At 39.5% G+C, this 576,716-nt stretch overlaps 7 protein-coding genes and 3 long non-coding RNA genes across 30 annotated transcripts; 4 read left to right on the top strand and 6 right to left on the bottom strand.

The window, feature by feature from the left end:
• Window positions 1–112,819: 112,819 nt before the first annotated feature.
• ZFP36L2 (ZFP36 ring finger protein like 2) lies at window positions 112,820–115,689 on the bottom strand. Its single transcript, XM_075749139.1, has 2 exons — window positions 115,408–115,689; window positions 112,820–114,735 (listed from the first exon to the last, which is right to left on the bottom strand). Exons 1-2 carry the CDS (start codon window positions 115,456–115,458, stop codon window positions 113,344–113,346), a joined length of 1,443 nt encoding a protein of 480 aa, XP_075605254.1. The 5' UTR covers window positions 115,459–115,689; the 3' UTR covers window positions 112,820–113,343.
• A 1,154-nt stretch (window positions 115,690–116,843) lies between these two features.
• Window positions 116,844–127,016, top strand: LOC142601082 (uncharacterized). Of its 2 annotated transcripts, XR_012834681.1 has the most exons (4): window positions 116,844–118,028; window positions 123,801–123,904; window positions 124,269–124,428; window positions 125,089–127,016. It is a non-coding gene; the product is annotated as an uncharacterized LOC142601082 (long non-coding RNA). The 2 variants fall into 2 exon arrangements; XR_012834680.1 differs by lacking the exon at window positions 116,844–118,028 and having other exon boundaries at window positions 123,064–123,904.
• THADA (THADA armadillo repeat containing) lies at window positions 120,259–286,408 on the bottom strand. 6 transcript variants are annotated; one of them, XM_075749132.1, is made up of 39 exons: window positions 286,298–286,408; window positions 284,701–284,797; window positions 283,194–283,288; window positions 282,644–282,774; window positions 281,725–281,873; window positions 281,541–281,573; window positions 280,659–280,711; window positions 279,546–279,729; window positions 278,784–278,878; window positions 278,263–278,483; window positions 276,614–277,305; window positions 275,501–275,652; window positions 275,205–275,360; window positions 273,400–273,522; window positions 272,351–272,474; window positions 271,293–271,441; window positions 270,203–270,413; window positions 269,305–269,440; window positions 268,818–268,954; window positions 268,231–268,389; window positions 266,901–267,058; window positions 261,677–261,786; window positions 253,822–253,954; window positions 250,778–250,891; window positions 249,509–249,631; window positions 248,746–248,837; window positions 228,243–228,332; window positions 226,705–226,836; window positions 212,271–212,439; window positions 184,248–184,363; window positions 176,114–176,185; window positions 169,451–169,536; window positions 158,879–159,291; window positions 158,424–158,545; window positions 156,983–157,055; window positions 152,612–152,756; window positions 149,481–149,612; window positions 122,931–123,097; window positions 120,259–121,743 (listed from the first exon to the last, which is right to left on the bottom strand). In XM_075749132.1, the coding sequence occupies exons 2-39, from the start codon at window positions 284,774–284,776 to the stop codon at window positions 121,405–121,407; spliced, it is 5,862 nt and encodes a 1,953-aa protein (XP_075605247.1). In that variant the 5' UTR covers window positions 284,777–284,797; window positions 286,298–286,408; the 3' UTR covers window positions 120,259–121,404. The 6 variants fall into 6 exon arrangements, with proteins under 6 accessions (XP_075605247.1, XP_075605249.1, XP_075605248.1 ...); XM_075749134.1 differs by lacking the exon at window positions 149,481–149,612; XM_075749133.1 differs by lacking the exon at window positions 176,114–176,185.
• A 6,193-nt stretch (window positions 286,409–292,601) lies between these two features.
• Window positions 292,602–351,288, top strand: PLEKHH2 (pleckstrin homology, MyTH4 and FERM domain containing H2). 10 transcript variants are annotated; one of them, XM_075749121.1, is made up of 33 exons: window positions 292,602–292,799; window positions 295,148–295,240; window positions 295,486–295,639; window positions 297,243–297,372; window positions 311,923–311,985; window positions 313,018–313,167; window positions 313,620–313,703; window positions 315,179–315,260; window positions 317,083–317,265; window positions 319,027–320,015; window positions 321,037–321,112; window positions 322,022–322,116; window positions 322,750–322,894; window positions 325,072–325,208; window positions 326,269–326,379; window positions 326,642–326,728; window positions 327,252–327,410; window positions 328,065–328,145; window positions 330,627–330,806; window positions 331,609–331,717; window positions 331,821–331,933; window positions 334,229–334,408; window positions 335,172–335,269; window positions 335,737–335,914; window positions 337,703–337,858; window positions 340,451–340,548; window positions 340,916–341,057; window positions 341,462–341,582; window positions 341,816–341,957; window positions 343,549–343,678; window positions 344,528–344,614; window positions 346,318–346,455; window positions 347,561–351,288. In XM_075749121.1, the coding sequence occupies exons 4-33, from the start codon at window positions 297,250–297,252 to the stop codon at window positions 347,741–347,743; spliced, it is 4,620 nt and encodes a 1,539-aa protein (XP_075605236.1). In that variant the 5' UTR covers window positions 292,602–292,799; window positions 295,148–295,240; window positions 295,486–295,639; window positions 297,243–297,249; the 3' UTR covers window positions 347,744–351,288. The 10 variants fall into 10 exon arrangements, with proteins under 10 accessions (XP_075605236.1, XP_075605237.1, XP_075605232.1 ...); XM_075749122.1 differs by having other exon boundaries at window positions 295,145–295,240; XM_075749117.1 differs by having other exon boundaries at window positions 295,081–295,240.
• On the bottom strand, window positions 292,791–295,113 carry LOC142601080 (uncharacterized). Of its 2 annotated transcripts, XR_012834679.1 has the most exons (5): window positions 295,077–295,113; window positions 294,378–294,553; window positions 293,767–293,984; window positions 293,314–293,604; window positions 292,791–293,203 (listed from the first exon to the last, which is right to left on the bottom strand). It is a non-coding gene; the product is annotated as an uncharacterized LOC142601080 (long non-coding RNA). The 2 variants fall into 2 exon arrangements; XR_012834678.1 differs by lacking the exon at window positions 295,077–295,113 and having other exon boundaries at window positions 294,378–295,009.
• A 2,180-nt stretch (window positions 351,289–353,468) lies between the features above and the next one.
• DYNC2LI1 (dynein cytoplasmic 2 light intermediate chain 1) lies at window positions 353,469–378,051 on the top strand. Of its 4 annotated transcripts, none has more exons than XM_075749129.1 (14): window positions 353,469–353,621; window positions 354,326–354,443; window positions 355,694–355,728; window positions 356,109–356,178; window positions 357,191–357,279; window positions 359,440–359,626; window positions 362,810–362,878; window positions 364,233–364,310; window positions 365,861–365,937; window positions 366,293–366,363; window positions 366,819–366,916; window positions 368,823–368,915; window positions 371,907–372,010; window positions 376,291–378,051. In XM_075749129.1, the coding sequence occupies exons 1-14, from the start codon at window positions 353,608–353,610 to the stop codon at window positions 376,421–376,423; spliced, it is 1,236 nt and encodes a 411-aa protein (XP_075605244.1). In that variant the 5' UTR covers window positions 353,469–353,607; the 3' UTR covers window positions 376,424–378,051. The 4 variants fall into 4 exon arrangements, with proteins under 4 accessions (XP_075605244.1, XP_075605242.1, XP_075605246.1 ...); XM_075749127.1 differs by having other exon boundaries at window positions 359,428–359,626; XM_075749131.1 differs by lacking the exon at window positions 371,907–372,010.
• A 112-nt stretch (window positions 378,052–378,163) lies between these two features.
• On the bottom strand, window positions 378,164–395,967 carry ABCG5 (ATP binding cassette subfamily G member 5). The gene is made up of 13 exons (XM_075749126.1): window positions 395,645–395,967; window positions 394,859–394,980; window positions 394,273–394,409; window positions 393,955–394,053; window positions 392,862–392,994; window positions 391,149–391,288; window positions 389,869–389,998; window positions 386,913–387,126; window positions 386,444–386,649; window positions 385,418–385,556; window positions 381,545–381,730; window positions 379,900–380,012; window positions 378,164–378,732 (listed from the first exon to the last, which is right to left on the bottom strand). Exons 1-13 carry the CDS (start codon window positions 395,764–395,766, stop codon window positions 378,536–378,538), a joined length of 1,938 nt encoding a protein of 645 aa, XP_075605241.1. The 5' UTR covers window positions 395,767–395,967; the 3' UTR covers window positions 378,164–378,535.
• A 154-nt stretch (window positions 395,968–396,121) lies between these two features.
• ABCG8 (ATP binding cassette subfamily G member 8) lies at window positions 396,122–410,435 on the top strand. The gene is made up of 13 exons (XM_075750092.1): window positions 396,122–396,305; window positions 398,227–398,331; window positions 399,076–399,232; window positions 401,158–401,396; window positions 401,809–401,941; window positions 403,662–403,931; window positions 405,849–406,014; window positions 406,099–406,191; window positions 406,942–407,141; window positions 407,268–407,344; window positions 408,700–408,967; window positions 409,518–409,645; window positions 410,137–410,435. Exons 1-13 carry the CDS (start codon window positions 396,234–396,236, stop codon window positions 410,272–410,274), a joined length of 2,046 nt encoding a protein of 681 aa, XP_075606207.1. The 5' UTR covers window positions 396,122–396,233; the 3' UTR covers window positions 410,275–410,435.
• A 10,688-nt stretch (window positions 410,436–421,123) lies between these two features.
• On the bottom strand, window positions 421,124–512,161 carry LRPPRC (leucine rich pentatricopeptide repeat containing). 2 transcript variants are annotated; one of them, XM_075749099.1, is made up of 38 exons: window positions 512,001–512,161; window positions 500,552–500,757; window positions 497,499–497,621; window positions 496,669–496,790; window positions 496,520–496,578; window positions 495,687–495,773; window positions 494,874–495,000; window positions 493,689–493,833; window positions 492,749–492,891; window positions 492,358–492,463; window positions 492,169–492,276; window positions 486,176–486,294; window positions 485,476–485,569; window positions 482,198–482,267; window positions 478,438–478,465; window positions 476,972–477,029; window positions 475,754–475,860; window positions 475,462–475,539; window positions 475,055–475,108; window positions 474,227–474,340; window positions 472,892–473,022; window positions 471,368–471,453; window positions 469,538–469,742; window positions 461,275–461,399; window positions 460,528–460,634; window positions 448,314–448,382; window positions 447,960–448,050; window positions 444,416–444,558; window positions 444,219–444,306; window positions 441,119–441,242; window positions 437,351–437,439; window positions 433,790–433,994; window positions 431,460–431,599; window positions 431,180–431,295; window positions 428,327–428,401; window positions 426,701–426,785; window positions 422,995–423,137; window positions 421,124–421,642 (listed from the first exon to the last, which is right to left on the bottom strand). In XM_075749099.1, exons 1-38 carry the CDS (start codon window positions 512,108–512,110, stop codon window positions 421,586–421,588), a joined length of 4,137 nt encoding a protein of 1,378 aa, XP_075605214.1. In that variant the 5' UTR covers window positions 512,111–512,161; the 3' UTR covers window positions 421,124–421,585. The 2 variants fall into 2 exon arrangements, with proteins under 2 accessions (XP_075605214.1, XP_075605215.1); XM_075749100.1 differs by having other exon boundaries at window positions 500,552–500,754; window positions 512,001–512,160.
• A 49,253-nt stretch (window positions 512,162–561,414) lies between these two features.
• Window positions 561,415–563,382, bottom strand: LOC142601308 (uncharacterized). The gene is made up of 2 exons (XR_012834911.1): window positions 562,027–563,382; window positions 561,415–561,655 (listed from the first exon to the last, which is right to left on the bottom strand). It is a non-coding gene; the product is annotated as an uncharacterized LOC142601308 (long non-coding RNA).
• Window positions 563,383–576,716: the final 13,334 nt, after the last annotated feature.

Genomic DNA, 576,716 nt, shown 5'->3' with positions numbered 1-576,716 from the left:
TAATGCACTAAAACAGGAACAACATGACTTGGACTCAGCTTCCAATTTACTATAAACTTCACATATGTTCACACCACATCTTCCCAATACCACTAGTTCCTTTTGCACATGATCCAGATTATACAGCATCTTTTCTCTCATCATTTGTCTATCTTATCTATTCAAAAATATAATCTGGAGAATAACAAATTTCTTTTGCTGAGAGGATCTACAGCCCTTAGCACAAGAAGAACTTAGTGAAAACATTACTGTATCACAGCCACAGCTTTTTCACTTTAGTAGCACTACTTACATCTGGATGAAAAAGTAGTGCATGCCAAATAGGTAGTAAAAGCCAAAACACAGGAGTGATAGCCAAAAAGACAACTCAAGCTTTATAATTTACAATCTGTTAAACTCATTCCTTTCCGTTTTTAAAAAAATAGTCAGCATAACTTCTAAGCAAAACCCCATGAGAAAAGAAGAAACAAAGCACTGAGGAGAGTCAAAGAAAAAACCAAGCATAGAATGAATCATAACAGAAAATCAAAGCCAAGCCCTTATGTAGAAACGGAGTAGGTAATTCAGTATCTACAGCAAGCAAAGCTGTATTTAAATAATTACAGCCCTATAATAAATTTAGAACAGAGTAGATGTGTGAGCGAGACACAAGGTGAAATTGCATCTAATATGGTGATTCATAGTTACTCAGAAAATCTGGTTGTTACTATACTAGTTGATGCCAAGCTGCATTTTATTCAAACCAATAAAATCTTTTGTGTGGTCTCTTGACCTTGCTAATTGTCCTAATTACATTTAAGACAATAATGTTGCTTAGTGATTTAAAAAGGAAGTGTTCCCACCTAGGAGTGTTACCCCTGCATCTCCTCTGAAGAGACTTTAAACTGGAGAATGCTGCAAATGAATGGGAGTTTGCTGCAACCCAGTTCGTAATTATCTCTCTTAATTGGTTGAGCTCCAGAGTGTTTAAGGCTTTACATACCAATTCTATCCAGCATGCTCAATGGAGGCAAAATCTGGAGTTATCCTGACTTACCCGATTCTCTGGAGGTTAGAGGAAAAGTAAAAGTCTCTCCTAAGCAGGCTCCAGGGTACCAGGATGCAATCCAACACTGCACAGACACTTAACATCTTTTCATGGCCTTGCATTTAAAAGACCAAACCTATCTTGCTATTCTGGTCATCAAATGTCAGTACAGAGGTTGGGGACCACTGCGCAGCATCTTCGCCCAGACCTTACTGTACTAGAGGCAGGAACTGTACAGGGTGGGAGAAAAGGCATTACACCTTCCAAATCATTCCATCTTTCCTATACTAGTAAGCAAAAGGAGTGAAAAAGGCAAAGTGATCTTCCGAAGAAGCTGCCTCTATCTTCTTCTGCTGTGGCATGAATGGAGAACTTAGGCAACTAAACACACAGAGATAGAGCTGAAGTCAGTAGGCTGGTTTTTCAACTTCATATTTTCCTTTCGCTTACTGTAAAGACTTATGCTGAGTGTGTATTTTATATATAATACAGTTGCTGCTATTCAAACAGTCAGTGAAAGACCACAGGTGCTTTCTTGCTAAATATAAAACACATATAAAAACATCTCAGAATGAGATAGACCCCCTAAACCTCATGTTTGGTGAGTATTACCATACTGACAGGTAGTCCACCAGCTGAGGCCACTTCCATCTGGAGTCTCTGTGTGTGCATAAGAGCTGAAAGCAGAATCAGAATCACGTAGATTAGAAAAGATGTTTAAGATCATCAGGTCCAACCATTAATCTAGTACCGCCAAGCCGACCACTAAACCATGTCCCTAAGCACCACATCTACACATCTTTTAAATACCTCCAGGGATGGTGACTCAACCACTTCCCTGGGCAGCCTGTTCCAATGATTGATAACCCTTTTGGTGAAGAAAGATTTCCTAACATCCAGTCTAAACTTCCTCTGTCACAACTTGAGGCTGTTTCCTCTTGTTGTATCACTTGTTACTTTGGAGAAGAGACCAACACCCACCTAGCTACAACCTCCTTTCAGGTAGTTGTAGAGCACGATAAGGTCTCCCCTCAGCCTCCTTTTCTCCAGGCTAAACAACCCAGTTCCCTCAGTCACTCCTCATAAGACTTGTGCTCTAGATCCTTCACCAGCTTCATTGCCCTTCTCTGGACATGCTCCAGCACCTCAATGTCTGTCTGGTAGTGAGGGGCCCAAAACTGAACACAGTACTCGAGGCGCGGCCTCACCAGTGCTGAGTACAGGGGACGATCACTTTCTTAGTCCTACTGGCCACAATATTTCTGATATAAGCCAGGATGTTGTTGGCCTTCTTGGCCACCTGGGCACACTGCTGGCTCATGTTCAGCCAGCCATCTACCAATACCCCAGGTCCTTTTCTGCCAGGCAGCTTTCCAGCCACTCTTCCCCTAGCCTGTAGCATTGCATGGGGTTGTTGCAGCCCAAGTACAGGACACAGCACTAAGCCTTGTTGAACCTCACACAGTTGGCCTCGGCCTATCGATCCAGCCTGTCCAGGTCCCTCTGTAGAACCTTCCTACCCTCAGGCAAATCGATATTCTTGCCCAACTTGGTGTCATCTGCAAACTTACTGAGGGTGCACTCAATCCCCTCGTCCAGACCATTGATAAAGATATTAAATATGTGACCAGCTGCCAACTGGTTTTAACTCCATTCACCACAACTCTTTGGGCCCAGCCATCCATACAGTTTTTTTACCCAGCAAAGAGAATGCCTGTCCAAGCCATAAGCAGCCAATTTCTTCAGGAGAATGCTGTGGGAAACGGTGTCAAAGGCTTTACTGAATTCTAGGTAGACAACATCTGCAGCCTTTCCCCTCCTCCACTAAGCAGGTCACCTTGTCATAGAAGGAGATCAGGTTATTCAAGCAGAACCAACCTTTCACAAACCCATGCTGACTGGGCCTGATCACTTTTTTGTCCTCTATGTGCCACGTGATGGCACTCAGGATGATCTGCTCCATCACCTTCCCCAGCACTGAGGTCATTGTAGTTCCCCAGATCCTCCTTCCAGCCCTTCTTGTAGATGAGCATCACATTTGCTAACTTCCAGTCAACTAGGACCTCCCCGGTTAGCCAGGACTGCTGATAAATGATGGAAGGTGGCTTGGTGAGCACTTCCACCAGCTCCCTCAGTACCCTTGGGTGGATTCCATCCAGCTCCATAAACTTGTGTGTGTCTAAGTGGTGCAGCAGGTTGCTAACCATTTCCCCTTATATTATGAGGACTTCATTCTGCTCCTTGTCTTCCAGCTCAGGGGGCTGGGTACCTGGAGAACAACTGGTCTTACTGTTAAAGACTGAGGCAAAGAAGGCGTTAAGTACCTCAGCCTTTTCCTCATCCTTTGTCACTATATTTCCCCCCCCCCCCCCCCTCCAATAAAGGATAGAGATTCTCCTTAGCTCTCCTTTTGTTGCTAATGTATTTATAGGAACATTTTTAATTGTCTTTTATGGCAGTAGCCAGATTAAAGTTCTAGTTGGGCTTTGGCCCTTCTAATTTTCTCCCTGCATAACCTCACGACATCCTCATAGTCCTCCTGGGTTGCCTGCCCCTTCTTCCAAAGGTCATAAACTCTCCTTCCTTTCCTGAGTTCCAGCCAAAGCTTTCTGTTCAGCCAGGCCGGTCGTCTTCTCCAGCTCATCTTTTGGCACATGGGGACTGTCTGCTCCTGCACCTTTAAGATTTCATTCTTGAAGAATGTCCAGCCTTCCTGGACTCCTTTGCCCTTCAGGACTGCCTTCCAAGGGACTTTGTCAACCAGTCTCCTAAACAGGCCAAAGTCTGCCCTCTGGAAGTCCAAGGTAGCAGTTACGCTGACACTGCCCTCCCCCCCCCCCCTTACTTCTCCAAGAATCAAAAACTCTATCATTTCATGATCACTATGCCCAAGGCTACCTCCAACCATCACATCACCCACAAGTCCTCCTCTGTTTACAAACAACAGGCCTAGGGGCACCTTCCCTAGTTGACTTACCATGTCAGGAAGTTGTCTTCCACACACTCCAGGAACCTCCTGGATTTGTTTCCTCTCTGCTGTATTGTATTTCCAGCAGACTTCTAGTAAGTCAAGTCCCCTACGAGAACAAGGGCTAGCGATTGTGAGACTTCTTCCAGCTGCTTATAGAATATTTCATCTACCTCTTCATCCTGGTTGGGTGGTCTATAACTGTGATATCTGCCTTGTTGACCTTCCCCCTGATTCTTACCCGTAAACACTCAACCCTATCGTCACCATCGTCAAGCTCTGAACAATCAAAACACTCCCTAACATACAGGGCTACCCCACTGCCTCTCCTTCCTTGCCTATCCCTCCTGAAGAATTTATAGCCATCCATTGCAACACTCCAGTTGCACGAGTCATCCCACCATGTTTTCATGATGGCAACTATATCATAGTTTTCCTGCTGCACAATGGCTTCCAGCTCCTCCTGTTTGTTGCCCATGCTGCGTGCATTGGTGTAGATGCACTTCAGCTGGGCTATTGGTCCCACCACCTTTTTTTTTTTTTTTTGTGGGAAGCCCTGTTTCCTGTGTGACCATTCTCAGGTGCTTCCATGGTTTCTAACACATCAATAACCCTTGTGTCTTTATTGCCACATGGATCTCTATCCCCTGCCTCCACTGAGATGGCAGACTGAAGGATCTTGCTAGAACACCACCCCTCAAACATTGGTGTGCCACCCCCAGGCTAATCTCTAGCAAGCCTGGTTTTATCCCTTTCCTCCTTCAAACCTAGTTTAAAGCTCTTTCAATGAGTCCTGCTAACTCCTGTGCAAAGACCCTTTTCCCTTTTTGAAACAGGTGTTCCCTGTCTGTCACCAGCAGGCCTGGTGCTGTGTAGATGACCCATGATCAAAAAACCCAAATTCTGCTGGTGACACCAGGCTTGGAGCCAGGTATTGATCTGTTGGCTCTTCCTGCTTCTTCCCTCATCATTCCCTGCAACTGGCAGGATAGAGGAGAACACTACTTGTGCTCCTGATCCCTTAACCAGTCATCCCCAAGACCCTGAAGTCTCTCTTGATTGCCCTCGGACTTCTTGTTGCAATTTCATCACGGCCTCAGAAGCTGGCCGAGTCCACAGGATGCATCAGGAATTGCCAGTATCACCGGTTTACACACTTCTGTTCAGTCTCCTGTTTTGCCACCATTTTCTCTGGGTGCAAAGCCACCCATCTCTACTCCACGCCACAGTGCAGTGCTGCATCACTTACATCAGTGAGACTTTGTGGAGGCATGTGTATAAATAAAACAGATTGGATCTGCAGATCTGAGTTGATAAGAAAAAAAGGGTTTGCTGCTGGATATTTTTGTGTGCGGAGATGTTTAACCTGGATTATTTCAGTACAGCCTCAAAAATGGCTGCATCAGCACAACCAGAGCAGAAAAAAATCTGCAGTGCAGGAACAGCCACAAACAGCAGGAACGGGAAGAGGGAATTTCTTAGTCTTGTGTCAAATCAAATTTTTTTAAACATCTAATTACATTCTTAGAGTTACCAAAGAATGGGGGAAGGAAGCAATTGTTATTTTTTAAGAAAAGATCTGAGGTAAATTATTTTATATTGCTTGTACAGGGAACAAGATTTGGACATACGGCATTCACTTTCAAGTTCTGTTCTGAATTGAACTAAGGGAATTGATCCCTAAAGGATTCCTGGGAACCAACTGATTGTAATTGATGAAATCCTCTCAAACTTGCCAATTCCTGAAACGTTTCCCATTTTTTTCCCAAATGACGCTGCGTTCATCCAGCAGTAAAGGACACCAAGGTAGCTGGTGCAGTATGCCCCTCAACAGATGACACACACTCAGATGTGACTGTGATCCTCATGGATCATGAGCAATAAGTAGTGGCTAAGTTAAAATGCCAGGCACTAGGCAGTGGTGGCTGAAAAGCTGATGCATACACTCATTACAGGAAGTTTTACTACAGACCAATGTTTCAGCAAGACAGAAGTGCCCAATAACAGCTAACTCCAACAAAAAACAACATCCGCAGTATCTCTGAATCAAGTCACAGAGCTAAACCCACAGCAACGTGTAGAGGAATACTTATTTCAGTTTGCAGCATGTAACTGCAAACAATACCTCAAACTCAGAAGTACTAAGAGAAGGTCATACCATGGAAGTGGTGAGGGCTCAGCCTTTTTATAAAAGAGACCATGTAGTCCCTACCCCTACAGCTGTAGTTTGCCCCAACTAACAGCCCAGGTCACGAAAGGTTGGGTCACCTCTCACTTGAAAAATGTAATATAGCTCAACTTACAGTAGTTGACAAAGTTACAAATACCACCAAGAAGAGAAATGAGAAGCAACTGTTCACCTTATCTCAGATACAAGAAATAAGGAATATCCAGCAAATTTTTAGGAGAACACAATTAAAACAACATTAGATAAGACAGAAATCCACTGCAATGGGTTGTTGCAGAGGCATTTAAGACAGGAGTTTGTCAGTTTGGACATGTAAGTCCCTTGGTAACTATTATGATCTGAACCTACAGCACAATAAGTCCCGTTTCCCTGCAGCTGTAAGGGTGTACTGCATAGAGCAGTACGTGTTGTATTTCCCACACTCTCTCCAAAGCCACTGGCCCTGTGGGACAGAATACAGGGCAGAAGGGGCAAGATGGACTTTCGGTCTGGAACAGCATAGCTCTTCTGACCAAAGCACGTTTGTATTGTTATCGGTTGTGTTTGCCTGTCACATATATGGAGACTGCAAACACTGTGCAGTTTTCCTCTGGTGCATACACAGAGCTAGGCACACAGTAGCTAGGTGCTACTGTCATGATTGCAGCCTCCTGATATTACTTACTTCAGGGCAAACATAGTAATATTAACAATTAGCCAGTGACTCAGATAAGACTCACAGTTATAAATTCCTCATCAAAATCACTGGGGTTGTATGCAGTATAAACTCTTCTGACACACAGCTGGAGCTCTTCCCTCACTCTGGCATATGCGTTCCCACTCTCTCCCATGGACGTTAACACTTACACGACCTCCTGGGGAGCAGGTTCACAAAGCTCATCACTTCTTTTTCAGGTTACTTTTTGGCTGAATCAGCTCCCTGAAACAGTGCAGCAGAGTTGCATGAGCATTGGTGCTGCTGCAAAAGAAGGGGTAATCGTGTCCCTGCAGATGGGAGGTAAGGAAAGGATGAGACTGATGGATAGCCTGACCTGGACCATAGCCTCAATCTTGACTAAAAGAGAAGGCTATGGCCATTATGAACCAAAGGGGTATTTTAGGCCACACAATTGCATGGTCCCAGCCTCAGCGACTGCCATCCTGATCTTCTCTGCAAAAATTCAGAAAATAAATTCACAGAATGAGGCTATGGAGAGACAGGTGGATCAGAGTGCCCCAATGGGCATGTACTTGGCAGACTGTGGCAATCCCAGTCATTTGCAAAGATAGTAACAACTGCCAGAAATTAACTGCTACTCACAGGAGTCCTCCTTCCAAACATCAAATAGCACAGACTACATTCGGCCCCTAGAAATTAGAGACGTAGTCAAGTGTGTTCTCTGACAATCCTCTCATCTCATGAGCAACTCCTTCACAGGAGGGACTGTGCCCATGGGGCCTGGGGGCAGGAGCCAGCTGGAAGCACTTGCTGTGCTGGTCAGAGGTTCACATTTCATACCAGACTGATCAGCAAGACACCGAGAGAACCCAAGTTCTTTCGGACATCTTTGGCAATTCACGTTACTGCCAAGTGTACTCCAGGCCCTAAATACAACTTTCTTGTCTGCAAAGCCTTCCCATGGCCTTAGCGCACCAGTCACTCAAAAAGAAAATTGGATAGTATTTTACTGATAGTCTGAGCAGAGAAGCTTTTCATTTTTCAGATATACATAAATTTATTTGGTTCTCAAAGTGCACCTCTTAGCAGAAATAGCTGTCAAGAGTAGATAGCAATGAAAAGCTGTAAGTAATACCAGGCTACGATTTATATTCACCAAAACACTTATAGCTATTTAAGGAAAGGCTCCAAAGCAAGGAATTCTTCCTTCAGAGTTAGGCCTAAGTAATACTTCAAGGGGTTAGAAAAATCTGCCCAAAACATTGCCAAAGCAGCCCCATGATTAGAATAAGAGGTAGTGAATAAGTGTCTCAGGACAAAAGCCTCATCTCCTTGCTCCAGGTAGTCTGCCCAAGCAAGTTTCCATTAACACATGGCACGAAGCATGAGGTTCAACAGGAACGCTCTGGAGACAGGGAACTAACCGAGGTCAATGGCAAAGGGCTGCAACGGCTTTCTCCACAGCACCTCTGGAACTATTCACCGTTAAACCTTAACCTAGCTTTCAATTTAAACTGATTTACATTTGTTTTCCTTGCTAATGAGATTACCCAAAGCGATTTGTAAAGCCTGGGAGGATTCCCCAGCTGTCTTGGGCTCAGGCCCTTCTCCAAGTGCAGGGACATGAGGCCCAGGGTTTCACCGTCACTCGTACAGCTATCGATCACACCAGTTTGTATCACAGAAAATGTTCCAAACAGTTAAAATATTCACCCTCAAACCACTCAAGTTCAATTTCTCTCACAGAAAAAAATAATTCAAAAATAATTTAAAAAAATCATAAGAAACACTGGCATGTTTCTTCAAATCAAAACATTGTCAGATCAGACACTGGCACAAGTTCAGACCTAGCATTTGTGGGTCTGGATCAAAGCAGAAGCCCCAGACTTAAAACCCAAGGAATGAACAGGTCTGGATCTCCATGCTGTGTTTTTTTGAAAACCAATGTCTTTCCTACCATGTACATTTCTCAAAGGTAATGGGTTAGGCATTTCCTAACATAACAGGAGGGTGCGGAAGCACACCACTCTCAGGAGTCGCACTCAAGCGGAGCAGAAATCACTAAGATGTGGGGCAACCAAGAAGACACTGAAGGAAGAAGTGTAAAGAACTGGTGAAGGCAGAGAGCTGGAGGGAAAACGGTTCTTAAAAAAGTATTGTAGTGCCTCAAAGCAGATGCTGGGAGCCTCAGGCAAGCAGCTGTTGTGTTGGCCAGTAAGCAACACCCTGTTTTACTACTTAAAATGGTGATTTGAAGAGAGCTCCTCCTCCTATGGCCCTGAGGGCTATCTGCTCAATAGTCACTCTGAAAGTCACCCTTCTCCCCCTGCCACCTCATGTGTGTAACATCAGTACAGTGCTATGAAATGTGGCACAGGGACAGCACTTGTGGAGGCCTGCCCAGGTATTTTTAATCGCGGTGTTGTCTGAAGTTGTTCAGAGCAGATTATACACGTAGGTGTAAAAATGCCTGGGGTAAAACCCTGGCCCTGTGACATTAATGGCACCCATGTTCAAAGGCTTGCTGGAGCTTTGCACAAAAAAAAGGACCATGCACACAATTTTGGCTGTATATGGAGAAACCAGGAAATTATTTCAGCCTATAGCCCCCAGATTCCTAGCCTAAACCATGGCTAAATAATATCCAGCAAAATGTCAGGGGGCTGAGACACTCAGGTCTACAAGCTGGCCTCTGCCTCCACCAGAACAGTTGTAGGACTCTGCAAAAGGTTGACAACAACTGAGACTGTTGATGTTCAGTTGTCAGCTTCCCACTATCTCTTTTAACATCACTTGAACCCTGCCCGCTGCTGAAAATGTGTGTAAATGTCAGAGACTGAGGGCCTCGCAGCAAGGTCAAAACCACATGCAGGTGATGCTGAGCACTAGGAGTTACAGCCAGCCGGGATGGAGCAACCTGCCACCCTCTCACAGGCTCAGGGACTCACCCCCAACAGGACCTGGGGGAGCCCCCGGCACTGAGGATCAGCTTCTCCAGAGGCAACAGGATCAAAGGCAATATTGAACCATCACTCCACCATGGTTGTGCTCTCTTCAAGAATATATTTCTTGTATCAGGAAAAGCAGAGAATCTGTGTGGACTGCTGGGAAAAAAATAATCTGATTTTCTCCTTTCTCTTGTACTTCAGTCAGTCACAATTTGCTTTCTTCCTGTAGAAATCCAAGGGTGACAGCCTAGACACTGTCACAGAAAGCATGCAGGCCCAGGGGAAGGTGACTCTAAATACCTAAAGTGCTCTCTATTTAGTTTGCCTGAGCTCAGACAAAACAGAAAATGGAGAGAAATGCATAGAGCAAAAAAAAGAACAGATCATTTCTATGTCTGCAAAGAGGTGTAAGGAAATGCTGAAGGGTTCCCATCCAGAATGTCACTCTAAGGTCCTCTGTAACAACACTGAAGAAAATATTCAGGATATTTGGAGAAAATAATATCAGCACATATCATGCATTTCATACCAATTCTTTGTTAAACCAATCTGCCAGACTCCCATTGGGCTCTAGATTCAGATCTTGTGGGCACTTCCAGTTCAACATAGCATTTACCCAATTTCCGGCTTCAAGACACACCAATCTTTTAGGAAAGCTTAAATGTGGAGACAAGGTGGCCTATGCTCGGGTAACTCAGCTAGGCCAGTCATCAATCGCTTTGCAAAGATGCAAACATACCACAAGTTTGCAGCACATTTGCCTTACCCTGTAACGTCTGCAATCAAGGATGACCACAGAAAGCATGCCAGGCATTTCCATCCAGCTGCTAAACTGGAACCATTTTGCTTATAGAAAATCTGCCAATTATAAAAATAACTTAATTCCAGGTGGTTAGCGGTGGGTTGGGGTCAATATAACATTAGTACTGCTGTCCACACAAAACCCATGATGTTTTAGCCAAGAACATTTAAAAAAAAATATCTGGATGACATATGAGGAACACCTACAATTTTCTGTAAAAGATCTGCTGAATGTATTGCTCCAGCTGATCTGAATTATATCCTGCATTTGCAGATTTATTTCAAAGGACATATATAACTAGAAGAAAAACCTGAAATAAGAGTTTTCATCATTTCCACAGAGTCATCCTCCTGTGAATAAAGGCTATTGCTTCTTTTGAAGAAAGAAGAAATCACAATGCCAATACCAATAACACGTGAAAGCTAACAGCCAACTTAGGTCAGAGCAGAACTCTGCTAAGACTTGACAAACTTTTCAAATGTGACTAAACTGTGGCTGAGGTTTCCTAAAGCCACAGCAGTATCTGAGGGGACACTTAAATCCTGAAGCTGCTACAAATGACTGAATCAAGGACAATGGTATGGTATCAGGCTCCTTCCGATGTCTCTATCTTAAACACTCCAGTTATTCAGTTATACCAATAAAAGTTACAACTAAGTTGAAATAATATAGGAGATGGGCTGGTTTATTGAAATGAACAAAAATGTATGTTTATTTTTTGAAGTTTAAGGGCCATCCCTTGAAGTATGACCAACACAAGGATGCATGGTTCATTCCTTCTCCAATACGCCCTGGGCTGATACACCTTTGTGTCATGTTCTGTTTCAGCAGGAAAGCTGCTAGCTGTTTGAAGGGTGACGCTGCCACGTTGTGATGTCCTCAACTGCCATTTCACAGTCTTAGATGGCAAGTTAGTACCAACAGGCCTGGTTTATGCAGGTAGAGTTAAACCCCTGCCCACAGGCTACCCCATCATACTCACGCTGGACTGTACCAGAGCCTTTCCAAGGAAAGGTGGCAAGAGTCCTGCACCTCTCTGTGCAGCCAACCTAGGGCTGAAGCACTTGCACCTCTTCTGCCAAAGACCACACAGAGCTGCAAGTGAAGCACAGAGGCGTTGGAAAGCATGTGGATGACACCAGATGGAGGCTGGGAAGAGGGGAAGGGGCCATCCCCACAGTCACACGTGCCTCTGAACTTCTACGATTCACTATCTACAGGATTTTACTACGTGAAAAATTGTTTGACCTTACATTGTGAGCAAAGAAAATCTTCCTAATAAAGCAATAGGTTCATTCTCTGCCTCATTCTCTGCATAGGTTCATCTATGTTTTGAACAAAAGAGGGCAAAAAGAAAAAAGCATGAAAGGTGAGGATTAAATGACAAGAGAAAAAGACATAAGGGCAGAAAGTTTAAGGGTAAAACCTCTAACCTTCTTCCTTTACTAAAGGAAAGGAAAAAAACTTTCCTCTACTTATAGTATGTACTACTGATATTCATTAGAGACCTGATTGTTCAAACTCACTGAAGCTGTGAACACAGTATGAAATGCAAACTTTCTCCTTCATACTTTCAATAAATTAAGAACATAATTCTCTGCCCAAATTCTTGGGTCACCTTGTGAGGCAAAAGGTCTCAGCCCTGACCTCCAGCATAACACAACTAAAAGGAACTTGGCTAGCTGATGTGAAACAGAGCTTCCAAAATACTTGTCACATGAGCCTTAATACAGCCATGATAAATGGTTTTCACAACCAAAATAAATGAGAACCCTGGAGTCCCCTGAAAGTCCAGTCTAAGGAAATTAATTTATGATTAACACTTTTCCATCATATTCTACAGACACAATGTTTCTTCTTTGAGAAGATGGTGCTTTCATGATGGTTGTTTGGAGATTGGGAATAAATCTCCCTTCATCTTGATTACTTATTTTCCCCCTCAGTAAGTTCTGATATGACCTTCACCTTTACAGTGCCAGAGTGACTCACAGCAGTGCATCCAACAGTGTGGCCAATGTCTATAGTGTGTGCTTTGCTCTCCCTCTGAATGAATTTGGGAGTCCTGCATGTGCACTCTAATCTCGTGTTTTAGCACACATACCACTGGCTGTTTATGATAATGACAGGCAATGATAGAGCTTGTGCTAAAAGCAGTTCCTGTTTCACAGTCCCATATTAAGACCCTTCTGGGGAAGCTACATGTCAGAGTTGAGTCACTCTCACAGTTAGTTCATCATTGCCAGAAGTTGCATGTCCCATGCTCCAGCCCTGCCCTTTTTTCCTCTCCATCCCAGTCATGCTAACACAGCCTTTCTCTTGCATCAAACTAATGTTCATCAGAGCCTTCACTGAGCTTATTCAGTTCATTAACCCAGGAGCACGCAATTCAGTGTTTTGTCACGTTAGTTTTCTTCCAGGCCAGTGAGTTGAATCCGTTTCACTCAGGGCCCAACCAGCACAAGGCTTGCTGCTGGCCAGGGAAGAAGAGCGGTAAGATGAGGATGTTCCTCGTACAAAAAGAGACATGATCAGCTGTAATATGTTGCTTTACCTTCAACAATCTGACCCTGACTGAAGAAGGTTTCTTTGCAGCCAAGGAGTGAAACCACCAGCTGCAGCTCTCCTCAAGCTCTCAACAGTCTGCCACAAACCCCTACTCCAGGCCGGTAAGGACCATGAAAACCAACAGGGAGACTCTGAACATAACCTAGTAGGCTATGGAAAGCCAGGGCAAAAAGTTAAGTTTGATGCATTCATGACAGCTGCCCTTGGTGGAGCAATGCACACAGCAGCCTTCTGCATTTCCCAATGGCTAACAGTTTTAAGACTGTTTGTATCATCAACTAGGCGTTTCAACACCTGCAACCAACATGAAAAAAAAAACAGGTCTGCACAGAGTGAGGAGTGACAAAGGAGATAATGGAAAGGCACAAAGTTTGGCATATTCTTAATCCTAAAGGCCTCCCTCTTTCTATGCTTATTACAGATCAGCTACCTCTCCTTGATTACTCCTGCTCCTTGCCAGCTTTTTTACACAACTTTTTTCTATTTGCCTCCCTCCTCATGCAGAGATCCTCCCTAAATAACTCTACAGCTGCCGCAGCCTGTTCCTTTTATAAAGCTTCTGAGACCATTTCTCTACCATACATGTTTACAAGAAATCAAATACTAATTAATAGCCAGGAAGCAAAAAGCTAACACTTACATGTTTGTATTTGCATATGACTATGTATCAAATGTATATATACTTAAATATGTACAGTATATTTAATATCACTGTTTCCTCTCTCCACTCATTCATTGTATGCCAGGGCATCTATCTAAACTGCACGGGAGCTTAATTCCTATTACTTGTTGGGAAATCTCATTTTAAGGTGCAGTGCTTTAATACACAAGAGGTTCATATAATTCCATCCAGTTTATTCACACAGAAAAACAATGCACATCACTGAACCTGACTTTGTGGGAACTGACACTCCCTTCCAACAATGAAAGCAATTTGTTACTTCTTCTCTAACAGCAGCTAGGAGGGAAAGGTTCCTACTCCACAGCTGTTTCTTGAAAACCTACGGGTATACTACAATGACTGACAGACCTTTCAATAGAGTAGGTTGGATACGTATTCATCATTAATTGATCCAAGCCCTTGATGACCTGATAAAAGATGCAGTTGACTGCTTTGTAAAACAGCCAGGATTTCAAAGACTGTGTAAAACAGTGGACAGGATAGTATCTAACTGTTTTTATCAAAAGCAGAGTTAATCTGCATAACTCATTTGTTCAGTGATACTCATCTACATATTAGCCTTACACACAAAATCTGACCTCCGTTACACGTAAGGTTTCAGCTTAATTTTTGGCTTCTCTTCCTACTGTGTTTTGCATCCCAAATGCATGGCTTTGTAACTTCCCAGCCAAACTAAATGGGTTCAATTCAGAGAACAGTTAAAGCTTGTGCAAGCAGCTCCCTTGAAACCGTTCTCTGCCACCACCACAGCATGCGTGATACCATCAGGACTGGGTAGAGTTACCATCTATAACAGAAGCTTTTCCAAAACCCACTTTTGCCACCTTTCAACTCCACAATGAATTGAAGCACCGCTGCTGTGCAGGGAAAACCCCTGCTGGAAAGGCAACTCCGAAAATTATAGAGGAGGAAAGCAGACAGGTCCCTTTAGGTGGTTAAAGAGGTTACGGTTTCCTTCCAATAACAGTCACCATATCCTTTGATATTCTATCTACTTTATCATTTTCCCCAGTTTTGCAGAATAGCAGCTGTGATAACAGAGCCCATCTTCTGCACTGCCTGTCACTGCGCGGAGGGAGATCGGCAACGACGGAGCTACCACTCGTTGGGAGCCTTCAGCTTGCCTCAGCTACGAGGCAAAAGATGAGTCACTACCTGACCCAGGAGTCAGGGGTCACCCCCTCCAGGGAGTCACTGTGTTGTTCGGTCCACTCGCAGCTAATCCCCAGTGAGTGGCTCTCGCTAAAGGATTTCTTTATCCCCTTGGCTGAAAAAAAATAACAACAGTATTAACAAGCCCAGTAAAAATCCATGACTCAGGCAAATCCTTAAGGGTCAAGTGGGGAGGGGGAGGAACATAAACTAATCCAAGAGTCCCAAACGTCTTTTGCCAAAGCCTTTTAAAAAACAAAAACTTCAGTAGGGTCTCCTCGTTAGTGGCGATTACAGGGGAGGCATTTCTTTCTTTCTTGACTAAGAATCTCTTCTCAACAACACAAACAAGGGTGCCCATTGACGTGGTGCAGTGCTTTCTAATCCATCTGACCAGCTGGCTTTGTATGTCTTTTTATACATACTGCTGGAGGAAAAAGAAAGGCTTCTCCGGGAGAAGAGCCCCCGTCTTCTCAGCGGAAATACTGGTTTGACTGCTGGACAGACTGCAGTGTTCCTGGGGAATAGACACAAATTCTTCTTTAATAGAAACATTTACAGTACATGGTTTTGAATATCAGCAATGACTCACAGAAGCTATAAATGATCATTTCCTCCTTTTTCCCCAGAGAAAATTACAAACATCTTAGATGTTGGTTCTGCCACCAGTTTCTGAATCTGAAAACATCAGCCCAGGTTTTCTAGGGTTAAAATGAAAGCATTAGTTATGGCACTAAATTTCAGTAGATGCCTCACAAACGAGCATGAGGACAGCACAGGGCAGCACGTACACAACAGAAAGCAAAAGGTACGTAGGAAGGGCGTGGATGGACCTGTGAATTGCCTGCAATACGAACTCACAGTGCTCATTTTCTGGAGTCAGATGTGGGAGAGAGGAACCCTCAGCTGCTGTCACCCCTTTCAGTGGTTTCTAGCTGGGGCCACATCAATGTAACAGCTCAGAGCTGCAGAAAGCGAGCGCCTCCCTCCATCCCCTGTCCCGGCCAAGGGTGTCATCTCTAGTATTCACTTTTCCTTTCAAAGAGCAAATAATAGCCAAAAAACTAGCCAACCAACCAAGACAAAAGAGGAGCTGTCAAGTACCACAACAGCCAGGAATGAACATGGATGTGAGGGCAGGATCCTCCCCTTTCTGTACCATCACTGTTCGGCACTTTGGCTGTTGGCTTTCCTGTCCTACTGTCCATGCATGTTCTCCCATATTGTTATTTTTGTTTTCAAATACCAACATACAAACTATAGCAACAGTACTGGACCCAGTACAGTTCTTTCGACTGAATATTAATTCTTGTAGAAAGAAAATTTACATTTCACTTCCAAACTTTGCATATGGATTCATGTGTCATGAGTTTCTATGCAGCACATTTCAAGCTCAGGAACATTCACTGAAGGCTGGTACAGAGCCCTGAACTTGCCTGAAGCAAACAAATTTGAAATTTTACACTAGACGACATAGCTTTTCCCCACATACCTTCTACTCAGCTAGCTTCAGTTGTCTGAATTTTTTTATGAACTTCAATATTTTTGCACCTCTATATGATTCACATCAAAAAACATGAATGTTGTCTCCCTTGCTGTTTCACGCATCATTTTATTTCACATCCCGTGGCCTTTTAACCAAAGAAGTTGTCTCCATTTTGCTTCACATCAGTGAGTGGAAAGGTTTCCAAACCATTGTTTCCCTAGCAAAGCTCTGTGCTCTAGCCCTAATTTGAGGGGCACAGGTGCTGGTGCACAGGGGGGCAGCACCAAGAAGTGCTGCAGCAGTGCAGATCTTTGTTAGAGCAGGTGCAAGATGAGGCTTGGACTCAGTAATTCACTGTTTTGTTGAATGCTGTTGGGATTCACAGCTGTGTTTTGACCAGCTTCCATAACCTCATGCCTACATGGGAGCCCTTCTCAGGCACGGCTTCCACTGAGCCCCTGAAGCAGCACAAAGCCTTCGATAGTGCACACATGGCAGGGCTAGTGCAAATACAACCTTTACAAGCTTTGAAGATGTGAGTCAGAGCTCACCTCTTTCTGCAGACTCCTTCCCCTCCCTTCGCATCAGAAATATTTCCATCTGCCTGCTGGTGAAAGGTGTCTTCTAAAGCAATATATATTCAGATGTTTGGGTTACATCTGTAAGGACTATTCTGCCCTAAATTAGAAACAACACAGAAAAAAAACATTTGAAAGGTGCTAGTGAAGGAAATTTTAACTTTATGAGCAATTAAAACTCATATGATTACTGTTCTGTGTTTTCAAAGAGCATCTGCATATATCTATATTAAAGTGATTGGGAGGCATGACTGAGAACTAGCATTTAATCCTAGAAACTTTGAAAAAATAGTCATTGTTCAGATGGTCCTTTCCAGAGCTGACAGCTCTGAGAGTGAAGTCACTTAGCCTTGTGCAACGCAGGAGCGAAAAACATGGGGAAGCACTGCACAGGGCAGCCTGGGTGAGGATACACATCTACGGGGAGCACTCCAGCTATTCTTTACCTCTTAAGCCAGTTTCCCCTCAAAGCTCTGAGTGAAGGAAACAAAAAGCTGGATACTTAAAGCTTTTTAAACATAACTAGGCTGCTTCATTTTTCATGGCTTTCATTTGCTGGGGCTTTGCAATTTGCCTCCAACCTCTCCACTGTGAAGTCCCCAGTCAAGTCAAACCTGTTTGCCATTTGTGTGTGTGCTCTTAGACCCAAACCCAACCAACAGTTTAGAGTAAACAGACCTGCCCAGGGAGGAGCTGGAATTTGAACTGCAAATCATGTGTGTCCCAAACAATTACTCCCTCTCCAGGTGAGGGAATGCAGCAACATTTGTGGTGTCTAAGCAAATTTCTCTGCAGCAGTTCGAAAGATGGGAGATTGGTCTTTTTTCATCATGGGCGGGGCGGTGCCTGAGAGAGACTCATCAACAAAAAAACCAACTGCTTAGCTAACTTGTCTGTTCCTTTTGCTTACCTACTGCTGATTCGTTGAGCTAATATTTTAAGAACAGTGGGTACATCCTGGAACCACCCTCCTACCTCAATGATTATGTCTAAACTGTTCTGCTGAGTATCTTACATAAGACTTGCATAAGTAACGCATTCTGCTCCTGGTAAATTTGGTTGCTCTAGCTAACGAGGAGTACCACACAGCGAACTTTCCAGACTGCAGAGCTGCAAAATACCCAAAACTGCACTGCTTGACACAGTGCTCATCCTTCTTTAGCACAAGACTGACCTTTCAAAGAAGATTAAATCTAGGCAAACATTTGAAAAGCCTAAGCAAGCTGAGACCTGGCAACAAAGGCAAACACTAGCACAAAGGGATCACAAAGGGGAAAGAAAAGGGTAGGGATAAATAAGGGATATGGATAATCACTCTCTGAGAAATCAGAGGCAGACCTGAGCATAGAGGGGTTTTGGCATAGAGAACTAAGATCTCCTCCGTCCATCTCCCCCTCTCACCACCACTGGTTTAGGGATGCTCAGATTTAGATCTGTGAACTCACCTGCTACATATGCATGTTCTAATTACACCAGGTAGTCCACTCGCCTCTTGACCGCATCATTTGAAATGTAAATGACAGGTCTCAGATAAAGGCTACCTATTTGCGGGAAGAGCGTGACCCATGCAAAACTTGCACATCCTGCTCCCCACAGGAAAACACCTCTCTTCTGGATTGACTTAGAAGATTTCTCTGAAGACAGGTCAGGGTGGCAGAGGCTGCGGAGGGCAAGCTACATAATTAGTGTGGAGGGGTATCAATTCCAGGCTATAAACTGGAAGAGTACCTTCAGAAAGCTCCATTAAAACACTAAGTATTACTCATGATTTCATCTTTTCTGTCTCTTTTCCCAAAGCCCAAGGATTCAGGCTTTGTATGCCTAGAAATGGAAAAAGAGAACACGCACAAAATACATGGCCCACATTTGTCACACATATCCTGTCACTCATAAATGAGAACACATTGGAAATTAAAATAGATTAAAAAATTGATACCAGCCAATGATACTTTGATAATCACATAGATAATATACATGACCTTCTGTATTAGAGAGTATGTACAGTACGGTACAATGTACAATATGGTGGCCAATAGGACTAAAATTAAAAAAAAACAAAACAACAAACAAAACAAAAACAACCCACAAAACTCACAGTGGTTGGGAAATAAAGTAGTGAAGGTAGATGGTGCAACCATCATTTGCCTCCCTTGTCATTATGAGACAGTCCTTATTACACGATCACACACTGGTTTTGCCTAGACTCCTGCCTCATTCACTGCATAATTATAATGAAAATGAAGGTAAATATTTTAATGCTAAATGTCCTGGAAGCTTAATCTAGAAGTCACTACGGCTTCGCTTACAAGACACACAGCCCATGTTTCCGTCTACACTGAAACACAGTCAAAGCTAAAAAGCGCGTGTTAAGCACCAGGTATTTTATTCGGTGACGATCAGCCTGGTTATATAACATGGGTCCAGCCTGGGAGAGGAGCGAACTTTGGATCCCGATTCACTTTGTTGTCGGCAAGTGCTACGTTGTGTTGTGACCTGTTCCAGCCACACCTATAATCACACAGCGAGCTACAGGTAACTCCTGAGATTGCCTTTTATCTTTAATCGCTTCCTCTTCACACTTCATTCTGCCAACACCTCCTGTCAGGATTATTGCTGTTTATTTCCCATGAATATCTAAGAATATCATTCATCCCAGCAATAAAGGTTTCCATGCAGTAAGGCATGTTTCAGAAGTGACCTGCAGTATTTCCTAAAAGGTTACTTGACTGACTTGTTAGCTGGGAAAATAAACAGGAAGACCTACATTGTCTGTCATAAAAAGCAACAGTATTAGGCAAGCAGAGATCACTGAAATAGTTATTCCAGTGTAGTTCTCTAGAAATGAAAGTCTCGTACACAGATTAAATCATCTACTAGTAGCACCAGTACTATGGGTCTGATCTTGAAAGTTCTTAGTCAGGTTGAGTTGTTTCCTGTTACAAATACTCAGATGAGACACAGTTGCAGATTTTAGATAAACTGCACTGGTCACTAACTACTCAGATCCAAGATTTCTAAGAGATGCTGGTTTTATTTAGTTTGTGATCCTAACTGCGCAGTACAATGAGCCATACCACAGCCTCTTAGAAGTCCACATCTCCCTTTCCCAGCTACACATAACGATACCTAAAAGGTCAGCCTAACCACTTTAAAGATAAACCTGAAGAGCCTAGTAACTAACTTTTCTCTTATGAGGACACACAGGTGTCAGCAGCAATAAGTCCGGTCATCCTTGCTACATCCCGCCATGCGTCCAACACAACAGATGGCCATCACTGATCTTCTAGAAGTGTTGTTTGACAAGCACTTCAAAATACCAGAATCTGTTTGGGAGGCCACATGGCAAACCCATATCAGGGTATTTATGCACCTGAAAACAAACTGTTTTTTACTGCAGAGAGAAATAATACACAAGTGAGGGCACAGTAAATGAAACTATCAGAAGGTTACTCTGAAATAAAGAGAAAAAGGATTGTTTCTTCTGCTAGGTATTATTCAGTTGTGGAGCACGTTGCCACAGGATACTGCAGATGTCAGGGTTGAAAGGAGTCCCAAAGCAATTGCTCGAAGCCATTAAGCAGAGATCCATCAAGGGCTACTAACCTTAAGGATACCTCCTCTGGCTCCAGAATGCAACACTACTGAAAACTGGGAGAGTACACTATAAAAGCATCACTAAGTCTGTCCTGCTCTTATAGCTCATTACTGACCACTGTCAGAGGCAGGACAGCAGGAACTGTTCTTATACTGTTATTATTACATGCCCTATTAGGCAAAGATTTCCAAGGAAACCTCGGCTTTTCACCATTCTTTCTATGCCTCCTGTTTCCGCTGGAGCGGATGCAACTGTGATAACCTCAGTTCGGATGTGCCGATCCTGTGAAGGACTGCCAACAAACAGGAGCAAAATGATGGAAACTGGACACTCTAGAGCTTGCAAGTCTCAGCATTCAGCCCCTGCTCAACATCTCCGTTGGCCCCACAGAGTCTGACCAGTGAGAGTTATTCTGCATCTTCCATTTAATTCTGTCTCTCAAGTGACAACCTTGTCTCTGACCAGACTAATCTGCTCCCCAGGATGACAGAAGTAACACTTCAGCCTTATAGTGGTCATGGACACTTCCCAGAACTGTTCTTTTCCCCTTCTATTTAAAAGTGTCTAGCTTTACATTCACTGTAAGCTGGAGTGTTATTCACTGCTGCATGGAGCTTCCCCTAGTATCCTTACACACTTTCAGAATTAAGACTTCTCTGCCTGAGTCAACTGAAAACTACCAAAAACGTCAAGTATTTAAAAACTATTGCCAGAAATAGTCACATTGCTTTTAGACAATCTTACTTCCGGAAGGCACCCCTTGAATGCAGAAACTAAAGCAATTTTTGAGTCTCCGTCTATCCTCCATACTTACCAGTATTTGATAACATTGGTTTCTGCATAACTCAATGAGTTGCAATTATACCTTTAAGAGGCCTTCAAAGGGCCAGTCCTCTCCCTGTAACATTTGTGTATAAACTGACTACATTCTGCCTTATCCCTTGCAAAAACATTCTTAGCATTTACTACTTCAATAACTCCATCTTCCTTATGGTTCTTCCACTTTGTGATGGGGATCAGCATTCCACATATGCAAGAAATAAGGGGAGCTACATGAAGGATCAAAATAGAACCCTGTCCCATTGGATGGGCTGATTAGCCACAGGCCTCAGGGACCTTCAGGCTCCATGCTACCCAATGTAATACCTGTTTTGTACTTGGCAGTATTGATCCTCCTACCTCTTCACCTATAAATTATGGCAGCTACCCCTGTGGGTGAATATCCAAGCATGCTCAGCTCTTCCTTCTTAAGAAAAACCTTAGACAGCAGTTAGGAGGTGACTTCATGGTTTTAAGTGAAACAATATTGATTTTTATAATGAGTCTAACCACAGTCTAAAGATAGCACATTGCCTTTTTACCCTTACTTCATGAGTGGCATTCACGTTAGCATTTTCTTTATCACTACACCATGAACGAAAGGCATAAAAAAGTTTGCCATATCATGTAAATTATGAAACTTCGTCCTCTAGTCAAACCATTTGTCTAGTTGAGGAGTTGCTGCTTTGCACACAAGAAAGAGATATTAGACTTTGCTAGTACTTGGAGAAGCAGCAGAAAAGTGACAGCTAGCTACTTCAGAAAAGCATCCCTCATTAATCATTGAGTGGTGGTTCTTCTGGACTGCTACTGAAGCAAACAGCTATCTACAAACCAAGTACAGAGAACCAGGATGAATCAGAGTACGTCAAATACTTATTCTTTAACAGAAGTCAGCCAGCGAGCCAACAGGACTCTAAACTAGAATATTTTTTCTTAAACTTCCCTCTAGGAAGGATTTTATAAAATGGGGAGAACTCAGTAAACCCTGGACCTTTATCTAACACCTCATGGTATAAGATATCCATAGAGATTTTTAAAGACTGCAAGTATTTGAACGTGCAGGAAAAAATACTCTCAGCAACAATATTTTCAGCTTTTGACTGGCTGGTTGGTCCAATGGTTTGGTAGACACATTTGACTTCTTCAGTGTACTCCTTACCTTGTCTCACGCAACAGGAGTTTGAAAACCCAAAATGTTTAATGGTTCATTTTAACTTATGTCACCAAGGTATACAAACATCTCTTAAACAGTGCCCTAGAAACAGAACAAAAATCAATCCTTTCCACATGGACACTTGTTTCTTTAGATCTTCCTTTCAAGCAGCGTAGTTCTTGTGTCTTCTCCCTACAATACACAGAAGGAAACAACGCAAGTTAGAGGCAATGTTGCCAAGCATGTTTCCTTTCATTTGGGGTGAATCCTTATGGCAAGCTTTTATATGCTCTGGAAAACATATGCTGTTACAACTTTGCAGCTGCTCTTGACCGTAGCAGTTCTTTCTGAATCTGGTCCAGCGTAGGTCACCAAGAGTCAATGCTAGAACAAACACTTCTTAGCTGTTAGCAATTGCATCATCACATCACTTCCCAGCATAGTGTCTTATCACTGATCATCTGAGGACAGAGATTTTTGTTAATTTGCCAGATGGAGCTTAGTAGGGAGAGCTCTTTCTGGAATACCTGAAGGAGAGAAAAGCTACACAAGGCCTTCTTTCTCATTTTTATTTTTACTGAAAAGTAAAGCAATCAGTGCTAGCTTTATAAGAAGATCCTCAGGGTTATCCACAAAACCAGAGAACCCCAAGTAAGTAAATGCCTAAAATAAAACAAAACTCAGTAACAAATGCATTGTTTTCTCTTGCTTCTAACACAATACATCCCACTAAGCCCCTAAAACCAATACTGAATGTATTTAATTGTGATCATGCTGAACACAAGATTACCAGAGCCAGAAAACGTCTTGGACTTGAATCAACAATTGTTTTCCATTTTGAAAACTTCACAATGAACATGGCTGGAGCCTTGGCTTCCACTCCCTGAATGAAACTCAACATCAGCTCCGGGTCCCCAGAGTCCCAAAACTGAAGCGACCCAGATGCTGCGGAGGTCAGTGCAACCAAGAACTACCACTGAATTTACTATTTTTGCTATCATAATGCCCAAAGCCTTTAGTCCTGAGGCAGGGCCCCCACTGCATTAAGCAATGCGCAAACAATCTTGAAGAAGTAGTCCCTGCACCAAAGACCTTACAGTACAAGTTTTAGCAGGCTCCATGTCGTGGTTTAACCCCAGCCAGCAGTGAAGCCCCATGCAGCCACTCGCTCACTCCCCCCACTGGGATGGGGGAAGAGAATCAGAAGAGTAAAAGTGAGAACACCCATGGGTTGAGATAAAGACAGCTTAACAGGTAAAGCAAAAGCCGTGCACACAAGCAAAGCAAGACAAGGAATTCATTCACCACTTCCCATCGGCAGGCAGGTGTTCAGCCATCTCCAGGAAAGCAGGGATCCATCACACATAAGGGTTACTTGGGAGGACAAACGGCATCACTCCAAACCTCCCCTCCCTTCCTTCTTCTTCGCCCAGCTTTATGTGCTGAGCATGATGTCATATGGTATGGAATATCCCTTTGGTCACTTGGGGTCAGCTGTCCCAGCTGTGTCCCCTCCCAACTTCTTGCGCACCTCCGGCCATCCCACTGGCAGGGCAGTGTGAGAAGCAGAAAAGGCCTTGGCTCTGTGTAAGCACTGCTCAACAATAACAAAGACATCTCTATATTATCAACACTATTTTCAGCAGAAATCCAAAACATAGCTCTATACCAGCTACTATAGAGGAAATTAACTCTATGCCGCCAAAACCAGCACACTCCATCAGCTACAGAAAACAAGCAAGGGGGGCAGGAGGAGAACCTGGTAACCCAAAACGCAAGCACGTACTGGCACAATGAGCATTAGTCATGGCTTACCACCAACTAATCTCAAAACAAAATATTTTCCAGTAACAGTTCTCACTTTTACCAACAACGACATAACAGCATTTTTTTTTCGTCTCTGGGCTCTCAGTACTGAACCACCTACAGATAGAAAACCCTTCTCTTTTTTGCTAGCACCACACCATTTTGCTGCATCTTGTGCACTGTGGGGGGAAAAAAAAGCTGCATCAGCAAAAAAAGTAAACCATGCCAAGCCAATCAATTAGAAGTAAGCTGGCCTTTCTTTTCATAGTGAAAAGGGGTTCTTTTTTTCCCCCGTAAGAGTGAGAAAACTCAAAAACTTGGTCTTATAAGGAGGTGTCAATGAGGCCCTTTATGTAAAAGCTGCATTTAAGAGGGAAAACTCACAGTCCTCAAAAGCACATTGCTTTTTCCTCCTGTGTGCTTTGTTCAGCACCTGCTACTATATATGTATTCACCGGACCAGCTTTTATTAATAAGATTTGGTACTCTGCATGATAGTTCAGAGAGAGTGGGTGATCTTCTATGCCTTATTTGTTATTTTACTAAATTTGAAGGGTCCTAAGCTTACATGCTTATGCTCTCAAGCATCCTGCTGGGTTGGAAAGGCAAGCCACTGATGACGGTACAAAGTGCAGTTTGGGTCCAGAGGGGGGGGGCTGTAAACACGCCATGAGGGCTCTCTCCTGGTGGGATGTGAGCTTGGGGAGCTCAGCTTTGCTCAGCTGAGGATTATCCCCTGATGTCAAGAGGCACTATGGCTATGCAATTCAGTCCATCACTTCTTGTTTTCACCTTGGGCTGGGAACTGCAGAAATGGGTTGCCCTTTAGCCCCTCTAGTACATGGCTGGTTTGGGTCAGACCTCTGGAATTCCTGGATCCTAAAGGAGACTTCAAAAATGCAGAAGGAGAAGCTGGACTCACCTTGCAAAGCAGTGCTACAACACACATAAGCCTATATTTTATATTAAATTAGGAAGTGCTTTTCTCCACTTCTCCCTAAGGTGAGCAATACTAGGTGAGCCAACCAAAGTAGATTCATGTGCTCTAAAAGCACACCGTCCAAACAGACATGAATCCTTCTTCCATTCAGAGCAAGGCATTATTTATGAGTTAACTATATATTCCTCCATGGTCACAGTGCAAGAAAAACATTCATTCTCTCCTTGGCATGATACTATAGTTCTCCAAGCTTCCTCAGTATAGTGGGTTCAGGGTAAATTCCCCATTTGCCCTGCCCTTACAATTCCCAACAAATGAGTCCTAGACTGACAGAACACCATTTTATTGAACTAACTAGCTGCTTTGGCTTTCTTCTCATTTCTCCCCTATAACACAGAGCCTTTTATCTTGGGGCTGTCTCCTCCTGGGCATGCCTCCAGCTAGCCTTAGCGCCTGTTGCACATGAGCACTGTCTACACAATATCATCAGTGCTTTAAAAATATACCAATGCAGGAAAACAGTTTCTCCCCCCCCCCTTCTCTCTCTCTCTTCCCTTCCCTCCCCCACCCCCCCAATTTTTAATAAGAATTTTTCCATGTGGTTAGAGAAATAACATCTGGAACTACTGAAGGCTGCCAAAAGGAGAGAATGAAAACAATGAGTTGAGTCACACTTGAACCTGCCAACTTCATATAATTTAGACCTTCTGAGGCAGTCTGAAAAGAAAAAAAATATGGAAAAATGTTTTAGTTTGCTTTTATAAAGCAACTTTTTTTTCTTTTAATCTGCTGATGTAAGTTTGCAGAGTCAGGCAAGTCAGCACCATAGCCATGGTATTTATCTTTGCAGTGCTCTGATATCACAATCTTTCTATAATTCCTCCTACACATATGCAACAGCAGATTGAGGTTTCTCTTTCTGAGGCAGTCCCACTGAGCTAGTGAAATTTCTCCCAGGAGCAGATATGAAGCTGCCCTGGACTTTTCACTCCATCCCACAAAGCAGTGCAGAGAATTTGAAAGTTTCCTAAATGCTTCTTCATTTTTCATACCCATGAACAGAACTGGTATGCTCCAGTAAATTTTATAATAGTTGCATACTGTTGCAATGTAGTCGCTGTAGAAGATCAGCAGTCGTATGACTGCCCTAACCCTAATCAAGGACATTACATTTCTCTGCCTAGTCTAGGAAAGGCCTTCAGCGTTTCCATGGTCTGAATTTTTCACCTCTTTTCACCTTGAACAGTTACACCATGCTAGCGCATGGCTGGTACGCCCACTGGAGCTGGTGATTGCAATGCCAGTACAGATAGAGAAAGCAGTTAAACTATCTAATGAAATAGGAAAGTCAGGTGATAAGAACCACCAGCAAAACATTCCATGAAAAAGTCACAAACAGAAATCAAGCCAGGCACAGCCTAAGGAGTTTTCCATGGGATTGAAATGCAAACGTATGTGCATCCAGTGGAAAAAAGCAAAGCTGGAGGCTGCATGCTGTTTGCTGGAGCCTTGCATATATGCGAGAGAAGACTAGCTAAGCACAGTAATCGATAGACAGCAGAGAAGGATTTGTGGCAACACTTTGGGAAAAAACTGACAGAGACCTCTGGAGAACAGGCTTAGCTAGAAAGCCAAGAAACTTTCCCCTGCTGATTGATACGCAACATATTCAGGGATTTATAGGTATTGCTTGTAAACTGTCAGAATCCAAGACATACCCAACTTCTTCATCCATTTTTTTGTCTCCTTAAAGAAACCACTCAAAAGACTTAACTGTAGCTAACTGCTAGGACAAACAGGATTGCATGGTTCATACCAAAACAAAGTATGTGAAATTATTATCAGTCCTATACTGTATCATCTGACAATGGAGAAAAGGTGATGTACAGTCATGCTGTACGACCACAGGAGATGTAACACTCTCCTCATGAGGGCAACCATAGTATAAACTCTTTTACAAGAGTGCTTTTGTTGGTATTTCAAAAAGCCCTTAGAAACAGCCATATTAGCATTTATACTAGCATCACTCGGGTCTGACATTATCTCATGACCATCGTTACCATTACTGTTGCAGCAGGAGTAGGCAACACTCACAAGTAGCTTTCACAGCAGTGTCCCAGCACGATAATTCCACCCTGGCTCCAGCAGCCCATAACCAGTTCAGGCAGAAGACATCTACTCCTCTCCTTTCATTTCACAAAAGTTGCCATTTCATCAGGCTATAACAAACCGCTTTCTGCATGGCTATCATAGCTCCTTCCGTCAGTGCAAAGCTACTGGAAATTCTTATCGAGCTTGCCCACTCCATTGTTCCATGCTATCACGTGTTATCGGAGGAGTCACTGCATGTTTAGCACGTCGGCTTTTTTCTTTTCACTAAGTCACTTGGCAACTGTTCCAGTAGCTCTCCTTGCCTCAAAGGCTTTAAACAATCCTACCAAGATGGCTGAGCAGCTAGGGATGCATTAACACAACTCCCTCATGTGGATAGACCTTTGTTCCAGGATAAGACAGGATAAGACTATTTTGTTTAAAAGCCTTCATAAATAGTAAGCTAAAATAGCCTCATCTAGTTTAATACCAAAACAGGAGTGTCTACAAGATGTGGCTACACTGATTTAGTTTTACTGTTTTAAATTCGCTCCTTATCTTACACCAAGAGCTTTCCCATTTAGACAAAGTGTTAGCTTGCTAAACGGTAGTTAACCACCCACTATTTTGTACTTATTAACTTACTGTCATTTAATATAAAATGTTTAGGCAAACCATGAGAGAGATCAGAATTCTGATCCTCATATTAAAAAGAAAAGGGCTCCAGGCATTAGATTGTGAAATATGATTTCCCAGGATATATTAAATTCTGGTTTAATGTTCTTTTTGATATCACAGAAAGTCAAACCTCATTTCATAAGAGGGCACTTCAACATGCTTTGCATACAGCATGCTTTCCCTTGATAAAGTCTCTGTGCTGCAGCAAACTTGGAATTTGATCAGAACCTCTGGAGCACCCAGCAGTGGGAGTGGAGGACAGCAAAACCCACACTGTGAACCTCATCTCACAGAAGTTCCTTGGATAGTTTTACAGCAAACACAAACAAGAGGAACGAGCCAAGGGGTTTGGCAGAAAGCATCATAGACTTGAATTTTGTTGCAGGACAGACTGCAGATGCAGAGCCTAGCTTGTACAGCAATGCCAAGTACAGCACAGAGCACAAGCATATCCACATGTTGACCATATTTCTGCAAGAGTCATGGCAGAATGACAGACAGAAGCATGCATTTAGGACCACTTGTAACCTAAAGGGTACCAAGGGCTGAACTTTTTCACGTGGTAACTGTCAGTCTAACTATAGAAGAACTGTTGAGAAAAATTTATGACCTAACCCTATGTTGCAACATAACCTGCTTGTGCTTCAGACATTCTCACGAAGTAGAGTTTCAGAGGGAAGTTCCCCTCTGTCCTATGGCCTTGCATAATTCTTTCATATGTTCCTTTAGCTTTTGCATACTTGAACATGAAACAGCGCGATGAAAACAAAAGCACAATTGTTTACAAGAAAACCTACCATGACTGATGTCATTAGAGGAAATCAGCAGGAGGCTGCATAGAGCGTGGAAGTTTGGAATGGAAAGAGCATCCTAATAATCTGGGGATGGACAATTTACTGCAAGACTCCCCGAACCATTCTCAATTTCTCCTCCTTCTCCACTTGGGCACACAATTCTCCAGAAGTAGAAGATTCCTGCAATTAATGGGTGTTATCCTGAGGTCAACAGAGTACGTTTTTACCCAATAAGTTTAAAGTGAAGGCCCACCACTGGCAGTCTGTCTTTTAAATTTCTTTCTTCGATTGTGCCACACTCCAGACCTACTCCCTGTGTAGCTGGCTGCCAAGTATGCAGGCTGATGCAGCCATGCGTGGCATATTAAGCCCCCTTACAGGGCCATCCTCATCTGACTGCAATTGCTGAATAACATCAATTTGAAGCCGTGGGGGCAGCCAAGCAAAGGATGGGATGGTCAAGAGCCTTTAACCGTTCTCCAATTTGCCAAGTCCTGAGCATACTTCTCTGGCACACACAGCCATGCTATCTGCACTTTAGCGAGATGCTGCTGGCAGAAAGCACAAGCTGCCGCCCTGTGAATATCTGCTATTCTTTTGCAGAAAACCTTACCATTATGGACTAGGTCTCGATCTAATGCAGTGACTGTGGTTGAGTATTTTCTGTGCTGCTCCCAGATAGTATGCTTTCAGCAACCAAAAGTGAATTTTCAGGACATTTGTAACAGCAGATCATGACGCATATCATAAAGGAAGGTTACCATAGAAGACTGTATGAAAAAAATAAGCGATAGTGCCAGGGCATGGCTTGCCCAGAGCCTAACAATAGTAATGGTTTACTGCACAGCACTCTAGAAGTGGTCCATGTGTTGTTTGGAGTCACGAGCAGTGGCTTTGACTAACTAATTAGCAAAAGATCCCTGTATCTTGTAGATCAGTTTATATGCTTATAGAAAATTCTGCCAGGTAATACAGATAAAAAGCAATAATAAGTGATTATTTGTATTTTATTAACATCAATTGTCATTTAACAAACTTCATTATGTTTCATAACTGATTAAGACTCTTCCATATTAATTCTTGCAAAATAAATTGCAAGCCTCGTCTCCAGTGAAATTTTATCCCCTTCCTTCACCCTCCCACACAGCAGGTGCTTTCTAAATTATGATTACCTTTTATCACACAGTTCTTTTATTTGTTATAACTCATTTTGATGGATATCTTGTTGATGTGTGAATCGATACTTTTTTTAAAAGACAAAACACACGCAGTGTCAGAAATATACTTATATTCAGGCACTGTTCAGTTGCTTTCTTCTGTGATTCATGCTTCCCATTGCCCTTCCCCAAGACCCTCTCTAATTTAGGAGGGAAAGGGAGGGGAAAAAGGAATATTTATGAATATCATCAGATTCACTTTTCTCTGCAAGCCTATGTTTAGTCTGAAAGAATGAATGAAAGTTTAAATATGTCTGTGTCTCTTCCTTTCAGCAGTTCCTGCCATTGAAAAAATAAGAGTATTTTCCAGAGAAAAGTCGTCATTGTCAATTAGAGTAGGACCATAGTTTTGTCAACTGGACAAACTACTCTGATGTTTGTCAGCACAACTCTAAGTTGTGCTGATCTAGGAAATCACAAATTACCTGAAGGTCTTTGTTAGTCGAGGTACAAAAGTGGCCCAAGTTTCCATGTACAGAAAAAGACTACATTAGCTACAGCAATCATTTCTGGGTTTTAAAATCTTTTTTTTTTTTTTTTTTTTAGTCAATATATCTGCCAAGTCTTTCAATCCAGAAACCACTCAGATAATGAAAAAAATCAAATCTTTCAGTAGTGGGCAGCAATACTTACTATTTTGTTGGTAAATCTTCAATCTTAAAAAAAAATAAAAGAAAAAAGAAAAAAAGAAAAAAGAAAAAAGAAAAAAAAAGCCTAACATCCCTTTTTTTTCTGCGTGGACAGGTATAGCTTAGCTTTAGCATAATCCTATTATGTTCTCCTCTTAAATAACAGTGCAACTAAATAGATCTAAATAAATAGTAAACCTTTGCAATTTACTTTAGCAGGAAGTACTGATGATGTTAATCTTTAAAACTACTCTTTCTGTGGCAAATGAGTACATTTAGTTATGACATGGCATGTTCATATATGTTAGGAGCTAAAATCATGGCTTATTTCATAAAATATTTGAGGCCACATTGCAATGTATTCCAAAGACACTAGCATTGAAGGAAATGAAATTGAGCTTTAAAACAGAAAAAAAACTTTAGGGAATGCAGAGCTCAAATCCACTGTAATTTAATTTGTTCATTTGAATAAGTGATTTATCTATACACATTCCCCAAACACACAAATTATTAAGAAAATTTTAAAGTTTAATGTATCTGTCTTTATGACTAAAGCAGAAGAGTTAAAAAGGAATGATGTCCAAATTTTGTCATTTTACTTGTTCTCGAGAGTATTTTCTTTTATTCACAATTACTCTGTTTAGCACAGTAATTCTTACTTAAGAAATAAATATCAAGAAAAAATTAGACCACTTTAGAAATAAACAATTAAGAGGCTTATAACACACTCGATACATGTCCTCCTGAGTGCATTAGCAAAAGATACCAAATTATGAGAGGAACTACATACCAAATAAATATTTAACAAAGAGTTGAGCGAAAAAATTTGAAAAACTCAAAGCATTTAGTTCAGTTTTTGTGCACAGTAGCTATTCAGAGAGTAATAATACAAGATAAAAAAGAAAAAAAAAAAATCTTTGAAAAATATTCCTGCTTCTATCTGACTTCATGTGAGAACATTTTTAAAACACCTTGCAGGCTTTACAAGCTATTGGAGTTATTGCTCGTCAGGGCCTTCACACCCAAGAACAGGTGTTTTGTCATGAACTTGAGGCCAAATCTCACTTTTGGTTACCCAGTTTTAGTAATTCTCCTGTTATTCCAGGAGTTTCTTAAACCTTCCATCCAGATGATGAGGTGAGCTACTCAGCTTTCATTTGGCAGAGTGGAGGGGTGAATGGATTGTTTCTAACCAAATACACCTCTAGCCTTTGTGGTTGTGGCAAATAATTGAAAAACATGAGCAAAAGTGCACCCCCCATGGCCTCAAATGTAAGAAAAAATAGAAAAAACTAATTGGTTTTTTTCCTGCTATTTAATCATATGGGTGGGTTTGACAATACAAGGACATAGGGAAAAGAAATATGAGAAATATAAGCAACATTAGCGAATTTTCTGTGGGAAGAATACAGCTATAAACCAGAAGCCCCCATGAAGTGAAGAAAACTGTAGCTTACCTTACCCTCAGCCTGATGCTGCAGGCTGGAGATAAAATACGCAGCAGCATCCTATATCAACCTGGCTCTGCTTTATGGTTAAGCAATGCAGCCTTTTTCATTCTTTTGCCTAAATTCTTTTCACTGTCTCCAGCAGACCGCTCAGCTACAAGACACTAAAACAAAAGAGCAGGGATTATTATATTAATCCTCAGCAAATAGGCTTTTGCCTCTAAAGCTACACATGAGCTCACGTTGAACATGTAACACTGCAACTTGCAATAGTTTCTTCTCCATCAACCAGTACATCACCTTAATTTACATGGAATACAGAAGATGCCGTATGTTTAAAAAAAAAAAAAAAAGAAAAAAGCAGGGGGGAGGGGAACAGAATCTCTTTGTATAAAGTCCTTCTTTTAGACAAACAGCATACTTCTATTCTTCTGTTGCATCTAGGACAATTATGGAGCTTTCCCCAAGATATTAAAAATAATTCAGTAATAATCTCTGTATCACAGTTAGTGTTGTGTAATTATTACTGAAAGGTAACTCTGCATCACCAAGGAGACAGCATACAATGATATCAGTTTGTGAACTGTCAGGTGTCCAACGTGCAGTGTCAGTAGCTGCTTTCACAATAATGGAAATAAGAATAGCTGTCATTATTCACTGAAATCAAAGCTTACACGGACTTCAAATGCATGCCAGTTTAAGATTCAGGTCAGATGTTCCTGGACCCCAACTTTCTCCTATATCCAGTGGTCAACACAGTCCTCCTGGCTGACAAGAAGTTTGAAATGTTTTGTAAGACTGATGAAAAAAGTGTCTGGGAGGGTTAAAACAGATTAGCAAGGAACTGCGAGGTGATGAATGGAGCCTGTCCCTGCAAGCCTTCCAGGTTATCTTCATCTTCATGCCCACTGGGAAATGACTCACAGGTGTTTTAGGAAGAAGCAGCTGCCTCCTTTGTGACATTTTGGCTTTTGCCTCCAGGTTGAGAAGGGTTTACAGGATAAGATACACAGAGAGGAGACAGTCTGCTGGAGATACCAAACTGCATTTGCTACATCCAGCATAGAGCTTGTCTGGCAAGTGAGCAGAAAGGTTTCCACATTTCAAATTCAAAATGAGGCCTGTCCCATCCCACTGACAGAGGGCAGAGACTCTGAAAGGGGAAAAGCATTTAAAGCAAATTAACACCATTAGCAAATTTAGCACTGCTGAAAGCAGCCTGACATGGGCTGACATTTCTGCAGACTATGTCCTCCAGTTGCAGGGCAGATAAAACAGGAGGAGACATTGCCTGGCTTCCCCCTTTCACAGGTCCCAGGGCAGAAGTGGAGGGTGGGAATATGTACGTGCCGAAATCCTGCCCAGCACTGAGCAGGACCTTCGTGTTAAGTAGCCATGCCTCGTATCGCTGCTGCCTTGCTCCACACCAAGCCTTTCAGCTCTTCCTCCTGTGGGTAAGAGGCACACAAGGAAATTGCACACCAATTGAGAATACTTAGTCTCTCAGTGCAATTTGAATCAATGAATTTAAATTTAAATGTAAAGTTGTAGCAATGGATCAAGAAATCAATACAACAAACTGAACTCTAGGAGTTCTATGGGTGTCTATTAAATAACAGTCTATCACCAGCAGAATCATGGCATCATTTATGTAAGCAATATCCATCCACTTTTTGATGGAGTTTTCCTTTTCACAAGCATAAAACAAACAGACTCAAAGCATATCTGTTACTTAGAAGATAAGCTCAGCAGATAAGAATCTCTGAGACTTTATCTTGTCTTGCCCCAAACCAATTAATATGGTATTATCCTGTCTTCTAAGAATCACCAGTAATTTATAAAGTAAGTAAAAATTATCATTATTCCAATCTGACACATGGTGCAACTGAGGTATGCGGAAGTTAACTGGGAAGAAACAAAACCAGTTGAGCTTTTAAGACAGTACTGAACTATTGATATCTGCACCCATAGTCCATCCACTGAATCCATAAAGTTTGCTAGTTACATGGTTTTGCAGTTTTACTGTAACCTTTGTCCTAGGACGATTACTTATCTGCAACTCAATAGCAATCCAAATTTTTATGAAGCAGGGGACAAAATCTGAGCAAACTTTTTTTTCTTTCCCCCCCCCTTTTTTTTTTTAAACATGCAACTTCAAACTCCAAAGTCACATTAAGTCCAGAACCACACTAACCCCCCAAGAAGCGTGCAAGCAAAGAAGAAAGAGCTGAATGAGCGGAAAAAGGGCGTTGCTTGGTTCAAAGAGTCACCGAATCTATTTACAAAGGAGGCCGAGAGGTCGGAGCGGGGCCCGCGCAGACATCCAGAATTACCCCGGCCAGAAACAGACGCTGCATCACTTTGTGGCGTGCAAACCTTGTTCTATCAGTGAAACTATAGTAACTACATGACCACTGGGGATTAGCGTGACCCCGGGTCATAAAACTTGATCGCAGTAGATTAGCAAAAGATCAGGCCAGCGCTGGAGAGGAGGCCTTTTTTCTTTCTTTTAAAGAAAGAGCATCACAAGCAAGATGCTAATGCTGCTTTGGATCAAAAGTAAAACACACACATGACAAAACAAATGTGTGCTTACAAATATTTTGTCATATTAGATTAAATTATAGCACACAGACTAAACAGAGAAATCTGAAATGCAGGGTCTTGTGTTTGGGATATCCTTGGAGCTTTTATACAAAGAAAGAGAGAAGTTTATACTTTGGCATTGCACGGTGCACAGTCATCTCATACCTGCCGCCTAACACAAACACAGCTCACTGTACGACAGCGATGTATCTGTCAATGCAAGAACACATCGGTTTAACTGTCAAAATCCTTCTCCTTGCCTACCAATGTGACCATGCCACCCTTCTGCTTGTGGTGCCTCTTGGCCTTTCCTGATAAACGACAGCCTGCCCTCTCTTCTCCGAGGCTCAGTTTTGGGTCCATCTGCCCTTATTTTCACATTGATTTCCTATTTCTTTCCTATTTTTGTCTCATTTTAGCTCTGGACATCCTGCAGGGGCCCTGACTACTAGGTAAAGCAGCCTCCCACCTTCTACCTACCTCAGTCTCCTGCGAATACCACTCCTTTTGTGAAGCTTTCTTACGCCCATCTCCTCATCAAAAACATTTCCACTCCTTCCTACCTATTGTAACTCTGCCACCAGGTTGGTGTGAGTCAAGGGGAAGCCTGTCGGGGCAGAGAGCTGGCCGAGACAGCGATAGCAGAAGCAGCAACACACTAATTGGGTCAGGCATGGAGTCAGCCCAGCTGGGCGGCAGGCATGGGGAGCAAGGGGTGCCCGGGCACCGAGATCGGCTGGGCGTGCGGCGAAACAGCTCCTGGAGGCTGAAAGATAGCAGAGTTACTTCTGTCAGGCAGAAGAAACTGCAAGACATCGCTGATATTTGATGTCAACTGGATGGGGTTTTGGGTTTGGAGGGGTTTTTTTAAGCTACAAATTATAAGAAAGGTACTAGTCACTAGGCTTGTCCAATGGCTTCCCTGTAAGGTTCTGGCTCCAAAAAAACCCATGCTTGGCTTTTAGAAGAAACCTCATGAATTTAACAAAAGGATCGCACAAGAGCAACATGCTTGCTGAGGCAGGAACGCTTAGACTCATTAACCCAAGAGGTCCTTTCCAGTTCTTTGTGTCTTTGTTTTCCAGGAAGTAAAGGGTGAGGAGTAAAGGAGCTTGTTGGACTGGTGTAATTTTCACAAGGCAGAAGAAGGAGAGCGCAAAGCAGTGCCTGACCTTCAGGGCTTTTTTGGAGAAGGAAGGTTCTTCTTTTTTGAAATACATAATGGCTCAGCTTTCTGTTCCTTCTTATCCTGCAAAACAGCATGCACCAAACTCCTTCGCTCCAAGATCTCTTCTGTTCATAGGAGTGCTGAAGGTTGAATTGGAGCACAGGGGAGTTCAGTGGGGCCAGCACATCCAAGGAGATAAACTGGGCAGTCACCCAGGCTGGCAGAACTGGAGGGGCAGCATTTCTGGGATGCTTTCTGCAGAGCTGCTGACTGGTCAGCATGTCTTACTATGCAAATGTGGGGGGAATAGCAACAAAAATTGATTTTGCCAGAACCGCAAAATAATTAGGATGATTCCTGCCCTGCAGAAAAGGTATGTAGGAGAATTTAATTGCATCAGTGGAGGAGCTGAAAGCCTGCACTAACTGTACTCAGAACAGCATCAGCAAGAAGAGCAGAGCTACACCAGCCACGGGTGTCCAGAAAGACCTTCTCTTATTTCTGCTACCCACCACCCAGAATACCCCTTCCTACCTCACCTCCACCCTCTCAGTGCCTCCTCCAGGAGAGGAGGTCCTTTCCTCTCTCAGCTCATGATCAGCCCAGGCAGTGACCACACTCTTCCTCACAGAAGAACACTCTCCATGCTGATAGAGTAGGGAGGGACATTCATGGGCAGCCAAGAGGTCTCTGGGACTGCAGCACTGATGAGGTTCTCCATCATCCCCTAGAGAAGAAATAACTCAGAAGACATGGATTTAATAGCTTCCCATAGGAGGCCCTGGTGGAGTCTCAGCATCCCTTGCCAGCATGCCAGCGATGGAGGCACTTAGCACAGTCCAGCCCAAATCTCCTCTAGCAACCTGCTTCCACCTGCAGAGCTGTGCCTGCCCTGAGTGTCTGGAAGCAGCTTCTCCTTTTCTTCTCTGCTGCCCACAGTCCCAAGCCTTGAATGCCCATCTCCCATGTGGGAGATTAATCCAGCTGGGCTCCCACCTCAAGGAGCACCATGCACACACCTCTGCAGAAATGGCTAATATGCATTTGACCATGCAGTCTTTGGTGCCTGATAACCTAAAAAAAAAATTAAAAATTCTCTTCCTGATGTCTGTGGTTGAGAAATGTTTGTGCCAAGTGCCATTCACCTGGTAGTTATAGCTACATATATATTTATATTTGACTTGCACTTGACTTAACACCACATGAACTAGTGAGAGTAAAAGGACATTGATCTCTGCCTTACTGCTTTGCTTCACAACAAAGGTGTAGGCACAAGAGTTGGGGTTCACCACAGCATGTTCACGGATTGCAGTTTGGGCAGGATCAGTTTGTAAACATCAGAAGAAACAGCAAAAAAAATTTGTGTTGCGAAACAGTAACGTGTCATTAAAAGACAGTTTACTTTTCAGACATGTATAGTGCTCCACATTGTTCCCATGCTTTTCAAAAGAAATGATTAGCGTTATTAGCACAGCAGTCCTCTTTTGCAAAAGCAACTCCGGCCAAGGTTAATGTTTAAGAAGGAATTAAATATTAACTCGAGGGAAAGCACAGGAGTCGCAATGGTTTCAGACCATATATTAGACACACAAAGAAATATGGCTGTGATGGGAGGGGGGGGGGAAGCAGGTTTGGTTCCCAAAGCTAAAAAAGTAAAATAAACAGAGTTCTCCTGCCTCATCACCTTCAGGTTCCCTGAGAAGGAAGGACAGCATTGCCTCTCTGATTTTCACCCCAGGACAAATAATTTACAGGTAATTTTCCTCCTGCATTTGGTTTAGCAATGACTCCTTAACAATAGAAGGTGGATCACAGTAACTTAACCTGCTGAGGAGGGCTGCAACTTGATTCCCAGTCTGAGATTTGCAGGTAAGATAAAGTGCAAAGGTGACTAAACACCACAACAAGCAAGGTCTAGCCCCGTGGCTTTGCCTGGAAGGGAAAACGGATTATTATTATTATTATTATAGCAGCAAATCTACCAAGATCTGTTCCTTTTCTCCTGTTCCAGCTCCAGTACATGAAAATCCTTGCAGCTGTCTGAAGATGGTTTTATAGTGGCAAAATGACTTGTTATATTAGTCCACAACATGCATTCTGGCCTGTTCTACAATAATCCCTTATTCTCTTTCCCATCTTTGCATTCTCACTGCAAACTTACAAGCTGAGAACAAAGCCATGAGTGTTACCTAACTGCACTACTATAAATGCACTTTTTTATATTGCATCTTGTGCTGAACTTCCAAAATAATACTCTCATTAATAAAATGTTTCGTCTTAGACTTTTAATAGGGCTATATCTACTCTATACTTTTCATCTTCAAAGCATTTTAAAGATATTAACTGATTAATCCACTCAAACCCCTTTGGGGGAAGCAAATAACCATCATCACATTATTCTTACGTTTTTACAGATAGAGAAACTGAGGCAGGGAAGTAACTTATTCAGTGCCTCAGAGGGAAGGAGTGTGAGAAAGTTGTAAGGACTTGCTGCCTCCCGTCCTAAAACCAAGCTACTACTGTCGTGCATCTGCACCTCATCACTTGTCACTGTGGCGAGCGTGCCTTCCTTCCACGCTCACGTAATTTTGCAGCAACTCTTCAGCACATGGTCTTTAATAAATTGCAAACACCAGATAAGCAGCTCTATTCACAATGGGGCGAGGCGGGGAAGAAAAGGCCAAAATAGCTTCATGAGGAAAGTGACAAATCACTGCGGCCAACTCGGCTTCATGGGCTGCTTGCTTCAGCCTGGAAAGAGACTTGCAAGTAGTGGTTGTTATGTGAGCAGTGCGTGCTCTAATGAGCAAGTGGATGAAAACTCCTCTTTCTCTAGGGGAGCAAAGCAGCATGAAACAAAATCTCAATTCTGAAAGTATTTATTCACAGGAATAGCTATATGTGCAGGCTGTCTCTAGAACTCAAAAGGACTATTAGTGTGTATAAATGGAAATCCTACATATTCTGGTTTGAAGGACAGAGGAAAAAGCTTCCATGGGTTTTGGCTGCTCACTAAGTGCATGCCTCTGTGAAGCCCAGAACTCACGGAAATCTGCTCCGAGAGGCCTGTCCCTCTTTCACCAGTGGGTCTACATCAAACTTTTCAAGTTTACTTCATCTCTTGTCTTGTAACGGAAATTAGCAAAACTATATGGAATGGTTTCTGCCCTACACTTCATCATATGGAAGCCAGTACATATTGCATCTCAAGGGATGAAAAACTAACTCGGGCCTTAAAAGCTAATCTTTGAGGAGTCAAAATCTAAATAAATAATGATTTTCATAGGGAACCACCCCAGGGCAACCTGATCTACTTGAAGATATCCCTGCTCATTGCAGGGGGCTTGGACTAGATGACCTTTAAAGGTCTCTTCCAACCCCAACCATTCTATGATTCTATACAGAGCCTGGGAAGGTAAGTCTAAATGGACTCTACAGAACACCAACACATGGTCCAAGTGCTTTCTTCAGGCAAGAATAGCTTTCCATCTATTTTCTTTCCTTGCTACAGCTTTGTTTAAGAGAACCTTAGCAACCTAAAATGCTGATTTAGTCCCACCACTTGAACGGTTGTGGAATGACAATAATGCATCACGACTGATTTCTCTTTGCCAAGTAAATCGTCCAAACTCAACACAAGCACAGTGGAACCCACCAATGGAAACTGCATATCTGGGACACCACGTTACCTGGAAGCATCATTGCTCTGTTCACAACAGTCACAGTAACAACATCTAACAATTCAACTGATTTCTCCAAATCCAAACAGTAATTTACAACAATGAGGCAATTTGTATGGCTTCAGGTGAAAAGGTCTCCAAGGCCATTCAGAAATGCTGTGTATTTCTTTATCTTTTTTCCCTTGGCTTCATTGCATCATGTTTTACAACTGCTCATCAGGTATTGGCTAACTGGGGTTATTATGACAAGAATATGATATCACTAGCATTTTAATCCATTGCTTCACTATATCTTTCTTAAATATTTTCTGCTCTCAACAAACTGATCCAGCTGCTTTCAGGTGACGTTATCTTGGACTTTTTGCTCATTTCAGTAACTCTGGGAGATAAGTGTGACTCCTCCCCTGTGTCCATCCCTTCTTTCACCTCTGTGTTGAGAGCAGCTTCTTCCACAGTTCCCTCCAGCCACTGCCCACACACTGGCCCCTATCTGGCTTGGCTTATTCTCTCTATCAGGCCGAGGATCTCATTATCTTACTCAGTTGCACAATTTCTTGCTACAAACTCTTTTTACATAAAGTTGTTAATCATATACTCATCAGTCTCTTTTATAGCACCATACACTTTATTTGAAACACTGCACTAAAAGACTTGTGGGGTTACTATCAGAAATTTTAGTGACATGGTTTTTTTGTGGTCGATGGCTATTTTTTTTGCTCAAATACCTTCACTCCTTCTCTACAGCTGGGCAGATAACCAGATCTGCAGCTAGAGTCACCGAGATAGGAGCATACAGGTCTTCAGAGCAGTTCTGACAGTGGCATCTGCAAGACTGTACTGACCACTGCAACCGAGGTTTGAGACAGGCACGCAGGGCTGTTTCTCAAGCATGTTCCCACTCTCAAGGGAAGTGCCAGGCTGAGGCAGGAAGCAGGTACTTCCTGGTAAAGGCTTTTCAGTGGCTCTTTATAGAAAGTACAAAGTTGCCCAGTTCAGGGAAGGTATTTCCATCATTAAAGTTCACAGGGCTTAATTTCAAAATTTCCTCAGGTGCTTACATTTCCGATAGTCATTACGTTTATGTTACAATAGACTGTCTCAATATAGACCGATGTAGCCCTGTAGTGAGCAGAGACAGCTGTCAAAATAGAAACATATGAAGATTTAAAAGCTGCAGGATGCAAGTGGTTCGACACCCTTGTACCCAAAATTCACGTTTCTCACGTGAATGAAAAAACCCAACTTATTAACAAAATCCCTTTTCAATGCAATGATTGGCAATCTTTGCTCTGTCAATCAGAGTGATGTGACATAAAAGTCACTAACTGCCTTTTTTAAAGAAAAATCTCAAAAAGTATCTCACTGGCATCACGTTTGATATAATTTCCAGAGAGAACAGTGAAGTCATCAGCACATTTACACAGGTGATGGCTCTCCCACTGTCTATGGGTGGCACACACAAGTGTATCATGTGCAGCATATCTGGAAAATATCCCATGCCACGTGTTCGTACCCAGATCTCCGCATGGCTGATGAGAAGCTGGGAATAAACACTCTCAGGGAGAATTTGAGAACTGGTAAGAGCTTAAACTGATCAGGGAGGTAACTACCAATTCACTGTGGGCACCTACCGTAGAAGTCCTACTACTAGGATCAGGACATCGCAACCCGGAAACTGCATCCCAGATACAGCATTGCAGACAACCACTGTTTTTTCTTACTTCCATTCAGCTATGGAGTTACTTCCCTGACTGTTCCAAACCAGGTTGATGAGTTTAAGGTTTTGATTTGACACGGCTTCCACTCTTCTGTCCCTGTATCAGTCCACAGAAGTGTCATCAATAACAGACCTCGTATGTTAATGTATCTTATTGGCAGCACTGATAATCTTAATTTCAGCTTTGATCTTAAAGGCCATCCTCAATCATCTCTGTTTACTTTGCTGATGCCCAGAACGTGGTAAGGTAGGTGTTTTCCGCATCCACTTGCCAGTACCCTCAATACTCAGTGCCAAAGATGGCTGCTTTTCATTTTTGCCACTCAGATAGTGGTTCTGCAATTACACTTTATAGTGAGCTCCAAGGTGCTCAGCTTTGCAAATCACAACTTGGCTGGCTTTTCCAGGAAGACCACATGCTGATTCCCTGCGTAGACTTTGCAACCGGCAACGTTACCTTTTTTCCTACCCCAGTTTCTCTACAGCTCACATTTTTTCCTCCTTATACAGCAATTACTGTGTGGGGCAGCACTATAGCAGCTGAATTCTTTATTCTTTTTCCAGGTGCAGAGTGCTTGGAAGAAATCTCAGACCTTCAAAAACATTTTGATAATATTTCAGCAGTTTTGCTGTAGGGATACCACAATATATGTCTGCTCAGACTAGACTTCTAGAGTTCCTTGTGTCTCTATTACATGAATCATTTGTCTGTCCCATCCTGCATATCACTGGGCTTACGACTGTACTAGTTTTGGTAACTAGCAGTGACTTTGTCATTGTCATTGCTAACTGCACTTTCATCTTATAAAGCTTCTCTTGGTGCTTTCCCTGTGTTTTATATTGGCATGGTGGAATAAGGATGATACATTATGAAGATTTTAATATTTGCAGTGCTTGATGACGTTTTCACAATCTTCCCTGAAACAGTGCAATGCCTCCACTGATAACACACCCTCTACATGGCATACAGTTTCCTGTCTGCGTGCAGCTGCCCTGTGCTGGTGTTAGATTGAGGTTTACAACTATTTCACATTATTATTCCAGAGTTGGAGCACTGTCTTGTACAGGCTTTATTTTTTTTTTTTTTTTTTTTTGGTCTATTTATGCTGACAGATTTTTCAATCATGATATTATCTGCCACAATCAATGCAGGTAGCACTGTACTTGGAGCATTTTTGCATACAACAGGATTTTCTTCTCCCCAGAACTTTCTTCTCACTTGTGCATCTTTTCCTGCTTTCTTCTATGCATTTGTTCCCGCATAAAATTTGTTTTATTTTTATGCTTGTTCTTCTGCTTCCACTGTGTTTGAGGTGAGCTATGTCACCATCTTGGAACACACCTGTCATATTTGACAGGCCTATTTCTAACTTCCTGAGCAGTCCTTTTCAAAATGACATAATTTCTGTTCTCATTGCTAAGGTATAGTTTGACTTTTGAGATTTGATGTTTATACAAATAATTCATTTTGTACCACCAGTATTAATGAAGCTTTTCTCAGTGACGGCTGATGAAAACTTTTTGCATGTGATACTTCCTGCATTTTCTGCAATTTGAAGATGTTTCTGGAGCATTGCTAAAAGTTTACATGGGTTCCTTCAAGCTGCCACTCCTGCTGCTTCTGTCCCTTTCTGTCTTTTTTTGTGTCCTTAGAGCAATATCACAGCCTTCTTGTTTTGTATTGCTGGCATTTGAGTTCTTTGCTTGGATGTCTTACAAATATTTTTGGATTTCTGATTTCACATACCCACAGAAGGCCACTTATTTCTGACACCAAGTTTGACATTTAAGTGTCAAGAAATAGGCAAAAAGCAAAAGCCATCCAGCATTTATTACTTGCTCTGCATGAACTGTCTTTTGTCATCAGACATTTCCTGAAAGCAGTACTCAAAATTTCTTGACATTACCCTACATTCAGTGGTCCAAGTGGTCACACAGACAACAGAAAGCTACCCTAGCAGTTCTCCAAACTACCTATCCTAGCACACGTCACTTTAATGCTAGGACTGCTAAATATTCATGATAGACTGTCCAAATTTCTGCTTTGACAAGTCCTCAGTATAGTTTCTTACTGTAACAACCCATATAGGAGTAACAAAGACGAGGAAGAGCAAAAGATATAACCAACAGTAAATAAATTTTAAATAGGTCTTCTCAGTGGTAATACAGGATGTGTCTTCTCTGCCTTGGGTAACTTGATGGGTTTATATGTAAAGGCTATAGCCTTGCTGTGAAATGCTATTTTAGTTCCTGCATGCATAGGACCATGTGTGAGGGGCAGCTGTGCATGTATATCCTGAGCCTGGTCTGGAAAGACCAATAGCATCATCAAGGAGCCATCTTCACAACTGCAGTATATATTTCTATATTCCTGTTTCAATTAATCTAACGGCAGATCTGTTTATCTGCCTTGAGTAGATAAGGAAGTGAAACCATTTGAGTAGAAAATGACCATAAACCACATGAGTACATATTGTAAGAGTTATTGATAGCAACCCCAAAACTTTTAGAGTGTATTACAGGGGTTGCATACGTACCAGGCCATGCATAGGTTGAATGTTACTTCTACTAGCACAGGTAGAAGTAACAGACAAAAAGGAAGAGACATGCAAAGTTCAAAGTCTACGCTATCTGATAAGGCCTGTCAGGACTAAAACCAGGAGGTACTGCCAGAATTAAATTATTTCCTCAGGACAAATCATGCATTCAGAATCAAGCAACATAGGCTGAAAAGATAAAGCCCATTTGTATAACATAATAATGGATAGGCATATATTTCACCAAAATAGTAAATATATACGCTCTCTACAAACACAGGGCAAAACCACAGACATGGTAGACAACACAACATCCTCTCTGCTGAGACTTGAACAGCAAGACATGAAAAAAAAAGCTAAAAAGCAACTGACTGATAGATATGCATATACTCTCTGAAAACTCTACACCCCTGAAAACAAAAAGTCAAAACTGTCTCCCCTCTTGCAAAAAAGGGATTACACTTGCTCCAACATGAAACCACCTTCAAAGACTACCCAAGAATTTCTAAAATACCAAGACATGAAAAAAGTAACATATAGACCTCCCCAAACTAGAAAAAGATTTTTTTTTCAGGTAAATGAAAGTTAGTCAAAACAAACAAACCATTCAAGCAGAGACAGAGTGTGTCGCATATGTGATGAGACAAATTTTAAGGGACTACCATATTTAATATGCAAAGAGGCTTCACTAATTACACCGAATTTTCCTATCTTGATGGAGACAAAAGGGGTGCTGTAACAGACGTCCCTACAGGAGGGCTTTATGAACAAACAGGGCTGCGTGTAGGAACTTGGAGCACTCATTTCAGAAATTGCTCGATAAGGATGGGAGCCTTCCCGGGTGAACTGTCTCCGTTGAGGAGCGTGGAGCAGTTACCAGGACAGCGCTACCACTCCTGTAGCCCGACAGAACAGCTCTCGCAGGTGTCTCGGTCACTAACCAAACCGGGCAGGAGGCCTCACTGCCTGACCAGCACAGACACCGATCTCTGCTTTGGAAGAATCATAGATTCTCCAGACTCTGCTCCTGCTTTACCAGTACAGAGGGGTGTTATTTCCAACAAGCAATGGTGTGGGACAGGCAGAATTCACCCTGGCTTTTACCCTTTATCTCTCTGCAAGCAGCTGGGCTTAATGGTCCACACTTCCCTCTACTCCGCAGCAAGAGTTTAAAGAATTATTTTATATTCAGCTCATGAAAATGCATCCTTTTCCAGTGTTACGTGATGAAGGTCTCCATTTTTAAAACACATAGGTACTGCTTTTCCCTAGTACATGCTTATTGGTGAAAACAGTACACCAAGGGAAAGGAGAACTATTTACAGGTATTTGTTCAAGAAAACCCTGCAAATTCACGGTGTTCAAGGTTCCTTTTCATGAGCTTACTGCAAACATTCATAGCAATTTAGTTCCATCTTCAAGAAGGTTCACAAACATGGATAACACTGCAGGTTCTTGTGCAAACATATATCCATTAATAAAGATATGCTAAAAGACTAGCACAATTATTTGCATTGAGAGCATTTGCAGAGCTAATGTAAAAGCTTCTTGTGGTTTGGGAATTCCCAAAGCAGGTATCAAAAAATGGAAAAAAAAAAACCCCAAACAAAAACCCAAAAAAACACCACCAAACAAAACAAAAAACCCCACCCAAAATCAAAAACACACCACCCAAAAAAACAACACCCCAACACACTGCAAGTAACCAATGGAGCTAAAGCAAATATTCAAATCATGTACAAGTACCCTCCAGACGCAGCTATGATCACTCTAACCATTCGCTGAGCAAGATGAAAAGTTGGTTAAAAAAATAAAATTAAATTAAAAAAAAAATCAAAGAACATTTGCATAATATTTGTAAACAGAAAGGATACATCTGCCAAATGCATTTTTGCTGCAGTTAGTTCACTGTTCTTAGCCAGATTCTTCATACTTCTGCCTACAAGAGCCTCTGCTTGTTCTTTTTTGCTCATCTGCACACTGGCCTCAGGTTTGTTACAGGTAAATGGACACAAGGCTGGGCTAGTGGCACAGGGTCAGCCGATGCAGGATGGCATCACAGATACTGCCTTCACACTTCACTCCAGCACTCATGTATTCTGCTTTTATTGACTTTTCACAAAATGTCACCGTTAACATTACACAACCAACAGCAAAACGGATGATGGACAGGCAGCAGAGATCCTTGCTGCCTACCCAGACCTTGGCAAACCTCCTGCGAGACCAGAAACCCTTTTCCCTCCGTGCTGGGGAGAAGGAGCAGCCGCACGTGCCACCAGCAGCACGGCCAGCGTTGCAAGCGTTCACCCCTGCATCCATCGTGGCGGGCCAGTTCCCCTTCTATGCCCCAGTTCCTCACTCGCTTTCCTCTTCCCACAGCCCCGGGGGACAGGGATGATTTAATTCAGGGTGTTTCTGTGCAATTCTCTCACCAACACAGACCGGTGACTGGCACGGCCGAGGGAGCAGTGAAGCCTGGCACAGGAGCGAGAGGAGGAGAGCAGGGCTGGGAAGGGTTTTCACCCAGCTCTACCACTGAAGCCAATGTGTTGCACAACCTCATCCTGCAAGGCTGAGGAAGCTCAGGGTTCCTGGAGAAATCATCTTTTGCTGCCAAGACATGCTTATAGTAAGGACAGGGAATTTCTATTTCCTGGCAACAAGTGAAGCTCACTAAAACTGTTACTTGCTTATGACCTGCTGTACATTGTAGTTCCTCTAACAGAGGAGCTCATTTCTATGAACCATTCAAAGTTAAGTCAGGGCCAAAACAATAACAGCATAACTTGCAATCAGGGGTCTTTTTCTTTAGCATTTAAAAAAAAAAAAAAAAAAAAAAAGAGAGCCAGCTAACAACAGTGTGGTTTTTATTTGCCTTTAGATTAAACCAAAAGCTGGCCACATTTGTTTAACCTCGGGCTTTGGTGGACTGACGTGCCTGAACAGAACTTAACACTGCCAGGGCTGCAGATGCTGAGGTAACAGGAGAAGAGGAGCAGAAAGCTGTAGCCTGTTGCTAAGATCAGGCAGCTTCCAAGTCCTAACCACAACAGACATCCCATTGGAAGGAGAAGCACATACGAAAGAGAGAGCAGCCGAGTTTATGCCAGATTCTTCACCAGCACTTCTAAATGTGAGGAAAAGGAGGGGGGAGTACACGGATGGAGACAAAGGGGTTACAGGAAAAGCTCTGGGGAAATTTCATGTTGTTCTTTAGCTGGCAAAGAAACACAAATTTATACACCTACAGTGAATTACGCTGTTAATTGCACATGCCGATAAAAAGTGTTACAAATATCAAGAATTTACAACAATAGTCAACAAAAACAATGCTTAAAATCCTTAGAGACAGTTACATCCCCTTCCCTAAGAGTCCAATAGTGAAAATATTTGCAAATAAAGCTAAGCACAACCCTAAACACAGAAGCATAAAAATAAGAATACAGGGTTGGGGCGGAGCTGTGCGTGCTGCAGGAGTTACCATCACTGGCCCCTGCTCTGGGAACAAGACAGGTACACAGAGAAAATATCTGTTCTTCAAAACTTCTGGCTTGTGCCTACAGTTGACAAGGTCAGTCCAGAGGCAGTCAAACCTGACAACAAGGTTAACGACACTGAGCACTAGTGTTGAAATGGCACCAGCAGGAATTATTTTAGCAGAAAATGCAGGTGGGAGAGAAAAGGAGTTCAGCTGAAGGAGCCCCTCACCCTGTGGAAACGAAGAAACACACCCTTTGTGCTTGGGTGAGCTGAACTCAAATATTCTTCTCCTACTCAACTAAAACTGTGTAAATATTTAAGCCAGATGAGACACCACTTTTCTTTTTTTTTTAACTCCCCGGCCCTCCCAGCCATGTGTGTACATGCACCCCCCACCCTGGGTTACACAGATAACAGGTAAGACTCTCCAAGATACCTGCCAAAAAAAAAAAAAAAAAAATTAGCACTGTTTACTGTTACCGGAGCTTGGGATTTCTCAGAGCTAAACAGATAACTGGCTTTCCTGCTTCCTTCATCTTTTAACTGTACTGAATTTTACCAGGTACAAAAATCTTTACATTTTGGGGAGGGGGAAGCAAAATTCATTAGACAAATTCAAACAACAACACCTGTCCCCAGCAAGGGCAGCCCTACCAGGTGGAAAGCATAGGGACGGGACCCCAGCTGTACCGGAGCAGGGAGTTTGCCGAATCGCACACGGCGAGTTGTTCACAAGCTACAAACGCCTCCAGTGTGCCCAGTCCCCGGGGCCCGCAGCTGCGGCCGCTGCCCCCCGGCTCGCACATGCCTGGCACCCTGCCAGGAGCTCCCCCACGCACAACAGGCATCGCCAGCACCCGTGGATGCTCACTGAGGCTGATTCACTCATAAAGCCAAAAGCAGTGCACAATTAAACAAGCAAGCCCATTTAACTCGTCATTAAAATGCATGCTTGTGAAACAGGACTCGGGCAGAATGAGCACCAACCTGAATGCTCAGCCAGCGATGCTGTGCTGGCCTGATTACTTCTACATGCCACCTTCTCGGCCTTAATTTTGGCTCTCTGGAAGGTGCCTCCACTGCACCTAGCACTAGGTTATTAGCAAGCTCGCTAAGCCAGGCACATCCCATCTGCATCGCAAGACCAAATCAAATCTGAAAAGAGTTAAGGAGACAGCTGAATTCTTCTACCACTATTAAAATACCAACAATCTCTATAGAGCTTTAGGCCACAGCTACAACAGGAAAAAAGCTTTATTTTTACTAGTTTGTGTTTTGTAAGTAGCAAAATTTTGAATATATATTATACCTTTTATCAAAAGGGACTAATCACATTCAATAAGTTTTTAAAAATGCTTATGTATACACTCATTGTTTTAAATATTATTTTAGATAGACTGAACATTTTAACCCGCATTAAATAAGCATGCCAACTGACATATTAAAAAAAAAAAAAAAAAATCTGTTTTCATGGTCTAAACATAACGTGCAGGAGAGCATGTCTTTAATATGCTTTCTGATGGTGGTTAAGCCCTGGCTGAGATCAAATCTGCATTAGACAAAAGACTGTTCCAGGAATTCAGGGAAGTTCTGTTCTACCACCAAAGCCGTTCATTACTGCAAAGTAGGTGGGTCACTGCCTTCGGGTTTTGCTCTTTCTCTTGTAACAATGCTGTAGTTACAAAGGTGGCTCAGCAGGTTCTTCTAATATCAGAACCCGCTTTTTTAAGTGAGCTTTTCTTATGCTAAGTGACAGCAAATCAGATATAACCATCCTACCAGCGTATCCCCACATCTTGCTATACAAGAAGGCATCGTCATAAAATACCGTCCTTGCAAGGAACAGGAATGCTTGGCTCAGCGGACTGTACTACCAGACTTTCTTTTTTGCTTTTATTTCTAAAACACGTGCTTCGTTTCCCTTCCAGAGATCTCAATGTGCGATGGGCCTGTGCTCATTTTTTGTGCTTATTTCTCATGCTAATTTGCGGACGGGTCAGCAGCAGTTGCTCACACAGAGACAGGTCATTTCCCTGCCCGTGGCCTGCAGTCTCCACGCTATTCCTCATTACAGCAATAAAGACATGTGTTTATGTCTCCAGGTAGCTGCTAAACCTGCATCTCTTAGCAAGGGCTCTGATTCATGCAGGGAAAGGGCTTACCCTGCAACTTCTGCAGTGGTTCCTCAGGTTTCCCTCCCACACCTATACCGGAGATTTTTACCCTTCCTGCCAGGACAGCTCTGTGGCTCATGAAACAGCAGCTGATCTGCTACAGTTCACAGCCCAGCGTACGGCAGCAAACCATTACTGGCAAAGGTGCAGCGTCACGGTCCTCGCCCTGAGCTAAGCTGTCCCCATTTCTCCATCTAACCCCTCCAGGATGTGCCGCTTCTTCAAGGAGAGTGGTTACAAAGGGTTACTGCAGCTACAACCTCCGGACTTGGAAGATACAAATATCACAACTGCAAAACATCATACCTATGATCTTTAGGCTAAGGAGCCAAGATACAAATCTCTCTTGAATCGGGTGACCCAGACATGTAGCACTCCGTGGGCAGAACGCTGTATGTGCCATGGAAGTGACACAGCAGCGTATGAATTCTCAGCCTTTGCTCGCCCCAGGCACTTAGCCAAAATTGTTTCCATTAAGTGGAAAAGTTGATGACAGAGTCTGTTCTCTCATTGATACAATAACATCTCTGTATATAAAAAAAATAAAATAAAAATTTCAGAGTCCTACTTTTTTTGAACAAAGACTCAAGAGATAGTTGTTTTGCCAGGCTTCAAGCCCCATACAGCGAGTACTTAACCCCAAAACTTTTCTCCTTTTTTTTCTTCCTCTAGAGCCATTTAAACAGGCTGCAATAGCTATACCTGGCTGACATTTATTGTTTCTCTTTGGTTCAGTTTCCTCAAGCAAAACCCCACACCATGCTACCCCTGGCTCCTCATCCAAGCTCTCCTTGGTTGTGCCTACACGTATTTTAAACGAAAGGTGGCTGTTACTCATCTGGCTAGAAGCCAGTCTACAAAAACATGCCGCTTTTCATCCTGCTTTCCTTTTCTGGTCTCCAAGGTCAGTCTCCCTAACCACTTTGTCCTGGCTGTAAGGAAGTGTGATGTTTTCTAGCAATGCTCTAGGGGTCAGGTCACCCCTGAGTGGTCAGAAATCACAAAGTGAGCCCCACAGGACCATAAGGTTAAAGCTGTCCTATGCCATGGGAATGGTCTGTGGACAGTTGGGACCATTCTCCTCTCTTGATTTTCAAAAGGCAAACTGAGATCAAGAAAGTCACAGGGAGACAGCAGCTCAGGTTTTTCCTGCTGAAACCCAGTGACAGACTTCACTGGCCATCACGAAGGACTGAGCTCTTACTAAAAATACCCTGACAGTCTGGTTACGTGCATCCAATGCTGGGTGCCCTGGAGATCCCGCCACCCAAATGCCTGGGTCAGCATCAGGTACTCCTGTAGGTACTGTTGTACAAGATTTTCTCGACTTTCTTCATAGACTTTTCCCCTCAGGTTACTCTTGCTCACATACCCTCTCTCCTTATAATTGATTTGCGTAACCTATTTTTTTTCCCTTTGTGGGAAAAGTCAGCAATTCTATTTAAAAAAAAAGAAATCAAACACTGCTAAGTAACAAATCCATTCTGAAAAAAAGCAAAAGCTAAAGAGAAATTGAAATTCCCAGTCAATCAAAATTTCAAAACAGAGTGAATAATATCAAAGACAAAACTGAAGTAACTTCAAACCTTCAAAGGTTGACTGTAATGTTATGGAAATGGTTTTCAGTCACTCCTTCTAAATAAGGTTTATTTGAAATTAACACCTTTTTGCAAAGGGCTGGATGAATCAGCATTTTCCATTGGAAAAAATCTTCCACCCAAAGATCTCCAGCTTGTTCTACAGCTTTCGCTGAGCTTGACTTTCTTGCCTTTCCTGTACCACGTTTATTTTAGCATCATTACATCATATTTTGTCTCATTCTCGCAGTTCTCCTTTCTTTTTCTTCCCAGCTTGACGGGGCCAATATTTAAGTGAGGCTTAGTCAATATAAACGTGAAGGGCTACTGGAAGTAGTAGACAGTGAGGCAAAGGGCTCAACACATTCCCCAGTTACATGGGTGTAAATCCCATAAGAAGAGAGGAATGGCTACAACTGTCCTACTTAAATCATTTGCCTTTTGCTGCTGACTGAACATGCAGCTTGATTATTTTACTAAAACGTCTTCCTCTAAATTAATTTTATATATTGCTCACAGGAATTGAATAGTACTTTTTATTTATATTACAATGAGAACCAGCTAGACTATTGCTTGATAACACCTAGCTGTTGTACAAATTCAGATGTAGGTAGACTGAAGCGATACAGTATGCTGGAGGAAAGAGGAGAGGGGAAAAGTAGAGCAGGAAGAGATGAAAGAAGAGTGATGGCAATCTACAAAAAAGAAGCAGGCCTTGTGTATGACAGGTCAGTACCTTCTTCACATAACTATGGATGTTCTTATTCATCTGCTCGCATACAAATGAGCTCTGTTTCTTTCTAGGATCCTGCTAAGACCTTGAGGTGAGTTGATTCCTTGTGGCAATAAGTTCTCCAGCTTTGTTACGTGTTGTAACTCGAAATCAGTGGTAGCGAGCCCTGAGCCAGCTAAGGTCAAATTCAGCTCTGCCAAGTGCTATGAAGGCAGAAGTATCGGGCACAAGCGAGGAAGAATGACAACCCTGGAGAGGGCTTTAGTCAAACGTACTGCCGCTCAGGCAGGAAAGGGAATTTCTGCGGCAGGCAGAATATAGTGATTGCCCCTATAATAATTACACTGCAAGATTTTTGGGCACGATACGTAAAATAAGAAAGTGGCAACGTGATCTCTGTCTTACAGAAATTCTGACCTAGATCTGTGATTTCACAATATAATCACAGTTCCTCGTACTTTAACAGAGTCTCACTAAAACCAGCAGCTCTTCAGTATCCCCCTAAGGCTCAGACGGGGCTGTACAAACCAGCAGCATGGTGGTCTTCAGCCAGAGGATGTGTTTCTGCTGAAATCCTGCAGCCATCAGCGTTGTGCTAAATACACTCTGATACCCATATTAACAACCCAAAGGAATAAGTATGTATGAAATAACTGCAGGTAACATTTCAAAGTAACGAAACCATGGTAAATAGTAACAAAGACTGATCCGTCTTCTGGCCTGTTCACTAACAGCTTCCATGGTAAATTCATCTGAACATCGTGATGCTAAAGCAGTCTTACATTTAGGAACATCGTAAGAAGGGGGGCTCCCTTGTGTTCCCAGATCTAACGAGACCATTATTGGCCAAGCACAAATCTAGAGATCTGGAGAGGCTTGACACTGATAGATGTAAGAGGATCAACGTAGCACATACAAATGAAAGTTAAATATGTTTTACAATTTCCAGTTATCAGCAAGGAATGTGAACAGTCATAGAGGTCGTATAGGTCTGTAATTTGGCAGGAAAAAACAATGTCTGGAAGCTGAAACAAAAATAATATTTGGACCAAAAAAAGGCAACAAGTTCTGAACTGGGAAAAAGGTACCAGTAGGATATCTTAGCTTGGAGTGGGATAGCACTCGATCACCTGATTCCATTCCTTACCAGCCTGATGTCTTTGTAATTGTTGAAAGCATCATCCTCCTCTCATAGGAACAGCTGAGTCCCTTTAGCCTGCCTAACACAGCAGCTCACAGCAGGATGTGATTACGGCCCATGATATCCCCATTTATGATATGACTGATAAATATTCCAAGCGGAAATTCATCACAATACCAAGGCTAGCACTCCTAGTGCTCTCCTCCTTGCCCACAGGCTCTTTAACAAATACCAGTTTTCACTATTTAAATTTGATGTTTTGGTAAAAAAAAAAAAAAAAAAAAAAAAGAGAGAGAGAGAGAGAGAGAGAAGGCAAAAACCAACAAAAACCACCAGCATTTTCAAAAAGCAAGAAAGGGAAAACGCCCAGCTGATGAGTATTAAATATGGTCAGAATAGCTTTCCAAAAGTCTGTTTTGATAAAACCACAATTTCTTCTTAAAATTCAATTAATGCTAGGGAAAACCCCACAGGAAAAAGTATTTAAAATTTAATTGAGGAAACTTAAGAAATGTCATTTAAAACCCCATTAGATGACCTTTCACGTTTCCTATTCCTATACTATTGCCTACAACATGAGCACAGAATAGCTGAAATACTCCGGGGTTTTTGTTTGCTTGTTAGAAATCCTGTTATGGCTTTGTCTATTAATTGAAATACCATTCCTTTTCTAAGCCAAAATATCACATGTGTTTGGCACTGAGACACCTTGACACTATTTTGAACATCTAACAGAGAAAAATTCAGAAATTAAAACCTTGGGAAAATGATGGTGAGTGAGGAATTCTCAAAACCAGTAATTTTCATTTCAGCTGCAGATCAAGAACAAATTCCAAAGTGGCATGATTCTTCACAAAACTGATATTATAGGTTTGACTGGCTCTACACAACAGGTTTGTTTGGTTGTGTTTTTTGTTGGGATTTTTTCTTTTAATTATTGTTTTTATTTTTAGGAAAAGCTACCCATTGCAGAGAAAAATAACATCATTTCCTATTTGACTGGGCTTGAAGAAAGATTTGCTCCGATAACAGCCAGTCCATCCCCACTTAGACTCAGGCAGATTTGTTCAGATTCTACCTCCTGCAGAAAAGTCATCTGCGCCTACCCTTTCAGGTGCTACAGCTGTGAATCAGCAAAAGAAACAGTGCCTGACTGCTTTCTTATCTTGCACTCTGCAACCCAATCAAAGACCTTTTGTTGAAATAATGTCGAGTGAACTAGGAGGCTTAGAAAATTCAGACACATCTCTTGTGTATGCCCAGGAATGCAAAGCTGGTTACTGTCCGACCATAACCACAACCACATAAACACAACTTTCCATTTGAGGGTATGCATGTGCTCAGCTCTCCCTTTTTACCTTACTGTGCATGTTGGCAAGATGCTGGCGAGACATAATTGCAGATAAAAGCACCAGCCTCACTATTAAACAGGGCCTTGCTGCAATGAAATATTGCTGGTTACATGGAGGTGGGAAGACTGCTCCTGAGAGGAGAAACGAAAAAATCCAGGTATGTGAGAGTGTGGAGGGAATACGAAGGTGGGCCATCCTCACCAGCACTTCTTTTAGTGTTCTGCACCCCAAACTTGCTGAAGGACATGAAACAAGTACAGTTTCTTTAATCTATACTACCTCAGAGGATGGTCCTCCCAGTACGTGGATTGCCACAGAGGCAGAGAGACCCTTAGACCTCTCTACTACATATATTGTGTCTAATTACACACAAAAATGGGGTGGGCGACAAAAAAAACACAGCGGGTTTTGTAACCTCCTGGAATATTAAAACATAGACATTTTGTTAATTATGGCTATGTAAGGGGACTTTTTCTCTGTGTGTCTGCACGCACACCTTCCCTTAAATCTCCTACAGACATGTTTATAGAAGGAAGGATAAATATTTTTCCATAGCTTCATGGAAAATTACTATGAGAAACCTTGGAGGAACACAGCTGTGGGGTCCTTCATTACCTCAGCAAGAGCAGAGACTTCCACACACTGAAATTTCATCGTGCTTTGCTGGGTATGGGCTCCCAGTTGTAAGCTCAACCTTTCTGAAACACCACACCAAAAGAATCAATATTTTTCAATCCAGTCAGTATTTTAGAGGGAGTCCCAAGGAGGAGCATTACTTTCTGACCCAACAGACCGTGTACTGTTTCCCAAACCTGTACCCAATTTTATAACATGAGAAAAGGGGTCAGGGAGATGCTATCTCTCAGATAAGACCCAAGCTAGTACCTAAAACACACAGAGCCCTTCTACATCCTCTTTTACTCCAGAAACCCAACAGCATCCTAGAAATTCACCTCCCTGTGCTCCACGCTCTGAGTTCAGGCTGATATTTTTGTCTTACACCTTGTCTCAAACTGCAAAAATAACACCTTCCTCCTCAGAGGTGGCTGCATTTTTGCAGCACGCTAAAACCCGCTTTGGGGCTTCTCAGAAAATCCACTAAAAGGTGCCGGAGATTCTCTGCAATGAAGGGCTCTTTATAGAAATAAAAAATCCTATAGACAAAGCCATGCAGTAGGAAAAAAAAAAAACAACCAAAAACAAAACACACCACCCAGAAACTGAACTGATCCCGCAGATGAGACTGACCAAGATTGGCATGAAGCTGATGGGCAAGCTGTAGAAATAAGGAAACAGGAAAAAATAAAACAAAATCAGGATAAGAAAATATTTATTATTAAGGGCTTGCTGCCTACTGAACAGTTGCTAACACAGATAAAAACACCTTTCACACTAAAAAACACTCAAGCCACTGTTTCTTTACACTGTCTCTGTCAGTGCACATGTCCAAACAGCTGACTGAATAATTAAGAGGATAGTGGGGTTTATATATTAAAAATTTTATAGTGGGAATATTTTCATTCTGTATAAATATTAGTTTAAACAGAAAACCGGAAGCTTGAATATACAAGACAGGCAAGTGATTATAGGAGTGAATGAGACCTTGATATCTACCTGTAGCCTTCTTTAGCATCTTTGTATGTGTGCACTGATACATCAGCCCCTCTCACTGAAATACTGCATCTTAACTCTGAATCATATTTCCAGTTCAGTAATCTTTCAGTTCTGAGCTGTCCTATTGACAGTGACCTGCTGAACCTGAGAGATGGATGCTAAACAGAAAACTTTTTTCCCCACAGATTTCAAATTAACTGGGGAACTGGACAACCTGAAGCTCCCTTTTGTGGTACCATGCCCGAGGGAAGGGATGCCATCCAGAGGGACCTTGACAAGCTCGAGAAGTGCGCTCATGTGAACCTCATGAAGTTCAACAAGGCCAAGAGCAAGGTCCTGCACATGGGTGAGGGCAACCCCTGGTATCAATACAGGCTGGGGGACAAAGAGTTGAGAGCAGTCCTGCAGAGAAAGACTGGGGGGTTCTGGTGGATGAAAAATTGTACATGAGCTGGCCATGTGTACTCACAGCCCAGAAAGCCAACCGTGTCCTGGGCTGCATCAAAAGAAGCATGACCAGCAGGTCGAGGGAGGTGATCCTGCCCCTCTACTCTGCTCTGGTAAGACCCTACCTGGAGTACCACATCCAGCTCTAGGGTCCCCAGTACAAGAAGGAAATGGACCTGTTGGAGCAAGTCCAGAGGAGGCCCATGAAGATGATCAGAGGGCTGGAGCACCTCTCCTATGAAGACAGGCTGAGAGAGTTGGGGTTGTTCAGCCTGGGGAAGAGAGGGCTCTGGAGAGACCTAATTGCACCCTTTTACTATTTAAAGGAGGCTTATAAGAACGAGACAAACTCTTTAGCAGGGCCTGTAGCAATAGGACAAGGAGTAATGGTTTCAAACTAAAAGAAGGCAGATTTAGACTCGATACAAGGAAGAAATTTTTTTATTATGAAGCTGGTGAAACACTGGAGCAGGTTGCCCAGAGAGGTGGTAAATGCTCCATCCCTGGAAACATTCAGGGTCAGGCTGGACGGGGATCTGAGCAACCTGATCTAGTTGAAGATGTCCCTACTTATTGCAGGAGGGCTGGACTAGATGACCTTTAAAGGTCCCTTCAAACTCAAACCTAGGATGCTTTTTCCTCCTGGGTGACTGTATAAAATTCCTATGAACTCTACCTAAGTTAACTATGTGCAAGGTCAGAAGGAAGAAGTTGGTGACACTCTGTACAAACTGATTTTTTTTTTCTTTAGGACTTTCAAGACGCTCAGTTTCAAAAGCCTCTTCTTGAAAAAGTTTATAATTATGCCTTTCATTCCTTCCCTTTTTAGCTTCTTAAAAGGGACACATGAAAAAATAATAAATCAGAAATGTGAAACCACAAAAAATTATCTGTATTGTTTTTTCAATTCAATCATTAAAAGTTTTCTAAAAAATAAGCATTCTTTTGCAAAAACAAATGTTCTGGTTTAAAAAAAAAAAAATAAATCATTTCTGAAAAGAACAAAACTTCCACTGACCAAAATTAATTGCAAGGAAAGGAAGCAGGGCTGGCCAATTGCCCTCCCGCCCACTGCCCAAATTCTAAGATATTTGTGGAAAAAAATATCTTGGCCCTAAAAGGCACAATCCATTAAGTCAACAAGGTTCTGCTGACTTTACTGAAGCTTGGACTAGATCCTACATAAGAAAAGGACAGTAATTAAGCACGCAGCTGGTCAGACACATCTCTCCAAACATAGCCAAATTCAGTGATTTGATTTACCCATTTGAAAGCAATGCACTTGATACATCAGCCCAAGCGTAGCTGTATAGCAAGCTGCTGCCCTTCCGACATTCCTTTCCCACCCCGTAACCTCTTGAGGTCCCCTCCATCTCATGGTTGCTCCAGACCTCCCCTGGGGATGTATGTAGGGACCAAGCAGTCACCTCCTCGCACCATCCGTTCTGTTCCCCAATGCCTCCCATGCTGCATGGGCCCTCTGCTCTCTCCTACTCCCAGAAGGAGTTGTGCAAACCTTCCTCCTCCTCTTCCCACCCCCATGGTGGGCAACTCTCTCAGTGTGCTTCATGCTGCAAAGGCCATGTGTGAAGGGGGCTGGAAAAGCCCCTGGCACCCCTCCAAGGGAAACCACGGTCTGACCTAAGGAAAGCAGCAGAGGTGCTTGAGGCTGCAGTCATGCTGCGCAGGTGTGGGGACCCCACCTGGCTCCTGGTTTTCCCCTCCTGGCCAGTTCTTCTGGCTCTGCCCCAGATCAGCAGTGCACCAGAGGTAACTGAAATTTTGGTGCCAGCCAGATGAGGACATCAGACCTAACCACCAAACACACACGTGGTGACACATCACCAGCAAAGGAGGCCCTCGGCTGCACTAAGCCAGCAGACATAGCTACGAGCTTCTGCGTCCTCCTCCTCCTCCTCACCTGCATAGGGTGGACCTGCCACTGAATTTCCTCATTTTTTGTTGCTCTAAGCCTGGGTCATGGCGCTTCATACTATTGTTCCCTCTTTTCCCTTCCTTCATGTATAAATAGCAGGCAGCATTAAAATGATAAGATTGTCAGAGAGAAGGAAAAAAAAATGTTTTCTCTAGAGGCTCCCATTTCAGGCCTGTAATTGAGAAAAGCAAATACATATTACATTACTGTGATTAGTATTGAGTGAAACAAGCTCCCATCTTCTGTTTCATCTAAGTCTTTTCATGGAAGACTGAAGATAAGCTGTTTTTTGCGTGCAGAATAAGCTTGGGCAGGTTTTTTTTCCTATATGTAACTGGTCATTCCACACCTTAACAGGAGGTCAAATTAATACATTAAGAGGAAAAAAAAAAAAATGCTGTTACTACTTATCTTTGCAGCAGAGCTGTGCTGAGTGCTGCCGAGCCTTTTTACTAACAGCGCTGTAAGGCAAAGAGATAGAAATCCTGCCCCTTCCCCTGGCAGGGCCTGGGTTAGTGGAGCTCTCCTGTCACAGGCCTTGGGTCGCCTCGAGCACTTTGATGATCTGGAGCTATAGCTATGGTAACTAAGCAAGTGTTTAAGGCCTGGACTCCGCTAACAAGCTCATTGCTGTAATTTATTTCCAGCACAGTGCTATTATAGGCATCAATGGCAGAAGCTGTTGCTTGTTGGAGGCCCCAGTTCTCCTTTGTTAAATGACGGGGTTGCAAAAAAAACGAAACAAACCGAACGCCACGTCTTCCCTTTTCTATAGGTGTTGACATACATTCACACATGAAACGCTCACAAACCAGTGGTTTGAAGCATTACCCATTTTCTGGTCCCCTCTCCTTCCTCCTGTTTGTTACTGCCCTCACAGCAGAGCTCGGAAACCAAGTCCGCCTCCGTGCCTGCATTGCTTCCAAGTCTGGCAGCCCAGCTTAAACCCGTCTTCTACAGACATTCAAGGCCCACTACGTAAACCAAGCATTTAGCTTTGATATGTTTATGGGGACCTCTCTGACCATTTGGCTGCCTGTTTTATTGCCCTTTGCGCATGCAAAGACAAGTCCAGCCCCCACATCTCCTTCAGTGAAATCACCAGGAACGTCTGTGAGCAGATCCTCTAAGTCTCTTTGTAGGACAAAGGGAATTATTCCCACAAACGTCTTCAAATTCAAGGAATGGCTTTCCAGCTCTCTGGCCTGCAGGGCCTGAAGTGGCTCAGAATTACCTACATGAATTTATTTATTTGCTGGCAAAAATAGCCATCTGAACTGGCAATCTTTGCCAACTTTTTTTTTTTTTTTAATATCTTTGAAAGTCTTGTTTTCCTAACTAAACAAAAAAACCGAAACCCAACAGTGAATTTAGTTACATTAGTCACTGAACACAAAATTTTTGTCTGTCAGGATTTTTTTTTAAATTTATTTTTCTTCTTCTTCTCTGTGGCTAAGGAAAAAGGAAAAAATTGCAAAATATACAGCAAGGAAACTCTAAAAGGTATTCACTAAAAATAAGAGATAATTAACAAGTTTTAATTTGTGCACAGAAGTACATTTCTTCCTGGCATTGCAGATGTGCAGCTCAGTCTATGTTCTGTGGCATTCAGAGAAGGGGAAAATGCTGAGCATGCCACAGACTTTGCTGTTTAATTAAGCTGTGGTTGCCACCACAGCTGAGCTTGGTCTAACAGCTACTGTTGACTAAAGGGGCAATCCTCCCTTCTCGCCACTCCTACCACGGCTTTGCATGGGCTCCTCTGCTTACCAACCTCCCAGAGCCAGCGCAGCTCACTAAACGCAGAGGGAAAAAAAACCCAAAACAAACCAACAAAAACCCCACCAAACAAACAAAACCAACAAACTTAGCCCCCCAAAACACTAATACTTTTTCTGCTCACCAAGTGAGCTGAACCAACAGATCAGGCAGGTGCTGCTCCTTGTGCAAGAATGGGGCAGGACCACACTAGTAGGGTGGGAGGGAGGAAGGAGGACATCCCTTTCAGTGGTGAGAAGCTGCTGGATTGACACAGCTGTAAGACTCTCCACACGATCTGCTGACAAAGGCTGCCTGAGCCACTACTGCTTGCCTATTCCACCTCACAACATCCTATTCCACTCCCACATAACATTTCTTAGCGTACTTTTCACCCCAGCCATACAGAGGAATGCGTGTCAGGCTTGCTAAATCCAGCACATCAACAGAGAGCTCCAAGGCTGCAGACACACAATGTGGTTTATCATTTCTGTGCAACTTAGAGGTATTTGGAGAAAGTCTTCAGGGGGGGGCGGGAAAGAACCCCAGAAAAACCCCACAGTTGGCTCCTTGCAATATTTTTACCACTGTGTGCCAGAGGAAGAGGTTATGGTTGTGTGGTGTACCCGTCACACGGGGCCAAGCAGCAGCGCAGGAGCAGCAAGCAACGCTCACAACTCAACTCAGGCTTGCGAAGGGAAGCCCTCACACAGAGTGACTGGGATAACCATCTGCAAGAAGCCCTGACTCAGAAACACCACCACCAACAGCACCTTCTAAGGGCAGAGCATATCCTGCTTTCTGCAAGGAAAAAAGTCAGCCTCAGCACTGGGTGAAGTTAAAAAGCTGCCAGAGACACACCTGTCAGTGAGGGAAAACAATACCTTTTTTTTTTTTTTTTTTAAAATATTAAAAAACAGGTACCTGGCCTCAAAGTGGGCTTCAGGACCATTGTTAAGCGCCGTGCCTCTTGGGCCATTGCACAAACAGCATCCGGCACCCCAGTTTGTAGCTGTTGCACGCAGGCAGGTCTGCTGATGTCAGCACTTTCCATAACAAGCAAGGGCATAGGGCAGGTGTGCATTTTCCATGTGCCATTTCAGTCGGTGTCAGTGAAGCATGCCCTGAAGACACCAAACTACTCCCTTTCCTTCAAAGGTTGCCCTGAACTTCATCTTTTCTGCTAATACATAGCAAATGATACCTTCTCCGATCCATAAAATAAAGGGGTGGTTGAAGCACCACACAGAAATGGGAAATGCAAGGTCAGAGATTTCAGTCCTCTGTCTCCTCCCTGCAGCGACATGCCCTAGTGCCCAGGCTGGAGCCGGTTTGAAGGGAGAGAAGAGATTTCTATGCCTTTCCTTCCTAATTAAGCCATTGTGCCTTGCATAAGACAACATTCACTAGACCAGGGAAAGAGAGCAAGACTGAGCCGTGCTGTCTGCCCTCATGGCTAAGGTACACGGGAAGAAGGGTTTCTGCCCCCTTTCCAAGCAATCCTGCAGAAGTATCCTCTGGATTGAAAGCAGGAACTAAAATCTTTCCCCTCAGAAATCAGATTAGATGAGAAACTGGGGCAAACGCTGTGGACATCGAGCAGTCTTATAAAGGAAGCATTGCTCCTTCTCCCTCCAGCTGCGTTTTAAAAGCAGCAGCCGCCGAAGAGCTGCGTGCAGAATTGGGGCACACTGCAGGCAGGGCCACCCACTGCAGGGGCCGGGGCTCCACATGTGTGCCAGGCACCCAGCTGTGTCACCCCACCAAGACCAAGGAACATCTGGGCAGAAACACAAGTGCAGAAGAGAGCTCCTGGTGCCTGGGGGGCTGAGAGGTTTAGGCACCAGGTGAGCAGAAGTTTTCATAATTACAATTTTAGCTCCCATCCAGAATTTCTTCTAGCTCTGGCCCAGTCTCCCTAGAGCTGCCCCACCAGCGATTTTTCCCCAGGTATCTTTTGCACATCCAGGAAAGAGACTGTATTATCTCTCAACAAAACATAATGTTCTTATATCCTAGCAGCTGGCCCTGGGACATAATCTATGGGACCCTGGTTGCTTGTGGCCTAGGTTATGGTCAGCTTCCCAGAAACATTTGCCTGCTTGGGTAAAGTTAAGTACAACAATTAATCTTCAGTTCCAAATAATCAGAAACATTTTGTTAGAGGCAAACTTAATGAAAGACAAAGGAGGCTCCAGGACAGTCAGCAGAAACAGTATTAATCTCTGAAATATCACGTATTTAATATTCTCCATGATGATTACATTAAATACGTAAAACAAGAAAGAGCATATTCATTATCAGTAAAAAACCCCAACTCTTGTTTAACTGTAGCCAATGCTTCAGAGCTCAGAAGGGCTTTCTGGATTGTCGTTATGTGGTTAGAAAATATTTTCCTAACTATAGCTTATTTCCCATTTCACTGAAGTCCTTTGCTTTCTAAATAACCTTTCTGGATTTCAGAAGGGAAAATGAGGGATGACTGACCAAGATTAAAGGTCTGAAGCTTTTTGCTCATTGAAATCTGCCTCTCATTTTCCCAGGAATAAGTGAACTGAGAATTAAATTTCCAAAGACTAATCCTTCCTGCCAGCAAAAAGAAGCCGTTTGCCAGGCTGTCTTTGGAACATCAGCACCACCACCATGATCAAACATTTGGGAAGGAAATTGGCCCATCTATAAAGGATTTGGCCAGGACGCAGAGGGCTCGGCTTTGCAAACGGCCGCTCTCCTCCTCTTTATGATAGCAGCAAGGCGCGAAGCAGATACAGAGGAGTTCACAGCTCCACAAAGTGTGATGGTTCTCACACCTACCAGATCTGATGCTAACGCTGCATGCATCTATTACCAGATTTTCAACATGGAAGTCATAATAGAACGACAAGAGAGGAAATTGTCCTAACATTTTCTGAAGCTGTTTGGAATAATAAGCTCTGTCATGCTGTTACATAAAACACCGTACGGAATAACTTCACCACAGTGTGGTGAAAACTGCATTCTCTAGTGCAGCATATAAGCCAAATGTCTTCTATCAGAGTAGCAATTAGGAAACTTTTATACTGTTTAACAGTAGCATTAAGCTTGGGGCTTCCAAGATACAAAAAATACGACTTTTTGAAATATGGTTGTTGAAATTTTCCCCTAAAAGACACAAAGGGACCAATTTTCATCTGCCACTAAGTGTGCAGCTCCTGCACAAAGCTACATCAACCTATCCCAAATAAGAATATATCTCAGCGTCTCCAGACCTGTCCAGATTAGCAAAGTACACAATTTTCTGAAAGGAATTAAATTTTACCATAAAAAGTGAAAAAATTCTCTCTCAGTACAACCTACAGCTTTCCTAACAATTCAATCATTGCAAGCTTCCCCTTTCTTCCTTTTCAACTAAAAATATCACTTGACATTTTTGCCATGACAAACATCTTCACACGTGTTTTACTGCACTGCCATTCTGCATCTTTACTGCCCTTTTCTTTGAAGGGATGAACCCTGTGTTCATTGAAGCCCATGATCAGATTGGCATTGACTGCAGTGGAATTTAGGCCAGATCTTTCTCAGCCTAGATTACCCACTAGCCTCTTGGGAGGCTACCAAAATCTTGTACCAAAATCACATAAATTGGAAGAAATTGCAGATGTCCTCGGTAAGTATGAAGGTAGGTTACGTGGAGACTATCTATACCCACGTACAAATTTAAGTAATGGTGATACTCAAATCTAGCATGCATAAAAGCTTTAAAACAAGACTATAGTGATGATAACTTATGTGCAACACACCACAAATTATGTTGCTTAATTTCACTGTAGTCTGGCCCTCTCTTTCTGTTGGACTTCCCCAGAGCCCCTTCAGTGAAGTGGTCACTGGCTATGGCGGTTAAGCTGATGGGTGCAACAACCCTCTCCTATTCAGGGGCAGTGTGGAAAAAAAAAAAAAAAGTATTGAAGCTACTTTAGGAGACAGATAACCAAAACTAGAGAAGTCACCGCCCAAAACACAGGCCATGTGCAGGGCTGGACTGGCAGCAGAGTTGTGCTGTGGTGTCTCAGGGGGTTTCTGGAAGGTTTGAGAGTTATTGCTTGGAGCTGCATGCATGTAAGAGATAAGCAGCAAAAAAAATACCACACGAGCACAGAAAGTAGGTAGCAAGGACACATCAGAATCAGACGGAGAGGCACTTGCTCAGGAGTACAGAGATGGAAGTAATGCTTCCGCTAGAAAGCGTGCAGGAACTGTGAGAAAAGTCACTTTCCCTGAATACAGCAGGGCTCACACAGCAGGAGAAACTGGATTTCATGTACATCCTCTACAAAAATAATCAGACCTCAAAAGATACTAGACTAAGTCACCAACAGACAGAAGAAGTGCCAATACTAGTCAAACAGAAAGTGTGACAACTTTTTTTCCTCTCTCTCCTTTATTAAATTAAAAAAAAAAATAAAAAAAAAAATCAGCATTGTTGCTCCAATCACCATGAATCTTGGTGAGAAAGAGCAGAGCCCAGGCTGGCAAGGACAGTCGGGTTACATTTTGGTTGGCAGCCTCATGGCTATTTTTATTTTCCAGAATCTTGAAAAGCACTTCCAAAAGTCTGTATGGTTATGTTTGTCCATCACCACAGCCACAGACCAGCCTGACGCACTCAGCTCTGGGCACCAGTGCCCAGCTCCTCTGTAGATCAAGTTAGAAGAAACCTTCCTTGTGGAAAGATACTTTCAATGAGATTCTCTTGTATAAGCCAGCGCCTATAAGGAAACAGGAGCCAAGGCACACAAGTAGGACCATCACCCAAGAAGAGATTTCACTAAGAGTCTTTGCCTAGGTACTGGGGTAACAATGACAGGCCAGAAAGAGTTGCCAGAATTAGGGCAAAGTGGCTCTTGCCAGGAACTGAGGTTCCCATGAGTAGTACTTCCTTTCAACAACACTCAGAATAACAATTTGCAAGTTCAGGCCAGCTTCATCGTCACAAGGACCTAGAGAAAGCGAGAAGCCATGGGCAGGTGCCAGGCTTACCCAGAGCCATACATGGTCTCTGGTGTGCCCTTTGCCTGCCTGCATCTATATAAGCTGCCTTTCAACTCCTTCCCCTTCTCCTCCTGGAGTCTTGTTGCTTCAGTTCCCAGTTTATAAAACTGAAAGCTTAGCTTTACTATTTGGGCTCCCCACCACAGCCTACCTTCACTCCAAGGCACGGTCTCCCCTTTCCTGTCAAAGGGGACGCTACCTGAAACAGCAAGACAAGTTACTTCTGAGAATGAAAAGTAATTGTCCTACTGTACTGTAATACCAATAATGAACTCCAATAACTCCAGTCAGCCTGTGCTAGCATTAAGTTGGTAAGAAAGCAAAGCTTAGATCAGCAGACTCTCCAAGCACATTTATTAAGCATGTGTTTAAGCATTCAGCTAAAACAAGGACAGAGGTGTGATAGTATCATCTACAGAATCTGCTTTTCTTCCCCCTCCCCCCACTTTTTGGCCTTTGGAAAAAGCATAGTCATAGCTAGATCTCATATGTTGCACAATAATTGAAATTTTCATAGAGAATTCCAGAGTAAATTGTTAGCAGACTGTACTGCCACAAGCTTGTCAGCATTTTTTTAGGTTTTTTTTAAAAATTTGGTTTAAATTTGTGTTCCATCATCATCGTCTTGTTTTGTAATTTTTGTGTCATGGACTCTGGTCATCTTGTGACCTTCTGATTTGAGAAAAGCAAAAAAAAAAAAAAAATTATTTCTAAAGTAAACAGGATTTTCCCCCTTCACTATTCCAGGAAACAAAAATTCTTCCCAAACCCATAATTAAGGAAAAGTCAGAAAGAGTTCAGATTTTATGAGCAAAGCAAATAAGCTGTTACAGTATTAAAAACATTGTGAAATTCAGCTTATGAAGTTCTAGATTTTTTTGTAGAATAGAAATTACTGACTGACAGTATTTCATACTCATGAAAATGTATTGTACTCAAAGCATTTCAAATAGCTTTTAAGTAGATTTACAATTTAAGGTATGGAATATTTTGCTTTTCCCCTGTGCTCTTCCCCTAGCTATCTTATCTGAAGATAGATGTCTTTTTCTTCATGATTTCGGTTCTTGTCCATTCAAAGCAGAGACATAGTCTCCCCTCTTTGGTCTGTATTGACCTTTCACATTACCATGTCTCATTTGCTTATTTTCCTGTTTGTGGATCAATGCCCAAGTGAGGTCTTCTAAGGAAAATTGGAGGCAGATTGAGAAGCAGAAGAGGGAGCATCACAATAGCTCCCATGTGGGATCATTTCTCACAGAAGAATCCAGAGACCACAGCTAGTCTCAGGACCCTACTGTGTTAAGAAATATACATGCCTACAGTAGGCACGTTTACATTGTTTTACTACATTTTCCATGCAGGCAATGGATTTTTTATCATTATTTATTTATTTTTTACAAAGGTCATTGGATCCAAGCCAGTCACCACTGGGAATATAGATTGTGTATTCTTCATGTTGTATCATAAAGAGGGGGTGAGGGGGGAAGCGTGAGACAGACTTGCAAATTTCTTCTTTCAAATTAATATGACTATTCCTAGTTCATCTATAATGCCTGGCATCCAGCAATCTCAAAATATATTAGAAAGAAAGTATTACTGTCCTAGAAAAAAAATCAAAGCCCAGAAAAGCAAATTGATGCCCATACCCACCAGCGCATCAAATATATGGCAGGAGGAAGAAAAATTATTCCAAGAACAAATGCTCGAAATGGCCCCAAACACCTGAAAAGAATGTTTGCCCTCAAGTACAACTCAGGATGCCCTAGGGAGAAATCCAGACCTCCACCACTGGGAACTTGACTTCAGTAGAATCACCGTTTCATAACAGAGGGGACTACTGTTCCTATACATCTCTCAGCTGCCTCAGTAACAAAATTTTTTTCAGTGGTTCCATTTATTTTTGGGGCTTCACCTGCCCACAGAGGTTTACAGGCACTGACTTCCCTTTGGTTTCCCTCCCCATTGGGGAAAGTCAATAGCTCCACCTCCAAGACCAAGTCTGCCACTGGGAGGAATAAGTCCCTAAGAAGCATTGCCGTGAAGGAGCCTGGCCCGCAATGGGACGTGGAATGGTGATTCTACCGCCCATTCAACAAGCTGAAAGCACAGCTCTTATACATCCATCAAAGTCTATTTTAATTGGCAGCCTAAAGCTATTTTACTCATCAGTAATAAAGGAGCAATTAAGTTCGCAGCCGAAAATGAATTAATGAGATACTGCAAACAAGCTAATTAACTCCTTCATGGGTATTCAGATCAAAACCACACAAATAACCCACAGGGTACACTAATTACTTCAGGGGTCTGACTAAAATTAAACAAAAAAATAGAAAACCACAACATTTGGAGCAAAGGCTAGAAGTCTGTCATTAAGCAGTCTTCTATCATGTACAGTAAGCATAGGAAGCTGTATATGACACTGTGCATATGGAAATGCCTGTCGTCCCCATATACAATGGATCAAGAACAGCATCAAATTTGGTAATGCTAAAATTGGACTTATTTGCTCCATTTCCCTTGGCAGATGCTCTGGGTGGCACCCGCCTCACCATAAGCAGAAGATTTTGGCAAAAGATTTAGTCTATTTAAACACACTCTGACGGAAAGTAGAGGTTTTACATGGACAGCCAGTGAAAGCCAGCGTGAGGTATGTGACGTTGTGCAGCGCCTGGCCAAGGCCGACATACGTGGCAGAGTTTGAGGAAGAACAAGAGGGTCTCTGTGTATACGTTAAGGAGGTTAAACTGTCATCCTTGACAATTTACATTAACTGTACGATATTTCATTGTCACTAGCTCAGGAATCCTTAAAACCATTGGACCCGATTTGCTCATCCCTGTGCTTTGGTCATTTATGGCCAGGCAAAGGACGGGTAAAATTCTACTGTTTGGGTGGAGAAGAGTTTTACTGAGGCTTTTCTGCTCTGGTACAAACATTATGCTTGAAATTTAGAGAGACAGAGAAACCAGCTCTTTCCACAAAGTCCATGTGGTGGCAAAATACAGCTGCTTTTCAAATCTCAAAACCTGGGCTATTTTTAAGGAAAAAAAGCCAAAGGTTCCCAGTGCTCACAGTGGAGTCTCAGCCTGCAGAATTCAATAACCAATCCAGGAAACCCATTTCAACATCGAGTTTCAAAGAGGTTATTGTAAACAAAGAGCAAGCCCACAGAACAATATGATTCTTGATCCCCATTTAAGTAGTAGGAACACAGAAAAGCCTCAGAAGTGGAGACATCTGTATTTATGTAGAGTGTTTTCCCTGCCTCTTTGTACTCCATTAAATTGCAAATGGTGAAATGGAATTTCTTTTTTGTGCAGATTAGTCCTTGCATCTTAAACCACCCCAGCTCCAACAATGCCACCACTAAAATATGAAGAGGACACTTTCAGAAAGCTGCAGAAGCATTACAATATTTGTTTATAATTAATATCATGGTAATTAAGCCTGACCTCATGGCAGTTCATAGCAGCCACTACCAGCTTTATTGGAGGTGTCTGAAGTTAAAGGAATGAGATCAGAATCAGGCCCTGAGGACAGCATTTATATATGACAGCTTGTCCAGAACCTGACCTCATAAGTCTTTTTCTTTATTTGGATTCTGTCTGCAGTGAGACTTTTGCTTCTCATTCATATAAGCACACAATTTTTAATCTTTCCTGTTAAGGCAAGCTAGGGCTAGAGGCCATCACACAAAGGCAGGCGTAATAAGCAACTGGACAATGAGTTCTTATTGACAGGATTACAAAAAAATGTTTTCTTTTTTTTCTTTCTCTATACATGCTAAGCTAAACAAAGGTTACCAAGTTTATAAGAGATTATTTTACAAGAAAAAGAGCTTGGGCTTCATTTTGTCAAGATGATGGCTAAGTCTTCTATCTGCCTGTCAGCACAAGTATTAGCCACAGGTTGACAGAAGGCTTTTGTTAACTAACCTGTTTCAGTATAGCAAAAATCATTTATTGTATGCAACGTGCTTTTCCACAGGAAATACGTTAATGCTTATTGTGGTCCCTAAACCAATCTACCTAACACCAGGTAGGTTGCACTTAGGAAAAAAGATACATGATTTTTAATGCTTAATCACCTTCATTCCTAGCTCAAAATTATTCTTCTTGCATGTATTTATTTTTGTTTCTAGTTTATTTTGGCTGATTTAAGAGGGAGGCTCATGAAGTCACCAGCACACCCAAAGCTTATATATGTTTTGAATACCGGACTGTGACCCCACTGTTTGCACATGTGCGTTACATCTATAACTTTGCACTGTCCCAGTGAGTAGTTTGCTGCAGTTTGCCCTGGAGAAGATAAGCCAGAACATAATCTATGCATCCTGCAGGTCTTGAAGCTGTTGAAATGCATATGCTATCTCTTGAAAAAAAACAGGCTCCAAACTGATCTTCAGCTATATCAAAATGTAAAGTGAGGTAAAATAACTATTGACTTCTGGTTTTATTATTCTCAGAGTTTCTTATTCAGTGTTACAAGAAAAGAAAAAATAGTCTTTCTGGCTCATATGAAAAGAATGTGGGATTATTGTTCATTTATTTATCAAGTCACAAGCCTATCTAATAACAGTGTCAAACTTATTACTATTCTTGAAAGGAGTACAGAAGAGTAAGAAGTCTGCCCTTCTACTGAGAGAAATATCCATGTGGCTTCCATCTCTGCCACTCAAGGAGGTGCAGTTATAAAAATATAACATCACAGTCACACTAAATACAGCTTAGTGGAAAAACTGGAAGTGGAAGAACTAGATTCAGGGGCACCTGGATTTTATTCCGGTTTGGTCACTGACTTTAGCAGAATGAAGTGACTGCCTCTTTGTCTGCTCCCCTCCTCCTCCCTCCAGTAAATAAATTATAGTCATAACTTATTATAAATAGCATTCACACTGCAGGGATATTACACACTAACCTGCAAGCCTACTGTCAGGTCTAACTAACATTTAAAGCGCACACTGAGCAGGGCAAAGTACTGTTAACAGTCGTGAAGTGCTGGGTTTTGAGCTGTGCTGATACGGCAGTGCTTTGGTCTCGGTTTTATATTCTACAGCCACACTCTTCTGCTCATATCAAAATGTGGTATATAACTACCAGCTCTGACAAGTTCCTGTGCACAAGCTGCTGCCAAGCTTATGCCACGTTCCCCACACAGCGTTTCTCCTCGGCTTTCACTCTGCATGCGGTAGATGGTGTTGAATTTGACAAAGAAAGCATTAAGGATTATTAAAAGTCTGTAAAAGCATTTGCTTTCCTCACAGCTCCTTTGAGCTGAACGTCACTTGTTTTCCCCAAAAGCAGCAAAGATAGTCTTCCAAAATTAGTTCCTCCTACTTCTCTGATTAATAAATATACATATTTTCAGATAAGTTTGTGTTGCTCTTAAGAAAAATCTAAAATCTACACAGGAGATACAGCGTGTGCTTATCACCAATTAGGCCTGCTTTTTTTTTTTTGAAGATGTAGTATTTCAGTAATAACACAACATAGCAACTGGAAAAGATCTAATCCTAGCCTATTATCTATAGCAGACCTTCACAGCATTAAAAAAAAAAAACCAAAACAAAAAACGAACAAAACAACCACCAAACTTAAAGTAGTAATAGAGACCAAAGCCCAAGAAGGTTAGGATTGTTTTCTTTTCTAAATAAAGCTTTTTTAAAAAAAAAAAAAAAAAAAAAAAAAGTCACATAATTCTGAATTTGTCCCCACTATGGAAAAATAGATATGTTTTGTTTAAAACCTTTATTACAATGAGTTAATGTTAAATATCCTCTTAATTTTTGTTGCTATACATGCTGACCTTTGGCTGTGAGAGTAAGGACCTGCACCTAGTATTTCAGCTGTTTTTAGCAGCAAGCTTCTGGAGAGGGAGAACAAAACACTTGTACCACAGTTATCGTGTCAGAGCTTTGTTAGCCTGGCTTATTCAGCATTTTCTTCTCCTGCATCCTCTCACTTATCTACTGTCAAAAAAGCCCAACATTTCAGCACTGTCCGAGAGAGATCTGTTACTTTTCACGACACAAGACCTTTGGTTCTGACGGCTCCTTGGAGTGTTTTTCATGTGTTGCAGCAGAGAACTGCACATCAGTGATTCCGCTCTGCATTCCCTCAGCCGTCTCTTGCTTATAGCAGCTTAAGCAAGGCAAATCTCTCTCCATCTCCCCTACAGTAAAGGTTTATTTACATTGACTGTCTGACACAATTTAGACTGGATTAAACCACTATGCAACCACATCTCAAATTGACTTACACCCCTACGCGCTCCCACTCCTTCCACAGCTGGCATGCTCCTGACCATACATAGTGTTGCATCAAGCAGCCTCACCAGCGGAAAGGTAATTCTGAAAATAAATTTAAAAAAAAAAAAAAAAAAAAAAAGAGGCGACAGCTTTCAGCTGGCTCAGTGAGCTAAATCAGCTCCATCCTCAGTCCTGAGGCAAAAGCAGGGTGGGAAGGAGCGACTGGGGAAGAGCCGTGTCAGCCCCGAGTTACGATCAGCTCAAACTGAGATGGCTCTGTATCCTTAGGTTATTTTGAAAATGGAACTATGAATTTAAGTGCCACTGTCAGGAGTTGCCAGGGGCACAGACACAAACCAGGTGCTTCCAGCTAATGAATTACGCTGCCAGATCATCCATTGAGGCAGTCTGGCTGTTCACTCTGCTCTTTGCTCACAGCAAGTACAAGGTAACTTGAGCTATCCTAACCTTCAGGGTTCGGGCTTAACCTTGAGGTCTAAATGGCACGTGTTTAACCGTTCAATCCCCGTAACAACTGGAGATACCTCCCATTTGCTAATGGCATGCAAAAAGACCAGCTGACATGCTGACCTGTCACATAACTGTATAATACATCTCAGATTTAAGGAATATTGATTATTAAGTCTTCTCAGTAGGTGACCGAGACCCATCCCTCGGAGCCTCCCTAGGGGGGCTGCAGAGCAGACACACCGTGCAGGTATCACAGGAGCAGATCTTCAAGTGAGAAACATAGCCAGAGCCAAAGCAGTTTGGCTGAACTTTTTTTTAAGCTGAATTCAAACTTTAATTACTACAGAAGTTTACTTAGAACTATTCCCTTTAAAAAAAAATAAAATAAAATTGAGCCATTGCAAGCAATTCCCCATGAAAATTTATAAAAACTCCATCTAAATGTTCCCAAACAGGCCATTATAAGCAGGAGCTGAACTATTTTAATCACTGAAAGCAGGAGAAGAAAAAGTAGCAGAGGAATAACAGGTTTCACTTGTCATTCCAGAACAAGCCTCTCTGCAGTTTATTAACCTAAAACTGAAATACAGGGTTTTTTTAAAAAACCATTTTGTGCTCTCACTGAAGAAACAGACAGTTGCAGTTCAACATGCAGCTAGAAAAACAGACATATTGCTTGTGTGCTCCATCAGAGTATCATGCTAAATTCACCTATATCCTCCAGAGAAGAAAGGAAAAAAACCTATTAAGATTATACAAGCTGGTACTTCACACCACCCTGTAATTTTAAATATTTTAAAGAAATCCATCCATACTTGAGCTCAAGGTGTCAGAGCTGCCCTTTTGAACAGTTCCCTCACTGTGGTTTGCAGCAAGGAAAAAAATAAATCTTAAACAAAACAAAAAAATCCATATAGCAGCCAACAGATTGGGGGGGGGGGAAGAGATGTGGAAAGAAAAAGAAAAAAAAAGAAAAAAGAAAAACATATCCCAGAGAGCATTACATCAGTTCTCCTCCCAGTTTTATTTAAAACACACGTGCCATCATTCACAGCTCTGTGGTTAGTGGAAAATATGACTGCAACTTCCATGGTGTGTGGGTTGCATAAAAAAAGGACCTTTCTTTGGCACAGCTGAATTTGGCTACTGATGGAAGGAAAAAAGGTGGCATATTTGTACAAAATCCTTGTGTTTTGGCAGGGAGGATAGTCCTGGGTGAGCCACCTAGCTATGTTTTGTTCTTCAGCAGAAGCATACACACCATTTCACTTCAGAGAATAATACAGAGAGAGCACAGCATAAAGCACAACATGTTTCCACCCCATGCAAGCAATAATTCAATTAGACTATCAATGAAAAAGCAGTCCTTATAAAATAAATTATTTAGGTATACAAATATTTCAGCTTTGACTACCAGAGCAAGGATGGTAGTGTGAAACATTCATCCTGAAACCAAAATACTACCTGAGTTTATGCTCTAAAGGTGAGTCAGCAAACACACCTCAGACTGTTACGGTACAGGCAAGTTGTTCAAAATCGGAGCCAAAAAACCAAAAGCAGCATTCAAAACTCCAGCAAAGCCCAAGTGTTACCCATTCATCAAGGACTGGTTTTTGTGTGTGCATGTGCAAGAGGACCAAAGATACAGGATGAAAGACATCTAGATTATTTTCTGAGCTTCTGATAACTCTACGCTGTCTGACACTGTGCAATTAGTCATGTCAGTTGAAGTTTGACTTCCAGAGAAGCGTATTTTCAGAATGGCCCAGGGTTACCACTCAGAAGTTATTAGCCAGCTATTTTGAGAAGGACTTTAAAAAAAATAAAAATCTTTAAGCTTTGAAAACATCAGACAGTGATTTTCTTCTGTTTCTCTTGTGGAGGTTCAGGGCTAACATTTCCAACTCCTCCAAAGTCACTGTTTTTAATCAAAAGGTGAATTTTTCCAGGTTTCCAGATCTTAAGAAAAGCACCAGATAGTGTTGAGAAGCATGAAAAAGCAGTAAACCTGGCAGCTCTAGGACTCTCCTGATTCCAGTTTGCAAGCACAGTACACTATCACTTGGTTCCCAGGGGCCCTCTACATCAGGAGTTCAAGCCCAGCTCTGACACATGAATGAAGTCATACCCACTAGCAGGAGCAGCAGCATTTCTGGCCTCTACTTGCCACAGGCTGAGTCATGGTGGCCCACGGAGCATCCCATGCTCGCATTCCCGACACCGGGCCTGCACAACACACGGGGGGAGAAGGCCGGGAAGCGGCTGGCTGCTGCGGAGCAGCACTAGGGTGAACTTTTCCCAGGGATGCTCCCCACTGGGACGCCATGGCCAACTTGCCGGGCTGCCTACGCACACTACCAGAGAGGATAGGGGACCAGGCCTCAACCTGCCATCTTCCAGTCATGACCTTCCATCCCTGCAGCTGCTCTTTGTTCTTTTTCATTCTTTTTTCAGGCCACAAATTAGGCGAGGTAAGCAGGCAGCAAGAGCTGCGGCCTATGATTATCATTTTTCCTTGGTGAATGGGTAGCAAAGAAGTCTAATTAAAAGAACAGCAGCAGCAATGAAGAGTGAGGCACAGTGAAGCCACCCCTCAACCTCCAACCTCGTAACACTCTGCACACTCAAAAACTAATGGAGAGATCACACCAAAGAGGCCTCGGAGAAAGATGCCTCAAGACAAGTCAACATTTGTGATGGTGAAAGCTAGGTGCAGGTACTATTTTCAGTCCAAGGCAACTCCTAAATAACTCACTTTACCTAGAGACCAATTGTTGGATGAGAAAATGAACACGTATATTAAATTTGCAATCACCACGTTAAGCACCAGCAAGGCATCAGTAACAAAATGCTGCAGCTGCTTGCAAACTGCCCATCTACATCAGTGGTGGTAAAAATATTTGACTCTATCAGACCTATGAGTGAAGTTGTCCTAGTGATGAATTCTGGATCCAAAAAAATGGTGGTGCAGGAAAGCCTCATTTGTTTTTTATTTTGCATAAATCTAGGACGTCAATCTATTTCACACAACTCTATTGCTGCTTCTTTCATTATTATCCAAGGACATCACACAACAACAGACAAGAGACACATGCGTGTTTAAAATGTGGTTGTAAACCACCACCCCCCCCAAAACTTACCAAAGATGTTAAGACACATGAAATGCCAGATCACACACTGTTTTTCAGTTGCATATTTTTTGGTATCTGCAAATACGATCAGATTTCAAGTCAAGAAGACCCATTAATTATAACTGAACGCATAATCTGGGTCTAAGTTTTAAAACAACTAATGAAAGATATAAAGTTCCAAGACACAAGGAGGTTTTTCTGTTTGTTTCTTTTTTTTTTTTTAAACTTGCCAAAAACAAAAAAAAAAAAGTCTCGTTCACTTGAGGCATTCACCATTGGACACTAAACCTTTGATGAGCGTCAAGAGGGCAATTATCTCTAAAATAAAGACTTTTGTATATCATGGGTCCCACATTCTAAATTCAGTCTGAGAAGCAGGAGGAAAAAACGATTCAGACGTCAACAGTGAATTGGCCAAAGGTCTCCGCGTTACAGATATACCACTGTTACATTTTACATGGCATTAGGAAGCGTGGCAGTCATTTGACCTACCAAACAGCAAGCACTTTTGATGCAAAGTCTAATTGTCACTTATACTTTGTCACGCCATTTAGTTTCAATGATTTCCTGAACTCTTCAAGGAACTATGCTAACGTTCCAATTTTACTTTTGTCAGTATCAATGTGATCCTCATTAAAACAAGGCTGTCAAAATTGTTTTGATGCCACTTTCCTTGACAACATCTGCTCAGTTTCCCTTGTCACCTTGACTGTGGGAAATAAGATTAAAAAAAAAAAAATCTTCACAGAAATATCATGACTACATTTTATCTGTCAGAGACATTATGCAGTGATGGAATTGAGGTTGAGAGTCTGTTCTTCAAGAGCACAATTCTTTATGAGGATGAATAAAATGTTATTCCATAAAGAGTCCTACTAGCTCTAAACTCCTCCATCTCCATGCCAATTACAAGAATCAGAGGTAATTATCAGGGTAAAAGTTTACAAATCATATCCTTATTCACCTTGTTTTAGGGACTCAGAGTATTTTCGTTTACATTCTGCTTCCCATTTTCCCCCAATCAGTTTTGGGAAATGGAAAATTGACCTCACAAGCTACTGTCAAATGCAGTAGAGGTTAACATGCATGGATGTAAATTGTTGAGGACCGGAAGGACATCCCATTCAGTCCGTGTACCACAAGCACAGCAATCTCAATGACAGAGACACAGCCCATTGGGAGGGATAACACCTTCAGCTGCTCCAGCTAAATCCACTAGCAAACATGAGTTGGGCTCCTAAGAACGGACAACTGGGAATAAGGCTTTAGGTATAGTTTGCTTTTCCAGTAATGACATTCACCACCATTTATAAGCTTCTACAATCTCTTAACATTGCCTTGAGCTGTGTAAACTTCAGAATGATACTAAATTTCTCTAGATCTCTTAAGTGAAATTAGAATTCATTATTTTTAAAATACTTGATTCATATAACTAAAAATAAAAAAAAAAAAAAAATGAAGTCCATACAACAGGAAAGCTTGCACTGAATCACTGTGAGCTTTCCTCACTGTAACACCCATGAACTCCAGCTTGGAGGTGGGGAGATTAACAAGTTTGGTGTGCTATATGGTCAGTCCCTAGTTTCTGCGTTAAGCGTCAAACATGGAAGTCTGTGCTAAATTAAAGGGGGAGGGAAAAAAAAGTATTTACTGCTCAGCTAACAGAGTTTTAAGCATGGTTCAGTCACTCATGGTTTCAATTTGAAGTCACTTTGTCTCACTGTGAAACAATACCGGCTTTGAAACAACACCCTGTTCTGTACATATTCAGCAGATGTTAAATTTACAATGAAGGGGAGTCTAAACAGTGCTGCTCTAATAAATTTGGCAGAAAGTTTTGATTAAATGGTTAAGTCACCTAAAAAGAGTTTCAAGTCAGTAAATAAACTTTCATTTTCAAGGGAAATTAACTGCAACTGCCTTTTGTTAAAATCTATTTGCATAAGTGTTACCTGACAGATTTTCTGGTTTTCGATGGCTTTCTCCCATGCCAGGTACACCAGTATTGGACTTTTTTTTTTTTTTTTTAAATGAGCCTGAAGCTGGCATGTCTTTTCTATTCATGTCCCAGCTTCTGTATTTTTGTTATTTTATGAGAATCTCAGCTTTCATTTAAAATATAGGCAACATTAATATATTAATCTATTTAAGACTCCCAGATAAAAAGCAGAAAATTCCAAAGGTATGAACAGGCCAGATGACAACACCCCCATGTCAAACTACCAAGTTTTATAATACAGCTTCATGATTTCTGAATGGTTGAAATTAGCAATACCAACTACTACAGTCAGAAGTCAACCTTAACCCTCAACCTGGTGATAGCGCAACACCAAACATTTGTGAATCGCCGGCCAGAACCCAGCAGAAATCTTTTCCCCATGCTTTACAACTCCCTTACATCTTCATTTATATCATATAAAATTGCAATACACTTATAGCTCTGATCTTACTGCTTTCTACAATACTTTTTACCAAACCAAATTAAATTTCCATGCAAGTTGAACTGATGGGTACGGTCCAGGGAGAGGGCCACCCAGCACGTGGGAAATGACTGCAGGTAGCTTTAAAATACAGCAGCTTCTGACCTGGGCTCGCTCAGCAACGCGGAGCAGCCCCAAGACTCACAGCAGTATGTGTTATAAGGATACTAGTTAGGACAAGTCTTACAGGGAGCAGCACGGGGCTACTAACAACAGTGCTAATGTAATGCTTACGCTGTGGAAATCCACCTGATCGGAGGGGTTTTATGGTCTCAGTGTGCTGTTGCGTTGGTATGTGGATTACAACAGAGGAAGGTTTCCTCCTACTGAACGTGAACAAACCATTATTACTGTTAAAACCTTAGTGTTTTGCTACCTACCTATGCAGAGTCCCAAGTGAAATCATTCTGCCTTCAGGTGGCCTTAAGGGTGAACACTTTTGGAAGAACAGACTACTATTAAAATAAAAAGGGAGATGAATATGTATCTACATGTCACACGAACACTTCACACACTTTACAGACAGTATGGCCTATAATTAAGGTCACTCAAGGCTTGGCATCATAAAACTTTACCAATTAACAACTTTGCTAAATTCTTATTGTTTAGGCTGAAACACTCTGTACCAGGTGTCTGCCTTTGGTTGATATTTCCATTTTTAAGAGACAACTTCAACTATAACAGCTTAGCTCTTTCTGAAAATGTGATTAACAAAAAATTCATAATCTTTTTCCTCCTTTCCTTAGCCTATCATAATTCCTACACTCCTTTTCTTCAAATAGTCCTAGAAATATACCAGCTCTGAAGTACAGAAATGAAACCTGCCTTTGCCTCTTCTTTAGTTGATTGAACTACCAGAGAAAACAGAACAAACTAATTCACAGAAACCAAACCCAACTATCCTGCACAGTCATTAAAAAGCATATCCTGATTTCTTGTGTGAACAATTTGACACTGTAATGTGCTTTGCAAAACTGCTGAATATTCGTAGTAATGACTAACGTCAACAGGGCTTTGACAAAACGGGCTTACAAAACGCTGACACAGCACAACTTCAGTCTTTACATTGGAAATACCCAACCAGTATAATTCATCCTTCTCTTTGCTTTCCCCATGTTAATATCTTTCCCAAGCAGGCTACCATGGCCCCTTGTCACAAGCACATCTAATCCAGTGGCAGACACGAGGCTGAGATGCAGCAATAGCCCTACTGGGGTTCAGTTCTGCTACCAGTTACGTGTCAGCATGGTGAGTCCTAGCAAATAGGTAGCACAGATCTAAGGCAGCAAAACCCCTGCCGCAGGGGCTGTTATCTCAGGTGAGGGAAAGATCAGGTAGGCAAGTCACTCAATTTAGAGGTGCTACAATGCCCATCTATTCACTTTACCCTCTGCTTGAGGTTATCGCCTCTGTTGCTTCCACCACTCCAATTCAGAGTCAACTTTACCTGCCCTGGTAGGATTCACTGCCTCCAGCTACCTACACCACCCAGCACAGCTGCTTGGTAGCAGACCCAGCAGAAAGGGGAACATATTCACTTTCCACCATCGCAGGTCACAGATTAGAATCTTTATTCAAACTGCTGGGAGCAGCTAAAATTTGGCTACGTGCCTTCTTGCCACCTATACTAGAGGGCAGCAAGGCACGGCAGAGGAATAGCTCAGACTGCCAGCAGCAATACCGGCGATGCCCTTTCTTATCTAGGCAGCAATTTTGTACCTGCCTGGGGCACTGGAATAACCTTACTTTGGCCCTGCAGATATGCACTGTAACAAGGGGATATACTACAGCGGTGACATGAATTATTTTTAGCTGCTCTGAGCAGAAGTGTAAACTTTTGCAATGGCCTCTAGTGACAAGGAGATTATTTTGCTACAAAAGCAACGGCAGCCAGAAGTAACTACAAAATGTAGCCATCCTACTGCCTAAGAACAAAAAGTGCCACTGAAAGCACACATATATTGCATATATATAGAGAGGTTATAGACACAGCCCCATTAGAATCGCTGCACGGCATTTCTTAATTCTTTCTTCTCAGTACCATCCTGCTGATTAGAAAATATTTATCATAAGAAGCTAACGAACCGAAAAATAAGACCTTTGAAAATGTTCTCAGGATTAATTTATCTGCACCTTTTCTTATAATGAGTACAGCTGTAATGTTGCATGAGTTGGAAGTGCTTATACCAAGGACAGGGCAGACTAAGTCAGCACTCGCTCCCTCTGCGGTGCCTCAGCTGAGCCCAGAGCTCGCCTTGGAGCCAGGACTGCTCACTACAGAGCTGGTAGGCAGAAGGTGGGGGGGGGGGGGACGACGGACGTGGGCAGGAGGCTGCAAGTTTTCAGCAGCAGAGTTCCTGGGAAGCCAGGGAACCTTGTTAATTTTGATCAAGTTATCCACCTTTAAGACCAGAGTGGGAGTTCTTTTAGTTAAATTATATTTTTATACTATATATTTAATATGTTTTTATATTAATGTATCTATATGTATGTGTGTGTGTGTATATATATATAATTTGCTTGGGACAAATTTTCTTGCTTAAGTTACAGAGAATAATTTTTACATCATTAACTCAAGATACAGTTTCTTCTCTTTGGAGATCCTAATAGTAAATTTTTTAAAGAACACATACACACACAAAGCACAGGGGATGCTGGCCAGGAGCTGTAACCTCTCCAGCCAACACAAATGCACCTAGAAAAGTATTTGCATCCGCTCCTTTATACCTGATTTAAAGCTACACCAACTCCACACAAACATGATGGACTAACATAAAGGGCAGTGGAAGGTGCATGTTTTAGACTCCTGACTCTGGGGATACCTCCCTCCCTGTCGCAATGCTGCCTGCAAAACTTTCCTCTCCTACTGCAAAAATGCCATCTCCTCACATCTTACTCAATTGCCCACCTTTGCTAAGAGCCATACATTTTTGTTCAAGTACAAAGCTCCACTTTTCAATTTAATTAATAGACAAAGCAGGGGAGTAACTAACCCTAATTTCTTTCCACTCTTCTTGAGGGACTGTCGCATCCCTTCCACTACGCGCTGTGTTTGGTCTACTTTGACCATTTCTGACACACAGAAGTAACGACTCCTAAATCTGTACAGCAACACGTTTATCACCAATTCCATACACACGCATCGTCCTTTCATCAAGACCACAAAATCCTCTTTCCTTGAGGGAAAGCCATAACCACCCCCAGACAACGCTACTCTGCTCACACATCAGCCAACAGCATGAGCATGACATCCAGCGGAACGTGGCCCAGGAGCACCTGCCTTTGTCATGCTTATGGCGAGACTTCCCAAAGGTTGATGTGCCTATGGAATTTAAATGAACTCTTCCGTGAAGCAGCTACAATTAACTGACTGCAAGCCTTATAGAAACATTTTGTTGATTGAGTATATAGTGGTACAAAGCGGTAAATACAACTCAGGAAAACTGCTGCTGTACACTGGAGGAAAAAAAATTTTAAAAATCCACCCCTAGTTGAAGGTAACGCTCTTACAGGAAGGAAAGTGCCTTCGACGAAGAGGGCTGTGCACACGTATACCCAATATCATTCACAGTCAAGACAGGAACGGGGGTTTACCAAGAGAGCACACACAGGGACAGTAAGCAACGTGCCACCTACATACTCATACCCAAGGCTGTGCTGCAGCCTGGCACAAATGAAATACAAATGCACTTACTTCTTGTGTGTTGTACAACATCAATGTGCCTGTGATCAGGCAAATTGGGAAAAAAAATAAAATAAAAAATGACTTTTTTTATTATTTGTCTGAAAACACTCACCTGACCATTAAGAGAAAGGCAGGAAGGCTGTACGCTCAGATTTTGCCAGCCACATCATGCTTGCATGGGAACTCCCCTGCAAGGGGAGCACGAAAGCAAGCCTTGCCACCGTCACCCTGCATGGTGCTTGCATACACACCTCAGCAGGCAGCCCCATAGCAGCCGGGGAGCTGGGCTGGGGGCAAGGGACGCTGCAGCATGTAACCACATACAGACGTGTACTCAGAATACATGGGACAGAAGAATTGCGCAAAAGTACGTTTGCTTTGCAGCTTTCGCTGGTGATGAGACTTGTGGTAGGAGGAACATACAAGACTCCCTTCTAGTCTTCAGAAGGGAACAGAGAAGGAACCCTTGGGGGAAAAAACAAAAACACAAACCCAAAACCCTCCCAAAAAATCCAGTATCCAGATAAAAATCTATTTTATCTGACACATTCAATGTCTTTAATACAAATTGCTGTCTGATGTATGAGACTGATAGATAAAGATGCAAAGGGAGAAATTTTAGGTACATAAAATGCAAATGCCTTGTCTATGAAATGGGTACAGAAAGCCTTGTCTTCCATCTTTCTGTGTACTTTGAGATTTACAGTGAAGGACACTATACAAATGTAGTATTTTGTATACTTGGCTGTTAGTGATTTAGTTCCAATCTTCAGTCTCATTCAAAATGCACTTGTGAGCAAACCGTGTTTGATTTCCAGGGAATGTAGACTTTTCTACTGGTTTAATTTTCTAAACATTTTTCATTGGATAATGCAGGTTGGAAGGGACCCCAAGGTTTCTCATCCAAAACTCCCTGCTCAAAGCAAGCTTAGCTGTGAAGTCCAACCAAGTTGCTCAGGGTTTTACCTAGTCTGGACTTTACAATCTCCAAGGACAGAAACTGCGTAGCCACGCTGGGCACCTACTCCACTGCCTGACTGGCTTTATGGAGGTAAAGGTTTCTCCTTATGGCCAGTCTAAACCTCTCATTTCAATTTATACCTGTTGTTGCTCAGGCTCCTACGAAGCAATACTGTGCGTAGCCTGGGTCCATCCCCTCAATAACCTCCTCCCAGGCACGTGGGGGCTGCTGTTGGTCCCCATGCAAAGCCACCTCTTCTCCAGGCTGAGCAAGCCCAAATCCCTCAGCCTGTCCCAACAGGGCAAGTGGTGGTGGCCTCTACTGAAATCGCGCTAGTTTCTTGTACCAAGGAGCCCAAACCAGGATGTAGTTCTTAGATGTGATCTAGTGAATGCTGAATAAAAGCAGACAACTTCCTTTGATCTACTGGTTACATGCCTGGTGATAGAGCACAAGATGCTGCTGGTCTCCTTTGCTGCCATGGTGCACTTGTGGCTCACATCCCCCCTCACGCCCCCAGGGCCTTTCCCACAGAGCTCCTGCCCCAGCCTCTCTGTTGCCCAGCCTATATCCCTTCCTTCACATGAGCAGGACTCTCTATCTGTCCTTGCTGAACTTCATAAGGTTCCTGTAGGCCCATCCCTCCAGGCTGCCCAGGTCCCTCTGTATGGCAGGCCTGCTCTCAAGTGCACTGTCTGGTCCTGCCAGTCTGGTGTCATTCACAAACCCTATCAGGGTGTATTTTGTCACCTGCTGCAGGTCACCAATAAAGATGTTAAACAGGACAGGTCTCAGGGGAGACCCTCACCATGTTGCACTTGTCACTGGTATCCTAGCAGAGCACGACCCATTAACCACCACCCTCTGAGCCCGTCAACCAACCAGACAGTTACCCATCTGGATGTCCACCCTAGCTCAGACACAAGAACACTGCAAGACAGGGTTGTAAGCCTTGCTAAAGTTGATATTAATGACTACTCTCCCCTCATCCACAAATCCAACCATTTCAAAGAAATGAATCAGGTTGATCAGTCATGATTTACCAGTGGTACATCCAGACAGACTGGTCCCAACCGCCTTCTCCTCCATGTGCCCAGAAGTTAGCTCTAAGAACTGGAGGACCACTGCAGCCCCATCTGAGTGGAGGCCCCTGCAGTGTCAGGGCAGCTGCACGATGCCCAGGAGAGCTGCTGCTGAGCCCCACAGTCTTTGGCAGTATTCTGCAACCCTTCCCTGTGTCCTTCTATGCAAACATCTAGGTAAACTACTACTACTGAGAGTTACACCCATGTGCCGGCCCGAGCACTAATGAGACAGGTATATGACCCTCCCTAATGAGGAGTCAGCCTCTCCCAACAGTACCTGCATCCAGACATACCAGAAGACCTCAAAGCAGAGCTGGGCACTGCAACACCAACTGGGAATGGCAGCATCCCAGCCCCACACCCAGCCCTTGCCTTGCTGCCCACGTGTGCTGCAATCTTAAGGAGCCATCACTACCAAAAGTTCACTCAGTTCTGAAACTGTGTCATCTGTTGGGGACACAGTGCTGCCACCTACTCCCTCCAGAGCAGAGGGCATAGACCTTCAGGGAACAGCTCTGTACCACACTACTGAGCAAAGAGAACATACTGTCCCCAAAAAGTACAGCAGTCACCAGCTCCTGCAAGGACAGCCTATCTTAAGTGGCCTTTTGACTCTCTTCTGGGCTGTTTTGTGATCCTCAGCACATCTTGGGTGGTGCTGCAACCACCAGTCTGCCCAAACCAACTCTTCCCAGTCTCCAGTCCTGCACTGTGTTATGGGAGACCTCTTCCCAACATGAGCATTGCCATTCCAAAACAGTATTTTCCATTTCCAAAGAGTTTCTGGGTGACCACCAAGACCTCACTAAAACCAAGACCCTCAGTGGAGGGACTGCCAGTTTCCTCTTTGTGCAATGCCTCTCAGCAGAGCACAGGTCCAGGATGGGGGTGCCAACATCCCACAGTAAGGCAAGGAAACACTCTATCAGACATGGTCCATTCAAGCAGCTAGGCAAGAAGACACAATGAAAAGGGAGAGGAGGAAAAGGTTCATCACCTGGTTGTGCCAAGCTGAATAAAAACAATAAAAGGGAAAAACAAGATAGTTTTAATTGCCCTGGGACTTAGTAAGCAAGCAGTTGATTTTGAGTCTGGGAGTTAATGCCAACACAACAGCTGGCCTTCAGAAGGCATTTACTAATATAGCAACTTGTAATTAACACAAGGTCATCACTAAAAATTACCAGGCCAATTTGCTGTTAAATAGCTTCCTCCAGGGGATGTGTCCTTGTTGGAGTACGAGCTACTGCATTGTATCTGTGAAAACAGACAGCCTAGGCAAGAGCTGCATTTCTCTGGGGAGACAGGGTCACCATACGGGGCTCCCCATGTCCCCCACTTCTATTCATGCCCAGGCTCCTCTCTCCCCTCACTGCCCTGCAGAACAAAGTGGCCTTCTGTTCCCTTGCAGACTGACGTGCTACAATACCCGCAGCGTCCAAGCCTGCTGGAGGTCTGTGTTGAGGTTGACAGCAATAAGCCAACACTTGTAGAATAAAATTGTGCAACAGCCTTTGGGCTGGTTCCACCTGCTATCACTTGTCCAGGGATCACAGCCACACAGAGAGAGATGGAGACCATAACAGCTGTATCCCTCACACAGTTCCCTCTGCAAGGCACTTCCCACTGTGGATCGAGGTCTTCCAAGACAACCTGGTCCATAAGTGACTTTGCCCTGGAAACCTTCGTCTGGGGTGAAGTCCACATAAACGGAAGTTTCAAGCAGCCGGTGGAGGGGAGCGTTTCATTTCTTAGGCAGCAGTTTCTCCACTTCCTTGAGATACGTGAATTTGTGTACCTAATTTTATGCAGAGGGCTGGGATGGCATGTGTAGATGACTGCTACAACTTCCCACTTCCCAGAGCTGTCCCTGGCTCTTCCTTTGTTTGGGAGAACATGCCTCACTTTCCACATCCTGGCTGCTCGCCTAAGACTTCCCAACCTCACCCCCAGTTTCAATGCACACACTAAACCATCTGATTTGTCATTTATTTTTCAGAATTCAGAAGAACCCTCTCGTGAAGTGAGCCAGCACTCCTTTATCTACCCCAAGCACAGAGGCAGCTTGTGCTGATAAGTGCCCTTTGCCTTTCATTCTTCCATGCTTCGCCAGACAAGATTTCCAGACCTCACTGCGGTGGTAGGCAGCCTTCATAAAAAGGCAATTGTGGAGGCCATTCTTAGTATCAGGAGGTAGATGGATGCAGAGATACATGATCGCCATTCCTTTGTGCTGTATCAGTTGGTAGATGACTTCTGCTCCTGCTGGAAGACTAGCAGGACCAGCAGCAGGTGCAGACCAAGCGGTCTACCTGATGGCAGGATGGCAATAGAAGGAAGGCAGGGGGAGAGATGGCACTGTGGAGACAACTGGAGGGGTTTCATTCTGCCATTTGGGAGTAATGCCTACCTCCAGGTTCCTACCAGGGCTTTTGCAATGGGAAGGAGCACATTAACACAGCTATAAAGCTAAGCAAAACTAAGAAGGGAAATACCAGATGAGAGGAAATCCAGAGTCCGTCCATTAGTGCCATATGCCAGCAGTAATTGGCCTAGTAATCTTCTCCCCAGCATCTACCAGTACAACCAAATATCAAGGTACAGGCTCATTACCTCTGTACACTTACGCACAACAGAACAAATAATAGATAATTTCATATCACTTAAACACTAGCCTCACTCATATCTTATCTGACTTCTTCCTCTGTGCTTCACTTAAAAGTATTCAAAAAAGGAACAGGATTAGCAGCTCAAACAATAAAGTTAAAAAAAAATGCTATGGTAAAATAATTAACATATAAATTGGAGTAGACATGAGGAACTGGGCTACTCAAGACCAAATCGTGCCTTGTACTTTTTCTTAAGCAAGTCAGTGGACTTGCCAAGGCCTTTGACTCTAGGGCAGCAGAGTTATATATTTTCCAGTTTTGCAACATACTTCACTGTAGGGGTAAATAAGCTCCTTTTCAGTTTTCATTCAACATGCAAAACACCTCGCAGTGATCTTGCTAAACAGTTCTTCATAGGGCAAGCAAATAAGTGATTCTTTTTATCCTTTCTGAAAATTTCATATTCTTGAATCTCTTACAAGTCTGGGAAGGTGGAACTCATTCGTAAATAAGGTCCTGGGAAACACACATGGCCACAGCTTGGCAGGACCACAGCCCTGAATGAGCTCTTTCATTTTCAGTGTGTTTGGTAACTTGGGTTAAAAAGCAAATGGTGGTTTTGATAGAATATTTCAAACATAGAGCAACTAGAGTGCTTTACCTAAAAGGGACTCGTAATAATAACATCTGATTTTTCAAAGCATTCCTCTCCATACCTCCTAAAGTAAGCAAAGGTGCTTCAAAAACACTAGGTGCAGTGGTATAATTTAGTCTGGCTAAGTGCAAAGTTGAAAACAAGGGGGGGGGGGGGGGGGGGGGGGGGGGGGGGGGGGGGGGGGGGGGGGGAGGGAGGGGGGGGGGGGGGGGTGGGGGGGGGGGGGGGGGGGGGGGGGGGGGGGGGGGGGGAGAAGAAAAGGTTTGCAGCAGATTAAGCAGAACAGAATTCACACATGAAGCTGCAAGTGGAGAGGTGTATTCGTTTTCAGATTTCTCTCTGTAAATTACCATATAACATTGCTACTGTGCCAAAACTCCTGATCTGCACCAAACCTACACAAGTTTGTAGATTTATGACCTTTACAATGAGCGTAAGCATCATATATTCAGAGACAATCAGGCTACTCTTGAGTGTTTGGCCGCAAGAATTCAGTTGTAGCATTGGTGTCTGTATTTGGAAATATTTATAAGCAATAAACATATAAGGTGGTAGAATACTTCAGACTGCAAATAAAGCTGTCTGATATCATCTTGTGAGCATGCTGACAGTAAGCCCACAGAAGGAGGCAATGGATTCAGGAGGGTTTGGGACACAGCACAGCAAAAAGCACTCATCCTGCCCCCCCTCCCTTGCCCACAAGTGCCAAACACCCCATAAAAGATTTGCAGACGCAAACTGTGGTGATCCTATCCTCCAAAAAACATCTTGGAATATCAGTCAGAGAACAGTGTCATTAATTTAATGATGGACAAAATGAAATCTGACCTTAAAGAACCTGGAAGCAAAGCTCACACACTAAGAGCTACAAGTCAACCCACCTGCCCTGTAATCTCAATAGAAATAGCATTTCCTGAAAATTATTAGCACAAGCTGCAGCATGAAGTTGTTAAATATATCAGCATCAAGTTAATGGTTGATTTGGAGATTCTGTTCCTTGTAGGATCCTGTTATATACTCCTTTTCGGGGAATGGTTTTATCCTAGCCTCAACTGTATTTCTACAATTGTTTTTTTAATTATTAATATTATTGCATGATATATTCCAGGTCAACTGTTTAAACTGTAATATATCTAACTGAACCTTAAACAAGAAGGAAAAAAAATTAGGTGAATTTAACTTTTTCGGGCTATCATCTCAGGTAATTTTTCCCAGAATGTCAAAGCTAGAGAAGACTATTAATAAATTTAGCACCAATATCCTGTCATAAATGTTTATTCTGGCTAGATAAAACCACATTTGGTGGAAAAACATTGATTTCCTTTCAGCATCGTAGCCTGGAACAGCAAAAGCTTTGTTTATAAGAAGCCAAATAGCTTTTTCTCTCCAACCTGCCCAGTTGGCTTACACGTAACAACCCTTGCTGTAGGGGACAGAATGACCATTTACAGTCTGAATTGCAGACCATCCAATTTCTGCAACTAAGCTATACCCCAAAAAGCTTGACTTAAAATGGATAAAGATTATCAAGGCTTCAGCGTCCTTCTTCCTTCTGACATGAACTCAGGAGATTATTGACTTTTTAAAAAAATATTTCCTCTATTTATGGGAAGATGCTTTCATGAGATAGCTCAGAGAAATATTTTTTGTTGTTGTTCAAAAGGCAATCTATACACAAGAGAGCCACTGGAGTTGGGGCAAGACCAGCTGCCAGGCATCTGGCAGGTTTGTCAGCATTGGCACACATGCTGGATATCTGGCAGTTAGCTTTTGCATCTGTTAGTTTCAGCAACAGCCATAGCTACATCAAAAGCCACAAAGGCATGTCCTGGTTATTTTTCATGGTGTCTGCATTGATCTAACACATTCTAGGTTCACTGCCCAGTTTTTTGTTGTTGTTTGGGTTCCACCTCCCCCTGCCTAAAAAGGAAAGTGTGAAATAAGAGGGCATGTGCTGGGTGACAACTGGAAGAGATCCACCATTAATATACCAGGGCTTTGTATACAGATGTATTTTTTATATATATATATATTTGTCAAGGTCTTCTAGACACTAGAATGACTGTCTCACAGAGGCAGTGCTCCACACCACCTTCTCATGCTGCACTGTCCACCAACAATAAATAACCCACATTAAAAAAATAAGAGGAACGATTTCTTTTAATGTAAATCCATGTGTTTTAGCTTGTCAACTTTTTAATTGATTTTGGACAATGTAACACTCTATTGATATTTAATAAACCTGTAGGCTCAGTGCTGTGATGAACATTGCTGGCTAGCTTAAAGCCACTAGCATTCTTGCCTGAATATTGAAGAAGAAAGTGAACACTTCACTAAAAAACAGGAAACCACATTTTAGCAAATCTAAACTCTTGTTTCATATTTCAAGGGCAGCATAAAGCCATATTGATCCTGAATGCACAGTCTGACCCTGTCTGCCAGCTCACCCCACTTTGAGACCAGCAGAAAGAACCAGGAGGCCACACAGCAAACCAGAATTGGGAAGCTAATCTCAGCAAAAGCTAAGTATTTGGGCTGTATGTGCCGAGCTGGTTTCATTTGAATCAGTTTCCCGAGCTGGCTTCCAGGTACGTCTGTGCCGACACACAGCGGGGATGTGTTTGGGGCAGGGAGAGGCTGGGACTGCTTCTGGCAGCGGGTGCAGCTCAGGTGCCGAAGCAGACACAGAACAGAACAACCTGATGCTGTGAGGGGGATGTTTAGCCCTGCGGGCTTTGCAGAGGTGCTGGGGACCCTGACAGCACCCCCCCACTAGCACTTGCTGTTAGCTTTAAATTGCCCGGTGCCCCTACCTGTATCTCCTTCCAACAGGAAAGCAGTGCTGTGACTCAAGTCACACCAGCTGCACCTCTCAGCTACTGATGGCTGTCCATTTTCACCAGTGCAAATCCCAAGTTCACCACTTCTCTGGTCTTTGCACTCAGGCACTCTCAGACTGAATAGTCCTCATACTGCAGACGGTGCCAGAGCTTCGGCAGACCAGGTCAAATCAGGTAGGTTATGAATTAGCTGAGGCTGAGATTCACCTTCGTGCCAAGGCAAAGTTTTGCACCACTTATCTCTTGCACAAGGCTTGCATGCAGAAGAGAGACATCCAGGATATCTGGACAGAAGTTGTCCCTCTCCCCACACCAGGTGTTTAAAATGCATGCACATTTCACCTTTCCAGTTAAAGGCTGCTGTTGGAAATACAGACCTTGTTAACGATACTGCCTCAGCATATGTCATCTGTCAAAGTAAGGTTTTGGGGGTTTTTACAGCTCTACCAATATATCTTTGCCACTCATTTTATGAATTCTGCAATTTTTTTACATTTACCCACTACAGGCAACTATCTCTGGTAGCTAAGGTGATTTGATTATCATGATACTGCATTGCTTGTCATCACTATACTGCAAGGAAATATTTATGGTCAAATCTATGCTAAGAGAAGTAAAGTTGATTTTCTTTGCTGTTGGACCGGTGGGAAAAATAACACATTTAATATTTGCAAAGAACTTGGAAAACATCTGGGAGAGAAAAGCAGAAGTATACCATCCCTGGTAATATTACAGGATGAATACAGGGAGAGGAAAAAAAAAAATATAAAGCTATGTAGGTTGTTTTGGTTTTGTTTGTTGGTGTTTTGTTGCCTTTTTTTTTTTTTTAAGGAAAAACTTGCTGCAAAGTAAGCCAAGAGATCCAGAGGTACAGCAGATATTCTATATGTTTCTCACCTGCCCTGTCTTTTTTTAGCACACTTCACACAGCTCCCAACTCAGTGACCTCTGTGCAACTTCACTCCAGGCATTCTTGGCAGGATACCGAGAAACCTATTTTTCTACTTTTCTCTCCTGGGAATCGGAGGCTTTTCAATCTGTGGCACTCTCACCCATTTCTCCCTCTTTATGACCAGCTTCCCAAGAGCTTGGATCATGGTGACACTCACTCCAATAGCCTCGACCCACTAATGTGCAAGAAGGGCCGTTTTTGCTTCATCCTGGTGGTTCTGGCATACACCTTTCACCATCCATCAACCTTTGTCAGCCTTGGAATTGAGGAAAGAAACTGTGGTGGGTTGACCTTGGCTGGGGGCTCAAACCTTAAGTCAGACAACAGACAGCATTTAGGGAGAGCTGTTTATACTAGCTAGAGCCTTACAGCTGCAAGGGAATGAGTCTCAGGCAAGGCTTTTAACACTAAGCCACGGTAACATCACACTCAACAGTTCAGGTTTCAAAACCTGCTCCTGCAAAATTGCACGCACCAGCATCTACAGCAGGTGCCCCACCATTTAACACCTAAAGTGGTGCCACTGGTACCACCTCAAAAACAACCACCACAGTCACTTTATGCTCAAGCCTGTGAGGGATTTCTTTGTTCCTAAAGATACATCTCCAAAATGCTAGGTGTGCCCTCAGAGTCCACCGATGAAAGCTTACACAATACCAGTTTTCAAAAAACTGCGTTTTCGGTGTCATGGGCCATTATACACAAGCAATGGCACACAATGAAAGTAGCTGGGAGAGAGTTCATTTACATTTTGCCACTTTTTGTCTGTCTCTTCAGTGGCCTATAGTTAATCAAACCAACACCCCTTCTTTCTGTGTCACAAGCGCAAGAAAGAAGTAGGCACTGTACATCCTTCCCGCTATTCTCTTGCAAATAGAGCCACAGCAGAATTCAAGAGTAGCCTACAGAGGCTGAGTGAATTATGCATTTGGCTCCTCTCAAAAGCCAAGGAAAAGCTCAAATGCCAGATTTTCTTAAAAGCAAGGCATCCCGTCAGCAAAATGACACTGACTGACTGTCTGTATTGGGGGCAGTGGGCTTTTTCTTTTCAGAAATAGCATTCATTCATCTGTTGTTGTTGTTTTAATTAGAAAAACTGATAAATACAAAACCAATGGGGGGAAAACAAATACAAAAATAACAAAGACACATTTATCTGCAAAAGGGAAGTGGCAAAGAGCAGCTGTCCTTTAATGATCACCAGGCACGTGAAATTAATCCACATCTTTATTACAAATTTAAACCAACAAAATAAATTAAAACTCAAGTCAGCCCAGGAACCCAGGTGGGGAAGGAATAAGCAAAGCTCAGTTCACTCCCAGCCTGGCCAGTCCTCTCTGCACAAATAAGTACCTTTGTCTGCTGCCACCACAATTATTCTCTCATCACTATTGCTGAAGATGAGATAGGAAAGGCACTGCCCTGTTCTGAACAACAGGCGCTTTACGCCAGTGCAGTAAATGAATAGCTCCAATTATTTATAGGGGCTATGGATACATGTGGTGCAGAAGTTTAGTTTTAAAATTTCCATGAAATACATGTGTTTAAATATAGCATAGGGAACAATAGCTCATTGATCTAGTCCTTCCCCCAAGTAAGCCTTTTCCATTAGTGGGATCCAATCTTGCACTGGCAAAACTCCCATCACGCCCAGGGAGCTTTGCACGAGGGAATATGGCATTGTTCAGCTACTCGTCCCTCTCCGCTAGATCCTGCGTGCCGAGGAGACAGAGCAAGGGGACAAGGCACTAAACAAGGTCCAAAGCAAGGGAGTCACTGCTGGGATTGAAGAAAGGAAGGGAATAGCCTCCTCCCTGCTCCCAGTAGCCCCATCCTGCAGATGGAGATCCCCCCAAAATGCTGCAGGGAGCACGAAGTGCTCTAAGGCTACAGCCACTTCCACATCTTGTGCTCTAGGCTGCATCTACGGTCCAGCCTCCCCTTCTGCAAGCACTCATACATCTAGGACTAGTACATTTTTTCCCCACTGACTGATGACACATTGAATTCACACTTAGCAAAAGAGCATGGGCTGTTTGAACACCATCCTGCCAAGGCTACCACATGATTTTATTATTTATGAGTTCCTTAGTTTTCAAACATAGGCAAAAGAAGCTTACCAAAGTTTTTATTACAGATTCCACTTGTTCAGCTGACTTCTATACACATTTAGAAGTGTACTCTCTATATATCTCTCAATTCAGAATCAGCTGTGGTAGAGAAAGGAATAGGATTAGCTTTATTTTGTGAAAAATTCCAACAGAGATTCACACACCCAGATGTTTTCATTCTTTGCAAAAAAATAGTAGGGTCACTTGTTCCTGTAAAAAGGCCTTTATTAAAATATAGAATGTACCAGGCACAAGGGTCAGTTCTATAGATCAGTGATTTTAATACACTTTAAAAAAACCCCACAAAACCTAAACATACAGTAGAAAATTCCTTAAGTCTTTTCTTAATTCCCTTAAAACTTAAGAATCAAGCTCAGGAATTCATATTTCATTACAAAAGCCTTGAATTTTATTATACTATGAATGGCATTTGTAACTTCCATCTCACATTTTTGCCTAAGCACAGTTCAAGGCAGCAGGACACACTGGCATACGTAGAGTGAATGAGGAGGTAGCAGTTAGCATCATGTGGATCATGTGCCATTCTGTGTCTCATAGTTTTCCTTGAACTGAAAATACCCACTCCTCCCAACAAAAACTTTTTTTTGTGCAGCAGTACCCCCAGCTCCTAATCAAAATCAGGGCATCTTATGCTTAGAACAGTAGAAGCACAAAAGAACAAAATAACAACAATTAGAAGCTAATCCCTGTTCTGGTGGGGTTGCAATCTAAATTGAAGTTAGAAGATAACACCATTACTCCATTTTACAGAGGTGAAGCTGAAAAACAGAGAGATTAAGGGTTTGTGTATGCTAAGGCATTTCACAGTTTTGCTTTCTTCCATGCTTTGTGTAGCTTGTTTATTTAGATTGCAACTCATCAAAACAGGATTATCTCTCATTTGTGTTTATACACTAACACAAAGCAGCCATGAATAGCTACAGAGGAATTGCTTTTCAGATAGTAGTAGCTACAGGTGATTATTAATGATGCAACTCCAAGCATGTAGCTGGCAATACTGTGTTTTCTTTTCTGGGTTACAGAGATTAATACTTCAAGTCATGATCCACTGATATTTATGTAAACAACCTGCAGAGAGGGGGAAGAAAACTGGTACATCTTTGCTCCCGGGAACAGCAGGAGCACTGAACTACCTGACATACCTATTTTTGAGAAAATAAAGTAATATCTTGGATGAAATCCTTTTCTGGAAGGAGGTGTCCGTCAACCCTTGCTTCTAGACTTATTCATTAAAGATATCAGAAAAGGAAAGAGAGAAGGAGGAACAGAAAAGAAGCTAATATTAACTAACACAGATTAGCCAAGAAGTTGAGAAGACTGCCGATACCCCCTTTTTACAGTACATATTGTCGTCATCAGAAGCTCTTTGGCCCGTTTTCTACCAGGCTGCTACAGCTACCACGCATTACGTACATAAAACACCAAAACGTATGCATTTAGCATCATTTGAGCTGCCCTGATGCGTTTCACAGGGTTGAGAGATACACCATGAAAGCTGCAGGACACCCAGCCTTTCTGGAGCAGCAGCTGTAAGTCAGCCCTACTAGGTTCGGCTTTTCTTACCCCAAGATAGATAATTGACATTAAATGTCTGCGCTTAGGAAGCTGCGTGACTTCCCAACACGATATCTAGGTTTTGGCTGCACAGCACACGCCAAGAGACGTGGTCTCAGGCAGTGAGGCCACAGAAAAAGAAAAGCCAACTGCCAGCACAGCCCACCCAGCCTCATCCCTGCCCACTCCACAGGACCCCGAGGACAGAGGTCTGCAGCGAGCTGGCAGCACATCGGGGCAACACTTCTGCAGCCTGGACCCAGCCCATGGGCTGTACAGCCCCTGCCATGACCTCTCTTATGAGCCCTGCAACAATCCAAAAGCCTTTGCTGCACTTAAAATGCACAATATGAACCCCAGAATGAGAAGGATCCCTTCTGGAAAGCTCTTTGAGTGCGAGGAAAGTGGAGTTTAAACGGGGAAAGTTGTATGGAATGCAGATTATTAATAAGATTTAAATGGGTAACGACTCAGGGCACAGAAACACGTATTACACTCCACTATGTAACAGGAACTGAAAGCACTGTAACATCATCTCTGTTAAGATTTGTGGCTCAAACTCCTGGTCTTTCCATGCAGAAATCTTCAAAAGCAGTGATTTATATAAGAATTGAGATTATAGACAAAGGGAATACATTAAAGAAAGCTATTTCTTATTTATGACCCAGAGATCGTTTACTTTGAAATCAGGACTTGGGGCAGATACTTCACCATGAGCACAGCCCTGAGGAATGCTGAAATCAGCCATCAATAACTCTTTTCACAAGACAAGCTCCCTGAGGGGAGAAGGATAATACCAAGCTGGGTGGTAGTTTTTAAGCAGCTGGACACAAATTGGGACTTGTCGGTTGTTGTTCCCAGGCACTGCATGTCAAATTGGAATAACCTGTTGTGCTTTTTTTTTTTTTTCCATGACTGGCTGCAGAATGCAGAAGAGGCACCTGTTGACTCCTGGATTAGTTTCCCTGTGATGAACAGCTCTTATCAATCATCACTCAACAAGATATTTCAAAATAATAGTTTCTTCTCATTTTCCCCACAGCGACAGACATTCAGTACAAGTGGCAACCAAGCTGCATCCTGCTTTTCTGACATCTGAGCTCTGCTGAGAAAGTTTCTTCGCCAACTGGTTTTGGAGGATTCCTGCTGTTTCCAGTGCAATTTACAAAAGCCATTCCAGGAACCAAGCTCAAGAAGCTGCCTAGAAGGAGGATAGCAGCCCAAGGCACACTGACATTGGAAATGTCCGTGGCACATCTAGTCTCCCAGAAGCATTAGGTGCGAACAGGGGGCCCAGTATTTGGCCTAGCTCTATGGTAGCTCATGATCTGCAGCAGAGAAGATACAGCTGCCTGGAAAGGCAGCAGGAAACTGAGAGGCCAGCTGAAATGGTCTATGGAGAGTGCTGTGCTCCATGTTGTGTGACAGGGCACGGGATGCCTTAGCCAACAGCTCACCTCATCACCACTGACTCAGTGATGCCTTTGATCTAGCCTTTCTGTAGATAAAGGCCCCTTAGGACAGATGACGACAAGAGGACACCTTGAGCTCCAGCGCTGCCCACGTGAGCTAACCTCAAGCTACACAAGACACACTCCAGCAGTCACATTTCTAATTGATCTGTGCACACATCAGCAACATAACCACCAAAACACAGTGGAAATCAAGCCCAGCATCTTACCCTGTTCAACGCCTGAGGAACTTTTCTCTAGCAACCAAGAATGAACTTTCCTTTCCCTCTTTACAACATAGATCCACTTTCAACTTGGTCCTTGTCTCTTGTTCAGCTCCTCCAAAACTCCTTCACTGAAAACAGGCTCAGCATCCTCATCTGCTTGGATGTCCTAGCTGCCTCTGTGGAGATCCAAGATGGCTTGATAGGCAACTGCTAAGATGATTCTAGTGTCTACTGTTGGTGGTTTCTCAATAGTGTGTCATGTATTTGGAGAGATAAACATCCTAAGAAATCCTACAGCGCACGAGTTTCCACAATAACTTGTGAAGCTGCTTTTAACAACCACCTTACAAGAGGGGGTGGGGGGGTGATGTAGCAGACAACCCTTTTCAGGCGTTGAGCCCCAAGTCATTAGAGGATGCTTTGGTAGTACAATTTTGTCTTTTGAAAACATTATTTTTGTTGTTCTGGTTGTTGGCTGCAAAGTAATATTGACTGTAGATAGGCTTCATGGGAGGCAAGTCAAATTATTACTTGTTTTCTGAGTTTAGTAAACAACTAAACTATTGTCAAGAGAGCAAGAAATGGCAGAAAATGTGAAGTAGGATTTAGCATTCTATCCGTCTCAAAATATAATACAGAATACATCTCTGAAAAGCCAGAAGAACTCTCCATTGAGAACGAAATTAAAAAAAAAAACAACCCACACATAGGTGTACTATGACAGCAGAACATCCCTAAGAACGTGGACCCTTCATACTTACACATCTACTAAACAGATATTTCTCCTAAGCTGAAAATTCCTCTAGTGACAAATTAGGAAGCTCTGCCCAATTACGCAACCTAGCTAAAAGACAGCAAAATTGTTATACGAGGAGCCCACACATAGTTTGACATATTTTTTTCAGTGTCAGTTTAAGCAGCCTTCTCCCACACACACACACTCTCCGCTGTGTCCTCTCGGGTGCAGGGTTATGCACCACATCACGTAACTCCCCGGAGGCTGATCCGGCTCATTTGGCTTGCCCCTTTCTCCCCTCCACCCCGCCAGGGGACGAGGAACATGCTACCACTGCACTGGGTAGCTATTGCCAAAGCGACATGGGAAACTGTGGTATTTCTCCTAACAGATCTTCCCCGAGCATCCCAAGAGCTCCCCTATGTCTGGCCAAGCCCCGGTGGAAGAGCCGTGCCAGGGACACGTGCCTGCTGAGCAGGGGGTCTCCAGCACAGCGGGATCCCGCTCCAGGTTTGGCTTGGTCCAACTGCCATTTCACTGCGTGCTGCACCTCACCTCTACTTCTTTGAGGATGCAGGCATGGCAATGCGTTCCAGTATTATGTACTTTAAAACTGAATTTACACTCTTTTGAAACCAAAGCTGGAGAGACTTTTAGAGAATTCAAAGGAAGAGCAGAGCTTCACTGCAGAAACAAACCACAGATGGAAACTGCCCCGCAAGATGGACAACACGTACTGCCAGCCACTGATGGATGCACACTAATCAATCCCTTAGCATGAGCAAATACATCTATTATTTGCATAGGTGTAATCTATACCTCCTTGACATTAGAGTAAGCTCTGTCAGACAAACGTGAGCTCAAATGAGATCAGGCTAAATACCCCCTGTGGGGTTAGCAAATAGGAGGAAAACAGCCACTCCCTTTCTTAATCCTCAAAAATATCACATATAAAATACAAGCTTTAATTAAAACAAGTCAAGGAAGATGAAATATTATTTGAAACTTTAACAAGGCCCAATCACTAACTGTGGCTTGCAGTTTAAGTACAATTGTTCTGGGTGGTCTGTGAAGCACTAAGCTTGCTGTGTAGAAAGGGGTATTTTAAGAACAAATCAGTGGGGTACCGGAGTGTTAGAAGAGATGAATTCATGTTAGAAAAACACTTTGTGAAGTCATACACAGAATGCAAATGTTGAAAAAATAAATAACAACTTCCCTTACCTATTTATTTTCATTTCTTATGCCAAGGTCATAATTCCTTTTTATGTATTTTGAGGATAAATATTAAGATTAATAGATCATCAACATTACGAAGGCTTAGTCTCTGGGACACAAGGTCATTGAGAAGCAAATATCTACAGTCACTAAACACAGCGGTAATAGAAGCCAAGAACTCAACAAGTCACTTTCATTTCAGACACAGTCAAAATGGTTTTGCATCCCAAATGTGCACTTAGACACTCCCTGCCCTAGAGTCCCCAGAGCTTTGAAAGACTCTCACCAAGGCTTTGTAGACTGGGCTTACTTTCTGCACTAATGGGTGCATATGTAGACCAATTTAATGATGCTGGATGAAAAGATTTAAAAAAAAAAAACCCAAAACCACAAAACACCCTGTTTAGAACAATTTTTCTACATCCTTGCCACTGGAGTGCAGCCACTGCAGCTCTAGATAAGGCTTCCTCTCCCAAAACTACCTAACCCACCTTTTCTGTCTCATCAGAGTTGTGGCACAGTCCCCAATAACAGCAGTTGGCTACTCCTACCTGGAAACACAGTTTACAAGGTTTAGTCGGGTAAGACGTGGCTGGAGGTGCGCACCTTTAAGAGCTGTACACGTGAATATGCCAAATACTCAAGAGTGATTTCCTATGTCAAAAGTGTTCCTTTTGTCTGTAGTTTTCAAAATGTTTTGCAAAACAAGTATGTGTTGGGCCATCTATACTGAAGGGAAATAAACGCAAGGAAGAGCAAGTGTGTGCAAGATGACAAAAAAAAATAAATCAGCAGCCTAGAGTCAGGGCACCTGGGTTTTAACACCACTATCCTCTCCACTAGACACAGAGTATAAATTCTGAGAAAGCACAGATTCTCACCAGAACTGGCATTAGAAATGTTGAGGCAGCAAATGAAAACATGAACTATCATTTTCCCACTCTCACATTAAATGACATCCACTGCTTTTTAAGATGGTGCCCACTTCTACTTCTGTTGCCAACAGCTGCGAGGAAGAGGCAGGCATGATGGTCTCTGACATCAGTATATCCTGGTAAGGGACTACTCTCCCAAAACATATGCCAACTGAGTAACACCTTATTACAACTAGCATCGCTAACGACATCTGTAAGTCCCTTCATAGCCAAGTAAATAATTATTGACAAGCCACACATCGATTTTAACCACCAAGTGTTCTGCATATGAGAGACTAACCATCCTCAGGTGCCAGGGATGAGTCATTAGGGAAAGGGAGGGAAAGAGGGGAAACAGCGTAATGTCCTTCTTAAACTAACCTTGTTTTCATTAGAGCACTTCAGACCGATAGGCAAATATTGTAGCCATGCCAGTGGATACTAGATCCATCACATCCACCTAGGAACTGCCATACAAGAGGCACTGCAAGGTCACCTCATCTTGATAGTGACACAAGAGTGATTGAATATTAACCACATCAATCACCACAGCTTGTCCAAATGCAAACACACCTAAATCCAAGCCTACAACAAATCATTCCATTTCTTTTAAGAGAGGTCAGTGGAAAATAGGGATACAGGCTATCTGATGTCTAATCGAAAAAAACCAAAATACAACCTAATGTTAAAACTCTGTCCTAACACCAACTGACATATGAAGCAGCCTTCTTCTCAAGGAAGCCTTCATATTTGTACAACATAGTTTTCAGCTTCCTGCACTGATGGAGGAAAGAAGAAAGCCAGCACTGAACCCCCTCAGAGTGTGCCGACCTGAGCCAGAACAGCAAGACAGAAAACCAGTTCCTTGAGAGGTGCGCAATGCCAAGCAAAACCCAAAACCCCAGGTTAAGTAATTAGGAGATTAGGAAATTAATCATTTTGGGGCACAGCATAAGTTGAACTAGCCTAGGAATAGAATGCCTCAAGAACAGCAAATCTGCTGCTCTAAGTGACATCTGGACAAGTGGATACAATGCTGTGGAGCAGAATCGGATGTCTGGCAATTCTCAAATTATTAATATACATCCACTTATATACAAAAATCCAGGATACACAGGACAAGTACACACCGTAACACTTTTCAGTGGTGGAAAGTTTGCCTTGGAATTGCAAAACCTCTTTCCTACTTCTTCACAAATGATACAAGTTCCCCTTAAACGGTACCTCAGCACCTGCTGGAAGTTCTGCCAATATAACATAACAGTCAAGTGCTGAACGACGCTCACTATATTGATGACAACTTTAAAGAGAGTGCAGTCACAACTGTCACATTCATCAACCTGTCATAAATGTCACATGTTACTCATCAGCAACATACACAGCCTGTTAGAAGATCATCACGCAGCAAGAGTGAAACGGTCTGCTAGAAAAACAATGATTTTTGCATCCAACTTTTCAGGAAACAGACCGTTTTCACTACCTGAGCCATCAGCTCTACCACAAGTCACTGACTTGTGTATGTCTTACTAAACAGCGTCATGAATGACCAATGAATCTATCCTCACACAAGAAATTTTACATTTATGAGCACCTAGCATGTCACGATCAACCAAGATATTTGCCCAGATTGAAGCCAAATGTACAGCAGGATTCTCACATTGCTATTATTAAATACATATATATTATAAATACACATTAAATAAATATACACCTATATTTAAATATATAAATACATGAAACACATACACATGTATAAATGTATACAGCCACATATACCACACACCAGCCCAGCTAACACAGGCAACTCTTTCATTTTGACAATCACAAGATCAATAAACAGCTTTGCACAACTTGGAACAGAGCGCAGCTTGCCCACTACCGAAATCTGCTGTTCCTGCAACCAACGCCGGGCTGCATGTTTTCCGTGAGGGAACACGCAGAGACACAAAATGTAAGGTTAACGCTAAGAATAACATGTTGAGCAAGTTGATAAATTTTTAAATGGGAGGCCAGACCAATAACCCTACAAACTGCAGCAACTGCACTCTGTTTTTTAGCAACCAAATCTAAGTCTAGCGTGGGAAAGTTCAGTCAGTACATGCAAAGAAATACAGCAAATGAGTGTTGGTGCACTTATGCGTATCTTTGGTCAAATAAAGTGAAAAAAAAAAAATGCTCCTGCCTTGGTTCTTCAGACATCAGATGATCATTTTTAACTAAAGCAGAGTATACACACCAGAGATACAAGGCATCTACTCTATGGCTATAGTGTAGCCATTAGCCAGCTAAAAATTGTTAAAACAGTTTTGCTGTAACGCAGAGGGATTTACAAGGCCCGTTGGAGACCACGCGTTTGGAAACACGAAGGTCACGGTTCAACGTATTCAATGATGGATTGGAAGCGACCACTGAAGTCGCTGACCATCCCCTGGAAGATGCAATTAATGCCTGCGTCAGAGCTGGCAAGACAACAATAAAATGCAAGAACAGAGCATACTGGCACTCGTGAATGAAGGAAACCCGCCAGCACGGGACACCTTTAGGGTGCGGGACCCAAGGATGCTGGCAGGCTGTGCACTTGGAGGAAAAAATCACACAGGAGTGCTGGCAAGCCGTGAGAAGCAGCAGCCAGAGGCTGTACTACCTACTGGGAGATGGACTGCGTGCGAGAAAGGGAATGATGCACATTTCTCTATATTGCCTTCTGCATTGGTGCTACCAACTGCTGCACCAGCCCTGCTCGACACAACCCCTGAAGAACAGGGTGCTTCTTCCCAGGCCCACCAGAATAACATATAGCTTCCCGAGCGAGCACCAGGATGGGACAGCGGCTGGTCAAGGCCGGCATTCTTCCAGCAGTGACAATCTCTGAACACAAGCAGTGTCACATGGAAGATACTAAAAACTGGGGTGGGTGAGGAGGAAAACCACAGCAAAGGACCATGCCCAAGGGACTGTATTACTCATAATTATGAATTATCCTCCCCCTGACTTGTATTCAGAAAGAGAGATTCTCTAAGTAGTACTGTGAGCAAGGACAGACAGCACAGGCGGCATTCACAGCCTTAAGTGGGCAGGGAGGGGGTAACCCATATGGAATCAGAGGTTCACCTTAGACAAACACCCCAAAGTTTAATCTTTATCCAGCCTTTCCCAGTTGCTTCAGTTTGGTTGAAGAAAACTCTCACCAGGATCAAATTTCTCCAGTATTTCCAGAACCTTCTAATTCCAAAAAACACTCACCCTCCTCTTATCCATTCACATGGCAAAGTAGAAATTAATTTCATTTTAGAAAATTAGCCTGATTAGGGAGATAAAAAGAAAAAAAACAACAAACTAAACTAAACATCTTTAAAGGTTTGGGCTCTCTCGGGGCTGGGTCCCAGCCCCTATCAGCATTCCCAGGGAAGTGCCAGCACCTTGCAACTCCCAGCTCTCCCCCACAGAGCTCACTGGTTGAAAGCAGTTTTCCCTCATCTCACTGAAGCAATTATATTTATCAGGTGTCATGATATTTACCAAACAAGCTTGGTAAATAAGTTTTTCTTTCTTACTTTTCTTAGCCCTCTCCACATACCAGCTGCATACGTCTCATGTTGAGTGGATGCAGAGAGCCCTCTACAAGAGAGCCTCAAGCTGACGGAGAAAACTTTCCTGTAAGCTCAAGTCCACCACCACAACACAGCTTTGGTCACTCTCCGTCTTCCACACCAGAATTCAAGCATAAGTTCAAAAACCCAGATGTGCAGCTGATGTTACAAAACGCTGATGGTGGGATAAGAGAGCTCTGTCATCACAGACACCAGTGTTCCCCTAAATTCCCCATCCATCCCAATTGCTACAAAGAATCGTTCAATGACCAAAACTTTCGTTCTTCAGAAAACATAAAATTCCTTCGGAAAGAATTACTAAGAAATTCACGTACTCACACATTTTGCTGAAAGCCAAGGCATGGCAGTACCTGTAACTCATAGGCACCCAGCTCTGCACAAACATGGCCTTACAGAGGAGGTTTCAGGAAGAACTTGACCTTTCTTTCACCCAAAGCTCACCAAGACTGGTGGGTCTCTACAGGTCATTTTGAAGCACAAGCATTTCCACCTGGACTTAATTGGGCTCACTGAGAGAACTGAGAACAAATTAATTGAATGAGATTGGGTTCTGTTGGAACATTTTAGTCCCTGGGAATTGCCAAATTCATAAAATGATGGACCATTTGCATCATAAAAGCTAACTATACTAAGAGGCTGTGTGATACTGAATGCTTTAGTGGATTATTTCTTTTATGTTGGATGCAGTACAAGGGGAAGTTACATACAACAGTATTTACAATTTCTTTTACTTTTCTCCACGCAGCCAAGACAAAAAGGCTACTTACATGCTGTGGTTTCTAACTTACGAGATGCTGTCCTTTGCTTGCGTAATGCTGGCACAATAATGAAATATTAAGTTCTGTCTTTTTCTATATTATTGTAATCCTAACTGGCTGATTAACACCCTCCCTCTTATTCCTTCTCTACTACTAGTTCTGGAGTTACATTTCCTGTAATTTCAAGGAAACTTTTTCCAAGATGCTTAGCATTTGCTTTTCCATCTGGATAACGCTATCCAGTCAATCTCCATAAATCACAGAATGGTTTGGGTGGGAAGGGACCTTAAAGATCATCTAGTTCCAACCCTCCTGCCACGGACAGGGACACCCTCCACTAGACCAGGTTGCCCAAAGCCCCATCCAACCTGGTCTTGAACACTTCCAGGGATGGGGCATCCACAACCTCTCTGGGCAACCTGTGCCTGTGCCTCACCACCCTCATGGGGAAGAATTTCTGCCTAATGTCTAATCTAAATCCGCCCTCCTTCAGTTTAAGGCCATTACCCCTTGTCCAGTCACTCCATGCCCTTGTAAACAGTCCCTCTCCAGCTTTTTTGTGAGGCCCCTTCAGGTACTGGATGGCCACAATTACTTCTCCCCGGAGCCTTCTCTCCTCCAGGCTGAACAACCCCAACTCTCTCAGCCTGTCTTCATAGGAGAGGTGCTCCAGCCCTCTGATCAGCTTCATGGCCCCCTCTGGACTGGCTCCAACAGGTCCATGTCTCTCTTGTACTAGGGACCCCAGAGCTGGACACAGCTCCCTTGACCTGCTGGTCATGCTTCTTTTGATGCAGCCCAGGACACAGTTGGCTTTCTGGGCTGCAAGCACACATTGCTGGCTCATGTTGAGCTTCTCATCCACCAACACCCCCAAGTCCTTCTCCTCAGGGATGCTCTCAATCCACTTTCCACCCAGCCTGTAGCTGTGTTTGGGATTGCCCCAACCCATGTGCAGGACCTTGCACTTGGCCTTGTTGAACTTCATGAGGTTCACACACGCCCACCTCTCAAGCCTGTCAAGGTCCCTCTAGATGACATCCCTTCCCTTCAGGGTGTCGACCACACCACACAGCTTGATGTCATCGACAAACTTGCTGAGGGTGCACTCATCCCACTGTCCACATTGCCAACAAAGATGTTAACTCTAGTCCCAATACCGACCCCTGAGAAACACCATTCATCACTGGTCTCCACTTGGACATGAATTCTGCACTGCTTGAACAACTGTTCTTTCCAATCAGTTTTTAGAGTTGTAACATGAAAACACTCCATAGCATAGTGCTATTTACCAAAAAATCAAAGAAACTCAGACAGGTCCTTCTCCCTTCACGCACAGGACCAAGAACTTCACCTCACTGACGTTTTTGCTTGTTTTCTCAATACGCACACCCCTGCTTAGATACCAAATTGCAGCTCAGGAAACAGCTTGACATAAGGGGAACATCACACCTGGAACCAATGGTCCCTCGTTTTAGGGCAGAGGGGTAGGCAGGACAGCCACCTGCACCCGGCAGTTTACCAGCTCTTCCAGGCTCATTGGAAACTCCTGCTACACATCATGGTAAAAACTATGGCCAGCTGAGCTCCCAGAGCCCCTGCTAAACATCTTAGGCAATTTATAATAAAATATTAAGTATTGGATTAAGATTCCTCATGTCAGTGACTGCAGGAGCAGTCTCTGCAATGCTAAATAGTATTTCTTAATAAAACAATTAAAATCAGTGAAACAATTAAAATCAGGAGCAAATATCGTTTGCAAATATCAGCAAATACACTGATGTGCTTAAGTAACACTCGCACGTCTCCTGCAAGGGATGCAGCAGGATCCTGCCCCTCTTGGCTTTACTGTCTCAAAAGGGTCTCCTCCAGATTAAATCCCAGCTATACTGTGAGTCAAACTCTTTCCAATTTCAGGCGGTGAAAGCAAGCTGGGAGCACAGACCCATTCTGCAGCCTGCCACCACTCTTCGGCAAGGGTGCAGTCCCCCTGCCAACAGGCTGTACCTCTGTGAGAGCAAGAACTTCTTGAGGATATGATGACACACGCCTAAACACTGTTTTTCAGGATGTAAAACATGCAGATATTTCAGTGTTCTAGAAGGTTTTGGTAACATGCACTTAAGAAGTAAACCTGTAAACCTCATCTAAACTGATCATCTTTACAGTTATTAACACTGAATCCAGGGGTTTTTTTTAAATTAATTACCACATTTTATTTGTCCCTACCAATGTAAAAGTACCTATTCTATATTAAACTACAAGTGACTGCTCCCCAGAACAGAACTTCCGTATCACCTCATTGCATTTTGATGTCTGGTCTATGATATTCATGTTACCTCTCTGAGAGCTGGCATTTACCAGTGGTTTGAAAGAATCCCTTTCTAAATCTCTCACCATTAGTCTAGCAACAGTAGGTTGTACTCACCAGTGAAGTTGCATTTCTGCAACTACTTTATGAATAAGGATTATTTCCACTAAATTCCCAAATGCTGAACTTTTGGGATGTGTTTCTTTCAGTCGTACCAAACCAATCCACAGTTGTCCCTGATTGTGTGCCCATATCTACTATTGGATGGGAAAAATGGAGAGCAACATTTTAATGAGATGCTGTCATCTTCTTTGGTAGAGCTGGAGATTTCAGCTTCTTATGATTGTTCATTTGTGAAAGTTGAAGAGTTATACTATTGGAAATATTCATTGGCCCCACACTTTGTTCAGTGTCAACAAAAAGCATCTGCTGCATAGATTTCCATAGGAAATATTTTGAGTAGACAGGAGAAGTCATGACTTACTGTTTATGTTGACACTAGCCCAGAGCTGTGCACTGCTTCCAGAGGAGACAGCTTTTCCAGGCTTCCAGGTTTCCCCTTCCTTGGCATCATCTCCCCAGTCTCCCCAGCCACACTTACAGCCAAACTGAAGCAAACTGTTCAGGTTGAGCTCTAGAAAGCTCAACACAGTTCGCTGCACGAGGCTTTGCCCCCCACCGTCCCCTGGACATGACCTGACACATCCTGGGATTTCAACCGTGCATGCAGAAAAACCCCACAGAACGTAACTCGGGCTGCGGTTTCACAGGCAGTTCAAGGCGATATAAAATCGCACCGACGCTGAAAGCGGAGGTCCGAGCCTCACGTTACTGACATACTCCTGCCCTCGCTCGTGCTTTTGTTCTAAAGCCGCGAGGCCATGGGATGAGTCCAGATCAGAGCACTAATCTAGCAGAAAACAAATTCCTGTCTTTTTAGAGTTAGTGTTCATTTGGATTGGCAAATCGCTGCATTCCTCATCTAAGCTGACCTTTAAAACAAGTATTTGTTAACACTGAATTCATCTCCCAAGATTTACAGCGTGCTGTTCAGCCCTCTTAACACAACAGCACGCACTCGGTATCGAACCCTCCCTGTTGATGCTGCCGTGCCACTTGTGCAGCACAGCCAAATGGCATACAACATGACGAAACAATTTGCCCTTATCCAGGTGCAGGCGCACGACAGGCACAAACTGACCCGGGGCTCTGCTGCCGCAGAAGGAGATACCTGGGCCGTCCCTTTGACGCACGTCCACCGTTTCCACCGCGCTGCTGAGAAATGGTCACCCATGGAGGAGGTGGAAGGTTCACAGATATATGTGGATACGAGAAAGCCTCAACAATCACAAAAGCCAGTTGTCAGTGCTTCACTGCAACGAGGGAATGGTTTTCATGCTGCTATTCAGCTCCTTTGCATACAGTACAGGGAATCCTTTTCCAGCATTTAGGCACAGCTGAAGGCTAATCAAGATCTTATAAGTTACCAGGCCTCTTACTGTTATTGAATTTCCCTCCATTTCTTATCTTGAGTAGCTATTACGATTCCAGGTATTCAAGTGAACGTCACTCAGAAAAGATAAGGTAATAATCCATTGATATAGGACCCTCGTATTTAGATTTCAGCATATCCAGCACCCTGTTTACATTATTAACCATGGCAGAAAAAAGGGGGTTTAAGTTACTTCTAAGATGGTGTACAGAATAGAAATTACTCAGCAGATGTCATCTATCCCTCTTCAGCAACAGAGAGGAGATTTGTCAGGGTAATTTTGCCTGCTTTCCTCAGGAATGCCAATTTTTTTGGGGGGGTTCACCCCTAAATGTCTCCATTAACACATCCATTATACCTCTTTGAAAGGAGAGATAAAATGACTTGTATCTGTTTGACTAAGCTTTGAAAAAAAATATTCTTTTGTCTTCTAGACCTCAAGGGAGAAATCTCATTCCCCCGCCCTCCTCTTCCAATATTAAATTATTAATATTAATAAAGGATTAGACATAGAAATCAATGTTCTTCAGTACATATGCTGCAAAAATCACACAACTTGCTAAATCTATGTCAGCTGATAACAAGCATTTCCCTTCACATTCAGAATTTCTCAGAACATGTAGAGCTTTGCCACGCAACCATTATTTAATTTGCAGTAAACCAAACAAAATAACTACTCAGGGTTACATTCACATTAATTCGGCTCTATTTTGTTTTGAGCTTTCCATTAAATGCTGGTATCTTTTCAAACATCAGAAGAAATACTCAAGGTCCATGTGAGTCATATGGAAAAGCTGGTTTAAAATGGGCATACCAAGAATTTCTTAAAGAACTGTGGAGGAAACAATGTTTCTTCAAAGTAAGCAAAACCCACACAGGAGGGGTAAGTCAGTTCAGCAGCTTGGTGGGGAGACCCCTTGTCCTCCATCCTGTCACTCCTGCCTCCTCTCCGGGATGTGGGGCTCTACCTCCTCCTCCCTTGCACCACCTCCGAAACTCGTCAAGGCTCCTTACTGACCCTCTTCACCTCTACCCCAGCAGAAAACACCTTTTTTTCCTTTCTGCCTGGTTAATAAAATGCATCGACCCCCAGGCAGATGTGGCGACTGCCAGAGCTGGCTGGGGGCAAACGGACCTCTTGGTGGCACGGGACCACGTGGTGCAAGGTGCGAGCAGGGTGCTCTGCCGGATCAGCGACCCGAACCAGCTCAGGGAGCGGGTCAGAAAGGGTCGGGGAGGAGCAGAGTGGAGAAACTGCTCTCTTCTGGTGGAGGCAACCTGCTACATCACCTCGAGTATATAATTTTCATCCCAGCCCTCCACTTCTCTAGCAAATGAGCGCTTACAGGTCTGGCTGTGGTCATTCAGGATATGCCTGCCCCTCTCTGGGCAGGTACCAACCAGCTGCAGGGTTGGCAGAAGGGACGATGTAACCGTACTTCAGATGCAACAAAGTGGGAAGCCCAGTACCTTCGCCTTAAACCACTGAGAAACTGAGTTTAGACTTAAGGGTCAGAAAGTGAAGTTTCAATTTCCAGACCTAATGTGCTGCCAAGGTCTGTAGGCTCAGCAGACAAAACCTGAAAGGTCCCATCTTATGAATGACAGAGCACCACTGCCTGAAGCTCTGTCAAGTTGAGATTCACACTCAAAGTCAGCAAGAAAAGACAAGACCACATAATTAAAAATAGATGATACAAGTCCCTTAGCTTTAATGCTGTCCTATCAAAATGATAAACTAAGTACATCTAGATCATAAACAAAAATGAAATCTTGGGCCTTCTTTGAAAATGAGTTGTCAGATGCACCTTTTTTTTTTTTTTTTTAAAAATCCAAGCTGTACACCTAATGGATGGGATGGGGTAGAAAACAGGAGGAGGGCAATAACTTCTTTTCAAAGTAACGTAAGAGTTGCATTGGACATTTAAATGATATTCTGCAAAAGGGCTCATCCCCTGCCTATGTATTTAACCACTGAGGTATTGGTTTGCTGTGTCCTGCATTCAGCGATACAGCAGAGAGAGGAGCCGGCAGCCTACCAGCTCCTCCCGTGGTGACGTGCCCTCTTCCACAAGCGACGCGGACTGCTGTAAATTCCAGCTTCTGCACCTGAACTGGGGGTAAATGGTACAGCGACATCAGCTCATGCCTGAACCACGATGCCCTAAGTGAAGAGCAGCATTCCTGTGCTTCGTGGCACGCTGCGGGGATTATTTTTGGTGGAGTGCAATCCGCTCAGCTGCGTGCTGAATCGGGTTTAATTTTTGTATTAACTTGGGTCAGGCAGCAAACCCCAAAACCCAGAAAAAGGAACAGCACCGGAGTTACAGCACACTCACTTGAAGTGAAGAAGGCGAACTGAGAAAACCTGAACAAATAAAAAGCCCCCAAGATACTGAGAGGACAAGGGAGTAAAAATCCAAACTGCTGATTCAATACATTTGAAAACCCTCTAATGATCATACCAAGCCACATTAAATCAATTCCTGTGTCAAGATCTATACCATTACACATATTTCTATAAACTTAACTCTTTGCTGCACTTTCTTTCAGATAATCAACTGAAACAAGCATGCAAGGATCAGTTCTAACCTATAATAATTAAAAAATCCCCATTTTCCAGACCCTCAGAGTCATTTTAAGTGCCCCAACTATTAAGAGAAATACTGCATCTCTAATAAGCAATATAGCAGAGATCTTGGAGTTCCTTCTCAACCCAATGCTCTTGAAGAAAAACAGTTGATTTTTATGCAGAGCGTATCGATTTATTGCAAGGTATCAGGAAATTTCTGAATGGTCTGACCAGCTTTACATGCTTTGCTGCATTTTGAAATGAAAGCAAGAGAACATTTGCTTAAATCAACAAAAGTTACCAGTTTAAAGGTTAACACTTGATTGTGCAGCACAAGAAACAGACACTTATCTTCCCAGTTCAAGGACTCCTGTTTTTCTGAACAGCGGCGCATAAGGCTGCGCCAGATTGTTTTGCAGTACGCTTTTGCAGAGACAGAAACAAAACAGGGCGCAGGGTGGTTGGCCTCAGAGCATCGCTCGCTCAGAGCAGGGAAGAGGGTGGCTCAAGCCCCGCTCTCCCCACGTACCGACATGCTGCTAGCCCACGCGGGGAGACACTCGTGGGCTGTCCCCCATCCTGTCCTGGCAGCCTTGGCAACACACAAAACGCTGGCACTGACACCGGCGCAGTTGTGTTTTACGTGGGGCAGCTGCCGTAAAGCTTCCAGGGCTCTTCTTCCAGCCAGGAGACACCAAAGCCAACCCCCGTCACCCTCACCGAGTTTTCTGTTCAACCAACTGAAAACCACAGGGAAGATGAAAGTACTGTGCTGATGGAGTACAGCTGTCCTAGATAAGTGAAATACAGCAATAAATAAGGTCCTTATCTACTGTGGCAAGAAAAAGACAGGCTCAGGGGAAGAAGTGGGCAAGGGAAAGAAGAGAAAAACAAACTTAGGGAAGGAAGAAAATCTGAAACTAGATGAGACATGCAGTCCTAATTAACAAGAGTTTGACAATTAGTTTCAAAAATCCCAAAAGTGAGTTAAGACATCAGCTTAGACACCGGTCAAACAATCAGCTACTCTCCGTCCCTGCAAAATACTGGAGGACGACTCCTTGCAGCCACGGTATCTGTACCAGGGATGCCCAGGGGAAGGACCCAGCAGCACTCTGTGCTACCCTGCAGGCAGTGCCAAAAAGAAGTTTCTTCAGAAATTAGTTTGGGAACCAAAGGGAGCAATTCTGAGCCAAAACGTCAGACCAATCCATAAAAGTATGATTGCTGTAGCTGGACTGTGTTGTCATCCATTGCTTACGTTTGTTTTAATTTTAAACTGAGAGTCAGTCCAAGGTTTGTTACACAAACATATGGCACCGGTATTACATTCTACCTTGTATTTATAGAAAGTACTGTGGCAGTCCAGGCAGCGCAGAGATGCCATAACGTTAACAGCATTTATTATTAGTATGACAAAAGAACAAAAAAAAGCTAGTAGAAATCATGACTTGGAAGTTGAAGGGATTGATTGGAATAAGGGACTGAACTGTGAAGTTATCAGCCAAGAAAATTCCTCCAGCAATGAACACACAATCCCCAGGCTGCTGAGGATTTTGTTATATAAATATATCCTCAGAAAGGTAATTTGTTGAAAACCCAAGCCCTGAAAACTGATTAGCACGTTTAATGCTAGCGCTATTAACACCAATATACGCTTGGAGCATTGAGGCAGAAGTCTGCATTCCTGTGAATGAAGAGGAACAAAGCTTTTGGGACAAAGGGTAAACCTTAATTATGCTTTTTTTATTACCCAAACTGCCATTTCCTCCTTACCTCAAACCAGCCGGGAAGGCTAATGGCATGCTCATACATCCCCATAAGCGATGCGATTGATAAATGCCATTACTAGATTTTTCCACTCCAACTATTAAGCTACTAGAAGCAAAGGTTTGATCATTTGATCCTTTACTCTCCCTCAAAAAAAAAAAAAAAAAAAGCAGGATTCTGTACACCACTAACACTAATACTCCCGAACCTTCTGGAAGCATTTATTAGCTTTGGCCACCAACCAGTGATTGCTGCAGGAGTGGACTGGAGCTGTGGTGCAAACGGGTTAATCTGTAGCTAGACATATTTGTGATGGCGGGGGGGTGGGGAGGTGGTGGTGGTTAGCAAGCAAATAGTCACTGCCTAGCTGACAGGGCTTCCACAGTTTGAAGGGTTACTTTTTTTTTTTTTCCAAAAAAATTTTATTGGGAGAACTACAAAACATTTACAGTACAAAGTTTACAGTCTCACACAATCTGTAGTGAACTGACTCCCGAAAAATATATTACAACTCAAGTTGACTTATCCTTTAGTTACATTCAAAACATACTTCTGTTAAAGTAGTCCAAAAGAGTACATAGTGCTCAATCTGTACCTATGTACAAACAAAACTAAGCTACCGCTCATTCATCCACCGTCCAGGAAAGTTTTGGAAAACTCCCGACTTTCTACATAAGGAAAAAAAAAAATTACAAGTTTTGGAATTCAATTAAACAAGATATGTTCCTGTACTGTATAAAGTTTCAGATCCAAAGATGGCCTCCATTCTTTATAAAATAAAGAGTGGCAAAATTTTGCTGTAGTTAAAACCCATCCCTACATTCAAATTATCTCAAGCATTACGAAAAATACTTATTTGGTTGAGAGATATTTAAGGCAAGCATGGACCCTCAAGAAGGCACTGTGAGACATAATACTGGGACCCCCAATTATTGCTACATACTTTGAGACTATATCACAGTGTGATTGGTGGAGTTAGGCAACAAAAAACACTTTTTGGTTACTTTAAACAAGTCTGAATTAGATTTGCCACTTTGAAGTCTGATTGCTAAGTCAGTCTTTTTTTTTTTTGTTGGTTTTTGTTTTTTTCTCATTTGTTTTTTTAACTCGGACGGGCTACAACCATTTACATTCTAAAAAAACCCATAGAAATTCCTCAAACTACTTCCACAGCATCGAGACCGATTTCTATAAAGAAACCATGCAATCTTTCAGATTTACGTAAACAAGGAAAGAAATTATTGAAATAAATATTACATACAATCTCTTAAATTAAGAATTTTACTCATTTACAATAAAATAACCAAGTGAAGTTACAAAAAGGCATATATTACTGTGAAAAGAACACACTCCACATTTCGCCGATTAATAATGGCAATCATAATTTAAACATAATAAAAGAATATATATCTATTGCTTTTCATCATACCCGATAAATACAGTATGAACAAATTACCAATGTATACTTTTCACAAGATAATAAATAAGTTAAATAGTTTCATATTGAGTTGTGTGCAGTGACTCATTCATGCAATCAACTCAAAACAGCTAAAAAAAAATTAAAAAAAATCAGCAGTTATTCTCCAACAATTACAAACTAAACTCAGTTGAGTGCTTCCAAATAAAGCAACAACAAAAAAAAATTGTTCTAAGCCAAACATCCACTAAGTGGTGGCAATGGAACCAATATTAAACTTTGGAATGAAGGTTTTAGCATTTGTTATAATAATAATATATAGATATATAAAAAAGAAGGTTGTTATCAAGGCATATTCTTGGCAGGATGTTGGATTTTTCTTTAAAAAAAAAAAGCTTATAGGTTTAGTAGGTTCTGTGTTTTTATTTGAACTGTACTGAAAGACAAACTAGTTTGTAACTTTTTTGTGTGTGTCTGAAGGTTTGGAGGAGCTGGGCAGGAAGGACTCGGGCTCCCCGGATTGTTTGTTGCTTTCTGGTGGTGTCTTTTCTAATGCTTTTTCTTTTTTTTTTTTTTTTGAACACAGATGGAATGGCTGCTGCTGGTGCATATCATAACTTGTCTCCAAAGAACAACAACAACATAAAAACCCCAAAACAAAAATCCCCTTCTTCAAAGGTCTCTCTATAAAAATAGGTTTGTTCAGTTCGTGTCATTTGCCCTTTTGCAAAATGCTTTTTTTGTTTTTTGTTTTGTTCAGCTCTCGGTGTATATATAGATAGATATATATATATAAAAAAAAAAAAGAAGAAGAAAAGGATTCACTTTCTTCGCTCGTTAACTTACTTGCTCGGCAGCCGCAGGGGCGGGCGGCGGCAGCCCGGCCCCCCCGGTCCCCCCCCGGCCGCCCTAGTCGTCAGAGATGGAGAGGCGGCTGAAGATGGGCAGGCGGCGGCCCGAGTCCAGGCTGGGCGACTCGGAGCCGCTGAGGGAGCCGGAGCTGAGGGAGCCGCTCAGGTAGCTCTCCCGGTCGGAGAGGGAGTCCGGGGGGCTGGGCGGCGCGTCGAAGACGGGCGACTCGGAGAGGCGGCGGAGGGGCTGGAAGCTGAAGGGCGGCGAGGCGGGGGGCGGCGGGCAGCCCCCGCCGGGCGGCGGCGGCGGCGGCTGCTGCTGGCAGCGGTAGTAGGCGGCGGCGGCGGCGGCCGCGGCGGCGGCAGCGGCGAAGTTCTGGGTGTGGAGGGCGAGCGGGGCGATGAGGCTGCCCAGCTCCTGGCCCGAGAAGGCGAAGGCGTTGTTGGCGCAGGGCGGCGAGAGCAGCTCCTCGCAGTAGGAGGCGGAGGCGGGCGGCGGCGGCGTGCGCGACCCGCCGGGGCTCTCTAGCAGGGCGGCGTCCAGGCGGCTGCCGGGCGGCGGCGGCGGGGCGGCGCTGTGGGGGTGCGGGTGGTGGTGGTGGTGGGCGGAGAAGCCGGAGAAGCTCAGGCTGTGGTGCAGCTTGGGCCGCTCGCCGCCGCGCGGGTGCCCGAAGCCGCCGCCGCCGCCCAGCGGGTGGTCGCGGGGGGCGAAGGCGCGGAGGTCGCCGGTGCTGCCGGCGGGGTGCGGGGGCGGGTGGTGCGGGTGGTGGTGCGGCCCCGCGGCGGCGGCGGCGGGGGGGGCGGCCGTGCCCCCGCCGGGCGCCGGGCGGCGCTCGTCGGCGTTGTGGATGAAGTGGCAGCGCGGGCCGTAGGGGCAGAAGCCGATGGTGTGGAAGGTGCGGCAGAGCTCCGTCTTGTACTTGGGGTGGCGGGTGAGGCTGCGCAGCTCGTGGAAGCCGTGGGCGAACTGGCACTTCTCGCCGTACTTGCAGGCGCCGCTCTCCTCGAAGGGGCGGCACAGCTCCGTCTTGTAGCGCGTCGAGTTGATGGGGGCCCCGCCGCCGGAGCCGGAGCCGCCCCCCTTGCCGGCCGCCGCCTGCTGCTGCTGGAGCTGCTGCATGAGGTGCTGGCTCCGCTCGCCGTTCTCGCTGAAGGAGCGGTCCCGGAACTTGTTCTCCTTGTTGAGCAGGGCCGTGGGGCTGCTGCTGCCGCCTCCGCCGGAGCCCGTCTCCTTCAGGCTGCCGAACGAGGAGGAGGAGGAGGAGGAGGTGGAGGAAGAGCTGGAGCCGGTAGGGCTGGGGAACTTGGAGCCGCCGGCCAGCGCCGGCAGGTTGCTGGTCGAGTGCCGCCGCAGGAAGCCCGGCGCGAAGCTGGAGCTGGGGGGGGTCACCGGGGTCCCCACGGCCTTCTTGTCCAGCATGCTGCTGAGGTTGGTCAGGGACTTCTCCGTCTGCCGGGGCGGGGGGAGGGAAGGGAGGGAGGGAGGGGGCGGGGGAAACAGGGAGCGGGAGAGAGAGAGAGGGGGGGGGGGTGTTGCAGGGTGACCGCCAGCCCACCGCCGCGGCTGCCGCGGCCGCCCAGCGCCCCCTCCGCGGCACCGCCGGGCGCTGCGGGGCGCACCGCGGGGGTCGTGCCGCACGCCGCCCAGCCGGCCCCGAAAGAGGCTCTTCCGCAAGCGCCGGCGTGCCAGGGAGAGCGGGGCAAAGCCGGGGAGATGCCCCCTTACAGGCTTTGCTGCATGCGCAACTTTTAGCAAGTTCCTCTCGGCAGCGCAGCACTTGTGTGCGAGCGCCTGCAGAGCGGCTCGGCTCCTCTTACAACTTCAGAAAAAAACCCACCCGAGAAGCCCCCGTGGCGAGGGTGCAGCACGCCTCTCCGAGGCTCGCAGCCTTGCATCAGCCGCCCTGCGGCAGGACCCGCGCTGCTCTAGCCCGGCCAGCTGTCAGGCGGCGAGCCGCCCGCGCAACCAGCCGCGCACCCCGTCCCGGGCGAGCATGGGCCGCCCGCCCCGCCGGGATCCGTCCCCCGGCCCGAGCAGCCCAGAGCGCCGTCCTGCAAACCGCGACGGCGGCCCGGCGCTGGCAGCCCGGATCGCGCCTGGGGAAGCCACGCTCCTCCCTACCTTGCACAAGAAGTCAATGTCGTAGAAGGCAGATAAAAGTGTCGTCGACATTTCTAGATCCTGTAATGGTCGGAAATACAGGAAGGACCGAAAGATCCCGCTCTCCTCGGAGGGTTTGGAAAAGCCACGACTAGATAGGAGGGGGCCGTTTGCTTGAGATCCGAAATGGTCCCGTCTCCTTCCCGGCGGGACGGCGGGTGCCGGGCCGAGGCGGCAACGGCGGCTGCACAGCAGCGGGCGAACTGCGGGAACTCCGCGGCGCCCCGCACCGCCCCCATATAAACGCCGCGGCGGCGGCCCGCGGGGGAGGTGCCCCACTCCGCCCGCCCCACGCCGCCTGCCGGGACCGCCCCGCCCCGCCTCGACCGGCCGAGGCGCCTCGCGGGGCCGCGCCAAGTTTTGCAGAGGGCCGGAAGCGGCGGCTGCGCTGCCTGCGGTCACCGCCCGGTTCCCCCGGGCCGGGTGCGCCTGCAGCGGGGGCAGCGCGGGCGGGACGGGACGGGACAGCGGGTCAGGGGCCGCTCTGGGCGCTGAGCCGGCCGAGGCAGAGCAGCACGGCGCCTTAGGGCGCTCGGCCCCCGCGAAGCGCCTTCCTTCGCACCCTTCTCCAAGCACCCGGCGCCCCCCCCCCCCCACCGGCTGCTGCGGCCCCAGCCGCCGGCACCGGGCCGGGAATTGCCCCCGCAGCCGCGGGGCAGGTTCCCCGGGCGGGTGGTGGCGGCTGCCTCCGGGCGGAGGCGGGAGCGCAGTGCCGTGGGAGAGGCGCGGCTGTGCCGGGGACACCTCTTCCTCCCGTCCCACCGAAAATAAACTTTTGCCACGTAATTGGTTTGAAACAAAGGTCGGGCCCGCGCTGCCCCGGTGCGACCGGCGGGACGGCGGCTGGGCACGGGCTGCGCGCCCCGCGAGCCGCCGCTTCCTCCCTCTTTTGGGGAGTCTGGTGGTTTTTTTTCTTTTTTCTTTCTGTTTGGGGGAGGTTGGCGGGCAGGCGAGGCGGCGTTAACCCTGCACCGGCCGGGCTGATACACAACCCCCTACCCCTGCATCCCCTTCCCGTCCGTTCCCGCGTCCGTCCGCCCCCGCTCACCCCCCGCACACCTCGCCCTCGCCCCCGCCACGGCCCGGCCGTCGCCAAGGTCTTGTGACCCGCTGGGTTGCGCCAGCGAGCCCCGCCGCGCCCGCAGAGCTCCGGCCCCCGCCCCGAAGGCCCTCCCGCCGCGCTGCACCCCCCCCACCCCCGCCCGCCGCCGGGACGAGGGGGAAGGCAGCGGCAGGTCTCCGCTGGCGGGGCTCCCATCCCGGGCCCGGAGCGGGCGGCCGTCCAAGGCGGGCCCGGAGCCGCCGCGCAAAGCACACGGACACACGGACACACACACGGACACACACACACGCCGCGCGCCGATAAGGCCGCGCACACACGACGTGGGAAAGGTGGCGGAGGCTCTGCACCCTCCCCGTCCTCTCCCGCATTTGCTCAGCGCCGGGACAAATGGGAAGGGGAAAATGGACGGACGTGTAAAGTTTTATTGCTGCTAAAGCCAGCAGAGGCGTTTGATCCTGTTTAGCTTCCGAGCCGGGATGTCAGGCCCTGGAAGTCCAAGGGTGCAAAGCTGACCACGTCAGCAGGAACCCTGCACTTTGGAAAAAACATTTGCAAAGGAGAGCACGTTGGAGGGGAGCGGGTGGGTAGTGGAGCACTTCGCGTTGGACTTTTTCACACTGGTCTCCCTCTCCCCGCCGCCATGAGGCTCACGCTGCCGTTTGGTTCCTCCCCTCCTCCTCCTCCCCCGAGGCTACGGGGGGGCAGCAGGCGGGACCCGGCTCCTGCCCGGGAATACCGGGAAGGCCGCTGCAGCGCCCCGGGCACCGCCTGTGAGCCGTCACCCCCGGAGGGGAATGCCCGGCTTGCGGGGTTAAGGCTGAGCTTAGCAACAGAGATCGAAAAACAGCCCCGGAAAGACGAGGGCTGGAGGAGTTGGGGGATAAAAGCCCAAACCTCGTTCCTTCCCGTATCCCAGCACTTCACTTAGGCAAGTCCCCCGCTCGCCGGGCGCTTTTGGAAGCGGCGCAGCTTCCCGCCCGTCCCTCCTCCCGGCTGCAGACCCGCACGGCGGGGCGGGAGGGGACGCGCCGGCCGCCGGCGGCTGCGCGGGGATCTGCCACCCCCTAGTGCCCGCAGCCGCCGGAGCCCGGGCCGCTTCCACAGGGCTTTCCACAACGAGATGTAAATTCCTCCTACCTTTTCCTCCTCCAGCCCTGCGGAAAGGTTACCGCTCCTGACCGAGGAACAAGGCGCTGCCCCTCAAACGGGAAGCCCCCTGAAAGCGGGACTAACGCGGATCTGCGCCATAACGCGCATCATTTCCCATTACCGTGCATCTTTTCCCATAACCTGCTCCCCGGCCCACTCGGATTCACTTGCGCACGGACCCGAGATCACACTCTTCCTCCTCCCAAGCATTTCTGTGATGAAAACATCACCTTCAGAGCAAGATCCTGCCCACTAGTGAACTGAGTACCGCAGTTGATGAAGATAATCATGCAAGGAGCAATGTGTCATCATCGTTTGGAAGAATAATTTGATAAATTGACTTTGATTAAACACATGGCAGATTACTCCGGTATGAGATTTTTTGTTAACCCTCTTCTGCAATTGCTGCTTAGGGTTTAAAGGTTCTTGATGGAGTAGTTATATAGTAACTCAAGCCACCAGCAGTGTGGTGAAACGTATGTGCACTGATAGAACTTTTTTTATTTTATTTGCTGTCTATAAACTAAGGTGGGATGACAGAGGTTTCAGTTGTGTTCTAAAACCATGATAAGGAAGACCAAGTTTTCGAGCTCTTCGGTTTACTGATTAACACGGTCCTCAAGGCTTCACTAAGTTACTCAAGTTTTATGGTCACCATAGATCTACTACTATGCTGTCACCTGTCTGCATTTATCGATTTCTTGGTATTGCATATATACGTATATGCATTTTAAATTCCACCCAGTAAAAGAAAAGGCCAATGTTACTAGATAGTCTTATGCTAACCACTGACATGAGCAAAGTCACACAAAGGTACTGTAATTTTGATACTATACAAAGTTCTGTTTTCTACTATAAAACCTGTTGCTACATTAGTTCAAAAATGTTGGCAAGGTATGGCAAAACCAGCAGCTGTTGATTAATTGTACAGGTTTTGACTATTTTTAAGAGTGGCTTCCAGACATAATCTGGGCTGTTCTTTCCCTGGGAGCTCAAAACAGACACAAACAAATTAGTTTTTCAACTAACTCACAGTGTGGCTTGTTAAGCTGGGTAGCGTGCATTCTGTGAGACATCTTTTTATCTCAGATTCCAATATTTCCCTTTTGCCTACTGAACTCTTGAGTCTCCTTGTAAATTACTTATGTAATTAACCCTGAATCCTGGAAACTTATAGAAAGTATTTAAACTTTTGCTCCTAAATTAGCTTTTTTGTAGTAGCGACTTTGTCTTGTGCAGTTTTCAGATGTTCACCAGACCTAATTCAGAAGCTCATCCTGATTTACAGCACAGTCTTATTTAAACTTAAGAAGCAGGAAGGAATCGGCTGTAAGGCGCCGCAGCACCCACCTAGTGCGAGCGGCCATCACCCGTGCCTTGCCCTGGAGAGGTTAAATCAGACCTCGGCGTGGCTGAGCCAGACCCCGCACGGCTGAGCCAGACCCCGCACGGCTGAGCCAGATCCCGGCACGGCTGAGCCAGACCCGGCACGGCTGCGCCAGGCCCCGCACGGCTGCGCCAGACCCGGCACGGCTGAGCCAGACCCCCGCACGGCTGAGCCAGGCCCCGCACGGCTGAGCCAGACCCGGCACGGCTGAGCCAGACCCCGCACGGCTGAGCCAGGCCCCCGCACGGCTGAGCCAGGCCCCGGCACGGCTGAGCCAGGCCCCGCACGGCTGAGCCAGACCCGGCACGGCTGAGCCAGACCCCGCACGGCTGAGCCAGGCCCCCGCACGGCTGAGCCAGGCCCCGGCACGGCTGAGCCAGGCCCCGCATGGCTGAGCCAGACCCGGCACGGCTGAGCCAGACCCGCATGGCTGAGCCAGGCCCCGCACGGCTGAGCCAGACCCGGCACGGCTGAGCCAGGCCCCGCACGGCTGAGCCAGGCCCGCACGGCTGAGCCAGACCCGCACGGCTGAGCCAGGCCCCGCACGGCTGAGCCAGACCCGCACGGCTGAGCCAGACCCGCACGGCTGAGCCAGACCCGCACGGCTGAGCCAGATCCCCGCACGGCTGAGCCAGACCCGGCACGGCTGAGCCAGATCCCGGCACGGCTGAGCCAGATCCCCGCACGGCTGAGCCAGACCCGGCACGGCTGAGCCAGATCCCGGCACGGCTGAGCCAGGCCCGCACGGCTGAGCCAGACCCGCACGGCTGAGCCAGGCCCCGCACGGCTGAGCCAGACCCCGCACGGCTGAGCCAGACCCGCACGGCTGAGCCAGGCCCCGCACGGCTGAGCCAGACCCGGCACGGCTGAGCCAGACCCGGCACGGCTGAGCCAGACCCCGCACGGCTGAGCCAGGACCCGCACGGCTGAGCCAGATCCCGGCACGGCTGAGCCAGACCCCGCACGGCTGAGCCAGACCCGGCACGGCTGAGCCAGACCCCGCACGGCTGAGCCAGGCCCCGGCGCTCAGAGTGCCCGAGCCCGGCCTGGGCGCGCGGGTGTGTACGGCGGTGCTGCAGCGCCACCTGCTGGGCGTGCGCCGCAAGACGCAGAGCGCCGGTTGCGGCTCTGGCCGGGAGAGACGCGCTAATTACCTGTATCATCATCAAGATTAACGACTAAACTCTGCTAATGTACAATTACGTGAAGAGACTGAAAGCAAACAATGGTTTATTGGACACGTTACTCTTCCAAGGAGACCAAAACAACAACAACGTATACCCACGTGCCTCTTTGTTTTGGCCGTGCCCAGCGATGCCGCAGCCAGACGTGAGGTCCCAGCCCTTGGCTGAAGGCACGTAACATACCCTTTTAAAATAAATATTTATTTTCGATGTCTCATTTTCATATTGAAACCCAATCTCAGTTCCCAGAAAAATACATTTGCAAAGCACAACAAACGTTTTGGTGTTTCAGACAGCGAAACCGCTGAGCACTCGGTGTATTCCCCGCGGCTGCCTCACCTGAGCGCCGGTGACAGCGTCTCCCGAAAACGATCGCTGCAGCACAGGATCGCTCCTTGTACACTTCTGGGGGTCTAACTCTACTGCGTAGGGCCTTCTGAAGTAAAGATGAAACTGTTTTGTTCAAAATGGAACAGCTACTTTATTTTGAACGCTAGGGTCTTCCATTTTAGAGCAATTTTATAAAAGTAGTTATTTGATTTACAGGCAAAAAAAAGAGGCATGGAGAAACGTAACTAATGCTGTTTCGGTTATTACCCAAGTGAGAATCCTTGCCTTTCCCCAGAGGAAAGTGCAGTAAAATTTAAAATGTAGTCTAAAAAATGTCATGGTCAAAGAAGCCAAGGTTTGTTTCTTTTCTTTTAGAAACAAAAATAATATCAAAAAATACCACATTAATTTAATAATTACCATGCTACATCTTGAAAGGAGACAAAAAAAATATACCAACTTTTTCTTGCTGTTAAAATACAGGAGGTAAAAATGTGGGATAAAATGTAACCCAACTACAGGTGGCCTGCACCTGGATGAATGGAAAATAGTAGGTTTAGCTGCTTTACTTCCTACAGTAGCTATAATAAACCATGCTCAGCTGAATGAAATTAGCAAATGCATTTAAAAGGAACAGTCTCCCACAGCACATCTGACCAAAAAAAAAATAAAAATCAACAGACTCATATATAAATAAATGTGGGTTTAGCCTGAATACTGAATAGTTTGTTGCAGGTTTACAAGAGTCATCATAGCAATCCCTTATTCCTCGAACATCTTTAGAATTCGGTCTCCCTGCCCATCCAGTAACGTGTGCAGCTCCCTGAGGATGAACTTTTAGTAATTCACTTTTCCAGGTTTTCATTTTTGCAAGGATCATCAGACTTCAACAGATCTAATATTTTAAGGCAGACTGATATTCTCTCATTTTGAATAGCCAATCTTGTGAATTCTGCAGTTTTGGAAAATTCTGGAGTGGGAGGTAGTGCTCTAAGAAGGTGTCCAACGAGCTGGGCTTGGTCTAGGGCTATTCTTGACAGTTGATTAAGTTCTCCGTGATCTGGTAAGGTTAGATGAGTCATTGATATAAGCTGTAAAAGGTGCTTACTAAGTTGTCTGACATGAGTCAACTTCTCTGCCCAAAAATTCATTTCCCCTTTATCAAAGAGGTAGTCATCTTCTTCCTTAACAAAGAGAAAAACAGCAGTGATTAGACAATGACTCGTGGTTTTGATAATAATGAACAAATTATTAAATATATGAAAGAAAATACAGAGAGAAATAATGAGAATAGAGGCTGTTACAGAACAGCTTCTTTATAGAAAAAAAAAAAGTAAAAATTCATATGCATCATTTTTCAAAGGTTTGAGAAAACGCAATAAAAAAAGGTTCCTACTTTGCCAAAGAAATTTTACCTTCAAAAATCAGGCAGTTATACCATAACTCTTGGGAAACAGTTGAAGTAAATAGTAGTCCTAATCCTTAACATGTGCTTGCCTTCCCCTGTGAAAGTATCTTATATTTCACAGAGACCTCTCTGTAACCAGTATGGTAATTTGCTATATCACGGAGCTTTTTGAGTGGATTAAATGAAAAAGGAAAATTGTATCAGTCAATCAGTGAAACATCAGAAGGGCATACCTAAGCCACAGGCTTAAGAAAAGATTCATAATATATTTCATTAATCATATTAATTGTCAACAAACTTCTCAAAGATGTAGCTGCTCCTTCCGGTGTACCTTCCAGCATTATTTTGACTTTTACAGCCTTTTCAAGACAAAAAGAGCACAGTGTATTATACAGCATTAGGTTTTACAGAACCAGCGTGGCAGTTTTTCTTTACGTAAACACTACTTCTGGAGACAGTGACCGATGTGAGCGAGGCTGTTGCATGTGCTATACAGTACCAGTTATACGGAAGGTGGCACAAAGTTACCAAATATTTAAATGATGTCTCTGGACAAGCCGGCAGTTGGAACACTGTGCTTGAATGCCCGATGTGCCTGGCACCCACAGCAGCAGTTTAAATTCAAGGCAAGCCATCGTCTGCAATGATACTGCGCACAGTTAGTTAAAGCCTCAAAATGTTTCAGTCAACAATGATTTGTTAAGTAACTCTTGATTTATTTCAATGTTTGCTTGTTGGTCTTTTTAATTTTATGCTGATATTGCCAGGAAACAGACATCAAACTCTATTTATTTATTTGAAATACTGTCCCTGTGATTTTTTTTTTTTTAAACTGTAAATCAATTACTACTGGAGTAATGATCATCAGGCTTCATCAGATGAGATATTTCATTCTATTCCTGCCACAAGACTACAGAAATGTAGCAATCCCAATATGAGATAGCAACTGGTTGTTAAAATTACCAGGGCTGAAGTCTCTGAGTCTCTTTTCGGATCGCCGTCTCCCAGCAGCCACTCCAGCAGGATGGGTACGCCGGCACGAATCTCCCCCCACCGCTGGAGCAGCTCACACACTATGCCAAACGCCAAATCCAAGGCCATCGGAGCATTCACTATCCTAAGTGCAAACTCTGTTGAGAAAAAATATGCGTAACAACGTATAGCAATACCACAAACTTTTTCAAATAAAATCAGCACAAAAATGAGTTCTTGAAAACAGATGCTGAATTTACACAAACACATTTAGAATGATGAATTACACTGCAAATGAGTTAGATGAATGTTTATTTCTGCACCACTTGGGGCCTTTTCTCAGTTCCAAAATAATATATGAAGCAACTGAAAACGCTGATGCTTAATATTTTTTCCCTGCCCATGTAGTGACATTCATTAATTTGGGTTTAAATATACAAAGACGTGTGTTAGAAACGTCTCCAGAGACAGTCCTGACACTATTACATGGTGACTATTTTTGCAAAACTGCAGCTATGCCTTAAATCTGATTTGATGATTCACTGGAACTCAAAACCTACAGCACATTGTATGTTTTTAAAGGGCTGGCATATAAAATGAATCATTATTTGGTGTGCAATCTTTATATCTATAATAAGATATACATGTATTTACACACACATACATGCATACACATGTAAGAGAGATCATGCAAGAGAGGCTTGGAGAATATCTTAAAGAAGGGAAAGGCAGTCGCTGTTTACGATACCATCACAGAGCTATATTTAGTACAGATTTTGCTATCAGGCCAGAACCGTACACAAAGCCATCACCCACACCATATTTCTTCCCTAACCTTCCCCACTGCTCTCATTTGTGCAGATGCTGTTTTAACTGTGTGGTTCCTAGGGCTGCCCTCAAGAACAGAGGACATAAAAATGCCAGAAGCCCCGTTTGCATGAGAACTCCAACAACTGTGTTTACAGGTATGAGTTTCACCACTGGGAACATTAATGCCATTTTTCCTTTTTTTTTCTTTTTTTTAATGGGGATGCAGGAAGAGGACCGGAGGAGGACAGCTGATGAACAAGCCCCCTGTAAAATCCCTATTACTGTAAAATGGATTTTGGCAAAATTCACCCTTGTCCGTACTCACCAGCAAAAGACCAGCTGTTCACTGAATGGTCTGTGCCCTACATAGTGATATCATAAGGACACATCATTCTTTAAGACTGTCTTTTGTGAGCAGACGACACAGCAGAGTCAGAATTATTTGGTTATAATCCGTACAGACAGGGAAGGCAGACCTCACTTTTTGTGTCTGAGTGTATTTAAGCATTTCTCACGAAGGAGAATGACTACTGACATGAAAGAGGCATAGCAGCACAGCTCAGATCTGTCCTTCGCAACCCACGTTCAGAGCTGCGGCATGGACCTCAATGCTGCAACACCTTCCGAGGCCTCGTGCCAGGTGCAGGTTTTCTAGAGTACGTTGGCACAGCAGAGAAACGTACAGTAAAACACCGGGACTAGGGAAATAACGTGCGCCAATGAATAAGGAAGGGCAGGAAACAGCCGAGGGCAAAACAGCGCGACAGAAAGATGGGTACATGGTATTTGACGGACCAGGCAATGTACCGAGGACATTGGGGAGGATGAATTAGTGTTTGAGGCCATGAGAACAAAGGACTGGAATAAGGAAGGGAGGGAAGGAGAAAGAACAGATGGTCCCTTCTTTATCTTGGAGTTAGATGAGGGTAAATGGAAATCTCCTTGACCAAGCAACAGGAAGGCAGGCAGTCAATCTCTTGGTGACACTAATAACATTACGTATGCAGTTTAGCTCTGCTAGACAGTAAAATCAAATGTTCAAATCTGTTTTCTTCACGTCAAGACCTATCACTGTATCAGGACATTCCTCAGCTTTGTCTGAGAGAGAGCTTGCGGAGGTGCAGAACAACATTCCCACATCATTTATTTTAGATACTGGGGGTTTTATTTAGGTATTGTTTTTGCTGACATTTCCTTCCAGGACTGTTTTTTTTAAAAAAAAAAACCCAAACCCAAACCAACCACCCAACAGCTTGCTTTCTCTGTTGCTGTGCCCTACCTTGTACCAGTCTGATAATCTAAGGAACAATGTTTGTCCTCTCTGTTTTGATTTGCTTAGGCTCAGGTAGAAAACACGGTTTCATTCAAGTGCCACAGGGACCTTTAGTCCCCAGAAATACTGACAGTCCTCAGAGCTGGAAGAATAGAAATGAAGACAGAGTGTGGGACTCGAAGCCTGAAACAAGCATTCCAGTTACGAACACTGGGAAAACACATTTTAAACCTGGTTCTTTTGAATTCTGATGATCCTTCAGAGTTTGATGGATGACTACTGTAAGGCTATGATTGTCAAAATTTATATAATGTCTCTCACTCGTGTCATGTTATTTGTATGTGAATATTTAGCAAATTAATTGATGCTGGGAGCTAAAACCCAAACATGTTATTTCCCACTGCTCTCTTTGAAGTTAGCTGTTGCTTTGGAAGACCGATTATAGAAACAACTGCACACAGTTAAAATACCTGCCATTTTCTGGGGCCTTTTTTTCCTTTTAAGATTTAGACTCCTTAACTATAAATACAGTCATGCTTTCCTTGTAGATGACAACACTGGACTATTGAGAAACGCACCAAAACATATATTGGGGCCTCTAAATTCTGCTATTACGTGAACGTGCTGAAAACTACCAAGAAGTAGCCAAACAAGTAATGTGGAGGTACTACTTAGACTGAACTTGCTTGCTAGCAGTCTTTCAACAGTGTGACGCAGAAGAAAAGGCTGTTTTGTGGTCATATAGCATGGCAGTCTTGTAGGGAACCCTTGTGTTGCAACAAAGGAAATGGTGAAGTTGTTTGTTTGTTGTTTTGTTTTGTTTTTTCCAAAGAAGAGAAGTGAAAAAAATTACAAGAAAAAGATACAAAGGAGGCCTAACACACAGGAAAAATATGAAAAATGCAAACACAGTACTGACAGATCCTAAAGATGCCGACCGCCCTTTCTGAACTGCAGACACCATTTAACTGATCAACCAAACTCAGGCATCAGTTCTGCTGTTGAGACCAGAGAAAAACAAAGCAACATCGCTTTGATAATGCTGAAACTTAGGCTTCAAAAATTTGGGTGAAAGCCTGCCTACCTTGGCTTTTGTGCTAGAGAAGCTAGCAAGGCGGCCTCCTGGTATTTCATGTGTCGACACAGATTCAACAACAGATCACACTCTGGCAGATGAAGAATTTTCGCTTCCACCTGCCCATCCCATCCCACCCCATCCCTCTGCTGCAGAGCACCAGGAATGGCTCCATAGCTTCCAAATCACTTCCTCAGCTGCCATTACTTATAGAGCACACTGACATTAACTGACTTTGATACCAGTTCACACAAATTTGATGCTAGAATAGTTCAAGATCAGATGTGGGGACTACCATTGCAACAAGGACAACAAAGAGATGGAGCAAGTATCCAAGAAAGGTATATTGCCTCCCTAAGCTTGGAGTGCTGAAGTAATATAGATAAATAACAGCAAGCAAAGTTATGTACGAACCCATAATTTAATAGGTAAAAAAAATGCCTTCAGAGGGGAAAACATTCTATTGCTTTGATGACCTCCAGCTCTACGAGTAACAGCAATGGATGCAGTAAGCACGTACGGAATCTTTTAACATACGCACAAAAGGTGTATGTCTTCTAAAAATAAATGTATGTATTTAACACTGATGTATTAACTGTTTACAAGAACTGCTCCTCACATCATCACTTGTCTGTGAAAAAGGGCTGACTTTCAAGAAGCTACATAGTACACATGATGTTCATGACTCACGCTATGACTTCAGAAAGTGGCCTGAGCAAGCTGGAAGTTCACCAGGGGCAAAGAAGGGTCGATGGCTATCCTCTCCCCACAGCCCCCTCGGGCCATGGGCTCCTGATGCTTGAGTCAGCTCAGGTACTCTGCTGATCACCTGCTAAATTAACACTCAGAATAGCAGAATACGAACTCAGCACGCAACTCGGCGTGTGGGTGGTTCTGCTCGGCTGGCAGGCTGAGCCGGCTGCCCTGCAGTCAGAATTGGTACAGCTGGGACCGGGGACGGGAAGGAAGATCACAGGGCAGCGGGGGCAAGGGAAGAGGGCAAAGGGAGAGCGAGACCTCCCTGTTCAGCAAGCTGCTAGCTCAGGGCTGCTATAATCCGAAACTTCCCCGTCAGAGTCATGTAAACGAAATACTAACAGAGATGATTCAAATGCCTGTGTATTAATAGCCTTTCATAATGTAAGTATCTATTTAAAGTAACTGAATAAAAATTTCCAAATGACAGATTTCTAGAAGCTGCTCACTGCTGGCTATTGCCACAGGAACCAAACCAGCAGAAATCGAACCTGAAGACGTACCTATTACGTGTTCCTACACGTAACGTATGTAAATACAGCAGTGTTCCTACCACAACAGTTCTACAGACTAACAAAATGGTGTTAAAATGATCAAGTTTTAAAGTCTAAACCATGTGTATGTTCCAGCATGCAAAAACATCATGAGCAAGATAAGCATCTTGCTAAATAAGCCACTACAGGGGCTGAAATACAAAAAAATTCTCTGTGCCTTAAACAAGTACTTACAAGCAGAAGAATTAATACTACTCCTTGAAATGAAAAACAAAAGATAAGAATCAGGTACTACTTGTTTTTTTTCATTTTGAGGAAGTGAATTTTCATAAAGGGAAAGGGGTTAAGTACTGCAGTGTTTTAGTCTTTGTGAATCCACCCACATAAAAATTAGACCTCCCACGTACACATTCATATACTCCAAAAGCTTTGATCATGCCAGATGTAAATATTTCTTCTAGTAGCCTATTACGCGTCCTCCAACTATACAATTGTTCTCTGTTAAAGCCTCGGTGATATTATGGGGAACTGAAAGGATGTATTAAGAGTATATGCACAGATTTTAAGGACAACCATGATAAAATATAGGCAAAATAGAAAAGCAGAACATATTCCTTGCCTAACAAAGCATTCTGTAATTGGTTTTATACTGGAAATTGTTAAATAAAGTTAATTTTAGATCAAAGAGTAATGCAATTTGTGCAAATGTATGCTGTGCTCAGAACAAACTTAAGTGAAGTAAAACTGCAAGGAAGCTGAGCGTAACAGTCCTGAGAGAAAGCCTCACAGAGAACAGTGTACCAACAGCAAGGATGTTTTCAAGGACAACATAGAGGGTTAAGTTCTCCAACTGAAATTACGGAAAGTCTTTTAGATAGACCAGGCGTACTTTAAATTGGTAGAATATCTTTTACTCTTTTGCACAAAGTGCTGCCTACCTAGGTATAAACACGACTATCAATCAATCCCTTGTAACACCCTGGTAAGAAAAGGCAGCACTCGTGCTTCAGAGACAAGCAGGGACATTTAAATCAACAAAGCTCACTGAATGTTTGATTGACAAAACTGGAGATTTATCTCAGGTTTTCTGATACATCATCTTAACAGGAATATGAATTTTAAGCAAGAGATCAGGTTCCCACCCAAAAGATGGCAGATCCAACACCACAGTCGCTAATACCTGTAGTATTGGATTCGCAAATGGAAAATTTCACCTATTGACTCACTCATCACTTTTTGTGGCATTGAAGGTTTTTTCTTTTTGGTGTTAAGTAATAATTGTTTGCCCCTATTCTTGACATATCAAATGTAAGAGAACCAAGTGAGGCATTGCTGCAGATATTTTTTTTACTTAAAACACTGTGTTTCTGCGTGCACAGGCTTCACAAAACTTAAAAAGCCTTCAAATTTAAAAAAGGAAAAATTCCCACTGGCCCAACCCCAGAAGTTACATAAGCTGGTAAATAAAGTGAGGTTAGAAACTGAATTTCTTATGTTGAAATAACCTGCTTATACGTTATAGTTTGAGCTAGACAGGAATTGTGCAACTCTGCAGCAAGGCAACTCACAGGCGTCTTCCCACCAGAAAAACCACAGGACAGAAGAAAGGCAGTCACAGTAGAGAGCAAGTAAAAGGGTGCTCATATCCACTCAGTCTCCACAAACAATGCTACAGTGCTATCATCCTTCTGGGCACTAAGATTAAAAGAGGACAACTGAGAAGTAAAACAGAAAAGAAAAAAAAAAAAAAAAAAAAGGAAAATGCAGAAACGGTAACTGCTGTGTCCATGTAGTTGGCAGATGGCTCTTGAAAGGCTGCTTGCTCATTGCACTGTGTCAATTTAAGTTACAAACATCAAACTTTCCACTTTTTAAAATGACCATTTATGTAAAATCTAATATATAAGCAGATTCCTTTTTATAGTGTTTCATAAAATCAAAGGCAATTAGATCACTTCTATCCTCTCGAGAAATACCATTCCCTAGATGACGTACAACTACTTCATCTGTTTTCCATTTTCCTGCCTGAGTCTGTTTTATAGCCGTGCTTTTTCAGGATGACTTTATAAAGAGGCCCTTCCTGACATCATGCAACACAATGTCAAAACACAACAGTATTATAAAACAAACTAATCAAAACTAATTTCTTAATAGTTGCAGTCTCCAAGTAGAGTGGCAGTAACGCTGCTCTCAGCTTTGACTTTGATTATAAACAGATCTGAGTTAATAACATGTCTGATTATGACAGAAACTTACAGCTCAGAGCTGAGCAGAAAATTAAAGTTCCTTCTTGAACAAAAAAGCACGCACATATTCATCATCTTTTCAAGCCCTTTTTGAGGATGTGAACAGGACAATGTTTTTCAACTCAGTAACTAGATTTTTTTTCTTTTTTTATATATATATATATATGCATACATACGTTTTTCCCATGCAAGCCTTGCCTCCTGTACAAAAGGATTCTATTACAAAACAACCACAGCTTACAGATCTTTCAGAGGAAATGAGCATTTGGACTTTACCACTTGCATTACCGCTTTTGCAGAACCTCCTTCCCCAAAGTCATGTCCTAATTTAAACAGCAGAAAAAAAAAAATACACCCCCTCCCCCCCCCCGGGTAACCCCACAGAACTCATGCTTTTCCTTTTGAAAAGGCAAAAAATAATATTCAGCCAATTGTTTAAAACACTGCCAGTGAGAATCCGTGTTTTTAACTCAAATTACGTATTTACTGGAAAAATGAAGATACATACTCACAGTTTCAAAACTACTATCACTAGAACTAAATAGATGATTGAAGACTCTTGTTATTGGCATGTTCCAACTAAGGAACTTTTTGCTTAGCGTTGATGAAGATTACCGAACGTGAATGAGATGTGTGTCACAGCTCTGCTGTAGGAACACAGGAGATCAATTTATCTCTGTAACGTAGCTGGGATTTTAGAGCAGTATCTGGAGAATGGTGGTGAAAGGTTTGTTACTCAAGGGATAAAGGAACAAGGAAAGGGTCGGTAATCTCTATAGGAGACTGTACACGAATTTTGTCTTCCCACAATACTTGAAAACCAATATAATTTGGGCGGAACACTCGAGTATGTAAAGCAATAATAGAAAGGCAGGCTTTCCTTCATTGCTATGGGGTCCCAGCCACGACCATCACCCTTGCCCAAGGAGCCTATCAAGATCTGTAAGCTGCTGTCCTGTTTACTCACTTGCAATTAAAACGCTGATAAGAAAAAACATGTAATAGATTATTCACATGAACACTCCATTTAACATTTACCACTTTCAGACTCCAGTGCTGAGCACATACAATTACTTTTCATGTATTCTTTCTTAATTTTCAAAAGTATAACAACTCACAACCTTTGCATAATGGTGCCACTGTGTAATTAATAGAGCTAAATGAAGCGCTGTCATTAAATAATCAGTAGCCAGTCTTTGATGGATGAGCTGATTCTAATTCAGTCCATTTGCTTTCAACTTTAATTAGCGGCATTGTATTCTACAAAGCAAACGGTTCCTTCATCCATGTGATGATCTAACATTTTATAAGCGGGCTGAGAACAACTTGTAAGGTGTTGAAATAAATTTGGGAATACAAAGTAAAAAGTCACAGTGATTACACATTCTTATATAATGTAATTCTTTAAAAAGAAAGAAGTAATATAAAGTCCCCACTGCAAAAGCCACTGATTTTAACAAGTACCATGCACAGCAATAAATCTTGCTAAGGCAATTATGAGTTTCAATGCCCCTTTTTCTTTAAACCAAGTGATCTGAATTACTAAGTGTATGTTTGTGGAATTTTTTGCGAGACACAAATATAGGCATAAAAATGCCTACACGAGTACTGATGCAACACTATAATGAATTTTTTTGGTACTATAAGCCCTTGTTCTAGATGCGTACTTGTTGCAGCTTGTGACAACTGCTAACCAAGCTCTTCACTTCTGAATGACTGGAATTTAGAGTAATTTTAGATTATTGGAAAATTTTCTAATAAACATAAAAATCTGAACTACTCAAGACCACTTAGGTTACAATATGCTTTGATCTTGTTCTACATTTTCTCCTGACCACGAGTTTACGTTGGTATGTCTCATCCTTCTTCCAGCAGTGCTGCTCTGAAGGGTGGGACAACGCAGAGTTGCAGATTCCTGCAAGCTGTGGCTACTGAGCACGTCTGAGTAGAGAAGATGTTTGCTGACTTCCTACGAAAGACCTGATCCAGGTGTATGTGCAACTTTCTTTATGCAGGTATTTTTGAGCAGAATAGCAAAAAAGCAACTTGGGAAGCTCAGCAATTCAGTCTTTGTATTTGTTCTGATACCTTATGATGAAATAGTATGGGGAGTGACTGTTTTTAAGATGATTTTGATTTCATTTTTATCTTTGTTTCATATTACTTATTAAAAAAGGGTGACATTTGAAATGAAGTGACTATAAAATTGTTCTTACGGAAAGTGCCATATGACTTTTGTATAATAATTTATGTCAAAAATGCTCATGACATATTCTCAGCTCCTTTACCGATCAATTCTCTAAACCCATTATCTCAGCACGTAAGATCATAAAGTGCAAAACCTCACAGCAGCTGTTCACTACAGAAACACTTGGTTGAGAAAAAACCCAAACCAAAACAACCTTGCATCAAAAGCTTCCATTATAGCCCAGACAGACCATAAGACAGACCAAGGGAGGAAACTTGTGTGTAAAGAATGGCTTATGTTATTTTTATCTTTTTGCTGGCATATACATACACAGATACACAATGCTGTAAAAATATCATGAAGTTTGCAAACACACTGTGATGTTAGAAACTACTACAAAATACTCACACTGCAAGTGCATTAGTAACAAGTGACTGAGAGGATGCTCTTTCTTTCCCTGTCAAGATCCAAATGCCTTCCAATGCCTGCTGCAAGTTGCTTTCGATGTACTGTAGCGTATGATCTGTTGTTACATGTTTTTTTCTGACGTTCCGATGAAAAATGTCAGCCTGACTCTCGAGCTGTGGTCTAGACAGGCAGGTGCTGCCAGGGACCTCCTATTCAACAATTATTACAAGTGATTACAGATCATTTCGGGGCAGTTCTCCTGAAGGTGTCTAACAGATAAATTAAGCACAAACACGTCTCAATCCTGAACGGAACACACCTATCTCAGAAAAATTTTTCACAAGCATTTTCAGTCCACAAGAGAACCATTTGCTCTTCACAACACTGCACCAATGATTTCACTTGAGAGTGAGTTGCTTTTTGGACTTTCTTTGCAAAATACTCTGAAATGAGATGAAGCGTATGTATTCGTCACTTCTCTACTACGAAAGTTTTGGTCAGCATAAAGGCTTGCTGATCCTAAGCACCCTAGTGTGGCTGAGGCATTTCTAGTATCAGGACTCAACGTTTCTCCATTCACATTTCACATTAAAGCAAGAAACTCATCTCCTTTTTCTTTCACACAGCTCTTGCCTCCTAGGTGACTTCTGGATTTTGCACCTTTAGTGACCCAGGGCATTTCCCTTTACATGAGCAGGTTCCCACCCCTTCGGAAATCCTCTGGCTTATTTATTTCTCTTACTGAAATACTTGAGGCTCTGGCTTTTCCATACAAATGTCATCTAAATGATAAACAGCTGCCTCAAGACTTGCTAGGAAACTTCTAGTTGTCATCAGGGCATCCTCTATCAGGGTCCAAGTGACTTTGACAGAATGTCTCTATCCCAGGCATCTGTGGGGTGGCTACCTGCAACTTCATCTGCGTCTTCATCAGACACAACACCATTTTGGAGGCCCTGGCACACTCAGCTGGATCAGTAAATCATAACATGATTTGTATGAATTACTTTAAGGCCTTCTTCCAAGTAAATTTATGGGGGGAGTAGGAGCTGCTTAGTCTTGCATATAACATGAATATATACACAGACTCTCTGACCGATAAATATTATTCAATCAGTAATCAGAGTTCTTCAATGGGAAGACTAACATACACTTGTCTAATACAGATTTTACATTTGTCTCTTCCATTTCCTTCAAAGTCCTTTGAGGAATTGGTTTGTGTCTCCTCAACTGAACAGAACAGAGATAGTGCTGTGAGTGCTCTCCCTAATATACTGATTTGCTGAATGTAAGTGCTCCTTGCACAAGATACCACAAAAGTGGTATCGCATTTGTCTCTCACATTAATGCAGACATGAACTACGCAACACCAGGGACTTCCCAGTCAATGGAAAGAAATGTCTGTCTCTATTCTCTCCGCATTTAATGCATGGCTTCGAACATTTCTTATTCCAAATATTCAAAAATATTCTAAACAGGCAAGGAAGACAGAATGGCTAAGTAACCCGTGACTCTCAGTCATTCATCATGATATGGAGTGCTTTACAAATCACCTGTATTTATACAATGTCCACAGAAAGAAGAAATGGCACTATCTATTCTGCAGAGTAGACAGCCGTGAAGTTTAAAAAATCTTGACTGATTTTAGATGTCTGATCTGAGACATTATGACCTGCTTAACAGAGTAGTCAGCATCCCATAATGCTTTAATATTCAAAATGCATTTCACTCTCGCTTCACCTGTATGTGCTCTGAACTCCCGCAAATCATGCCTCCAAGGTGTCTAGCTAAGCACTCAGCAAACTAGTGCCCTCCTTTCCAAACTCTGGTTGGAGTGACTTGCTTAGCTGCACAAAACTGTGCTCTGGGAGAGGCAGGGATAGGATGCAAATCACAAGAGCAACGCTAAATGGCTTTGGCATGGCCTTTCCTGTGATCCTGGTCTTACTATCCCTTTAAATTTTGCAACTGAGGGAGTACTGTTGGAGAGGATCGTTTCCTATACTCTATGTTTCCAATTCATCATCAGAGAAAATCGGTCTTGTCTACTGAATTATAAAAGAACAACTGTAAAAAAAAACTTAACCAGCAATACTGTAGCTAGTCCTTGCTTCTTAATACACGAGGCACAACGAGGCTGAATTAAAGTTGTGTTTCTGCATTTTTGGATACTCGGCCTTGCAATCTTACAAATATTCTTAGTGTGGGGAAAGGGTAGAGGGGGAAGACAGCAATGTATATGTGTATTTTGCCAAGTTTCAAAAAAAGGCAAAGAAATTTATACCTTACCCAAATAACGTGACTGAGTCAGAGAAACAGTGGAGCCACAAGGCTGACCGCTCAGGCATCTGCCGCTTGAAACTAACGGAATAATAGGAAATGGCAGCATCACTGAGACAGGAGGTATACCCCATAGCACTGCTCTAGTGTCTTCTACCTACTCCTCGTCACCAGACCCCACAGCATATCAGCACAGGTCTAATTATCTTCACAAGTTAAACTCTAGGTTTGACACTCAGCCTCATAACTACCTTCAGTCACACAGTCTCCCAAAACGCAGAGAATTTCCACTTTTACCTCCTTTGTTAATTCTGTTTCTTCCCCAACATTCTTCCTCTTTTGGATCCAGTTCAGTTTCCTTCTTGCCACAACTTTTATCAAAGAACTTTCTCCTCCCTTATGTCCTTCTCTCACATTGGCAAGAGCAAGTCTCCCCCCCGCCCCAACCAGACTGAGCATCACCTCCCGTTCCTTAACTCTCAGTGGTTCGCCTTGACTCTTTCAGCAGTCCCACTCAATTTTTCTGATTTAGTTTTTTTCCCTTCCCTAACCAGGGGAATGGTTCAATTCAGCCAATGGCTCAATTCCTCCCCATTTTGCTGCCAACCCACAGGTATTATTGAAAGCACAGGAGTTTTCGTTTCAAGTGCCTAAAGGCAGCCTGGCCCAGAGCTGCCCACAGCCGCAGCTGCACAGTCCTTCTGAGACACAGTGATCCTGGCACGGAGCATCCTCAGTGGCCCTGCTGGGAACACAGGTAGGCATTTCAGGAGCAGAGAGATTTAAGCTCCTTTCTGAACACAAAAACCTTTGGAGGTTTTAGCTTTAAGGCTAAAACATACCATTTTATAGTCTTATTTCTCAGCCAAACTTGTACATATTTTACTAAAAATATCTTGCTCCAAAGCATACATGTGTAACAGCCTTCAAAGAAAAGGCCTTCAATTTCTTTCGCAGCCTGCATGAAGATAGCATTTTCCCCTAATTTCCTATGTAGAATCATGTCTATTGTAATAAACCCCAAATAATTAAAGTTTTTAAAAAAATATACTCACAGTATGGGAAAATCTCAGTACCAACTAGTAAGGATTAACACAAGTAGCTGAAAACCAGGATTTTATAGTAAGAAGCGTTAGGCAACCCTAACAACAGACCATCGACACTCCTTATAAAAATATACAGTTCACACAATTAATTTAATTTACAAAACAAATTATAAAGTGAAGATAGAGACAGAAAAACAGCAAGCAAGAAGTTTACGGAAGTCAATTCAAGGTCTGTTGAAAAAGTGCAAGAAACGCAGAGGATGAAGTGGGAGGGCAGGTAGAGATGAAGGGAGCACTCAGGGCACAGAAAAGAAAACCAGTTCTGGTATATTTTATTCGATCAGACTGGCAATCTACAAGAATAAACAACATCAAAGAGATTTTTGTCCCATTTTTTTTAACAAAATAAGGAAATCAGCAGACATGCTTCTGTGTACGTGTTTCCCATCACAACTTCTAAACCAGCTGTACAATTTCAATCCAGTATGACAAAAAGGATAAGGGAATCCAAAATATTAAGTCTTGTTTCTATGACACTAGCCAGCTGGGTAAAGAAAAGAAACCCTATTGCTGTCCCACCTAGTGAAAGGCTGAAACTTCAGTCATCAGATATGGGGAAATCCACTTATCTGAAAACAAATCCATGAAAAAAAACCCAAGCTCCCTTCATTTCACTGCCCAAGAACTTTTTTTTTCCCTTTTCTTTTTCTTTCCTTTTAAATAAGTAATGCTATTTGCACTTACACTCCACACTGGCATATGTCTTTAACATAGACATATATGACCAACATAAAGACTTTTTTCTGTCTTTAACATCTTATTTTTCCATCCACATGTTTCAAATGAGTTTGCTTCAGGAAAAACCATATTCTACTTCTCCTTGCCATGGACAGCAGTAGTTGAGCCTTCACCACTAACCATGAGATTTTAGGTAAAATCCTCTAATTTGGAGAATTTACTTTTACCCTGCGACAGCCTTCCAGTGTCGCACAGGCGATCGTGCCAAAAATTAAAACACATTGCAAAAGAAGGCAGCTAACAAGCAAGGGCTGCCTTTATTGCCTCTACTACTATGAATCTGAAATGAAACCACCGATGAGTTCTACAGACCAGCATAGAAAATAATTCAGTTTGTATATGTAAGTACTATTTCACCCTGAGATCCCGTTATCCCCAGGCTCTCCTTACACCCCACCGTATCTGCACTCCAAGGTCTGCACCGACCTTGCACTAGAGGAGTGTGAAGTCATTGGCTCCAAAGAATCAAGTCCTCTGTACTCTGGTATATAACCTGAGAGACTGTTTCCCATCTCAGTACGATCTTGCCTAATTAAACTAATCTACACAACACATATCGCCTTAAGAGAAGGAAACCAATATTGGGACCATCTTTTCTGAAAGACTCTTGACTTGTTCGTTAACAGTTTATTTGATCCTACCGCTACCAGCCTTCAGAGAACATGGGACGTACCAGTTTTCCTGATGTTTCTGAGAGGTGGTGATGATGGAGTATGGGATGCTAGCGTACTGTATTGCAACATGGTGATTTATTTCAGTAATTTACATTTGGGGAATGTGAATTAAAGAGGAAAGATATTCTGGGAATTTAATTCTTAGTTGTGCTTCTTAATGCCTGTACATTAGACACAGATTTCAGTATGAGGAAATTTAAAAGGAAAATAAGGGGTTTTTTTTGCTGTTTGTAGCACAAGTAGGTTGAGCATCTGAGTGTAATGATCTATAGTCTTGAAGTTCTAGTATTACAAAATACAATATGCAGATTCTGGAATTAGGGAAGGTTGGTTTTGTTTGGGTACGAACTTGTAAAAATGAGTACAGCAAGGAGAAATCTACAAAGTGCAACTGTGGTCTTCAACTCAAACATGAAATCAGCTTGTGTGTGTATGCACATGAGGGAAAGTAAAAGGGTAATTAACATAGTACATGAAAAAATGAATGGGTTTTATTAGTCCTGGTAACAAGATATTGTAAGTCTAACCTCCACTGTGATCAAGCCAAGTGTGTAAGTTAATCAAGACCTTCACTAAAGTATTTCTGTTAACACTTTCATCTTACCAGTGGGAATTATTTATAAAACTGTTTTCCACTGCTAGCATGACAAGGTGATCATTAACACAGCACAGACCATGCAAAGAAACAAAATTAAAAACATGCGAAAGTGGCATTACACTGGTACTGTAAGCAACTGCCATAAATAATTGTGCCCCTCAAAGTGATTTCAACAGTCTTACTCTAAATCTAACAAATCAAAAGCCCTTTATAAAAAGTCTAATTCTCAAAATTTAAATTTCTAGGCTTCCCAAGGATGTTTAACTTGACCTTCTCATGCATGAGAAATCAATTTGTTCAACGAAGCCAGTTCCGAGTTCCCCTTGTAAGAGCTCATTTGGAACTGATTATAGAAAAAAAAAAAAAAAAGAAAAAAAAAGAAAAAAAAAGAAAAAAAGAAAAAAGAAAAAAAAGAAAAAAAGAAAAAAAGAAAAAAAGAAAAAAAAAAAGACGTTGAGTTTTACACATCTTAGGTTTTGAAGTAAGAGCCCATTGTGTCCCACAACTGCTTCCCACCCCCCCATCAACACACCACAAATTAAAGCAACCAGATCAGTGGGAAGGCTACGGCTCAGGGAATTGGTAATACAATAAAGCCACCTTTCATTCTAGGGTGGCGCTTTGACTCTGCCACACGTAGGTACTATCTTGGTCACTAAAAATGCTGAGTGCTGACTTACAGGAAAACAAGCTGGTGGTTTAGGTTAGTTTGCAAAGGTATTTATATTCCCTACCTCACCTCCACCTACACATATGAAATTGTGTGCAAAAATCTGCTTGCAGAAAGGTATCACCTCCTCGTTGTTGGTGAAAATGCCTCTCAGTGCAAAATGACACTGCAAATAAATATCAGTATCCTACACGCATGCCTTGAAACAGGGCATGGGACAAATATTTTGCATAGGGCTCTGCACAGGTTTTCAGTATCATTCTTGCAGAGATGGTATGTTATGACGCAAAGGGCAGAACAAGAGGAAATTTGCACGGTTGATATCTGTTCAATCTCTGCTGAAAGACAGAGACAGTCATTCTCCAGAGCTGTTGATTAGAGCTTACCATAAGCAAAAGATTTACAAAAATAAATCTATTATTTCCCATAGCATTATACATGCATTTCTTAGAATACAAAAATATATGCTATGTAAAATATAAATATTTAAATTAACATTTCATATATTTAGCTTAAATATGAAGAGTTTGCAAACTACATGTCTACAGTACCGAGATAGACTTTTAAAGTTTTGCGCATTTAGGGCAATGAGGTAACAAGGTATAGCAATAATTAATTGAAAGCTTGTAAAATTTAGCAAGCTCTCCAGCCCATCACATGATTTCAGCAGGTATCCCACCTCAGCCTTTTGAAGAACACACTGTGTGTCTACCCAGGGCTCTCCCAAATCTGTCAGATCAGAACTTCTAGATTACAGTTCTCAACTGCACTGCACGTGAAGTTGATATTCAGGATACCAAAAACATCGGAGATGCTGGGTCATACTCATTTGGACTTCTGCATCTTAAGCAATCTGAGGAGCAAGGGGTTGGTTGCAGGTTATGGGTAACTAAAGCCTTTTTGTGTTCAGTTCCAGGTAGAACAGCACCCTGTTTGTTTCACTTCTTCCACTTCTGCTGGCTAACAAATGATTGAAGAATTAACACCGACTTCCATATCCCGATGGAATCCCCATGTCTAACCCCTGGCTGGATGCTCTGAGAAACTGATCTCCCTATAAAAGGAAATTCTTTTCTTTTAAATTGTATGCAGCTCTCTTTCATTCTTCCAGCGTTGTTCTTTCCCCTATTCCCTTTCCCCAATTCCTAGTTATTAAACACTTCTTCCTGAAGCAACAGGATTTCTTTTTCACTGTTGGTTTTTTTGACAGTTTTGCAACATTCCAGCTAAAAAAAAAATAATAAAAAAAAATAATTTAATACCTGTCCTAAATCACATTGCTCATGTCTGTAGTCACTGGTCTTTCAAAAAGAAATCTCTTGGGACAGCTTTTCCCTTTCGTAGCAGCAGTGAAAGAGAGCGAGCAGTATTAATAAACTTAGAGAACTGCAGCCACTGGTCAGCAAACAATGCAATTTGTGCCCAGACTTCATTTTTACAGATGAAGGGCAAGCTACTAACCTTATTACGGCAAGTTTTATTGCAGCTTTTTCAAACCAATAAAATTGGAGTCCATTTATTCAAATAATACATTTGAACCTTGGTATAACAATTGTTCAATACAGTAGCAAAACGTCATACAGATTGTAGGCCAGGTCCTGCAATCTTCGTATATCATGGAACCTCTATTACGTCTCTAAATCGTATTTCAGAAGTCTAGAGACGATTAAAAAGCTGAACATTTTCATTGATTCTTAGCATGCCCCCAATTAGCAATGCAGAATGCCAGCTTTAAAAAACAAACAAGAAACCAAAACAACAAAACCCCACCACAGCTCATCATGACCTAGCTGTAAAGACTAGTCAATGTACAGCAGATAATACAATTTATTTTCACCCGGCATTCCTTGACATTCTCTAACTCTCTTGTGAAGAGGGTACTTCTGTTCAAAAAGCTCGAAAGCATTAGCTCTTCTGCACTTTCAGCTCATTCAGAGAAAGCACGAAATAGTTCTGTTCAGAAGAATGTAATCAGTCCTTTGGTATTTGTTAACTCCTGGAGAGGCTGATTTTGCATAGTTTACTGACCTGCCTTCCAAAACTATTTTTTCAGTGAGGACAATTAACACTGCTACTTACTTTTTCTATAATCAATCCAGGAGTAAAAAACAAACCAACAAAAGATACGCACACAGATTTTTTTTCTTTTTTTTTTTAAACAGTAAAATACCGTACCCCTCTCAGAAATAAAGTGCAATGTTTTAAAAGCAGACGACGATCCAGAGTGGTGCTATTTTGCTTGCATCAAAAGGGCACACATTTGTTAAGCTAACAGGGACAACGCTCTCACAGCATGTATGAGAAAACCTGGTTTCATAAGCTGAGGAAGTTTCATAACTGCAGGATGGTGTGAATTCACTTTGGTTTCAAGCAAATGCTTCTTCATTAATATTTTACTAAGACACAAAGACTCCGCGTTTAGTAGGTAAGTTGTAGATAGCAAGCAGCCTTCCTCTCCTCTGGCTTTGTGACTAAAGAGGAAAGAACTGGCATCAGAAAAAAAAATAAAATACAAAGGCAGACAATATATGCAGTGATGGGTCCCTGAGCCCAAAGAGTTTTCTGAACAAAAAAATTTAAGCCCACTTTCTATCTTTGTCAGCCAGCTTCTCCTCTGTACCTAGGGACGATAGGTAAACATTCAAGAGCCACCACTGAACCAGGAAACAATCGTATTACAAATGTAACCTAAAAGACCTTGATTACTTCCCAATCAGACCTTCCCAAAGTTTTCATAACAATAGGAGATATTTTTAGGCTATAAAACTAGAATGTCAGATATAAAAGAAATAGCATTACAAAGACCCAAAATACATCTATTACCATAAAAATATGATACGTCTAGGCTACAGGTCAAATCTGCACCTGAAAGAGCCCTCAATTTATTCTAGCAGAGAGACCAGATGAATTCATTTACACTCCTAGACCTCAATTCTTTCATCCTTGCAACTGACCTGTAATTGTTACCTTCTTAGAACTATTACAGCAGATGTAAAAAACCTCAAATTATAGCTTCTAGCCACAGTAAGTATTTCATAATCTCTACCACGTGTCATTTTGCTTTCTGGAACAAACTTCTTAAATGTAAGGTCACCATAGTCATCAGGTAGTCACCAACTAGCACTGGTATTTACCATCTATTTAGTTTGCCAGAATTTAAATGGCCATTGTTACACATTTGTCTCCCTGCATAAATCCTACTCTGTGCATGTGCATAAGGAAGTATTCACTATTAAAAGCACGGAAGGGAAAAGCAGCTTCAGCCAGAGGTAGTGCCCCTTACGCCGTAGGCTGAATGGTCAACATTTTCAGGACAATGTTGTCCTTTTTCTCTGTGAACCCCATACTACTTATGATCCTACAGTTACAGATAGCATAAGTACATTATCAGTGATGTTCCCTTCCATGGTTTACAGTACTTTTCAGTAACATCTAGTGCACTTCACCGTGCGGTGCTCTAGTAATTCTCGGCAGCACACCCACTGCCTCCCTCGCTAGGACCTGCTTCAGAGGATTCCCAGAACACGCACGCAGCTGTTTGACCTTTCCTCCTCTCCTCAGCATGCCTTATCTAACGAAACCAAAGAGCTGTCACCACCCTACAGTGTCTCTGAATATGAAGTCCAACACCACATTTGAATATAATGCCGCAAACTGCTGCTGCTACTTTACACTTCTCCGCTGCAAGAAGTATTGCTTTTAACATAGGCTATTACATAGATTCCACGCACAATCTTTTTAAAATATATTTTGTTTGTAGAAAATCATGTCATTCTGCAACAGAAGCAGCTCGGGGTTGTGGTGAGTTTTTTCTGCTTTTGATTGTATGGCATCTTTATTGCACTCTCTTCTGCTTCTGCCTAGATAGGTCTTGCCTATGCGCCTTTTCTGCTTTCCACTGCTTAGAGGCCATTTGGATAAATGCTACCTCTCCTTTAAATCTTAACATTCAAAAGACTCCTCTTTCATAGCACCCTTAGAAATCCACTTCTTTTTAGTGAGCTGCACATTTAGTTACCATAATGCAGATATCAAGACCACTGTCAAAGCAGAAAAAATCCTGGAGCTGATCTCAGAAAAAAATTTCATTAACCTTCCTTCCTCTTGTCCCCAGTACAAGGATCTTAAACATATTTTGGCTAACACGATTAGCAGTTTTCCTTTAGCAACCCAGATGATGCTGTGAGAACTTCTGGACCGTTCCCAAGCAACCCGTGGCACATCACAAGATCTGACTGGGAGATTTTTCTGGCCAACACATTCCAAAATTATAAGAGACTCTCAAGGTAGCTTGAAAATCACGGATGGCAGTAAGCACTTTTTAAATGCTCTTTGCAATTTGCTGGTTTTTCCTACCCAGGGCAGTAGGAAGGACCTGAAATTGATCCAATTGTGGGAAGCTCTTAACTGTCCACACCATAGCAGTTGATGTCACATATCTAGAATGAAGATGTTCAATCTTCTGAATGCAGCTGTAACCATCCAGAGCACTACCAACCAACCCCCATTTCCAGGCTGGCTAGTGGAAGAGCTCCAGACAGCAGCTTCAGCACAGCTCTTTCTGCAGACAAGTTCTGACTTCATGCTTTTTGCAACCCCTCCATCAAATCTCTAAATAGAAAAGAAATTCAAATCTTGGAATAGAGAAGAAAATGCACAAGTCTGACTGAAATCAAGAAAAGGAAATCTATCACCTATGACCCTGCCACAGACTCCAGGTAATGCAACCTCAAGCCAGTTTGCATGCATGCAGTTCCCTAGTTTATGTTCAGGTAATTACCACTTATTTATCAAAGCCAGGCAGCTGCCAGAACTGGTTTCAAGACCCACAACTAAAGAAGTTGTTTGGGGCCTCAGAGGTCTATTAGCCCAACCTGAACATCAGGGCAAGTCATCCAGTGCATGAGAAAAGTTGAACCCTACAGATTAATCTTTGTCCGGGATCAAAGTAACCTGACACTTGTTTTATTCACCACAGTCCTCCCATTTGCCTCACTAGAAGGCTACGCCAGCACAGAAATAGAGCAAAAAATGGTGAATCTGTCCCCAAGTCTGGCAAGAGGATGAACACATTAGTCATATGAAAAAGAGAGTTCTGAACATCTTGTTAACATCCCTCCTTTACATGCTTCATGAAGAGAGACACACACAGCGACTTACAACTTGCATACTGCAGACAGCAGTGCCGCACAGGTTCTAACGCCCCGTTGCTCTCCCGCTCCGTGCCCACAGCACAGGCTTAGCACTTTGTAAGGAAACAGTTCGGTCTGGGGAGAGGAGGGTTAACTCAACGTGCTGATGAACTGAGGCTTTAAGGAATCTATTTAACACATTTACCCAACGGTAAACACGTGGGGAAAAAAGCTCCTTTTGCTATGGTCAAAGCTTGCATGTAGTCCAAGGAATAGTTTGAAAATACAGTTTCAAATGCCAACAAGCACCTGAGGCAACAATTAAAATAAAATATCTTTCTTTACTGTTTCCTGTGCAATATGTAGGGTGCTCTTATCGTGCAGCTGACAACTACCAATGACAACGGTATTTTTAGCATTTTAGGTTTGCCCAGCTCTTAGCTGTTTCACTAGCAACTGGAGCAGATTAAATTTGAGTCACTTGTCCTGAAATACTTCATGGATCAGTCCTAAAGGACATTTGGGGTACAAGTTTTGGGATCATGCCAGTCACCCATGATTTGCTGATACCACTTGTGGTGTTGATGATGAATGCCAGACCATTCTGCTGCGTTAACATCACACAGACCGTGTTATCTCTTATCTCTCACTCAAGTGATTTACTAGATCTTAGGGCACGTATGTATGAAAACTTCTGCACAGCTTCAGGTTCACTGAGGAAGATTTTTAGAGGATAGGAACACGAAACGTAAATCTGAGCAGGATTTCTTCTCTCCTTGTCCCTTTCAAACGTTATTATCATTAGTCTGATCTTAACTTCTCCTTTCCTAACTCTGCTAAGGCTTATTTACACCACCACCACCACAAAATTCCCATGCAAATAAGCCTTCTTGCACACATCTTCATGATAACAGACACCTACTCTAGATTAATGTAATGAAGAAGTTTATTTTTAATTTACCTTCTATATTCATGATCTATGAAAAAAAAATAAAATAGAGGTACAAGAAACAAACAGCTTTGATTTTCTTCATGCCAAGGAGACAGCATGGTTCACAAAGAGAAAGGTTCTATGCAGTCAAATGCTAAAGCCTAGAAAGGAATTCAAAGTCACCTTGAAAATGTTTTAGTTCTTTCATCTAATGAAATAATATTTTTTCTTTCCTCCCCAAGCAGCACATTTTAACTCCTCTCTTTACTCACATTTAGTCTGATAGAGAAAGATAGGGCTGAGATACTATGGGCCACTAAACCACGGGTCAATACCCAGCAATGAAGACTTCCACAAGAATCTCAGCCCAATCTGCCCTGTAGAACAGTGCTGCTCCCTTCCCAAGAGGATGCCCTTCAGAAGGGGGACCCAGCTTCTTTAAACCAGCCAGCTAATAATGGTTTTTTGCTGGTGAATCAAAAAATAAGACATTGGTCATTTTCAGTGATTATTTTTTCTGAAGATAAAAAGTAGAATCTCTCAGGAAAGGAACAACCATCAAGAGAAGAACAGAGAGCTTTGCACTGCCTTTTGTTCAGAAACTCCTGGCACAGGAGTATCAGCTATTGCTTATTTCTTAAGCGTATGAAATGGGAACAGAAGGAAAAGGATTAATGTATCTGAACTTTTGGCCAGTGGATTCAATCAGCAATATGTTCAAAAATGACTACATCATTTATAGCCCGAACCCTATCCTCAGAATTACTCAAGAACTAAGGGAAGTAACAACAACATCGGACCGATTTTCAAAGATGCTTACAACACATCAAGTGCCGGTGGTGCTCAGGAGTGGGCCACTGATCTAGCCTGTGCCAAACAACGCTCTGCTGCAGCCACCCAGCTCCAGGCTGCGGGCTAACTTGCTCATCCCTATGCTATACTGTGGTTTCACAATCAACGTAGCAAAAGATTCCTGAAGGCCTAAATTATATTTGAGAAGAATATTTAGGCTGCTAAATCATTCAGGCACTTTCAAAAGCTTTACTCAAGTTTGCAAATCTAATTGCTTGTCTAAGCTTGATTCAGCTCAATTTTAAATATCAGCTAAATCGGTGCTAATGCTGACAACACTAAAAATGCTCTTAAATCCATTTAAGGTTAATTTGGTATTTTACCAACATAAAGGTTAAGCTGACTAAAGGTATTTTTTAATACAGAATTTTATAGAATTGAACTGGCTTAGCTATAATAGTAAAAAATAGTTTATTCAAACTTCTGTAATACTGACAAGCTCATAACTTTGCTTAAGGTAACACTTCTCTAGATAAAAAAAAGCCAGAGAGGAAAACGACACCAATGAATACGGGATTTTTTTCTAGCACTGAGTTACTTGAATTTTTCAGGATATTCAGTAAAGCAACCATCAGTAGAGAAAGCAAACTCCTATTTCCCTGACTTAAATGATCATCTTTCTTGTAAGGAGTAACCCTCTTGGATAAGAAATGCTGCTGTGAATAGGTCTAGACTTTACACAGCCATGGGTCACTAATTTAATTAGATTTCAAAGCAGCTATTCTACATTTACACTGAATACAATACTTCCTGTACCCTCCCTCATACTAAAAGGAATAAAACAATCCCCCAGAAGTTTACACCTCAATGCATGAGGAAACAACAACAAAGTGTACACACAATACCTTGAGTTACAGATGGGGTTTATATTGTTCAAGTTATTAGGAAAACCGTAACTACCTGCTAAGTTGGTATTTTTAGCATGGAAAACAAAAGGTTTTCTTCCTTTCTTGTGAAATAGGATTCTGTTTGACCTGCTCTGCTCAGAGAATGACTGCTGTCAGCCAACTTCCCCTCCTAATTACGAGCTTTTACACATATTACAACATTAAATCAAGCTTCTCTGTATGAATAAAAGAAATTTTAAAAAAATAAACTTTACTGGTAACAGTGGAAGTCCTTGCCATCTATAAAAAACAGTAGTTTCTGTAGGGGTTTTCTTGGAGGGGTAAGGGTAGGGTAGAGTGAGGACAGGAGCCTTGCTGTTCCGTATCAGTGTTTGGGCTGCTGAGCTTTTCTCCTTTCAAACGAAAATGCGGGCTGGAATTTTCACAGGGTTCTTGTATCACGTTTGTCACCCTGCATTTCAGACTCTGCAAGGTTACTGCTCTCATCATTTGAGTGATCCAAAGCTGCACAGATTAGTTACTTGAGGAAATTGGGGGGGGGTTGCACTCACTAAAAGCCATGAGGGAATAACAAGAAACCAAGTTCTTGTTCTCTTCCAGGAGCTCACAAACATTTCAAAGATTTACACAAGCTAGTAGCTGTTACTGGAAGTGAAACTACACTAACAGACTGAATCATTTGCCTCCAGATTCACCATCTGTAAATGACCTGAAAATACCTATTATTTGACACTATCATTCTGCTACACATCTGTACTGTTATTCAGCAACATGTACGTAAAGGAAAAATGGCTGTAACAACCATACAAACAATCTGTGCAAATAACTGTGATTATTAACAACAATCCAACTTCACACATCTTACTCTGCTGATGCAGAATACAAATTCAGTCTCGGTCCAGCTGTTAGACACACGTACACACCCTCTCATGCTCACAGGAAAACCAGATGCCAGCTTGTATCACGCACGAAGGGCAGGGGCAGTTGTCAGGCTATACTCAGGGATTCCTTTGGATCTCACACATAAATGGAACACTTAAGGTGCTGATTCCTTAAGCTGGCAACAGTCCTTCTGCAGGCAGCTACAGCCTACTACCTTACGAGCTGTGTACACTGCGAGAGTGAGAGTTTGTGAAGAGTGGGCATAATGATGCTAGTGCCAAAATTTCTGGCAAGTCCGGTGCTTGGATTTTGAGAGCTGCATTCCCACTCTGTGTACAGCAAATTAACAGCAGTAAAAGGTGAAACACATCCATAACCTCCTTCTACAGGGCAGTATTTCTGGAAATACAATGATGACTAGGACATAAACATTTTTGCTGCACAAATGAAGCCGAAATTATAATATAGTCTCTTTACTCTCTCATGTTAGCTAGTGGTAATGGCAATGAAATAAACCTGAAACAATTACAGAACGTATGAAAATGGATTTCTAAACATCCATTCCTTTTTCTGAACTCTTGAGTCATCTTTCTTTCTGATTTCATGATAAAACTCCTAGGCAGTTTTACTTATTTGTCATCCTATTATGGAAATGAAAAGTCAGTCAATGTAAGATACCCAGCAATTTGTTATGAAATAAAACGTTTAAAGAGAGCTGGTTTATGGCTTCTAGTGAATTTCAGTGTATCAGCTTATACCTTTTAAAATCTGTGCTGTGATGAAAGAGCAGGCTTTAATGGTATGAAAACTGAGAAAAAATAAGTAGATATTTGAACATAATTTTGAAAGTGCCAGGACAGAGTACTGATGATCCATGAAACACCTAAACCCCAGACCCAAAGATACTGCATACTCTTACGTGCACACGAAAAGAAAGGGGGTAAATGGAAGTAACAAACAGCATTCCAAAGGTAAGCTTATTTTAATCTGGTTGTAAACAAGCCACTGGGGCAAAACTCCTTGCTCTGCTTCCCCAAAAGCTAGAATGCAAAGCACAAAAAGTGAAAGCAGTTTAGTAGGGAAAAAAGAAAGTGCAGGAAGGAACAATAATAATGTAAAATAGAGGCAGAAAGAAACTGGATTCTATCACTTCAAAAGCAGTGGGTTTTGCTAATCACAGATGAAAGGCACTGATTTCATTAAAAGCAGTTTAAGAGAAAGAACAGGAAGGCACAACGAAATATAACTAAGGGGTTAACGTAAGTTTGGGGAGGGGGTCCCTATCCTAATTAGGAACACAGTAAATAAAAAACAATTATGATGTTATTTCCTCAATTATGGCCACTTCTGCTTTACAAAGTGGCAAGTTACAACAGCAAGCACTGATGTGACTTTAGTATTAATTAGTAGGACAGAGCCCTAATCCAGTTACAGGGCAATATCGCTTGCACAGGGATACAACAAGGAAGAAGGGAGAAGATACAAGGAGCCGGATACAAGGAGCCAGAGAGAAAATCCAGCATTGTATTATTTCCAGAGAAAGTACCATCTGGAGACATTTGAGGATGCCCCCAAAGGCCAGTGTCAGGGACCTGAGGCACACACACGCAGAGCCTCGTGATAGTCAGAGAGCTGTAGCTGAGACTAGATAAATTGCCAGAGCTGTGATGAGAGTGCTGGAATCAGAGCTGTGGGATTTGACAGGAAGATGAAAGCTGTCTGTAACACATCTGTCCTTTTACCTTCTCCTACCCCACCGCACTGTGCCTGAACAGAGCCAACTCAAAAACATCTCCCACATGAACGCATCCCTGGCTACTTCAGTCTACAGTGGTGGCAAATACACATTTTTACTGTCTTTTCTTATTTTATTTTTTTTAAAACCACGGAGCTGCTTTACCTCCTGCCTAGCAGAAGTTCACATGGAGATGGCCGACTACTTTGCAGATAAGTTGGTACAGTGTTACTGGGTAGCACAGACCAGCAGGGACCACCAGAGAGAGATGAGCTTGGTAGCAAATTCTAGCTTGTTCACAACATACTGAAGAATGAGTCAGCAAAGACTCTCAAGTGAAGCACATGAATTACTTAAGCCTACTCAAGTTTTGTGGCTATTTTAAAATTAATAGGATTGAGTAAACTAGGACATGCAGCCAAAAAGGCCCACATCCTTGAAAGCACATTGTGGGTATGCTGAGAATTGTCTTTGGTGATCTGGATCTAAATGGATTTCAAGGTCTAATAATGACTCCATCTCTCTGTGATCAGGCTATCATCATGACCTGGGATTCCAAGACTGTCTTCCACTGCATTATATTAGACTGAAGCTGGTATTACAGAACTTTCAAAATGTGAAATTATGTGATAGTTGACTCAGCACAGCAAGAGCCATAAAGCTGAATATCGCTGTTGTCTTTTTTACATACCCATGTAACCATTTGCATATTATACCAAAAACACTAAAAGCAAAATAATAAACCACGGTGGGTGTCAAACATCATAACTTGAAGTCTGTGATGAGAAAAGAAATACTTTTGTCTCCCAAGTATCCAATAATATTTAAAAGAAAAGTTAACATACCTGTTCCTTTACTGCTCCTTCTTTCAGATTGTGCCACTTGTATAACCTCAGCAGCAGCATCCCTTACTACCAAATCTTCATTCTGCAGCAGTAGAACCACACATTTCCACATAGCAAGGGTATCAGACAGTCCTATATTTATTTATGGAGAAAAATTAGACTTCTATTTCTTACATGCATTTGAAGAAGTTACAGAGCTCTGTTTCCACACCTAAACACAACAAATGCAGTGAAACACTGAAACATGAGCAGGAGAAATGCATTGGCAAACCATTGGGAAGACAACCAGCAGTACGATCAAAATGTTGTCAGCATGTGTGAACTTCATCTAGGCGGTTGACTCAGCTTGGTTTAAACAGTGGGCAACAGATAAGAGAATGGACCTCGCTCAATCCAGGTTCAGCTTTTAAGTCGTGAGTGCTCTGAATTTTCTACCATTTCTAGGAGTGCAGAATTCCTATACGGCAACAACAAAATTTTGCCACTGGAGATCGACCAACACACTGTGATCAGGGATTTGCTGTTGCAAACTGCCAGGAGCAGGGGCTGCCAAACCAGGTTTTGTTCAGATGCTCCAGCAGTGCTGGCCACAAATGCCATTCCCTGCAGGAAACAGAAAATTATCCCACCTCCCAGGGATCTACCCATCCCCTACTTCTCCCATATCCACTCCACCACTCATCAGCATGCCCTGCCACCCTTATACCCACTCTCTGTTGGAAGCAAGCCAGGTTTAATCCATGGGGTAATTACCTGCACACAGTTAAGACTAATCAGAGATAACTGCCAAGAGGGAGGTGTTCATCTGCCGAAACAGGCAGACTCCACGTACCACCTCAGCAGGACATCTCACAAGCCACACTCCACTTGCAAACCCTTGTGCCATTTACTAGTACACTAAGGATGACTAGCTGAAGTCACAGGGCTGTGCTCATAGGTTTGCTGGGGTACTTTTCAGCTGCTTTTTCAGCTCTCATTGAACATCCTCATTAAAGGAATCCCCTGGAAGGTCTCTTTTAGAGGGAGCCAGCTGTTAGATGTTACTTTCTGGTGATCACAGAGAACAATGGAGTTGGCGCTTCATAGCTGCGCTGGTTTTCTTCAAGGATGTTATCAACAGGCCTATCAGAGATTTGTATTACAAGGCTAGCCAGACAATTAATTGTATTTCACTGCTTGGCCAAAATTAATCGCTTGAGGCCTTACTACACAGGCAGAATCAGCATTCCTGTATTTCATATAACTTCCCCATGTGGGAACAGCATGGAGTATAATTATTTCAGAAAGAAGTTGCCTTTTTCTAGCATGATACACCCAATAACGTTATAGTGACACAACTAGGACAGAATAATTACTCCCTTCTAGACACAATGGTCAGCTTTCCCACCTAGACAAGTTTCTACCATACCTCCAGGAGAGATGGAAGACTGCAAATGCATTTTCCAGAAAGACTTCTTCTGAACCCTCTGATGCAGAACGAGGCATAAAAGGCAAAGCTGTTCATATGTGCATAACCCCTTTAACTTTAAGGGAATGATTCTGGGTTTATTGCATTGCAGCTAAACACCAGATTATGCCCTTGATTTGCTAAACTTCTCAGTGCAGTACTTGACAATTTCACAGTTGTGAAGAAGCCCACACGGACAATTCTAGGTAGCATGGAGGGTCAGTACTGCATTTTTCTTCCCCAGGCCCAATTTTCAGAGCAAGGAATAGGTTCAAATAGTTTGCCCACTGAGGCCCTGGGGAGTTTTCTGTTGTGATTCGGTTTGGTTTGTTATTTTGCTTTGTTTTGTTAAAATTTTAAGCAGGATACAAACTGCTGCTAGTTTTTGTTTCAGGCCTTCCCATCTGCCTGATTGGAAAGCATGGAAACCAGCAACTGTTCTGACAAGATCAAAAAGGAAACTCTGCACTCCATCAGCTACGGACCGGATCCAAATGGTGACAGACGAGAAGCACAGCATTTGGGAGTTTTTCACGCCAATACCTCCCCTGTCTTCATTTGATATGAAATGGTAATGTCTGTCCTACTAAGAGCTTTATGTAGATGGCAGAGGTCAAGATTTCCAGAGTCAATTCTATGAACATTTAATAATACAATGTCTACCTCATGCAACAAATACATTTAGCTCTGTTAAATGTTATCAATACCTCTTAAAAGACATCTCAAAATAAATAACTGACTTTTTCAAAACATCACTATCTACAGTTTAAGAAATACTACTATTCTTCTTGTCTAACAAAAATTTGTGTCCAGTCCATATAAGAGGACTTAAGCTACTCAAACTAAAAATATTTACGTAACTACATTGGAATAAAATATCACAGAAACTAAGTACTTAAAGCTGACTGTCTTGTTCAGGATACAAAATTTCTTTATCATCTATCACTACCTATTTCTGCATATCTCCTGGCCCTTTAGTCACAAAGTCCCCTTACTCACTGTTCACCAAAGGCAGGGGAAGGAGAAGAAGAAAAAAAAAAAAAAGCTAGAAGAAAAAACCCAATGTCTTCTGCACAACAGACCAGAAAATTCCACACAGCTTTGCCTCTCAGTCAGTAGTCTATTGTTGAATTAGGCTGTGTAGGTTTTTTTGTTTGTTGGTTGGTTTTCTAAAGCAACAGTCTAATGTTAACTTAAAAATTATTATATCTGGGAGGTATAATGTGACCCAATTATTAATCACTCTCATAGCAGAACACATCCCTCATTTCTAGACTGAGCTCTTTAATTTCAACATTCAGCCAGCACAGCTTTCTTACACTCACAGTGTTAAACCAAAAGCATGTCCACATCACCAATAGAATATTTCAGAAAGATCCAAGTCAGAGAGCAATTGCAAGACAGTAAATCTGTACAACAATGTACAGTGGCCTGGAGACACAACAGCAGCTCATGCCCCCCTTCTGCAGAGTTATTGCAAGAAGCTCTGCACACGTGCTTTTTGTACCAGAATTTAAGTAAGTCTGTTTAATACATTAAATCCAATTGAAATTTTCAAAATGCCCTATTTGATGTAATTATGTTTTGACTGCATGTAAATATTTATGCGTACAATACATTTTAAGTCATGTCTTAATGGGTTTCATCTAAAAAGATCCAGAAAATTAATGTTCAAACTACTCACCAAGAATGAGCTTTTCATTGATCAGAAGAAATGTTGTTATACTTTTAAGAACTTCAGCAGCTGCTAACAGCATCTCTGTCTGTTGCTCATCTCCACAAAAATAAACTATCAGTTGAACCCACTTATTCATGACTTCTTCTGAAATCTGAAGGCAGAGAACAGGTGAGAAGTATGCTGTACAATCTGACATTACTGCTCACCAGCTCATTAAACTATGGACTGCCAAAAGGACACCACTCATCAGTAAATGCAGGCATTTTTTCAAGGTGGTGAATCCCAGATCTCCATTCAAAAATGGGCTCACTATGTCACAGACAGTTGGGAGAATTTCTTTTAGTCAGAGCAGTATTCATAGGCAATTCTCTCACTCTGTCCCTTCACACCACACTCACCAATGACCACACAAGTCAAAGCATATCTTTGTGTCCTCAGTTCTTCTAAACATGCAAGCCAAAGACAAATATACTGGACGATAACAAAGAGCAGCAGTTCTCAGAAGTTCTCAGATATACGTATGTTCCACATACATATGTCTGGAAAAACAATTAAGAGCATATGAACCGTAGCATCAATCTCAGGCTTTGGTAATGATACAATGCTTGGTAAAGGGGTGAATGCAGCTCTATCTGTCTCCTCTGCAGATGCCGGGGATAGAATTTTTTTTTACTGACTGCTGAAGTACCTTGGGTTTTGATAGTATGTGCCTTTAAAACACGGAAGGAATCTCCATGTTGGCTGATACACAGCAAAGCTCGTTGTCCTAAAACATGAAGAATTAGAAAAACAGGAAAGAGAAATTTCCTGTTTCAAATAAAATCCAGTTGCCATCTTTTGGAAAACATTTAGTTCTCAGACATATGCTAGGAAAACTACTACTCGGTAACAATGGGACAAAGCTTCAACTCTTTCCACTGTGTAGTGATGGCTACTAGATTTTTAATGGAAAGAAAACCCATGCATTTTACCCATAATGCAAATAGCACTTCCAAAACTTGTCAACTCTGACCTCCACTGGGACAAGCTGGGCCATAACTGGGAAGAGAAAGTCCTAACTTCCATAAGGGACCAAGAAAGAGCTGGGATCCCCTGCAGATGCCACTCTCAGGAGGGCAGCGGGTCAGTCAAGCTGCAGGAACCTCAAGTGCAAGTTAGTTAACAGACCATACAAACTGCAGGAGGTGGCATCCAGGCACAGCCACAAGCAAGTGTGCACTACGGCAATTAGAAGGAAACTCCAAAGGAAAAAAAACCTCACCCAAACAGACTGGGACCTCATGCACAGAAGAACAGGAAAACCAGCAGCAGCTTGACCTGGAGACACTTGAGGTATGTGCAACTGATTTTTTTTTCCTCCTTTCTTTCCTTTTCTTACTTATTTTGAATTTTAATTTTTAATTATTTGTAATACTTTAATGTAAGTACATGGGCCAGGCACATCCACAAAAGAACCAAGGAAAAGGTCAGTCAAGTTAAGGCGCAGAGAAGCGCAGGACTCATTGAGGGATAAATGAGATATCGGTCATACTCTGCCTCATTCTGTGTGATACATGGCCATGTACCTGCGCTGCACAAAGGGATACAGCCAGAGCGTTTCCTACTGATTCTGTAACAGGTTAAAAAAAAATAAGATTATTCCCCCAAGGTGTTACAATTACTCAAATTTTGAGCAGACACATGGGCTATCTAGAAAGACAGAATGTGATGTTTACCTTATGGAAGAGAAACAATCCCTTCTACAGATGCAAACAGTGAATGCAAGCCCAAAGAAATAATTTAGATGGAAAACTTTACCAAAAAAAAAAAAAAAAAAGGAAAAAAGAAAAAAAGCAGAAAGCACTCTGATGATTTACATGATTAGATAAAGTTGTTTTAGCATTACTGCAGTTAAGATTGTTACAGCATTTTTCATTAATTCCTTTTTGTAAATGAATACAGAACTTCAGAGCAATAACATGTTCCACATCTATTTCTGAAACCAGGTTTATATGCTTATTTTAATGTTTATAGCTTGAAGTCCTTGCATTTTGCCTTTCTTAAACAAAAAGATTTAACATCATAATTCATGTTGCTAATTCATGATGCCATCCAGACGGACCTTGACAGGCTGGAGAGGTGGGCCTGTGCGAACCGCATGAAGTTCAACAAGGCCAAGTAAAAGGTCCTGCATGTGGGTCAGCGCAATCCCAAGCACAACTATAGGCTGGGCGATGAATGGATTGGAAGCAGCCCTGAGGAGAAGGACTTGGGGGGGTGTTGGTGGATGAGAAGCTCAACATGAGGAGGCAATGTGCGCTTGCAGCCCAGAAAGCCAAGCGTGTCCTGGGCTGCATCAAAAGAGGTGTGACCAGCAGGTCGAGGGAGGTGATCCTGCCCCTCTGCTCCGCTCTTGTGAGACTCCACCTGCAGTACTGCGTCCAGCTCTGGGGGCCCCAGTACAGGAGAGACATTGAGCTGTTGGAGAGAGTCCAGAGGAGGGCCATGAAGCTGATCAGAGGGCTGGAGCACCTCTCCTATGGGGACAGGCTGAGAGAGTTGGGATTGTTCAGCCTGGAGGAGAGAAGGCTCTGGGGAGACCTTATTGCAGCCTTCCAGTACCAAAAGGGGGCCTACAGGAAAGATGGTGAGGGACTGTTTACAAGGGCATGGAGTGACAGGACAAGGGGTAATGGCCTTAAGCTGAAGGAGGGCAGATTTAGATAAGATATTAGGAAGAAATTCTTCACGATGAGGATGGTGACACACTGGAACAGGTCATCCAGAGAAGCTGTAGATGCCCCATCCCTGGAAGTGTTCAAGGCCAGGTTGGATGGGGCTTTGGGCAACGTGGTCTAGTGGAGGGTGTCCCTGTCCATGGCAGAAGGCTTGGAACTAGATGATTTTTGAAGTCCCTTCCAACCCAAACCATTCTATGATTCTAATTCTTATGTGCAAACCTGTGGCTTCCTTTTTTATATATAATGAGACAAGATTATTAGCATACAATATGAATCAATTCTGCTGCACATTCTATAAAAAAACCCAGTTACAGTAGGAAAAAAAAATCTTCATTTTAAAACACATCATGAGAATTTTGTCTATTTTTAAATATCCATTAAGTATTTTTTATCTTTGAAAACAATAAAAAAATTAAAACTAGCACTAAAAGCTGCCTTAGCACTGCCCTACACATACGTATGTGATATCACAGACTGAAAATTTAAAATCAAAAGAAATCTGAGCCAGTAATTTGTGCTGGTATAAATCTAAATTAAATAGCCTATAAAGAGGAACAGAGAACACAGAGCTTTGAATTTTAAAAGGGTTATTATATTTACTCTAGTGTTATAAAAATAAATTTTAAGAGGAAATTCAATGAGAAACTCCATGCAGACAACAAGCTCAGACAATGATTTTAGGCTGAGACTTGTCATGGTCATACTGCACACAGCGAGGAAGGGAACTGCACCTAAACACTGCTGCAGCTTCTTGCCTTCCCCTTGGATCTGCTCTCCTCCTGGCTCCCCAGCAATTACAAACAACAACAGAGTTGCACTTTAGTAAATGGACTGGATTCAGTACGTGCATTAAACACTATAGGCATTTTTCTTACCACATTATAGTGACTGTTTTGGATGCTCTCAGAAGTTGAAATTAATCCATCAGAAAAATCTACTTAAGTATTTCATAGAATCATAGAATGGATTGGGTTGGAAGGGACCTTAAAGATCATCTAGTTCCAACCCTCCTGCCATGGGCAGGGACACCCTCCACTAGACCAGGATGCCCAAAGCCCCATCCAACCTGGCCTTGAACACTTCCAGGGATGGGGCATCCACAACTTCTCTGGGCAACCTATTCCAGTGCCTCACCACCCTCATGGGGAAGAATTTCTTCCTAATATCTAATCTAAATCCACTCTCTCTTAGTTTAAAGCCATTACCCCTCATTCTATCACTCCATGCCCTTGTACACAACCCCTCTCCAGCTTTCCTGTAGGCCCCTTCAGGTACTGGAAGGCCGCAATTAGATCTCCCTGGAGCCTTCTCTTCTCCAGGCTGAACAACCCCAACTCTCTCAGCCCGTCCTCACAGGAGAGGTGCTCCAGTCCTCTGATCATCTTCATGGCCCTCCTCTGGATTGGCTCCAAAAGGGCCATGTCCTTCTTATGTATTTAACTTGAAATGACTTTGAGAGGGATATACTGAGATGATATTCACGGCCATTTCATTTCAGAACGTGGCAGTGTATTCAGAGAGGAAGACATAACACCAGAAAAGGTGCTATGACACAAGAAAACACAAGCTTGGGGCTTCTGTGTAAAAGAAGCCATGTTACTTCTACCACCAAAAACTCCAGAATTACAACACTGTTAAGCAGCTCCGTTTCCCTTACCTGCTGATGGTTCTGCAAAAGATGGATAACCAACTTGGAGGCGAATTTGAGAGCTATGCTTTGAACTTCAGTGCTGAGAAAACAAGGTAAAGAACATGTCATAAAAAGCAGCTATTTCTGCCATCATTTCATCTCTAGAAAAAAACCAGCCAGTTATTAATCACTCCTGATTATCACCAATGGGTATTTTGCAAGCTGAGCACTTGGGATTTTTACATTACAGATCTTGATGTTCATTAGTTTTAGCTGATATGCAAATAAAATATGCTATTACTTCCACCTCTTGTGTTTATTTTCTATCTGCATACTTCCCATAGAAAAGCACACTTGAAAATGGAAGCCAAGGTAAAGAAACCAGACATTATTATAAATGATAAACAAAAACATTTCTTCAAGCTGGTGTTAAGCTCCAAGAATCTCTCTTCTATAGCTGCTAGAAATGTTACCAGTGTGGAATACGCCAACTGTCAGCTCCAGAGCCTCCATACTGCCCAGCAGGGTCTAAGGACACAGCGCTTGGCACCGTGGCTCCTGAAGGGCTGGTCTCACCCCCAGGAATGGCAACACCTGAGCAGTAAGGTCTGCTATTTCAGCTATTTCCCTCTACCAGCACCAGTCAGTGTTATTTTACCACAAGTAGCTTATTTCATTCCAGAAATAAACACTCCACATCATCATTTAAACTTGAAAAATTTAGTGCAAATCAGCAGCAAATGTGCACAGCTATAAAATGCTGATCTACACTCTATACCATACATCACCTACGTTGGTAACACTGGGGTGCAATCTTTATATGGCTTAAAAAAAGAGAGACTATTAGAAACATGATGGTCTTGCCCTTAGAGCCTGGATACTTAAACCCAGTTTGTTCATTCTGTTATGAATGGATGGACAGAGCTTCTAATGCAGTACGAACTACAAACTGGCTCCAAGTTTTCAGCGCTTTCTGCTCACTCTACAGTCTGATTAAGGAGTGCTAATGCTAAGGATAAGGGTTAACCAATTCTGCGAACAAGTGAAATCAGATCTGTCACTCTTTCTATAGACCGTCCACAGATAAACCAGGATAGACTGGATGGCAGATTCACAGTGAGTGAGCATATGTTTGCATCATCAATTCTACACATTATGGTGTTTCCCCGATTACCATTCGGGAAGAGCTATGCTCAGTGGCCATAGTCTGACAGCTGGAGTAACTTCTTATTTCAGGAACTGTATTACTGGACATTTACAGGGTGCTTGTCAGTATGACTTGAGGACCTGTTTAATAATTCAGACCTATGTCTAACTTCTCGGAAAAATTCTCATCAAGAGCTCTCTTTATTTACTTTTCTGAAACATGGATTTTTAAATCTACTGATAGTCCAAACCCAGTAAATTAATGCTTCAACATCTAAAGTTTTTAAAATATTAGTAATTTAACGTGCATGACAGACCATACCTGTTAGAGATATCTACAATGTTTAAACTCCAGGTTAAGAGCTCATGTGGATTAATTTTTATAGAGTGTTCAGTCTTTGGAAGCATATTTCTGAGATCCATATTATAAAGAATTTCCAGCACCTGCACACACAATTCACAAACAAAGAATTTACAAACAATCTCAGCATGAATACGTACATTCGAGATCAATAAAACACTGACTTAACCCCCACTCCAAGAACACAAAGGTTCCCTCCTGACAGTGCTAAGAGAGGAAAGAGGAAGTTAGGAAGTTCTTGCTTTTATGCAAGAACATCTGTACCTGAATCCTATTCAGTATTAGTAAAGTATTAAAAGAACAACAAAACCACTCATGTACTATTTAAAAAATATCATGCACATTTGAAATACAGTTTTTAAAATTAAGAATTTACTGAAAACCTATCAAGTGTCAATAAAATAGCACCCTCCTACCTTGCAAAAACACTGGAGATTCTTTTCCTTCATAGCCATTGTAAGAAGAGTGCCTTCCAAATCAGTGAGTAAACACAATATACCTCCTCCTCCTTCTGCAATCTGCTTGGAATTTCTTTGCCTCAACCAGAGCAGTACTGCTTCCAACGCAAGCAGTCGAACTTCATGAAACTCGCAGTGAAGGAGATGAACTATTGACAATGATGGCTTGGCTATTTTCTCTGCAGCAGGTGAACTGCTGCTCTGGACGTCAGGACCTGCAGTCACCGACACCACTGCTATCACAAGTTTGGTGATGCTCTGAAGATACTGTATCAGTCCTGGTACTGCAGATGAGTAGGGAATACTGGACATCAATTCAGAATCTGAAATAACGTTGTTCATCTCTTCCCAAAATCCAAACAATTGCATTCCTGAAACGAGAATAAAAGTAAGTAAAGTGACGAATAGATAATGTTACCACCTGCTCCAGACCATGATGCTGAAGCTGAAAAGCAGCACGTATGCAAAAGGTATCTCAAGGTAATTTCAGGCATGAAATGAAAACATAGCTCTCCATTTTAAACCGATTCTGAATTATAAAACAGCTTTCCTAGATACCATGTGTAGTCACACTTGGATAGAAAGAAGTAAGGATACAAACTTTCCTGAAAACTAAAAATTGTTCAACTCATGGGATGAAAACTTCAAACAACTTAAAACCATGACAATACTTTGCAGATTGCCCATCATCTTTGCGCAGTTCAAATGTTTCTATAGCTTGTACTACAAGGAAATTAACACGCTATATCCCACAGAATTCAAATACAAGCATGAAATAAGGGAAAATCATGAAGAAAAACTCAAGCACAGAAGAGAACAACGCTGCAACTGGTGTTGAGGGATGTTAGAAGTTTGGGGTTATTTTAAATATCAAAATGCATTAAAGGTAAATACAAAGATTAAAGCAAACGTACTTAGATTTCTTCAGTATCTCCCAGATGACAATTCATTGCCATATAACTTTGCTATTTATAATTAAGTATGCCCTGAGTACTATTAAAAGCCTATCCAAGTATCACCATTGAATTGCTGTATTTGACATGAAGCTGCAACACATATATGGATTCATTTTGTTGCCCATGAAGACATTTCCCTAATCCTTCTATTTACAGTTAAATATCCTGCTCTTCCATATTCAAATTCTTTCAAAGCTATCTTATTTTTTTTGACATTTACATATAAACTTGACATGGTTGTACACTGTCTAGCATAAAAAGCAGAAGTATTTTCCAAGTAATTCTGGACAAGCTTCAAAGAAATCTGGTATTTGAAAAAGATTTTCAGACATATTACCTAACCATTAGTTCTGTCATTCATGTTTTCACAACAGCCTCTTTTCTGAATGAGCTCGATGTAGTCAAAGAAACTGTCATATCATGGCAAACCTATGCCACAGTATAATCCTCTAGAGGACACAGGTGACTTCCATCTCCTAACATGCAAACTTGTGTCTCTTATTTGGCACATTTTCTAAAACCTCTCCAGACTGGCACCACATACTGGCATCATTGCATAAACTAGCATTAATGCCTAACTGCCAGAATTCCTTAATTTCTGAACCATCTGGTTGCCCTGGAGTGAGATTAAGCCTTCATCCCAGTTATTACACAGCCTGACTCCACTCGCTAGTTTAACAACAGAAATAATCCCAGGCAGTTGAAAGAAAAAGGTTCAAGCACCTTGGTTCGAGAAAAGGAACAGCTTCAGTTTTGGAGCCCTGCATGCTCTTGGCTTCCTACGTGCTTCCCTCCTCAGCTGCATTTCAGCAATACACGAGCTCACTAGCTCAGTCGCTCAAACCAAGTCTGTATTTCTTAGCATGTTGCAAGAGAAGTGCTGTTATTTCCTATCAACATTGCTTTACATTGACGTATGGCTATCATACACGCAAGCAGTAGGATGAAAACCAAGAGGATGGGAGGGTCACAGCTCTAGGGCAAGGCAAGAGAGAGCAGTATTAGGTGGACAAAAAGAGAGAGGGAGAAACATGAGGCGAAGAGAGGGAGGGTGCCTTTCAGTTTATTGGTGTCAACACTGCCAAGTTTGCTAGAGCCTGCAATCTAACATCAGGGAGAGTGGTGACCCTTCTGTGGACTCCAGGAGCTGCCATGCAACGAGGTTCAGACCTGGTTCAATAAACCTTCCTTTGAATTTTGCAAGGCCACCACTACTTCACTCTGTGTCTTCATCTTTGAAGGGGAAAATTATTTTCATATAAAAAACCATGGCAGAGGTACTTACTCCTAGGACTACTAGTTTGCAGAGACTGCGATACAAGAGTCTTCTGCCACAGATCCTCTTCTTCTGTACATAACAGATACTTTTTCTGGTTTGGAAGCCTTCTGGATGGCTTCTGGTTTTCCCATATAATTGAGAAAGATTGGACACCCTGGCTCATCTATTAGAAAGTCTCTTTAAAACTGGATGTCTCAACAGCAAGGCTGTCAGCAAAATAAGACTGCCTGCATATTTGCTTAGCCTGAGCACACCACAGAGCAAATCCTTCTGCATTCATCTTGTGCTCCACATGCTCTCCAACACACTTTTTTCACACAAATACGTACAGAGGGAAAGAAAGCCCCTGCCTTATTACAAGTGGAAATATTCCTGCTTTCAACTTCATCACTAAGAAATCTTTCCTGGCTTTCATATAAATGTTTTCTCTTCTGCTTAACTTTAAGTAAACTCTCTTATTTGGCTTACATCAAAATATCCGACTAAAACCACACTGGTTCCCAAAGTAAATGTCTGTCTCTGTTGCTAAGATACAGTAAAGACATACTTTTATTTACAAGCAAAAATCATTGTACAGTTTCAACAACCAGCTGCTGCGAGAAGAAAGCAAATTTTGGCTGATTGAACAAGGATCCTGGCAAACAGCAGTCTTGTCCAGGATTCTGACAGATGCGAAAGAGCCCCCAAGAATTAACTGGATTAATTCCACCACTACCACCTGAGGATTGCTTCATTTGTGGGACAGAAGAACTTTGGCTGTCTTCTAGGAAGGGCCACATCTTACACAAAAACTTGGTTCTCCTCAACACAGTGCATGAACGTCCCACAGTCTTCCTCAATCCCTTTATGTCCACTACATTGAGATATCCATACAACATCTACGTCACATCATCTAGGTTTGAGGGGATGGGGTTTTTTAACCCTATTTGTGATCACAGTCAATTACATGAAGTTGAATGATCTTTCATCATCTAAAAATAAAAAGGAAGAGAGGCAGAATGGAAGGATCAGACCTGGTGAATCTCCAGCTACAAACCTACAAACCTTCTCAAAGTTTAGCCAGCTCCAAAACCTGTGGCCGGCCTGCCTGGCTGTGAAACTTCAATTACTTGACCACTTTCTTCTGCTCCTCAGCAGTGGCAGGCAGGCACTATTCAATAGTCTGTTCCCAGAATAAATAGATACATACAGTAAGGACAGAAAAACTTCCCTGTGCTGGGATTAACAAGCTGTCAGTTGATGGACAGTTCAGCTGATCTTTCATCTAAAAAAAATCTACCATGTGTTCAAAAGTGAAGTCTTTGGAACTCCTTCTATATTTAAAACCTAAACTTGTTTTATCACCTTGCTAGCTGATGAACAGGACTGATTATGTATTTCTGTGGGATTAGGTAATTTTACAGTGGCTGTCTAGGCTACTGCCAGTTGGACACCTCTCTGTATACTGGGTGAGGGGCTGTTCTTTCTGTATCTGTGGTTGTGATACATTTAATATTTGCACGCTTTGAGATAAATACAGAGATTAACTCCTGTATGCAGCACCTTGAGCATCCATGCCATCTTCCATCTTCCTACTAGAGGCTCCAGAAAACAAGAACAGACCAGGCAAAAAGGGGAGAAATTATTACAGACATCAGAAAACTTACTGACACTCTGCAAAGTCAGACAAAAATTATAAGGAGCAGCAATGAAATGCTACAGTGTCTGCAGTATAATGTTATGGGAAGGGGGCCCAAGCATAAGAAATCTGGGTATTCATCATCATTCACAAAGGTGTGCAAGAAGTTGCAATTATTTATGGGCTGAGAAGAGGTTAAAATCCTTTGCACTCACAAACTACCATCTATCCAAAGGTATCTGAAGAGATCAGATGAATAGAAAGAAGGCTGAAAGGTAATCAGTGCCAGGAAGAGATTTTCCTAGACAAATGTTAAGGAAAAGTATTTTCTTTCATATTTTCCCTTTTTATTAAAAGTGGATCAAGCAAAGTCACTGATAAACACAAAAAACCCCCAAAGACAACAGAAAAGCGTATTTTATTACAATGCAGAACGAAGATGACTTGATGATCAGGAAAAGAGCATATTTTAAGTAGGATGGGTTTTTAAAAGACATCTGCAACATCAGACACCCAGCATCAGTACTCACAATACAATCCAAAACTACAAACGTGAGTGATTACCAGAATCCACTGATATTATACTGTTGAGGACAGAAGTATCCCATTGCATTTTGTCCAGTATAAGGGAAAGTTTTCAAAGGAAACGAAACGGGGGGGGGGGGGGGGGGGGGGGGAAGGAAGCATTTGATCTGGACACTGAGACTGCTATTTTTCTTACAGCTTCTCTCTTGCACAGTACCAATTTTTCCACTTTTTTTTGCATTCATAGAAAACCATGAAACCCCATGGAGACAGTGCAAGTCAGTCAGTGGTACATGGTGGAATCTAAAGAGAACTTGAAACAAGATTTCAGAAGGAGCAGTCTCCATCTTCACATGGGGATGGAATCTTAACTGCTAACAACAAACACGATCGACTCCACTCCCCAAGAGCACTGATTTCCTGTAACACCCTTCCATATTCCCTACTGAACACAGCATTCCAGCAATATCATGCTCCACCCTCCACAACCTTCCTCCTTTCACTGCGTCCCCAACAATCCTTCTGAAAACACTTCTACTTTCCTCCTCCCGCATCTGTGCTACGAGTTCTGCCTCTGACATTTCCCTGACCGCCCGCTGGCATGGCACACCTCTGCCTCTTTTCTCCCAGCATTTATTCCTGTCAGCCTTGGTCCATTTGCTTTGTCTTTCTGTCCCACACTCGCTGTCTTTGGGCCACCTTAACATAGTACATCCCTCACTTGATCTGCCCCTGGCACATTAAACTACCTGTGCAACTCCCAGGCACTCCCCGTCTCTTGGACCTCCAACAGTCCCCTGCTCAACTTCTTCATTCTCCTGTCGGCATTGAATTAGAATACTGGGTACCCACCTCCGCTTCCTTTTGACTTATCTAATGTCAGGAGGCCGTTTAGACAATTCTATGAATGTTTTAAATCTTTACTTTCTGTAAGTCAAAATAACAACATGGACCAAGTGCCACAGTCAATATACTGGCACACAAAGTTTGTATAATTTCTGACACAGCAAACAAAAATTGCTCTCAATTTGTTTGGATGGAATTTCTTAAGTTTAAGCTAATTAGAACAAATAACCAAAACATGCATTAACAAGCTGCCAGTGTTTTTGTTCAAATAACTGTTTGGCCTTACTTCTTAGGGATCTAGGAAAAGAGAGTTAAAGCATGGCTAAAATAACCAACCTAGTTATTCCTGTGAAATTTTTACTATTTAAACACTATCATTTTTTAAGTTAGCCTGCAGAAAAACTTGTTTTAGTTACCATTTAGCTTCTTTTCAAAATAACAAGAGTAAGAAGCACAATATAGAAAAAAAGTAGGCTCAGCCTTCAAAGGTTATTTAAAAGTCCTACAAATCATATCATTCGGGCAAAACATTTAAGAGATTCCAACTTCAAAAATGATTTGTGCTTTCTTTACAAAGCATCTGGAAGTTTGATAATGCATACTATTTCCACCAATACATTCTATAATTTCTAATTAAAAAGGACAAATATAACTAAGAGAATGGTAATTGCATTATATGTTATTTTAAACACAGTATTTTGTCATATTTGAGAGCATAAAAAAGGACAAAACCAGCAGACAGTTGTACATAATTGCCCATGTTTCTGATCTCATACACACATGTGCAATGCACAGTATTTTTGCAATTGTTTCTGTTCATAAGCAGAATGTAAGAATCTTAACTAAGCTACATCTACATAAGTTTTAGCTGTTTGGAAGACAGTAAGAAAATGGAAGTCTGTTTTTGGAAAACTAAAGTAAAGAATGTATTAGTGAGAGCAGATACTGGCTGCTCCATTCTGATATCAAAACAATCTATTTATGAACAGGATTAATTACGTAACTACTGAGTAACTGTTCCCACTGACAACAACAACAGTGGAGTTTGGTAAATCTCAAGAACTTTCGCAAATTCTTCCACTTCAAATGTGTAAAGGAAAAATGCATGGTTAGACTTCAAGTGGCAGCTTCTCCTAAATCACAGATTCATCCTATTTGACATCTTGTTCAAATGTCTTCTCTTTCTCAGCAAACTTGAATTTTGAAGACCCTATACTCAATAACAGGCCAAACCAGCCAGGAGACTGACAGCATATATATAGGATTAAAGAACAACTTGGAAGGATTATCTTCAGCCAATTTTTCTTTCACCTTTTCCCTGACTTCTGTCAGAGACTTCTCTGACTTTTATTCAGAGACAAGTGTGTAATCTCACATGCACATGTGGATCTGTAGCACTACAGCTTGATAGACCTCTCCTCCTAACTCCTGCTGATCAAGACTTGTGAATTTGCAAATAATTCTAAACACAGCTAAGGCTGGACATGTTCTCACCTGGACTTGGAGGCAATTTTCCCCTCCAAAGATGCCTACAAGTGTTATTTGCTTCCTCCAGTCATGTTTGAAGTGTGAAGGTCAGGAACTTCCCCCTATTCCTACACCACCCCCTCTGGTGCTGGTTTACTTCTAGAGGAGTAACTTAACTGCCTTTTAGCAGGGTACGAGTGCCAGACAATCCTCCGGCAGAGGACTGCATTGTTCTACCCATTAGACCCTGGACATCGGTGATTCCAAGTTTATAAAAACAGTTACTGTGAAGACAATATATCAAAGAGGTCTGCAAGAACAAATTCATTGGATAGTATTAATAATTATTAATACTGACGACAGACATTAGCTCATCAAATAAACCTAAATCTAGTAAGAACTTTTATTTGCTCTCATTAAAGGCAAAAATAGTATTTGTATTTATATTTTAACTTTTTTTTTTTTTAAAAAGGCTTGCTTCAGGTTTTTTCTAAGTTCCAACCATAACTGATAACTGAAAAAAAACGTTGTAAGTTTACATAGTCTTGGCATTATGTATTGTCTCTGTACATCAGAAAACACTTGGGCACATCAGGAGCTGGAAAAGATGCACTAGATTTGCCTATCAACTCAAGGAAAGAAAACTGTATTTTCCCAGTGACATGAATCAGGCAACACTTCCATCCAAACCAGCAAATCAGAATAACTGCAGGGTGGGGTTTTTTTGTTTGTTTTAAGATAAATAATCATCATTTGGCCAGCAATAAATTTTCAGTTGGACAAGATGCTTTTGGTATCCATTACTCCCTGCCTTCCTTATCTGACATTTTAAATTGTTTTGAATTTGTGAAGTAAATTCCCTAAGGGCTGTCCTGCACTTTAAGAGACAGATCTTATTAATTGAAGACAACAAATCACTTACAGAAAATAATCGTAATGTAGGAAAGGCCTAGGCAGGGTTGTACTCTGAAAGTCTCTTTGTAATTGTAGCCCCTTTAGACAGGCATAATCAATTAGAAGTGGTCTGATTTTAACCAGTTGCAGGCTCATTACATTGCATTCCCATTTCTGTTGATGAAAATCAGTTTCAGCCCGTGGCCTGGAACTCATATACAGCACTTCCTGGGGCCCCTTAGATAAACACATCAAGAAACAGTTTTATTTGGATTTGTCCTTCACCCTTTGTTCATTGAAACAACTTTACAAATCAAGATTAAAACAGAGAAAAATTGGCTTATAACCAGAGATACATGTATATGAGTAAGATATTTAATCTCAGCAAAGTATAAAGCTTCAGTTAATAATTATTCCTTACAGAACATTTAAATGTGAGACTCAAAACATTCATTTTTAACTGCTGAGTTTAGCCTTTCTCTTGCTGTGTCATGAGACACTCAGGTTGAATTTAATATAAACATATTACTCCATTTTGGATGGCCTTCTGCCTGTGATATATAAAATTGTCCCTAATGTATCTTCAAGTTTTCAAAACCATATTTCCAGTCTAAGCTTTTACTCTCTGTAGATATTGCCTGCAATATATAATATTAAACCTATACAGAAATGAAACTTTTAAGCAAGACAATACAATGAACTATCCATGAGCAGAGAGAGCCTGCAAAAATAATTGCTTTCCTCCTACAGAAATTGTACCTTACAGCACCCAGGCTTGGAACAGCCCACACGAGCTTTGAAAAATAGATGAATCCACTACAGTCAGTAATCCAGCCACTGCATGGTGCGGTCCCTCAGGCTCAAAGGGCATTTACACAAGTAACGGGCATTTACCAAAAAAAAAAAAAAAAAAAAAAAAAAGGCAAGTTTCCTGGTGTGGAGAGGTCAATAAAAACCTTTGCAAATGTGTAGCGATTGTTTAAAAACCAAAACAGACAAAAAAACTTGAAGATAACTGAAATAGGAAAGAGACTGATAAAGGAAATGTAATGCCCACTAAGAAAGCTAATAAGGACCCCTAACCTGGAATACTGGCTGTTCCTTCATGAATGAAGATACAAAAATAAGAGCTGAAGGGTGAGTGATGAGAATAATCAGAAGCAGAGGGGAAAAAAACCTCACATGAAGAGAATACAGAAAGACTGGAATGATTCATACTACAAAGGACATGAACAGAGGTAGAGGATCATGATTTTTAGAAAGTGTAAAAACTAATATTCCAAAGAGGATCTATCTTTAAAAAAGGAGTATTCAAATTAAAAAGAAGGGTGATGAGCCCAAATATGGTTGAAGGGGACTTTGGGGGTTCTTTTTGTTTATTTTGTAGATGCGATACACAGCTAGACTTTTTACTGTATTGCAAAGGATAATCACTAACGCCAACGGCCTATCAGGATTTAAGAAACTTTAATTTGTATAAATAACAAAAAAAGTAAACATATATATTGTAACATAAGAATTATTGGTGGTAGATATAGCTTACCCAAACCAAACATTAGAGAGCCAGGAAAAAACAGCCCCAGAGACATGCTATACTGAAACTGCTTTATATAGATAGGGTGGTGCATTCCTCCCTATAAAGCACACAGCCCTTACCTAGTCACAAACAGTCGTCAGTGCCCGACAGAATGAGACCTACGGTGCAACACCATCTGGAAACCTCCTCTACTGAAGAGTACATCTTGACAGCTGGCACCCATGAGAGAGCAATGACTCTTCAGAGGACACGAAAGATCAGACTAATGAGTCCCCAAGAACCCTAACCGTCTTCCTCTGGTATAGTGGAACCCACCTGTTACATATTTTCTGTATGTCTATGCTTCTGTTATAAGGGCTGGATTCAGCATCAACCTGTCTGAAGAAGTTCATTTCAGACATGTTCATCATCAACTCATTTTCCTGACAACTATCACTATCTGAACTGTGCATTCACAAGAAATCACAGGAAGAGCAATTACGGAATTAAAATGGAACTACTACCAAAGGTCTAAGCAAAAAAGCAAAAGGAACTAGTTTTAAAATGAAGAACAGCCCCCAAAACAAGCCTATCTGAAATAAAGAATGGTTCCAATGACTTAAATGCAATGTTAAAACTAGTCAACAGGAATTTTAATGAAATGAAAGAACTATTCTTTAATTGCCTTCCTGGATGGACAAGGTAATTTATTACTCACTTCTTCATAAGAAATGAACAAAACAGGCCCACAAAGCAGTTGACCGAAAGCTGCCTATACACAGTCACACTTGAAAGGGTATCCCTTCCTCCATACTTTTGTTTTCCTTATTGTTTACAGTATGTTTTGTATTGTTGCAAACAACATTCTACATCTCTAGAACCACTGATAGTTCTGACTGGTCCTTCAAAAACTTCACAGTGATAAAGAATCAATATAAAACCAGAAATTTAAAGAAGCTCTTGGAGTTGTTTCTTATAAAACTTCTAAAGATGAGAAAACACTGCTCCTCAAACACTTTCAGGTGTCTCATGAGGGAACATCTCTGTGGTTTTCACGAAAGGTTAAAGTAGCAATATTCCGGGGTCTGGATTTTGTTTGTATTTACAACCTTGGATCAGAAAAACATTTTGGAACACTGGAGGGGATCTTTTTTGTTGCCACACAGTTCTAGGATTAGGAATACTGCGAGAGCATCACTTCAAGCTTTGACATGAAGCCCTACCTCATTCTTCTTACCAACAATCCCCAGGACTAGCTCTACAGAAGACAGAATAAAGGTCCCTTTTATACAAAGCAGCTAAAGAACTCCAGCATTCAGTAGATAGCATGAGTACAAGTAATATATTACTGTTTCTCCAGATTCAGCAAAGCTCAGAACTTTCCCCACAGACATTCCATCCAAATTACAGAACAGTACATTTGACTTACCTTGCTTTTCAAAATTCCCCAGGCGAGTACTCAGCATCACAAGGACATCAAGATAGGCAGCTCTGGTCACCAAACAAGGATTGGGCCTAGAAAATTCAAATTACTAAAGATTACATGCTTATAACATCCATGCTCAGAAACAGCGGTGAAACACACCAGCTTGGTGTGTCTATTTTACTTAATTAATGAAGATCAACTACTCATCAAATTAGACTGCATGTACAAAATAATTAGGCTGAGTTACCTCAGCTTTGCTTCCTGGTCCATTCCGAACGACAGCTGAATGGCAGCACCCTTCCTCCATCCATTCCACCACATCACAGTCTATGCATTTCATTACTATTGAATGAATCAGCTTGTCCTGGCAACTAGGACGTCTTTGTTTTGTTTATAGATAATGTGTGTAACTAAACGCATTAACAAAAATAAGTCTTCAGGTCTTATTGCTGCAGTTCTTCAAAGAGAAAATTTCCTATGAAAGGCACCTACTACCTCTTTTCAATGGCCACAGCGCTCTCACTGTTCTGATGAAGACCACAGAGGTATGCATGTTTTTAAAATTAGATTATTTTTTTTTTCCAGACAAGAATACTGGGGATTTTGTGTGTATAATGCAAATCGGTAATAAGCCACTTCCTGCTCTACCTTTTCAAGTTGCAAGTGATAGACACTTTTTCTCCAATTAGAAAAGTAAATTTAGGTTAACAACTTCATTTTTCTTTACATTGTTATCACTATATGCTTCAGCCAGGAAAACTTTTCTTAAAATATAACTTAATACGTGAACAAACAGGAAATCCAGTTCAAAACACAGAAATTATTCTGATGAGTCCAACGGGACTTGCACTAAACCAAAAGCTTTTAGAATCAAGCAGCACAAGCTTAAATTATGACTAATTCTGTTCAGCATTTCGGTTTTATTTTATCTGGCACTTTCTTTGTATGCTTATCTTGACGTCTGAAACTCTTTCAAAAAATTGTTAATTAAAAATGTTCCAATAAACATTCTCAACTCTGTAACGTCCTTAAAATTCAAGAAAAAAACTTTTTAAAATAAGACATGTGATCATGACATAAAAATGAAAGGTCTGAGGTTCTTGCGTAGAAGTTTGGCAGCTGTATTTGCCTATAGAGAGTTAGCCTATCCTGTCAAAAAAGACAACTTTTACCAGATACACTGCTCTCACCTTCAGTAATAAACTCCATAAGCCTAAATCACTTATGCTCTCTTTTACGGCCTACAATATTAGGCGTCCATATACCACATAGCAGACTACGTGTTACCAGGATCTCTCTTTTGAAAAGGTTTTTTTCTCCTTTTTGCTTAAACAGAAACTTTTTAGACGCTCTGTTGCTAGTGAAGTAGTCATGAACCACCCAAAACTTCTCCATGGTTGCCCCTTACCACTTGCCCTAAAGGACAAGAGCTAAAAGCTTGCCTGCAGAGAAGATGCACACCGATAAGAACTGATACCATCCATAAGAAGCCAAAGCAATTTTAATATGGCCTATTTTTGTTGCCCAAGTTGTTCTTCGGAAATCTGTGTGAAAACACCACCAAGAAATACTCACAGGGTTAGGAGGCTCAACCCATGAGAAAAGAGAGTGACTGATCAGTCAAAGGCTTAGAAGACAAAGAAACCAAGAGGTCTCTCGCAAGTACTTATAGAAAGGGCAAAAGCAGCCCTGACATTTCAATTAAGATGAGGAACATAATGGGCCTACTACTGCATTTCAGCTCCCCTGAAAAACGGAAGACTCATTATTCAGTCATTTCACTGGAAAGAAAATTTCCAGCGTACAAACTGTGCCTTGGGAAAAAAACATGGCTGACGCAACCTTCACTGAAGAAGTGACAAAAGCAATGCTGACATGTTTTTTTTGTTCTGCTCCAGCTTTTAAGCATTTACCACTTCATTTTGAGTACGTGCATATGCATGTTTTGACTTTGAAATGAGGCTTTTCTAGCATAAAACACGCCAAACGTTTGTTCTTGGCTGGCTCCATTGCTCTGGTGATGTTAGTGAATTCTCAGCCGTACGTGCCAGACAGACACAACAGGAAATTCAGTTTTCCAAACCCAAGAAGTTTCAATGTTGTTCAGATTGTAGCAGAAAGCTCAGTCTTGAAGACAATCAAACTGTGATTTGCATAACAGACCTGACAGCCAAAAATCACATGCTGAACATTTCAAACGATGCACTGTGCAGTACTTAAGATGACCTGTTTGTGCAGAACTTCAACAATGAGAGTGGGAAGAGTACAAGATGTTTCATTTTTAACACAGATACCCAAATAAAGTGGTGTTCTCATAAACAAGCTTTGAGGAAATGTGTCTCCAAAGAAGAAAGTCACAGCAGTAGCAAGGGTGGGAGCTCCAGGCATCTGGAACAGTGTTCCTTTTTTTGTTCAAAACCCCAAAATGAGTTCATTTCCCTTCCAACCTGGATATTAATGGAAACAAATACCTCATATGCTCGCTCCAGATGACAAACTGTATGTGACTCTGAACAGGACAGAGCTAGAGATGGTTAGGACTCTCACATCTAAGGGTATGTCCACACAGAAATATAAAATGGCTATCAAAACAATATTCATATTACTACACACATATACTAACAGCAGGCTAGTGAGGCAGAGATCCATGCCTCATTAAAGTAATACTTTGTCTACATTAGCAAGTAGGTTGGCGTAGTAACAGCAGATCTGTGAAGTCAAACCACTGCTACCAAAGACCCAATGGCCACCCTACATGCCGTGCCCAGATGCATTAAAATATAATTTTTAGAAGTTCATCTTGTTGCTTTTTGTTTCTCTTTGGATACAGAGTTTATTGCCAGACTGCTCCAGGAATCTCACTGCACTTAGAAGCTTATCCCACAGTTTCTAGCACTCCTTCATGATTCTCTAAGTACAGGAGGTTGACTGTTCAGGTGGAAATAAAATTCAGCTCACAGATGACCACTGAGTTAAACTTCACCAACAGTCAATATTGCAGAATGTTTCAACACATCTGACTGAAGAGAGGTCAAAGGCTGTCTGCCCTGAGTAACATGTAAAAGGCCAGCATTGCCACAGACTTGACCTGCCAGGCAGAGGGGAAGATGACACCTGCAACCTTTAGAAGCACAGGCAGGGACAGGAAGGATTACTGCTTAGAAAGAACAAGGCCCAGAGGAAACGTGTTTCTAATTTAATCAGGGAGAATCAAAAAATGACAGGAGGAGCTGCTGTGTCCGTACTGGGTCATCACAAAACTCCACAGAAAATCTAAGGTGACTGAAAGAACACAAGTCAAAAAAGTTCAAGGGACTGAAGGTTTTAAAGGGTCTACAGATATTTTTCAACTGCCCAGAGCTCCAGCCTAACAGTATCTTCAGTACTGGAAAAAAAGTGTCTTTTTTTAGTTGTTACTATTTTAGGTAGGCATGGCTGAACATTAAACAAATCTGAAAACACAGGTGCCAGTTTCCATACTATTAATTTTGACACATTATAGCAGATTTCTGGATTAGAACCTGAAAAGAAAGTCTTCCAAATCTAGCCAATTTCTTATCATTAATACTGAACAAGTAACTGGGAAAAGGGTAGTCAGACTTCATAATTTCATTTTCAATTCTGGTACGTGAATATAAAATTAGAAAAGAGTTGAAGTCACTGGCAGGAGAAAACCTTTTGTTAGCCGTTAAGAGTCCAGGAATTTTTTCAAGACAGAAAGGTTAATGGAACTAAACAGTCCTTTTAAATTCACAGGCTCCTGTTCAAATGCCTTTGAAGAGGCCCAGGCTAAGCACTTATAGAATATTATATGACCGGACTAACAATAAGCTATTTGTTTTCAACAAGAAACTGCCTGGTTGGTGAATGAGGAAGCGTACCCTTCAAGAGACATTCCCTCCCTGTAGATGTAAATCAGAGCGGGCAGGTTCAGAAGCTCCACGTGCAATACTGCACTTTGCTCCAGCTGGCTTTGGCTACCTACAGTAGCGCTGGGACCGCTTTGATTTCTGTTCCGCCTTTAAGTACCACTGATTGCTGCTTAGGTCTACGTAACATGAAATCAATCCTAGACTCTGACAGTTTGGAGCTCTGCAAATATTATTTTTTAAAAGGTTGATTCACCTTTTACAGTTAAGTCATGCTGAATTTAAGGTAGTCATTGGTTTGCTTATTTTGGATGGCAGATCTGATGCAAACCAAACTGGCATTTATTGAAGAAATCAGCAACGTGTGGTCACGGACCTCCTGTGTGCCCTGCTTGCACACACGGTTTCAACTCTATCAGGAACACATGGCTTAACTTCCAAAATTCAGTTTCTCTTGTATTACTGTTTATTTTAAAGAAGATCAACATTAATGAGTAACAGAGCAAATTACCTCCTCTTCCAAGGGAAACACCAAGGAGCAAAGAGCATGGAAAGCTCACACATTTGGCCTCAACTCTGTCAGAACACTGGGAAAAAGATTTAAACAAACTAAATATACAAGCTTTCGCTCCTCTAACCACTAAGGCCTGCAGAAGCCCTTCAACATCATTTCTACTCATTACAGGACACCATTTATGACCATTCAGATTTCTTAATATAAACGAGTATGCCAACAAACCTTTATGTAAAGCAAATACCAAAGAATTTTGATGCACAACTTTTGCAGATTCTCATTCTCTTCCCAAACACCCAATTTTCAATGACATTAAGTCAGATGACTTAAAAAGATGACAAATATTTTCTTCTGGATTATTCCTCTTTTTCCGAAAGAGCATCACCTCACTTACAGATGAACAACAACAACAACAGTAAAATTAATATATTGCATTTGTTACATAAATAAGACAGATACAAGTCACTGATTATGAAATCAAAGCTCCTTGTGTTAATGCTTATAACATTAGTTTTTGGTTATTCTAGTCAATAAAAATTCAGTGTTTGCCAAAGGGGTAGTTTATTTTGCTCATATTCTTCCTCATTAGGAAACAGATGTTGCAAAACTATTAGCAGAACAAGCACTATAAATATACAGCAACTTACGATATTTACTAAACATTTAACAACATAAAAATCAAAGCTCAAACTCTCAATGAGCACTCAACAAATTTCAAATGCAACCTGCCAATCAATGTCTATTAAATAAAAACCCGTAACATCTCTCTCTTGAATTAGTTTAGCTATAGGTATCTTAGTGTAGTTAGCTATCTAAGGGATAACTGAAACAGAACTTTTGTTAAAGGTCCCAGAAAAAGTCTGTGTTTTGCAGTCTCCAAGCTCTTAGAAGAGTCTGAAAGATTTCAAATCTTTCAGCTAGTGCTGCTTCATGAATACAAGCTAATCTCATTTGTCAAACTGGAATATAACTGTCTTAAATAGCTAACAAAATTTAATTTCCTCCTAATGATATGTAATATGTACATCACAGTTTTCATCATAGAAAAAACAATGCATAACTATGCAGAGTGTCAGCCAGCATTTTTTCAGAGTAAAGCACAGCGTTTAGATGACTGTTAGCTACTTCTAATCTACACACTCAAAGTGATTACTCTCAGCCCCAATCTTTAAAAACCAATGACAAGATTTGGTTCATGAATCAAGCTAACGTAGAATTCCAGTCAAAATTACACAACTTACAAAGCCACCTACAAATCCCTGTATTTTGTCCAAAAAGTTCACGACACGGTCTTAAGCATCAGGGCAAAGAAACCAGCTGGCAAGATAACAAGGGCAACTCTTTCAAAGGCCGATTCATAGCTGCTTTGCAAACAAGAGGAGAATCGTCCTTATGACTTGCAGGACTGTTTTCATTTCAGTTTCCAAAGTGATCAGTTAATGAAATGAACTGCCTACACCTTCTCTGGTTTTTAGTGGAAGAGTCACTCTTACTGTAATGCTGTATGTTGCTCGAGCCTTTGGAAAGGCTGAAAGCCTAAAAATCCTGGAAGACCTTTTCACAGGATTACATTTATCAATAGTATTTTAGGAATAACCCTGTATTAAAAGAAAATCTGTAATAGCTAAATGTCACCCTATTCTTCTGTTTAAATAACATGTTACTGTCAAAAAACCCCCTTGGCAACATCTTTTAAATTTTATATTTTAGCTGGCAGAAAATAAATCAGCCTGCTGGTGCTGAATTTAAAACCTAATTCTCCTACTTTCTATCCACCAATATTACATACAGTTTTTGCTTCCGACAGATAATCAAATTGGCTTCCTAAACATCATATGCTAGCTAACACACAGGATGCTATTGCAAAAGCCTTTTTACAATACAATTCTTGTATTTGTGAACTTTAAAAACATTTCTGATGAGTCAATATTTTACATACAATTGAGGCTGGAATTTCACCTTTAGCTCTAGCATAAACGCAGGGAAGAATTTGGATTAAGTCCAAGATGTCCTATTGCCAGCTGGTACTTGGGGATGAGGTCTATGCACCTTCCTATTCTGAGCTTCCCAGTCTGCCTTTCTCTTCCATAATCTCAGCTCTTCAGGCTGGCAGACAGGCAATTAAAGTTTAGGTATACAGCGTGTCTCTGCCTCTGTATCAACTTCCAGCTTGGGGCAACCTGGTCTAGCGGAGTGTGTCCCTGCCTATGGCAGGGCGGTTGGAACTAGATGGTCTTTAAGGTCCCTTCCCACTCAAACTATTCTATGAGTCTATGAGCTTACTCCTTCCTGAAGAATGGCAAATCTCTGCAAAGTATTCTTTCTTCTGGTGGCCAGGTTCTTCTGATACATGACCTGCAATCAGTTAAAATATCTTCTAAATGCACCAAGAAGCACATCTTCTGTGATGTCTGAGCCTTGATACAGTCAACTCTACGTAATCCTTAAGGGGCTATCCATAGGGAGTTTTATCCTTGGAGGGTTGCTGATGAACCAGGCAAAGCTGGCCTTGTACTGACCACATTTACCTGCAGAGAGATCTGGAAAATGATCATTTGTCACTCATGGAGGTGACAAAGTTTATGGAAATCACAATGAGCAGCTGATTAACAGATTAAATCTCCCATTGTTTTGGTTATTAGCCTGCAAATTCTGCAATACTCTACAGACTGAGGGTTTTGGGGGTATATTTGTTTAGAATGCAGCCTTTATATTTTAATATATTTTCTCTCAGAACCCACATCTGTAGCACGGAATCAACATGCATGGCCTTCCTTTTGTCTTCTTTAATAATGGATTTAATTATTAAACTTTGTCCATAGCATTTTTAACCACGTAATACAAAACCAGCACATCAACAAACATCACGGCCAACAGACCTACATTTAATGGAAAGCATTAAAAAAAAAAAATAATGAAGCCTACATTACCAAGTAATCCTTGCTGAGTTCCTGGAAGCGCAGGAACACCCGCATAGAAATACAAACATCTAGTAACAGCACATCTGCTTGCCTACTTGGTGCTGTTAAGATCTTCTTGGAGCAATTACCATGTGCACAGTCCCCTTGACTTGCCCATTCTATAAGACCAGCTCATCCCACATTATAGCCGGCATTTTGTCCAAAGGGAAAGTTGCTGGTCTGGTGATTTAAGTTCTTCTACCACCACCCAAGCCAGACTATTATGTTGCTGTTACTTTCCCTGGTAAAGGCAGAGAATTTATTGCTTCAAAAAGAAGCCACACAAATTATTTTTTCATTGTGATACCACCAAGAACATCCTGAGTTTCAGCTATTAGGAAAAATTAATTTGTGTTCTGGCTGTCCTTGGTGAATGATACTGAAAGACTGTGTTTTGTTTTTAGCATACCAGATTGATAAAATACCGTTTTAGCATACTGGATTGGTAAAATAATCCTGTCTGTTTTCTTTTTTGTTCTCTTAAATGAGAACCGCATGTGATCCGTTAGCAGCATCCTAGGAAACTTAAGAGGTCAAACTAATCCCATGTGCAAATTTAATATATTTTACACAATTAACATCAGGGGTTTCACCTATAATGAAGCAAACTGCTAAAACTATTTTGGTTCTTTATTGGAAAGTGTTTTCAGGTATGAGTGAGGATTTATGTCCAAAACCTGTAATTATACATGGTTTGTGCCTGCTCTGAATGTTGCATTGGTAGAGGGAACACATTTTAAACCACCATATTCAATTCTTAATATTCCCTGAATGTTCATATTTAAGTTAGGGGTATACCTATGAACCAGAGTCAAAGAATGTTTTATTTATCTTATGTAAAGTACATCTTAAACCTCAGTCTGAAGATTAAACATCTCTACAGATACCCAAAGCAAGTGTTCCAAAACAAGCAATTGCCAGCTGCCTAAATAAACCATTTGTAGCTGTGTAAAGGATACCGTTATCAAAACTGGTGAAAGAGCGGACTTGGCAGCACAGAAACCTGAATTAGCATGCAAAAGCACCTAAAATCTACATCAAAACCTCCAAGAACACATTTATGAACAATGACATAACTGTTACAACTCTGCTCTCAAAAGCAAAGACAAACCAGGTTAAATTAGGCTCATGGGTCAGAAAGTGCAGATTAATAAACTACCACTGTGCACCTGATGTGCTGTAACTGTTGGTACTGGTATGCTTCGCTTTCAGCTGGAACAGGACAACAAAAATTTTCCCTTGATGTTTTGCAGGTGGAAGAGCACGCATATGAACTATTGCTCCAACCCAGCTGATAGAAAGTAACTTTTCAATTTGAAACCTAGTAAATAGACTTCCATAGAGAAAGGCTTAGTCCTTAAAACTTCTCAATTTTTGAACTCAGCTGTATAATACATACAGACCACTACTGAACAAAGGTAATTAACTGCACTTTTCAATGGGTAGACTTTAAAGACAGAAATGGGAAAGTTAGGAAGATGCCAAGAGCAGACATGGGTTTGGAAGGACAAGAAGGTTCGTCTTGATGTAGTGAATGAGGAAGAGGAGAGGGAACTATCTGAAGAGAAGGACCACTCTGCCAAGGAGGTTGATCTTAGATTCTCTTTAGTCATTGCCTTCTTGCGGTTTTGAAAGTACAAAAGCCCCTTCCAGCTCCCAAGTAATGTCCTCCTCCCAAAAATCACACAGAGGCTGCTTGCAGAGCTGCAGAGTCATGGGCATCTTGCACCTGGATCTAGAAAGACCTGCACATCTCTGGAAACTCCCATACAGCCACCATAAAGAGCACAAAACACCATTTTTTCCTAGTAGCCTGCTCACTCAAAATTACATCTGTCTCTCCTGAGGGGCAATGAGAAGAATAAGGGCCTATTCAGGTCACGCTCTTTGAGCCACGAAGTCCCGAAACCACAGGGAAGCCACATTCCTGCTTTCCACACAGATGGTCTCAATGCACCTCGCATGAAGCTCCTTCTAGGCAGGAGCTAAAACTGGTTGTCTGCCTGCTGTCACTCACACAGCGCTCCCAAAAGCAGAGGGGGGAAAGGGGACGCTACAGGCTTGATGGAATGCCATGGCCATAACGTACTCTGTAGTGTTATAAAATGCCTGTGAGATTTCCCTCCTTCAAAGCTGGATGATCCTAGAGTCAGCCTGGAGAAAACTGAGCAGCAAGTATCTCAGTGGACAGCGAAACTAATTTTGAGCCCGAGCTTGGAGTAACTTTTGCATGTGTTTCTGGTCCGAGCTTGACGCTTGTGCCCCTACATCAGGACCCGTTTGTATTTTTAACAGTCCGATCCATAAAGCATAGAGTTAAGCAGCAGCACCTCAGAGCCCAGGATATTTGGGTTATAAAGCTGACAGCATGCACTGCAGGCGGTCCATTGCAGACGAACTGGTGACTCTTTGCAAAATGCAAAGCCAGCAGGTTTTATACAAGGCTATTCCACGCAAGTTTGTTTCAAGAAAGCAGCCTTCTTAGAAGTAAACTTTCCCAGTGCAGACAAGCTCTCAGCTAAGAAACGGCACATGGCTAGAGGTTAGCAGAATGTATTATTTGACTTCTGGCAGAACCTCAAAGTCTTTTTCCCCCTCCTGTGGTCTTCAGTAAGAAGGAAGGCAGGAAAAAAAAAAAAATCAAACTAAAAGCACTGGAAGACAGCATCCTACAGCAAAGCTGTGCAATGACATGATTTCACAAAGTTTCCAATACCAATACTTTGCCATGCCAAAGGCTACAAATGAAACAAGACAGATATTTCCGGGACTTCTGTATAACAAATTACCAGCTCCAAAGGCTGCTCTTTTAGTTTTCTGTACTTATGAAGCAGAAGGCACCTAGAGTTAGTCTTGTAACTCCTTGGTATGCAGTTGAGCTAAACACTACTTTTTTTTTTTTTAAATTCATATGAAAGAGCTTTGAACTCCTTCAAAGGATTAGCTTGATATATTATTTTTTTAAAGCTTTCACCAGACTAATTTCCATCACTTCATTCCATCACCTCAGTTCTCCAACAAGGCAGATTTCTTAATTTCTGTTCTTCTCAAACAACCTGCATCTCCCACACTTGCAAAAAATACAATAAACAAAACACTGGTCTGGGGTTGAGGGAAGCAGTAACATTAGTGAATCACTTTAGACTAACAAATAAGCATATTCTGAAACAAAATAAAAACCAGCAAAAGGTATAAACCTGAAAGTGAAAAGTTTCCAATGTCACTTTGAGAAGGCAGGTCTCATTCATCAAAACATCAAAAATGGAAATACTGTTTTTGAATATTCAAAAAAGTTAGTACTCTGAAGGTGTAAAAAACAAACAAAAAAAAAACAACAAGGAAGGTGGAGGAAATTTTTTTTTCTTCTGATACTCTAATACATGCTACAAAGGGGAAAAAGCAACAGACAGAAAATACTAGTCAGAAATAATGAATGGTTTATGAAATTCTGTTTGGGGAACGCAAGTCACTATTTTATTTTCTAAAGCAAAATCAGAGAAGTGGAGGAGGGAGAACAGATTTGTATATTACAGGGAATGTGCAATAGCTTCTTGAGTACACCAAAACATTATGATGAAAGAAAATTACATTCTGGCCCTGAAAAGGTTAAACAAAACCCCAACCAAATAAACCCTCTCCCCAGTTTGCCAAACAGCAAAGACAGACAATCTTTCCTCCAAATATATACATGACAACTGAGCCTCATTTTTAAGAGGTACTTACACAATCCAAATTTTTGTAATTAAATGAGAGTTTCTTAGAGAAGTTTGTTCCATAGTACAAAGGAATACGTAGTTGAAAGAACATCAGCAAGAACTTTACAGAACTAGCACAGAAATGTGAATGAAGACTGATGTTTGGAAAGAATTCACCATTTCCCCAAATTCATGAGCTACTGTCCTGTTACTTCAACTTTTTTAACCCATTTAAGATTAATAGTTGAGTGCCTATAATACCCTCTTTTCAAACAATCCCTGCACTACAGCATTGGTGACACACTAAGTTATCTCCGTATGAGAAAGGCAGAAGAAACAGACGGAGATGAATTCATTTCTCTCTGTGGTACTCCTTCTCTTTGCCTGAACAGAAAGAAGGTAAGAATGCCTGGACGTGGACCAAGGGTCCAGGCAGCCAGCACCCTCTCCGAGAGCGACCAGCAGCAGATGCACAGCGACAAGTCTAACACCAGGCACGAATGAAGTGCTGGTTTCCCAACACGCTCTCCCAACAGTCAGAAACCTGCACAGACGGACTGAGTTTCCCAACTCCGTTGCCAAGCAGCCTCCCCAAACTCTTTTAATACAAGCAAAGGAGAAAACAACAACAACCACCCCCCCCCCCCCAAACCCCCCCATTCATCACAGAACGGTTGCTCAGCTCCACATCGCCAAATATAAAAGCCGCACGCTGAATGTGGGAGACTAAAACTACCAGAAACTATCATTTATTTCAACATCTTTGTTTGTTTCTTTGGGCTGTTTGTTGGGCTGTTTTGTTTTGAAATCACACCATACTGAACATATTTATCTCAAGCAGAAGGCTAATTTTTTCAGCTTTATCACTTATTGTAGTGTTAAACTTAAAACATACTTGGAAGTAAATTTGGTTACTAAACATTTCGTGGACATTTTACTTGGTTTTTTAAGACTTAAAAAAAGAAAGAAAAAAGAAAACACACCTTAGCTCAAAGTGTGCCTAAGGACATAGGGCTGTATGGGCTCAGAGAGAACGATAAAGTGCATTGGAAATTTGCAAAAAGAGTTTCTGCCTGTAGAAAAAACAATACCTTCACTTAGTGTTGCAAACCTATGTGCTTGTAATATAAAATTGTATAATATGGAGAGAAAGACATTTAAAAAAACCTTTATCTATAGCATTAACTGAATATGAAAAGGAGGTTACAACAAACTGACAAAATGAAAACATGCTACTGACAGAGGGTTAATATTAACACATATAGCTGTGGCTTTTTACAAGCAAGTGAAAGAAAAAATACATATCTTCAGGCAAATATCTATACCATGTACCAGGATTCCTTAGAGAGAGTCTGAAAACATTTCCTTTCTGGAGGTAATACCAAAAAAAAAAAAAAAAAAAAAAAAAAAAAGAAAAAGAGTCAGCACTAATATGACTAATGTATTAAAAAGGCCAGTTCCAAAAAAATACTTTGACGACATAGAATTTACTTAAAATCTGTAATGAACAGAGCCTGTCCCTTACATATTTGCTGCAGGAGAAAGAGGTTTGAATCATTTAGCACCAGTATCTTTCTACTGAATTTGGTATTCGGTGTTCGGGGTTTTTTCTTTATAAGAGTATCAATGGATTTAATTTAATTAAGTAAATTACCATTCTAACTTAAAGACTTAAAAATGTTTATGCTGAGTCAAGTCAAAAGGTCCACCAAATCCACCGTGATATCTCCAACTGGGGCAGACAGCAGATGCACAGGAAAGGGAAGCATAAGAATAGCGATACTTGCCAAAAACTTCTCTCTCAACCTTGAAGGTTGCGGAAAACTTCCGCAACTGTGATATCTACATACTTAGTAACCTCACTGGGCTTTTTTTCCATGATTCTCTTCAACCATTTGTTAAAAATTCAGATAGGTTTAAAGTCCACGGTATCTTGCATCAGGGAATTGCATAGCTAAACTAAAATTACATTAAAAATGTAATTGTTTCTTTTAAATGTAATTGTTTCTTTTAAATCTGCCACCTTGGCAGGGGTGCTAATTACCTCTCTCCTTTCCATGTGACTCACAGTATTAGTATTTTTTTCCATGTCATCCCTCAGTTGTCCCTTTTCCAGGCTAAAAAAAAAAGATAAAATCTCAGCCTATTTTAGTCATTCCCCATCTAGAAACTATTCTGTACTTATTGTTCGTCTTTTTATTGCTCCTCATTTCTACTGTATCTTCTTTGGGATTTACATAATATTCAAATATACAACACAGATCAATACACAAACCTAAGCGTGTTTTCTGTTTTCTTCTGCATTTTTTTTAAATTATATTTGCCCCCTCCCCTCTTGGGCTCTACCAAGAATTAGAGTGATTTTTTTCAAACGAAAAATGTGCTCCGTCAACCATTCTTTCCCCAAGTGAAGTCCAGACTGCTTTATTCATGTGCATCATTTCACAATTATTTACACCAAGTTTTATCTGCTATCATCATTCTCACTCTCTCAGGATACATCATCTTCTATAATTCTCAAAGATCCACTGTATTTTGATTACCCCAACTCAGTCGACACTGTCAGAAGACTTCCTCGACATGCTAGTGACCTCCCTTCTCCAAATCACTTATGATTTTGCTTTTAATGATCATGAAGCAACGTAGGTTTTATCAGAGATCCACACTAGGCTGCATTGGTGACCTCCCTCCACTGTGCAAACTGTACTCTGGAACATTTTACCCTGTTATTTATCCATGCAAGGACTTGCTGCCCACAACTGATTTCTTTAAAGTTTCTGGTGGGAATTTTCAAAAGCAATTGATGAGATTAAGTGGATTTAAAAAAAATAAAAAAAAGAAAAAGGAAGAAAAAAAGAAAAAGGAAGAAAAAAAGAAAAAGGAAGAAAAAAAGAAAAAGGAAGAAAAAAAGAAAAAGGAAGAAAAAAGAAAAAGGAAGAAAAAAGAAAAAAGGAAGAAAAAAGAAAAAGGAAGAAAAAAAGAAAAAGGAAGAAAAAAAGAAAAAGGAAGAAAAAAAGAAAAAAGAAGAAAAAAAAAGTTTCTTGATTGCACTATGTAGGTCATCTGAAGATCCTTTCACAGAAACCTAAGGAAAATGTTTCCAAAACTATCTTGGATTGTTTGTGGGCACCTAAATACTTTTGATAGTTTCAACAATTGCTATGACATTTTCCTACTACTTTGTTGTAAAGGTCAAAGTCAGAGAAAATAGTAACATAAAAACCTTGTATATATGGCATATTTTTCTTAGCCCAGAAGCAACATTCATCCCTTCCTCAGAAGGGCTGCTTCTGTAGGCATTTTCATTCACACTATTTTTTTTTTTTTTTAAATGACTGGACTCTTACATTTAGCTGAGAACGAACTAAGAGAAGACTGAAAACCAGTAATGCACAGAGGTAAAGTATACTTAAGATTTTTCATCCCTTACTTTTTGGGAAGGAAAAAAAAAAAACACCAAAAAAACCCCCAAACAAAAAAAAAACCCAACCAAAAAACCACCTCAAAAACCCAACCAAAAAACCAAAACAAAACCCCCAACCAACCCCCCCAAACAAAAAAACCCCACAAAACAAAACCCCACCAAAAACAACACAAAAAACTGGATTAAAAAACCAGCAAGCCAATAAGGCATCTACATTTTACATGCTTCTAGAGAAATAAATCTGTCCACCTTGCCAAAATAAAAAGTAACTTAAAAAAACCTCATCAGCCAAGCCTTCCATACATGTATAAACACACATACCTTGCGTTTTATCTTACCTTTTAGCCAACCACAGTTTGGTTCTTATACAGGTAATGATGTCACCCAGTCCCTGCTGAAAGTCCAAACTAACGAGCTGTTTTGATTCTAAGTACGACTGCAGCAAGTGAAAAACCTAAATAATAATAAAAAAATAATTAAAAAAATGAAAACTAGAGTTCTAGCCACTGCTTCTCCTCCAAATAACCGTAAGATGAAAACAACCACCTGCAAAGTCAACAACTATTACTCAAGAAAAAACGTCTATTCATTTGGCATAACAGCAAATGGAATCCTTGAATTGTCTATTCTTTAAAATTCACTTTTCACAGTAATTGAACAACAAAACATGGAAAGCGCTGGAAGCTGTTAACCTCCGAAGCAAGCAGAGGACAGCCCAATGAACCCTGCACACTGATGGCGCTATCTCCTCCAGAGCTTCATGTAAAAGCCTAGTAGTCACATCCTAGCTACCATGAAGGAAAGAATTCAAGATACCAAAATAGAAAGCATGACCTGTAGCTTTCTGGTTAGACAGTTAAAGCACGTAATTTCTCTTCTTAGAGACCTTCCTTTGCCATTTAAAAACAGGTTGTCCAAGTAGCATTGAATATATAGAAAAGTGCTGAGGAAAAAAATGCAGTTAAAAAAAGATGTATAGGTCATCCAGAATATAAGCATGAAAGGAAATATTGGATGATATATGAAAGCTGATACCAACTGCACAGTGGAGAGGGACTTTTCAAGCCCAGCCCCTGTAGAACCCATCCTCTCTGCACGCAGGAGCAGGTGCGTGACACACACTTCTGACACAAGGGATGACGCCTATATCATTATCATCCCACTCAGTTTTTACCTTTCCCATTCACATGCAAGTGACCGGGCAATACCCAGGTGAGTTAACTTCTAAACAGAAAAACATGGAGATAAACTGTGCAGTACTGAAGCCTAAAGGCAAAGATCTTGCTGGGGTTAAGGAGTTCTGCACGCATGTGCAATTTGGAAGCTGGAATACGAGGAACAGGGTGCTAACTCTCCCTCTTTCTTTAACTTGCCTTACAGCCTCCAAATTTGAAAGTCTGTTTGCCTACATGGACAAGTTACATTGACAGACACGACAGTTATATGCCAATTGAAAAAGTACATCTCCTATTATTTATTGAAACTGGTGATGTGCAGAATTTCAGAAGCTTTAAAGGTGTTATCAGACCATTTCTGAAAATACGTACGCAAGCATTTTATATGGAAACACTCTTAACGTGTGAGAGTATTAGCACTTCATACTTGTAAAGTGACAATTTTATGACTAACGGATCAAGCTAGGGCCTTCATTTCACTTTGGGAAAAGAAAAACCATGATGTCCAGATTTTTACATCTCAGATCTTGGTTTCCCGCATTCCAGCTGTCACTTGCTCCAGGGGTTATATTTTTTTTTTGTTTGTTTGCTTGTTTTGGAAACACAAGCACTGCCGCATAGCATTAACTTGACACAATTTCATCTGGGTTATTTTTTGTGAAATTATTCAAGTGGAAAACAGCTGCAGTGGTTTCAAGTAAGCGCAGAAACAGAACAGCAGAGATGTCAAGAGACTATCTAATCCACACAAACACTGAGGCAGGGTCTAAACATTCTCCAATGAAACAAATGCCTGACGGTCCCAATCCTGAAAACAGCCAAGAAACAGATTCCATAATATCTGTATGCAACCTCTTCTAGTGTTTCACCCTCAAAATCCAAGTTCTTGAGGTAAGGTGTTCCTCTCCACTCCCACCCTCACGGAAAACAACTGTTCTCTGGACGCTCTTCAGTCAGTCCAGATTTTTTCCTGGTGAGGTACTTATTAAACACAGAGATCCCACTGGGACCCCTTTGACAGGAACAATGAAATAAACTCTCGTCTCCCTGCGTTAGCAGGTGCTCTGTAGGCAAGAGACATCCTGGAAAGATAGCTGGCTGGCTGTTTTTTAAATCTTCTGAAGTCCTCTGTACTGAACACCATTTTGTTGATGGCAGACCACCTTTCTAAGATGGTCTTTCCAAGATCATCTTGAATTTTGATTTCCTTCTACGAAGTGCTTTGCAAAAGTGCAAGCTTGCAAACATTTGAATGTCATCAGAGACCTCCACCTTGAATCCTCTTCTTTAGCCTGCTCTTGACCGTGCAACTCTGCTCATTAAAACGCTTTACATAAGTATCTACTCAAATTAACCTTCTTCCTGAAAACCAATGCACAAAGCTGCCACTGCTACTAGTTTCTCTGTATTTTTGTGTCTTGCCCTTGATCTCTGTTACGTAATGGACACTATAGAACAAAAGGGATGAAAAAGGAAAATAATACACATGCAGAAGCTCTTCTTATTGCCTTTCATATCCTCTGCTAGTGGAAAACCATTTGGTGCCTTAACCTTTCTGATTTTTTTCTTCTGTGCTTGTGTTCATTTCCAGGAACGAGCAGGGATTTACCTCTAAGCAATAATATAAAACCTGCTTCACAATTACAAAGAGGATATCATATTTTTTCCTAGAAGCTTAAATTAATCTCTTCAGCTTTGAAAACAACTCTCAAAGTGCCTCCCTTCTAAAGACAGAGGAAACCTAAGCAGTTTGATACTTCAAGCAAAAGGTCTTGAGAGAGGGAGAACTGTGCATACTAAGTAGATAAAATTTGTGGATTTAAATTAGTCCAGGTAGGAAATTCAGTACTGAAAACACAATCAAAACTCCTCTGCAGTTCAGTCTCTATATGAACTATATCCTTTTTATACTATTCAGATGATAAAATCAGAGGACATGAGCCATATTTAAGCAGTAGAATTAGAAGGTGCAACTCACATACGAGTTTGATTAACTCTTGAAAAATGTTGGCTTTCATCAATGTTCAACTACGACAGTTTACCCTGTTCCAACTTTTGACATATGCGAAATCCTGATTTTTCTCGTTCTTTCAGTGCAAGCTCTCTATCATTTATTGAAGTCCCCTCACCAAATTTGAGAGACCTAGAAAGCTTACTGTTTTTTCAGCATAAGACTTTAGAATGCCTCAACGAAATCTGAAATTATAATTGATGTCAGCATGTTTTAGTCAAAGTCATACTTTATGTAAGATAAAACTGGAGGCAACCCACTAACCAATCTGTAGAAGTTAACCCGAGTAGTTCTTCACTTCCATCATGTGTGACACGTCATTCTTTGGCTTATAGTAATATTGCTGTAGCTTCCATGATCTAAGACTACAAGACAGGCAATGTTTGCATGGGGAGGTAGCAAGTTTTATGAGACTGTTTGATATAAGTAATAAAATAGACAGGCTTTCCAGCATATGGCTCTCCTCAAGCCTGAAATACTACTCGATTTAAAATCCTCTGCTAAACTCCTCACACATAAATGCCATGAGGTCATGGTGTTCCTTACAATGGTGTAAGATTTTTTTTTTATGACACTAAGGCAATACATTAATGTAATGACATTTTCTCTTTTAAAGGTATTTTTACAAAAGATTTGCACTGTCTGTAGAGGAAGGTTTATGAAGACTTACAGGATGACAGTGTTTATCTTTGAATTTGACATGAACTAAACACCAAAAAAGCAGCCTGAAAGCATCTTTGAGATGTTGGGAGTCTTTTTAGTAGGACTGAAGATACAACACCCAAGGTATTGTCTGAAGTTCTCTGGAACCCTGCAATTAAAAATGGTGAGTTCCTGGAAGCTCAAAAACCTTTTCTTTCCCTGAGCAGTCTGTTCAGGAGTCACATAAATACACCAGCAGGACTGTAGAAACTGCTCGTCAACCTGGGCAAGAGTTGTTAAAACAGTGCAAGCCGTGGGAAGCCCAGATACTCGGATACATACTGGGTAACAGCGTCCAGCGATTTACCATTCTGAGACCCTTTGGTCCATGAGGTTCTACTAACTCTGAGCTAGCATGCTAGTCCTAACCTGCTGCAGGTAAAACCATCAGCATGGGAAGACTTCTTAGTGCAGAATAACACAGCAGAAACCAAAAAACAACACACGCACACCACACACACCCAGCCCCCCAAAAAGCTCCAAGCCAGCTCAGGTGTGACACTGTGTCCTAATTAGCAAAACCCAAGGACCCAGCAGGCCAGTGAATGGAAGCCGTGTTCTACTCTCCAGCTATTCTCAACTTCCAGCACCTTCCCCTCCCTTCCTTGGCATTGTCCATGCTTCATCCTTGTTCTTCAGCTGTAAAAGCCTCAAGAAAACGGGAAAAAGTGGAGGAGCGCGAGGAAGGGAAGAGGTAAAAAAAGGAAACAGCCGGCTTGGTTCCCTGCTGGTCAATCAGCACCCACATCCTTCTGTCCTGTTCACATCCATCCCCCACCAAACAGCACACTTTCAAATGCAACACAGAGACCTCTGTTTCTCCCAGTCATGACATGAGAAAGTTGAGTGTTTTCTTTGTACCCAAGCAGATCTTAAGACATAACATCTGCTATTTTCCAAGTGTTCATTTTGGATGATCAAGTAAAAAAAATGTACATTACTTTTTTAAAAAAATAAATACTTCAATGATTAGACATCAGCTAAGTCAAAAATATAAATCATGAGAAGCAGGAAGAGACGTTTTTCTCTCCCACATCAACTTTGCTATGATTAGAAGCTGATGATTATCTTCAGCGGCTCTCATATCAGCTCAAATTGCTGTATTCAAGCTGTGAAATACTCTATTAGAATAATGAAGCAATGCAATGGTGGATGAAAACTTATATAAAACACAAAATTTAGCAAGCGCCTTTAAATTTTTTTGATGCCAAGAGCTGTCCTGCATACGTAGAGACACTGCAAATATAACACAAGCTTGTAATAGCCACAAAGCTGATCTATTGTGACACGCTTTCTGTCTAACAAATTAAAATTAACATTTTGTAGCATTAGCATTAATTTTATAGGAGGGACTAACGTTTCTGAAATTTACAATAAACTTTTTAACTTCAGACATCAAATAAAGATTAGGTGGATACTTGGTGTGCATGCGCACGTATTCATATTTAAAAGAAAGCACAGCCTTCAACATGGTGCTGCACAAAGTGTCTCTTTTACACAATGAGATTTTCCAAAAACATGTGGAAGGTTTTATAATTGCACACTTCTCAGTGAAGTAGCAAAGTTAAACTTTTCTCCCCTTACGCTGACCTGAAGCAATAAAAACTTCTGCATGCATGCCCTCAGCTATGTTTGGATGAAATTAAATATACAGTACAGATACTCACATTCCTAAGTGGAAGATTGAAACAAAGCTCCCAGTGTTCATTTCAGAGCTTCTTGGAGGGGAAAAAAAAAACACAAAAAAAAACACGGAAAAAAAAAGGGCAAACTGACATCACCCTAAACTTTACATTCTTAGCATAGATCATTTAACTCCCTAAAAAACCACAAAGAATACAGATGTTTCACTAGCTGAAAGAAAACACTGTGTAAATACTAAGCTTGGAAAAATATGCCACTCACCAAGCTATGGAGAAGCAACAAGGAAAGCCAAAAAATGGTGTTTGCAAAATGGCAGCACTACGATTACTGCACTAAGCTAAATGTGTTTTTTTCAGAATTGTTCCATCAAAAGCTTTTGCCTGAGTATTAACAAGCCAGTGAGAAAACCTCAAACATGTTATTTCTTTTCTTCTCTCATTTAAAGGCAGATAAAACTTTATTCTTCTTGTATGATAAACACAACTGCCAAGTTATCTCTGCATTCTGAAAGTGAGGCCCAATTTTTCATTTTTTACTACAACCACGTAGATAAAAACTGGCAAGCTGCTGTGACAGGTGAAGGCATTTTTATTAGGATGATAAAAAGTTCAAAGTTACAAAAATTATCTCTAGGGAAAAACAATTACAATGGGACTAAAAATCTCAACTACCTCCCCCCAGTTTTCCAAAAAGATATCTACACAAAAATAGACAGGAGAGTTTATAACTATCTGGTTACCTTCTGATATCATCCTGGTCTGTAACAATTTATATTTGTGAAAAATAAACGTAATATTTTATCAGCAGCAAGCATGGTATGAACTCAGTCCCTGCAGTTCATGTTACTCTTGCAAACACAAGCAGCTACACAAGTTGCAGGGTAATAGTTAAAAATTAGTAGAGAACAACAGCACTCAAATGTGTTGCGCCAGACAGCGCTAGCGGCATCCTTGTGTCCTGCGTTCTCACGGCGTATGATTCATCCTTTGCCACACTGAGGTTTAGCAACTGTGTGGATACATCAACTCTGTTACAAACATTAAGGCTTTCCTTCCTCTGAGGTATTTTCACTATGAGAAGAATAGAGAGAAGGTGTTTGTGGGGGCAGAGCAAATATTCTGAATTTATTTCCACATTTAAATGACAATGTATTGAAGAGGAATTTCAAATATTTATCAATTCTCTTGCCATCCTCAAACAAATGTGTTAGAAAAGCCACCATTTACTACATTGTTCTCATAGTCCTGGATCATTTCTATATACCAGATTATTATAAGCATCACTCTTTGTTCCTACCACCTCCTTTCTTTGAAGTCCTTAATTTCGTGATGGTAATTTCACAACTAACAGATCATATTATTATTTCAGCCAAATATAAATTATATGATTACTACATAAGAATATTGCTTCCTCGATTTTTTCTATGAATTAATAAACTCAATCTCAAGTTGAAATACTTCCCTTTGCAAATATTTTTCTGAAAACTGTATAAATTTTTTTCTTCCTTTAAAGCAACAGCTGGTTCACAATTCAATTTTTCCATAATTTCAGCTTTGTTTTGTCAGCACATTTCATCATCTAATTACACAATTTTGGTTTATTATTCATGAGAAAGTAAGGCTTTTAAATCCTTCTTCCAAATATATCCATCAAAATTCATAAAGCTGGGTTTATAAAACAATCAAGTTGTGTTAATTAAAATGCAGGCAAGCACGTTTTGATTGAATTAAGAAGTTGTAAAATAAGGTATGACAGCGTCTAAAGTTATGAATAAAAATACAATACTAGTTAACTCTATATAACTGAGCAAGAATAACACAGCTGTTTAATAATCTGAAAATTATGAAGGTGCCATAATGAAAGGCACAAAATGCTGAAAAATAGCAAAGTAGCTTTTTTTCATTTGATAGATAGATATATACAAAACATCCATTATTATAAACGTGTTCTTAAAATTGAAGATAAACTCCTGCTTTTGTCTAAAACAAGCCAGCAAATGTGAAATTTCACAGATCAAAGTTCTTGCAATACCATCTGCAATACCATTTTTCTTAGTTTTTTTCTTCCTATTTCAGTCAGGGTGAAATTGAATTCCAGTTTAAAATTTCTGCATGCAACTCAAATTCTGTATTAGGAGAAAACAAAACAATGAGAAGTTTGCTGCCAGCTAACATCATATTCATTAGTGTTATTTACCTGAGAGCCATAGCTGAATTTTCTCGTAAAAGTACACTGTTTGCCTACACGCACAGAAACCTGACACCAGGTCTACCTTTACAATTATTAGGACATTTTTACCGTTAGGATTTAAGGTACTTTTTCAGCTATTATTCATCTTATAACTAAAGGTACATGTGCTGGGCAGAGAAGCCCAACCAAAACACTTATGGCTGATGAGAAAACAGAAAACCCCAATAAGTAGACGGCGCTAAGAAAAGGTAAAGCTGACTGATGAGTAAGGGTCTCTCACACATCCTCCTCACCAGCCGGCTGGACCAGAGGTGAAAGAAGCTACTGTGGGGCTGGTGGCATTTACATTCTCTGCAAACATACCTGATACCTTCCCAGCAGCATGTAACCAAAACCTGAAAGTCTAGAGAAATGAACGCAGCAGACCGTGCCTTGGAAGCAGTTAAAAATTGTGCTCAGCCTGTACTTCAGATCAGAATAAACAGCAGGAAGGATACAATGAAGTCTGTTCTGCCAAGTCTATACCCTGCCATCATAAAAACCCACCCATCACTGTCTTAATCCAGCTACCTCAAAGGACATAAAGCTTTCCCTCTCCAATAAACAGCTTTTTTTTTTTTTTCTTTTTTTTTGTGGGGGGTGGTGGTAAAACAGTTTAAAATAATCCTTTCCCAGACTACGTCCTCGTAACACAGTTATCCTGTACACATCCACATGAAGGAGACAAAATTCAAGTAAAAGACCAAGGTACACATCTTTGTTTACTGAGGGATATTTACAATTAGGAGGAATATTAATGGACACAGCTATCTGACTGACACCAAGAAGCTGACAGGTAAGAGACACAGTCACTATGGACATGTTTATGAAGAGTGCTCAGAAGTACGCTGTTACTTGACCCTGTGGCTTTGCTGGTTTCAGCAGAGGTGATCTTCTGTCTCAGGAATGTCTGCATTAACACACAAGCTGAGAAAATAATTAGAAGTAAGCTATATTGATTTGATGCTTTGATTCCCTAAATTCACGTTATAGCATAAAGTAAAACTTGCAGCTTCAGAAAACAATTTTCTTCTCTCAGCTAATGATTTTAAACTTACAGAAGAGAAAATACGTATACAGGTGTCTCTCAAAAGAAAAACATTCAGTATTTTTAAAGTCTGAGGAACGATGTCCCACATGAAATGCCCAAGTACTTGTAGCTCTACCCATGAAAATAAAAAGGTGGTGCATTTCAGGGTCCTATTACATTTTCCAAAAGCTCTTCCCCATTCATACATCAAGTCAGTCATAACCTGTAGCTGTATGTGCCTCTGAGTACGAGGATCAACGTCCCCTTCCATTGCTGTGTATTTACAAGCATGTTGTCACTTTTAATGGCTCCATTTACATCTGAGAACCCCAATATTGCCAATTGCACTCTTTGATCTGAACTCTAAGCCAACATTACAAAGCCTGCTGAACTTCATGGAAGTTCTTCTGTGGCAGGGATTGCTGCACCTCTCTTCGAGTGCAAATAATAGGGAAAACGTCCCTCCCTTAAAGAAAATTCTCACACAATTAGTTGCTCGTAACAACGGGGACATTAGGAGTTGCAGCTATACAGACAAACCAAACACTATCCAAGCTGGTGCCTAGACCCTGAACCCAAATGCCATACTCCGCCACTGTACAGTAATACACCTGAATGCAGGTAGATCTCACAAGAATTTTCCTCTGACAAAGTTATCCCTACAGGGAAGGAACATGCAACTGAAACCTGCAAGAAAGCTAACTTTGTGTCTAGAGTACACAGCGAATGTGTGGGCCTAACTTATAGATAAGTCAAACTGAATTCGAAGTATAAACATTAATAGTGAGTAGTTCGGCTTTACAAAGGCAGTATATGGGACAATAGCACAAAGGAAGGTGCAGGTAATGCAAACTTTTTTTTTTTTTTTTAAATTACAGTAACATCTAGAAAGTAATTGACCTAAGAGGATCCCACTGAGCTGTACCATGAGAGGGACAAGACAATCCTCAGCCAAACAACCCTCCTATATTTTTAGTCTCGCTGTACTACAAGGTAGTAGTATTTGGCACCGGAGGATGTGGATATAGCTTCTTTCCAACAGGGAAGATCACCTGAGAGAAAACTGGCTTCCTAAAATACAAATCATCCTTTTATTATTTTTACACGAATGATGAAAAAATAAAGCTTTTACTTATGTAATGGCATATTGCTCCTCAATTTTTGTAGTCTCCCCCCCCCCCCCCATTCCAAAAGGATTATTATAGAAGAAAGTCTTGCAGGCGAGGAGAGATTAAGTGATTTATTAAAAATCCACAGGGGGTGCATCTCAGAGACAGACTTAACTCAGATCCCTTAAGTTCTGTTTCACAGATAGTAGGCATGTGCATGAGAATTTATGTGAGGAGAAAAAAAAATGACTAAATTATGCTTTAAATATACTTTTTTGAAAGTACTTTGCTCTCCAGAGAAGACAGTGGGCAGAACACATGTGTGCCAGGAAGATGTAGACTGTACCACCAAAACCACACAGAAAATATGGACAGTATTTTGTTAGATTTCATCAGCTTTGGACCACTGATCTTCCTGAAGTTTTCTACTGGTATCATATACTTTTTGAAACCATGAAGTTCATAGAAACATAGATCACTTATGATGAAACTTTAACTACAGCAAATACACGAATCATGCTACTGCTGAAACTCAGCAGATTTTTGCCTTACGCAGACGGACAAGCTATTTATAAATTTTTACTTCCCATCAGGCTCAGCATGATGTCAACTTACAATAACAAGTTAATGTTAATGTTTTCCAGTAATTTTCACAGTGCCATTTAACTGCAAGTGCCCTAGCCAAGGTAAACTTAAGGGCAAGGAAAGGGCTAACTGCATAATCAGAGAACAACATTAATGAATTTTGCATCTCTGCTTTGAACACTGAGAATTCTACCTGCAATATATTTCTCTTTTGTTCCCAAAGTTTAATCTTGCTAGTCGGCTGATTAAATCTCCCCCAAACAGCTCAAGTACTCCTTCTGATTTTAATTAGCCACCAAGCTTCATCGCCTTGTGGATTCTTTTTCCCCAGACAAACAAGCATCCTACGCTATCACAGAAAGTGCCAAACTCAAAGCTATCAAACATTTCCTGAACTGTAGTAAGCTCACACACTTTGTTTTACAATAAGCAGGATCATGGCAGACAAACGCTGTCTCTGCGATTCACCAGTAACAGACAAGTTCCAAAGAACAACGATGAAATTTGCTGGAGCTCTTCAGAGGCATAAGAAGCTGTTCAGGAAGATCTGTTCTTTATTACTATTTTTCTCGTTCTCTCTTCCACTAGCATGCAATTGGTAAGATGTGCTTTTGACAAAAGCGAATGTCAACAGCAACAGATTTTATGGCAGATTTTTTTTTTTTTTTGAAAAGCAAGTTCTTCCAACGCATTTCCTTACTCAAGGCCACCTTCTCCAACATTTGCCTTTGATTTCATTATCCCAGGAGTACAGCTGTCTCACTGTCTCTAAAAACAGTTCTAAGAACAATTTTTTAAAGCTGTTGTAGCTTAACCCTTCCCTCACTTTGGACATTGTACTGCGTAGAGGTTGCCTTCTGAGCACAGCCGTGCCAAAGGTAGATGTTACCATGCCCACCACTTGTCAAACTTCAGCAGGATGCAGCGTTGAACAACTTCAAACCTCCTAGCCAGGCTTGTAACGAAAGCAAACTCTCCACTCCCTTCAGTCACACAAGTTAGGTTAGCAGAGGCCTGCTATTTAAATTGAGCAAATCTTACTCCTTTTTACTGAAACGGCTCCAGGAGGATCACCAGCTGATCTGTGGCTGCTGCAACGCCCAGAGGGCTAGTGATGATCAGCTGGATGTGGACTGCTGCGCACAAGCTGCTGGCAGAGTACAAGCCTACAGAAATAAGCCTCAGAACTAGCAATGAGAGCCACAACCAGACAATGCACCCATTTCCCTACAGGCCAGATTTGCTCAGGGCAGCTGAAAACAATTCTGCACCAGTGATGCAAGGAGCTATCAGAATACTTCACACCCTTTTTCTTGCAAATAAACACCAAACACAAGGTCCTCAGACTATCTGGATGGGATCTTCAGTGTCCTTCCCCTTCACAATCAGCACCAATTTGGTCCTGCCTGTGTTCATCTCCATCCACCGCTCCACTGCCAGAGTCCCATCACTTTTTTATTTTACCAGGTGCTGCAAGAGCGCCCACTAAAATCAACAGTTACTTAGTTAACAGATTGAACACTTTCTGTTTACTACCTTTAGATAAACTAAACCTGACTTCAGGGAGAGCTTGCAGTTTTAAGTCACTTCGTAGCCTGAATTCGGCAGAATAGAAATGAGTGGAAGCCACCACTACCCTCTCTCATATGTTCCCGTTACATTGTTCGTCACCTCTGATAAATCATAAATAAAACTGCAAAAAGGTGCCACACAGAATGGCTCCTCATCACATAGATCTTACGTCTATCTCCATTATCACAGTGTTGCAATCTTTTAGAGCCCTCGAGGTGTCTGTACCATACCCTGTCCTAAATCCTGATCACTAAGTATCCATGATCTTGGTCGTCAACAGATTTTGCTGGGGGTTGATGGTTTATGTTGAAGGATCATCATGTAACACAGTGGTTTTGGGGTTTTTTTTTGGAAGCAGTAAAATTTACTATAGAAATAAAGCTACAGCAAAGCACATGTAACAGTATGAAGTATGATTGCTTCAAATAAACCCTAAAAGTATTTCAATTTGGCAAAAATGACAACAAAATGAATTAGCAAGATGATGTTGTCAGAAGTTACCGAATCCATGGAGGTAGCTTAGTTTGCTTAAATTCCACACAATTCCAACAGTTAACTGCACTTGGAAACACAAAGGAACTTTATTTGAAACCAAGTTCCCTTTTTCCCTTCTCCAAGTACTGTTAAGCCTTTTCTGTGCATTTTATCACTCTTGTTGGCCTTACAATACATTAAATATTATCAGCCAGCTGCAAAAAGGCAGTCCACCTATTTATTTATTTATTTAATGTTAAGGAGCATGAGTGCTTTCCTACTAAACTACAGATAACAACAGAGTAAAAGCTTTTTGTTAAACTGGTTAAAAGGTCAAAATAAAATACCTATTGATGACATTATGGCTTTCACTGCAAAAATCTGAAGAGATCCCCTACAGATAGCATTGTATATCATACAGTAATACGACCGAGTACGAATGTTTCGTATTACCAATCACGAAAGAAAGAAATTTCTTCAAATTTATCACTTAGTTCTCTGTTTTAGTCACTATACAAAATTGACAAATATAATCTGCCACACAAAATAACCCATTTTTTACTTTTTTCCTAGGAAAATCAAGCTAATGAAAGAAAAATACCCCAATCAAGCTTCTCTAGGAATTCAGTCGTGAGTATGTGACAGTAAACACCTCCTGCCCATGACACACGACATTGTAATTGAACGATATTGTCCATCATCCAGGAACACCTCCAAAGTGTTTTATATTTGTGTAATTGCAATATGCACTACAACTGTTTTGAGGATACTCATGGTTAACCATGGTATTCCATACAACTAAGCTGTTTCTCAAAAACCCCAGGGATCACCCATGTAGAGAAAGCCATAAGCCCCATTCATGTACTGACTGAATGAAAAAATATGTATGACTGACTTCCAACTTCTAGGCCTTTCTTCCTGTTGCCCTATGTAATCTTTATAAATATCACTGAAATAAAACTGAATTAAAAGATAACACTCAGATGGAACACAAACTGCTCTGAAAGGAAAAGGCTGATGGAAAAGCATTAGCAAAGCTGAACTAGTCAAACAGTTGATGGAAAAAACTGTCAGAGGCTGCAGCGGTTATAAACACCTCTTTTTCTGAGGAAATCTGAATGTTAATATCAAAGCCTATCTTTTTTAAGAGATTAAAAAACCCAAGAAGTTACTGAAGTAATAATTGGAGAGCTGGACATGATAAATTTAACAACATCCGCAACTCAAATTAGGAAATATTTAGGATGAGATCATTTATTTGGACCGTATGATCATGGAAGTTCACAAATTAAAGTTCACATGAAATGAACTTCTTGTTCACGTGTTCACAAAGTACCACATTGTACAATACTGAAAATAGCTTTAAATGTCATTAGAACTATTAATTCTTATGTGAGATTAGATTAAAATCACAATAGTGTATATTCAATGTATCTGCCTGAAAAATTTTAATTTAATTTAAAAAAAATTTTTTACTTATCTAGGAGTGCAGTATGGCTTTTCAGAAAAATGAAAAAGGAAGGACATGAAACAACTCCCTATAGGTTACAAGGTATTACAGAAGGAAATAGAACTACAAAGTAATGTATCTACCACTGTTACCAACAGTTCATATTTTTTCAAGGAAAACGGTATTATGCCTTTATTACTAAAGGCAATATGAGGTTACAAAGATAGCTTTTTTCCTCCCCAGTGATCAGTGAGTGCCAAGACACCATATTTTATATATTTTAAAACTAGTTAAACATAAAATGCTCATTTTTGGCTTTTAACACCTCTTTATTTCATTTCTGACAACAGAAGATGCCTGATGCTGTATTATCATTTTAAAATGTCTCACAGAGTACAATAATCCAAGAGAAATAACTACAGTCATAAGAGTATTACCTCATCCTAATATCTATAGAATCTACTTTAGTTTAATTTTGATATAGTTTCTTATAATATGATAATTCAGAAGTATAAATGATTGACTCAGAAAACAACAAAAAAAGGCATTTCTACTGCTGAAAGCACTTGATGCTCCTCATTTTTTTTAAGGTCGCTTTTAATACAACACGAACTAGTACCACAACAGAGGTTTGAAATCCTGCCTGCTCAACAAGTCTCCTATGAAATCTACCCAAAGGTGACTGATTACACCAAGTCCTGTCCTTTCGAAATGCTTGAAGACTACCTGTAGCGGGCTGTAGTTTCATGCTGCAACACAGGATCCGCGCCTACAGCATATGGTTTTTATTAGATGTTACATCAGGAAATAACAACTATTAATAACAACTATTTGGCAACAAGATGTATATGTGAAGTCTTTTTAGAGTGTCCATCTATGTCCATCTCTGTATCTTCGTTAGGCTTTTTTGGAAGTGGGCAGCATTCACTAGATGGGACAAGAGCATCATCACCATCGCTCACATGTATATTTCCATGATGGTATTAGTAACTTTGGTATTAGCATAATTAAATGTTAAAAATTATGAAGTATGAAGGATGTTTCACATAAGATGCTGATGATACCATGGTCTTGAGTCTATCAGGGTTCAAAAATTACTCTGTTTCAAAGAGTGAAGGTTCTAGCTGGTATTTCTTACGGCACAAAATGATTCAATAATTCAGAAAAATTAGAATTAAAGGAAACAAGCTAAATATGCATTCAAGAATAGCTCCATTTATATTTTCTTTGGAAAAGAAAAACTGGTTTCTCTACAGTTTCCTGTTCTAATTGCCAGTGGTGTCTGTTTCACCAATGAAACAAGACAGTCAAAAAACCACATAAGAATAAATGAAAGAATTTGTGCAATTTACAAATGTGAGATGAGTATATAATAGACATTTTGTTTGCTATAGAAGTGTTTTGTGGGGAACAAGAAGTTCTAAATTGGCTTTTCCTACCTTAAACTATTTTTTTTCCTTGAAGAATAGCAACTTAATATTATAAAGCTAAACAAATGCATGCATTTGGACTGTGGAAAGGAAGAAAAGGTGCAAAGAAACTTCAACGACACTGAAGTCAAACTCAGTACAAAGTCTAAATGCTCATTTATCTTTCATCTAGGTCATAAATATGCAAGTACTGAAGTCCTAGGTGATTTCTAGTAGTAAAACAGAAGTTCTAATCTTATTGTTGGTGCATTTACACCAAAAAAAGACAAATCTGATTTCCAAGCTTTAAAGCTTTCCCAACACCCAATTCTGACACAAAGACCTTTCTGCATCTAGGAAATACCTGTGTGTATTTGAGAATAAAATTAATAACCACTGCTTATTTTCCACAATAAAAACTGGCCAGAATGAACTACTATGATCTGGAGAGGTCTCCTGCCAAAATCAGACTGAGACATTCATTGTAGATGTGAAGATGTACTGAATCTGAAACATATACTTTGGAGTAAAAGTGAATATACAGATGCATTGGACACCCACTTCTAACAGCACGGTAATAACCCTACTGCAGTAAGCAACAACATACCAGGACAGCAGCTACTCTTTCAGAGAGGATGTGGTCCAGAACAGAGAGAGGGAGGAATAAGCACCTGAAAAAAGAGCTGGAGGGAGGGAGTTGATAGTGAGGGTGCCAGGGGAAACAGGGAGAGATAACAGCAGTGCAAGCCTGAGAAGGAATGAGGGAGGACAGAATAGAAGCACCTGCAGCTTATCATGCCTTCAGAAGCCTCGTTCATTCTTTGCTTGCTTGAAGGTGTGTGGGAGGTTTCCACGCTCCCAAACATCAAGGCAACTCTGATGATCCAGAGATGGTTGGCACCTTTTATGGAGGAAGAAGAGAAAAGGAGGGACCTTGACAGGCGATAAATTTAGAAGCATCCCTACCACCCTCTTGGCATTCCCCTTGCTGCCTTCTGCAGTTAGGCCACAACTAGGCTGTTTACGGGACCTGACGAAGGCTCTGCAGGGTACTTCAAGTCTAAGAGCTGCCTGCAGCTCTACTGAAAGATGTATTTATGATGATCCCACTCAGAATCCACATTACTTGTTGAGGGTTTGAGCAGCAATTCCCCAGAACTGGGAGCATGTTGTACAAGACAGCGGAAAACAAATTTTGTTTCAACAGAGCATTGCTCCCCACATAGCCCCTGATCTAAAAGCAAAACATATAGATAGTCCTTTATAGTAAGATACCATCCCTACCCCCCAAAAAACCCCTCCTCCACCACTGTGTTGTAAGTATAACACAGCTTCTTCTTGTTAGTCCTGCCCCCGCATAAACTTTCTGTCCCATGTAGTTTCAGTCAAATTTCTGTACAATGCTTCCTCATCCTGGATATCCGTTCCCCATTTTCTTCTGGCCCATGAATAAACAGCATCAGAGGAACAAATTCAGAGGAACACATTTCCAGAGTATTTCATCAGTTCAGAGGCATTTAAAGCCTGAATAAAAACAACACTTTAAGTCAAACAGCCATGTGAAAAATGTTCCTAGAAAATTTTAGCACCATAACAATAACTACTTCAGAAATGCAGATATTCTAAAATAATTAAATTAATAAAACCAAGAAAAAACAGTGGTTAAAAAAAAACTCTGCAAGAAATGCCTGTGACATAAACAGAAAAAACCTAGAGCAAGTAACATGCTTTAAACTTGGTTGAAGAAGGGAAAAGTATACTACATTAATTAAAAAAAAATAAACCTAATTTGACTCAGGAACACTCTGAAATGGATTTTTACACCTTGGAAAAGTGTCTTATCCTTGTTTTGCGTTTCCTTTGTTTCATTTTCTTAAGATTTCCAGATTTTTCCTCCTCTCCTTTCAATTGTTTGTTCCACTATTTGAGATTCTTGCATCCTGGCCTTCAGTATAGGCATAGTCTTTACTGAGTAGTTATCCACTTAAAACCACTCATCCCTCTTCATTCACTTCTCCCATCCAGCATTCTTTTAAAGGCCAGTTTTTCCAGCTTTCCCCTCCTTTCTTGTTCTGCTTTGTACACAGGCTGAGAAAGTTTCCAAAGACCAAAGAAGGCACCTTCCCACATTTCTCACTATAGCCTGAACTTCTGAAAACACAGAGCATAGTAAAAAGCCCTCACTGTTCATAAATATTTTTTATACATCCTCAAGCAGTCAGAACTTATCATGGATGGGTATCTTCAACAGTATATCCAGGAAGCGTATTTTGCTCTAAAAGGTTTAAAGACATGGTTTCTAGATCAAAAAGAAGAGAAAAAAATCCTATGCGGGTGGGATTGAAAACATGTTTTAGGAGATGAAAAATGAACTCCATAGAGTACTAAATTAATCCACTGCACCAGCTAGGAGAATATTATATCTTCGGTACACTTTACAAGTTTCAACTTTTCCCTTCCCAACTGCAAAAACATCCTCTGCCTGTGACAGAGTGATAGGATTACTTTCCTGACTAATCACAAGGGATACTTAAAGATTCATAATACAAAACAGGTGCAAGAAACATGCATAGAATTGAGCACTTAAAAAATTTAGAATTCACAAGAGTTCAATTGCTGTTCTGGCAGGTCTAAATCAAGTTAACCTTGCCTAAAATAGTTCAACTCTCTTCAGGAAGATTTAAGTAGTAAAATGTAGAACAATGTGTATTTGTTTCTTACATCTCCATTATCTAAAAAGAAAATAATCTATCCATTCTGAAAACTGTACCTACAGGAGGATTTCTCTCTCCTTAGTTTAATCCTAACACCTAATAAAGGCTGTTCTATATAATCACATTAGTATATAGTGTTTTCAGTCACTGGACATTTATCCAAGACATAACTAGAAAAGCTAGCTCAACACTAGTTATGCCTTATGGCTGTAAGTGAACCCCAGGCTGCATATCTCACATGGCCGCACTCACAACCACCCCCGCCATCTCTGCTAGCGATGTGGGTTGCAGGAGCTTTTATTCATTAAGGAGTGACATTAGGTGCACTGGGTCAGAGAGGCCAAAACATCTGCATAGCAACTGCTTGCCGTACCCGTAGTAATAAGTGTCAAAATCTAGGGTACGGGAGAGAGAAAGGCAGTGTATCCAGCGAGACATCCACTCCACTTTACAGAGGGGGCAACTGTCACACTATCCCCGGCACAACCCAGAATAGCCCTTATTATAGTTACTTCTCAATTAAAAACAGCAGCAGCATTGTTTTCACTAATTGATGAATATTGCTTATTCTGTATTAAAACCACACTTTTTTTTTTTTTAAACTTCAAGGATGTGAACACAAGGCTTACAACAACAGCATCTCTGCGTATCCTTAGCTGCTGTAGGAAGGAACTCAATAATAATGCAGAAACTGAATGAAAAGACCTAATAGAATTGTAAGAGCTGTCTAAACCTATGCCCTTTTGAGAACTAGTCTTAGGAAGTCAGAGACACAATATTTGGGAGCATTACTATTACAGTGAAAGCAACTTCAAAGCAATGTCCAACTAGCAGATCTGTCCAGCCAATTAGCAGTACCACAGGAGTTTGTTTGCCTTTTTTTTTTAAAAAAAAAAAGCAGCAGCTGGAAGAAAACCTCTGGCAAAATCTCATCAATTATTTTCTTTCAGAGACTGCCTGCTCCCATTCTTGGAACTGAGATGCATTTCTTTTGCATTCATAAATAAAAATTTTGCTCTCATATGTTTACCGCCTCCTTTTATCAGTGTACCCCTATGTAATAGTACAAATTTACAACATGAAGAAATGAGACAACTGTTCCATTATTGCCAGCTACGTATAAGTGAGTATGTTTTCAACTTGACATCAATATTTCTTGTCTCTTTGTACTAATCTTAAAAGTAAGGCTTATCTTGAACACTAAAAACTGAGCTTAGAAAAGAAACAGCTGGAAGGAAATCTCATTGGAAAACATTTAATTATAGCAGGTTTATTTCTTTGATCTGTAGATAATGTAAAATTTGTTTACTATATTGACTTTTTATAAGCCAACACTGAACTGCTACACTTCAAACTTTACTGCCAAGCCAAATATAACTTAATTCACCATAGTCAATGTTTCTGTGCTACTGAATAAAGCCAAATAAACAATATGCTACTTCCCCATTCATTCCCTCAGACCCTAGAGATCCTTTGTCTTCAAACAAAACAGGAAAAAATATGGTCACTGACACCCCTGCTGGTAATTCACATTAAGGATTTTTAGACCAAGCTAACAAGTAGAATACCTCTCTCTTTCACTGAGCCACACAGAACAACATCCAAGAATGACCTTCAAAATATATTTGCCTAATTTGTCTCCTGTTGTCACATTCTCACACCCTACCCACTGGAGTCTGTAGGTTTTTATTACCTATTCAGTCCTGTAATAAAGAAGGTCCCATGATTGCTTGCTAGCTCTTCTTCATGCATCATTCTTCTCTGCTCTAATTGCAAATGCTCATATTTATTTAAACAGTCTTTAATCCTCTGAGTAAGTGTCCAAGTATTAAACTCGTAAAACACAAGGGTGATCATAATCTCCAATCTCAAAGGTTGACCTTCCTTTGCAGCAACTTAAGCTAAAATACTCCTCCACTCAAAGGAAGGAAAAAGGCATCCACATTCATTAGGCAGGCTCTACTTTCATCAACAATAATCTGTCTTAATACAACTCTTCCGGATAATTAAACTACCTAACATATCGATGTTTTCATCATAAACTGCTCTTTTCATCAGTACAACTATGTACTTCATTTTTATCTTCAAAAAGTCATGTCCATACATCTCTGGCTCAAGAGTAGTCTAAGCTAGGACAGCATATGCAGATGTTTCTCCAGCTGCTTGGTCTGTCTTACTCTTTTTTCCTAGGCTTGTGCTATCAGTTCTTGCTGGAAGCAGTACGCTGACTCACACAAATCTTTGCAGGACCCAGTATGGCTGTTCTCCGGTATCTTCTTGTCCTGATTTTCTTGCTGCTTTAAAGCTGAAGTCTCCAGCCGTACTTTAAATCAATTCTTCTAACTTTAAATTACTTCTTCCATCTCACCATTAATATTTAAAACATCAGCACATCCAAAAGAGTCAACACAGATAATTTGAAGTTCACCATCACACAAATCTTGCCATATTCAATAAATTCCACAAAGAAAAAAAAACAGAAACAGTAAATCACTTTCAGAAAAGACCTGTACAGATGGCAGAAAAATCTGCCATGCAGTTTTTTTTATCATATTATTATTTTTTTAATACAAGGAGTCTAGATTCGTTCATTGTTTTTCAGAAAGATGAGTCTAATTCTATAGGATACTGCTATCCCCTGAAAAATAGTAACTGCTGATTTCTTGTCCCACTGAATTCAGTGGGAAATTTAATCTTTAAAACCAATGTTAATTAATGTAAAGAGTTATGAAGCCCTCCATCTCCTATTAAGCCTATTTTTTGTCACATGCAGCTGACTAAACTGATGTGACTCAGTCTGTTCTTTAGATTTGAGAGATGCAACAGTGCTACTGGTTCCAAAAGCAAAACAAAAAAAGGTTCAAAAACTCAAACCAACAGTCCTTGCACAAGACTTCACATTCATATACTAAACAGAACTGTATGAATTAGTGAACATAAAAACCCCCCCAAAAAACCCTAAAACCACTTCTTTGAACCAGCCTACTGCTACAATACCAGTTTAGTTAATTGAAACTACAGAATTTTGTGGGAAAATTCAAACTGTGGAGAAAAATCTGAATATTAAGAGTAATAATTTGTGAAGAATAGCTGACTGCTGATTGATAACACCGGAAACAACATTAAATAAACAAATTTCCATTTTTATCTTCATGAAGTTTTAACCCTGCATCAAAGCATAACAATGTCTCTCTGTTTCATCTGTCTCTTGCCAGTTATGTTTTGATTTCTTTAAGAACAGGTCATGTGCACCTCCCAGACAGGAGATCCTGTTTTTCTCTTGTGATACAAAACACTGGCATATGCTCAGGGCACAATTTTCAGGATAAATCTGTACGAGTGACGAAGTGGGAAGACTGCAGTGAGGAGAAGAGAAGTTACCAGCCAGACCTCAGACAAGAAGATGGGGGAAGTAAAGAGAAATCTTCCTAGGGACCACAGCAGACCAGGCAGAATTTCTGTAAATTTGAGTTACAGCAGTGACCAAAACCAGTCACGACAGGAAGGATCCACCTGCAAGGACACGACAGGCCAGCAGAGGTTTTTTTTCTTTTATTCTATGCAGTTGTTTGATTGCTTGTACAAAGTACCACCGAAAATGTAAATAATCTTCAGGAACAATAGCAAGTTCCAGCCAGAAATTGTTCCTCAACAGTACACGCAGCTGCACAATCAACTGGGAAGTTCTACAAAAAGCTGTACCTCGGACAGTACAATCCATCTCCTGATGGAGGCAGCAAACGGAGGCAGTAAGCACACTGAAACAAAGCCATGCAGCTCCCTCTTCATATACAAGCAGCAAACGATGAGGGAGAAGACACTGAATCCTCCTTCCTCCTAATCTGTGCCCAAAAGATGCCAAAGGGAATGCAAAATGCTTTCCAAAAAGAGGGGACTGCATAGTGAATAGGACAAATAAGGAAAACAAAATTTTTTGTACTGTTCTGTATACTAATCTCAAGCTAGATGCTGTCAGTGTTTAGTTACAAACCCACACAAGACCTTTAGGAAGTAGGTTAGCACTTTCAACATTTCAGAAGTGTCCAAAACAAGGCACAGAGAAGTTAAACAAAAACACAATGCCTCTTTTAATAACTTTGATTCATCTGATCCTGTATGTTCTAAAAATGCGTAATTGTAAGCTTGTGAAAGTGAATGTGAGGAAGATCAAACTGATAACATAGAAGATAATGACCCAGTTGATGTGCAGATTCTTTCATTTGAAAAAGAAATAAACCTTAATAGCAATTACATTGCTTGTATGATTAATTGTAGCTGTCCAATGAACTGTTCTCAATATGAACAGTGTGTAAGTGTATGTACCCTCTCATTAGAGTACGAATTTTTTCCAGGGCACAAATGTGAGAGAGATTTCTGGAAACTAATGAGTGCCGAACTGTGACTGAAAGCTCCAGTCGTACCGCTGCTACTCTACTGTACTAACAACAACTAGATTCTAGGTCTATGCACACTGCACAGCCTTTGAAATCCTGCATCAATCACGTTAACTGATTCTCACAGGATAAAAACAAAAGCTGAAGTCTAACATCTGCTTTCCTTGGCAAACCAATCTGAAAGTTCATGCATTTAGGAGGGATTTTTAATCATAAATAATCTACAACCAGATGAATTAAAGGTGCTGCCTTGTTTTCTAGGCAAATTATGGTTAGGGTCCCTGTAACTTCTATATACTTTGAAGCACCCAAAGGAGGAGGTTAAAGAATTAGAGGAATCACGAGGTCTGTGTGGGGATGCAGGGCTGTGATCTTGTTGGGATCATGGAGACAAGATAGGATCGCTGACGTGTGGAGTGCTGCAAGGGAGGCATACAGGCTCTTTAGGAAGGACAGGTGCGGAAGATGAGAAGAGGGAGTTGCCCTCTGTGTGAGAGAACAGCTGGAATGCATGGAGCTCTGTCTGGGGATGGTTGATGAGCCAGCTGGGAGCTTACAGGTAAGGACTAAAGAGCAGACCAGTATGGGTGACACTGTACTTGGTGTCTGCTATAGGCCACCAGACCAGGAAGAACAAGTGGATAGGGCCCTTCTACAGACAGCTAGAAGAAGCCTTGCATTTGCAGACCCTGGTCCTCCTGGGGGACTAAACCACCCTGGTATCTGCTGGAGGACCAACACAGCACAGCACAAGCAATCCAAGGGGTTCCTGGAGAGCACTGATGACAACTTCCTCACAAAAGCAACACAGCAGACAAGGATAGGTGCTCTGCTAGGACCTCATACTCACAAACAAGGAATGATTCATTGAGAATGTGAAGGTCAAAGGCTGCTTTGGTTGCAGTGACCATGACATGGTGGAATTCAGGATCCTGAGAGGAGGGAGCAGGGCAAAAAGCAAGATCACAACCCTGGACTTCATGAGAGCAGATTTTGGCCACTTCCTGTATCTGCTTGGTAGAGTCCCACGGGATAAGGCCCTGGAAGGAGCAGGGTCCAAGAAAGATGGTTGATATTCAAGGACCACTTCCTCGAAGCTCAAGAGCAGTCTATCCCAACAAGCTGGAAAGTAAGGCAAACATGCCTGGAGGCCTGCATGGATGAACAAGATGCTCATGGCAAACCTCAGACATAGAAAGGGAGTATACAGAAGGTAGAAGCAGGGACAGGTAATCTGGGAGGAAAACAGAGACACTGTGCAAGCATGCAGAGACACAGGGAAGGAAAAGCCCAGCTGGAGATGAATCTAGCCGAAGTAAGGCGGAGGTATTGAATGTCATCTACATCTCAGTCTTTACTAGTAAGGCCCATGGTTAGGAATAACACAGGCCCAAGCTTTGTTTCCCTGGTATGCCCAGAAGTTTACCTTCTTGGACTCTGTTCAGTATAAAGTGTACGTATACAGAACATGTTTTCTAAATTTTATATAAAAACTGTTCAAAGTTTCAATCAGTTATTTCCAATCCAAGTAAAATTCATGTTTGTAATATTTAACTCTTTATTTGCAATAACAATCTTAAACACTAATTTGAGTAATTTACATACAAATTTTGATGGTTTACAGAAGACCATCTGGAACAATAAACAGCATGAATGTTATACCCACAAATCTACGCAAACAAGAATTAACTAGATGCAGACTGACAGAAATAAAAAGTCTGCATAGCTTCATGAAGATGCCCAATCTCTGGCAGGATCAAAGAATCGTTCAAAATGGAAGGGGAGACTGGCAGAAATCTCAAGTGATTGCCTGTCCATCTCCCAGGCCCAGGTAAAATCTTGTAAACATCCATCTAACCTATTTATTTGTAAGTGCCGAACATCAATGCATCCTTAATGTTAGAAAGTAGTTTCCAATATTTAAGCTCATATTTGACTGTGTTAATGAACTAATGGAGAAAGTATACCTTTCAGACATCAGCTATCAATAGCTTCCATTTCCAAGACTAAGTATTTCTGTAGAAATCTCTTGAAGGCTACAGTAAATTTTTGCCCTGGCCTTTCCAATTCCCTCTCTGCACACACTTGCTTCAGTATGTTTCTTCTTGCTTTGCATCCAGTAAAGAACTCCTAATTTGTCCAAGCTGGTGTGTTATTACACTTTCTACCCATTCTGTGTTAGGTTAATTCCTACTTTTGGAGTTATTGTTTCTTTGAAGAACTATCATGTCTTCATAATTGCTTTTTCTACTTAGGGCTCATTTCCATGTGATTTCTCTGTACAAACTTTAAATAAGTGAATCTTGAGCTTTACTAATGTTTGGAGGTCTTTGATTAACTCCTGACTCTAACAAGTGTTTTGCTCAAGACATTCAGGCTTATTGCAACTGCACAGAATTAGACAAACTGAAGACTGGAAGCTTTCATAAACATCAGGACTCAAAACACACTCATTTACATAGGTGTCTACTGTAGTTTTAAGAGACTCAGAGACTGTTGTCTATGATACTAGACATTTCTACAAAAACACAGATATGAAAAGAGAAAGCAGACCATGTTTCTACCTGCATGACTTACAAATACTACGAGTCAAACCAGTACATTTTAAATTGCTAATCACAAGTACAGGTTACTGAATAAAACATTTCTGAATGAATTACAGCTTAATTCTGAATTTCTCAATTACTATGAAGTGATGGAATACATACTGCAGGAATTCCAACCCTAAAGAGGCAGAAGGTCAAAAAGAACGTTATCCTCTGAGAAGGATACCTCACAACCTTCCCAAATACTCTAAGTTCCTTGGCAACTGCCAAAAATCAAAAAGTTTCATAAAGGCTTCCCTAGTTATAAATTTCGATACACTTCCAGAAGTCTCTACATAAAGCTCTACACAAAGGACAAGCTCTTCCTTTCAGCTGATCAACTGAAAAACCTAGATCTTAAAACACAAAAGCAAGAAATATTTTGTCATCCAAGAGGACCAGTAGAATATTTCTGCATTTTTTCTGGTGGATTACAAACGTGATTCCCTTCCCCTCCCCCTGTCCCCCATGTCAGTTTGGATTACGAAGTGAAGTAGAAACTGTACTCATAAAGGAAAAGCTAAGCATAGAACAGATTTTTCTTCATCTCATTCAAGCCATATCATTTACTTATGATGCAGAACTACTCCTTGAAGAGTATGATCACTTCCATAAGAGTTACAGAATAGCAATATTCCTCCTAGATAATTTTTCTATAAAGCATATGAACCATAGGATTATTTTATCCTCATGCACGTTCATGTTCCTATGTAACCTGAGCCACAGTTATCACACTGGGGAGGAAAAGCCATGTTTTCACATGATGCAAAGGTCTGAAATTAAAACACAATATATTTGCATCCACCGTCAAAACCCACTCCTTGTCAATCTCAGCATTTTGAAAACCAGGCCATGTTTGAACAAGCACTCCATGCTGAACTCTTTTTGAATGATCTTTCTATAAACTAACATTTGGCTTGCAACAGATGAAGTGATTACATAACTCTGAAACATAACTGAAATATACCTTTAAGATTCATTACATTTGGCACCACCACATAAGCTTTAAGTCTGAATAATACCAACTTTTCTGTTCAAGAACTGACAGCATATGAAATAAAAATCAGGCAATGAACTTAGTTTCTGACTAATGTGACAGAACAAACCAAATTAAACTACTGAATTCCATTTTCATAAGATATTGGCCTTGTATTGCTGGAAAAAATGTAAATTTTATTGAATTTTGTACAGACTCACTCTTTTTAGTAGGGATTTTTGTTTTGGTTTGATATCAGAGGAAGATAAATTCTCTACTGCGTCATGGAAATGCAGTGCAACAGTTCTGAACGCTGCCAGATCACTGTCTCTTCAAGTAAGCCTCCAGAGAAACAGTGCATTAATGAATAGTCCTGTAAAATAATTTTCTAGAGTTCAATGAGCCTTAGCAGCAGCTTTGCAAGTCCCATCTTAGGTTGCTAAAAAGCAAACTGAAACCATGCATCCAACAACCCCTGATAGTCACAGTACTTTGCTCTTTGTAGTCTTTACAGGAGGTGCATGCTAACTACGTATTGAACTACCTGGCATTAGTGTTTTAGAGATAGAACATCAAACACCACTGCCTCCTGTTTTACACATCGTTATCAACCTACACTATTTCTTCTGGATGTTTTGTTATTTTTAAACTAGCAACAGATAGTTCAGTGTTTCAGTCATAAATTAAATTTGATTAAGTATTAAATGAAGACTTTGCACAACCTTGATTCACAAGTCATAAAAGCAAAGCCCAAGACAAATGAGAGACACCAAACATCACTGAACTGTTATGGTACAACTGTAACTTTTTCAAAGAATGTCATACTCCAACAGCACCAGTCTCACCCTAGCTACCTAGCAGCTGTTCAAAACTGACCAAAAATCACATTAATGCCCTGAGAATGAGAATACCTCCCGGTACAGCAAAGAAAATCCCCTAGACATACGCACAAGATCTTGTTAGCAACACTGGATTAAAAACCAGGTCATCATTTGGGCTCTTTCAGAACCAACCCTCCATTATTCTTTTTTCCAAGTCACTAAAAACAAGGCAGTGGCTTTATACACTACAGCCAGCCCAGACCCTCATGACTAGGGTTACAAACACTCTGGAGACCGAGAAAGCACTTCATTCTCTCTGTTGGAATAACCCTCTTTTCCTAACGCTTCAGGACGGACTCCAGTTCTGTGACGCACCAGGGCTGCACAGGTTAATTTGATGATGGCAATCCCCTCCCCACACAGATGCAGCAGCTCTCAGGGCTAAGCACTTGCATGTGTACAGGTGCACGGACTGATGTTCAGAGCAGAAAAGACTGGACACGACCATCCCACATACTGGGACAACCTCAACCACAACTGACTGGCAGCCAAATCCAGACTCAATTGGCTGAAACCCTTTACACGTCAAGTTGAAGTTAACAGCTCTAGAGGGACTTCACTCATTTCCCTGTCCTAGGTTTCTTGTAAGGAAATAATAAGCTGGAAAAGATACACTAAAAAACCAAAACAAAACCACACACACCCCACCACAGTTTACAATGGGAATGTGTACCTAGCTAGCTTGCCAACTAAGGTAGGCTAACAGAGCTGATCATGTACAATATGGCTTTGTTGGAGGGCTGCTCATGAAAAACAGGCAATAAAAATGGGTGACTTATTACCATCATAGCTTAAAAATCAAGCACAGTGAACCAACTCCCATAAACCAAAGGAATGATATATGGAGAATGAAGAAATTTCTAAATCCAAACCAATAGCGAGCTGTTCTCCACAATGTTTTCAGGAGAATAAAGTATAAAGCTTATTACAACTTGTACAGCAAACTGACAGGAAGCTGCTGCTGTAGCAGGAAAAGCAGATGAAGTAATATATAAATATGTAGGCAAGTAGCAAGTCTCAGTATCTACAATACTATTGGCGACTAGAATTCAGCTTTGCTCTGTGATTTTGGGCAAGTCACATAGATCTCTCTGTAGATATGTTTATCGAAAGATAGTTGCTCTCAAAGCACTTTAATCTCCAGAGATGAAACATTTTATGAAATGGAAATGTTGATATTTACAGCTTACAGTCTCCTAATGATGACTGAAATGTGCATTCCACATTTATCATCTGAGAGAATCGACTCAAAAGCAGTCGTCATACACGTTTTGACAACGTGTGAACATTCAGCACAACTCATTGCGTGTTACCTGGCTGTGAAGTACGAACAAAAAACCCCAACAAAATCCCCACAGTAAAAAACCAACCAAACAACCACAAAACAACAAAAAACGAACAAACCACCCCCCAAAACTTACTTGCAGAAGCGTTCCGTGAATATTATTCTGTCGTATGCAAGGACTGGTAGAGTCTGGAAGACCCTCCAGCAAGGACTGCACTGTACGTGGTACTTCATTTACCATAACAAATGGAACAAGGGCCCGACCTGACATCTCACGTGAACGGTACACAGGAGAGTGGCCACACCTGGAAAAAGGAGAAATACATATTTTTTGTCATCCAGCTGCAATTCACTGCTGTGGCTAAAACAAAACAAAGGATAATGCAATGAAAACTAAAGCACATTTCTCACAAACCAAATAGACAGTCTTTCCTCTCAGTAGTGAGAGAGTATTTGCCCAGAAATGTAAGTCATAATAGAGCCAGGTTGGAGGCTTTTTTCCCTTCAGAAGATCCTATGTTTATATAAAGTTTAAAAAAGGAAAAAAAAGATGCAATTATGCCATGAAGCAGCTAAGCATATGGTCCTGTCCCATCTTTCTTGATGTTTACGTTACTTCCTATACTGCAATTATATTCAAATGTGTTATGAGTTTGACTTAAAACTATTAAAGTCCATGTTCTTAATCAGACATCTTTTCCATAAGAACACAACATGGTGTCTACCAGAACTTTAGGCCATATCTCCCACTGGGATTTAGAACATATTTAAAGGCAGGAAGTAAAAGACACATTAGAAAATAATTTTCTATTATTTATAATTAGTATCTCAAAAATAAATACTTTTTATTTATTAAAAATTAACTAACAAGACTCAAGTCTGCATATAAAACACAGGCCAAAAAGAACCTTTCATCTTGTAATGTTATTAAGGTTTTAACTGGCTGTAGATTTATGAATATACATAGAATTAACTATTCAGCTATATTAACACATTAAATAGCTGTACAGTAGTTCAGTAGCACGTATACTGAATTGTAGTGAATAAAAATCTTTTCTCAACTATAAGTAGGTTAGCCTACATCTTTTAATCCCAGTAATTCTTGCACATGTCAATTTTTGTAACGCAGGCACAATCCAGCCACCCCCAGTCTCAGATGACTGAGAAGCTTCTTACCACAGGGTTTAGAAATGAATGGCCAAATGAGCGAGGTGAATGTAATATGCAGTATGGCAGAAGTTATCCCCTGGTACCTCCCAGCTGATTGTGATGACCCAGAGAGATGGCCCTTCCCTCCTCCTACTCTCTCACTCTTTTCCTGCATTGCTGCTTACATATTTTCAGCTTACAAAATCACATGTAGTTGAGATTATCCCCTGTTAAAACAAGCAAAGCACTTTTGAGCTCTCCCAAACAAGCCCTGCAGGGTCATGCCTACGTATTTAAGAAACAAATTGAAATTAAAAGGTATTCTAAGCTTTCAAATATCTCTAGCAAATTTAAATCAATACTCAAAGTAGTTGTTTACTTTAGCTCACATCAAAGAAAACAGAAACAGTTTCCATCCTGAAACAGCAACTGAATTAATAGTGTTTTGAACACAAGACAGTAAATAGACTTAACTGAAGTAGCCTAAGAGTTCTGGCATTTTAGTCGTGGTGGGCCACGGTAAGCCTGAAAAACACAGACCCTTGTTTAGAGGAAGGAGAGAGCTGTGCTACTCCCGAACGACAGGCTTTTGTGGGAATTTTCATCCTTGCAGTACGGCAGCATGCTCTATCCTATACCTCCCCATGTCTTCCCTGATAGGGAACAATTTTTAGGAAGATCAACTTTGCATTTCTTTTTCAAAGACTGGTTGTCCTTCACGACAGGATGTGAAAGCAAGAGTAGCCACAACCAGAGGCTCTTCCATATGGAAAAGCTGTAATTTTGTATTGAGAAGGTGCAAGAAGAAAGTCAGCTCAGCTCTTAATAAAAAACTGCCATATTTTTAAATAAAAACATTTTGATTCTACCACACAGTAAACTTAAACCTGAAAAGTGATTTGTCTGCAACCATTCCTGTATTTGTGCAAAACCACGTTTTCTTAACCAAGAGATTCTCACATATAGATGTTCTTTCCAAACACAAGCAACACTGATATTGTAATGAATGTCTAGTTTTTAATTAGCTATAACTCAAGCATGTTCTTTATTTTGCTCGTGACCTTTTACAAATTATGATTTCCCAGGGAATCTCACATGTCTTCAGAAGGAAGAACGGAAAGTGGGGAAAATGCCAGGGTTCCCTCTCACTTGTGGAAGGGTACTTTCCAACACTATGTGCTTAAGAGTGGGTTTTCTCCATGAACATGATGCAATGAATTAGAGCAGAATTCTGTGAGTTTTTTCCTAGTAATAAAAAATGGAGTTGAGAAAAATTTTTAGATAACCTGACTTTAATTTTGTTGTCTTGTAAAAACTGACATTGGGTCCCTCAAATCAGGTTCTGTTTTGAACTCTGAGGATCCTAAATCAGGAGGCAATAACCTCCTCCTCCTCCTCCTCCCCCTGCGCAAACACACAGGTGCCCAGCGGGTGGAGAACTGGCCCAGGACGCAGGGGACCCGGTTCTGCAACTTTCTGTGCCTGAGGGAAATGCAAACCCACAGCTACTACTCGCCCGAAGGGCGACCCAACCACCAACTTGCCACCGTGCCATGCACCTGCTGTACATTAACACAAACTTCTCGCACTACGGTTGCTACGTAGGGTGCAGTGTAGTCGCAGGAACTGACATCTTAGGAGAAACTCTTCTAAGAGCACTCCTACGAAGTCATATTAAGGATTAAAAGCATCACAAAGTTTAAGAACAATAAAGTACCTGCTTTATAGGAACACTTACAGGAACACAAGATATTTCAAATTGGCAAACAGCTTTACAAATGTGAGAGGGGTTAACATTCCCACTGTTTCTTCTCCCCTTCTCTTAAAAATTTTATTTATTTTTAAAAATCTCCTAATACTCAAAGAAAATTGGCCACACCCCCCCCCAGAAACAGTACTGATAACATTTCAAAAACACTCCTTTCACATACACATGCAAGATATCATGCCAAGTCACCACTAGTGACCTATTCCTGAACTTCTGCATACCCTGAAGGCACTTATGTGTACATCTGTCATATTTTGAAGGCATTTGGCTTCATTCCTGAATCATGCAAGAAGTTTGCCAGAAGAATGTCAAAATACATATTACTTTTCCCATAACCTGTAACAGCATCCTACATGAACAACAGGCAGGTTCGATTTTTACTGGATCCCACTGAGATATCAACTCTTGCCTGTAAGTAAAACTAAACAGCATCAATTCACAAAGAGTGAGAGTGAACACAAATAAAACTGAGTAACACAAAACAACAGTCTAACCCAACGTAGCAATTTTCTGTTTATTGTTATACCAGCCTCCAAGATCAACTATACACATTAACACAGAGTCTACCCCCTGTATTCTTAAATATTTTATCTAGGATTTAGCAACAAGTATGGGAAGCAATCTCACCAGCCACATCAAGAAAAATCATTTCACAATTATGGCAGTCACTGTAACTCAGTCTGTACCTGCAGCAAAATCTAGCAGCTTAAGGAAAGAAATATTTTAAGGCTATTAAACTGCTCTGGTGACTCCTCCTGCAGCATCTGCCATCCCAGAGGTTAGTTGCACTTATGTGGTGGCAGTTGCCTTGCCAGGACATTGGCAGGAAGGAACAAGACCCCCAACCTTGGCCATTTCACCATCCAGACTCTGAGCTTCACCTGCCAGCAACAGGACTAAAATGTGTCACAGGCTGCCTCTTCTCACCTTCTCGGCAGGCAAGAACGAGCAATGGAGTCTTGCAGCCATTGGGGCAGCATGTATGTGTGTGCAAACCTGTATTTAAAACTGTTTCATTTTCTTTGATTTGAAAAATACTTGTGGGGCGGACTGTTTTCAGTATGTGACACCTTTACATACAGATCACGCATAAATAGACTTTAAGAAATATCTAAAATAAATATATATATATGTAAAAACATACAGTATGCCAACTTAATTTTATTATATCTCAAGGTAGCAACAAGCAATGAAACTTGCAAAATCCTCACGTGATACACTTCCATACAATCCTGAGGGCTGTTAACAACTGTTGCAGTAGTATTCCACGTTGAACTCGGTACTGTTTATCTAGGTGCATGAGGTATTGGATGTAAACATGTTTACTTCAAACAGTCCATGACCAAGAACAAAAAGTCAATAAATCTGAAAAGGTTTCACTTTGTGTAACCGTAGATTCAATGCACTTCCATCACTGTGTTCCAGCTTTAACACTTAGATCCTGAATAACCCTGCTAACTGATAAAATTTATGACCAACTCTCATAAGGCACAAAGATTCCGTACTCCTCTGCACACATCAAAGTATCTAATTTATTACTGTGGCTACAAACAACAGCACACTAGCTGTAAATAAAAATACCTTTTTTTTTTTTTTTAAAAGAACTGCAGCTGTTTCCTATGTGCTTATTTTTCTCCCTTCTTTATTACTCTCCCTCAACAGACCTTATACCACCCAAATTAACAAACCAAGTAAGGATTACCTTTTATATGAAGGTCACAGAAACAAATGAGTAGAATTAATTTGAAAAATCACAGCTGTAGCTGAAACTATGTCCATTATATTAAGTAATACCTACAGTTATTAGGAAAAAGATTAACAAAGAGAAAAATATCTATTTCCAGGTTTACTGGATGTTGTCACAGCGATCCGTGCATTACTAATTATGCCACTGCTTACTACCACTACAGTTTCTGCAGTCCTATGGACAGTATCACAGCATCACAATTTTGTTTTCAGCTGAAATGCATTTGCATCCATTGCCTTCACAAAACGTTGGAAGAGGGAATCCGGAACAACAGCCGTGAAAACAGAACTGAACAAGGGGAGAACAGCCTGAACAACAAGGAAGGGAACATCCTGCAGAAGGGGCCTCTGATCTTATCAGCCAAACCAAGTACCCTACCACACCACGGGAAGAGTTTGGGAGAAGAGGGCAGCATGAGGCAGGAAAGGCACACTTGTAATTCAAACAAACCAACTCTGCCTGCCAGTTAAAGCATTTTAACAGCCTCTAGGGGCTTTAAAAGATAAAACTGGTTAAAAAACAAATGAATAAATAAAAATCAAATAGATGGTATCCCTTAAAACCTGGAGCCAGTTATGCCACAAGGTCCTAACAAATGCGCTGGAAAGAGCGAATTGTAGTAAGACTTCTGTCTGATTCTGTATAGACATGGTAAGCTGTATGAGAAAGAGGTTTTCTCTTTCCTCCACCATGCGGCTATGCGGTTCAAGTCATGTTATCAGTTCTAAAGTGAGAACTGAAAACAAGGAATTACATAAGGGGAAAACGGATGGGGATCACAGAGAAAAGTATTTAGCAACAGATTCAGTTCCTATCAGAAAGAGTTCAGTTATTAAGTTTCAAGAGCACTGTACTCCCTATATTAAGTGAAATAACTCAAAAGAAAAAAGTCTTTTTTTAAGAAAAAAAATCCATCATGATTACATACTAGTTCATTTTTTCCCCTTCAAATTCTGTCCTGAAAGATTACATTTAGCAACTTTCAAATGCAACATTACAGGTTTCCAAGAAAGAGAGGTCCAAAAACAGCATTAAAAAAAAAAAATACACTCACACTTCCACACTATTAACATAGCTTAGACTTCCATATTAGGGACAAATCAGCAGGACAGTACCTATTCATTAATGTGAGAGTAAAGTTTCCAGAAATATGAACAATAACTTGCTAGACATACACCTCAAGTTATTTTTGTTCATTTATGGATTTGCTTATTTTGTGTTATTTTTTTAAGAAAACACATCTGTTTTCCATTCTGTAACACTTATGTAGATCCCTGGCAATTGAAATATCCAAAGCATTTACTTCTCAAAACTTATTCCACTGTGGAAACCTGTATTGCAATTGGCCTGAAGACAAATTTTTGTTCTTTAATTTGAAATTAAGAACAAAAAACCCAGAATAATCTGAGGTTTTATATAGCATCTCAATATTTACCTGACAAGTAGAAAAAACATCACAAAAGTATTATTAGTGTGCCAGAGGTTTCAGACCTACAATCAACACATGAATGTAGTCCAGGAAATGTCTGAACAGAGCCATGGACAGAAACAGATCAAGTTTAATTCCAGGTTATTTATGCAGTACTAAATTTCTAAATTCTTATCTATTTCCTTTAAAGTGAAAGTAATGGTTGCCCAAACTTCCAGCCTCTTTATATATCATCTCAAGTATTTTATTCTTCAACTCAGGCAATTTAAGATAAAAGCTCATGTTTTAGTAAGGGCCGTGTTTTCCACACAAGCACTTAATGAACCAGAGCAGCTGTAAATACTGCAGGAACTATGTAGGCAAAGTACACAGACTTTTATTTGTGAAAGCTGTTCACAAGCTACTGCACAAGCTGTTTCTCCAATATGCTTCCAAGGGCTTTCTAGGAAGAAATTATAGACATTTCTCTCTTCTTGTCACCAAGACCTAGGTTATTGTAAAAAGTGGCCAACTGATACCAAGCTGAATCAACAGAAACTTGAATTGTTGTGGTTCAGCCAGCCAATAAACTAAGATCTCTAATGTGTAAGCCTAAGAAAACTATCATTGTTTTGAACTCTCTGAAAGGGAAGTTGAATGCATAAATCAAGTCTCAGCACCTTGTGATGATTTTTGAAAGCTTCAGATGATTGTAAACAAGAACACAAGAGCAATTTTCAAAACTTTTTATCAGATCCATGAAAACAACTAAAGAATCTGGCTTCTCAAAGACACTTTCCTTTCAGCCGTACCACCAAAAGTAGCTAGCCCATTGCCAAAGCCTTCCTAATATCGGCTCTTCTCAAACTCAGACTGTTCTGTTTAATTAATATTGACTTTTTAAAAATATCATTATACTTGGTTTTCCATGACATACCTATTGTCTTCTGCATAGTTAACGCATCCTTTCCCTCCAATTTCATGTTCCTTCCTGCAAATATTTCTGCAGAACAAGCTAAATGTTACTATTTGGCTACATATCTTGACCAGCTAATCACTGGCTAATTTTAACTATGTAAATGAATAATACAATTACTTCACCAATCATGTGTTGACAGTTGAGCACCCCCTCATATTTTTTACTGGAACATGTTTCAAATAAGAAGTAGCATACATCAAATTTTAACCTAGGATCACAGCCACTGGCCCTCTTCAGGAGTCTGCAATACCGGAGAAAGATACCGTCACTCTCGGTGCTCGTGAATGCCTGTCTGCTAAACACCACCTTTTACTTCCCCTGAATCTGACAGCTTCCTACACTTTGTGAATAGCTCCTGAACTGCTTCAGATTATAATCTGCCGATGAGCAGCAGATTGATGAACACAGTAAAAACTGGAATAAGGAAACAATAATGAATACCTACGGGTTGTAGTATTTCCCATCAGCACCACTTGAACATCAAAGGAACATCTGCCCACAGCTTAAGACAAAAGGCTGAGCAATACAGCAAAGAACGTACAAGACGTACGTTGATTTTTGCTTGCTCAGGTCTTGAACTGCCTACTGCCAATCAAGCACTCTGCAGTTTTCTCTAGCACTACAATTTGAACTTAATCAAAATGGAAAAATTTGCAAACTGTTTACCATTTCTTAATTAAAAATGCTAAAAAAACCAAAAAGGTCTGAAAACCTTCTCATTAATAAATACTTACAGTAAACCATAAGTATTTTTACAGATCAGCACCAATCACTATGCAATCAGGATTGCACAGAGAATAGACTGTAAGTAGAAATGGAAGAATTCCAAGCCAGTCCCAGCTCACACAAAAGGAGTTACACTCGGAGGGCAAATGCATTCCTCTCCCTCCCTCCTCCTGCCCCAATCACGCAAAACTTCCATCTTAGATGTCAAGCAAGAGATTTAACACCACAAAATACAATAAGAATCTAAAAAACAATGTATGTTTTAGGAGTGTATGTTGCTCTTTTTTCCAAATGCCTATGCCAGCTCATGTATTTCAGGAACCTTGCCTATAATCAAAAGGATATCTGTCTTCATATGGCAATGACAGGTCAGCCCCATAAGCTTCCCCAGCAAGGACAGAGCATTCCGGTGGGTCAGAGCCTGCTCCTAATATCACAGGGATACTAAATAATAAATTATTGCAGACAACTTTAATACTAAGCAGTTATACTGATTGGACATTAGATTAAGAAGAAAGAAAAAAAACAAGACCAAGGAAAAAAACAGACACCAAAGACTGAGAAGATGTGCGTGTGATACAGAAACCCAGGGAGATGCTGTTATAAACAACTGTAAATCGAGAGCAGCTATTTTAATACAACAATACTGCAACAAACACATGTAGATCTTTTCATCTAATATGAAAAGGCATTCCCACAAAAGCTCTTTTCTTATCAGACCCCTGGTAAGACTCCCAGTATTACAGAAATAACAGTTGAAAATGAGCAAGTTTTAACATTAATTCTCCTACTGGTGCCGTACCACACAAAAATAAAGGAAAAAGAGGAGAAAGGCAGAGGAAGCTCACTTAACCATTCAGCTATGTTGTTCAGCCACTTACCAAAAGATACCAGTGTTCAGCCTACAGAAAGTCAGGTGGCTGCTTTCAAGTCTAATACAGGATGATGTACTAAACTCACTCAGGCAATTTTACATGTGTGAAACAAAACAAAAATGAGGGAAACTACATTTAAACAACTTATATAAAGAGCAATTTTAACAAGGTATACGTGAATGACTTCAATCAAGGCCTTCCCAAACAAACTGAAGATACCTTGTTATCAGAACTCTCCCCCATCTCTTGCACTCTTTATTCAGTGTGAGGTTTTAAACAGACATCTTTTAATTTTACATTTGAATTTTGTTTCTTTATTACTTGTTATTTATTATATTACCCCAGGCCTAATTTCCACAAAGCTTTGTCACAAGGCTACAACGGAACAGGACCAGACACCTGATAGACCAGATATAATTTAACATAACTAAACACAATACAGAGCAATACAACTAATATGCACAGGTCAACATAGATTAACTTTTATGAAAGAGTAACCCACACGCAAGTAACATTACTGCTCAGTGAATATTTAAATTCATACCACCTTCTAGAATATTAATGCTACTGTACTCAGGCCTTTTTCCTTAAGATGTTTCCTTAAGCAGCGAACTCTCACAGGTTTATAAAATAACAACACACTACTGTGACTCCTGGAGAGCCCCAGAAGTCATGGTCACCTGCTGCTAAGAATCTAAAATAAACCTGGATTGATCTCACCTATTTAATACACATTTTTCAAACTATCTAAAACATAGAGCTCAATGATTCGCAAGATTAGATCACACAGGTTACAGCAGTAAGATCATAATTTTATGTATGCATCTTTACATAATGGGATTTGATGTTCAAAAGCAAAAAACGTGAACTATAGCAATAATATTTCCTCCTTATCTGTACTGAAGCAAACTGAGCAATGAAGACTAAAAGGAATATGCAAGGAATTTGTGAACATAAGTGAAAAAGAATGGGGAGAGAAAAACAACAGGCAAAGCTGTGTCTTAATGACATTTTGCATCTTGGTAGGAAAGCATCAAAGAACCAGAGATAAATTAGTCAATGGCAAAAGACAGCACGATAACATAAATATATTAAGTATACCTGGCAACTGAAAACCGTATTTGAGGGATACAGTATTATGCATTATGAGGTTGCTTCATTAGCTGGGGAAGATCTTTAACATTTTACTAATCAGAAAACTATTGAAAACAACTATTCCTTCGTACTAGGTTCAAGCAGAGTGCAACTGAAGGTCTATTTTTATATTTCCAGCAAATGTTTTTAAAGATAGACTCTGATTCACTTTGGCCAATAAAAACTGCAAACCAAAATTTATTGTAAGAGATTAAAATACAAGTTTGTATTTCTATTAGAAAATTTGTATTTTGAGTAACAGCATTTTTAAAATAGCTTTCTAAGCTTGTTGGTATCTGACAATACTTAATCTCTGAATAGAATTTTGTTACAGAACAGTTTATGGAATCTACATTATACACTGAACCTCTTGGACTTCACTGAAGGAGTCTGACCTTTTATAACAGAAACCCATATTTTTGCTTTTAAATGTTAAGAAAAATCTTTTATAACCTGCATATTAGTCATGATTAGCATCTGTTATAGTTAAATCTTTTTAAAATCTTAACAATCAACAAAACTTAGTGCATTTACCCACTGAATAAAACCAAGAGTACCGCATTATTTGTGTGGACTAAAGACTCATGTGGACTCATGGCCTTTAGGATATTTTTTGCGTTTTCCCTCCAAGTTTGAAAGAAATTGGGGTCAACCATCTGCATCACTTCTTGCAGAGTGCCAGACACACAAATATAATTCTCTGCTAAGAAACGTAAGAAGGTGAGAGTCACATAATGCATGCAAAAAAGTCCACCAAATCCCAAGGGTAACAGATCTTTAAACAGTCTGGTCTAACCCCTTCGAAAAGCACAAGAAAAAAAAAAGTCTAATGAAGGAAAGTCATACTTTGCCAGAAGCCTATTAGGAGGTTTCACAGAGTCCTTTCCGACAAGCACACTGCAAAAGTAATTAAACTTCCAAGAAAAAGTGTACCACTAAAACAAGTACCACGTTCAGTTGTTTCCTCTGCCTTTCCAAGACAGGGGATAACTAGATCAATGTAAATCCACATACCCTCTAGCAGATGCATCCAGCCCACTTAAATAACAGATTTATTTGAGCTTTCCTATCACAGCATTTCCTGTGATAGGAAAGGATAGCTTTCCTACAATAGCATTTGAGCTGCCGGTTTGCTCACAGCTGATGTGGACTTCCCCTCCCCTTCTCTAAGCCCTCTTTTCGGAATGACTTACAGTAACAGGGCAGCTGACAATGCTTCATCCCACAGAAAATTTTTCTCACCACACACGATTTTGTTTTCCTTGCATCTTAGTGTCTGTCAGTAACTAAGAGAGTCACAGCAATTATCCCTGTAGATTAATGACAAGCTCACTCGAGTGCAAAAAACAAAATAGCACTGTATCAGCTTGGGGTGGTGGATGGAGGGGGCAGAAGGGGGAAGAGAACAGCTGTCAAGGACCCACTGCCAAATACCCTGGTCCGCGACTGAAAACAGCATCAGGGGATTTTGGAATTTCGCTCCTCCATTTTACAGAAAGATGCAATTACAAAATTCTGCACAAGAAGAGAGTGTCCATCTCATAATTGTGTTAATGTCATGGAAAGATGTTCACATTTCTACTTAAATTGTCCTCAGACAGTGAGTTTCTTCAATGACTTGTAACATAATATACCTAGAAGCAACACTGCTTTGCAATCTATTTGACAAAGTTTTAAGGGGAAATTTCACTAAGAATTAAAACCAGTTTTGTCAAGTGGAAGACAAGGCACATACACCCAAAGAGTTTAAAAAAAAAACCTAACCAACTTATAGTTTGACATTTTAAAGCTAATTTTTTTACAAACTTCTTCAAAAGATTAAAAAAATCACACTCCTAAATAGGACTAGACTTCAATTAGTGAAAAGTATCCACGTCAATATAGCAATACCCATTTTACTCCTTCAGAGCATTCAGCCCAGAACAGTTAACACTAATCAAACACTCTGTCAATGCCATGGTACGAGAGGACATAAGGTAACTCAAATTTAGATCATTCTGAAGAGATTACAGGTCTTTGAAAAGGGGAGGGGGAAGCGAAAGGGAGGTTATGTTTTTGTTTCATACTTAAAACATTACCTCCCGTTTACCTCCCTTGTTAATCAAAAACATTCTGTACATTCCTTCATCTTAGAAAGTAACCATTAAAGCAGACCTATCTAGCTCTTAAAAAAAAATAAAAATGAGGTAATAAGTTGTGAATCAAAGTGTTCCTTTCCAAATAAAACATCTGCAAGGGGAAAGGGGAAAAGCAGCTTTTAATAGAACTGCAGATAGGTAATCAAATGCCCTAGTTCAACAGGGAGTAACAAGTATGTGCACAGAGACTGAGATTTGTCCTTGTAGCATTTAATCCTACTCGTATTGTGCAATTCATCTCAGCACGGTCAGAGCAACCACAGCTCGACTCCCACTACATGGAAAATTCCACTCAGGCTTAAGTGAAACTCTTCAAAAGCCCAATTTGAATTCTTCCTGCTAAACCTGGTTTTGTTCAGAGAACTGCTCATTTGCTTGCAAACACAGTAAGTATTCTCTTCATCCCCTCAGCAACAAATGAATGCCACTTCATTGTGGGTTGAGCCCTGGAAAGAGTCCGAAGATCAGTTACGGGTTATATTCTTCCACACAAGCAGTATCTTTCCTTGACAGTGGTAAAGCAATAAAAATGTAAAAATCTCACAGTAAAAACAGGGCAATTAAATGTTATAATTGCATTGGGCTACCATGTAATTATATGTATACATAAATGTTACATAATACAACACTACATTGAGCAATTCAAAGGAACAGTTAATATATACAATTTAATGCCTTGATGCACAGGGCCTTTGGCACCAGGCCTTCTCTTTCATCCTAAGTGGTTACTTCACAACAATCTTCATTACCACCTTCTAAAGAACAACCAAACGAGAAGGAAAGAATTTTATTTTACTTCATCTGCTCCTGTAGAATGGAAAATAGGAAAATAAATAGAAGGGAAAAGAGCAACATACTTATCTCACCCAGGTAAATCACCTCTCTGTATTCCCACTAATGCAGTCAGAGCGAACTGAAAACAATCATGGTATTGACAGAACAAAGGCATAAGAGCTGTACACAGAAATACAGCCAGTAAAAACACACTGAGCTATCTCATAAATACATACATTTCCCCTTGCAGAATCCTTTGTATTGTCCCCAGCAACCTCAAAAAATGCCAATACTTTGCTAAGTAACCCATCAGAAAATGGGTGTCTGTACACCCACATACAATTTTCTGTCTGGAGTATGTAAGAATTTTATTCTAGGCTTATACCAGTATCCACAGTACCTACTGCCTAATTCAAAGGACAGGAAATGCAGAAAATATAATGATATCTGCCACACCACTCCTCTTTTGGAGCACTGTTAAAAGAAAGGTAGGTCCAATGATGCAGGTCTCTTAAATGTTTCAGGTTCTTCTTTTAAAGATTTTATTGGATTTTTCTCCCCACATCTTCTCAATGGATTTAAATAACCCCAAGAGAATAAGCTAATTAAGTGTGAAGAGTTATTTTGCTGGTGTATGTACCTTGCAAAAAGTAGTGGTCATAATAGAAATATAAAGATGAAACTCAAAAGCTGTAACCAAAAGCTTATCAAAAGTTAATCTATTACTGAAACTATGCTGGAACATTAGATTAAAAAGTAAAAATCATAAATAAATAAGCATTCTCCAGTATATTAACAGAAGCATAAAACCAGAGATAAATCAATGATGTAACTCACAAATACAGTTTTAAATGTTTCCCCCCAAAGCCTTTAAGATTCAAATGTGGCTGAAACCTACACATTTTTAATTGTTAAATACAATGTATTTAAAACCTCTTACTACAGTTTTTTTTTTCCTTTAAGAAAAAATGGTAGGTTAATTCTTGAAAATTCAATAAAACACTGTAAGAAGCAACAGATACATCACATCTGCTGTGAAGAATATGCAGACAGAGCTATTATTATGTTCTAACATAAGCAGTAGTTTAAAATAACAATTGAAAGACCTCAGGATAACAACTACTTTATCTTGTTTCACTACTAAAGGAGCAAGATTAAGTACAGAACTTTCTCACCCTACTGCTCTAAAGCCTTCACAACAGATAGCAAGACTTCCTCTCAAATACTGATTGTACACTGATTCTCCTCACCCATCACAACTCTGTTCCCTTATCAGGCGCCCCATCCCACACCAGTCGCATATAGAATAGCAAAAATATCTGCTGAGTATCTTGATGTAACCACCATATAAATGAAAGTTACATTGCATAAAAACTTGAGGTCATCTTAGAAGTATATTAGATACAGTATAAATCCATAGCTTTATCTAGCTATGTATGCATATATTTATATAAATAGATGGATATGAAGAAATATATATACACATCTACAAATCTATATATTAGTCATTACATTTATGTGTTACGAACAATCATTTGGCAGGACTAAAAAAAGTTTGTAGAGCAAATCTTGCACTGCTGAAGTCAGTCAAGCTCTTCAGTTTTCATCTACCCTCTCTGTGGCAGCAATCACGCTGTATAGCATTTGCAGGTGAAGATTTATAAACAAGTCATACAATAGCTTGTATAAGCTGAAATTCTTTCTAATCCCCCAAAACAAGCATTATTAATATATGGAAGTCTAACCAATAAGTATTAGTTTTTCCTTTAAACATTAAGCTGAAGAGAAGCTTAAAAAGGCATTTTATTTAAAAATCCAAAGATTCAAGAAAGAAATCCTATCACATGAAAAAACACAACAAAATAACCTTACCTTATAATAAATGGGACAAACGGTGCCATGCTGAGTGCTGAGTAAGTGCCATCCATTGGAGATGGATACAGTCTTCCCAGGATTAAAAGCAAAAGGAACAAGCTTGGATGAATTTTCAATTCTTCAGCTTCACTAAACAAAAAAGTGATAAGAAGCATGGTGAAAAAAGCATCCTCCTTCATGCTAGTCTTGAGACTCTTCCACACACAATACCCTTCTGCATTTCTGGTTCAAGGAGGTATGCTAGGGTGATCACTGCAAGAAAGTGCAAGCCCTGCTGGGATCAAACATGGCATCCCATTCTCCTACGGCACCACTGAGGACCCCTGTATGAAGGCACTTAGGGCTCTGCTGCCTTTGCTTTCCTACGTTATCCCAAGCCTTCGTTATTCCTAACAATGGTGAGCTGTCTTCGCTTTTAAATAATATTAAAAACTAGCACAGATAATGTTTATCTAGGAACTGAGAAATTGAGAAAGCTGAGTTACAAAAAGATGGTTATTAAAAAAAAGTCTTTTTCAGTTTGGAAGGAAACACGTATTTAGCAAATAGCAGGCTTTATTAGAGAATACTTCTCCTCATTGACACCATGTGGCTACTATTCATACTGTAAAAACAATCAGAAATCCAAGTCAAAATCAACACTCTTGATTTAGTTAACATTCAATAATAAGATACAAGTCATAATCTGCACTGAAAAAAAGCATTCAATGCCAATATTTCAGGCAGCAGCTTTCAATCTTTTTCAGCTGAAGACTTCCCAAACTTTCCCAGTATCACCTTTCGAAATGTCAGGTAAAGCTGCATGGAATATATACACCCTCTTTTCTTAGAGCAGAGACTGCAAAACATGCAGTGACTGGCGAACTCCAGTATCCACCTCAGGCCCATTAAACAGACAGCTGAACCTCGCCCATAAATCAGCTGCTGAACTTTCACAGTTTATACCATAGCATTTTAAGAAAAAACAAAGCCAGTGTTGGTTTACTTTAAAGTTCATGAACCTGGGGGTAACAGCATCATCATCATCTCAAACTGCATCATCTGCATTGATCAAATTGGAGCTCTCAGCCACCATTTGTGGAGCCCTTAAAAAGAGATCAAGGACCTTCCCCAGAGTCAGTGTATCACGGGCTGGAAAGTATCCATTTAGGGTTACATGAGGCCTATGACCCTGTATCACTTAAACATGTTAGGAAGTCTCATCATTAAATGTGAGACATTGTCAAACACCCAGTTTCTGTCTTTCCCTGAAAAATATATGTTCTTTAACATCTGATCCTAGGAACACAGCAACTACAACTTACTCAATGGTAGTTCATACTCCAGAGAATGTGGAGTTCATACTCCACAGTAATTGCACATTACTGCAATGTGCAAAAAGTTATAGGGAAAAAAGCCTTATCAAAAGGCACTAGAAGAACTACATTGTTTCAAGAAATGCTGATGAGAAGAAGAGCACTAGGGTATATGTGACATCTCAGTTTCATCTTTTCATTGCACTTTGTATTTCAAAGCTTCCTGAGACATCGTCTTACCTGTTCAAAGTATTGGTTACAACCTCCAACTGCTTGAGAAGGAAAGGATAAAGACTTGGAAACCGAGAGAAAAACTCCCTTCCTGTCATTCTGCAGAAGGGAATGAAGAAGAGTTACAATTAGCATTCTGCAATAATTAGTTGCACTCAAAATACCAGTTTACTACTTAGGTTTCTGATGCTACAGTGAAGTTGAAGAGCCGGAAGAACCACACACACATGATGAACTCCTTTCAAACAAGGCAAAATGTTTTCATTAAAAATGATGATACAGCGTAGTTTACACAAGTGAACTCTGTTCGTATGTGTCCATACTAACACTTTGTAAGCTGAACTGGTTGGGCCTTTTTGAAAAAAACAGATCTTAGCCCCTTAATCACACTAACGAGAAAAGATACAGGAGCTAAAATTCTGGCACAGTTTTAACAACATTATGGTTGAACAAGAGAGGACTAACATTTGCTTTAGTATGACTCATGAACTAAATAGCTAATAAAATATATTTAATATACATGTACTAGACGATGCTCATATTCTATTGACACTGAAAAACATCTCAGAGTGGTAACTCACAGAAGATCTGTAACACATAGCAGCAGAAGCATCTGACCTCTTTACATGGTGCTGCTTCCAGCACATGGCAGAGGTGGCATTTCCAGGCCACAGTTTTGCTTCTATAGCTGTAGCAACCACATTCGAAACAGAGCAAAGCACTGATACCTCTTGAACTCATCACTAGCCAGAATTAACAAGGCAGCATAGTTGAAGCCACAAGCAAATCATCCAAGCTAAAAGAAGACAACTAGAAATCTTCTGTATTTGTTTCTTTTATAACCTTCTGACTAGATAAAGGATGGCTTCATAGTTTATAGGAAACCATTATGCATCACCTCAGCAACACCTGCTTAAATGTTAGAGTGGCAAGGCTCTAATCAGACATATATGCTATGCAGATAAAACCGACTTCTTTTAAAAATAAATAAGTAAAAGGCCAACGATCTAGAAGAAGGTAGCCAACTGCAGAGTTTGCTTGCCACATGATCAACCAAGATAAATAAGTACGTGTAAGCATGACTCCAAAGCAAAGCTTCCAACTAGCAGGCAAATCCAGGTCTAGAAGAATAAAATGACGAGATGGCAAAATTGAATGTCCATAAAAATAAGCATATACAAAAAAAAAATAATCACTCAAGAGTAAATCAGCACATGGCAAACATCAGCACAGCTTCTTCCAGCACTCAGCTAACATAACATGCCTTAGCCACAGGATAAACACAGAAAAACCAGATCGCTAGATGGAAACCAATGTTCAAAGAAAGAGGTACAGGAAGCTTTCTGGAGGCACATATTAACAGTACAGTGAAATGCTGTAACTAAAAGCATGACCAAGGATTCTGCAAGAGCCGCTAAAACTGCAAAAAAGATTTCAGTTAAAAAAATTTAGATGGAAGCATTCAAACTGTGAATGAATATAAACTGAAGCAATAATGAGGATGGTATAAAAACATAAATATTGATAATCACTATTTAAGCAGAAAGCACACATGTAATTTCTTATCACACAACCTCAAAGTGTCTGCCTGACACCAAATGCTCCTAATGTCCCATATTCAGATTCCAAAACTTCACTTTCCTAGCTCATCTAACAGCTTCTTCAAAACAACTTAAATTTCCCACACAAACATTTATGTAATCTCAATACATAAGTAAATGTATCAAGTCAAACATCCCACTTACTGAGCTTTCATATGTAAAACATTAAAAATTCCATTTAAAAAATTTAAAAATCAAATCAAAAAAAGCTGTGATACCTCCACCTCTTGTGCCACTGAATGCATCGAGCAAATACAGAATTGGGGTTAAGCTGGTTAGAGGCCTATGAGAGGACTACGTGGAAGTAACATCTCAGAAACATTTTTGAACAGGCCCATTTTCAATGTATTAAAAATTCATTAACCAATATGAATCAATATTAAATAATGGGACTGAATATTCTTACAAAGCCTTAAAATTCTTTGTAATTAGTGTGGTTTAGTGAATCTTTTTGACAGGGAAAGAAAACGATCACTACTAAAGTGGGTAACTTACATAACTTCCCACTTGGTTTACTGCTCCGCAGGTTACACAAGGGGAGAAGGCAGTCTAATCAAAACCATTAATCAGCAGTATCTGCACAAAAGATGCCCAAAGGCACTTTCAGGGGGAAAAGGGGGGGGGGGGGGGGGGGGGAAAAGGGCGGCAGGGGAACCCGGGGCGGGGGGGGAAGTCAAAAAAAAAAAGGAAAAAAGACACAACTGCCTGAACAGACTGGTTCCTGAAGAATGATTTTATGGGCCTTCCAGTTCAGAGAGGAAACAGAAAGACAACACATTAGCTGAAGTGCTGCAAAATGAAATGGTGTTCTCAAAACCACAGAGCACCGATTTAAGTGTGAATCCACTACCTGGGGATGTCAAGGCAGGGAGATGTGCAACTAGAGAATGAGCAGAAAGCAAAACAGCTAGGTAGAGTAAAGCACAGAGGTATTGAGTTGTTTCAGTTTTGATTACTGACCATGCTTGTTGCTCCTGGAAAAGTCTATGTATTATTAGGCAGTATACATAATACAAGTATTTATACAAGTATTTATGTACAGTAACTGAGACTGGAACAACAAAGAAATGCAATGGTTCTGCTTTTCAAAAACATTCATGACACTAAGCCACATATTTTCTATTAATTTCATAAAAAATATACTGCTTTGAAAAATGAATACCAACACTTTAAGATTTGGCTTATGCATGTTAGCGATATAAACAGACTCATGCATGTGCATATACACACAAATGTGAGTTGGGCTTCATAATTAATAAGCTATCCATATCTTTAAAAGAACGTAAGTCCTTGACATACGTATAGAGGAATATATCAACTAAACCTTGACTAAAGCAATCCAAAAGTCACTGCTAGCAGTTTTCATGGAACAAACTTTTTCCTCCTTTTCTGAAATATATCTGACAAGGAACGATAGATTTAAGTTAAAAATGTAGATAAGTATCTTTCCATTAGTAACTGACACAGTTCCAACACAGATTTTTGGCAATGTAGCTACCATAATTAAATCCTTAAACCCAACATTTTGCAAATCACAGAATTTTACATCTACTCACCCTAAAACACATTTATAAGAGAAGTAACTGGGAAGAGCCTTAAGACATTAGTATTTTTCCCCATGGCCAGCTGAAATTATTTTTATATTGCTTCAGAGCTCATATTTGACAGTCTGTTCAATCACAGGCTCTGCATTTTCTTTTCTCCTGTTAGTAACCCACAATCCAAAATTTCAAATGGGATTACTGAGACCTAAAGAATGGACTAGTGGAAGGATATTTACTGAAATAGGAAAGACTGTAACGAAACAGAAAAGTTATCAGTGGGCTGATGATGCTTACAGTAAAATCCCTCTTCCCAATGTAAAATGTCATTTAAGCATATAGTTAAAATGATACTTAATGTCAAAAGACTGAGCGTTAAACTAATAGAAGCACTTGTATCCTCCTAAATTCACTTGTAAAAATAATTTGTAAACTGTATACACGCAGAATACTGTGGTACATAAATAGGAAGATACAATATTTACACCTCATACCTTGCAGTGTAACAATGTTAAAGCTCTGTCATACGCAAGCAGTGCTGCAGAAAAGGTAAATGACTATATTAAATAGAGTACAACCCATTCACAAAAGGTTCCATTTTGATGGCTAGAGACAGCAGTCATGTTTAGTGCTTTTCAGAAGAAAGACTGAGGAAGAGTGTTTATGTAGAAAGGGAGATGTACATGAGTTTCCTTCCCATTTTCACTCAGGTTTCCCACCTGAAGAGATGTTCCATTACCAAAAAACAGTCATACAGAGGTATCTTCTGTACCATCCCATTCTGATTCAAGCTACACCTCCCTACTTCTCTGCATGCCCTTGAGTCACACAAACTCCTTCCCGCTTTTGTCTGCTCCAGAGTCTATTTAAAAGGGAAAGAAGGTTGTGATGACAGCAAGGAAGATATTTTACAGAATCATATAAATCAGCAAGAAGTTACTCTGAAGGCATGTGACACTACAAAGGACAGGATTTAATTCCTAGCAGTAAGCATTTGGAAGACAACAGTGAATCACAGCTAATTTACCAAAAATCAGCAACTAGTTGCAGTAATAAAAAGACGTAACTGAAAGCAGACTGTAAATCTATAAAACTTTAAGGAAAAAGTCTATTTTAAGCATGAACAAGAATATAGTTTACAGTGTTGATAATGCTTCTTTAGAAAAAATGCAAAAACCAGTTTTACTTTTCTCTGAAATAACCTAAACCAGAAGCCATTAGTATACACTTGATTGTCAGTAGTTCTTCCATTCATTCATTCATTTATTCAGCGCTGGTTCTTTGGCTTTATCACTTTTCAGAGTAGAACCTGGGGTGGTTTAAAGTAAGCTAAAGATCATGTACTTACAAATTTTCATTTCATCTGCTTTGCTTGTGAAGACATTCAGTATCAAACTTCTAGAACCGAATTCATAAATGCTGCTGAGAACTGTGACATCTCCAGTCATTATATATTATGTTTGTCTGAGTAGTGACTTGATGCTGCATAATGCAGGGTTAGTATCTATGCTTATATAACTAGTGTCTTTCTAAATAACTATCCCATCTTAATGCATAGTGAGTGTGTAAATTATTTAACTGCATTTAAAAAAAATACATTTAAGAATAAAATCATGGATGTTGCAGGGGTTTTTTTTTAAGCTGTGCTGTATACTTAAGAGAATACTCTAGGAGACTAAAATTCTCCTGTGACACTGGGGCATATATATCGTTTTACTGCGACGTGTCAAAGATTACCTGCTTCTGTTCTTTCATTTATTTTTTCCAGAAGAACTGAAGGCTTTATGACCTTGTATGCTGCTTTTAGTAACTGACATATTAAAGAACATTTGCAGTAAATATGTTCACATTTGAGTTTAGCGTAGGCGAGATTTAGAGACAACGAATCTTCTGAGGGCAGCAAGGGTCTCTGGTGCTCTTTTTGAACATAAATATTGCTAATATCTTAGGTCAGCTGACAAATACATGGTCAGATCTGTGACAGGGTAAAAAATAAAAGTATTTTTAAAAAGGAAAAATAGAACTGGAATGTGAAAAAAAAAATATAGTAGACCAACACATTTAGAGAGATAAAGACAAAGAATGTAGTTTTCATGAAATCACGTAAGTCCTCTTTTAATTGACTCCAATAAAATCTACTCTTGCTATACCAACCCTTAGACTGGAATCATTAACCATAATGCATCAGATATTCCTTCATGTTAAAGAGCAGTAACGCAGAAACAGAAACCCATGTACTCCTTGCACTGCAAGGACAATTGGTGCTGAAATCATTTAAAAACCAGGACTGAATTTGGCCAAACTGTCATGCAAACACCCGCTTTATAAAGATAATCCACATTTTACAAATTTGCTTCTTTTGACTTCATTAAACTATGAAAAAACCACAGTGCAGCTTAACCAGACTAACTTAATAGACTAGTTTTTAATTGCTCATTTTGACATTCACGTTCTTTCCCTGACCCTTATCACCTGTTAAGTAGTTAAAAAGAGAACAGTTACAGATAAGGGAATAAGATAAAGTGGAATGAAGTACAACGTGCAAAACTTAGAAACTAGATTGTGCAAACCCAATCCATACCTTATCCAAGTATGGACAAAGGAAGTGAAATGAAATGAAACAGTTCTAGTCACACAAGTCTCCTGAATGTTATCTCCATAAATGAAATGTTTGAAATCTGCAAATTTTTTACTCAAAATTTGCTTCTAAGTAAAAAGCAGGGTAGCTCCAGTGTGGAGCGGAGATCCAGTCCTCAGATGCTTCCTTCACAACTAAAAAGCACATGGGCTTTTTTTTTTTTTTTTTTTTTTTTTTTTTTATGAGAGACACAGAAAAGAGCAGGAAGCAGACAACATCCTGCAATGTAGTCTGAGAAAAGATCTACATGAGGTCTACTGTGAAACTAGTTTTGGTTTAACAGACTGAACTCTAGTGTAATCTCTATGAGTGACAGCAAAATATGTGACACACTGCAATAAGGGTAGGCTATTAGATAAAATGGGTTAGAGAAGCAACAGGACTTTAAAAAGACCCAAAAAACCCCATGTTTCAAGTCCGTTATTGGTGGACCTAATCTATTGTTGGGACCAATATTATCATTAGTTTAACTGAAAACCATAGTAGAAGAATCAGGAGTGTGCCAATAAAAATCCATCAATGAAACAAAAGTTATGAGGCATCGTGGGTAGAGAGGGAAGATTAAAGCACTATGAAACTGGATGTCTTGAGGACTCAAATACTAGAAGGACATGAAATTAATAGCAGATAAAAAGATGGCATACACGAGGACTAATTAAAAAATGTGTTACAACTTAAGAGCTCATCAGCTAGAAATAGCAAAAGGATCCAAGCATATTAGTTGGTACCTTGGATCCCTTATCAAGAGGACAAAGGGTAAACGTGATTCTGTAACACATCAACCCTGATACAGTCAGTACGGACAAGGAAGTACTAACACAACTCTCAAACAATGGGGTAGGACTTAAGCTGGAATAAATCACAGCTAACTTCCAGCTAAGAGAGATGCTTAAAAAAAGCTGCTCACATGACCAAGGGAATAGAAAGAAAATTTGCTGAGAGGAGACTTAAAGACCTCAGCTTGTTTCGTCAGGTAAAATTAATACCGATGAGATACACGACTGACATCCACAAATACCTCAAGGGAAACATCGGGAGGAAAAAATAATTATTTAAAATAAAAGGACAATGCTGGCATAAGAACAAATGAATATTAAATGGCCATGCTTAATATACACTGCAAGTTAAATTTCTAATGATCAAAGCAGCAAGATTCTTGAGAAGTTTTACTTGGGAAGGTGGCATTCAGGGAATCTTCTTGCAGAAAGAGTGGGAAAGAGCAAATTGTTTTTAAGATGCGACTTTATCAGTTTATAAAAGGAACAGAATAGCAAGCTTGTTCATGAGAAGAACTGAGTCAATGTACCAGCAGGACCCTTACTACCATGTGCTCCTGTGATTTTGTGACATGCTGATCCACGTGGAAATTCCGACCCTTTCTTAAACACATGCAGTTGAACTGGTAATTTTCAAATTTCACCCTTGATGTCATCAATCAGACTAAGACTGTATGCAAGCACATTCCAAAAAGCACACTGGATGAGTATGGAAAAATTTCTAGAACTTCCTTTCAGAAGTTCAAGCCACTCAGTGATCACCCTTAAAAACTTGCTTGTATTTCAGTCCTTTTAAAACAAAATCGAAATCTGCAGTGTGTGTCTGAAAGGGTGAACAGGTGGCTCACACCTTCTTAAAAAAAACAAAAACCTCCAAAAGAATTGCAGGTTTCACTTGACTTGAGAAAAGAGGACCAGAATCTTAAATGTATCCTAAGATGACTCCATTATGGTAAACTCAAGGAGGTAATCTGCAAATTCCAGGTCAAGCACCATAACTGGAGGTTGGGAAGAGAGCATGCACGCTACTGAAAAGCTCCAAACTTGCCAAGTTTCAGAGTTTCACATCCACAAAGAAGTAACTGACAGAGAAATCAACCTAAAGGAACTTGTCTATAAATGCACAGAGAATCCAAGAGTCTGGTGAGCATTCAAACAGATGAAACTCAATCACATTTGTGACAATTGATAAAACAATTCTCATAATTTTAAAATCATTCTTGGAATCTGTTCTTTCTTATTTCTTAGGGAAAGCAGTTAAGCTACATTTTTATTACGGCAGAAAACTTCAAAATGGACTAGAAAATGCTGTACTCGTCAAACAGGTTCAGCTTCACTCCGCTTTCTCATTTGGAAGCTGAGAGAGTACAGCTTGGATGAACAAAGCATTTGGGTTGGACCAACAGGCCCAAAGGGTATCAATGGTTCAGTGTTTGAGTCTTGGCTGGTAACCAGTGGAATACTCCATGAGTCAATTCTGGGGCCCCTACATCCCTCAACATTTTTATCAACAACTTGGTTGATGAGACAGAAAGCACCCTCTGCAGATCTGAATTACGGGGAGTGGATGAAACACCAAATAGCAGAAGTTCAGTCTAGACAGACCTTGAGAAACTTGATGCTTGGGCCAATAGAAACCTCATGCAGCTCAACAAGGAGAAATACAAAAGTTTGCACCCGGGCTGAATAACCCTGAGCATCAGCACAGGCTGAAAACCAACTCGCTCAGTAACAGCCCCCCAGGAAAGAACCTGGGGGTTACAGTGGAAGCCAAGCTCAGTATGCGCCAACAACACGTCCTTGCTGCAAACAGGGCAAACCACATGCTGGACTACGTTCATCAGGATGAACGTGGCAGCAGATCAAGGGAAGTTGTTATCCTCCTCTACTTGGCACAGTGGGGCTGTACATGGTATCGTCCACCCAGTTTTGGGTTGCCAGGTTCAGAAGAGATTAGAAGAAACAGGAGAGGGTCCAGCAAACAGCTTCTCAGATGGACAGAGCCTAGAGTATATAGCCTGAGAGAAGAAGCTGAAGGAGCCAAATTTGTCCTGTTTGACAAAGAGGAGGTCCAGGAGAGATCCAACAGCAGCCTACAACCACTTGAACAAGTTAAAGATTAGACAGCTAAACTTCTTGCAGTAGTTGCAGATGGTATAGAAAGGACCAATGGTCACAAATCATAGCTTGGGAGTTTTAAATTGGGCAACAGCAAAAAAACCTCTGCACTTAGAAGGGGATGAAGCATTGGAACATGTTAGTCAGAGTGGTTGCGAAATCTTCACCCTTGCAGATTTTTAACTTGTGCAAAGCCACTGCTGACCTGATCTACTGTTGCTAAGAGTCATACTTTGAATAGGAATCAAGGAAACAGGATCAAGAGATCCCTTTACAGCTTCTATGATTCCGTTTAGCTACTTCCCGCTCCAGCGCCATGGTTTTAATCTTGTCTTCTTAACAAATCAGTGTTTCTCTTGTCCTCTATTTGTCACTAGCTACTGAAATTACAGTAAATAGCTCCTGCTAAGAACAACAAAATTCTTGAGATTGCCCCGGTTTTTAGTAAGTTAGTAACTTAGTCTTCAGTTCAGCACAAAGTATTATTTTTGCCCCAATGTACACTAGTATTTAAAATACCAGCTTGATGTGAAATAAAAATAACCACTTAAAATTTTATTTGATTCAGAAATGGTACATATTTATGAAAGCTCTTGATTAGCAGTCCCTCTGGAAGACAACCAGAGAATCATCACCATTCCTACTAAGAGACAAAGACAACAGCAACAGGCAAGTTCCTTTAGAAATAAAGATTATATATAAATTTTAAGAGTTTGCTTCAGATTATTTTGTTTTAAAGCACATACCTAAGAGTTAAATTCCTGAAATCACAGCCTGTCTCAGGACTCATGACAAGTTGCTTTCAAACAAACATTTCACATGCAGAAGAGAATTATAGCACTCCCATGGAAGACAAAATGGCCATGTAATTTTGGGGGAAGCCTTGAAAAGCCACAATGAAGCCTGGAAAAAACAACTGTAAAAAACCTAGTGCAATATATCAGCTAATAAGCCCAAGAGCAAGGATATAAAAGATTATTGCATACTTGTTATACTTGTTTTTCTAGACCTAACATGATACAGGACAGCTCTTCAGTGACAAGAAGGGATTACTTTTCTATAGCCACACCAAGTTAGTTACAAAAAACAATTCAGATTTCACTTTTACTCCACATGAAATGAAAAACACTATGAAGGGGGAAGAAGAATCATTATAAAGATGTGGGGTTTGCACCTTCAATAAATCTAACATTTGTTTTGTTAGGAATTAGAAAATACCTACATCCCAGAACAGTAAGCAAAATAGTTGAAGTTCACTGACTTGAAAAAACATTCTTTTATGCTACACAGTCCTAAAATAAGTACTTAAAAGGAACCAAGAATATGCCACTATATCTTGGTTTTCATTTTCCTTCAGATAGAAGTGCTAGAATAAACATTCTTACTAGTTTACGTTGCTGTGTTTTTACGAGGTTAATAACTGAACTGTCAATCAAGGCCTGTATAAATACAGTAGTTAAATACCTTCTGCTTTAGAAGCACTTTTATTCACAAGAGAGCTAGCCAAGATTTCCACAGGACTGCATGGTCTGGTTTGCTTTGATCTCTTTTAAGTACAACTTTCTTTATACCACTTGTTTTGCTATTTATTATATTCCTTGTGTAATCAGGGACGGAAAGAGCACCTGTGTAGAACAAATACTTCAGGAAAAGTGTGACTGAGAGGAATAATTATGCAAAACACAGTTCACTAAAATAACTTGTGAAGTGCTTTTCCAAGAGCACTTTTGTTGCTATACTAGCAAGAGAAGTAAGCATACAATGGGCTCAGAATAAAAATAGGGGAACACCATTTAAACCTAACATCACGGATACAACCTGGTACCTAAAGCAACACATTAATGAACACTCAATCTTGATATACATACACAAACATGTCTGCATATATGCATGTATATAAAGCTATATATAAAACATAGTTTAAAAGAAAACATGTTTTTACACATAACATAAAATAATTATCTTAAACTATTTTAGAATATGTGTATATGCATGTGTGCATGTACATCCGTTAATTAAATTAAGAGCTATGTACATATGTTTAGAGAGTCTCCGAGAACTCTGTTCAACAGATTTCAACTATATAACTATTATCTTTAATCTCCTGCCACGAATTTAGCATTGTGCATTTTACCTACAAACAACCCACACACTTTCTCTCTGCCTGGGAGTATTTTGTGAAGAGTAACTGCTTTTTACTTAGCATGGTAAAGTTATGCATTAAGGGATATGTACATTATGCATGGAACAAAACAGAATAATTATATCAATTCATATTAATAAAAACTTTTATCACTACAACAGAAACCAAATTATCTACTCATGTGCTTAGGTTTACAGTAATTTTTGTTTCACTAAATACATTTTACTCAGCTGGTAGAAACAAACATTAACATTATGCCCCTAATTTATTTAAAACAAATGAATGGACTGAAATTACCTTAGGCTAGCACATATATTTTTAGGATGTTTCATTTTGGATAAACTTTCATTCAGGTCACATTACCATGTTCATCTTCCTATTTTCTGGCTCTGACTTAAGACAGCATGTTACAAAGATCTTCCCTGTTCAGGAGAGCACAGAAACACATCTGCACACCAGTGCTTTAAGTGTGTATTTAGGTCCCATTTATGTGGGTTAATGTTTTTCTGACTCTGTATATACAAAATAAAATCTTGAAGTAAAAATGGTTCTGTAGATTCTAGGCATCTCAGATACACAAATTGTGTTCCTAAAATTAGCAGAAATCATATAGGCAGAAAGCATCCTCAGCCTCAAGGAGTACAGTCTGTATTTTCTGCTACAGGGGATTTTAAATTGTTTCACAAGTCTAATCTAAAACTTAGAGAATAATTGAAGTAGTTACACAGAGGGAAACAGATTTCTTTAGGATCTTCTTTTGTGTCTGTTTCTGCACAAAACTTTCATAAATTTTACCTCCAATTTACAAGTTAGCACCTTATCATCATTATTCTTATTATAAAGGCACTTCAAAATAGGAAGTCTGTTCAAAATTATGTTTAAACAAGTATATTGTTATTGAACTATTAATCAGTAAAAGCCATAATGGTTATCTGAGTCAGACTGAACTTTTGCATGTTTTCTTGAGACAGTTCTGAGATTAAGTCTTCTAAATCTGTCAAAGTCAATAAAAAAAAAAAAAAAAAAAAAAGAGCCAGAGTATTAAAAACAAAGAAGTTGAGCAAAATAAATGTGGCCTATTTTTGGCAGGCAGAAGGGGGAGGGATTTCTTTTTAAGAAAAACAACCCCCTTGCAAGACAATGTACTCCACTAAATCCTTAATAACTACTTCACAAGCATTCACTGGAACAACTAAGGCGGCACAGAGGGAACAGGCTGCAAAACGTGGCACAGAAGGAGCTAGAGGAAAAGGACCAGGGGCATGTAAGTGTCTCAGTCATCTCACGAAACCTCACTGTCACTGACCCAATACTTCAACTGAAAAGCTGCAACAGAACAAGGTTGCCAGAGGAAATCCACTAGGGAATCACTAACGAGATCCAAGATAAAGCAATCCCAACCCTTCCCTCCACAGCACACGGCCCAAGAAGTACAGAGCTCAGAGGCTAGTTTTGTGAATCAAGCTGTACGTGTGTTTCCCTGCTGCAGCCAGCACGAAAGGCTCAGCACTCTGCTGCCTCACCACTGCCCTTCCTGCAGACCCATCGCTGCGGTCAGCATCCTCTCACATGTAGCTGCACCTCAACTGGCACACAGGACTTGTGCCAGTGGTGTGTCTCCAAGCCAGCACTGGGTGCTTATGGGCTGGACTCAGATTGAGTATCACCGCTAGTGAAACTCTCCTAAGGGCTATCTGATTTTATGACACAGATGTGCCCTTACAGCTTGACCACATTAGTGCCACCAAAGTTTCTTTCAGCTTATCCCAAAATAGTACTGGCCACTCCCCCGTGGGCAACACAGACCCATCTCAGAAGCCCTACCAGAGCCCAGTATGATGCACTGCAAATGTCTAATAAAGTTGCTATTAAGACTGACAAAACACCGTTGACATAAGACAGATTTTTCAGCTGTTAATTTAGAAATATCAAGAGCGTGAGCCTGCCAGATGTGGAACATACAGGAATCATATACTTACAATGCATTTTAAACTTTAAGCTACAACTCTAGAGTGGCTTAGTGAAAAGGAAGATAATACAAGATCCATTTAATGTAGGTATAATATTATGAAAAGAGAGGTTTGCATTAGAACATTCAATTTGCAGTGTCTTCCTCTAACCCTTCACAGTTTAAAATGCAACTAATTATGAACTTAAAAACCTTAGCATTCATACCAAACCTTAATGTTAAAGTGCATGGCAATTTAAGAGAAAAAAAAATCAACTTAATGTTTTTAAAAGTTAATTTCGTTTTACTCAATGACCTTCAAGTGTGCAAGCAACCACCTACTGAGAAGTGATGACCACTCAACTTGCAATAAAAAACAAAGAAAGCACAGGGTAGTCATGCATGTTGACTGCCTCACAGCCAATAATGCATCTTCAAAACCTGTTCATATCTACATAGTTTTCATCTTACCATAATTAGAAAGGTAAGAATGTTCTCCATTCCAAGTGCCTGAAGTTACTGACAGCTATCAATGAAAATAAAGACTTAAAGAAGTACTATGTAGATGTCAATTAAAGTTGTTCCTTTCTTTTCAAATATGTCTAAACCAATATTGAGAACATGGCAGCATTCATACTCAGTTTACTAACGGCATGAACATTTGCTCCACAGAAAACGTGTGTTAAGTTGACAGCTAAGTATTTTTCCGCATATGCATCTTCTCTTCACTGGAGTCTAAATACTTAGGAGCTTCCCCCTTTCAAAATGCAAATATATACATTTATACACCAGTTACTTTGTGCAAAAATCACCAAGTTGCACTGTACCATTTCAGCCTTGCTTAAAAAACTGCTTTTTAATCAGAGTTGAAGCTTTTCCTTGCTTGAACCTCCTTCACCAAGGTGAGAAACTGAAGTGTGAACACAACCCCCCCTGCCCTTCCCTTCTTTTAATCCCAGTCTCTACCTGAGGCCATTGGCTATTCTTTCTGAGGACTTTGCAACATTTATATTCCAAGTCAAAAAAATCTGTTTTCAGATAAGCCAGGATGATCCTTTTTTATTACTCTGAAGACTAATGCTTGTCCTAAGTCAAATGGCCAATTGCCTCAAAGGCAATTTCTGATCACATTCATCCTTTAACAAAAAGGTAAAAGCCAGAGATCACAGAATGGTAGGGGTTGGAAGGGACCTTTGGAGATCATCTAGTCCAAACCGCCCCCCCCCCCTCCCCCCGCCGCCAAAGTAGGATCACCTAAAGCAGGTTGCACAGGATCGCGTCCAGGCAGGTTTTGAATATCTCCAGAGAAGGAGACTCCACAACCCCTCTGGGCAGCCTGTGCCAGTGCTCTGTCCCCCTCAGAGTACAGAAGTTTTTTCTCATGTTCAGATGGAACTTCCCGTGTTCCAGTTTGTGCCCATTGCCCCTTGTTCTGTCACTGGGCACCACAGAGAAGAGTCTGGCCCCAACCTCTCGACACCCGCCCTTTAGATATTTATAAGCTTTGATAAGGTCTCCTCTCAGTCTTCTCTTCTCCAGGCTAAACAGGCCCAGCTCTCTCAGCCTTTTCTCATACGAAACATGCTCTAGTCTGCTAATCATCCTCGTATCCCTCTGCTGGACTCTCTCCAGTAGCTCCCTGTCTTTCCTGAACTGAGGAGCCCAGAACTGGACACAATCTTCCAGATGTGGCCTCACCAGGGCAGAGTAGAGGGGGAGAATAACCTCCCTTGACCTGCTGGCCATGCTCTTCTTAATGCACCCCAGGACACCATTGGCCTTCTTGGCCATGAGGGCACACTGCTGGCTCATGGAGAACTTCTTGTCCTCCAGGACTCCCAGGTCCTTTTCTGCAGCGCTGCTTCCCAGCAGGTCAACCCCTGATCAGTACTGGTGCTTGGGGTTATTCCTCCCTAAGTGGATGACCGTACACTTGCCCTTGTTAAACTTCATTAGGTTCCTCACCACCCAATTCTCCAGCTTTTCCAGGTCTTGCTGAGTGGCAGTGCAGCCTTCTGGTATATCAGCCACTCCTCCCAGTTTTTTATCATCAGCAAATTTGCTAAGGGTACACTCTGTTCCCTCACCCAGGTCATTGATGAATATGTTGAACAAGACCAGACCCAGTACTGACCCCTGGGGCACACGGCCAGCTACAGGCCTCCAACTAGACTCTGCACCACTTAGCACTCTGAGCTCTGCCATTCAGCCAGTTCTCAATACCAGGTATTTGATGAGAAGAGTCTTGTCTAGTAACAAGCAATAGCAGCTTTAATTAGCATTGGACTACAGACCAAAAAGGTCTCTGATATACATGTATATGTATGTGTATAGCACTGGAGTACAGACTACTGGTCTGAAGTCCAGTATTATATATATGCACATATATAGTGCATTTATAGACAATATATAGACATATATATGTGTGTGTGTGTGTAACTTCAATCAGTTAGCATTAAACAAAGCGTAGTACTCGGGTGTTCAGCATGGCCCTCAGCGTGGTGCTTCCAGAGCAGGCAGCAGGAGCCATGCCGGGGGCCAGGGCCATGGCAGCCCTCTCTCCAGAGCCACAGCCCCAGGGCTGCCCCAGCACTGGCAGCACAGGAGCAAGCGCTGAACAGCAGTGGGGCTGGAGAACTGATAGCACAGTAGCTAGGCAAATTAGGATACAGACGTAGCATCCTCCAACCATGAAGTGACTGGCTAAACTAACATAAATACCTGCGATGTGATGGGCTTGGAGAAGAAGTGGTTATAAAGCACACTGAGATGTATCCAGTGCACACCTCCTGTAACCAAATATAAATGAGCTAATTGCTCATTTCCAACCCTTCCTCACTACAGTACTTTGTATTTATGTGGCTAGAATTTCATTCCAAGTCTTGTAGATTTGAAATTATCATAATGTTTAAGAAAACTATATTCTCAAATCAAGTATACAAAAACTAAACGACCCACAGGTAAGTGTTAACAGGATCATTTTAAAAATTACATTTATCAGGAATTTAAAGTATCATTTAGCCAAACACACACACATATGTGATATATGAACACAAACCCACACATACCTACAGCACCATTAGAAGTTTGATACAGTCTTTCTCAGAAAAAGAGAACCCAGAGAAAATTTCTTTGTTTCTAATCTGCTTTTCACTAGAACGCTCAACCTGTATAGTTGCATGGACCACACAGTCCCCACACAATCTCTCTCTCCTCTACGCGCAACAGCTGCACGCAGTTGTCATTTGTCAAGTATTAGTTTTCCAATTATTTCCTTGCCCACGCTAAAATTAAAAAGATGCATCAATATTTAATGAAAACAGGATACGACTGCATCTCCTGTAGAGCACAACACAGAGTAGTTGTAGAAGACGGAAGCGGGAATATTGCCTCAAGCATGAAGGGGCCAATCAATGGGAAATTCAGCCAGCACAGCTGCCTGCACTGTGCTTGTCCTGCCTAGATGTTCCAACAAACTTGGGACACTTGAATAAGCAAGTCGGCATTGCGCCTGTGCTGCTTGCACACCTGCAACCATGGACTCCATGCGAACTGCGTGTGAACAGGCCGACATGACATAACCGCAACAACTCCTGATCGGACAGGACAGCGGATTGGTTCAGGGCAGCAGCTGACAGACTATAAAAGCAAGGACCTGTGGAGACAGGACGGACCCCCCACCAAACCCCAAGACAACGATCGATGCTGCGAGACGTCGCTGGATCCACGGTGGTGACTATCACACTTGCTATCCTTTCTCTCTCTGTTTCCTTTTCATTCTGTCACTCTCTCCCCTAACTCTTCTCTGAACACGTGCTGTATTTCAAGTACAATAAAGGTTATCTTAGTTGGAACTCCTGGCTGAACAGTATAGTGTTGCAACCTTTGATCTTGGCTGACACTAGACCCCCATTTAGGAGGTAAGCTTGCAATTCTCCCCAGGGCCCACGGTAGACGCAAGGGAGGCTGACTTGCATCTTGAGTAGAACAGCCCCTGTCTGTCTGTCTGACTTGTCTGGGTTTGAATTCAGAGGAGAAACTGGTATCAGCCACAAAGAAAAGTCACTTTGCAACCTGCCTAAGACAGCACCTCAGACTAGTGTAACCTACCTCACCCTGAACAGGCCGAGACAGTAGTCCCTTCGTTTACAGTGACCCCTTAAGAGTAAAGTCTGGTATCAGCCCAGAGTTCTGCTCAAAAAAACCCCTCTCCTTCACTACCCCAGCTCTCCACTCCCCAGTTGTGCCAACACAAACATGTTGATGCAAACATGTTGCAAATGACTTACAGCAGAACCCCACCAGCAACTGAACCAGCCCAACTGAGCTGCAGGAGCCATGATGTATAGTTGGTAATTTCTTCAACCTGTGTCTCCTCAAACTGCAGGCCAAGTTTTCAGAGAACGGTCCTTCTCTAGCATAATCTAGTATTGCACTCGGCATGAGACAGACAGTTCTTGCTGACCTTCCTAATGCCCTTGCAATGATCACAAAGCCCAGGTCAACATGCTTTCTTGCCTCTGTCCTCCAGTAGGGATGGCCACTGCAGATGTAACTTAAAATGTCTGTCAGCAGAGTTAGGCATCCCCACATTCTCTTTGTCACAGAGTGAGAGGGACCTTCCACACAGTTGTAGTGCAAACACTCCAAATGACACAAGAATGTTTGGAAGTAAAAAAAAAAAAAGAAAAAGACAAAAGTCAAAACAAAACCCCAAACCCATCATGCTTTTACATATGCCTGGAAAAAAACTCAACAAATTAAATCAGTTTACTGATCAGACATAGGTTATATATAGTTCATTCAGTCATTCAATCTAATGCTTCACAACTGATCAAGATGATCAAATAATGGACCACCACTGTGCTGTCACTACATAAACACCCCGGCTGCATGGCAATTATAATGCACAAAATTAACATAAATAAGGAATGGAACATAACATCAAGAGACTAAAAGCAGCAAGAGACACGACTGACCTAAAATTTTTGTATAAAAGATGCTATATATGAACTTTTAGTGGAGGTAAGAGGGGAAAAAAAAAAAAAAAAAAAAAGGGAAACATAACACAAAGTATGTTAAAGTAACATGGCAGTGAAGTAGCCAGTGCTGTTCCAACAAAGCCTTCTTCTGGAAGTCTACACAAACACTCCACCACCCCAATTGTAACAGTTTCAAAGGAACTATTCTTAAAACAACCAGAAAGTCCATCCTTTTCCAGACAGATGCCCAGAATAGCCCAGCAATAAGGTGCCTCACTGGCACAGGAGAGACAGATTTAAATCCCTAGTCTAAAACCAGGCGAACTGGAAACTCATGCAAAGTCCTAATGGTGGCATCAGAGTTGATCTCCTGTCTCTGTCCACAGACTGCCCTTTAACATCAACAGAACATCCTGCAGGCAACAGAACAAGCAGATCAAACCTAGATGGCTTTCACACAAGCTCCAATAGATGCAAGCTGCTAAAATGCTCATGCTTTTGAAGTAAACTGCCAGATTTAAAAAAGGGGGGGAGGAATTACTTTTTTTTAATATATTAATTCTGTTCCAGCAAGACACTAAACAAAACAAACTTAGAGGTTCTGAAGAGAAGTGCCCAAGCACAGCTACACCCCAGGGAGATGGATGCAGGGAGCTGTGCAGCAATGGTGACACCTCGTGGTGCCAAATCTCTGAAACACGGACGTCTTCCCAAACACAACCTACCTTCACAACCTGCCGGTGGGGTTCAGAGGAAGCAGCTTTACAAACAAAATAGTCAAACAACCCCTACCTCATTCTCCTCCTAAACCAGGATCTCCTGTAGAGTGAGGAGTCAGAAACTTGACATCAGACCTCTGACTCTGTTTCCACACCTCTTGTCTCTCACTGACCTGGCTTTAGAAGTGTTTTCCCATTCCTTGTTTTGTGGTATTGATAACTACAGGTGGGAAACAGTAGAGATGACTACGTACGATGTTTAATGAAAAATTGCAAAATTAATAGAGGAAGAAAAAGAAGCCAGGACAGCTTTAACATGTTTTGGTCAAAATTATTACCAAAAAAATACTGTAAACAAAAAGCTTCAGGGAAGCAAGTCAACAGTACCAGTTACATAAAAATTAACGTTGTATTTAATGAATTCAAATATATAAAAGTTTACTTTCCTTTATTCTGGTATCTGCCATCCCCAACAGATGCTTAAATGCATTACTTTCTGCAACTTCACAAACAGAAATCTCAGATTACGTATCTCATCACACAGCAGAAGTAAGTTTTCCTTCCCACTGCAGAGGTTAGTGTGAAGTTTTTCCCTAGGATACAAGCTTAAAAAGTTGAGGTACACCTCCCTTTCAGTAAGTGCTCAATATCTAAATTTAAAACCCCAACTTTAAATGTTGTTACAAAACCAAACAGGTAAGAGATGAGAAACACTTTTTATTGCTCTGCTTGAGTTTCTGGGGTTATGGGAGTGAATTCCCAGTTTGGGCAAGAAGTTATTTGGGTTTACAACAAAGCAGAGAGAATTTCATGCAGCAAGGGAGATGACATTTCAAATCATTCTGGGGGAACAGTTATTTTCTAAGGGAAATCTCCCTCCAATCTCCCACCTGTATTTCTTCCTCACATTCATACATGCATAATAACTAATTTTTCAAGTGACACTTGAAACCAAGTCTTTCAAACAGCTAAAATAGCACCTATCTATCATCTAAAAGATGAAAGACTGGTATCATCCCAGGACATTTAGTTTCTTATAACGTGCATGAAAATTGTATTAGCTACATAGGTCAATACTAAGGAAGCACTGTATAATGAGTAAAAGAGATGAGTGGAATATTTGAAGGTAAATTGTAACAATTGTCTTTCAGAAATTGCACGGCTTGACCATGATTTGAAAATCCATTAGGAATTTGTGAAATGGTTAACATGATATCCATAGTGTGACCACCCTATGGCCCTGCAGACTCACTCAGGAGTATTTTTTAATGAGTTTATTCTACATCCAGGGTCATTTTCACATTCCTACTAGAGCAGGAACCTCAGTTACAGAGCACAGGGCATGGGCGTGCTTCATTTGCTGCAGAAGCTAAAGGAAAGGGCTGAAGGCCAAAGAAAACATAGGGGTGCTTAGGCACTTAACTGGAGGGCGCAGAGAAACAGGATTGCTCAGGACTGGGGAGTTTTAAGAGTAAGAAGAGAACTGGTTTTACATAACAAAGTGAAATACTAGAGGATCTGGAGCAGGACTACAGAGTTCAAGGGCAGAATCCCTTGGAAGAGAAGCAGCTTTGCAAGCTGCAATTTTTGGAGCTTGGAAGAGAGAGACATGAGAGAGGGACAGGGTGTTCTGAAGTAAGAAGGCCAAAGGGAAAAAATTACCTCCAGGCCTTCTCTAGAGGTAAGGGAACACACATGTGCGCATTGCCCCTCTTCTCCTTCACCCCCTGCCTCTCTGCCGTCAAGAGCAATAGGGCGAGCTTGTGACTGCAACAGAGACTGGGCATTTGGAAGAGCTGCTGGCACCAAAACCTCTCAGCAACATTCCCCTTCCACGAAATTGCACAAGTACAAATTAACTCTCAGTGCTCAACAGCAGATATTTTTGGCCCTACTGCTTATTTCTTGGCAGCGCAGTTTAAGCAAAGCTAGATGTATTTGTAACATCGTGATTCAAATATATCCATAAAGCAAGCAACATTTTCAAATTGTTGTTGGCTAAGGTCATGTTTTGCAAAGTTACAATTGGTACCAAGTGAGGCTTACCTATTTTTTTTGGAATTTTCATCTTTCCCTCTTTTAACTCCAAAAATTCTTGTAATCAGAGCACTAAAAAGAAGCGTAGATGAATTTCTTACCTAAAGGAAAAAGAAAAGAACATAGTTCGTGTTTTAAAAATCCCTTTGAAATGTACTAATATTTTTTTAAATACAGCCACTAACATACAGTCGAAAAGAAGAACAGCTGAGTGGAGGACAGAGCATGCCTACTGTTCAGAGGTCAGCACATGAACATAATTAATTCATAGCATCTTTCCTCTTAATCAAGATGGGATAGCACTAATAGAAAGTTCAGATTTTTGTAGATGTCCATCTTTAATATAAGGGATACATCCAGATTTCTAGCGGTTCAAAGCATTCATTCTTTGTTCTACCTTAACATGCCATACGGAATACCACCATTTATTGAAAAGCAAAGTAACAGTGAGAATGAAAGTAAATGCACTCCTTACCAGCTAGGTGCACTGACTCAAAATTTAACAGATACATTTTCATCTATAATCTTTGTCCCTACTTTTTGTCAGTATCAGCAGTTCATATTACAGAAAAATGAAAGAAAAGCAAGAAGCGTGACCAAAACTATGACTCTTTTGCAGGTCTACATTATTCTTTATTGTACCTTAAACATTACACCATGTAACATTCCAGAAATCATGGTGCTGCCATTTATAAACATGACCAAAGCTTCACTGAACAGCATCACTCTATATCCTGTTACATTAGAGAAGCAAAATTAAGAATTAACTTACTGCCCAGACAGGTGACATAAAACCTAGAATTGCTGCTTGTATTCCATCTGCAACATAAGGCATGATGTTTTCACCTAAATGTGTATCCCTAAACAGTGCCCGAAGGATATTTAAAGCATGAACCTGTGGGAGTAGAAGAAATATGAGAAAAATATATATTCATTGGAAAATATCTTGAATTTAATGCCTGTTAATTACAGCAATGAACATGTGAAACAAAAGTAATCCATCTGCACATTTACACCACTTTATTTCCATATTAAATACAAGAATACCACTATTAAAGCATATATTAAAACAGTGCAGCAGTAAACACTGTTAAAAACAATTACAGTTTAAAAATACATTCCTCTAACAAGTACAGTCCAGGCATTGCAAGCGAAGGCCAGCATTCTTTTTTCCTTAGCTTATCATGGCTGTAAAAATAACTTTCAAAGTTTAGAATCATCTTTTCCAACATTCTTGACATGCTGTAGATACTGTGAGAAAAAATAAACTACAACTCGCAGGAGGACAATATTAAGCTAAAACTGACAGCCAGGCTTGCTTCACCATATGGAGCATTTTCTGATATTTCTCTACTCTCTGAAGGGGAAGGTGGTAATCTGTGTAGCTTCACAGACTTTGACAAGGCTACATAAATTTATACCAGCAGCAGATCTGGCAGAGCCGTTAGAACGTACTTCTATGTATTGTCAACAAATTCTGGCTTGCCTTTACAAACAGAAAGATTAAGTAATTGATAACAACATTTTGAAGAGAAAGACCTTAACTTTAAAATAATATTTTTATGCATTACAAAAGTACATATTTTAACTTTTAGAAGTTAGTAAGTATACGCATAAAAGCACTTTTGATATGGTATTTTACGGCACACAATATGATTTACGCAACTCATTTATTTACTCTAAGTGTAAACAAATGCTTGCTTGTTCATTTCCTTGTAAAAAGGAAATTACTCTTCTCTTTGTTTAAAAATACATTACAGGCAGTAAACTGATCATATAAATTCAAAATGAATACGACTATGTTTGCTGTACTAGAAAAAAACCCCTATGAAATTATGTCCAATCCATTTTTTAGTATCTTACGTACTTTCAAATTCTAGTGACTTCATAACCTGTGCATATGCAAACATGTTTTAAAATCTAGCTATAGATAATGAAAACAAGTTGTCCTTCTTAAAAACACACATGAATTTCCTTAACTGTCTGAAGTATTGCAAACACTTTTATGACATTTGCCTTCTGATGAAAGGCTGTATTTTACCTGTGGAATTACACTTGATGATTCATTCGCAGGTGCAGCCAAAGACATCAATTCTTCCATTGTCATTTTCAACAAATCTGTTTTGCTCTTCTTTGGTTCTGAAGCTAACAAAGCCTACAGAAAGTTAAAAAAAAAAAAAAAAGAGAAAAATAATTAGGTAATTCTAGCCATTCTTCTTTATTACCAGTTCTGCTCCACGTTACTATATCTACCATATTGCAGCCTAGCTTCTGACCATACACAAGGACTCAAGAAAGACTTGCAAAAAGTAAGCTTCAGTTTTATCTCTCAGTTTTGTTCAAACCTTCTTAGCATTTAATGTTTCAGTAAGAAAACTTCGCTTATGCACTATTCACCTACCTAAAAAAGTTTGCTTGTATACCACAGATAATTTATCACACACACACACAAAATCATAGTATTACAGCAGAAGTATCTGCCATATTATTAAACTAAAAAAATGTCTGTACTAGGAAATGTAAGTTTGTAGAAAATAGATATTTAAGATGACATGGGCTGGCCAAAGAGTAAATCCTGGTTTGCAAAGCAGGATAAAACAAGCAGCACATTTTTAAGAGGAAAGAAGAGACGCACCCATCTCCAAATAGTAGTTCAATGGATAGGCCACCCAGCTGACATGCAAATACTCTAATTTAGTCCTCTGAAATTCAGGACTTGAGTTAAAATAGTCCTTTTCTGTGTCTCGTAGCTCCTGTTGAATTTGTCCAACTTAGTACAAATGGATAATCATAAATCACTTAATTTCTAATAAAAAATTATTATCCATTTGTGTTTTGGGGCCCAGAGTCCGTTCAGCATGAGTGCAAACAAGGTATTTAATAGCACTTTACATCACATAAGAACAACCAAACGAGTGAACAGCAAGCCAAATGAAATATAGAGGTTAGACAGAAACCCAGTAGTCGTCACTGTCAGTTTATCAGTACCTTTAACGATGGGAGAAACAGAGAGGGAAGGGGAAAAAAGTATTCATGAAGTATAAAATAGAGGAGAACAAACTGAAGACCAAAATTTCATACCCTAAAAATGTTAAAGCTGTAACTAGTATTTGCCCACAATTTCCTCACCCACTAACTGGAGCTGTGCCTTCGTACTATTAGGTAATAATATTTCTATTTTAAATAGGTCATTTAAAATGCTCATAACCTTAAAAATTACATATTATCATTAAAACAGATGTGTTTTAGTAAAACAAGAATAAATGTCACGGGAAGCAGATGGCAAAGGGACCACATTGAGTCTCGATTTTATGCATTAATTAAATAACCTTATTAGAGTGCTGTTAGAATATGCATTACAACTTGTAGTTTTATTATCTAAATGCAACATGCTATTTAAGGCTTAATTCATTTTACTGAGTACTATAGGCACATTCAGAACTACTGCCAAAGAACACTACCACCTCTCTTTACAATGAAATTCCAATTAGAAAATCAATTATTTCAGACTAATGAGAAGGTTTGGAATGAACATTGGGATTAACTAACTATGCTAACTTTGTACTCTTCCAAAGCTGTCAAAATAGAAGCATCTGACCTGTTTATCTCAACAGCTATGGCACAGCGTAAGCTTTGCCATACAGACTCAGTAACGTAGGCCAACTGCAGACTACACAGATGTTTTTTGCAGTGGGCTACTGTTGGGTCCACTGAGTCCTTACATTACACAGTGTAACTTTTCACATGAAAAATTGATTCAAACATGTTTGGTTTTTCACATTCTCAAGACTAACGTTAGCTAATGCCCACTGGATTCAAACTCTGTGGTGTGAATGGGGAAACCAGAAGACATGAAATCACCAAATTCATTTTGCAGACAACTTACCTATATAAAAGGGAAAGATCTTTAACTACTGAAATTGAAAAGGAAAACCATCTCTAAGACCAATACCCTATGTCTGATCTCTACAGCCTAGCACACACGAAGCCAGGCGCAGGCTGTGACTGACATAAGAGAGGTCAGACAGAAGCAGGCTGCCTCAACTTTCTCAAGGCTGACTTGGAGTGGAAAACAAGCAAGATGAATTATTCTGGCAGGGAGAGCTTGCTCCCAGCAGTCCTTCAGATTCTTGGAACATGCTAGAGACTACACTTCAGCGAGTGGAGAAAGTTACAAATCATGTAGTTAATCCTGGACTCCTGTCTTAGAAAACTAGTTGAAAATTAAACTGATGGATGTTAATTTAGGTGAAAGCAACCATGGCCACTTTAAGGAGCGAAGGAATGGAAATGGCTTAGTGTAATCTGCAGGACGGACCATGCAGTGACTGACCCCCACAAGGACGCAGATGAGCAGCTGCCTACTACTGCGAGGCACTGAGTAGGAGGTGGTACATCGAGCACAGACAAACCACTGCCAACCAGCTCATCAGCCATTAGTTCTGAACTGGGCAGAAGCCGAAGGCTGGGATGTGTGGAGCTGATGGTAACATGGGGAGTGGGAAGACTGCGGGAGCATGGCCCCACATTCACGAATGTAAGTCTTCAGTAACCTACTCATTCGTGCACTTGAGACTGTCAGTCAACACCAGTTAGTGTGACTATTACTTGATCCTGCTTTATTACTGCTGAGTGGACTTCCCTAGTTCTTTGTAGTATTTTCTAGGCCACCATTCTACAATCGATAGAGGGTCTGCTCACATTTTACCACCCTCCCACTTCGCATGGAAGTAGCACTGAGTTACATGGTTAACAGAGCCTTACTTAATCTGTGAATCAATTTATGAATTTGCCAGGATTATTACAGGGGCCACACAGAGCCTAAGGTCAGTCTTTCGAAATGCTATTTGAATCTACCTTGAGCCAAAAATCTTAAGACTCAGTAGAAGTGCAGCACTCAATAGCGCCAAACATGGTTTAATTTCATGTGGCTTCTTGGTTGCCCAAAGGCAAAGTCTGTATAGAAAAAAGTAACTGTTTGACCAAAAGGAGTTTAAGTAAGAAAAATAAATACATATGTGTATTGACCAAAAAGGACATTAAAAAAAATAAAATCAAGTAAGATGGAGTAACATTAGTTGGTACCTGTATGTAGAATGGAATTCCTGCACTGCGTCTGGTTGCACACAGTGTAGACGAAGGATCACAAGATTTGATTTCTTCTAACACACTGCTTAGCCACTGCTCTGGCATCTTGTGCAGACTCTCATTGTTACATCTACATGAAATAAATACATAAGACACTAGGAGAGAGTTAAAGAAAGCAATTGGTGACCTTAAGAAATATTTCTTACTATATGTGAACATCTCCAAGCATATACACAGATTATTTTTTTAAAGAAGACGGAAATTAAAAAAGGAATTGTACATTTTTCCAATGTTGGTACAAATTATATTAACCCTATTTATTAAGTGCCACTAGGAAAAGGCATTCCACTGAACAGAAAACAGGATTTTGTGCTTCAGCAGTGCAACTGTCCTCTTCTGCCAAGAACTATTATCCTGTTCTGGAGACTAAAACAAAGACATATGCACATCAGTCACTGTGTAGGAAGTGACACTTCACAAATTCATATCTTTGTTGTCACACAGTAGCCAATGCATCACTCTTACATTAACTAACATATACAATTATGTTTATAACCATACAAAACAAAACCAAAGTCCCTCACAGTAAGTACATGTTATGTAAATACCCCTGTAAACCTCGGAACAGTAGAAGGAATGAAATCCAAGACATATTGCTCTTTTGAAAATACTACGTCAGTCAAACTTTTGGTAAAGTGCCTAAATTGCTCTCCTATCATCAAATACTCCTCCTCTGCAGTTATAAAACTAAGCGTTGCCTGAAAACAAAGGACTTCCAAGGACAAGAACTCAAGTCTACTTCAATTGCTGGTGTTGACCAGCTCAATGAAATGTACCATACTCAGTGTGCAAGACCATCTCATTAATCTTATGTCAATGTTCCAAAAGGATCATTCATTGTTACGAAAATTTCTATTAGCGGGATGTTGTTATTAAAACCTGTCACACTGGTTTGACACGTGATTCAGAGTAGAAGAAAGAATTAATCACTTTGGGCAATACAATTGCAATTACCTCAACCATGCAGGACTTGCCTCACCTAAAAATATAAACTGTAATTAAATTAATGGTTAAGTAGCGAGACTTTACAGTAAGACTACAATCAAGTTTTCTATGTAGGTGACTGAAATAAAGAATTATAAAGAAAAGCTAAAAGGCAGCAGGTACTGATGTGAAAACCAAAATCTAATAGATCTACATCTACTCCCTCCTTCTTTACCTTAAAGCAAGAATTTAGGTAGGCTAAAAACTTGATACTGAACAACAAATGAAGCTTTAATCTGTAGTGAAACCCTCCTTTCCTTCTTTTGCAAAATAAACAGAAAATTAGTAATGCAGAACGCAGGTCACAGGAAATACCAGACAGGTTAGCAGAAGACACAGCAGACTTCTTACTCTTCAGTAATTCCCTTAGGATTTCCACCACAGGTTTCCTACACTGCTGCCAGGCCTTCTGCTGCCATTTAAGGGCAGCACCTCCTCAAAACAGCAGCCAGCACGCAAACCATCAGTCCAGAACACAAGAGAAACATGGCTTCACAAGGGGTATGTCACCTCATACCACAGCATAAAAAGAAAGGCACTTTCTGCCCCAAGCTGGTGACAGAAGCAATCAAATTAATCTGGAAACTAACAGCAAGTTCTCTTTTCTTTAACTTTTCTCTTTCTGTTGCTGATAATTAGCTTCCCCTGCTTATTTTCAGGACACGTTCCTTTGCTCACTTTTGGGTACAGAAGAAGGATGCAATTCTAGGGTTGAGGCCACACAAAACTTATGGATCTCCTCTGCGGGTCTCTGCAGGTAGGCTCTACTGTGCAGTCAACACATGCTGCAAAAGCTGCTACTTCTGATCATGTCTGTGGCTGGTCTTACCTCCCTCTCTAAGCAGAATTTAAATGTCTTAGTTTAGTCATGCAAAGAACTGTGCTCATCTCTCTTCGGTATGTTATCTTAGTATTAAAACAAACATCCCACAAGACACATTCACATCTGCTGTGGTGCTGAAGAACACAAAGTAAAGTGTTAAGGAAATATTTAAAAGTTGCGACGTAGCATACTAGATATTTTATTCTTAAGTAAACTGAGGGTTTTTTCCCCTTTCAATACTAGTACAAAGAGGAGAAATATATTGAAATCCAGTAAACTTCAGACTGCCTTAAAACTCTATTGCTTTGATCTTGCCACAAGTAATTCTACCTTGTTCAGTCACCCACTAAGGCACTTTTTTTTTTTAAAGGTGAAAGAATTATTGCTTTAAAGTTAGAAACATTAGAGACTATTGACTTTGCAATGGAGATGACCACTCCCTTAAATTTGGCAGCTCCATCTCTTTATGGTCTGGCAAGAAGAATATTGTCTTAAGAAGCAGGTGGCCCTAAATTTTAAGAATAATGAACCTTTACAATGTAAAAATGGTGGTCTCAAGCTCAAATGTAATTTTCCAGAATAAAATAGTAATTATTTTCACCAGATCAAACAAATAGCATTAATAATTAAAACATAACACAGTAACTTGATACACAAATTACTTAAGATGCAGTACAGTAAGTGCTTTTCCACAAATTTCTGTCTGTCCGTCTGCTGACAATTTCACACACACTCAGACCCTTTTCTGTGGTCAGTATCAATGGATACAAAGAGCCTGGCAATGCAAAGTCTCCCTACCTCGTATGGCTGTATTTTCTCTTATCCAAAATTAATGATGTGTTAAGCACAAAGGGTTGATCTTGGATTTGGCCTTCCTGGATGTCAGTAGTTTGTGGCATAAACTTCACATGACCAGAAGCATTTTCTACATGGGTATACCCAGAATTCAGTGTTTCCAATTGCTGTAATCAGTCCCTATCTGGGGAAAAAGGGGGTTTCTTTCACCGTCTTTCTTCTCTTAATAGACCTGAGTATTATTCTTTCCACGTTAAGTAAAGAGATTCCTAGTTTTTACAAAGCTAGTCTCCATACTGCCCCTGAGACAATATCATTACCCCTATCTCTCTCTTTCTACCAAGCAGAAAAAGAAATGGGGGGGGAAATATAAACAAAGTTAAAAACTAGCATGTCTTCGAACCGAGCAGTGCCTTAACATTGGATCTTGTACTTTATTATATAGTGTACTTCCCAATCCTACAAGCATCACAATGTATAAGAACAGTTTTTTCCTCCCAGTTTTTTTCCTCTCCTTCATTTTAGACCCTTTCCTTCACAGCTGTGATTACACTTTTGCTGAAAAGTTAGTGACAATTCTAGTACATTTAACTAGAAAGTCTGTCAATGATTTTTAAATTTTACAAGAAGTCTTCCTGGCAAACCGTAGGGGCCTGGGAAGGCAGAGTCACACTCACTTCAGAGCAACAAAATGAGTCAGAAGCAGAGATTATTGCAAAGGATTAGGAGGGTCTAGTCCCAGTTCCCCAACAGAACAGGACTGGGTGCAGATGAATAATTTCTACTGACACTGGATTAAACATCTGTAAAATCAAAACAAGTTTTTTTCTTTATCGTTACAGTTTTCCAGAAAAACTATATGACATGGTACTAACTTGTTGCATATATATAAAATTGTGTTCACCAAGTTTAATCTAAGCTACAATTTGAACATTTAAAAATTTTTAGGTTCCAGAAGTCTTTATGTTTTACTTGATCACTCAAGAAAAGCTTCACTAAATAAAATAAAACAGACAAACCACCATTTGGAATAGAGACATGATCTGATTATTCATATGGATTCTGAGAGATTCAGGTTTAAAATAGATGCCCAGAGCCTCCCAGGGTACTTGCTCTAACTACAAGGTTATTGGACCAAATCAGCATTTGTAATTTCTTACCAACTACGAGAACAAAATATTTAAAAAAAAAACAAAACAAAACACAACCAACCAAATATTGCTTATTTCATTGGTATAAGCATTGCTTGTTTTGAAACCCTATGGTTTTCTGAAGGTGCAGTCACAGACAATATTAAGCAGGCACAATGAAGGGAGCATTACACTCCTAGAAGGAGTATGATCAGGGAAAAGGTAGAATGATAACTGGCATACTTTGAGCAGACCCAGCAATTTACATCCAAATGTCAAGATAGAGATAAAATTTCATCAGGTTCATAAGAAATCTCTGTGGAGGAAAGATTTTTCTTCCACCACTAACTCAGACGGGTCTGAATACCATTGCTCTGTCTAGAAAGAAGTCTACTCTTGGTTCTTGCAGAGACCGGTATTTAAGGGTTGTATAGCTAAAAGCAAGCTCAGATGATAAATATTCCAGCATATAGTTTTAAGCAAATGTTCGGCTATAAAAGCAAAGGACCATGTTCAAATACAGTCTTTCCTACAAGCATGGGAAAGGAATTTGGCATAGTCTTAGCGACAGATTTCTCACTGGGTCTTAGAGAAAGAATGAATTAGAGTGTCAAGGATGTTTCTGTAGGTCTTGAGTTCAATTCTGTTCAACGAAGTATCATGTTTAAGCTGTACATTACTATAAGCTGTCCCAAACAAAGGTCTTCTCCTCTGGTGTTTGTGGATGCAACAGTAAATTAATATATATTCTGGTACACATGCTTTAGGACTGTCCATGAGCCAGGCAGCTATAGGAGAGGGGTAGGGCAGTAGCCTCAGCTGCACGAAGGTAAATGGAAGGACTCCGGGACGCTCAGACGTGCAGGGCGACTACATTCGCTCAGAGACTCAACTCTCCTGTTTTGGAGAAGAGTCCCAAGATTTTCCTTGTATCCCACAAGTACCAAACCAGAGAGTCATTGGTTATTCTGAGATCAGTCTCCTTTCTCCTTCATTTTAAACACCTTGAGACCTGTATTTCCTGGCAAATATCTTCCTTCATTGAAACAAATACATTTCCACAGAGCTGCTCTCTGGTTCTTGAACTGGCTTTTCCCAAAGAAATCTTCCTCTACTTGAAATACTTTAACATTAAAAATACTAAGCAATATGTATCATTAAAAAATTGTTTTGGAGAACTGTTAATTCAGAAGAGGAAAATTACTTAAATAAGCAGTTTTTTGTTTGTCTGGTGTTTTTTGTTTTGTTCTGGGTTTTGTTTTGTTTGGGTTTGGTTTTTTTTTTCTGATGATACATACATACTGCTTAATGTTTTAATAACTTCCAGAGAAGCAGAGTTCTCCTGAGCTTGGCTCTTCATTTGACAACAGAATATAAAGCTGCTCTGCAGTGGATTGTGCTTCATTAAATACAAACATATCAGGAACTTCTCTGAAGTCTGAGTAGATATGCTCTACTCTATTCGCCTCAGCTTTTAAAAGAAATTTAAAAGCTGAAAAATCAAAGAAAAACAGATAGTCTGCCATGTAGAAAGTCCACTATAAATTCACAGCATTTTTTATATGTTTTCCAGTATTTCCTGTGGTTTAGTTTGCCTTTTCTACAAAGTTTGTTCTAGATAGTCCTGCGTATTGACTGAGATCAGACTAATGGAGCTGTACCTGTTTGGATCACTTCCTTTCTCCCATCAAAAGGGCTAGTGGTAGTAAACGGTCTTCCCCTCCTCCCCCAAACAGTATTACTCTGATGGCCAGACTCTCTTCAATCTGATGGGAGGAATAAATCCTTTGAAACTAGATTGCACAACTTGGCTATTGAAACTTTTTTTGTTGTTTTTTTACATCAACACATGTTTATATTCATATCAAACATACCTAGGGATAACATCCTTCAATATTCAGCAATTGTTTCTAGGCATTCTACACTGTTAACAGCTTCCTTTATTTGGAATACTATATTATGCTACCTGACATGAAAATACTAGCTATTGGAGCAACAGGTTTTAATTTGTCACTGTATGTCTCAAAAGACCACTAGTGCGTTAGCTTGTTAATATTTTGTTATTTGAACTTATTTCTGCCTTTGGAAAAAAGCAAGTTTCATGTAAGAAACTAAGTTTAAATAATGATACCGAAAGCCTGAAGTTATGATATCAGAGGTGTGCAAGAGAAGCATTGAAAAGAATGAAGGTTTTTGCTGTTGTATTAAAAAAATCTCCACTATTGCAAGCGCAGCGTCCTATTCAGGAGATTGAATGAAACTGTGCATAATGTGCTAAAGTATCTATAAACAGCAGCCAGCAGAACAATGCTTTGTACTTGACTTGGAAAAAATGAAAGTATAAAATGTCTACCCTGTAGCCCATTCCAATTAGATTCACTAATTGATGTGACTAATTCACTAACTGATTCTCTAGAAAGCTGCTCAGATAAGTGGGAACACCTCAACTGTTCCACTCAACTGAGTGACGTTTCCAGTCACTCATCTTGGCAAGCTTTTTCTCACTCACAGTAGGAGCTGCTCTCTCAACAAATCGCAGCACTGAAAATAGGAAAGATCCAGCCAAGCAGGGAAGTTGTTAAGAAGCCAGCACAGAGTGCCACTGGGCAAACGTCTGAGACATCACCTTTAAACTTCCTGAAACAAGTTCTCATAGTATAGAAAAAGAATACAACATTTACAGAAATGTACATAATGTATACAGACAGGCAAAAAGATAAGCAAGAATGGTATCATACATCAGTTTCTTTTTTTCATTTTTAAGTAAATAATCAAGTGTAAAGTAAGACTGTGTGAGCTCTCAACAGACCACTCAATTTAAAATGCCTCAGATTTCTAGCACATAAAAGGAAATAATTTACCTTCTACAGCTACATCACTGACAGAACCATGGCTTACAGCTGAACATCTCACTGGCATACAGAATGAAGACCATAATGTGTCAAATACCAATTTCCGTAGCAGTGCTTGTACCTATACGCAGCTACCCCACTAACATCCCATACCAGAGACCAACCCCTCAGGTCTGTTGGGAAACCTGTCTGATGGGACACACAGTGAACCTGGTCAGGCAGCTGGTCTGTACTAAAATCACCAAAACTGTTTCCATGATCAGATTTATTTTCACTTAAAAAAAAAAAAAAAAATCAAACCCCAAAAAACCAAACAAAAAAACACCCAAAAAACCCCCACCAACCACACAACAAAAACTACTCCCTCTTCCTTCCTCTCCACCCCCCAAAATAAACAAGAAACAGATCACTGCCTCAGACTGGCCCACTTGGGGCAAAAGGAGAACATAGGTTATTGAGCATGGCATTGGTGTGAAAATACACGTACTTCAAATTGAAAATTTGACTGGTCTTTCCAAAAACTACATTAAAAAAACCACCAAAACCCACAAAGTCAGTAGAGATTTTCATTTGTCTTATTAAAAACTGGATACAATATAATCACTATGTATCACAAAGAAATATTACCAACACTTGAAATAGGTAACTAAGCATGTAATGGAAATTCCAATACTCTTGCCCAGACCTCAGGGCAATTCTGCTCATTTAGTTCTAGGAAAGTATAAAGTTACAAGGGGAAAGAAAAAAAAAAATTAAAGAGATTGCACTGCCAGGTAGTCTTCCAAATGTCAGAATACACAACTCAGTGACAAGTAATAAAAGTTTCCAGGAAAACATCCTGGCTGAAAACAAAAAAGTCTGGCATTCATTTTCATGAAGGGCCAGGGAAGGGGGGTGGGGAGGGTCAGGGGAAAGAATTCTACACTCCTACCTTTTCCCAAGAGCTTTTGAGAGCTGTTCAGTAAACTAACACATGAGAATGGAGAAAAATGCAGCAAGCCTTAAACATCTGTATCGTCTTTAAATGCCTAAGCACCAACTCCAACTGTAAGTAACAGTCCAAGTCACAGATGTCATGTAACTAATGTCATAATCATGTCAACACCAAACTCAACTCCACAGGAAATCAAAGACCTGCTTGCACAGCCAGTTTCAAGATCAATGCCACAGTTTGGTAAAATTATTATACTAGGAACATAGTAAGTTACCTGGAAAGCATTCCCGTAAGCTGCACAAAGCCAGCGTATGCCAATTCAAATGCACCCCTGTGCCTCGACTGCAGCAGATGATGTTTAAAGTACTCCCCAATATTTTTAACCTAAAAAAGAAAAAAGAAAAAAAGCTGCTTGAAATTGTGTATAGACAAATCATTTACATATGCCAGAAACTTCTGCAATTAAAAGCAGAAAATCCTTCCCCTGGTTTAAAAGCCCACCGACAAAAGCAAAAGGCAACTGTAAGTCCTAGCATAAAAAAAGCACTTACTTTAAGAATAATAAATACTATAGTCATTTTTTCAGGTTAAAGGGATAGTGCTATGTAGTTAAAAAAAGGCCAAAAAAATAAAGGACATAAAATTAATTATTTGTCTGAGAGGAACACACTCAGATTTTAAAACAACCCTGATTTTCAGAGGAAACAAGCTTAGAATCCTTCTTGTCTGCCTTCACTCCTACCTAAAATCCCAAAGAAAATATCTACTAAATCATAACAGCAGAAACAAACATCTACAAAAATATCTGAGAAAGATAAGAAATTCAAACATCAAAGCAATTCTGCCAAAGGGAAACAAACCTACCTTAGCTATTTTTAAGGTTCTAGGATTCTGCATAATTGTCTTTGACTACTAGAAACAATTTTAAAATAAAAAAGACATTGTATATATGTAGTAATGAGAGTTACATATAAAAAAAGCTGAAAAAGCCACTTGTTGTAACTAAATTTTCACTCATAGTTACCTTCTGGAGCTCTACCAGGATATCAAGTTTTTAAAGTTGTTTGGAAGCTTACAATTCCATACAATCTGATTCGATAAAAGGGATGCTTTTTTATTCTTTCTCTAATTCTCATAAACTTCAAGGTCTAAATCAAACTTCCAGTATAATTTGTTTAAAATACACACCACATACTTCATTCTATTATGTAAAATTTGCTTCAGGAATATTTCCTTATTCAGCAAAAAATTCTTCAAAGCTTTTGTATATAACCAAGTATAAAATCATGTCAAGTTTCTTATAAAATTCTGTTTATTCTGTTATTTATAAAATAACATACTTTAAGAAGTTAATATCATATCTAGCTACATACAGTTTTCCAACCTACTGTTAAGTAATCCATATTGCCCAAGCAATGAGATTGCAATAATTATGAAAACAAACCTGGCTACTAAGTCTAATTATTATTTCCTGCAGCTAAAACCCAACTAATACAAACAAAAAAATAATTGCAGATATTTGAGCTAAAACAGTTACTTCTGAGTGGATTTTAATCTAGTTTATGTACCTACAGTTTTTCAGCTTTCTAGCCAAAAAGGTGAAGTGCTTTTTTTTTTTTTTCCAGAACAAACTGACCCACAGACAGACCAACTCTCCAGGTGTGTAAACAAAAACAAATCAAGAAAACCATACACACACAAGTCAAATTACTGTCCTGTTCCACCACCATTTTTAGAATAATTCATATGGATTTTTTTTTGGGGGGGGGGGGGGGGGGGGGGTACACAACTTTCAACTTTCCTGCTTATGTTTCTGAGCTTTTTGTGACAGCCACATTGACTAGAAGTTTACTTCAAATTTGATATATTTGTTTCCACTCATAGGCTAGAGTCTGAAGAAAAAACACTGCATAACTCAGTTCTCGCAAATGACATAGGACTGATCTTAGGCAAGTGCTTAAGCACAGATTCTTGTCTAATAGCATCATGCCATCCATAAGTGTCCGCTTCTGTGTCGTAAGACCAGTACTTCATATGTCAGGATGGAGAACAAGTCAAGGAATCCACATTCTCTAGAACATCACAAATATCTACAGCAACTCTAAGAAAAGGTGACCCTACCAAGTTTGCCTGTACAGAAAATAATATCCTGGTTCAAGTTAAAATATTCAAATACAGATGAGGGAGCAAATATCTGAAAAACATGTGTTCATCTTGGTCAAAAACCTAGAGTGCAACAGGTTAGTCTTACTAATGCAATAATCAACAATTTACAGGGCATGCTGCTGAGACCAAGAATCTCAGTATTCAAGACAGAAATTCTGCACAAGATATTCTTAAAGTTGGTACATTTGTGCCTCCGTATCTTATTTTCCTGGCAATAAAATGCCACTAAAGTAGAGTCCTACATTTGAGAGGGTATTTTTGCAAACCATTAGGAGAGGATGGCTTTAAACCCATAAAGGACTGCAAAAACATCTCACAGTTCGAAACGAACAGTAGCCAGTGAACTATTGCCAAGCATACTGAACTCCAGAGGAGACGGACTGATTCCATTAAGAACTGGGGAGAGGTGGTTTTTGAAGGGTTTTGCTTGTTTTAAATTGTTCCTTGAAGAGAACAAACTCCAAAGCAGCAATGGGAGCCACACTCTTGCACCAGTGGCACACATAAGTAACAAGTACCAATGGTTTTCAGTACTTAAGAGTCTTCTGTGTACTTCAATGTTCCACCACAAGGGCTCAGATCCGCTGACTGTTAGGTTTACTCAAGCAGAAGTCTTGGCATTGGGACAGTACCAAGTCTTTACTTTGGCTGTCTGTTTCTTTTAACTTTGGTACAGAGTTCAGGCAAGCTTATCTCTGAAAATTATCTTAAAATTTCACAGGCAAAATAAACAGGAGTTTGAGGAAGAGCTCAAAATTCCTCCAGGCTTGGAGCATTGTCTCATGATTTGCAGGTCATATGACAAAATCACCACACAGTCTACATTAGGTATCATTTTGTTGATTAAGCGGTGGTTACCAGGACATGACACTGTTTGTACGGATTGCCTTAACAGGCACAGCTTTGAACCTGCTGTTTCTGGACTTTAAGAGTCAGATGGAGAACGAAAGGTAGAATGTGTGTTTGAAGAGACAGATTTCTCCAGATATACTAGGCACTTCCTATGTCTATTTTTAAAGGCAAAGCAGCCATGACAAAACGGTTTAGGCTTTGAAGACTGACAGTTCAAACACAGTATTTTAAAACTCCTCCATACACACATCTCCACACCAAGGAGCTGAAGATGTTATAGTCAGTGCACAGTGGCATTCAAATGCCACGCAAACCCAATCTCTACCTCAAAAGACAAGGAAAGTGCAAATTTGATATTGTCCCAACTTCTAGTAAAAACAAAAAAAAACAAACACCAAAGAAGTATCAAACGAGCTGCCTCTCTGCCAACTTCTCCTACCTAGGTAGATACCGCAAGAGACGGCATTAACAGATACAAAGAGGAATCACAAATTAGAGCCACGAGCAGCTGGCTAACACCACTGCCTGCCAAGCAGCACTGTTGTGGCATTTCTTAACGTGGACCAGCAGCAAAAGTCATTGTCTTTTCATTTGCATGCTCAAATTAAAAAAGAGGGCAAAAATAATCAAAAGACTATGTACAAATTCAACACTATGATCTTTTGTGTGAATAAATTGCGACCGTAACACTGATCCCATAAGGTACAATTTAACACAGTTACTGACCTAAACATGAAGCAAGATACAAGACGAGGAAGGCTTTGCAACAGGATGACACAGAATGGCCAAGAGTGCTATTAAATTTTTCTCTACAATTACTTAGCCCTGACTCAAGGCAATACGATTAAGGTTCTTAAGGTTCTGTATTCTTAAATGTCCTTTAATACTTACAGAATAAAGAAAAAGATGGCAACTTTAAAGGAAAGCTCTACATGCATTAGATATCAAAATTCAATTCTCTTCTTTCTCAACACTGTAAAGTGTTTAATAAAATCTGAAGCCACAGCAGTTCTGGTATTGACATTTACGGTAATCTATAATGAAACTCCCTCTTTTTCTTTTTTATGTGTAACAGGGTAATGTCAATTGCAAAGATTGTGGAGAAAATGTCGTCACTTTTTCCTGTAATATTTGTTAAACATTCAGCCAAATTCTATTTCCTTGTGTATTTCCTTACAAACCTGCGGAAAATCAGGATTTCAAACTGACTCCTCATCAATTAACATTCTTCAAATTAGAATGCAGACATTATATTTTACAGAAAGATGTCAGAAGCACAAAGAATCTAATCAGGCATGTATAGGAAAAGAAGATATGTTGCTTAATAACATAGTATTTCTGAAATGCTAAATAAAGATGGAAATGCTACAGCTAGAGCTGACTCATGCTAAAATACCAATTTCTTTTTGACTTGGAGCAGATTAAGGAACATAATGGTGGAAACGTGTATCTGTTCTCTCATCTGCCCTCCAGACCTCTGCAACAACACAAGCACCGCTGTTAATGAGACGAAAATGTGAAGGCTAGAGACAATGCAAGAATAAAGATATTAACATTATTTCCATGGCACCACAACATTAGATAACTTAAGAAATAAGAACTATATTATACTACTATTTATTTTATGATAGAAAGTTCTAACACGTAAGGAAAAACTAAATAAATGTTTTCGGTTGGAAAGAAAAAGAGGTTAAAAAGTATAAGCCATGCATATTTCAATCTTCCATGGAAAGACTGGTTTTGTTGAAACCATATGGAAATGAAAAGGTCATCAATTAAAAACAGAAATTTAATAAACACAAAATATTTCCCAAATAAATGCCTGTGGTAATCTAATTTCTTGTAAACACTGCACTCAACATTCTACAAGAGACCCAGATGGCATATTAACATTTCTGATCTCTTAAATCAAAAAAATTGGAGGAAAAAGAGTCACGTTACATACAAATCATTCGTAATTCAGTCTCCTATGTAGGACAAGATTATGACTAGTCAGCATGTTTGACTTTCAGAATTATTAGGAAGTTCAATTAATGAAAAGTTTTAAGCAAAATCCCAACATCTAAGGTTCAAAATTAAATAAAAGATACTTTGAATATAAGTCAGTTTAGAAGATTTTTAGCAAGTCTATTAATGCTTAATATACACGGAGAGGGGTGCACTGGTATCTCTGAACACAGCATACATCTTGTAAATAACCTAATACAATTACAATGAATATTCTTTGAGTTTGTTAGCTATGTATAATAATTTCTTCACTTAGCTGTTACTACTGTAGTTATGCCTTCTGAATACCACTTTATCAAAAAGTTGACCGTTAACCACATATAATAAAACCAGAAAACTATAAGAACAGGGCAATAAAAAAACCCAACAACTCATCCCATACAGAATGTAGATTTAAGAAAAAAAGTCTGCTGAAAACTGCCTTCCCTCTCCAACAGAAAGTGAAGGGTTTATAGTAATAAGTACTTCCCTACCTGTTCTACAGTAATCAGCCCACCTGAAGGTTCAGGTGCAGCCTGTGAAGGCAAGAGTTTACACAGTGTCCCTAAGAGCAGAGATACTTCCTTCATGCTTCTCCAGCAACATACAAGAACCATTTGGGCTGTGACGTCACATGTTTGCCTTTCTTTACCTTAAAAATAAAAATCAACACATGTAATAGTGTAACTCAAGGTTTTCAGACACAGACTTGTAATTTAAATTTCATTTAGCCTGATCTTCTTACAAAACACGATTAACTATGAATAAAAAAATCTAAACTTGTTAACCCAAAAGATAATTCAGTTTTGATACCCTAATCACTTCCACTCCTGAACACTCACTGTACTTCATTGCACTTGGAAAAGGCAGCAGTATACCATTTCACCAGAAAACTACTATTTTAAAGAGCAGAGGTCTTTTGGCCACAATTCGTACTCACCTGCACACTAAACTATACAAACAGCTACAACTTTGGAGGTAGGCTCCAAGAAACTCCACGTCAATCATCAATCATCACTCAGTGTGTTATTTGGTTCTTAACCCAGGTGCCCCCATAGGAAGAGGCAAAGGCATCACGTTTCTAACGCAACATCCCCATCTGGTGGCCACTGTGCCACGTTAACATATTTACAGACCATGAAACAAAACATATGGCCCAACCAAAACTATTTTAAACATAGGAAAAAACATGTGAGGAAAGAAAGCTCCAATATTTGAGACTTAAAAACCTTGCATAAACTATTTAAAAATGTACAGATCTTCTATAAATTTATTCTGGCATACATTACATACACTAAAATTTACAATTTCTTTATCACTGTAAGGCTCGATTTCATAGCTGCTATTCATTAAAGTAGACAAATACTATCTAACAGTTTACCACTGGAATCTTTCAAATAGAACCTTCTGCTTATGTAATTTCATGCAACAAGTTTTACTGGATGAACATATTCCTCGCTAGTCTTGTGTACACTGGAGAGGGAAATCACACTAACACCTTTCAACAAGAAACACATTAAAAGCGTTGCTTGACAGAAAAGGTGTTAAAGATTACCTGGGCAGTGCAGTTAAGGCAATAGAGTCTAGGCCAGTATTAAAACAACTCATTTTCACTTGTGCTCTAAGAGACATTAACCACAATCTTCCAGAAACACAGTGAATCAGTCTTTAAAACCATGCCCATGAATAACTAGCTTCTGACAGATTTATTGAAGAACTGAAACATTATATGGAGCAAGCACCGTCCAATTTTGATCACCCACGTAAAATGCCTCCTCTATAAAGAATATCTTGATTTAATTACCAATACAGCATTGGATTTACCTCTCATTTCTGTGCAAATATTTTCCAGTGGCCTGTGGTCAGCCAGCTTTTCAGACTCTACTTTGCAGTGTTCTTTCAAAGTTTTCGCTTGCATAAAGTAATCATTTGTGTCCTGGGGTTGTATCTCATGCAGAATCATTTGCAGACGACCTGTGCTTTCTACACATTAAACAAGAGGGAAATTTAAGATGGTTTTGGCTTTTACTTCCAGTTCTTCATACAAATTTAATTCATTGAAAGTAAGTACAAAAGAACTATTAGCACTAAAGAACAAATATAAAACTACGGTGATTACAAGGATTAAGGAAGAAAGAAAACTGGACTTTACAACTTTACAGTCATGTTTTGAAACAAATGCAACAGCACAATCTGCAAACACAAATGGTGTGTTGTTTTCTTTTTTAGTGCAGAAGTCAAGACAACCTCTATTGGAAGCTAAGAGAGTGGCTTAAAATTATGACATAAAATGAGAAATGGAAAGGGAGGGGTGCTAGCTCTAGTTCTGAATCACTCTAAGACAAACAGAACTTTAGGAGCTCCAGATTTTCACAGAATTCTTTTGGGGATTTGTTTGTTTGCTTGTTTACCTGAATCACTATCCATTGGAATAAGACCCTCTGGTGATGAGCTCTGCACTACTGGTGATACTACAGCAGAGAGTTTGTATGACATCAGAATGAGCCTGGCCACCATTTCCTTCCATTCAGCTATCAATGTCAAGTTACTGAAAAAAAACCAAACACAAAATCACAAACAAAAACCAACACAACATGGATTAAAAATTATTTTATATTTAAAAAGAAAGAAGTGAAATTACAAACAATTCCGCAACAGTATTTACGAAAACTATAAATAGGGTATGGTTTGAAAAGCCCCAAGACTGAGTTTAACACATACAAAGGAAGTCTCCAACAGCTAGCTAAACAGTGCAGCAGCCAGTACGGGTTCTAAAAGCCACAGGTACTAGATTTCATTGCAAATAACACTGTATGCTTTTATGTTCTCCTGAGCAGCTCTTCCACTGTGCTTAAATACGGGGTTACGACTTATTATTTAGCAGTATGTTTTACTTACTTCAAAGGTAATTGCTGCAAAGCCCCAGTTATACAATGCACTCTCCCATACATTGGGAATGATGCCGCTGCTTGAAGCAGAGACTTCTTAGCTTGAAATATTTCTTCTTCAACATTCACCAACAAAAGCTTGATAACTAAAGTTTTAAAAAGTACAGATTTACATTATACATACACACATATTGCATTTTCTGAGAAACAAATCTGCTTTAAAGAAATAGGAATAAATCCTGTTTACACAGCAATTTCCTTGTTTATATTTTCACTCTTCTGTCATTTAAATAAAAGTTATTGTTCATTTTCAGTCACCTAAACGCCAGCAATATTTGTTTTAGTCAATTTAGTCTGTCTATCTGACTCAAAGAGCAGCTGTGAAAAGCACAGCCCAGATACTATATTCAGGGACAATCCCACAGCTCATGATGAAGTCAAAAGAAGTTACCTACCACATACTGCAAGTCAGACTTCACCCTTAGAGCCAGGTTGATACAACATCTTGTAAATAACCTGCAAATATCAAGTACTGGAACACGACAGAGATCAACTAAGGCTGCCTTTGCTCTGGGTGAGCAAGCTCTTAGAGGAAGCAGAAGTTCCTTTCCTGCACTTTCTGTGCACAACTTCATCAGGTGACCTCAATGTCGCTTTCCCTCTGATCAAAATCATAACAAAAGCCATCTTCTAAGAACATATGATAGCCTCAACATGAACAGGACTGGATTAAGATCTTACTAAGGTGCCTGGCTTCTTAACAGCAAAACAAAATATACTTAAAAACCTAACCTATTAGAAATAAGCATCTCTTACTCGTCATGCCTCCTACCACAAGCCTTGAGGAAAAGCAGTAAGGTTTCAAATAAATATAAAAAATATGGGAGTTCATTTCCCCAAAAGCTTACCTGTTAAAGTGTTCTTCTCCACTGTACTTACTGATGTGCTTTCATCCATCTGGGGGTTATGCTCAACCCATTTTCCTAAACAAATATGGTGTAGTTCCTTGTGATGTACTAAAAAGTTCAACAAATATGAAGCAGTGACACAATCATATGGCTTGGTACTTGTGCTAAGATCCATTGCTGCTTGGAATAGGAGATCTAGATCTTCAGAATCCTGAAAAAAAGCCAATATTGCTCATTTTATTGAGCTTCTATATTGATTTAATTAAGCTGCTTAGCACCCTGGAATCTAAGAACCTGTTTTTCAATAAGTTTGCTGGCACATATTTCTTAAGAAATGCTTATTTTGTACACTGATCACCTTACATTCAAAACATGCATGTATGTATTTAGCAAAGATACAATTACATACACAGTGAGGATGGGGACAGTCCTTTATAAAGCACTATTCAAACATGCTGCACTTCATAGGAGGATGGGCATGTTAGAGGTTTTTTTGTCAAAATACTGTGTTTTATATGCTAATGGACATCACAGAGTATAGTTTGTCAGGAAGCGGTATTTGTTCACCAGTACTTATGAATTTAAAAGTCACTTTTTACGAAGTAATAAATGGAAAAATCAGTATCAAGTCAAAAGGTAAAATTTGGAAGAAATCAAAAAGACAATCAGATAATGAAATCTGAGACCAATCAGAAAGAAAAAGAAACAGAGCTGAATTTCTTAATACTACAAGAGTAAGCAAGTCAAAATGTCTCAATCATTTCCAAAGGGAAGTCAGAGCTAAGCAAGGAGCTTGCATTAACTATTTCTCTGATAGTTCATAGGCACACCCAATGCGCTTCCCAAAGTCCTTCAACCATTAGTGAAGCAAGACTCCTCAGGTAAGGGCAGAAGCTGTGTAAAAATATACAGAAGATGCGAGCGATGAACACTACTGCAGGCAACTTGGACCAACTTCTAATTTTCAGGAATTATGCCTTGTACCCAACCCAAGTACCTGGTATACTATAGATATACTATGAATAGTATACCTGGTATACTATTCATCTTTCAGGAAATTACTACCTTTAAACTGTTTTTAATTACATACCTGTAAATTAAATGCAACATCACGTAGTTTCATCAAAAGCCCAAATGCCAGAACTTTTACTTCCTCAAAAGTACTGGCAAAACACTGGATCAAAGTTTGGACACGAGCAGAATTAATCTCCTGATTCAACTGAAAAACTTGTGCCTGGCCTGTTCAAAGAAATCAACGCTTTACATAGTTTTGCTCTAATTCTTTCCAGAATAAGAACTGTATGCCCATTTTGCTTAGCTATGCTAAAAGAAGTATTAAAATAAAATATAGTTAAAACATTATTTTAATATCACTTCTCTTAATAGGTTTTAAAATGCCATGTTTGCTGTTGGGGAAAAAGAAAGTTTACCATATCCAAAAAATTACTCTCAGTAATACAGAAAGTTACTGTCAAAACCAGAATCCCATTTATTCACATTAAATTCAGCATTGAATATAACCTTTATTTTAGCTTTGCTTAAAGATTCTTTTCCTAGAAGCATGTAATACTAGAAACTAATATGTAAAACTAGAAACCTCTCAAAAAAAGGTTTAAAACTTCAGTGTCTTTTGGGGTTTGGTTTTTGGGGTTCTTTTTGTCACAGGAAATATCGTCTAAAATGGAAGCCATTACAGTTTTTTGCTTTTAATTTAAAGGAGTCGTGACTTCTGGCAACTGTCCTAATGCTGTAAAGAAGCCAGAAGTTTTAAGATGTAAACAAGTGCACCATATTCCGGCACAGAACACAACAGCAGCTAAATCTCCTTTATAGAAGGAACATCAGGCTTCTGAAATCCTAAAGCTGCCATTATAAACAACTCTCAATACAACTTTCTATTAGAAAAAAAAAGCAGCAATAACATATTACAAACTCATAATAATAAACTTAATGTGTTCATGATTTATCACGGGTTTTAAGAAAAGATCTACCAAGAAGGCATTTTTTCTTCCCTCTCAAAAATCAGGAAATGCCACAGAAATTAAGGACTAAGAATATAATTTTATTTTGACAAAAATTAGCTAGCTGGCTTAAAAGAGTTTTCTTCAACACCTCCTATTGCTACAGTCTATAAATTAGACGCCTCACCTTTTGGAACATAAAATATTTCTGCTATTGATCCTAAAATACTCAGTGCAGAAAATCTGGTTGGGTGTGACGAACCGGGAAAGAGTGCCTCGAAAAGTCTGTCGCATACAGATGACATGAAATCCTGAAAATCACAAAAGTGATTTTAAGACAGTTTGCTTGCTGCCCTGCAAACAGAAGTCTAAGTAACTGAACTCAGGACATTCTGCTTTACATGTTATCCCCAAAATTATGACCTTACAGTTTATTTTGGAAGAATGGGAGGCCAACCTTCATAGTACTGACAAATTTCTTGTTTCCTAGAGTACCGTGAAGGCTGGAAAATTGTCGGTTTTTAAAAAAGTTTCCCTTCCCCACTCCCATAAAAAGATGACCATTGTATCAAAACCTTGAAAATTAGTTGAACTAGAAAAGAACTCCTCAAGACAAGACACAGTTCAACACAAAGAAATTGATCATGTGAGCCTTCAAATAGGAAGAAAGGGCAAATACTGAAGAAGTCTTCATATGGAAGGCTTTGTGCTGAAGCTCTGTCATTCATTCTCTCACTGATTGTTCTGGAGATCTAGAACAAGGCTGAAGCTCAAGGGATCTATATTTCAAGCCCAAGTAATGCACATCTTATACAACTTGCTACTAAACTGCCAGCAGCTGACAGGACATTTACCTGAAAATTTTAGTTTGGACTGAGGGTACATCTCCAGTTGTTCCCCACTTACTGCTGTTGCAGTTCACATCATGAAACAATCACTCAGAAAATAATCTTTATTGCTTTTGGACAAAATTAACCTTAAAAGATACCCTCCAAATACTTAAGGGCCCTTAGTTCATGAGAGAAAAATGTATTTCGTCAAAATGAACTCACTTAAGTGCATACAGAGTGGACAAGGTCCTCAGCACTGTTTTGCTTTACAGGTTTCTTCTGTGCTGCACTACTTCCTGTCACAGACACAGCCTGACTTACCCAGAGGTGTTCTCAAGAGCAATTAACTCTCTTTCAAAAACGCTATTCCACCTCTTATATTTGTATCTCTAGCAGTCTAACTTACTTTGTATTGCTGCAAAATCCCCAAAGGATGCTTTTCAGTTGAGTTTTCAAGTAATTCTTGATTGGTTTTATTTTGCTGCAATTTATAAAGCACCTGGGAACTTTCTTGTATCCTACAAAATAACTTTTAAAACAAAACATAGATAAGGCAAGAATCATTAACAATTAAATAAGGGAAAGGGAGATTTTAAGCTTATTTTCTAGATCAAATTGCTTGTAATTTTTAAAAAGTTTGCATACAGTATAACACAAAACAGATCCTTCTCTCTCCACTCCAAAACCAAGTTTTTTGCTCCCCAACTTTCTTGTGACCAACCTTTTTCTTCTTCCCTCTGCACCTCCAACACCTTCTTCGACCTTCCTCCTTAAATTTGTGCCCAGTCTTCTCCTCCCACCTCCCCATTTTCTGTGGAACATATGTTCCTCTATAAAAAAAGCTCAATTAATGCATACAATTTTTATAGCTTCAGTGTCTCTTACAGAGTTTGACTCACCTCAGGAGTGCTTCCCCCAGCTCTTTTATTGCCCACTAGTATTATTTCCTTTCTTATTACACTCCCTCTAACATGCTTTTTCCATCTCATATTCCTCAGTCAGCACCAAGTGAGAATGGAAAGAGACAGACTTCTGCTCTTTTGTTTCTGCCAAACCTATTCCCTCATTCCCCCCCTCCCCTGTTTCAAATTAATTATTTTCTCCTTCCCCACTGTTTGCTTTTGCCATTACCATCTTCCAAAACGTTCTTTATACATACATGGTTTCCTCATTTTATCTGTATCCTTCTACCATGTGACTTTGGCAACTTCCACAACGTTGACACACTCAATCCCTGCAGACGCCACATGTGTCCTAGTTTCGACTGAGATAGAGTTAATTTTCTTTCTAGCAGCTGGTATAGTGCTGTGTTTTGGATTTAGTATGAGAATGACGTTGATAACACACTGATGTTTTAGCTGTTGCTAGGTTGTTGCAGTGTCTACGCTAAGGCAAGGACTTTTCAAGCTTCCCACACCCTGCCAGGTGCACAAGAAGCTGGGAGAGCACAGCCAGAACAGCTGGCCCAGGCTGCCCAGAGGGATGTTCCCTGCCATATCACATCATGCTCCATACAGAACTCGGGAAGCTACCTGGGAGGCTGGATAGCTGCTCAGAAACAGACTGGGCATTGAGGTTTTTTTCCTCTGCATGTGGTGAGCAATTGCATTTGTGCATCACTTCTTTTATATATATTATTATCATCTTCCTTTGCTATCCTATTAAACTGTCTTTATCTCAGCCCACGAGGTTTTTTTCCTCATTCTCCTCGCCATCCCCTTGCAGGGGTAGAAGGGGTGAGCGAGCGGCTGCGTGGTGCTCAGTTACTGGCTGGGGTTAAACCACAAACATGTCATGCTGTTCCTTTAATATTCCCCTACCTTGTCTTCCAAGGCAGGTTTCTGAGGCAGATCAAGTGACTGTGAATTTGCCTGAGGTCACGTGAACGTGCCTGGTGCAACACAAGGTTCATTGCTTACTCTATGGCACGTTGCTATTGCTAAAGTATGCATATGGTGACAGGTTAAGTAACACTCTCTACCATCCATGAGCAAGTTACTGTGCCTCTCCATTTTTCTGTTTAAGCCATCCTTGCCTGCAATGACTTATCACCATTCAAGTGGGTAATACATACAACATAGACTTGGTCTTACAGCTTCCACTCTTTCAGATGAACAACTTCATAACATACACAGTAGAACTGGGGTTTTTTTAAATGCTATATAAATAACATAATAGGCACAATAGACATGGTTTATCATTTGAAATTACCTTTCTCAGTAAAGAACATATCTGTTGCCTTACTGAAGGAGACTGGCTGTTCAAGTTGTACGTTATAAAAAATTGAATTAGTTGCATTTCTTCCATAGACACAATTTCCGTGCTACGATGGGTTTCACAAAGTAAACCTAAAGCATCAATGCAAACCTGAAAGATATTTAGATGTTAACCACAAGAGTTACAGCTACCTATGACGATACCTTTGTTTTAAAACAATGCTGACACAGCGCTTAGGATCGAAGCAATTCTTCCATTTTAAAGACACAAAAACCCCATTGTCCCTTTACCTGATTGTGCTGATGAACTAGACCTTGTTTTATACATTCAGTGGATACAAGACCATTGCTCATGATATTTGAAAGTTCCAGGTGTCCATGAGCCCTGGCTGTTCTCAGGCATGCCATTAACGCTCCAAGAGCTCCTCTAGTACTGCGAGAGCCTAAATAAAATGAAAACCAGTAATAATTATAGTTTGATTAACACAAACAATGTATTAATTGCAGTGCTTGTCAGAAACTCCCAATACCTCCAACATATGACCACTACTCCCCTTTTATTTTTTACCCCATAAACCCCAATCTGTCATAGATTAAACTAGCTCTAAATCACCTGGTTCCCAAAAATCTTTGTCTTGAACATATCATATGAAAAAAAGGACCTTTTGAGGTCTCATAAGCCCTTATTTTAGAATTACACTCAATTATGTCAAAAACTACAAGAGAATCATAGAATCATAGAATGGTTTGGGTTGGAAGGGACCTCAAAGATCATCTAGTTCCAACCCCCCTGCCATGGGCAGGGACACCCTCCACTAGACCACGTTGCCCAAACCCCCATCCAACCTGGTCTTGAACACTTCCAGGGATGAGGCATCCACAACCTCTCTGGGCAACCTGTTCCAGTGCCTCACCACCCTCACAGGGAAGAATTTCTTCCTTGTATCTCATCTAAATCGACCCTCCTTCAGCTTAAACCCATTACCCCTTGTCCTGTCACTACACTCCCTCATAAACAGTCCCTCACCATCTTTCCTGTAGGCCCCCTTCAGATACTGATCATAAATCTCATATCCACATATTTGCAACAACCCCCCCCCCAGTCTGTAAAGCCTGCAAAGAACAGAAATAGAGTAGAAAAAATACTGATACGTAACAAAGCTCGGTATATAAAGAGAACAGTAAGGCACTGACAGTTAGGATACTAATTATTTTGCTCATGGCATGATGATTACTATGAATTCCACCTTGAAATACTAACAGCAATAATAACCATCTGGAATTTTTCTAACAAATTAATTATAATACTAATAGATCGGAAAACACATTTCTCAGATTAAAAAAACAAAAACCAACAAAAAACCAAACCAATCATAATTACAAATACAATATTTATTTTCTTACCTAGGTTAGCATCTGCAGAAGCCTGAAGAATTCTAATCATGTAGCTTAGACTGTCAGGGCTACATTTGAGCAATTTTGGTAAATAGTAATCTATTATGTAAGTAGTTTGGTCATGGTTCCCTTCACACAGTATTACAAGAAGAGGAGAAACCCAGATGTCATGCCACTGGTTAATCCAGGTGGTTTCTTGAAAACTCAAAGTAAAATGGGTTTTGTGATTTGTAAACATGGTTTCCAAAAGATCACTAGCATAAGGTGCGAGAGATTGATCATTCATCACGTCCAAGATTTGTACTGGAATTGTTTTGTCCAACTGTAATATATTTTCAGTGCCCACACACTCCACAAGACAGCCAAGAGAAGCATATTTCCCTTTTACATGCCATTCCAAGCTTAGTAAATGCTTTATCAGCTTTGCAAAGAATGGGTCTGATTTTTCATTGGATCCAGTAATGGTGGTTCGGTGTATCTGAAGAAGATTCTTGAATATCAGTTTGGTTTGGTGTCTAACAGCATCCAGAGGGTGTTCCCAGTGCGTATAAATGTATTCCAGCAGCTTCCCAATTATGTCCGAATTCCCATTAAGTTTGACTTTTAGATCTGGGGAGCCTGAAACGAGGGCAGCTAGTGCTGAACTAGTCCAAATAGCAAAGATTCTAGACAAAGACGTTGCCATACTGGATTCCTTTAACCTTTTAAAAAGAATAAAAAGTTCATTATTTGCATTTGTGATTAAAAAAAAATAAATTAAAAATAATTATTCATCACATTACCTCACACTAAAACAGGTAATGAGGCAATAGTCATTCACTGAAGAAAAGGAATCAGCTCAAAAAGGAGGTGACGAATTGGATGTTGCAAAGCGTATGCTCAAGCACTTGATGTGCTGTTACCTGGTCACAGATAAAGCCCCTAAATATGCGGAAAAGAAACCTGACAAGCCCCTACACTTGCTATTTTAAAAACAAAAATAAAAATTAAAATCCACATGCTAATATTTGAGCAGCATTATGTTGTTGCATGCTTCTTGAAAATCTCGAAAATACAGAAAACTTTTCATTGCTATATAAACCCACTAAAAACTGAGTACCATGTGTGCAAAAACAAAATCCCAAAACTGACCTCCAAGGCAGAAACAAAGGTTGAACTGAATACACATTTTCATCTCCTATCCAATAGTGCTAGTAGTCCATTAGATGCAAGCAGTCAACGCTTGCAAGCAGAAAAAAAAAATTAAAATTCATCTTACTTCAAGTATTCCACTCACTGGCACACCTTGTTTTCTTCTGTACTTTTAATAGCATAGGAGGTGATGTTCTGAAAATAAAGTTTATCTGTCGACATAACAACTGATTTTGCCATACCTTAACATCAGGTAGTTGGTAAACTAATCCCACTTAAATGGGAAAAAGAAAATTTCATTTTAGCATGCAAGAGAAAATTGTAACTTAGAAATAATTTTTCAAACTTAGAGTTATTCTGAATACATATAAAAAGGTGACCAATATGTGGCGGAAACTAATACCATCACATTGAAAACATCAAAGAGTTATTCCACCAGAAGCATATGAGCCATGCAAAAATACAATTAAGATGATCAAGGCTATCCCCCCAAACAAGAAACAATACAAATCAAAACACAGGCTTACTCTGAACTCAAAGACAACAAGACTGATACGATATCTAATAATAGTTTCTCTCCATTTTCACCCATGCTGCCATTCTTCCATTCCAGCATAGCCAGTGCTCCATGGCAAAGAAAGAGAAGGACCGAGTCAGGGAGCTCTCCCGTACACAGAATCCCACAGCTACTCACAAACCACGCTGGCACGCCTGTGTGTTTCATCGACCCAAGAAGCAAGTCACTGACCTGTAATAGCAAAATAACACCCGTTACAGTATCTCAGCACAGGAGGAAAGCTGTTCTGTGCATAACTGCAAATCTCAGATGATCTGAAGAGATTTCTTGTACATTGTTTTTCTCAAATTCAAAAACCTAGTCTTACTATTTCATACACCAAGGAGAGAATAAAGGATTTACACTCCAGCAAAAGATTGATACAGAGGTTGGCAAGTCCTGCTACGCGTATCAGCAAAGTCTCTGAACAACCCTGGCAGCACTGAATAACATCGTGACATTTCACAGTTGTTAGCGAAGAAATACACTCACCAAGGAAGGTAGTTCTTCAACTGGCTCATACATAGCTTTAGTAAACAGAATAACGGCTAGTCCTGAGGTAGTCTGAACAGTTTGCAGGAGAGTTTCTACATGGCAGAGAAAGACATTTTACATCAGAGTGCAGCAAACATTGTGTGCTAGTACTATGTATCAAAATTATAAAGATGGTATTGAATTTTCCTAGACTACTTGTAGTTGTAGAATCACAAATCTGTAGCATCCACCTGGATAGCAAGTATTAACAAATTTATACGCCAGCGTAATAGGAAACTATTACTATGTTTTAACAGATAGAAAATATAGAACTGCCCAGTAAGAAAAGGAGGACCGTGGTAGAGCCTATGGACATTTATATTACTTCTTATACAGATATTTTTGTACAGTAGAATTTAAATAAAATTATAGTTCACCAATAAATAGTTCCAACAGCATAATTCATACAGATACATATATTTTTGGTAGGCACAGACATTTGGTGAGTCTCAAAAGTATTTCTGTTAGTTTCTAAATTATTAGTAATAGCATTTACCCTGAGTTTTTGTAGCAGGACAAGTTAAACTGTACAATCCAAAATTATGATCTACAAATCATAGCTCACCAAAAGGCCTACTACTGCTCCCACTCCCATTAATCTCAGCAGTTCAATTTCCATTCAAGCTAAACTAAGTTGTTATAGGTACAAGCTGTGTTTACTACAAAGACAAGACGACTGACTTAAGCAAAATATTTGGGTTTAAATGTTACTAAACTTACCGTCCATTAGGAAGTTTGTGGAGCTCTTCAGTAAACTACACATACTTTGCCAAACAAAAGACTCATGTCTCCACAAATTTCCCTGGATATTTTCTTGTAATTTCTGTACAAGCATCATTGAAACTTTAATGGCTATCAGTAAATCGTGCATCAATTGAGTCTGAACAATACGATTTCCATGATTCTTTCTGGGAAAGAAAAAAGACAGACATGCACACAAAAAGGAAATGAAAACCATTCTTCACCATCCCCAGAAAACAATGTTCTGCCAACTTCAGACAGAATTAATGGTAAAAACTAATGTATTGAGTTGAATAGATACATTAACCATAGGAAAACAAGGGCAGAGTTTTAAAATGAAGTTAACAAACATAATGACAAATTCTACTGGTTTCTGCAGGTCCCTGTGACAAACTTTCAGTCATTTGATTCTGCTTGAGCAGAGCTGAACTTTTCCAGAAACTTTCCAGAAAGACCAACAGAACACAGCGCTGCTCCTTTCTCATTTTTCAAGCAGTTCCTCCATGCACAAAGTATATTTATATGATTTGACTTTCCTCTAACATGAAGACAGACAACATGTAAACTTTTAGCGTACAAAACATTTCATTAAGCACCCTTCTCCTCTGGGTACACAATAAGACACCACAGTGAAGAGGCTTCACTTTATGCAATGCAACATCAGGATATTAAATGACAACTGCTGTGACAGATGAAACAGGTTATCAGTGCTGAATTAAACACTCATGGAAAGTAGAAAAGTATTACTCCACCTGAATTTTAGTAAGTGTATCTTTTAATTACAGTGTTCAGACACAATTCAGATAGCAAAACCACAACTCAAAGGCCTCCTTAAAAGTAGTAGCTCTAAAACAGTATCAGTGCCTTACACATTACCACCTTTATTTTTTTGCTTTCCTCTCATTTTATATCATCATATTGCCACAAAAGAAATTCATCAGCACCTATTTTTATTTAAAATATGTATCATTGTAAAGTGACATTCCCATCTTTCATCAACGTACAGCTGTCAAAGCGATATTCCAAACCATACCAGACTATCTTGCAAGAGTGAAATAAAAACAGATAAAATACAGTTTATACTGAATTCACTTGCCTGTTTTCTTCCTGTATGTCAAGTAGCGACTTCTGCAGAAACTGAAGAACTAGTGAAAATAATTATGGTATGAATTTATTTAAAAGAGAAACAGAAGAGAGGAATTCCAGTAAAGCAATCGCACACACACACATCACACCCAGACCCAATGAACAGTTATTCATACGGCGGTATTTCTTCCGCTCCATAAACAAATCAAACTGAAATTACAGTGCAGATCCAAAGATGCCATGCTAAAGCAAAATCTTAAGCTGGTTTGTAACAACCTGGTACAAAACAAGAGTTTCTGACCCACTTGGCCTAACCCTGTGAGGTAGTAAGAGTTCTGGTTCCTCAATGAAAAGTTGAAATTACCAAGAGCTAAAGACAGAGCAGCAATAAAACGTCCACGGAAGCTGCAAACTTCCTCTGCATGCCGAGGGCACAATCTGTCAAGTTATCCCACATTACCAATGGATCAGACATCTGCCAAATCATTGCCAAACAAAACTCTTGCCACAGCAGGCCTGGGCTTGCTATAGTCAAGACTGGCTGTTACAGCCCAGTGTTCCAACTTCATCGTGAGGCACGGGACAGTGAATACTTCACGTAAAGTTGCATCAACTCCCCCACTTCTTTAAAAATCACTCACTGGTACCTTTTGAGATTTATATCTAGGGCTGCTCAAAAAAGCAAAATTGGCCCCTGGAAATTAAAGGTACAAAAGGGGAAGTCTTTGACAAAAAAGTACCATGTGGGGGGGTACTAGTTATTAAAAACTAACCCAGAGGAAATCAGATCTGATAGATCTTTATGCCTACCTCATGTTACTTCTCCACACAAAACCCTTCCCCCAACTATCTACAGTGAAACTCATTTTGCTATATATATAACTTTACCTTCTTCAAACAGGTTCTTAATGCTTGCTCTACCTAGAAGAAAGAAAATACATTTTAACTAGTGAATACTAGCCAATACTGTCTATTTTATACAGATAAAGATGTAAACATTACTATTAGGCTCCGCACCAAGATGCGAACCAATATTCAGCAAGTTCAAATAGAATATTCAATGTCATTGTACCTAAACTGAAGTCCTCCATACAGGAAGCAAGGTTGTCCAGTACTTTTCTGTACAAATATATGTCCGTGGTTTTCAGTTCTTCCTTAAGGCAGCTTACAAAGCTTTGTATAGCTAACGTCATAAACTGTTCAGGAAGACCATTCAGTGAACTGCAGCAGTAAGAAACAGCATGATCAGTTGGCTCACACTGAGGTGTTAAATATCCACTTGAATAAAGTCAATGTCAGCTAAAACTCCAGTAATAGACAGACATTTCTTCCTGCATGAAAACATACTCTGTTTTAAAAATAAACACACACGTTCTAATTTTGCAGCTAGAAAACCTGTCAAAGGGGTGTAAAGCTCTGGCATGCAACCAAATACAGGATGGAAGCCCTGCATCTCTCAGTGGGACAACAAATGCTTTCGGACATAGAAATGAAGAGAGCTAACCATTGCATCTTAAAAACATTAAGGCTGTAATAAATTAGCCAAAGAAATATAACAGCAATTTTGAAACAGAATTTAATTGCAATAAAAACAGGCACAAGAAACCAGTGCCAGTTTAGTTACGATTCCTCTGAACAGCCTTCTCTTTATGTTGTCATAGTTGAGATTTTCTAACAGAAGTATTTTAAATTTCTACTATAATAGTGAATTTAAAAATTCAAACTGCTAATTACACTCTATGTTGTCTTTCTAGTTATGAAACAGATCAAAATAATACTTCACTTTGAAGTTACTTATCCTATGATATATTGTATTATTTGTAATTAAGATTTTGAACTAAGCAAGAAAGAAAACCAGTACATATTCACATATTCGTACCACAAGTTTTCAGTAATTAAATCACAGCAATTTGTAGTGCATGACAAATTACTGACTAGTACGGAAGAAGAGCATTTAAAAAAAAAAAAAGCCTTACTATTCAATTTTTTACCTTGCTAATACTTTTTTCAAGGGATTCTTCACGCCCAGTGCAAAGTACGTCTCTCCCAAAATATCCAAACAAGCTTTAACCATAGGATCACATGCAGAGTTTTGATCCATCTTGCTTATCAATGGCATAATCTATAATCAACAGAACACATGATAACAAAACCTCTGGATATACCCTGATCATTAAGAGAGGCAGAATTGCCTCTCATCCAAGTATATGGTACAAAATTGTCCTCTCTTTATCACATCCTGTTGAGCTTCAGGTGTTGAATAGCATTCCAAGAACACCTCTGATACCAAAAATACATACATACAAAATAGGAAACTTGGTATCACTGGCCTCCCATCATTTTCAGTAACCATAGCCCTTACTCATTTAAGCACTAGAACTACAATTCTACCTAATGCGGGTGCAGCAGTAACAATTGCTTTTTACCTGCTTCCAGGAATATTTAAAACATTATAGTTTATTTCAGAATTGTATTTCCCATTAACAGTGCACATGACACACTGTCAGTTACCAAAAACCACACTAACAAGTGAAGTCTTACTTGTTTAATACACTGGATCTGCTGGATGCCATTGCTCAGCTGTGCGCAGTGCAGAAGAAGAGATGCCAGGTTTTGCTCTTGAGCCTTTGAAAACCCTACATGTGGAAGAAGAGTCTCTTTTTAGAAAGGCAATACAATAAGCAGTATAATCAATACATAATTTATAAGAAATCACTGCTTAATTCTTTTTTTTTCCTGTTCCAGTAAACCTACTGCCACAATCCCTTAAGTCACCTCACAAAACCTTAACATCAATTTTTTTTGTAACAAATGAAAAAAAATTAAAAATCAAGTTTCACTGCAGCATAATGGTAAGCCTTATCTTCAGTAGGAAGACCAGTTTCACAAAATCACAGCATGGTTGAAGTCAGAAGGGACCTCTGAATTTCATCTGGTCCAACCTCACTTGCTCAAGTAGAGTCATCTGGAAGAGGCTGCCCAGGACCATGGCCAGATGGCTTCTAGATACCTCCAAGGATGGAGACTCCCCAACTTCGCTGGGAAACCTGTGCCAGTGCTCAGTCACCCTCACATTAAAACAAGTGTTTCCCGATATTCAGAGGGAACCTATTGTGTTTCAGTTTGTGCCCACGGCCTCCTATCTCATCACTGTTCACCATGGAAAAAAGCCTGGCTCTGTCGTCTTTACACCCTCCCATCAGATATTTTTACACATTGGTAAGATTCCCTCAAGCCTTCTCTTCACCTGGCTGACTAGTCCCAGCTTTCTCGGCCTTTCCTCATAAGAGAGCTGCTCCAGGCTCTTCATCATCTCAGCAACCCTTCGCTGGACTCTCTCCAGTACATCCATGTTTCTCTTGTACTGGGGAGCCCAGAACAGGATGCCACACTCCAGTTGTGGCCTCACCAGGGCTGAATAGGAGTACCTCACAGTAACTTTAGTATTCAAATCTTGTAGTACTCGTGTTTGGGTTTGTTACAGTAAAGACCACTGGAAGTTTCTCTCACCAAACAAAAAACTCCACTGCAAAATAAAACAGCATTTGAACGGTGTCTTTAAATCAAGTTAACTAAAGAAAATACAAAGACTGGGAAAATACACTCAAGATGACCTCCAGAAATCCCTTCCAACCTCAATCATTCTGTGATTCTTTGAAATTCAGTGTTATCCCACATATTAAGGCTACTACTTCAGGCAGCGCTGAATTAAAGGCCTGCAAGTGGGATCACAAGTAGGACTTTCTACCACCTTCACAACAATGACAAAACAAGGCAAAGATCTTTCAAACCAAAGACACCGTGCTCTAAACGATTGTTTTAACTCTGCAAGGTAAGAAGCCACTGTCATTACAAAATAAACCACAAAAAATACCCAAACAAAAAAAAAAACCACCAAGAACAAACACACACAAACTCCACAAAACAAAAACACCAGAAATAAAACAAACAAGGAAAAAAAAAAAAGAGGATCAATTTCAGCAGCTACTCAAACAGATTCTTCTAACAGAAAAAGAAATTACACATTAGCTCAGGAAGAAATACTTACTCTGAAGTTTTTCAAGCTGCTGCTGATCAAGAAGGAACGCATCTACTTGAATTTCTTTCTTCTTCTTTAAAACCATTTTTAGATGATTAAGTGATATCTGCTCAAAAAACACCCCAACCCAAATAAAACAAAACAGGCCACATTGGTTTAAAAGCATAATTACGAACACTTTCTATGATAATGATCCTAAAATAACGTTCATTGCATTATCTGGGCTATTCTTTTTTCAAGATAATAGCACTTTCTCTTTTATCAACCTCAACTATTTCAAGCATTTTGTCCAAAATTCACCCAGACTTCATGGCACAAAATGGAAGACATAGAAAGTGGGATTTCAGGATTTGCTGGATGAATGACAAAAATCTCTCACTGGAGTTTTTACTGCATTTGTTATGTAGTCTGCAGCATGCCCCTGGACCACAGTCTGAAAATATCATGCAGAAGCATGGGAATTACACCACAAAACTTCTGTTGCTCGGCTTTACTGTTCAAAACTCATTTGACTTGTATTAATGTAAAGTTAGACCTGCGTAGCAAAGCCGTTTTGTTTCTTCAAAACATATCAACCAGCTCTCCGCTTGGTATAATGACTGTTACAAACAGCAAGCTGCTTTTCTTCTTTAAGGTAATGGCAATTTAATGTGCATTAGTTTCACTTAGTTACAAGCTCATTATCACAGCACAGCTGAGGCGGGAAGGGACCTCTGGAGGTCATCTAGGCCAACCCTCTGCTCAAGCAGGGCCACCTGGAGCCACGTTACCCCAAACTGTGTCCAGGTGGCTTCTGAGTGTTCCCAAGGATGGAGGCTCCACAGTCTCTCTGGACAAGCTGTGCCAGCACTCGGGCACCCTCACACCGCATCTGGAGCCTCCTGATGTTCAGAGGGACCCTCCTGTGTTTCAGTCTGCGTCCACGGCCTCCTGAAAAGAGCCTGGGGGCACCACTGAAAAGAGCCTGGCTCCACCTTCTTTGCATCCTCCCTCTACATATTTACATACACCGAAAAGATCCCCTGATCTATTACCGAGTCCTGGCTGATGGGGATCAGAAAGCATAACTCCTTTTATTTTCTTCAAAAAACAGGTGGCCTGAGCCTTCTTCCCCAGGCAGCGGGCACCACACAACGACGTTCACCAGCGGGCCGGTGCCCAGGCGGTGTAACCACCGCGACAGCCCTGACAACCTTCCAGCGGTCTCAGGAAGACGAGAGCCTGACCCGCAGCGCCTCAGAGGAGGATGCGACCGGGCCCCGCTGCCGTGCAGGCGCTTCGTGCTCTCCCTGACCGACCGAGACGTCCCAAATTACCCCGCGCCCCACAGCAGCTCCCGGGGAGCTACCAGGCCCCCAGGCCGGGCCGCACCCGCCGCTGGCTCAGGCGCGGCCCCCGGGGCCTCCCCCTGCCCCGGCGGCCCCGCGGCGGGCAGCAGCATGGGCCCGGCGCGCAACGGGGCCTGGGGAGCGGCGGCACCCGGCACGGGAAGCGGCGGTGCCGCGGGCGGCCGCCATGGAGGCCGCGGTGCGGCGGAGGGCGACAGCAGAGGGGAAGGGAAACGCTGGGAAGACCCTGCCCGCCCCTTACCCCAGGGCAGACTCACCCACGGCCGCCGCTTCCCTTCCCGGTCTCCGCCGCCCCGCCCGCACCACGTGCCGGCCGGGGAGAGTCGGAGCCGCCCGCCGCCAAGCGGGGCGCTCCCCGCCTCCGGCCCGGCCCCTGCAGCGGGCCCCGGCGCCGCCCCACGCCGGCACCGACCGAGCTGGTGCTCCGGGGAACCCCAGCAGGTGCTGCCCGCCGAGGCTCCCGCAGCCGGCGCCGTTCGCCGTTTGACTGAGCCGCTGCCGGCACCGGCGCCGGAGCATCGTCCGCGGCAGCGGGTAGCCGGGTTTCTTCGGAAAATACTTAACTAAAAGATAAACCGACGTCAGAGTCGGTGGTCTTTGTAAGGCACGACTAGCTTGCCTTATTTTAAAATTTACTCTTAACTTTGGGAAAATTCGGTAACTTTGATGTATGTCATGATCGCAGTAGCTCGTGTTTCTCTCCGAGCAATTATGCTCAGTTCCTGAGCTTCCTCAGCAGTTTTAAATGGGTGCAGCGTCTTTGGGAGCCTAATTTGTGCTGTGCCCTTGCTGTACACAGCGGCTGCGGGGCGTCCCTCCAAGCTGACTACATGTTGGAGCCAGAGGAAGCAAACCCCAGTAAAGTGTCCAACACGAATCAAGCTGCTCTAGTCACGAATTCTTCCTTCCCTCTTTCTTTCCCAAGGAGCAGAAAGAGGTTTGAACAAACCCTTTGCAAAAATCCAATAAACTTCATTTGAAAAGTGCCTTCCGTTTGTTTCCTCTTAACCGTATCTCTTGATCCTTTACAGCTGCACCTAATGTGTCAGTGCCTCCGCATTTTCTTAAACTGTAAAATAAACAAGATAATTTTTTTTATATATAAGCATTTCATTTTTAGCCATAGCAGATAATTTTAAGTTTTCAACACTTGCGTGCCTTTCACAATCCTCCCAGGTCCCCTATGAATACAATGTAAGTAACAAGTACGTAATTTACAAGCAATAGACTATCAAATGGGGATGGTCTTTCCCATGTCCATGAGCTGTATCTAGCAAAAGGGAAATTTTGCACTCATTGTAAAAATGCTTATTGCAAAAGGGGTTATTGTAAAATGCCAGCTCAATGTAGTAGTCACTCTTCCATTCAGATTTAAGAACAACAACATTTTGGTAAGGAAAAGGGGGAAAATATAATAAAAACCATTCCTTGCCACTGGACTTTCACTCAACAGTGATTTTATGAGCAATCTAAAGCAGGTAGAGTCCATGAGAGTCTGTTCAGGACTTTGAACAAACTTCTGGATCCCCCTTTAACACTCAAGGTTCACAGTGCCTTCTGACTTCTGACATGGTAACGGCCCAAGAAACTGAGAAAAGGTTTAACCATATCCAAACACATGGGAAATAATTTCACCTTTTTTCTCAGTTGGTTGGTTGATTTTCCCTGTGTTTTATGTTCAGCTGTTTCTAGGAAACTGACACCATTATTTGGCACTATGCGTTGCAGTGACCTACTTAAAACGCTGGGCTATCTCCAGCTCGAAGAAAGATGGAATGCTCATATGCAATGTAACCTTCCAGCTAAATCAGACAACACATTGTCATTTTGTGTAAGCAAAGTCTCCAACAAGCTAAGTTCCCAGTTCCTTGTGCTCGATTCCATACCTGCACGTTTGACATCCAAGGTGATCCTCTTCGAAGCTACGGGTTCCCCAATTTCAGAGGAACCCTTTCCAGGGTTGCAGCTCCATGTATTCTCATACAGCTCATTTTCTGTCCAACTAGGGATAACTCTGCAACGACTTCCTGCTTTCCAGAAGAGCTTTACTTTCCCCAAGTTTTTTTCAGTTTGAGGGAGCACGGATGCCAGGGAGCTGCCAGGTAACACCCCAAGAATCCACGCTTCGTAGTACAATGTAAAGCAGAGTCGTCTCAAGAAATTAAACCTAAGCATGCAAGACCCACACACTTTAATTGCTCTGTTCCCCAAGATCACCACATTTCCAGTATCCAAAATAACTTCCTTAGACCTAGCTTACATACCGCCTCTGAGCAGCTCACCAGGCATGGGTTATTAAGCTTAACTGCCTTGAAAAGGTAGGTCATTCTGTTTTCATAATTTCTATTCTGCTGGAAAGAAGCAACAGATCCTTGAATTACTGGTGGTGTTGCTCCGCTGTGCTCTGCTGCATGCCAGAGATCTTGCAGAGACCAAAAAGCAACCACAGTGTTAGAAATTGCTAGGGAGAGAATAAAAAATGAACCAGAAAGCATCACTATGACGCTCTATAAATACATATACACTTTGAACTCCATGTGCAGTGTTCATCCCTACACAGAAAGAATATAGTAGGACTGCCAAAGGTGCGAGGTAGGGTAAGAAGAATGGCCAAAGGTAGAGAGGGGCTTCTCTGTGAAGCCATTATCTGCACTCTCAAAGAGAAACTACTGAAATTCAATACAACAGAAACATCTAAAATAATTTTTCACTGTCTCTACAAGAATTAAGCAGATGGCAGGTCCAAACCAAAATTAATTATTTAAACCATGGAGATCAATGATCCTAGGACATTTTGCATCTTGAAAACTACATTAATTCAAAAGCAGCTGGACTAAATCACAGAAGAAAAAAACCCCAAGAAACAGCAAATTTTCAAAACACAAAACTTCTTGTTCACACAGTCCCTGAACAACAAAGCAACCAGAGACTGGGATAGTATTCAGGGGAAATGACGCTTAACTTCCCTGGACACTGCCTGAGGACGACAGTGAAGCGACTGGATGCTAGGCTAGATGGCCCCCGGTCTGGGCCGGTACGGCCGTTTTTACCGTGATGTCTGAGCACGTTTCTGCAATTCATCAGAAGGGTTTTTTAAGTGCTGGATTTAAGTTCACCGACTGTACAGTTTTAACAAATCCATATCCACCAGTGAAAATCCCTCTCAAAGGAAATATTCTATCCCACACTGTTGGAAAGCTTTAATGTTTAAGCTGTAAATTCTAGTTGTCTTGAGCTATGCCTATATCCAGAAAGTACAGTACTTTGTATTTTAATTTTCTTTCAGAAGGAGACGATGCGCTTATGATTTGAAAACTCTCAGAAATCGATTATTTAGAGCAATATAGAACTTTACCACTCCGTGGCGCCAAACAATTAAAAAGAAGTTGTGCTTTTAAAGGGAAGCTGTGGACCTTCTCATGAGCCGTATTTTTCTTACGTAGAAAAAGCCTTTATAAGTAACTGAAGTAACCATAGACTTTTCCATTCAAAAGTATAAAAGCACAAATACTACAGGCTATTTAGCTAAGATGCCATTTTCCACCACTGAGAGACAAGCCATAGCCTTCAAAGAGCAACACTTTAAGACATGTCATGGTAATAAGGAAAATTGAACAGCAATGATCTTTCTCCCTTCCCCTCCTCCACTTAAACAAAACCTTTAAAGCTTTTTTTGGTCAAGAAAGATCAAGTGATACTTTTTAATCAATTTGAACATTATCTGAAGATGGTCTATTTCTTACTATCACAGGTTTGTAATTGCAACTAGTATAAGCAGTATTATGGGAACTTTTTTCTGTCGCAAGTCTCATATACATATTATCTTTTCAAAGAATCCACATAGAAATTAACTTAGAGAAGACACTGTCTGATCTAAGGTTTTGGAATCACAAGATGTTTTCTGGAATATATTTACCAATTGTAGACATACATACCACTCGAAAATACCTAAACTTAAATGCTTGCAATGTTTCTCTGTGAGAGAGCCAGAACAACCTCCATTTGTCACGATGGGGGTAAGGTTCTGATCCAGCATGTCAGAATTGCATTCCATATACTCAGGAAAGTCTCATAAGCCCTCAAATTTTACATTCAAGTTGCAGGTTTGACAGTAACTTGATCATCTCTGCAATGGAGCTAGTGGCATTCTTTGGCTTCCACGCTCTATATCAGATGTTTTGCAATACAGTCTTTATAATACTTCAAAACAAACAAGGTTATTAATAAGACAACCAGAGACTTAGAACTTATGTTCTTGCATTAAAGTCAATTATGGACAGTAAAAACCATACAACACGAACATCTCCAGTCCACGCCTAACTCTGAGAAAGGCAAATATTTCGTGGTGGTTTAACTGTGGTTTACCTCAGCAATGAGCCAGCTACCAGAGATGATCATTCCAAGGTGCAAATACCCAGTCTTGCAGTTTGCTTCTACAGTATACTGTGTAGCATTAGTATTTTTTGCATTTTCTGCATATATTTGCAAGACTCCACCTCAGATTTATTATTGCTTGTATGTAACTTCCATCAGTGACAACAGCAAGGAGAAACACCTCTCTGAGACTGCGCTCATGTGTACAATAGTTTTCCATGGACATCTCATGTCTTTGCCTTTCCCCTTTGCATTCTAATTACAAAACAAAGTTGTATTTTGTTCTATGTGTCCTAGTTGTTCCACTGGTAATTTTATTCCCTTAAGTAACTGAACACAGATTCTAGCCACATCTACATACTTTACAGATAAGGGCAGTTCAGAGAAAATCCTGAATATCCCTATTCCTTCTCGCAGAATATTTTTTTTCATGCCTCTTTACCTATCAGTATCAAGAGCCGCGTGACTGCAGAGCATTTTTACCATCTAAGGCCAAGGAAAATGTCAAGCCACAAAACAAACAGAAACAAACAGAAAAACACTCATTTAGTGAACAGGCTTTGCTCTCTGTCTTGCGGTCTAAGCATGTCATTCACGTAGCCTTCGCTTTTCCTTAGCTCAGTGCACTCTGAATTCAAACGCTCTCCGCAATCTTGGGTGTATCATTATTCAAGGAAATGATATGGCCAAAGTTTTCAGTAAACCCTAATGCTAAATCATTTTCCATAGTGTTTGTTAGGAACCAAATTATGATTTTTATTCTTTTAGCTAAGTATCCCTAATGCTAAATCATTTTCCATAGTGTTTGTTAGGAACCAAATTATGATTTTTATTCTTTTAGCTAAGTATTTTAATCTAAATTTTTTTCTCAGTTAATTTGTTTTTAATGTAGCTTGAACACTCCAGACAGGAGATATCAGGTAGAAAATGATTCATTTCTTGCTATACCAGCAACCATGTTTTTAACACATTTCTGAGCAGCGAGTGTCTAAAAAATACATGAGGCACTTAGGAAAGTACCAGCAAATGAAGCAGTTTCAGTGAAGTTGGATACTTCAAGGTCACTGTGAGTGGAAAATTGGAGGCTGTACTGAACTGAACAGGAAAAAATGAAATTGTGTGTATAACCAGATGGGGAATATTTGAGTTTTTAAGGCCTTTTTTTTTTTTCCAAACAAAACAAATTGCACTTTCACTGACTCACAGATTGTGAAAGAGCAGTTTACACAAGACGACTCTGCACACCTAAATTAGAAATAAACACCAAGAGAATGAAGTGTGGTTTGTTTATGCACCAGAAGAGTCTGTAAAACATTTTGCCTCCCTAAATCATAACCCAAACAAAATACAATCCAAGTCTCAGTCCAAGTCCATGTGTACACGAGGAAGATCTCTGTGTAAGTCAGACAAGCAACATACCAATTACTTTTTCCAAATATTTTTTAATGCTTCAGGCAGTCTTTTTGATTCAAAGTGACTCGGACAGCTGGTTACCAGAGACGTACCCACAGCTCTTTTCAGCCGGAGGGGACAAAGAGCCTGCTGCCAACGTGAAGCACCAGCATGTGCACCTGCCGCTGCACCCCGTCTAGTGCTAAAATGCAGAGAGCGTCGTTACCTGTTGGACACGGCAGCTCTGCAAGACCCGTTCATCCCGTGACAGCCCCACCATTGCCTCGGTGACTGCACGGTTCCAACCTGGCAAATGGCATTTTGACAAAGGAACTTAAAAACCTGGGATGGGGAAGGGGGTAAAGGCAGGCCATCCCCTCCGACGAGGGGAGCGGAGGGAGGCCAAGCTCGGTGTGCAGCCGATCCCGTGCTCCACCCACCCGCATCCCCTCCGCCCGGGAGAGCCGCCAGGCTCCCGCCAGCTTTCCCCGCGCAGCCCCGGCCATGCCGCGGTGCGGGAGAGTGGCCCGGCGGCTCCAGCCAGCCCCCATCCGCCCTCCGCCGGGCGCTCCCTGCCAGCACCCCGTCGGGGCCGGAACACGCGGCTGAGGCGGCGGCCCGCAACTAGCGGTCGTCTGAGGAAGAAACGGCGGGGCCGACGCCCCGGGAGCCCACCCCGCTAGCGGGACGCCGAGGCCGGCCAGACCGGCCCGCGGAGCCTGGCCGCGTCCCGGGATAAGCCCCCCCCGCCGCCGAGCAGCTACCCCCCCGCCGGCTCCCGCCGCCGCCGAGCCGCGCAGGCCCCGCCCGGGCGCCCCGCCGGGGGCGGCCCCCCGCTCCTCAGTGGCCGCCGCGGCCGTCGCTCAGGCGCCCGCGCCGCTCGCCGCGGGGATGGTGGGGCGGGCGCCGAGGGGCGCGGGCAGCCGCGGCCCCGCAGCGCCCACAGCCCGGACGGCGCCCGGCGCGGCAGCCCGGCGAGCCACGGCCGGCCAGGTTTGAGCTCCCTTTCGTTGCCCCCTTCCCTCCCTTCGCGAGCGGGGCCGCGCCGGGCGGGCGGCAGCGCCTGGGCCGGCTCCAGCTCCCGGCTCTGCCCCGGCGGGGTGGCCCGGCGGCGTCGCCGCGGGATGTCGCTCCCCGGCGGAGGGGCGCGGCGGGACAGCCGGCGCGGTGTCCCCGGACGGCTCCGTCGGGCGTCGGATGGCGTCACGCGGCGCCGTCACGGTGGCGAGTGACGTTGTGTTAGGTCACTGCGGTGCCACTGACTGCAGTACCCCGGGGGTGCGTCAGGCGGTGTCCCCACTGCAGGAGACTGACGAGCATGAGGTCGGTTTAGGTTCCTTAAGGTCTGGGCTCCTCTCGTCCGGCTGGCAGTGCATTGCCATATCCCCGCTATCGCCCTAAAAAACAAGAACACGAAGAACACAACTTCCAAACAAAGATGCAAAATTAAGATTTTTTTTAAATATCTACACCGTCAGAATTTCACATAAAAATTAAACATTCGTACCTAGTGTGATGTCACACTGCAACCTTTAAAATTTGCTGTCATAGGGAAGAGGGTGTAAAATGATCTTCTGTGGTTTAATGCTGTTTGCTACACGCACTTGACAGCGCTCTGCGGGTGAGCCATGGGTTGTGCCACTTCCCTGGGAAGCGGAGCAGGGAAGGGCTCCGTAATGAGCTGGGAGGGGGCAGCCTGGCCCCTGAAATCAGGAGGGCTCTCGGGGGTCTGCGCCCGGTGCTGGAGGTGGGGAGCCCTGGCTGACGTGTTGCTTCATGGGAGCAACCTCACCAACATCTAGGAAGCAGCAGAAAAAGCGTTTGTAAATCAAATTTGAAGGAAGTTTAAAATAGCTTAGGCTACAGTTTGTCTGAGCACGAGGATTATGCAAAATGAGTCAAATGGAAAATAAAGTTCCCAGTGTTTCACCGTGAGTGAGGGCCCTGGCCAGCAACAAACCTGAGAATGACTTCCTTGATTCCCAAACAGGTCCACTTTGTGTCTCATCATTTCCTTTCTCCAGTCCAACCTTTATGGCTCCAAAAATATTTGAAAGTTGAGGGTTTGGGTGAAAGGGCTGGAAGAAAGGGGCCTGAAATTGGAGAGGTATGGTCCAAATGCATTTGGGCTGGAACATTTTGGGAAAGTGTAGGGAACCCACCAAGTACTGCGCAAACCTGTGAAACAGAAGGACTTGGCAAGCTTTCTCCAGCAGAGAAAGGACATCCAGAACACATGGACAGAATATGAAATGTTTAGTTAAACACAGCGTTTTGTTAAAAACAGAGGAAAACACTGACAGTGCTATAAGGAATATGTAAATTTTTAAACATGCTTCAAAAAGCTAGAACATTGTTCCCTCCTTCCCCCTGAAATGTATTTTGATAATTTCCAAGCAGACGGTAAAGAAAAGGAAATTATATCAATCCCGTTGGGGAAAAGATGACATTCTGACTTTTTGAAGCCTATGAAGAGGTTTATAAACTTAAAAAATGAAAAAGACGAATTTAATCTTTCCAGACTTGTCAAACTTGTCTCAATTAATTTTTGATGACATAATTAGAACTTACCGCTTTAATGTGCGCTTTTTTAGTTTACTTTTCAAAAGATTTTATTTTTAAAGAGGAGAACGGAGGACTTTGTGGTGGGAACCGGAGCAGGAAGAAGGGGAGGATTCTGTGTAGGTTCGAGTGCTGATTCAGAGTACTCTATTAAGCCAAGAGAGATGAACTCATTTTTTTCCTCCCTTGGGGAATCAAACAAGAAACAGGAAGTCATTGATTCAAAGTAAGATCATTCATTCTGCAATTGTAAACAGTATATTATGCGCCTGTAAATATTTCCAGAACCCATTGGCTTATTGGAAAATATGAAGTAAATTATTGCAATCTCTGACAAACAACCCACAATAAAAAGAGTTATTTTCAAACCTTTTATCTGTAATGTTTATACAGTGGAATATTAATTAGCTCGGACATTGAGAAACTACTTGGCTGAACACATTGTTGCTGCCAGAAGTCCATCTACTCGAATGTTTTGTCTGTTGAAAGACAAACATTTTTAACTCCACCCTGTAATATTGCGCCCTACAAAAAAGCAAAAATTCTTTCACTACTTGATCCGTTTGTGTTTTCACTACCACAAACACTGAAATATCCTACTGTTAACCAGATGTTGGCTGAGTTCATCTCTGTCTTACGTAGCTGTAATTAGTCATTATTAAAAATTGCAAATAGACAGTCTAATAGGAAATTATTATTCCCTATTACTTAGGAGAGAGATTCCAGGCTGTCTGTCCAAATCAATCTGCAGCTGAAACTTTGCTTCCTCTGTAAAGTAGGAGAAGCTGCTGCTTGGAAGCGCCACCTTCCCCCCCTTGAGCTTGGGGACTCTGCCCAAGGACAGAGGAGCGAGGATTAGGGACCGGACAACGGTGAGCAACCTGCTTCCCTGACAGTCCAGGGAGTTTTCTGGCAAGGGGGGGGAAAGCCATCACCCAGAAGGCTGGCAGATGAAATGCTTGTGTGCTTAAAGTTTAGAATTTGGGTGTTGTAGGATGAGCTCAGGAAACTATTTTAATAACGTGCTTAAATCCCAGCAATTCCATGAGGATTCCCGAGTAGGGGATTCCTGAATAGGGATGGTTGTAACCTCCATGTTTAACATCTTGAATCATAGCCTGCAAGACCAAGAGAAAGAGAGAGTCAAGAATGAAGTAGTTACCTTCAGACAAATGATTGTGGTGAAAACTGACCAAAGTTTAGTCAGTTTTTCTTTCCTCTTTTTTTGCCCTCTAACTTAAGATATGGAATGAAAGGAACAAGGAAATTAGGTAAGTTAAATGAAAGGAAGTTTGGAGACCTGCTTAGCTGTGATGAACTTGAGAATAATCTGAGACTAAAAATTCAAGAGAGAACTAAAACATATTACTCAACGTATCGAAGAAAAGTTAAGGACTTTTTGGAATCCTACTCATGACTTTGATTTCTCTTGCGATGCTTTGCCTTTTCCTTTTTTCTTCCTGGTGTCAGAAACAGTGGAAAAGATAAATCCATAGGTCCTTCCCCTCCAGCTGACGTGAGCTTGGGAAAAGAGGGGAACTGGGGCTGCCTCCTCCAACAGTGGGAGGAAGGGGATCGCTTAATCCCAGGACTGGAGCAGTCCTTCAGAGGGGGGCTCTCAAAGACATCACTTAGTAATCCATACTAACTGGGTCAGGAGTTGCAGTATGGACCTCTGTGTTATGCATGATCTTCCTCTGCTGGGCTCTTCCATCACACTGAAAGTAGTGGGTACTTGCCTTTCTTTGTCAGTGCCTCATTGTCCATGACAAAGGTGACCAACATGCAGCATAACCTTATGACTGGTAATTTTTTGTTTGCTGAGATCTTTCAGCTGCCTTCCGCTGCATAGTGTTTTTTATGGCTGTTTGTTACTTCGAAGATAAATTGAATACTTGTGGGGAATTCAAGCTTTATTTTCAAAGCCAAACTTAGGTGTTTCGAGCCCTGCAAAGGCCAGGGCCTTTGCTCGCAAGGGAGCTTCTTGGACTGAATGGTAACGTTCAGCCATCCACCTACTCTCTATTAAGCTGTCTACAAATACTTGGAATACAACAGACCCCAGTCCTTCTGCTTACACACAGATGATTTTCTTGGCTTCTCAGACTCCAACCATGATGAGCCAGCTCTCATCCTGAATAATTTTTCCAGTAGTGCTTGTCCAAAAGGGCACTGAGCTTAATTTCCAGAAGGCATGAGCGGTTAAATGTAGATAAAAGCACAGATTTGAACCTAAAACATGCATGAACCAGGATGTTCCGAGATCCGCAACAGCTAATGTAAAGGGATTATTTTTCATGTGGTGGACCTTTACTTCCCTTTACATTTGGGACCATAAATTCTCCTTTGGATCTCATTATGGATATTACATTTTCAAGGCAATTTGATTAAGCATAAGAATTTTAAAACACTTTTTTGAAAGAGTCATCAGCCAAACATTAAACTTGCACAAAACCAAATGTGCTACTAACTCACAGGTAGTTAGACCTATATCAGGTCCTTCCTTAGCAAAAGCTCAGTTGTCTGTAAGTCTCTTCTACGTAAGAAAGGATATATACAGTAATTGGAGATTTAAATGGGTGATGTGTCTCTGCTTATCAAGGAAAACATATTGCAGCCCTCAAATAATTGAAGAAATTAAATTATGATAAACCTAAATATTATCAACACAGATTTCAGAAATCTCCTGTTTATGATAAGGGCCTTTGTAGACTAATGTAGTTTTACTAAGTTTTATGAAGCTGTACATGTACAAAATCCGGGGGCATTCTTGAGATTTATATAAAATAGGTTAGTATGTATATTTAAAAAAATGTCAGACATTAAATACAGACTCAGTTTGATGTGGGGATTTTTTCCCCTTTCTTTTTCCAGCATAAATATGGCTGAACTTTCAGAGCCAGAAGGTACTGTAAACTGGAAGGAAAGATGTTTAACGCTGGAGTCACAGTTAATGAAATTTCGTCTCCAGGCAAGCAAGATCAGAGAATTGTTAGCAGAAAAGGTAGGTCTCGTGGTATGAATTTTAATGTGGTATACATGGTTTTATTTGATGATAGGGGCTGATCACCTGTCATGGTTTGAGATTACAAGTACTGGGATTTTTTCAGGAGGGGAAAAAAAAAGCATTTTAAAACAAAATGTGTGGAAAACAGGTATGTTTTAATGCTGTGAAACAATTTCACACCTTAAGTTTGCCAGCAAGAAATGTTAATTTTCAAATAAGAACACACTGGCAAATCTCCTGCAGAGAAAAATATGTATCCAGTAATCACTTTTACAACGTTGAAGTTAATATTTAACACATTTTCCTAAGTATTTAAGATCTGATTTAAGACACAGAAATCACTGGGGAGAAAATCCAGAAGTATTATTTTCCCCAGTATTCCTTACCGAATCATATAATTTACCAGACTTGTTTTTCCTATAATAAGACATCTCCAACTATGGCTCGTCATCTGAGTCTAGGGACCCAGGAAGTTGAAAAGTATTATATAATTTAATCTGAAGAATATTGTTTAAATATATATTTTATTTTGCAGTAGAGAAACAGTTCACTTGGCATGTTCAAATATGTGTATCCCAACAGTCAACCATAATTGAGCCCATATCTGAAATGTAAAAAACCCCATTGTATTTACCTGCTAATATTTTCACAGAACAAGGCAATTAAAAGAGAACAAGGGACAAAACATTTTAGACAATCATTGGAACTATGTCATCATGAATATTCACTTCAATGAATTTCTAGTTTAAAAGGTATTATGTCAAAACTACTCTGTTCTTGATAGAGCTAAATTTTCTATAAATTGGTCCCCCTTTATAGTATTGTAGAGTGATGATACTTTTATTTTATACATTTACGTTACAGCTTCTCTATTGTGAATTTATCCATTCTCCCTTTGAAGCCATAAATACATTTAGTTAGCATTCACATTTAGCCCTCTCTGAATCATTCCCATTTTACTATATTTTGGTGGAGACAAGAGCTAAATAATATTGAAGCAAGAAGAAACATATATTTTTGTATTTATGAAGAACAGTAGCTGATGTACAAAGTTACGTGCTCCGTTCCTTTCCTAATTATGCTTAACATTTTGTTTTCTTTGACAGCTAAATTAACCATCAAGTATGTTTTCACAGAGATATCTATCTTAATTCCAGGATCTTATTCAAAGTCCTTTAGATTTCTATGTTATGTGTCATTTGTTATTTTATTGACTGGTCGCTAAATCTTATAAGAACCTTCTTGTAAATCTTTCTTGTCAGAAAGCTTCTATTATTCTGAATAACAAAATACTATAAAAAAACCTTTGTTACTTGACTGCCCAGTGCCCATTACCAAATGTCTACACGGAACAGCATGCACCCTGAACAAATCTGTGCAGATCTCTGCTGATAGCTGGTGGTCACTGAGTGAAGTAATCAATAACCTACTATTTTTATTGAGCCAGTTTTTTAATTCATGGAGGGAGATTCACTCTTACCCTGTGGCTGTTTCTTTTAAACACTTCCCAAAATCCAACTAATTATATAAACCAGATCTCCCCTATCTGTAGCCTTGGTGATCCCCTCAAAGAACTTCGATAGCTTTGTGAGCCAACATTCATCTTTCTAAGGGCCACTTTGACTCTTCCCTTGTCTATGATACTTCTCCACATGTATTCTGCTCTTCTAGTTTCCCCTAATTCGCTTACTACAGACATCAGACTTACAGTTGGTTCAACGATATCATCCAGTCCTTGACTGAATATAATTTGGCAATTTGTTACTATTAATTTTATCTATTGATGCCCTCATCTATGGAGGTACAAAACCTCAATTCTAGATGGAAAAAAAAATGGAATAATGGAAAAACAGAATCTTTTTTATTAAAGTGAACATGAACATTTACAGCAATGTAAAATCATTGTGTAATAATACTGAGTTCCGCTGGAAATTTTATTTTTATAGTTAGTACTCCAAATAGCTCTGCTTTGGCCTGACTAAAAATACTGCTGTTAGAAAGCAGTGTAGTTGAAAACTCTTTTATTTGTTTACCCAATCCTGCAATTTTTCTGTATGGCAAACTCTCATTGAACAGGTATTGCAGAATATTGGGTTTTGAAAGAATAACCAGCTGTACAAATGCCATCCTTTGAAATTTCATTTAAAAATTTAAAAAAAAAGGAAAACTACTCATGTCCTTCATTCCAGTTAGCATTATTGGATGCTTGCACAGTCAGGGCTGTTAAATGTCATAGATCTCTTCTGTCTCTCTACCCCATTTGGATCACAGCATTTCAGGATGGAAGTCAAGTGGCTAAACACTGGACACAATTTCTAGGGACTTTCCAGCAGCCGTAACTACCATTTTTTATGCAGCTGCTGTTGATTATAGTTTTGGCAACCAAGAAGTTGAGATTCATGAAACAGTACTTCACAAAACTATCTGAGTTAAGAAAAAAGATTTTAGAACTTTGCATACTTTCTATTTGACTTTTCACTTTGTTCCTTTACAGTTTGCATTTACAGGCTCTAAACTGCTAGAAATAACCTCTTAAATTAATAGAAATGTATGCATAATCATATAATTTCAGAAATCGGCATTTAAAAAAAAAGAATAAGAGGGATAAAATCAGAAATCTTCAGCACTGTGCCTGAAACAAAGCATTCAAAGGAAAATTATTTATTCTGTCTTATCTGTGAGAAACATGTCTCCAAAGTAGATAAAAAATTCTTAAGAACTTGTCATGTTACTGCCCTCTTGGTTTAGTTTGCCTTAGCTTTCTCAGAAATTTTAGAAAAAGCAAAGTGTTTACACGCAGTAAAAATGGGAGAAATATTTTTCTATTGAAGACCATGGGTCCAACAAGTATTCAGTTGGGATAATTCAATATATTACTCTCCAGAGCAGAGTATTAGCAGCCTTCATGAAAAATGATCCTTCTCTTCACTTTGTCACTTTGACTTTTTAATATGAATCTTTCATTCATAACCTGGAATTCAGTTGGGACATGGCATCAAAGACTCAACAAAATTAGACCATATTCATCTCCAAATTTATCGATCTTGCAGAATTCAAACCCAACAATTTTCAAACTGGGCACTAAAGTCTTAGCTGTATTTATTTGTATTTTGGTTTCATTTGTAACAATCCAGTGGTTATTTTCAACATATTTTTATTTTTTAAATTATCAAACAATTCTCAGTATTTGTAAAACGAAAGATACTCTCACACTAGTTTGGAATTAAACTGCATGGAATATACTCAAAAATATATTTGAAAAATAACAAAAAGTGAATAATGAAGACCTGATTGGCCAGTACTTGATGGGCATCTTGTTACTAATGGCAAGAGGAGAATACAGCTGATGTCAGCATTTATAGGTACTTTCTAGATTTGTTATCTGTTAGAGAATGAATTCTCACTCTTACTTTGATTAGCACAGGCCTTTATTTGTGGTTTTGTTTACAATCATCTCTGTGCTATGAAATGTGTACTAAAACATGGAACAATAGCACCAGACAGTGTTCTACTTCAAAATAGCAACAGAAATCACAGTACTATGGCGTGACAGACGTAAAACCCTCATGGGTATTAAACTCCGTAATTGTTGTAGAAAACAGAGTGAGTGCGACGCTGTGACGAAACAGGTGGTCTCTACAAGAAGGGAAGAGAAATGAATTGGTGGTAATTCTCCAGCCTTCCTCCTCTGCCATGTATTTGAGAGGTATGTCTTCAAGACAGTGAATCACGAAAAGGAGTTTACATCCCATTACACTATGCGCATGACTTGTCAGAAACTGCCATGGGGTTTCCCCCCCTTATATTTGTTCTATAACTTAGTCTAAAACCAGCTTCTAATAAGGGGTTGCTTGAATCTATCCTTTTTCAAAATTTGTGTTTGTGACCTGTGTGCTTCTGCAGATACATTACAGCAGTGGATTAATTGAGACACGTTTCTTGCACACTGGAAATTAAATATCTTTGCAAAGTTATTTCATTTAATAGCGTCCCTGCAAATAAATGAATGATCAATATAGGAAGTCTTCAGTATATTCTTCTAATAGATGTGTTCTAATTTAAATAAAAAACCAAACAATTTTCTGGGTTTTCAAAGTCCAGCAAATACTTATCCTTGAACCTCAGTGGTTGAGGTGTGTGAGAAATTTGCATTATAACTGTGTTTCAGCAGTATGGCTGCCAGAACTTTAATTTTGTAGTGAACTTGGGGGGGAAGAAGGGAGGGGAGCAAAGGAATATACAATGTTTTCAGAAAACTAATCCATTCACTGTTGTTTATGTGTTTGGGGTTTTTATTTGGTTTTCATTTTGCCAAGTAAAGAGTCTATATTTATAAACCTTAACATGCAAAGAAAGAGACCTTGTTGGAGTTTTAAGCAGAAGCTGCTGCTGTAAGTGGGAGAGGTCTTTACAGGAATTTAAGGAATGATGTTGAAAGTATCCCTAGTACACCAAATTTAGGATGGCTGTGGAACTGAGTTTTAAGGAGAAGTCTTTATTTTAATGCAGCAAGAGTCTTATGCATATGAAGAGCTTACTAAAAAAACCTTCACTGAATAAAAGATTATTCTACTGCAAGTTCAGTTCCTACCAAGCATTTCATGTCATCATAGGCAAAATTTGATGGCCCTCATTCTTTTCATAGAAAGTACATTTTTTCACCTAAAATAGATGTGCAACATCAGGTATGAAGTTAATGTTTTTCCTCTCAGTAAAATCATTTTAGTACAAGAACTACATAGCTGTGTTAAATTTCCTCTTGGGCAGCCTGCACTGACTTTCTTTTTCATCAGACCCCGTAAGGACTGAATGTGGCACTATCCCAAATGTTGCATTATGGGCCGTCCTGTAATACTCAACATTCACATAAACGTCTCCAAGTTTGTTTCCTTCAGCGCTGAGGGTCATTATTTTATGCTTTGAATGATTTTCAACAAATAAAAAGGATTAAGAGAGAGGATTATTTTCATATATGTATTGATTTGTTTGCTTTTAATCTTCCATTTGGATATTCTCTGTATACATGCTCAGCTGGCAACCGAGTGTGTACATGACAAATGCAATAATATTTATAGTTTCTGTACAGATTATGAAAATTGAATGATAACTGATTTTTAGGCCAAGTACTATTTCCAATATACTCCAAAGCATAACACATTCCTGACTTTGTCTTACAAACCAACAGCTAAATCCCTGTCCCACTGTATTTTTATTCAATTCACAGACATATTTATGGCATGTTATTTGACATTTCAAAATGAAGCAGATGCAGTGTGTTTTGTTATCTGTGGCATGACAATTTAAAGATGAATGTTTTCAGAGGAAAAGTCCATAACGCATTTGACTCGTGCAGTGATTGCCAATATGAAAATTGTAAAAAAACATAATGAGTATTTCCATTTGTATTCAAGGGATTATGAAGGGTAAAGTACAAGGCAGCAAAACACCGCACTACGAAAATTATTCAAATGAGGGTTATTTTTCAGTATTTCAGTTGCTTTTAAAAACTTTGTGTCATGGAAGATAATTCAGATGCAATTAGAAAGATGCAAACAGGAGAAAGCAAGGAGAGTTGAAGAGAATAAAAGTTTATATGGTTAGAATCTTAGATTTGTTTACTCCTTTTTAATACCTATACCTTTTCCCCTATAACTCTGTTTTCATCCCTTGTCTAAAAGTTTATCTGTGCCTTTTTATAACAGGGGTTTTTTTTTCTTTTTGTTTCACTGATTTGGTACATCTTAAACCTACATTTTTATTAGGAAAGAAAAAAGAGAACTCAGGAAGCAATAAATTAGCTGTTCCTGTAGAGGCCAGGCTGGGTAATGGCATGAAAGAGCACAACCCTTGCTGTGAGGCCAGAGCATGAATATCTTCCCACTGGTGGTTCGAAGACGAGGGCATCCATTCTATTCCAGGCAACCTGAGATGGGGAGGTTGGTGGAAGCTGTGATAGTGGTCAGGCACCTGTGAAGATCCTTAGCTAATCTAATACTTGTTTAGGATTTGACTTGTCAGAGCTACAAGATGTTTTTTTCTCAATATTTCATGGAGGGAACGCTTTTTTGCACTTAGAAATGATGCATTTAATTTTCAGTCCCTCAGTATATTCAGGCTTTAAATATCTGTTGTCATGTCTTCAAAATGCATTATGCTGCCTTACATCTGTCTCCTGCTCCTTTACCATCTGTGTTTCCTAGCTGTCCTGTGCACTTTAAGTTCATGAATAAATTCAGTTTCAGTGAAGTTTTAAACTTTGGTAGTGACAGATAATTTTGATTGTTAAGCCATCACCTCTCAGGCAGTGGCATGAAAAAAAAGCCTCCTGTTTCACATGTTCATGTTGTGGCTCTAATCAGAACTCACAATTCAGCAAGACAGGAGTAGCAGAATTTCCACAATCGCAGTACAATGATCAAAAGAAAACAAAGCAGGCAGCTGCCTTTTAATACAGATGAACAACCAGTTCTTGATACATTTCTGTTTTAATTTTAAATACTATGGGAGACTTCTTTTTCCTTGCCTGCCGAAGTGGTTTGGTACATTCTTCCATCATGCTGAACAGTGTCTTCACTTCTGTCAAGATTTTGAATGTTACGATAACGTCTGCTTGTGCTAGAGAGGCAGTCTACATAATTTGTATTTGGTTGTGTCTCTGCAACTTAACTATCAAGACAAAATCTGAGTTGGAAAAGAAGATGGCCAGGAAGAGTGAACGTTCCTAGTGTTTTACAAGGCTTAGGAAAGTCCTATGACTGACGTTGGGAAAAGCACAGTTATTCAGCCAACATTACATGCTGCTCATTTGACCTTCGGTACACTACCTCCCCAAATCCCACTGCTGAATTTAACTTTTTTGAGTTTGTGTATTTACTGGCAGCTGTCCTAGACTACTAATTCTGAAAGAGTTCCTTCCCCGGGCTTTTCTGTTCCATATTTTTAATTTATATAATTTCCAGAAGAAATAATTAATTTTACTATAATGAACTCATCTGAAATGGTGAAAGATTGTTTTTTCATATATACTGTTCACACATTTAACAAGCACTGGCAAAACCTTTTGAGCTAAGTAATTATTCTTAAAATCATGTTTAAATATTGAAAAGAACTTGAAAGAAGTAAAATATAACTCAGTGGTAAAACTGGTCTCATGTCATGGAGACTGATAAAAATTTCCAGCCTGATCATTTTTGGAAACTGAGCAGATGGAGACTGGTAAATTTTGAAGTTTCAGTTTGTTCTAAGGAAAGGGTTTTGTGCAAAGCATAGTTTAGCTGAGGAGCTAAAAAGGAGAGTTAAATTAAGCAGTGCCTTTTGCCTAACTAGGAGAGCAGTGCCAGAAGTTGCTGTAGTTAGAAGTGGACAGGATTGTGATTCTGTAGAACTACTAGCCATCTTCAGAAGAAGCAGGAGGAGTGCGTATATGTCTGTGTGTATGCGTGTGCGTGTGTTTGTGTAAAGCCGGTGTCACAGACCCAGACTGCTTTCACACGCCGTATATGTGACCACGATTGAGGCAGAGAAAAGAGAGAATCCCTTTTTCACTGTGGTGAACAGTCTGAACACAGAGATAAAACAAAGAGGAGGAATTGGTTAGATGGCAAGTCTGCAGAGGAATAGTTGACAGTGCTTTATTCATGGGAAGAATTGTAGACTTTTACCTTTTAATTGGTATTAAAAATGGAGAAGATGGGAGAAGGAAAACATGGGAGTGCACTGAAAAGTGGCAGCTTGCAAGCTGCCAGGTTGTGAGCACTAGGATGAGTTGTGCAGTGGTCATAACCTAGGTGGGCATTCAGGTGGGATTTGAAGGAAAAATAAGGCTGTAGCTTTGGGGATTTAAGCCAAATAACTAATTCTTTCATCTAAATATTTTTTTTTCATGTCGGAAATAATGACAAACCATAAAATTTTACATCCTATGAACCAATAAAGTAGTGAAGAAAATTCACCATTCTTGATCTGTGAGTAGCCTAAGGAACATTTGAGCCCCATTAAGACTTAGCCTTTAGCATTAACCTTTTTGCAGGGGAATATCTATGATAAAAAGATGATCAGGTTAAGGAAAGCAGTTCTTAATCTTGATGACTAAATCCACACCTTTAAGAAATATTTTTATAGGTTTCGTCTTGTTCCAGAGAAAAGCTTTTGTGCCAAAGTATTCGATTTCATTTTTTACTGAGGCGTATTTGATTTTATAAATATAGATAGGTCTGAAGTATCACTTCCTAGATTTATGAGACAAGATGGATTTCTATTAATTAGTTAAAATGCAAAGCTGTTCTAAAAAAGATAAGTCTTTCTAAGAAATTGTGTTGCCTTTGGGATAAAAAAATCATCCAGTAAAGAACAAAGTATATGTTACCCAGAGCATGTGCTAATTCCTTTTTCACAAATTATCTTCTTGTTTGTTTTTCCTGTGAAATGTTAGTATCTTCATTTTACGTTGCTATTGTTTAGGTGTTTTGTCTATGTGGCTTAATTGGTCACGTCATATTTTAACATTTGTTGTAGTTTATAAAGATTTAGCACTGTCTTTATGGAAGATACTGAATACATAGAAGAGAAATCAGTGTCAAGACAGAAGGAGTAATGTTTGAAAATACGGATGGAACATACCCTGTCAGCTTTTTAACAAATGAGTTACAGACGTAGGAGGAACGTGACTGTGTTTTCCTAAGCTGAACCACCAGAAGAGAGACCTTTTTGTAAAAAGAGTAACTCAGGCTTCTAAAACAGTTTCACCATTACTTTTAACTAACGAATGTATGCAAGGCTTTATACATGTATAGATTGGACATAGCATATTTTAAAACATGAAAACTGGTGGCCATCAAAGCCACTGACAAACAGATGACTTGCTTTTAAGTAGTACTGGTTCTTGTCTTAAGGAAATGCAGAGATTTCTTGAAATAGTGGGGTTTAAACACAGGAATATAGAACGAAAAGTGGAAATTTTGGTCTCATACAGTGTTCTGGAATAGCTGGCAGGCATATTCTTCAAACCATTTATAAACTTATCAAGCACCACATAAAAAGTCAGATCTTTTCTGTTTATAGCTTCTATTAGAAGGCAGTTCCAAAATCTTTTTTTTAGTCAATGTGGAAAATGAGGGTCTTCCAATATCCAGCCTATAGTTATTAACCACCTGTTTGTATCTGCTTGCACCTTTGAAAGACAATTGTAGGTGTGTTTATTCCTCACTTGCTTCTCCTATTTGTTTATTTATAGAAGCAACCATATCCCCATGTTTTGATAAGTCCTATGTGGTGTGAGGACTGATAGTTCACTAAATCTAAAAATGGACAGATTTACTACTTTTCTTTTTACGTGGAACAGTATTTTTCAACCACAGATGGTTTGGGCCTTTTTTTTTAGATGAGGAAGAATTGAAAAATCAAAATGCAATGAAAAAAGCAGACTCTAAACATACCATTCTCAAGTCACTGGAAGTTCTGCACTTAATCAATAGACAGGCTGCATTTCTGCTTCAGAAACATTAGATTTTAACTCATTTTTCATTTTGGAAAACAGACCTATTATCAGCATGTTTTGAAAGGCTTACAGAGAAGTGATGCTTTTCATTGATTAGTGGTCATATTTCTTCCTGTGTTTTTTTCAAAAAGATTTCCAAAAAGTCTCTGTGATCTAAATATGTTGTTTATAATATTAAAAATGAGGAGATAGTGTATTATGCATTGTAATGTAAATTTTAAATGTGAATGGGACAAGTTATTATGTTGAAAATTGACTTGGATAAAAAATTAGGGGTTTGTTCCTACAAATAACATAGATTTTCAGATCTCAAAAAAGAAAGAATTCCAACAATTTTTATTCTTTAAAGATTTCCTTTAGAATTGTTAATTAACTATGTCAAATATCAGGAAAAATTATCAATTTAGTGCTGTAATTGCTCTCTAATGTGCATTACAGGAGCAATGATCTTTATATATATATGCATATAAATGAAAGTATGTATACACATATATTCATACAAAAGGAGTATTTTTTAAATCTGTGAGTGATGACTTTTGAGTTTATATCCTTTGAAGATTTCATGCAATACATGGTTTAATAAAATGAAAATTTCTTTACTTGCACAAAATATATGTCGAACATTTCTGCATACAGTCAAGAAACTTCCAGGTGACCTTTGAAAAACAATCACTGTATGATTTGCTTTTGTATTGTAAAAACTTTCCAGTGACTGTGTGTTGTGCTTCAATGTCCAGACCTCCAAGGCAGTACACCTCTTTCTTTGTTTTTATTGCTGCCATGTTTCTTCAAAGCATTAGGTATTTATTCACATGCGGCATTTCTCTGTTCGTTGTTTGAAGAAAAATAGCTCCATTTGATGGGTGTCAGATGTAGAGTGGTTATTTCCTTACAAAATTTAAAAACAAATCTGTTTCTAACAATAAATACTATTGTCCATAATTCTGATAATTGATGCGGTGTGCACTACCACATTTTCTGAAAATTATAAGAGGATTTTTACACTTAGAGATCTAAGTGCAGCTTAAGGTAGCAGTCTATTTTTCTGGACCTATGTTGATATTGTTCTTTAGTCAGTATGCGTATATTTTTTGTTCATGGGCCTAAAACGTTTATTCTTTCTATTGAAGACTGTAAAATCTAAACCAGTATAGATTATGATGGGACACCTCTGCATCCTTAATGAATTTTGGAAAGAGCCTGCACCAATCATAGATGTGCATGACAAGAACATTCCTTGCAAGAGGTTTGTTGAACTGAGGCATTATTTCAAGTTATCTCATTCAAGACATGACTGAAAATTAAACTTAAATATACTTTACGTGCCAAACTTTATCAAAGACATGCTCGCCCTCCGTGTTTTTTCTGGGAAGCCACCTTTATGTCTGTTGATACTTTACAGACTACAGTTCATTCAAGAAATATCTAGTCTAACAACTGATATGTATCATTTAATTCCAGTGATACTGGTGATTTGCACAGAGGTATATAGAAAGAATCTGGTGGGACAGAGGTCTAATTCAACATTTTCTGGTTTTCAAATCATTTTCTGTGTAAAGTCAGAACTGGTCATCAATATTCAAGTTGCAGCCATAGGTAAGAGTTCATTCTTCTGCATCTGTAAAGCGCACTGACCTTTGCCTCCAGATGTGGATATGACTATAGTTACCTGCCACTTCCACCATGAGGTTAAGTTTAGGTATCATTTACCTTTTTTTTTTTAATAATTTGAGGATTTTAAGTTATTTATCCATGGTCTGAAATTGTCTGCATAGTTACTGGGTAAACAGAATTTACCACTGCATTTTATTCTTGAGGAATTCAAAGCATGACTTTTTATTTAAACAATTAACTATTAGTCAAGTCACATATTTTCACCTTCTTTTTCTCCTCTCTCTCTCTCTCATTAATGCCGTGATCATTGTTATGAAACCTCTTACTAACTTAAGAAGAAGGTTTGAGGTTAGGTTTTCTTTGTCAAGAGAAAGCCTTCCCTTGGAACTAGTTCCAATCTTTGGCACAAGTTTGATAACCTTCAGAGTATCCTAAAGCAATCATTTTTTCTCTTTAACTTCACAGGCCTATAGAGTAGCAAAGTAATCAGAGTATAGATGTAAATCTCATTTTTCAGGCAAAACGATTTTGTGGATTGGTTAGAGATTATTTGTGCAAATAGGGAGAAATATATTTTTAAAGTTTCATTATTGTTACAATAGACACTGCAAAACAAACCTATATAAACTCCAAATAAAGGGAAAGCCAGGACTTGCTTAGTAATTGCTGTGTAGCATCAAGTTACTGAAATGCTGGCCAATTTAACTGTAATAGAAGTGCCCATGTTTGGTAACTATGGTATTCCATTTTTGCTGGATAATACAGATTGCTATTTTTTTTAAGAGGAGCCTCCTAAAATAAATTGAAGACCCTTTAGAAATTTTCCAAATAAAAATCTCACATTTAGTTGTTGCCAGGAAGCTGACTGACGTATCCGTATTGTGAGATCACGCAAAGCTTCTTATCATACCTTCTTGAAATAGTTAACACTTTAAGGAAGCAAAAATAAACCTTGTTCTTCCATTTTTAATCTCTGAATGCTATTTTTCTTGGTAACTATTCTCTCAGCTCCTTCGGATCCTAGCTTTACATTCTTCTTAGCAACAGCTTTATTCAAATTATATTCTTTGTCCCAGTAGTCTACAGGAACATATTATGTTCCTGGTCCTGTGCAACAGTATATATTCCTAGCAGGAGGTGCATTGTGCAGTTTCAGTGCAGAAACATGGAAGGAACTTCGGTCTTTAGTGCACTGCATTATGCAGAACAGCAGCACCACTGCTAAGTGCTCGTACAGTGGTTCAGTGATCATTAGATGGTACTAGAGAGACTAGGTGTTTCCAGGTTTAAGCCGAGTCAGTGCTAGCTGAGCTGCACTGTAGGCCCAGTGGACCTCGCAAGCAACATTTTCAGGTTTTATTTCCATCTGTTAAATCTGCCAGGTTTCTGATACAACCTTAGAGCTGAACTGAATTTTACTTACAGGACATAAATAAATTGCCAATTACTGCTGTGGCAATCGTGTATTTAAAAATTGACTGTGAAAATTGATGAACAACTTGCTACTCATCAACAGTGAATTTCACATTATAAACATCTGAAGGGGTTTTCTGTCAAAATACTATCATGTATTAACAATGTTCTTTATTGATATAATAGCTGCACTTGGTTTAGCATAGTGCTTGTACTGCAGTGGAATGTTAGCTGACCATATATTCAGAAATAACCTTGATTTCTGAATCCCCAACTTACTAAAAATGAAATATCTTAAAAACAATATTAAAGCCTTGTAAATCAAACTTCTATTTGAACGTAAAACCAAAAAGATGGATGGAAAGTAACTTCAGAATTCAAAATTCTAAAAATTAAACTCAAAATCTCAACGTGAAGTCATATAAATATGACATTAAGTACATGTGACCAGAGAAGAACAAAGAAGGCTCCTCTCCCTGTCCATGTGTCCAGACTGTTAGTACAGGAATGACTGGGACGATCATTTCCTTAGAAGTGTTCTTGCAAAACAGCTCATTGGGGACCCGACCATAACCATGGGTATTGTGAAATGTTTGTTGCTTTTGTTTCAGTGGTGTGTTGTGGTACTAGGATGTAGACTTCGGGTTTTTGTATTGTATGAGAAAGTTCTGGAAGGCCAGTTGCAGCTTTTTTTATGTTAGTGAAAACTCATTTTCTCCATTTTCATTTTCTGATCGATAGAAAATGATGACTCTGTGTCCTTGTCTGGATGAGGTGCTAAAAGTACATGCAACTGTTTCGTGTGATTGACAACATAATGGGGAAGAGAAAAAAAGAGTGAAAAAGAAACTGAAAGATGCCAGAAATCAAGTACAAACAGGGCAGAATGAAACTGATTATTTTAAAACTAAGCAGTAAACTGGTGAAGGAATAAATGCTTTTCATTTGCATTATTTGTATCATATGCTTCTCTATGAACAATTTTGAAACTGAATACTGAGTATCCCAATGTTAATTATTTGATGTTTCATCCTCTTCAGATGAACTGATGTCTTAGCTAGGTATTTCCTGAGAACCAGTAAGTCCTTAAGTCATGGAATACCTTATGTACTTCTAGTGTTATTTCAAACCACTGTTTACTTTTTGAAGATGTCATAATTTTGTTGTTCACCAAAATCAGACTAGAGGGCTCTTAACAAAACATAACAAAATGTAAACAAAGTATTTGTTTCTGGCCTCTTCTGTTTCACATTGTTGGAAAAGCCTTCGAAATAAATCATGTAAAATGCAGGGTTTTCCAAGGCCCAGGGCAAAGGGTGAGCCTATGATTTATTAGGTATCAGTATAAAGTAACAGATCAGGGTCTCTCATCACTCAAGGGTGTCCTTTACACCTCCGAATTGTGCTGGTCTCTGTCCTTATCCATTTCTACTGTGGCTTTTCACATTTTTTTCCGTGGAGCACTTGAGTCCACCATGCCTCTTCTGCTGCATACCTCCTCCTTTCACACAGACAGCAGAAGAGTCTGGGAGAGGCTTCATAGCACAATTCTTCCCAAAACCTAAATTTGTCAACTGCAGAGGAATTAGTGGCCAAATTGTATAATGTGCCAAGTGCCCTTTACTCTTGACAGTTTTGGAAGGACATGAAGGAGCTTACCGCTTTCTAAGACTGTGAGCCTGCATGAGGAAAGTTTCAGGGCTATTGTCAAAGGAACTTCTACTCTTGGTAGCAAGGAAAAAAAGCAGTATGCTATATAGCAGCCACAAAATTATACTATGAAGAAAAGTTGTATTATCTTTTTTTTTCTGTAGAAGATTCTTAACAATATTTTAATATGGTCATAATGATGAATGACTTTTCCAGTCTGACACTGTTTATCCTTTGATTTATTTTATGCTCCTGACCACAGCCTGTCTTTTCTTGTTTCAAAACAGAGCATGAAAATACATTTCACTGTGGTTATTTCTGGCAACAGGCAGAACGCATGGACATTTTACTATATGTTTTTTATGTATCTACAGATGCAGCAGCTTGAGAAACAAGTTATAGATGCTGATCGTCAAGCAGAGAGAGCTTTTCAGCAGGTACATATATAAATTGAAAAATATCTCCACTAGCTATGTGCATGTTGCTGTCACGAAGGAAAATTCAGAAAATTGCTGTTTCATAAGCATTGCTCAAAAGGGAAAAGACAGTTTCTTTTTACATCTATTTATTTGTCTTACCAGAGATGTTTAACACCTTTCTCTGCTCACTATTCAGTTCAATAAAGTTAAAGCTAACAGCACGAATCAAAAATACGTACATATAATGAGCTTCATCATTGGTGCATCATGAGTCTTTGATACATGATGCACATGGAAACAGAGAGGAAACAGTGACCTATTTTAGAAAATCTGTGAGAAAATAAAACGAGGCTATCCAATACAGTCTCCAAACAGGATTATTCTATGTTGTTTTGTTCTTCTTGTAGAAGTTACGCAATCTAAAGAATGAGATCATGGCTAAATATTTAACCAAATTTGCCTTTTGATTCCAAATGGCAGATACAGTTACTGCAGACATTTTATGAACATATCTCTGGTATTCCCTAAAAATCCTTTGTATCTTACTGTGAGACAGATAGAAACTAAAAATTAGAAGAATAAAAATGTTCATGCACTAACTTGGACTTAGAAAACATTCCTGACTACAAGCCAAGTACTTTTTAGCCTTTTTTTAGAATGCTTCTGATAATTTGTTGGGGTTTTTTACACTGTGCAATTGTTTATTTATTAAAACATTGTTTATTAAGGCTAACAACAACTCTCTATACAGAAATGGCATTCTTCCCATATTGGTGTTTCTAACAGCTTGTGTGTTGCAAACCTAGACGCCTCACACTGATACTAACAAAATCCATATAAGGTCTATCAGTGTTTTGCCAGTCGTATTGGTATTAGATGCGTGGGGAGACATAATGAACTGTGGAATTTCTTCTCAAATAGGCTTCAGAACTTTGAAGGGTTATCTTGAATCTTGGGGGGGGGGCAATTTTAAGTCCATTTTGTGATTAAATTACTACCTTTAACTTGGAGTATTATGTTTCTTAGTCGTATGTTTGACTTTCCAAATAGGTGCAGGTCATGGAAGAAAAATTAAAAGCAGCTAATGTTCAAACAAGCGAATCAGAAACTAGGTTGTATAAGAGATGTCAAGATCTGGAGATCCTGATACAAGATAAAAATGACAGAATACAAAAATTGGAGCAACAACTTGAAGAACAGGTTAGAAATAATGGTGCTACAAAAGATGAGCATCAATTCCATCCTTAATTATACAAATGGAAAATAAAATTTAAGATCAGTAGAGGACAGAAAAGTTTAGCATTATTTCTGTTGTTTGATTAAAGAGGTTCCCACTGGAAGTGTATCATTTGAATAAGGTATATTCACTTGCAAATTATACTCTGGCCTCCTTTGAAAGAACATCTAACTTTTAAGAGAGGAAAGATGTTCTTCCTCTTCACTGTCTCCTCTGAAGAGCTTTCATTTTTCTTAGAGGAAAGAGGAACTGCAGCATCTATGAAGGGCTTATCTTTTTTTTTTTTTTAAATCATCATGTCTTGCTCAGGAGACTGAATTACTTCAAGCAGTCTTAGGATTTGTGTCTGAAGATACTACTCAGACAGACTATAATACTCAGTGAAAAATGTGCTTACGTCAATTTTTTTTTCCAGAAGCAAATAAGACTGCAAGAAGCAAAAATCATAGAAGAAAAAGCAGCTAAAATAAAAGAATGGGTGACAGTCAAGCTCCATGAGGTATAACTCTTGCTACAATACTTACCATACAAAAATATAATGGTGTGACTGGATATCCCTTCGGTTTTTTGGCTGTTCAAGAGCTTTCTGCCATAGTAAAAAAAAAAAAAAGCTTCCCCGTTTCATTGGTTGGCGCAGTTACTTGCGTGAAAGTGGAAAAATGAAAACAACAGCCCAGAGGGCAGAGTATCTGTGTCAATTAACTTCTGATGTCTAATTCGGTCAACTGGTATGTCTGGGTCCTCATTGTGGAGAGAGAAGGTCTACGTATCTCCACTAATTGTGAGAGATTAGCTGGCAAAGTGAGCTTGGTCAAGCAGATGCCTGAAGTGTGAATAATCCCCAGAAAGCTGACCAAGTCTGCTTGGGCCTGGCAGAAAAAAAGGACTTGATCATTTTTTATATTTCAATGCCCACAATACTCTTAGTCGTGAATAGTTTCAGGGGCACCAGCTCTATTCCCAAAAGAGACCAGCTGTCTGCCTTGTTTCTCTGCTGTGGTGAGATAGCAATGTCTTTGCCCTGCCTAAGGTTGCCAGTTTTGGTGTGCAGCTGTGCTTTTTCCTCGTGTGTATAAAATTTAAAGATGCCCATAAAAGTTAAAATCCTACTCTGTTGTAATTAAGTGGAAATTATACGCAGTCCAGTTGAAAAACAATTAAATTATTATTTTTAAAGTAGGAAACTAGAAGTAACATTTACTATTAGTCTGCAAGAGGAGTTTCTGAAATCATTTCATAAAAATGCAATTAAGTTTAGCTGAAATTATCTTGAAAAAGTTTGGACAAAATCAAATATGACCCAAACTATTTACTCAGTTTGAAACATGGAGAATCTCAAGCTCGTTTCACAGAGGTGTCTAGGTGTCACCCAATGGGATGTGGAACTGATGACTCACCTCTGTCGTATGGGATATTCAGGTTCAAATCTTCTCTTTGCCTAATTCAGAGCAGGAGTTTGAACCAACATTTTCACCTCCTGGTAGTGGGCTACAGCAATGAGCTGTTGGGTTTTTTTTCTTCCTGCAAGAAGTCACCTTCTCTGCATTTAGTTTTTTGGTACCTACTTTTTAATCTTTGCTGTGGGATGGTAGGAGGCATTAGCACCATCATTCCCTCTAATTCCTCTGCTTACTCTTGGGTTTGCCAAGTGGCACAAAAGTTTGTAATTCTAGCCCTCTGCTCTTATTTGAAAATGCCAATGCAGATTTCTTTTTTCTTAGTTATTAAGGCTTTTAAAGGAGTCTTGGGTTTGCTTGGTTGGGGGAATGATTTTAACAGAAGTTGAGCAAATAATCATTGCAGGGAATTTCATTGTTCAGAATAAACAAATGCCTAGACTGGCATTAAGAGAAGTAACAGAGAGGAGCTTGCCATTTGAACTAGCTTTATCCTTAGATAAGCAGAAATTCAGAGAAAGTCTAAATAATGTAATAACTTTAAAAAGTTGATGAGATTACATTTATATGCTTTTAGTTAGAGGTGGAAAATCAGAACCTTCGCTTGATCAACCAAAAGCAAACCAAAGAGATGAAAACAGTACAATCTAAACTGCAAGGTAAATGTACAAATCTTTTAAAACCTTCTCTATATATGGCGTACTTCTTTCTACTCCCTGTTAATTTGTGCATCCACATAATTGAAATATTCTGTGAAATCACAAAGATTTTAGTTAGTATGAACTGACATCAGAGTGACTGTACATGAATGTGTTAGACAAGCAATAATTTATTTTTTATTAAGAAGACATGCAGACAAACCACAACTGATTTTTTTTGAGTGAATGGGTATCTATCTCTGTTATTTATTAACAAGTAGTAAGATTTGACTGGATTTATGTCAGATCTTTTATTTTACTTCTTTATAGCAAAGGTGGTCCTTGCACTGTTAAGATATAGGTGAATGTCAGTTTGCATCTGTTTTTTCTAGCAAATGCTCAGTTAGGAATCAGAATTCTGATCAGATTTTTTTTAAATTACTACATTTGACTACAGTCATCCAAAACCTTATTTCAGCCACACTATCACCACGTTCCCTTCCAAGTGGATATAGTTAATTTAAAAATCTTAAAATGTAGATATGGGAAAGAGGAATATGCCCTCAAAGAGCATTATTTTGCATTAATCAAAGTTTAATTTTATTTGCCACTGTGTTGCCTGTCAACCAACTTGTTTAAGTCTCTCTGAAGGCTCCCACAGTCCTGTCCATACTTAGTTGACCTGATAACTTAGTCTCATCGGAAAGTCTTGTTAGTTTGCTACCTAGCCCTCATTTCTTGATAATGTATCTCATATATATATGTACATAAACAGACATTTAGAAATGTGTGTATATTTCTATATATGTGTGTGTGTACACATATAATATGCATAATGTATGAAAATGTAAATATTTACAAATTACATGCACAATATGAAGCTTTTAAACTAAGATGGGCCTCTGTTACTGGGGAAATGATTGTTCTGTTTCTTTGCTATTTTTTGATCAGCAGCAAATCTATATACTTCAGCACTTAATAGCATTAATCATCCTCTTCTGAGAGGTCTATTCAAAGGCTTTTTGAGACACTAAGAATATGTCAGATGGTTTTCAGCACACATTTACTGATAAGCTCAAAAATATTAAGAAATTTATTACCATTTTCAGTGTCCGTGCTGGTAACAGGCTATAAATTAGGAACGTGTGGTATTGTTTAAAACAGTTTATAGGTATGGATGAGGGCCTTTTGTTCTTGGATCTGCCACAAAACTTTTTATAAACAGGGATGGACATCATTGTTTGATACCAGTTTCTGGCAGAATAGTTGTTCCTAAGGATGGATTTCATACTCTCAACACTGTTAATCATATTATGCTTTCACTTTCTCTTGGAGTCCTCCATATATACCTTCTAAACCTGGTAACTTAATCCTTTATATTTGCTGTACTACCTGTTACAGATTCTCTTAATATTTTTATCTGAAGGGAAAGCCACCACATACTTTAGTACTATTGTTCTACAGTCTTTCCCATATTATATATCCTAGACCAATACATAGGCTTAATTTCAGTCACAGCAGAATAAAATCAGGTATTTCCACTGGGTTTTCATTCTGTATTAAGTGCATGCTTTCTATCTAATTGCTGTGAAATTGTTCAAAGAGCTTTTTTTTCCTTTCTATACTAAAAAAAAATAAATCTTTAAGCACTGGAAATGTAGTTCTGGGTTTCTTTAGATATGGGGAAGTATCAAGTAGATTTTTATTCCTATAATAGTTTTTTATTATCTTTTTGCTAAATTTTAGTTATCTTGAAAAAACGTTTACACTGCAGAGTAAAGAGAGCGGTAGCATAGCTTGCTACATCCCATTAACACAAGATTTCTGAATTACTATTCTTCAGAAGCTACGGGCAAGAAATCTGCTACGTCAACACAAAAACCTGGAGAGTGTCAGCGACTAAGCAGTTTGACTTTTGGATGCTTTTCAAACAGAGCAAGAAGTCCTCAACCATCTCCCAAGTTTGAAGAAATAAGCAAGTCTTCACCTGAAGAGTCAGACTACACCGAAGGCAAAAACATGCTAGGTACCTAGTCACCAATACTGCCATTTTATTCTGACACAGGTAGAAAACTATGTCAGTGTATCTAAACCAGTTTTCAAAGTACATAGCCGTACTCTCTCCCTCTTTAATGCTAGTTTCTATTACTAGGAAGAAATCCTGTTGAGCACTAGAGTCTCCATAATACCACTAACACATTGTTTGGCAGCTTGCAGTGGCTGACAGGTGCTTTGGCTGCAAAGGAGAGAATTTCTTGTGGCCCAGGTTTGCTCCACAGTAGCATGAGGAGTTTAAGGCTGCCAGTCCCTTTGGGGAGGGCTTTTACATTTTTATGCCTGTGTAGTGTCTCACCTAAGTCCAGTTTCTGTATATTTTATCTGTGCTATCACTGCTGTCCCAGTGTTAGTTTTATGCCCTAACTCAACAAGATCAACTCAGTAATCTTTTATTAGTATGATCAAGGTCAGAAAAAATAGAAGACTCTGAGGCATCTTTTTGCTCCATTATTTCCTGTCCAAAGAAGGAGAAAGCTCCCTGATCAGGATTCATACAATTTCCCCAACAAGCCCTGAAGTCTGGTAATGCCAGCAAGTTGGTGTGCTGCTGTGCTACTATGAGCATTAAGCAAGTCCATTGCAACTTGCTGCTTCCCTTAAGCAGTGAAAAGCACAGGAAGGAGACTAATGCTCTGGTCCTTCGTTTGAGTCCCACAGTACTATTTATGACCTCAGCATTTTCTCCACAGTTAATCATGGTGCCTAAAATTGCAAATCAAGGTCTGTAGAAAATGAGAAACTGAAGTAGATCCTCTTAATATTCTGTATATTTATATGATATCAAGTTCATTATAAAAGTGAGTATGTATTATTATTTCCATTTTTATAGGTGAGGGAATTGAAGTAAGAATTATTTTTTTCAAGGGAAAGGATAAGAAATAGAACCTTAGGCTTGCCTAGATGGAAACAGTTCAGCTTTTGTGACTTCATTACTTTAATGTGGACTCAATTAAAATCTTTGCCTTATCCAATCCACTTTAACTTCATGTAGTTATTTAACATTAACTTTGCCTCCCAAGTGTCTGTGCAAAAAAGCCCCAGTTCTTGCATCTGTTTTAACTCAGGGGAAGCACGTAGGCCTCACTGACACACTGCAAGCTATAGTCCCCTCTTGCAAAACCAGGTAAAAGTGAACAGCATAAGCAAAGCTATTTTTAATACAGCGTCTTTGCCTAAGCATTTTTCATGAGCCTCTCTTGTGTATTGTAAGCATTCACCACCAGGAAGCCAATAATAGCTTGCAGAAGAAATTTCTGTATATAAACACTGTAGAAATGCTCAGAATACTTGATTTGTTAATGTAAATATTTTCTGACAAGCTTTTACTAAATTTTAATTTTCCTTAGATTTAATAAAGCAGCTAAGTTTATATGCCCTTGTAAGCCTTTGTTTTGCTTTTTTGTTTTGTTTTGTTTTCATACATATCTGGATTACTTTAAAATATGGCTCCACTCTGCTCGTCTTTACATTTATTGCCATTTTTAGTTTGGCCAGAACTTTGAGTAATGTCTGTTACAGTTTTTTGGCAAGCATCATTGCAACTTCAGTTGCATTCAAAAATTTATAATATTTTTCTTAAGGTTTTTTAGGTACAACATTAAAACACCTTCGATGTCCTTACACATTTGAAATGATTACCTACTTACTATTTGCAGATATGATGACAAAATCCTTCAGCAGTCAAGTTTGCCAAAGTAATTTTCTCATGTTCATTGTATTTCTCCTCCAGAGAAGGATATCCTGGAAACTACTTGTGCTGGTCCTGCACATGAGAGCAATAAAGGTCAGAAGTCATTGCAACAAAGTTCCTCTGGATCAGATCAGAACAAAAATGTGAGAACGAGCTGTTCATCTAAAGACATAGACAGTGACATGTCAAAGAACTCCTGCACTACCGGGAGTGACTGGAGCTCGGACGAGGATGCAGGAGACAATAAAGGACTGAAATCTAGGTGTGCATCAACTCTCTCAAGCCACACATCTGAAGAGAATGCCAGGTGCAGTAGAATGGGCAGTGAAATGTGTTTGACAGCATCTGATGACAGTAGTTCTCTATTTGAAGAAGAGAGTTTTGGTGTTCAGAGGACTCAGCACAAGAAGTTATACTCCTGGCAGCAAGGGGCCCAAAGAAAAGGCCAGAGCAATCCAGGTGGAAAGTCCAACTCTGATTTCACAAGTAAAAAGAAAGACCGAGATAGTTCTTCAGATGAACTGAATAAGAAATTTCAATCTCAGAGTCTAGATTATTCATCCTCATCCAGTGAGGCAAATACCCCAAGTCCAATTTTAACCCCTGCTCTGACACCCAAATACCCAATTCTAGCAACTTCTGCAGGTTCTCAATGCACAACGCCATCAGATTCTCCCTCAAATTTGCCACCTCCAAAGTTACGGACTCCTAATGTGTTTAGTATAAATTCAGCATTAGTAAAGAAACATCTAAGCCAGCCCCAGCTGAGTTCTGACAGAATGTTTGGCAGAAATAGAAATGCCATAAGCATGATACGTCCATGGAGACCTCAGGAAACAGACATTGATCTGGTGGATGGAGAAGAAACTGGTATTTTAGAGAAAATGGAGATTGGCTGTGATGAAGGAGTGTTTACCTATGACTGCACTGAAGCACAAAATGCTGAAGCCCAGGAACCTGGTGATACGACAAAAAAGGGTGCTAACAACAAACCTCCAACCCCTCCATTACATCGATTTCCTTCCTGGGTAAGTGTAATCATATATCCTACTAGTGAAACAAACTCATTTTCATGCTTCTTTTCTATGGTTTTTGTTGCTTCTACCTTTCTAATTCTCTTTGATGACAAGACGAGGCATTACCTTAATTGGAACTAAGAGGACAAACTCAGAAGCAAGTTTGATTTGAAGAACAGCATTTCTGCTGCTGAAAAACAAAGTCACTATTTTTGTAGATAAAACCAATTTTTTCATGTCACATCTAAGTTACATATGTCCTTGTGAGTATATCAAACAAGCTTGCGCCTGCATTTATTTCTTTAACACTAACAGAGCCTAAGAGTGCTGGTGTCAGTGCCTTTGCTATAACAATTGTACTACTCACAATCGAGACAATTAAGTTGACAGAAGACAACTACAGATTACGAAAGTTATTGATCACATTTGCAAGTAAAATTTTAAAGCCATCAATCAGGGAATTAAAATAGATATTAATATTTTTTACACAAAATCCAAAATTAACTGTGTCTAGACTCACTGATTCTGCACTTCCACAGTCAGAGATTTATTAATGATTCAGAGATGAAGAATATGTTAATATAACAGCTTTTCTATGTATATATTTTCGTGCATATTTTTTCATTATGGATTTTCTTATTGTGATCTTTTAACACAAAACTGTTGAAAAGTTGCCTCCATAATGGCATTTCTCTGTTCTTAACATACAGTCTTCCTTTAAAAAAATATTCTTGCCATAGTTTCTTTGGCCCATGATAGCAGTATTTTTAAAAAGTTATCTGTAAGGGCAAGCACTGTGTGGAAAAAAGGTTGGAACAGTGTATGGGTATGGTGGGTATGGCATTTAAAATAAGGATGCATTTTTCAGCTGCTACTGATAACACTATTTTATCAACCATTTTATCACATTGTTGTACTAACACAAAGACTAGGAGGCTATGGGGAGGCTAAACAGAAGAAAAGTAATTTTTGTGTTTTAATTATCTACATCTGCATTTAATTATCTACCATCAAATCCATTCTGCTTGTATAGGAAAGCAGAATTTATGCTGTAGCCAAATCTGGTTTAAGGATGTCTGAAGCTTTCACCGTGGAATCTCTTAACAAAAGTAAGTGGTTTAGCTGTTCATTGTCTCACAAACAAGAATTCTCTTCTTATGGTGATTTGTAAGCAAGGACCAAATGTCCCATGTTCCCATGTTCCTCTAAGATACTTTCATGAAGATTTAGTTATCTGCTATTTAAAAACTAGAAGATGATTGGTTATCTTTCCATTGTCTTCTATTACCTTGCCTCTTGACTTTGTGTTGAATTTGTACTTTGTTCACTCCAGTTTTCTTTGCAATTCACTTTGAAGATTCTATAGCAGGTACCAAGGTAAGATATTATACTTTCAATTTAAAAAGGGTTAACGGTTATGACTGCAATTATTTATACTCCTTAAAACCACTGTAAATTTCGAAAAGCTATAAATCTCACATCCAAACCAGTTCAGGAGTTAGTTTGCTTTTTATAGCAGTTATAGCAGTTACAGGCTGAGAGTTGGGCTTGTTCAGCCTGGAGAAAAGAAGGCTCCAGGGAGACCTTATAGCTGCCTTCCAGTACCTAAAGGGGCCCCATAAGAAAGCTGGAGAGGGACTGTTTACAAAGGCAAGTAGCGATAGGACAAGCGGTAATGGCCTTACGCTGAAAGAGGGCAGATTTAGATTAGATATTAGGAAGAAATTCTCCACTATGAGGGTGGTGAGGCACTGGAACAGGTTGCCCGGAGAAGTTGTAGATGTCCCCTCCCTGGAAGTGTTCAAGGCCAGGTTGGATGGGGCTTTGGGCAACCTGGTCTAGTGGAGGGTGTCCCTGCCCGTGGCAGGGGGGGTTGGAACTAGATGATCTTTAAGGTCCCTTCCCACCCAAACCATTCTATAATTCTGTGATTATACCATGCAAAAATTTACATTAGAATTTGGTTAATTGAGGGGTAAATTAGGAAGGTCATTTATATAATATGTTGCTTTTTTTAGGTGCTGTTTCACTAACATCATACTCCATATCCGGATTATATACATCTCTGATATATAAGAACATGACCACTCCTGTCTATACCACTTTGAAAGGGGTAACTGTATTACTGTTAAAAGGAAATTTTTAAATACCATTAGGCTTCTCATCCAGGAACTTGATGGTTCCCATTTGATGCTACCATGCCAAATATGTCATAAGATGATGGTTAGAGATCACAGAACCCCAGAAGTAATGAAAATGTCAAATAGCTGGAAAAAAAATTATTGCTGCTTATAAAATGTTACCAGCCCAGGTCAATTCTTCTTAGGTTCCTTGCTGATTTTTTCTAAAGGCTTGTTAATTATTAAACAGAGCCACATGGCGTTCAATGCCATAATTAAGTGTGCGTATGTGTAGAAATGTCTTTGTGTCAGTGCCAAAGCTGTTTGTAGTCGGATAGCCAGCAGTAACTAATTACAGCATTGTTTGTTTTCTGGCAGCCTTTTGTGATTTGGAAAGACCCATGCCTTGAACTACCTCAGGTTTCTGTTTTAAAGTGTGGGGGTGGTTGAGGATACAGAGGGCAGAGGGAATTCAGTTTCATGTTGGTATTTGTGTGCCAAAACTCACAACCCAAGTAAGAACAGCTTTGAATGTTAAGAAGCCGGCAGAGCTCTGCCACACTATGAAAGAAATGACTGATACCCTTTATGCAAGGTATCAAAGAACGTTGTGTTAATTTCTGCAGAAAGCAACTCAAATAAGCAACAGCCCATTTATAGATGACTCGTCAGGATCTGAGGAAGAAGACAGCTCTTGGTCCAGCTCAAGGACTACTGAGTCTGATTCTCGAAGCAAAAGTAATCCGGGTAGTCCTCGGGCTATGAAACGAGGTAGGCAAAAAACATAAGAACAAATAATTTCTGGGAAGTTTGGAAAACTGGCCAGTTCTTCCTTAAACAGCATGGACATCTTATATCTAGACTTCTATGTCAGCTATCGAAGCCTAGCTCTATTAATCATGCAGGAGAAAGGGCTGTTATACATGGCTTTGTTTTTATTGCTGTTATTATAGGTGACTTTTTAAGGCATTCATCTAGTAGCTGGTTGTTGTCCTGAGGGCAAAGTGACTTGTACATTTAAAGCAAGAAGCTCCATTCTATTGATACTCTGTCATGCCAAGGACTTCCTTGACATTTAATTGTAGGCAGGTAAAAATGACCTAGAAAAGGGTAATTGCCATCAGAAAAAAAACCCCACATATAATCAAGTTTATAAAACAAGGTAGCAGTTTAACGTGATCAGAAAGCAGGTGGAAAAGTTCCCTCAACACAGTAATTAGTTGTGTCATCTCATGCAGTGTGGTGGGTTGACCCTGGCTGGAGGCCAGGTGCCCACCAAGCCGTTCTATCACTCCCCTCCTCAGCTGGACAGGGGAGAGAAAATATAATGAAAGGCTCGTGGGTCAAGGTGAGGACAGGGAGAGGTCACTCACTGATTACCATCATGGGCAAAACACATTCAACTTGGGGAAAATTAATTTAATTACCAATCAAATAAGAGTAGGATAATGAGAAAATAAATCTTAAAAAACCTTCCCCCTCCCCCCTTCTTTCCAGGCTTAACTTCACTCCTGAATTCTCTCCCTCCTCCTCCCAGCGGCACAGGAGGACGGGGAATGGGGGTTGTGGTCAGTTCATCACACGTTGTCTCTACTGCTCCTTCCTCCTCTGGGGGACGACTTCTCACACTCTTCCCCTGCTCCAGCGTGGGTTCCTTCCACGGAGTGCAGTCCTTCAGGACCAGACTGCTCCAGCCTGGGTCCCCCACGGGATCACAAGTCCACTCTCCTGAAGTGGGCTCCTCTCTCCATGGGGCCACAGGTCCTGCCAGGAGCCTGGTCCAGCGTGGGCTTCCCACAGGGTCACAGCCTCCTTCGGGTGCATCCACCTGCTCCAGCATGGGGTCCTCCATGGGCTGCAGGTGGATATCTGCTCTACCATCAGCCTCCATGAGCATGGGCTGCAGGGGGACAGCCTGCCTCACCATGGGCTTCTCCCTTCTTAACCACAAAACACACATGTATGTATCTTTGTTGAGATCACATTGTTTAAAAATCCAGGCAGTCACAAATTCCACTGTGCGCATAATTAGCTTGCTGCGTATTTGTTATTAAGGATCGTCCATGAGAAGAACCCACTTTGAAAGCCCAGGTGGCTTACCAAAGCAATAAAGCTTTTTTCTAATATAAAATTGGCAAATGAGTTTGGACATTAATGAAACAAAGGAAACAAGGCATATTCATTTCCCTCTTGCAGAGTAAGCTGACAGAGTAGAACACTAGTCAGAAAGTAAAACTTTACAAACAGACATGCTCACACATTTGAAAATAATTATTTCTATAATAAATAAGGGAGAAGTTTGAATTTTTATTGCTGATTAACTAGAATTGAAAATAGGGTGCATTTTTTTCAGGGTTAAAGCTAATAAACTTTTAAAAAAATAAATCCTGAAATCTGGAATTCAGATTTTTAGAAATCATCAGTATAAAAACGCATACAAATCGCTAAATAAAGACAGTCACCTACAACCTCAACATATAGCAGATCTTGAGCACAGCTTCTTAGTAAACAAGCAGTTGCATGAGAAATCCAGATACTAGAGTGAATGATAGAAAGGGGAAGGGGAAAGTTGCTTAGTTTAATTAAAGAACTTGTATGTGTTTTCTAGAGAATGAGTACGATGCATGGCACTAACTCCCTCCTTAAAAAAGGTGTTGTAATGTAACAGAAGGTGATAATATATAGAAGACATTTATTTGTTGTTTCATTCACAAGTGACTTAAACTCTGTTTAATTATGAAGAAAATGGAATTCAGGTATTAGCACTGTGCTAATATTTTGATACGCTGATACTTAAAAAAATGCTTGGTTCTCGATGGATTTATCTTGATACTTGTGTTTGCCTGCAGATCCTACTCAGATATTCATTCTGCATGGATATTCTGATCTCATTTGTTTCTAATGTAATAATAATAAAAAAAAGAAACATCTTTCTTCTTTTAACTCAGGGGTGTCTCTGTCTTCTGTGACCTCAGAAAGTGACTATGCTATTCCTCCAGATGCATATTCAGTAGATACAGACTGTTCAGAGCCAGAGCAGAAACTTCCGAAGACCTCTTCCTCATCTAGTGATAACGGAAAAAATGTGAGTACTGAAGTTCTGTGAAGAAGTGTACCTGTGGTGCTGTGTGTATATTTATGTTCAAAGTGGCTACCAAGTCACTATATTCAGTCTTGCTGACTCACAGACTGCCTTATGAGTACAAATAGCAAAATATACCAACAATAAGTTAGCCATATAAGACTATAATGATTGAAGGAAAGTGGAGGATAATTCTGAGCTTTCTATATAATGAATGGAAATAGGCAGATAATTCCAGAAGAAAGTTCAAAGTACTTAAGATTTTCCTTTCTTGGAACCAGATCTTATATCGAATTGCATATGAAATACTAAAATCACCTTATTTGAATATTCAGGGAAATAGGACATTCCACTGAAGGCACTGGAGGCATCAGTAGAAATCTATGTCCAGTAATATGTTTCTATAGCATTGCTCGTACAGGGAAAACAACTTTAGGCAGTAGAGAAACCATAAGTAGAGTAACATGTGAGGACAGGTCAAAGAAACCAAACCATTATGGGGTACTGGTCTGTTTTTTAATGGCCTATGTTAGTAGTTAGTGTCTTGACATGCAAGTGGATTGACTGCCTGGTGATTAAAATAATTTATTTTAAGCTTTCTTCACAAAGCAAAACTGTGAACTCTGTTCTACAGGTGTACACACTAGAAGTATGTCTGTGTGGAGCTCTGAATTACACTGCTGTATATATGGTGTGTAGGTTAGGCCCTGAAGTTGGGAAAAAATATATTTACATTATATTCATTTTGTTCCTTGTTTAATATAAATAACCAGAACGTAAAAACAGGAATCATCATATTCTTCATTCTTTTGTATAGTTCTGGGCAAATCCCTTACTCTCCTTCATGACATTAATTACTTATTCCAGATGCATGTCATTTGTCTTAATTGATGCTTGTAAAAACTTTGTTGTTGGACTAAAAGTCTCATCAAATACTGTAATTATTATTTAGCATGCTTTAAAGTAATTAAAATATCTGTATATGTGTGTGTGTATTTATACATATCTTTGAGGGGTATATGTGTGTACCTAACTACTTTTTATCTAACTTCTGAATAATCAGGAACCTTTGGAAAAATCTGGATATCTGTTAAAAATGGGTGGTAAAGTAAAGACCTGGAAACGACGGTGGTTTGTGCTTAAAGGAGGCGAATTACTATACTACAAATCTCCAGTAAGTACATGCAACTTACTTGCTGTTTAATATTAGGTTGTTTTTACTGAGAATCTAGGGCTGCTAGAAGGAAAAGAAATGCATTCCTGGTGTCTGAGCTGTTAGAGAGTAATTCATGACTCAGTTCCTCAAGAGGTGTAGAAAGTACTCAATGTCTAACTAGGAAGTGTTTATCAAGACTAATGGTTAAATGAGATCTATAATTATTTATTGCTATTTTTTGGTAGATTTAAAATATTCTTTTTCCATTCTTTCCATACAGAGTGATGTCATTCGAAAACCTCAAGGTCAAATTGAGCTAAATGCATCTAGCCACATTGAAAGGGGTGATGGAAAACAAACAATTCAGGTGCCTGCTTTTCCCATCTGTGTTTCAGTGGGTATTGATTCCCTCCATCCCCAAAAACAACCTCTTGTTCCAGTCCCTATTGCACTGGAAGTCCAAGTGTGGACTTGGAATTAATCAGTGCCCTTTGTCTGAAAGCAAAGAATCATTTCAGTTACAGACACTATAGAAAGGCCTACATGTAGTCTTGTTTGTATTGCAACAAAAGTCAGATCATCACATATGAGATATAAATGAAGAGAGTAGTCTTGGGGCCAGCCATTAGGGTTGAGAGAAGTTGTTTGTCTGAAAGGAGATAAATTGAGTTTTCTGAACTCTGCTGTCCTGGAACTTTTCAGATAAAGCCTTAGAAAGGCTCTGTCTGCTCTTCCTGGCCACAGACTGTTCCATTAATGAAAAGTACTTCGGGGAAAATAACCCCCCCAAAGTTGTGAAACCATATTGTGTAGTATATATTACAACCCCCACACTGTGGGGTCAAATGTATAATGTTCTTAAAGCTAAAGACTCTTCTGTTACTACACAGCTGACCACAGAAAAGCGAACATACTACCTAACTGCAGATTCTCCCAACATCTTAGAAGAATGGATCAAAGTACTACAGAATGTTCTTAAAATACAGGCAGCCAGCCCACTTTTCATACAGCCTGAAATCAAGCCAACCATGAAAGGATTACTTACAAAGGTAGGAACACTTGTCTTCCCCTAATCTCTTAAGAGTAATATCTGGATGAAAATGGCCCTACAATAAAATAAATACAAGGAAATCATATGTGTATTTGCTTTCCCAGTACTTTACAATGTGGATAATCCACAAGGACTACCAACTCATTTACTTTGGGCAATAACTGTTTGATTTGATTTGGTTTTTCTTTTTTGTCTTTTTAATTCATTTTTTCCTGTGTTGAGTTCTCCATTTGCACTGTCCTAGTTCAGCATATGTTTCAGTAGCTAATTGACTTACCTTATTTCAGTGGCATACTCTCTTTTTCTGTATTACTCACCAGGACAGATTATTTCAAGCTAGTAAGAATATTGTATAAAAGGATTTTTTCTCTTTTATTTCTTCCATTTCCTTAACTTCCACTAATTTATGCTTGAAAGGCAAATGAAAATCTCACATTGGGTTTACTAGGCTTTAGACAAGGATCTAATGCTTTAATTCTTATGCCCTTAATAGTTACGCAGTTTTAATTATTTGTCTAGTAACTAATTATTTGTCTGGTGGAAAGGAATTTGAACCAAGGCATTTGTTCCCAACATCACCAAAGTTGAGAAATGGTGAAATGTGGTCTGTATTTCTCTGGCTGTGCTTATTCCTAATGTTCTGTAATTTCAGGTGAAACATGGATATTCCAAACGAGTTTGGTGTACCCTAGTTGGAAAAATTCTGTATTATTTCCGTAATCAAGAAGACAAGGTAAGTCCCTTGTTTCCTCAGTGAATGGAAGATAACATACTGAAGTAGGCTTTAAACAGTAAGTTACAGCTTTATTAAGGTACAATTGGCCTGGGTAGTATATGCCCATTTTATCTTGATAACCAAACATTTAGACTTCACAGATTGTCAACTTGGAAGGTTCCTATTTAATAGGCAGTAATCCAGGGCATGCCCGTTGGTCATCTTCTCCTACAGGACGTGACAGATACTCTGCATCTTCTTATCCCTAGCCAAAGGGGAACACTGATGTGCTGGCAGTTCAGGTCTCCCTTTCTGACAGGCATGAGACTCATCAGAAAAGACCTGGCTATCATTTACTTCTGGAAGCTGACCCTTTCTAATATATGTTCGCAGTGGGCATTGACTGCAAGTTTCAAGAAATTATCATCGTAGTGCTGCAAGAAAGGAAAAAAAAAAAAAAAAGCCTAGCAGGATGCAGAGTTTGCTGCTTTGCAGATGTGTGTCTGTGGGGGAATCTGTTCCCATTCCCCATCAGTATTTCAGAAAAGGAGCTCACTGTCTACAACCGATGAGGTGCAAAAGGAAGGGATGATAAAATTCTTTCTAAATCCTGGGGAAAATACTGTTTGAGGAAGAAAAGGAAGAAATGGGATCCAATCAGCTTTAAGTTAACCTCCCAACATCCCATATCCTGTAGGACACAAGGAGCTAAGGAAGAGCAAGACTTGGCTCTTCCACATTGGGCCTGACCTTTAGTTCTCTACCCACACTTCTCAATATTGTTGGTCCTAATATTTCCAGTCAACTTTACCTAGAGAGACAGGACAAAGGACACTTCCTAGTCATACTTTTCACCTGTCCTTTCGCTCCCAAGGCATTGTATTTTGTCATCAAGAAACTTCTTGTGAATATTTCCCTCACATTTGGAACAAGTTTTGCTGCCCTTTTAAAGCAAAATTGAAACTAATTTGGTAGCTTGTAATAGAATAAGAATTTAGCTTTTGTAAGCAGAATATGTATGAAAAGTTTTCCAAAGCTCATTCATTTCGAATGTCAACAATTTGCTAAGTGAAAACACGTTTGCTGTAGCTGAATGTGTCTGTGTGGAAACAAATTACACAATCTGCAGTTGTGCAGTAATGGAGTCCATTTAAGTGGCCTCCTTTCAAAATGGCATTCAAATTAAAAAAAATCAGCCAACTGTGTTTTAGTTAAACTTAGTGAATAAATCAGTCTTGAGACGGCATCTCTTGATTCTCAGAATCTTATCTTGTTCAAAAAGTTGAATGCCTCAGAAGCACTACAGTAAATACAAATCACCACATGCATCTTTACTCCTTACTAGTGAGAGCACTGGAATAAAGAGCCACTATGTGATGTTTCTTCAAAATGATTATATTATTAACTGCTCACCTAATCAAATGACTATTCAAGAAACCCACTCTAGATTGAGTCAAACTTGACAGCTACTCTCCCGTATTGTATTTTCAATTTTTAAACATTTTTATTGAGAAGCCTCATCTGCTTTTCACTGATGTTGATATTTCAAGACAACTTACTTCAGGCTTACACTTGAATGTGGCACAAGTAAGATGCTAGTTACTGTACTGCCCCACTATCCTTTTACCAAAGGGAAATAAACATTCCTCTCTGCTGAATCACTAAGCATTGCTTGACATCACAAACAACAAAGAAACAGTAGCCAAGGCTTCTTCACTACACCATTAAACACTCTTTTGAACATCCTGATGTCTGAACAGTTAGAGAAAGAGCAGTGGTGCTGTGGGAAGGAACAGAGCTTTGCATAAAATAGCCAGTAAGGACTGTTGTCCACTGTCAGTCCTATCACCCAGTTGTGAAGGTGGCATGCTGTATTTGTGTTCATTGTGGGTTCCTGTTGATAATGACTATGAAATAATAACTTCTGTGAAAATTTCCTTTTAAATTACTTTTCATAGAAAGTATTTCCTGATAAATGATCATAAGTACCTCTACAATTTAAGACTGAAGTACAGTGATCTATCAGACTCAAGAATGAAACCAACTGAGAAGGTCTACCACACAAAAAATTTACCTTTTGAATTTATAGCATGAACAAAGGAGATACGTCAACACTGCACTGCTGTCCTCTGAAGTAACAAGATTATAATTAAAGATCTAGGCTTGACCCAGGGAGTTTTTGCTTGGAACCAGGTCTGGAAACTCTGAAGAATTACTTCTCTCACCCTAACAGACATTTAATGCATTTACTAGATACAGAAGCAGACCTGGAAAAGAATTCTTAAAAATCTCCCTTTCAGACTTCAGCACATATCACTCTCCTTCTGCTGTCTGCAACAGCTGGCTTATCTGACATTCCTTGGCAGGACTGAGAATCAATAAATGTAAATGGGTTTTGATGGTAGTTCATGTTTTTATTTCTATTTGTAGAATAAGGAATAAAAATTAGTGTGCGCTGAAGGAAATATTTACTCTCTTACTTCTGATATTTACTTTTAGTTTCCTCTTGGTCAAATCAAGCTTTTTGAGGCAAAGGTTGAAGAAGTTGATAGATCATGTGATTCTGATGAAGATTACGAGGCTAGTGGTCGCAGTTTATTATCAACACATTACACTGTTGTTATCCACCCTAAAGACCAAGGACCCACTTATCTTCTTATAGGATCCAAACATGAGAAGGTAATAAAAGCATTTTTTAATTGACTTTCAGTAACACGTCTATGAGTCTGGTGCTGTGATACAAGTATTTCTTAAAGATGAGGAGGAGGGGGACCTATAAGTCATCTGTCTTATAGTTTGATATAATAAGCAAGGAGAAGGTTCTGCTTCATTAACATTGATCAGAGTCTGTCTGTGAACCAATGCTAGTGAAGGTAATTTTAAACCAGATGAAAATAAGCAGGCTTGCCTACATAAGGAGATGGTGCAGAATATCAAATATGCTGTAATCGAAGAATTTTGCTCACATTACACTAAGTTGTACACAGACCTGTAGCAGACCTTCATGAGAAGTTTTGGGATACTGTTATCCATGTTCACTGATAAGACAAACAGTAGAGAAGACTGTAGTGCCCTACTGAAGTGAAGAGAAAATGAAAGGTATGATTAAAACCATTTTTATTATTATTGCTTCACTGTTCTCAAGTAATTTTGTAGACCTCATTTTGCTTTCTATCCTTATCCCCAGGTTAGCAGGATCTGGCAGTAACAAAAAGGCACTTACGTTAGTTTTCTGAAGAGGGAAGAACACCTTGATAGATAGTCATGATTTATGAGGGTAAAAGACTTCTGAAGAGAGCCCTGTCCAATGCTCGTTACTTAATACTTGTAACATAAAGTCACAATGAATACAGGTGTTGAAGCCCTTTGGGCTTCAACAGGAGCGTATGGCAGTGTTTCTTTCAAGTTGAGAGCAAGATATTGATGAAGCAGCTCGTTCCAACACAGAATGAGTGAGCTGCTGTGTGTTTTTCTACTTTAGGACACGTGGCTTTATCATTTGACAGTTGCAGCTGGAAGTACCAGTGTAAACGTTGGATCTGAGTTTGAACAACTTATTTGCAAACTGTTAAATACGGAAGGTGATACCAGTAAGTTTGGTTTTGTTTCAACATACTAATCTTCTAATGGTTATTTACCGAGTGTACTTATGTACTGAATTAATTGCAAAACCCACATATTTTATCTGTTTAGCTTCTCAGATTTGGAGACATCCTACCCTTTGCCACAGCAAAGAAGGAATTGCTTCCCCTCTTACAACGTTGCCATCAGAAGCCCTACAAACTGAAGCAATTAAATTATTTAAGGTAAAACCATAGCAGATGCCTTATTTATTTACTGAGTTACTATTTTAACTCTATTACTAATTAGCTCATAATAATTATATTATTATATTATTATATTAGCTCAAGAATGGCTGCTAATTGACTTACTAGAGATGTTCAACAGATAAGATAAAAGAAAGAAGTTTACTTTTATCTTCAGTGGAGGTAACTAATGGACAGTAGCAGAATGTCCCCACACTGTCTCACCAAAGAGTATCACTTCCTATGTAAAGAGATCACTTTTAGCTGTGAGGGAGCAGTTTAGGCTTCAACTTTTGGCCTTTCTACTGAGGTTATTGATAAAGTGCAAGTTAGTCAAAAAATCTGCGGCCATCATGGGTGAAAATAATTTTATCATGAAGTTCATAAGCCCCAGAGAACCTAACAGCATGGATGGATACCTGTATTCAGAGCACTTAATCTGAAATACTATTTTTTCAATTAGATTTCAGGAAGAGCAAATGGTAGGTGAAAGTTTTGTTGTAAATATATTTAAATCAGCTAGAAGATGTTTAAAAATCTGAAGAAAAACAAAACAAAGCCAAAGTTTCTAGTTTAAGCAAGTCACGGATTATTTCAAATTGAGATAGAAGGCAGAGATTCTACTGCTCTTTTTAATAAAATATTTTATTCATATGAAGTAGCTATTCTTAAAAGACTGATTAGGTATTCTAGTAATATAAATATAGAAACTATTACAGAGTAAAATTATTGAAAGTATATCACAACAGTTTTCTCAATTTTCATACACCTCTAAAAATACACCTTGTGTATCTCTGAGTAGTAGTGGAAATTTTTTATGATTAAGAGACATGTAATGGTTCATAATTGCTGTGCCGCAGTTAGCTTCTTGAGAATTCTTGTATGCCAGTAAAACCTTATATCCTTCACGGTGAAAGGCCTGATAGGTGGTTGGTATCTCTGAGAGGGAGTATGCTGCAAGGCCATTAACCTTCTTTCTCCTCTTTCCTGCCCTCACTCAGGTAAAACTACTCCTGAACATTAACTAATAGCCAGGCTATAAAGTCTAGTTCAGAGACAAAGTAAAATCTTGCTGTTCCTTTTTCTGTACATTGTTGAATAAACTACAAGTTGGAAGTCATAGCACTTGGATAAATGAACTTTCTCCACAGAACTTAGACAAGTCTAAAGACCAAATTCCCTGAAGCATCAACTATCTGGAGAATTTTCATGTAATGGTTCGAATCTAGAAAGGAATTCAAGACAAGCACCATGTGTTTGTTCAGTCACAGCCACTTGTAGGCAAACTTTCCAGCTTGTTTCTCTGAAATGTTTGAAGCACTTTAAAGAAGTACATCCATCTTATTTTCTGGAATCCTGCAGCACGGAAATTGAAAACGGACTGTACTTCTCTGATAAAAATAAATTTATATCTATTTGGAAATCACTTTCTGAATATATTTCAGACCTAATTCAAATCACAGACACTTGCCTAAAATAAATAAATGATGACTTTATGACCTTTATCGAAACTTTGTATAAATCAGTTTAAAAGTCAGGTAGGGAATTGATTAGATCAAGTCATGTTTCAGTTATTCCACTGCTGACAAAAATTAGTCCTATGCACCCACATATTTTCAGATAGACTAGATGTAGATTGGGCTTCCATCCATTTCTTGTATTTTTCTTATATACCTTGAAAATTCATCAGCTATTATATAGAGTGAATGCAATGAGTGATACGTAACGTTTCCTCTAATACGGCACAACAAATGCTTAACACCTGGCTTTCCTAAGACAGTATGGGCGATAGGAAAGGTTATACTTATACACAGTAAAAACAGCACTGAAAGCGAAGATGTAAAACAAATGGCTCTGAGTTACGGTTTTCTTATCTGTGTATATTCTGCCATGTTGTGCTCACTACTTGTACGAGCATTTTGCGCTGGCTGCCACTGAGAGCTGTGCACTTGGCATTTTAAAGTCCTGTAGAGGGGTAAGCTATGTTCAACCTGTCCTTAAACTTGCCTGCCACCCCAACTGTGGCAACTCCTGCTAAAGCTCGCTCCATTAGATATGGAGTGAAAAGCATGTTTTTTAAGAGGTGTTTTTATCTTAAGTGTCTCTGTATAGCTTTTCATCCATTCTGGCCCCTTTTCACCCCTTTTTCCAGGGCCAGCAGGGTTTTCTTAGTTTACTGGTAAACTGACTAATGGTGACTTCAATTATAGCACGCTTTTGTTATACAGAACATCTAAAAGATTCGTTAGAGCTGTGTTGGTATGTAAACTCACTTGCTTATTATTTTATATCTAGACATGCCAGTTGTTTATAAATGCTGCAGTGGACTCTCCTGCCATTGATTACCACGTATCTTTGGCCCAAAGTGCTTTGCAGATCTGCCTCACACATCCTGAACTTCAAAATGAGATCTGTTGTCAGCTTATTAAGCAGACTAGACGTCGACATCCACAAAACCAGGCAGGACCGATACAGGTAACCCAGTATTTATTTTAATGGTATCTGTTTCAACAGCGCAGACTGTTTAGAGTGGTAAAGGGGCTCCACACTTCTGTAGCTTTTTTTTTTACTTAAAATCAGATAAAAACCTGAAATAATATCTTATTACTACTGTGTCTTCCTGAAACAGAGCTTATGCTATCCTCCATCAAAAGTATGATAGAGTATATCTGTGCCTGTGTTGTTTTTAAAGGCTGGACATACAATGGGCTATCTTCAAGTAAATTGTTAAGTAAGACATCGTGTATGGAACCTAATTCTCTTTTACTGCATCTTTCCCAAGAGAGGTGCTGCATCATACATATAGAGCAATGAAAATATACCAAAATATTGAATAATTGTTTTTTTCAATAGTTACTATCTGCTTGGTGGGAGGAAAATGTCTTATGGGTTGCTTCATAATATATATAATAGAAGAGGCGAATTAGTGCTTGGGCCTTGCAGCCTTATTATTTGTATAAAAAGCATTTAATACACAGGAAAAAAACTGATCTGCTTTCTCATTCCAGACCTGAAAGAAACCTGCTTTACACAAGTAAAATAGAGAGCATTTTGGCCTTCCAATGAGATGACATGCTTATTTACTCAGCTTTTTCTCTGTGCTTTGTTTTTTTTATTCCTATTTACAGCTGTCTGTTACTCAACTTGGCACAGTAAGCTGCAGTGCTGGCCAGCAGCCACAGCAGGAAGTTTTACTTTGTAAGATGTTTAAAACAGTGAATGTCTTCTGTTTGTGCAGGGCTTGCAGCTCTTGGCTCTCTGTGTTGGACTCTTTCTGCCCCAGCATCCATTCCTTTGGCTTCTTAAACTTCACTTAAAGAAGAATGCAGATTCCAGGTGTGCCTGAATGTTATCACCCAGCTAGTTGACTACTTTTTCTAAAATACCTTATTTTCAATCTTTCATTTAATATTTCAGATATTTTGACATATTAAATTTGAGTAGAATTGTGCTTCAGTGCTATTAAAATGTAGTACATGTGACTTCTATGCATCACTTGGGAAAGTTATCCTTTTTTTTTGAAAAATACTCTGCAGTGGAACTCTGACTGTATGTTGCAAAACCATGAAAACCAAAATATGGCAGTTACACAAAACACCCTGAGCCATGTTCATCTTTGGCACAATTTTGTTGGGTCTCGGTGGACTAACTCTCTTTGTAATTCCACATGGAAAAATGTGTTGGAAATCTTGCAGTGAAATCTGAGTAATCCTCCGATTTGGCACCCCCAGAGAGATTTACTCACAGTTTACTATCCTTTCAATCAGTTCCCAAGAAATGTCTTATTTCTCTTTTTGTCACAGGACTGAATTTGGGAAATATGCAATATATTGTCAGCGATGTGTAGAGCGTACCCAGCAGAACGGAGACCGAGAAGCCAGACCTTCCAGAATGGAAATCCTTTCCACTCTTCTAAGAAATCCCTACCACCATTCACTGCCCTTCAGTATTCCAGTTCATTTCATGAATGGCATATATCAGGTAATGTCAGGCAGACCACAAAATCTGAGCTCTCCCAGCCCCTTGCTATTAGCTCATACATGAAGTAGTACACCAGAAACAGAATGGTAAGTGTTAAGGTAAACATGGTTTAAGTTTCATCCTGTGCCAGTGCTAGCAATGGCAGGCACAAGGTAACTGAATCAGATTTGATCAATGAAGAGTAAAGGTTTGAGGGAAAATCTTTAAAAGAAAGAAAAAAAAATCAAAACCTCTCAAGAGTGAGAAATAATAAAGTTCTGTTTCTTATTTAACCTGACCTTCAGCTGAATGAATTAGACTGAAGAACAGGGAAAGGTATTAAATTCCACTTCCTTTCATCAGACATCTTGAAAGTTAAATATCTCAGTGAAGGCCTGGAAGCACACTTTTAACTCCCATTATCAGTCATGAAGGATAACCATTTGTTACAGAACAAACACAACTTCATTCTTATTCTTTTGGGACTTAGTCAAAGCCTGTAGGAAATTTTCCATGGGCTTCCATGCAGTCTGCTTCACATCCTGGTTTGTGTTTCTAAACGTGACAGCTGGCTGAAATAGTTTTTTTAAAAATTCACAGTATTCGTAGACAGAAAGCAAGTTTTTGAATGAAATCAAAACTATACCAAATAAACGTTCCATTTCAGGTCACAGAAGAACTCTGCTTTTTTTCCCCTCTACATTTCTTAATTGCTTACTCCTTGCCCAGTAAAACAGAAAAAAACCACATGTATTTAAATCATCCTAAAAGGTTTCAAAATTGATGTTTGAAGAAGAAAAGGAGTAACTGCTCATTAGTTATTTTTTGCTCAAAAATGTACACTTAAGAGTTATGAAAACTGTAATAAACTAAATCAATTACTTCAGTGGGATCAGCAAATAATCAATTATAGTGGTATTGAAAACTCTTGTATTCATCTCTAAAGCTAGATTCAACAGGTATTTTTTTAAGTCCCACCACTGAGAAGCCCAAAATAAAAGTCCAATATCCTTTTTCATGATATTTCTTTACAAAAAAGAGGTAAGGGGCTTTCTTCAACATATCAAATACAGGAAAACACCATCAAAGTAGATATAAGAGAACATCAGCAACTAGTATCTGTATAAAAGCCATTTGCCATCTCTTGCTAAAATGCTTTAATACTAGTAACAACAGACAAAAATCCAGATTTGGGAAAATAAAACTTAGAAGGCTCTCTGTATTACTGGCTTATGTAGTACTGACAGAGCAACATTTGTAAAATATTTCAGAACTGCCAGTAAATACCCCTCTGAAGTTGGACAGGATGAAAAATGATTAATTGATCTCATTTGTTTCACCACCATATTGAAAAGTGTAGGAAGTTACAGTTTTCTTCTGGTATTTGTCACAAAAAGCTCAGATACTAGACTGCTTTCTGTTACATAAATTCAAGTGTAGCAAGTGTAACAGAAATTCAAGTGTAGCAAGTGCAAAGAAACTAGTATAAACAAAGAAAAGAAAACAAAAATACTACATTTGGAAGCTTTTTGATAGTGACTTTGGTTTCATAAACAAACTGCAGTAAGGTATAATGTGCTGGGAAGTTTGTCGATTTTTGGATGGAGAAAAACTCCACTAAATTGACTTCCCATGTGGAGATCCTGAATCTTTTCCAAACTCAGTAAGACAGGGGATAGAATGGTTCTTTTATTGTCGCTGTTATTCTAGAGGTATTACCCTTCAATATGTTAGATTTTTTTTTGGCGAGGGGGAATTGGGGTTTTTTAATAGGTTTGATAGCAAAATACATTTTGGCTGCTTTTTTAGGTTGTTGGGTTTGATGCCTCTACCACAGTGGAGGAATTTCTGAACACCCTGAACCAGGATACAGGAATGAGGAAACCAGCTCAGTCAGGATTTGCACTGTTTTCTGATGATCCCTCTGGCAAGGATATAGAGCACTGTCTTCAAGGAAACATCAAGGTAAACAAAAACCTTTAATGAGCTCTGCATATAAAACAACAAATTATCTTCATTTTACAGAACTCTCTTCAGACAATGTAAAGGAAAACATTTTTCAGGCTGAAAATTGTCCTTAGTGTTTTTTTCCTTAAAACGTAAAAGGAAAGATTAAAAAAATACATCACTTTTTCAATTGCTGAAATTCATTCAGTGAACTATATTTAAAAGCTTTGTCTTGGAGACTGATATTATTCATAGAAGTAGCAGCTGGGTTAAAAAAGAAACAGTAAGCTGTTACTAATCACAATCCTTTAAAACTAAAAAGCAATTGGAGTCCAAGATGCATTTAGAGATTTCAGTTAACATTTCTTGTATAGCTCCAAAAGATGACCATTTGAGGTCCAAAAAGTCATTCATACTGGGGAAGAAAAAAAAGAAAGGGATTATAGAACCACAGAATCATAGAATGGTTTGGGTTGGAAGGGACCTTAAAGATCATCTCGTTCAAACCCCCCTGCCATGGGCAGGGACACCCTCCACTAGACCATGTTGCCCAAAGCCCCATCCAGCCTGGCCTTGAACACTTCCAGGGAGGGGGCATCCACAGCTTCTCTGGGCAACCTGTTCCAGTGCCTCACCACCCTCACAGGCAAGAATTTCTTCCTAATATCTCATCTACCTCCTTCAGCTTAAGGCCATTACCCATTGTCCTATCACTACATACCCTTGTAAACAGTCCCTCTCCAGCTTTCTTGTACTGGAAGGCTGCTATAAGGTCTCCCCAGAGCCTTCTCTTCTCCAGGCTGAACAAGCCTAACTCTCTCAGCCTGTCCTCATAGGAGAGGTGTTCCAGTCCTCTTATCATCTTCATGGCCCTCCTCTGGACTCGCTCCAACAGCTCCATGTCCTTCTTATGTTGGGGGCCCCAGAGCTGGATATGGTACCCCAGGTAGGGTCTTACAAGAGCTGAGTAGAGGGGCAGGATCACCTCACTTGACTTGCTGGCTATGCTTCTTTAGATGCAGCCCAGGGTATGGTTGGCTTTCTGGGCTGCAAGCACACATTGCCAGCTCATGTTGAGCTTCTTGTCCACCAACATCCCCAAGTCCTTCTCCTCAGGGCTGCTCTCAATCCATTCTCCACCCAGCCTCTATTTGTGCTTGGGATTGCCCTGACCCATGTGCAGGATCTTGCACTTGGCCTTGCTGAACTTCATGAGGTTTGCACAAGCCCACCTCTCAAGCCTGTCAAGGTCCCTCTGGATGGCATCCCTTCCCTCCAGCGTGTCAGCCGCACCACACAGCTTGGTGTCATCAGCGAACTTGCTGAGGATGCATTCATCCCACTGTCCATGTTGCCAACAAAGATGTTAAACAGTGCCGGTCCCAATACTGACCCCTGAGGAACACCATTCATCACTGTCATCACTGGTCTCCACTTGGACATCGAGCCATTGATCGCAACTCTTTGAGTGTGAACACCCAGCCAATTCCTTATCCACCGAGTGGTCCATCTGTCAAATTCTTCTGTCTCCAATTTAGAGACAAGGATGTCGTGCAGGACAGTGTCAGATGCTTTGCACAAGTCCAGGTAGATCCTTATCTAAATACAGAATATTTCCTTATATAAATACGGAATAATTAGGGTTCAATTCAGGAAATTTCCAATATTTGGCTTATCATTGTTCTGAATTCTGAGTTTTAGTTCCTTCTATTGTACAATTAAATAATTTGCAATAAAGATTGGCAAAATGCACTATAATCTGTGCTTCAATAAAACCTTACATGCTTTTCAAGCTTTTTAGCAACTAATGAATAATGAATTTTTTGTGTTTCCATCAAGCAGTTCTTTCGCACCCTTTGGCCAGTGTTCACAGCTGCACTTCGAGTTACAAGGTGCAGTACAGCCAGGCCTTAGTGACAAACAAATCAGGGTCATCATGATCAGCTCTCTTCCCCTACTAAAATAATTACCATATGGAAAGCAAAATGTATTAAAAATGTACTTATTTTCTTGGTAAATGCAACTTCAGAAGCTGGTCACATTACTGATTCCAGAAAGACTCTTTTATGAAGGAATAGTGACATGAAGCCCAGCAGGGCTCCCAGGACCTCCACTTAACCTCCTCCCCATCTGCCCACCTACCCACCCACACCACTTCTTGAGAACCACTCTTGCTGCAGTTTATAACAAACTTCGTACAAACTTTATAGCAGTTACTAGAAAGGACCTGAAAAACTCCAGAATGCAGCAGCAGGAGAAGGCAGAGATCAAAGGCATTTGATTAATTATATAACTCATGCTGCATAATTACACATTCATTGGCTGCTGCTAAATCAAGTACCTGGCCTTTCCATATAAGCATGTTAATGGCTCATTTCCAAAGGTAGCGTGTGTGTTGCAGGATAAACAAACAACAAAAACGTTAATTATTAAATGCTCCAACTAAAAATGCAAGTAATGTTATCTTTCAGTAAGTTTAAAAATTCAAGCTATGTATGTTTCTGATATGTAATAGGTAAAAGATATTAAAATAAGTAGGCAACTTCCATTCAAAGGTGTTTTGAAAGAGGAATACATGGCAAAGTCAGCTTTGTATTGCTTTCCTTCTAGATCTGTGACATTATTTCAAAATGGGAGCAAGCCTCCAAAGAACAACACCCTGGGAAATGTGAAGGCACAAGGACTGTCCGGCTTACTTACAAAAATAGGTTTGTATAGCAAGTACAACAGCTCTGCCTTGTCCCAAGATTATTTTCAATTTCTGCAGACTTTCTTCATCTGAAAATTACTGGCTAACTCAATGCTTGCAACAAAAATAGTAAATGGGTATAGTTAATTTTTTTCTAGTTCTTAAGAGGTGAGCAGGGCTGCCAAAAAAAAAAAAAAAAAAAGGCAACACTGAACTCAGAAGACTGAAATTAAATATTTGCCCACTGGTTCAAGTACAAGTGTTGCTCTGCTAATGTGTTCTGACACTGATGTAAACATGTCACATTCAGAGCAGATACTGCTAATCCTTAGAGCTAATGCATTTCCCTATCTTCTTTATTTAATAACTTTCTGTCTTTCCTATAGGCTTTATTTTTCAGTTCAAGTCCATGGGGAGACAGACAGAGAGAAGCTGCTGCTAGTATATCAGACAAATGATCAAATAGTCAATGGACTTTTCCCCGTAAACAAAGAACTAGCAATGGAATTGACAGCTCTTTTAGCTCAGGTAATCCTTGTGCATTAATGACTCACACAGCAGTTTTACAGATGAAAAACTTGAAATAAACTTGAATAAAGAAACTGGTCCAGGATTGCTTGACCTTCACCTTTTACACACGATAGTGCAGGAAGTGGGCTCGGCTGGAATCTTTGTGTAAGGCTAACTCTGTACTTCGGTGGAAATGCTTTACAGCGTATGCTGCTGTTGGCACTAGTATGGATAAAACGTGCTTTACCTCCTACACAGTCAGGCCCTCTTTGATTAAATATCATGTAATCATGTACCGTTTCTTCATTCACTATTCCTTACATGATTTCTGCAAGTTAATACACCAAAGTAACAGCTGTTTAATGAAAGCCTAAGACTCCTTTACTAGACCTGGTCTTGATAAGATCTGTTTTATTTTTAAGACATTAAAGGCTCAAGGGAAGGTTATTGAGAAAGTTATTTCATGGTTGATGGTGTTACTCAATAAATCTAAACTGTTTTGTGTCAGCTGGAGATCTAGCAATCTCAGAGCAGAAGTAGTAAGTATTATATTTGTACACTTTATACTTGATCTTTATCTTTTTTCCATGGTAAATATAAAATAAATAAAATTACTTGCATGATTTTTGTATCAGTGAAAAATGTATATTAATTGACAAGCTGGTTTTCATTTTATATTTGGTAAGACAGGGGAAAAGATAGCTCCTAATACCCAGCTAGCAAATTACTCTGGAGTAACAAAAAATTTTCTTTTTCGTGGTCTTTCCCTTAGATAGAGATTGGAGATTTTGAACGGCCTTTCTCAACTCCAGCAGGGCAAGTCACTTCCCAGTCCAAGTCCAGTCAAACATTGAAACAAGTTTTGGAAAGATTCTACCCTAAGAGATACAGGCATGGTTGTTCAGAGGAACAATTAAGGTGAGATGTATTTTGTGATTCATATTCTCTAAAAATCTAAGAGTGAAATGAGGAGGTTTTAAATTGTCATGAGGTACAACTGACTGTTACGCTATATTTAATGAAACCTGTGTTCGAAACTCATTTTCTTACTAAACTGAAGAAGCCATTTCCTCTGTATATTTCTAATCTAAACAGAGGACCATCATTAAGCACGCATTCCAGCGAAAGCTGTACAAGTTACTACATAGTGTTACGAAACCCAGAGATTTTGAAATTCCTATTTTTCTTATTCAGCAAATCTAAATTAAGTCTGTGCACAGACTAAAGTACTACTGAAAGTAAAGGACACGAGGATCCGATCTGACTGACTGCTATTCAAATGTGAGATCTTTGGCAGCCAGTCAAACTGGCAATATGTTAACTTAGTGGACTTGCTAGTAAGGTATCACTTAATTTAAAACAAATAATCTGCAAGTCATTTCAATCAACATCTATTAACATAAAGAAGAGTGGAACAGTGCAATAAATTATCCAAAGTCAATGATACAGCAATTTTGAAGTCCAGTAAACATTACAGAAATGTTTTCCTCATTCTTCACTAGAGGGTTGAGAAAGTTTAAAGCTATTATCATTTGCACAAAGTAACATTATCACATACTCAGTAGATAATAGGGACATTCAAAAGTATACATAAAACAAATAGAAAGTTTTACAATTAATTTCAAAGAACAAAGTGTAAGAGGTCCTAGATTAGACTAACTCATGGAAGATAAGTCAAACGTCTGTTGAACTGTTCAAGTAGTCCCTAAACTACCAATTGCCAGAGCTGGAAGTCTGTGGCAGGGAAAGAATCACTCCATACTTGCCCTGTTTCTGGTATTCTTTTGCTGAGGGTGCAGTTTGACTTCATAAACTTCCAGAGACTAAGCTGCAAGTGAAAGATCTCCCTTTACCATTTACTCCCATTCCCCCTCCCTTTTCTTGGGCTGCATCTAATAATCTTGTGGCTGCCGGGTGAGTCATTCCTGCAAGTCAGTGTGCTAGAAAGGTATTCTAGGGTGGGTTTTTTTGGAGGATTAGTTTTCCATAGGATCATTTTATTGAACCAGCTCATCATGGGGCCACAAAGGAGCCAGTGTGAACGCATCATGCATCAGAAGCACCCTTTTTGGTAGCAGTGCCCAGATACGCTAAAAAAGAGTAGTGTTGAGCTGTATCTTCCACATCTACTACTAGCCACAGGTAAAGATATGTGCTGAGCTTGATGGATTTTTGGAATGACAACTGGCATAGCTGCTGAGTACTGATAAAGGTAGATTGATTATCTGTAGAAAAACATTAAAAGCTGTACTAGACATTTTCCCTTCATGCTGCAACTGCTGCATCACTATTTAATCATAATGTTGCAGAAATTAGAAGATATTTCATAATTTGCATGTGCATAAAAACATTAAATGATGTTTTAGATTTATTTAATACTATATAAGTGATAGGTGTATTAAATTATCATTTTAACAAATGGAGATTTTTTTTTTTTGCTCATTAAACTCACTATGGGTAAGCATTTAAATTCCTTTCAGTAACTAAATTACATATTTCATTTCAACAGACAGCTTTGTCAGCGATTGTCTACAAGATGGATGGCTCTCCGGGGGCACAGTGCTGCAGACTGTGTGCGCATTTATCTCACTGTAGCCAGAAAATGGTCTTTCTTTGGTGCTAAATTGTTTGCAGCAAAAGTAAGAAACTTTACTGAGTTAGAGTTAAAATATAAATGTAATTTGCAAAAAGTAATACCTCTTTGTTGAAAATGAGTGTGTTATACATGTGCTGATTGAATCTCTTGTCACATTACTGATTTAAGCCATATACTGGTGAAACGTAATAGTCATAGTACTAAGTATACCATAATAGTAACCTTCCAATATGTTTTTCATTTTCTTATACTTTTGTTTGAGGTAGCCTTTTTGTTTCAGACTTTTTTTGCCTGATAACTAGTAGAATATCGAAGAGGCATCATTAACTGGTTATGGAAGCTGAACCTTGCAGAAACATTAAATGTTGTTGAGGGTATTCAGAACACTCCCTTCTGTGCTGGCCTCTCTCAATTTCTCTTAAACCACTAGTATCGTAATTCTCTTGATTCAAATAACGGCTATGTTAAACAAAACTATCATCACCTCACCCCTAACGTTTTATTAGGTAATCCCAGTGTGTGTGTGTGTGTGTGTGTGTGTATATATAAAAAAATTGCTTATCAGCACTCTGTTCTTTGCATATGTAGACATACGTGCTAGTGAACAAACTTTAAAACACCTGACAGGGTTTTTTTATTTTATTAATGAAAATATACATTTTATTGGACTAAGCACCAGGGAAGGTTTCAAGAGTATTAGGCTGAGTTCATAGTTCTGCCACTGGCCACCTACATGGCTTTGGGCAGCTACTTCAATTCCTTTACATCAGTTCCCTTCCAGTGTAAATCTCAGTAAGATCTGTGGTTGGAGAGAGCTCTATAATAGCTGATAGTTAATTATTTACATATTGCCTCATTTTGAAGCAGTAATTAAAGAACTTTCTCTTTGTAGCCTCTAGCTACATCCTCAGTTGAGAAGTCCTTCATATGGTTTGCAGTACATGAAGACGGCATAAGCATCCTAGATTACAGCTCTATGGTGAGTGAAGTTTCTGTTTTAATTTTGGTCAAAGTGGATTTTAATACTGAGTATATTGAGAGATTCGCCACCATACTACACAAAAGATGGCATTAGCCTTCCATGCTAAGTTATCTAGTCTTTTTCTTAAATCAAAAATTCACTCCTTTCAAAATGCTTTAATGTTGTCATCACTATAGTAGCACTAATAATAGAAATAAGTAATGAATTCTTTGTACAGAATTTATTTTTGTTTATCAGATACAGTTTTTATATCTTTTAATGAAATGTTAATGTTTTAATCATTCAGATGTCAGGAGATCCATAGTTACAGTTCTCACAATAACATTAATTTTCTTTTCCCAGAGACTTCATTTTCCATTATTATTCATAATACATACACTCGGCAGAGAGCAGTTACTTTAAAAGATTGTTATTTTCATTGTATTATTTTTGTTTAATAGTAGGTAATATAACCCGGTGTTATTTAATTATGTCATTTTAGTCTCTGATTTTTCTTTGATTTGCAATAAAAGTTTTCACAGAAAACGACTCATGGTAATCACTGTAAAAAAGCAGTGCCTGAGAAGATCCCTGCTTTAGTTTATCTCCTGCAAAGAAACAGAATGGCATGGTGCTATTAGCAAGTGCTAATATTGAATATCAGAAAATTAAAATCTCAACTTTATAATGGTACTGATATGGGCCTTTTCATTACATTTCTTTGCAGTTAAATAATAAAACAAAGAACATGAGAAGAGCAAACAGCAGCTCTGTTCAGAACAAGAAAAATGAGCTTGCGTCAGACTGCAGAAAGCTCTATAAACACTGTCTACTCATAGAGCTAGCTATGGCATTTCTGCAGAGCACTGCCAGTTTACAATATCAGCAGGTCTTACTTGCCATTCAAGAAATATTCCATTTCCAGGGAATATTCTTATTTTCTGTAGGAAGGACTAAGGTATCAGAAATGATGTTGCAAGGGGTAGTTAGAGAAAACAGTATTTCAAAATAAGGGCAAAAAGAGATTTAGTAACTGAAGGACATTACGTCACTTATTGTACAGATATTGTCAGACAATGAATTTTAAAAGTGAACATCCGCAGCGAATTAATATGAGCTGTAATGATAAATTAAGAGCTAATCATAGGCTCAAAGGCCACTAGTGTGGTGTTGAACACTGAACCATAAGAGCTGAGGCATGGAAAGCAGAGGAGCCTTGAAGAGCATTTATGTTTCATCAGAGGTGTGAAAAAAAGAGAACAGAATTTAATTTCATTTGTGTGTATGTTAACTACATCACTGCACAAAAGAAGTCCTGGAGTTAAATCCCTTTAGATGTCTCATGCTCTGCTATATAATTTATTTAGGCACTGCTTCAATTTCAAATAGAACTCCTAAGATTAACTTCTCTCAAAGTTAGTCAAGACTTGTGTAAATTGAATTACACACTTGAGTTGAAACCTGCTTATAATTAATTTGGAATAGAAACAGAGGTCAAACTTACAAGAGTTATCATCTGCAATGGAAATTCCTCGTAGTGAAGTTCTGAATGAAGCTATCCCCAAATTTACAATTTATTTCAAGATTCATTACAGGCTAACAACATTTTGAAAAATACACATGTAGTTGCATTTTTGAAAGAAGTATTTGTCATAATCTGTTCTTCCTGCATTGTCCTACTTATAGCTTTGTGTTTTGTTTTTTGGGTTTTCCTTTTTAAGCGATTAACAGTTACATATACATATAAGAGTCTGATGACTTTTGGAGGCTATCAAGATGATTTTATGTTGGTTGTTAACAATGCTCAGACAAAGGACAAATCAACTGAAAAACACCTTTTTGCCATGACAAAACCAAAGGTTGGTATATTACCTGAAATAGTTTCCCACCATCTGATACTTCTCTACTTTTTGTAGTGGGTAATCCTTAACAGATGTGAAAGATGAAACACCTTCTTTATTCCTAGAATTCTCAGATTATTGACTTTTTCCAGATGGTTTTAGAGAGTGAAACAATTAGTAATATAAGAGCTAACAGTGACAATACTGATATGTTCCTTTTCTTTTAACGTCCCTGTCTATAACATTCCAAATTTTTCACAGAAGGACAAAAAAGGCTATTAAGGACAGGAAGTATATGTAGTACCTAAAAACTAGTCCGCTTGCTTGGTGAGCACCAGAGGTAATTTTTAAGAAGGTACATTTGTGTTCTACAGACAAATTCATTGGAAATGTAGAACACAAGATCTGAAAGATCAGTCACTTCTTAAAAATCCTAGGATATTTTTACCTTTGGTAAAGAAACTGTTCATGTTTTTTAAATCTAGATTCTCTCCTTCACTGGTAAGATTGTATTTTTTTAAAAAGCAAAGATTTTGAAGTCTTTTGCTGTTAGTCATAACCATTTATGAAACAGAATACAAAATTCCACATATAAATTTGGGTCAAAACACGACACTTTATACAAATATGCATAGTAAAATACCCCTGTTCAAAGTTCCCTCAGACTATGCCCTTAAAGGCAAGGTTGTGTGGATTACAAAGAGAAAATATGGTAAAAAACTCCCAGAAGTCTTTATTCCTTTTATCTATGTTTTAGTTCTCTGAGCACTAGATATTTTCTAGCAAAATTGAGGGAACACATCATGAAAGCTTTTTCTAAGAGTGTCATCTTTCGGACGTCAAAATCTCTCTCAAAGTGAAAGAAACCATCTGTTTGAATCATTTAAGACTGTGGAAGACAAGGTATCCAGCATACTGATGGGAATAACATTACATTATTGGCAAGGAGCAATAGAAAAAAGCTCTATTAGGCATCTCCTCTCTCCTCATCGTTAATTTGTTTGATAAAGTACAAGTACTTTTCTAGTTGATGGTGATTGTCACTTGCTAAAAAGTTAGCTATTTTTTCAGCAGTCAAAACACATCACTATTTCTCAAAGAATTTTGTATGTTCCTGTTACAGATTCTTGAGATCACTCTACTGATTGCCAGCTATATTAACAACTTTCATCAGCTGAAAGGAGCTGCTCATCACCTCTCTGCTCCGGCATTACTGACACCTCAAAGTGGACAGAAACTCAAGGAAATGGGGAGTCAGCCACTTCTTGCAAACAACAGACCAACTAAATGTCCCACTTTGTTATGAAAGGATTATGTATTGTGATAATGCATCTTTGGTACAGGGTTTCTACACCAATTGAAAACTTTTTGATGTACAAGACATAGAGGATAAGCAGGTCCATAAACAAAAGAAAGGGAGACAGGTTTATATTCATTTCAATGGTATATAACAGGAGGAGTCCTTTAATTAAAACCCTGGCCTGAACTGGAATGATGATGAGCCAATTTAAGGATTATGTTTTATTGTGGGTGGCTTGTCCTTACAACTCAAAAATAAATCTGTCTCTTGATAGTGATGGGGAAAGGTCGCCTTGGGAACAATTGTATAGGTTTTAGTAGGTTTCCAGATACTTACTCAGGGACCAAACTGTCTTCAACTCTTCATCTCTATTTTTCAAAATTATACAATTGTATAACTTTCATTTTGAAAAGGAATTTTTGTTTAAAAAAACAGTCAAATATGAAATATTTTTCACTTCCAGCACCCCTCCCTATTTGCAAAACAAGCAGCATGGGACTAAAAAGAAGGAATTGTTTGATTTGTATAATTGTTTCTTCTTTAAAAAAAATGCATAAGCACATCATGTAACTATTATAAATTTAAAGAGTATTCTCATGATACACTGTAGCCTTTGTTATACAACTATTTTACCTGGCAAATCTTCAGCCTTGGTCTGGTAAATTTCTAAATAATCCCTCTCTGCCCCAGCCTTTTGGAAGAATCTAAATTGGACAGGCACTGTATCAAGTATAGTTTTGTTAAACAAGATCCCGTAGCTAATTTCTTCTTTAAGCCATAATAATAATATAATACAGATGCAAGAATAACTCAGAATTCAAAACACAAGAATAACACAGAAAGCCATTGCTTGAACTATATAAACTTGGACACATATGTGACATATGAAATCCATGTATAATGTGTATAATGTATATACATTGATTCAGAAAAATATTTTGTAAAAGTTGTACTTCTTTTTTTTCATTTGTATATATACATTTCATATTATAATACTAATATAATGTTCTCACACACTGAAGACCTAATGCTGCATCTGCACTATCGGACCTAGGAGCACTTTCCTTTCTCAGCTGCAAGCCTCAGTGCTACCTAGGGTCAAATATATAGAAATTACACCCATTTTTTTCTGCCAGGCCTCACCTCACGGAAACCGTTGTTGCCGTGCAAAGAAACCACTTCTGCAGCCTCTGAAATGGATCAGCAGCATACTCTTAATAGAGAATTTAGATCCAAGCATAGAGAAGGTAGTCAAAAATAAATCAGTGATTTGTATACATTTCACAATTTCCACTTCTACTCATGCTAATGATCATGGATCATTAATCACTTACTGCTAGCCCTCACTGTTTTGTTTTGGTTTTTAATTACTTAACACTGAAGTAATTTCACAGTGATGAATTTCAATATTTGAAGGTTGGCTATCTTCTTTGTTTTATGCCATTTAAATATTTCAGATATACACATACTCGAGAGAAAAAAAAATTTCAGCTGTTTGCCATCTGTGAAAGCTAGGATGTATCCCTCTGAAGAATTAGAATAGACTGGAAGGGAGATACAGGTTGTGAAAAGAACATACTTTTTAAAAGTGGAAAGACAAACTGGCACGCTGACTTGATAAATACGTTTCTTCTGCAAGCTCTCAAAGTCCTGCCACGGCTACGGTCTGCACCCAGACAGTGCCCCAGCCTGAGTCTGCAGGACTCAAGCACCATTTTATGAATGGTGTCAATGCTTTATGGGCCAATGCTTTATCTTGAAAATTACAAGCAAGTAACAAACACACTGTCTCTAGCTGTTTTCACATTTGCAATGCAGGAAGAGCTTCCTGGTAACTGTCACCCTTTGGTGGTGGCCCTAGAACCTTCTCTTTCAAGGAGGCGGGGCCAGCAGCAGAAGGTTTAGCTCCTAGTGGGTGGCCCATCTCCTGCCATCATCAAGGAAAACATACTGGAAGTCATGAGAGACCTTGGCACCAACTGCAGCATCTTTTTGTGCAGCACCCCATGTGAAGTGATGCAGATACTGTGGTGAAATTGAGGTAGGAATTAACATCTCTTTGCAATCAGCAGAATAGTTAACTTTCAGAGATTTGAGGGGGGCAGGGCAGTTGCAATTCAGACAGATGCTACTGCATCAGTTATACTCAGGTTGTAGTCTAAAGCTTCTCAAATATGATTAGAAACCTCAATTTACAAAACCAAAAAATCTTCATGTCATTGTGAAATGATAACTCTCAACCTAGACTACTCCAACTAGTAATTCTTTCCTAATTGTCCAGTTTTAAATGAATGTGGCAGATCAGGTTCTATTAGAAGGCAAAAAAAAGTGGAGTGTTTTGCTAGTGAGCTTGTTCATGTAGTTTTTAAAATCTTTGTTAAATTTGGAGACAACACGATACACAATACAAACAGCTGATGTGCAGATTTTGAATCTTTTAAACAGTTTGCATTAGCGCAGCCTTACAAACAGATGTTTTATAAAGCAGTATACAATCTATGGAGTATGACCTTCCTGCCTGCCTTTGGGTAGGTAACTCTATAGACATGGCTTTGCTTTTCACTGTTAAGCTCTTGCTGTTGGAGTGTATCCCTGCATCAGTGCCAGAAGCAATCCATGCCTTAGTTTCCCTTTTTTTGGCAGCACTTTCCAGACTTACTACCACTAACTGCTCATTATAGGTCACTATTAATCCCATATAGTCACCAGAAACGCCGTGTTAATTTTTAAGAAATAAATGCACTCAGAATCACAGTTACCATGACAACACTGCACTAAACAATGAAGTTTCTTTCAGGATTTTGATTAGCAAGAGTGAGGTTTCTGTAGTATGATAGTAACCTCCTCAAGCAGATACTTCCCTTCAAGTTAAGTCACCAAGTGAAGTCTCTTAAACATGCAAGCACATGTCAACAGCTCAGCTTGCAAACACAGCTGTGCAAGTCTCAGGGGGACTCACTCCATGTTAATCTAGCTCTAGAGCTACTTAGAGGATACCACACAATGTAAGACAGCAAAGCTGAAAATTTCAGTGTCCAGGGAGATAGGCTGTTCTGCCTTCCCCCTCCAGCCCAAGCCTTATGAGTGATCCACACCTCAGCCTTAACCTTGAGTCATCCACCAAATCAATTCATACTGTGCCACCTAATCCATGACTAAAGCCCACGTAGGAACTAAGACCTTTCTCACCTTCTAATCCTCAGCAGCTGTGATACGATGGAAGCTGTCAAATGAGCTGCGACCTCTGGGACTGATGCTGAAGAACTTCTCATGCTCAAGGCCTGCAGAACCTAGGCTGTAAAAATATTCTCAGGATAAGATTAATGTGTTAGCACATACAAGGAGATCTCACCTTCTGTAAAGAATTTCAGAACATCTTTTGTGCTTGCTTTGAGCTAGCGGTCGGTAACAATGATCAGCTTAAATGGGCAATGAATCTGAGCTTGACAATGACCCAAAGATCACTGGTAACTCACTGTATAAACACTTAAACATTGACTTGAAAATACTATTTGGAATGCAATGTAAATTAATATATTATTTGAACCTCACTTTGCCTTGTCAATTTTTGTGCAGCAGCATTAGTAAGCAAACTGCTCATTTCTAAAACATGCAAGACCTATTTACTCCTGCAGTACAGCAGGCAAATTATAAAGCTTTGAATTTTTAATACAATCCACAAAATTAGTGCTTTTCTGTTATTTTAGGTTTAGTTTATATTAAAATTTAAAATAGAAGCATATGTTTCCCTACAAAAGGCAGCTGGTAGGTATTTGGTGTTGGAGTTCCTTGTCAGACTAACACAGGTTTTTATAGGTTAGGTCCTGAAGGAAGAAATTCATCCTTGCATAAAGGAATGCACCACTTAAAGCTTTAGGTAGAGCTTTAATAGTCCATACAGCTCAGTGCAATCCATTAGTTTGAGTTAATTTTAACTAAGGTGATTAGGAACTCAGTAATAATGAATTAGGAAGAAAAATTTTTTTTAAGTTTCTTAGGGCAAAGGAAATGAAACTGAGTAAGGTGAAACAACTTAAAATACTGAAAACTCCAATTTCGTTTCCAGACTGGACTTCAGTACAGCTTACTAATTGCAGAGCCTTACACAGTGCTTTGCAGCTCAGATTTGTATTGCAGCATCTTCCAGATTTGCCACCTCTCTGTCAGTGAATAAATCACTATAAAAATACTTTGTTTTTTAGTGTTACACTCTTGCTCTTGCAGTAATACATGCCTAGATTGTAGTGCCAGGAGCAATTCCTACCTTAGTTTTGCTTTCTTTGGCAGAGCAATAGTAGCTTTGTCCAGGGTTTTCACCACCTCTAACCGCTGATTATAGATCAGCACTGTCTTCATATACCAAGATATCAGAAACATTCTGTTGAAATGAAATTGATGAAAGAAACGCACTTAGAAAGGCATCAGCATGACCTGCCACAGTACAACACTAACCAATGAAGTTTCTTTCTGGATTTTAATTAGCAACACCATGGTTTCCATAGGGGGTTAGCAAAGGTGCTAGAAGATCCATGTGAAAACCTGCAAGTAAATAAAGACAGGGGAAAGTAACCATATGAAGGCTTCTGGAACTGAAACTGATTGATTATGCAAGTTGAACTTAGAAAAATCTCGTATTTAAAGTGTTACTTAGGGTCTGTAGGCAGCTATATAAGCCTTCTTTAGGGAAGGAAGAAAGAACAGTTAAAATTAATTGAGTTAATCATTATGAAGGAGGCCACTTTCCTGGTTTTGATCAAACAGATAAGAGAGGATTTTGCTTAGGTTTTTTTTTTATCTCTAGCCTCTCAAGACACAACGCAGTTACTCAGCTACAGGTCAGCAGCAATTGCTGTCTTGGATTTTGGGTCACTTCCCTGATGTAAGACACTTTTGACTTGGCAGGTTCGCCTACATCCTATATCCCTTCCATATGCTGGGTCATCCTGCAGTTTTACTGCACCCTTTAAATCCCACCTTCTGATCTAACCCTAACATGATCTTTGGATTTCATCTTTGATTGATAGATCTTACTTGAAATCATCTAGCCTATGTCCCCTTTTTGTGACAGCACTTACTTTTATTTACATGTATAATACTTGATTTGTATGCCCCAGACAAAATAATTACTTACTTTCTTATACAGCAGTTCACTTATTAGGGGGTAGGAACTATCTCAGGTCTTGTTTCACTCCCCCCTGTGTTAACAAAACTATCTTGAGGACCATGAGTTTATCAGGAGCCAATGCTTAAGACTGAGGTAAAATAAAGACTCCCGCCATTTATGACTTGTTTGTTCATCCCTGGCTTTCTCCACAGCTGAAATATTTTGCCTCTTAACAACGAGGGCTACAGTCGAGGTCCCCCAAGCCCAGCGACTCCGCCACCCCTCACGCCAGCGCCGCTCACTCCGGTATTAAGGCAGGCCGCCATTTTCAACACCCGAAAAACAAAAGCAGCTGCGGGTCTACGAGCAACTCCGGGACCCCGGGGGCGGGCAGGAACCTGGGTGGAACCACCGCGGGTCTTCATTCACCTCAGGGGCCCGGCCCCCGAGGCGGCTGAGCGCGCCGCAGGGCGGACAACCGACAGAGAAGCTGCCGCCGGCCACGGGGGGCGGCCCTGCAGCACGCACACTGCCGGCGAACAGCACCGCAGCAGCGGGGAAGGCTGGGGCGAGATAAGCGTCGCCACCGCTGCGGAAGCCGCTGCCAGCGCCGGGCCGGAAGGCGGGGCGAGTCCGCGGCACGGGCCCGCTGGGAAGCGGCCTCCGCTCCCTTCCGCCGTCCGTCCCCTCCGCGGAACTACACCTCCCAGCGTGCCCTGCGCGGTTCCCATGGTGACGGGGAGCTAGGCCCGGGCCCCGAAGAGCGATGCCCAAGGCCAGGTAACGGGGAGCCCTGCCCGGGCTCGGTGGGAGAGGTTCGCCCCCGCTGCCGTGTGGGGAAGGAGCTGGCGGCCGGGGAGGACAGCCTGGAGGAAGGAGGGAGGGAGGGAGGGAGGTGTAAAAGGGGCCGTTTCGACCTCTGGCCCCGAAAGCGAGCGGGGCCGGGGGCAGGATGGGGGTACTCTTCGCCCTGGGTGCGAGGAGCCGGCCGCTCCTGTTAGGGACCGGACAGAAAAGAGGGAGGCCTTACCCACCCACCCCGCCCGCAGGTGGCCATGGGGGAGCTGAGAAGGGGAAGCTCTCCTTGCTCCGAGCAGTAGCTTCCCCGGGACACCGAGGGCAGGTCCTGAGCCCTCCCCAGCCCCCTGAGGCCCGTCGTCGGCTCCTCCGGTGCCGGCGTCCGGGAGCTCCCGACTCCAGAGACTGACAGCCTGACCTGCAGGGGCTGTGAGAAGCCTTAATCGTTAGAAAACCTTTTAAAAGTGTCTGAAATGTACTCAAGCTAAGCCTCCCGCTACAAACCGCTATTGCCTGTAGCGGTTACCTGGGGCGTTTTAACCTAGTTTTGTTAGAAGAAGTACTTTGACAAGCAGAGAAATAGTAATAATATGCATTACCCTTCATTTATCCATTTAGATATTTTCAGGAATTATGCTCAAGGCTCCATTGGTTTTCTCTAATGACGCTCTGTTTTTTCCAACTAGTGATACTTTATGGGATCTTGCTATAGCTGAAGTGGAGAAGACAGAAAACCCTGATGACAATGCCAAGCGTGTGGAAGTTTGGGAAAAATCACTATTATTTATGGGCAGCAAGAATGGGGTAAGGCTAAATGCTGTATTATGCTGTGCTTTCTTTGAACGTGGTTTGTGTCAGGGAAAATATCTGCTAAGTCTGTGGCCCACTTAATTCTAAAGACAAAGTATTTCATGTTCTGATTCAGCAGAGAGCAGGCATTCCACAGAGTGTGGACCAATTAGACATTATGACAACTGAGAAGCTCAAGTTTATGGTTTGGAGAGTCAAAACTTCAACCATTGTTATCGATAACATGCTAATTCTTTGAGGTTTGGTTTCATTAATTTTTGTAAAAGTAACTGCCAGAAATAATGCTACCCTCTTTAATTGTCTGACGTGTCAAATTTCCCCTTGTAGAGGTTCAACTGGTAACAATCCAATTTAAGTGCATTCCTACCAGTTTTGTTGTAAATAGAGGCCTTGGCATTCTGCTATGAATTGTGTCTGTATCTATGTCAGACAGATTTGAACATGTGTTATCAGTGATTGCATGCTCATGATTCTACATGTCCAAAGTTGGTTTACCTCATTGTCCCATAAGGTGGGTCATTAATAATGTGATAGTTTTGTTCTGTTAACATTTATTTGAAAAGTAAATAATGAAATATTTGCCTTTTTGACCAAGTGAGTCATATTTTTAAGAATACAGTTTTTATTTTAGAAGGATTGGTATATGTACAACCTCTGATGAGCAATTTTTAAATTACTTTTTTTCAGAGAAAAAACAGTGACTTTAAGCTGATTTCAAATTTACATGAAATTCACTGATTTTTTTGAGATAGGAAAATACACAGGAGTAAACAATAGAAGTGCTAGCCCCTTCAGTGTGGCATGGTACTTGGTGTCTGAATTTCAAGAGTGTAAAGACATATTTTTCTGTATGTTTATTTGTATTTTAAGCATTCTTTTTATTTCCATCTTATCAGTAATAATTCCAGTGGAAACTAAACATTAAATAAATGTATTATTAATCATTAAAACCTGTTAAACAGTTTAACAGAGTTGGCCAGACTGATCACTAATGTCTAATATTAAGCACACCATTCCTCTTTGTCATGTCTATTAATTTATAATTATAATAATGGTAGTGTAACTTGATTCTGACAGAAAGTTGGCAGTTAAGTTTCCACTATAAGGCCACAAATAATTACATAGGTTTACACTTTTCTGGTACTTTATTATTGAAATGTTAAATGAGCGAGTTTCATTTAGTGATACAACTTTTATGCTTTAATGACATTACAGTAGGGTTCTTCCTTGTTTTTAATTCCCAGGGAAAGACCACTGTTATACTGCGGTGTCTTGAGAGGTATGTGTTAAATTTTTAAAAGTAGTTTTCAACTGTGGATTAGAATTTAGCATAAATAGTTATATTGTGTGGTAGTTCATTATATATATATATACACACACAGAGATGATGTCTTCCGTGAGCAGTTGATTACTTGTGGATAAACTTATTTCCCTTCATTACTACCTGTCATCTGACCCTTCAGTCCTCCTCCTATTAAGGAGCTTAAGGGCCATCTATTCAGATTGGTGCTGCTACTTCTCCTGTCTTCAGCAACTGAGACCTGTTTCCTCTCTCTACTGCTGTTTCTAAGCCAAATTCTGAACTGACTGAAAAAATGTAATTTAGTAACAGTAGAATTAGAGGATCTTGGCAAAATGAAGTTATTTTTCCTTGCATAGGGAAGAGATTCCAAAGCCAACATTAGCCTTGGAATATACTTTTGGAAGAAGGGCAAGGAGACACAATTCAGTGAGTATCCAGAAATTATAGTTTACTATATCTTTATATGTATACACACACACATATAAAAACATGTGCTTTATTTTTATGTGTAAGAACCTTAGGGTTTTTAGCTTATTGTTTGTGAAACATAAAGGGGTTTTTGCGTATCATTTTATTAAAATTAGCTAGCATAATTTTGTGTTTTAATCTGTAATATGTTTTTCCCTCTCACTAAAACACAGTAGATAAGAGACCAAAGTGTAACACAAAGCAATCAGATTCATTTATAAAAACTACCTTCTTTGTCATGTTTGAGTAACATAGGATGCATGCCTTTAACTGGGTCTTTAAAATGCAAAATGAGTACAAACCAATGAAGATAATTTACAACCATTTTTATGAGAAAAACAGTCATCTTAGAGGATGTTAAATTATAGTTAAATTTTTGGTTTGTGTGTCCATATCACTAAATTTTGTGCTGCAGATTATGTTAACAGAAATGTTGAACCCATTCCCATCACAGCACCACACTGCCCAGCAGCAGTAACTATTGCTGCAGGTAATTGCTGTTTCTGTTACTGAAGCAGGGAGTGGAAAATCTGACTCTGAAAGACAAAAATCACGTAAAACTTTTCCCAGAAACTAAAGACAAAGGTAGCAATTCATTACTTTTCCAGTTGCAAACTTCTCAAAAAGCATTCGTCTTGAGCTGCAATAAATAAAAAGGGAAGAGAACCTGATTTTTTAAAATGTTTATCATTAATCATGCTGCTTCCTGACTTTTTTACTTTACTGTAATCATTTATCAAGATGCCATAGGTACGCCAGGAGTCTTTCGTAAGCGTTGTATGGGATTTCTTGAACATGGGAAGGGGGGGGGGGGGGTGTGTGTTTCGTTTTGGTTTGTACAAAATACTAGTGAAATAATACATGCTCTTGTTCTGAGTGACGTGCCTGAAAAGCCAGTTTATCAGATGAAGATCTTCTCTTGGCATTGCATGGAAGCACACATTTCTAACATAAAAAAATGCTTTTACAGCCTAAAGATGTAGCTCACTTTTGGGAACTAGGTGGTGGAACCTCATTACTAGAACTGATTCGAATACCAATCACTAGCAACAACATAAGGTAAGTGATTAATATTACAATTCCAAAGTTAATTTCAGCTTTCCTTCAAACATAAGTAAATCTCTAGACCTTTTATTGTGGGAAACTCCTTCAAAATTTAAGATAGAACATTTGTGAAGCTTTGTAAAAATCATGGTAATACTACTGATGCTCTGACCTTCCTTTAGACGGTTCTCTCCTAATAAGCCATGTTCTTAGCAATCTCCAACAACAGGAAAAGACAGTAACATGAAGGAAATGGGCTAGCGTTAAATAGATAGAACAGGAAATACAGAAAAAGAGAAGACATAGTATCTCTACGCTCTGAAAAAGCAGAAAAAGCAACTTTGGGGCAAACAAAAAAAAAATCTGGCTTCCTACTTCTGTATGCAAACATATATGCTATCTCTGTGAGGGGCAGTATTTTAGGGTGAAAAGGCAAAAAATTGTGAAAAAAATCTGGATTTTTGGGAAGCGAAGTGACCATCTGATGAGAAGAACATCATACAAGAGAGATGATGTTTCTGAGAGGGACTAAAGCTATTGACATGATTTGAAGACAAAAGGAAACAAGAATTTAGAGAGAATTAAGAGAATGTAGTGAGAGAAATCCATAGAAGTGATGGACTAGCATAGGAAGAAGAAATGCATAAAGAAGAGTTCTGTGGAGAAATGATAAGATGATGGGGGGAGCATTTAAAGTTCTTCTGGTTAGGGAAGATGGAGTTGAAAGAGGAAGGGGAGAAAAGGATCAAAAGATACATTTTGAATTTTGATGCATTGCTTTATTTCTTTGGTAGTGAGCTTTAACTTTTGTGAGAGAAAAAAAATAGATACAATTTTTATCATGTACATTTGCTACTGTTGTGGCTCTTGAGATAATGCCATTATTGAATGAGAGACTAATACAGAAGGAAAAGAAAAACCACAACGTTTCTGGTGTGTGAAGCTTTTTGTTTCTAGAAGAGCTTGGGAGAAAAAGTCAACTATCATTTTTCAACTATTGCCTAAGTGAACTTAACTGAGCTCCACCTCCATCAGTCTTTTCTTCCCTTTTTACTGATAAGAAATCTTCTGATGTGGATGATCTTAAGATTCTGTGATGGGATAGCAACATTGTTCTCTCAGACCACTTGTGTTCATAAGGCAGTATTTTAACATACTGCTCAAAATTCTACCATTTCAACTTAAATATAAGTGCTTTTCACTGGTTTTATCATGTGTCAAGCAATTTCCTTTTAAAAAAGTTTCATGAACTATATCTAGTTTCACCAAGAGACTTTTCACCAGACTTTTTTTTTTTTTCCCCACAGCATTTTAAAGTGAAATTGGACATTCACTTTGCTTTGTGGTCTTTCTAATACCACTCTGATCTGGAATCCCCTTTTTCAAGTCAGGATAGAATGTGAAAGAATGATTGTGTCCAGTCAAATGTCTGCATTTGCAATGTTCCTCTTTGCAGTTGCACTTTAATGCAGTTAGAGTTTCGGGATGCAGGGGTCTGGGAGGAGAGGAATTGATATGTAAACATTTTTCATCATAATCCACCTTTAAAAACCTGGTCATTGCTAAGTATGTCTTGAGGACTCTGACTTCTTCCGTTCATCTTTCAAGAAGGCTTTCTCACATGCTTATGTGAGCTTCCAGCTAATTAGCACAGTCCATGATACAGAATATTGCCCTTAACCAGTTTTTTCTATTTCATATTACAAAAGAATAATGAAAGTATAGAACTTTCTAATACACTAATGGTTAGGAAAGATCCTAACCATTTGCTAACATGGCTTCACCTGGGATTGTGGAGGTATCGGATGTCAGGGATACATGAGAGAAGAAGTGTCCAGTCAGAAGAAGGAGCTAAATGGGCTCAGGATATTTGTATATTTTACTGCTTTGAAACAAAGTCTCCAGAAACAAAGTTTGATAGATACAGTCTCCAAAAACCTCTAATGGACAGTTGCTAAATTAATAGTTCTGAACAAGAGGCAATGGAAAGGTTTCTTCAGAGCTCAGAATATCCTTGAAAAAGCCATCTGTCTCTGTTGTCACATTTAATTATATCATAGAGTTTGTATTTTCACAGTGTCTGCTTTCACCATTTGTACTACAGGTATGGTTGTATATGAAAATGTTAATTGTCTAATGCACTAAAGATGTGATCAAATAAAGCCTTTTTAATAGGTCATTTGCTGTAGTTCTTGTATTGGATTTGTCCAAACCTAACGAACTCTGGACTACTATGGAGAAACTTCTGCAGGTCACCAGGAACCATGTGAACAAAATTTTAAGCAAACTAGAAAAGACAAATCCTGAAGTAGCTACTGAAATTAAACAGAGGATGCGGAACAATCTGCAGAGGGATCACCCAGTAAGTTACTTCTAATATTTTCTCCAGATGTCACAGGCCTTTATACAGTTAAAGATAATGCTTTTGAAAATCATAAACAACTCTTTTAGATTTTTATGCATGACTGAAAATCCATTTGATGTAGATGAACCTGTTCACTGGAAAATTATAGCAATTTAATAAAAATTCAATAAGAGCAGAAACAAGGAAAGAAGGTTTCTTATATCTTTTTGTTAGATATCTAATGTGATTGTTATGGCATGTTACACCAATCAAAAGAAATAGTTTTAGAGTAGCAGTTTGCTTTTTTTCCCCCCTCATCTTTTTAAAATGAAGATGAAAACTAGAATGTACAAAAGTCATCTAGCAAGAGACTAGCTGAAGGTACAAATTTAAGCAAAGAATATAGTTATAACAGCCATCAACATGACTATATACTTTGCATTTATTTAAATGTCTATCACAAACTCAATGCCTTTTGATAATCTGACAACTAATTAAATTATAAAGTTTCAGAAATGTTAACATCAGTCCTTTAAACATAATTGCTAACTAAATCTCTGGAAAAGCTAAACTAGATTATGCGCAATAGAAATGAAAAGTCATTGTGCATTAAACCTCTGCAAATGTTGTGTGTATATAATGCATAAATAAGTATTCAACAATTCAAAGCCTTGGCACATAAATCTAGTTACTCTAACTTCTATAAAATGCTGCAATACAGCAAATGCTTCTGTAGCTCAAAAATTTTAAAGTCACTTAAAATTTTTGAGAAAGCAACATATGCAACACTCAGTAGATTTAGAGTATAGGGTTTGGGATCTGCTGGATTATGATTTTGGTTTTTACTTTGAGAGAAAGTAATTCACGAAAAGAAAATGCCTACAAGCACATTTGGCAATAAATCATGACCACAGTATCAAGTTTATGTATAAGGCCTTCCATATCAGAAAACTACAAACTTTTTTCAATAAGTAGAAAGAATAATGCCATTAACTATTAAGAAGAGAAGACTTGTTATATTTGCCTTCTAGGGAACACAATTATACCTTCTAAACTAGAATTTCTATTCAGCCTTCATTATAAAAACCAGAAAGGATACAAACAAAATGTTATGTTACTCCTCAGTTCTGTAGACTTTCATCATTGTTCAAGAAAAAATTATGTTAATTTAGTGGGAGGAAATACTATCTTTTATAGTCAAAGGAAATGACAGTTTACACAGATTTTTACTTGGCTTTTTATAGCTAGACATATTTTTATGATAAACAGGATGAGGTTCTTAAGAGGGTTTTTTTAAGGTTTAGATAAGTTCCATTGGCCTAGATAAAGAATTATTTGCTATAATGATAAAGCACAAGTATATCAACTGCAGACTGGATGCATGTACAGTAGTCCTGTGTTGGTTTTGCGTGGCAAGGTTTTGGTAGCGGGGGGGGCTACAGGGGTGGCTTCTGTGAGAAGCTGCTAGAAGCTTCCCCTGTGTCTGACAGAGCCAATGCCAGCCGGCTCCAAGACGGACCTGCCGCTGGCCAAGGCCAAGCCAATCAGCGCCTCTGTGATAACATATTTAAGAAAAAGAAAAACAGTTAGAGAGCGCTTTTGCAGCCAGAGAGAGGAGTGAGAAGATGTAAGAACATCTGCAGACACCAAGGTCAGTGAAGAAGGAGGGGGAGGAGGTGCTCCAGGCGCCGGAGCAAGATTCCCCTGCAGCCCGTGGTGAAGACCATGGTGAAGCAGGCTGTTCCCCTGCAGCCCATGGAGGGAGGATGAGGGGGTGTAGAGATTCCACCTGCAGCCCGTGGAGGACCCCACGCCGAAGCAGGTGGAGACACCTGAAGGAGGCTGTGACCCCGTGGGAAGCCCGCGCTGGAGCAAGTTCCTGGCAGGACCTGTGGAGCCGTGGAGAGAGGAGCCCACGCCAGAGCAGGTTTGCTGACAGGACTTGTGACCCCGTGGGGGACCCACGCTGGAGCAGTTTGCTCCTGAAGGTCTGCACCCCGTGGAGGAGACTCATGTTGGAGAAGGCCGTGAAGGACTGTCTCCCGTGAGAGGGACTCCATGCTGGAGCAGGGGAATGATGAGAGGAGTCCTCCCCCTGAGGATGAAGAAGCGGCAGAAACACCGCGTGAGGAACTGACCATAACCCCCACTCCCCGTCCCCCTGTGCCGCTGGGGGGGGCGGAGGTTGAAGCCGGGAGTGAAGTTGAGCCCGGGAAGATGGGAGGGGTGGGGGGAGGCGTTTTAAGATTTTGGTTTTATTTCTCATTCCTCTGCTCTGTTTTGCTTAGTAATAAATAAGATGAATTCCCTCTCTAAGTTCGGTCTGTTTTGCTCGTGATGATAATTAGAGAATGCTCTCTCCCTGTCCTTATCTCGATCCGTAAGTTTTCTTTTATTGTAGCTTTTCTCCCCTGTCTAATGAAAGAGGGGAGTGATAGAGCGGCTCTGGTGGGCACCTGGCCCTCAGCCAGGGTCAACCCGCCACAAGTCCATAGTCAAAAATTACTTCCACAATCAAAAGATTAATAGGAAAAACTTCCGGATGACTTGGGAATTATTGTAACCTACTTATTAAAACTTTTATCGGAAGTTAACTATTTAACAGTTAAATGTACATCCCCAGAGCTGTTTTTTGTCCATTGGTATTGATTTGTATTTTCATGGTTGTTAGGTGATGTTCTTCTTTCTGCTGATATCAAACATTTGAAAATCATATGAAGTATTTTTTAAGAGTTTGGAAAATGTGAGGTGGGGAGGACAAATGTGTGACACAGGCAAATAATTCAGCTTAATTTTCATGAGGTTTTGTCCGTATTGCTTTGGATATGATGCAAGGAGGGGGAGTGTGTCAAAGAGCCAGTTCTACTAATCCAATCTGGCAGCTGTTCGGTGAATATATGGGGGGTTTTCTCTCTTCCTTTCCCATCTAATGTTGGAGCTGGAGTATATAGCATAAGAGTCCTGAACACAGTAAGTGTTCTGACTGCTCAGAGGGATTATTTCCCAACCATTTATGAAGAAAATGAGAAAATTGTAGAATATGGTATGGATAGCATATTAAGGTTTATTCATCTACGTAAAGTTTTGAAAAAATAGACCCTGTCTTCTGTGAATTAATTTTAACCCCTTTCAGTTGTTTTAACAGTTGCAATCTTCCACAGTTTGTTTACATTGCTTAACTGTCATATATCTTTTTAATAGGATTATGAATTAGTTGACCCTTTTCCAATACCCTTGGTGATAATTGGAAGCAAATATGATATTTTTCATGTAAGTAATACTTAATTATTTTTTTAATAATTAAAAGAGTCTGGTAAAGATTCTATATACTAAAAGCTTGGTAATATAATAGGAATCATTTGAACAAAAGTATGGCCAGTCAGACTTCTACCACAAAAAAATCTTTCCATCCAACAGCATTATGTAAGGCATACTGTCATTCCTTCACAAACCACTCCCAAATTGATAATTTTTGAGATGTACTTGGAAAATGTTGAGAGATAAGTTGCTGCAGACCAAAGAGGGAAGAAAGAAAACATCATGTTGAGGACTTCCTTTGATAATGAGAGAATTCCAGCTCCATGTGCCCCTTCTGACAGCAGCTCTAAATTTATGGCAGTGAACGAGGGGCATCTCTCAAGTCAGCTGGCCAGATTTCTTGGCAGGTGTGGCAGCATGAACTGTAAAGTCTCATTTCAGTCTGGAACTTTTTTTTTTTAAGTACCTCTTAAGTTTTTAGAGACAAATGAATAATTGCATCTTTTAGAGGGGAGAGGAAAGAAATGTCATAGTACTGCTGGATTTTCTCCCAGGACGTTAAAAATCCAAACGAATACATACTCAGTTTTCAAGCCACACTTGATCATGAGAAACTAGAACAGGCTGGCAGCCTGTGCTTCTCTGAATGACTACATAGTGCATTGATACTTGGCTGACTCTGAGTTACTTAATTCTTTATTAATAAGGTACTGTGCCTTCTTTCATACTGAGGCTTTCTGCTGAGCTATGACCTCTTTAAAAATCAGTGACTGTCATGCAATAAGCAGAGAATAACAGCCTAATTCTATTGGAGTCTACGGACAGACTCCTGCAGGCCCACTGGGACCAGGTTTTTGCCCAGTTTATCCAGGGAAGGCCATCTGTATGATCTTATATTGAAAAAATCATTGATGAAAAGGTATTTTTATGCACCTTTCAAATCTTACAGATATTAGAATTTAGAGAGCATATACCCAAAGGTTTACTGAAAGTTAAATATTTTCACAAAAAAGAAAAAAGTCCTTATTCTTCTAATAGGCAGTATTTCTACATCCAAAAATTTAAACCAAAATGAAACAAATTCAACTGAAAATTAAATACACATTCCCAATTAAGAAACTTTTTCTGGACTAACATATTGCCTGAATTAGGCTCCCTCTGTAAAAAAGAAACAAAGGGAAATTGTGACATTTCTTTTCAGAGTAGGCTGTTACTGATTCTGTCTTAAGATATAATTATGCTGACAGCTGAAAGCCTCATATATTGTAGCCTAAGTGCACTGCAGTTTACAAAAAAAAAAAAAATTCTAGCTGTAATATTTTGGGGTTTGTTTCTTATGTATATGTTCCAATATCAACTTTTTCAGGAGTTTGACTCTGAAATGAGGAAAATAATAAGCAAGACACTTCGGTTTGTTTCACATTATTATGGAGCATCATTAGTGGTATGTATATTCACTTTCTAACTAAGGATAGACAAGATGAGCAATATTTGTGTTACAAAACAATATTTTAAAAAATAGTAATGTAAAACTCCTAGAGAAAATGAGAATTAATTGGTTTTACAGTAGATTTCTTCATAGGCTAATCTGTCAGACAGGTTACAGGGTTTGGCAGGGGATGGAGGGATATACCTTGTGAACAAACAAACTACATAATTCCCAATATCAGCAAAAACTAAATAGAAACAGTTATCTGTTAGCCAACTCAGTTCCTGTGCTAAGTTTCCTGCACACCTGGCAAAATTTTTTTGGTACAAGAAAGGAGAACAGGAAAAAGTGATCACCCTAGACAGAATTAGAGAACTGGCCTTTTTGGTAGAAGTGTGAACTTATGTCTAGTGACCTGGCTTCAGTAGATTTTAAAACTTAGATCCAAGGGCTTGTCTTCACGGCAGTTACCCAATTGCCGTATTTACAGTGTTGAAGAATAAAGACAGGGATTTTTTTACAGTAATGAGTAGGAACTGCCGACCATGAGAACAGTGAAGTATTTATGTGGGTATAAGTTGATTTTTAGTTTGGCAGATCATCTCCTGAGTAAAGGCAGAAACATGCATGCTCAGGTTCACAATCCAAAGAAGCTGCCTCTTGGTCTCTCCCTACATCAGAATATGGTTCTAATTGTATCAACCATCATTTAGGTAATAAATAATATTTAATAGTGGCTTATTTTGATTACCAAACAACTTATGTTGGTTTTAAATTGTTATAATCACAGCACATCCTTTTGCATCCATGTAAAATTGTACAGCTTTTGTGCTTTGACATGTGAATTCATCTTTTGTTAACTGAGAATATAACTGTCTTGATTTAATTTTTTTAAAAGTATTTAAGCATTATTGTTATAAAAAGTGAAGAACTAGGAGCCTAAAACTCTTAGCTGCTAAATCCTGATTCCTATTTAAATGAGTGAGAGAAACTTCATTTCCCACAGTAGGGATCTGACTTCTTTCTCAAAGCCATGAATCTGTTGGGATACAAAAGCCCTTAGACAGAAAAAAGCATGCTGTTTGGGAAGATATTCTGGGAGCTGCTTTCTGATAAATCTCAACTGGTTCTGCCACTCTCAAGCTGCTTCTCTGATGTGTGAACAATTTTAGCTATTCATTACATTTCTAAACATTTATGGTATTCTGGATAATTTTTAATGTAGTTTAAAATCTTAATAACTCATGAGTCTTGAGCAAAAAAAGTGTGTCTCAATGTGCATACTTCAAAAGTTGTGAATCAATATTTTTAAATTTATTCTTTAACCTTTATTTATACTATTTTTCATTTCATGTATCTTGATCTATATATTCAGTGACAAATACATTCATGTTTTGGAAACGGAGGGTGAGATTTTTATTCTAGTAAATTCAGTGAACATATACCAAATTTATTGAGGTTAGTAATTAGCCAGGGTCTATCTGAAATCCTCTATGCAAATGACATAATGTAATATTTCTGTGATTGAAGATCATAATGTATATTTTGTTTTCTGATTCATTTAGTTTACCAGCAAATCTGAGGCTCTCCTGCTGAAAGCCCGTGTTCTTATTAATCACTTGGCATTTGGCTATGATAAAAGGTAACATAATTGTTGTCCGACTATTAAATGTCTTGCCCAGAGTCTAAAAGTACTTAAAAAGTATTTTAATCACCAAAACAATTTTTTTCCTTAAATATGATGTCTGAAAGATTCTTGTTCATGGACTTTTACCCCTGTATCTCAGCTGCTTATCGCTGCACAGGACAGTGATAAGTCCTTGGTTTTGATTCCAAAACAGATGGATTAGAAACATAGTCACCACTAGAATTAAGTAGATTTTTATTTACGTGTATTTGTAGGAAAAGCCCAATAAAAGTCTAATCTTGGCTAGAACTATGTCATTTTTCATTGATTGCTAAATGCTCACTTGATACATTTTCTTTTTTCTGTTTAGCAAGTCTGTATCAGTGGATCACAACAAGCCTCTATTTATACCATCAGGCCTGGATTCGCTCAGCCAAATAGGTTAGAATATTTCCTGTTCATCATGTTTGTTGCTTAATTGTTTTTGAAAACAAGAAAAAGATTATAAGGAAATAAAAAATACAGTTAAATTATAGCATGTCAGCATCTGTCTCAACAGATTATTGCAGGAAATGGCTAAGAAAGTTTAAAACTACGATTCAGTATTTATATTATTGAGACTTACTTGTGCAGTTTTGTTAGGTAGTTTTAATAAAGTATCAGGACTTCTTCAAATAGTAAAGAACCAACAAGCCATGATATAAAAGGAAATATAATATACAGTGCCGCTCAGCCCATTTCACAGGAGGAGATCAATGTTTTTTCAAACTTCTTGCAGCTTGTCACTATAGAAGATAAAATATTAAATTAGAGGGATCATTATCCAAAATGATTTGATAATTTATATTGTTACAAGAACATACTTGTATTACTTTGTGCTGTGCTGTAATCCTTAGGACCCCCACCCGCCTGCGATAGTGATATTGGAAAGATGCGTGCAAACACACCATTGGAACTGTGGAAAAAAGTATTTGAGAAGACATTTCCTCCCAAGGTAGGTATTTACATGTCTGCTGCACAGCTGCTTTTCTCATAGAATAGTAGTAATATCACTATTAATTTTTGTCTTTCAAGTCCAGTGACTGGAATTTCAGTCTCACTTTGCAGTCCTGTTTCTTCCAGCCATTTTCATTCCTACATTTTTTTTAAAAGATAGAGATTTGTATGTAGTGGTGCTTTGATGATTAGCTTCTGCATCTTCAGTCTCCTTCCTACATTTAGTAATAATGAAAGTTCTGTTCTAATCCTGTTTTTTCCAAAATTATACCATTGCTTTTCATTGTATTGAGAGACAAGCTATACTCAACGTTTTTGGAATTTTTTGAGGTGACATATCCCCTAATGCCTAAACCAAATGACAGCGATATTCCAAGAGGAGAGCTCTGCGTGGCTGCAAGAAGCTGCTGATCCTTGTTCTCCTTGGCATGAGGCTTTGAATGAGGCGAGTGTGTTAGAGTTCCTTGCCAAAATCTGTCATTTTGCTATGGGAAGTGTTTGGATTTGCAAGGTAATTAGAATCCCTTGGCACCTACGTAGTGATAAATCTCGTACATGTTTCAGAAGTTTCTGGTCCCAAGAGGCAAATCCCCAAATACTTCTTTTTGATAGAAGTAATTGCTGTTAGGAAATCAGAATTCTTTTCTATTTGACCTGAGCACATACAGGCTGCTGCTTTCTCCTTGTGTACTGGGCTGTATCGGTTCTTTATGCCTGTCCATCTCCTGTCCTGCGGCTTACCTGGGCAGGCAAGGAGGTCAGTCAGGGCTATGAAACTGCCTCAAATTATGGTGCACAAACTGGGCTTTTTCTAGTTTTCAGTCTGTGGATCTCCTTTTTTGGTGAGGAAGAGTCTGAATTCACCCTTTCCCGCTCACTTGACTGCTACATATCAAAGCATACAAATTATTTCAGGTAGTTTGTGACCAAAATAAATTACCACTAAGATGCAGTTCTCAGTACAGTATGCCCCAACATGATAAAGACCAAACTTTACTTTTCAGAAACTATACAGAACTCTTATTTTTCATGTTATTTTTCCTCATAGCCTTTTAAAATACAATAAACAAACATTCCTCTCACCACCACCACCACCACCCAATAACTCCTGAACTCCCCTAGAAACAGCTGGAGAAATGAGTACATTTCTCATCTTGCAAGCTCCATCAGTGTTGTAAGGTATCAGTCTAATTAAAGAAGATTTAAAGAAGAGCTGCCACATAGATTCCCAGTCTTCTGTTTTGGTTCCAAAACACGCATTAAACTTTAAATCTGTCTTTATGCATTGGAAATGTCTTTTTCTATCACCTCATCTAATAGTAAGTATGATTCTGCTTTATTTTATTCCATCATATGTATGATTGCCTTCTTGCTACTTTCCATTTGTTATGAGTAAGGAGAAACGTGCAGGACAACACTTACACTATCAAATAAAGAATTTTTTTTCTTCCTATTAGTGCATTTCCTTCTTTGGAATTATAGTTCCCTCAAAGTTAGTAAATGGAAATTCAGGTATTTGGCAAAAAGATAGTAATCAATTCCTCAGCTACTGAAGTAACGCTTCTGGTAACCGGAAGTCAATTCTCATCTTGAATATTAAATGCTCTAGCAAAAGCAACCTTAACTATGCCCAAATGTCATGGGCCAGAAATGATGTTTTTATTCTGAGGAGAGAATAATAAACAACTACCAAATAAGAATATTTTCTTTCCTTTAAGATCTAACCGCACTACTAACTTTCTCATCATTTTACCAATCTAAGGAGTTTTTTTAATCTAATGCAAGATTTTAATATGTTTGTATCAAAAGCAAATTCTTCCATTAGACCTACAGCATGGCATTTTCTTGTTAAAAGAACAGAAGATAAATTTTATCATTTGGGTTTTTGTCATTTCTTCTTTTAGAGTTCCAGTGATTTACAAGATACCAAAGACCCTGCACAGGATGTACAGTATGCCGAGTATGAAGTTGATGTCATGAGAGCTCAGAAAAACCAGGTGTGTGGTAGTTCTCCAGTTGTTCTTCACAGTCAGGTATTCCAGAACCGCCAGCATTGCTGAACTAATTGTAGAATGTACTCGTCATCCCCTTTTTGCCTTTAAATAACTTCAACTTCAGTTTTCAGCTTAGTTGGTTGGGTTTTTTCCATTGGTACACGTGAAGTCGGTAGAACATTGTTAGATCTCAAAGTTTTGGCTCTGTAGTTTCTGTAGAAATGAATAATTCAAAATTTCCCTCTAACTGTCTTCCAGAATTATTTCACTAAAATAATATCGTAGGGAAGCTTTCTTGGCAGTAATTTCTTTGTTTCTGCACCCTCTACTGTCATTTGGGTGTTGACTAGCAGGAAGTCTAGGAAGTGGTATCAAGGTTTGGGGTAGGGGCTGTTTACTTTTTTCATTTTTGTCTTTCTCCTTCAAAACTATTTATTTAAACTGGAAAGGTACTGAGATAACATTTCTGACTGGAGTTTGCAGGCTATGTACATTTTATCTTAAACAGAGTGAACAGAATTATTCCACATAGTGATATTTGGCTTAACTCCTGAATTCCAGGAAAGACCTTTAGTGGGGAAAGGGTCTTTTCTTTTTTTCTTATTAATTTTGAAGCGTTTCTGCATTTCCCTGCATTTGTGCAGAGAAACTGTCCTTATCCCAACCCACGAGTTTTACCTTTTTCTTCCAATTGTCCTCCCCATCCCACCGGGAGAGGGGGAGGAGTGAGTGAGCAGCCACGTAGTGCTCAGCTGCCGGTGGGGGCTAAACCACAACATGTAGTAAAACCTGTAGTTACCTGATCCAAAGAAATACATTCATAATGCAAAAGAATAAAGCAATTTCAAGAATACTCTGCAGTCTTTGAACTTGCACATTACCTATAATATCCTGTTAATGTAGGCATCAGTTCTGAATTTCTGTTACATCAAGAGCAGTCTTAGAAATCATTAAAATTTGTAAAGCACATTGCTTTTGGAATTTATAATGTAATCTCATACTCTGTATATCTATATATCTCAAAATAACTATGTGTTGTACTAGGTTGCTTATTTTTAGCTAATACTTACGTCTTGCAAAAGCAGATACTGGTATGCATTGATTAAATCATACAGGAAATTATTAATTTTCTGTTTCTAAACAACAGACAGGCTTTTAGAATCTTAATCTGTTCAAGGGCATTGCAAACCAGTGTAGCTTCTTTTAGTTAGACTACTACAAGTAATCTGAGCATTAAAGAGAAAATTACTTTTTGTTATCTGCAGCTATTTTCTAAACTTCTCTATCAGGAAGTTCAATTATTCTAAGATTATTTGCACATTATTAAAATGTTTTATAGTCCTAGAATTTAATTCAATTTGAAATGCACCAAGATAGGAATATACATCTAAAAGAAAAGAACTCTGTAGTTGCAGTGATTCTTGAAGTGTCTTTGGATTTCCCAGTTATATGAAAAGTGCCACATTTTTAAAGCAACATTTTAAATGCAGCGTAAGTCTGACAGTCTTTATAGAGTCTCATTATATCTATTGTGTAGGAGGAACAGTATATTCAGATGTTTAATATGCAACATGTTGCTAATGAAATCATAATGCAATTGAAAGTTTCATATATATTTTTAATCATTGAAGTGGATGTTATCATTTTTCTTGGTTGCTTTTGGTTAATTAATATGCCCCTTTGGACTCTGGGTGATAACCAGTTTGCTTGTTTATCTCAAAGATAAGCTTTAAAGGAAAAATAAACACACAAACATAGCAACAGAAACAACATATAGCCCCTGTCACTGAGTCTGATAGAAGAACTAGCATACCCAACTGACATTCCAGTCTCGGTCAGGACTGTTCAATAATACTGTAATAGATTTATAGATAACTGTGGCAATACAAAGTTTAATTAAATAAATTCCAACTTTGTAACCTTGGTTGAAGGGTTTGTCTGCAGCTAGGGATTGTACACTCTAGCAGAGTAAAAGGTTAAGTTCTCGAGTATAAAATTAGAAAGCAGTTTTTTAAAAAATACAGAAACAAGAAAGTACCTGGCTCACTCCCATGTACTAGCTGTCAGCTAGTGTTTAACTTCTACAGCCAAAAAGCATATCAGATAAGAGTCCAGCTCATCAGCACCCTGTCACAAGAATGTTTTCTTTTAGACCAGATTATTTTGCCTCCTTAATATTTTCGGAGTTGACTATGAGACCTACCATGCTATTCCTAGACCTTTTTTCTCTGGAAAACTCTCTGAGCCTATCCTTTCCTCACTGTGCCTTTATTCAAGTCAGAGCACGTATCTCTTCCTCAATTATGTCCTTTCAGAATTCTTTTCCTACTTCTTACCCCACAGACGTACAACATGCAGGTTTATATCAAATAGTGCTGTTGCAATTGTTTACTGCTTTTTCATTCTCTAGAGTTAAGCTCTGAAAGAGAGACTACAGCATCAGGGACCTTTTTGGAATTTACATTTGTAATGTATTTCTTAACTATTAGATTCTCGCTGGGAATGACTGGAATTTTGTGTTCTCTTCAGGGTTTGCAAGCTTCAAGAAAAACATTCCTTTTGCATATTTATTAGGCCTTAAACATGTAGCTTGCTGTTAACTCTTCATACAGCCCACATAAAACAAACAAGATGGCCGTTTCTCTCCACTCTCTGCTAGGTTTTTGGCTTTTGATGCTTTAAGGTCACCTTAATTTCATTTTAGGTACACACGTAACTTGAATAAGAGTGAGATCTTTTAAAAAAACATTGTCAGTTATGGCTACACATATACTGCCTGCATCTGTGAGCACCTAGGAGTGCATGAAAGTCGTGTTCCTTAGTTCCTTCTAAATGTTTGTGGCAGTGAGATGGGACATGGGGTGCCTGCTCTGTTTCCTTTAGAAATCCTCTCTACCACAGAGGTAAGTACTCTAAGGTGTCTTTTTGAAGGCTTTTGTTTGTTTCAGGTTTTAGCTATCCTGTTATGCCTTGTACTGCTAATACTCAAACTAGGTGCCTGGACCTTTTTCATATGGACACGTGACTGCAGCTTCATCCATTGAAGCAAATGGTAAAGCTAACCTTGAGCCCAAAGAATGGGAGAGCCTCCCAGTCAGGTACTTAAGCAGGCAGTGTCACACAGTGCAAAGTTCACACAGACAGATCCTTGTTACACAAAGGTATTACTTTAGGGATTGGTACCAGTTTTAGCTGAAGGCTAATGCCACGAAGTATACAAAAAAAACCCCAACACCCAAACAACAAAAAAACCAAAGGAAGATGCCTGGTGCTGTTTAGTGTCAGCTGACAAGCAGTAATGGAAGCAGATCTCAATGAACAGGGCTGTAACTGTTAAGACTTTAACAAGTCTTAAACAAAGGAAGAGGAGGTTTTATAACATCTCACAAGGAAGCATAGTCCTATTACCCCTAAAATAGGAGTGACCTAATTAACCACGTCATTCACAACTAAAAGTCACTTCGGTGTCAGATCTGCAGCTGTCTGAGGTTGAGACTGTGATGGCCAACAGAACGAAAGCTGTATTTTTTTTCAGCATACTTCACTGATGTGACCATATTGCAGAAGGGCAGGAGACAATGTCAATCTCATTCAACAAAACAGAAGACTGCATATTGTGTGACAAACCTCCTTGGTCATGGTAGTGTTACTGGGCAGAAGTATGACAAGCACCTTAACATGGGTAACAGGGCAGTAGCATCTTCTGTTTTCTCCAGAGGGGAAGTGCTAGTCTTCATATTGTGGAGGAAAAAGTTATTTAAGATGTTTACTCAACTGCCAGGAATAAGCTTTCTCATTTTCACATAAAAGCATGTCCAAATGGGTGCCAAAGGTTGTGGGTAGGTTTTTATTATAGCAACTAAAAGAGCATTATTAGAGCACTGTTATTGAATTTCCTACTGAAGTTTAGGTGCTTAAGGTTTTTAATCCTTGTTTCAGTACTTGGTTATTTTTACCATGTTCCAGATTGAGGGTACTTTCAGTAAAAAACTGCATTAAGAAGAAAGTTTAAGTCATGTCAGTCCCTCAGAACTGAGGAAATGCAACAATTAAGGCTTTTCTTACAATCTTAATTTTTCCTCCTTGTTTGTAGACATTATAGTATTGTCTTTAATTACATGATCATATACTATTTTGCTGATGTCTCAATTCAATTGTTCAGTATTTCTTTTCATCATCCTTATTCTTTGTGCACCTTATTTCTCAACCTGCCATTCAGACACTTCATTGAACACAAAAGTATTAATTTTTTTTCTCTGAGACTGTGTGGTAATGTTATCTTACCCAAGTGCCTCACAAACATCAGTTAAGTCTTTCTTCTCAATCCCTTTATGAGATTAGCTGTGATCTTCCCCATTTGACAGATGAAGAATTTTTACAAACACAGATGTACAGAAGCATTAAGGTTAAAAAATTTTTTAAAATCCCCTTTCTACCAGTGTTGAGACATCTCAGATAAGTTGCTAGCACTAATAATGTTTAAAGCACTTGGAGCGCATTGAAAGCATATTTAAATTGATTGCAATCGTTTATTCCTTGTGAATCTGATCTGTGCCCCCTACACTTGGTACCCAGAAAACAAAGGAGGCATAATGCTAGTGTGAACATTCTGGCGTACATTGAGATACATTCTTTTGTAGGATCTTCTTTCAGCTTGGAGAGAGGATCTCTTAACTGATTGTATAGTTACAGTCTCTTATAAAATTCTGCTTATGTTTGTAGTATAGGACTTCATGAGCAGGAAGGTACCCTTTTTCAAAAGGGTCTCTGGAGTGATCTTTAAGCGGTATTTGAAAGATTTTTCCATTACATTTCTGACTTATGGGGATTTATTTGACTTTCTATTTTACGTGAAAACTAAGGAAGTATACTTTCCTGATAGCATTTTTCTTCCTGAATCACTGAGTTCATTAAAGATTATTTTTTGTAAATGTCCTCCCATTTAATCCTTTTTTTTTCCTTTCATTTCTCATTGTTTATATGTTAGGCTTACCTAGATATGTCTCCAAAATAAGTATTTATGATTTTGTTCTGTACTTCTGTATGTAGTGGAATAGCAATACAGTTTTAATATATGCTGTGGTTTTGATACTTTGCATTTCTGTATTGTTTTGAATTGTCTTACAGCTAGCTAAAATTACAGCAAAATAAATTCTGCTAAATTATCTGCCTCTTGAAACAGTTTAGTCAAATGACAAACTTGTAAGGCTAGTTATTTAGGCAACACCTGTAGACATGACTCCCAGACAGTATTGTCGTTATATGTAAAACTTCACTGTCTAGTTTTACCCCTTCCTGTAGCCTTTGAGAAAGTTGTTAGAATTGAAATTATTTACTTAACATAAATCAGATTACACGTGCTCCTTAAAATATCACAGTATTCTTTCTATTCCTAACTGTTGCCAAGTTTCCAACAGTTCAGTGTGTTCCAAGATCATAATTATTTTATATTAATATTGAGGGAGTGAAAATACTGAGTAAAGACTGGCTTAGAGATAGAACAGTTCAGTAGTACTAGAAGTGTATTTAATAATGTGACTTACTAGATTTAGGCTAGACACAATATGTTCTGTGTCAGTCATCTGTGAGTTACTTAACTGTAAAACGAGACTCCTGCAAGCATCACGAAGAATACGCAGTAATTAAAAATCCTCTTACTGCTCATAAATCTGTGGTGCTTTCTGAAAATTTTGCCCTGCTGGCAAAGCTTCTTCCTTTGCTGACAAAGTTATTTCCTGAGAGAGAGAAAATTCCATTTATTGTTTCCATACAATTTTTAGGTGAAAATTTCTTTGTTGCTCTGCCCTTTCTTTTCTTCTTCTTCCCTTTGTGCTCTGGATTGATCATTAATACTTGTGTTAAATTCACCAGGTGTGAATTTTGTTACTTTTGTCAGTTCTGGTATCTGTTTACCTACAGTGAAACCTCCCTTACTCTGTTAAGTCCATTCTATTAAAATCAGAATAGCAATCATATAAAACACATGCCCACTTTTGAGGGTCTTTGCTACATTTATACTAATCACTAGTTTACGTCCACCTCTTTTCCAGATCTAAGTAAGATATGATGACTTTTTTTGTATTGCAAGCAGTACATGGTTAGGTCTAACAGTACCTCCTTAGAGTATCGTCTTCTGCAAATATGGTGGAAGCCTTCTTATTCTGAAATGAATGAAAAGCAATCCTAGTGATTTCTAAATTAATTTTTGCTGAAAAAAACTTCAGAAATATGCACCACTACATAAAATTCAGAAGATGAAATTGTTGTTTGGTTAATGTTGCTAGAACCTTTTATTATAGGCTTCAAAATTCCTAGTAGCACTTCTGACTGAAACGAGGTCATTTGTCTACCTTGCCAGTACTCAGCTGATGTCAAGTATAGCATAATGTAGACTGCCTCATCTTTCATACCTAAATGCTTTATTTATACCTCCACAACTTGAGTTTCTGTTTGCTTTTAATAATCTAATTACTACCTAGAAGATGCATAATTTTAATTACAACATTGAGTTAGCATTTCATTTTTACATGCAGATGCTAACTTTTCAATCTACTAAACAGTAGCACCTGAAAGAATATTTATTTTAACTACTAATTGAAAACCAAAACCAAAGTAAAAGCATGGCATCATTGGCTAAGTAATACACTTCCTGAAAAACCTCAAGCAATGATGAATAATATTTCCACAACTTTCCAGTACCATAGATTGACCAGATGTGGTATGTGGATTTCCTAAACAGTCATTGCATTCCTCTCAAATATATTTCTGCTTACTGCTTTCTGGACAAGCCCCTGTTCTGCAGGTGTTTCTAAGGTCTGCTGGCAGCTCTCAAAGTTAGCATCACTGGTGATGTATAAGCTTACAGAAGTTCATTGCAGTCCTGTGCTTTAAAAAAAGAAAAAATAGAAAGTGGGCTTTTTTCTTCTAGTTTTTTCTCTGTAACCTAAAGGAATTAGCAATCCATTTTGCTTCTTGAAAGGCCCCAACTTCATGTGTGTGAAACAGTAGTTTCTGATGGGTAATTCTGCTTTCTGTTTTTGAAACACCTGCAGTATTGCATTTCTGTATGTTCATAGGGAGCCAGGTTTCTTAAACTGAATGCCTAAGACACAACACAAAATTTCTTCTTCCCTAGAAATACCTAGGTTTAAATAAATAAATACATAAAATCTAGCTCCCTGTAGGAGAGCAAATGTGGCAAAATTTATAGCATTTTTAGTATAATTTTGTTAAAGATAAAAAATATATAATACCTTTTTTCTACAGTGAAGAATGTTTGTACATGCTTTAAATGCTCAAGTGGCTAATGTATGTATCTTACAACTTTGAGTAATGCGGATATTAGATTAATACGTATGTATATGTGTTTCTGTTTTAGGAACTTGAACAATACAAAAGAAATGCCTCTAAATCCTGGAAAGAAATGGATTTTGACTCTGATGAACTGCTATAGGCGTCTTCAGTTTAACATTCACAAAATCAATAATTTTAACATTATGCTAGCAATTTAATATGATGCAGTTGAAAATATATGATCTGAAGCTACAAAATTAATATTTATTAAGCACTCCTATTGTTATTTTTACCAAAAAGAGCTGATTATTCATTCAGTCCAAATTTAAGTATATCTTGGTACTGACACAGAGTTTTAAGAAGTGGGGAGAAGGGAATTCTGGATTGTTCAGAGATGGGTTTGAATATGAAGACTGGCATTATTCAGTTCTACCTATTTTATAAGTTGGAACACATTATTTGGTTTATTTTTGAATGCTTCTGTTCTAAACACATATTTAAATATAAACAAGTTTTCACACCCAAAGCATGGAAGTGCATAGTAAAGTGTGCTGGGCATCTTTTCCTAGTTCTTTGCATATATAATTCAAAAGTAAAGCTTAAGAATGTATTTGCATCATTGTTTGATGTATTTGAATAGGATAGGTCCACAAAAACTGACAGAATAAAGGGGAATTAAAACCATGTTTGACCTGAATTCAGAAGTTTGCTTTATCTCTGTTTCAGTGTCATGTAGTTTAATACAGGAATTATTTCTTGCAATGTATAATGTTGTAACAACTTTGCACAGAATTTAGAAGATGGACATTTCTGTCAACTATTCAAATGCTAGGAAGTCAGTCTAATTGATTTGGCAGATATCTGGTTAGTGGTGGAAGTATAATTGATTCACATTCAGCCTAAGCTGGTGAGATGCCAGCCTAACCAAAGTAGGGCTTTTTGTCCACAGCCATCCTCACCGTTAGGAGATGCCCTGAGTGTGTTGAGAATACACAAGACAAGATATAGATTCAAGCCAGAGGTGTCTCCTGAGAGCTAAGACGTGTTAGAGAATAAATGCCTGAACAGTCAGATCAGATTGTTCCCTGATGAACAACCCTACATGCACATAAAAATGGGAAAGGCAAACTAATGTATATCTTTCCAGCTCTTTACAGTTATTTGTTATTTTTAACGTATTTGTTCACCAACTGTTTTTCTGATATAACATTTGTATTTCAGACTATTGTACCTAAAGATATGGGGAAAAAATGGTGGCCTGGCACTTAAGTGGAGAACTTGCATTAAAACTTGAGGATTTCAAATTCTTTGTTACAAAGTGCATCATTGCAAAAGTATCAAATTAAACTCATTCTATTTTTATGGAATTTCAAGATACAAATACACTTACCTCCTTGAAGAAAGCTGTAGCTATCCCTCTGTAATAAATAACTTCTTCGCTCAATATGAAAAGTTATAAAATTTAGGAATTCTGTGTCTGTTACGCTCTCAATTTTGAGAGGTCCTTATATTTATTAAATGGATAAATTAGACTCTTTGGGATGTTAGTGAGCCCATGAGAATAATTTCCAAAGATGCAAACTACATTGCTTCCAAGAACTGGCAAACAACTTTTTTTTTTCCCCTAGTTAAAGTGACATTTTATTAACAAAACATTGTTCTAAAAACTGCTTCCAAAACAAGATTAAGAACTTGAGAATGAAAAGAAGGAACAGATATAAATGTCTTCTCTGATTTACCATCATTTACAAGACAAAAACACTATAGGGAACTTTTATATTGCTTACAGATCATGTACTCATTGATTGTATAGTACACATAAGATTAAAGTAGAGTGATTTCTTAATTCTCTCTTTACACGTATTTGGTTTGTTCCCTTTCTACATATCCCCAAAATGGTATCAAAACAAAGCATAGGAATTAAAATACAATTCTAGAAAAAAGATTTACTAACCACTGTACCCCTCTGCTTATTGGTAATGGTTGAAAAACAAAACAGTGGGGAAAAAAATTAGAGCACTATTGCTACATTGTTAAAAATTGACAGCTGACTAAATAAAATTCAAAAAGTCCTTTAAAACATGTTATACTGTTGATTACGGCTGATTTAGGGAGTGGGGTGGGAATACCAATAGCAGAAAGCCATTCACACTCTTAAGAGAACATTGTTTTTCAAGACAGAAAACATCCAGTTAGAAACACACATGAGAAGATGAATGTGTTTCCATAGGTATAATTACTTAAATTCTATCTAAAATCCAACAATTTAAGCCTTCAACCACAATAAAGTTAAAAGTGTAGTATTAGACATTATTAGAACAGCTACTTTTTTATTGCCTGCTAATGATTCTCTCTCTTATGTTGAAGCTCAGAATTGCTATAATGACAAGTCCTGGTAGAAAAGCATAGAGTATTAGGAAATCAGTTGTGAACCGGGACAATGCACCAGGAAAGTTTTGTTCAATGAATTGAACGCCATGAGAGAAAATGCACGCAGCATTAATTGTAGTGGAACTGTTGGCTCCACCTGTTGAAAGAAAAAATTCATTTCTTTAGTAGGTGAATCAGTAAAATGAAAACTCAGGCTTCAGTATCTAGCACATGCATTTAATATACCTAGCCCTAATGTTCTTTTAATGATGAACTATACCCGCAGCAGTATTTCTCAGCATTTTGGAATTAAAATAGACAAGCCATATGTGTCTGCAGTTAATCTATGCCACATTTTTGACAGGGAGAATAAAGGATCACTAGGAGCTCTCTGTTTTGTTCGTGCCAAACAAAAGATTTGTGGCTCTTCAGACACAGTATCTGGTGGGGCCGCAAGAAGCAAGGTGCCCAGTGTGGTAGGCTTACTGCGTTCATATTTGTTGAGTGCTTCCAAAATTCAAGTGATGGAGACACTCTGAAGGGCACATTAAAAATCAGCTGTTTATTATTACTACCAAAGTTATGGATTCATTTTCCAACAGTTGCCATCTATGCTCTTGTAACAAAGAGGGACAGGAGAGATTAATGGATAAAGAATCTATAGCCTTGGAGAGCAGCGCAGACACCTGGCTACAAAGCCCAAAAAACCTCAGGGCAGGTCCAAACCTGCAAGTTTTAACCCCATTGATGGATGTTAGCTACAAACCCTGCCAACCTGATTGATTCTCATGTTTTGCCGGTTACTTTGCTCACTACCAGCAAAGCACAGCCTGACAGATCCAAGCTGCTCAATATGCGCCACAGTAACATATTTGAAGTGGAGCCTCACCAGTATTAGAGGAAACATCTGGTCAGGTGTTACCTGTCAGTGCTCCCTGCTCTGATGTTTGATCTCATATTGTGCAATTCTATTGATCTGCTATTTGTGTAACGCTGCTCTGATAAGCACATAACAGGCTGCAAAGTTTACCTTCCAAAATGCCCCCAAGAGAGGGGGGATAAAAGAATAGATGAAGAAGAGAAAGATGAAAAACTGAAAGCATGAGAAACGGTTGAAAAAGAAGAGCCAAACTTTTGCCTAGCTTGCTGATAAGGTGTAATACTAAGTCTTTACTAATTAAGAAGCATTTTTCAACAACTCACAAGTTATCTTTAACTTATCAAGATACTTTTATTGGAAGTAGAAGGAAAATGAGCTTCAACATTTCATTAAAATGATTTACAATGGACTTAAAGGACTTTTTTTTTTTTTTTGAACACTTACCGCATGTGAAGTTTAAGCCATAAAATTCATTGACTATAAGAATCTCACTGCTGTATTTTTGAAAGGTAAGATAACTGAGAATTTTAAAAGGTGTCGGCATTTCTTCGATGGTCCTTAAAGAAACAGAGAAGTTAAATTGTCTTTTGCTACATTCCAAGAGCCAATTCTACCCCAAATTAAAACAAGTTCTCATATTTGGTCATAGCCTGTTACAGGTACAGCCAAGAACTGTTACTGTAGGGTTTTCAAATATAAAGTCTGTTTTAGTGCTAAATGAGAGAATACCATGGAGGCTGTCTCTTGACTTTGGTACAGTGTCATAACATTCAGCCCTGACTTGTTTACAGACCGTCACAAATAATTCCATGAAGTTTGTTGATATTCACATTGCAGTGATAAACTGAACATGACAAGACCCAATATAAACTTTACTTCCAAAAATGTGTTGCTTCCAGAGTAAGAAACCACCCCCCATATACTCCATCTTCAAACCCAGAAAAGACTGAATATCAATTCACCAGCCAACAATACCAACTATACAAAAATGAAGCAAAGAATAACGAGAAGAGAAACAGAGTATGAAAATTTTGAAATAACATTATTCAACAAGACTGGGGAATTTCTGCACCTCAAATTCTTCAAGGCTTCATAATTAAACAAACAGAAGGAAACAGCAACCCAAGTCTCAATGCTATTTTTCGTATCTTTCATTGCCTATGAAGTTTAATCATCAAAGAGATTCACAATATTAATTAGCAATGTCCCTACTATAAAATAAGGTTGGAAACCACTCTAATACTTTTTTTTAAAAGTTATCATTAAGGCATTAGACTACAGTAGCAGGAACAACTTGACGTCATCTTTTGTTAGGCTTACTTCATTATTTTCATTGGAAAGATCTCAGGTGAGCAGATCATATTTACTCAACATCTCAAGAAAATTTTTTTGACAATTTATTATGTTTCTCAAAAAATAGTAATTTCAGTATTGACAAATACAAGAGGAAAACCGTTCAAAGTTCATGCAGTTACAATTAAAAGACATTTATTTGCACAGTAACAGAGCAAATGGATCATAATTTTCTCGCATATTTACTACACTACTTTTTTATTTATTATCTTTGTGTAGTTCTTCAGTCTGCACAGGTAGAAAAAGTGTCTGAAAAGTTTAATGGATAAACTGGAGAATGACACTAAGAAGACAGTTGAGAACAACTTTTTTTTTTAAACCATCATTCCCAGTGTTTAATGTCTGGTAAGTTCCAGCAGTTACTAGAAGTTGTAGGAATTTTTTTGTTGTTTTTTTTTTTTGTAGACTCCTTTAATGAGGACAGCATTTCACATTATAATGTTGGCATAAGTAAAAGAATTTAGCTGAGCCGATAGATATTAATTGCTTAGTTTTTTCTTCAATTTATTTGCAAAAAGTGAAAAAAAATCTTTGTTGATATCTAAAGTTATTAAGTGTCTTTTGTGTGTGTTTAATACAATGACATGATTAGGTAGTTCTGCCTCTGAAGGATCACAGCTGCACCTTCTTCCCATTGTGCAATATTGTCCTTCTGCAATACAGACCGTTCACAACACTCTTCTACATGCAGATTATTTTAACATTACCACCATAATGAAATAAAACATTTTCCTACCTTACTAGTCCAGTTCCCACTATCACACCCGCTGAATTAAGTAGCACCACTCCGCTTTGGACTATATTTGGGTTTTGAACCACGCCAAGTATAACAAGTGTTAGTAGTTCACCAATTATATGAGATGCTAAGACAACAGCAAAGAAAATTCCAAATCTGGAAGCATCGGGATACAACCCTGCAGTCCTGTACAAAAATGAGCAAAAGAACATTTAAAAAACAGTGGTTTGGTACTAAACTTGGAATGTAGCCCTTATTTATGGTTTTGTGTTTTGTTTTCTTTAAGGTTTGCTTGTTTGTTTTTTGAATTATAGCTCATTAAGTGAACAGTTTACGTCTTAACCCTTAGTATGTTGTTTGGAGCCTTAAGATAAAGGACATCCACTTAATGTTGTGACCTCAGTGCAGATATATTAGGTTTTCTCCATCTAGATTAAAGAGGGTTATGTAAAGATGTAATTATAGCAGCAATCTGTGTTGCTTCAAGATAACCACCATGGTTTCTACAATCCCTTAAACTAATATTCTCCTCCTTTTAGAGTCTATGCAGTGGGAGTTTTTTATGTAAGTCAGTGACATATTTAAAGAATGTCTTTATGCAGATAATTAACAGATGGAATTTTGCCCTTCTGATACTATGCATGCAAATGTAAAAATGGATATACTCAATTAAATGGAAGGCTAATTGAAATCACACCCATGTAATTCATCCAAATGCCATTTCCTCCATATTCCTGTGCTCTTTAGTACAACACGCTCTTCCCAGCTTTTCCCTAACTCACCTAAGGAAAAAAGTCCCCCCCCAACCTGTACTAAAGATTAAAAAGTTAAGAGAGGACAGCAGTTGCTTGGCAAACTTAATTCAGCTTTAGAGTGTATATGACAGATGACAAAACCTTTTATTACATGGTGACATATTACTCTTTTTCCAAAATACCTCATAGCAAAATTGCCTCACGCTGGGTACAGACTGCATGCTTTGCTTAGCTAACAAGCAGCTATTTTATTTTCTTTTTAATTTAATATTTAATTTTCATTTTATTTTCTTTTTAATTGCAAAGGCCTATGCCTTTTTTTTTTTTTTTTTTTAAATCCACCATGTTTGAACATAGTCTTAAAATAGAGGTATTAATTTTCTTACAGTCTCCTGTAGCATTTTTTTCATGGAATACCAAAATAATCTCTGTTATAAATAGATGGCTAAAAATTGACTCTTCAAGCATTAAACATTCACTGAGCTACCAGGTGTTTAACAACCCTTAATCACAGATTGGTGCAGAAGAAACTAGCGAAAAAGTATCACTTTCTCTGAAGTGTTCTAAAACTTTACACAGGGCTATGTAGATACAGGCTAGTAAATCTGGGGTAGAAATAGAGAAGAACCTAAAAGAGAAGGGGAAAAAAACCCCAAACCCAACCAACTCAGAAGAGAGAGTATTACAGCAATAGAATGGTAGGATAATGCAAACTGTTAGAACATTTCCCAGAGGTATCTTTAGCTAGAAAAACTTGCATAAACACGGTACATTTACTTGATTGCAAAAGCGGCTGTATTTGCTCTTGGCCAGAGCTGCCTTGTGTCTTATCAGGTAAGAGTTTGGGTCTGTCTGACCCAAACTGTCTGACGCTACAAACACAAACTCTGAGAGAAATGGCTTGTAAGAACACATACCAGAGGCTATCAAAGCCTCTCCAAAAGTTAGCCCATCCAGGACAGTTTAGCCCTGCACAGATAGAATCTTCAAAATTTCATCGAGAAACTGCTCGCCCTAAGTGGTCTAAGGTGAAATCACTGACAATCCCTGATAGCTTCCAAACAACCACAAGATAGCAAAGATATGCAGAGACTAATATCAGTAAATATTATCCATTAACTGGAACCACACTCTTTATTGTTGATTGTGTTTGAAGCTACCAAAGCACAAGGGCAAAGTCTCTGCCCATATGAATTTCCTGTTCGTTAAGGAGTGTGCGTGACAGTGGCTCACGATCTTCAGGCAGTCCACAAACCTTCCCTCATTGAAAAGGTGCTTTCCAAATGGCTGCCTTCACAGCAACCAGCTCACTAGCAGGCAGAAACGGAAGGGCTCTGGTGAGCACAGTGCACCCTCTCAATGCTTAGTGGGAAGAGGAGTAATTTCTGCTTGTCTGTGAAAAAACACTTCTCAGGGAGCACTGCCTGAAGCAGGCAGCACTGACAGCTTGCAGAAATAAAAGCCCAGGTAGCAAAGGGGGCACAGAAAAAGGTGGCCTTGCTTGAACAAAACTGCTTCATTTAAGCAGTTCTTCTAATAGCAGCACCAAACTGCAAAAACACAAACCATGCATGCAAGTCCTCACATCTGGAGGAGCAGAAATCTCTGTCTTGGATCTTTTATCTTTTCATCTGGCAGCTGACAGTTGCCGAGATCCCAAATGGAAAGAATTAAGTAAATGCTGAGCACTTCCTCTCATTACCAACTACAGACCAGGAGGAGGTAGAAAACAGTGATCTTTTTGCCCAAGTTTTTCTAGATGGGAAAACAGCTACTGCAAAATTCCTATGGCAGACTAGCTCTCTGTGCAGAGGTTCTTATTCAGTAGTCCAAGTGATTTGGTGCAGTTTTACTTCATCCATTTTCAAACTGCCCAAGGGCATCTTATTGCAGAGTAAGAGCACTAACATGCACAGGTATGGCAGAATAGCTCCTGCACTTTATATCTCTTACAAGGGCCTATCCATTTATAATTTCTCAACAGCTAACCAAAGAATGTGCATCCAGGACACAAACCAAGCCTCCTATTAATTTGTGCACATTTTACTATAGACTGCCATCCGATTGCAACTTTACTATCAATTGTCACATGAAAACAAGAATTAACTTTTGTGCACTACGCACCTCTCCTTTCATAATTAGGAAAACAAACAAACAAACAAAAAAACCCAAACAAACCAAAACAGAAAAAGGTTGAAGGATAGAAATTGATCCTTATTAGTTTGCTGTTGGTTTACATAAGCAGCCATGGATTCTGTTGAAGGTGAGAAATCAATGGAACAGAAATGAAGGAGAGCAGACCTATATGATAGATAATGCAATCAACAGATGACATGTTTAATCACTCCATTCTGAAGTACGATTTCACAATGATGCGAGGAAATTAATCTAGTAGGGGGAAAAAAGCAAGCTTTACAATCAAACCCTTTCTCCCACTACCAGAAATCCACCTTTGTGCCTTTCACTGGAGAATGGAAGAAATGGGACCAGGTCTCACCACTTCCATATGCTGTAGCTCAACCCCAAACATCCCAGGAAATAAGAAGCTCTTACTGTCACGTACCTACTGTTGTCTTCCTCAATTACTTTTTTTCCCCTCTTATTTCCTATCATCTTTCTAAATCTAATGTGAAATAACACTTCCCAGTTTTGGTATGGCACAAGAATGATAAATGTCCCAGGCCCATTAGAACTTTCCAGGTTACCTAGAGAACTGATTTTGCCAGTCTTTCTTGGGCAGTGTTTTAACATCACTTCTTTCTCTGTGTGTGTGTGTGGTGCATGCATATGTGCATGCAAAGTTTGACCTACCAGAAGTAAAAAGCCTTCCTGCAAATACCATGGCAGTACTGAACAGATCTTTGGCAAGACTGGCAAGTTCTTAAGTGCCACTCAAATCCCTGATCTTATTTAGCACCTCTTATTAGAAATTTGCACCAAGTCTTGGCACTGCCTGAAAGAGAAGGGCTAAAATTGTGTCATCTTTCCATGAGCTTTCCCTGTAATCATTCTGAGAGACGATAGCAGGAAGCCACACCAGGAGGCCTTTTGCTGACGTGGGAATTGAAATTGATAACAAAAAGAAAGTAACAATCCAATAGATGGTACAAGTGCTTACCAGTATATAAAGGTGCTGAAAATTGCCACGCTGATGACACTGAAGGGCAGGAAATGTACTATATAAGCTAAAAGCATTTGCCATTTCTTATACAAGCCATCTTTACTTTCTTGGTCACTGATAGCACGTAAAGGTTGGACTGGATTAAATATATAAGAAATAAATTAAATCACCGTTGAATAAAGAGACTGAGGCTTGTTGCTAGCAAAAATGATCTCAAGCACAGAGACAACTTTGAGAATATATCAGAAACATTCTGTCTAAACCAGTCTGATCACTTTTTCCCCCACTATAAATGCAAAACACATTCCCTGCAGATTGCGAAAGTCAGAAAGCTTAGTGGAAGAGGTCTGACTAGGCAGCATGCAGGACAGTGTTCTCTTTTTTGCAGATATAAATTAAAAAACATGAAAAAATTGCTGTCGCTGGATAATTTCTTGAGGTGCTATGATCTCAAGGTGATAACAGCAGTCTATGTTCCCTACATGAGCAGAACAGTTTTTAGGGCTGTAAATAGAAACTACCGTTGATCTTAGTATGGCAGCTGTAAGAGAAATACCCTCTAAGAAAAATGTAGTCATCACATAATACTCTTAAATCTAATTATCCTCAATTGCTGTCAAAGCTGTTTTGTACTTCCATCTTTTCCGTGTCTTTGGTTTTGATCTCATGTAAGATGTTAGCTACAGACCTAGACTTTGTCCTGCCTTTATAATGTGACACGCAGGAAAGTTAAGGGCTCTTGCACAGTTCAAAATAAAGCCTGCATATACAGGCCAGCTGAAAAGGGAGAGGCAGGGATCAGGGCATATTCCCTCATTAAGTGCAGTGAACCTGGAACCCCTCTGATGGGCTAATCTTTTTCTGTGGTGCGAAGCTCGTTGTTGCTTCGCCTTTGAATTTCATGCTTCTGACATTACCTAAAACTGTTAAGATCCTTTAAATGACTATCCCCAAAATAGATTTTTTTCTATTTATAGTGTCAGCAATACTTGCTGCTGCACAAAATAGAGGATGGAAACTCACAAAGAGCAACAGCATTCAGCATCCCTGTGTAGGGGGGGGCACTCACGCACTGGTAGACAAGCCCCACGCGATCCTGCACTGCTCCTTTTACCAGGTCATTCCTTAGTCTAAGAAGGAAAAATGCTACAAACAAGCCAAATAACAAATTCTGAAGGAGACGCATGATGATGCCCATCTTATCTCTCGAGAAGTTTCTTGTTGTCCTCCTGATAATGAAACAAAACAGTAACAATATACTTGTTAGCTATGACTGACCACATGCTGGTAGGGTATTTAGCTTTGAACAAATCTTGAACACATAGTGTCCACAAAAAGGTAATATATTAAAAAAGACTGAGACAAGTACAATGGTAGATCAAAATAACCAAGGAAGTGCATATATATATATATAGGGGGGAAAACCCAAAAGATTAGTGGATCAGAAAAAAGATTTTTCTTTTAAAAAGGGGAAAGAAAATAAAAATCTTACCGTAAAAGAATCCATAATTTGTAAAAGGCACTGGGTGACTCTCTGTTTTTGAATGGTATTGGTGGCAGCTCTTTCATACACTTTGTTCTTTCAATGGCTGCCAGTACTTTGCTAAAAATCTCCGAGTTTTTGTAGGCTGATACAATTACCTGAACCCTACTGTAGGTTTCAAGTTCACGTTCCTTGCTTCGGGTGTCCACAGATGTCAGATCCACTGTAAATTTACAAAGTCTTTATATACACACACATCACTTTCCCTTCATGCCTCTTCCCCACTTGCAACTAACTTTTCCTTGTCTCTATTGTAAAATCTGCAAAGAATCACAGAATCATAGAATGGTTTGGGTTGGAAGGGACCTCAAAGATCATCTAGTTCCAACCCCCCTGCTGCGGGCAGGGACACCCTCCACTAGACCAGGTTAGGGCTCTCCCTGGAGCTGCCTTTTCTCCAGGCTGAACAATCCCAACTCTCTCAGCCTGTCCCCATAGGAGAGGTGCTCCAGCCCTCTGATCAGCTTCGTGGGCCTCCTCTGGACTCTCTCCAACAGCTTGATGTCTCTCTTGTACTGGGGCCCCCAGAGCTGGATGCAGTACTGCAGGTGGGGTCTCACCAGAGTAGAGTAGAGGGGCAGAATCACCTCCCTTGACCACCCTTCTTTTGATGCAGCCCAGGACACAGTTGGCTTTCTGGGCTGCAAGCGCACACTGCCAGGCTCCATGATTCCCCCTTGTCCTCTGCCTGCTCCTCCATAACCATGGAGATTTTTTTTTCAGTTAATCTGAGCTCATGCTGCAGAGACACTGCTCTTCTCTACTTGAGCTGTCACTGCATTGTTGCACTGGGTTTCACCCACCTCCTCCTCACACATAGTTCTGTTTTAATGTGAAGTCAGAGGATGTTCAGCAGGCCAATTCCCCTAGCAGGCTCAACCCAAGCTGAAGAAAATATTATGTTGTGGAACTCACGAAAGGTATATACTTCACAGAGTTAACGTTCCTTTCTAATAAATCCACCTTTACCTATTCCTGACACCAGCATTTCTTTGATTGGCAGATGGGAACTTTGCTTTTGCTATTTGTACAAGTCAAACAGATTTAGCAATAGTGCTAAAATGCATTAGAAATTTCCTTTTTCCCTAATAGCAATGAATTACCTAAGGTTTCAAAAACTACATTGTTCTCAGGAATAGCTGTTCTTACAGATTTTTATATTGCTCTTCTACATCTGCTAAGATGTCTTTATCAGTTATTTATTCTTAAGGTTTCTGTCATCCTTAGACTTCAGTTTTCCAGTATTATGCCCATCTTCAAAATACAAACTGAACAATGGAGAAGGAGCCCTTGTCCAAGATTCTTAATCTGTCCTCAAAACCTGAATTAAGCTTATGAATACTTTCCTGGTGTTCTGAAAGCTGGAATCCAGCAGAATTGTCTTTAACGGTAAACATACCCAAATTGATGTCATCACTTTTGTAAATATGAACATCTAAAATGCAGACATGCTTTTTAAAACTTGGCCAGTGTGACTTGCTGGAAGTCACACACAAACTAAATGGCAAGAAGCTGTTTTTAAAAATGCTAACACTGACTAGTCACTAGGCCAAATAGCTAATGCCTACCATGCATTTGTACTTTTTTTATAAATACCTGTGACATTTCAATAATATAATCCACACTCAATACATAGAATTTATTTTCCTCTACTGTTGGTGTAAACGATATCAGAATCTGTCCCTTGATTCACATCATTAAATCACACAAAAAATATAAACTACCAATTTTCCAAAGACTAAATACTCTGATGATTCTTTGCTCTAAACTGTATTTTTTCCTTTTCTTGTCACATTCAAAGGTTGACATTTGAAGAATGCAGTACTCTCTTTACTAGGCTTTTTAAAAAGTGGGTCTAAATCTCAAATCATCTATGCTTTTCAAGACTATTCAAATTCATGAAGGCAAAATTATCCTCACTGTCACACCAGTATTTTCAGCTTCATCCCATTCCAGCTTCATGTCAACAACCATCCTCTCTTCTCTCTGAGTTTAGGATGCCATCTAGACAATAGAAAAACACTGCCTCCTCTGAATGTGCCATGTTGCTGAATACAGCTTTTTGGACTGGTCAAATTCCCTGGTTAATGCTCAGCTAGTATCATCAGAAATCAGTCTACATACTAGATTTAAAAAGATAGTTAAATAGACATACACACACACATATGTATGTACATATACACACACAAACACATACACGTTATTCTAACATGTTATTCTAACATGTGTCCACATGGATCAGCTACACAGACGCTCTGCAATGAAGCCAAGCTTCATTTCCAAAATCTCGTGCTGACACTTTTTTTCATCCTGAATCAGAAAAACAGTACTCCTCAGCTTTTGCCGACAGCTTGCTGTCATTGTCTCCTGAAGCATCCATATGTTCTGCTCCACTAGCTCACCCATGTACTAGCAGCTCCCCAAACTTTCTGAAACCTCAAATTGTGAATCTCTGAAAATTGATGCCTCGGTCATCCTGTATTTCTTCTACATCCTTCCCTTCAGGCAACAACTGTCTTCAGTTGCTTGGCATCACAAAAGTCCATAAGAGCATGGGACTTTCAACAGTTTGGGGATCAAATTGATTTTCCAACATCCAGTGGACAGCCATAGGGAGAAGCCATTAGGAATCCACTGGTTTCATGAAGCCGAGATTCCTTTTTTTATTGGTAGTTTACTCTTTTCTGCTGTGTTTCAGTCCTACTGCAAACTTTTGCTGCTTTATGGAGTCAGTGGAGGTTACATGGACCCAGCTCGCTCTCTTCTCTGAGCTGAGAATAATTACAAAGTTGGGGAAGAATTCAAACATGTTTCTATGTCTGGAAAAACTTAAGTTGGGGAAGAAAACAACTTGTTTGTCTAAAGGAAACCCATATTTTTACCAAAACAACTTAGACAAACTTACCATAGAAGTCAAAAGGATTTGATTGCTCAGGACAAGAATAGCCGCAGTCACTAAAAAACGTGATCATTTCCATAGGGTTCCCACAGAAAACCATTTCTCCAAAGCTCATGATAGCTATTCTGTCAAATAACTGTGGGGAGCAAATTAATATATTAGCAATACATACTGAGCAGCAGCACATTAATTCTTGAGTACAGCTACTGTCTTGGTAATAAAACTGCTTTGACAGGAAAAAAAGTAGTTTTGACACATTCAAACTTCCTTAGTTCATTTCTGTCAAAGGAAGTTTGTCCCTTTTATTGCACCTCTCAGTGGTTATGCAAGATGACACAATTGTAAGCTCTTAAAACTAGTGATTCTCAAAACTGTCAGAGACAGCAGCATATAGAGGTAATCCACAAACAGAAATGGGAGTTGTGGACTTCTGACTTCACTTCTAATGCACCCTCACTTACTGACTGACCTCCTTTGGTGTTTAATAGCCCCAGTCTGTAAAATCCCCAAATTGTTGGGAAGAAAGTCCTTAAGCACTTCAGGATAATAACAGCCCTGCTGTTCAGGTGAAGATTTGCCAGGGTAGGGTTCCCACCAGCTATGCATCGATCCATATTCCCAAGGCACCAGGACTGCTTTCAGTCCAGAAAACCACTGTCACTCCCCTCTGGCTTCATGACCACTTAGACTCAACTTAGTCAGACAGGGAAGAGGTGCCTTGCATTCACGTGCTGGGTGGTGGATGTGTCAGAGGAGCAAAGTGCAAAACAGTAATGGGAAGGGAGAAATGCTCTCCCCAGCAGAAGCCCTGCAAGGTCATACACCGCATGACCAAGGTGTACCCACATCACTTGACACAAAGAGGAAAAACGAAGATTTTTTTTTTTTCCCTTTCCAAATCACAGCTTTATCTGTCTCAAGTTGCAAGTGTTACTGAAATATGAATATGTAAAGACAAATAAAGTGCTAGTTTTTACAGTGCCTGCATACATGGGGGATTTACATAGCATCTCCCAGTGGTTTTGATTTGGGTAGCTGCATAACACAAAGGTTAGGCACACAGTCAGTGTGCGTACTATTTTCACCAGGCAAAACGTGTCCCCAAGTGCCTGGTGACTGACAGAAGGCCATAGCTGTAAATGTCAAGACAAACCTGTATTTATGCAGGGAGGAAAGAAGAGAGCCTTTGAAGGCAGCTATACTGGATCTTGTACTTTTATCCTGAAAAGAATGGAGGTACTAAAAAGCCTGGTAAAAAAAGCAAATAGTAAGTAGATGTTATTTACCCTGAAGAGTTCTGAGCGAGGCTGATGAATTGTAATGATCACAATCCTGTCTCTGTGTGCAAGCTCTGAGAGCAGTGAGACAATCTGGTTTGCAGTCAGGCAATCCAGCCCTGTTGTTGGTTCATCAAGGAGCATGACCTCTGTGAAATGACAAGAAAGAGCATTGAAACTCAAATAAATGGGGAGCAAACGTTATAGCTTCTGCCTTTGAAGCTAATTTGGCAAATAGTATAGAAATTACTGTACATGTGAAGTTTCACATGTAAAGCAGAGTATGCATAGATATTGCCATGATGTAATTTTTCAGTTTTAGTTAACTTCAGTGGTTGAGTTTCAATGGTTAGGAATAAGGACATAAAAAACTACTGCAGGATCAGAGCATAATAATTTCTTCCTAAGTTCAGGTGAAATCTGAAAATTACCAAAATAGATTTGATGTATGTATCTGCTTCTAAGAACAATAATGATAAATTTCATCATGTATACAATTGTATACATGATGTATAGAACTGACATAATTAGCTAGAAGTTATAATCTGAATGAAATCTGTATATACACAGATAATTTGTTATGAACAAGTTAAGAGTTGTTAAAATACAGCATATATAATTCCATAGATAAGAGAGGCAGGGTTTTTTCCTGCATTTTCTTCAAGATTTTATTGCACATGAAAGGATAAAAGTTACAGTCAAATCCACTATTTTTACAGAGATGAGACATAGCACAGAAGAGGGCAGTTCAACCCTGATCAGGATAAGGGGGGAGGAGAGCTTTCTCTATAGGTTTATCTACACAGAATTACCATAGTGTTTACTATAGAGTTTAGTGACCTTACTGAGCAGTAACTACACCCAATGAACTCTCCAGGAGTCGCCAGTAGCACACAGTACCTCACTTCACTATTGAAATGCTCCTTCCTGTCCGGTATGCAGTCCTAGCACACCTGCACCTCAGCGAGGACTCCAGAATCCAATAAATGCTTGCTATACATTCACTCCGTAGGATTGTGGCACCTTTAAGAAACAGTCTCAAAACTGACAAAATTTACAGTGCTGTTTCCCATGGCTAGTTAATAGTTACTTCTAGTTACTCTGCTTTGACTTTCATTCATCTGGTTTATTTTTTCTTTACAGTAAATCTACAACTACATATAGAAGTGTGGTATTCATCAATATCTGGTTTCTTATCAAGGGCAACGAAACACGAGGCCTATTGTACTTCTGAGCATTTACTCTGTTTTGTTTATGTCTTTTCCAAATGAGCAAATCTCATGTGTTGACTACCTTTTTTTGGCTCTGGAACGTACAAGGTGCTCACACATACACGGCTCAATGGCAGCTACTTTGCTCCGAGGCTCAACACTTGCATATGTATGGCCCCAATGTGCTCAAAAAACTAGAAATTAATGTGCCACAACCAACATTTCATACATGGGAAGGACAAGCCCAGAAAGACTTAAAATGGATAAATGCAAGTCTAAACCTATGTTCAGTCCCTAAGATTTTAAAATTGTCTATTTTCCAAGATCAACTAATAGATTAATGGCAGACCTGAGTTACTGCTCATCCTTTTCTGTCATTACTAGATAAGCTTTTGCTGAATTACAGAATATAAATGCTTTTGTATTTTAACGTGGTTTATGGACGTCCATGGTGGGAGCGTAAAGTGACACGGCTTTGTTTTATTTTGAAAATCCATGCAGTGGTACTTACTGGGATCTTGTAATAGCTGGGCTGCAATTGAAACACGACGCCTCTCACCCCCAGAAATTCCTACAAAAATACGGCTTCCAATTATTTTGTCAGCAATGTGGCTAAGACTCAGCTCAGCCATAACTGCATCTACCTGTAAAATAATTACAATTTAGAAAGACTAAACACAGTCCAGCTCAGATACCTGTGTGTAAAATGAAAAAAATTAAAGAAAAAAGATACCATTTTAAGCTACAGCTTTCCCAGTATGCTGCTTGCATCCATCCTAGTTGGAAGGTATATGGTCTCACTTCTATTTTATTATTTTTAATGTATTATTTCAATTATTATTTTTTAATTTTTATTGTCCTTTATTCTGAAATCATTAGAATTTTGATTTCAGTTAACATTAAGAGCTGAAGAGTTCAGAGGTGGGACTAGAAGTTAAGGTATGAAGCATAATGTGCTGGTCTGGCTTCCAAAATAAGGAAGCAGAAAGGCACATCAGTTCTGGGGAAGTATAAAATACTGAGTGGAAGACAGGTGAAGAGAGAAGGCAGAGACCAAGAGCCTTTGGCTGGGAATATCCAATCTTCACTTTCAACAGAGGTCAAAAGTGTCCTTTAATAGATCTAAACCACACTTATTTTATCAAAAAAAGTGGTTTGTAGGAGGCTTATTAGACCAGTGCTTTTCAGAGCTGTGCTGGTTAGTGAGAGACATCCTACAGGAGCCAGAGTAGTGTCAAAGTCACCTCTACTGTCCATGAGGCTTGCCAGCACACATGGCCCTAAACCCGCCAGGAAACTGGGGAGGGGGAGCTGACCTCAATACCAATAGTAGCATCTCCTCCAGCAGCAATTGCTGCAGCTTTGGGCAGGAGAGGTTTGTCCCAGCGATTCCCTGGGGTGTCAACACAAGCCCCTTGCAGAGGTGGGGAGGACCAGAGAGCTTGCATCCCACTCCTCAGCGGGAGGATTTCTCCCCCTTTTGCAGAATGAGGGTTACAAAACCTTATAAATGTAAAATACAGCCATGGATGGAAAATACTGCTGGTGAAAGCATTACATGACATCATGTCTGCCTTTCTGGTGGAAGATGATAAAATACAGACCTTCTTTTTGATGAAGTTGTTGGAGCATTTCTGAAGAGTTAGTAAAGCAGTGTAGGTCAGAGACTCTTCTATGGTAAGGAAGCTTAACAAAGTGTCACTCTGGGAAAAAAAATGAAGAGGAAGAAGCAGTTAGTCCTGTAGTAATTAACATCTTGCCGTGCTTGCACAACTTCCATTTATTCATACAATTTATTAACCAATTTGTACCAAATTTACTAGTAAAATCACAATCAGATTACATTCCTCCACTACACTAGCAACTTTACTTTCTTTACATGAGAGGAAGCACAGTGCACAAAAATAAATGTAGAAAACAACCTGTGGCACATAAGAGAAGCAATCTCTAAACTGCTCCTTCTTCAGCTGACGCCCATTCACATAAACTTCACCAAAGAAGTTGTCTTTATGTCCCAGTCGTCCTGATATTGCATCCAGAAGTGTTGTTTTCCCAGATCCTTTCAAACAAAATAAATTAATCATGTGATGAGATGGATTTTATGATTTCAAAAGCAGTAGCCTCACTTGGATGGAGAAGTATGAAAAGAATAAAGGGGTTTTTTGTCTCAATAACATTAAAATTGTCCTGAAAATGCAGCTAGTTAAGGGGAAATAAATGGAACATCTAAAATGTGTGTAAATTAGCATTTATTTAATTCAAATTCACACTTCATGGTGAAACAATTGGGTCTAGAAGTAACCTTATCTTTTATTGATGTTACACTTGTTCGACAGATGACAGAAGAATGAACTCTGAAAACCAAGCACCACATTTTTACAAAGCAGGGCTTAAAAGCAGCTGCAATTTCATTATTTAAAACACAGACCTCGGTCACATTTATACCATTTTAGAAATCACTGGTATTAACTCCGATCTTATTTCTTTTAAAGTACTGGAAGAACTTACCAGAATTTCCTAAAATTCCCATAATCTGTCCACTTTCTATGTGAAATGAAACATCTTTAAGTATTTGTCGGGTCCATTTTTTATGATATAAAGAAACATTCCACCATGGGCCAACACGTTCTCTTGGAAAACAAACATCAAAAAAGATGAAATAGAGAAGATTCAAAAATTTTGCATAAACATGTGAATGGTTTATAGCTACTGTACTTCAAGTGGGATGGAGCCTGCAAGAATTTTAAAATGTTGAGGGGGAAAAAAAAAAATCCTTCCTGCCCACGCCCAGTTTTAACTTTTTAACTTCACCATTATCTGGAAGATAAAACAGAGTCTGAACTGATTTTTCAGCATGGCTGCTGGGAGGCTTTTGGACTTCAACCAAAAGAGGAAACTTGAACCGAGGCTTTATTTGTTGACAATGTTTGCCGGCCATTAATCCACCTGATCATTTTCTTAGGGCCTCATATTATCTTCTGGCAGCAGTAAGAAATGCAGTGGGAAATGGCACAGTATCTTCAAAAAACTCCTCTAAAGCATCTCTTTCAGAGACATATGAAGAAGAATTGGTGACCCCTCTGGAGGACAGACCGCTTCTGCCTCCCTCAAGCCACGTACTCTACCCCTGTGGCGGGTGGCTCAGCGCCATGAGGCGGGTGGCCTGGCAACATCCCTCCTTCTTTACTGGGCCAAACTCAGAGCCCACCAGTCCCAGCCCCTCTCCCCTCAGTCCCTGGGGTCAGAGCAGTTCCTGGCGGGCAGGTGCTCACCATGCCGCCTTCCCAGCCCTACCTGACAGTGTAGGAGACGCCCCGGACACTGATGCTGTCAGAGGGCTGCGCTGTGGCCTTCGCCTTGCCTGTCTGCCCGATGCTGCTGCTCCTCTCCCAGGTGGGAAACCCTCTGCCTGACATCCTCCAATGCTGGGGCCCACAGGCTCCCTCCTCCCTCACGCTGCTGGCCAGGTGCCCGATGCTGCCACCACCACCATGCCTCCCCGGGCACTGGGCAGGGGCAGCTCCCCGCTGTCCCTGGGTCCGAGCAGATCGCTGCCCCCAGCGCTCACCACCTGGGGAAGTGCCTAAAAGAAAATAGAGGGACTCTCAGTTCTTTCTTCTTCCTGAGAACAACTGACAGGTGATTAGCTGAAGCCGCTATCTGATGTACCTTTAGCCTGAGCTGTTACTGTCCCAGAGGAGGGGAAAATTTCCCTGTCCACAGGGTCACACCAGCTGCAGAGACGCAGCGCGCCAGGAGAAGTGGTGCTGCGGTGAAGGCGCCTGGAAAGGGCTGAGCTCAAAACCAAGAGGAGAAGGATTCCACAGCTTTCAAAGAGCTGATAGTCAAATCACCACAGGGAGCAAGACCTTCCACTGCCAACATGAAGGAAGCCCCTGAAAATGTCTCTCTGGATGGTGCTGGCTGGAGCCAGGTTGCACTCGACGGCTTGCCGGTGAGCGAGACCTGTGGGGAGCAGGGAGGGACCTGATGGGCTCAGCCATTCTACAGCTACAGTGCTTGCCCAGGAGCTGGGTGAGGCGAGTGGCCAGCCTGCTGACTGGGCTGTCGTAGACAGTGAGCCCTTACCTCCTCCAGCTCTGAAATGGGGAGCAGAAAGCATCCTCACCCCCACAAGAGCACACTGGGGACAAGGCCGGTGCCACACAAGCCAATGCCCCAGTGGTGGGGCCGAGGGAGGGGATCTTCAAACACATGGATGGAGCAGAAAGTCCCTGAGCATGGCCTGGACTGGCTTTCCCAGGACACGCCTTCAGGCTCTAAAACTGGCTCCCTACATTTGCTGGGGACCACCTGTTTGTTTTTTTAAATTCCATTCAACGTAAGCAAGAACAGAGAGTGCTTTGGTGGCGTGGGGAGCACGGAGGGCTTTAACATGGCTGTTCTGGCTGCTTGGTGTCATGCTGCTTTCCACTGTGTATCTAGACTGAAAAGATTAATCAGCCTCATTTGCTGTGAGGGTAGGAGGTGCGCACAAAGATTGTGGTCACCATCTGCCAAAGATACCACAGGCATGGATAGAGTCCGCTACAGAGGGAACAGGTAGGTTTGCCTTGGCTTGGAAATGAGTCTTTGGCTTGTAGGAAGAGCACAAGACTCTGGGAGAGATATGGCTGTCTGGAGTAAAAACTACAGGCATGCACACAGAATTAAACCCAAATCCAGAAAGCTGCCTGTTGTGGTTTAACCTGGCAGGCACCTAAACACCACACAACTGTTCGCTTACTGCCCCCCACAGTGGGATGGGGGAGAGAATTGAGGAAAAAAAGCAAAACTCATGGGTTGAGATAACGACAGTTTAATAGGACAGCAAAAGAGGAGAAAATAATAAGAAATAATAATAATAGAATATGCAAACCTGGTGATGCACAATGCAGTTGCTCACCATCTGCTGACCAATGCCCAGCCCATCCCTGAGCAGCAATACCCTGCCCAGCCAACTCCCCCCAGTTAATATATTAAGAATGACATCATATAGGTCATTTGGGGTCAGCTGTCCCAGCTGTGCCCCCTCCCAGCTTCTTGTGCATCTCCAGCCTACTCATTGGCAGGGTATGAGAAGCTGAAAAAATCCTGACTTAGTGTAAGCACTACTCAGCAACAACTAAAACATCAGTGGGTTATCAACATTATTCTCATCCTAAATCCAAAACTCAGCACTATACCAGCTACTAGGAAAAAATTAACTCTATCCCAGCCAAAACCAGGACACTGCTTCAGCAAAGACTTCTTAATTGCAGCTATATGCAAAAAGTTAACCAAGTCATGTAGAGACTCTTATTTTAATTCATATCTCAGAACACCAAATTCCAGTTGACAAACTGAATTTAAAAGACAAAAGGGGAGAAAAAGAGACTGTACTCATGGTCACACACCTACTTGTTCATAAAGTTAACAAGTCCCCCTGGAATTCAATAATTCAATAATGAATACACTTCCAGTGAACCTTCATTCTTAGCTGCCATAACTTAGAAATTTCTATATGCACCATTTTGATCTAGTAGACTAACATTGCTGAAGCAGTACATTTTTTTCCTCAAAAATAGAAATAGAGACCAATCGCTCTATAGTGGCATGAAATTTATCTCTATTTTGAAAGTGATCCCATTTAAACTGAAAGCAAATAGAAGAGCATAGCACAGCATGTTTGGCATTCACACATGCCACTAGAACAAAGTACGTTTAACACTGATTAACGGATAACTCATTTCAACCCTTCAGACTTTTGCACTGCAGTAACTCATCAACAATACTGTTATATCCCATAAAACATATTTCCCTTTGTGCTTCGCCTTTTCTGAACTCAAATTTTAACAGCACTTTAAGTATTGTAATTAACCTAATAACTTTTCCAGACCAAGGCCCAGGATACTATTTTTTGCTCTGAAGAAGATAACAGTCTGTATTTCACATACAGCGGAAAATCAAACATTCTTGAGGTCAAAGAACTCAACTACCAGGTAAAAGCTGTACTTTATATACTTCCCTTCAGCAGGGTGCATATCCAGCAATGTTGTTTCTATATGCAAACCATTTTAAAAGCCAAAGTTGAAGTTCACAACACTGAGTTCACACGACTGTTGCACAGTCAAATACAGAAGCTTTGTATGCAGTATTGCAGTCTTGACTGCAATACTGACAGCAGGCTAAACCCTCCATTGTAAATATATCTAGTAAAGCTAGGGGATAGGACTCAAAAAGAGGTCTGTTTCTGATCTCTGGTTTTTCTCAATCTTGAGCCAAATTATTCCTCTGATGGCTGGGGCAGAGGGACTTTCTGTCCAGCTAGGATAGTGGGAGCCCTTGCTGATGGGAATGAGTATGCGGAAGGAGACAAAGAGGAGATTTCAGGGAACCAGTGAAAGTTTTCATCTCCCTTTGTGCCACCATGGCATCTAAAGTAGATTTCACAATTTCATTTTTGCGTAATTTCAAATTATGTTAAAATTTATAAACATTTAAAATTTACAATAGCAATAAATTACCAAAGGAATGGAGGACAGAGATAGCTTTAGTGATTAACTGAGTAAGAAGCAAAGCATGAAAACCATACTTGGCTGTAAAAGAACTGTCTTCCATATGTTTCTGAAGATCAACAAAATTATTTTAGAATATTTTCTGCTTGTGACATCATAGCTTTGAAGATATTTATTGCTAAATAGTTTATTGTTTGAAATGAAGGGACTTGTTTCTTTCTTTGTTAGGTTAACATGGCATCCCAGATTCCCTGGTATGAAAACCTCACGCAGATGAAAATGCCATGGACCTGGAAATCGGATCCCCGTTCTCACGTATCAATAATCCAGAATCTGAATTTAAAAGTTCAGAGTGGTCAGATGCTAGCTATTATAGGAAGCACTGGTAAGAGCAACCAAATTTCATGATTTAACAAACTCTCAGATAAAACGTACATAGTCAAGATCAATACTTTGCAGTCTTTTGAATGGCAAAATCTAGTTGAGAAACAACTATTGGAAATGTGTCACAAATACGTTCTTTAAAATGTATGTGGAAACAAAGAATGATACTGGAGAGGAAAAAAAAATTAAATTTATGTTTAAAACCAATTTTGTTATGACTTGTACACATCTGCTATTTGTTTCCAGAGGTGTAGGGAGGTATTGTTATAACTGTGGCCTGCAGTCCCAGCTCTGCTGGACATGAATCAGCTTCATGGCTCAGATTCAAAACAGGCCAATTGCAGACCTTACCCAGTAACACAGCAGACAAATGACCCCCTAAGATCAGTCAGTGGCAACTTGCATAGCCATAGGTGGGAATTCCCTTCAGATTGAAACAACTCTAACAGGATAAAATATTGCGTTTGGATTAATTAAGAGAAACTTACGGAGAAGAAAAGACAATTCCTCTTCTGTTTGGCTTTAAAATGGGTCTCTGCTTTCTTACAACTTTTTTTTTTTCTTCTTTCATTTTCTGGTGGGACTGGTTCAGTCTTCTCCAGGGTGAGGATGGATAGATGGCCTTTACCCCAGGTGGTTAGTTGATACTAGGCTCATCTAGAGGGATAAGAAAAAGACACATGACTTGTTAAACTGAAGTAAAAAGTACCCATACTTTGGAGGTAAAAACCCCCATGCTGTGTCTTCACTAGACTCTTACATCAGGTTAGCTCAGTGATTCAGTGAAGATGCTCTCTCTCAAAGACAAGGCATATTTGCCAAAGAAATTTTATCTTTATTTCTGTAAAAGAGGTTTTTCTTCCCCATTGCCATGGGATTTTTTTCTTAGTACATATCCTTCAAGCTGTAGCTTAGAGATTCTCTCAATAATAAAAGACAAAGCTTGCGATGAAATAACATACTGAGTTATAGATATAGCACCTTTGTAAGGTAACATACACTGAGCATAAACCCCTTTCAGCAAACTAGTCAAACTATTTTTAAAAGCTGTTTATCATCTATTTCATCAAATGCCTTAGTAAAATGGATTAAACTGCTGATGGGTTTCACATTGTCAATGGCAATCAATATGTCACTCTTAAATAGAGCAATATGTGGTTTACAGATGGATGGGTTTCTTTTTTAAAATGTATATATTAAAAAACAAGTGTGGAGTTAATCTTTCAACAGGGAGACTAGAAATAAATGACATCTAATCATAATAAGAGAGCTCTTCATGTTTACATACAGTATCATACAGCAAAAAGGAAAATTTCATTTGCTATTTAATTCCAAATCAGGTGTTGTTTTCATTGTTTTACTTTTCTTACCTCTGAGTATGAGCTAGCTTTTCTTAATTATTTAAATGACTTTTTGTCTTATTTAAGTCACAATAATTTTTATTTCAATCATGATTAAGATTCTTATTGTCTGTATAATCATTCAGTACCTTAGTCATTCAACTGTTCCAGCTGCTGTTTCTGAATTCACAATTCCCTCCACAAAGCAAGCTCTTGCCGAGCGTTTAGGTGCCAGCCTTGCAGCCATCATGAATTCATCTATGTTTCAAAAGTGAAAGACAGGTAACAAGAGGACAAAGAGACTGTGCTTCTTGAGTTCATGGAGCTATCCTCAACGCCCAACTACCCGATTCTGCCGAGAAATGACAAAGGTTAAAGCCACGTGCTCCATTTGAGAGGAAAGAGATTGCCTGAACATGAGCTTATATTTCAAGACCATTCTGTCTCTGTGGCCTTAGAAAAGCTTCAGGAAGGGTTGGGGAAAACACGTTAAGGAACAAAAACTTCTATGCTCTGTCTGTGACTAAATCACTCTTCAAAATGATCCCTTAGAAATTAATTTAATTTTCAATTTTGATTTTTCTAGCTGGTGGAAAGACATCCTTGCTTGATGTGATAACCTGCCGAGATCACGGAGGCAAAATCAAGTCTGGTGAAATCACGATCAATAACAAACCCAGCACACCCCAGCTTGTTAAGAAATGCATAGCACATGTGCGGCAGGATGACCGACTGCTCCCCCACCTGACTGTCAGAGAAACACTATTGTTCGTTGCCAAACTGCGCCTTCCAAAGTTTTTTTCAGACTCACAAAGGAAAAAAAGGGTAATTAAGCTGTTGGGAAAAAATAAAGTTGTCAAAAATGTGTCTGACAGGAATTATCCAAGAGATGCTGTGTGTTTGGAGTCAGAACAGCTAATCTGGCATTTTTTTATGTAGATTATGAATTATAAACCTTTTTCTTCTTTCAAGATAGAAACCAGCAATTGTTCCAAAGCTCATAAAAAATGACAATCTAGAGAAAGCATTAGAGAGGCTGAAAGAAGAACTAAATTGCTGATTGCTGAGCCTTTTTAATGTTATCTCTAAAATCAAGATTTGTTTTCAAGTGTCTCTTGATCAGCACTGAAATATCCAGATGAATTTTAATCGCATTAATCATATTTTCAGCTTTATCTATGCACAAATGTGCAAGTATGCTCTTGCTTTATCTTTGTTACCCTTTGGATCTCCCCAGGTAGAAGACGTTATAGCAGAACTACGTTTACGTCAGTGTGCAAACACAAGGGTAGGGAACGAGTACCTCCGCGGCATTTCGGGAGGCGAGAGGCGGAGAGTGAGCATTGGTGTGCAGCTGCTCTGGAACCCAGGTGAGCAAAATGCTAACACCTTCCTTGTGCTCACCACAGACCACTGGGGGAAATGGGGCAGTAAAGGAAGACAGGAGCTTTCAGGGAAGAGTCACACACACAGTTGCCCCCGGGGCAGCTTGAGGAGTTCACACTCAGGACACTTAGCAGATTCTGCACCACCCTCTGCCAGAGGTTCTCTCTTCATAGCAAAGTTAGACACAGTGACTAGGTGCTGGTCCATTTGCTTAAATTAGAATCAGTGCTGATCACAGATAATACTGTAATTATTACAGTAATAATTCTGTAAATGGAGTCTTTTCAGTGGCGAGTCCACTTTCACTGCTGTCCCCTTTGCAAATGGAAAAGCGGTGACAGAGCCAGGCAGAGCCTCCCTGGGAGCCTTCCCCACCACTCTCTAAAACCACCATCACACAGACTACTGAAAGTTGCCTGAAGTCACCCTCACAGCAGCGCTCTGGTTTGTACGTATCAGTATGAGGTTTGGTTTTTATCTGACCACATGCCGCAAGTTACTTTGGAAGGCTGCTGGCCTATTATAACATCAGGTTTGTTTTCCTTTCCTCCAACCCAGCCCATTTACATGTGCTATATTAACAGGGAAGGTCATTTTCTTGGCTGTATAGCCAGTCATTGTGGTCTTATGCAACTCACTGATGCAGCTGGCTCGTGCCACAGGTGAACTAGAATTTTCCATTGTCTTCAGTAGAAGCAAGACATGAGGCTAAATCCGCAGCTGATTTTGCAGGAGTCAATCACCTATCTGCTCTTACATATATCAGCAGCACTAATAAACTTGGCTGACCCTCTTGTTGAGTGAGATTTCCCATCATCTCTTCCACTGGGAAATAGATCTGAGAATTTTTTGCTTGTATAAAGTTACATTTTTGTAATTATGGGGCAAGCAGAAGTCTTTTTCTGTAAGAAGTGATGCTCAGGATTAGATGCGCTGGTCCTGAAGTAAAAAAATAAGTAGTTCTAGGAAAAATAAGTAAAGCTTTCTTTCCATTTCAAACATGCATTATACCCCTCAGCACATTAACTGTGTCTGTGTACAGACATTGCCTTGTACTGATTGAGGCCATAAAGTTCCATCATAACACAAACAACACAAAATAATAAAACCCTTTCAAGTTTGTAACAACCAATTGCAAAACAAGCCAGCAAAAGAATATCCAAACATGTACATATCTCTTCATATATATGTGCGAACACATGCAAAATAGAGCACAGGCTGGGAGGAGGAGCTATCTAAATTAATACTGTGTGAGTATTTACACATGAATAATGCAAGAGGTTTAAATATCGAGCATTTAGGTTAAAATATTTCAGTAGGCATGGTACAAAACTAATACTACTGTATTGATTAATATTCATGTACCTGATATTTGTACAAAGTGCAAAAACTGCAGAGAAAAATGTAAATTTAATAAGGAACCTAAATCTGCATCCCAACGAAAATAAAATTTAAAAAAAAAAAAGTTGTTTCCAATGGTAGCAAGATAAGATTTAAAATAATTACTCTTGGTCATCATGTTCAGTAAGATAGTGGAAGAAATTGCCATTGTTGAATATTATGTGATGTTGATATGAAATATACTTTGGACTTAGAAAAAAAAAAGGAATATATCAGTGAGATTTCATGCACTAGCACCACTTCGAACATATTTTCCAAATCAAACATGCTGCTTTCCACAGCTGAACTTATTGTCTTTGGCAGGAATACTCATACTTGATGAGCCCACATCTGGACTGGACAGTTTTACTGCACATAACCTCGTGATAACATTATCCAGACTGGCCAGAGGAAACAGATTAGTTCTTCTTTCACTTCATCAGCCCCGGTCAGATATCTTTCAACTGTTTGATTTAGTTCTGCTTATGACTTCTGGAGTCACTGTCTATTCTGGAACAGCTAGAGACATGGTCCAGTATTTCACTGAACTAGGCTATCCCTGCCCAAGGTACAGCAATCCTGCAGATTTCTATGGTTAGTATCAAGCACTGCCATTAAAAAAGGTTACTGGGAATCATTCGCTTTCGTAAATGTATCAGCTAACATTGATTTTTATTGACCATAACTGTCTTAGAAATGCCTTATAACTGTCTCAAATCAATACTGTAGCAAGTTCAGGTTTTAATAAGATCCTTATCTGTCAGTACAGGAAATGTAACAAAACAAAGGGGTATGGACAAAGTCAATTTTAAATAATCCTCCTTCCAACTCTGCCAGGTGTAGCAACTCTTCGTATGTTTAACGCACATATTCCCATGTTTTAGGTGGTTAAAACTTTTACCTGTCACTGAGAAAGACATGGATGAACTGATCAATTGCTTTCTGTAGCCAGTTCTCTGACTTCTAAATCAAGAAATATGTGAAGCTAGTTTCCCAGGGTGAGGAATAATACATACGTGGAACAGTAAATGGGAAAGAGGAGTGCTGTCCAACAGAGTACACTGGAAGGGAGAAAACTCAAACCCAGAACAGCAATCCTTTTATTCCTCTACTCAAAGAAAGTTCCATGGTACATGGTTCCAAATCCATCCGTCTTCTGTTTTTTGCAACATGCGAAGGGAATCTGGACCTGTTAACCTAATGGCAGGAGTCTCTTACCACAGAGGTTAGTTCAGTTCCAGCCCTTAGGTCTTTGCACTGAAATTGGCTCAGAAACCTTGTACAGACACCAGCTGCAATGCTCTGGAGTAACCTTCGGCTGTGCCTATGTGGCAGGCAGTGTCACCTGGTATCAGCTGTGCAGAGATAAACAGAGGTTAACCTCAGCGTCAAGCTCTGCAGAAAGACCTTTGTCACCACCATGGTTCAGAGCAGTCCTCAGCCACGTGCAGCCTGAAGAAGGCTTGCAGCACCTCTGTATGGAATGCGGAATGCAAGGCAGTCCCAGAGAAACTTATAGCTACAGCCCGTGGTTACAGAGACAAACACCTATGACATAGAGGCAGGGAGGGATGAGAAAGGGAGGTGGAAGATAATTTAGCAGTATGCACAGAGTCAGTACCAATAGGAAGAGAAGAGAAATATGGGCAGCAGGGAGGTGGAATTGGGACAGGATGTTAGAGGATGCCACAGCATGAAGGAGCACCTGATGGAAACACACAAATGCTGGCTGTGTCTGATAGAGAAACAAGATCATGGCAGAAGGGATGAGGCAGGGCAGGTTGCAACTCATTTCTGATTGATAGACTCCTGCTGAAGAGTGGCTGAACAGAGATGATCAGCCCAAAGCAAGGAGTTACAAAACACGTAGTGATAGTTCTCTCAGAAAGTATCTGCAAAACGTCAAGTTTTGTCACTCTACACTGAAAGTCAGCACTGGGCAATACTACTGTAAGTTTAGATTAAAAAAATAAATTATATTGTTAAGTAAAAAAATAATGCTAAGTCAACTAATGTTGCTGCTACTATGTTGTCCTTAGATAACATTCCGCTTGGGCTTTTTCAGTATCGGGTAAAGTTTATGGCACCTCTGTAAGATACAACAAAAAAGATAATAACTATCACTTTGCAGATGGAGAAAAAAACATGTGATTTAAGTCAAATTCACATACCAGATTGTAAATGCCTACATGCCAAGAAGGAAATTCAAACTGTTTGTTCTCAGCACCCATCTCCAGCCACTATCACAATAGTTTACAATATTATAATAAGCAATTACGAAATCTCTCAGTGATTCATTGAATGATTAGATAAGAAACATCTCCCAAGGCAAAATACTCATTAACAATCTGTTCCTCTCTAATTACCTAAAGTAACTGATAAAGTTTTAACTGCTGTAGCTTAATGTATGTACACAGGTCATACTCACTGTTCATGATGAAATCACTGATTCTATACACATCATAATGTTGTATCTGTATCATATGGCTCATGTCAAATAATATCTTGCAGTTGATTTGACCAGTATTGATAAACAGACCACAGAAAAGGAGATGGAAAGCCGAAAAAGAGCAAATATTCTTGCCAACTTGTTCCTAGAAAAAGTCAAAGATTTTGATGATTTCTTATGGAAAGCCACTGAAAGAGACAACGTTGCAACCACATTCAACAAGCAAAGGTAAAGCCAAGAATGTTATACAGCAGATCTGGAATAAAAGCTTCAGCCTGTGCTAATTTTTTTTTCTCCTCTTCTTTTGAGCAGGTCCCATTTAACTTCAGAAGAGGCTATCAATATGCCTCACCATTCAAGTGATCAGTTACCAGGAGTCTTAAAACAGTTCACTGTATTATTAAGGTAACCTTATCTTCAGCATAAACAATTATGTATCATGCCCATTTGTATTTAAAGCCTAAGAAAGAAGCACAAAATGAGAACTGAGTGCATGCTGAAAGTGCACAGCTAGCGCTAGGCCCCAGCAAGCCATAGAGCAGAGGTTTTGCCGTACCGGCTCACCCCAGCCCCCTGAGCAGGACAGCAGCCAGATGTACAGCTGCACCTTTCTGGCCCAGGGCTCCTTCCAGACACAGTCACCTCTAGGTAACATTGCTGGGAGCCAGTGGCTCTAAGGATCAGCAGGAGCCTCCAGGCTCAGGAACGTACGGCCTAGTTTTGGGTACTGCCATCCCAATCTCCATGCCAAAGTGTGGTGACTCAACCCTCAGCAAGCCCAGGCAGCCACATAGTTGGCTCAGGCATTGCCATCCCCACCTCTGCTTCAGATTTTAAGCCAGAAGGCTTCACTGATTATAGCAGGCATTGATACATATTGTACTTGGGCCTCATGCGTGTATACTCAAAAGAAATGTGATCAACTGGTTTAATACATGTAGAACATCACTACCAGTACCAGCTGTTTTTAGCGTACGCTACAGGTATTAGGTATATATTCGGTAAAATCCTTTACAGAAACAGCCCAACTCCTGTCCTACTCAAAGTCAGCAAGTTCCACAAACTGATTTTAGCAGAGCTTTTGGGGCAACATATCTGAATATAACCGGCATCAGTAAGTACTATACCTTATGGTGAATGTTGCTGTTTTCCTAGTCGTCAAGTCTCCAATGACTTCAGAGATCTTTCGACGTTATTAATCCATGGATTTGAGGCCCTTCTCATGTCATTATTAATTGGATTTTTGTACTATGGCCATGACAAAACCAGACTCTCTATTCGTGACACGACAGCACTGTTGTACATGATAGGTGCACTAATCCCATTCACAGTGATTTTGGATGTTATTGCCAAATGTAAGTGTCAGTTTTCTTGTACATGTTATAAGCAATCAAAATCAGAAAATTCCTAAATCAATGAAAAATTTATACTTATTAATGCAACCCTAGGATGAAACCAACCTGTTTGTTCCTACCCCGCAGGTCATTCGGAAAGAGCTATGCTTTATAATGACTTGGAAGATGGAATGTACTCTGTTAGCCCATACTTCTTTGCTAAGGTAATTGGTTTCATTGCCAGGAAAGACAAACAGCTGGCTTTAACATTAAAAACCACAAACAAACCAAAGCCTTGTTGTATAAATGATTGCATTCATATCAGACTTTGTTCTTTTGTGTCTGCCAGCTAAGGCTATCGTTCTTGCTTCCTTGGCATTAATGGATTAAACCTCATGCTACTTTAGATCCGTTGCCATAAGTCATGGCCAAGATCCCACCCCAGAAAAGCCAAAGAAGAATCTTTCACGGGGTTGTTGGACCAAAATTTGAGAAATCTCAAACTCAAATTTAAGGGTTTAGACAGTTTTACATACCTGCATGTTTAATTTGCTGAAGCATCTTTGAAAGTCTGATTACATGTCTTGATCTGCAAAACAAAATATTCATATTAAATGCTAAAGCAAAGGTAAACCAGAAATGACAAAATGCTAACTGTGACGTTTCCGGTAGCTGTTTGGGCATGTACTGGTCAGAGACAAATAATTGTATTCAGTGCATAAAGAGTCAGAGTTTCTGGAAATAAATTTAGAACTTTTAAAAAATTACATTCTCATTTTCACAAAGGTTTAGAGTAATTCCTTCTTTGTGATGTTGCCACTGTTAGATGAGTTCTGCCTGCCATGGCATCTGTAATTTAGGTTTCCATTTCTGCACAAGATTTTAAATGCTTATTAGTGGTTGCCAGAGAAAAATATTCTTTGCATTGTGTCACAAAGATTGCACATTATTCATAGAGAAATCGATGTAATTTGTTACAACCTTAGTATTAGTGGATAGTAGCAACCCTCTTTGGAAGAAATAATCATAATACTCTCAATACATATCTTTAGATATTTCAGAAAATCCTAAGCACGTTTTTGTTTTACAATAACTTAAGTAGTTACTAACTGGACTGCCTTTGGGACATAGTAGAGAAGTGACCAACAATGAAATTTGTCTCAAATTTGATCTCACGCTAGGTTCAACCAGATTTGGACAAAACATACAGTTGCAATGAGTCGGTAACAGCATTACTGTTACTAAGCACAGTGGTTCTCAGGGAAAGTGTCTTAAATTCTTAGAAGCTGCCAAAGCTGTAACAAAACAAGATATCTAATCTGTAACAAGAATCCTCTCAATTTAACAATTAGTTATAGGAATTGTCACAACTGGAGAAAAAATTAGCAAAGATTTCAGTTTCTGTTGTGAATTGGTTTTGCCTGCCACTGACACCACCTAACAGGGAGGTGATTGCATTCTGAGGGAGTATTTCCTGTCATTTTAATAAACAGCCTATAAGCACATCGAGATGCATCTCAAATGGTTTTGTGATTATCATTCAACTTATTTTTCTCTCTTTTTTCTTCTACCTGAACAGATTTTGGGGGAGCTCCCAGAGCACTGTGCTTTTGTTATAATTTATGGGGTTCCCATCTACTGGCTGGCAAACCTCATTCCTGAACCAGAACATTTCCTGCTGAACTTCCTCTTGGTGTGGCTGGCTGTATACAGTGCCCGCACGATGGCACTTTGGGTGGCAGCACTGCTGCCAACGTTACAGCTCTCAGCCTTCTTCGGCAACGTCCTTTTCACGTCATTCTACCTGAGCGGTGGTTTCGTGATAAGCCTGGAAAACCTCTGGGCAGGTAAGACAAAGCTCCCACTGTTCCTCTAAACTGAAACATTGATGGTTTTCATTAGTGACGGGTCATTATGAGGCTGTGTCCCATGAAGGAAAACTCAGCTTTATTCCTACCTTCGCAATTATCTTCCTGGGTGGGGACAGTGGAGTCAGATCGTTCATTTTACATCAGTTTCTCCATCTGAAAATGAGGTAGCAATCTGGTCAAAAAAGCACTAGTGAAAGGCTCGATTCTTACACGGTTGCTAAATTTTTCAGTAAAAAGAATTATATCCAGTAGATGAAGGTTGAGTTCCAGTGAAACTTAGTTGACAGTGGGAGTTTGATGGCTATGGATATTAACTCTCTCCAAATTTTCCATCTCCACGTAATAATATAAAGTATATCTGCCATTTTGTCCAATAAGAAACTGTTACATGTTTACAGCCTCTTGTTGTCAAGAAATTAGACAAAACTGCTGTATTTGGCAGCAACACAGCAGTTTTTGAGGTATCAAATAAATTTTGTGTATGTGTATCAATTTCTTTCTTTCTGCCATTTTTTTTTTTTTCCAGTTCCATTTTGGGTTTCTAAAATCTCTTTTCTCAGATGGAATTTTCAAGGCATGATGCAAATTCAGTTCACTGACCACACGTATGAAACAACTGTCGGAAATACTACATTTCAAATACCAGGGAAACTTGTAAGTCACTAATAAAAATTGATACAAACATTTGATAACTAATGAGAATGCTATTTATGCTCCCATCATATTTAAGGACATGTTGCAGGCCTCAGATTTGACAAGCACTAAATCAATACGTGAAGTTGCGTTATACTTGGTATATTTTAAATGTGTCCCTACAGCAGTCACTCCTCCTATCCCTGGTTTTTAGTGGAAGAGAAAAAAGAAAAAAAAAATGAAAAGAATAAAGGGCAACTATTTCCTATGCAAGCCCCAGCTACGTGCTTGCTGAAATTGTTCCGCAGCCGAAGTGTATTCCTCTGAGATACCGCAGACACTAGACACAGCATAGCTGTAACCACTTATCAAACCCCTCTGAAAGCGACATCTGGCTGGAAGCCAAGGGAAAAGGCAGCAGGGGCCGGGGAAAACACACCTAAATAACACTTCACAGATCCAACATAAAAATTTTGAGTCCATTCCTAATTTCACGTTATGCATGGTTACAGGTGACTCAGGCTCTGGACCTGGACTCCCATCCTCTCTACGTAAGCTATCTCGTCCTCGCTGGTATCGTTTGCAGCTTCCTGCTTTTATACTACTTATCTCTGAGGTTCATCAAGCAGAAATCAAACCAAGACTGGTAACAGCAAACCACGCAGAGGAGGCAGCAGGTTACGGCGTCCCTTGCGAGAAACTGGGGAAAGCCCACGAGGTTTTATTTTCGGTCACCTGCGGAGCCGCGCAGGGGAGGGCAGGTACCTGCCGGGAGCGGCGGGTGAGGCCGGGCCGGCTCGCCACAGGATGGCAGCAGAACACCACGAGTGGGAAGGCAGCGCTGCTCCTCCACGGAACCTGCCACCAACTGGGGGCTTCAGGCTGGGGCTGGGTTGGGGGGAGGGTTTGGGGCGGTTGGTTTGTTTGCATACGGTTTTATAGCTAACAAGATGCTTGCCAGTTCCTCACACCTTCCAATATTCTGAGCTATGGGCCGCCGATTTAAAAGGCCCCCATCTCACTTGGTAACAGCTGATGTTTTAGTCCATAATGCTTGAACATACAGTGACCACGTACTTAATTCAGAGAGCTCCAAGAGAAGCGGGATCAGCATACACAAAACCCTACTTTCTGCAGCACATATAACATTCAGCACTCCTAAGAACAGCGCAGAGGAAAGCAACACAGAAAATTGCACTAATGCTTCAGGAGAACATGCAAGGATGGAAAACACAAGCGTTAATGATTCTGTGTTGTTTCTACCTGCTTATGTGTTTTACAGTTTTGCCTTTGTGTTCCAGTTAGATGCTGTTCATGACCAAAATGGTATTTTCTCACTGTACAGATGATTTCTTGTAACAGATAATTTTATCTCACCACCTTCTTGGATTTATTTCTATAGTATAAATACAACACCAATTGATTGTTATTAATCACATCTTTCTCTATGGCAATACAAATCACAGCAATTGGCCAAGTGTGGTTCCTAAGATTCTCAGGTAGGAAATACCAACCTGCCCCTCCAGTAATTAATCTAATGGTTCAATCTCTGAAATGCTTGTAAATTATGGCTGAGCATAACTAGGTGCATAAGACACAAATGCTCAGAAAATGAGTAACAGCAAACAACTGGCTGTAATTCACACACAGAGATGGTATGTGCATGTGCCAATTAGGTATACAGTTGTCAGCACTTTATAAGAATAGCTTGCTTGATTTTAAATGTTTGGATGTATATCTCTGTGCTTATATACAGAGACCCAAAGTACATCATCTACTTTCATTTACATGTTGCACTCCGTGGAAAACTCCTACTGTAATCAGCTATAATGCCCCAGATACTGTTATGTAAATCCCTCTTTGAAAAAAAAAAAAGAAAAAAAAGAAAGAACATCAGTATTTTTTTATTCTATTCGGCAACTAGACTGCCACATTACTTTCCACAGGTCCCACGTGGTCATAAATTCCCAGGAAGACCCTAGTCTAAAGATGTTAAGCAGGTCTGATAAAATAAGAGCTTCAGCCCCAGGCAGCAGTAGGAATCCAAAACACCCCAAGGTTCTTCTAAGGTGAAGTCTACCATTTCTTGCTAGTTCTGCTGCACTTGATTTCAAAAAAACCCACTTGATCTGATCCTAGTGCCATTTTGAAATTATCAGATTTTCATTGCCTTTTAATGGCAAAGCCAATTCTTTCAGTCCAATTCAGCATCATTAAATTGTCAGAATAGCAGCTTCCTGTTTGATTCTTAATTATTCCTTTTTATTATATTTAAGACACTTAATTTTTTTAAAGTGGTTTACTCTTCTTTGTAATGATCTGTTGTGATTAGAATCTCTTTTATATTACGCTGAAGTTTTAAGGGTATATATTGGTACTTCTAGTCTAAACCTCTATTTTCAAGGTATTTAGAGGATTAAATTCTAGGCTGACTCTCTGTTGTGAATTCACTTTGATGTTTAATAAAAAAAAGGAGAGACACAATGGGAGAAATTAAAGACATAAGGGACAGCTCTGAATTTTAGGGGCATATTGTCATGCACAGAAATCTTCAGGCATCTAGATAAGAATATACCATAGCCTTAACTTGGAATTTCTTTCCTTTTGTGAAATTAGTCAGGCTGCTGACATTACTTAAACAGCCTTTTTCAATTTAAAATTCCACCCTCTTAACATTATGCAGCAGGACCAAACAGTGTGAGTGTTTCAGAGGTGGTGTTATGACAAGGGTAGGATGTATACATAATGGGGACTTGAGCGGTGAGCCTAGGAACAGCCATCGTATGGAGTGTAGGACGAGCTATCATAGGATGTGGCCAGGCCTGTGTTTACATAGGAAAAGCTCATATTCTATATACTACAATTACATTAGCACACTGCCTATGATCATATCTTGTTTCCTTGATGCCTAGAGATGGGGAATATAGGCTGTGATTATTGTTACAGGCTTTAGCAATAAGAAGATAGGAGCCTTGAAATACCGGCAATTAGCGCTCATGCCTAACAATAGCGTGCCGTGGGGCTGTGTACAGAGAGGAGTGGGTGGATGACACACAACCTGCCCCACTCGTGCTATCGGGAGTTGAAAAATAGCGCAAGTTTAGGGGGAATCACGCACCTCTCAGCCAGTGAAGGTCACACTATATGCTTTGGCCTCTACATTCGTGCCCTTTGTGTTAAGCGCGTGTGGGAAAGATTTCACACTTCCACAGCGGAGCTGCTGCTGCAAAAACGAGTGGTTAGCGAGGAACAGAAATCTTCCTGGGAGTCCTAACCAAGGCTAAGTGTTACAATTTAATTTCAGCACAGCTTTGCTTTCCAAGTTTCCGAGTGGCTGTTCCTTTTCCTTAGACTCCCGTGTCAGCAGCAGCTCCACGTGCCCTCCTGCCTGCGCTGCCTGCATCAGTCTAACCCAAGTTACAGTGGTCCGCAACAATTGTGACACAGAGACTGAAGATCACAAATGAGACAGTGCACAAAACTCATCACACCACTCCACACAAAACCATCTTCGGTCTGGCACAGCCTTAAGCGCTGCAGTAAGGCAGATCTGCCCTTCGAGCAGAGCCCTGCTCGCCAGCCCGAAAACTCGGCCGTCCCCAGGATTCACCCACTTTGGTCTTCGCTCTCCTGTATCCTCCCTGGCCAGGTTCGGAAAAGATCTCTGCAGCTGTAAATCACAGTCCCTGCTACTGCCGGCAACCAAGGCAGCGCAAAATCATTTTGAAATGGCATCGTGTTTAATTGTTTGCAGAGTTCCCAAGTGGTTTTGCCCAACTGCTGTTTGAATTGCCCAGTGCACAACCTAGCTGCGACAGGCTACGGGGTTTCAGTGTGTGTACACATCAAATTTGGGAATGGGAACGTCAAATACAAGCAACAATGATACTCATAAGGAAAATTCAGCAAATAGAGAATAAATTAAAAAAAAAAAATCTGTGTTGGTTACATGGATACTACAAAAATAAAGCAGTGTGTGGACAACAGAGCCATGTATTGTCTTTTCTGTAAAGACACAGACAAGAAAAATTTGTCGTTATTACTTAAGATATTTAAGACAGGGAGAGGTGGGAAGTTCTTCCCCAACCTCCACTCCAAGTTTATGCAGTCCCTCCACTTGGCAAAAGGGACAAACTTTTTAAGCACTGGAAAAAGGATTATAGAAATGCTGCTTTGCATATTGTCTCATGGGTAGTGGCAGTCCTCCAAAATACTTTTAACTCATCATTTGGAAAGGACTGGCTTTCACTTTGGATAAGCTAAATGACTAAGTAGCCGTTGGAAGTTTCATCCCATACGTGTTCATTGCAAAATGCATTCAGAAATGCTAAATCAGTAACATGTATCAATAGTGATCCCCTTTTTATTAAAAAAACCCCACAAAATTCCTTTAAACAAATTGCAAACAGTATGTATGCAAAGACACTCCGTGGGTAAGAAGTTATAGGTGTTGGTACGTCCACTTGCACCAGAAATAACAAACCTTTCAGGTTTTAGCCACAATGATTAATTTTAATGGCAGTAGACAAGAAACAGTGTACATGGAGCTCTGTGACACGCTGCTTTTTTTTTTTTTATACTCTGAGAGCCAAGACAAGCCCTTCATATGTTAGCAGCTATTAATTAAGGCAACAACGTTTAAGCAGTGGGTTGAGGTAATTTTAAAAGCACTTAACCCTTTTAAGAACTGACAAGCTTTAAAAAGCATAGAAATCTGCGCGTGTGTTCGTATTAATACGTATATGTAGAGGTATCTGCATGAATAGATTACGTATATATGTATATACACACACAATTTTAATGCCTGTGATAGCTCACAATTTTTTTATCAGGGAATACTTAGAAAGCAATTCAGATCCATAATTTATAGAAGCACTGAGGCTAATTTATATAATTAGTTATAATAAATCAAACTTATGGTTATTCTGAATTGCAAATTTTGTTGGCGTTATTTTGCTTTCGTGGTCACAACTTGATACTTTTAACACTTCCACTGCTAAGAAACCAGAACTCAACAGACTCCTCAACCTTCACATCATGGCTCCAGAACAAGTGTCTCCCATCAACACCACCACGTTCGGATCTTTCGCTCCTTTTTAAGCATCTAATCCAAGCCACTTCTTGCCAAGATTCCTGGCATATCTCAGTACCATTTCCACCTCACCTTATTTTTTCATGTTTAACAAGTGGGTTTAGAGGCAGAAATGTTACAGTACTGGCCAGAACCTGTATGGTGAGTAAAAAAAAAAGTGCCACTTGTGTCAAAAATCATTTGTATTTTATACACAAGCAAATTAGCCCACATGATAGTCGTCTACTACTTCAGTACTGAATTTGCAAACAAATGCACAGCAATTGGAAATTATGTACATTCACATATAGTCAAACCCAAAACATACAGAGCCTTGTGATGATACACAACTGTACTAGTTAACAGTTAACATCATTCTTCAAGACAGTACCTTTGCTCACTTTCATTGGCTGGGGGAAGAGTTTAGAGAACAACAGAAACTTTTTTTAATTAAAAAAGACTTCCTATTTCACCAAGAAAGTCAGAAGGAGAGGGAGAGAGGGAGAGAGGGAGAGAGGGAGAGAGGGAGAGAGGGAGAGAGGGAGAGAGGGAGAGAGGGAGAGAGGGAGAGAGGGAGAGAGGGAGAGAGGGAGAGAGGGAGAGAGGGAGAGAGGGAGAGAGGGAGAGAGGGAGAGCCCCACTGCTATGCCAGTCCAGCCTCCAATAGCAGCTCCTCCCTGACCCACATCAACGACTTCCTTCTCACGATGCAAGTCACAATGCTGGGAAGAGCGCCCTAAAAGAACTGAGTAGAATCTTAATGACTGCTTTTCAACACACACCTAAATCTTCTACTACTCTTAGTTAAGAAAAGCTAATCATTTTGCGGCAGTGCTTCAACTAATTGTAGAAAGGCACTGAGCCAAAAAATAATGGCGTTCCAAACCAGGCAACACCAAAACGTGCTGCACAAACTGAAAACTCTGGAAAACAGGATGCATGCTGCCCTGATTAGCTGCCCCCAGCCGCAGGATGTTACATTACACAAGGCAGCCCTCCAATTTCCAGGTGGGTAAAGCGGGAGGTCAGACCTGTGGGTAGCCATCACCCCAGGAGACTGACCTCTGCTGAGAAAGGCAGAGCACCAACTATTTTTTTTTTTCTCTGTTAGCATCCCCTTAATACAATCATTTAATAAACTTTTTGATTTATAATTCCCAGCAATGCAGGACATGAGTTGCCACCCCCCACAGAGCTGCAGGGGCATTTCAGGCCAGCGAGACCAGGCAAGAAGCCGGCACCCTCCCACCATTCCTGCTGTAACTCTGTGCATGGCTCTGGCTGTTCACATCGCGTGCTGTACCTGCTTCCCTGCCTTCCCCCTGTACCCGCAACTCCTACTCTAGCAATCATGAAAAAAAAAGCATTTTGGCCAAGTATTACTGTTACCTAGAAAAGCCGTCTGATTACAGCAGAGCTCAGCACTACCAAACGCTTTGGACACACTTGTTTCAGGTTTGTCCCTTCTAAAAGCAAGGCGAAAAGTATGTGAGTATTTTTAGCTTTATATACTTCACAGGGAATTTCTTCGTGCTTTTGTATTAGAAAAACGCCTCGTGGCTTTGTAGTACATTCAGTGCCAGACGTGTGATGAATTTCCACTGGAAAAAACTCTTGTACATGACTGACAATAGTAAAGCCACAAATTACCGTAATTTTATGCCCCCTGCAGCTAGTGGTATAAAACATAGTTTTCAACCTTGTTTTTACTTGCTGAATTTAGACAAATTTATAATGTTATTGATGACAGTGAGAAAGACAGTCAAATGCAGAAATTGTATTCCTGGGCATAAAAACCAATTGCAGCGCAGTATTTTATATGTACTATAGATGATGAAAAATATGGCTGTCATTAAAACTATAAAAAAGATGGAAAACTAAAGTGTGGGGTTTTTTTTAAATTAATGTAACATTATATCTCTTTATTTCCAGCTCTCACACTTGATTAGGGTTTCTTCCTCCTCCCTGGAATGCTGAACAGTTAACCAGGTGCGACAAGGGATATTACCCGCTCTCTCACTTTGAACACTAATGTTTGAAATACAGGCTGAGTCAACAAAATCACAAAGGAAAGCAAAAACCTTGTTTAAGCAAAGTCTACAGATATATGGCTCCTAATGGATTTTCCAATAAGCGTACACTTTCTATCTTATTTCCCATTTTTAGAGTGTAATTTTATTTACAAAGGGTTCTGAGGGCCGTTAAAATTGACAATTGCTAGAGATCAGGAAGAATTAGAGTTGAACTAACCTCCACATGTGAACTGCCCAAGCTACTAGCTAAATTAGAGGGGAATCCCAGGGAACTCTGCAAGTAACAAGGGCAATTGCTTAATTTACTTTTGGTTTAGGCAGAAAGTTTTTTGGAGTTTGACTAGGTCATGGGCTCAGCAACCCACCAGAGTTGCTTCATTCCCATCATCACGAGACAGAGGTTTGTTGCTTTCTGAACTTTGAGGTCCATGGCACTTACAGCCCTGTAAGTAACATAACTACGAGAAACACAGAACTACAAAGAGGTTTAGAGCTACCGCTTCGGACAATAGCAATTCTATAGATACCACTGCTTTATCATGGTGTTAGAAAGATAATTGCATGAGAAATTAGGAAGCACTAGCCAATTGTAATAGAGAGGTTTAAGAGTATCAAAGAGAAATCTTGCATTAATAGTTTTATCTAAAAGTAGATCAATGTGGAACCCCGTCTATAGCAGGCACTGCATAAGATGGTTTCTATTATCTCATTTTCTTAATTACAGGAAACAGTAGAGAAAATTCAAGCTTCCGTATTTGCTCTTATTTCCATACCTAATGGGAAACCCAGAACTTGGGTCCTGTAGCTGAGGGTCTGCACACTCATATTCAGAAAGTTGCCCTTGGGTTACGTTACAGTCTCGGCTGGAGCCGCTAACTCAAAAGGGTATTAGGTTTCCTCTGATTGTTGATTCACTGTAGGACCGGCAAGCCACAAGAAGGTGCAGCCATTCTGGAAAGGAAATGCCTTTCTGCAGTTGACTTTACACAGAAATTATGAGAATAATTTTAAGAAATGCAGAGAAATCTTTGCTAAAAAAGGCTAAATTCAATGAGTATCTCAGCTTTTTCTTACATGCTCACTTTTTTCACCTTTATGGCCACAATATACTAGCACTGGAAATTGGACTTTCCTTCTAGATGCTGACTGATTTCTCACACTGAGCAGCAAAACCTCCTGGTGACATCCATCACTTCTGTCACTTCCTCCTCTGCTGTGTTCCCAGAGAGTCCGGAAGCATCACACCTTCGAGAAAAGCAATAAATATAGTAGTACTGTGGTGAACATGCTTCCAGTCTCTCTCTCTCTCTGTCAGTATGTGCACTCATGATCCTACCTTCACTGTTATGATCCTCCCTTGTTACTGTAAACTGCAGCTGGAATCCTGCTGACTCAGGCATTCAATCTATAAAACCTCCTGAGCTGTCACTGCCAAAGACACGAGCCGTTCACCTACTCCATTTTCAACAGCAGGCACACATTAAGGAAGTCTAAAGGCAGCTACTGACCTGCCAAGCTACATTTCTTGCTGTAGAAAAGGGTCTTGGGACACAAAGAGTCAAATGAACTGTTTTAGTAGATAAGGACAGAACTACAGCATGTAATTACCATGCTGCAAAATGACTATATTGGTAGTTAACAAGGAAACTTTTCCCGTATTGAGCTCGAAACCCAAAAAACAGCCTCCTCCTGCCCCTACCTCAAGGGGAGCAGGGGAAAGAGGCGAGTCCATACCATGGCGCAGGGCACAGAAGTGAGATGAAGCCATCGCAATTCAAGCGGCAAGCTTTTTCCAGTCCTCCCAAACTCAATCAAGACACACTATTATGCAAACACACACACGCTCACACAATTTGCTTTTTACAGTAACATGTCAGGTCATTTCACGTCAGCATGCTCTCAGCTTCCCACGGAGGCCTCTGGAAAAGCACACTCCTATCTCACAGACACTGCGCCTGGTCTGGACCTTGCACAATCCCTGTTATGCACTAGCCAGTGGCAAATGATTCTTTTCTGCTTTAAAGGGGTAAGTGCTATGGTCAGTATGACAGACTACGTTTGGTATGTGGACTAATAAATCACCACGACAAGTTTGCAAGACTGCCGCTCTGCATTTTGTCATCTTACAGGTTTCTTTCTTTGAATATGAAGAAATAAATAATGAAACCGTGCACTTATTTGGTGAAGAAACACTAGCCTCCTAAATCGCATTTCTCTTCATGCTTGAAATGGCATGAGTCTCAGCACACCGACGCACCAGAAATATTATCATTTCAAGCGTGTTCTAGAAGAGTCGGCAAAAATGCTGATTCTGCAAAACCTTCCCAGTACAACCTTGCTTCAGACCGCGACGACTGTGTCCCGGAGTGGCACAAGTCCCTCACTGTCCCACATTTTAAAGACAGGAGAGACCACACTCCTCTGTGTAATCGTTCCTTAATTGTAGACAAAACACTTACTAGAACAGAAAATCAGAAACACTATCACAGAATGGCAGCTTTTGCCTATTCCTTTGAACAATCTCTGCCTTCCCATCTGCCACAAGGCTCTGTGGGCCGGGGTTATCTCACAGGACAGCCCGTTACCCCACCACTGCTGCCACAGACGCTGGTACCGCCTGGTCTCACACCCGCAGCGCCCCACCGACGTTTCATCGGCTCAGCACCCAGCTCATTCAGCCCATAGCTCCATCCACCAGGCCACTCAAAAAGCAATTTCAAAGCTGAAAACAATTTGATTTATATTCTTCAGTCACAGGCTAGCAAATTCACTTTCCATTTTCACAACTGCAACTACAAAATCATAGGGCATTAATTCTGTTAGGAGTCCAAGTCAAGCAAGTTAGAACACCGCGTAGATGCTAACTTCTACTTACCGTGCGCGGCCAGGCCTCAGGCACTAGCAACAGGCCATCACGCATCTGGCTGCGGTGCCCTGTGCTGCTCTTCTGCCTCAGAAGGCAGCAGCCAGCAAAGGCAACCTGCCAGTATCATGGCACAGACGGATGCAGCACCTGACAGACAATTGCACTTGCTCCACAACCACATGAGATTCCCCCTCCTTGTCAAGAAGGCAGTTAAGATCTACAGATCTGCTGTTAACTTCCTCCATGATGACCTAGTGTTTGCTTCAAGAAATATTCATCCTCTTCCTTATCCCACGTGCCAGCTGAGCTCCGAGCACCTACAGGCCCATCACTGCCAGTTACGCTCAGACATGACTCCGCTTACTGGCACACGGCTACCGCAAGATTCACGACACAACCTCTAAAAACAAGAGCTGTGGCACTAGAGAAAGAGTCGCTAACTAATCTAACGTAAGGTAGCCGTAAGCTTCAGAAAAAAAAGGAACATCTCCGCTTGTAAAATGAAATACACTGAGTACTTCCTGGGCGTGCTTTCAGGGACACAACCCTTTGGCCATGAATGAAATTTAAAATGTAAATGCCTTATCTTCACAACCCCGGAACAAAGGGATCAGACTGTTAGAGCCACGTTGGGGCAGCATGTTGTCAACGCTCATGAAGTAAGAAAGGTCATTGTAAAACCACACCAGCAATGTAGTCGACACAGCTAGGATTCACCCAGTTGGTTTGGAAAGCAAAGTTTAACACACTTCTCTGCCCCCAATTAGTGATGCCTCATTGTTTTAAGTACAGCAGGAATTTTCTGTGTATTTGTAAATATACTAATGAACTGAAAATTTTACTTTAAAAAATGAGGTCCCAATATCTTCCTAACTTTGCTACATTCAGATTACTGTACAAGTCTTTCAAAATTTTGCCAAAACCCTGTGTGCGCACACATGAATTTTTAACAATTACAGTGCTGCCTATGTGGGAAAAAATCTAACAAAGATAAGGTTAAATAACTGAAAATGTAAAGATGAATAAACAAAGGTATTAAATAAACAGAAACAAGCTTTCACATCATTCAAACCTGCTTGAAGTACTGCACAGGCACCTTACCCCATCTGTTATACCAATGTGCGCATTTGTGAGTTTCCATCATTATTCACAGAGATAATGGATTTATTTTCCAAGTATTCTTTGTAATTTACACACCTTGTTTTCATGATCCCACAACTCTGGTCTGTAAAACTTCACACCAGAGTAGCTTTACTCCCACACGTATACAAATAAAGCATGCCCACCAGTCTCCCCGCAAGTAAACAACTGCTACCCCTGCAAAGGATGGGCACTCCTTTGTTTAAAAACAATGTTTTCATGAATTTGCAGTTCTTGTATCCATCAAATTAACTAGACTAACAGTTATGAGAATGAATTAAAGATGCTATAAAACTACAACACACAAGCTAGTTTAAAAGCTACCAGTGTTCTGTCTTTAGCTAGAATATCAAACATCCTAAGGAGATACTTAACAGAAGAGAAGTACATTTAGGAGAAATCTGAAAAAAAAAGACATGTTTATTTTCTGTGTAGATACAGATGAATCCTGAAAATGATGTTCTTTACCCATCTTGTACTTTCACCCCAAAGTCCATTAACCAGGCAAAGAATAACAGACAAGACAGTTTGCTTAAGTTACAGTTACATGCCCCTCTAGCAACTTTCTTGATATACATATATTTCGTGAATCAACAGGAGCCAAAATACAGTTTGGGTTATAGCAGATGACACATCAAACCAGAAATAACCTAGAAAGCTGCACCTTGGTATTTCATTAGCAATTTTAACAGCATTTCTATTAATGACTGTTTCTATCCTACAGCCATGGAAAATGCTGTTTAAACACAGATTCATAGTAAAAATTACACAGAACAACATACTTTTTTATATTTTTATTGAATGTAATATTTAAACAATTTCATAAACAACTAAAGCATAAAAGACTCTGTTCATGATGCTGCCAGTCTTCTCTTCCTCCATTTTTCCACATAGAACTTGAACGTCTCCTATAAATAGAGTGGAATAAACAAGTTCAACATTTTTTCAACAGAAAAGTTACTAATTCTGAACAAAGTCTTACGTCCTGACAAAAGCAAAATCTATTATTCTCTGTCATGCAAAACAGAGATTGTTCAATACTTCTGTATTGAAGTCTGTATAATTAAGAGAAATACCAGAGAGAGAGAATAAAAGGAAAAGGAAAACCTTGCCAAAAATGCATAATGAAGCTTCTATTACAAAATGCAATAATATAATCAATTTCATTTTAAAAATGAAAATACTTCTTAACTGCAATCTGCAATTGTGTCAAAAAAAATATGAGATGCTTTTAAAGACCAAGCTGAATTAGAGAAAAATTGAAGAGGGAAAGCAGAAAATGAATAATTTCAGGGACTTTGAAAAAAAAAAAAAAAACACTCTTATTTTCACTAGCTACATGTAAGAAACAGATATTTTAGGTTTTAAACTTACACAGTCCAAATAAAAGTTCAGATTATAAATTATTTCAAGGTTACAGAAAAAACTCCATAGCTGTTAAAAGGCTAAATCAAACATTTTACGCCAAAATTTTCTCCAATTCTTTGCAAAATGAGAAAAGAAAATCAGATTTATCATGAAGCAATATGGAGAAACAGCATATAATCAGGTCTTTACAGAAGTATAGAAACCTATTTTAGAATAAAAAATTGGCTAGAAAACAGCAATAAAAAGTTTGCTTAGAGAGGGAAAAATATACTAAGTCTTTGAAGTCTGCTTCGCTAAAATGGTACTAGCAGAATGTTAGCCAAAGGAATGATGTGAAAGAAGTATTTACAGTCTTGACAGATTTAGTGTCATGCCACTTGTCACCCTCAAATAAGATACGTTTGCACAGTTGCATATATCTATTGGCAAGGCAGCTAGAAGCAAAGCTACAACAGAAAAATAATTCCTACGGTTCTAAAATCCCATCCTACTAAAGCAGCAACTTGTACTAGATACAAAAAAGGTACTAGATACAAAAAAGGTAATGAAAACTAAACCCCATTAATTGTTAATGAAATACACAATCTCTAAGCCTTTTAAAGTTCAGTTGCTTAGATAAATGCCCCAAGGACATTTGATAAAGGTACACCTGTAGATGAGTGCCTGATAAAGATCAGGTAGCTTAAATATCGTAAGCCCCAAGAGGTTTTATTTCCTCAAGTCAAATCCAATGCAAGATTACCACAGCTCCTACAACACTCAGTACCTCATGCATTACCTCCTTTGTGGAGTCTCTGCAGAGATCTAATCCCTGTGTAATTGTTCATGCAATTTGTTTTATTAACATTGAACATACACAATTCTGCAGATTTCTTAATTAGGAAATACTCACAGGGGGTTCAGTGAAAGGAACAGGCTCTCCTACTTTCTTCAGAAAAACTGCTAAAGATTTCAGAGATAGCTCGTGCAGCTGTATATTCTTCGCTTTTGTTTCTTCATACAAAGCCTTTACAGAAGCAACATCCCCATCCAATTCTGAGGAAAAAAAAGCCAAATAACCCCCAGTGGCTAAGTGTTCCCCTTTTCACTTGTTTCCACAATGTCACACATTCCTGCTACTTGCCAAAACATATTCCAAATTTTCATACACAATATTCCAAATATTCTGGATATTCTTCATATCCTACTGACATTTCACATAAGAGAACAGAACAAACAGCTATTCTAGCTTTCCTTTTTATTTGATGCTGGATGATCAATCCCTTCAAGAATGTGCCTGGAACCACAAAGGAGTAGGAGCCGCACAATGAGAACACACTGCTCTAGAATGTGAGAGACAGAGCTGTATGCCTCTTTCTGAAGCAAACGATAACAAATTAAAAGCTAAAACGAAAGCCACCCAAGTTCAGCATGTGAGAACTCTAGAACCGAATTTTATTCCCTTACGTAAGGGCAGGATATTGCTATGGCTACAGGTGCTGGCTACATCAAAACTATAATCTAAAGGAACAAAGGAAAAGGTCAGATGCTCATTTTAGAACACAAAGGAAAACCCATTTCATCCTACTGAGCAGGATAATATTTTGCTGACCCACTAACACTATTACAAACCTTAACTTAGGTAACCAGTAACATTTTGCTGGATATTCCACAAAAGGCACTATCCCCGCAACTAGTTCTAACTAACCCATTCTTCATTTATTTAAAATCATTATTCCCTTCTAGCTGTAGAAGAGTGAAATATATTTCTCCTTCCTCTAACTGGGACAGGGGAGAATCTCCTCCTTCTACACTGACTCCTGCTTAACCATAGACTTTGCTGCTGCTCAGACATTTCCTTGAGAAGGATCAGGATGAAATTAAAGTGCCCTCTGACAGTTTCACTGTTGTCCTCAGGGCTGTTCCTACCACCAGTACAACAGTCCCTAGCACCTTAGGAACAACAAGGATGTCATCATGACCAGCTAAAATCATTTTGTTGCTTGGGAAAACACAAACATCTGCAGTATGGGAGCTGTCTCAGGTTGTTGCTTGTTCACATTTGGAAACACCATCTTCACAACCTCAGGGACTACAAAACCAATGGTTCTTAAAGAAAAAAAGCTTGAAGTATGCAGAAATGGATAGCTTGTGTCCCTTTCTCATGAGAAAAAGGTTCCCACTCACATCTGGCAAGTGGCTGAGCTCCTTTTTGAATGTGGGAGGCTACTGCAGAAACTGCATGAAGTGATGGTTGATTGAAAGCCAAATAGAAATTGTTAACTTTCTATTTCTTTTAAAATAGCTGTATTTATTGCATGGAAAAAAACCAAACAAAAAGAGCTTATACTTAGATTGCATCTAATGGACCATACAAATGTGATTTTACATGTTTCCTTTTTCTAGAAGGTATACAGCAAAGGATTATGCAGCTCACCAGACAAAGGAAATCTAGTCCTGGCAGTGGATCATATCTCAAGACAAGGAAAGGAGTAAATGTCCCTTTATTTGTTCAGTTGTGGATGTCTGATATACGATCAGACTTCTTTTTAGCTGTGATCTCTATTCTACTATATCTTTGCTAAACACAAACAATTATAATTTTATTTGTCCATTTATTTTTATAATTAGCAATGGTAACCAATTGCACTAATAGTACTCTGTAATCTTTCATTCCCCTAATTAAAAATAACAACGGATCTGACAGGAGAATCATTTGTTCTCTAGAAAATGATGATACTAGAAGGTTGGACTAGGCCCAAAATGAGAAATCATGTTTTAAAGCTTACTAACTGTAAAATGAAAAAAAAAAATCTTTTAAATAAAAGATCTTTCTAGTCCTCTTGGCTAGAACACAATCTAAGCACACCCTTTATAAATTTCAGTTGTGCTAAATATTTTTCTGATGATCATTCTAATAGCCAAATAAAACTAACACACTCGCCACTGCACAATGTATCAAAAGTGGAAGAGAAGGGATATGAGGAAAACGTTCTAAATTGCTGTTCATGTGTACTTACATGGTGGGGACATGGTGGGGACATGGTGGGGACAGAATACAATAAATGCCCCTGCATATCTTAAGAGTAGGACAACAATTTGCTTCCTTAAAACACAAAGATGCAATAGAAAATGCAAAGATAACCTAGCATGACTCATCCAGCCCCAACCCTGGTAAAAGTGGGTCAAGTAACTGATGTGCACTCTTCTACCTGATATAGGAATGGAATCGATGCCTCGTACAGGTGAGATGCTTGTACAGAATAAGCTGGGAACAGCTTTTAAAACTCTTCATGCTGGTACAGAGCATCTCCTCTGGAACTTGCTATGAGCCAGCTAAGTCTCTGCCTGAAGAAACTACAGCAACCATCTCTTCACATACAGTGTGGCTTCACACACTGAATACACTCTAACCACTGTTTTAGGTATAATAGAACAGAGAATGATTGATTCTCTGAAATCTCTTTATGAAATTGTTGTACTATGATGTAGATGGAAAGGATACTGAAAAAATTAATTAGTTCACTTACGGAATTTTGACTGAGGTAAAAGCAGTAAAGGGCTAATGACAGTGTAAAGCAGTAAGAACAGCGCTGGTGAAAAAAGGGTGGTTTTTTTGTTTTATAAAAACATGTTAGAAAACTTACCCTGCTGTGAATGAAGCTATAGGGGCTAAAGGATTTTGGTAGTGATTGTTGTTTTGAACATTATTAAGCAAGTGAATTTTGTAAGTTATATACTACATCATCAGAACTTCTACAAGTTGACTGAAATACAGTGAAGTTTGCATTCCTTTAACACCATACCTTGCATTTGGGTTTGAAGTGTTTTACTTAATTATTCCTATTTATCTCCACTGTGACAGATTGGAACACAAGGGCCTCTGTCATTCTATCTTTTTGCTTGTAATACATATGGGAAGAGTATTTACTCCCTGTAATAAAACTGGAAGACCATATCAGGGTACGCAAGGCAAAGGACACTACAGCACAGAGATGCAAGCTTCCAACTGAGCGTTGCCATAGGGGCTATATGTCCTGGTTTTTCAAGAGTGAGTGTTGCAAATAAACATATATAAATAAGTAACATGTTTTTTTAGACCTGTTCCTCTCTGACTTGAACTATAAGGAGAACTGATTAGCACTTCAAATCAACTATTTCAGTAAATCCATATGAAGGCATCTGGAATATTAACTCTGGCTAAACTAAAACAGGTATAAAGAATTTATACCGTTAATAATAACGTTCTTGCACGTTACTGATAGAACTAATCACTTATGATTTTGAAACACACCAATATACTTATTACATGTTTCAGGGTAAAAAGATAGATTCTTTTTAAAAGCCATTCATTTCTACAGTAGTTGTCTCCATGGGTTAGGATGGATTCTTTTTTATTCCACGAAGCCCCTACTTAGCCTCTATTGTAGCAGTATCCTCTGATCTAATGCAGCTTCTTTTGTAAAGGATTCAAGGCTTGGCTGCTTTTCCAACTTAGGAGCTAGGACAGTATACAGACTTACACAGTGTAGATCCTTCTCCCCTCTAAGGGTTTCCATGCCCCTTCTGAATGTTTCAAGAGTTCTTACTAAAAAACTATTCCAAGGAGAGTAAATTACCGTAACATCTCATGAGGTAACGGTACGCAATTTCCGTATCTAGATGCTCAGGAATCAGTTCCAGAAGTGTCTCGATATTCTTTGCCTATGAAATTTAACGCACAGACAAAAAAGAGCATTAACTGCAAATCCTGAACAAAATAAAATTGCCAAAGTTAGAATAATTATTTCAGATCTTTTAAGTGATATGAACAGTACTAATAACAAGGAATGGACTGTGCTACTGAAAGCAGCAGATAAGAAATAGTCAAAGAAATCAGGCACATAATAAACAAAATACTGGACTAAAATCCATACTCAAGAAGCCTAAACATTAGTTTCTCAATTTTTTTTAATTTTTTTTTTGAAGGAAGCAATTAATGTATTATGAAATATGTCAGGATTTCACCCAATTTTAAAAAAATGTAAAGCAGCCTTCACTGTCCTAGAAATCAATGGTGGCTATGATCAGCGCTTAAAAGAAGTCAGATCACTAACTAACGTGCTTAAATTTGGAACCTCCCTCCCTCAACCTCTGATTCCAGTTTCATAAACTCTCAGGTCTTGAATTAAAAAAGTTTATAGAAATCAATAACATCTTTATCACATATTACTAACTTCTAGGTGTTATTAAAATTTCAGCTTGAAAAGCTGGAAAATTTCAAGTTTTTATATTTCTTCTACAGACACCAAAAGATGGTGTTTATCATCATCTTATTTATCATCATCACTTAAACAGAAGAACTTTTAATCTATGAGTATTTAATGGCAATTTCCACAAAATTTTTTGCGTTTTCCCTCATTTGAAAAGTATTTATTCTAGTTTGTATATTAACTGTCTCCTGATGCTGCTCCTCTATGAAAGAGAAATCAATGTGGTTTTGCATGTGTGTTTTGGTTTTGGTGGTGGTCTTGCTCCATGTTGGGAAAAACTCAACACTGGGGGTTTGTTTTGGGTTTTCTTGTGCATGGTGGGTTTGCTTGCTGTTTTGGTTTTTTCTTTTGTTTATGGTTTTTTTTTTTTCTGTTTGGCTTTTTTGGGGGGTTCTGGGTTTGGTTTTTTGTTGTTTTTTACTTTGAGGAGGGCATATGAGGGAGGAACAGGAGTAGAGGGGGCACATAAATGAGAGCATTTCAAATTATAGGGAATGAGCACAAAGCCAGGAATCTAAACAGATGCTCAAACTAGATACCTGCTCAAACCACTATAACAAGTAATATGAAATGTGTCTTTTAACGTAAACATAGAGGCATTTTATCATTAGAGAGAAGCTGAGGCTTTAACTTGCATTTGCATTCATACAATGTAGCCAACAAAATAAGTACTTTCAGGTTGTGATACTGAACTGGATAGCGTAGTAAAACATTTAAAGCACAATGTTTGTAGGATATAAAGCGTAATATCAAAAATGCAGGGAATTACTGAAACAATAGAAAAATATTAACATCACCTTCCTTTCCGTCATGCTCCATAAAGCAAACTGTTCCTTTAAATGTAACCAGCTCTGCAAATTAACCTCCCCCCTCCCTGAGAAACCCAATAAAGCTGTCAACTGTGAAGTTCAAGATCCAAAACACTTCAACAAAGGTTGATGAAATAGTATTTTGCTACACATACAATGATATACATGAAAAAAAAAAAAATACCTGTCCAGGTTTAGATGCTGATCTAGCCATAAAACTCCCTAAAGTTCTCTTCTCCTCAACTATTGCACCACACCTCTAAAGAAAAAGAAATAATTAATGTAGTAGTCATGAGTAAGTTAGTGATAAACAAAATGACTAATGTGAAAATTTCCAATTACAATGTTTAAAATAATATACTAATAGATTACCTATTTACAAGGTATATAATTGACCGTAAGTTTGAAAAGAAGAAAATAAAACACCACCAGTGAACATAGGAAACAAGTTCAAGTTTTGGTAAACATTGTTTTTAAAATGGTAGGTATAAAGTTTGTCTAAAACAAAAGGGGAAAGAATTAAACTAATACTTCAACATACCACAAAAATGAGGTTTAGGACTGCAAAAGAATGAAAAAGAGAAACACTATTCCTCTCCAATTATACTGCCAAGCATTCACAAGTGAGCTAGGGATCATAAGGTTAATTATACATTTAATAAGGTGTCAGGGAGATAACTGCTCGTTTCTTTATAAAAATTAAAATGTACAAAGCAAGTTCTCTTTAAAGTATAATTACCTACACTTATGCATACAAAGGACTGATTTCAATCTCTCTATTTTATAAAAGGCTTTCACTGCAATAGACAGTGTTTGAGAGAGAGAGAGAGAAGTTGAACTTAAAAAAGTTTGAAACAGACCAGATAAATCAAAAATCTATCTTACTTTAGAAACAAGGGCAAAATAAAATACACAAAACAATGTTTTAGTGTATGTTCCTCAAAGGTGTCAGTCTTAAAATTCTTACAATGTTTTTCACCAGCTGTAAGATATTTTATCAGTACCAAAATGCACAGGAAGAAGAGAATACTGGGCATATAAAAATACACATACCATGAATTTACTACATTTAGACACATGCAAACAAGAAATTTTGGTTTATGCCATTATGTATGTGCTCTATATGTAATACGGTTTGACAAGCTCTTTGAGATCCAGGTGAAAAGGTGTGAAGCCTCATTCCATCAGGCAAACAGATAAAAATGTACCTGTCACGTTCAGACAAAAAGTTGCTTTATGGTGATAAACAGAGGCGAAACATCCACAGGAGAAACCTGCAACGTTTTATTTACTGATTCTAACCACTCCCACCCACTGTCAATATAAGAAATAAGGATGCTCTGAGAGGAAGGAGACAGTCTAGTTGGAGAAATGTTTTCCACAACTCCCTATCACATTGAAACATCAAACCACTTTTGACTTTTGTCAGTAAAAACATTCTCCCCCCAGACAGTACAAAAGATGTTACTGATGTTTCTTGAACTTTTAGATAGTCTCTCGGATGCATTTTTGAAAGCAAGGATTCTCCATGCATATACTAATATTTCATGTTATTACGGGCAAATTAATTCATTTAGATTGCAGTTTAGTTTTCAATAAAGTAACAATGGGCAGTCATTATTACTATCTTCTAGTTACCTATTAGTAGAATACTTGAACCACAGTAGCAGTCAAGAATGTTTAACACAACTGAAAGTTTTTCCTGCACCGTATCAGAAACTAATTCTCCTATATACAGAAGTTCAACTCAAGCTTATCTGTGAATGTCTGCTTAACATGAAATATTTTAAAATTCTCCCCCAAATTATATCGTATACAATGTTATTTCAAGTTTGCTATAGAGCCATGAATTTAATACCAAGAGTTGGATGCTGTTGTAATAAGAAGTTTTAGGAAATATATGAATGGAAATTACTCCATGTTTTGGAAAATTTTAATAACATGCAGATTTTACTTAAAAATGCAAACCTCCCTATCTTGACAAAAGCAAGAAATAGTAACCAATTTTCATTCACTCATTCAATTTCATTCATTTCAAATCAAAGAGCAATCAAATGGGGAACCTCACACTGTAGCAGAAGTAACTGAACACATTTGTTGGCATGCATTCTTCTCGAAAAAATGGTCTTGGAATATTATAGAACATCTGACAGATGAAACAGAGCTTTTTCCTTTAACAACTTTGACTATTTAGGAACTGGTAAATGAGTAGTATGCACTACCAGAAGATGGTAAGAGGCCTCAGTTTGAGGCAGGAGCCTACGGGCACAGAACAATCTGCAGAATCGTGGTGACTGGTGGACTGCCACCTGCCGGGATGAGCCTCCCTGACGGAGTCTGTTTGTGCTCCCTGCCAGCACCAGCTCACATCACCCACAGTTCATCCCACCTCAGCTTTGTCTTTAGCTGCATTCCTGCCATTTGTACAGAGCTATCTCACTCCCTGAAGATCGTTAACTTAGCTAAGACTGTGGCCCGGAGACCAGTATCTCTCTTTTAACGTGCCTGTGACACTCAGGTGAATAGAAAGCAAATTCAGCTCTTACTAATCCTTGAATACAGGCAGCATATACAAATATTATAGCAACCAAGTGAAGTAAGGTCCCTGAAAAGCAAACGTTGACTTCTTCTGGTTTGCAAACTGTACAACTCTAAGATATTATTATGTTTACAGCACTTAAGAAATTATGTAAGAAGTTGCAAAGAGATGGTTTGCAAGAAGCAGCTGCTGTCTAACAGAAACCTTATAAAAGAACATTTGCTTTGGATGGAATTTCAAGTAATATACAAGTCTTACTTAATTTCCTTCAAGTCGTTAGAAGACAAAAAACCCTCTGACTGGCACTCACTACTATTATTAGTACTAGACTACTAGCTTATGGTTTGGAATAGTTTGAACTGTGCTACTGCTACTCACGCTGCAATTCAAAAGCATACTCGTACTAGCCTATGCTACACAACACCTCTTTTTGACAATTTCTCAGTTAACCTTTGAAGAGCTCTAAGTGTTTCTGTACCCCTCTTGTTATGTCATTACCTGTATCAGCGATCTGGCATCATCCACTCTGTCTGCACTGACATATTGAAGGAAAAGATCTGTGACAGGTCTGTAAATTCCAAACTGACTGGCCAGTCGTTCTGCCATCACACCAACTGCAAAATGATGGGTACACAGGGAAAAATCTTTGATTGAAAAGCCACTTTTGTAAACTTCACTGGCATGATTTATGCTGACTGAGCAGGTTTTACATGTAATAGCTCTTTCATAACACCTCTTGTCTAGTCAGAATATTTAAATATCATTGCAATTAACTTACATTTTTCCAAAGCTGGTTCTAATCCTTCCTCAGACACCTTTCTTAACAAATAGGAAATATTTCTGACAGCTTGATCAGGATTCTGTGCACCAGAGATAAGCAGAGGCTCAAGGTATTCCACAGCAGCATCAAGGTCATTGCTAGGAAAAGAGATTGATTTGGCTTAGTTTCTGAAATCAAGACTTCTAAACCTAAAGAAGCAATTACATTAAACTTTTTGTTTTCTCCATTAAGGTTGTATTTCCCAGGAATGGTTGAGTACCTATGCCTCCATTCAGATACTGTAAAAGTGAAACCATTTATGACTGAATGAATAAATTAACCCATAAGTAAAAATTTTTAATGACCTTTGGCCTGTACGAAGCCTAAGTAATTTTGACGCACTATTTTCCTCATTAAGAAAGCGGAGTTCAGCTAGCTACTTTAGGAAATTGTGCTCTGCAAATCTAGAAGGTAAAATCAAAACATTAACAGAAGGTATCTGAATAATTAATGCACGCAACTCAAGTATTTTTTTAAATGCTATTCAATTAATTATTTACTCGATTTTTCCCATGCCTGCCTTTTTGGATGCAAAAGACAATACTAAATGTCACTTGGTCAGTACCTTTGTCTAAAACTTTTAATCTTATGGTCTAAGTATAGCAAATGCTAAAGAAATAATGCAGAAAGTATTCACCAAAGTGTAAACTCTGCTTTGAGCATTCTAAAAAGTTCAAATGATAGCATCTGTTATCAGTCCATTCTAAAAACCAATTTAATTGAAAAAGAAATCAGAGCACAATGAATGCTTTTAGCGGAAGCAGAAATGCAGTATACTTGAAAGCTACGAAAAATGCTTTGAAAACTCTATCAGAAACATGAAGCTACCAATACATGAATAGGTATTAAAAATATCTGTAAGAGTCTGTTCTTCATAGTTCTCAAGGTACAGCTTGCAAGGTATTTAAGAATATATAAGGTGCATATTATGTATGCTGCTGCTAAGTCTTTTCATACATCCTAGCTAGTTTCATTATGGCAAGAGAAAAGTTGAAGCTGCTTAAAGAACCTGTGCCTGCATACAGCAATTTATTGATTGATTGATTTATTCTTGTCACCAATCTGTATCTTAAAAACATAGCATGACTTTGCAACACTTTTATGACATGGAAATACAGGAAAATATGCAGCTTATGAGACAAATCCTGAACTCACTCTCCTATTTGGAGAGTTTAATTTATGCAAAAATCAATGCGCCAAGGACCACTCAGATCTAAGTATTTACAGGATCAGTCCCTTACAGACATACTGTTTTTCAGTGGCTGAAAATACAGTGAGCTCGCTACTGGAACTGGCCTGCGTGGTTCTCTTTCAATTCAAGTCCTCTTGCTGTTCCAGACACTTCAGTGACTATCCTCTCTCGTCTGGCATGCCTGAGGCGATCAAGTATCTGTTACATACTACAGAGTTCTACAGCTTTCCTGCCAAGTGAGACACAGGAGCTCTACCTGATGAAACTGGTCTGAAATAAAATAATAGAATATGTAGGATTCCTGAAGACTGGTTCCTGCAAAGCGTATTTGAGAAGTTCGTAGTATGCCCCTTCTCCCAGAAGTGCTTCTCCCATGCAGTTTTATACACAGGATAAACTAGCACAGTACCAACATATCAACTAAACCAAAACTGCTAGGCAGAACATGATACTGAATTAAACAGTTGAATCAAAGGGTACTCGAAGTGTGGGGATAATTATGATGATTGAAACTGAGGCCTAAAACAGCATAGCAGCTAATTCTTCATAATTCTGATTTTAAAAAAAAAGTAAAACCATTCCACAGATACGTGTCTGGCCTTCACATTTTGAGGGTAAACACAATAATATTTTGTCATGTCAACTACTGGAATATGTAGTAGATTTTTGTTTCCAAACAAGTATTATATGCATAATCTGTGGGTGCTAAGTTGCAAGATTTTTTACAGTTATATTGATGAAGTAATTAAATTTTACATTCAGATTTCCTAGGGCTTTTGATCTAACACCAAGGAGAACACTTCACATGAGTGTAATAGATTAGAACAAAGATATCAAAGCCAAATTACACTACCAGAAAAGACCTTATGCTCTCTCAATGCTTCATATCTATCCCTGTATTTCATTAAATGATTTTTAACTCCAAATGTGTTTGGGAAATGATACCAGAACAGAACTGAACAGCACACTGCTCAACTTGACCAGAATTTTAACATCTAGGACACTAAGAATGGAAACAGAATGAAATGGATAATGCAAGTGATTTCCCACCACTCTGCATGAAAGAATTACACATACCAGTCCTAAAAATACTTACTTCTTAGTATGAGCCAATGCAATAGCATTAGCGATTAGTGAGGCAGATACACCAATTGATTTTGTGACGCCTTCCAGCATGTTTTTAAGTGCTTGCAGGTTCTTTACATCTCCTTTTTCTGCCAGAGTCTGAGTGAGCACAATAACTGCTGGTCTAGTGGGCAACAAGCCGTTGTCAAGCATTCCTTTTAAAACAGCCACGGCATCTAACGATGATAAAGAAATAAGGGGAAAGGAAGTCAGATTTTAGTTCAGAAGGCAACTGTGTTGCTGGTATCATTAACCCTACCCTTTTAAAAAGACGTGCAGAAAATAATTCTCTTGCTGAACTTAAGCCCCAAAATCGCTATAGTGAATTATAACTTGAATATATACACATACAAATAAAAAACTTTCAATGGTAATTCAGGTAAAAATGCTTTAACATTTGCTCAATAAAAAGTATTAAAACACATTTAACTAATTAATTTTAGTATCCAGCTCATGGAAAGCAGCTGTGCCATAAATGTCCTCCCTTATGACCTTAAAGTCATGACCTTTTCAGCTTGTTTTTTCTCCAAACTATAATCAATTTTCATTACTAAAACCCAAAAACGTTGCATATTTGAGAATAAATATAGTTTAAAAATGCAATTTATTACTGAAACTGTTAAAGTCTAGTATTCAGATTTGTCTTAAGTGTGCACCAAAACTTTGTTTACCAAAATTTGATTTTTAAATAGAAGCATGGGTCACAAGTCTCCATACCAGAACAAAAATAAACTCAAAACTGGAAAGTTATCTCAAGCACTCCTAAAATTATAGCAATTACCTACGTTAAAAACACATAAAATCAATCTCCTGTCCATCTGTCACAAATTCCCCAAACCCACTCAAGATGCAGTGACCCTCATTTCTCTAACCAGAATTCTTGTCAATTTACATTATAAGTGAGCAAACACATAGAGGAAGACATGTCCCTCTGGTAAAAATTTCTTACTCTTTACCAGAACAGGCAGGATTAATCACAGATAATAATTATAATACCAAGGGGTAACACTTCTAACATAATATACACCCACTTGAACTCCACAGCATTAACATTCCAATTCAACATGCGGATACTGCAGAAACCAAATATTACCTTTTATAAGGGGAGTAAGAAAAAATATCCTGTATTTCTAACCTTCCTTCACAGCCAATTTTCTTTCTGCACCCTCCTCCCTTTTTTAGGGAAGGAAAAGAGCAATACGTCAGGGGTAAGATTCCCAACATTTAAAAAGCAAGCTTAAAACACATGCTAAGCTCAAATTCTCTCCTGATTGTAAGTGTGGACCTCCCTTGAGCATGGAGCATGACCAGCCTCCTCAAGAACAAGGACAGAGAAAGACTTGAAAGTTGCATGTGTGCAGCGCTACTGCAAGAAATTATGTACTACTAGCATACTAGATAATTCTGCTGGTAATTTCTTTTTTTTTTTTCCCCCTTATGCAAGAGCACTTATTACTACTCATCTGAATTCATAATTTAATCATTGATTTTTCAGCACTTAAAAGCAGGTAACTATGTGCTGTGAAAACTGACCACTTTATCTTTTAAATGGCTTTCCTATAAACTCTGCAAATTACTCTTAAAGTAACCTGGGTTTTACCAAGTTCTCGCTAGAAGATGCTAAAGCTCTTATGAGTATACCTAGGGACCTACATAAAAACTTTTAATTATACCACATCACACAGCAAAAAATGGTGATGAACTATATGAGGAAGTGATAAAGCAAGCAAGTTTTACACAAGTGAAAGCCATCACGGGTTGTAGGTCAAATGGACCTCACCACCAAAAGATTAGAAACAGACTGTGCTCAAAATTTTTTTGCATAATCTATGAGCCTCAGAAAATGACCAGTATGGTTGAACTATTGAATAGCTTGTATTTTCAAGGCTTCACTTGCAAAACGAGAAGCAGCATCTTGCAAATTAAAATAGAAACAAAGATCAAGTCTGACTATTCAATTAAATTACCAAAGTAAAGCTTGTTCAATGCACAAGATAAAGGAAAATATAATTTTGCACACTAACATAATTCCACAGACTTCTTGGGAAACTCTGTATTGTGCAAAAAGAAACATTTTTAGAGTACAGCAAGGGAGAGTGTTGGCGTGGCAAAGAACTTAGTATGCTAGCTTAAAAGAAATCATGTAGTTAGCACAAGAGATTGACAGTATACAGAAACATCAGTGATGTTCTGAAGAAGGGAAGATTTTTGGTATGTAGTACTTAGGAAGACCTGGCAAAACTTCGTGGCACACTGGACAAGAAAAAGCAGAAAATTTATTAGACTGAAATGAGCCAGGAATGTCAGGTGAAGGACTTGAAAGCTGCAAAAACTTAAGACTTGCCACGAGCAAGAGAAGCAATTGCATTCGCCACAAATACTTCAGTCAATGACACCTGGCAATGACATCAGGCTGGAGACTGACTGGGGAAGGAATTTGAAAGAAGACAAATTTATCAGCTGCTGGAAAGAGTGCAAGTGAGAAGATGCATCTAAATGCTCATCTTAGAGTATTCTAATGCAGCTTATGTTACATGTGTATGGGCTACTACAGCTACACATAATGGAATAAAATAAAATTAACCAATGGCAGAATCAAAAATGGATTTTCTGGTATGAAAGTAAAACCCAATTCAGTGCAATACATTTTCTTTGTACATATAGCTGCTTTAATGCTTAAAGGCACTGGCAAAAATACACATCAACACTGTACTTATGCTTGCGCAGGTTAGAAGACACAGCACTGCATGCGAAACTATGTGCTTGCAGAGTTCTCCTCTCTCATCAGAGTTCTACCGAACAACTAAATAAGTAAAATGTAATGCTGTGAAGCCGAACTCTAGGCTGCAAAACACTCAGTGCTGCGAACTAAAATAACATGACAAACTTTATCCACCATCTTGTTGCGTACACTTACATACTCTTCAGCCACCATTTTCTTTTCTATCATCATCATTGTTACATTAAAAAGAAAACCAAATGGAATATTTTGCTACTGTTGGTATTGAGAACTATTAAAAAGTATTTGATTAAGTTTTTAAATCAATATTATAATCATATAGTGCACAATCACGCACATTTAACAGTCAATTTAACTCATCTGGTATCTCACACAACCAACACAATATGCAAGAAACAACTGCTGGGAATTGTTTCAGATGCTCTAAAGTATGTTAATTTCCAAAGCAAAATGACTTGTGCTGTGAATTTTAACGCACTTGAAAGCCTGTACTTTCTCTCGTTCTGGAGCACAAATTTTGCATGTCTGAAGAGCTGTGATTCATCTTAAGAAAACCCATCTTGTGTTAAATGGAATGGAAACTGGACTAAGTGGTCAAATGACAAGTACATTCATATTCAAGCTGTATTATAAATGCATGTACAGTAATTTACGTCTCTCAGCTACCACAAAAGGCTCTTGATAAGCAGGTAATTTGCTAAATGGACTCCTTTATCCAAGTATTCGAAGGGCGTTACAAGAAAAATCTGCAGAGGCATTAATGTGACGTAAAGGTCAAGCATTGTGACATACCTTTCAAATAATCCCGCCTAACTTGCGATATGATGAGGAGGCTGCTGGCAGCACTGTTCAGTGTGAAGCCCTTGATGTGGGTCTCAGCACTAAAAGAAGCAGACATTTAGAAAGGAATTACTGACATGCTTCTGATACGATAATAAATGGTTGAGCACCAAGGTGAAATTATAAAAACTACTGTTCGTATGTTAAAAATATTGCTGCAAAATATCGACCTGGAGACAGCTTTTGTGTTATCCTGTCAATGGTTATAGAAGGATAATTTTTTTTTGCATTCTGACAGATGACAAAGTTGGAAGTGAGCAACAAAAGAAACAAAGTACAAGATTTTTTTTAAACAATCGGTTCAGATTCTTGAATGCTGACATATTAGATGACTAAAATAACTGCATGCCCTGCATTGTTCTGTTGTATCCTAAGCTGGATACTTTTTCTTCTTTTTTCAATAGTCACCATAATTATAAAATGTAAAACTATTCTTTCAGCAATAAAAATGAAACATTTATTTTCAGCACTGTATATTTTAAACATAAACTAAAGCATATTATGAACTAACACCATATCATTTGGTTGATTAATTTTCAAATTTCTGTCATCTAGATGTATACAGGTTTTAAAGTGAACATACTACATTTGCTGCCTTAGCCACGTTAAAATTCTATTTCGCTTATCAATTCTTTATCTCCTGTAATACAAAACTTCACATATCTATAGCAAAGAGAATCTTTAATAACACTGTTAAAGCTTTTCTAACACTCTGGAAATTAGTCAAGAGAGACTAACCAGCAATCGCATTGATCTTCTACGGCAACGTGTTCCCGTTCCTAAATGACATATAGCCACATTTTTAATATAGAAGGATAACTTTACAAATGTTCATTTCTAGATTACAAAATCTCTACACAGAAAAGGGGGGCATTGCCATTTACCATATCAGCAATCAAGATAAACCTCACTGATCATCTTGTGGCAAACAACTGAGCAGCCTACCTACTTGAACTTACAGGCTGAGCGGATTGGGAGGTAAGCAGGGTCATTGCTAAATTATTCTCCTCAATCCCAAGAAAATCCTTCACATCGCACACACTATGACTATCCTCTCAGTCACTTTCAGCCTCCCAGGCTCACAAATGCAGTCACTGGACTCGGGATTTTCTTACTCTCCCAACCAATCCTCTTAATCCCTGCCTAAGCACCCACTGCTCAGTTCCGCCTTTTTTTTTTTTTCCCCTTTGTCCCATCTGTCAAAGCCCTTAAGTCAACAACTCATGCATGAGACTGTAAATTACATATAACAAAGGATTTAGTTTCTCCAATCTTCCAATCTTTAGTGTGATTAAATAGATGTTAGCTACTATTACAGAACTAATCCATCATTCCAATACTCCTAAATTTCTCTTTAAAACTTCTGGGACTAAATGCAGTAAATATTCCTCAAAATGGTGCTAGAATGCCAGAGCAACTAGACTTGGGCTGACCAGCAGATCAGTAACCTTCTGTTTGGGTTGGTTTTTTTCTCCAAATGCAGAGTAGGAGTGCAATTTCCTTCTAACACATCACTTTCTCATGGAAGTTTCTAAGTTCTGATAGCAGGAGGGAAGTTTTAAAATTATCTGACCTTTTTAAATAAAAAAATTACTTATTTTGTTGTCTATGCTAATACTCATACTGAGACTCTCTAAATATTATTTAAATTTCAAATTTGCCTTCAAGCAGAGTAAAAAAAGATGTTAGCTTATAGAAATGAAGGTAGCTTTCCTGTATTTTATGAAAATATTAGGAGTTGCACAAGTTTCAGGCCACTGCACACGTTTAGGCTTTGTAGGAGAAATCTCTTTGTAATACAAGGTTGGAAAAATTGTCAAGCATGCAGAAATCTGTGCGAAATACAGAGTTGCTATTCTTCAACCATGTGTACACACACAATCACTTTCTCTATTTCAGTGAATAATTTAAAACTTACAGACTTTCGAAAATGTGTAATGTAAGCACGATTTTGTTACTAGAAAAAAGATACACAGATAAACACCATGAACACTGCCAATGTGAAGCATTTTCTGTCTTGATGCAACAGTGAGCTGTTACAGGCTTCTTAGAATGTAATTATTTGGCATTTCTATGCTACAAGATGGGTATGAGAGTTCTGAAAAGCACAGGGGTTATTATGCTAGTTGGCTTTGACCAGCGACCAAGAATAGAACCTCTTATTAAACTCTATTTTCTTTTTTCCTAAATACTTCAAGGTTCAGAGGCTTAGTCCTTTAAAACACATCTCCAACTCTTTTAATCTTTATATTTTTTTATTCATTTTTTCCCTGCATTTTCAATATATGTACTAAAACGCTTATATAAAGTGGGAATTCCAAATCATCTAAATACTAGGAACAAGCCACCACCTTCTTTCTGCTCTTCCAATCTGCAAATTACTGCTGGTAACATGCAATCCTTTGTGCATCTTCCTTACAAGGGTGTTTGAGCTGCTGAGCAGGGAAGCAGTCAATGCATGTACAAATCTTAAGCAGAAAGTTTCAAGCTCCTTCCCTCAATAATCTTTCAATACATCTTTCGATACGTTAAAATCTTCTGTGAATGCTACCTAAATTGTATCAACATTCTTTGTACTTCTAAAACGTGTCCTTTCCATCTTCTATTTGCAAAATTTCTCAACTACTTCCATTTCAGGGAGCTTAATTTGATAAAATGTTTTAGTTTTTCCTTGATATAAGCCATATATCCATCAAGCACAAACATTCCTTACCACAAAGCCCAGATACTGAGACCTAGTTGAAAAAACATTATTTGTTCTTCTGAAAGCAGAATTCAAATAATTTTTCAATGAAAGAGATTTCTTCCGTCTAAACATTTTTAAAGAAAACATGAAAATAATAAACATCATCTTACACTATACTGTTCCAAAACATCAAAAAATAAGTTGATTCTAAAAATTATTCGATTTTTATAGTGCCCTATGCATCATGCAAGTTACCTACAGGCACTTTGAAATCCACTGTATTCAGTCAGAGAACACACTTGATGACAACCACTGTTCCTGTTCTAGCTGAAGGAACCAAAAGAGTTAAATTACTTGAGCTTAAATTTTTGTTGTTCTTACCTCTACATTGATGAATAGTAACACTTTTACTTTGAAGCCTATAATCTGACCAGAACACACATTACAGGCAATAATTAAAGCAAGTGGTGTACCATACAACTCACTAAAGGTTATTTCGATTGTGGTGATTCTAATAACACGTGACAGCAGGTTGGATTTATTTCAGAAGTGTAAGAGTTGGATCTAAGGTTTATGGTCATCTCCTAGCCACTGGCATCACAGTCAAATGTACCATTTTGCATGTGGCAGGCAGCCAGCTGCCAGTGAGCATGGGCAGGGTAGGACAGCAGCAGGGATGGGCATCGAGGGGAAGGCTCACGGGCAGTTAAGGGAAGGAATCTTGTCTGTTTGGATATTGCTCTAAAGAGGACAAGGCAGACTGCCAGAAGGGTAGACTTTCAGTTCTGATGTCAAGTACATTTGTTGATACTGTTAGTTGAAATGAGTTATTAGCAACACATACCATTACCCTAGTACCTTTTTAATATATGGCAAACCGCTCTGTGAAACACTGGTGTATTTCTTACCATAAACTCTAATTACCAGTCATGACCTGTTTTCCCCATAAGGGCTTACCTGAAAATGATCCAGAAATTATTTAAAAACAGCCCCCGCTAAACAATTAAAATCCCCCAAACACAGAAAAGCCTTACATGCGTTTCACTTCGATGGCTTCTTCAAGACAATTCTGTGTTAACAATGCTTTTATAAGGGTGCTGTAGGAATTATACTGAAACTCGCTCTTATCTTGCATTTTCAGGAAAATATTGTAGGCCTCTAAAAAAGAAAAAAAAGCCAAAATTAAATGTCATGTTGCAATGATGTTGATCACAGAAAGAAGTCACCTATTCACTGGAAAGGTCCGTCTTAAGTCTATTTATCTTCTGCTTACATCTTTGAGCCCAAAGCTGTTGGTCACAGCTTGTTCAAAACTGCTGGTACACAATAATCAACTGACACATACCTCCACGGAACAAAAAGTTTGCTACTGCTGGTTTTCCTATATGTGGCTGTTGCCTAAATACCAACACAGCCGGTTAGAAGGGGAAGACTCAGGATTTTTAAAGCAACACCTAATTCTGGGGTATATAGTTACCGTGTCTGGTGCATGATCACAACAGCATTTAACAAATAATATAGGAGGTGATTCCAATATGGGGAGATCAAATTATTTGGCTACGACAAGATTTATACAAAACATACAATTTACAAATATACAGATATTTAACAAGTAAACTACGCTGCATTTGTTTGACTGATTAACAGTTTTATTTCATGCATTCACAATAACTGTCAGTGTATGAAAAGATGTTACCAAAAAGGGGGAAAAAATGATAAGCACACTTTTCAGTCATTTATTTTTCTGAAACAAGATTATGCAGCTATAAACATGCAGCTAAAACTGCTATCCAGGCTGTAACATATGCTAGAAAGCTGTGTTAAGAACCACAAATGATCTTTTATATCTAAACTGTGATTGCATGTTTCATTTAATGAAACTCAAAAATAATCCCTTTCCCATTTCAAATAATAGCCACAATAACCATTAAAACTTTTCAGAAACACATGGACTATGACTACAAATTTCCCAGGTAAAGGTTAAGATTTTTTTCTTATACTTTGAAAGTAAAGATGAAGACAACTCATTCGAATCTTGCTGTCAACAAGAAGCATCACACTAACAGCACTTACTACGGTGAGCTGCAGAATTTTAAGCTGGCATTCCCCAAACCAAAAACGTCGATGTACTTTTTGGTTTGAATCTTAAACTTCTTCAACCAAAGAGTACACATAAAAACTTCCCGAAATGTAGGCACAAAAATTACTATGCATAACATTTATTATTTACAACACACAAACTCTTACACTGAGTTAATAATTAGAATTAAAGTTGCCATCCATAATCTCCTTTGGATGCTTAGAGCTACATTAAATATATATATCTAAACAGCGATAAAGGATAAAAATATCACAGTAGAAACTAAATCCACTTCTGCATATGTGAGTTTCATCCAAACAAGAGAGAGAGACACGAGAGAGCCAGAGAGAGAATATGACCTATGTCTGACATTACAATAGCGATTGCATGGCCAACCAAAAGACGAATGAAACAACAGGACAACACAGGAAAGGTCTTGAAATCCTCCACCACATTTACTTATAGGTCTGAGGCTAAAGCTTGGCCTGTTGCAATGTGCTGAACACTCTTGCCTGCTCAGATGCTGAACAGCAGCATCCATAGCATGTTCACACTGCAATTCAGTGGGAAAGACATTTTTTCTTCCACTTTCCTGAAGTCTGAGCTACCAGTAGACAAGCAATGACATTCAACAATAGCAAAAATCCTTTCACTGGTATAATCTATTACAAATGTGATTAATTATTTCATTACCAAAACCGTAGCTGACTGGTTACTGATAGGTTTGTCCTTTCTGCTTGTGAAAGCCTGTTTCAATTCTATTTTTTAAAGCCAAAAAACTCCTTATGTTAGGAGACTCCTACAAAAGCTCTGTTGTCTTCAGACTGAACCAGGATTGCACTTGGTGTATGAATACTGCTTTCCATTGGTTGGGTACAGAAATGGACCTTGCCATCATTGGATATGATGTCAAGCATATGTTACCATCAATTATCACAGTACACAAAACAGACGATCTATTTCTACAAGGAAAAATACAAGATCTATTTCTACAAGGAAATATATTTAAATCTTTCTTTGTAACAATTAGTTCAATGAAGAACTAAAAATCTTTGTGTCATTTTGTTTTCCTGTTCTAGAATGTTTTGTTGTGTATGTCAGTCCTGACCTCAGAATGATTATCCTATTCAGATTTTCTTAAGATTTTGATTTTATTTTTATAATCTATGTCTGTCTTAGGGGAGGAAGAACAGGAGGAAAAGTTTGCAAATTCTACAGAGAAATATGGACAACTTTAATCTTAGTTGTAAAGAAGCTAGACACAACACAATATATTGTTTCTATTTGAAGGGAGGATTCAAATAGCCTCACAACATCAACAAATAGAAAACAGACTAACAGATAAAAGCCAGATAGGAAAAGAGCAATGATTGTCTCCATAGCAAAGTCCCATCTCATTTAATCTCATCTAACTAATTTCTTTGCTAAATCCATAGCTTAAATAAGGTACCTAAAGCATACTTTGGAACCATATCTGATCTTATTAAGACTTCAACAGCAGGGGCAAATAGAAAAATCTCTGTACAACTTCTTTTAACAGGTAATTGCCTTCCCATAAATATGTCCCAGCTATATCAATTGATGTTAATCTTCTCACTACACTTCTTGTGTCTCACAAAATAAAACTTGTGACTAAACAGCTAGATTTTCTGGGACCCATAAACCCAGTACTTTTAGCATCAATCCTGTACATAAATTAAGTTTCTGGTGTTTAATGGATACATTTGAAAGTCTAGAACATGATGCTAACCCAACAGTATAAAGTGAACTACAGACCAGCAATACTTCAGTAATTTTAAAACTGGCAACTTCACTGCAGACTGGCTTTCAAACATACATTTAGAAGTCAGCATTTCCAATGACATTTTAAGTATTTTAGCATATCCTTCCCACATCAGCTTCTGAAGCAGAGTATCGGCAGGTAACATCATCGTGTACCTTTCCTAACATACTAGCACATCAACAAAAAGCAGCAGCAAGCATCTGTTGCTCTGTAGTTAAAATCTTAAAATTAATTCTGAAGGGGGAAAATACCCCAGTGGTTTTCAGTTTACCTTTTGCATTGTTTTTCTTGCAGAGCATCCTTATTTTTCTTTCTTCCCCACTAGAAGCACTTAAACTTCTGGTATCTTCATGTCTAACCTTTAAAACAAACTTATTTAAGTTACTGTAATGCTATCAGTTAACACTTTTCAACAGAAAGAAAGAAATTTTAAAGTATTGTTAGCTAGGAAAGTTAAACTCCAGTTACCTTAGGTACCTCAAATGGAACCACCTGACCATTTTTCTCAAGTATATCAGCCAGTAAGGCTAGTGTTTTCTCACGAGGAACAACATTTTCTTCTTGAATTTTAGTCCAAATAGCTTCAGCCTTTTCCCAGTCACCGTTGTTCTCTGAAACAAGATTCAAATCTTCATATAAAAGAACATTTAGAGTATACATTTAGAGTATCTAAAGTGATTCAAAAAAGGTATCTTTGGAAAATAATTCATCAATCATGTACTTCTGCTTCATATGATCATCAACTTGAAAAGTTCTAAACTACTTTTAATACAGAGGACATCAAAAGATGCAAACAGAAAACCACCCAAACCAATAGTATGAATTTTCAAATGAATGAGAAATCAACTTGAAAATATTGCAGAAGTGTTCCTCCTAGCTCATCAGTTCTAATATCCTCGACTGTTAATTGTAAAAACAATTACGAAAATCTCTAAATTACTGCAAAACATTAACACTCTAAGGTACCACTTCTAGGTTCTGTTCCGAAATTCTTTGGTTATGTTGCTACTGAGTTAGAGCATCTACATCCCAGAAGTTTACAACTTTCAAATCAAAGAAGTGCTCTAGGCCTTCAGGCTATCACTTTGCTAAGGGGGGGAAGTGTATCTGAATACTGTAAAAGTTAAGTTTTCTGAAAGAGAACGACTTAATAAATTGCTACCAAATTCACAGAATAATTCAATTACTTTCAACAAGAACAGCAATTTATATTTGTACCACTGCACAAACATGCAAACAAATAGAAAGCTGGACTTTGTGAAAGACAACAGTTAATTACTATTTAAATACATCCAGCAAGAGGTTTCTTGTGTCTCCTATCATAAGTCACCAGAACAGCACTAACTTCTGGTTGTAGGTCCTATTCACAGCTACCTGAGCCCAACATCCACTAGCTGTAATCTCTTCATTCCATGGTTTAATTCGGAATCCCAGAAATAATGAGATGCAAGGCAAGAAGGCAGTCAGAAGGCGGATGATGGAATGAATCATTCACATGTCAGCACCTCTTCTTCCACTGTCAGTTAAGGAATTTCAGCTGTTCTGTAGATCAGGCTCCAGTGGACTAAGTCATAATAGAAGGAAAAGCTGGAGTAGCCACCTGGAAGCAGCATGACACACTTGGGTATTCTCTAGAATTGTTATGAAGTTGGTGTTTCGAAGCAGTATATACTGCTTTGCAAACAATACTGCAATGCAATACTGAAATGTTACAGTGCAATGCTCTCTTCTTTCCAGGAGCAGCATGGGTTTAGGAAAACACATGGATATGTAACTGGGCTGGTTCAAGATCCAAGCCTACTTTCAACAAGGTTCTGGCATCACTTCACCTATTTGGAAGAGGCAGTAAAGTCAGCAACTAACCAAATAAATTGATTGGTTTTAAGGACTAAATACTGCAGGTGACATTTTAAAGCAGATTATTATGGCAGTTAGGAGTAGGATAGAGAATGTCTGAACACTTTTTCATGTGCTTGTCCCTGTGTTTGATGCTCATGCGGTCACATCCAGCGGACTGTGGCCAGTTTTGGGGTCCACAACCATAAAAGAGATGCTGGCAACTGGAGCAAATTCAGCCATCAAGACAGATATGGGGCCGGAGCAGATGGAATAAAAGAAGAAGTCAAAGAAGATGAGTTTTGAGCCGCCTAGAGAAAAGCAGGCTAACAGAGGATCAAATTGCTGTCTTCAATTACCTGACACTTACAGAGGAGAGTGAGTTAGTCTCTCCTTGGAAGTATATAGCAAAGGATGAAAGATGATGGTTAAAATTTGCAGCAATGGAGTATCTGAGGATGATCAAACCTTGGAACAGGTTGCTCAGGGAGGCTGTTTGACCTCCACCCTTGGAGGCACTCAAAACTTTACTAGACAAGGCCATGATCTGATCTAACTTTGAAGCTGCCCTAGCTCTGGGAAAGGGCTAGGTCTAAAACTCCTGAGGCTCTCTCCAGCACAAATTATTCTGTGATTCTACAAAACCAAACACATTGTTTTCAACATTTTTGATCACAGCTCAGACTAGATGGTATAATCTTTTTTTATATGCTTAAAATAAATCTGAAGTTACGGCTTAGGTGCACAGTGACAACTCTCGACTGTATTTGTGCATGGGGCAGCTTTGATAGATAATCTCAAATGGTTGAAAGCAGGAATGTGCATGGTTTTTGTCTTTTATGGTGACAGAAACCTACGAACGTTTTCCACTTCTTTGAATAGATGGAATCAGGTTTGTCTTTTGAAAGAAGACTGAAGATTTTGTATGACAGAATTTGATGAATTGTATCTTTGTAGATTCTCTTCCTAGCAGGCACACTGTCAGACTCAGTCACTGCCAGAGGTGAACAGGATGAGTGGAGAAACAGGAAGGCTCCCTCCCTGTTGAGACAAGATTGCTTTTCAGGCCTGCTTGATTTTTGACGGTGAACCAGTATGCACAAAGCCAGAATTGGGTAACGCTACAGTTTGGTTTTGAAGCTTTCTGAGGCTGTTCAGGAAATGAAAAGCAACAAAGTTCTCAAGGGGTCTGCTCATTTTTTGTGTGGAAATAATCATCTCTTCTGCTTGAGGCAAGTGCAGTGGGGAAGAACTCTCTTTCATTACCATATGAAAAGAAAAAAAGGGTTTGAATAGTATTTTATTTAGCATTAAAACATCACTAGTTCTAGTGAACCAAAAATATACACGGGGAACAGCCTAAAATCACTTCAAGCTCAAATGCAAGTTTTCCCATGACCAATAGATCGAGTTATTGTAATGGCTCATTTTTATATATATATATATATACACACACACATTACCAAAATACACAGCAATCCCTGTAATGCTTTTTTTAGTCCCAATTTACTATTTAGTGCTCCATATCCAACTGTAATACAAAATGTTTTTTCAAGACTTCAAAATAACTAGAACTAAAGTTTCCAAAATTTTTGTTATGTATAACACAGTATGACACATTGAATAACAAACCCAGCACAGACTGAAAAATACACAAAAGAGGAAATCAAAACCACTATACATATATCCTACACCAAGTCTGTAGCATAGAAATGAACTTTCAATTTTAAAAACTGTTCCATTCCTACAAAAGATGCAAAAGTTAGGTTGTGGTTGGTGAAGAAGTGGTAGATTTAAAAAAAAAAAAAAAAAAAAAAAATCACCTTTCAGAACCAGATCCAATTACAGGAGACTCCAGATTTTTATCAGTTATGAAGATATAGCAAATGAGCAATTTTTCTTCTTTAAGCATATTAAAAACCGAAACACAGTAAATTTTCAAATTAGGACACAAGACCATAGCATGGATTGAAAGACTCATACTACATAAGCATTGAGGTCTGCAGGTAAAAAAAAAAACCAACCTGTACTTTCTCCCCTGCAAGATGCCTCCGAAACGGTATGCAGGCTAATTGCATATTAGGATAAAACTCCTCTCCACTTCACAGTTATTTTCTATCGCCAACCACAAAAGAAACCAGATTACAAAATGAAAAAAGATTACAAGCTCACTTACTACACAGTTGAAGCAGGTGGTAGTACATCTCATCTCTATCACATTCAAATAGAATCTGAGTTAATTCTACCAAATGTTCCAAAGTCTCCATCTTTAAAAAGAAAGAACATCATCATTATACCTCAGCCAAACACTTATTTTTCTATATATGTGCACTTACACGCTGTGTGCATTCAGCTAAAATAATATTTCTGTTTAAGTATACACCAGCATTTACACAGAGCATTAAGTTCACCTCATCAGCCTGTCAAACATCCTTTCACAAACATAAAAATCAAGCAATGAAATATTTCAAAACAATTTTTCTTGGAATGTAATGACAGTTACATAGAAGACATCACACAAGCCACATACCTGATTACTCGATATACACTTTCTTGCAAACCACTGCAACCTTCCAGAGTGTGCTCTCAAGCCAGGAGTCTGTAAAATATTTCCACAAGCAGCAGTGCATTACTTCACACAGGACATTCTAAGGAAAAGTACACATAATGCATGCATTCATAATAAAAGCTCATCGTTTTTATTTGTTTTTTGAAATCTGAATGAGACAACAAGCTCACAAATAATCGAGCTAGGTTGCATTTATGAGAGACTTAAAAATTGCAGTCATTTTATGCAAGACATTTTGCTTTTTGGCTGAACACTGCCAAGAGAGTTGATTTAAAATACGTTTCAGATGAACTGAAATGTTAAATAATTTCTATCACCACTGTAATAGAGTATTATTGCTATTACCCATGGTAATCATTTGTATTACTCATGGTAAAGAATGACACCAAATGTTTCCAAACTATCTTCACAATGAAATGTTCATATTCAACACCACTGCAATGTCTTAGCAACTAGAAAAATATGCTTCTAAACTGCAACATCACCATTTGGTAGCCCTTCTCTGCTAATATTAGCCATTTTCTTATAACTATTAATGTCTAAAAACAGCAGTGGTTTTAGATATTGACTTCTCTTGCTACTGCTCAGTAAGAAAACCAGGAATTTACAGAGCAGTAACTGTAACAACTGTAACGCGCTGCCAATGCAGATGCCAAGCATACCGACTGTGAGGCAATTCCTATCCTAGAACAGAGCAAAGGCTTACTCTTATGTGTGCGTACACAGAGGAACTGATGTATTATAGTCAATATGCCATAGTTCTTTCTGTTATTAATTTTCCCAGGTTTGATGAGCCTTTGCCTATTCATTCCTTTGTTGTTTCGAGTGGACTACAGCTCCAGAATATACAGTCTCAAAAAGGTTTCAATCCTTGGAAACTCCATCTGCTATAGACTGCCACATTGTGCCTTCTCAGCACCACAGACCATAATCAGAATATTGGTTCCTCCGCTTAAATAAATTCTTAAATAAGCATAAGAAAATTGAAAGTTGTTAAATAAACATGTTACAGGCATGCCAGTACTTATGTCTGACATCTAAAAAAATTGATAAAAACCCCCTATGTGCAAACCATCCATCATTTTCACCTCTTACCCTTCCCTCCCACAGAGTACTCAAATTTACTTTCTTTATAGTCTCTTGTTTTAGCACAAGGGTCATTTACAGAGAGGACTCTGCTTTCATTTCAGGTGTCCAGCTTCACATTAACATAGCTCAAAGTGATTGTGAGAAAATGCCTGCTCATCCCTACAGAGAAACATGTGTTTTGACTCTTGAAGGCTTTTAGCTGTTAACATTATAAGAAGTTTCTACTGTTTAAACTTGATGTGCAACTTCCAAAATTTAAACACCACTTCGCATAAAAGAGGCGGTTTGAACAAAAAGCTGTGAGAAATACTGAGTCTCAGTTCCACAACAGTGGAAACAATTACCACTGAAAAAGTCAATTCACCTTCTATCTTTTTAACACAGATAATTTCCTTCCCGATTCCTCCAAGTGCAGAATTATTACCATTACGTCTTTCTGAAATAATTCAGCATATACCAGAAAACTAGCATGCAAAACTATAGTCAAAACCATTAACATTTTCTAAACGTATAGGAAGCAGTGTTCTGCAGAGTAAATGTTAAGCCATTTAATTCCACCAATCATCCAAACCACTTTATGCAATCATTGTAAGGTTTTTAAAAAAATAGGACAGTAACCCCACAGTTCTTCAACATGGAACATTTTCTCTATGTATCTAAACTGCACTACAAAAAAAAGTCTCAATCCAAGATGTAAAAATAGTGGCTTCCAAGTATTTGAAAGTGGTGTACATAACAGTTTTGCTTTCCAGGTACGTGCTTTTTTTCCAGCTAGTTCCCCCCCCCCCCCCCCCCCCCCCCCAGTTATTTATGTTTATAGGTACCCATTCAGTGCTTTTTTTAAGAGCTACCAAGCAGTTGCACATAAAATATGCTGAAAACTAAGTCAAGAATTAACATCTTACACAACAGGCTCTTGAAAATGAAAAAGAAAAAAGTATGTTGCCTGCATTTGCAGCTAATCCTCTTTAGGACATGGTAAAATTCAAATGCTGAATTCACTTACAACTTCCAATATCATTGCTGATCCGAATGCCAATGAACTCAACAGCTTCAAAGCTACAAACTTTTTATAGTAAATCCTTTCCTGTTCAGAAATGATTGATGTGTCTGTCACTACACGGACAGCTGAGTTATACAACAGATATCCTTGTGTTTCATTTTGAAATTGAGAAGTGTTTTCACATACTGCAGGTCTCAATCATCAAAAGAACATCTAGGTCAGATTAACTAAATCTCCAGGGCTTGCCTGATAGTCCATATTTGTAGCTTATCCCTTACCATCTTAGGGAATTTTAAACATTGCATTTAGCAGGAAGCAGACTTTCTACAATACAGCAGACTAAAATACAGAATAAAAAAATGCACAAATAAAACAAAAAAAAAGTAAAAACCTGTTACTCTAATTATTCTTCCAAATTCCCATTTACTATTTTGATCTTGCTTGTTTCAATGAACTAAAAAAAAAAAAAAATCTATTACTGAGTCTTCCTGTTTTGTGGTTTGGTGGTTTTTTTATTTTTTTAAGACATTCACTGCTTTAAAGAATGAAACAACTATTGAGAGTCCCAAGCAATTAATACAGCATATAAACTAAACGTGGACGTTTTCTGGCTTTTACATTCTCTTGGAATATAAAATAGTTGTACTGTACCAAACTAAAGGTTCATCTAGCTTGTTATCCTCTCCCCAACTGTGCATATAAGAGAATATAAAATGAGAGAAGCCCCAGCAATACTTCCCCCTTGGCGTTCTTTCACTCTCCAACTACTTGAGGATGAGTGGGTCACACTGTTTCCAGTAAGTGATTTCTCTTCCATCAGCTTTTCTGGTTGCCCCTGGAATCCCGTAAGATTTATCATAAGATCTTTTGGCAAAGGGTTGCCTCAACTACCTTCTGCAGAAAAGCACCATAATACTACCGCTTTTTGTTTGTTTTCAGCCGAGCTTCTACTAGCTTCGGTTGAAGCCCCTAGATCCTGTATTGGAAGACAATACACAATTGATTTCTCTTTATCCTTTCCATTTCATATTAATCTCATGAGTGGTATATATAATAATTCACTGTTTCTTCTGCAGGCTAAGCAGAACTCACCTACTTAGTCATATCTCCTACAGAAATCGTTCCACACTTTTGATTACATTTGTTACTATCTTTCTGAGGTTCAACATACAACCCTACACTAATTTACTGACTGATTCTATACCTTCACACACAGAAGGGAAAACTAACAAGAAGGGGAAAAATATGTATTTTTAGAAGAACTATCGCCAAGCAGTACTCAAAAATCATGTGACTCCAACAATCTTAACACACTGAAAGCATTTGATTTGCTCTCCTCCTTCCTAAAACCAGTCACTTCAGACAGGTGATTGAAGGGGTCCAATCACCAGAAAAATCTCTTCTGTACTAACATTTTTGAGCTAATTTCTACCTGTTTCAGCTGAAAGAAAAGATTGTCTGGGAAAATACTGACCTGTCAGAGAGGAAGCTAGTCAATGTTTTTCCAGATTTTTAATGATGGAAATATTCAAGTTTTGTTTACATTAGTGTTCTGTAACTGTTACAGCCAATAGACCAATACTATTTTTTTTACTTAAAAAAAAATTTTAAAAATTTACAGAAGACATATGGAAAATATTTATTTACTTCTCTCTACTTGCCTAAAGCAACCTTTTTCTCTTTAAACACAAAACTTATAGAGAAAACCCACGAAAACCAACATACAGACCAGAAACCTTGTGCTACTGTTCAAAAAGAGGACTTTCAGAAAAGAGTTGAGAATGTCCCAAAACAGGACCACTTTTTCTATAGCTGGATTAAAATGCATAGCTATTTAGAGGCCAGAAGAAGTATTTTCCATTTGGCATATACATGACGCAAGATGGATTACTCTTTTGTTTTAACCTTCCAACACTGTGCTTCCACAAACTACTACTGTGCACTGGCTGGCAAAATAATTGTTACATATTGCGGACAACTTATTCTAGCCTTTCACTGTATAACTTCACCATGAATAACACAGCAATTCTAACCATTCAAGTTTAATTCTGCCCTCCAAGTGTTTTATGTTTTCTTCTAAATCCTTACATTTTCTTCCCGAAGTTCAATCTCTTCTTAGGGAAACAGTTCTACTATAATCACCAATCCAAACATATTGGAAAGAAACAGCCAAATTTTATAAACACCATCCATGCTACACTTTCTGATTGTATTTTTGGACAGGTAGATCCATTCATTCCTCTCTTTGCAGCTGCAAAAGCCAGTAATAGTAAGAGACAGCTAATGCTGCTAAAGGAAGAAGAACATTTCATGATGAGTTACATCAACAGCCATAACAGACTTATGTTACCAGTACCAGAACCAGTTACTGAGATTTAGATGCCAAAGCAATGTTTTGCAAGAAAACGCATCACTTCTCCAAACAGACAGCCTTGAACAGACAGCTATAAGAACTGATGTATGTCATTTCTAACAGCGCTCTCTAACATAAGCATCAGTGCAAACAGAACAGTTGATGGGAAGTTCTTAATTTAAAGACAGATTTTTCCCTGATTCCACAAAAATGTCTATGAAAATCTCACAAATTCCATGCAGCTTCAATGAAGCCTGAGATATTTTTGCATGGCAGCTTACTTGAACAAAGTTTTTTACAACATAAACACCGTAAGCTATGCTTGAATCTTCTCCTGTGTTAAAACTCTTGGCAGAAGTCCTCACTTTTACTAAGTAGTAGGTATACTGCTCAATCAGAAAATTAAAAGAATACGCAGGTTTTGCACCTTACGTAGCCATCTAAGTGTAGCTAATGAGATGGTTGAAATTATCTTCCACTTCTGTTACATTTTTGCCTCTTATTAAATACTCCCTCACCTTCAAATAGCAATGCATTAGTTTTAAAAAAATACTGATTAAAACATTTACATTAAGATTTTTTTTTAAAATATCTTAAATCTGTGTTCATATGTATGAAACAAGTATACCACTTTGCTGTAGTTCTTAATTATAATCTTTATAGCACAATGTAAGTGAAGTACCATAGTGGGATATACAGAAAATACAGAAGACTGTTTGGATTACTGGCTCTGAACATACCAACTTTTATGCAATAGTCCAAGAGTTTATAAAAGATGCAGCTGTAAAGACTGAGTAATCTAAAAATAATCTGTGCATCAAAAAGCATCTTCCCTGTTGCAATCATATCAGCTATCCAATAAAACACATTACTTCCTTCTAGCTCAGCTTTTCTTTAAGTCATTGTACTACCAGGATAAGACTAGAGCTACATCTGTATACGGCAGACACTGGAAGTAACACTTTTTCTACAAGATCATTTTCCACCTTGAAAGAAGTTTAGGTCTTGGGGGTCTCATGCAAAAATGGTTTCTTTCGTGATTGCACAGAAAGATATCCTCATTCAATTTATTCTTTCTAAACAAAAGAAAACCTTGCAAACTGCTCGGATCTAAGATGGGATTTCTCTTTAAAAAAAAAAGTAATTGTTTTTGTTCTTTGTAAGCAATTTTTTTCCCAGAAATAAATACAACTAAACACAACCCGACCCCCATAATACTGATTTCTTTAATGAGAGGGTCATGTGAAACATCTGGACAGTTGCTCAACTTTTTGGGGCAAGGGATAACTATGAAAGATTGAATACAATTAAATCTGTACCTTCAACATGACTACTTTTCATGTTTGATAATGAGGGCAAGTACTATAATACAGCATCAGAGTTGCGAAAATTATGAGTTGTTCCGCTGCAAGTTATGCCTTCAAAACCTACTGAATTATAGTGCATTTGATATTTTATTTGCACTATCTGATATTTAGTGAAAGACATAAAAGGACACACATCTACATATTTATCCAAACTCTCTTGTTGGAAGCGATTACAATTCAAGCTTATGCTCTCCTTTCTGCCTATCCTACAATTACTCATGGTAGCAACTAGCCTACTTCTACTAGGTTAATTTTCACATAAAAAGCAGCAGTAGTTCCTAGTAAGCAAATGCAAAGATAGTCTCCACTGAGAAAGTTTCTACTGTTGAGGTGGGGTTTTTCCATGAAGTATGTATTTGCCTCAAGGCTTCTGTCAGTTATGCAGTTCACTGACTTTACCAACACAATTAGTATCTGTTGAGTAAATACTCATGATTTTATTTATTTCACTTCAAACAGGAATACATGCTGCTTTACGTTAAGCAGACATTGAGAAAAGTGTAATGAAACTTCATTATTTCCCAAAAATATCAAAATAAAAATGGGAAAGAGCTTTGCAATTTTAGCATTACTCACGCCAACTGAGACTGATGTACGCTTAAGTACTATTGGAATATCCCACATTTACCAGTAAGATTTCCAAGAGAAATTATGCAGTGAAGTATTATTATAAAAAAATCATTAGACAATAAGGGAACTTCACAACAACCATGTTGGAAGAAAAGGTGACATCAAAAATATGCAAAACTCTGCTCAATAGAAAATCCTCAAGGATGTTCCTGACTCAGAACAAAAATTTGCTCTTTGTATTGCAATGTGGTTTTATGTCGTATGATGAATGAAAAAAACATTATAAAACTCAGTAGTATCTTCCCTCTAACACAAAGTCCCTGGAGCTAAGAAAGGATGCACAGGTCTTACACAATCTCACATTCCAAACACATTACCCTCTCCCCTTCTGGAAGGAATTTGTTCAGTAGTCATGTCCTGTACCAAATTTACTTATTTGAAACATATTCATTGTCTTCATTTTAAGAAAGCACTATTTAGAACTTCTAAATAATGTGCACCGAACTAGTAAGCACCCATTTTTTTCTTAACCCACATACACACATACATATATGTGTGGACACAAAATCCAACTTCACTAATAGCTGTATCAGAGTCCAGTTTCATAAGGAAAAGTAATGCTTTTATTAGACTAATAGGACTCAATAGTAAGAAAAAAAAAATCTTTCCTTGTAATTATAGGCCTTGCATGCCTAAAAGCTCTTCACTGTTTCCCCTCCCTCTCAGTTGTATACAGTTACTCTAATAAAAGCTATTACACCCCCTACAAACTACTCTTCAATCTCAGACCACCGTTATTCTAATACAATTTGCATTCAACTTTCACAAACGTAGAAATTTTGTTCTAATAAACTCCACTCTTAACAGGACCAAAACTGAGTCTTTATAGGTAAATTCAGACACTAGATATAACCACCATTAAATTACACATTAAAAAACCCCTAAATCCTGCTGTCACAAATCAAGAAAGTATCTTCTCCCAATAGTTTATCTCCAGCATAAAATCAGCAAGACTCAATTTCATGATGTAGACTCTTAAAAAAGCAATCTGGATGAAAGGAGGTTGTAATCTCTCAATATCAAGTAGAAATATTCTCATTGTTTTTATGGTAGATTAAATCCAATGGCAACTGGTATCTTGAGGTCTGCTGACAGTGGATGTCACAATTCTTTGCTTAAATCTATTTACCTCCTGAATTAACTTGACATCTGTTGATAGATATATTCCTGCACACTAAACTCACCCAAAACAGTTCTTTTGTCAGGTCTTGAATTTCAGCAGCAAATGCCTTTTCTTGCATTTATTCACATCGGAACACGTTTCATTAAAGCATTCCACAACTGTTTGTCCCTCAATTCTTCACATAAATGTTTTGAGATATGTGAGATATGGTATGATATATATAACTATTAAATATAAATGATGTATTTAGTACAAGGGCAGAAGATGAGGAAAGTATCACACTTCATTAAGATCTAGTTAAAGGGATTCTGAAGCCATGCACTATGCATTTCCATTCTCAACGGAGGTTCCTCTTGTGGTAGCAAATTGGTCTTCTACTAAAAACTTCTGCCATACAGTTCTGAGATCTTTCCCTATATCCCAAATAAAAGAAATCTTTTCTTAGCCTTCATTTCCAGTAAAACTACAAACACAGCAGAAACAAGAGCTTTTACTCCTTCATTGAGGGAACAATTTTAATTTAATAGCTGATATGAATTGATCTAGAAAGACTTCAAGAAGTATCTGTCAAACAACAAAAACCTAGTTGCATTCGGAGGAGTCCATAAGCTCCTAACTGAAAGTGCCAATGACCTGGTATCTTTTTTTTTAATGTGAGGCTTGTTCTGATTTTTTTACAGAAGTATTTTGCTGTCCAATGAAATACAGTTTAAGGTGTAATGATTTTATCAATACAGTGCAGAAATGGATTTAACACCAGTTTAAAACCTTGCATTCTTTAGCCATAGGTGTAGTACATTTCTACTTAATGAAAACATGGTTTAGACTTTTGCTAAGCAGATTTACAGAAGGTCTTGCTTGAACGTCTGCTGCAGGACTGTTAGAGTATTTAATGATACATGTTTTGTAACTCCACCAGAAAAAGCCTAGTGTGGACGCAGGCTTAATTACATGCAGATTCAGAGAGTATTTTGATAATTATATTCAGCATGAATATAAATGAAGGAAAAAGGGCAAGTCTAGAAATATTCAACCATCACGCAGGCAAAACAGCTGCAAGTATGAGATCTCAGTGCAGAATTCAGAGATGATCAAATAATTAAAAGTAGACCAAAATGAGAGACAACAACTAGATTTTAACTACTTTAGGTAGTGAAATCTTTAAACCTCCATGCAGCATGCAAACAAAATAACAGAATAACAGGTGAAGGAGGAAGGAAGTAGATTCCTCCAAGGTGGTGTAACATTCTCTTTGTCACTCCCACTCTCCTGGATGACCTTCACATCCATTCACCTCTCAACCATCAGCTCAAGCAATTTAGTAAAGCGGCAGTCAACAACTGAGTAGACATAAGGGAATTCCAATTGTCCCTAGCTACAGGTAAGCAGCTGTGGATTGGAGGGATTTGGGGAATTAGGCTCTAGAAAGTTCTCTTACCATTTATATACCAGACAAGAGATGTGCCAACTTTTTTTTTTTAACATGATCGCCTTTGAAGGACTCAAGACAAAAAACTAACTTATCTGTTGAGGTGCAATTAAGAACTGAAGCCTAAATCCTACTTTGATGTACTACAGCACTCAATGGTAGAACTTGGTCCCAGTGGAAAGCAAAAGAGCATCTACCAGCACATCCATCTATCAGCATAACTTCAAAGGCTTAGGTATCTCCAGGCACAGAATAAAATCAACTTTTACTTTACAGAGCAGCCAAGGCTACTTCATTCGGAGGTATTGTGTCTGAGAGGAGCTTTCTTCTCTTGCTACCTGCCACAGAACAAATGAGAACAGACTTCCAAAAGCTTAACAAGGCAGTCCAGCAACCTTGCAGACTGTTACCTATGAACCAAACTCTGTAAAGCCTTAGAACTTAGCCGCATTCCCCTCACCCTGTCCCCAGTCTTCTCAATCACAGCTTCTCTTCCACTTAGCATCGCTTCAAAAGACACTCACAGCACCAAACTACCACACACTTCAGTTTATTTGTTCTGGTATTGGTGAGCTGCATTCTTTGTCTCATCTCTTTCTATTCACTTTCCATTGTCTTTTATACTATCATTCTCTGCTTAGTCTTGCTGTCCTTCAAGCAAACAGATGAGCCCCAGAATTTTCAGCTTTCTTGCTATGATACCCCAAAACACAAGCTTTTATATCACATATTTATATCTCACTCAAATCTTACCCTTCTTCCTTTCCCACTGTTGTCACCCAGTTGCATTTTACCAAAGATTGAGATTTAAGAGTTATTTCTGGGGCTTTGAGTTGCAAGTTTTTCAACGCAGCAGTTGTCCATAAGTTTCACATAAGCATCTAGGGTATCTCTGATTTCTAAAAACAGCAAGAGCAAGCAGAGGCAGTGGTCTCCAATGAGTAACATCCCATTTAAACAAGGATATCCTCCGTGGTCTTCATTTCCTTGGCTCCTAAAGGTTTTTTTTTCCCAGCTTCATTACTACCCTTTTAGATATTCTTCATTAACCCTGTAGATACTTTTAAAACAAATGATATCACTAAAATCAACTGACCACCACAATCAGCAATACATGATAAAAGTACGTGCTGAAAGGTAATCTACGTCTAATATGCAAGAGTGTCTAAAAAGAGAAAGTGGCCTCAATTGATCACCTTTACTGAATATTATTTCATAAGAAAAAAAGAACAACAACCTGAGACAGCCAACAAGAGAAGTAGTTTAGTTGCAAAAAACACTGGACTAGAGAAAAGAATACATATACACTGTGTACTCCATCTTCCACATTACATTCATTAAGGCTTCGACTTCCCAACAAACAAGAAAAGCAAACAGTAACTTGTTCATGGTTTAAAACAATAAAAGCTATTTTCTTCTTCAGCAAAATACCAATTTTAAGATTCCCCCCCCACACACCCCGCTTTGTGGAAAAAAATTCTTCGGAAATACTGAACATATTGTTACATAATAAAAGCATACTTAAAATGTAACACACCATATAGTAATTGATTTTGTGCCAATTTATCCACTGGTAAAATACATGCATATTATTCCTAGCTAAATTCTTATACTCCTAAAAATTCCAAAATTTAAAACCTCCTTTCCTCAACAGCACAGACAAAGCTTTAATTCATACTTCACAGAAGTTGGGCAAGAGCAAGAAAATCTATTCTAAATAGTATAAAAAGCTAGGAAAACTTCCTTTTAGTCTCCAGATACCTCAGGTCTTCAGGTTTATGCCTAAGTGTCTGTCTGTGGCTACTAATAATTGATAATTAATCACTAAATACTGAACATTTGCAGAGATAATTTGGCACATATTAAGAAAACAACAAAAGTTTCAAAGCCCCAACAAGTTGACAATTTGCTTACTATCCTATTCATGACTGCTGAACTGTAGCCACCAATATAAATTTTCAGAAATTAAATGCCAGTATCAAAGAAACAGCCACTAAACCACACTAAGTACCAGGTCTATTCATGTAGCTTTAGTTTTACTTCCAATTCTTGGATTTCATCCTTTTACCTCCTATATGCTTTAATTATTATAAAAAACCTCAACCATTCAGTGTCACCTTCTGTCAGATACTGATATTTCTATTCTTCCATATTATAAGATTGGAGCTCCAAAAAAACATCTGAGAACAAAAATATCAATGCTTCAACATTGTGCTTAGCAATTTCCACATACCCCACAGCAGGACAGTATTGTTCCACCACAGACAAACAAGCAGATCTTGAGTTAGGATTTTTTAAAATGCAAGAATTCTATTAGATAAGTGAAGCAGAGAAATGGTATTTCAAATATTCTACGGGGAATTAGGAAAAAGGAGTATTTTGTGTTAAGAAGGAAAAAAACCCCAAATTAGGTTACAGAGTTGTGTATGTACATAACAAAAACGATGAGGACAAAGTATTACTACTTCTGCAAGATGCCTCCTCCCACACATTAACCAGGAAACTTATGCAGCATTTTAAAAACATACAACTGTGTTAAGAAGAAAAATAATCACAATCTGGGCAGAGTCTGCAGCTGCCCCTTTGACTTATCAATTTCAGTAAGCACAATTTCAATCAAGTCTAGATAAAATATACTAATCCTAAATAGACCAAGTTTGTCACCTACCACTTCCTATAAGCTGCTTACTATCCTGAAAAAGAGAGAGAGAGAAGAAATGCTAAATTAAATGCCAAACAGTAGCAGACAGCGCTTGTTTGGCTGATTAACTTGTAGACAAGCATTACAAATAAATCTGAGCATGGTCTGCAGCAAATTAAATTCCAGTGCTTTTAAGAACAAAGAATTCCTTCGGAAAGAGGATTAGCAACTTTACACCCAGGAATGCCAGTTTAATTTAATTGTTCCACAATCCGATATTTAATATGCAAATATCATTTTGATACATAACAGTGAATTTGAAAAAGTAAGGAAACAATTTCAATATATGACAAGACCGTCTCTCTTCTGAACTGTAATTATACAAAACAAAGCTGGTCGAGGTTGGTTTTTTTTTTTTATTGGGACTGAATTCTATTAACATGAATCAGAACAAGTCTAATTAAAGGTTAAAAACTTTAAATGTTTCTAATTAAGAGTCTAAATAGCTGCGCGACTAGAGTACTATAGTTAAAATCCCACCTCAATGACCTTCCTGGCCTCTTTGTATTTTCCTGTTTGCAAGAAGGCGAAGAAGAGATCGTAAAGAGCCATCATGTCACCATATTCTCTGCTTATAAAATCTGAAACTAAGAGAGAAAAAACCTCAGTAATTTACTAAATATATTAAAGCCTTTTAATATATACATCAGATATTCTTAATACTAATATTTCCCAAGCATCACAAAACTCCAAGAATAAGCTATAGGCAAATAAATTTTGAAACACACGGAGTGATTACAACATATTACACCACTTATTATAGCTTTGCAGTTGAGCATATTTAAATTGTTTTTCTGTTTATCTGCACTATATTTTGAATTACATTTAACAAAATAGACTATATATTGGCATTCTCTACTTGTAGAGAGTGAAGGTATCGGATTTCTAAACTGCACAACTATTTGAAAAACACGTGTTGTTTTACTATTATGTTGTTACTATTAAGTTGTTTCTTCATAGTAATATACGTAGCTAGAACAAGTATTAGCACTCATTTTGAGAGCTTGATGCTGTATTATCCAAACATTAGGATTCTTCTACATTTAAAATTAATACCAATTTTCAATCTGAAGAACACAGGCATCATTTAAGTGCTTTAAAGTTACACATATAAATACATTTTTATGTTTTTCTTTCAGTTGAAAGAAATTATATATAAATCACAGAAGAAAAGCCTGCAGAAAACACTCTATATTACGAGACAGCATTTGACTACATGCAACTAACCCTTTTGCAGAAGATCAGCGTCCCCTTTTTCTATCAGTCTACAGTAGATGTTATGAAGCTGAAGAATTTTACCATACTTCTTGTAACAGTTGATTAAAGCTTCCAGAGCTGCAGGCATGTCATCCCTTGTGGAATGAAACAAAACAAGAATAAAACCAATCAAATGTTCCAAGCAGGAGCAGTGCATGTTTCAGTCTTGAAAATTTCAGCGAAAATTCATTCAGTAGTCTATAACCCAAGAGTGTATTTTTCCCCCCCTAGTATGCTACAGTTATTTTTAAATAACAGATAAAGTTTTCCTACAAACAAATACCATGTATGCTTGATAGCCACAAAAATGAAAACAGAACTACAGGTTTATGCTTAAACCTCTTGGCTGAATAATTTTTGATTGCATGACCACTGCTCACTACAAATTAACCAAAGGTGTGAACACTTTTCATCACTGGATGCACTTAATTTTTGAAGTAAAATTCTTAAGTTCTGCAATGCACTATTGTGACAAAACCCCAATTCCACAGAAATTTGAGTCTGTATTTAAGACTTGTCTTTTTCTTGTTAGTAAGTAATATTGTACACATTATATTACCTCCAAATGTCTCTGTTTACACATTTTTGATTTTTAAGCTTGTTAATATTTTTCCACAGCATTTTTATTTCAGTATAGATCTCCAGTGTTAACTATTAATCACAGCTCTTTAGCTTGTTTTATACTGGTTTACACCTTAACAGACTAGCTATATATCATCTGTTGATTTCCATCTTCTCCTAATTGCAGGGCTAGCATTTTTTCATTCTATATAAAGATCAGTATATTTTCTGTAATAAAAATGTAACTTTTGCAATTAATTCAACAATATATTAAGGTACTGAAATGTATTTTATGCTGGTCTATCCATGTCACATAAAGCCATGGTACTAGTATATTAGTGCGTAAGATGCTGATTTCCTTAAATGCACTTATTCAGGTGCCTTTGAGCAGTAAGTACCAGTAACAAGTTCAGTATTTCCATTGTTACTCTCTCAGTCCTTTGCTGACTTTTTTCCCCTGCATATACAGTATTAACAGCTTCAGAAGTATACATAGTTAAAATGCAAAACTGAAAAGCCATAAAAGCAATCAGATCTGAAACTTAAAATAACAACAAATATAAATTAACATTCTACACTGGCAACTAACAGAACTAAATTATCTGCTGCAGACCCTTTTTCAAAGGATCACAACCCAATCTAAAAAAACCCAAAACCAACAGAGGACAACCACTGAAACACTGGTAAAACAATATGTGAAGTTATTCTTTGAAGGGGAAAGTTTAAACTGAAATTGAAACAAACAAAATATACTAAGTGGCCAAATAGTCAATAGGACTGCATTTTAGATTTCAAAAGGCTTATCAAATAAAGGGTGGTGGGAATAGGCAATGGGAAAAAAAATTGAAAAAAAAAAGATAAATCAGTTAGCAGCAGCAGCTGCTGAAGGCCATAAAAAACTGACTTGAAATAATGATTTTGCATTCCTGAAGCAACTTTATTATCGATCAACTGAACCTTAACAAATTAAGATATTGCTGTTAAGTCAAATTCCAATGTCCTCTCCTCACATTGCATTTCTTGTGCAGCACAAATTTTGCTTTTTCCAAGAATGAACTATCTAGACTACTATATACTACTATCTTCATCTAGGGTAATATTTTAAAAATTTTAAGAATAAAACACAGAAGAAGAATTAATTTTGTTCAGTAACACTGGCATTCTGAAAATGAACCGAAGATGATGGATCTCTACCTTATCCCCCTTACCGAGCCCTGTTTACAGTGCATCTTCTGGCACCCCATGGAGTCATTTGAATTTTTGTCATTTGGGGTGAAGACTAAATTACAGGTTAATTTCAAAACTGCAAGTAGATGTTGCAGGCTAGATTACTGTCATAAAAGAGAAATACTATGGTAGTTACCATAGACAGATATAAAGCTTTATATAATCAGTATTTTTCTCCTGCTTTAGATGCAAGTTCAGTTAACATCTAAAAAACCAGTTTTACAGAAAACTACTCAATTTCTAAGGAGGCACAACAACATTTATACATTCAAATTAAAGTTTTCAGTAATAAATCTAGCTTTTCAGATTGATGCTCAAACAGCCATAGTATTGTCTCGGCAGTATTCCTAAAGGATTAAAGTGACTGTTTTTAGGTCAAAGCTATCAATAAATGAATGAATAATTGGAATGTCATTCAAACAGGAACATTAAGAGTTTTCTAGTCTCTAAATGTATACTTCTGAAGGCATTAATACTGTCTATGCAGAGAAAAAAAGTCAGCAAAGAACTGAGATAACAAAAGTGGAAATATTGTACTTGTTACTGGTACTTACTGCTCAACAGCACCTGAATAAGTCTGCATTTAAGGATGTCAGTATCTTACACGCTAATTTACTAGACATTTGTTTTGAATCTATGCAAATCTGATATATTTGTTCTGTCGCATTCAAGCGACCAACTAACATCCACGGTTTACTACAGAACAGCATTTATAAAACAAATTATAAGACTGGTAATAAGCACCTATAAAACAATAAAAGGTATAAAAGTTCAGGCTCTATAAAGAAATTGTTCGCACTACTACTGCAAAGAAAAAACATTAAGCTTATGATTGTACTTGAGTTAGTATGATTTACTCAACCACCTGCGGTATTTCTTAACTGTCACAAACCACAATTAATTCCAAGTACCAGCAACTACTTTTGTAAGCACCTTTTACAATCCTGTTAGAAAAGCTCAATGAAAATTAGGCTTCAAATTTCAAGTATAGGTAACATTTCAACGTGTTTCTTGTTATGACTCACTAAAAAAAAAAAACTGCACAAAAAAGATTTTCCACATTTTAAAAAAATGTTATTTAGGCATAAAGATTTTAAGCTAACAAACAGCCACATATTTGAAAATATTAGGCAGTCTTTCTGTACTTATGCATGTTGAACACCCTTTTATCTTCCCAAAGGATACTTACTACACTACTACATTAAAAGCCGGCACCAAAATTACTATTTAATTAGTATGGGTCAAGTTAAAAAAGAAATAAAGCCCATATACTCATAGCCATGTTGGAAAAATCTGATTTCCAGTGTCAGTCTGGACAAAATAGTATTTAAAATGTGAACACAGATGATCCATGCTTCATTTTGAGTTGGCCGGATATTACAGCTTTAAGTCACTCACAAATATTATCTGTTCAGGCCTAATACCTGTTCCACTTAAAGATTAGGTGTATTTTTCCCTCCCATTGAAACTTGTTCTTTTAAAAAAGAAGATAAACTATTCTTTTTGAATGACAGGAGGAGCCAGTCATCATTGTATAATGCTTGGCCCTTATGTAACCCTGGAAGAGTCCTACTTTGGCATTATTTTTCAACTAAATTGATGCTAGGGTTACGATATCGTATGTATTTTTGATTCCTTTGGCTTCTGTTTAGGATGCCTATCAAGTCCAAGATACTCCGGTCACAATCTTCCAAAATATTTGCGTGGGCAATTTTACTCACGCAAAGCTATTTGAAGAGACAAAATTACTCGGATGTCTGCGTGTTTGCAGAACACGCTCTCTGTAGCAGGACTGGCTATAACGTGCATGGATGTAACATCCCCCTTCCAATTTCAACAAGCCACTCCCCTCTTGCTTCAAGAATGCAGCACTAAATCTAACCCTTTTACTTGTAATAAACAACTTTCCCAACCAGAGAGTCTGCCTGATAAAAATAAGACTCCAAATATTGATTTTAATTGGAATGAAGTGCTGCAACATTATGCATAAAGCTTTAGTGAAGTGGCAATTTACCTAAGGGGTTTACTGATTGAAAAGCTCTCAAACCTGAAATCACTAGAGAGGTAGAAAGAAAAAAGGGACTCTCTGGGGTGGGGGTGGAGGGTAGACTGGTAAAACAAATCCCTTTCTACAAATCTGAAGCAGATGTTAGTGTAGAGGGAAGTCAATTCAGCAAGGTACAATCAGCTTTACAAAAATTATTCTGTTAAAAGAGAACGGGCTCTTGAAAGAGCTAAATGTTTTTCTGTTCATTTGCTATACTAAGGAATCTTCAAGGAGACTGGTGTTGCAATTACAACTAATCCTCCCCAAAAAATTAACTGTGTTGAAGGCTTTGTAATTTCCCTAGGTACAATTTAGCTGTCACTTACTTTAAAATTTACTCAAACATGCGTTCGGAACAGCACTAACTTCACATGTCAAGTGCTTTCCAGCCAATTGAGTCTAAACTGGAAGTCGGTGTTAAACAACTGAATGATTAGACAAGATAGCTCATTTCCCTGCTCTTTTGTTCAGAATAAAATGCCACATTTACATTATCAGACTCAACAGGATTTTCTGACAGAGGGAGAAAAAACCCTAGTGAACACTGTCCGTACCAAGCACATGAAGCCTGTCATTTACCAATCATCCTTCAAAAAGCAATAGCCATGAATGTAACTTAATTACGACCCAATGATCCTTGACGAAAAATCATCTTATCACTGTCCTGTCCCCACAGGGCAAATGAGACACTTTTTGTCCTTTGGCACTGATGATGCTAAATTCCTAATTGCAATAATGGAGTAAGAGAGCCAAACATCCCTAATTTCATTGCAACACGTAAAGAGTTTTAACACAAATATTTAAAATAAAGCTGCTAAAAGTTAGAAAAAAAGGTCTCTCCACTAGAGATTTTTCCCTACTAAAAATATCGCCTAATTTAAAAAGATGCCTATTTTTAAAAGTAAATTTAAAAGTCAATTAACTTGTGTGTGCTACAGAATCATCTCAAACAAAATCACAGGTGAATTTAACTTTGAAAACAACAGAAGAAAAATTGACAAGGCACAGGATTCACACTCTATCTGCTACGAAAGAAACTAAACAAGATGGGTTTATATAAGATTAATCACAAACCTGCACACAATGCTTTACTGACAACACTATACTGAAATACACTGATGACTTTTAAAGAAACACAATCCAGCTATAGCCTTTTGATCATTTAAAATATAGATATTAACTGCTTATGTTCACTAACTTAAAACCACAAGATATTTTCTTCATACAGACTGTAACATAATGTTTTCACAGTTTACCTGCAAATTTTCTTCCCGCTGCTTAAGGGTGGTTCTGACACAGGGAATTATCAGATTTCAAACAAGATATTTTGGTTTTGTCTCTTTTCTTAGAGACTATATTATTCAAGGAGAGCAGAAACAAACTTATGTTAATGAAAAGACAGGAACCACATGAAGTTTTTAAGATGTGTATTCCTAATTTTGGTTGTACGAAAGTTGGCTTGTGCACCTTGCTTGGAAGAAGAAACAAAATCAGTAGTAGTACTGTATCTGTTAATTTCTCATCCTGTAAATAGGTATTATCTAAGTATCGGATAGCTCTTAGCAGGTTAGCTTCACAAACCTCTTCGGTTTTGTAAAATGACTCACGTTCAAATAGGTTTCCCCCTGAGAGTTGGTAGAGAAGGTAAAAGTCAAAACCACAATCCTTAATAACGTAAAGAAATTTTATATGGGGTAGGTAACACAACCATTTCCAATTATTATCAGTTGGAAGAACCAGTTCAATAGTTCAAAATGTTTTAAGAAAAAGTACAAGCTCTTCACATGCTTGCAGCTTTTAGAAACTAAGATTTTTGTAATACCGTCCAAGGCAGGTTTAGCACCCTGGATGACAGGCCAAGATTCCACATGCAAACTGTCTCAATTTTTAATAAGATTTCACCATCCTGAGAAACTGTTCAGAGTCATAATCATAAGATTTTTTTAATCATACGATTAAAAGCAAGGGAGTGATTCCCTCTAAATTTACTCAGGGTAAAAAGAAACCAAAACAAACAAAATAGTATTATTTCTCTTTCCAGTTACTTCAGTTAAATATTTCTCAAAATATTAACGTCAAAATGTCCATTCTACTAGAATATTAGATTTTGTTAGCTTTCGTCAAGTTATAGTGTTCATCATCAACAATTTTCTTCTTTTCCATGCTCTGCTGCAAATTGTCGCTTTTAACAGGCACAAAGACTTAACAAGAATTTCAGAATATGCAGGACTGGGTACAGAGAAAAGACGTAGATGAAAACATTTTACACCTACAATTGTGGAAATCTTCAAAAGCAAATCACAGATTCCTTTACAAGCAATTAAAAAGTTTGAAATACATTCAGAACACAAAACACTAGCACAATCACTGCTGTGGAACATTAAAAAACATCCCAGAAGTAATTTCAGAGGCATGCTGATGACCTGCAGCTAAATGACAGCATTTCAGCATGATACTTGAGCTGGAGTAATAGTAAGCACTACTGCAGTAAGAAATGACTAACACTTATTTCAGTCACTCATAACTCAAAAACTCTTATCTACAAGACAAAATAAATTTTAAAAAAAAATCAGAATCAGTGAAATTCAGTTATTCCTCCCACGCAAATTATGTGGGAAAAGCTTCCCCCTTCTATCCTGTCTGACACTGGAGAGGATGCAAGTCTCTCCACCCATACAGCAGCAAAAAAAGCCATAGGAAATGAGCTTACTTCATATTGTATTTTTATATATATGAAATGTAGTAAGAGTTATACAGGTGAGTACCAATGACTTGTAGCCGTAGAGTTCCACAGTGTGAAATTATTCTCCTTTAAAAATCTAGTCTGATACAGATCCCTTTATTAAAAAAAAAACAAACAACTTTTTAGAAAGTTTTATCAAACATTTATAATCCCCCAAAAATGTGGAATCAAACTAAAATAACACTCTTTCCTGTCCCCCTTTGCATCCATACATGATCACATCTTTATTTACATCATCATATACTCCTTCTGAAGTGAAAAGAACCCAAGTAGCTCCACATACAGCTTGCATGTCAACGTGCATAAAGCAATTAAGTAAAATGCAGCTGCTCTTACTGCACACTGCAAAGCATATCAGGTATTTTTCCGACACATTAGTTACATATGATTGCAGTTAAATTACTTTCATAAACATCTGCCTTCTCTTGTGATGTAACCAAGGCAGTGTTGCTGACTGAAAAGATGTACACTATATTCTTAACCGTTGACCACTACACTAAAAAACTATTTTTAGAAGAGAACGTACCACGCATCTACCAAGAGTTACATCTTTTTGATGAGAAATTTGAATACAGAAAACATTATACAGACCTTGCATACTCAGAATACTTAAAAGAACTAGAAAACTCTACACATTAACAGAAACGTTAATATGCATCTTTGACGCCGACTTACACCATACTATGAAAAATGCACTTATTTCATTAGGTATTATGCTTAAGCCAAGAACATTTAATATACATGAACGAAACTGCAAGAGATTCATCAATCACACTAGCTGCAACAGATTAAAATCCAGCAACTACATAAATGACATAAGAAAAAAATAAGAGGATTGTGCATATGGTAAAGGAAGTGAAAAGGGACTCTTGGCTCAATTTTAGTATGAAATTGTTACATAGTTCATACATACATTAACTCAAATATCCTACACCTCAAAAATGAAAATTTCTGCAAAGGAGCATGACACATGCAATTACAGATACTTCCTGCCAGAACGAATGTATGAGCTTCCTTTTCTCTATTAAACAGTATTAAAAGTATTTATGAGGGAGGCGGAGGGGGAAAAAAAAAAAAAAAAAAATCACAATAAGCAAACCAGACAGTACTTTCCTTGAATTTTAAATTCGGCAAAATAGCAGACTATTGGCAATAACATCAAATTATTTTAATTATGTGAATTAAAAAAAGTTCAGTGTTCAACAACTGCCCTTCAACTCACCTGAGATGGCACAGCAAAATAATGCTGTTTTGATGGGAAAACACATACTACTTTAACCACAAGAGCTGAGAATATACGTATCATGCTCTGAAGAGCTATCTTGTCAAACAGACTTTAGGACCAACTAATTCATACACATATTCCAATATATAGCCACTTCATCTCTGATGTGTCCATTAAGCACAGCTGTTGTTCCCAGAGACCATCACATGATGTATAACTGATAAAACCAGACTTATCTAACTTAAGAAAACACATTGGTTAATTACTATTCCTAGATCACTTAAGTATTATACGTGCATGCACATGTGCATGTTTACATGCATGAGCACTTTCAAACGTGAATGGGCAGCTGTGTATAGCATACACAGGTCATAACACAAATAAATATCATATCATAACTTCTTTCCCCTGAAGCCCAAACATAGCTTACTTTTCAAGGTGAACTGTAATCAGAGGGGAATGAAGGACAGCAGTTTCTGCCAACCCCAGGTTCACAATGGTCTCATGTAATCGATTCACTGTTTCAACTTCACCTCGCATGGCAGCGGCATTAAGAATGCGGAAAAAAGATGCAACTGTTCTGTCTGAGATAGGAACATCCTTCTCTTTCATCTCCGTTAGAATGTTAATAGCATCTACAATGAAACAACACAAAAGACCCTTAGGTAATTTCATGTAGGGAAAACAAACTGCTATTAAAACAGCATTTCAAACCCAGCAGGAATGTAAATTCTGGCGTATAATGCCGATTTCAAGTTAATTACTACTTGCATTTCTAAACGAGACTACAATTATAAATCCACAATAGCATGGTTTTATCATTTTGCTGCAACTTTGACTACAAATTATAGATAGGAACTGTGTGCCCACTCTGCACCACATAACCCTGTATAGTCTGCCCTATAGCTGCAAGATTCTACTAAATGGATGCTTTTATCATTCAATGCTAACATCTGCTAAATCACTCCATTGTTTCTTCAGCAGATGGCTTGTCACGAGGCCAGATAATAAAGATATGTTTACACTGTATATACAGCCAGACTAATGGTCTGATACCGATAGGGCCTGTTTGCTGTGTCGATACTAATTAGCCAAGGAGAGCCAATGAAAGCTTTCTAACAGACTGCATGTTAAAACATTAGGTTCATTAAGCTTCATTAGTAAGGCAGAAACAAACATTTTGGTATATGGAACAAGTGCATTTTTATAATGTTCTTAATTATTGCATAGACAGAATGTTTTGACCACTTTACATTTGGCTACATTTATGAACTGTTTTATTTTCCGAGGGACATTTATGCTCTTAAAAGCAAGCTAATCTTTTCAAACTGCTTTAATGTAGAGGTGGTCATGATCTGATTTATTATGATTTGGAAAATGTCAGCTTTGTTGAGCATTTTTCTAACAGTAAGCTTAATAAGAGGCCAAGACAAATTTCAAAGAAAGATCTTACAAGAAAAAAAAAATTACATTAGCTTTTTTATTTTATTGTATAGTGTTTTATACAAAACCATAACATTTTGCGTCTAGGCTTGGACCATGCTTTTATGGTGTTAAGTCTTCTACAAAATCACAGAAAACAATATTCAGAATCACCTTTTAAAGTTGATGACAGTTCTTTTAAAGATCAACCAAATCATGTAAATTACAGAATTGTATTAGACTAAATTACAGAAATTAAGAGCTAACAGTTTAATGCAAACATCTAGAAATACAAAATAGGCAGTTTGCAGAACACTTATTAAAAGCCAAAATTTCCAGGCAGTTTGACAGATTGACTCTAAAATTCAATAACAAACACATAAAAGAATACTAACAGAAAAATATATACTTTTTATAAAGTTAATTTTTTTTTTGCAGTACTTGGCTCTTATGAGAAGGTTATGTTTATAGGTTTTATGTTCAGCCTTCAGACCTTCTTAAGCAAAAACAAAGCCATTAGTCTAGGCACATACGCAATTTGTGCCATAAGTCATGATCTTCAAACTCAATCCAAACAGCAATGCTAATAAAAACTAGCTGCAGAAATGCAAAAAGCACTGAGCTGTGCAAATGTAAATGACAAGCTTGCCAATCCATTAAAACTAATGGCCTGCACTGTCCAAGCATCTCTGGTTGAATTCACATGCAAATTTGTATGCAAAATGTTCAAGCACTTTTCAGGACATGATATACCATTAATATCAACTCACATTTTTATTCTTGAGGCAAGATACCTTTATTATATAGCAGAAAAACACAATGAAAGCAAATGGATTACCTTCTAGTCTACCATGCTTTCCTAAGACTTCTACCAGTGCTACGTACTTTCCAGTGTCAAGAGCAACAGGTGAACTCTTAGGGAAGCTAGAAATTAAAACATTAAGAATTGTATCAACAGAAGTTCACATTTTATGGATTCAGCTTAAAGGTCTATTTTTAAAACTACATAACAAAGCAACAGCATTGACAGCTAAAAGTTTTAAAGGAAAAATCTGGTAAGACTTTAAAAGATGCACCATTAAAATGTGATTTAAAAATATTATCCACCCACCCTCCCGCTCCCCAAACCCAAAAGTTATATTTTAAAGAGCCAAATGGTTTAATTAATTTAGTAGTTATTGCATAAAATTCTCAGAAGCGTGGGAAGAAAACTCAGGCGACATGACTGGGGTGGGGCTATATTCTTTTTGATAAAGAATATGAAACTATTTCCCTATAGTAACAAGTTAAAAGCTACTCTTTTGAAGTCTCTGCTACGTATTTGTTTTCTTTTTTTTTTTTTTCTGGAAGTTTTAAAATTAATTCCTTCTCCGGTGATTCTCTTCCTAACAATTCAAAGAGTCACTTCTTAGCAGTATTACACTACGCTTGAGGCAGACCAGTAAAAATGTGCTACTGCAGTGAAGCTCCACTAGAAGACTCAATATTACTTCATGCAAGCTCACTATGGGGATCATGTGAACGGTAGCACAGCCCAAACCAGTACCCTACCACTATTTGCAGAGTAGCAAATTTCTTGACATTCATAGCTCAATCATTTCACATAATTTCAAACACTAGCAAGGTGTAATGAACACCTGCCTGCTAACCTACTGTAACACCAAAGCAAATACTTTGTAAGTGCATATGAGAGAGAGAACCTGAAAGTATCACACAACTTGTTCTACATTCACTGTAGCATCAGACCAAAAGGAGGCTTTCAAGGGAAAAGAGGGAAGGGGCAAACAGAAAGATCATCTGTAAGAATTTGCTCTGGGATAAGTCATCCATAGCATGTTTTAGCTGGGAGCTAATTTTCACAGCCAAGATACAAAGCTCTGAAAATAAAAAATTAAAGCAGAATGCTTGTTGACAGTCTTAAAATAATGTCACTCAGAAACACTGCTATTCTAAAGACAATATAGGTGCAGCATATTCTAAACACACTCTAGGTGCTTTGTAATACACAAAACAGGAACTTTCCCCGCCCCCCCTTAAATTAAGCCAAACTTCAATGTAGACACTACATATGTTTAAAATAAAAACAACACAGATCCTACATAGCAATTTGCCTTTTTTAGGGAAAAAAAAAAAAAGATAGATAATTACTGACCAAACAAAGTAACTGCTTCTGATGTTCAATTATACAAAGCAAATTTTTTGTTTCAAAAAACCACACCCTTGACTGTTTTAAATGCACATACATTGGTGGGGAAAACTAATTAAAAATGGATGAGGGGGTTAATACTCAACCTACTTAATTCAACAAGGTCTGTGTATCAGCATAAATCTCTGTGACATGTTTCAGTGCCGGTGTACTTACACTTTTTCTTTCAGGTTCATTGCCTCTTCTACATTATCATGTCGACAGCACAAATTTATTAAGGCTGCATAGCCACCGACAACCATGTCCGGTTCGTATTTGGCTTTCACTTCAAGGGCTTTTTGCATATTCTAAAAAAGGAACAAAGCAAAGATGTGAACTAGAGGAAAAGTAAATATGACATTATGATTCTTATATGTTCAGTGTGCAGTTACATGACTGCTTTAGTGCTTTTAGTAGTATAAGATCACATCTGAAAACACAGTGCTGTAGTGCTTTAGCAAATTTTAAGTCAAAGTTATTTTGCAGAAATTAATATTTTTAAACACCTTTTAGATTAACTTGAGAGTAGATTTCCAAATAATTTTTCTTGCTTTACGTTTATATTTCTAGCATGTTTTAATGTATGACTTTTTTTTTTTTTAATCCAGACAGACACCAGAAACATGATTAACCCAAATTCCCAAATAGTTCTTATTTATTTGGAATTCATAACAATTTTCAACGGGTACTCTGCCAAACACACAACAAAACTACTTTCAAAAGAATAAAAAACTAAACGATCCCATAGAAAGCTTTTTTTATACATTCCTATTCATACATTTGACCACTTTGAACTTACAATGGTGTTTGCTTCTAGTCTTATTTCATATGCAAAATCATAGAGACAGACAGCTGAGAATCACTCTTGCTAAATTGTATTCTTAGCAACAGAGAATATTGTGCTATCATCTGCACGACTGTTACCGTTCCTATATATATACAGCTTTATAGGCAGGATCATACTGAACAAGAAACTGAATAAAAGTGTGGTGATACCCCACAAATTACAGACACACACTAAATGAATGTAAACTACAGCTGGACGCCTGCCGAATGAAGGCAAGAGACCCTTTATCTCAGAAGAGCTTTCCTCCTGCAGGAAAATGGAATTTCAATCCCTGCATTAACAACCTAGTAATATTTGAATTGCAAATGACTAGTGCATGTATCAGTTGCTTGACAATCTAGATATAAGAGACCGGAGCCATGGCTTGAAAGGACATTTGGCATGTATGATAAACCTATCACAGCTGTTACTATCATTCACTTTGCAGATTATTGTAAACAAACTCCAGCAACCCCAAAACATGCCATTCAAGGTGTTGTTGAAATTAGTTAACCTTTTGATTTAATTGCTTTTTGCACTTATGTTTGATTTATAAGCATCAAGCCATGAAACCTCAAGCACTGCACTTGTCTTTGCTTAACTATGTCTTTCCATAATACCGTCATTTATGTCCCTTTAAAAATATAGCTATGTGTTTCCAATTATCTCTGCATTGCTTAAGATACCTCTTCTTCACAAAGAGCACGTATGAGTTGTTTTAAGACATCTGTAATAGGCTGGTTTTCAGCTTTTCGCTTTTCTAGTTTCTTCTCCAAAGCAGACACGTCAGATTTAGCACTCTAAATGGAGGTAACAGAAAGAATGTGAATTGCAAAAGCACCCTTCCCCGAACAACTTGTCGGATCACTTTAATAAAAGACAGACAAAATAATCTTCTTCTTTCATACTATAAGAATTTTTTTAATCATTTAAGGTGCTTTTATCTGTTTAAATAGTACATACTAATTGAAGATTTGAGTCAGAATACAGTTTAAAAAAGCATTAAGTAGCATATCTACAAAGGTCAACATTACTATTTCTCTTGTACTCAGTTCTTTGTGTTCAGGGAAGTAGGGAATAGAAGCCTTTTTCTTCTTCCATCTCCACTTTGCTCAGATCAGAGGTGTAAAGACTTGACATTCCACCATTAGAATCAGTATGGATTTACATGGTCTCTGCCACTCAAGCGGGTCACTGTCATTTACAAGCACGAATTAAGCCTCACACCACCACTGTTAACTAACTAGAACTTGCAAAGAAAATATTTACCAGACAGGGAAACTGAGGCATGAAACCTAGGCCAACTCCACGGTCAAGTAGCAGGTCTACGTGAAAATCTGGACAGCCTTTACTCCTAACTCTGGAAAGTAACCTCTGAACTTCAAATGGTAGATTTAAATAACGTTAATGTACTTCCGTGATCTGAAAGCTAGTGATTACACTTCATCTAAAACCCATATCCAAACATTATTATTACAGTAAGAACAAACATAGCTATCTGTGAATTTACTTACTTCTGGAATGTTGTCTGTAGACAGGAATTTTTTATGGAACAGTAATCTTGCATCCTAAAATGTAGTAAGACAAAGATATCACTAGCCCCCCACCAAAAAAAAGTTCAATCTCTAAGTAAGCATATTATGCTAAAAATGTTCAAGTTAATTATATAAATTGCAATGTTGAAAAAAGCTGTATTCTGCAGCATTATTACATTGACTTGAAAAAGCACTTATTAAATGCATCCCTCAAAAACTTTCACATACAAAATGTAAACACCTTGAACAGCGAAACATCATGGAAAAGTTTAAAGGCTTACATATAATCACTGCATAGAGGTATTTATTTTGCAAAGGAGAATGTATTTACAGAGCACAGACACTCCATTTTTTAGCTTCAAAGTAATTACTATAGAACCACAGACCTTAATTAATTCAGGAACTTGAGAGGAGTCAAGCAGTCTGCAAATGCCGCTGTAGTGGATTGTAGGGATAACTATATTCTGTACCAAGAGGTGGGGGAAAAAAATTATATGAGTTTTTAAACACAACCAAACTGAAATTTGTCTAACAGAAATTATCTCAGATGTAATTCAAGTCTCCAGCTCTTGCATGTCATTGAGAAGTGGTCTGGTTGTACTTAAAAGCAGCAATTTCAAATCTAATAGATACATGTCAGGCAGGACAGGCATTATGTAGCAAAAAATGAAATGGTACCATCTTCTTCAGCTGATGGAAGTATTGTCTCAAACGCTCCTCCTTGGCCTGTACCTCTGAGTCACTCATGCTGTCAATCAAGTGATAAAGAAAATAGCCAACAGCTTCTGTGGAAAAAAACAAGAGAAAGCATTCCACTAAAATTACCGAGACTGTCATGTTATCAAGATTAATTTATAAGAAATCATTTTGGTGTGAGATGTCACCCTGATGAGAGGCTCTGAAATGGCAACAATGATCACTGAGGCATAGAGATTATGTGGTTTGGGAGCACATATCTAACTGGTGAGTGAAAGGAATATTAATTATTTTCAGACCTAGTGACAGCTTTTCAGTACAGAATCTTTCTTCAATCTATTTTTTCCACTACTGTGTGACAGAAGTGGTACTGCCCAAGGCCTTCCCCCCCTTTCCTGTGCACTACCCCAAATAGTTGCCACAAATATTTTGTCACTGCTCAGAAGAAAAAATAGATTTCTAACACTTTGCATATTTATTCTGTAGATTTTACCCATTATATTCCATTACCAAGCTACATTAAGTATTGTGATATTAATATAAAAAAAATAAAAAATATTTTAACCATTAGATCAACTAATACTGAAGAAGTTGCATGAAAATCTAGATCAACAGATTTTAGCAAATAGTTTTAAATTTCTTATCTATGCAAGTATAAAAATATATGGGGTCCTGTAGCTGAGAATAAGAGCAGCATGAATTATTGTCTTCTCAAAGGTTAGCTTTCCCCATACCCTCTTGCCCCTCCAGCCCCAACAGGAGAAAAAAAACCCTCTGTTTTTTAAAAGCCAGATTATACAAAAAAAGTATACTTAAAGCAGAAGATTCAGGATGTTAACTACCATTTTGCTTCAGAAAATCAGAAGAGCTACTAAAGGTAAAACTAGGTTGAAAGACTGCTTTTTTCTTTTTTAAAGTATTTAAGCACTGATACTGTGTTCATTCTAATTCTCTGGTTTTCAACAATAAATTTAGGAAAATAAATCGTTATCAGCAAGATGTATTTATAATTCCAAAAAAATCTCATGGATCTCACAAAATATGTTCTGATTATTCGAATCAGGATTTTACCCAACGTGTTTTCAAATTTCACTTTCAAAAAGAAGCAATCAGTGTTTACTGTTGTAATCCCTCAAACCCATCATTACACAGAAGAACGGATTTGTGGATAAGTTACAATCATAGAAATTGAAACTCTACCAGTTGGTCCTGGAGGCGTCAGGCAATAACGTTCATCCTTGTACAACAGTTCTGTTATCTGGTAAGACAGAATAATCGTACATTGCAGCCAAAAGAAGCAAGCAAGGACAAATAGTATCTGAAATTGAATTCTCAAAATAATAAAGCATTTCTCTGTTAAAGTATTATTCTTTACCACATCATAGTAATTCCCTAAGAAATATAAGGAAGTTTTTTTTCTGTAAATAATAGGTTTTTCCTAAAAAAAAATTGCAAACAGAAATGCTTTCTGAGGTATGGCAGTAAGACAGACACTCTAGTATTCTGTTTATGTATCATGCTACAAAAAGTTACCTATCATAAGACAATGCTTAAAGCAAATATTAACCAGTGTCACTCCTGGAAATGCTACAATTACATTCCAATTTACTGAAAGGCTGAAATTTGCCCATAAAGCATTTTTTATTATTATTTTGAAAGAAGCAAATACATAAAGAAAATAGAGGAACATGATTTATCATGCTCTGCTAGATTTAAGATAACTAGTACAGCTGTTGTAAATAAGTGCAATTTTGAATGACACAATATGCCTCCATAAAAATTAATTGCATTTGACTAAATTTAGCACACGTTCCATCAGTCATACAAACTGAAGGAATACGTAGATTTTACTTCATCAGAGGAAAAGAAGCATCTACCCAAAAGCCCCCACATCCTACCTACAAACACTTTCATCTAAACTACATTACTTTAAAATCCATTTGACTGTTCTAAAGGAAATTGCATCATCATAGTTAAAAACTGAGATTTTAAGTATTTCAAGAATTTTGCTTTATCTGCCATGATTCTCGAATGCAATCCGAAAGTAGTTAGAGGGAGATGCATTTCCACTGTCAAAGTGCTGTGTTTCAAGCAATGACGAAAGAAAAGGAACCCTCAGCTTCACTGTTAACAAAAATGGATAAACAAAGCCAGAAAATACCAAATTTGCAGTGGAATACCGAATCTGGCACTTCTCATTCTACCAACACCATGGACACTGTGGACAGTTAAACTGCAGTTTTCTTCTGCCCTTTTGCCCTCATCCTCCTATGACAAATCAACACACAGAAGAACCTACAACTACAATAAAATCCAAGAAAGTCACAATAAAGCAGTTCTCATTCTGAATCAAATCTCAGAGAGTACCAAAAAGGACAAATTCCAGGAAAAAAAGAATGTATGATATTATTTCTAGATCTAGAAACTGCAGTAGCATAAGCTACACTATGTGGTAACACCACATTTGATTTTTCACGATTACACTTAACTGTCCACAATTCAAAAACTCGATTTCATACAGTTGTACAATCTGCCACTGACAAAAGTTTTGCTTAAATTAATCAGGTCTGCAATGACCAGGCTCAGAATTCAGATTTACAGTAATGCATCATAAACATGCAGTTACTAAAGAACTTGATTTTATATGCAGCATTATCCCCACTTACCTTGCTCCAAAGATGTACATCATTTGAGCTGAAGAGGGCAGCAAAGGATAACAAATTGAAAGCAACAAAATTATTTTACTCTTTTATCTTTTTTTTAAAAAAAACAACACCACAAATCATTAACACTAAGGTTCTTACTGAATTATTTAAATAAAATTAAAATACAGTAATTGCCACATATTGTTTAAACCAAGTTTGTACAGAATAAGTATTGTACTTTTTACTATACTGCATATGGTCATTGTTTCTGCAACTTCAAATGCAGCAACCCAAACACATAAACTAAGGCTACAAATGATATATTTTAGTTTTATTTTTAGTTCAATCTTTTAACGTGTCCTAATTGTACTTTTTTTTTAAATATTTTATTCTATTTGGCATTTCAAGAAAATAAGGCTTCACTCAAGTCACACTTTAGACAGCAAACACTCAATATGTGGAATTTGCTAGAGCAAAAAAATCTAGACTCCAGTGCATTAAAATTAGATTTTTAGTATAGACAGATAACTAGAGGCAGCTATAAATGCATTTATACCATGTTAAAAAGAAAGTAATCAAATCTCTTACTTAAGGTATAATGTTTATTTTATAGTGAGATAAATAGATAATATCTAAAAAAAAAAACCCCAACAGAAAACAAAACATAGAACTCCAGTTTCTCCCCTCAGAACAGGACAGAACAGAACTTGATGGAGAGCACTTCTCTGTACATCATCAGGTTACAGCCAAAGATTAAATGTTAACCAGTTCACTAAAGTATAAAAAACCCAACATATTAAAACGTTAACCAGTTCACTGAAGAATAAAAAACCTAACATATTCCTATAATTTGTAGAACAAAAATTCTCACTAGAAGCTATAACTTTTTGACAACTATAAAGCAGCATTAACCTAGACAAGGCTAAGAGAACAAAAACCTATGACCTTATTTATCTTCCTATAATTCTCATAAGCAGAAAATAAGATGTCAGTCTGAACAGCTGCAGAGAAACTTGAAAGCATTCATAGAAGTTTAGAATTTTATTTAGGAGGTTCAAGCCTATGAAACATTTATTCTTTTTGTGCTACTGCCACTTGTATTTGAAAACGAGTCAAATGCAGGTCCACGCAGAGGGGAAAAGAAAAAACGCTATCTGTGAGGTTAGTTAAGCTTTCCTGGGTGAACTCGCTCCACCACTGACAGCATGACAATGAACTGCAGATATCAAATGCATCAATTTCCTAAAGTACTTGACTTTGAAATAGTAATGGTACATCAAGCAGACAGAATGGGAATACTTTGAAGCAGTTACTAGAGGAGAGCAGCTTCAACAGAAATCCATAAACTAGTCTGCCACAGTTCATGTGTCCCTGGTGTCCACACCACATACTTCTGTACATGTCCTGGTTTTGACTGGGAGAGTTAATTTTCTTCCTAGCACCTGGTATCAATTTAGCAGCTGTTTTGGATTTAGGATGAGAATAATGTTGATAACACACTGGTGTTTTAGTTGTTGCTGAGTAGTGCTTACACTAAGTCAGGGACTTTTCAGCTTCTCATACTGTCCTGCCTAGGAGAAGGTGGGGGTGCCCAAGAAGCTGGGAGGGGGCACAGCTGGGACAGCTGACCCAAACTGGCCAAAGGGATATTCCATACCATATGATGTCATGCTGAGTATATAGCTGGGAGTTGGCCAGTAGGCAGCACAGCTCAGGAACTAGCTGAGCATTGGCTTTGAGTGGTGAGAAACTGCGCTGTGCGTCATTTGTTTCATGTATTCTTCTGTTATCATCATCATTATTATTATCTTCCTTTTCTGTCCTATTAAAGAGTCTATCTCAACCCACGAGTTTTACCTTTTTTTTTTTATTCTCTCCCCAATCCCACTGGGGTGGGGGAAGGAGGGGGGAGCAAGCAAATGGCTGTGTGGTTGTTTTAGCTGCCAACTGGGTTAAACCACAATAGTACACCAGTCCTAAACTCTGCTTATTTGAACATTTGAGACCAGCATTTAGTCATATAATTTTGCTGCAGTCTTTAAAAAAAGGTACAAATATTCTTTTCTTCTATCATACCTTCAAGGTTCCTTTTCAGGGTATTCTAGCCATTAAATTTAAAATAGAAAAGAAAACACGAATTAGTACACTTTCAGAAAGAATATAAGGGTCAAATTTGGGCATAGCCATCCTTGTATATAGCTTCTGAAGCCAGGTAGCAATAAAGGCAAACCAGAAAGATTAATATTAAAGAAATAAAAAACCCTTATGCCACACAAGGGGCAGAAACAGTAAGCTGAAGTAAAAAAAGCACAACCCTACCATAACAAACAAAAAAAGCCCCGAAACCCCAACCTTATCCAGGGGTATAGCCCAAATGTCTGGTAACTACTGAAATCACAACAGTAGTAACTGTTCCACTGAGGAGAGTAACTGTTTCACTTGAGGAGGGTATGATTCTTAGTAGAAAGTTTTTACAAGTTGACAGCATTTTATAGATACTTTCAATCACATTCTGAACACCTGCAGAACTCTCCAGCGGTAGGGGTATTTGACACAAGCATTGGTTGTGTGGGGTAAACATCAGTATGGCTTCCTTTCTAGTGCAAGTCCTACCAATTTAATATTTGTCTATAGTTAGAGAGAGAAAATGTGTTTCAAAAATCTGTTACTTTTAATTAATGTATCTGAAATGGATGATTCTGCGGTTCACTGCTAAAAGGAATAGTAAAATACCCCTTTTGGATCTAAAACATTATTTCACTTATCCCTGGGAAGTCAAGATCAGTTAGAGCCCAGTTAATAAATCCAACTGGAACACTGGTTTGCTTTTTCTCCTCCTTTTCCCATGGTAGGCAGGATCAGCTAGATAGAACTTGCAATTTACTAGGAAATTATTTTGGTCATATTCACTGGTATGTTTTACTAATACCCAACCTAAACATAGTTACATCTCAGGGCCATTACAAAATTTTAGTAAATAACTTAGTCAACAAAATCAGCCTTTAGACTCTGGTCCCAAGTAATATTAACTGACCTCTCTGGTTCCCAGCGGTGTAGGTATGCTGCAAAACACCTCTCCCCACCGCCCCTCATTCATAGTCCTAAATATTTGACTGACGCAAACAGTGAATGGTAGAAATGCTTGTTAATTCGCGTATCCTTGCATAAGCTTAAGACAACCCTGCAAGTTAGCAAGGAACCCTCCTTACAAAATGGGACCATATGGCTGTGAATACAAAATCTCAGCAATGTAGCACAATACTAGGTGTTGAACATCAGCATTTGGGAGTCATATTAACCCAGAGGGCACAGAAAGCTATCACATGTAGTACACATGCCTGGGTCCTACTGGTGTTTCATCTTCATTAAGCATCTGTTTATTTGAATGGTTAACAGTGATAATCTTTACATTAGCATTGCAGTTTATAAACAAAAAAGTGAATAAAGATAAAACTCTGAATGTTTACTACCCTGAGAAGTTTACATACTGTCAAATACCACAGAACAAACAAGAACAGTGAAGTTCTTTCAAATCCACTATATATACTACTTCAAAGGGATGCTCATATATAGCACAAGCAATAAAACCAGGGAGAGCAGAGAGGAACAAAGATATTCCTCAGATCTGCTACAGCTGGAACCCTACTTTCAAATTTTCAAATATGGAGTGGGGGGGGGAAAGACTGCACAAACTTGTGCTCAACAAGGCAAAAAAGTGAGGGAACTTTGCTACAGAGGAGAAAAAAAAAGAAAAAAAGAGGTATTCATATAGCAACCTTACCTTTTAAAGCCCAATATGAGGCTGTTTCTAAACTGACGAATATCAATAGGAGGTGTGCTTGCTGAAGACACTGTAAATGAAAGAAATGTTACTAAACAGTCATTGTAAAAAAATCCCTGAATTGCAACAAGTGAGCAGGTCATGTAAATAGGGTGTCATTAGAAGAACTATTTCTTTAGTTTAGTAAATGCTGACAAACTTTTGTAAATCAAAATTTCTAATATCAGGGTATTTGAAACAGCGCTGGTTTTATCAGCTCTAAATCTGCTCCATTTCAAAAGGGACGAAATACTTGCAAAGAGATTTTTCCCTCTTCATTGCCTTTAAGGTAAATAGTTAATACATTAGTCTTTTACACAAATTAGTGATAGAAGTAAGCATCTTATCTGTAAAAAAGTACAAGACTGAAAAAAAATATTATGTTTCAAAAAGCAAAATAACCCCCAAACAATCCTAAATCAAGAAAACTTGAGATATTCACACTGGAAAAAAAAAAGATCTACCAGAGGTAAATGTTTTGTTAATTGTTTCAGACTGAAAACCTGCCCTAAAATAGGCTTTTCAATTTTGCCTTCTCTTTTTTTTTTAGTATTAAAAAAAGACACTTTCCTTAGGTATTTGCTTCTGCTGGTATAAATTGCCTGACACCAGAACGAAAAACTAGTTCCATCCACTGAATTAAGTTAAACATAAGGGGAAAAAAAGGAAAGATACAGAGTTCTAAATATTTGGCTGATACTTACAATATTGGTTGAACACAAAGGAAACTGTAAAATTACTTAAAATTAGATGCCCCCAAGAGGTCATTTACAGTTATGCCCTATGTCCTCATCTTTACATCATTTCTTGGCTAAATATTCCAAATCATTCTTCCTTGTTCCTCTAGAATTGCTGTCTCTCATTCCAACACTATAGTCCAGCAAAGAAAAAAAATACAGTCAGAGATGCATTTAAGTCCTGTATGAAGTTATCATCGTCTGACTTCACTATCACAATAGAATTAACCCCTGTAAAAACCTGAATGCAATGGGCCCTTTCAGCAAGGGCTGTAACATGGTATATGGTAGAAGAGAATTGAAATAAAAACACCAGCTCTTTAAGAACCTGGGAAATAAAAGGCAGGAACAACATGCTAAAACCACTCCTTAGTCTAACCCCAGGCATTTAGAAAATTAAAAGTTATAAGTGTTGGAACATTTTAGTTTGAAAACCTCCAGTAAAGTTGGTTTAAAGAAACCCTCAATACAAATCCTCCTCCAGCGGTATATTAAACTTTTTGCTCATAAAAAGACGAGTAGAAAAGCATCTTAGCATGCTCAGCTGCTGCTGACAATCGGCAACCTGGTTTCCTTAGCAACAAACAAGTCTGAGAAAAATCAAGAGGCTGACAATGAAGTGGAATGGAACGGCATGATAAAGGGAAAAAGCGGCTCTCATGTATGCTGCCTTATGCGCCCAGATTCCTCAGCTGATGCTTCGTAGTTTTCATCTTGTCAGTAGCAGAAATCTATACATTATAAGGTATGAGAAGCTGAATCAATACACCTAGATAGCAACCAGCATTAATAACCAACCTTCGCCTCCCCCGACTACACTCAGACAATCTTGAACTATTTTCCATACTGCATTTATTTTTCCCCTCTTTGTAATACTGCAAAAGAAGCCAAGTCAAAAACAAACAAACGAACAAAAAAATCAGCTGTTTAATATCTGTGCCTTATCATTACATAGGTGCTAATTAGATTTACTAGCATTCATTTCAGCCTGGTAAACTATTTACAGGGATACCTTCCTTTAAAGCTCAAGTTCAAAAGAAATTTTGTATGTCTCCATGAATTATTAACCCTAGTCTTTGTAAATGGAAATACCACTACAAGATTTAAATTCAACACACAGACAACAGCTAAATAATCCACTGTAAGACTAATTTCATGACAGTAAGACGGAATACAGCCTGTATCATACTTTTGATATCACATACATTTATCACACACCAGGCACACACATATTTGTGCCTTATAACACATTAAAACCTCACTACTTCAGTTAACCAAAATGAGTGTGCAGGGGTAGGTTTACTTCTTCACGTAGGAAAAAAAAAAAACCCCTAACAACAGCTATTTCACTCTCCAGAAGAAATTTCATTGCTCCTAACAGTTATTCTTTCAAAAAAAAATTTCAAAGTTATTTTAAGTACTTCATTTTTCATGGTTAATGTTTTCTGCTGCAATAAGAGCAAACAAAATAACAGCAGACTGAAAGGTGAATCTTGAAGATTTACTAATTGATAAATCTCAAATACAAAAATGAAATCACTGATTAACAACTACTCATTTAATTTTCTCATTTTCAACACAACAGCTTCCCAGGGTCATGGTGTACAGACTCCATATTTTTGTATTCATTAAAACAAACAGTTAATGACAATTGCAACAAAAGACTGCTTAAGCTTTTCCTTGAACCATGGACAAATAAAACCGTTGTTTAGAAAAGAGATCTCTCTGTATCAGATTTAGTCCAAATTTAGGTGGTTTATTATTGTGTCAGTATACTAAGCAAATAAAAATTGTATTCGTTTTAAATTTTCAAGAGAAACATACATTCCTATTTAATCAAGCAAATCATCCCATCCCATACATTCAGTCAGTGATGTACGTTAACTTCTGCAAGCACTGAGCATGAGAACAGCCTTTGGAGAAAACTCTTAAAAAGCTATTAATTCATGCTGTTACAACTTCATCGCCTAATTAACCCATCAGATTTATACACATAACCAACACATCAGCAGAGCACCCTAAGGTTGACATCAGCGCCAATCAGTTCTTTAAAGTTGGTTCTTTCATTAATCATCCTGTAGTACTTCAGAGCCATATTGTCAGACTAGCATCCTGTTGCAACTGGTGCTGCAAACAAAAACAAACCCCACACCAAAGATTTAACAGTCACCATGCAAGGCAAATTGTTTCCTTAAGCCCTCTAAGTACCAGAGGATCATAATCCTATCACAACCACAGAACAGCTGTGATCTGTAAATATCTTGTATGTAAACCTTGTGGCTAGGTTCCATATTAAAGAATTTAACCATGACATGTTTTCCAGAATTGGTAGTTTCAAACAGTCTGACATCTCATCATAGAGGACCTCACATCGTAAAAGCTTGGCTCAAGTTTCCCATATGTCTTTAAACTTCATATATTAATACATGTAAATCTCTTAGCCTACAACCAACCAACGCTACCACCAAGTACGTAAAAACAAGCAACATGAAAAATACTTACATAGAGAAAGAACATTGTTCAGTCTTCCATGTGTTGCCTCATACCTTATTTCCGCTACAGAGAGTCCAACACTTTCAAACAGGCAGTCGTTTTTCTAGAGATAAAGCAATCAGTCATTGGAAATACACACAGCAAAGACTTTCTGATACTTCATATTTTTAAACACTTCCTTCCCAAAGGACATTGGCATTCTTGTATTGATCACTGTTGAAAACATAAAAGGTGCTCTACAGAAGTTTAGCGGGCTAGCCAGGTAAGTTGCTACTGATCAAAAACTATCCAGCTTTTCTATTGAACTCAATTGCAAGGACAAAGTTAACAAAGGCAGAAAGAGTAGGACAGTTAAGTTTAGTCTATTCTGAATTCTTCAGCCAGTAAAAAATAAAAAATTTCACCAGAAACAACTGTAATACTTCTAATGCCCAGTAAAAAAAAAGGACATCATTCATTTCTTTTGTTTTCCACTTCAGGAAATAGAAACATAGTAAGGCTTGAGCTAAGTATTTTGGTTAGCAGGAGAAAGTCATTGTAAACAAACTATCAGTGCGACAACTGTTTCAAAAGTAATCTGAAAATTCTGAACAGGCTTCCTCTACCACCTTTATGTTCAGAGCACTACTGGAGTCTAAAGCCTTTACAGAGAACATAGAAAAACAAGCCACACAACAGTGACGTTTATGAATTCTAAATGCAAACTTACCTTCAGCTGGGCACGGGCAGTTTCACTATCAGCAAAATTCTTAAAAACATAGTCTGTGTATGTTTCTGTATCAAGTTCCACCCCCAACTCATGCATCAGTTTGAGGACCTCAAAGATACCTATCAAGGCAAAATTGGTAAGGCTAAATATTTCAGAAAAATGAAGACTCAAGACTCAACCTTTAAAATTAAATGTTGCTTTTCAAAAAAAACGACTTGTCTCCTCAATTTCCGTCCCTGAAATTGCCTTGCAAAATCCTCCATTTTTACTTTAGGTGTTAATAAAGTTCTCAATTGTGAAACTTAAAATAGATTTACTAAACTTTCTGTTCTGTACTATCAAAACCACAAAATTCTCGGCTGGTTTGGAAATTGCTAGTACACAGTTATTTTCTAGCACAGTGAATATATGACAGTTACTCTTAGTCATATTTGCAAAACACCTTTCAAAGCTATATATCAAAATGTGCATACGACTGTACACAAAAACCAAATCGGAAACTTGCTGTATGTAATCAAATTCAAGATACAAATGCATTCTTTAATAGCTAATACATTCTTAGCTTTGTTCCCAGTATCCAACCCTGATTAGCAAGGCAAGCTTTCAAGATTTGTCTCTAGATTTGTTGAAAACAAATAACATTTTTCTAAGCAAATAGATTGATGACTACCAACGCATCAGCTTCAAACTGGAAATTCAGAGAAAGGCTGGAGTCTCCCAAGCCGCAGTGAAGCTACATTATAACTTTTAATAGGATTCACATCAATTCACACAACTAGACTCTATACACTACTACTGTAGAGATGCATTTGAAGACAACAGATACCAAATCTTAATAGTTCAGCAATTAGAACGCAGAGTTTTAGAGTATATTTCATGCCTTTTAATTGCTCACACTCTTCTGATTTGCAGAAACTTCTTACAGTAACTGTAGCTAGCAAACTCTGAACCCCTGTCAAAACAAATACAGGTATTACCATTTTTTGCTGGTCTAAAAACGATTTGTCAGTTGCTGCAGGACACCAGTACCAAACAACATATGTTTTTTTCAACTTGCATTTCATACTTATTACTTTAAAAATGTAAAGTTTCCCAAAGTCCCTGTCTTTGCCCTGGAGTGCCACCTATGGAAAAGTGACACTTCCATGAATATTTTATGCAGTGCACTATGGTGCAAATAATCAAATGTGAATTCCCTTTGAGCACTTGAAAATACATGCAGGCAAGTCACACTAGATTAAAGTCGCATCATCTGTTCGAGTTTGCCTTAAACAAAACTCTGATTTTGGCCCAGAATCTGCAAAAATATGAATAAAGAATTAATTACAGTAAGTATTTCTTGATACGGTTCAAATTTTGACAGCTAGTTTCTATTTCATGTTTTCAACATCCCAGAAAATACACTAAGTCTTCTTAGGCTGAAACCTTTTCAAAAATAACTGTATCTCTATCACTAGAAAACAGTTTGAAGACCAAGAATGAGACACCATAGCGACTAAGGTGTGGTAAACTCAGGAGATTTGAGTTCAAATTTGTATCTAGAAGAGAGTAGAAAACAGGCTTGTTAAGCATCCCCAGTCCCTAGCAGACATTTGTCACAAAACCGCTACATGACCTGGCACAGTTCCTGAGTAGGAAAGGGCAAGTATGAAGATCAGAACACCAGCACAACAGTGAGATGCAGATTAAGGAGGAATACCAGTAATAATACTGCACACAGTCAAATCGTTCACAAACTTAAAAAAAATAAAACGCTGCCACACATTTCTTCATTTCTAAGATGGCTGATGTACAGGTTTTTTGGGAGGGAATAGAACATTAACGAAATCCAACACAGAATCCTACAATTTCTACCTCACCGAGAGCAGAACTACTTTATTATCACATAAATATCTTCCACAATACAAAGCAACAAAACAGTCGTGCTCTGATCAAAGTACTATAAAATCGTCAGATACATGCACAAAATAGGATTTGAGCATTAGGTGCATGGACTGTTAGAAATTCTTTGCTCATTATGTTGAAAAATACACTAACCTCTTCTCTCTCCCTAAACCAAACAACAGACTAAAAAAAAAAAAAAAAAAGACACACAAAAGTGCAGTCACATTTATCTAGAATACTGGTCTCCCAAACTTTGAAAACACATCCCCAAAACATGTATATTTATTTAGAAATTATAAACTGTGCTGATATATGATGCACATTAAAAAACATAGACAGAAATAGAAAGTAAATAAGGATGAAATAATTGTTTATTTTATTTATTAACATCCCATTCACTCCCCAATGGATTGCTTTGCACACCCCACTTTGGAGACCATTGATGCAGAAGAGTATGACTAAAACCCCCAGTAAAGTCTTCCAGCCATCTCCCTGCTTGATCAAGAATAGGTTTTTTGAGATCTCGGGCTGAGATATCCAAGGACTGCAGGACCTGAGTATCTAAAACCAAATAATTGAGTAGAAAGAGGATGGAATTAGGGAACGAAACACAGCCACGCTTCTGTTCTCCTTTTTGTCAATACTAGAGACATCACTGGAACACCCCAACAGAATAGATTCCAGCCTCGAATCGGTACATCCAAGAACAAATACAGAAGAGATGAATCACAAGATGGTCATAATATTTCTGTTGTAAGGCAGAGTAACTTGCTGCTTTTCAAGAAGTGAAAAGTGAGACTTGCATTTCAGTCCACCTTTCATTTCCTAAGTTTGAAACAAGGGAGATTTCTAAGGCAGTTAGTACACCTCTACATGTGCAAGGGCAGTAAAATTGGGCTTTAAGCAGTTTTCTAAGGAAACAGAAAAAATAAAACTCCAGTTCAAAAAGTGAGGTCGCATTCAGGAAAACAACATAATATTTAACATATTTTTGCTGTGCTGTTAGTTTCAGATGCACTCAGAAAGTTCTTTGCCAGAAAAACCTGTCTACAGAACAGCATTTCAAGCAGTTACTTTGTGAAATCACCACCCTTATTTGCCTCTGGACTCAGATTCTCATTTCCCAAAGAAAAAACAAAATTACCATTCATTAACCATGCTTTGTGTATATAACAACAGTTTAGTAGAAAACAAAAGTGAAATACACTACTAACTTTTAAAAATTGTCTTTAAAAATACAGTGATTATAGAAAGATGAAGGGGAGCTATAAAATATTCAGTAACAACTGTTAAGTCAAACATTCCTGCTCATTTATACTAGACCCTCCTAGTTTTAGTGTATAATCTGATACAAGATGAATCTGAGTGCCAATAACAATTTCAGATCCACTGCATATTGATCTTTTAAACCCTGCAAGCACTTTCCATTCCTAAAAGCCTAACAGCATTTACTTAGATAAATACTATGGAAATAAGTAATTATCAACTTATATAGCAGATGCACATAAAAGCAAGAATGCCCTATCTGAAATTACTTGCCTGCGTAAAATGACTGAAAAGAGCTGCTTGCTATTTCAGAGTGGTTAAGTTCTCTACGGTATATTTAAAAATGGCCTTGCTTAGTTTCATTCCTCTTAGCCATCGCTTCATTACTTTTTTTCTTTCAAACTCAATTCCATAATACAGAAGTTAGGCATTTCCTTTGATTTCCAGTGTCAGCTCTTGTTATAATAAACATTAGATAAACATTTAATTATATGTTGCTACTAGTTATATAATTGTTTGGGTTACATTATACATACTGATTCAGACATTTGTACCCTCCAGCTCTAGATAGGTTGTTGCTTATATTCTGTGTTCTTTAATGATCATTTAGTCCACTGTCTACATCCTATCAGATTTTTAATACTTTTTCCTCAAAGTTCTTTGCAATTTTCAGCCTTACCTTTACCCAAGATGCAAAATTACACACATTAGGCTGGGCATTACTACTTGGTAGAGAAAGGAATTACTACCTCTTTTTGTTATGAGAGGTGAAACAGTATCTATACTTTTGTTCACACAGCTCTTATTTTTGGTGCTAGAAAGCATCATTCTGTTCATTTACTACCTGCTGTCACCTTTAGGTTCTCACTGCAGCATTATTTTTTGCTCTATTACTTCTATGAAACATTTTCAGGGTGGGTGGATTTTTTTCCCCCTAATTCCTTTCCTTGAAGCGTATTGGTTATATTTTTAGATAGTGGATCTCATTTATTCATTTTTTTTATTATTAAATTTCAAAAAATGAATGCGAGCTTACACATGGGAAAGAACACGACAACTTGTTTCACTGCAGCAAGAATAATTCCACTGATTCTTCACTGCAGAAGAAATTGCTTACATATCTCAGGTATTTTACGAATTGAAAAATCATTGACTTTTGTAGGTATGCACAAAGTAGTAACGTTTCCACTTGACAATTCAAACTCGGGGACTAAGTACCAGGTTACAAAAACGTGTTTGCAAAACCACAGTATAATCATGCAACCATAGAGAAGTTTATGTGTCTGATGCCTTTACAGATAGAAAGACTCTAGAAAATGGCAAAGCAAGCCAGAATTGAGGGTTCCCTCATCAGTTTTCTTCCCAATCTGCTTACATGACTTCCAGCAGGAACTACTAGCCAAAGCACAGTCAATTTCTACAGTAGGAGTCCAAGTTAGGGCAACCTCTGATCTTGCCAAAGACCAAAAGAGAGATGAAAACTTAAGTTTCTCTCGACTGTCAGATATTGCTTCAGTTTTGGGAGCTAAGTCTAAATCTAAAAATACTTCTGACATCTCTTATAATTGTTAGTGAGGTGAAATTTTCTATGGAGTAACAGCACTTTTTTTTAGTAGGCAGCATCCACATAGAGAAGTATGATACCAATTTCAATTTACTTATTTTTGGCAACACTGAACTTCAATTATGTCACAAAGGACTCAACTAAAACAACACTGCCAGACTTTTAAAATATCATAGAACTTTCAAGCATTTGAAAACCCGGGAGAAGATAAACTTGGGAGGTAGTCTAGCAGGAACAGAGCCTAAGGAGTTAATAAAAACTGAATATTGTTTTCACAAAGGCTTTTTGAAAAAGACTTGAGACATTTTTATAGCCAGAAACAATTAGGGAATACTTGTTTCAGCATTTCTTCCAAACTGGAATGTGACTGTATATTTAAGATAAAATTGCGATATGAAGAGTCTGCTAAAAGCACTTTTTTTTTGTTTGTGCATTTTGTTTGTCACCCAGTGTCACACTAACAACTCTGCATCTCATTCTAAAGCACATTATACTGTGAGATAAGATGAAAAAGACAGTTTTTTGTTTCCCCAAGGGGGTAGTACTTCTGTTAAAAGCATCTTTTTACAATACCATCTTTCTGAATTACCAATAACGCAAACCAAAGAATTAGATACTGTACTCTAAAATTTAATATTTCTTCAATTCTTATTCATATCCTGTAGACATCCCCATGTGTAACAGGGGAAAGTATGCTAAATGCTTAAACCTACTTAAGAATCCCAAAGACTGAGCATTTCTGTCCTTCAATCAGTATGCTGTCAGGTCAGGCTCACACATTCAGCAATGTAAGTTCTCCTGCAGTTTTTATTATTGTAACGAAACTCACATTTGGCTTATCAGGTCAATAATAAGAAGTTGGTTTGAAAAAAGGATTGGGTTTGCAGTCCAAGAGAGCTATTATAACACAACCTTACTTTTAAATGCTTCCCTCAGATTTCAGTTTCTTCAAGAGTAAACTCCATAAAAGGTAATGAGCAGCAAAAAGAACCAGCAGAAGGCAGAAAGAATGCGAAGAGTTAAAAATATAATTAAACTCTCTCACATATTTTTCTATGCAAAGGTAGGCTTTATATTTGTAGAACTGTACCATGATTAAGTAAGAAAGGAGGGTTAAAAAAAGTCCTTCTGAAGGAAAAATTGCTCACAACAAAGATAGACACACAGCAAGGTCTTGGTTTACTTTCAAGAGTCTGCTGAATCTCATAGCAATGTTATAATAAAGATTTGTGCACTAGGTTTGCAATAAGGCCAGAGGAGCATGTATCAGACAACTAACCTTTAAGATTCTTCTCTTTCTGGAACCCAACTAGCAGCGGCCAGAAGTAGTGAGGTCTGAGTGGCAAGCCTTCCTCCTTCATCATCTTCATCACCTCAATGGCTAAGGCTGAAAACATTCACAAGATAATTAAACAGTGACCAAGTACTTTAAATAAGCATATGTAAAATAACTAAATAAGCAGAGTACCTGATTTGTTGGTCTCCAAAGCACAACGCAAAATAAACGGTAATGGTGCCGAGTGCATTTTTGCTTCTTTTAACTCATTACAAAATTGCTTCAGCTTGTTCACAGGCTGCAAAAAAATTCAAAAATTCATTTAACATATTTTTAAATTTCTCAAATTGTTAAGACTGTCAGACTCTTCTAATGCTTTGGAAATTGATATTACACAGGCCAAACATGATTCCTTTGTGAATTTCAATTTACTATGCAAATTGATATGAAATATTAAAATCCTTCTTTTAGTCTTTAAGAATTGTGCAAAAAAAAAATCTACCATTTTCCATCTTCACAGCTGCACTAAAGTAAGTAGACTGTTATTAGTATATTAAGAAAAAAGTATTACTATTCTGCGTACCATATCTCTGTTTACACAATGTTGCAAGAAGAAGCTACCCTGGTCCATATTATCACGTGATAAATGATTAAAAGACTTCAAAATGTGGAAACTTATATCTTCAAAGCCATGAGTTACCAGAGTCAAACACAGGTTCATTGCATCTAGCAATTGAAAAACAGAGAACAAAATTAAAAAGTGCATAGAATTATTTTTCCATCAAACTGCTAAAATTATTGAAAGCTAGGAAAGTAAATGTTTTACAAGTATTATTAGCATACTTTTAAACATGAGTAATCAATCAAATTTAAGACTACCATTTTTAGAATTATTTCTATTTATCAATGAAATTCACTTTTCACATTAAAAAGACCATGCCAAAAATTACAGAAGCATCACCACCACAGCATGACAGACGGATACTAAGAAAAACACATTTCTAGACACGTCAAAAAAGAAAAAATGGATTAAGTATAATTAACAGTTATCAATCAGATTACACATACTGGGATTCAAAAGTGACTTTAAGTGTAGATAAAGAAAACTATATTCAGTGTGTAGTCTCCTTTTTTATTATATTCACAAAGATCTGTCACAACAGGAATTACAACAGTGTTGTCTGAAGAAAGAACTTCACACTTAACTGCTTTCCTGTAAAATCTTAATGCATTTTAAAGTTTAAAAAATTGATAGATTAATTTTTGTATCTAAATTATTAAAATTGGTTTATATTTAAATTTTATAAAATGTGATCTGAAGCAGCACAAATAAATCCACAAATTAATGGCAAAAATATTTTTCCTAAGTATTCAAGAGAAAAGTACAAAATTACCTATTTTTGGTAACATTGTTGTTGAAAAAAACAAAACCAAAACCAACCCAAAAAAATCCAACAAAAAGAAAATGCTTTCGCTCTGCACCCTGAGTATCAAAACACTCACTGTAGTAACCAAGGACATACCTGGAATTAATTCCCTATCAAATCTTATGCGTTCTTTAATATCTTCAATGTACTGAGGATATCCAGCCTTGGCAAGGCTAAAAATCACCTGCATCAAAATCCTATCCATAAGGTACCCTTCAGTCTTCTCAATCTCTTCTAGAGTCTGTAAACCAGAATAAATTTAACTTTAATAAACTCCAGAATGACTCAAAACAGGATACATTACAATAAAAATTAAAAAAAAAATTTAAAGTGTTTTTTCCTTTTTTAAAACCATGGGTTTAGATACATTGAATATGGTAGAGAGAATACTAAATATCTATAGAGAGAGCCTCAAATATCTTTAGACTGTAAATAGAAAAAGGGACAGAGAAAAGGGATATAATAGATAGTTTCTAATACCTAAAATATATATGAGAACACCAGGGTATTGTGAGATGACTTTCACAAGAAATTACTTTGAAAAAGGGAGAATGATTCATCAACTTTTTGTTAGTGGTTGGAAGAAGGTTGGTTGATGAAGATTTGTTTAATTTGTAAATCACAAAACAACATTATGTTTCCTATATCCTCTTCCTTGATTTGGTCCTCTCCATCTGATACTACTTACTAAACTCAAATCAAACTTTCTTTTTTCATTCCTTTCTGAATACGACTTTAATTTTAAAAAACAGTAAGAGATAATACTTAAAAAAAGTCAGCTATGCAAAGGGCTGTAAGGCAGCATTAACTTATCCACACTTCATGAATACCTAAGTTGGTGGTATAAACTCTCAAAAAAATTCCATTTTACTAGAAAGACTCTGTGGATTCAATGGGAGCCAATGAATGGCTCAATGGGAGCACGATAATCAAGGTTTACTACTTACTTATTTTTATAAATAAATATATAAATCTCTCACATGCACTATTTGTCTCTTGAAAAAAATGAATTATTAAATCACTCACTGGCAAACATATCTTCTCAGAGTGAAAGGCAACTATCAAAAGACAAGTATTTTTCATAAAGTATGAGACTGCTTTCAGTTAACCAGCTCTTCAGATGCAAAAAAAAAAAAAAAAAAAAAATTGTTTAGCTGCTGCAGACTATGAGGAAACAAGTTAGGAAATTTGGTATTATTCCTCCTGCATGGATAGAAAGCATTCCAAAGTTAAATTGAACAACAGATCTAACAAGTTGTATTTAATTCAAACTTGCAGTACCTTTTTGATGCTAGCAGCATCACCCTTTTCAGCATACGCATTCAGCAGTGATAAATAGGTGTCCGGACCTGGTTCAACACCAGCCATCCTCATCACTGAAAGGATATTTTCTGCACTCTTCATATCTCTAAAAGAATTCAGAAGACAGACCCTCAGTAGATTTAATCATGATGATGTTTACTGTGGCTTCCACATTTCCTCATTAATTAGAATTGGAAACAAAGACTGCAACAAGCATAGAGAAACTTATTTTAACTATGCAAATCCTGAAAGGTGAAAGCAAAAATCTTTTAATTATTGTATTACTTAGAATACTCTTTCAACTTTAACAGTTGAAAAAGTTCAAAACCAAGTGCAGCAATTTTTGCTTTCAAGCAGTAAAAAAAATACAGTAATTTATCTTGAAATCCAAGATTTTCAGCCACAACAAAAATCTACTTCCTTCGTTAAATCATACACTCATAGAATGGTTTGGGGTGGAAGGGACCTCAAAGATCATCCAGTTCCAACCCCTCTGCCACAGGCAGGGACACCCACCAATAGACCACCAGGTTGCGCAAAGCCCCATCCAACCTGGCCTTAAACATTTCCAGGGATAGGACATCCACAACTTCTCTGGGCAACCTGTTCCAGTGCCTCACCACCCAACAACTAGCCCTGTTTTGCTTCAAAATTGCATAAAAAGATAGTCTGCTATATATTATTATTTAAAGCCATCACACTACTCTGCAGCATATAATTTTTCTGTACAGTATCACTTTATATTGTAGTAAACCTAAAGGAAAGCAAAAGAAAAAAGATATTAAACATTACCCTGATCTTGCATGACCTTTCACAAGGCTACTGAATACTGCCTCAGTGATTGGGAGATCTTTGCTCTTCATAAACCCAAGAATCTTACTGCAAAAGACAAGACAATGAATGATTAATTTTTTATTTTTTTTTTCCTTTAAAAAGATAAACTACTAAGCTATTGGTGCTCTGCTGGACAAGTACTGTATCATCAAACAAAACCAAATCCTGATGTCACTGAGCAATTACATTTGAGGATGCTGCATAATATGCCTATAATTTAGTCATTTTCATTTTTTGCAGAAGAATTGTATTTGCTACTTTGAAATATACAGACACAAGAGTGGGGCTGGGTTTTTTTTATCTTCCTTTTACATATTTCTCATGCCCAGCAATCACACTGTGGCAACTTTACCTTGCTAAAATTAACATGTTAGATCACCAGCAAGCCCTTCATAACAACAAAAAAATAGAATTACTACTATTTGCTCCTTAGCCCACACTGTTGTCAAATGCCTTTCCCAGTAGCCATTTCCTTACATAGGCAGTAAGCCTTCATAACCCCACACCTTTTCATGCTGGCTCTAGAAATGACAAAACAAGTTATTTTCTGAGTGACTTGAATACAATTTGATTTGAACACACTGGTCTATCACTTATTTTTATTTTGCTTGTGTAGGTTCCAGCTGTCTGTGAGAAACTGCTCTTCAATGCTTGGTTAAAATATACTTAAACTTCCTCTTTGATTTGCTCAATTTATAAGAATTACAGTGAAATGAGTTTTAACATTAATGGTAGGGAATATGAGAAATAGATTTTGTGGAAATCTTTTTCAAAATGAATGCAAAGAATACCTTGCTCCTTCAATGTCACCCTCATTGCAATAAGCAGCAATCAACCTTTGGTATGTAACCTACAGAAAACAAAAAGGGGAAGTTAATGATTTCCATGCAATAAATGGATACCACTATTAAGAATGGAGACACCATAAAAGGGTACCTACTCGATTCGGCTGCGCATTAGCTTCCTCCATTCTGGCCAAGAATTCCGTTGGAGAAAACTTATGCTCGTTCTGAAGGTAGACTTTAAGTAAAGCATTGTAATGGCTTGTGTCATACACAGCACCTAAGGAAATATTTCAACCACAGTCACTGAATGTAGATTCTCTAAGTTCAACATGATTTTATAGATTTCTCAGGTTAATTTCATATCTGTATTATTCTGTATGAACTTCATGTATAATCAGGCTGCTTCCTTTTATTCAGCTTTGAAACATCAGACATCTATTTAAGAGCACATACCTGTTTTTAAAAGGTTAAAACATAACAACAGCTGAGTAACATCAATGCTCATGTGCATGCTATTCAAGTCTCTACAGCTATATTTAACAGATTCAGCAATATTACTGCCAAGAAGCAGTTCACCTATGCCACATCTATAGATAAATGACTAACTTAAAATAAAAATATCACCTGATAAAATAGCTGGTAGCACTAGGAATACTCAGCCCACCAGATATCAAGGTAACATCTAATAGAAAAGTAAAATACATTCTTACAACTACCAAAATGAAGCAAAATTCCAATTTAAGCATCTTGCAAAAAAAATAAATCTTTAGATTTATTATTAAAACCCCTAGATGTCACTATAACTCCCAGAATAGGAAACAGGTCTCTCACCTGAATAATAAAACCTAGCGTTTATTCGGTAATGAGTATTTGCCATTATAACCTAACATTTAAACACTATTAAAATACTTTCAGTCTTCTGTTACAAATAAAGTAACTAAGTACACAGCCATTCTTGCAAGGTGGACTAACAAAACCAACCTACCCAGTTCTTTCATCCGGTCCCATATCGTATGGGCTAGTTCTGTTCTTTCAGGTGACAATACCTCTGGTAAAAGAGCACCACAACTTCGCAACAAAAGCAAGGTCTGGTTACTCCCCGGACACCCTGGAAGTGGAACACAACCACAAATTTCTTTATAAATAATTATGAATTTAATATTAGAAAAAAGATTTGAGACTGACCCACTGAAATACTTAAGCATTTTGTATAGAACAGAATCTTCTTCAATATTGAAGGATTTTTACTGTATGATTAATGATTAAACAATGACATTATGATGCGCTATCATGAAAAAAATTTACAATAAAACATGTCATTTAGTACAATAATGAGCTCAGCTGAGCAGAAATTTTAAAAAGTACAACACAAAATACTAAACTCAGATGATCTAGTACTTTAAATTTCCCAATCCAAGATCATAGATCATTTCATCCTAACAGGGACATAACTTTCTGGTAAATTTCTGAAATAGCAAAATACTTCATACCAATTCCATATTATTCCAAAACTGGTATTCAGAGACTTCCCACATTTAATTTTCTATTTCCACTTCTGCCCATGCTCAATATAAAATAAATGAGATAATTTACATCTAAAGAATAGTGAAGGAAACTGTAAGAATGTCTACCTTCTCCGAATCTGCATGAGCCCCAGGATGTCAAAAAAAAAAACAAACAACCCTATAAACTCATCTGTCTTTCTTGGACTATTACTCCTGAGGCAAAGCAGGATTACTCCATAATCACAGATTACGCAATAAGCTGGAGACAATTTTTTTTTTCATTCACATCTTTATATGCAAACCCAGCAACTTCTAATAAAAATGAGAGTTCCTTCAGAAAGAAAAATACTGTAAAGAAAGAAAAAGTTAACATATGTTTTCTATCCCATTCCTATCACTGAGAAAGGTATACTTCAGAAGTAATTTTATCAAACAAGGAGCAAGATAAATGTTCACATACAGTGTAAATAATGAAAAAAATCCAGAGGGTTTTCTAGAATAGAGACATACGTAGGCTGGAAGGATTCAGACTTGCCAAATGACTTAAGTCTAAAGCATCACTAATTCTTTGTAAGTTACTTCCAAAACATCGTGTCAACACTCCAAAGTTGTGTACAGCCTAGCACAGAGGCAGGAGCTGTTGCCAGTAAAGATATCTCCAGCTGCTGCTCATCACTGTAAGTGTAATTTTTAATTATACAGAGCTGTAGAAACAGCTATAAAATAATGGCAAAATAAAGTAAAAACCTCAACAGCAGAAAGCTATGTACTGTCTAGAATTAGATCTTCAGGTACTGAAAAGGACCAGCACATCCAGGATACCACATAATTATTGTAAACTATGTTTCAAGAGCACAATCTACAGTAGAAAAGTTATTCACACAGGGTAAACTCATCTGGGAAGAAACACAGGCAGTAATGGGGAAAAATGAGCAATAATGTGAAAAGAAATGTTAAAACATTGAGAAGGGACAGGTACAAATTGCAAATCAGGATTTGAACTTCTCAAGACATAACGGAGTGGTGAAACAACTCATATTTGACTAACTTTTAAATCCCTGCATGCAATTAGTTCATGCAACAAAAATGCCAACACATCTCCAGCTTCACAATACCAGGGTTATACTAGTGACTGAGTACCCCAAAAGAAAAAGCAAAAGGTTTGGCAGTATGAGTATGGAAAGATACAGGATGAGATCTACAGCAAGCACCTTCTTTGGACATTTTTCATGTTGCAATTAGAAATGGAAGAACAATACAAACACAGGCAAATCTTTTTAAGAAGTCAACAGTAATTAACCTCCCACACTTTTGCTAAATTAGTTTTCAACACTATTAATGAAAAAGCACTGAATTTTTCATATGGAAATATTTGTCATTTATTTTAATAGCATCCTAGTTAAACCTCTTGTGAAGTTCTATGCTTTATTTTTTCTACATATACTTACACAGCCAAGGGAAACCACTATAAGCAATTAATCTTTTTGTTAATATGACTTGCTAAAAATTGTGTATCTACTCAAAGATCATGACGAACTGTGTGATTTGCAGATAAGCTTAGAGACATAAAATTCTTGCCAACCCACACTCACAAATTAAAAGACAAAGCAGTCAGAATCAGAATGGATATCACAAGCAAAAAGAAAAAATGAAGTTATTCAGCAGAAAGAGAACATGAATTGAAGACTCAGCTTTTAAACAGTGAACTGCAAAATTTTTAAAAGCCTAATCCCAGGTATACAAGCCAGTAACAATGCAGAGCAATACACCACGAAGTTTAAAATTAAAACAAAACAATACATGCTGACATTAATATTGGCAGTAGTACCCAGTGAGTGTATTTAGCAAATATCCCCATTAACTCATCCTAACTGGTACCAAACTTCAACTGTGGTACCTGGTTTGCAAAAATATAAAAGTAGTCTGGCCATTTTTAGCCAAAGGAGTATGGAATCCATCAGAATGAACAATGCCTCAGTTGTTTATTTTTGTTTTATTAAAAAAAATAATAAAGCTTTCTTGCCCAAATAACCACATCTACCTGGGAATGGGGAAACTTGTGCTTCACCTCCACATTTCCCTGTATAGTTCCATTTCAAAACAAATAACCTCTTAAGGACAACATGATTTATTACAGACATTTTAAAAATATATTGTGTAAAACAGATAGATAGGATCCTTGTTTAGAGTGGACAATACAATTATATAAGGAGGGCATAACATTACCAGATTAAAAATCCACAATAAGCAAGGCAATATGATAAGATTTCTTAAAAGAACACTGAATTTTTTCAGTATTTATAAATTCCCAAAGATAAAATAAAACCTCCGGAAAAGTAAACGTGTCCATTCAAAGCAAAATAACACCTCTAAAGCATTTAAAGTCTGTTCATCAACATATGCAGCAGATTAAACAACACTCAGAGACAAAATATAAATCAGAACTCTTTCAATTAATTTCTTTGGTTTGTTGAATTGTTATATTGCAGGTTTTAATCTAGCTTTTATTTTGTTTTAATTGGAAGCAACTTACCTGTTTTGCATACTTCATGAAAGATTTTTAGTAGAAGGGTTTTAGGGATGCGGCCAGTTTTTCTGACAGAGTTATCCAGTTTATTTAATGCCCAGTCAAATTGCCAGGTCCGTCTGTTTTGAATTTCTGAAATTGGTTCTTCTTTAACACTTCCCTCCTCTTGAGGTGCAACAGTAAGGAACCTTATTTGGTACACAGTGTTTCTGCTTAAATAAAAAGAGATTACACTTCTGTGAGTTATTTTACAACTACACTAGTCACAAAATGTCAAAAAGATAATGCACTTCACTTTTTGTTGATGAACAGTTTCTCAAAAACATTTCATATTGATATAAACAAACAAATGCAGGTGATGCATTTCAGTGTCCTTCTACTTAAAAAGATATGATCATTTGTATTTTCTCACAGTGACAACTGTTTCTCTGAGATTTTCAGTTGGATTCACCTCATGAGTTCAATGGTTCAAATATTATTCCCACAAAAATAAAAATTTTGAAGTCACCCAAGTGCTATGAAAGTCTATTGTCCCATTAAGGCTTCTCACAAGAGCTCTCCCATGCTTTCGAAAAATCACTCCAAGAACAGTCACAGACATCTATTCCAGAACACAGTAAATCAAGGCAGCAAATCATACCTTTCTTCTCAATTAAAATACACGAAACCCAATGCAAAGGCCAGTGTTCTAGACAACATTGGCTTAAAGAAAAATGAGATCATTCCCCATTCTGCAAAATTTACATTAACGCGCACGAAGTGGCCATCCTGCAATGTGAACCAAACATCAACACTGGATTTGTTTAAATATTCATTTTCTCAAAATAAAGTATGACAACAAGAAACATAATGAGAACATGTTCTTACTTCTAGCAAAGTAACAACAGCTTGGCATTTCTTCTTTTTAAAAAAGAACAAGTTAATGTACATAAGAAGAAGAAAACAGTGTTTGTGCCAGACCGGAATTGTGAACAGCCTGTGCAGGTAAAATCATCATTATATTCAAGTATTTTTGGAAGTCTGTTCTCAGTTGTCCTTACAACTGCATAAAATAAACCAGACTATCCTCCTCCAGAATCCTATACCAAGGAAGTACTACATGCTGGATGGCAAAAAGAAGATTCAGCAATTTCTGAATTGCTTTCCCTTGTATCTGACTCTCTAGCCAGCTCTTCAACTAAATTTCTGTATGGTCTCTAGATTAGTTTAAGAAAAACTAGTTACTGTACTCCCTGCTGTTACAGATGCTCCAGGAGTCCTATGCAGTAATGGTTGTGCATGTTGTTGAAACGGCACGCTAGAAGTGAGGAGTGCCGGCATTCTCTACAAAATGATTTCCCACACCTGGAGCTTTTTCACAGGTATATCTGCTGGTTGTTTTCACCAACCAGTGCTAGTTTAAGGCCCTAGGAGAGGAAGTCCAGCAGAGGAGAAAAAGCTTGATGGCAATTCAGTGTCAGCAGCATTGGCAGCAAGCTGCTGAATGGCAGAAAAACCATCAGTGGGGTGCATATCAGCGTGGTGGAAAAAAGAGACTGTGGTTGCCTCTTGTGAGTGGGAAGTAGCCCAAAGACCACCTTTGTCCTTGCTATTTGAAATCCTGATTTGATAACTGAGCAGGCAATAAGTTCTAGGAGTAAAATTATTTAATTAAAACCAGCTGGAAAAAAACAGCTCTACAAAAAAACCAATTACTGTTCCATCAGGTTAAGAGCGGAAACAGCTCACAACATCCAAAAAACACCAGAACAAACCAGAAAAAAGAAATCAAGTAGGAATAGGTAGCTAAAATCAGGGGAACTAGGAAGAATAAGAAGAAACTGAAACACCATTTTTTGGTGGTAAGCAGATCATCAGACCAACACTATCAAACTTTTGTCACTAGTAATGCCATCTCTCACTAGAAGTATTTCTAAGGATGTCATTTTCCCTGATTATTTCCTTTCTTCCACCTCATCGTATAACCAGAGACAGGGTACTTTCCTTAAAACAGAAATCATTAGACTAATTACGGTAAAATCCAGTAGTACAAGGTAAGAATAACAGTAAGATACTAAATCTTAAGTCCTCTTGGGTGTAACAACCAAATGAGATGTCTGCAACTTAGATAAACTCTTTAGTAACGCATAAATAGCAATACTCAACTATGAGATAGCCACTGGATAGCTATAAGAATCAAACTGTAATTAGATTGCAAGTTCCTTATCTATTTTTTCTTAAAGAAAATGGTATCATCCACTCCTACATATCCATTAAAAAAGCTACCTGAGAGCTTTTCAGAATACTTCCAAGTCAGCTTGGAAAAAATGCTTTGGAAGCAAGCAGCAACACAGGACCTACTGTCCTCGTGACACAGAAATTTATACTTTGATTTCCATTAACAATCAAAGCACAAGTGCACAAAACTCCTGTGTTTCAGATTAAAATAGAAATGTCTTTTTCTATAAAAAACTGCTATTGTTTTACACTATTTTGCAACTTACTGTATTATATCTTACATCACATAGCACACTTGTAACCATAAACTAACTGGTATCTACAATTCTTAAGTCCTGCACTGTTTTAAGAAAGCCACCTTTGTAAGGCTCTCCACGTGTCAAAAGTCACAAACATTTTGAAGCACTTGCACAGCTCCGTCAGATTAAGTATGAAGATGAAAACAGCATATGCATGCTCAAAAGACGGTGGTTAACAGCATGAGAGGACCCTGAAGTTTCATTTGCTACTAAACTCCCCCCTGCTTAGCATTTAACATGGTGCCGTTCATAAGGTTAGAATTTTACACTATTATCAATTGCTACTGCTGCACACTGTAAAATATTATACTCTTATACGAAGTGTTATTTTTATAGATGAACTTAACCTTCTGAAAGATCAGCAGAATTGGGCATTTCTATTTATCCCCACACACCAGATATTATCAAATATGGTACAGGTGTTTCTGTTAATTTATACTTATTAAAGACATTTTAAGGAATGGCAACATGGGAGTCTGAGTTTCAGTTTTAGACAGCCGAAAACAGTGTAAGAGTATAAAACAACCTGAGAAACTCTTAAACATCCACTGGCTTCCACCTAAATCACCATTATGAATCTGAAATACAATGTCTAGCATAAGACTTGGGCATACCTTACCATCTGCAGGCTTTCAGCATTTGAATAAATTACACTTTTAGCATGATATAGAGCACTGTGTAGTGCACTAGGCCAATCCCTTGGCAAGACTGTTAAAAATAACTGTGGCTTCAAAAGCTGGATGAAGCTGCAGGCATCTACTGTCTTGAATTTGGTTTTAAGTACTACAAATCAACAAAGAACACAAAACTTTGGAGAAAATGAAAAAAAGAAAAATGCTAAGAGCTCACTATTCTAAAAGACAAAAGATTGAGCAGACCAGAAAGACAGCTTCCAAAAAAATGCAAACTTAAATTAAGGGACGCAGCATCATATTTGATTTCAGGCAATCAAGTGAAAGACAGAAGAATGCAGTAAACGACATACTGAAAATTGATACTAATGGCACAACCTCCCCATGAAACAGAAAAAGAAGTTAACAAAATGAAGCAGTTATCCATGCTCAGGAATCTTCAACATCCTCGTGTGATTATTCTTTAATTTTTAGAAGTTGAGGAAGAACACACGATTAAAAGGAATTAAAGAAAAAGGCAAGGCTAAAAATCAAGAAAACCTTGTTTAACCATTTCAGTCAGGAAGTCACGTAAAAAGGCAGCAAGAAAGGCTTCTAAATATAAGAAAGATGATTTTAGAAAATACACATACCTCTTAAAATGGAAAAAATTACAGATCATACACTGTTTAGCTTTCAAAAAATGTTAATTGCAACCATATTATGTAAATTTTAACCATTTTACCATGACTAAATTTTAACAAGGCAATGGGGGTGTAGGTAAGAATAGGGAAGAATGAGGTCAGTCATTTCTGGAAACATTAAGATATGTTATATTTAAGACACATTAACGGACCTTAGTCAAACTCCAGTCCTTCGGAATTACCTTCAAAAATTCATGAAAGTTTTGGGAAAAACAGAAGTATAATCAATAAAAAATACGGATCAATGTACAGGCTTTTGGCACCATGTTACCTGACAATCTCATAAGCAAAACAAGGAGATACAAGGTACTTTTAGTTATAAAAACATGGATGTTGTAGTGGTTTTAAAAAAAAACAACAAACCTATATATAATTAAAATCTGCTGATCGTGGTTTGTTGCAAAATTGGGAATATATTTTGTGGGATTCTAAATTAAGCTATGTTATGATCTAACTGAGAAAAGACTGGTATTACCAGCGTCCATTCAACTTCATTAACAATTTGGATGACAAGAGTTAATAAACTTGTAAAATTTGTAGACGACACCATAATGACGGCAAACTCTTAGAAGGATGGCCTCAGACTTCAGAGTCATCTTGATTACTTGATGTAATAGTGTGAAATCAACAAAAAGGAAATTCAATACAGACAAAGCAAGTTGTACATTTTGGACAGAAAACAAATGCAGAAACTTAAGATGGTGTACAACTGGCTAGACAATACTACAACCGAAAAAGTACTGAAAATGAGCCACCACTTAACATGAAACATGCAGCAAAAAAGAAAACTTCAAACTCCTAACAAAAGCAACACAGACAAAATACAGAGAGAATTATTCTGCTTGTCATGGAGTGTTTACTCAAAAAAAAAAAAAGAAGTTTAGAAGACTCAAGAGACTCATCTATCCCATCCCACTCTCCAAGTAGAGAAGCAACTGTAACTAATCCATCAGGCATCACACTGGTAATATTAATGGCTGTAATATTAATTGTTATGAAATATTAGAACAGGACACTTCAGCAGTCAAAATTTCTCATTTGGAAACTTAGAAGGTAAGATTAGGAAGGAGAAGAAAAAAAAACATCATGCATGACCATGGCATTTCTGATCCTACCTCGGTGCTAGATATTAGATTATACAGTCTTATGATGTAACCATATTTTTTTCAATAATTTTAATTAACTTTGTTCAGAATTAAATGCCATGCTATACAGCAAAATGCATGATACTTCAAGGGCTGCAGAGTGCCAAATATTACTTTCATCAATTACCTTTAAGTGGGATTTTAAGATTTTCTCCACGTGAAACATATTTGCAAGCACATGAAACTGTGCAATGAACTTCAGATCTGTTTGAATTAGCAATCTGGTTCTTCCCCAAAGTGTAATTTCTCTTTACTATGCTTCAGAGCTGTGTTTCTTTGTACCTACCCAGAGAAGCTCAAAATGATATATTAAGCACTATAAAGTGAACTCTCTCCTACTCCCACAATCACAAGATTAGAAGTAGCCTTTGGATATTTGAGCCTTTCCATAATTGTACACCATTTTCAGCTTTATCTCTACAACTGTGAGGACTAAAACCGTAGGCTTTGCCTACGCAGGAAAGGTTAACCAATTATACATTCAGAATCCCAACACACAACCACTCGCTCTTTAGCCATAACTTGTCACCTCCAATTTAGCTTACAACATTTGGAAAGTAGCTGAAGATAAACTCATAAAAAAATTTACGCAGAGATGAAGTGTGCATGGGGAAATTTATACCAAGTCAACTAGTAACATTCTTCTGTTTGCAAGGGTTTAGTGAGAATCCCAGTACCATACTACCATATTTACACATTCTCCATATTTCTAGAGCAGACTAAAGGCAGTCCCTTCAATTTCCTAAAGGAACACATCTTGCACACCAGTCTGAGTAAAAAAAGTCCCATCTTTCCCAAAACTCAAAAAGGAGGTGGTCCCAGTGCTCTCCCTGGCAGGAGCAGAAAGTTTACTTTCTGTAAAACTCGACCAATTCCAAACATTAAAAAAAAGAATTACAAAGCCATCATATGGGTATTTGCCTCCCTTTGTCAGAGCCACAATAAGTTGCTATACTTTTTCTAAGAAAAGTACTGAATATTTTGTTCTTTCTAAACTAAACAGGCAAAAGGTGTATGAAATAGTTTTTAAAATACAAAACATGGTCAAAGTGAATAATTGTAAACTTAAGAGAGTTAAAATTCATTACTGTACATAAAAGCAGTACAGACTTAACATTAGTTAAATTTACTAAACATGACTAAATATACCACCTGAGATCCCAGCATGGTTCACACGACTGCTAAACAGTATTTCCTCTGACTTAACTATGGTCACCTACAAAAAAAAGACCACAATGTTCAGGCCACTGTATCCTTGTTTCAATGAGATCCAGCAGGATCCCACAAGAGGGAAAATTTTATGGTTTTTTTCATATAGACTGAGAAACCTCAAGTTTCTTGGCGAATATCTGAAAAACTTTGCCTAAGTGATTCACAAGAAGTAAAGCAGAAAAACTTTGCTTGTACTATTTCTTAGGAAGTTTCTAGGCATTTTATGTGTCAGTAAAACAACCTCAACACTGCACAACAGTGCAGCTTGTGAAACTTTACTACAACAGAGTAGTTGCTTCAGTATTACAAAAAGCAAGTCTCCTGAATGCCTCCTCTGTGCTTAAAGCCCATTAATTCTATCGTTTTGCTACTGTAAAGTAATTAAGTGTTCAATTCTACAGTTTCATCCACCAGTGATGGATTGCTGAGTACAACAGTGAATAGTCAAATGCAACTTGTTTGCAGCTGATTTAAAAAAACCAACAAAAACAACCCATGCATTAAACCATGAATCATTTGGGTTTTTAAACTTATGGCTTACCCCAAGCTCAAATCAAATCCTTCCAGATCTGAAACAAGATTCTTTAAAAGGGTATATTCTCCCACCCACTTCACCCAACGTGCTTCAATATTGTACAAACACACCACAATGTACCAAAAGTCAACAGTCTTTGTAAGTACAACTTGAAAAGCATTGCACACAGTACCCTCTTACCAACTTCGTCAGCAATCACTCCTCTGATTAGAACACAGACCTCGCAAAATATAAGTTTCACTACAGCACAATTTGCAGTTTGGGGAGATGCTCTTTGTTCTGCAGTCCTGAAAATCAACATCTAAACTCACAGACAAGAGTTTCAAACTGAGGAAGTGGCAGCAAGGCCAAAGATGCCTTGCAAGACTTGCATGTAGAGATTCCACTTGATTTTCCTTCTCAGCTATACTGTTATGGTCCATGCATTAGGAGCCTAATTGTTCTCCTTTTCTCTGAGGACAGATAGGGTGTCGACTTCAGTATGAGCTATTCTACCACTTCCACATGTAAAAGTACAGCTCGGCAATACAGCTGCACTGATCTAGTATCACACAGTCACCACGCAGGGTTCCCTCGTCTCCTTTTGCCTGTGGTCCCACCCTTCTAGAGTTCATCAGATCCTTAACTGATCCAATAAAACCTGTTGATCTGTCAGAAAACTTTTTTTTCCTGCAGTCTAGCAAACGAAGTCAGCCCAGTAACTGGATCGAGGCGCGTCCTGATTTAGAGCAGGACAAGCCCGCCAGCAATGGGAGGGAGGGCAGTGTGGGAAGAATGGAGCCAATACCCTTCCTCCCAACACTAACTTTCCCACAGCAGCAAGCTGTAACATCAAACCACAACATAATCACCTACAGTATGTAGAATAAAGTCCCCAAGAGATGTTCTGATATTAATTCAAAATCTACTCTGAACACTCATTGATTGAGAGGTCTGTTACAGCATTCTTGACAGTCAGCTACTAGCAACAAATTTAAGCATCTCTTCCCTTAGCAAAGCTTCTGTGAATAAAGTTCCGGTAAATAATTTGTACTACATAAATCAGCTCAGCGCTAAAGTTTGCTGTTGTAGATCTGAAGTTTGTTGTATTGGCCTATCATGGTTTATTTATCTTGTTATAACTGCATGGCATGAGAGTGATGACATGTAACATATAGCTCAGTATATTTCACATTTCATACTAGAGGTAGCCAAGTGAAATAGTAAATTTGCCTTAGATCCAATCTGATTTTCTATAAAATGCTTCTCAACCATCCAATGCAATCGGACATCCATCTACTGTCCTAATGCATTTTCAGAAGTTCAGATTAAAAATCAGAGCAGTTAAGATGCTTTGATAAAATCTCTTCTGGAATGTGAATGGTTGCTGTTTCAAGCCTCTAAAGAAGTTAACAGATTTGCAACTTTTCTGTAACCATTATTGTAATGAAAGTCTCAAACCCGTCTCTGAACTGACTTTATTATGTTCAATGCTAAAGGAACTATACCAAGCACATGTAAACATACAGTCATTTACCCAGTTCTCTTTCAAAATGCTGTATTATTCCTTGTTACTTATTTACTCTTAAAACTGTGAAGTTTTTTTCCCCACTATTCCAATTAGAACTTTATCAATATTCTCTGGAATTTACTGCAGCAGACTGCATTTCACTCTCAAAATACCATCCTCAGACCTGAACAGCAAGTACAGCAAATCTAAATGATGTCCATATGTCATTCTAGTTCTTCAATAAGAGGTCCGTTTCCAGAAATTAAGGCTTAAGTAGAAAAAAAAAAAACAATGAATAGTTACTTGAGGTAAAACATGAAATGAAATGATATGCTTATATGTGCAATTTCAGTTCATAAATGTTACCCTTGTTTTACACTTTGGCCCTAGAGCATCAGTTGTGCACTAGGATGCCTAAACCCATATAGAAAAAAGTGACAATAAGACAAAGATTTTAGGTGAAAAATTATCTTAGGAATGAAATTACTGGATAGAAAGAATGCACAAATTTAGGTGTGCTGCTCAGTCTTACTCCAACATAACTCACAGTTTAGACCGAAACCTAAAAGCTATGAAATAAATACCACTGCTGTTTCCTGTGAATGTGTTCTCTACCAAGCACCTTTCTCAGATACTTTACTAAATCTAGCCTCAGAATTAAAGTTTTCAGCATGATCACTAAACTATCCCACATATGACCCCATTTATACTTGAAAATACAGAAGAGTATAATTTGGTGCAAGAAAATGGTATAATTTGGGGGAGAGACAAAAACCAAAACCAAGCTGTTGGAGCCAAATTATCACTGCATAAAGAACTTGACAACTTTTCTCCAGAAACACAGATCTAGGGAAAAAAAAAAGTGCTGTTAGTCCTTCATCAAGTCATAAGCGAATTTCCATGATTATTACTTCTTGCAATAAACTGATGTAGGAAATTAAGCTTTCAGTTGAGGAACGCAAAAATCAGCTGAATTACCATAAAGTAGAAAAGTTTATTCATGATTTGCAGCTAATTGAACGTGTGGTTCTGTTGTCAACCACACAGCAGATGTCTTCCTAGTTCCTGGTCCTTCCCGCACAGGTCTATTCCATCCTTTGCACTAACTTTACCATTTAACAATCTGTTACACTTTAACCACTAAAACCAGCAGAAAACTGTATTCTTTTTTAGGTAAGAATTCAGTCGGGCTACCGGATAAAATCAGCTTACAATAGGTTTGATAGGCACTAAAGCTAGTGCAGGTAGCAACAACTTCCTTATTTTGGTGGTGACACTTGCCTCTAGGAGTTCTCTATTGCTGACTCTCATCTGTTCCCATCCCTTCTCCTGAATCAGCTCTGGAACTCACCAGGTCCTCTGCTGAATATATTTATCTACCTAGGATGGCAGAAAATTGTTCTGGTTTCCTACCAGGAATTAAGTTACATTAACTTAGAGGGACCACCAGAGCTACAACAAGGCACAAGCAAGACTGGACAGAAGAACTTTCTCCCTGTGGTAGCACCAAGTTGTCATGTCAGCTCATAAAACTCAGTGTGTATATTTTATGCTTTTATGTTCTCAAATTTTATGCACAAATTTTTCTATAGCATCATTTGGACATTTAACAAGAGATTAATTTCAAGCTGAATCACTAATACTAATTAAAGCCGCACTCTGATACTTTTTTCAGATAATAATGCGGTGTTCCCATATTCAGCGCTAACGGCAACATTAGCTGCTCTATGAATAGTTCATAAGGTGACACTTGTACACACCAGAAGCATCACATCCCCTTCCCACCCACACTGGATCCTCGCTAGGTTTTGCAAACACTGGAAAAAAATAGAGCAAACATTTGTATCCTTAGAGGAAACTGATCTAAACTTCTATTTAGCTATTTCTATTTACAAATTAATTGTTTAATTTTATACAATTGTTTAGTTAACAACTGTAATTATAATCACAGCAAGTCATTTGACATAAATGAAAGCTAAGCATCAAAACCCATTCCCAACTCCCTCTTTTAAGACTTAAAAACCGGACATGGTGGAAACCAAAAAATCTAACCCCATCAAGGCTCAGAAGTCAGAAACACACCTTTCTTTCATTTACAAGCAGCCTGAGAACTTGTTGACAACGAAGTAACTCTTAATGTTAAAATGGTCTGCAGAAATCCGCTAGGTGTAAGAACATAACTCACTACATGCAATACAAAAAATATATACCAAACTCCTTGACATAGCTATTATCTGCACAAGGTACTTCCTTCTTAGGACAAGTCAAGGAAAAAGTTACGGAAGGAACTACCTTGCCTATATAACAGAATGCTAACATCACCCTCACGATTTATAAAAAAAACCAAAACAGTGCACGCAAAAACGCGTGAAATAGCATATGTTTCTAACACGTTTGTTCACGTATTCAGGGCTGAGCCTTTTGCTCCTCCTACATCCAAGAGGTATGTCCTCAAAACAAAAAACATCCCAGACGTGGAGCTGCACTGCACATCACTGGAGAGAAAGCTTTGTTCTCCCAAAACTAACCTTTTTTTTTAATTAGAAAAAAATTTAAAATGTACCCATGTTAAGAAAGGGTGGCATCTCCAAACTTCCTGCAACCAACCACACGTTAGCGTGGTCAAAACAGCGACAGGCGTGCACACAGGTGGGGTGAGTTTTCCACCCTACCTGCGTGCTGGAAGAGAGGGAACCACAGCAAAGGAGTTAAGGTATTGCTCCCGATAACAGACACAGCGGAGCCTGACGGGCAGCGGGAAGAAGCCCCGATTCCAGCCGTGCGTTACCCACAGTCAACCACTGCGATCCCAGCGCAGCCTCCCCCCCCCCTCGACTCCCCCTGTGCACAGTTTGTCCCACCCCAGCAGCATCCCCCGGAGCAAGACCCGCCCCTCGCTCCTCACACAGAGCAGCGCACTCCGCCTTCGTTTCAGCCCAACGAGACCCGCCGCTGCGGAAGGACCGGTCCGACCTCGTCGACCCTGCCGGAGGGAAGCGGTTCTCTCCCGCGGCCTTTGACCCTGAGCTAACCCTGCCGCGCACACGCGGCCCTAGGCCGCAGGGCTCCCCGCCGCCAGCCCCGGGGGACGCCGCAGAAGAGGCCAAGGGCACTGGCGGCTGGATCGCCTGGCGCCTCCGCGGCCCTTGGCCACGAGCACCGCCGCCTCAGCCGGCCCCGCCGCCTCAGCGGCCTGCCGGCGCACCGGCGGGGACCGGGCAGCCCCGCGGCGCAGGGTCTCACCTGGCGGGGGCCGGCGGGCGGGCGGCGGCGGCAGCGGGCGGGCGGAGGAGGGGCAGGAGGCGCGGGCAAAGCGCCCGCAGGCGCCCAGCGGAGCTCAGCAACGCAGCCATGACCGCCGCGCGCGCCGGACGCGGAGGAACACGTGAGCCGGGCACCCTGCTACTGCGCAGGCGCACCAGAGGGGGCGAGGGGGCGGTGGGCGCCGGCTCTCCGCCTCCGCCGGCCCGCGTGACGGGAGGAACCATTCCCCGCAGGGGGGACCTCCGGCCCCGCTTTCGGAATGGACCCTCTCAGGCACCGGCGTGCTTCTAATTTCCCCCCCCCCCCGGGCTGCTGGTGGGGCATTCCACGCAAGGTCGGCGGCGCAGCTCCAATGCCGGGTTGGGTCGATCGGCAACCAACCCGGAGTTGCTCCAGCGGAAGGCAGTCGGGAGGGTGCTGTTAGCTGAGGGGGAAAAAGCGTGGGCTCGGCGCGTTTCGCCGCGCTCCCGCGGCGGGGGGGTGGGGGGGGAGGAAGCATGGGAAAGCTCGGGCTTTGCGCGCCTTCCGTGCAGTTCCGCGACCGGTATCGGTTGGCCCGGGAGGGTCTCGCGGGTGGGTAGCACCTGCTCGTCCTTGCCCGCGGGAGGAAGTCACGTGGGCGAATGGGCGCGCGCGGCGGGCGGCAGGGCCTGGCTGAGGCGAGCGGTTCCCCGGGCGCAGTGGCGGGGAGCGGGGCGGGGCCTGGCCGGGCCTGGCCGGCCTCGGGGGGCTGACGGGGACCCGGAGCCGGCGGTGGCTTCCCGGAGGGAGGCAGGCTGTTCCCAGCGGCTCCCGCTCGCTCAGGGTTTTAGGCGTGAGGGAGCTGCCGCTCGCTGGGTTATTTCAGACGCCGGTAGAAATGCAGCGGGCGGCGTGCAAGTGCGGGAAGAAACCCTTCAGCACCTTCTGGTCGAGATTAAGGAAAACTCCGTCTCGACCTTCCCATTAGATGGCTCGTACGCCTTGCTCCAAGAAAACAGCGGCTGCCTAGTCGGGCTGGGAAAGGCAGTGGTGGGCGTCAGCCCCCGCAGGGGCCTCTGCAGTGTCTGTCCCCAGCTGCCCTCCCTGCTGGGAACAACTGGGCGAGAGGGAAAAACCTTAATTTAAAACTTTTTAAGGGTAAATCTCCACCTGAGCTTGGCTGTATTTACTAACATGCCATCTGCATTCGTGTTTCATTTTGGCGTGCAAGTTAAGGCTGGTTCCTACGACATAAAACACTAAATTAGATAGATACTTTTAAGTTAGATGCACGTTTTCATAGAAAAAGCATGTAATTATTTTTGCCATAAACTGCAAATAATTACTCCAGAGGAAAGACTGTTCATCAAAAGAGATTGATTTTTATCAAATCAATTACAATCTGCCATTTCCTATTACACTTAGTAAAACTTTTAAAGTCTCCTCAAGATGCGAAGGGCTCAGTTTTTAAAAGCTGCAGTTTATAAGAAAGTCCTGGATGCCTGAGACCTTTCCTAGTCAACCCATAAGACATGAGCTACAGCTAATAAGACAATCTTTGTAATGTTACTGGTTATCGTGGTTTCTGCCGTGTCTTACAGTATTTCGCAGAATACAGAGTTCAGTCTGAATAAAGAAAGAAGACCAAGATGAGGTTTTTTAACCCAAGTACAAACCTAGTAGCATTCATACTAATTATTAGGCTGGCTTAGGTATGTGCTTACCAAACTTGATTGTGGAGTAGAGCCCCTGGGACCTCACTGTGAAGACACAATACAAAAATGGCTACAATGCTTACAATAAGGACCAGAAATGATAAGGCAAATGACTGGAAGAGTAATGGAAAATGCCAAGATGACATTGCTCAGCATAATAGTAGGTTCTTGTTGGTGAGACTTCACCGCTACTGAATCAGTAAAGAACAGTTTTAAGAAGTGTTTTGAAGGAGAACAACGAGACAGGTGCTGACCAGGAATTCCTCTGAAGGCCAAAGAAAATGCAAAGGTGTTTGACAATCTAGGAAGTAGATAACGGGATCTGAAGTGATGGGCTGCTCAGAGAGGAGTTGTCTTTTCACTACTGAGTGAGGGGATGTAGATATGATTCTGTAAAGACAGCTATGTCATGTGAAAAGGAAAGGAAGTCCTAAGGAATTAATTGAAAATGTGATATACCTGAAGCAGTGGACTTTTAGGAAATTCCGTTTGCTGAAGTTCTCTGAATGGATCAGGGGGTCTAGATCACATTTATCAAGATCTGAAAAAGAGAAAATTTTTAATCGGTAAATTGAGACATAATGTTTAGAGTCTAGGTGAGAGCTTTAGTTCTCTGGATGAAGAAAACAAGTATATTAAATATATTATTCATCGAGAAAATTATTGCTGCTCATATGCGAGAAGCTAGACAAAGCACTGTCACCAGGAGTAGTTGAGAAACAGGAGCAGTTACTAGGTGAAGAGTGAAAGTTTTATTTCAGCCGTGCCATGCTTGAGTCGTACACAAGATGTGAATGAGGCACCAGGATTTCAGTATGGACAAAAGCTTGAGATAGATCTGTGGGTCCTCAGCACAGTAGCTATGCTATATTTGTAGAAAAGATTATCCAGAGATGAAAGATACAGATCCAGACATATGGAAAAGACCAAAGGCACAAACATATCCAAAGAGGGGGGTGAAGATACTCAGCCAAGTAGGAGGATTGCACAAGATGCACCAAGGAAAGGAATGAGTCGTAGAAGCCATAGAAGGAAAAGCTGTGATCAGCTGCATAAGGGACAAGTGAAAAATCAGATATGAATGAGTCAAGGCTAAGAGAGATGGGAAGGAAAGACGCGTGGCAGACAAGGGACCAGGAAAAGGGAGCAGTCTTTGGAAACATGGGTGGTTCGTCTTGCCAACCAAAAGAAAGAATTGACAGAAAGCTCCAGGCAAGCGAAAGAAATCCCCTGCTGACTTCCTGCTTTTCCTTGCTCTAAACAGGCCGCATCCTCCAAGATTCTTGGCTGGATTCACTCTGCCCAGACAATTTATTCCCATTGTTAGTAATTCCCAGGAACATATCCCTAGGGATAATAATTAAGCAATGCCATGTTACGTTCCTCAGCTCTGGAGCTGCGTCTCTACTATTGAATTCCTAGTCTCTACAACAATTTCAGCCTATGCCAGACAATTGCCTGGCCTGCTTTGAGGAATTAGCATCAAACAGTTTGAGGCTGTTGCCACGTGGCAGTTTGGTGATGGCCACACTGTGCTGGAGGGTAGGAGGATTTAAAAGTAAGGACTCTGGTCAAACTCTTCTGGTCAGCTTGAAGGCCACAGAATGGTTCTGGTTATTTAGGTAGTAGATGGACATAGCCCACATACATACTGCCGCTACTGGAACTTGTAAGGTTCCTGCTAATTTCATAGAGAGTTTATCATAAACACTTCTCAATAATTTTTTAAACTTAATTGAAGTGTGACATGGAAATTTCCAAAGCAGGAGTTAGAATAACATGCAGTAATTAGAGCTCTTTTTGCTCACTCTTCCATCTTTCAAATTATAATACTGATGTACAAAATAGCTTTTAAAAAGGAGCTTGTTCCACACTTGGCTTTGGAAGATCTTAAAATCCAAAGTTAAAATTACACTACAAATGCATCCCTAGAATCTAAGCAGTAAAAACTTTTGGAATGAAAGATTCAAGTTATGTCAAAATCCCTTTGCAACAGTGGTGGAAACCTGAGAGGACGTGCAGAAGAGAATCAACGTTGGCCTCAGACTATTGCCTTCAGGCAGTTTGGATGTGAGTGCTGTGTGTCAGAGGGTAAGATGATAACAAAGATTGTAGCTAATTGCGTTTATCTCATATAAGAGGTTTATGAGATGTGTACCTTTAAAAAAATTAAACGTGGTCTCTGCTTGCAGGCTGTGCAGTGGCGTCTAGGTGAATTCCATGGATCCTTCCAGGGTCTCAGAGGTGTTGAGCTATCTGATGAAGCCATCAAATCCCTGTTGGAAAGCTGGGGCTCATTTCTAGAGTTTTGAAGGCAGGAGGTTTTAAGGTGGGCACAAAACATCTTGTGGTGTGTAGGAGGCACCTCTTGCTTCTAACCTCCCAATAAGTTTGACTGTTCTCTCCCATTCTGTAAATTAACATGGCCTCATCTAGAGGCAGCTCTGTGCAGATGGCACCAGCGCAGTAAGGCAGGAACATCCATCTTCCCACCAAGGTTGTGCATGGTCCAGTGGGGTGCATGGTCTATGTCATGCGATGGGGAGAGGCAACATAGTTCCCAGCATTTATTTAGGGGCTGCCATCATCTTGGGAAATGGACTATCAGGAAGGTTTGCCATGGAGAGAATAATTTGGGGCATTTACCTGAGACTTTGGGGGAAGGTAGGCCTTGGAATTGAGAAGATGATGAGATATGTATGTGTTTGTATTGTTAATATCAATATTGGTTTTATTTCTGATGTCTGAGTAAGGAAAACCTTAAGAGAATCTGGTATGAAGAATATGCATTCTTGATATATCTCGAGGGAACATGACACGGAAACCAAAAAGTGACCTTTCCTCCCTATGACTTGTTCTCCAAACCTGACTGAAAAAGTTGGCTTAAGCCTCTTGCCTCAGGCATGCAATTCAGGCTGAAGCAATAGAGCCTCTGAAAGAGGTGATTCTCAAGGCAGTAAAAGACAGAAGGATAATGATGAACGTGCTTCTCTGTGGTTCTCTGGATGTTTACATATATGTCTAGCTATAGATATAACTATATACAGATACTCTTCTGTGGCAGCAAAGAAAATCTAAGTCTAAATTCACACTTGCTGAGGTTTTTGTACACTTTTCTATATCTTATTTCCATTTTGTTCTGAAAGGAGAAAGTGGGATCAGCTTAAAATACTCAGAAGATTGTGAGAACCTTCACATTCTTCTGTTGAATCGCTTGGTGTTTCTCAGATCCTGTGAAAATGCACATTTCAGCTTCATTTACCAAAAAACCCTTAAACCTGAGAATGTCTGATGAATTTAGAGAAAAAATACTTTGAAAGAGTCGTTTTTAAAACAAACTTGTGATTTTTAGAGCTTGGATTGCTTAATGCTAGCAATAATAGATTTCCTTCTCTGGGATATTTTCCAGAATGCCACATTGCCTCCAGCTTTTGATACGTAAGTGTCTTTCAGCTCTTGTAATTTGGCCAGTGTTGCCTAACATACAGCAGAGCAGGTTCTCCATGAAAAATCTCTAGTCAAATAAAATTCAAGTCAACAAGTTTTCTGAACTAGCCAGGTTTTATTTTGAGGGAATGAGAATGAAGTAAGTTCAAGAGCTATAGAAGTGAGATGGAGATGGTACAAATGGACATGTTGTTCAGAAAGAAAGTGGAGAAGGGTGACAACAGAATAATTTGAAAGGAAGGAAGGAGAAATCTGTGAGACGGCAGTAACTGAGTAACTGGTAAGGCTGCTGACTGTGGATGGAAAAGGGATTGCTGTTCACCTCCCAGAAACAAGATGAAAGTAAGCACTTTCAGGAAGACAGTGGGAAGATCTGTGGGGGTTTTTTCATGGACTTTTAAGATTAAATTTTATTGCTCAGATGCCTTTAGGAACTGCTTGTCTCTCAAGTGTCAACTGTTTCTCCTCTTCCTCCCCCAACAAAAATGCTCCCTGTATCCATGCTGTAAATCTGCTTAAGTTTAAGACAATCTCAGAATTTCTGGAAGCCTGGCTGCATAGCTTTGGTGGCATGGCGTATTGTTCTGGGTCTGGCAGGGTGATAAAGTCGAACTGGGGTAGTGCAACAGGAACGAGCAGTAGCAAGGAAAAAAAATCAAAGAACCAAATATTAGGATTTGTAGGATAATACCTAAGTGTCTTGTTAAAATGACAAATAAGGCAGCAAACCCAAGAACTGGAGAAAGATGGAGAATAGACAATTTGAATGGAAAATTGCTGCTTGAGCATCCTGTTGATTTCCATATATCATGCTCGGTTTTTATGTAAAATAATTCCTTTCCAAAGGCCAATGGTGACTTAATCTCTAACAAACTGCTAAATTAATTCCTTATTGTATGTATCTGTTGTTAGTTAAAATGTTTCTGCAGGCAAAAGTATGCCTTTGCTGTTGTTTGATCCCACTGAAAATCTTTGATGAGCTCTTTTAGAGCTGTATTGCAGTGTAAAATAATTATTACCACTGAAGATGCAAAAGAATTTAGCTCCCTGTTCTCCTCAGCTATGTTAGTTTTGCAAGGTTAGTAGAAATTTTAATAAGTAGTAGAGCCTTTATTTTTGTCACCAAGTCAGCAGATCTTATCCTGGCTATCTATGGGGAGTAGATCTGATGAGTAAGAAGGTGCTTTTTTATATAGTTACTTTTCAGAGGATCACAATTTGAAAATGGTTGTGACATAACTAGGTCACATCTGAAATTTTTCTATAAGCTGCATAAAATGAGAAGTTGAGGTAGCTGCTTTTGTCAGAAGATATATTCTTAGAGCTGTAGTGAATCATATAGTTGAGATTTGCATATTGTACTGTTACTGAAAACTGGAAAACAGTCATAAATCTGTAACTGATTAGTAGTCCTTCAGTATCTTAAATCTGTTGCTTTTAAATAATAACAAAGTAAGAATTAGGATACATATATGCAGGTGCATCACACATTGTGTTTCTTCTGTCATTGCCTTTGCGTTACATTTTTAATTGTGGGCATGCTGTACTGCAAAGAGTATCATGCCCCAGGGTTTGGCTATTATGAGTGTTGGAGGGGAGAAAATAGTAAGACAAGTTTGAGGAATGGTAAAACTGTGTTTTAGCTACCTGTAGCTCCAGTATGTAATAAGCCATTTTCAGATTTTGATGCATGCTTTAGCTTTTGGTCGGAAACAAGAATGGAATGATTCAGAGATCATACAGATTGCTAGCTGGACTGGAAAATTATAATAAAACATGATTCATAAGTTTACAGGGTTTACTTTAGATAAGAATCCTTATGCTATTTTTTATATCAGTGGGCATGCTGGCTGATTCTTTCTGCCAAATTTCCTCCTATCCCAAACAATGAAAAAAATTTATAATTCTGGATATAAGACAGGTCAAGTGAGAGTGTCTAAAGTCGAGGCTTCTGCTTTGGTTCAAAATAGTTGAGGTTTTCTTACAGATGTTCTAATTTATCTTAATGGTTACTGAATATTTTTTAGCAGTTGGGCAATTAGTCATGTGATCTAGAAGGGTTAATCCAAAGGCTACTTAGAGTCTGCAAAACCTAATCCACTAATATTAAAACAAATGTTAAATCCCTTGGTGTCTGCATACAGTATATGTATACCTCACTGGTATACATGCCAGGGACAGATACAGCATGCTACTACACATTTGCAGAGCTCATTTGTCTGAGCAACACTTAATTTAGTTTCATTCAGGTTATTCAAATAAGATATGGGTGTCTAAAATGATAGCTAGATTGTTATTTTTATGAACAATAACCAAATTATCTTTTATTGTGTTAAGAACTCCCATTTTTCTGTTTATTTCTCTTCCCTCAGAGTAAAGCCACAAACCTGACTGCCCAAGCAGACAGAAATAACCGTAGAGGTGTAAACAAGCATTTGGAAGAGCAGAGAGCAAGGATCTGTTAGAGCAGATCAGCCATTGATGGAAAAAGTTTTTAATTCTTTTGGCAGCTGGTCTGCTTTGAGAGATTTTTCTCCTCTTGCTTATTTTTCCATCATCCCTGCTGGATGTTTCTGCCCGACTGGTGAAGTCAAATGCCAAATCCAATGTTGGCATGACTCTGCTCTGAGGTGTAATTTTTCCAATTGTGAAGGCAGGACAGAAACAATAGAGTTTTTACATCTTTTTTTAAGCGCAAGTACTGGTTGTGTTGCAAGACAGAATTTACAACTCAAGTGTCAATTAGTCATTGTGGTGGGTTGACCCTGGCTGGGGGCCGGGTGCCCACCGGAGCCGCTCTGTCACTCCCCTCATTCACTAGACAGGGGAGAAAAAGTACAACGAAAAGCTTATGGGTTGAGATGAGGACAGGGAGAGATCACTCACTAATAATCGTCATGAGCAAAACAAACTGAACTTAGAGAGGAAATTCATCTAATTTATTACTAAGCAAAACAGAGTAGAGGAATGAGAAATAAAATCAACTCTTAAAACACCTCCCCCCACCCCTCCCATCTTCCCAGGCTCAACTTCACTCCCGGCTTCAACCTCCGCCCCCCTCAGCAGCACAGGGGGACGGGGAATGGGGGTTACGGTCAGTCCATCACATGTTGTTTCTGCCTCTTCTTCGTCCTCAGGGGGAGGACTCCTCTCATCGTTCCCCTGCTCCAGCATGGAGTCCCTCTCATGGGAAACAGTCCTTCACGAACTTCTCCAACGTGAGTCTCTCCCATGGGCTACGGTCCTTCACGAACTGTTCCAGCGTGGTCTCTCCCATGGGGTGCAGACCTTCAGGAGCAAACTGCTCCAGCTTGGGGTCCCCCACGGGGTCACAAGTCCTGCCAGCAAACCTGCTTTGGTGTGGGCTCCTCTCTCCATGGGTCCACAGGTCCTGCCAGGAGCTTGCTCCAGCGCGGGCTTCCCACGGGCCACAGCCTCCTTCAGGTGCCTCCACCTGCTCCGGCATGGGGTCCTCCACGGGCTGCAGGTGGAATCTCTACACCCCCTCACCCTTCCTCCATGGGCTGCAGGGGGACAGCCTGCTTCACCATGGTCTTCACCACGGGCTGCAAGGGGATCTCTGCTCTGGTGCCTGGAGCACCTCCTCCCCCTCCTTCTGCACTGACCTTGGTGTCTGCAGATGTTCTTACATCTTATCACTCCTCTCTCCATCTGCAAAAGCTCTAACTGTTTTTTTTCCTTCTTGAATATGTTATCACAGAGGTGCTGATTGGCTTGGCCTTGGCCAGCAGCGGGTCCGTCTTGGAGCTGGCTGGCATTGGCTCTATATCAGACACAGCGGAAACTTCTAGCAGCTTCTCACAGAAGCCACCCCTGTAGACCCCCCGCTACCAAAACCTTGCCACACAAACCCAACACAGTCATGTAGACATTTTTTACAAATTGAACAACTTGCTGGACATTGTCTTCAAAGAGGAAGAATTTGGGCAGATTAAATGTGGGGAAAATTTGTGTTATTTCCCTGGCTTTAATTGTTTTCTGAAAGTGTTTCCTCCTAAACTCAAGAGCTGCTGAGTTTAAAAAATAAATAGATATACTTACCATAAGCAGGGTTCAATGGTGGCCTTTTCCACATTGCTTTAGGCCCCTGAATGGGTTTTGTATATATTTTTATGTTCTGTTATCAAAAAAAAATCCATTTTTTCTCAAGAAGTGGACATTTATAGTAAAACATCTTTCTAGGTAGACCTACGCACGCACACAGTGAGTTAGGGACAAAATGTCAGCTCAATTGAAATAAAATTTTCAGTTAACGAAAGTCAAATCCAAGTGTGAATTCCAAATTTGCTAAACAGACAACTTGAATTCTCTCTGTGGTTTCTGAGTACTTTATATTTTCCTAACTATTTAGCTTTTATACTACTCAAAATAAATGTTCATCATTAAACACTGCAGACTCTATCAATCCGATTTTTTTTCATAAACTTCAATCAGAATGACTGGAATGGGTATCATTTAACTGGAGGGAGTAACCTATTTCAGCAACATGGTTTGTGTTGCTGATATTTTCCCATTGTTGCAAGGTGTGAAGGCTGGAAAGTTCAAGTATTTCCCATAGGGCAGGGACTGTCTGGATAAATCAAGATAAAATAGCAGTTGAATATATTGGGCTATCCAAGGTGCAGCAAACGTGATCCCTGCAAAGGAAGAAAAAAATTATTAACATTTTAAACATATCTCCTATGAAAAAATCCTTTTTACTTTTCCCTAACTTGTCTAATAAATAATTTTAAATACCTGTCTTTGTGGCATGAAAGTATTTGCGTATTTCTGTAAACTCATGTTGTAAAGGCATTAATCAAAAGCATGCAAAAGAGATGGTATTCTTGGCAGTGCAGAAAGAAATATGACAAACGTGGATTTGCTCTGCAAAATCCTCTGCTTATTATTGGCAAATGTATGTTCTGATGAAGCCATGAAACACTTTTTGATTGTTTTACTACATCAGTGACTCGGACAAGAATTTCATGCTCCACTAAATCTGATTTCGTACACTGAATATTTGCCATAAAATTTTAAAAAAGAGCTTTGTCCTCCTCTCTTTTGTTTCTTGGTTGTTGCCGTTCTTTGGAAAGTACCAGTAAAAGTTGCTTATTTTCAGAAGGAAAAGCATATTGCATCTTTTGCACTGAGAATTTCTTCCCACATATTTGTAATATTTGAGCTGAATAAATGTTAGCAAGAGGGAAAAAAAACAAAACCAAATAACCAGTTCTTAAATGGTATGGCTAGGTTTATAAACTTACGGAACAAACAGACTGAAGGATTCTTCCCACTCTTCTACTTTATGCAAAGGAGCTTCTGGCTACATCGGATCCCTGGAAAATTTCTCTTCCATCCAAGAGACCAGATGTGTCTCCAAGACATACTGTGCTAGGTTTGCACCTTTGGTAAAAATGAATCCTCTTTGAAGGTTAGGCACTCTGTAATCTTCCGTTAGTCAGAATTCCTCAATGGCCCAATACCTGATGTAACGCCTTATTGTTATGCAGGTACGCTGTAGTCACCATTTGCAAACAAAAAGCAAGGGAAAAAAGTATGGTTACTGCTATCTAATGTTAGCAATGTAACTGTCAGGTTTAAATACAGATTTTGAAAAATGTTCAGCTAGCTACACTTCAGAATAAACTCTAGTTTATCCAGCCAAAAGGTTTCAAGTTGCTTATACAACTGAATGACTGGGATTCAGTCGTTAGGTTAAAACTCTCATTCCAGACACTGTTCTCATTAAGAACAAAAGTAGGGAAAAGGACTTTTTTTCATGGCATGAAAAAAGAGGAATTCTGTTAGTAAAAAGTCAGTTTCTCAGCACAAAAGGCAGAATTTTCTACAATGCAGAAAATGCTTAATGATGTCATGGTTGTAAGTTACAACAAACCTGGATTCTTCTATATTTATGAACAATAAAACTTTTTTTTGCCCCACAGTGAAGAGGATAAAAGGACTACTTTTTCCCGTTAAAGACTATTATGTAAGCAGGTTGAACATCCCAAGAGGTTCTTAACAAACCTATCCAGATCGATGATGGTGATTTTAAATGAAAATCAGAGAAGTTCCAGAGAATCAGGAGAATGATCTGCCACTGTTGTAAGTGATAAGACAGGTGATATGGGAAATTAAATCTAAGACAAGTGATTTGGAAAATTAAATATAAGACAGCTGTTTAGGCACAGAGCCTCAAGAAAGTAACAGGTCAACTAATAAAGGGCTTCAATAGACAATTAAATGCTGAGAATACAGTTAATGTTAACCAGCATGATTTCATAGAAATTAGGTCTTGTCAAATGAATTTGATACTGTTCTGAAGGACTACCAGTCAGGCTGATAAAGGTGGCAGCTCTGTTGGCACACTTTGGTAAGGCATTTGACTTAGTGACACCAATTCAGAAATGATTGCTCTTCAACAACAGTAAATTCAGTATTGACTAGTAATACTCAAAATGTATTTGCTAGGAATAGCTAGCAAAATAAAACATAATCTAGTGAGGTTATATAGAGATCATTCTCAGCTTAGTACTTTACTTAAAACCTAAAGGAATAGTCGTCATCTGAATTCAGGAGAAAAATCATGGAGCGGTAAGTGATGGAAGTGGTTCACTTATGTGGTGTATGGCAGGCACGGACTCCGTAGGGTGCAAGTACAGAATCAACTTTTATTACAGAATTTCCTGATTATATAGTATTTCTTGTTAAAAGGGGAGGCCCTTTTATTCCCCAGTCATCACCCGATTTGTGTTCCCCGCATGATTTGCTATTTGTTTTTCTCTTCCTCCTGGCAGGTGCCTGGCTGTTGTCTCCTCTCAGTTCCTTATGTCCAGGATTCGGCCAGTCACATGTTATTTACGAGCTATTGAAACATGCAAGGCCTGTTCTGTGCATATCTTTTCTTTGAACCGCTGTTCTTTGCTGCTTCAGCGCACAGGTCAAAGTTGCACATTTCCCATGTCATCTTTATTAGCTAAAGCGTTGTTCTCCACTTCTCCCCCTTTTTTGTTTATGACAACCCTGTTGAGCAACAGTGTGGCCATAACATGTGCCTCTACCTTCTGCACTCGTCGGATAGCTGACCATAGAATCAGTAAAAACACCAAGAACAAGAGAAACAACGCAGTGCCTATGCCAATAAAAACCCACATTCAAAAATTTAAACCACTAAGCCACGTTTTCGGATTTAGCCATGATAGGTCATTTTTTTAATGTGTGGAATACACTTTGACTCATTAGTTCCTGTAATTTTTTAATTTAGTCCCTCAATTGATCATGTAAAGATTGAATATTATGTTGAAGAGATAAATCAAATGCCCCCTGTAAATGTTGTTTCACAAAATTCCAATCATGCTGAGTGTCACTCCATAGAAGAGGCGTGACACACAAGGCCTTATGTTTATGTTCCCAGTCACACTGCAAATTCACTTGGGTTTTTAGTGCTTCCTGCCGATCTCCCAGCCACATCACTGTAGCTTCTAAAGCTTGTAGTCGAGATAAGACCTCTTTGTCAATTTTGTCTTGAATTTCGAACTCCTCAGTTACATTTGTCAGAGTTTCTCCAACCATATGTGCAGTTTATAACAGATTGTGTAAGGGAAGCCACTGCTGTAGCAGTAGAGGCTAAGATAATAACTGCAGAAATTATTGCAAATATCAATCATCCCAAAACCCACTTAGCTCTTTTTCTGCTTTCTCCTACTTCTTGTTCTAAGATCTAGCAAATCGGGTCAAACCATTTTCACTTTCCCATGGTTAGGTTCACTGGTAACCATAACTCAGCATGCCGCCGAAGAGGGAAAAGATAAGACTTATTTTGTAAATCGCTAAAAGTTACACAGCTCCTAAAGTCTGGTGAAGACAGGGTAATACAAAAAGATCCATTACATGATAGAATAGTAGCATTGGAGGTTAGAGCAAAAAAGATAAGGATAAGTTGTGCAGACCATGATTTCTGCTTCAGACAAAAGCGTTATATTAGCCTTAGGTGCGTTCTCCGTCATTAGTAATTGATATAATTGTCGCTTAAAAAAGGGAAGGCCCATCCGCCAAATATTTGAATGGGCCGGGGAGAAAGATAAATCTGATGTGTTAAAACTATCATTATAATACATCTGCAAAATGGAACCCGCCAAGCCTCCATCATGCCACACCAAAGAATGGTTAGCTTTGGAAAATGCAAGGGCTGTAACATTACTCCTCGGATCCGAAAAGTTCCATGCAGGCCCCAGTCAATAATTCCCCCATATGTTATAGCCTGTCTGCGTGGTTGCTTTCCTCGATAAGGTTTCCATCCAAGCTGAGCTATAGAATCTATAGATCTAATTTATGCATGACACACTGTGGAAAACTTGGAGCATGTTCTTGATACTTAGAACTATTACCGAGCAATTCCGATGATGCTAATCCTGGGAGTGTAACAATAGTAAGATTACTTCCCTTGGTATCCCTTAAAGCTATTAAGTGGTGGTGTTGCTTAAGCCATACACAATCAGTTGTGGCGTTATCTGTGGTTATGCATATTGGAGGAAAGTCTGTGACAAATTCAGTATTATTACCTTGAAATGAATCATTATCATTATTTGGAGGAGGGGGCACCCAAACACCTCCCGTCCATTGAGTATCATTATTACTGAGGGGCGGTGTAGCATCCCACCATGTTAAAGGTCAAAACATGGGAGGATCCAGAATGTGAGCCCAATAAACATGTTGCGCCATCGTGCGCTGGATCAGCATCAGCATCACTATTCCACCTCCCCCTAACAACACCCTATTCCTGCATAGCAGAATGTTGTATACAAAAATAATTAGTAGCAATTCTATAAGCCACCATATCTTAATTGTGAGGTTGATCAATCCCAGATTGGTGTTTCTTATCGTCCTGTTCATCTTTAGTATGCATTTTCACTTGTGCTGGCTTCACATTCCTTGCAGGGATCCAATAGGGACCTGAAGGAAGAGAAATAAGCATATCCCTGTCCCCAGGTAAGCAAGGGAACTGGTCCTTCCCATTGACCAGATTCCAGATTTTTATAAAACACCTGAGGCTTCACAGTAGAGGATTCCTCAGTTCTAAAACGTCTATCTACTGCGGAACTATATTGGTTAGATCCAGATAGATTAAGAAAATTTAAAACATAACTAGCTTTGTCTAGTATTTCCTGTGGTGTTGTCCCTACTGGATTCCCCCTTTTTTGTTTATCAATAATAGATTTCAAAGAATGGTGGGCACGTTCTATTATTGCTTGACCAGTAGGGGAACGTGGAATTCCAGTAATATGTTCAACTCCCCAATCCTGTAAGAATAACAGAAAACGTCGAGAAACATAAGCTCAGCCATTCTCTGTTTTAACTTTCCGTGGGACCCCCGTGGTCACAAAACATCTTAAAAAATGCTTTACAATGTCTCTGGCACATTCTCCAGAATGGGCAGTGGCTACCAGAAAACCAGAGAAGTTGTCAGCAGAAACATGAACATACTTAAGGTGTCCAAAAGAAGAAATATGTGTGACATCTGATTGCCACAAATCATGAGCGTATAAACCTCTGGGATTAGTCCCTGGCAAAACTGGCAAAGGAGACAGGCACTAACAATCCAAGCATGCTCGAATTATATCTTGAGCTTGTTTGGTAGTTAAAGAGAAATGCTTTCGTAATGAGTGTGCATTTTGGTGGAAAAATTCATGAGCTAATTTTGCCTGATTAAAACATCGAGGAAAAACTGCAGCCATTGTAAATTGGTCTGCTATTGTATTAGCTTCAGCAAGGGGTCCTGGTAAGTTAGTGTGAGAGCAAATATGGACAATGAAATAAGAATGCTGTCTTATTTTTAAAAGCTGGGCCAGCTTTAACAATAAATCAAACAACTGTTTGTTGTCTACCTCTCATATAAAAGCAGATTCTAAGCGCTGAACAATACCTGTAGCATATGCAGAATCTGCAACGATATTAAGAAGTTCCTTAGAAAATAACTCAAAGGCACAGACCACTGCAGCTAACTCTACAATCTGCGTCGATCCAGATAAGTGAGAAACAGCTGAGGCCCACTCCTTGCGGTTTGCGTGACACCATACAACTGCAGCCTTACCTGTTTTGCCAGAACCATCGATAAATACAGTATGAGCATTTTGTAGAGGAACAGAACTCAACAAAGACCATGGTTGGAGAGGTAAACAGTGTAGAGAACCTAATAAACAATGGTGTGGCAAAGAATACAAAACAACATTAGTATAATCAGCCAATGCAGCCTGAAAAGTCAAACTATTACACAATACAACATGAAATTTTTCTTTGGTTAATGGTAGATGAAGGAAGGTAGGATCTTGTCCTATTAACTGTTGACATCTCAAACAACCTTGCGAAAGAAGTCTAGCAATCATTTCTAGGGCAGTGGTCAACATTTTTGCAAAAGAATGTGACAAAAATAACCACTCTAAAATGCATGCTCTTCCTTCTGCACCTTCTCATCCCACTGACCTAGGAGAGCATATGGTTGAAAGGAATGATAAATGATAAACAATCAAACTGGCAATTGTAGAGAAATTCAATGAGCAAACATAAAATTAATTTTATCTATCACTGTCTGCAGCGCCAATTGGGCTTCTTCTGTCAATTGCCTAGGAGAAGTTAGTTCAGGATTCCCCTTCATCAACAAAAATCAAGGGGGTTAGTTCGTGTGTTGTTATTCCCAACAGTGGTCAAAGCCAGTCAATTGTCCCGAACAACTTCTGTAAGTCATTAGGAGTACTTACTGTAGTAGCAAGTCGTACAGATTGTGGATATACATACGAATCAAGAAGTTTCCAACCGAGATACTTCCATGGAAGAAGTGACTGTACCTTTTCCATCGCAATTTGGAGACCATATTGCTGAAGCTCAGCTACTAAACTGTCGAAAACTCGGGAAAGAGATGATTCAGTTTCCACAGCCAACAAAATATCGTCCATGTAATGATATAACATGATTGCATTGTATGTTTTGCGAATATTTGACCAGGCCTCACCAACAACAATTTGACATATAGTTGGGCTATTTTTCATTCCTTGCAGTAGGACCACCCAATGAAAACGTTGCATGGGTCTATCATTATTAATCACAGGAACTGAAAAGGCAAAACAAACACAATCTTCAGGATGTAAATGAATGGTAAAAACCCAATCTTTTAAGTCAATAACCTTCAAATGCCAATTGTCTGGAATCATAGTGGGATTAGGAGTTCCTGGTTGCAAGGCCCCCATAGGTGCCATCACTGCATTAATAGCCCGGAGGTCCTGCAACAATCTCCATTTGCCAGATATTTTAGGAATAACAAATATAGGAGTATTCCAAGGGCTCGTGGAGGGAACAATATGGCCTAATTGTAGCTGCTCTTGCACCAATTCATGAGCCCTTTCTAGCCACTCACCTTTCAAAGGCCACTGATCTACCCATACTGTCTTATCTGTTAACTAGGTCAGTTTGAGTCACAGCTGAATGTCAGTGGCCCGTGTTAAAAATGTGTCGTTATTGTCATGTTCCATTGTTGCAAGAGATCGCACCCCATAAAGTACATGGCACAGTTAAAACATATGGTTTTAAAACCACTTGTTTGTTTTCAGGACCTTCCACAATGAAGGAATGCATACTCTGCCAAGGTATTTGTGTCCCTCCAATTCCAGTAACAGCAGCAAATGCCTGTACTAATGGTCATTCCTGTGGCCAGTCTGATTGTTGGATAATAGAAACGTCTGCTCTGGTGTCCCCTAGGCCAGTGAACACCTGACCCTTTATTCTGCAAGTCAACATCAGTTGTCCCGTGGTAATCTTCTGTGTCCAAAAAATGCGAGGCAGACCTGTACTACCAAACCCAGAGGACCCCCTTTCGCCAACATGGGCGGAACTTTCAGTTTGAATTTGTGTGTTGGGCAGCAAAAGCAATTGTGCAACTTGCTCTCCAATAGGTATAGTACAAGGTGGCATAGGGGGCCAAACCATAATTTTTATTTCCCCAGTATAATTGGAATCTATGACCCCAGGCAAAACAAATAAACCTGCTCTGGAAGTGGAGGAACGACCAAACAATAAGGCACATAAACCCTTAGGCAAAGGTCCATACACTCCTGTAGGCACTAGATGTACTGACTGATCTCGAATTACTGTGGATTGACTGGTGCCCAGGTCCAACCCGGCACTGCCTGCTGTGGCTGGTCTGAGAGACCCGACTGTAGTGGGTTGCCAGTGTTCGTCTCGCTTATTTGTGCCGGCCATGTCAAGGACTGTGCCGGCAGGGGCTGGGTCCTGTTGTGTATTCTCAGAGCGCCAGACCTCGCGCCCCTCCTCCCGTTTCCCGAGGTATTCTTAGGGAGCGGATTGCCCTGTTTGTCAAACTTAGAACGACATTGATTACCCCAATGGTATCCCTTTTGACAACGAGGGCGTAATGGAGCAGGTTGTCTTCCCTGCCCTCCTTGTCCTCGTCCTCTTCTTCTCGCTTTTGGACAATCTTTCTTCACATGCCCTTCCTGACCACAGGAGAAACGTTTAGTAGCAGCTCGGTCAACTACCAACTGTTGAGCTAAGGCAGTGGCTAGCATATCCGCCTTATGTTGCTCAGAGCCCACATTTTGGCATGCTCTAATAAGATCAAAGTTTTTGCTTGATTACGAATAGGATCAATGGCTCGCCTGCAGTCCGTGTTTGCATTCTCAATAGCAAGCTGAAACAATAACAATTCTGCTGCTTCAGAAGACTCTACCTGTCTTTGTATAGCAGTTTGTAAACAATCCAAAAATTGTACATATGGCTTCTGAGGTCCCTGACGAATGGAAGCAAATGATGACTCCCGCTTACCGAAATCCAGCACCCGTCGGAGTGCCCTCAAGGCTAACTCTGCAGCTTGGGTAAAAACATTCCGTGACAATCCAGCCTTTGCTGTCCCCGTAGCATAATTCCCTTCTCGCATTAATTTGTCAAGACCAATAGCAGTTCCCGCTGTCAAATTGTCCATCACCTGAGCTTGCACCAGGTCACGGTATTCTGAAAACCACACAGAGTACTGTGCTGTAGACAACACAAGACGTAGGATGGATTTCCAATCTAAGGGTGTCAATACGTAAGATTCTCCTATAGCCTGTAACAAATTCATTGTGAATGATGCCTGCAATCCATATTCCTTTATTGATTTGCGCACCTCCTTTATCACATCATATGGTAAATGAGCGTATTTGGGGGGTCTGTTCGGTCGATACAACACAGGCATGGCTTGAAGAAGTGAGATGTCCCCTCTTTATAGTGCCTCTGTCTGGCACTCATCAAGCAGTCCACCCGAGATTTTAGACTGAACAGTTCCTTGTAATTGGTAACTTGGAGGGGGAGGCACAAAAGAGGGCGAGTGCGTCAAAGATAGCCATGAGAGAGTCTTTTGTCTCTGTTGTTGCAAAATCTCTTCTGCCGTGGGGGCAGAAGCAGCCATTGCTTTTACAGGAATAAGTGGGGGATATAAATCCGTCTCTCGTTTGGGATCAACAGGACCTGGATCAAAAGGATCCCCAGGGTCTGCTCCGCCCTCTGACAACGGAGGTTCAGCCACCACCTCAGCATTGTCTGGCTCCAACTCAGGATCTATTAATTCAAACGAACGAGATTTTTTTCTCGTATTTGTCTCAGCGGGTGCTAATACGGAGTCATTCACTTTCTGCAATACCTGTTCAGCAGGTAGCAGAGTCCTGAGAGCAGTATAAACCACACGCCAGGTAATCAATATACCATCAGGGAGCTCCAACTGCAAAAGCTGCTTAGTTTGCAGCTCCTCTCCAACCTTCTGCCATTGAGTGAGATCATATGAACCTGTAACAGGGAATCAAGGACAATAGTCCCAAATCCATACAAGCAATCTCACCAACTGCAGCAGAGCGACCTTAAAACCTTGCTCTTGTAAAATACGTTGTAAATTCTCTGTATGCAACTTCTGTTCTCTAGTCACTGACTGTCCCATATGTAAAAACAACAGTCTAAAAGACTTCCCTGCGGCTGCTCACCTGTGCCGTCCAGCGACCGGTGATGAATGTGAGTGCTCAATGCAATTTCCTCCGTCCAGCTACGCAGGGGTACATCACCAGTAATTATCGTTGCTGCTTTTCCTTCTATTTTTCAAGTCCCGGTTCAAGCGCCATTTGTGGTGTAAGACAGGCATGGACTCCGTAGGGTGCAAGTATAGAATCAACTTTATTACAGAATTTCCTGATTATATAGTATTTCTTGTTAAAAGGGGAGGCCCTTTTATTCCCCAGTCATCACCCAATTTGTGTTCCCCGCATGATTTGCTATTTGTTTTTCTCTTCCTCCTGGCAGGTGCCTGGCTGTTGTCTCCTCTCAGTTCCTTATGTCCCAGATTTGGCCAGTCACATGTTATTTACGAGCTATTGAAACATGCAAGGCCTGTTCTGTGCATATCTTTTCTTTGAACCACTGTTCTTTGCTGCTTCAGCGCACAGGTCAAAGTTGCACGTTTCCCATGTCGTCTTTATTAGCTAAAGCGTTGCTCTCCACACACTTACACAAAATTATTTCAATCATGTTGTTTGCTGGTACAACCACCAAGTTATTTCAGCACATGTAAATTCAGGTGTGTTGGAATGAGTGGTCACTGCTCAAGAGGACTTTCTTGGACGGGGAACCTCCCCGGAGATGCAGAGTTACCTCTGTGGGACCTGCCTGTGAACATCCTCTGTGTGGGTCAGGGCAGCGCTATGTGATGGAGAGGGAGATTGTGCTGGTGCTGAGAACACCATGATGTGTTGTGATTGGCTGGATGTGTGCATGTATTAGCTCCTGTATCTTTGCTTAGAGAGTGTGTGAGGACAATGCTATGCCATATCCATCCCCACTTTTCCATTTAAATCCTTCTTCCGCATGCTTCTTATTTAAGGAACATTAGCATCCAGTTTTACTGAGTAGCCCCAACAATTCATGCAGGAAAGGAAAGGGCAGAGCAGGACTCAGGGAAATATATACAAGTTTGAAAGAATTTTGATTAATCAAGTAAATAAGCTTAGCCTGATCTTTATACATTGAAGAGTGGTTGTTCTGTTTGAGGCAATAGACTGTGTCTCAAAGTGTGAGGCTGTCATGTGAACCCAGTCTGGTATCTGTGAGGGAATCAGTCTGTCACTAAGAGCTGAGAAACCCTCTGAGATAGGTAGCAAGATGGATATATTAAAAATATTTCCCTCAACATGTATTTGGCTTCTGAGTCCTGACCCACAGCATCCTTTTGTGCTGGCACAAGTCTTTACATAGCTGCTCGATGAACCAGATGGGTGTATCAGTCTGGGTTAGTTTTAAGCCAGCTCATCCCCGCAGTGCTTTACGCAGCCACACCAACGTTAGTGCCAACACAAAGTGATGACGAGGAGTGGGCCTGTGCAGAAATGGGAAGCGAAGAGACTGATGGTGGCTAGATGTCTTGTTTTAGCAATGATGCTATTTTATCCTGTCTTGAAGTGTTCATGAAACTAAAGAGATTAAATTCAGTATTTAAAATGTGATCTAGCGAGATATTAGTCCTTATTTATTTGCAACTTTTATTTGCAAATACTAAAATCAGTGCTAATACTTCTGACACGGTCCAATCCTTTCTAATGCTCTAACCAAAATCAGGCCAAGTAGAATATTTTCTTGACTCTTAGTTAGGGAGCAGAAGGGGAAGGATCTCGCTGCTGACTGTTAGCTGCCCATCCCTTGAGTTTCTCTGTTGGATATTGCCTGGCTACACAGCATGATCTTTTTTAATAGTTCTTACTTTGCTTCCTTCATTATTGTATGAAATTCTGGAGATAAGCTTGATTTAATTTATCAACATGTTTAAACTTTTATTGTGGAATAAGAATTCATTGAAGTGCGTAAAGCTTAATCGGAGAGTGAAAACATACTTGTCCAGAATAAGGGGGACTCCACAAAGATTTAGGCAGTGATACATACAGTACTTTACATTTATATTCTTCGTTCTGAAAAGGAGTTAAAGATACAGAGAAATTTGTACACTCATGGCCCAAAGTTGTGTTTCTGGTCCTTGTAGAACTTCAATGTAAGGAGTTCGTCAATAGCATTTTAAGCTGTGCAAGGATCAGCTCAATAACATTTATATGTTTAAATTACTTCACTTGCTCAAATTCAGTACTACTGTACATTTTTATGGCCAGATTGTGTTCAAATCTTGAATAATTTGTTCATTTCTAGTTTAAAGACCTCGTTTAAACAGAATTCAAACTCAAACATCTAGAAAAGACTTTTACAAGAGCAAATGTAATATTAACTTTTTTACCTAAAAGACCTCTTCCAACAGTTTTAAATCTAAATCTGAATGTAGAAGATGCACAGTGAGTTAGTTGGAATGCATTAGGATTCCTATAGTAAGGGGTTTGCCTATTGGCAATATAGGTCAAAAGAGGAATGGAGCTGGTCCCTTACATTGAGGATCTTGGCAAGCTCGTCACTTACTTTTTTTCCACAATATTAGCCCTCAGAATTTTACTGTTTTCTCCTGGTTTTTGGTTGTGTGTATGTGTTACTTTTTATCCCTGAACTACACTTTATTTCCTAATTTTTGGGAGGAACTGAATTGGTTTTTCTGGGTTTTGTTTTTGTTTTAATTTCTGCCTATAAACTTCACGATTTCATATTTTACTTTCATCTTTTTAATTACTCACTTGACAACTCCAGCCACTGGCTTAAATGTACCTAAGGCATATCTTTACTAAGATGTATGTGAGGATAGAAATGTGCCTAAACATCTGTGGGGCACAGACCCAGAAGTTCATTGAGCAAATGTGTTTCCCTCACCAACATCAAACGCCATTATAAATGGACAACTGTACAAAGTTTTTCTTCTATGTCTTTTTTTTGCATTTTCACCTCTTTTACATTACTTTCTCACTTCACTTTGAAAAAACATTCTTTTTTTTTTTCAGACTGATTCTGTTATAAGAATTACTTTAAATGTAATTTGAAAATAAAAGAAAGCCCTTTTACTTTAGTTCTTTTGCTTTATGATGCAATTTGTAGAAGATGTTTTGTTTGATTTTTGGAGGTAGCAGTAGATCCCCAAGAAAACACTGTAACATTAGTCAGTATTTTTTGTCCTTAAGAAGATGTGTTTTAGGTTAGGCAAGGTATAAATTACTTTCTCAGTTACTCAGGTTTAATGCAACCCATATACCATACAAATCTTACCCTGCTCATTGTTTAGCCATCCATGGAATCTGAAGAAAAAAGTAGATATGGTGTCTCTAATGTAAGCAAATAAAACTTGGTTGGTTTTTTTTTCTTTTACATATTAAAAAAGCATTAAAAAAGAAAGAAATATGCTTTTTCCCAGTCCACTTGAAGTTTCTTGGGCTGGGTTCATCATTAGATTTATAGTGAGGATGAATTTGGCCTCTGCATTTTTCCTACCCTACAGGTATTTCCCCACTCAAACCAGTCCTTCTTTTTAATTTTTATTCCCAATATTTGCTTCTAGGCCTTTTCCTAGCCTTCTCTTTATTGTCAGCATCTGTTTTTCTTCTTTTCCTGTTACCTTTCTGTTCCTTCGTGTAGAGCTCTTTAAACATTTACAGTTTCAGAAAGTTTCCAATCTGCCATTACTAGTAAGCTCTTAAAAGAATTCCTCATCTAGAAATGTCTAAGTAGGACATCGTTACTTCATTCAAAGATTAAAATATTTTTCTAATTATGTGTCAATTTGAATTGTAAAGCTCTTGTAGAAACCCTCGTGTTTGGTGGTCGTTTCCTTAAATCCATTTCAGTGAGAAAGACAAGGGTTGCGAGCGTCAGCAAGATATGCCTTCAAACTGTTTAGGTTTGATTGCATTGCATTATAGAATGCTTCATTACTAGTTTAACCTCTCAAAGGTTTTCAGCTGCTGTTTTATTTAGCTATACCGACTACACTGCCTACAGCAACTCCAGGCAATGATTCCCCCAGTGGCATGCATGAGCTGCCCTGCTCTACTGCAAAAATACATTATGGCTGAATTTGCCCTCAGAGTTTGGAAAGATCTAAAGTCTTTGGAGACTAAAAATGTGTTTTTTCTTTGTTTTAGCTGGCAGTATGAGCCTCTGGCATTTTAAAGTGCAAGTCATTAGCGTCCACAAGGGTGATGTTAATATGTCTGTGTTTCAATCTCAGGACATTTTCCAGTTGCTTCTGCCACAACAATCTCTGCCATCTCAGTGCTTTTTAAGCCCCTTGTGAATTCAAGTAAGCTTTGCAATGCCAGTAAGAATCACTGCAGACTTCAGCTGAAACCAGTTGCTACCTGATTTATTCTTTTTGCAGTAGTTGGCAGTGAGGTTGAAAGTAATTCAGAGCTACTTGATGAAGGGGGGAAATTAAGAGAATGAGGGATGTAATGTTTAGAAACATTAAACATAATCAAAAGAAAAGCTAGAGGATTTTGGACAACCCTATTTTTTTATAACTTGTATTTATTTTTTAAAATCGAGGAGCTGTGATTTAGACTTATAACAATACTGAGTAGCCCATACAAAATCCTGGCAACAGGGCTAACATGGCATCCAGACATAAAACCAAACTAAAGGATCAATTGAAGCAGTCGAGAGCATAGCCTGAGGGACCAGATGACAGTCCTCATTGACAAGAAGGATGGAATCTGTCAACAAAGGTAATGCCTTGCGGGAAATGCAATAAGGCAATGGAGAGATCAAGGGCTGACCCTTTTACCCAGTGTGTATGCGCCGAGTGGGGATGTACAGCGTGTTTGGTCAATTGCTGCTTGCTTTCACGAGGAGGAATGTCAGAAATATTCCCCCTTCCCTTTTAGACTGCTTTACTGTATTCCCTCCAGTTCCCAGCTCGGGCGTAATCCCAGCTCCCACAACTGAGAGGAATGTAATCTAATCAGAGGGATAGGGCAGAAGAAGAAAAGATCTCTGAATGTGAAGACAACAGAGTGAAGCTAAAAACATAAACATTTTGGCAAGTGTTGCTATTTTTAGGCATTTCCTTTGGTCTTGGGGAAAACTGAGTAGTGTGGTGCCAAGTCAATAGTGCCTGGAGTTAGATTGCAAGGTTTCACAGCCATCGCTGCCTATCCCCGCTGTGTAAATATATAAAAGGACTGGGGACTAAGAAATATGGTTTCTCTCCTAGTTTTCTTCTGATTCATTATTGGTTTCCCCTCTAAACATCTTTAAATTAAGAAGTCTGCAGGGGATTATTCTCTCCAGCTCCAAGCAGATAGGCTCTCCCTGGCACAGGGCACAGGCTCCTGCCGCTGGCGTCAGACATGGGTCTTTCACAAAAGAGCGGGAAGCGGCATCTGTGCGCGTGTGCCCATGTGTGCGTGTCTGCCAGCTTGTACCCAGCCTGGTGATGGCTTAGTGTGAGAGCTTGAACGGAAGGGATGATCCTGGATCACATTATAATTACTACTGGCCGGCTGATTTGGTGCTTTATAGAACCGAATCTCTTTCTCACAAAGTGTATGAGGAGTCCCCAGAAGGGTTGTGGTTTGCATGAAGCTGATCCTGATCTTCAGACCTGCAGGTAGTGAGATCATGCTGTATCAGTTAAAAAAAATCAGTCCTGTTCACCCATTTATTTTGACGTTAATTATTACATTTATGGATAGACATAAGGCTATTCAGGTGCTTCTAAACTCAGATTTCTTGAAAATGTCACAACTCCTTATTCTGGTCTTGAGTGGCACATCTTTCTTTGGATCACTATCTTTTATTCATAATATTGGGAGTGCATATATTCATTCTGGCCATTTCCATTTGTTCATGTGTGTTATAGTAGCAAGTAGCTCTGATCCAGGTAAGACCTTACAGACATTCACGTGTTACTCTGAATGTCAGTAATAGTTTATATTGTATATTGGTCTGACCTGTTTGCACATTGGCCTACAAGGAACTAAAAACTTCAATATATATTTCAATTTTGATCAAACTGCAACCATTCTGAGCCTGTGCGGAACTGGGAGCTGTAAGGATGGATGGTGCAAGTGATTAAAAAGCAGAACCCAGGTGTTGGCTAATTCACAGTACCCTAAATGTCAACATCTGAGGAGAGGGATGCACTCTTATTTTGTATGGGAGGAGGTTGAACTGTCTTACGGGAACTGGAGCAGTAAGTTTATGGTCATTGGAATTAAAATGCAGAGGTTTTTGACTAAAATTGCAAAGTGAATGGATGGCAGCGCTAAGCACAGACTTGGTTTGACTTCCAGTCCCATGTACCAGAGCACATCTTGCCTCTTTTTATTTATTTGATTTGGACGTGACTGGAATGAGCAAGTGAGGGTCTCCTCACGCTCTGGAAACTATGTTAAGATGCTCTTTAAAGTGTGGATTTGACAGGATTCACAGACAAGTTCCAGAAATAAAAACTAGTGGGCAGTGTCTTGTATTTCTAATTAGCTGAGAGTTGTATATCAAAAGCAAACACACACTTAAAAAGCTTTGTACATGTTCTACTGACAAGAAGAAGGAAGGATGACTGTGGGCCTGGGTTCATGTAACACGTGTCAGTATGACGTAGATGTTTGGTGCATCTGCATCTTAACAGAGGCTGAGTGTATCTGATGTATTTTCTGTTCAATTTTTTATTGTTTATTTGCAAAAATATCTGAGGGCATCGTACTATTTTAATGATTAATGGCCAAGTTTTCTTTATATTGTTAAAAAATAGTATTCCATTTAATATAAATTCAGCACAAATTGTTTGAGAATAATTGTCTGAGAATAATCAGTATTCCTTTTATATAAATTCAACAGAAATTGTCTGAGAGCAATAGCGACAAGAGGTTCTGTTTTGCATATCTATCATTCTTCCAGTTGGATGCTCTAAAAGCATTTTACAAACAATAATAAATTTAGCTTTACAACACCCTGCTAGTGTGAATGAATATTATGAATGTTTTTTAAAATAGGGAAACTGAGGCAGAGAGATATTAAAGCAAAATGCCTCAAGGTTAGCCACTGGCATTACTTTGGGATGCTTTCATTTTCTTTCAGTGAAAGAAAATGACACTACATTATCAAACACTACATTATCAAACTGGTGGAAGTGTAAGGGAAAAGTTTTACGATGCTGTCATCACTTCTGCAGTGCTTTTCCTCAGAAGATGAGTGGTAGTCTAGGAGGATGTTCAGGATTTCAAAGAAAATCACTTCAGATTAGCTGGAAAGGGCTGCTGTGAACATTGTCAGACTTTTTGCATTATGGAGTGCATTAAGTGTTATGGCCCTTATAATTTGTAATAATGTGCAATTGTATATGAACAGAACTTTTAGATGACTTTCTAAAAGAAATGATGAACATTTTATGTTTTGATGATAAATCCATTCCAAATTTTCTAGACATACATTTAAAAACATTTCTCTTAAATGGGCAGAAAAATATTTTAAAATGTCAATATCCTTATACATCCAACACAATATTACAAACAGGTATAGAAAAGTTCTCGCCATTGCTGCAGACATTCAGTTTTGCTAGCGTGAGAGGAAAACTCTTATTTCATAAGTAAAAAGCCAAAGGAGAGACATTGCATGAGATGTTAAAAGATTTTGCAATTTTGATGAATAATGAGCAACAAGAACTGCACACGAGACTCCGCTACAACTGTGGCCCGTAGGTGCTCCAAATTTTGATCTAAACTCTGCTCCATGGATATGAGAAAGCTAATTGAAGCTGCTGGATCTTTACAATCATGTGAAGTTCCTTTGGTTTTAAACAGGGTCAGTGTCTTTTTAGCTTGATTATACCAGCTGTCTTGATTTTTTTGGCTTCTGCTTCAGCCAGCTGTGGAAGAAAGTCTTGATGGAGTTTATTGACAATACTGCAAAACCGCTGCAATTTTTTTGTAGCAAAAGATCTGAAATGAGCTATAGAAGGTGTAAGAATGGATATTAAAATCAGTCAGGACTGAAGACAGCCCTTGGTGAACGTATCTGTGGCATAGTTACTTATCAGTGTACATTCTACACCTTGTTTGGAAAAGGTACACAGCCTTATGTCCTTATTGTAGAAAACTTTGATTCATATTTCCAGTATACAGCATTGTAGACTTGCAGCTTTAGAGTTCTGCCTGTGCTCCATGGGACATCCTCCTTCTCCGCAAAACAATGAAGGAAAATTTTGTGTATAAGTAAGTTATTCATAAATTACTTCAAACATGAGAAATTGTTCTTTACAAATATATCATTATTGTGCATCACATGCTTATTTGATCATGTAGTAATTAGTGTTGTTTCATGATTTATAATACGCTCCTTATTTCAGCTATTTAACAATTTATTTCTAAGCAAGTTAAATAAACTAGTTTGCAGTAGAATGATCACACATCAAATTCCAAAATGGGACCCTAGCTAACACCAATTGCTGTGTAGGTACTTCCAAATGTAATTACCTTGGAAATTCTGACACTAGGTAGCAGGGTAACTCGAAGTTCATTTTGCAGCACTCTAGAGCACCTTGCTGCTGATGTACATCAGAATGCTGTACCGGAAGCTGAGCATTTACTTTTGAGTTGAGCAGTAGCACTGATACCCTGTGGCTCAGGGAGTGAGCAGAATTAAGCAAGGAAGTTAATTAAAGAAAATAGAAAGCGGGAGTCTGTGTACAACCAATTCTGATTTATTTGAATCTCATTTCTATCAGTGGTCTTAAAAATAGATCTGTGTTGATGTAATTTGTGGTAGTAGGGGACTGCGTTCGCGCTCTCCCCTGGATGGTGCTGTCTACTATCAAGCAGTGTTTGATAGATTGTGGCCAGGGCCCAGCACAGCGCAGTAAGTTGTGTCTCCTTAGAATCCCCACAGCATTTTCCTTTCAAATATTCTACCATTTTATCAGGGTCTTGCAATTGTTCAGGAGTGAAGCTCCAAACCATTGGGGGTGAAAAGGTCTCTAGATACCCACCCATACTCTCCCACATGCCATGCCAGCCCTGACCACTCAGCCTTGGGGAAGATCCCTGGGTGGTACTCTTGAAAAGATTTTTGCTAACCCTGAACAGGAGTGGGAAAGCATTCAGGAGACCTAGCAATAGGAATATACTGGTATGACCATAAGAATCACCCAAAACTAATGAAGGATGGACTTTGAACAAAGTGCCATGATGATGGAACTAGAACTGCCTTCAACTGGTCTGTCAGCTTTTCAGGGTAGGAAATCTTACTAACTTAAACATTAGGCTTGTCAGGACTATTTCATTCTTTGATATTGAGACCCTGCTGTAAATGCTAGTGGGGCTTCCAGGACAAATGTTACCCATGAAACAGTGAAACCAGATCAGTGAATCCTGCTTCAGAACCTCAAGATGCGTGTGCTGGCTTTGGCTGGGATAGAGTTCATCTTCTTCACAGTAGCTAGTACAAGGCTATGTTTTGGATTTGTGCTGAAAACAGTGTTGAAAACACAGGGATGCTTTCGTTACTGCTGAGCAGTGCTTACACAGAGCCAAGGACTTTTCTGCTCCTCACACCACCCCACCAGCGAGGGGGCTGGGGGTGCACAAGAAGTTGGGAGGGGACACAGCCAGGACAGCTGACCCCGACTGACCAAAGGGATATTCCATACCATATGGCGTCATGCTCAGCATATAAAGCTGGGGGAAGAAGGGGCATTCAGAATTATGGCATTTGTCTTCCCAAGTCGCTGTTACACATGATGAAGCCCTGCTTTCCTGGGGATGGCTGAACACCTGCCTGCCCATGGGAAGTGGTAAATGAATTCTTTGTCTTGCTTTTCTTGTGTGTGGTTTTTGCTTTACTTATTAAACTGCCTTTATCTCAACCCACAAGTTTTCTCACTTTTGCTCTTCAGATTCTCTCCCCCATTCCAGTGGGGGGAGTAAGTGAGTGGCTGCGTGGGGCTTAGCTGCCGGCTGGGGTTAAACCACAGCAGTGTGGAATAAAAGCTGGTTCATATTGCTTCACAGAGAGACCACCTCAGTCCCTGAAAAATCAGAATGTCTTTTTTTCCCCCTTGTTGTTCCTCTGATTGGAGAGTACTGCAATTTTCTCATCTTTTCCTACTTAACTAGAAAGCTGCTTGTAGGTTTTTTCCCTTAGGTTCCTATGTATGCTGTTGCTGAGTATCCTCCATTCTGGCTGGACAGGACTCAGTTCCATTGGGTTAATGGTCTAAGAAGAGGAAGACATTAAAGTAAAAGCTGAGCAGCAGAGTTTGAGCCCTACAGTAAAGTTACTTAATCAAATTGTTTTTCAGGTGTTCGCAGGAATGCTTGATAGAAGAATTTTGGTGGGTTTTTTTAAAGGCTATTGGATTTCAATATTCGTCCCTTAAAACTCAGTGATGGGAAGGTTTTGAGTGCAATGTAAATTGATCAATTTTAATATAAATGCTTATTCTGAAAATAATGATTTAAAGTTTTTGTAGGACAACTCCCTTCAAAAGATTAGCCAGGCTAATCTGATCATACTACCTGGTGAATCTATGGAAATCTTGAAAGTGCTGTATAATGTAACTGTTTTCACAAAATAAAATTAGTGTAATGAGTGTATATGTATTCCATTAATTTATGAAATACATATTAGTAACTATTCTTCAATACAATGCAGAAACAAAGATTTAGCTATGTCAGGTTACTCACTATCTGTATTAATTAAACTATTGCAGTCCAGTTTACCATTTATGAACATCACTACTTGTAGGTGCTTTGAGTTAGACCTTTAATAATTAGAATCAGCTAGCGAATCATCCCTCCCTCAGCCTCTCTCCCTACCTCCCAGTGTATCTGCACACACATGGCTTTACAGTAAGGTGATATCTACTATAAATGGAAAGGCTAGATTTAGTATAGATCTGTCTTGTTCCTAAAAGGTTATATGATTTACTGACTCTTCCCTGGATTAAAAATGGTCAGAAGTCACGAGAGTGGTGAAAACCAGACATTTTTGCACACCAAAGATGTAGAATTCCAAGACTTGAAGCTTGAATATGAGTTTGTTACAAAAGTTATCAGTGTCGCCTACACTGGAAATATGCTTGGATCTTTACTCCATCTCTGCAGAACAATGTGGCTGAGGATCCCTCTTTCAAGTTTTTTTACTTAATGCCATTAATATGACATGACAATATTACAATATGGTTGTAAAGTTCTACAGGTGCTGAATGCCTTTGAAAATTCTCCCCATGGTCCATTAATACAAGATTATTAATGTATTTTCTTGTATAGTACTTTGGGCTGAGGACAGTGGCCTAAATTGTACCTTTGAGCATACTACTGATAGAAATGGTCCATACAGCCCAAGATAATATAAGCAAAGAACCTCCTAAGTCTTCACATCAAACATGTCCACACATATCACATCACGTAACTCTTTTCCTGACCTGGTCAAATTTCGTCGTGCTGGGGAGCAGTCCTTTTTCTTCTGCTGCTCAGGTGAGAAACTGTGTTCCAGAACTGGACTGCCATGAGAGGTTCCTCCAGCAGCCTCTCGGCTCGTGTACAGCCAGTCATTCATTTGCCTGTTGTGGTGGTTAAATGGAAATTCTTTTCCTTCTGCACCAGATTGATATATTTCTTAAAAGAAAATTATATTTGTAATCAGCCTCAACAGGTCACTTCTCATATTATCTCATCAGACAGCCTCTTCTTACAGGACTGTTCCAGTTTGAGGAGTTCTTTTCTGAACCAGGTGACCTGAAAGCTTCATAGTAACGTGTTACCTAAAGCTTCTAGATGAGATCTCACGAGTTGTGTTGCCCAATGATATTAGTAGTGCTTCAACAGAAAAATCTCATCTGATACCAGCTTGGTATCATCTGCTTTTCTCACACTGGCATCAGATTGTTATCTGCATCTCCTCCTGTGATCACTCATTACACCAGAATCTTTATTCTTATCCAGCCGATGGATTCCCAGCTTACAACAAAGATTTTGCTATTAGTCTCCAAATGCACAATCTTGTGTTTTGCGGTATACCATTTCTTCACAGTTGTATTATTCCAGTCATCAGGTCTTTCTCTGAGACATGCTGACTCTTTTTGTACTGCTGTACCTTTTAGCTGAGCGTTGTCAACCTGTCTCATCAGCACACTGTCATTTCTCTGGTAAGGTCACAGAACTTCTGACAAAGTTTGTTTTTAAAATTATCCTGGAAGATACCCACTAATAACCTCTCTCCAACTTGAAATGCTTATTTTCAACATTGTTTGTTATTATATACTCTTTGATCAGTTCCTTATGTATCATGTTTTCCTTTGCTAATTTCATCTTCAGTTTTCCCAAACTTGTCAAAATTTTCACTGGAAAACTGGCAGAGGTTTTCCTTATTTCTTATAACCAGAAACCATTATTTACTTGAAGAAAAAAACGAGGTTAGGCAAACATGAATGACAAGTGAAAATTTCTTTTTTTCTGCCATTCTCCATTCTACTTTTTGAGGAATTTCCATTTGTTCCCAGTCTTTCTTGCTGATTTGCTCAAAGTTAGTCCTTTATTTATTATTTTTTATGTCTGATTAACAGGTTTTATCTCCTCCTCAACCTGTACAATTTTCTTCCTGACTGTTATTCTTCAGTCCCCACTTAGACAAGATGTTCAAGGGCTTCAGTACTGGAAATTTGAATTGAATGACTTAACTAAAAGAATCACTATGTAATCCCAAAATGAGAAGGAAACAGCTGAACAATGGATTTTCTTGCTTGCTTGCCTCAGCTGTCAATCGGAAATTTTTTAGCTCAGGAAAAACAGAAGTTTAGCTGATAGCAACTAATATAAATTTTATCTCTTGCAGTTCCCTATTTTTGTGCCTTTTACATGAGTTCTAATGAAGGATTCACAAGGAAACCCAACTGGCAGTCACTTCCCTATACATTTTATCACATATCCCAATAGAGTGACATTTTTAGCATGCTTTTCCAAGTTGTTACATTAACAAATTTGCACTGATTTCTTTATCCTGTCATCTAAAGACCACCTTGTAGTAAGACAGTGAACTTTTACAGCATTCCATAGTTGATGCACTGTCTAATGTCACAAATGTCTGCTCAAATTACTTCACTAAGACTTGAGAAGAGTCTACATTGTGCCTTCCATTTGAGCTTGATTTGACAGAATCAGTCCCTGCGCTAGCTCATGGCACTTATCAGTTAGTCAGCCTTCCTCAGGGAAGAGAATTTAGAGTGCACCATATTCAGTTTTCAGATCAAGCCCTGTCCCCTTAGGAAGCTATGTACTGCATTATTAAACAAGGTGCCATCAGCCGTAGCACCATGCTTAAACATTCAGTCAAATAAAAGACGACATCATTATGTTAACTCTTTTTTCACCAGCTTCATTTATCTTTCAGTGGTCTGAAATAAAATGCTAAGACAAAGAAAACTTTGCTACATCTTTCTTTTGATTTCTCTGGAAAGTGCATAAACATGGGCAGGAAAACCTATCTGATGTTATAAAATAATGACTGAACTTAATGCTATGCGAGGTGGTTTTTTGCAAATTAGAATTTTTTGTTATTTGAGACCAATGTATTGTTTATTTTGTCAGTTTTATATACAGTTCTCATACAGACTACTCCTTTGTATGTTTTAACTGTCTTAGCTATACACAACCAAATTCTGGTGATTGCTGTAACTTTAAATATATCAAAGACAGAAAAGTTACTTCAAGCTAATATATCTAAATGGTAGAAGAAATTGGTCATAAATGTAAAAGTCCCCTTATAAAATATATTATCTATTATACCATCAGTGCACTGTGCAATAAGGTACAAGTAGATTGTGATCAAATTATGCACACAGCATCAAGAATTACGGATCCTTTAAGATATTTTATGTCATTTCAATCAAACTGAAAATCACACAGAAGGGAGACGTGCTCCCTCTTGAAAGTGAGTAGATTCTGGATATATACTTTAAGATTTACATTTTAAATGTCCTTGGGTCTTCTCCTTATATTCAAAGTGAGTTTTGTACATCTTTATTTATCTTGTCAGACCAGAAATTGTCACGATTCTCTGAGAAAAGGAAAGATATCCTTTTTAAAGCTTCATGTTGATATAAATATGAAAATGGATTAAACTCTGCTTCCAATTTTCAAACATATGTACTTCAATGAATATTAAATGGTAGACCCATATCATCATCATGACTTATTTACTTTGTAGAGTTTTTATCAAAAAAGGACTGGAGTTTGCTGTGGAGCGTGAAACTCCACTGTAATTGAGTTTAGAGTGGTAAAACCACTAAAGAGGCCATGGCCCCAGAGAGTTCCCTGAAACCCACCTGTCAGCTGGTGTTACATCACTGATCCAACAAGCCGTGCCTTCCTCTTCCCGTTAAAGACTTCTGTGGCAAAAAAAAAAAAAAAAAAAAAGAAAAAGATGAAAAAACACCCGAAGTTACTCCTAGAAAAAAAATCCCTCTGCAACAGCTGCACAGTGTCAGCAGAAATAATGATCTGAAACTCAGCCTCCAAGGGATGCTAGTCTGGGTCCTAATTCTGTAAGGTGTCATTTCTTTCATTGCAATGCCATTAAGCGTGAAAGTAATGGAGAGGACATGAAGTATTCTTTCAGCAAAGTATAACAAGAGAGAGAAGGGGTACTTCAGGATATTGACAGGAAAAGGTGTCTTGTTTTGCTAGAAGGATCATCTTATAGGATCCATGCATAAAAATGGCAATTTAATTCTCACTATTTTACCATCGGAATTGCACATGTTGACATTGTAGCTTTTGAACATGTGTGTTCGCATGAAAACTGAAATTGCAAGCAGGTTTAATTCCATAGTTTCTTTGGGTTAAAAGCAAGTTTTTGCAGGTGGATTGAATGCCTCGGAAGACTGATGCTAGACTATGTTAAAATCATTGATGAAATCAGTCCTCAGGTCAAGTATTCTGCTTGCAGAACTCCATTTACTTCAGTGGAGTCACATCTGTGCAGGATCTGGCTATAAGCCCACAGTGACTGTTGATACTTAACAAATGCTTCACCAGCCTGTTTTCAGTCCAGCAGCCAGTTAGATGTGAAGCAAACCCCCCTGCTATAATGTAAGCACCTTTTTAGCAGAGATGAGGAGCCAAACAACACAGGAAATAGCTGCTTTGTGAAACTCAAGGTGATTCCTGTACCAAAACGTCAAGGCAAGCTGGCAGGGCCATGCAAACAGTTTTCCAAAATGGCGGGTTTATTCTATTTTTGGCATGAAAAGAGGCTTTCGTCTTCAGACTGTCAAGTGAGTCCCTTCACAAAAGTGAACACCTAGCTTCAAAGACAGTTAAATGCTCGAGCCTTATTTAAGCGCATACCTCCACTGAAATCACTGCCATTCTGACGTTGGATCAAAGTCTATAAAAGAAAAGAGTCCAAATGTTTTCTTTTGAGAAGATGTAGCTGATCATATTGATCCCTTTTTCAAGAAAGGGAAAGAAGCTGCTCTGTTAGACTTGGATTTGTTTCAAAGATTGTGGCTGGCAGATGCATTGTTCTGAAAACTACTCCTGCCAGTTTTTTTATCTATTACACCTACATTAATATTCAGTGCAAATGAGTCCTCAGTTTGGTCTTTGAATTACATTACTACTGTGATCATTGGTGATGAAATTGAGAAGGGTATGATATTTCTCCTATATCTTCGCTGCACATCAAAGTCTGAAATGGTACTTACGACAGGAGATGCGCTGCTCTCAAAGTTGTCCTGCTGTAACATGCTTCAAAAATAGTTGCTGGGAGGAACGTTACAAATTGCTGTGCGTTGCCTGCTTGACCTTGGCATGCAGACTTACTACAAGTAGTAACTCTGAACTGCATCACTTCTAGGAGGAGGATACACAGAAACTTCCAGCCTACTCAGGGAGTGATTTGGACTCCCAGCCTATTCCTGAGGGAGAGTAAGGCTGTTGTTAGCATGAGTGCTCTCCTAGCTATATGGAGGTATGTGTTCTTTAAATCAGAGAAGATCACTGCAAATTCAGTGCCTCCCAATGTTTCCACTTGCTTTCAGCTTCAGACTCAGTGTCTTCAGCGATTATTTATGAACAACATTGAACTGAAAATTACAAATCTGATGTCCCTCATTGAAAAAATCTTCTAATTGTCCATCTTTTCCATATTCTATGCATCTTTACAACCAAGGAAGCCTTTAGGGACATACTGAAATTTAAAAATGTGTGTATTGAGAAGAAATACACATTTTGTCTTTTGATTTGATCTTAATGTAAAGAAGCATGCTTTTTTCTTCAAAGAATGCAGCTTAAACATTGAAAAATACCACTTTCTCTGTACTATAAATAATTCTAATTTTACTATTGATACATCAAAATAAACTTTACTCCCCTGCCTTGATGTTTTATGGTTCTTGAGGGGCTATACCTCACATCTATCAGTGAATATTTTGGTCTGTAGTAAAAGACCAAAAAAAAGAGGTGATTTATCCTTGAATAATCAGCTGCTGTTCCTGCCCCAATAGTTGCTGCAGGGTATCATTTTTGGTTGCTACCTGATAGACAACTTTTTTTACCCCCCAGTTAGTTTTCAGTTGGATCAGCTCACTGACCTGGCAAAATCTAATGCTGCAGGATCACTGGACCTGACATGAGGAAAGTGGTGGAAGCACGGCACCGCGGGAGGGCAATCTGAGGGACTTTTTTTTTTGGCAACAGTCTAAGTTACAGAGGCTAAGATGTATCATGAAGTCATTTTGCAGTTAGTAACAGTACTGGTTTATTATGCTAAACAAACAGGGGAAATATGACTCAGTATCTCTGGATTACCCTCCTTTTTCTCCCCTTATTCTGCCCACCAGTGTAGTGTCTGCGTTCACATCAGCCTTAATTTTAGCAACACATCAAGAATATGAGAGAAGCTTAAAATAACTGTTTCCATAGATTTGCACAGTCTTTTTCGCATCTCTGTGACTGCCGTACAACTTCTTGCCTCCAACCCTGCTCACCCACAACGGGTTTTGGCATCTTTATTTGAGGGGTCCAAAATGGAACAACCGAAGAAACAGCGACACCTTACTCCAAAGAATTTACATGGTGGTATTTGTGGGAATGCACCAAATTTCAGGTGTTCGTACTTGCTCTTACTGACCCACGAGAGATTCTAGCAACTGCTTAGGAGAATGGTATGGTAACGTATGTTAGAAGTTTATGCTCCTCAGTGGTAACAGAGTATTTGTGCTTAAGAGAACCGCCAGAATGAAAGTGGTGATGTGGGTTTGGCTGTCGATATCTGCGTTGCTGGTGATATTTCATCACTGGATATGGAGTAGCTGACAAGAACCAAAAGAACAAAAAATGGCATTCTGCATGTCTTCAACTTTCATTACCCATTTTGCTATTGTATGGGGGTGGTAATTGGGTTATGCTCTCCTCCTTACTGGAGTTTCAGGAAAAGTATGTTGTTAAAATCTGTTGCACAGCATGCTGAGCTTTCAGTTCCAGCAGTTTACTGAAATGAGTGATCACCGCAACGTCCACAGTACATTCGAGATACTTTATTGTAATGCTGGGCAGCTCTGTTTCTGCAGAAGACTCATTACTCTTTGGATATGCTCATTATTGGGTGTTGATCGGCAGCTTTCAAACAAAAGATGTTCACAAATTGTTCACACATACTGCCCCAAGGTCGTGGAGGTGAAAAATTATTATTATGGTTGAGCCTCACATTTAATCCCCAAGCGTGGTATCAGTAGCCTGTCCAGTAAGTGATGAAGGATGTATTACGAATATTGTAAACGTTGTGGAGATTAATTAGCGCTTCCCCTTCGACAAACGATATCCAACACTAGATGGCACGCTTGGCCTCGGGATCACAGCCACTTCTGCAGGTCCTTGTGTCGCCCAGGTGCCTTCCCGGTTTCGTCTGTCTTTTCCGCAATTTTAAAATAAGGAAGGTAGGTGAAATAGTAAAATTGGAGGAGAAACAGGAATGAAAATAGTAGAGTACTAAGAATAATAACATTTTTTAAAGCAAACGGTATTTAATTAAAAAAAAAAAAGGGGGGGATGCCAAACTATTTTCAGCAGGCATTTTCCTCCTCCTCCATTCCATCTCCACCATCTATTATTTTTATACTGGTGGATTAAAAATGGTTACATAAGCTAAAAATAAATTGCTTCATGTCAGTTTGATCCAAATAAAAATTTTACTTTATTTTATGAGAATTCTTGGTTTGATCATTGAACCAAAAATCCGTAATTTCAATATCCCTAAGGCAAAATGATACGCTTAGCCTCTGCCTGTGTCAGGAACTAGTGGGACATAATAGGATTAGGATTAAAAAGCAAAATGATGGAACTAAGGATCCAATGTCCACGCAAAATAAGTTTCAGGGAGGTTACTCCGACTAGCTCTAATCTGGTTCTGTGGGCTGCATGCCCATATACCAGGCGAGGTCTTGGAGCTCAGCCTCTGGTTTAATTGCATTGGCCTTAACCATAGTACTACAAAATCTTATTCAAAGCCTGTTTTGGTTATGCCTGAAAAACCACATACTATATTTTCTTTTTATAGTACTTAAAAGTTCTTAAAAATTAAAATATTGCTTTTGATGCCCTCAACACAATGCACAAACAGCTGGGTTTCTCTGTACTTCATCACTCAGCTGTAGAAAAACGCATCTCGCTTTGCTACCAGGAATAGAAGCTTTAATGAAGTCCTTGTCTCACTAGAGTATTTTTAGCTGTTCTTTACCTCAGTTTTTATGTGAAAATGCATATATCTCTGTGGTATTTGTGCCTCATCCTTTTCCATCATGGGAGGCCTGCCTACACAATCCTGATGCTGCATTGATGATCTCCAAGTACAGACCTTTGCTGTTCTGTTATAAACCCTCTCTACTCAACTAGGATTGTTATCAGGGTGTGATCTCCCCAGTGAGAGCCTTGGCTCAGATGTTTCTACTTCCTGAAGGAGGGGAATCAGGACACAAAGCACGGCTTTCTGTCAGGAGCTGGGATTCCTGTCCTGGCAAATGCAGGCGTTGAACAGAGGGCCAAACTTAGTACCAACATTCATGCTAGATGTTTTGAAATAATTAGGCATCAATTATTTCTAAATTTCTGCCTTTCCACCACTGTAATTGAAACAATTTTACCTGCATTATTAATGATTTACATCAACAAAGGTGAAAAGAAAATCGAACCACTGAAATCTTACGAATTGAAAAGGGACCTTATTGTACTGTCCACACTAATAACAAACTTATTGATTTTAGTAGTTCAACATCCTAATTTTTAGAAGCACTGAAATATCTCCCAGCTGGATAAAAAAACACAGGAAAGGCAGCCCTGTCTGGCTGACACAAAGTCAGAAACCTAATAAAGGGAATGCAGCACTGGAAAGTACAAAAGTCAACACGTTAACATAAATCAACTTTGTCAGAATGAAACAGATGAGTCCGTTTGTTGGTAGATCAGATTAACGTAAATCAAGGCAGTATAAAGGTTACACATTATAGGGATTTGTGCCTGGTAAACTTTCATAGTGGGATCAGAGATAGTAGTCATCTGGCAGTGGGAATAAAAAGTCAAAGTGAAGCTTAAACGCTGAATCAAAAATCAGTCCTGTTAATGTCTAACATGCTGGGGTCAAAAATTCATAAGAGTCCAGCTGTGAAAATAAGATGGGAGCTGTATTAGTTTTCTCCATTCTGTATCTCACATTTAAGTGTTGCCAGTTGATGAGGGTTTGTCCTTTGGGAATTGTCATGGGGTAGTTTAGTCCATGTAAAGTGAAAATTTTGCATCACATAGAGGATCTTGTGAAATTCTGTAAGGCATGAGGACTACATGCTGAGATTCATAATGGCGAGGAAGGAACAGTAGAAACAGTAATCTGCCACATGCCCTTATCTAAAAGTGGTTCTTGACAAAAGAAGGCAATGTGTTTGCAGTGTGGAAGCTATCACAATCTGTGACACATTTTAACAGTCAGTGGTTATTAATGGATAAAAACTGGTAACTTTAGACTGATGCCGACATAGAACTGTTTAGAATAAATATAATTCCCAAAGGACCCATTCTTTTCGTGCCTTTCAGTATTATTTCTGTTTGTGGCATTGTGTAAAGTTCCATTACTGGGTCAAAGTTTTGATGTAAACAAGCAATAAACTCTCTAGCAGGATTTATATACTGAGAAAACTGGAATTAAGAAAACAAATCACATGCAGCTTCTTTAAGGCACACGTTGCATAATGTCTCTGCAAATATTTTACAAAGTTTTCTGTACTTTGTCCATTTTCCCCCTTTGTTTTCAAATTATGGACTCACAATTCATTGTTTATATCTCCAGAAATTTCTAAATTTATGTAACATTTTAGTATCATGGTTTTACTGCACACTCAAGAGAAAGAATCTAAATCAAGCAAACAATGAACTTTAAAAGAAATCAATGCAGCCCTGCTTCTTTTCTAAAAATTGTTTGTAGTCCTTGGCAAATCTGTGATCCAAATTCAGACCTATTTAAGAAGCACTTTCCACTGTATTTGACCACACTATTTTACTTTTAGTCAGTGATGCTTTCCAAAGAGTAAGATGCTAATAAGCATATGAACACGTTATGTCTGTCTATAAGGGATGTATTATGTACTTGCAAACTACGTTACACAGAATTGTTGATTTAAGGTATTCACAGGATTTTCCAACATGTACTTGCTTAGTATATTTAGCCTCACTTTATAGATGAGGTATCAAGTGACATAAAAACTGAGGGCAGATGATGTCACTACGTAACTTCTTCTCTTGTAATGGTCTAAATAGAATTGAAGGGAGGTTGTGAGGATGTTGGCTGAGGCTGATGTGCCTAAGAGCACAGCCTCCGAGCCCATTTGTTTCCCCAGCTTTATGTCTACCTACTTGTGAGTAACTGAAGCTCTGGAAGCTGGAAGTCACAGTCTGAAACAGTGATTTGTCCATGATAACAGTGACAGCTGTAGCAAAGTCAAGATAAAAATACCCAAATATCCCAATTCTCAGTTTCCTGTTCTGGTTCCGAGATCATGCTGCCTCCTGCCTTATAACTATAGTGAAAGCAACATTTCAACAATAAAAGTAAAGATCTCATGCATCTATTTATCCTTTGAAAATATACACTGTGAATAATGTATATAACTAGCATCAGGTCATGGTATCAGAAGCACAGGTTCTATTACTCTTACTTGGTTAAATATATTTTCCTGCATACTCCCCTGACTCCCATGTAGAAGACAGTACTACCCTTTGTGAATAAAGGTGGTATATGCTTTCCAAACTATCAACAATGGCTGTATCAACAATGGCTTTAACTTTTAAATAAATCACTAAAGGGCCAACTGACTTACCCACTACATTAAGGGAGACACACTGAGTTGCAAAAGTTTCCTCAGCAAGTCATGAGGAGCTTGACTTATCATTCCTGACTTATAGTTCTCATTTGGGGGGAAAAAAAGTCGTACATGATAATAAGACAAACATTAGTGCTGATGAGCTGGAAAGGTCATAGCCAGGATCATGAAATGTAGACCTTAATATGGCAATGAAAGACAATGAGTGACACAAACACTGAGGGCAGATGATGTCACTTCATATGTTCTTATCTCGTGATGGTTTAACTGACCATAGATTGTCATGGGATGGTGCCCTAACCTAATAAAACATGAAGTTGGTTGAAAAGCTACTAACGATAAAAAGAACTACAATTAAACTAATAACTGAAGTAATTTACTTCCATTCAGAAGGGTCTCAATTTAGTTTAACAATTACTTCTGTGGAAATTATTTTATTTGCCACATAAATCTAGCCAACTCAGAAATGGGATAGAAAGCTTTTAGCAGTTCAGAGTAACAGAGAACACTGGTTAATGACATAAAATGAGAACCAAAATATGCTACTGGAATAAGAGTATGCACAGTAAATGTAGTGAAATGCCAATGTCCTGAGAGGGAGGCTGTCATTGTTGGGGTAACTGGAAGATGAACCTGATCCCGTGGCATTAGGAGTTGCGGTAGACCTGGAGAAGAAGGAGGGATGATACTGGGTCAGAGCTAGGAGCTCACAGTGAGCAGTATCAATGAAGGGAAAAACACAGTATTGGCAGAGAGATCTGCAGTAATGAAGACAACCACAGACTTGTAGGATAAGTGAAAAATGAACTATCTCACTGAAATAATAGTTGTTGCTTTAGACTGAGTGTACTCAAGCTGGGTTTCACTCCAGACAGGAAGTCTGTCAACATTGAAATTGCCTTGAAATCTTTTACTGTAACTTTCTAACTTGATTCACTGGTGCTGATTCAGTACTCTTGGGTACTGACTGAGACCAGAAAGTACAGCAGGGGGGAGAAAGTACTGCTTCCTGCAAACATTCAAGTTTTCTTGGAAGTTTCCCATCTGAATACTGACCTGGCCTAACCCTATTTAGCTTGTGAGATCTGATGAGATCAGAGCCTGAGGTTATGGCACTAAACTAAGAAAAGTGATAACAAAACAAAAATGCCATGATTGACAGGGGAGTAGGCTGAGCACAATAAACCTATGGAGAACTATGTGTGTGTATGTATTCCACTCCTTAATATCCTCTTTGTAGATAAGAAAAATAAGCCTTACCCTGGAGCTAAAATAGTAATAGGATGAGGGCTGCCTGCCTTACTTGATGGCCATAAACAATAAGTATATTATACAAAGATGGATTACTGAAATGGAAAGTGGGTACTCATGAGATGCTACCTTGAGGCAGGACTGAAGTAGGAGCCATCCTGGACCCTTGTGCTGTCTACAGTTATCTCCGTTTGGTGGCCCCGTGTTTCTCAGAAAGCTGTGATACAACCCTGTGTAGTCCAACTCTAGTGCTTTTCACTGTCAGGTTCATCGAGGCCATAGAAGATTATTTTGCTTGGAGAAAAAAAAAAAAAAAGATACGTGAACAAGTCACTGAAAGCATTTACAGATAAAAGAAGTAGTCAGCAGAAAGCTGTCTAAAGAGGTTTCTTTTGTAGTGCACCAACGAAAAGCAGCTACTTATGACAATAGAAAAAATGGCAATAGAAGAGTTATGTAAGAAAGCTCAGGTTTCTTTTTTTGTGTCCATGTTTTTCACTAATCTTGAAAATTATTGAGACACAAGCTATTAAGGTTGTGATGCAATTACATTGAACTCATTTAAGAGAGCTGTAATGACAGCTTTTTCCCTCTGCAATGAGTACTGGAAGTAACTTCAGAAATTAGGCCAAGTTCTGATGTTACTTTGTAGTGTGATAAATAGGGAGGAACTCCATTAATTTCAAAGGAATCGTTACCAAATACCTATAATTGTTCAGTACTGAGAGCCTCTATTTTTCAGCTTTTCAGAAAACTAGCATATTGTTTAAACATCTTTCATTTCTATAGACTATTTTATATGCAAGCTGAAGGCTTATAAAGATCTTCTCCAGGCTTGGAACAAGCTGGGACAGATAGATGTCCCCGAGGCTTTTTTCTCCAGTATTCCAGTTCAAGAGAGAAATGCAAATACATTTAATTAGAAATTACACAAAAAACTTCCTATTTTAGAGATTCAGAGTTGGTTTGCGATTTCTGGATGTCAACTAGAGCTGGTGGGAATTTTTCTGCTGAAACAATTAATGGAGAATTGGATTTCTGAGGGAGCACAAAATTCCATAAAAGGGAGAATATATAGTTATAAAATTATAAATGAATAAAAGTCACTGATTTAATGTATTTTAGACTAGTTCTGGTGAGGATCTCACAGATCTTCTGTCCCTGTTAAATTGAATATAAAGGCCACAAATGTTTGGCTTATCATTTTTACTGCAACCTGGAATACAGGCATTTTCCTCTCTACTAAAAAATCTAAAGTGATTGTCTTCTGTGCTTTCAGAGGACACGAATTAATTTGGAAAGCAATAGATCATTTTTCTGGTGACTTTTCCGAATACAGTTTTATTTCCTTGTGAGACATACTTGTGAGTGTTATTGGTTTACGTTCTATATAAAACTTAAATGCAATAAAATATAAAATTCTTTTAGTACTGTTATCTCAGTTGTTGCAAAGTACTGGCTTCAGTCAAATTTATAGGCATAGTTTTGCGAGTACTGAGAAGTCACTTGCTCCCTGAGAATAAAATCACTACGGCAGGGACACCTAAAATCCGGAATACAAATCATTTTATGAAGGCAAAGTGGTCCAACCTCAAGTCTTTGTTACTAAATTCATGCATATGCTTTTCAGAAATCTGAAGCTGCTTCTTGGGAAAGATGATATTGGACAAATCCGTGATTAGAGCCTTTGTAATGTTAACCATCCCTACTGTGCTGGAATTGATTACACACATTTGGTGAAAGGCAATTTGAATGGTAAGTCACTTAGTCATATTCTCGTTTGCACACACCATTCAGCTTCCTACTGTCCTTCTGCTCATTCTTTTCTCTGTTCTCGCAGCAAAAGGCACAGCATGTCCTCACCATTGTTCAGCATAGTTTAAGATGGCATGAAGATAGAAGATTGGTGTAAACCTGCGGAAAAAGTTCCCAGTGAAATGTCCAGGCTTCTCCAATGCACACACAGCAATAGCTGCCTAACATCCCCAAAGAAAATGGATAAATTAGCAGCATTTTACTGAAGAGGTGAACTAATTGCTGCAAACAGGTTAAAGCCCAGTCCTGCAAGTGGGTGCACATTCTTACTGTACTGGTGAAGTTTGAGGGAATGGACTATACTCAGCAGCTGCATCTCTTAGATTTGACCATTTGGCTGAAGAAACTCTGTTTCCTGCTATGTAGAATATTTGGGGTTGAAAATTAACCTGAAGATCAGAACTGGGACAAAACAGACCTCAACTCTAAAGCTATGTCAAATTTATCTTTTTAACCATTAGATTAAATTTCAGGGTATGAACATGGTGAAGTCTGAACTCTCCCAGATTGTGGAGTGTTTTGATTCTCTTTGTAAAAAGAGTAGCATCATAGGAAGACTGAAATCTAAACAGATCTTCACCCACTATTTCAAGCTCCAGAGTTTTCTTTTTCTTTTGGGCCTTTTACTACTGCATAGCATCACAAATGGCCTCTCATACTCATGTTTACGTCACTCAGATATCAAACACTAGGATTGCTTGGTTTTACTTAAAACAAAATTGGCTGGACTGCCTGGCAGCACTTACACATAGCTACCCGGAGCCATGGTTGTAACAGCTTTGAGGTCCTTTGGTGATGGCGAGGCTGTATGCTGAGAGCTGGGAAAAACATCTGTAATTGACAGCAGGGTCTTGATTTGAGGTATTTAGCTCAAGTCTGAAGCTGCAAAGTGGTGGTCTGGAAACCTTCTCAGCTAAGAGCTGAGCTAAGTCGAAGGGACCCTCTGGTTTGTCTTCTTGTATAACACAGGGCAGAATTTCTCCAGTTATCCTAGTTTTATTTTATATATCAAGTGGTTATCACACAAAATGAGAGGGAGAATTGTAAATAATGTACTTTCTATGTGATGCCCAGCAAAGGCCAGATTTTCACAGTAAAAGTGGGTCTCTATATTTGCTATCTGTTACAGGCATATTAAAAAAAGGTCTGAACAATCATTGTGCATCCAGTGAACCTACCTTTTAGAAATGCATTCCAGCCGTGGAAAGGTTTGATGCATCTGCTGTGTGGACTGGAGGGTGCGCATCGTCATTTCTTCCCTGCCTCCATGTCAGTGTTCCCTAGCATTCCTTCTTGCCAGTAAATAAATGCATAAATAAGACCCTAAAAATCATTTCTCTTTGATAAATATTTTAGTGAATATTCCTGCTTGCACAGGGCTCTCTCTGGTTCCCCTGAAGCCAGATCTGGCCCACATACAGTAAAAATGAGGCTGTCTGCTCAACATGCAAAACTCCTTATGTTCTAGCTAACAGTAAGCATCAAGTAAAAGGAAAAGGACTTTTTCTTCCTTTGTCTTCCAGCAATGTTAGCTTAGACAGCCACCAGCACATGATCATTTACATAAGGAGGGAACTGCAGAGCTGCTGCCAACTGCCCATAGTGCCTGCCAAAAACAGATGTTAGATGTTACTGTTAGAATAATGTCTTCTTCAGTTTGACATGTGAGTGCTGCAATCTTTATTTAAAAGGAAGAGGAAAAAATATGGTTGAATTAATGAAACGAAGCACACAACATACGGTCTGAAAAAATTATAATGTAAGGGAAAGTGCTAGTTGTCCAATTGCCTAAGACTGCTGCTAAAGCTCAGCTGGGTGGATCTGTCACAGAGATCTGTCCTGCTCTGTCACGTAGATGGATCTGGTGACCTAATAAGTCTGTTCTATTGTTACATTTTTAGTCCCATGCCCTCACATTGATTTTTAAATAGTTTCCAAAAGGCAGTGAGTAAAACTGTAAAGCTCTATATTGACCAGGACGGAGATAAATCCAGCGTTCTTTGCTAACAAAAATCTACACGTTAAGTACCAGGCAGCCTTATCACAAAACCTGTGATATATGCTTGGGTTTTGCTATAATTCTTCATGAACCCTGGCAGCTCTATAAAAACACAATTGAGATAAAGCTTTTGTATTTTATCTGTGAGGTATTTTATTCCTATATCTTACAGAAAAACAAGGAACCTGTCCACAAAGGTGAACAATATTATAATTTATTACTTCGTTTGCCTGTGTGCCCGTAAGCAGGGAACTAAACCTCTTTGTCTACATAGACTTATATTGCAGTGAGCCTTATATAGTCAGCCTCTATCAAGACTCATATTGATGCTGGTTCTGTGGCATCAGTAGAACCAATGAACCCTCATTTTTGCATTTGGATTTTGAGGTTGAGCTTTCATGTGGCCTCAGCCATGTCTAACAACAGTTAGTTCACTCTTCAGCCCGCCCTTTGGTTCATAGCCACGCTGTCTTTTCTTGCTAGTCAGAGGTTGTGGGAACTTAACATCCCCGAGACCTCTGTCCCTTGCCTGAATGTGGTTGGAAGTGGTTAAAAAAAAGTAATAAGAAATACAGATAGACGTGCAGGCACACATACTGCGTGATCTCACCAGCATTGTTTCCTCAGAACTGGCTGAAATGGGTTTGGATCCTCAGCCTTCATGTGCTCTGATTTCATTGCAGGTCCTGTAGTAAGAGCAGTTTGCACCTATGAGGTGTGTGTCCCCAGATGACTAGGAGAAAAGGCAGAGTATCTCTCTCTCTCCTGCTGCAAGAGCAGCTGATGCAAACTGCCTCGCAGGGGATGCTCCTGCCATTTTTAGGACTTAACTTGAAGCTGCTGTGTGGAAAAAGCAGCTGCCTAATTGCACGGCTGCCTGCTCTACGGGGGCGTGCAAACAAAGTGCTGCCATCTAAAGACAGATGGCATGAGAAAGCATGTGAGTGCTTTGTGTCCTCTCTACCCCCCATTCTTTTCCTTGGCTGGGAAAGGTGGCGGTCAGGGTGTTCCCTGAGCATTAGACTCTGGCGAGCAGGTTTGGAGGAGTTGGGCTCTGCAGCCAGGTCATGGCTGGCAGGAGGGGAAGCCCTCGCCCCCTTCTCCTCACACCCGCCATGCCCGTGGCGAACTGCGGTGCTCCTCTGCTCCTGCAGTGGGCTGTTTTGACTGATTAATGTGGCATTTTAGGCGTGTTTTGTTATTTTTTATGGCTTTGGTGAACAAAGGCAGCTCAGCGAAGAGTCCGATGCATACCAGAGCTTCCTCCAGAGAAGAGGAAGAGGAGATGGGATTGCACATTTTGGTAGCACCGGTGTAATGGGTTGGCTCAGCCACCTTGCTTAAAAACACCAACAGACTGTGTTGAGATGTTACCACCGCAGGAGGGTTACGCAGACATTACACTTCGGATTATGGTTTCAAAACTGCAATAATCTTGGCTTTTGGTCATTCTGATTCTTTAAGCATTTTGAATCCCTTTCCTCTTTCAAATGCCAGGCTATTTCTCCAGCCATTTGCAAAGGGACTGGGAGAGGACACAACAGGGCAACGTGTGCTGATGCAGCCCTGCAGCAGCACGCTGATGCGGAGCTTTAGCTGGATGCAAAATACACTGTGTTCAGCAGTTAAGCCCTTTTTCTTTGCATCCTCCTATCCGAAGAAGTATTTACATGAAATGTCAGTCACCCTGTGGAATTATATGAGAATTAATTATCTGTGGAGAATGATTTGGCCCTATTAATTATGGGTCTCACAGAAGAAAAAGAATAGGCCTAATGTGTCATATGATTTTTTTAGCCAGTGAACTAGGAACTCATCGGCATCAAATATCAATAATGGTTTTGTTGAATACAGATTGATGACCTCTGACAAAAATTATAGGAGAAACTTGTATCATTTTGTCTTATTATAGCCTACTAAGACCTTAGTTAAGATCAGGGTCTTATTTCCTTAGGCTGTCATGCAAGGGGTTAAAGCTGATATTTATCAGATTATTGTTTGCAACCAGTCATGAATGAATAAGGCTTTAATGTATGTAGAGTCAGAAATAACTGATGTTAAAATGCAATCGCAAATCAAATACAGTATTTCATGGAGACAGTTAAAACATTATGTCTAATTAAGTCTTCATTTAAACATGTGTGTAATTTTGTTGTTCAGATTTATGTACAGCCTTGTAGACTGTTCCCTGCAGTGAATCATGGTGCCTCTTTGTATCTTGCCATTTGCTAAAGGAAATTTTGAGTTTTATGTTTTGTATATATAGTCAGATACAAAGTCCTAAGAAGTTTTCTGAGTTATTCAAAAGCTGTATATTTCACAGAGAAAAATGATATATTTATCATATTGTACTTCTAAAATATGCTCTAAGTATTTTCTTGTCCCTGTGCTTTCTCTCTCTCTTCTCACATTGTTCAGCACCTTTTGTGAATGGCTGCGAAGCACAGTACTGGCACAGCACATTTGCTGGAATAGGATCCTTTCTAGGGGAAATAGCTTCTTGGCTGCAAGGGAAAGTCATACTTAAATACCAATAAAAGAGAGATCACCACCATGTATATGAATTTCTGACTGTAGCATAAATATATAAATAAGATGAAATGGCAACCTGATTATTTTTTTCTTTTGGGGGGAAAGTAAGTCCTGAAGTAAAAGTAGAAATTGAAAGAAGGTTTGGAATTTTTTTTTTTTCCTTTTGGAAATTGTGAGTAACATCTAGCCACTGTCTTTCTGTGTTGGCAAAAGTGTTTTAGGAGGTTGGTTGAAGTAAACTTGAAGACACCTCATGGCATCCAGCTGTTACAGAACCGCACATGTGCTGAATGCACAATATAAGAACATCACATCAACAACAGAGATGATCCTCCCGCAGTAGGACCATTTGAGATAAAGGATGATCTAGCAACAGGATGAGCTGGTCTGCATGCATACATGCTACCTCGTCCAGCATATGTACTCTGCATTAGGATCTTAGCATTTGTTGTGCTCTTGAGTGTAAAAAATATCTATGTCAGGCTGAGGAGAGATGATGTGAAGGAGTCTTACAGGCAGAGCCCTAAGTTTCACAGGAATTCTATAGAAGAGGAGTGAAAACCACAAATCCAGTAGGACAAATCCATCGCAAAATGTTTTTCCTGAATTAATGCACTACTGCAGAATGATTTTCTTGGGGATAAAATTGGTGCAAGCTTAATTTTTATTCAGATATTTCACTGATGCAATGACACACCTACTGCTGCTTGAAACAGTAAACCTGTGACAGAATTTGCTTTTGGGGAACAATACTATAGTACAAGCAATTAATGTTGTAAAGCAGATGATTCTCAGTTTTCAGGCAGCGATGTTGGATTGTAGGTCAAGGAAACACATTGGCACGTTCATCCTTCACCCAATTCTTTTGAGAGTGGACATTTAAAATTAAAAATAAATGTCAAGAGAAGCATAAAGAGAGCTCCCTACAACCAGGACTTTGTGTTTTATACTTTAGAAAAATCATTTCACCCACTAGCTTGGCTGGCAAGGTTAAGAACTGCAGTTAAATGAAACTGCCAAATCACAAACCAGTTATTTGGAAATAGAAGAGTTAGAAAATTCTAAAGGAAACTCAGATGATACGAATACTTCCTTGATATCAATTTTGTAGCAGTCTATTTGGATAGCATAGAATGGGAAATGCAGTGAGGGATACCCACAAAGACACTTAACTGGAGAAAAGCTCCTTTGTTCTGTGTATTTTTCTTAACAGTATTTCTGTTGCATTTACTGTCATCTCCACAGCCCAAGCTTTGTTTTTGTTTTTTGGTTTTTTTGGGTTTTTTTGTAATTTCTATGGAAAGGATAAATTGAAAATATAAATTTTCACATATTTTCAAGACACAAGCCATTTTTGCATGCAGATTGGGTTCATCGATTACCATTTATTCAGACACAGACACATCTAAACAGAAATACGAAACCATACACAGGGAAAAACCCCAACAAAGAGGAAAATGATAAGCAGGAAAAGCCATCAGGAGGTTTCACTGCAAGTATTTTCCACAGCTCCACTGGAGATGAGTGGCCCTTGCTCTGTGAGACTCTCTTGGCCACCACAGATCTAGCATCAGGCTTTGGTAGGATCTGGGCTGTAGAACTGGACCTGATTAAGGAGAAGAGAGCAAGTTAAAAAAAGAAATAGAATAAATACATACAGTTACTATTCATACCTGGATTTTAAGTCTTTTTGCTTTGCTCATACAAGAAAAAGAAGACAAGTATAAACAACAACAGAGGCAGTTTATTCATTAATGGCAAATCATTTCCTCTGTTTCCAGAGGTAAACAAGAGCCTTAACCCCGCAGGCACAGAAGGACAGAAGGCCAACTCCACTGTACACCTCACGTCCCTATTCATCCCTCCAGGTGGCCTTTTGTGGATGGGCTGGGCACATAGGGAGGGCTAGAAATCCCACTGGAATCCATGAACTTGTGTTCCTGAATATGCATAATAAACCATATTAATTTGCCATACTGTCTGCCTCAATAAATGCCCTTTTCCAAGGGATGGGCCAGCAATCCATTGCAGCACAAAAGGTCTCCTGAACAGTATTTTCAGTCTTCTGAAAGAAATGGGGAGGCTACAAACAAGCACATAAATACGGAGCCTTTGCATCTATTGCCTCCTTCCTCGAGTGTTTGTGTAGAGGGAGGCTAGAAACAAGTACAGACATAGGGAGCCTTCCCATAGATTTCCTCCTTTCGTGTGTGCGGGGGGGTATATGCACTCAAACCTTCTTCCCAAAGCAGGATTAGATGGAGTTTTTAATTATAGTGAGGACCGTGTGAAAGAGCAACACTACATAGTAATTTTGATAATTGTTTACCTGCATGCCCTATTGATGGAGAAGTGTATGATGGAAATAATTTTTAGTTTCACAGAGAAAAAAGTAAAGCATTATCTCAATCCTAGCAAAAATGTTATTACCTTTCTAGTTCATAAGGATTTGATAAATGTATGTGATCCTCACATACCAAGGACTTAGAAACGTAGTCGCAGATATTTTTCACAATCACAGTCCTTTCAATATTTCCTGATGGTTTCCCAGAGAAACAATGAATAAAGAAAATAAGATTTATTAATAAATTCAGAAAATGGGGAAAATGTTTCTCAATGAAAAATGTGTCTACTTCTAATAAGCACAGGCATTTTTATTTCTTTCACTTAAGATTCAGTTTCACACTGGTATAGTAATATTGATTTGAAAATTTAACTTCAAACACTAGCATGATTAACAATACGGTATAAAAGACAATGAAGACAGAAGGCAGGCCCTCACCTTCATAAACTGCTGTAGTTCAGAGGCTAGCAATGCCGTTTTATTCCTGAGAATCTGACTCAGGGTGAAGAGCGAAAAGGATGTGAGACAGGAGGAAGAAGCAAAAAACCAGGAAGCCATGGACTGATACCCTGGGCACAGTCCATATATATTTCCCTTTTAATCAAAAATATGCATTTTCTGCATATCTTCCAAGCAAATTATACTTCAAAAGGATACATGCAAAAGTATTGTTTTTCAGCACTTTTTCAGGAGTCGATTCAAGGAGACTTACGACAAGCTGGTTTTATGTCTTTGTTATTTTTTCAGCTGATTAACCATTTACTTAACATCAGAACATGGGTAAAAGATCATCACATACAGTATTATACAGGGACTGACTACTCTGCCAGCTCTGAAGAATGACGAGATACTGAAAAGTCACAGCAAGGTATCTTATCGCTACAGTACGATGGCATTTACCTTGCCACAACTTTTATTCTTTATTCAAAGAGCCATTTTTGTGAAATGAATATCATGCTAGTATATCAGGATCTCAGTCTGTACTTGCTCTGAGGCCATCTGTACTTACATTCAAGGATGTCTTGACGTCTCCCTTCATTTTTTCCTGGAAAGGAAAGGGGTTGTCTTTCCCTCTCTCTTCCTGCTTCTTCCAAAGACAGTCTTAGGACTTGTCAGAGCTTCCTAAAGGCACAGAACGCCCTTGATCCTGGTAAACTCAGCAATAAATGAACGTGCTTGGATCTTGTGAAGAGGTGACTTGAATTTCTATGTTTATTTCCACCTGCAGGGCCCAGAGGAATTGTGCATGGCTGTAAGATCACACACTGCATGCATTCGCACTAGGGTGATGTTGATATTTACAGAAGCATTGAAGTTCGCAGCTGTCTGTCCTTTCATAGATAATCAATAAATCATACGTCAGCTCTGGTGATTGTGCATGTCAAGTAACAAGTCATCAACATCTAAGCTATTAAAGATGGCGCACTATTTTTATAGTGGTTTAAAAGCTGTAAATCTGTTCTCACTAAAAGAAGGAAACAGGAGGGGGGGAAGGAAACTCCATATACAAACCATCACTTACTGCCATTTCTGTCTCTGGTCAGGAAATGCAGAACTGTTCATGAATAAGGAGAGAGCCTTCCCCAGTAAAAATAAATAAATAAATAAATAAATAAAAATCTGCATGATCTCTAAACTGCCCTACTTGTCACCAGCTGACAGACGTGAAAAATGAAAACCACTTTCGACATTTACTGATCTTAGTCTACCAGATGGTGTGTGGCACTTCCAGACCAATGTGATGGGGAAGATAGGAACGGATGGAAAGCAAAACAGATCGTAATTGTAAGCATCCTCTTTTGTCATTCTGACCATTTGCCACTTCATAAATTAATCAATCTGATTTCCGATGTATAGTTATACTTTTACTGAAAATCAGACTAGGATAAATGGATCCTGTTCTGCATCCCAGAAGAAAATAAAGATTACAGAAAATGAACAGAATTCTGTGAGACTCTGGCATCAGCTCTTTACCTCCACTGGCTCCCTTCTGACACAAAGGTATTGATGGTCTAAATTAGTGTTAATGTTTTGCAGGGCTTAATTTGTATTACTAAGTGGCTTTGCAATAAACAGCTAAAAGTGCAAAACATTACAATTCTATTTCCCAGACTATAATTTTCTGCAGCAATAGAAATGCATTAGTGCTGGCTTTGACTTCTCTTCTGCTAAATAAGGGCATGTTTTAATGCATTTCTGAATCTACTGTACCTCGTTCTTCTGGGGTAGTTCAGTGACTTCTTTCCAACTAATACAACACAGCCAAATGCTGATGATCTGAAATCTGAAATTGTACATAACATCTAGGAGCTTCCCTCAAGATGGCACTACTGAACTGCTTCACGTACCTCTGAACCCTTATGTAATCTTGTTTATACAGCATCAGGGTCATTTTAAAGCTAAGATCACACGACGCTAATTTGGCCAATGATTTTCATTTTCATTTTGGCAACGTGCCTTCTTTATGTCTAAGCACAGACATTTAAATGCAATATTTTTGCGCAAGCTCTGCCAATAGTCCTGTAGTCAGGGAACACTTGTTAAAAAAATAGCCAGGATTATACTTTTCAATTTGCCTTAGAAACCACAAACCCCCCTGAAATCTGCTACACAGATTTGTGTACATCAGATTTACAAGGCTCTTTACATGTTGCCTGAAACTCTGGATCTTTGCTCTAACATATGAATTGATGATACAAAGTAAGGGGAGGAATTTGGGGTTTTGGTATCTGTGAATAGAGAGAGCCCCTGCACGCAGCAATCTATCTCCACTCTTAAGCAGGAAAACTCTTGCCTTTCCACCATCCTACTGGAGCCTCCTGAAACACTGTGTAGAAATCAGAGGTCATAGAGTATCTAGAGGTGAAAGGTCTGGAGCGATGGCATTACTTCTCCTCTCATCTGAAGCTTTGCAAGAAATCCACCCCAAACTTCCCCCAGGCTGTCCTGACCTTTGCACATGCACACAGCCTTCCAGGCTGGGAGCTTCCTTACAAAGCAAATCTGGACTATGATCAGTAGAGGCAGTCCTTAGGAAACAAATGCCGGTTTTCGTCTTTCCTTTTCTGCCTTTCCACAGTTGTTCTCAAAATCCCTCTCTCTGAGAGGGCAGCTCTCTTGAATAATATTGTAAAGAAATATTTGTCTGTAGAGAATTCTATAGAGAATTTGGGATAAAACATTGAGGAAAACCTTGATGATGAACTGTATGAAGAAACTGAGAATATTGATGAGCTGTAGGAAGAAACTGAGATAATATCATTTGCATTAGCAATCACCTTATAAGCCTCTGGAAAGAATCTGGTTATACTTCACTCAATTGTTGCAGGAGATAAAATGAAATTTTCCTCATCACAGGACTAAAGAACCATGCTATGCTGTGCTATGCCATGCCTGGAGTAACTGGTTCATGATAGGAAAACCTCATCTTTGCACCTGTGAATAATGCGAAATGACCTGAACAACACAGAACCAGGAAGTTTTCACACTGTGAAAGATGGGCAGCAGCATAAGCACAGACTGTTCAAAATACCTACCATTTTGTAACTTTTAAATGTCTCCTCCATGTTTAAAGGGCAGTTGAAATCCTAGATTTTTATGCTTGAGATTTTTTTTTGAAGAAATGAATAGACTTGTGTGAGACCTCCCTGTTCTGTGCCACTGACACAGCTCAGTCTATGCTTAGCACAAAATCCATTCCATCCATGTGAGACTTCTGGGATCAGGCCCTGTGGGATCAAAAGCTGGTCTGCTTTTTTCTTGCGACTCTGTCAGTTGGTTTGATGAGGTACATCACCTCTCCCGCAAAAATGTTGCCTGCCCACAGCTGCAGTTACAGAGATCTCAAATTACTGTGAAAGGAGCTTCACGACTGTATGTGATGTTGCAACAAGAGATGGCTAAAACTGTTCTCTGCAGGTGAACAGGGGCCAATTTTGCCTAGCATACCCTGAGCTGAAATGGCTGACTTAAATAAAGGTTCCTGGATATATTTGCAAATGGTGTCATGCTGAAAAACAATAATTTAGCACGTGCTCTGACAGAACAGTTGAAGGAGGTAATACAAGAGACGGCAGGTGGGAGCTGTGCCTTGAACAATGATGCCCGAGGGAATCCATGGCAAGGGACTGCTACCCGGGATGCTGGTGGGTTAAGTGCTGTACTCGCTGAGAATTACTGACTGTTACTTCAAATCCCTGAATTAATATTGTGTTTTTCTCTCTCCATGTAATGAAAAGTTGTATTTTCAGAATCTGATCAAGTACTGGTGAACAGGTGGGTATTGTCAATTATATGTTCAACAGAAAGATCAACTGGTACATCTAACCAGCCTTTGGAGGATGGGGGGAGAAGTGCATATTGAGCTTCATTTATTTTATAACAAAAGCCCAGACTCTAATCACAATGTTAAAAGCACACATTGTCATTCTTGGGCTTTTTCAGTGAAGGAAATTACCTAAAGAAATACTTCTGTCTTCTTCCTTGCATGGAAAAATTCAGTATTTCTGAGCAATAGTAGTAAGAAACACTGTGATTAAAAGGTCTAGCTGAAGTCAAGAAAAGCTTTCAGTTTATTCATCAGTGCCAGTGTTCATCCATGAACTATTGGAAGCTGCTGCAATGATGAAAACAAAGCAAAGTAAAATCATGATGTCTTGCTACTTGCTGACTGCAATGAGCAGGCTTAAAATAGAGTTCTCTCTTGCTTACTGGGCCTTAATCCTGAAAGCACATATGTGAGTGCTGCACTTCACAACGATGGACCTTTTGACTGATTTATGTAAGACAACTTGGTGGAAATGTTTTCAGGATTGAGACCCTACATCTACTATGGATGAGCTGGAGGAAATACTATGCTGATTAGCTGCTCCATTGTAGAACCGTTATCGATTGCTTATGTTATTGGTGTGCTCACAATGTCCTAAATGCTGGCCTTAGAAGGCACAGACTGTCCTGCAAAGTCTAATGATCTGAAAAGGTATGAAACAAGGGATGAAGGCTAAGGGAGGAAGGCAGATGAAACATGAAAAAAAAAGCTAGACACACTTCTTAGTCTTCCAATACCTCCTGTTCCTTTTGCTCTGGCAAACTAGGGACACTACTGCAGAACGTTTCTGACTGTATGAACAACTAACAGTTTCAAGGTATAAAAGAAGATACTCAGAACCTCAGCTAAAAAAAAATACTTTCTGAAGGCATCATTACTATCTTAGAAAGAACAACAAAATTTTCACTCCCACTGATCTATATCTATTATACCTGTCTTTTTTTCCAGGTTCTCTACCCTTCCTCTTCTCACTCCTTAGACTTCATTGCCTGGCTATGATTTAGTAGCTTCATGAATGGTTCCTCTACTATCCATGCATTTGGTAAATATTATCTAAAATTATCCCCAGATTTAAGGACAACAAGAAGTAGAGAAGCAGAGAAAAAAAAAAGTCTAAGTAAATCTTTGCATTTCAGCCAACTCAGGCCCATGAGTACAGCCTCTAAAAATGACCCACTCTTAATATATTGAACAGTTCCTTTTGCTTAAAATGTAATAGTTGCCAGTGAAAGGTGCAAGAAAGTGAACTTCTAATTGCTAAATCTGTCATATCCATGCATGTATGGAATGCCTCTATTTTCATACTCTGCAGCAGTGCAACATGAAGTAACATAGTAGGAATTTCCGGTGAATGAATGGACTTACAAGAATGGATGTAGGCAACTAATAGATGTATGATATGTCAGTTTGATTCTGATGAGAAAGCAATATTCACATATCCAAGCAGAAGTAAGAAAGGAACGAGTAAGCTAGGCTTTCACAGAGAAGCAGCTACACTGCTAGATGGAATCTAATCAATGCAAGCCTGCTTACAGGAAGGTTGGCATCAAAACACAACAGCTGAAGTGTAGCAGATGGCTAGATCTGAAGGAGATGTAAACAGAGGCTGAATAACTAAGCATTGCATTCTGCAGATGTCAAAGTTTCCAGGCTGTAAAAAGTTTAGTCTAAGCGCTCTCCTGAAAGCTCTTTTTGGTTTTGGCTACCTAAGCCCCGAACTCTACTCACACTCTCTCCATGTGATATCTTAAAGGCATCTGAATTGTCTGGTTTCCCAGCATGTGGTTGATGAGAAGTTGTCCCTGAAAGGCCACAAAACGCAGAGGATTATCATTTCCCTGCTTCTTGTACATGGATCCCGCCAGTACTGGCTGCTCTGGAGATTTCATTCTCAGTAGTAAGGAGATACGGTAAAGATGAGGAGAACATTGACATCAATATGGTTAAAGGATAGAGAAGCACAAGGATGGAGTGGTTAATTCCAATTTCCTGCACATCAGGGAAGTAACAGAAATCTCTTCATTGCCTTCTCCTCCCTCTTCCTCGCACACTCCCAGCTTGTTTATAGGGCCTGTGTATGAGGAAGCAGGTCTATACCTAGAGAATGGCAGAAAACCAGAAAGCAAGGCTGTGTGCGGGAGTCAATTGTCCACGAGGCAAATAAATAGATTTATATGTAGTCCTCCAAAGAAATAAACAGACTTGAAAGCCATATGAGTCAACCCCAATCTGTTCCATGCATTTTCTGCTGCCCACTTCTTTTGTCATCTTCTCCCACTTGTGACTTGCACTTCTTTTCATATCACACCTCTACTTAGAACAGGCCACTACTTTGCAGATTATAAGTACCATTCATCTCTTTCAATCTTCCCTTAAAATACTCTACCATTGAAAAGAAAAATTGTGAGATCTCTTCACCAACAATAACTGGCCTGTGTATCACATTCTGCAAGCGAGATAGTGAGTTGTTCTTTCTCAATGTGCTTTGTAAAGCATGTGCATACTTGATGCTGTATACACAGCGATATCTTCCAAAGTTGGGTAATTCAAACTGTTAGGGCAGATGTTTCAACTAGTCTGCAAGGAAAGGACAGGAACTGGCAGTGCAGAGGGACTAATAGCTCTTACGCTGAGCCACCGCCTGGAAACTGAAAGATCTGCAGGGAGAACATTGCTTCCCAGACTAGGGGTAGTGGAGAATTAAGTTCAATAAAAAAATATTGTGAGAAAATTAACTCAAATTTAAAAGATTATTTGTAGTCCCTTGCTTTCATCTTTAGTTAATGGCAATTGTTTTTGATGGGTAGGTATATCATAAAGGATTTTTCACACGATTTCCACCTTGCTTTGCAGGAATTCCAGCTTTCTGCCCTCTTAACTCTGGGCTGCTGCCAGCAATGCAGCTTAATTAGCCTAATATGCCTGTCTCCAATCATCAGCAATGCCACACTATGCTTTCTACTGTTGACTTTGTGAAAGGTCATCAAACAACACCCTACAGTTGTTGCTCCAGCTCCTGCTCAGCAGGAATCCTTTTCACCTCTGGAACAAGGATTTTTAGGTCTTCCTTTTGACTCTTTTGTCCCTCTTTGTGCATAAAGATGAAGTATATTGAAGTTACAATCAGGATGCCCCCCAAAAACTGACTGTAAAGGATAATTTTAATAGTGACTTTAGCTGGTATAGATGATCTCAAACCATGCTATAAGGGTATTTATGGTACTGAAAGGGATAGGCTTTACTGAAAGATCAAAAAATGATCATGCTTCAGCTAGCATTCAGCTTGCAGTATTAATTAGAGTGATTTGTTTCACTTAGGCAATAAAGCTTTAGGTAATCAAATTCAATCTAAGACAGAATGTCATGGTAGCAGGTAACCATGAATTACATTGGCCAGTTCAATGACTTTGCTGGTGAAATTACTATTAAAGCTGGCAATTCAGCTCTGGCATGTGGAAAACAGTGTCTTGTAGTCTGGGCCACAGACCACACGGGACAATGAAAGTCTACATCCCTCAAAGTGTAATTGTATAGTGTATGCGTAGAGTATGGGTTCATGTCAACTTTTAAATTCAGATCCACATGCAAACATTGCCAGTTGTAAAGGTCTTTCTTCCAGCTGTCCAAGTATTTTTAAATGCTAAAGGTAATCAGAAGTAAAATTCAGATTCAAATTAAAATTAACACTTTTCAGTAAAGTGTGTGCATGTGTGTTCAAAATGAGGTCCAAGTTCACATTCATCTCTAGCTAAATGCCCTACCTTCTCATCTTGAAAGGAGGAAGATTAATGAATTATATAATTAAAGAATCAATAGACTTAAACAGAGAAAACCAATAACTGTGATTGTCTTTGAGATTTTGGCTGTTTTCAGGCAACATGCTTGAAACCTCTGGTCAGCGACAAACCCAGTGCTTTCTCCTGAGTAATCCATCTCACCTCTTTCCCCAAACATACCATGTCACTGAGACTTTCTCATGACCCAGAGAGTCCAGGCGCTACACTGATGGACATCAGCAGATTTGAGAGATCAGTTTCTCAGATGTCTCTGGGTCTAGTTTTGTCATTTTGTACTCACTAACTCCTTGCTTCTCTAGCTACACCTTCCACTGCACTGCTTTCATTGCAAGCTTTCTCTGGCTTCTGGCTCTGAACGAACACTTCAGTCTTTCGGTGCAAATTTGCTCTTTCTCAAGCCCAAGGCACTCACTTAGGAGTGCTTGCTCTATGGGGTGCCACGTGCTCTCGGCTGAGGCCTGACGCAGGAGAGATGCTGCGCATGAAGGCTACCAATGTGAACTCCGGTTTTGTAGGAGCTCACCTTCGTAGGCACAGGCCAAAATTCCCTTTCCTTCTGCTGCTATGAGGTGAGTTCAGCACTAGCCCTGCTTTTCCTTAGGGAGGGCGGTATTTCAGACAGTGCTTCCTATAGATACATATTTATGTACATACATATCTGTATGTATATCTATATATGCTACAGCTCATTCGGATTCTTTTTGGGGTAAATGTTGCTAATGTATTGGGTTTTAAGCTTCAAGTGTGGCTATTTGCCATATGCAAGGAAAATGTTATGACTTTGTTTAATAAAACAAGGAAGAATTTCCAAGCTGGTCCAAAGAATCTAGGATCTGACCCTGGCCAATATCAGATGCTTCAGAGAAAAATGTAAGGGATGCTACAGTACGTATTTCTGGAATAAACTCATCAGTTACACAGGATAAACCAAACGTAGCTGCCACAGTTACTCAGTGAATATTAACCATGCGTTGTAAGAACACAAAACATGAGTGGAGTCAGCTGTTAGCACCCCGAGTGATGTATGGAGGTTGAGGAGGTCAACACAGTCTCCAGCTCACTCCAAAATTTCTGCTTCTGCTTCCCACACCGATGTAACGCTTGCCTTGGTGCGGCGGCAGGGACCACACATCCTTGTCACTAATCAAACTGCAGGGCTGTTTGTCTCCACATAGTTGTGATATAGCTAGCTGTTTACAGCTAAAGCTTTCATATGTATTCTCATAAATCTCATTCTGCTAGTCACCCGATTATTCTGTGTGATGTTTCTCAAACACATGAGTTAAAGCCTTTGCTTTCTGTTTCTGAAACTCTGCAGCAGGGAAGTTTCTATACACTGACAACCAGATAGTGATATGTACAGTGTATAATGAACTCCAAAACATCCATGAGCTTATCCTCTGTTGGACAGCTTTGTTTTAATAACCCTCAGAGAAAAAGTGATGGTATGTGGCTTAGCTCAGAAAATGGGGTTTCTGCCCAGAGGCTCAGGAATGCCCTGGAGTTACATCTTTTCCCCAGCGGTTCATGCGAGTCTGCGGGACTTTCTGTGAGCTTACAGTTTCACACCAGCAAGTGGGTCGTGCTGACCAAGGTTCAGTCTCTCAGACCCTCATCAGATGCATCACTGGGTCTGACCACCACCCAAAAGTGAATTGGTGCATTTCTGCCAGGGATCAGCTCCCAGTTGCTGCCTTGCTTGATTTTACACTGCCCACAGTTGTAGTTCGGCATCACAGCATCATACCCTCATCTAGTCAGAAAGGCAGCTCAAACACCAAGCGTGGGATCAGCCAAAGGGGGTGGTGAGGCGTGACTGCAAACCTGCCTCGCTGGACTCCTCCCTTCCCACACCTCCCACACCTCCAGGGAGGGAAGGCCGGAGGGGAGGTAACCCAAACAGGTCCCTTTTTGATTTCCCTTAGGTCTGAAGTCACTCTCCCGATGAGTAGCGCCGCAAGAGACAATACTGCCGCAGCCATTGTCTTTTGGGTTATATAGTGCCGAGTTGCGGAGTTTTCACCGTGCACGCTTCTCCCGGGGGCTGCCAGAGGAGAAGGCAAACCAGCCACTCTGCACGTTGCTCCTGCACCTAGGCACTCAGGCACCCGGCGCTGCCGAGCGCACGCCGTGCTAGGAAAGCACCTCTCAGCTCTTCAGAGTTAATATTTTTGAATGAGTAACTATGAATAATAACATTTCCACCGAAGAAATAAAAAAAAGCCAAATTAAAAGCGTGTGTCTGATTTAAAGAACAAAACCTCACAAAACCTGAAAAGCATCTTTGCGAGGTCTATTTAAGTGTTTGGAGGCAATTCTGAGGCAAGTATCTAAATTTAGTCAAGTGATTCAAGAGTTACATTAGCCTACATGATACAAGCACTAACTTGTCTGGCAGACAGCCAAAGCTGCAGGGCCAGATTGTAAGCTGCTAGAAAGAACACTTACTTGTCTTAAGGAAAGCAATGCTAGTTGCTTTCATTCTTTTACATGTAGATTATATGACTAAAATATGTGGAGAAAGAACATAGGATATATCTAATACCAAACACTCTTAACTTCTGTCTCACTGACATCCGAGTATTTTAAATGCTCCACAAACGCCGGTGCGTTTAGTTGCAAACTTCACATAAGGCAAGTAGGATGCTTATATAAATTAGTCTACGGCACAGCAAAATTAAGAGTCTTGCCCGATATTTCTGAATAAGTGAATGTACGTTCTTTGAAACAGTGGAAGGGTATTCCAAGAACTTAACTTAAAGATCTCTCCAGAAATGTTTAGTCACAGCAAAAACATCCTAAGTGACAATTCATTTATACCTGCCTTCTAACCTATTCTTCCTCCTTATCTTGCGTGGAGTTGTGGACTGCTGAAATAGCTCTTCCTGATCAACAAAGCACTCCTGAAATTTGCAAGGCTTTTTGAAATCTTCCTCCATTCACCTCAGCTGTAATCAGACTTTTCAGCCTTTCTGAGACACTGGAAGTCTCAGCACAAATCTTAGGTCTAGTCCTGAATCAACAAATCCTTCCGAAAGCAGGCAGAAAGGATTTTCCTTGTCACAACCCTAGTCTTCTTGGTGAGATACACCAGGAGCATCAGCGCTGGGAAATGGCCGCAGCAGTCCTTCCTCTGGCATTTCTGCGAAGGTGTGAGCGTGCTGGGAAGACCCGGATGCGTGGCAGAGCTGGCTCCCAGGCTCCGGAGTGACCGAAGTGCAGGGTGGGCTTCATGGCAGGCCACTGTGCCCACTGTTACACCAACCCAGTTATCTGCAAGACAAGCCATTAGCATTTCTAATTCCAGGACACTTTATCCAGACCCTAGGTACCTTACCCTATTACATTATTAATTTCTGTCCCAGCTTTGGACACTTTCACATACCGGAGACTACGCTGTTTTGTAATTGCTTTATTAAAAGTGCAGACGAAAATCAGCTAGAGCTGCACTACTGGCAGCAAATGAATTTCACTTAGAGGCTATTACAGTTACCAACCCCAAATTATCCTCATCCCAGCTGGAGTGGTGCCTCAGTCAGCAATTCACCTTTTAAAATGTTCTTTGTGTGAATAACGCAGAGCAAAAAGAACCTAATTGGCCTTTGTTGTAATTTTTATTGCTGCATTTCCAGTGGATCTTTTTCTTAACATTATGACAGAGTAACTCAGAAGCTCTATGTAAATTAAAGTAACCACTTGGATTAACATCACTGCCACAGAAAATGGAGATAAACCCTCAGGCTGGAGATTCAGCCCTTGGCATATGCAGAATCTGATGCAAACGCAGAAAAGATGGTGCGTTTCCTAAATTTTTGACAGGTTTTCAACTCGCACTGGGGCAGCTGCGGTCACATCTCTGGTGTGGGATTCTGGATACCTTGGTCCAGAGAGCATCGGTGAATGCTGTGAGATACCCCAAGCACGTGAACAGCAGTCCAGAAATGCCTCGTACTCCTCACTCTGCGGGGCTGTTTTCCCCATTGCTCCAGGGGTACCTGTTCTTGCCGTTCTTTGTGCACAGGCAAGTTATCCAGAGGCTGCACAAACCCTACTCTGGACTGCTCACGGAGGCTTTTTGTACAGAGAGGGCCATTTGGGTCTGAGGAAGCTAAGAAATGCTGTCCTGAGCCATCAGCAGCGCGGAAGTCAGCTCCATTCCTCCCTCTTCCGCATGGGTATGGTGAGGGTTAGATCTCAGTTCCCTATGGCGCTCACCAGCGCTAGCTGCAGAAAATGTGGAGGCACGTGCTCTTTTTTTTTTTTGCTTGCAGAGGTGAGAATAATTTAAAGAGCGAGAAGTGCGAAAGGGAGGAGGTTGTGGTTCAGGGACACTTTATACCACAGCCTGTTGGAAGCCATCTTCTACCAACGTCAGACTGAGAGGCTTCAGAGGTGCTTGGAGCTTGCAGGGTCTGTGTCACGCTGAGACAGGAAACACCGCATCACCCTTTTTATTACTTGTATGACTTCAGTGGCAAAACAGCTCATTCACAGGATAGGACGGTTGTAGAAGGAACAAAAAGAGGGGCAAAAGGCCGAGTAGTTTGCATTTAACTGAGCAACCAACGGATCGGTTTTCTTGCTTTGGAAGGAACCGTGTCTTCCTGGCAAGCCTCTCCACAGTCAGGGTGAAGCAGGCCACCGGTAGCTCTGCTCTGTGCCACAGTGGTAGGAGAGGGGCTTGCGATATGGAAGTGGATCCGTCTGAGCTGTCCAAGAAAAATCACCCTTTAGGGAGATTTAGCATATGAGAGTCTGAACAAATATAGTCAGGGTTTGGGAGAAGATCTCCACTTCACTGAAATGCAACCATGTCAATACGATTTGATTCCTTTGTTAAATGTGTTACATTCTGTTCAGTTGTTTCTTCTGTTTTTCAGTTTAAATCAGCTCTTACAATGAGTTTGTTCTCAAAACGATGGCACTGTGTGACCCATGGCTACTAATTTCCATATCTAATTATTCAGTTTACAACTAAATAAATGGGATTTCTTTCTACATAATCTTATCATACAAATTTCATACTAATTAGCATTCGTGGCCTTTCTGATCTTTGGAGCCCTTTGAGCTACAACAGTTAAAATATACCCACTTCTGGCACAGCAGAGAGCAATGTAGCTAACATCTAATTTATCTGCTTTTGACTCTTCAACCCAACTGCGTGTTTACAGTTTTGAGAGGAGATGCTCTTTGGAACAATCTCAAAGTCATCCTCATAACATCCTAGCAACCCATTTTAACCAGTCCACCACTGTACTCCTATGTTTTCCTGTTATCACTTAGCTTAATGCGGCATTTTAAAACCATAGTTTGCTTACATACCAATACGTTTTTGTGAAATGCTATTTTGCAAAATGCCAAAGCCACGTGGCTGGCGAGAACCTGAAACTGGGATGCTTATTTAGGTGCTTAGCTTTAGATATTGGCATTTGTCTTAATATACAAAGCTTTTGATGCCTTGACAGCAATTCTCTCCATGCGATGAATTCAAAGAGCAGAGAGAGCAGCCCTGACCTTACTCTTACTAAAGCCCAGTTTTAAAGGTATTACCTGTATTTTTCTGTCACCTGTGACAGGATTGCATGTTACCCTGCCTAAATATTGATGTTAGGAGAACAGGAGATGCTGGGTACTTTCAGCTCCTTTTCATCCTTTCACCTATCCCAAAACTACTCTGACTTTGGGAAAGAGGAGCGGATGTCTGTCTTCTGTAGCACTTCTGAATGGCTGCTTTACACCAAGCTGCAGAATAACAGGTCAGGTAGACAACGTAAGGAGGTTTTGCACTGCAGAGTATAAATCGCAAGCGTTGGAACTCCTCCCTTTATGCAAAGATGGGCAGGAACCAAAATCGTAAGAGCAACACAGTTTCACCCCAATTTCATTAGCATGCACCTCTTCTGGCTCCACAAGATTCCATTCTCTTGAACAGCATTTGCTGTCATTGGAAAGGGGTTGCTGCTGCAACCAGCTCTGGCTCTTGAAAAACCCACACATTTGAAGTGTAACAGTTTGGGGGTTTTTTTCAGAGTCGCTTGGGAAGTTACCAGTGGCACAAGATTTTAGGGAATTCCCATTTTTCTTAAAACAGAGAGAGGATCTGTCAGTCCTCTCCTCCCAGGTCAGGGCCATTCCTTGACCACATTAAGGCCTTGACTGAAAACAGCTAGCGCTAACACTTCCTGAGGTGTCCGGTTAG

Source organism: Balearica regulorum, chromosome 3, assembly GCF_011004875.1.
Source record: "Balearica regulorum gibbericeps isolate bBalReg1 chromosome 3, bBalReg1.pri, whole genome shotgun sequence".
NCBI classification, from domain to species: Eukaryota; Metazoa; Chordata; class Aves; order Gruiformes; family Gruidae; genus Balearica; species Balearica regulorum.
Note: the sequence above shows the minus strand (reverse complement) of the source record. Positions and strands in the feature narration are given on the sequence as shown.

Excerpts from the sequence above, each read along its gene's own strand:
- THADA (XM_075749132.1), bottom strand. The coding sequence starts at position 284,776 with ATGGTTTTAAAGAAGAAGAAAGAAATTCAAGTAGATGCGTTCCTTCTT. Across the intron at positions 275,653-276,613 it reads TTCTGCAGATGCTAACCTAG|GCTCTCGCAGTACTAGAGGA; the intron begins GTAAGAAAATAA and ends CATTTTATTTAG. Across the intron at positions 149,613-152,611 it reads CAATGAAAAGCTCATTCTTG|GACTGTCTGATACCCTTGCT; the intron begins GTGAGTAGTTTG and ends AAATAAATATAG.
- LRPPRC (XM_075749099.1), bottom strand. The coding sequence starts at position 512,110 with ATGGCTGCGTTGCTGAGCTCCGCTGGGCGCCTGCGGGCGCTTTGCCCG. Across the intron at positions 478,466-482,197 it reads CTCATATTGGGCTTTAAAAG|CTCAAATGATGTACATCTTT; the intron begins GTAAGGTTGCTA and ends TGCCCTCTTCAG. Across the intron at positions 460,635-461,274 it reads CGCTGATCTTCTGCAAAAGG|TTTCAGATTTTATAAGCAGA; the intron begins GTTAGTTGCATG and ends TTTCTCTCTTAG.
- ABCG8 (XM_075750092.1), top strand. The coding sequence starts at position 396,234 with ATGAAGGAAGCCCCTGAAAATGTCTCTCTGGATGGTGCTGGCTGGAGC. Across the intron at positions 401,397-401,808 it reads ACTCACAAAGGAAAAAAAGG|GTAGAAGACGTTATAGCAGA; the intron begins GTAATTAAGCTG and ends GGATCTCCCCAG. Across the intron at positions 401,942-403,661 it reads GCAGCTGCTCTGGAACCCAG|GAATACTCATACTTGATGAG; the intron begins GTGAGCAAAATG and ends TGTCTTTGGCAG.
- ABCG5 (XM_075749126.1), bottom strand. The coding sequence starts at position 395,766 with ATGTCAGGCAGAGGGTTTCCCACCTGGGAGAGGAGCAGCAGCATCGGG. Across the intron at positions 394,981-395,644 it reads GGCGTCTCCTACACTGTCAG|AGAACGTGTTGGCCCATGGT; the intron begins GTAGGGCTGGGA and ends TTGTTTTCCAAG. Across the intron at positions 385,557-386,443 it reads GCTGAATGCTGTTGCTCTTT|TCCAACCTTTACGTGCTATC; the intron begins GTGAGTTTCCAT and ends TATTTAATCCAG.
- DYNC2LI1 (XM_075749127.1), top strand. Across the intron at positions 356,179-357,190 it reads GGGCAAGGAGACACAATTCA|CCTAAAGATGTAGCTCACTT; the intron begins GTGAGTATCCAG and ends ATGCTTTTACAG. Across the intron at positions 368,916-371,906 it reads TGAGAGCTCAGAAAAACCAG|GTGCCTGGACCTTTTTCATA; the intron begins GTGTGTGGTAGT and ends TACTCAAACTAG.
- PLEKHH2 (XM_075749119.1), top strand. The coding sequence starts at position 297,250 with ATGGCTGAACTTTCAGAGCCAGAAGGTACTGTAAACTGGAAGGAAAGA. Across the intron at positions 317,266-319,026 it reads CGAAGGCAAAAACATGCTAG|AGAAGGATATCCTGGAAACT; the intron begins GTACCTAGTCAC and ends TTTCTCCTCCAG. Across the intron at positions 343,679-344,527 it reads CTAAATTGTTTGCAGCAAAA|CCTCTAGCTACATCCTCAGT; the intron begins GTAAGAAACTTT and ends TTCTCTTTGTAG.
- ZFP36L2 (XM_075749139.1), bottom strand. The coding sequence starts at position 115,458 with ATGTCGACGACACTTTTATCTGCCTTCTACGACATTGACTTCTTGTGC. Across the intron at positions 114,736-115,407 it reads ACATTGACTTCTTGTGCAAG|ACGGAGAAGTCCCTGACCAA; the intron begins GTAGGGAGGAGC and ends CCGCCCCGGCAG.